The sequence below is a fragment of the Halichoerus grypus genome, chromosome 9 (assembly GCF_964656455.1).
Source record: "Halichoerus grypus chromosome 9, mHalGry1.hap1.1, whole genome shotgun sequence".
Lineage (NCBI taxonomy): Eukaryota > Metazoa > Chordata > Mammalia > Carnivora > Phocidae > Halichoerus > Halichoerus grypus.
This window is the reverse complement of record NC_135720.1, coordinates 39,258,465-39,668,725: the sequence shown is the minus strand read 5'-3', so window position 1 is coordinate 39,668,725 and position 410,261 is coordinate 39,258,465. Positions and strand designations below refer to the sequence as shown.

Below are 410,261 nucleotides of genomic sequence, written 5' to 3'. Positions count from 1 at the left end.
GTCCCACAGGAGTGTGTCTATCTGTGTACTTTAAAAGCTGCTGCCTGAGTGTCTACCCTTCCATCAGCCTCAAACCAGGGACTGACTGAGATTCCTCTCTTTGGAACATTCATAGGATTTGGCAATCCCTCAACAACCAGGACCTATCAAGAATAAATAAAGCTGCTTAGACCATCACAAAGGTGAGAGAAACAACAAAAAAGGTAGGGGAAAGATAGACAACAAGTTTCATCTTCTACACAATTCCAGTCCTTCAAGACTGGGAGAGAGCTCTTTTGCTTAATGCTTAGAAACAGACAGAATCAAGCAAAATGAAGAAATAGAGGATATACAGAATACATTCCTGTATTTCCATATGTGACAAGCCCACAGATAACATACTCTGTGGTACAAAGCTGAGCTTTTCCTTTAAGATAAAAAAAAACCCAGATGCCCATTCTCACCACTATTATTCAACATAGTACTGGAAGTCCTAGGCAGAGCATTTAGGCTGAAAATAGAAATAAAAGGCATCCAAATTGGATAGGAGGAAGTAAAACCATATACTATTTGTAGATAGCATGATTTTATATATAGAAAACCCTAAAGACTCCACCAAAAAAAAAATCTGTTAAAACTAATAAAATCAGTAAACCCTAAAGTACTATTAAAAGTTATGCAGTTGTTGGGGCGCCTGGGTGGCTCAGCTGGTTAAGCGACTGCCTTCAGCTCAGATCATGATCCCAGGGTTCTGGATCGAGCCCCGCATTGGGCTCTCTGCTCAGCCGGAAGCCTGCTTCTCTCTCTCCCACTCCCCTGCTTATGTTCCCTCTCATGCTGTCTCTCTCTCTCTCTCTCCCTGTCAATTAAATAAATAAATAAAATCTTTTAAAAAAATAAGTTATGTGGTTGTCATGTATAAAAAGAGAAATGAAGCAAACAGGTTTCAATCTCCTATTGAAATTACAGATGTGCTGTGCCCACACATTACAATAAGGAGTTGAAGGTAAACTAAGGACAACCATTTTCTTCCAAATCCCCAAACTTTGGAAAATAATGTTCTATTATTTCAACTGCTAAGTGACACCAGCTTTTAAAATACCACATTCATTTGGGGCTTATTCTGATGCTGTTTCTGAATTCTGCAATTCCTGTGCTGGCAAACTCACTAATAAAGTCAACAGAAAGTTGAATATAAAGAGAAATGCAGTGCAAGAAAAAAATGATGAAATACTAAAGTTCAAAACATGTGTTTGCCTGAGGGCAGGAAAGCTTAAATATGTAAAATCCAAACCTGCTCTAAGGTTCAACTACATTTTGTAACATCACAAATCTATAACTCTGATTTGCATTATGTATTTTCTTCCATGCTTTTAAAAAAGTAACATAATTTATCAGTGGATGATCAATCTTATCTAAGAAACAAAGAAATCCATCATTTATTTATAGTAAAACATTAGATCAAATACTAAGGTACTTCGTGAAGTCGTTTAACCCCTCCCCTACTTTCTGGCAGAAAATGCCTGAGTATACTCAAAGTACAATTACTTATTTACTCACTGGTGCTTCCATTTCTCCTTCAAAAAATTCCCACAGGTGTGCATTCCCTAGTCTTCTCCTGTAACTTATATTCTGAGATCATTAAAAATGTAAAGGGCTACCTTGATTATGTTTGTCTTCTTTACTTGAGTTTACAATTGTGATTGTTAACAAATTGATACATTGGTGTAATACAAACCAAATTTGTTTTCTCTCTTCACATAATTACCAATGATTTTTTTACATTATATAATTAATATTTAATAGAAATTTTAAATAATGATGTAATATTTATATGGTATAGTTTTTATGCTTGAAATTACACAGCATATAGTCAAATTAAAATGCCATCAGTACAGGAATAAAGGACAATAAGTTAATTGCTAAATACTCTCATTTGAAACCAATTTGATAAAAAGTTCTTTAAATAAAAGATAATATTTAATATTTATTTTGTGTAATGTAGCCACATACACTCTAAGATTTACAAATATCTGTCGTTGTCTCCAGATTGTGAGCCCCTTGAGGTTGAATACTGTCTCATGGTTTTTTTTTGTTTTTTTTTTTTAAGATTTTATTTATTTGAGAGAGAGAGAATGAGAGACAGAGAGCATGAGAGGGAGGAGGGTCAGAGGGAGAAGCAGACTCCCCGCCGAGCAGGGAGCCTGATGCGGGACTTGATCCCGGGACTCCAGGATCATGACCTGAGCCGAAGGCAGTCGCTTAACCAACTGAGCCACCCAGGCGCCCCTGTCTCATGGTTTTTTTCTGCCTTACTGTGCCTGGCACATAGCAGGTGTCATATGAATGTATGTTAAGTGAATGAAGGAATCTTAAATGTTGTAGCAAACCTTCCTGTACAATAGGCATTGCAATCAGAACTTAATTTTTTCTGAATGTCAATTTTCCCTACACTTGATCTAAATCAGATGTGGCTATAGATTTTCCTTTCTGACATTGATTGCTCTAGGAATGAATATATGACCCTGTTCCAGTCAGTAAGTTATGAAGGAGACTCCACCGGGATTCTTTGGGGGGAGATTTTCTTTCCTAATGAAAGAGCCACATAAGCAATTGCAATTTGTTCCACTTGGTTCTTCCTTGAGCTTGGGGAAATGACAGGTGAAAATGTGAAACTTAGGGTGCCCAGGTGGCTCAGTCGGTTAATCAGCTGCTTACGGCTTGGGTCATGATCCCAGAGTCCTGGGATTGAGTCCTATATAGGGCTCCTTGCTCAGCGGGGAACTTGCTTCTCCCTCTGCCTGCCACTCTCCCTGCTTATGTTCTCTCTCTCTCTCTCTCTGATAAATAAATAAATAAAATCTTTAAAAGAAAAGAAAATATGAAACTTACAACTCTGGTGACCCAGAGGGCAAGACCTCCCTGATACTCTGAGGACGACAGAGCAGCAAGCAGATGGGTGCTGGAGACAGTAAACTGAGTCGCTCCATGACCATTTCACCTTTCTGCACAGGCTGGACCTTAGGAATGAATGGTGAAGAAACTAAAGACTGAATTGCTCCAGAGAGATTTAGAGACTCACCTCCCTTGGACTCATTTGCTCACATTTTGGATGATAAAACCTAGGGACACTCCCCTCCCCTTCCCAGGGAGGGTGTGTTTCTCTCCTGTGATGCAAACCCTCGCTGTATGCACCGGTGGCAGCAGGTCTCACTGTGTTGCCTGATGAGGAACTGGGACATGGGGAGCTCATGAAAGACGCTCTGTGAGTCAGCAGTGTGTTGTCTCACCCAGAACCCCCACATTTCCTGTAAGGACAAATAAATGTATATAGACATAGAACACAGGCTCTTTTAGAATATTGCTAGTACACCAGATTGGTATACCAATCTTGGAGTCTCTTATGTGAGAGATGCCTTTATTTTAAAGACATTTTTAGACAGGTGTTCTGTTACTTTCAGTTAAAGACATTCTCACTGAAACAGAATAAATCTACTTCTCACTCAGAATCATATGGTAGGGCAGTTTTCTTAAACTCTTCCTGTAATTACTTTAAAAGGACTTCTGACTAATTTATGCCTTGTTTCATAGTTAGAAAATCCATAATATTCAGCCAAATTGTACCCTGTTTATCCTGCCTTTGGCATAATGTTTACAAGTATAAGGTTTATATTCAGATAGTTCCAAGTTTTCATTCTAATTCTAGAACTTATTGGCTGTAAGATATTAAATCTCTGTTCTAAGCTTTAGTGCCACCATTTGCAAAGTGAGCAAAACAATACTTGCATTGTAGGGTTTTCTAATGAAATGAGATAATTCTGCTGAGCAGAATGCTTGGCTTAGAATAAGCTCTTAAAACAGATAATCTTAATGAGTGAAGTAGAAATTACACCACCACTATAATTACTGAGAACAAGTTTATAATTTAGTTTTGTTTTTCAAACTATAAATGCTTAGCCCCCACCCCAATTACACCAAGTAGAGATTCTAAATTAATCCTTCAGGTGGTAATTTCTACCAGCAGAAGTCTCAGTTACTGATGGAAGTATGACATACAGCTTAGGTATACTGGGTCAAGACATGAGGCAAAGAATCACAGCATTAGGAAGTCTACTTATTATTTCTAGTTCCTCTTTAGCACAATGACCTTTAGCTATGTGGTGATAACCATCACGCTCCCATGAGGTCATTCTTGTCATGTTTCTTCTTCTGGCACCTTTCCTATTTGACTTTGTTTCTAGACTTTCAGTTTTCCTGTAATCTAACTGTGGGTGCGTTCTAGTTTGTTAATATACTTTCAAAATATAGTACAGAGAACTGAAACCAACAATTCTTCTCTAGGCATCATAAACAGTGAAGATCATAAATCTTAGTATTTTTCTTCATCTGAATGTCATACTTTTGGAAATTTGCATACAACTTTAGGCTCTCTTTTAGCACACTGTATAGGCACCATTGGCTCATACTATGCTTGTATATATGCCTTCTTTAAGACAAGATCCCATAATGCACTTTAGGAATAAATGTAGGAATTTACTTTTATTTTCATTATGATTAATCTTACTAGTCATTATCCCATCTTATTGAGATATCTTGTTATTTTTTTTCAAAAACATATCTCTGATTACATAAATAATACTTGTATAGTAGAAAATTTGTGGGAAATACAAATATAGTAAAATATGAAAAAGTATTTTTTTCTCAGAATACAGTGATGAAATGCACATTGCTTTGTACATCTTTCCCTGTTTTATGCTCATATATGTATATGCAATTGACTTAAAAGGTCACATAGTTTTATTATTTTCTCTTTTTAATGTAACTGTTTTAAAATATTTTTTGGTACTATGTATGGTTATGTTCCAGTTTTGTATTAAATTAGCCCTTGCATTAAAGACAAACCATCCTTAATTTATCAAGTTCAAAGTTAAGAAATGTTGAGAAAACAGAATCACATACAGTGACTGTAACACGTACTAGAGTCCTCTCTTCCAAGTTGACATCACTCTATTAACCAACATTGTTTGAACATAAGTGTGCTTTCACATAATTAAGCTATCTTTCAACATATACCTCTCCATCATGTCCACAAGAGGGGTTTTTTTGTCCAATCACTTATTTGTTGATTAAATTAGTTTATCAAAACGGAATTTAAGAAAAGCCTATGTATAATGTGAGGCATTATACTCAGGTCCCCAAATACAAATTTAATAAACAACATTCTGTATCTTATAATACAGTCCACTGAGAAAGAGGGATACTAGCAAATATCTCTGTTGTATACTAAATTCTGAATGTACAAAAAGTAAGGGGGGTAAAAGAAAAGAAAATTATTATTCCTAAAGGGAATCAAATTTCAGTCTGAGTTCTGGCTATAACTTGGGAGCAAAGTAATGGCTGAGTAAACTATTTTAAACTATTATTATCTTTGATGCCAACTGAAAGCAAAAAGAAAATGAAACATAAAGTTTAAAAGCTCTATTGTAACCCTAACCCTAACCTTTGTAGAATAGTTGCTTAAAAAAATCAAATTTGGATCAAATTGAGGAAACTGAAATCCGCATGTATCTGACTATACCTCTGCAAATTTTGGTCAACAGAGAGAGGTTTCCAAAATCAAGTAGCAAGCCCTAGCTGCCAGACCAATGATGACTTACTTATAATGTCAAGGTCTGGGCTATAGGTAGGCTAAAAAGAACATCTGAGCTCCTTTAGCTGGCCAGGCAGGGCTGAAAAATAGCAACATGGAGATACCATTTTGCAAAATGTGGGCCTTTATTTACACAGGGTGAAGGATACATGGGATTACAAATTGTCTTCCCAGATGTTGATCACTACCAATGAAAGAGAAGTTTGTGCTAATTCATGCAGACTACTATTGGGAATCTAGTAGACTTTCTGGTACCCTGGAAAGAGATATACCTACACGTTAGAATTTTGTTAAGGAGGTCAGAGATAAAACGATTACAACCAAGCTGACATGACTCTTTAATACTCCACAGTCTTAGCAATGAAGAGACTAAAAAAGAATTGCCTTCCTTCAAACATAATCAGCAGAAAGTAGATAAAACAGGGATCTTACAAAAGTATTTCAAGAAAAAAAAAAGTAGAAATTAACTTCAAAACCAGAGCAAAAGGGACATGAGGAAACTTCTGGGAAGCGTAGAAATGTTCTGAATCTTGTTTGTAGTGTTGGTGGCTTCAGGTGGGTATACATATGTCAAAACCATTTCCTACTTGCATAGAGTGTCAAAATCAGTCAGTAATAAAAGTTTAGGGTCTTATTTTCAGAGCTCACAACCCTGGACATGTGTATAGGGCTACATCTCTGTGTGGCTGTCAGGGGCTTAACCAGAGAAACATAACTAGTAGGAAATACACATATATATCCTGTATATGCATACACACACACACACACACACACACACACATATATGAATAGAATATGTACCACTCCCTATGTTGAGTGATTCATTTACATTACTTTATATAATTCTCACTACAGCATAGTGAAAACTTACTTTTGAGGAAACTAACATGTATAGTGATGAAGTTACTTGCCCATTGCTACATAGCTAATAAGAAACAGATTTGGAATCTAAACCCAGCCTTTATGATGATGGCAAGTACCTCCTATACATGACACCCAATCACCCTGTAGTACTTAACAGCCACATTATAACCAGGAATGTCTAAACTTGCTGAGGAAAGAAACAATGTAAGCCTTGGTCATATCTATTTTGTATTCTGACAAAAAAGAAATACTTATACAGTTATTATTTTCTCTGATGTTATGGTTGAGAACTCTTGTGTGGATTAATTCTTGGTTTTATCTCTATGGGCCTGGACTGTTTGGACATTCTTAAGAATAACTTTCCTCAAAAGATTTTCTAGAAGCCTGGGAGTCATATATAATACATGTCATTTCTAGAGCTCTCACTACTTGGTCCTTCTCTGCTAAAATATTTGCAGCTCAGTTGCAATTCCAAATGGACTCTTAGGCAAACAGAACCTGCTTAATGTCACCATAAATCTCACTGCTTGGCACTGTCATGGGACTGCGGGACATGCCAAGACTGTTAAATGCATTCTTTTTTTTTTTTTTTTTTTTGGAAGAGAATGCTTGGTCTTTGATCAATTGTGGTAGGAATAGAAGAGAAAACAACAACAGTGTTTAGAAAAAGGAAGGGTTGTAATCCTCTCCTTTGGGAAAGGTGACTAAGCTTGTTGTGGGAAGGAGGGGTTTAGACTGGGAAGCCCAGGAAAAACCAACTGCTTTTAACATGCAGTGCTTTTTGGCAGTGGTGACAGTAGACTGTTCTGCAGACAAAATAATCAAATTGGATCGTCTCTCCTGCGACAGGACTAGATCAAATAGGTGACAACAAATAGCAGACTTCTCTTTAGGGGGAAAGCTCCTTGGTGTTTCAATAAGCAAGGAACCCAGGACTAGAAGACATGGGTTCAAACCTAGTTCTGATTTAGGAGCCTTGTGACCTTGAAATGGAAGCATGTATGCTCTGAGCCTCAGTGTGGTCCTCTGAACAATGATAATAACTTCCCTACCTCACATGATCTAATGAGATGAGGTATGTGAGAACACAAGGACGTAAATGACTTCATAAATTCTAATTGTCAATATGCTTACGATGGGTATCTATATGGAATGCTAATACATTTCTAGTTCTAGCTCTAAAACACGAGACTTGGATGTTGGATTCCAGATCAGTATCTAAATTTACAAGCTGAAGGCCAACCTTTATTCTATAATATACTTTTTTCATCCTATTTAAAATTTTACAAAATTGCGTCAAATAACTGCATATTTCATAGCTTGTGAAAATAGAGTTTAATGACAAAACCAGAGGGGTTTTTTTCCTACTCATTATTACAACAAATAAATTAGAACTTGCTAATGACCTCTGGATTCTGTATGGAGAAGGACCAAAGATCAACTTTGTTGTATGATTAAAGCTCAATCATACATTGAAGATGACAAAAACTGGCTTTCCTTTCTCAGAGAAATCATGTTCAACATCTGAGAATGAGTCACAGACAGATGCCTTGATGAAAACTTGGAGCTATTCACTCATTATTCAAAGATCTACTAATTCTTTCCTATGTAACAGACCCTAGAAATTTCCTTGATTATTAAATAGTTGGTTTCTTTGATGGTCACGAATAGATTTTACAATTAATTTTCCTTTCCCTCAGGAATTGTGGGACCCCCCAATCTGTATGGAATCTGAACTACTTAGTTTTACCAAATTTAGTCTGTAAAATAGTACTACAAATCAAAGTTCTGTACCTTTAGATCCCATATCTTGATCTGTTACCAGCAATAATAATGATGATAATGATAAATAGCAACTATAGCTTTTAGAAACATATGAATTCTTCAAAATATGTGGAATCATGCTGTATAAATTATGAAATTCAGTCTATGATTCTATTTGTACTGAGATTGTTTATATCTTTTATGAAGATAGGAAAAAAGATAAGCTACGAGTGCTCTGGTAAATGTAGTTGATTTCACTACACCTGTCAGGACTTCTCTCCCAGCAGGTGTTCTGCATGATCAGTTGCATGCACAGGATAGATGTGTCAGACACTGAGGAATTAGGGCCTGCCAGAAACTCCTCGAGGTACTAAGCATGCAGCAAAAAACCGTAGAAACGGTTCTGATGCTTATGGAAATGATATTTTGAAGGATATAGTAGACAGACAATAAACTAATTCCAACAACTTGTTCAGGTTTCAATTATTTAGGAAAACCAGCCAGTTTTGTGGGGGGGACAGTTATTACATGAACACTAATGATATGCAAACATCTTTTCTTCCCCCTGCCTGGAAATTTCTCAGTGGCTATATAATTTTGAAAGCCTCTGTCTATTTATCTTTTCTTTTATTCTCTGCTTTCTTGGTTTCTTTCCCACTACATTTCCCTCTTATATTCTCCAGAACATCTAGAAGATATTAGCTATTTCTGAAGTAGAAAGAGGTCAAAGAACTTGCTCAAGTCAACACAAACACATCCATGTTCCATATCTTAGCTGGTGCTCTAACGTCAGGCGGGTGGCAAACCTAACAGGGCAGCCAGAGATCTGTGTGATGCAAAGTAGAAGAGAAATCTTTCCTCCCACACGGGGAAGCTTCAGTGCTCCAGAGTCCTGTGGCCTGGTGTGCACCCACTAATGCCTTGGTAAGGGATAGCTAATAAATGAGTCAGCATGGAATGAACAGAACTCCAGTAATAAAAATGAAATGAAACAACAACAAAAAACACAGTAAAATCAGTGAATACATTTAAAGGAAAGAAGTAACACAATTGTTGAATTATAGGAACACTTTGACACTGATAACTCTGCGCTTTAACTGTAGAATATTTTCTGAGATACCTCTGTGCAATACTGGTGAATACAGAAAATCAGACTGGCTCCGCTCCATTGTTGAAGTGGTGATGGTCTAGGAGAAATCAGTGCTTCCTTTGCTTTGTGGTCTTGGTAAACACTCAAGAGGCAGACTGAAAAAAAAAAAAAGTCAACAGCAGATGGCTCCTAGCAGAGATGTTCCTAATCATTGAATTGTCTCAAGGAGAAACCCAAGGAGAAACACTTTTGAAGGGGATTGTCACTGAGATTCCGACACCCCATCTGTTCTCGGAGTCTTATGTGTATGACACAAGCTTCATGACTTCAGTTATAATGGCTAGAACCTAGAAATCTATAGTCCAGCTCAGCATCTTGGTTCTATCACAATCAAGTTTATAGCTGTGCCTTGCAAAGTACACACACACACACACACACACACACACAGAGTATATATGTGTAAGGTGTGTGCTTTCTACATTACATATGGGAGAGGGGAATAAATGAAGCAGCTTTTATGCATGACAATAAGAAATGCTGGGTTATGGGTAATAGTTGTAGTCTTATTATTCCCGCAACAAGATCATTCTTATATTAAGATAAGAAAATCCTGAGTCAGGCAGATCTGTAGCAGCCAACATTAATTGCCTTTTAGCAGTTTACTCTGCTGCTTTAGGATACTTCTGTCTAAAAGAGACCCAGAAACTTTAAAGATGAGTAATAGCATGTATTTGTTTCAAACTTTAGGAATGCCTATTTATATTTGATCCCCAAATTAAAAATATCACTCAAGAAGCACTCAAAATATGCAATAAGAACTAAAACTCTCTAATTTAACATCATCCTGTGGTATAATATCACATATCTGCATGAGATGGTGTAGTTGACCCACTAGAGCGTGGCCAAAAATATGCTGAGCAAATGGCCTTGATTCTTGCCCAGTTTTAGGGGACGGAGGCTCAAGTGTAACTATAAAGTAGTAGTGTCCTCAGTAACATGAGGAACTGCAACCTTTTTAATGAATTAACCTTGGCTGTAATAACGAAAATAAATCTGAGCTTCACTAATTATTTACTCTGCCGGTGCTATGCTAAAGATTTACATGCATTTTTAAATTTAATCCCAACAATAACCCCATAAGATGGCTTTTGTTTTTATCCACATGTTTAGATGAGGAAATTGAGAATGAAATGAAGCATCTTACTCTTAGTTACACAGCTGGCAAGCGGCGTAACATAACTCCTGAACAAATGCCCTAAGCATTGCCGAACTGCTCTATCAGTTGGTATATTGATCATCTCAAAGGCCGGTCAATTTATTCACATGTGTTTAACCCCATTCTTCTTAAAATGTTAGACATTAGTTGTTTTTTTTTTTTAAGATTTTTTTTTTTTTTTTTTAAGATTTTATTTATTTGCGAGAGAGAGAATGAGAGACAGAGAGTATGAGAGGGAGGAGGGTCAGAGGGAGAAGCAGACTCCCTGCCGAGCAGGGACCCCGATGTGGGACTCGATCCCGGGACTCCAGGATCATGACCTGAGCCGAAGGCAGTTGCTTAACCAACTGAGCCACCCAGGCGCCCCAGACATTAGTTTTTAAAAAGGAACTTTGAATCAGAGTTATGCCCTATCGCTAATGTACATCCACTTTCCTACAGTTCATGTGACTGTAGAGAAATAGATGGCATAGCTTCTTTGTGTAATATATATATATTTTTGTACTTTTGCAATGAATGACTTAATTGTGTTTTCATTCAAGAGAACTTTACTGGTCCCTTTTCTGTGTATGGAAATATAAGATAAAAAGATGAACTAGACACAGATCAGCTCTGCAGAATCTTTCAATCCAATAATGGAGCTAACATAAACACAAAACAATGTAAAAAGCAGGTGTAAAAGAGAAGTACCAATAAAACGCCATAGGGTTTTAGAAGAGATTTTTCATAGGAGGGATTTAGAGATCAGCCGATGAGGAAAGAAGGCATTTGAATTAAGATTAATAGTGGATCAGATTTAGGGAAACAGCAACTGGGAGTTCCTTTCTATGCAACAGTAACATAGGCAAAAATATAGAGGCTGAAAGATATGACTCTTTCATGGGTTTATCAATGTTAACAATAGTCATCACTCATGAGTACTTCTGTGATATAGACCATGGTATTCACTATATATACTCATTGCTCTTACACCACACAATAACCTTGTAAGATAGATATTAAGGATGTGGAATTTAGAGTTTAGGTTGCTTAAGAGACTTCCCCATGGTAGTATGATTCAGCATTAGTCTGGATTCCAATCCAATTCTGATTGGCTTGTTATATTACACCGTTTTCCACAAATTACAAAAAAGTAATTTCACTATTGTGGCTAGCAGAGTTGAAGGGGAATAATGAAACAAATTTTTGAAAAGGTATATTAGGTCCAGGAAATAATAGCAAGTATTTATATGCCAAGAATTGCTGGGAGCTCTTTCCTCATTTAACAACTCTAAGAAGTAGACCTTATGGCTATTATGACAATCCCATTTCCAGATGAGAATTCTGAAGAATGGAGAGAGTAAATAAATTTTCCACAGTTTCAGAGCTAGGATTTAAACCCAAGACTTTAGAATCAACATTTTGGCTCTTAACTACTAGGATTAGCTGCCTCTTCAATGATAGAAGATAGAAAATGTTGAAAGCCTGAGTAAGGAATATGGATTCCCTTTCAAAATAATAGGAAGCCCGTAAAGACTTCTGACCAGAAAGGTAACAAAATCAAAGTTCAGGGGTGCCTGGGTGGCTCAGTCGTTAAGCATCTGCCTTCGGCTCAGGTCATGATCTCAGGGTCCTGGGATGGAGCCCCACATTGGGCTCCCTGCTCCGTGGGAAGCCTGCTTCTCCCTCTCCCCTCCCCCTGCTTGTGTCTCTCTCTGTCAAATAAATAAATAAATAAAATCTTTAAAAAAAAAAAAATCAAAGTTCATGCTTCAGATAAGTTAATCTATTATCACTCTCTCTATATAAAGTGATCGAATATTGAATTAGAATGGAGTTTTTGCATGAAAAGAAATTAACTTGAGGGACTATTTTATATATACACACACACATATATATAAATAAAATAATTTTTACATAATACATGTATATTTATGTATAAATCATATAAAATAGATATAAATATGTATTATATATGACCTATATCATACGTATGTATCTTTGTATCTATCTAGAAAGAGACTTTGCCCAAATAGGATCCAGGGAAATACCATATCCACTATCATTGTTATGTTTCCACATTGCTGTATTAGCCACCTAGCAAAAACTAGATACCACAATTAAGTCAGAATAATATAAAAACCTAGAATTCACTGTGAGGCAAAATCATATTCAGTAACAATATAACAAATACATGTTATTTGATTTAAGAGGACATGAAGCATATTAGAAATAAGACCAGAATTTCCAGTGACCCAGAGACTGAGAATTCTTTTTTTTTTTTAAAGATTTTATTTATTTATTTGATGGAGATAGAGACAGCAAGAGAGGGAACACAAGCAGGGGTAGTGGGAAAGGGAGAAGCAGGTTTCCCGCTGAGCGGGGAGCCTAATGCAGGGCTGGATCCCAGGACCTTGGGATCATGACCTGAGCTGAAGGCAGACGCTTAATGACTGAGCCACCCAGGCGCCCCTGAGAATTCTTAATAGATGATGCGACTACCTAGAAGGCCACACAAACCATGAAATGATACCTGGGGACCAAAGAAGAAAAGCCCTTCTACTTCATGGGAGAGATTGACATGACTCAAAAGATTAAGGTCACTGCTGTTACTTGCTAGATGACTTTTCACCTATTTCACATTAACACAATGAAGATTTAAATTTATACACTACAATTTTACAATCCCTGTAAACTCAAGGAATACATATTGGTAAAAAAATAAAACTGGCAAAATATCTTAGAAGAAAATGCAATAAAGAATATACTCATTAATCATTTCTGCTCCACAAATGAAATTAACTAGAATGAAACAATCACCCATCCAGAACTCTTAAAAGAGGAGGAGGAGCAAGATGGCAGAGGAGTAGGAGACCTAAATTTTTGTCTGGTTCCAGGAATTCAGCTAGATAGGTATCAAACCATTCTGAACACCTACAAACTCAACAGGAGATCGAAGAAAAGAATAGCAGCAACTCCATGAACAGAAAAGCGACCACTTTCTGGAAGGTAGGATGTGTGGAGAAATGAATCTGAGGTGATATACGGGGAGATAGACCATGGGGGAGAGGGAGCCTCCTCAGCCAGCTACTGGCAAGTGATAGAGCAGAGGAGCACAAAATTGGAGCTTTTAGAAGTCTGTTTTGCTGAGGGACAATGTTCCAGTGGGTAAGCGGGGGGTGGAACACTCGCTGGGACAGTGTGGTCTCAGGACCCTCAGGGTCACAGAAGGACCGGGGGTGCCTGAGTGTGACAGAGCTCCCACGTATTGGAGTGGGGAAACCAGCTGCAAAGGCGGAGTGGAGGAGTGGGCTCTCAGCTCGGGGCTGCAGCAAACTGTGATCCACAGCACAGTCGGGCCACTACTCTTCCAGCTGACCCCAACAAGCGGCAGATCTGGGGAGACTCCCCTTCCTCCCCCAGGAGGAGTGGTGCAGGAGCGCACCGCAGGGATCTGCTGGGTTTGGAGACTCCACACGGGGTCATGTGCCAGAGGTAGAAACGCTCGGTCAGAGGCCGGGTGAGCACCAAGTGCGACTGGAGACCAGAGACAAGAGTGATTGACTGCTTTTCTCTGGGGGCTCACTGAGGAGTGGGGCCCCAAGTTCTCGGCTCCCCTGGGGTGGAGATTGGGAGGCTGCCATTTCATTCTCAACCTCCAAAGCTGTATGGAAAGCTTTCAGGGAACAAAAGCTCCCGAGAGCAAACCTGAGCAGAGATTACTTAGACTGGCCCTTGGCAAGGGTGGTGCAATTCCACCTCCGGCAAGGACATTTGGGAACCACGGCAACAGGCCCCTCCCCCAAAAGATCAGCAAGAACAGCCCGTCAAGACCAAGTTTACCGATCAATGAGAACGGCAGAACTCCAGTGCTAGGGGAATACAGTACATAGAATTCATGGCTTTTCCCCCCATGATTCTTTAGTCTTTCAGGGTTAATTTTTTAAATTTTCTTTATTTTTTCTTTTTCTATTTTTTTTGAATTTTTCTTTTTCCCCTTTTCAACCTACATCTTATCAATTCCTTTTTAAAAAAATCTTCTAATTTTCATTTTTAGAGTCATATTCTATCCCTTCATTGCAGTTAACCTTATTTTTTGTATATATATAAGTTTTCCTCTCCTTCAAATTTTGGGATACAGTTTCTTCTAACAGACTAGAATATACCCTAAATCTCTAGTGTATGGCTTTGTTCTAGTCTCCTGCCTGATCACATTCTCTCCCTTTTTTTTAAATTTTTTCTTCTTTATTTTTTCAACCAACTTCTTATCATTTCCTTTTATAAAATCTTTTATAATTTTCATCTTTACAGTCATATTCAATCCCTTCATCATATTTACCCTTATTTTTGTACATATATAAGTTTTTCTTTCTTTAAAATTTTGTGAGGCACTTTCTTCTAACAGACCAAAATAATCCCAAAATCTAGTGTGTGGCTCTGATCTATTCACCAGCCTGATCATATTCTTCTTCTTTTTTTCTTTCCCTTTCTCTTCCCCTGGTTTCAGGTCTCCTCTGATTTGTTTAGTGTATATTCTTCTGGGGTCGTTGTTACCTTTTTAGCATTTTGTTCTCCCATTCCTCTATTCTCCTCTGGCCAAAATGACAAGACAGAAAAACTCACCTTAAGAAAAAGAACAAGAGGCAGTACCAACTGCCAGGGACCTAATCAATACGGACATTAGTAAGATGTCGGAACTAGAGCTCAGAATGACAATTATAAAGATACTAGGTGGGCTTGCAAAAAGCATAGAAGATGCTATAGAATTCCTTTCTAGAGAAATAAAAGAACCAAAATCTAACCAAGTTGAAATCAAAATGGCTATTGAGGTGCAATCAAAAATTATATCAGAGAACTTCCCCAACTTGGGGAGGAAACAGGCATCAAAATCCAGGAGGCACAGAGAACCCCCCTCAAAATCAATAAAAATAGGTCAACACCCTGACATCTAATAGTAAAACTCACAAGTCTCAGAGACAAAGAGAAAAATCCTGAAAGCAGCTCAGGACAAGAGGTCTATAAACTACAATGGTAGAAACATTAGATTGGCAGCAGACCTATCCACAGAAACCAGGCAGGCCAGAAAGGACTGGCATGATATATTCAGAGCACTAAATGAGAAAAATACACAGCCAAGAATACTATATCCAGCTAGGCTATCATTGAAAATAGGAGAGATAAAAGCTTCAAAGACAAAAGTGAAAGAATTTGCAAACACGAACCCAGCCCTACAAGAAATATTGAAAGGGATCCTCTAAGCAAAGAGAGAGCCTAAAAGTAACATAGACCAGAAAGTAATAGAGACAATATACAGTAACAGTCACCTTACAGGCAATACAATGGCACTAAATTCATATCTTTCAATAGTTACCCTGAATGTAAATGGGCTAAATGCCCCAATCAAAAGACACAGGGTATCAGATTGGATAAAAAACAAGACCCATCAATATGCTGCCTGCAAGAGACTCATTTTAGACCCAAAGACACCCCCAGATTGAAAGTGAGGGGGTGGAAAACCATTTACCATGCTAATGGACATCAAAAGAAAACTGAGGTGGCAATCCTTATATCAGGCAAATTAGATTTTAAACCAAAGACTATAATAAGAGATGAGGAAGGACACTATATCCTACTTAAAGGGTCTATCCAACAAGAAGATCTAACAATTGTAAATATCTATGCCCCTAACATGGGAGCAGCCAATTATATAATATATAATTTGTTATATAATAACAAAATCAAAGAAACACATCAACAAAAATACAATAATAGTAGGGGACTTTAACACCCCCCCTCATTGAAATGGACAGATCATCTAAGCAAAAGATCAACAAAGAAATAAAGGGTTTAAATGACACACTAGGCCAAACGGACTTCACAGATATATTCAGAACATTTCATTCCAAAGCAACAGAATACACATTCTTCTCTAGTGCCCATGGAACATTCTCCAGAATAGATTACATCCTAGGTCACAAATCAGGTCTCAACTGGTACCTAAAGATTGGGATCATTCCCTACATATTTTCAGACCACAATGCTTTGAAACTAGAACTCAATCACAAGAGGAAAGTCGGAAAGAACTCAAATACATGGAGGCTAAAGAGCATCCTACTAAAGAATGAATGGGTCAACCAGGAAATTAAAGAAGAATTTTAAAAAGTCATGGAAACAAATGAAAATGAAAACACAACTGTTCAAAATCTTTGGGAGCAGCAAAGGCAGTCCTAAGAGGAAAGTATATAGCAATACAAGTCTTTCTCAAGAAACAAGAAAGGTCTCAAATATACAACCTAACCCTACACCTAAAGGAGCTGGAGAAAGAACAGCAAATAAAGCCTAAACCCAGCAGGAGAAGAGAAATAATAAAGATCAGAGCAGAAATCAATGAAATAGAAACCAAAAGAACGGTAGAACAGATCAACAAAACTAGGAGCTGGTTCTTTGAAAAAATTAACAAGATTGATAAACCCCTGGCCAGACTTATCAAAAAGAAAAGAGAAATGACCCAAATAAATAAAATCATGACTGAAAGAGGAGAGATCACAACCAACACCAAAGAAATACAATAAATTATAAGAACACATTATGAGCACCTATATGCCAGCAAATTAGACAATCTGGAAAAATTGGATACATTCCCAGAGACATATAAACTACCAAAACCAAACCAGGAAGAAATAGAAAACCTGAACAGACCCATAACCACTAAGGAAATTGAAGCAGTAATCAAAAATCTCCCCACAAACAAGAGCCCAGGGCCAAATGGCTTCCCAGGGGAGTTTTACCAAACATTTAAAGAAGAATTAACACTTATTCTGAATCTGTCCAAAAAATAGAAACGGAAGGAAAACTTCCAAATTCATTTTATGAGGCCAGCATTACCTTGATCCCCAAATCAGACAAAAACCCCATCAAAAAGGAGAATTACAGACCAATATCCCTGATGAACATGAATGCAAAAATTCTCACCAAAATACTAGCCAAGAGGATCCAACAGTACATTAAAAAGATTATTCACCACGACCAAGTGGGATTTATTTCTGGGCTGCAAGGTTGGTTCAACATCTGCAAATCAATCAATGTGATACAATACATTAATAAAAAAAGAACAAGAACCATATGATCCTCTCAATAGATGCAGAAAAAACATTGGACAACGTACAGCATCCTTTCTTGATTAAAACTCTTCACAGTGTAGGGATAGACGGTACATACCTCAATATCATAAAAGCCATCTATGAAAAACCCACAGCCAATATCATTTTCAATGGGGAAAAACTGAGAACTTTCCCCCTAAGGTCAGGAACACGGCAGGGATGTCCACTATCACTACTGCTATTCAACATAGTACTAGAAGTCCTAGCCACAGCAATCAGACAACAAAAGAGAAATAAAAGGCATCCGAATCAGCAAAGAAGTCAAACTCTCACTCTTTGCAGATGATATGATGCTTTATGTGGAAAACCCAAAAGACTCCACCCCAAAACTGCTAGAACTCATACAGGAATTCAGTAAAGTGGCAGGATATAAAATCAATCCACAGAAATCAGTGGCATTTGTATACACCAACAACAAGAAAGAAGAAAGAGAAATTAAGGAGTCGATCCCACCTACAATTGCACCCAAAACCATAAGATACCTAGGAATAAATCTAACCAAAGAGGCAAAGAATCTGTACTCAGAAAACTATAGAATATTCATGAAAGAAATTGAGGAAGACACAAAGAAATGGAAAAACATTCCATGCTCACGGATTGGAAGAAGAAATATTGTGAAAATGTCTATGCTACCGAGAGCAATCTCCACATTTAATGCAATCCCTATCAAAATACCATCAACTTCTTTCAAAGAAATGGAACAAATAATCCTAAAATTTGTATGGAACCAGAAAAGACCAAGAATAGCCAGAGGAATGTTGAAAAAGAAAAGCAAAGCTGGTGGCATCACAATTCCAGACTTCAAGCTCTATTACAAAGCTGTAATCATCAAGACAGTATGGTACTGGCACAGAAACAGTAACATAGATCAATGGGACAGAATAGAGAGCCCAAAAATGGACCCTCAACTCTATGGTCAACTAATCTTTGACAAAGCAGGAAAGAATGTCCAATGGAAAAAAGACAGTCTCTTCAACAAATGGTGTTGGGAAAATTGGATAGCCACATGCAGAAGAATGAAACTGGACCATTTCCTCACACCACACACAAAAATAGGCTCCAAATGGATGAAAGACCTAAATGTGAGGCAAGAATCCATCAAAATCCTAGAGGAGAACACAGGCAGCAATCTCTTTGACCTCAGCTGTAACAACTTCTTCCTAGACACATCACCAAAGGTAAGGGAAGCAAGGGCAAAAATGAACTATTGGGACTTCATCAAGGTAAAAAGCTTTTGCACAGCAAAAGAAACAGTCAACAAAACCAAGAGACAACCGACAGAATGGGAGAAGATATTTGCAAATGACATATCAGATAAAGGGCTAATATCCAAAATCTATAAAGAACTTATGAAACTCAACACCCAAAGAACAAATAATCCAATCACGAAATGGGCAGAAGACATGAACAGGTATTTCTGTAAAGAAGACATCCAAATGGCCAACAGACACATGAAAAAGTGTTCAACATCACTCGGCATCAGGGAAATTGAAATCAAAACCTCAATGAGATACCACCTCACACCAGTCAGAATGGCTAAAATTACCAAGTCAGGAAATGACAGATGTTGGCGAGGATGCACAGAAAGGGGAACCCTCCTACACTGTTGGTGGGAATGCAAGCTGGTGCAGCCACTCTGGAAAACAGTATGGAGGTTCCTCAAAAAGTTGAAAATAGAGCTACCATACGACCCAGCAATTGCACTACTGGGTATTTACCCCAAAGATACAAAAGTAGTGATCCGAAGGGGCATGTGCACCCCAATGTTTATAGCAGCAATGTCTACAATAGCCAAAGTATAGAAAGAGCCAAGATGTCCATCGACAGATGAATGGATAAAGAAGAGGTGGTATATATATACAATGGAATATTATGCAGCCATCAAAAAACCCAAAATCTTGTCATTTGCAACAATTCGGATGGAACTAGACGGTATTATGCTAAGCGAAATAAGTCAATCAGAGAAAGACAAGTATCATATGATCTCACTGATATGAGGAATTTGAGAAACAGGACAGAGGATCATGGGGGAAGGGAGGAAAAATGAAACAAGATGAAACCAGAGAGGGAGACAAACTATAATAGACTTTTTTTTTTTTTAATTTACTCCCATCCTTTAATGGTTCCCAAGATGAAGGATTAAGAAATCTGAGTCCATTTATTCAGACTTGTTTTTTACAATAGGCAAAACGATCAGTTACTAAAAATTAAAAGGGGAGAGAAAAGAGCTTGTCTTCTAGATTTGTTTTCCCCACAAAGAAAAATCATGTGCTGTGGAAAAAGTCCTGAAGTGAGTAAGAAAGTGTGTCTTGCACACCAAGTGCTGCCCCTGCATGGCACAGGCTGTGTGATGTGGGATCAGTTCTTTCTCTCAATCTCAGATTCCCCACCGATGTGACACAGAAGATTGCTCCAGCTCGGACACTGAATCTGGGATATTTCTGGCTTCTCCCTAAGAACAAAAAAAAGAAGACACAGGGACACCTGCGTGGCTCAGTTGGTTAAGCGTCTGCCTTCCACTCGGTCATGATCTCAGGGTCCTGGGATGGAGTCCCACGTCAGGCCCCTGCTCAGTGGGGAGTCTGCCTCTCCCTCTCCCTCTGCTGCTCCCTCTGCTTGTGCTCTCTCTCTCTCTCTGACAAATAAATAAATCTTTTGGGGCCGCCAGTGTAGGTGAAAGTAAAGGTGGAGTCTGAGTATCTGAAATCTGCAAACAGGCAGTCCTTCTAGGCTCTGGACTTCTGGATCACGACGTCAATATCCTTCCGAATTCGCTCTTGCCTTGAACACATCCCCATTAAATAAATCCCACTTCTTCCCTCCTAGGTATTTCTGTCCATAAAAAATTGGCAGAATCAAGGAGCACATGCCAGGGTCTCCCTAGAAGATGGATATCTATTTGGCTTGTTTTAAAAAGCTGCTCCTTTGCCAGTCAGTCAAGGGAAAGCTCCAACGATCCTGCTGTCTTGTTTAGAAGTGAGGTAGTGCCTAGACTCTTAATCTCAGGAAACAAACTGAGGGTTGCTGGAGTGGTGGGGGGTTGGAGGGATGGGGTGGCTGGGTGATGGACATTGGGGAGGGTATGTGCTATGGTGAGCACTGTGAATTGTGTAAGACTGATGAATCACCGACCTGTACCTCTGAAACAAATAATACATTATATGTTAAAAAAAAAAAAGAAGATAGTAGGAAGGGAAAAATGAAGGGGGGAAATTAGTGGGGGAGACAAACCATGAGAGACTATGGACTCTGAGAAACAAACTGAGGGTTCTAGAGGGGAGGGGTGTAAGGGGATGGGTTAGCCCAGTGATGGGTATTAAGGAGGGCACATATTGCATGGAGCACTGGGTGTTATACGCAAACAATGAATCATGGAAGACTACATCAAAAACTAATAATGTAATGTACGGAGAATAACATAATAAAATAAAATTTAAAAAAAACCACAATAGAATAACTCAATGAAACCAGGAGCTGGTTCTTTGAAAATGATATAGAAACAAAAACAAACAAACAAACAAATAAACAAAAAGAACTCTTAAAAATTCTGATGCATTTATCTTGGGCTTATGAATATGATACAGAAATAACCCAGAGAACAGAATGCTAAGTACTAAGAATGACCACAAAGGATGCTGGGCTTCATGCTGATAAATTCTGAGTACTTTATTCCCTCTAATTACTTTCTTTCCATGAAATAACTGCACTCTAATTCACCATTCAACATGCAGAGCAGAAGTGAAGAAAAAAGTAGACTCTGCATGCCCTATGTTCTACTAACCCAGTTGGAAATAATCTTTTGTTCGAATTTCTAAACAGACAAAAATAAATGAATTGAAAAATGGCAAGAGAAAGAAAGAGCAAAGGTGGGACTGAATTATGCAAACCAGAATGCAGTTATATACAAAGCACAAGCCATGAAGTCTATGTTTGTGTTAAGGATAGTTACCAAATTTAATTACAAGTTTTTCAACAGTCAGTGTGAAGAGAGAAATACTACCAGCTATCCAATGCATGGCAACCAAAAGATAAAAACTATCCTATTGCTTCAGAGAAGTATAACCATCACTTATACAATGTCCAGAGAAATTTCTCATAGGAATCATCATACAAAAGGTATTGGATAGACTAACATAAAAACTTTAACATCATCTTTATAAGTGGAATATATATTACAAAATCTCCTTTTCACATGTCAAGTCAAGGAATGTAGAAATCATATTAAGTAATGCCTTTTATTGGCCTGCCTCAAAGATATTTAGTATACTAGAAGCCACTTAAAACATTTACCAAGAAAGCAGATATAAGGTTATTGTGAAACATGTACCCTTTAAAACCCTGAACTCTCACAGCTGAGACAGATGTCACTGTACATCACTGCGGCAAGGCCAACACAGGGCACTTGGTTTTTTTTATGAAAATACAATTTCTTAACAATGACAATCACTGTTGGTGAAAATGCTTTTTTTTAGTCCTCTTCAGCAGTGACAGACCATAGTGTGTCAAATTTAGACACTCAAAAGAAATTTTTTTTAACAGAGCAGGGTTTACTACTTTATTGCCATATAGTAAAACGAAATAAAGGAGCAGACTATCTAGTATTTTAATCATACAGCCTGCTTGGTTCCAAGTACTCTTGTTGCTTATTAGTTGTCCTCCCTCCCTCTTTTTTTCCTCCCTCCCTCTCTTCTTCTTTCCTTCCTTCCTTCCTTCCTGCCTTCCTTCCTTCCTTCCTTCCTGCCTTCCTGCCTTCTTGCCTTCCTCCCTTCCTCCCTTCCTGCCTTCCTCCCTCCCTTCCTTCCTTCCCTCCTCCCTTGTCACATCATTCAACTAACATGATTTGAATGTTTAGCTTGTTTCAAGTAAGTCTTGAGAAAAGTAACCAATTAAAATAACATGTGTTATAAGCTGAAAAAAATTACATTTTGTAAAAGGAAGGAAAGTGGGATTTTCTAGCTTTTTCTGGGGCCATCAAGGAAGACATGACAGATGCATCTTCAAAGATAAATAATGGCTCACCAGAATAATCAGATGGAAGAAGAAATAGGATGTGATAACTCAAGAGGTTTGAAAGAGCACATGATGTACTGGGAACTGCAAGTATTTTCAGTGTCTGGAGAACAAGAGGCATATGGGTGGTTGCAAATGATGAAACATCATTTACATATTACTGACCTTCAAATTTGGTTTGTTAATAATGGAGGGTGATTAAAACGCTTAAAGCAGGGTACTGACATGATTATATTTGTGTTTTTGATGGTGGGAAAGTGTAGAGCAATTAGAGGGATCAAATCTGGAGGGAGAAAATTCAGATAATAAGCAAATATAGAAATGGTGTGTGATGGAATGGAAGGAGCTTGGGCGTTAAAGCAGATGCTTAATTATAAATCCAGCAGATAAAAATAATAACTAAGGTTGCTATGGCACTTCAGAAATTATGAAATATTTTACATATATTATCTTATTTAATTAAATTATTCAACTATATTTAAGAGGTTCTCAGCATCTATGGAGTGTGTTACGATCTAGCTATTACCTTCAATATACTGTAAAAGTCTATGTTCCAGCCAGGAACATAAGAATAGGAATAGGAATAATTCAACCAGGAAAGGTATTAGCTTTGTTCCCTTGGGCAAGAATAAATATCAATCTGATGAATAAAAATTAATGTATTGATTTCCTTTTAATATAGAGTATAAATATGTGAGAAATAACAAATGTACAGTTTAGTCTTTTTATAAGATACTTGAAGATCTTTGTATCTTCCCTAGAACTTTAATTAACTCTTGAAAGTGAGTACATCCTTAAAAACCTGGTATATAAGTATAGGAGTTATACAAGGGAAAATAAGTTATACCAAAATTTTCCTTAGTGAGCAAAGAAACAAAATCAGGGAGAAATTGTATGCTTCAATTATTTTATGCTGTTTCATGAAAATAATCTGCTAAATCCATCTTTAAAATAGAGACTCACCCACCACTGGACTAAAATGTGTGCTTTCTTGTGATTTTATTTTCATGTAAATTAAGATTTGGTTTTTCATGTGACTTGAATATAATAGGTTTTAGAATATATAATTTGTGGGGAAAAGATTTTAATGATTTGAAGTTAAAATGAGGGTCTCCAATGAAGAACTGATATGTTTATTCAGTGAAGAGTGACTTTGTTGTTAAAGAACAGAAGATCTGGATTTCTGGTTCCAACCAAGATGGAAGAAGGACACTGCAGCCTATTGCCCCTCCTGATTGCAATTTAAGATTCTGAAAAAAAAAAAAGTTCTGAGATTTTGGAAAGTGAGTAATAGCAGGCAGATTAGGGCAGGAAGGCAAAACTTGAAGAATAATCCATATAGCAGCAAACAGTTTACTGTTTTTATATTCTTCCACTTTTTTTTTTTTTTATCCCCTTGCTTTGATTTAAGAGAGGTCAAGCTGAGGAATTGTTTAGCAGGTGCACACAGCAAACTCCAAGAGAAATTTTCTTTCTGGCCAAAGGTCTGGGGGATAAAGGGCTGCTATGAACTAGAGAATGTGGGGGGGGGGTTGGAATTCTTGTTTTTTTCTCCATTTTCTTTTGCAGCCCTGCTCTGAGGTCAACCTCACTTGTGGAACAATAATGCTGTGTTGCTGTGGTAAAGATGTGGGCAAAGCCCTGAAGAAAACCCCTCTGTAGAGAGAAACTTGGAAAAGTGATCCCTGTTGTGCAGAACATGAGGGAACCCACATTAATTATTTTCTTTTTCACTCATTGCTGCACTCCAAAATCTGACTCATTTGTACACAATTGCCTTACAAAGTGGGAGGGCTGAGAAAAACCTATATTTCTGGCCATTGAAACTAGCAAAGAGGCCTCTCCTAGGAGCCAGAAAGTGGGCTGGAGATTGTGTATGAACTGATACAAGTCCTGGGTTCACTTCCAGGCTGTGTATGTATGGAACACACCCAAGGAATCACAATACAAAATTTGGAAATGAACTAAAATGTAAATTACTGTCCAACAAGAATTGAGTTACAAGGCAAGATCCAAATAGCATAGTAAAGGTTTTGAAAACTAATCTGACACTGGAAGCGCTGCCCTTAGAAAGTGCAACAGAATTGGCAGTCTACATATCACTGGATTGATTGCCTGCTAAACAAACAGATGATCTATGTTCTACAGATGTTTCAATGGGACACAAAGTCCCATTAGTATATTATTCAAAATATCTAGGATAAAGTTTCTCAATACACACAAAAGTATGAAAATATGTTCAATCCTCAAAAGAAAAGTCAATCAAAATACTCTACCCTCAAAATAAGCAGATGTTCAAATGATTAAACACTTTAAAGCAGCTATTATTACTATAATCCAGGATATAGAAAACTACAAAAAAGAACCCAATGGGAATTTTAGAATTGAAAAAATCTGAAATAAAAGTTTACTAGCTAGGTTCAATGGCAGAATAGAGATGAATGAGGAAAAAGTCAGTGACCTTGAAGATGGATCAATAGAATTTATCAAATTTGAAGACCAGAAAGAAAAAAAATAATAATGAAAAGAGCTTCAGGGACCTGTGGGAAATAATAAAATGTTTAACATTTGTGTCATTTGATTCTCTGAAGGACAAGATAAAGAAGTGGATGCAGAAAATATATTTGAAAAAAACAATAGCTAGAGGTACCCTGAATTTGGTAAAAAAAAAAAAAAAATCCGCTTACAGATTCAAGAAGCTTAGTGAATATAAAATAGGATAAACTCAAAGAAAACCACATCCATATACATGATAATCAAACTTCTGAAAACTAAAATGAAAAAAAAAATCTTAAAAGCAGCCAGAAGAAAATGACACATTATGTATCAGGGAACAACATATAGAATTGATGGATATTTTTCATCAGAAGCTATGAAGATCAAAATACAGTAAAAAAATATAGTTAGAGTACTGGAAAACATAATTTTCAATCTGTATCCTATATTCATTGAAAATATCCTTCAGAAATAAAAGAGAAATAAACTTATTCTTAGATTAAGGAAAACTAAGCAAGTCTGTCATCAATATACTTTCTTTTTTTTTTAATTTTATTTTATTATGTTACGTTACTCACCATACAATACATCATTAGTTTTTGATGTAGTGTTCCATGATTCATTTTTTTGGTATAACACCCAGTGCTCCATGCAGTAGTACCTGCCCTCCTTAATACCCATCACCAGGCTAACCCATCCCCCACCCCCCTCCCCTCTAAAACCCTCAGTTTGTTTCTCAGAATCCATAGTCTCTCATGGTTCATCTCTCCCTCTGATTCTCTAACACCATACACAAAGATAAACTCAAAATGGATAAAAGACCTCAATGTGAGACAGGAATCCATCAAAATCCTAGAGGAGAACATAGGCAATAACCTCTTTGACATCAGCCACAGCGACTTCTTTCAAGATACATCTACAAAAGGTAGTGAAACAAAAGCAAAAATGAACTATTGGGACTTCATCAAGATAAAAAGCTTCTGCACAGCAAAGGAAACAGTCAACAAAACAAAGAGGCAACCCACAGAATGGGAGAAGATATTTTCTAATGACACTACAGATAAAGGGCTGGTATCCAAGATCTATAAAGAACTTCTCAAACTCAACACACAAAAAACAAATAATCAAGTCAAAAAATGGGCAGAAGACATGAACAGACACTTCTCTGAAGAAGACATACAAATGGCTAACAGACACATGAAAAAATGTTCATCATCTTTAGCCATCAGGGAAATTCAAATCAAAACCACATTGAGATACCACCTTACACCAGTTAGAATGGCCAAAATTGACAGGGCAAGAAACAACAAATGTTGGAGAGGTTGTGGAGAAAGGGGAACCCTCTTACACTGTTGGTGGGAATGCAAGTTGGTACAGCCACTTCGGAAAACAGTGTGGAGGTGCCTCAAAAAATTAAATATAGAGCTACCCTATGACCCAGCAATTGCACTCCTGGGTATTTACCCCAAAGACACAGATGTAGTGAAAAGAAGGGCCATATGCACCCCAATGTTCATAGCAGCAATGTCCACAATAGCCAAACTGTGGAAGGAGCCGAGATGCCCTTCAACAGATGAATGGATAAAGAAGATGTGGTCCATATATACAATGGAATATTACCCAGCCATCAGAAAGGATGAATACCCAACCTTTACATCAACATGGATGGGACTGGAGGAGATTATGCTAAGTGAAATAAATCAAGCAGAGAAAGTCAATTATCATATGGTTTCACTTATTTGTGGAACATAAGGAATAGCATGGAGGACATTAGGAGAAGGAAGGGAAAAATGAAGGGGGGGAAATCAGAGCACAATTTCTTTAAAAGAAATACTAAAGGAAATTTATATGATGAGGGGAAATATTCCCAGAGGGAACTTGGAACTTTAGAAATAAAGGAAGAGTGACAGGATTGGTAAATATCTGCGTACATGTAATGGGGAATTTTTCTCTCTTAAATTTTTAAACATATCAATGACTGTTAAAAACAAAACTTACAGCATTGTCTACGGTCATTTATAAGAATATAGATGTAACACATATAACAAGTATAACACAAATGAAGGAAGGTAAAGGGAGGAATGACATTGAATAAAATACAGGTATAGAATTTGAACCCCAATAGCTATAGATGTTTAAGAATAAATTGCCATTAGTGCAGTTTTAAATTCAACCAATTATAATGGGTATTAAGGAGGGTACTTGTTGTGATAAGCACTGAGTATTATATATAAATGATGAATCACTAAATTCTACACTTGAAACCAATTTCACCATATATGTTAACTAACTAGAATATAAATAAAAACTTGAAATTAAAAAAAAGAAAGCCAAAAAAATACATAAATAAATTCAACCAATTAAATTCTGCAGAATACCTGCATATCTCTGGGGGGACATGAATTTTGTTTTTGATTAGGCATATACTGACTGGTTATGTGGACATTTTATTTTTTTGGCTATAAACTAGATGTCTTTATATTTGAAAGCATAGTGACTGTGCAACTGAATGTAATTATTCCTAATCCACAATACTTTAAAAATTTCCTCTGTATGAATAATTATTCCCTCATTGTCATTTCTTGTTTTTATGCCCATGCTATCTCCTTTTATTCCCCCTTTGATAAGTCACTATTGGTTTGTCTCTAATGATTTATTAAATAGCATTTGATTTACTTATTGGTTCTGTTTTCTGTTTGATTTCTGCTTTTAACTTTGTTTCCCTTGTTCTGCTTTCCTTTTTTGTTCTTTTTCTAGAGTTTTGAGTTCAAATTTAAATGATTATTTTAAATCTTTAATTTTTAATTGATTAAAATGTTTGAGGACTAGAACATTTCTTTGATCATTGCTTTGCTATTTCCCACAAATAATGTCTTTTTTTTTTTTTTTATCATTTTGGGACTGAAATACTCTAGCTTATATTTTCTCTGTAGTTAAACTTCTTAAAAGAATTTTGTTAATTTAGTAAGAGCCTTTCCAAATATTTTTATTGTTAATTTCTAGTTTTATTATACTGTGATTAGAGAATGCTGTTATTATTTCTGCTTCATGAAACTTACAGAGCTTTTCTTTGTCAATTTAATATATAGCCAATTTTCTGAATGCTCCAGGTGCACCTGAAAATAAAAGGTATTCTCTATTTTTAGTGTAACAGTTTGATATATATTCATAAGATCTACCTTAATTATTATGTTTATGTTTTCCACATTTCATAGTATTATATTCTCTGTTCCTAAATGACCTGTCTTAAACTGAGAGTCATGTATTAACATCTCCCATTTTACATGGATACCTGTCTAGTTCTTGTGCTTCCTGAATTTTTGCTTTATGAAGGTGACTGCTATGTTACTTTATACATATGTATTCATAACAAACATGACTTTATTGCAAATTATCAAGTGTCTGACTCTGCCCTATTTAATAATTTTAGTCCTGAATTCTACTTTTCCTCTACTGGGGACGTTTTAAAGGATTGCTACACTGACTTTCTTGTTATTTAACTGGTATACCCTCCTCATCTCTATTTTTAACCCTTCTGAATCACTTTGTTTTAGGTCTGCCTCATATATATAGAATTGAGTTCAGGCTTACTTTGTGAGCCAATCTGAAAATGTTTCTTTGACTAGTGAGTTATACCTGTGTATATTTATTGATATAGTGATGGCTAGATTTAATTCTCATATTAACTTGTTATATTTACTGCATTAAATTATATTTAGTGCTTTTTTCCTCTATATGGTCTTTTATTATTTGATTTTTAAATTTATATTTTTTATTAATTAGGAATATCTACAATGTTTATTTTACTGTCATTATTTTAAATACGGTTACAATGCATTTATCTTCCTTCTTCCTTACTGTTTGATCTGTTAACTTTATATTGTTAGACTTCTACCTATGCGCAATGATCAAAGTGGTTATTCTATTTTTTCTTCTCTGTTTTTCTCCTGTTGAGTTATACTATTTTTACTCATCAGAACACATAACATTATATACTATTCTTCCGCCCATGCTCTATTTTTGTTTTAGCTCTCATTCTATCTTAATATATTCAAGGCTTACAGTAATTTTTTTGCTTAAATTTTTGCCATCAGTTCCTGGTCAAACAGAACCTATCCATTCGTAAAGCACTCAAGAGTACTGTATTTCCTTAATTAACTATTTTTCCATAGTCTTTATTCCTCAAATACAGTTTGTCTAGATATAAAAGTTTTCCTGTGCTGTTTTCCCGGAGTTTCTTTTGGATGATATTATATTATTTTCTTGCCATGCTGTTAAGTCTGATGCCAATCAACCTGATTTTTCTTTACTTGTAACTGAGTTTATCTTTTCATTTTAAGTCTCAGAGGATTATTTGCATTTTTTAAGTCAAACAGTTTTGCTAGGAAAAGTCTTAGAGTTGATTATTATGAGTCAATTAACTAAGGTATATGACAAGTCTTTCAATAAGTAGATTCTGGTTTTCTCTTATTTCCAGAAAATTTTCTTAGTGTATAATACTAAGATAGCTGTGTTCCATTGTTTTATTTTAAATTTTTTAAATTTATTTTAAATCTTTGCCTGTTTCTCTATATATCAATTTCTCCCTGATAATATTGCCTCTTACGTTTTCTTTCTTTTTTTTTCCCTTTGGGTTCTTTTTCCTTTTTTTTCTTTTATTAAAAGAACTTTAATAGATTTTTTAATTTTAATCATTTTCCTTGGACATTTTATAATTTAGTCTTCATTTCTAAAATAATTTTTTCTTGTCCTTTAATTTCCCTTATGAGTTCACTCTAGTTTTATTTTATTTAAAAATTTTTGTTCTGATTTTTAAAATTTTTGATTTAAACTAGTTTTCATATTTTCCAATGCCTGCTTAAGGGTATTTAATTCAGATTAAAGTATGGGATTACAGTTTCATGTACCTTATGATTGTTTTGGGGAAGACAATTTTCAGCAACTTAAATGTTTTGATTTTTTTGTTTGTTTTCTTCTTTTATTAACTTTGAGTGGACATTGTATGTCGTTTCCGGTCAATTTAAAATGTCTTTTATTTTCCTGTACTAGCTATAAGAGATGACGTACACAGAAGAGAAGTGTTTGGTTGGCTTACCAGGTGCCCTCGTTCATGAGTACACATTTGGTCTGTATATAGCAGTGCAATTTTTTTTACTTGACAGGGTTTGTTTGTTTGCAGAATAAAGGCTTGGTGTGTTTTCTGATATTGTGATTTTGGTTTTGTTCCTTAAATTTTACCCCTTTCCCTGTCTAGCTAGTGCTAAGGGATGCCTTCTCTTCCTAACTCACGCCTCTTTTTTCCAGGGGCAGCGCCTTCTAGAGCAGTGTCTTGTCTAGTTCCACATACTCTTATCCATGTCTTTTCAGTTCTCCAGTAGCTGGTTCTCTGGTCTACCAAGTGTCAGACGTATTCTCAATAGCTAGGCCATTAGGGCAGAGCTCTCTCTTTCTGGGTGACTGATCTGTGTTCCAGCACCTCTGTGGCCACCTCTTCTCTCCTGTTTTCTCTGCAATATTATCCTGACTCTCTTCTCTGATGTGGTTAAGAAATTGGCTCTACTTCCTTCTGATATTTACTTCTAAACTTTCACATAATTTGACTGTGTGCCATTTTCTGTCTCCTGGTTATTCCAGTGTGAAGATTAAGGTTGGATTTATTTCTTCCCCTTGTTTATGTATTTGATGTCTTTTTTTGGAAGATGTATAGAGAATCCACTTAGACAGTTGCTATTATATTATAAAGGTGCTGTTTATGAAGTGATTTTTTAACATCTTTAAAACTCAGTAATTTTCTATTACATAAAAGAGTGTTAAAACTATAAATCTGGGGGCGCCTGGGTGGCTCAGTTGGTTAAGCAACTGCCTTCGGCTCAGGTCATGATCCTGGAGTCCCGGGATCGAGTCCCGCATCGGACTCCCTGCTCAGCGGGAAGTCTGCTTCTCCCTCTGATCCTCCCCCTCTCATGCTCTCGGTCTCCCATTCTCTCTCTCAGATAAATAAATAAAAAATCTTTTTAAAAAAAAAATACTAAATGTAGACAAAAACAAAAATTAAAAAAAAAAACAAACTATAAATCTGGAGGAAAAGAATGAAGAGTACCAATGGGAATCTTTGCATTTCATTCACTTCTTCACTCCTTTACATTTCTTGGAGAAAATATTTTTCATTGGGTGTACTAAGTTTTGTGATGTGTGAACATTACTGCTGTACTGAGGTCATGACTTTTTTTTTCTGAGAGATGAAAAACTCCCTGTGTCTCCTTTGTTAAGCCTCAAATCCCTTTGATATATTTGTAGTTAAAGGAATTGCAAAACAGATGACGAATGGGGCAGAGATCAATGTTAATAGAAAAGTATTTTTCTAAAGCTAATGAAAGGAGGAGGAATAAATGGCATGACTTATTCAGAACTATTGTGGATGGAATTCCATAATTAACTGATAAGAGTGAACATGAATATCTGCCTTGAATTTTGAAAACTTTACCCACAATTTCATTCACCGTTACTATATTTGCTAGTATACGCACTGAGTATGTCAAATAAAGACTTATCTAGATGTCATGATTATAGAAGCAAAGAGGAAACTTCACATGAAAGACCACTACCTGCCTTCAATCCTTATTGGATTTTTTTTAAAGCTTTCATAGTAAGTTTATTTCAAATGCAAATCTAAATTACAGTAACACTGTTATCTCATATCGATCATTTATTTCTTTCTGCAAATAAATTATTAAGAGTTTAATAATAAAATTTAAAAAAAAGAGCTTAATAGTAAAGAGATGAAAACATCAGGTTCCTGGGGGATGGGAAAAGAGAAGCATTAGTAGTTGATAACGTCACTCTTATTCTCATGAAGTTCAAAGAGCTATCAGAACAGATCTTGCATTTAACTTAGAACAAACTACCCAGATGAAAAGTGAAATGTTCAGTTAGTCATCCAGTTATTTTGCCAACATCACAATTACACAGGCCATGTAGGATTATGAAAAAATTATGAGTATTTAATTTTTCTTCTAGATGTTTGACAGTATGTAATGGTAGCCACAAACAATAATCTTTGCCATAGGGAGCTGGAACATGTTAGTGTTATTAATTAAAGTTTTAGGGGCACCTGGGTGGCTGAGTCAGTTAAGCGTCTGCCTTCAGCTCAGGTCATAATCCCAGGGTCCTGGGATCAAGCCCTGCATTGGGCTCCCAGCTCAGTGGGGCGCCTGCTTCACCCTCTCCTGCTCCCCCTGCTTGTGCTCTCTCTCTCTCTTTCTCTCTCTCTGTGTCAAGTAAATAAATAAAATCTTTTTAAAAATGTTTTAAAAATATAGAAATCATATTAAAATAAAGTTGATGTTATACTTGTAGATTAAGAGCACATTGATCATATACATTCAATTTAAGTCCCACATCCTCATTAAACTACAACAAATCCTTTAAAATTTTTTTTTGTTTAAATATTAAACCACAAAGAAGAAGAGAAACAGCAACAGAATTTTGGAAGCTAGAAAGCAGATGAAGAAAGGAATTAACAAAACTGAGAAGACAAATCCTAAGTAAGCAGGGGAAAGCTCAAAGTCAACATAACATTTTTTTTTCTGAAAAATTTTCAAAAGACTCAGAAAATGCCAGTCCCAAATACTTCCAGAAATTGGAGCAGGAGGGACACTAATGTAAGGAAGATTTAGGTGAAGGCTATTTGAATAAGTGGTAGAGCTCTAAATCCCTCCTAGATTCCATGCATTGGGATAATTGATTCCCTCCAACGCTAACAGAATAAGGGAACGAACATTATTTTCTAAATAGAAGAGAACATAAGTCCTGGACAACTGTGGAATAGTTAAAGCCATGGATTTCCTATTGAAAACTGAGTCACTAACTGCCCTTACACATACTCAGTGCTGCATCTTGGCTTTCCTCCCTCTTCTCAACTCCCAGAAACCAGACAGACAGAACTTTATCTCCCAGACAAGAGATGGAAGAAAGTCCCCAGAAAAATTGATAGCCTCAGACAAAATACTTAAAGAGACTGACTGTAGCCACTTCCCCACAAATATTTTCAGACATGCAAGTTTCAAGATATGTATCTCTTTCATCCTTTGCCTGTAAGTTACCAAAAAGTATCCTTTGACATTATAAACAAGGCAGTGAACTAAGAGCCAGTGGGCTACAAAATATGAAACCAGGAGATCCAACAGAGCAGAGTAAAAAAGTGGGATTTCAGACCAACAAAAAATGCTAATCTGTGACCCAGACATGAAGGTGACCAGTCTACTAGGTGTGGTCTGAGTCAAAGGACACATTATGTCAAAGGCTATCTATCACCAGGCTTTTTGCTGTTATGCCATTTTACAATCTAACAAAATTATTCGGGTATTTGATCCAGCAGAATTGGAGAATAAATGAAGAAAGGAAAAGATAAGAAATCTAGGAACCTGGGAATCCAACCTAGAGGAAAGGTAAAGAGAACTGCAAGGATAAAACAAAGACCTGACTTCAGCATATCTTTTGTGAGGGGAACATAATCTAACCCATAACAGCATCTGAGACCTCACAAGTGATTAGTCCTGGAATTACTGTCATTGTTCCATGCCTATAGAATCTTCAGTTTTCTCTAACACCCATCCTCTAATAGTTGTTCCTTGCCAGTGCATTCCATATTACCCTCTGTGATATGGCACCTTCAGGAGAACCAGCTCAGACCAGATTCCACTTCTGGCACTCAGCAGCCCCTCTTTTAAGGACCTGGTTCCCACTTCCTATATCAGTGAAATGGATTACAGTCCTCTAGTGAAAGAATTCAGATCTTAGTATTGCTATTGATTTCCTGATGCCAGTTATTTCGGGTCACCAGGATTTCTACAGCCACACCCCTCCCAGCAGACTGGATTGTCTTAGATACTCATGCTCAAAACAACCCAACAGTCTTTTGACGTGGACGTGGCACTTAATATTCCATTCTCACCTGGCCTTGATTTCAAACTCACTCCCAAATAGCTCAGGAAGCTGAGATCCATCAGTACCTTAGGCCAGAGTCCATGTCTATGTAATAGAATGTATAATGATGAGTCAATGCAAAAAGCTACACAGAGATTCTAGATAATATTTATTTGTAATCACTTTTTAAAATCCAAATCAGAAAAAAATATTGATTTGTAGACATATAAAGTATAGGAATATCTATGCATATTTTCTGTTAGGGTATAATAATAAATATGGAAAAAAATAAAATTCAAGTGAGGAAATTTACCTAATACTTTCTAATCTCATCTCATAATTCAAGTAGGGTTCGAATTTTCTTTTAGGTACATGGAAATGCCCAAGGCTTTCTGATTTTCTTTCCATCTACACTGCAGCAAGCCTAATATTCTGTGTATGTGGAGAGGTTACATATTTATTTTATATTGAATGGATCTTATATGTAATGTATCTCATCTTCAGAGGATTTATTACCAATGCTCTCTCATTTCATCTTATACCACTGTTATAGGTTGCATTGTGTTTCTTCAAAATTCATTTTGAAGCCTTAAGATCCAGGACCTAAGATTGTGAATGTATATGGGGATAGGACCTCTAAACAGATAACTGAGGTTAAATGAGGTCATTAGGATGAGGCCTCAATCCAATATGTCTGGTATCCTTGTAAGAAGAGGAAGATGCACCAGCGATTTGTATGCTTAGAGGAAAAGCCACTTGAAGACACAGCAAGGTAGCCATCTGCAAGCCAAGGAGAGAGGTTTCAGGAGAAGCCAAACCTGCTGACACCCTGATCTTACACTTTTAGCCTAGAGAACTATAAGAAACTAATTTCTGTTGTTTAAGCCACCCAGTCTGTAGTATTTTGTCACGGCATCCCTAGCAAAATAGAATACCACCCAAAGGCTGTTTATAAAGAAAATCACCTTTCTAAACAGATATCCTTTGGGTTTTGATTTTTCCCAACTTTAAAATTATATTCTGGGTATGAAAAAATTAACTAAAGACTGTTCTGGTCATATGCTCTCTTCTCATATCCCATTAATCAAACAGTTAAAATACATTTGTGGGTGAAGACATGAACAGAATTTACTTTTACAGAGCTCAATGATCATTAATTCAGTACTTCAGATCTGATTGTTCTTTTTTCTCTTATTTTACTAGGTCTCCTTTCACTTAGTCTCTGCAAGCTCTCCAACCTTCTGCAGTATTAAATAGACATCAAATTTCTATGGTTTAAGGTTTTTCATCTTGTGATGGAGTCATTGCTACTATGGGATGAAGGTGATCAGAGACAGGACAGATAGAGAAGCTGTGATGTATCCCCTCTAACAATGTGGCTTGGAAGACTCAGTCCACCACTGTCACTTGGGGAAAATCCTTAGTTTTCTGCTTCTCAAACTTTAATATGCTTATGAATCATCTGGGGATCTTGGTTAAAATGCAGGTTCTAGTTTACTAGGTCTCGGATGGGTCTGAGATTCTGTATTTCTAATGAGTTTCTTGATTATGCCAATGTTGCTGGTTTGTAGATCACACTTTGAGTAGCAAGAGTTTAGGCATTTCCTAGAAGCACAGCCTCTACTTCAGTTCTCTGAGCTACCAGTGAGTAAATCGCTACTGGCCCTAAAGGGTGGCCTGACAATCTGGCAGAATTAATGCAGGCTTTCTAAGTGAGAAGGTTACAGGTGGAATGCAAAAGATCACAGACATCATGTGGTGGCACCATCTTTCTTCCACCTGACAAAAATTGAAAATAGTCAATTGAGACTATAAGAACATTCTCTCTCTACATCCTAACTATGGGATTAAAATTAGTGTTTGGGATAGTATAGTTGTCTAAGGCTCAAAATTTATTTAAGTGTAGAAGATACTTATGGAGAGGACAGATTACCTATTTTTTTCATAAGATACTGAATTTCAAAGGCCAACACAGAAGCTTAGAATAATCTTGGGAGTTGGTGGCCTCTGAGACACAGGAAAAAAAAAGATCAGGCAAAGGGTGGGGTAAGAACTTAAGTCAGGCTAGAAAGAGAGATGAACCTGGCTTCCAAAAAGTAGAACCTGCATTGTTTACAACTGAGAAGAGATATGGGCTAACTGCTCAGAGCTACAGGAATTATTCAGGATAGAAAGGGTTGTGATGACTTTGTCAAAGTCATATATTTGTGAGCTAAAATAATTTTGAAAACTGCCATATCTGACATTTCACTGGTTTCCAAGATATCCAAAAATGTTTCTCCAACTTTCCGTCCAAAAATCAAGGTATGCTTGTAAAACCTCATTTGAATGAGAGACCAGAGCCATAAAGAAGAATTTGAGGTTGTGTCTGTGTATAAAGGGTAAGTACTATGCCAAATCCACTATTTAAAATGAATTAACAGTTATTTCATGAATGGATACACATATATATATTGGGGCTATACATCAATCACTGTGGTAGGTACTGGGGATATATTTTTATGAGAAAGATATAGTTCCAATCCTCAAAAACTCATAAGGCAGTAAGAGAAGTATATCCAGCAAGTTAAGTGCCATGGGTTGCAATAAAATTAACTATATTGAGGAATCAATTTATTCATTTTGGAAGAAAAGGGAAGGCTTCTTTGAGCATTTAACTATAGAACTGATACCTAAAGGATAAGTAGGAATTAAGCAAGGGAAGATCTGGTAAAGATATTATTGGTTGAAGGGTATGCTGGAGGAAGTGTCCTAGACTTGCAAAAACACAGAGTAAGAGGGAATGGCCACAGGGGGTTGTGACAGATGAGTCTGAAGAGAAAATCTGAACATGCATAGGGAAGGGTGGTGTATTCTATGATGGGTTTAGACTGTATTCTAGTGGCGATGGGAAGCCACCAATAGGAATGAAACAGCAGTGGAATGACATAATTAGACTTTTGGTGACAGTATAGGAAATGGACTGAAGGGACGAGATTGGAGGAAGAGAGATCACTTAGAACACTGCTATAGTTATCAGGTAATGGATGTAACCAATTTGAGCTAAGGAAATAGAAGTGAAGGTGGACAGAAGTGGATGGACACTGGGAAGATAGAGTTGTCAGAACTTGGTGTGGAAAGTTGTGGCTCAGGAGGAAAGAAAGTTGATAAGGAAGAACATGTGGACACAGACAAATTCCTGGTTTGAGAATCAGTATCTGTGTAAATAGTGTTCTTTTAAAGACTTAGTTGGAACTATTAAGCCAGAAAATGGAAAAATCAAGGTTTTGAGCTGTTCAGCTAAAAAATAGTAAATAGCCCAACAGTATAAGATAATAGCATTGCTATATTAGTATAGTCCATAAATATGTTCAAGAAGCTAGCATTTACATAAATTACACCTTAGTGGGGTTGCTTTCATTCATTCTTCCAAGTCAGTCCAGCTCTGGTTTTAGGATAGGAGAACATTTACATACCCTGGAAAAATTTCATGAGATATTATTTGAAAGAAATAAATGAAGACATAGTTATTTGCAACAATCAGGAATTATGGAAGGAAACATCATCTGGAATCAAAAACAACTAAACTGTGTCTGTTTCAGTGTGATGTGAGCTCTCATTTCATAAATTTAAGTCTTCAGTTTGGGTAATCAGGCAATAGGTACCACTGATTCTAATTCAAACATTTGAATGATGCTATGTAGTCTTTTTTAAATTTACATGATAATATGTTCTCTATTATGAATTTCATACTCCATCACTAAAGTAGACACCTTGGCACCATCTTTGCCTATCTCGGTCTCCCCATTTCCTCACCGCCTACCCTATACTTCCACACAGTGTTTCTTGATTTTACTTAAAAAAAAAAAAAATGTCATCAAATTACACATTTCACAACCCTGGACTTTTGCTGATACTTTTCCCTTTCTCCGGAATTCTGACTTCTACTGCCTTGCCTACCATCAGATCTCTCTTTAAACGTTCCAATCCTTCCTCTTATACCACATAGAATAGAATTTAACACATCCTCTTCAGGCTCCTGTCACAGTTTGTGTGACCATTTTGTAGGCTTCATATCATTATCTTACATTTGTTTTTTTTTTTTTAAAGATTTTATTTATTTATTTGAGAGAGAGAATGAGATAGAGAGATCATGAGGGTCAGAGGGAGAAGCAGACTCCCTGCTGAGCAGGGAGCCCGATGCGGGACTCGATCCCGGGACTCCAGGATCATGACCTGAGCCGAAGGCAGTCGCCTAACCAACTGAGCCACCCAGGCGCCCCTATCTTACATGTGTTTATAGATCTGTCTCTCCCCCTGGACTTCGGAGGCTTGAGGGCAGGAACTACAGCTTACTCATTAGGGTATTTTTAGCCCCTAGCAATTGTGCTTTGGGTCTGGCATACAATTTATGTTCACCAAATGTTTATAAAATGAATCGATGTAAGACTGTTGCCTAATATTCTTATTGGAAGACCAACATTATAATGTATAATCTCTGAATTTTATTCCCCGGGCAACTCAAAAATAATATAGGAAATGTGTAATGGTATCTTTAAAAGGAGAAACAATGCTTGGCTTTTACAGATAAAAGGAATAGGGTAGCTATTTGAGGACATAATTCTCATAGTTAAAGCTACCAGCTAGGGTTATAACTTTATAGCTCCTTAATTGAGAGACAAGCTGAATCACAAACTCTCTTCTTATGCCAGCTTTCAATTTAGGGAAGTTAACTTCAACCAGTCAACCATTAATCCTTTTGATGGGACCTTTTTGGCACAGATCAAGTTTTCTCCAAAGAAGGGTAAAAAAAAAAAAAAAAATGGGCCTTATCTCTTCTGTGCTGATAATGAATTTTCTTGTTAAGTTCAGAATGGTTGCAGAGTAATTGGCTGTGTTTGCTAATTTAATTTAAGTAAACCACTTATCTGTCTCACATTAGCATAATAGAGTTTCCCCACAGCTCTGTAGAAATTGAACTAAATGGGGAGAAAAAGGTGTTTTTAGGAGATGGCATCAGAGGCAGTGAATTGCAAGAGAGCAGAAAATTACACATGCTGATTAAATTACCTTTTCTTTAAAAAACATCAGTAGGGAAATGCTTCACAATGACACCTGCTTCTTAAAAAGGGTATAATAGACAAAAGAATGTAGCATCTCCTGGACTTAAAAGAAAAAGATAGTTAAGGTGCAATACAGAGCTTCTAAGACTGAAAGAGTAGATGGATGGGAATGGATTGATTCTCTCAGGGAACTCTTGAGCAGACTGGGAGTCTTGACTATAACCCAAACCTAAAGCTGATTACTACACACTGCTGTAAAAGTTAAAGTCCAAGTAGGTAAGCATTAGAGGAGGACATTTTGGACTACTTAATCTTTGGAAAACAATCTAAAAGAGGCCTAATAAGGATGTGTTTTTGTTGCTCCCTCTCATGTTTCTGGTCATTCACATCACGAGGCTGTGTCTACCGCCAAAGCTTAAACTCTCCACTGTATTGGGTAGGGTTGCTGGATTCTATGACCTGTCTCCTTGTTTTGTTTTGTTTTGTTTAAAGATTTTATTTGTTAATTTGAGAGAGAGACCGTGTGTGAGAGAGAGAGAGAGAAAGAAAGAGAGTGCGCACAGGGGGAGGGGCATAGTGAGAGGGAGAAGCAGACTCCCCACTGAGTGGGAAGTGTGGGCCTGATCCAAGGATTCCGGGATCATGACCTGAGCTGAAGGCAGATGCTTAACCAAATGAGCCACCCAGGCACCCCTGACCTGTTTCCTTATGACAAGGCCACTTCCAGAGGAAACCAAGTAGGGATTGCCTAGGGAGTATTATTTCTGAATGTAGGTAATTTGTCTTCAATAAAATAATTCATTTTTCCTGGGCTTGATTTTTGGCAGCGTTCTTAATTCCTTACCTCTGGAGAAAAAATACAGATAATCTCCAAGAGGATAATGTCCTTAGCATTTTCACCTTTCAAGGCCACAGAGCCAAAAGAATAATTGTGGAGGACAGAGGCAGGAAAGGAAGGTGGGCTTGGGAGTATGACGATGAGGCTGGGAGAGCAGAGGAGTGGGCAGGCACAAGCATTGGCCAGTCCCCAAGAGAAACTGAAAGGTGATACTGAATATTGGGAGTCTCGTGACCAGCTAAAGTCAAGGGTGATCCTAAGAATTATATGACTAAAGAATATCAGTGAATCAAATAACAATTGATGGACTCAGACACTGAAAAACAAGGCAGGGTGGGCAGGTGTTTTGTGCTGGTTTCAGCCTATCAATAATTAGTGCTGTGGTTGGACTGGCCCTTGTGTTCCTTAAGATTGCAAGATGCCCTTCAGCAACAACCATCACTAAACTACACCTGGGGCCAGACCAGGAGGTTTTTGGGGTGGGAGGCCCGGTTTGCTAGGGTTTCCCAGGCTCACTCTTTTTTTTTTTTTTTATTTTTTTTTTTATTTTTTTAATTTTTTTATTGTTATGTTAATCCCCATACATTACATCATTCGTTTTAGATTTAGTGTTCCATGATTCATTGTTTGTGCATAACACCCAGTGCTCCATGCAGAACGTGCCCTCCTCAATACCCATCACCAGGCTAACCCATCCTCCCAACCCCCTCCCCTCTAGAACCCTCAGTTTGTTTTTCAGAGTCCATCGTCTCTCATGGTTCTTCTCCCCCTCCGATTTCCCCCCCTTCATTCTTCCCCTCCTGCTACATTCTTCTTCTTCTTTTTTTCTTTCTTAACATATATTGCATTATTTGTTTCAGAGGTACAGATCTGAGATTCAACAGTCTTGCACAATTCACAGCGCTTACCAGAACACATACCCTCCCCAGTGTCCATCCCACCCAGTCACCCCATCCCTCCCACCCTACCCCCCACTCCAGCAACCCTCAGTTTGTTTCCTGAGATTAAGAATTCCTCATATCAGTGAGGTCATATGATACATGTCTTTCTCTGTTTGACTTATTTCGCTCAGCATAATACCCTCCAGTTCCATCCATGTCGTTGCAAATGGCAAGATCTTATTCCTTTTGATGGCTGCATAATATTCCATTGTATATATATACCACATCTTCTTTATCCATTCATCTGTTGATGGACATCTTGGCTCTTTCCACAGTTTGGCTATTGTGGACATTGCTGCTATAAACATCGGGGTGCACGTAGCCTTTCGGGTCCCTACTTTTGTATCTTTGGGGTAAATACCCAGTAGTGCAATTGCTGGATCATATGGTAGCTCTATTTTCAACTTTTTGAGGAACCTCCATACTGTTTTCCAGAGTGGCTGCACCAGCTTGCATTCCCACCAACAGTGTAGGAGGGTTCCCCTTTCTCCGCATCCCCGCCAACATCTGTCATTTCCTGACTTGTTAATTTTAGCCATTCTGACTGGTGTGAGGTGGTATCTCATTGAGGTTTTGATTTGGATTTCCCTGATTAGGGTTTCCCAGGCTCACTCTTTATGGGTGATTTTAAAACATAAGAGCAGGAATTTCAAGCATGTGAAGAAAAAGGACAAGTGGTTCAAATAGTCACTTACGGCAATCAAGCAAGATCTCTAAAACAAAGGATTCCCCGTGCAGAGAGATTACCTGGCTCTTTAGTGTGGCTAGGACTGTGTTTATTTGAGATAGCTATTTGAAGCAGATGCCTCTTTGAAATGGATGCCTCAGCAATCAAAATTTAAATCAGGCACTTGTTTTGAAAAAAAAAAAGAAGAAGCAACTGTCAAGGATTTACCTTATAGCATGTAATTAGGATCAACAAGAAGAAATGAGGGGTAGGAATGAAGGAAACTAAACTTTACTGAATACTGTAATGTGCCATATATGTTTTTTCTCATTTAATCTTCCCCATAACTCAATAGAGTATAAATATTACTAACATTCTTGTGTTATATAAGGAAACTGTTTTTCAAAGAGATCAAGTAAATTTCCCAAAGTCAAAAGGCTAATAAGATTCCGTACTAGGATTTAAACTTTGAAGAGTGTATGCCTTCAAAGCCAGGTGATGTTTATTACCAGCTTTTCTGAAGTAATTGAGATATATATTTCTAAATGGAAGAAAAAGACCAGTGATTGGGGCATGGCCTATCTGAGGCCTACAAGTGCAAATGGGTACATCCCACTAGAGGAAAACAAAGGAGTAAGGGTAGATTAAACAATTATGTCTGCAGAGTAAATAAATGATACATTAGGTTGTTAGAACAAATGCTGGCAGGGGATAAGAAAAGCATGAAGATACTGACCAAGCGAGATGGAGAAGACATGAAACACACACACACACATACACAGAAACTACTTTGCAGTAAACTGTCCACTTTTCCCAAAAAGTGATTGAAAAATAAGTGATTGAAAAACTATGCATTTTATACTTAATAAAATAAATTAGGAATGCCTTTAGAATAAAAATGTGTTCTGTGACTTCTGAAGGAGGAATCTTATAAAGAAGGACTTTGTTCAGTGTTAATCTGTAGATAGTTGAAACCAAAACAAACAGAGAGTGATAGGACCTGGAAGGAAGATTAAGATGGAGGAACCCTTAGTTACTCTCTTACTGGTTAAGAACCAGACATCTATGTTTACCTCAGGAAGGCCAGGCTGGTGATGCACCATAAACCAGTGTGATGTAAGCTATTTTATTCACTAAGTATACCTCAGAAGGATCTGTGTGCTTAGACTCACAGTCTTTTTCATCCTGGAGATGCTGGTCTATTGTCATGTTTGGATTCTAATCTAATAAATACTTCTGTATAGTTCGTCAATTCATTTTTTTCCTCAGCACCTTCTGTCTAGTACCCAACCATAAACTGTTTTATTACTTAATTTATTATCCTGGAGTTAAAATTGCAGTGAATGCATTGAAAAAATAACCACTTAGAAAGTTTTTTCATAAAATGTCATATTCAAACCAATTACTTTTAATTTCTATTACACATTAAATTATAATAAAGCCCATTATACTTTCCTTCAGCATTCTAATTTCTATATGCTCTTGCTAATTAGGCTATTCCCATTAAGTGAATATTCTTTTAATGAATAGTAATTTCATCTCAGGGTACAGATAGTTACCCCCAAGTGACTTTATCTCTTAATTTCTTTTTTTTCTTATGAAACATATTTTAATATGTTTACTTTTGTTTTCTCTCTAATCCCACTCTTAACTTACACTAAAACTTAGGGGTGTTGTATGAAGAAAATCCATTTTTACCCCTATTTCACTCAGACCTTAATGACTTGCATAGGCTAAGCCTGAAAAACAGGGTACCTTGGCTACTTTCTTGGCCCTCATGTCTTATACCCAACTCTCATACCACTTCCTTTTTGTGACCCTGGTTTCATAGGTCTATGACAAGAGAAATTTAGACCTAAAGAGACTGGTGGTGCTGATAGACATTCTGTAAAAAATGTGAATGAGTTTTGAGAATTCCACTTCAACATAGTGGTATCATAATTGCTCTTGAATCATAAACAACTAGAAAACTGATAAAAACATAACTAACTTTGGAAATTGAAGAACAAGCTGAGCAGAACATTAACTTGAGAGAAAAGAAGCAAAATATATGAGAACAATGATCATATCATTTGCCTGGAGAGACTTTTCAAATAAAAAATGCATGGAGGAGGAACTCAAGAAGAACATGGCAGACTTGCAACATTAAGGAGAAGAGAGCAGATTCAGGTAGACTGAAAAAACAGGACTTTGCACAGCAGAGTATTAGGAAGGAGGAGTTAAAAAGAAAGTTTCAATGAATATGCATGCAGTCAGTTGGTAAATACTAATCTATGTTTACTTAGAGTGGAATTCCGTGATACAAGACAAGTAACAACTGGAGCGTTATAACCTAAGCAATTCCCTGAGCATTAGCTCAGTGCATTCTAACCAGCCAGAGTAGAGACTTCACTAAATGCCCAGAACATTTAGTGGAGACTACAGAGGGTAAAAGACTAAAGTAATGGATAATGAAAGTTAAGGATAAGCCTTGAAAGAAAAAAACTAATCCATAAATAACTTGATTGATTTAGAGAAACAACTTGAACACTTTTCAAAGGAAGACAACAATTTCAGCATTCAGTGATATAAAAAATATCCAGCATTAATTAAATGCTACTAAAAATATAAAGAAATAGGGATGCCTGGGTGGCCTATTCGGTTAAGCATCTGCCTTCAGCTCAGGTCATGATCCCAGGGTCTCGGGATGGAGCCCTGCATCCGACTCCTTGTTCAGCAGGGAGCCTGCTTCTCCCTCTGCCTGCTGCTCCCCCTGCTTGTGTTCCCTCTCTTGCTGTGTCTCTCTGACAAAGAAATAAATAAAATCTTTTAAAAATATATATAAAGAAATAGAAAAAAGTGCCCCATTTTAGAACATCAGTCAATAGAAACAGGTCCAGAGATGACAGATATGATGGAATTAGCAGAATAGGACTTTATAATAGTTACTATGAATATGCTAAATAATTTTTAAAAATCCATGAACATCATTAGGAAGAAAATGTGAAAAATAAAAAATAACAATAACAAAAACACTTAGAGAAGAATTATAAAATATCTGAAGTGAAAAAATTCATTGGGTATGTTTATCAGCAGATTACATATTGTAGAAGAAAAGATCAGCAAATTTGTACACACAGCAACAGAAAAATTCCAAATGGAAGCATAGTGGGGAAAAAAGACCCAGAAGTTATGAGCAGAACCATAGTGATGTGTAGGACAACACCAAGTGGCCTAACATATGTGTAATTAGAATTCCAGAAGGATGAAGGGCAGTAAAATATTTGAAGAAATAATGACTACAATTTTCAAAACTGATTGAAATCATAAATCTACAGATAGATGTCCTCAATAAACCTGAAGCATGATAAAAACATAGACCACGATACAAAGTTATATGAAAAATCAAATTGTCAAAACAAATGATAGGAAAAAAATCTTAAAGGCAGACAGAAAATTCATATAGCGTATGAGAAACAAAGATGAAGTTTTCTGGTTTCAGATTGGAAAACAATGCAATGGCATATTTAAAATACTTTTAAAAATGCCAAACTACAATTCTATATTCAGTAACTAAATCCTTTATAAATTAAGACAGAACAAAGTTTTTTTTTTAAACAAATAAAACCTGAGAGAATTTGTTGCCAACAAACCAGCACTTAAAATTCTTCATACAGGAAAAGTAATAAGAGATGGAAGCTCGGTTGGGTTTTTTTTATAAAGATGAACTACACTTTACATATGACCCAAAAATTCCACATCTAAGTGTTTACTCAAGAGAAATGAAAACATGTCTGCATATGACTTGCACATGAATGTTCTAATAATGTTCTGTATTCAATGTAGCCAAAAACTTTGAACACTCCAAATATACTTCAAAGGTGAATGGATAAACAAATTACAGTATAAACAATGAAATATTACTATAAAAAGGAATGGACTGCTGATGAAATATTATTGAGGAATCTCAAAACCAAACATTTCCAAACCTTCTGGTGTCACAGAGCTTGTATTGTTTGTCATTTTTTCATGGCCCTCAGGTAAAAATAAAGAAAGAAAGAATTGAGTATTTAGGTCAAAATGATTCATCAGTATTTCTGTGCTATTATACACTTAGTGGCTGTTTGGGAAATAATATATATTAGTTGAAAGAAAAATAACATTTTTATTTCACTCTATAAAAAAACCACATTTGTTTGCTAATTGGATTTGTGCACCTGTTGGGCACCGCCTGACTTCTCAAGATGGAATCAAATTGGACATCTACACTGTAATTACCTCTTCCACATTGATTTTCATGTAGTACTTATTTTTTTTTTTAATCACAGCAAAAAACTCAGCTTCACAAAGATTTGGTGTCATCAAAAAGAATGTAACTCAATTTAATGTTGAAACTGTGTATTACTTCAAGCTAGCCCACACAGCTTTTGGCAGATGGTCACTATGTTTCTTTAAAAATCTAAAATATGTGATGTCCTTGTGAATTCTCCAGTGTCCCTATGTGACTCTGCATAGTTTTAAAACTATGATCAAAAAAAATTTTGTCAAATAAAAAAAAAAAACAAAAGAGTATGTATTGTATGCATTGTATGATTACATGTATATGAATATGTAGAAAAAGCAAAATTTGGGCGCCTGGGTGGCTCAGTTGGTTAAGCGACTGCCTTTGGCTCAGGTCATGATCCTGGAGTCCCGGGATCGAGTCCCGCATCGGGGTCCCTGCTCAGTGGGGAGTCTGCTTCTCCCTCTGACCCTCCTCCCTCTCATGCTCTCTGTCTCTCATTCTCTCTCAAATAAATAAATAAATAAATCTTAAAAAAAAAAAAAAAGAAAAAGAAAAATTTAACTATAGTGACAGAAAGCAGAACAGTCTTTGCTAGGAACCAAAGATAGGCAGAGATTTCACAACAAAGATGTTTGAGAGACACTTTGAATAATGTTGATGTTCTTTATCTTGATTATGGTGGTGGTAACACTGGTGTGTACATTTGAGCTCTTCTCTTAAAATGGGTGTGTTTTATTATATACATATTATATCTCAAAACTTGATTTAGGGGGAAAAAAGGCAGTCTTTTGAGAAAATATGTAAAATGTCTATCGGAGGGCAGTTTCTTTTAGAATAGCTAAAGATAGATTAGAAGTCAGGATGACAGATAAAAAATGCAGGATATATATATATATATATATATATATATATATATATATGTAAAATCTTTTCTTTCCTTTTATAAAAATAGGAGAGACAAAAGTAAAAGTAAAATTAAGATAATTATTTTCAGAGAAGGAATTAGAGAAATTCATAATAGGAAGGTTTTTAGATTTTTTTATAAGACCAAGTTGATAGTCATAAGCTCAAAGAGTGGCAGGCATATTTACCAACAATTTAGTGCATGTTCTATTAGAGTCCAAATGGAATCTTTTCTAAAATATGGAAGATATTGCTTTTGACATTAGAAGTTGTTAATCAAGGAGATGGCCAAAATTATTTATTCAGCCAAGATTGGACATAAAGGTAGTATATACACATCACATGACACTTTAATCTTGTGGCTGGATCTACGGACTAAAATATTACAACATAAACCAATATTTATTGAGCACTTTCTTTATTCTAGACATTTACTATGTTTTTATTAGACTGTCATTTAAATCCTACAACAACTCAGTGATATAGGTACTTTTACTGCCATCGCCATTTTACACATGATGAAATTGAGTCATAATGAGTTTAAATAACTTGTTAGTGATCAAACACTATTTGACTTAAGCCCAGGTAATTTGATCCCAAGGCTCATTCTACTTATCACTATGCCCAAAGTTTGTCAATAATTTGTGCATGGTTCTAGAATGATGATCAAAAAATTATGTCAGGGGTGCCTGGGTGCCTCAGTTGTTTAAGTGTCTGACTCCTTTTTTTTTTTTTTTTTAAAGACTTTATTTATTTGAGAGAGAGAGATAGGGAGAGAGAGTACGAATGGGGGGAGGGGCAGAGGGAAAGAGAGAATCTGTCTGGCTCTTCTCTCTCTCTCCCTCTCCCTCTGCCCCTCCCCCCATTCTCTCTCCCTAAAGCAAACAAGTAATTAAATCTTTAAAAAAGTTATGTCATATGAAAAAAAAAATAACCAAAAGAGTATGCATGTATGCACTGTATGATTCTATGTATATGAATTCAATCAGAAGACTTGATTCATTTTAAGGATGGGTTGAGTTGTAGCACTGAGATGTGGACCAGATATCTAGCAGTAGATAATATGAAGCCCTTGGGGTCTTTATCTTTTATGATCACAAACAGACTTTTTCCTTTCATAGTTTCTTCTTAGGACCCTTCCTTTGTTGTATAATCTTGGCAAGGAAACTGAAATTTGTAAGAGTGTAATGCTTATAATGTTTCTTAAAAGCAGGGCATGACCTTTACCAAAGCACTGAATGTCTACTTCAAGAAACTGTCAAGTGTAGGTTATTAAGACATCTTTTTAAAAGGTCATTTGGTGAACTATATAAATTCAAGTATAGGATTATTATTTTTAAAAAAAGAAAAATAACAGGGCAGATAATGTATGACAAAGGCTAATGGGGTATATAAAGGACTAAAATTTATAGCATCAAGGTTTGGAAAAAGCAAAATTTTTTCCTAGATTAGAGATATTACCAAATAAAGAGAAGTAAGAAGAAGATAGTTATTTGGAACAGAATTTTTTTAAAAAAGGGAAAAAACCCCAGCAGGCAATGAAAATAGAGGTCAAACATGCTGTTTGAACTTGAGTACAGAGATTTTTTTAAAAAGAAGTCCAAATTCATTTTCCAGAATCTTTCTTTTTATATAGGGTCATATGAACATTTTCACAGACTAGAGAAAGGGTTACACTCATTTAGGAAGAGTTATAATGGGAATGAACTATTTCTCTTCTTGTGAGATGTGATAATTAACATTTATATAACTTCATCCACTTGCTTGACTGGCTCACTTTTTTTTTTTTTTTTTAGAAGAAGAAGACTGAGCAAATATAAAATTAAAAAGTAAAAACATCTAATACTGAATTTCTAAATTTTTTAACAGATATATTTAAATTGTAAGTCTACTTATCTGATTTAAAAATATATTCTGGACCATTTAACTCTTAATGGTCCCGACAGTATGCAATAATGGCTAAACCATTCCAATTGTATTCTATTATCAAGTTAAAGACTTAATAATCTGCTTCCAGAGAAATAGACTTATTTTCTTCTAATATATAACACATGCTGGACTAGCCATCATGTAAAGAAAACATGAGGATTTTTGTTTTATGCCTAGAATATAAAAAGCTAGGGAGAATGTTGCTCCCACCCTAATAATAAAAAAAAATGCCAAGAAGTCTGTAGAATCATAGCTTTCCTTGAACCCACAAGAGAGCTGTGGTTAACCTGCAAAAACTAGCATGCAATATAAGGAAAGATCCTAAGGTATCTCCAAGTAGAGATGAGATGGAAATCCTGGCTCATGGGGTATGTGAGGAAAATAGGGCCTCTATACCAGAGGAAAAACAAACATCAGCTACAATTGGAATGAATTGGTACCATGAATGAATAAATAGGGGCTGCCATTAAAGTATATAACACAAATACAAGGATAATTTATATCCCCTCATGGGCTCTTATTCATGGATCTTACCTGGTGCTCTTGAGAAAGATTGGGGCAGGACAGGAGACTGGACAAAGACTCTTCTAGTGATGCAGTCCTGGAGGAGGGAAGGCAGGAAAGGCATAGAGCCTTACTTGATTGTTTTGCCTCTAAGGAAAAAAAAAAAAACCTTAAAGCACAGGCAGGAAGGGCTGAAACTAACTTTCCCAGAGCAAAGATGAAGACAGACTGTGGTAGAGGAGATAAAGAAAACAAACAAACAAACAAAAAACAACTCACAATTCTACCCTTGAGGGTGGGGCAGGATTTCTGAGAAAGCCCCACCCTGAAGCCCAGGAAAACAACTGAGTCAGGAAGATGAAACTCTGTCCTCTTCTACCTCCATGCAGGCTAACAAACACCAAGTAACAAGCAATAGCTGACTCTTGGTTGGGGAAGAACAAGAACATATAGAAAGTGAAAGCATTTGGAAAAGCCTAAATAAGGTAACATGAGCATCAAGATAACCCTTCATTTAAGCAAAAATTGCACCAGAGGAATTTGAAAGCTGATGATGCATTGGAGGTAACCACAGCAATAACAAAGCCCAAATCCAGTTCCACTGTTGACTAGGATGACTCAATCCCCCATCCTAACAATATCAAAACATGAAACGTGCCCATTTCCAGGAAAAACTACTATTATCTAAATGTTTCATATGTTATATAATATGCTGACAATCAAAAATTAGAAGACATACAAGAAATAGACTGGAAAAAAAACATCACTGTTAGGAGACAAAGTAATGAACAGAATCAGACTCACAGATGAGCCAGATGTTGGAAATACCGTACAGGGAATTTACAATAAATCTGATTTATATGATAAAGAGTATAATGAAAAAGAAGGACAACATGAATAAACAACAGAGAGCAGAGAAAATGTCAACAGAGACAAGGAAATTATAAGGAAGAGTCAAATAATAGTGCTTGAATTCTTTTTTAAAGTAAATGTATAATATATAATAGGTAATAAAAAAGAAGATGCCTTTGAAAATCTCATCAGTAGATGCACATAGCTGAAGAAAGAACTAATAAACCTGAAGATAAGGCAACAGAAATTATGCAAATTGAAATATGAAAAGAAAAACAATGGAGAAAGGAAACCCAGAACAAAACATCCAAGGCCAGAAGGAAATGTCAAATAGTTGAATCTATATACAATATTCAGAAGGAGAAGAGAGGAAAAATTGGGGAAAAAAATATTTGAAGAGATAATGGCTGAAAATACACAAAAAATAATGAAAAACTGCAAAATAAATCACAACTCAAGAAGTTCAGAAAACACCAAGCAGGATAAATACTCATAAACATTCCTAGACACACCATCTTCAAATGCTAAAAATCAAAGATAAAGAGTAATTCTTGAGGGCTGCCAGAGAAAAAAGTCACTTTACACACAAAGGTGGTAAAAAAAAGAATTAAAACAGATTTCATTAAGTTTGAAAAACAGAACAATAAATATGCAAACTTTCAACCCAGAATCGTATATCCTGAAAAAATGTTTTTAACAATTAAAAGATAATACATACTTTTAAAAACAAATAAGTTAAATATACTAGGTATTTTTTGTTTTGTTTTGTTTTTTGTTCTTCTTAAGTAGCCTCTACACCAAATGTGCGGCTTGAACTCATGACCCTGAGATCAAGGTTTGCATACTCTACTGACTGAGCCAGTCAGGCACCCCATATACTAGGTATGTTTTTCCTTTTATTTTATTTTATTTTATTTAAAGATTTTATTTATTTATTTGACAGAGAGAGAGAATAGCAAGAGCAGGAACACAAGCAGGGGGAGTGGGAGAGGGAGAAGCAGGCTTCCTGCCGAGCAGGGAGCCCATTGTGGGACTTGATCTCAGGACCCTGGGATCATGACCTGAGCCGAAGGCAGACACTTAACGACTGAGCCACCCAGGTGCCCTGTTTTTCCTTTTAATTGCCCTGAAAAATAATTAACTCTTTCATGCAAGAAAAATGAAAAAGATTTTTGGCTTATAGATTATGTAAAGGAAAAATAAATAGCAATAACATAAAATGTGAGAGGGAGGAATTGTAAGGATACTTGTCTAAGTTCTTACACTATGCATGAAGTGGGAAATACCTTTTGAAAGTAAGATATGATTAATGAAAGATCTTTATTGTAACCCAGTTAAAAGATACTAAAATAATTTTTAAAAAATATAAATTATAAGTCAATAGTGAAGATAAATGGAATCATAAGAAATACACAATTACTATAAAAACAGGCGAAAAACAGGAGAGGTAAAAAAATCAGCTGAAACAAATAGTAAACAACAACCAAAATGTAGCTTTTAATCCAATCATATTAATATTTTATTAAATTTAAATGATGTAAGCCTACCCATTAAAATACAAAGTGTCTTGATAACAAAGTAAAGCCTTGGTAACAAAGACAAAACCATATACTTTCTATGAGAAGTCCATTTTAAATATAAAGAGATTGAGAAGTTAAAAGTAAAAAAAAGAAATAAAAATATATATAGCACACAAATACTAATCAAAGGAATGATGTATCTATATGAATATTAGATAAAATAAATTTTAACACAAGGAAAATTAGCAATGATAGAAACATTACATAATGTTAAATGGGTCAATTCAATCAGGAAGACACACATACCTTAAATATGAATGCATCTAACAACAGAGCTTCAAAATATAAAACAGAACTGTTAGAACTAAAGGGAGAAATAGACAAATCCATTATTATAGCTGGAAATTTTAAAACTTTTTTTCAGCTTATAGTTAGAACAGGTATGCAAAGCATCGATAAAGAAACAGAAAATCTGAACAACCCAAGTAACAAACTTATCTCAATTAAAATTTATAAAATCAGGTCACTAAAAAACAGCTGAATACACATCCTTTTCAAGTGCACATAGAACATTCACCAAGATTCATCATATTCTGGACCGTATAAAAAAAATCAACAAATTTAAAGACTTGAAATCATAGAAATTATCTTATCTTCTCTGACCATTACAGAATTGACATAGAAATAAATAACAGAAAGATGTATGAAAAATTCCCAAATATTTAGAAATTAAACTTCTAAAAAATCCATGGATTTAAGGAAAAGTCAAAGGAAAGTAGAAAATATTTTGGGTTGAATAAAAATGGAAAACACACTTATCAAAATTTGTGGAATACATCTAAGGCAGTGCTTATGGGAGATTTATAACATTAAACCCTTATATTAGAAAAGAAAGGTCTCAAATCAATGACATAATCTTTCAGTTAGTAAACAAGAAAAAAGCACAGCAAGGTAAAGGCAGAGGAAGCAGAAGGAAGGAAATTATAAAGGTTACAGTAGAAACCAATAAAATTGAATATAGAGAAACAAAAAAAATCAATGAAATCAAAAGCTGTTTTTTGAAAAGCTCAAAAAATTGATAAACATCTAGCCAGAATGAGAAAGAATAAAATTTGCCAATATTAGGAATGAAAAATGGGTCATCACTACCAATCCTATAGTCATTAAAAGGACAATAAATATTACAACTTTATGTCCATAAATTCAACAACTTAGATACAATGGACAAATTCTTAGGAAAACACAAACTACCAAATTTCATACAGGAAGAAATTGATAACCTGAGAAATCCTGTATTTACTTTAAAAATAGAATTTTTAATGAAAATCTTCCAGCAACAACAAAACTCGTGGCCCAGATAACTTCACTGGTGAATTCTATGAGACAATTAAAAAAGAAATAACACCAATTCTGCAGAAGTAACACCAATTCTGTACAAATCCTTCCATAAAAGAAAAGAAAATGACCCACTTCTCCACTCATTTACCAAAATTAAGCAAGGACATTACAGGAGAGACAGAAAGAAACCCAAATATCAATAACTTTCATTAACCTAGAGGCAAAATTCTTTAACAAAATATTAACAACTCAAATTCAGTGTGTAGTGTAATGGAAGATACAGATATCGACAGAAGAGGAAAAGTGTTCCAGAAGTAGATCCGCACATGTATGACCAATTGGTTTTGGAAAAAATTACAAAACCAATTCTATGTGGAAAAGATGGCCTTTTCAATAAATGATAGACTAATTAACATTCATATTACATAAACTCTGAGTCATATCTTGCACATTTATGAAAATTTATTCAAAATGGATCAGAGACCTAAATATAAAACTCAAAACTGTAAAACTTGTAGGAGAAAACATAGTAGGATGTCTTTATGACCTTGGGTAAGGCAGTGCATTTTTAGATACGACTGCAATGCATGATTCATAAATGAAAATATTGACAAATTGAACATCTACTCTTGACACTGTGAAATGAATCAAAGGTCATGACACAGACAAAGGGAATATTTGCAAAACACTTTTCTGGTAAATGACTTACATCTAGAATGTTTACAGACCACTCAAAAATCATTAATAAGGAAAATCCAATTTTCATAAGTGCCGTGTACTTGAATAGACAGCTCATCAAAGAATATATATGAATGGCAAATAAACATATGAAAAGATGTTCAATGTCAGGAATCATTAATCATTCAGATTAAAACCACAAAGAGATACCACTACATACCTATTAGAATGGCTATTTTTTTTAAAAAAGTAAAATCCATGAATACTAATTTCCCATCTGATTGATAAATTAGAGTCACAGGGTTGACCCCAAAAGCAAAATATCTTCCTCTATAGACTGTAAAGGATAAAGAAACATTGCTAAATATAAAGTTTATCCCTGTTGAATGTAAATATAAATATAATATAAACTAGATAAATTTCTTAAACATTCAAGTTTTTTTTATAATGTAACAATCATTCCTGAAAGAAAAACAAAGTTATTTATTCCTGTCATTATTGAATTGATGTTCCATATACAAGCCTATCTTATTTTATTATACTTTGCTTTATTGTATTTGGCAGCTATGGTGTTTTGTTGTTTTGTTTTGTTTTTACAAATTAAAGATTTGTGGCAACCCTGCATTGAACAAGTCTTTTGACGTCATTTTTTTCTAATAGCATTTCTTTTCTTCCTGTCTCTGTGTCATATATGGGCAATTCTTGTGATATTTTAAACTTTTTAATTATTATTATATTTTTTATGGTGATCTGTAATGTTACTATGTTATTATTGTAATAGTTTTGGGGTGCTATGTACTGCACCCATGTAAGATGGCAAAATTAATCCATAAATATGTGTGTTGACTGCTTTACCCACCATTCTCCCATCTCTCCCTCTCTTCAGGCCTCCCTAGTCCATAAGACACAACAATATTGAAATTGGGCCAATTAATAACCGTACAATGGTATAATGGCTTCTAAGTGTTCAAATGAAAGGAAGAGTTGTATGTGTCTCACTTTAAATCAAAAGCTCAAAGTGATTAAGCTTAGTGAGGTAGACACGTCATAGACCAAAAACCAGGCTTCTTGGACTAAACAGTTAGCCAAGTTGTGAACTCAAAGGAAAAGCTCCTGAAGGAAATTAAAAGTGCTACTCCAGTGGACACATGAAGAAAGCAAAACAGCCTTATTGCAGTTATGGAAAAAGTTTAAGTGGTCTGGATAGAAGATCAAACCAGCCATACATTCCCTTAAGCCAAAGCATAGTCCAGAGCAAGGCCCTAACTCTCTTTAATTCTTTCATTTTAATTAAGTTTTTTTATTTTAATTCCAGTATAGTTAACATACAGTGTTATATTAGTTTCAACTGTACAATATAGTGATTCAACAGTTCCATACATTACCCCATACTCATTGTAATTGTACTCTTTTTTTTTTTATTAAGTTCCCCAATTAGCCAACATTTGGTACATCATTAGTTTTTGATGAGTGTTCAATGATTCTTTAGTTGCATAACACCCAGTGCTCATCAGATCATGTGCCCTCCATAATGCCCATCAACCATTTACCCCAAACCACCACCCCCCTTCCTTCTGCAACTCTCAGTTTGTTTCCCAGAGTCCAGAGTCTCTCTTGATTTATCTCCCTCTCTGATTTCTTCCCATTCAGTTTTCCCTCCCTTCCCCTATTGTCTTCTGCACTATTCCTTATATTCCACATATGAGTGAAACCATTGGATAATTGTGCTCTTTAATACCCATTACCTATTTCATCCATCCACCCACCAACCTCTCCTCTGGTGACCATCAATTTGCTCCTACAGTTAAGAGTCTATTCCCTGGTTCGCCTCTCCTTTTTTTTCTTTGCTTATTTTTTTGTTTCTTAAATTACACATACAAGTGAAATCATATGGTATTTATCTTTCTCTGACTGGCTTATTTCACTTGGCATTATACTCTCTAGCTACATTCATGTTGTTGCAAATAGCAAGATTCCATTCTTTTTTATGGCTGAAAAAATTCCATTGTATATATAGACCACATCTTTTTTTATATATTCATTAATTGATGAACACTGGGGTGGCTTCCATAATTTGGCTATTGTAAATAATGCTGCTATAAACATAAGGGTGCATGTATCCCTTTGAATTAATGTTTTTGTATTTTTTTTGGTAAATACCAGTAGTGTGATTACTGGATCGCAGTGTAGTTCTATTTTGAACTTTTTGAGGAACCTCCATACTGTTTTCCACAGTGGCAGCACCAGTTTGCTTTCCCACCAACAGTGCATGGGGGTTCCTTTTTCTCCACATCTTCACCAATACTTGTTGTTTCTTGTGTTTTTTTTATTTTAGCCAGTTTTGATTTTAATTTTAACTCTCTTTAATTCTATGACAGTTGAGAGAGGTGGGGAAGTTACAGAAAAAAAGTTTGAAGCAAGCAGAGGTTGGTTCATGAAGTTTAAGGAATGAAGCCATCTCCAAAACACAAAAGTGAAAAATAAAGCAGCAAGTCCTGATGTAGAAGCTACAGCAAGTTATCCAAAAGATTCAGTTAAGATAATGAAGGTGGCTAGACTATACAATAGACTTTCAGCCTAGATGAAAGAACCTTATACTGGAAAAAGATGCCATCTAGCTAAAGAGGAGAAGTCAAATGCCTGGCTTCAAAGCTTCAAAAAACAGGCTGACTCTCTTGTTAGGGGCTAATGCAGCTGGTGACTTTAAGTTTAAGCCAACATCCATTTACCATTCTGAAATCCTAGCGCCCTTCAGAATTATGCTAATTTACTCTACTCTGGCTTTATTCTATAAAGCCTGGATGACAGTACATCTGTCTACAAGATGATTTACTGAATATTTGAAGCCCACCCTTGAGAACTATGGCTAAGAAAAACAGATTACTTTCAAAATATTACTGCTCATTTACAATGCACTGGTCACCCAAAAGCTCTGAGGGAGGTATTGTTATTTTCATGCCCACTAACACATCATCCATTCTGCAACCCATGTGTCAAGGAGTAATTTTACCTTTCAAGTCTTATTTAAGAAATATATTTTGTAAGGCTATAGCTACCATAGAAAGTAATTCCTCTGATGGATCTGGGCAAAGTAAATTGAAAGCCTTTGGAAAGTATTCATCATTCTAGATGCCATTAAGAACATTTGTGATTCATGGAAAGAGGTCAAAATAGCAACATCAACAGAAGTTTGGAAAAACTTCATTCCACCCCTCATGGATGACTTTGAGAATTTCAAAACTTCAGTGGAGGAAGTAAATGCAGATGCGGTAAAAACAACAAAAGAACTAGAATTAGAAGTGGAGCCCAAAGATGTGACTGAATTCTTGCAATCTCATGATAAAACTTGAATGTAGGAGGAAGTGCTTCTTATGAATGAGCAAAAAAAAGTGGTTTCTTGGATAGAAACTACTCCTGGTGTAGATGCAGTGAAGATTGTTGAAATGACAATAAAAGATTTAGAATATGACATAAACTTAGCTGATAAAGCAGCATCAGGGTTTGAAAAGATTAATTTCAATTTTGAAAGAAGTTCTACCATGGATAAAATGCTATCAAACACACAACATAGCATGGCACAACTCCGTATTCACTTCTGCTGTTTGCAAAGGAAGACTCAACAATGTGGCAAACTTCACTGTTGTCTTATTTTAAGAAATTGCCACAGTCACCCCAATCTTCAACAACAACCACCCTGATAAGTCAGTAGCCATCAACATCGAGAAGAGAGCCTCTACCAGCAAAAAGATTATGACTCTCTGAAAGTTCAAATGAACATTGGCATTTTTTGACAATAAAGTATTTTTAAATTAAGGTATGTATATTGTTTTTTTATAATGCTACTGCATACTTAATACTACAGTACAGTATAAACATAACTTTTATATGCACGAGGGAACCAAAAAGTCATTTGATTCACTTTATTGTGATATTCACTTTATTTCAGTGGTCTGGAACTGGAACCCGCAACGTCTCCCAGGTATGCCTGTATGAAAGAAATTATGTCCTCATTAACTATAAGCTAATAGCATTATATTTTTGATTATTAGTTTGATACTAATATGTTGTAGTTGTTAGTTTACTATGTAATGATTCCGACATTTTTATTCTAACCTGGTTAGAGTTTTATTCTATTAGATACTCTAAAAATATCGTTATATATCTAGGAATTGGCCTAGTAACCAAAGGATAAAAATCTTACAGTCTGTTTCAAAATTGTTTTCTCTATTTCAAAAGGTTGCCCATTTCTTAACTAAAGGTAGTACCACTGAAATTAAATTGCACAAAATGTAATGGTGTTGTGGTCTCATATTCCATAGTAAATATTCCATTTCATGTAAAATATGCTATTTTTTTTGCCATGTTGTGTAAAATGTAAAGCACAATTTTTATATCATTCCTCAAAATGTGCTCTAAATAATCATCACACTAAATATGTTTATTTATTTATTTTTGGTTTTAGTATTATGTTATAGTAAAAAGTGATAGGAAGTAACCAATGAGGCAAATAACATTTACCAATTCTCACTCAACTAGCTAAGAGTTTGTAGTTAAAAGTAAAAAAATATACATTTAAACTGGACTTGTAATAGCAAATTTCAGTAGGACAGATATGAACAACACGTACTGAAGTCATTTTGTCTTTTCATTTTGAACAGCTTTTAGCATGGCTAAGAAGTTTAGTTAAGTCATTTTAGACATGCATATGATAAGTTTCCTTCTAACTAGACAGGGATTATAAACCCTAACAGAACTGAATAAAGTAAAATGTGAATGGGATTTACCATATATTTCAGGCAGAGTCTTTTGAACTAAGGAGAACTACAGACTATTTCACATCAAAGGTACAATTGTAAAGCTGAGGGTGTTAACAATGTGAATTGTGATCTTTTGATTTTTTAAAAATATTTTTCATATAGCTGATAATGAGATTAAAAGTTGGCATTATTTCTAGATATCTGAAATGTAGGCATCAGATTTTTGTTACTTAAAATGACCAATTAGAAAATCTTTGCCTAATATTATCACATTTCTGTAAGTAACAGTTACAAATGAAAATTTCCTCCCCATTGCCCAAAAAAGTATGGTTAGCTTCCTAATCCACATTGAAATTTATTTGAAAAGAAACAAGTGGCTATTATTGTAAAAGTCTGTGTATTTCAGTCATTCAAAACCTTACCAGTAGACTGATATTAGCAAAGGAGTGCTGCCATTTAGAACTTTCAATTTAATCCAATTTATTTTCTAGTTTTAAAAATATTTAATTTTTTGGGTGGGAAATGAATGCTATTCTTGTTATAAGAGAAATATGGCATCCGATTTTTCTACTTCCTGGAAATTACATAAGACAACAAAGAACCAAACAAATGAACAAATAAAAAAATCCAAAATCATGTATCTTCAGTAAAACTTGGAAACAAACAAAAAAACCATGAAAACTCAAAACTATATTTAAGTGCAACCAAAATAAGTGAGATCAACAAAACCTATATGGGCAATTGCAAACAGTGCTCAGAATCAGACTGTGGAAGAGCCTAACATTGACAGAACTCAAAATCTAGCAGTGAATATTCATTTCCATAAAGAGATAGCCTCATCCTAAATGTTAACCACTATGAGCAACTCTGAGCCCTCAGAAGTAGCAACAAACCAGGGACAAGGTTATCTGGAAACAATTGCTCCTTTTCAAAATTATAGATGCATACATTTTTGAATTGGAAATCCCTCTTCAATGAATTTAGCCTTGTGTGTGTGTGTGTGTGTGTGTGTGTGTGTGTGTGTGTGTGTGTGTGTGTATATATATATAACAATATGTGTCCAACATTATTCACTTCAACATTAATAATGGCAAAAAATTGGATATGATTTGTATTCTATAATAGGGGACTATTCAATAAAGGATGGTATATCCACAGATTGAAATACTATACAATTATAAAGAAAACATGCGGGGAATTCACTTCTAACCATGTTATAGTAATTTTATCAAATTAATCCTCTTTCTGAGAACAACCATAAAGGCTAGTTGAAAAAACGAACTAAAGAAATCAAAAAGCAAGTGCAGCAGCTAGGTGTCAAGAGGTCAGAATCCTAAAGAAAGGGAAATACAATGGGAACAGCTCCATATTCACTTCTGCTTTGTACCTTATGGGGGATTTGACAAGTCACATCATGAGGAATAAGAATAATGATGTATGACTATATACCCACTAGAAGTTAAAATGAATAAATCTGACAATAGCAAATGTTAGGAAGAATTTGGGTATCCTGTACTGTTGTTGGAGTGCAAATTGTTCCAAGCAGTTAGAAAATTGTTTAGAATTATCCATGGAAGATGAATATTTGCATAATCTATAAGCCAGTAATTCACCTCTGAGATATAAGGTCTTCACCTTCCCATCCACACATATATGCAGTATAAAAAATGAACAAGAATGTTTATAGTAGTGCTTTTTAAAGAAAAAAACTGGAGATAGTCCAAATATCTACCCCAAGAGAATATATAAATATTCACTATGTACATACATTAACACTGTAAAACAATGAAAAAGAATAAACTTCTACATGCAACAAAATGAATATGTCTCACCTGTGTAGCCTTAATTATACAGAATAGATATTGGACACAAAAATATGTAATTTATTATTTCATTCATATGAAGGTCAAAACAGTCAAAACAATTATTTGGTAATAAAAGTCAGAGTAGTGGTTACCCAAGAGATATTGACTGGGTAAGACATGAATGAGACTTCTGGAGTGCTGTTAATGTTCTATATCTTGACCTAGGTGATGGTTTCATAGATGCATCTAGCTCTCCACTTGAGATGTGTCCATGAGATATATCTATCTATGTTTATTAATAGGGAAGCTGTGTATGTCCTTGAATAAAGAAATAACCCAGGATACATTGTTAAGTGAAGAAAGGAAGGTACAAGATGATGTTTATGATAGGCTGTGCTTGTGTAGGAAAGTAACAAAACAAGAATATACATATTTGTTTTCATTTGAATTTGCATAGGATGGATACATAAGAATCTATAAATGTGATTAGTTGTAGGAAGTAGAGAAGTGGATGGGGAACTGAGGCAACAAAGATGGGATGAGATGACACTTTCCATGTGTACCTTTAACACCATTTTGACTTTGAGCAAGGTTAGTATATTCCCAATTTTAAAAATATTTTTCATACATACATGTTCCAAAGATGAAAACAGTTGAATTATTTATTTGCTACATTTGTTCCTCAAAATTGCTCAAATTCAGAGTTGTCTTTTCTTTTCTGTAAAATATTGCCTTCTTTGTAATGAATGCACCCTTCCATTCAGATCATCCCAACACTGTCCCTAATGGCATTAAATATATACAAATTTGTCATTGAGTTCTGAACATGAGAGAGAGAGATGTTTCTTCCCTAAGCAAAAACATACACTAAATGTTTTGAGATACAACACTTAGTATTTATTTTGATACTGCCTAACTGACATTGCTGAAACACCTTCATACTTTCTAATGAATGTTCAATTCCATGGCCACGTTTCCGGTGGGGTTCATGAGTCACTTAGAATTCCATCTCAGATTTCTATTCAGAGTACCACTTTTCCATAGACATCTTACAAGCGCTCTGTGCTCTGATTCAGTCATTTGAAGGATATTTTGCTGTCATTGATTTATAGCAACTCCACAAAAATGATGCAAAGAAGTGGAATTTTTCTAAAACAAAATTATTTTTGCCAGTGGCAATGTTTCCATTTTTGTGGTTGGTTCATGCGGGTCTTTGATTTGCTGCTTTGGCTTATGCCATTTAGCAACACTCGGTCTTCAGGTTCGGTTATGCCCATCTGAACCATTTAATAACAAAACTGGAAGGGAATTTGAAAGGTCTTAACTATACTATCCCTCGGGGTGCCTGGGTGGCTTAGTCGTTAAGCGTCTGCCTTCGGCTCAGGTCATGATCCCAGGGTCCTGGGATCGAGCCCCTCATCGGGCTCCCTGCTCAGCGGGAAGCCTGCTTCTCCCTCTCCCACTCCCCCTGCTTGTGTTCCCTCTCTCGCTGTGTCTCTCTCTGTCAAACAAATAAAATCTTTAAAAAAAACAAAACAAAACAATACTATCCCTTTACATGGGGCTTCCCCATAACTTTCCTTACCAAAGATGAATGTCCTTGTGCCACATGAACTTTTATTTTTATTTAGAGATGAAGAATTGAGGAACAGAGAAGATAAATAACCAGAAGCACTCCTAGAATTAGAATCTGACCTCAGGTTTGAGGGCCACTAGTCCACTGAACTCTGCCTCAGCACTTTTATTCTGAAAACACATCTGGCCTGGCAACTCTGCTCAGAGGCATGAATTATACTCCTATTAAGTGTTTTAAGGGCAATTTGGATGTGGTAGGGGAAAAAAGTAAAATAGCACTACTGACTTGATGCAAGCAGTTAGTTCTTGCTGAAAGTTTACCACAGAGCATGGACATGGGAATTGATAATCTTGCAAGGTGCATGTGACCAGGAGCTGAATGTGACTGTGTAAGAAACCAAGAATTTTCTTCTCTGCTATTACTATTTGTTAACATGCACTTCTTACTGAAATTTCTATGGCTTAAATATTAATAAGCACTAATTCACTTCATTATTTATTCTGAGCTTTCTTTTAGAGTGTAAATGTGTTTTGGAAAGCATATGTTTTTATTTTAACTCACATCTTTGGATGAGTCATGCTAAATTTAAAGAGAGTTGTTTTTTGTTTTCTTTTTATTTGGGGTAAATATTTGGGGTCTTACAGTGACTTAAAACATTTTTGCAGTTAAATAATATGGGAAAATGAAGCTATTTATTTTTGTACACAAGAGAAAACATCTACAGGAATGTCTAAATATTTTATGGGCATTCAGGATTAACAAGGGAAAAAAGTACGGGGTAGAAGTAATATAAGCCTGAAAGGAGTGGAACAATGTTGTCAGGAGGCCAGTTTCTGGAAAGCTATGCTGAGTTCCCATGCTTTAATGAATTTGCAAATTACAGAGGGAAGCTTATAATGGTGGAGACATCACACGGAGTCATGCAGTGGATGAACAAACAGAACACTTGAGTTTGGGGCTTAGTTCTTCTACTACTAGCAGTGTGACTCTGGCATGTCCCCTAGCCTCTCTGAGATCCCTTTTCTGTATCTCTAAAGCAAGTGAATGTGAATCACTCTTACGGTCCTTTTCAGCTCTTATATAGGAAAAAGCAAGTCTTTCCACTTAGGGTTACATATCTGACTCTGATTATAATTCAAAAACTGGATTTTGAGATGCTGGATAAACTAAGTTTTGTAATAACACACTGAGGATGTAGTTAAGGGCATTTAGGAGCTAGCAGACCAAGGTTCTAGAAGAGGCTTTGAAGCAGTCAGTGACTTTGAGCAAATTTATGCATTTCTCTAGGGATTAGGTTTATTTTCTCGATGTGCCAGGTGAGCTAGATGGTCCCTGAGTTTTCTGTCAGCAATAACATTCATTATTCTCCTTGCCTTCTTCCAGTAAAATAACTCAAGGAAATACAGTTTCAGTTTCCAAAAATTTCTATGAGGAGTTTTTACAGGGATATACCAGAATGAATCAATATACAGGGGCTTTCCATGGAAATTATTCTGAAAAAGACCTGTCCCTTTTGAATGAAGATTTATCAGACTTTATGAAAACTGAACATAAATAAAAACTTTAGGTAGTTATTATTTTTCTATAGGCCGTCATCTATTAAGAGAAAGTGAAGTTTGAGGAAGAGCAGATGGCTGGGATGGGTAGCTCATACTAATTGGACAAAATGGAGGACTAAAACAATTTTTAAATGCTTACGTATTTATGATCAATATGACATGAATTGTGAGTGCCCGATTAAAGACAAAAACTTTTAAACCAACCATTTATCTTTTCTCTTTATTTATTTATTTATTTATTTTATTTTTTAAAGATTTTATTTATTTATTTGACAGAGAGAGACACAGCGAGAGAGGGAATACAAGCAGGGGGAGTGGGAGAGGGAGAAGCAGGCTTCCCGCGGAGCAGGGAGCCCGATGCGGGGCTCGATCCCAGGACCCTGGGATCATGACCTGAGCCGAAGGCAGACGCTTAACGACTGAGCCACCCAGGTGCCCCTATCTTTTCTCTTTAAAATGTAAAGCACAAACTTGCAAGGACTAGAAATACTTTATTTGATGGAATCATTCAAACAGATGAGAGTTAATTCATGTTTTTCAAGTGCTATCATCATTGTTAACTTTAAGCAGATGAACCTTAACAATCATTATTAATGTTGTTTACATCTTAATTGGTTTGTTTAAATTCCAGTTCAATAAATTGTCATTTTTTACTTTTTATGAAGTAGTTTTTATAATGACAGCTAAAGAAACAATGATACAATGTAGAAAAGCACTCAGAGGAAAAATTAGTGCCACATCCAAAAGTATTATTTCAGAAATTTATTTTGACATCATTTTTGTATTAAGATATATTGTCATTGTCCACAATACATCTGTGAGGTATCAGGTTGTTTGTCTTGATCCCTATTTCACACATAGGGAAACAAGCATAGTACATTTAGGAAATTTTCTAAGGGCACACATTGTGTCAGGACAGCACTGAGAATAGAATTTATTTCTGATATTTTTCTTACACAGTCCAATGCCTAACATGGTGCCCTAGAAAAAATAAGTACTCAATAAATATCCATTGAATGAAAGAATGGATAAATCATTCTATGAGATCTAAATAACTGTCATATTTGCCCTTCTTCATTAAATTGGACAAGCTGTAGGAGCAGTTGAGCAATAAACTTTATCCACTGTCCTACCCACAAGTTTCCATTGCTACATGAAGGGGCTTTGCAAGATGATACCATCTGGTCAGTCCTGAAGTGCCATACCCCAGGTCCCCCCAAAAGAGTGTCATTAATCTTGGTTCATTATAATGTTGGCTTTTATGGTGTGAGTTAGCAGACGCTAGCATGTGCCTGAGACTAACTCTTTTCACCAAAGTCACTGAAAATCCATTATTGATCCTGAATGTGTTACTGATGCCCTAGCCTGATGATATTTTAGTAAAACAGTGTTCTAAATTGGACTTAAAGAATTTAGATAGTTGCAGTCCTTGAAAATAAATCACTTGGCTAGTATTGGCTCTGGCTACCCCACCAGAGGGTAATTACAATTCCAGAAAAGATAACTTATCTCCTGAGTTAATTTGTCATAGGTTGAGTTGCAACTGTAAACATGATAAAAGTCACATTGGCATCACTTTTAACATTGATAGAAAAATGTGGTAAAGAACATAAGTGTTCATATCACCGGTAGACAAAAAGATGACAAAACCGAAATAGTCATTCCCAGTGATGCATCATCAAGTAAGTTAAAGATTGTCATTCATTTCATTGGCACTGATAACCACTTACCTAAAAAACAAGTAAAACATCTCATGAAGCGCTTATGGTTAAAATGCATTTCTTTAATTTTGATGACATTCATTTATATATTTATATATATATATATATATATGTATTTGTTAAAATGTATTTCTTTAATTTTGAGGACATTCACTTGTATATTTATTTATATATATATGTACTTTTTTTTTAGAAAGAAAACCTATTTAACTGCACAGAAGGATCCTATTAAAGTGAAATTAGATACTTTTGCATCTGTCACCCGAATTTAGTGATTGATCTAAAATTTCACCCAGGTGACATTTTCATGAGAGCATAGTCTGGAGAAATCTGAAAATACTACATCTCATTTGCTTTTATTTTAAACAAATGATTCACCAGACCTGCCTAATTGGATGGTATATTTCCACTGGAGTGAATGTCCTAATTGTAATTCAATACAAATCTTAGAGATAAGATTTATCAGACATTTCTACTCCATCTTATCATGTCCAAAGTTCAGAGATATTTTGAATTCTATCTAAAAGAGCATCACAAGGAACTTACAGCACTCTTTGGTGCAACTATTACCCATTCTTAGATCATTACCACTACTGAAATAGAAAGAGACATAAATAAAATTAAACTATTAAACATCAACTTAGTGGGCAGATTGCATTTAGAGATCTACATGATAAAGAGTAGCTTTTGCATAAGCTCCCGTACTCTTTAAACTGAAAGCATAGTCTGTGTTGTCATTTAGAAATATACCTAACTGAAATCGGAATTCCATTTTGTAATTGTGTCAATTATGTTTAAAAGATCATTATTAAGTAAACTAAATTAACCTGTGAGCAATCCTACAGTGAGTAGAAATAGAAAAATATAAGCATCCACGCCTAGCAACAAACACAAATAACAGAGTCTTGAGTGCCAGATCTTTCAACATGTTTGCTTATCATTCAATCCCCTTGCCCACACTTTCTCTCTAGACCAGGCAGAAGAGTAAAACATTTGCAGAGAAATTCCCCAGATTCATGATTTCAATTGCCTATGCCACTGCAGACAAGCAGAAGATCCTATTTGCAAAGTCTTAAAGCACTTGTAAGGGCCCTGCGTGTGTCTATTGTCCTTGTTGCTTCTGTCCTGGAGAACTTGACTGGTCAGTGCTCTCTCCAGGACGGTGTGCAGGAGTGACAGGAAACTGAAATCCATAGCCATTGTATCCATCCAAGTAGACACATTGGAAGAAACTGATGGGGCCTATGGAACAGAGCATGAAAACTTGTTAAAACAAGCAGAATACAAGCAGGAACAAAGGTGAAACACAGACAGATAGTACGTGTAGGTGGACAGTTACATAGCCTTGACAATAACTAGAAAGTCAATAAACCTCATTGTGTCTTGGATTCCTCACGTGTAAAATCAAAACAACAGCAAAACCTTCCTAGAAATGTTGTGGAAATTAAATCAGTAAATATATGTGAAGCACTTGGAATCTTTCCTGGCACATAATAAGCCCTTCATAAATGATAATAAAAATGATCTGGCATAGAAAGTCAAAGTACTTACATTATAGGAAGCTATTGATGTGCACTGCACTCAGAAAAACTGTTAGATAGTAACAGATTTTAAAGCATGAGCTTATCGATATGCAAAGTAACTGACTTTTTTTTCTTTCAGTGTTTTAATAAAACCACAGAGAGTCTTGTGGTTCCTAGAGTCTTGAGGTTTTCCACTTGCCCTTACCCTGGAGGCAAGTTCTCTCCTGAGACGCAGAGTTACATTTCATTACGCTTCCAGGTAGCAGCTCTGCCATCAGAGCAGAAAGCAACACAGAAAAGGTGTTAAAGACGAGCAAGGCAGTGTAGTGCAGTGGGTGTGAGCTTGAGCTGCCAATGTTCCCCGTGCTCCCAGGTAGCAGCTTTGTTAAGAGATGGTGACGTTAGCTTCTCCGAACAATCATGGGCACCTACTGACTCTTCAGTGTTTTCCATTTTATCTATTTGCTTCTGTTAATGAACCACTTTTTGCCGATGGCCAGGAAAGAGAATGACTGTTGAAGCGACTGCTACGTGGAATATGGTGAAGCTGGCCAAATCCATATGAGCCTAAAGCCTTATGAAGTAGAATAAAGCAAGGCTTGGGTAGAAAGCAGCTGAAGGAAGCAACAAGGGATTATTCTGATTTCATCTCCTTGGGTGTCAGCTGACTTGAATCACTCTTTTTCAGTGATGAAAGAAGTTTGGAGAAATCTTGAATTTAGTTCTTTCCTCTCTACTTCATCTCATCCAGAATTATCTTATTATTACTATTACTATTATTATTTAGTTCTAGCTTCAGAGAGAAGCAGTAACACAACCTGCCCCCACCCCCGAGGTTGAGTGCTTGGGGTTTGATGGGCTACTGACAGGATGGCAACAAAGCTGGGCTGCATTAAGAGGAATGGCAGCACCAGTGCTAATAGCGGAAGAGTCCAGCAGAGAGAGGCTGACTTCCAGCTGAACCTAGCAGCCATGGGCACAGTTCTGACCCATCTACTTAATTGATGTTGATAGGCTGTTAATGAAAATATCATGTAGTTGCAAATCTTAGAGCTTATATAAAAGACTCAGGAATATCAGACTATAGAACTACTTTATAGTAGGGTGAAAATAGGAAATATTGTTTTTCTACAGTCAATCTCCCAATTGAACTTAAATATTTGATAACTTTTTTACTAAAAATATTGAATTGATTTATTTATAGATTTTTCAATAATATTGAAAAGTGTTGTTAAGACTGCTTATTTCCCCATATTTCTCACAAGATATTGGTATGAGGAGTTATAATGACTATCTCTCTCTTGCCTGTTGCAATGGCCCCAGCATTAAAGCAGACCTTGGAACACAGTAGTCACTTAATACTTGTTCAATGAATCAAGTATTAACGCAGAATAGGAGGCATGTTAGTAATTTCCTGCAGAAATACACTAAAGAAACATGTAGAATCCAGAGAACATTATTGATGTCATTTCCTCAGATAAATGTCTATTCTTTACTTTAAAATCATTATGTGAGGGGGCGTCTGGGTGGCTCAGTCAGGTAAGTGTCTGCCTTTGGCTCAGGTCATGATCTCAGGGTCCTGGGATCCAGCCCGTGTAGGACTCCCTGCTCAGCGGGGAGCCTGTTTCTCCCTCTCCCTCTGCCCTTACCCCCACCCCTCGTGTTCTCTCTTTCTCAAAAAAATAAATAAAATGTAAAAAAATTTTAAAAATAATAAAAAAACAAAATCATTATGTGAAACAAACTTCTGTCATACCTATTTCAAACATTGCTTCCTTTAGTCTGTCCAGCAATGACTTTAATGCAAATGTGAATGCAAAATGTATCGCTTTACCATTTGAAGAAAAATGTCTAATTCGGAAGTACCAGAATAATGAGAATCTTGGATATTGAATTTTGTAACTGCACATGAATGTTGATTGCATTCTAAAATCAATAATCCCAAAGATTGAATATTAAGAGCCTGCCATATATCTGGAAAAACCAAAAAGGACTTTCAATCTTAGAAGTGAGTTTCTATGCAATTGAATTGCTGAGTCCTATTTCTACATTTTTTTTCTTTTTGATATAAAAAAGTTTAGCATATCACTTCAGCTGTCTTACTACAAAGCAGACAGTAACACACATTTAAGCACAAGTTCAGTTAAGAGTGCTCAGGATCACAGATGTGTAAAACGTTTTGCAAAACTGTCACTTCAGTCCGTACTTTGTAATTCTTCCAAACATGTGCCTCCTGCATGACACAAAGAGGGATGAAATTCTTTTCGAAATATAAATGACCTACTTTAATGTTATTCTTCATGTCTGTGCTAAACATATTTTTCTTCTAATACTGGTCTTCTTAAGAGTCTTAAAGTGTCAATTTATAGCTACTACCTCTAATAGAGAATGATTCCATAGTTTTAATGTAATTATAAACTTACTTTTTTGCCTCTTTGTGGAAGACACATCTTCAGCTTCTTCTAGTGGATACAAAAATATGAAAGTAAATAATGTGTACATTCCCAGCTATCACACAAATACGTAGGGACCTGAAAATGTCTAAACAGACCCATGATATGAAAGAAACAGGAGTTAATGCCCTCCTTATAATATACACTAGGTTCTTATTTAGATTCTGCTCAATCTCTCACTATAACGTTTTATAGGTAAGAACCAGGGGCAGAAGAGGAGACTGTGGAAGAAATGTGGTGTTTGACCGGCAATTGTTCAAATAAGAAAACCGGTCCTGATGTGTTGGATGTTAGAGGAGGAGAGCTAGTTGACACACATTTCTTTGTTAGAAGAGGTCATTGATGTTCAGAGTTATAATATGGTAAGAGTGAGCTGGCTAACTGATGAATAGTTCAGTCAAAATCATTCTAAATTTTTGAGGAACTTAAGTTTTTAGTGATCACTCTTGCCAAGAAAGAATATCAATAGACCGGTGTCCTGTATCCTTCCTTTTCTCATCTGGCTCAAGGACTTCTCTGCTGTAGTGATACACACCATGTATTTATCTAGTGCTGGATAAATTGAAGCTATCTATTTGGACCCCTTTCTCTAAGTTAGAAGTTCTTTACTGGTGTCCATATTTGGGCTTTGGGGGGGGTGGTTTTTTGTAAAACCCTGAAATGTTAGGAAGATGTGAGTGTGTGTGTTTCATTGAAAGTTAGGTTTTAAAATTTTTTTTTTTAAAGATTTTATTTATTTATTTGAGAGAGAGAATGAGATAGAGAGAGAGCATGAGAGGGGGGAGGGTCAGAGGGAGAAGCAGACTCCCTGCTGAGCAGGGAGCCCGATGCGGGACTCGATCCTGGGACTCCAGGATCATGACCTGAGCCGAAGGCAGTCGCTTAACCAACTGAGCCACCCAGGCGCCCGAAAGTTAGGTTTTAGATTTCATCAAGTTCTAAACGTGTTCAAGGACCTTTCTTCTCAAAGTGTGATCCACATACCAAGAGTTTCACTATTACTTGGAGGCTGATATAAAGGTAGTTCTTAGGCTCCAACCCTGATTTATTCCATTCTAAGAAGATTGTCAGAAGATTTATATATAAAATAGTTTGAGAATCTCAGCAATGGTCTAGAAGTCGAAAACATATTAAGTGTTGTTGTTTTTAATAATTCAAGTTGTAAAAAAATCTAAAAATTCAGTATTCAAAAACATATCTGAGGACAAGTGTAAATCATTTAATAAAACTCAGGTGTCCTTTCCCTTATGTCTTTCCTTAAAGCACTATTTTCTACACTGTTAATTAATTCTGGGCACTGCTATACTACTTATATTTTCATGGCAAGAACAACTCTTAGGTGAACTCTATTATGTACAGGAAAGTAGAATAGAAAATATTTATTACTTAACAAGCCAAACTAGAGAGCCAGGAAACCCTTCAAGGAACACACACACACACACACACACACACACACACACACACACACACACACACATCAAATTAGTTGAAACCTTTACAATACAGATAAAGAAATTTAGTCCTGAAAAGACTTGCTCAAGATTATTTGGTTGTGGTACATTTTTCTGAGGTTTGTCTTTGCTTCCTTTCTCCCTCCCTCCCTTCTTTCCTCTATGTCATTGCAGCTTGTATAGGCAAATTATTTCAAATTTTCTTAATAAAAATACGTCGGGTGCCTGGGTGGCTCAGTCAGTTAAGTGTCTGCCTTTGGCTCAGGTCATGATCTCAGGGTCCTGCTCAGAGGGGAATCTGCTTCTCCCCCCCCCCCTTTGCACCTCCCCACCCTGGTCATGCATGTGCGCACTCTCTCTCAATAAATAAAATCTTTAAAAAAAATACGTCAACTTCATCTTTGAACACTTATGTGGTCCTCTTCCTGTCAAATAATATCCCCACAAATCTTGGTTAATTGATAATTTTGAAATATTGTTCTTATAAGCAGATTGGACAAGAAATACATCTAATAATTACTTTCAGATAAACCAGTGTCCACCTATGTACAGATATGCATATATATATATATATATATATATGTTTTCCAAATAATGTAAAAAAGCTATTTGTTTAAAAATAAGGTTACCATCTAAACATTACTTAGGAAAAGCTGAGGATTAGATCAAGAATAGTTTAATGAAACAGACAAAACATTACAGGTAGCCTTAACAGAAAATTCATAAATATAGTGAAGATCATGAGCTCACCTTTAGCTTTCTTTGAAGCTGATACATCTTCCAAATCTTCTCCTAGAGAGTAAAGAAAGGACACATCTACAGTCTATTTTCCAGATTTCCCAAAGAGGAAATTTTATATTTAAAGATTTTTGAGTCACAGGATATCTTACTCTATGAACTCAGCATCTAGTGTCACTATGAACAAAAACTTCAGGACACACAAGGGAACATCTCTGACGGAGGAAGGTGGGGAGGAAATGGATACCATGCCAGGCTGTGGTCAGCAGACTGGCAAAGGCTGACTACGGAAAGAAGGGCCAGCAGTGACTCCCAAATGTGCCTCTGCTCTCTGATTCCTAAATCTCCTTCCCCAAACCATGAGTGCTTCTGGAATTTAGGAAATTTGAGGTAAATAGCTAAATATCCACAAGCTGGATCCTGAGAAAAATATCCACCCACATATTTTATTAGTGGACTGATTAGATTTTAGTCTTTTGACAATTATATAGGCAATTAAAAGACATTAAAAGTTGAACCAAAGCTCAATACATAAACAATGACTCTTAAGGTACATTATGTGAATTACTTGGTGTTTTGTGTACAGGTACATATGGAATAATGTGGAAGAAATTTTAAGTTAGAGATAATTCTAACACAATACAATTAAATGATCTTTAAATATTCACATCAACTTTTTAGCATTTGTAATGATCTGAAAGAGGGCTGGTTTTCTATCATTTATCCAGATTTTGCATACCAGCTGCTCACTAATAAATAGAAAAGGGGTAAAATAGGTCAGTATGAAAATTTTCTCTAATAAGAATGAAATGTGACCTCTAGAAAGAGATGTTATTATGTAAAAGAACAAAATGGGAAAAAGAAAATTACTAGCATTTTCTTGCAGTGAATATTTTTAAACTATTTATTTAAAATTTTATTTTTTTAATTAACAACCTTGGGGAAAAAGTCACATCAGGACTCAGAGGGCAAAGACAGAAACCCAAAAATGGCTTTTTTTTTGGTTTTGTTTTTCTTGTCAGGCTGGAGCAGAGTTTAAATGCAGGCAAGAACCACTCCAGCTCTGGCCACGCCTTACTCTCTACATCTGGGTCTCAAGTATGTCGGTTGCAAACTGGCTTCACTTCATTCAAGGACTTAGCTCAGGCATTCATGACTTCCTCAGTCTGAGCATCCTTTGCTCCTGCCCTTGGCAGTGTCACTTAACTGTGGACTGGAGCATCCACTTGGTCCGCAGCAGTGAATTATAAAAATTTCAGCCTGATTGGCTTAGAAATATTTCAATATAAGCTTAACTCAATTAAATATTGGATTAAATAACCATGGTCTTAAACTTCTCAGTTAGCAGCTATGAATAAAGAAAAGGTATAAATGGGTACATGATATTTCGAAATAACCTAACGATATTTTTAAAATGATGCCAGAGGTTTTAGAAGAGTCAAATAATTGTTATATTTTCATTGTATAGCGAGAATCTGCTAGTTTCTATGGGCAATGTTTATAAAAATAAAATAATGCCAGGTTCTTATACACAAGAAATATAGATTTTATTTTTGTATGTTATAGCACACTTAAGACTAAGTTACTTATTCTCTGGATCCATTTGTTATCCCTGGAGAAATAAATATGGGTAGAATAAAAACCTTAGCTTCTTCTCTTTTCCAAATTCTGTATTCTGACCCAGCATAAACCAGCTACAAGCGATAAAAGCTAGTAAGAAGTGAGTCACATGTCAATTGCTCAGGCTAACAGGGAACACGGAGGCACAAGAAGGCAAACTGCAAGCCCAGGGCAGTTGCCATAGAGATGCAGTCTCTGTGTACACAACTTAACAGCAACAGAAATTTACCGAACTAGGAATAATGAATGTACTGTGATTGTCACTGTTCAGAATACAAAAAAGAAATAGCATACTTACAGTTCATTTACTTTTATAACTTGTGCATTGATTAGATGAGTGTGGTTTGGATAAAACAATAAATACTTGACTCTAAAAAGGTATAGTTGTTACCATAAAAGAAGTATCAACATGTGCCAACGGAATTTTAAGGTGTGACTTGATTTTTTGGGAGGGACAGTCAAGAAAATATTTTATGAAGGAAGTCTAATTTATTTTTTATTTTTATTATTTTCCCTTGGACGGTTTACCTGAGGAAATATACTTAAGATGAGATGTGGAAAAAGTCAAGAAATATCAATATATAACAGCCGCATCCAATTTTGGAGTTGAATAGGAGAGATGTTTTGATTTTTTGTTAAATTTGCACAAGAATAAGGAATGTGATGTTTTACTTTCATAAGTTTTTAGGGTCAGATCAGTGCAGATACCCCACTTGAGTCTGAAAAATAAATAATTCAAGCTGCTAAAAGTGAATAATTTGATATTTGTTGCCTTAAAGGTCTCTGAGCTGGACAGTGCAGCCTCCAAGCCGAACAGGGATGACAAAGGTTCTTAAGTCTAAGGACAATGACTGGGAAGCAGAACCAGATGATGAGTTAGAGGCCTTGGGGTTCTGTGATAAGCTGAGTGTACCCGCATCACTTGAGAAAGAGAGCGGAAGGAAGAATTACCCATATCTTATCATTGAAACATCACAGCTCTTACAATATTGATTTTTAGAAAATGATTTGTATACCTTGTATAATTTTAGAGCACAATGAATTTTATTTTCTGCACATATCCCTTAATAAATGGTATCTTTTCATTTAAAATGTGTTCAAGAAAGAAATCATATTTTAATGTACGTTGTAAAAATAACCAGACTAGAATATGAGAGAATGGATTCAGAGAAAGAAATTGGGAATGTATTTTAATGGTCAGCATAGAAACAATGATTTCTGTGACTGGAAGTCACTGAAGGAGTTAAGTGTAGATGAGGCTTTGTAGGTAGAGTTAAATGGGATTGAGTACATGTGAATGCAAGAGCTTAATACAAGAAGGGATCACATAATGCATTTTTTTTTTTTTGAGTTTGGAGGAAGATAGTGGTGCCATTCCCAGCAACAAGGAAATCCCAGGAGGCACTCATTAGCTGGGGATCATGAAAAGTTTAATTGTCTAGGAGTTCAATTGTGGTGTTAGCTGGTCATGAAATTGCAAGTGTCTAATAGGAAGAAAGACAGAAGGCAGGATGTCTGGAAAAGTTTAGAAGTGACATGAATTGAGTTAATAGGCAAAACTGAGTGAGTTGAGAGGTCACTTTTAATGATAGCAATGATATTTAATATTTCTTAACACCATCTGCTGTGCCTTATTATTTCATATGTGTTAGCACATTCAATTCTGACAACTCCTTTGTGAGGTAGTAGCTCTTACTTTAAATCTCCTGTACAGATGGGGCAGAAAGGGGTTAAGTGCTGTCCAAGGTCACAGAGTGAGTTAAGTGGCAGGACTGGACCATAGACCGCAATCTACCTAGATCAGAGCCACTTGAATGAGGATTTATATTTATTTCGCAAATAGTATCCCTGTTACGTGTCAGCCACTGTTCTAAGCACTTTATGAAGAATAACATATTTCACTTCCTCAGCAAATCTGTGAAGAGGGTATTATTACTATTCTCATTTTGTAAGTAGGACAGTTGAAGGCTGGAGACTCAAGTTCCCAGAGCTAGTTAGTGGGGAAAACTGGGATTCAGACTCAGGCATTCTGGTTCTAGAGATTGTGTTATTAATCATTGTGCCATTCCATCCCTTGAGGATGGCCTCTTAAACCTAGTTCTCTCTGATCCTAGAACCTATGCATTATATTGCTGGCTGCATGAATTATCAACTTGTGCAGAGCAGAGATGGAGTGTCCCTCCTCCAACAATCCATTCTCCTTCAGAGGGTATGAATAGAAGAGTTACTTAGCTGTATTTGAAAATGATAATGACAATGAAGGAGGAAAATATATCTGTTCTGTTTGCATAAACACTGTAATTTAGGCAATCATATTCCAAACAATTAAGAATGAAAATATTATCCTGACTTTCAAATTGTAGACTCCATCCTTTACTTATATAGAAATTTAGATTAAAAAAAAAAAACAGATTCAAAAGGAATCACAAGTATTAATGAATCCATTCTCTTATCAAATTCAGACATCTCTTCTATAACAGAGTCACATGGGAGGTCTTGTCTGTGTGGCTACCGTTTCAATCTTCTAAACATTTTGATGTCAAAGTCTGGCTTTTGTATAACTCTTTTATACTTATTGAATTAAGGCTACAGACACAGGGTTCTTAGACAACTATTAGTTTATGAAAACAATAAAATTATCATGATAAAGAGGTCTAAATTTTGTATTTTCAAGTAGTGCTTGGATCTTTTCATTAACTGAAGGAATTTCTTCTTTGTCTCAATTCCACAATCTGCCTCATTTGACATGAGTCTGTTCCAATACTTAAATATATGTATATACATTTATAAACATTTAAATTTATGAATATAATATGTATATATGTGTGTGTGTTATTCTGTGATTGAGTGTAATGCCCTGAAAAAAAATCAGAAATTCTCTTTTCCCTTTGCCTGGAAGTATTTGCTGAGCTCCAAGTCTGATCTCCAGCATGGATCAAAAAGAGAGTCAGAGCAGGATGGGACTTTAGGAAAGTTCAGGAGATAAGTCTTTGTCTGTATGGAGTCAAGGGTAGCCTTGGTTCTATGAGGCGGAAAACAGATAAAACTTAAACAGCCAATATGTTGGCATTAAGGAGATTGTGTGTGTGTGTGTGTGTGTGTGTGTGTGTGTGTATGTGTCTGTGTGTGTTCATATAACATACAAATATATATGGATATATATATTTATATAGCATTGATATGAACACTAAAATTTGACTGGAGGGGAATTCTAAGAACATGAAAAAATGTGGAGTCTAGTCTCAATTCAATGATAGGTATGGTGTATAATTGCATGTATTTTTATTTTTTATTTTTCTTAAAGCTTTTATTTATTTATTTGACAGAGAGCGAGAGAGCACAAGCAGGGGGAACCGCAGAGGGAGAGGGAGAAGCAGGCTCCCCGCTGAGCAGGGATCCCGATGCGGGGCTCCATCCCAGGACCCTGGGATCATGACCTGAGCCAAAGGCAGACACCTAACCGACTGATCCACCCAGGTGCCCCTACATGTATTTTTAAATATATGGACTTGATATATGAATTAGCAAATTTTATACTAAAAATTACAAATTTATCATTCTCACGAACAGTCTTATCTTGGCTCCATTTCTTATTTTCCATAATAGTAGTTCTCAGATTTTTGGTTACAGAAACCCTTTACAATCTTAAAAAATTAAGGACCCCAAAGAATATTTGCTTATGTGGATTATGTCTATTGATAATCAGTGTAATAGAAATTAAAATAGACATTTTTTTTTTTTTAAACACAAGGATCCTCAAGCAAACAACTCCTTAGTCATAAGAGTGATGATGTTCTCACATGTCATTTAGCTTTTGGAGAATTCCACTGTATACTTGTGAAAAAAATGAGAGTGACAGAGGTAAGTAATGGCTGAGTATTAAAATGTAAAATATTTCAGATGACCTGAGAGGATTTTGGAGATCTTAGAGACCCAAAGATTATTACATTGAGAAATGCTACTCTAAATGAAGAATTCTATCTCTATGAAATAACCAACATATTACCAAAGGAAATAATTAAACATAAACCTGTCAAAAGGAAAGGCAATTATTAAAAAAAAATAAGTTCGTTAGCCATATAAACCAATAACAAGTCAAAGTAGTTGAGAAAACAAGAAAGTAAAAGTTACATTTTGAGGAAAAAAAAAAACATATTTCTCTGACACAGAAACAAGTAAAACAATGCAAGATATAAGCAGGATAGAGACAAACCAAAACTGGATTCTTCAAAACAAGAATTATTACAGAAGAAATACCTGATTGTATTTCCAGCTACCTTTTTATTTTATGGAAAAATTATTACATATAATAGCAACTATTTGTCAAATAACTAATGCTAATTTTGCATTAAAAGATAAATTTTAAACTAAGTTGAAATATACAATGAATGTAAAATTTTTAGATTTAGGATAAGATATCTATTTCTTGCTTGTTTGCTTGCTTTCTCTTCTTTCCCTTTCTTCTTTTTTCTGTATTAAAACCATCCTTCCTAAATTTGAATAACTGGAATAAATTTAACACCACTATCACACATATACATATTAATTAATTAGAAAATTATATGTACAGTGGTTTTAATTTTTTTTAAAGATTTTATTTATTTATTTGACAGAGAGAGAGACAGCAAGAAAGGAAACACAAGCAGGGGGAGTGGGAGAGGGAGAAGCAGGCTTCCCGCAGAGCAGCGGCCCGATGTGGGACTCGATCCCAGGACCCTGGGATCATGACCCAAGCCAAAGGCAGATGCTTAACGACTGAGCCATCCAGGCACCCCGAGCCTTTTTTTTTTTAATGATGACATTAATATGTACAATAGGGCTTTTGTTCTAGATCTTCACTCTTTCAACTAAACTTTCTATCTCTACTCTCAGAGCACTTTGCTCTGTGCCCTGGAAAAACCGAAAGAAGTAATTTGCAGTCAAGTGGAGAAAATGGACCAGTATCTAAACAGAAATAAGATATTATGGGTTGCAAGGCAGTATATGACAACCATCAAAATAAGTGTGAGATGTTTTCAATGGCGGAACGGCAGAGATCAAAGAAATCTTCTGGAAGCTATCCTGTGGGAGATGGACCTTGAAGAATCATGATGAACTGGAGATGGACTGTGAAGGATCCCATGGCCAGAAATGGGAAGAAAAATCCGTGAAAAAGGAATGACAGGATCAAAGGATGGAGGAAAATCAGGAACATGGAAAGTTGAATTGTTTTGGTGTCTCCCATAGGTATAGACAATGATTATAGAAAAAAGATTTAAAATGTAGTTTAAGACTGGATCGTAGAGGCTTTAGATCTTCAGGCTAAGAAATGTAGAACATATTCTAAATTTGCCATGAGGAAATATTGAACACTTATTGTATAAATAGCCTAATCAATTTGAAGTTTTGGAAAAAATCTGTTTCGTAGACATGAAATGGAGGAATGACAGAAATCAGAAAGGGACGGGCTGGAAAGACACTGCAATGGTTCACAGGAGAAATAGTCCAAGCTAACATGACCTGACAACTGAATTAGAGCCAGAGACAAAGAAGAGTGATTAGTCAAAGTAGAATTTGAAGTTTTAGGTCTAAGTGACTGAAGAATAGAAATCATATGGCAATTCCCTTTAGGATTTGCTGAGGTTGAGGGATAGGTGAAAGAAGAAAGATAAGATAGGAAGGTCAGTCGTGAACCCATGCAGACAACAAGGTGAAGCTGGGAGTTGAAAATGTGATTCCAGAGCTGATAAGGCAGGTTAGGCTTCAGAACAATTTGGGGTCTTATCCACAAAGAGGTGGATAGCAAGGTGGGATGACCCCTCTGAGAAAGAGTGCGAGGAGGAGGAAAGAGAGCTGAGAATGGAAGAACTAATCCTCTGGAAAAAGAAAAAGCAGCAGAAGCCCATCCTGAGGAAATATGCTCAGACTGAAAAAAACAGTCTGATATTATGAAAACCAAGAGAGGAAAACATTTCAAAAAGGACGAGAGACCAACAATGTTGAGTGCACCAGAGAACGGGGAAGAAGTGAGAAAGATAAGCTCAACAATTAGGACGTCTGGGTTGAGCTTTAAGTGTGTTATTTGAGGAAAATGTTGGAGGGCAATACTCAGGTTGCCTGAAGAATTGGTGGGAGACATTTCAGAAGTGTGATTGTAAATGAAAGCAAAAGTACAACTTCAGGAAGCAGAAGGAGCAAGGAAAATTTCATCTGAGAGAAGAGTCTGAAGATATCTGCAGGTGAAGGGAGGAGGGTTTCTTAGAGCGAGAACTGAAGATGCAGGATGGAGGGAGCCAGCATCGGGAGAGGCACGAAGGGATGATGGAGTCAAGGAGAAACACGGAGTGATAAATCTTGGGTGAGAAGCAATGTTTCCACATCTGAACATGGGAGCATAGGGGTGTGTAAAATAATGGGAAAGGTTAAAAGAGATTGTAATTTGGAGAGAAGAAAAATTTCAAGGAATCCACATTGATGGCATAGATTGTGAATTTTACTTTTCTTGTTTTTAAAGATAAAATTTCCTAGGTAGTGCCCAGCCTGCTCTATGTACTCTTAGCAAGCATGATAAATAAATAAAAACTACCTAAATAATGCATACATGTGTACCAGCAGTTACTGCGTGTTTATTTCTACTAGCAATCTATTCTGATTTGTGCAGATTTTCAAGAAAAGCTGGGATCCTAAAGCATCGACACAAAAGTAACTTTGCATGGATTTTTTTTTTCATTTTCACTCCTCTTATTTTATCTAATTCACTGCATCACTTTGTCTCTATAGAAATACCAAAAGCTTTAAGTTTTTTTCTCAGTGGATTTGCTGAATTATGTGTAAATGGTTTGATGGCATATTATATCCTAAGAGTTAACATATTTTCAAGAAATCAGAAGAATCCATGGTAGTTTAAAGCAGCAGTTGATAGCCAGTTTATTTTCGTTTTCAGGTGTGGAAGGCTCCTCTATACTATTTTTTTTAAATGATCACAAGTTTTAAAGAAAATTAACTGCTACACTGAGCAATATCCACAGAATTCTTGAGATTGACCTCAGGGGGTAATAAAGAATGCAGAGACCGGTCACATTTTGAGTTTTGCACCGAGTGAAGCCAAGGGTGTTCAATAAATGTATGCAGTCCTCTCTGAGTGTCTGTCTTGTCAGTCTGAGGATAAGACACAACTGTCTTGAGGGCAAAGTCAGAACAACTTAACATCACCAATAAATGAATGAGGCCACATTACTGGAACCCAAAGACTGATAATCCACAGTGACAAACATTTCACCAAGTGTGCCTTATACACAGACTTTCTCTGAGGTCTAGCAAAAAGAGTGATCAGAAGAGGTAAGCACAGCAGCTGGTACCCATTTAGAAGCTTCAACCAAGTTACTGCTCCAATTTTTTTCTCCTGAAGCAAAATTTCCATGAGCATGATCACCCTTGCTCTAAAAAGTGGGGTTGTTTTAAATCCACTCCAAAATGAATAAGATGTTTTTTCTCATTATGATTTTATCTTACCGTGTTATCCAATTTGACATAAAAGCTTAGTAAGTGAAACCTGTTCCTAACTAGGTAAAGTAACACAGCATGCCATAATCATTACCATCACCATCATGATCACATCACCCTCATGGATGCCAATTAATAATCACTTATTAGACACCAATTATTATTTATGCACGTACCATTTTATCTTATTTAATCTCCCCCAAATTTCTATGAGGTAATATTATTATTATCCACATTTTAAAAATAAGGCTATCAAGCACAGAGATGTTATGTAGCATTCTCAAGTTTACACAGCTTTTAAACCAGTTTCCCTGTTATCAGCCACTACCCGATAATGACTTCTGTATTTCTATCATGAATTTGGTGCTAATTTGTTTTTAACAAAAACTACATTGATGTTAGTATTCATCAGCATTCCATTCCAGTGAGTGATCTCCAATAATATTCCACCCCAACAAGGGCCCCCAACAAAACAAAACAAAATAAAAGTCAGTCATTGTATAAAATGATCATTTTTAGGAAAAAATATATATCCTGAAGTAAGCTTTAAACTAAATGCTATAAGAAGGTATATTTTCCTTTTTCAAAGGTTTGTGCATATATGTATTAACTGAGAATGGATTTGTTTTAAGGAAGATGAAATTTAGGATTCTATGATTAAGAATTGTCTAACGTTTTAATAACAAATTCTATACAATTGCCAGGAACTAGAACTTCAGGGTTTTGCTTTTTAATTTAATTTAATTTAATTTCACTAAATTAATTTAATTTAGGTAAGGATCTGGTTAAAACAAGATTTGTGGAAAACATTAAAAAAGCAACTATTGGACTCTAATTCTACTGATAACATGATAGACAATATTAACTAAAAAATCATACTTTTTGTTGCAGTGCTGGGCTCAGAGGAGGTAAAGGAACCCTCCAGAATCCTCCTTCCTGCCCTGAGAGGGGGAAAAAAAAACCTGCTGATACATGAAATGGTAGGTCACCCTATGGACAAGTGCTTGGATTAAAACTGGAACTCAGACTCTAAATGTGCAAGGAGCAAAATGGGGGACAGAGGCTGTGAGCCTTTGCTAAGCCAGGGATGGTGGGATGAAAATATAACTGCCTCCTGGGAGTCTGAGAAGATTGCAACACAGTATTTAAATCCCTTCCAAATCCCCTTGTAAAAACAGATAGTGAGGCCCATGGACAATATTTATAACCAAATGAAATGAGCCCTAAAATGCAGTGGATTGAGACAAACAAATAGTCAAAACCTACCAGGTATTAGTGTCTGTAAAAGAGGAAGCAGAGGGAGACAGTAGGGAGTCTGAGACACCCCAAACAGGGAACCCCCAAACAGCCAGGAGGTACTTTCTGAAAAGTGAGTAATGATAACTTGATCATCAGCTGAAACTGGGAGGAGCTTTGCCCAGTTCAAGAGCAGGTGAGCATAAAGGGTTCACCATGAGGTCTGAGTGTAGGTACTGTCAGGTACCCTGTGACCTTGGGAAACTTATGAGCCAGGGCTCACTTCCAGGACCCCCCAAATGGTAACAAACTGCTAGGAGCGGAATAAAAGTTGAGCAGGACAGGGACAACAGAGACAAAAAAAGTTTCGTTTAGATAAAAGTGAGTATGAGCTCATCATCAAATTTCCAATCACAGAAAGAAAAAAAAAAAACATCATGAGGGAGAGTCTGAAGAAACAATAAACAACTTTACATAACAAAGTACTTCAGATGCTGAAATTGTTATGCTCAAACTTTAATATAGATATGAAATGTTTTAAGAAATAAATATGAATTCAAAAATAAGCCCAAGGAATAGATTATGACAACAACCAGTAAGACTTGAAAAGTAACTATTATAATAAAAATATAAATTATACAAAATCTCACCAAATGAGTTAAATAACATATTACTTATTTATTAGTGAACGTATGTTAAAACTGATCAAATTACACTAAATAGAGCATAGAGAAATGAGGAGATGAAAAATTTGAAAGAGATCTTGAAAGAAGAAAAGGTGTGCATACCTAACATATTAATAATCAGCAGAAGGGTAAAACGAAGAGATAATATTTGAAGAAATAATGGCTATGAATTCTCCAAACTGGTAAAAGAAAAAAAAGGACTCCATGTGTCCTGGAGGAATTTTGCAGTAAAAAGAAGCTCTCACTCCATAAACTACAGTGAATCTGCAGTGGCTCAAAGGCAAAGAGAAAATATTTAAAGAAGACAGAGAAAAAGATAGATCACATGGGAAGGAATGACAATTCGACTGGTAACAGAATTCCCCTGGCTTTGGGGAAGAAGAGAAATCAATACAGTGAAATAATATATGGAAAGTGCGCAAAGTTTATAACCAGTGACCGAGATTTTGTGCAACAGGCTTTGGGGAATGAGGATGATTTAAAGACATTGTCAGATAAATAAAAACTGAGAATGCTTTCCACCAATAGGTCTTTGCTCAAGACACTTCTAAAGCAGGCGCTGCTGGAGAAGCATGATGTCGAAACCAAGTCAGAGATGCAAGAGAGATAGTAGCATTGACTCTGAGAAACCTGGAGGGGAAGACAGACATATTGATGGAAGAAATAATACTGACACAATTTGACATTCAGATTCTTTGAAAGGTTAGAATTAAAATATTGAACAAAACTGGCATGAAAATCAGCACTGGATGTGATGAAATTTAAATGTTTTAGCATCCTTCTCTTGTTGAGAAAGAGGGTGATTTATAGTCCTTTTATTCTTTGTGCATAGTAAAATGTCAAGGGTGACCACTAAAGTAAGAGAAATAGAGTGTAGTCTTTCCAGATAAGGAGAGACTAGAAGATGGAAAATAAAAACACATTTAGGGAAAAATGCTCAATTTGTAAAAGACAAGAAAGAATATAAAGAAGTATTGAGAGGGCATGAGAAATATAAAACCAGTAAGATGGTAAGAACTAGTTGAAATTCATCAGATTAAAAGTGAAGGTCATTGTACTGGGTAAAATAAAAAGTAAATTTTAGCTTTATGTTATTTACTAAAGATATCTAAAACAAAATCATGAAAAGACATAAAATAAAGGTTTGTAAAAAAAAAATCTGATAAAATACTAACCAAAAGAAAGCTGGGATAATTGTAATATCAGATACACTTCACTTAAAAAAAAGGTCATTTTACTTACAAAAAGATCATTATATGGAATATAGAAGTTATTATGGGGCATCTGGGTGGCTCAGTCTGTTAAGCATCTGCCTTCCGCTCAGATCATGATCCCTGAGTCCCAGGATCGAGCCCCACACTGGGCTCCATGCTCAGCGGGGAACCTGCTTCTCCCTCTCCTTCTACCCCTCCCCTTGCTCCTGCTCTCTCTCACTCACTCTCTCTCTCCAATAAATAAATAAAATCTTTTTAAAAAGGGGCTATCATAAAAAGATAAATGTTCAATTCACTAGAAAGATACAGTGAAGCTTGCATAGAACTTATAAAACAGCTCCTGATATAAAAGTTGATAACACTATAGGGATAAACTGATAATTTTCCATCATAGTGGGAGATTTCAATATAGTTTATTCAATTATTGATACTTCTGATATTCAAAAAATTAATGAAGATACAGGGTAATTGAAAAACAATGAAGCTTAATCAATATAGAATCACACTTCCAACCATTAGAAAATGCACATTATTCTCAATGACATATGGAATATTTACTAAAACTAATAATATATTTGTTCATAAGATAAAGCTCAACACACTTTAAAGAGTAGACCATTTTCTTTGACCACTACACAATTAAATTAAAAGCTGGTTAAAAGAGGATAATCTTTGTGTAAGACTGTTGAATCACAGACCTGTACCTCTGAAACAAATAATACATTATATGTTAAAAAAAAAAAAAAGAAGAAGATAGCAGGAGGGGAAGAATGAAGGGGGGGAAATCGGAGGGGGAGATGAACCATGAGAGACTATGGATTCTGAAAGACAAACTGAGGGTTCTAGAGGGGAAGGGGTGGGGGGGATGGGTTAGCCTGGTGATGGGTATTAAAGAGGGACATTCTGCATGGAGCACTGGGTGTTATACGCAAACAATGAATCATGGGACACTACATCAAAAACTAATGATGTAATGTATGGTGATTAACATAACATAATAAAAAAAATTTTTCTTTAAAAGTGGAAAAAAAAAGAGGATGATCTTTATAATTCCCACAGGTTTGGAAATTTAAAAGTAAGTTCTAAAACTTCCATGTAAAATACTAAAGAATTTATTACGATGGAATTAAGATATACTTGCAATTGAATGAGAATGAAAATACTACATATAAAAGCTTGTGGGATGCTGCTGAAGTAGCATTTAAAGTTGCTTTATATGCTTATATTAGTAAAGGAGAAAGGTAGAGACTAATAAAATAAGCATCCATATTAAGATGTCTAAAATCTTAAATTTAAGATGTCTAAAATCTTAAATTTAAGAAAAATCTTAAATTAGGAGCAAAGCAAATATCTATTGATAGTAAAATAGATTAAAATGTGTATATTCACAAAGTAATATACTACACAGCAGTAAAAATGAATAAGTTGTAACTACACTAAAACACTGATGAATCTGAGAACATAACATTAAGAGAAAAATATCCAAATACATCCTATAATTTGATATATATGAGAGACCAACATGTGAAAAAATTAGAAAAAAAATCACCTTAATTAGTCTGAGATGACATAAATTGATTTAGAAATGAATTAACCATTAGTTGAATTCAATCATTTTAGAAAAGATTATTAATTTAATTATTTATGAAAGGGAATTATGGATAATATCAACATAAAGCAAAGCATGCTCTTCTTGTGTTTAAGAGTTTATGACAATTAGTTCTTTTTGCCACCAGATTATAATCTTATACTTCATAGACTCGTTAAGAGTTTGTCTTAAAAAGTGAAATATTCTTTCAAATGGGAAGTACATGCTTATTAGTAAATTCTGGCTTTTTGAAGTTCTTGAAAATTTTCAGTGTAGGGACATATAATCAATACAAAATAGGTTATACTTTTATTATGACAAATGATACACTTTAGTTAGTTTATATTCTTTCAGAAGTCTTTAACCTAAGTTATATCAAATGTATAAATTATAAATGCTATAAACGCTTATCTCCTTGCTTAATTTTTATTTATTTTTTATTTTTCTAAAAGATTTATTTATTTATTTTTAGAGAGAGAGAGAGTATGCAGGTAGAGAGGGGCAGAGGGAGAGACAGTCTTAAGCAGATACCACCGAGCATGGAGCCCAGATATGGGGCTTGATCTCAGGACTCTCAGATCATGACCTGAGCAGAGTCATAGGCTTAATAGAATGCACCACCCAGGTGTCCCTGCTTGTTTAATTTTTAAGCACCTTGTGCTTATTTAAATTTTCAGACAAATTTCAAAATAGCTTAATTCTGATATCTAAAATATTAGCTTAATTCTGATATCTAAAATATTTAATATTGATGCAAATTACTTATTAATATACCATATTTATGCAAAAAGAAAGAAAATGTAGAACCAAAAAATGAATGAGTGTTTTCAAATTTAGGAAGCTTTACAAAGCAAATCACAAATGTAAGCTATAAAGGAAGTTGTCTAAAACATGGAAATCCTGGCTTGTCCTCTGCTGGGCTTGAGTTTCCTTAAAAAGTAATTAACTTCTAGAAAAGATTAAATTTTAACTATATCCTTAAAAAGTTAAATTCATTATCTTTGATATCAAAATTAGATCCCAGCGACTTTATGATGATCCCAAACCTGTCTATGCAGATAATTTTGGTGAGTTGCTAATGGCAAAATGCTCACTATTCATATTTAGAGAAAAATGTTACAGAAGAAGATGCCAAAGTTAAATTTCCACCTAGAGTCATCTCAAGAGTGTTCTTACTATATCACTTCTTTTAAAATACTTATTTTAGGGGCATCCGGGTGGCTCCAATAGTTAAGCGTCTGACTTCTGCTCAGTCCTGGGATCAGCTGCACATTCAGCACTCTCCCTCTGCCCCTTCCCCTGCTTGTCCATGCTCTCTCTCTCAACTAAATAAAATCTTTTAAAAAAATACTTATTTTAAGGGGAAAGCCAACCTATCTTTACTTAAATGTTGACTACCAGACAATAAAAACAAAAGAACTATAGGTTTTTATAAAAATTTTTTCCTTGATACCCCACACCCATTGTTATAAATACATTGTCAATGTCTCAGCTATGTCAAAAGCCTTGAATTCCTCTAGCTGCCAGTCTTCCCTTGGCACCATTTGCCTTTTAATAATGTATGTTTTCATTCCTCTGTTTTATTTCATGTTTTGCCTTTGGGCAACTTCCTGGGGAGTAATGTTTTTGGATGTACAGTTATTTTTTTTCAGAAAAAAGTTTCCAGAAGACTTAAAATATTAATATCAAATGGTTGTGCCATTTAAAATTCAAAAATGTGTTCATTTTGCTTTTAATTTTTAAGGTAATAGATCTTAAATATAATACAATCTAACATCCCTTGATGTCTTCCTCTGAATTCCATGGAAAGCAAATTATTCATTATATATTTATCGTATCTATAAAAAATACAGAATGAAAATCAAATGGACATTTAGAATCAGAAAGCCACAGCCTTTAAAAAAATACATCCACAAAAGCAAGCGTCAATTAAACCATAATCGTCTGTGAATTATGGAAAATTTGATTTTGCAATATTACTTTCACTGATGTAATAGAGAGATGTTCATGTATTGCTGATTCTTATCAGTATCTTCTTTATCCCTACAATAAAACCCCAGATATTTGAGAATCCAGTCCACCCGGATGGTTTCAAGCATCTCAATCAGAGTGAACCAGAATTCAGGAGGTGATACCTCCGTTCTGTTTTATACTGATCCTTTTCCACAAATTAACCTTTTCTTCCTTCCCAGCCAAAAAATGTGGAAATGAAGGACAGTCTCTGTGCATCTAGTACCAAAGCAGAAAAACCAACCTATCAGAAGTAGAGGACTTGGTCCCGTCCAGAAGACAAGAGATGCAGACACTGGACTGGAGTTAGAGAATGTGGGTGGAAGGGAGCAATGGGCTCAAAGCAAAAGCTATTTGTGAACCTCCTTTATGAAAGACAAATAAATGACTGAAAGATAAATAAGAAGTCTGACCAAAAATAAATACGCATGTACATAATGTTGAAAAAGAACAATGGATCTTCCGTTTCAATTATCTTCAGTATGTTTTATTTGATAAATATCTGAAGGTTTTGATGATAGCTTCCAAAAAGGCATGATAAAAAAATATGTGCTATAGAGAATATAATCTTCATGTGTGCAGCAACCAATTTATTAAAATGTATAATCTCAAAAAATTTTTTTAAAATTAAAAAAAATAAAATGCACCATCTCATGATGTCCTTGGGCATTTATCTCCTATAATCCGTATGAAAGAGTAGACATTTTTTTGGTCACACTTTTTTCTTTTCCGTGACTACTCTTATTTCTTATTTACTTCTTAATTACCCTTATTTCTTCCCAACAATTCCATTTTACTCCCTTTTATAAAGTAAACTACAGTTTTCTGTGGCAGTAAGTCTAAAGTCCTCTGGCCTGCTGGAACTCTACCTCATAGAGATGTTTCACCCTACACGTCCTTACGTCTACTGCTTTCTGACACTAGCCCTTAACTCCAGACAACTCTTCTTTTGATGGCTTCTACATATCATGCTTTTTCGGTTGCTGACTTTGAAATACAGAAAAAATATATATTGGCATCTGCCCTTGGTTCCTGGCATAGAGTTTCTAAATCTCCTGGGTGATGGAAGAGTTTTTGTTCCCATGAGGCAATGCTTGGTGGGCTCCTGGATGGGGGCTGGTCACCAAAAAGACCAAGCCATGATTAGAAGCTGGAAATTTTCAGTCCCATTCCGCATACTCCAGGAGGGGAAGGGGCTGGAGATGGAGTTAATGATCAACCATGCCTATGTAATCAAACCTCCATAAAAAAATCTCAGACATATGGGGTTCAAGGAACTTCTGGGTTGGTAAACACATCTACCTACAAGGAAAGTGGCTCACCCCAACTCCTATGGTTCCTTTACCATATCCTTTATTATATAATAAACTAGTAATTGTAATTAAGTGTTTCTCTGAGTTCTGCAAGCTGTTCTAGTAAATAATTGAATCCAAGGGAGGAAGTCACGAGAACCTCCGATTTGTAGCCATGTTGGAAAGAAATTGTGAGTAACCTAGGGACCTACTACTTACAATTGGCAACTGAAATAGGGAGCAGTCTCCAAGCTCTAAACTCAGGGCTCCAAGCCCTTAAACTATGGGGTCTGTGCTAACTCCACGTTAGTGTCAGAAGTGACTGAAATTGTATGACACCTAGCTGGCATCACAGAGAATTTCTTGGTGTGGAAAACAAAAAACAAAAAAAACAAAAAACCATACATCTGGTGTAGGAAGTGCTGGGAGCATGGTAACTGCTGTGAAAGTGAAGAGACAGGAGAAGTGAGTTTTCTCTTTACATCACTTCTATTTCCAGTTATTCAAAGCTAACCTTCTTCAACGTACAAATTCTGGAACCCCCTGCTTCATGAAGTATGCCCTGACTACCTTTGATTGTAGGGGAAGAGTGGAGAGCAGGATTGTTTTAGAGGGCTTTCCCGAGGATCAAGTGGGAGCTTTGCCTTTGCATCAGTGAGACAATTCTGCACCCCTGTAATTACTCTCCTTTTTTAAATCCCTGAAGCAAGTCCACGTGGGGTTCTATTATTTGTAGTCAAAGAGCTTTGAATGAGGTATGTGACAAGTACCACATTTAATGATTGTCTTGTACCATCCTCAGTAGCGGTGGGCACAGTAGGAGCACTCAATAAATACTGAGATCTGCTCTGTCCAATGCAGTAGCCACTCACCACACGGGGCTTTGGGCTACTGAAATGTGACTAGTACCAATTGAAATGTGCTATAAGTGTAAAACACACGCACAACTTCAAAAAATGGTGTAAACTATCAATATATCTCTGCACTGATACATAGTAAAATAATATTTATATAGTTAAATAAACATTAAAATTATTTTAACATTTTTTTAACCCTTTTAATGTATCTACTAGAAAATTTAAAATTACATGTGTTGTTCACATGATTTTACACAAGACAGCACTGACTTAAAATGATGTTTTTTTTAAATCAGGAAACATGGAGGGAAGATTTCTATTTCCCAGAATTTTAGGAACTTATAGGAAAATTTAAAGTTTACCCTGTATAGTTAGAATGCCATTGATATTTTAGAGGGTGTTTTCTGAGAGTTTTGTCTGTTTCTGACATACGAGCTTAGATTCACTACTAACTATGTCATTCTTCTCAGATATACAATTATATTTAAGTTAATGAACATTGGAAAACATCAGCAAATAAAACATCATTGCTCAACTATTTATGCTGTACAGCAAATCTTTAGTGATTGAAGGTTTAAGGCAGAAACAGGATTATTTTATTTCATTCTATTTCAACCACTGAAAAAATTCTTGTATTTGAATGCAAGTCACTTTAATCTTCAGGCTTGAGAACATGATAAAGTATTTCTGTTACAAGGCATCATTTCAAATAACATAGTGTTTTTAAGTTTCAACATAACTAAGTTTAAAAGTTAAATTCCTGTCAGAAGGTTTAGTATGAAATGACTCAATCTCTGAACACATTAAAATATAAATATTTTATGAATTTCAGCTAGAAATTTATACTGTGTGCCAAAGAGAATTTATCATCAATACAAGCAGTACTTACTTGATACTCTTGCAGGCTTTTCTGCTAAAAAAAAAGAAAACAAGTTTTGTTTAACTCAGATAAAATGCAAAGACATTATATTTTGATGGGCCACATGAAGGTAACTAATATCTTTAGACTTCCTTATTATTTAAAAGTTAATGAAAGAATATAACTATTGCCTGAGAACATGGATCTTTGAATATATTAATAGCTTTTATGTGAAATATCAGAAAAGCTATTAATTATAGTAGATGTCACAACATATTTATACTTTTTAAACACTCTTACTAAAATCGGCAGGATCTTTGTTAAATTAAGTGTCTTGGTTCAACTCTAATTATAGCCAACTTGAGTAAAATCACTTTGTATGATGTAATTAATCTAAATATTTGTTTAAAGTTTCCAAATTCCATAAAATGTATTATTGAGAATTATTTTCCTTTCAAAGATAATAAGGACAAATAACTAAACCTTAAAATGCAACATGCAAAATCAGTTTAATTTTTTCATAACTATTTGTCTATTAGTTTCAATGAGAAACCATAATTCTTCAAAGTAGCTGTTTTTTTTTTTTTTACATTAAAGTATATGTATGTAGGACAAAAATATAAGGTGAAATGATTATCCCAAATACTCTAACGGACATTCTAACTTCTTGAAAAATAAAAAAGATTGGTAACATCTACTTTCTACTAACATTAGGCTAACTTTTTTTTTTTTTAGTATAGTTGACACATAATGTTACATAAGTTTCAAGTGTATAATTTAGTGATTTGACAAGTTTATACATTACGCAGTGTTCATAAGTGTAGCTACCATCCCAACATTAGTCTAATTTAAAGGACTGGGCTTGAAAATATAAATTTTTAAATGAATCTGCATTACATGATTTACTTTGAGACTTATAGAGTTTCTAATATAAACCCAAGAATTACAAATTTACAAAAATTAGTTAATGCCAATAAAAATTTTTTTCATTTGAGATATTTATGGTTTTAGTGATAATACAGTCACATGCCTCATGTATAAAATTACAAAATAACATGTTATTTTTCCTTTAAAAATACTATCACTGGCTAAAAGACAGGAACTTAAATAGGAATACAATAAACATTTATTGAAATACAATGAACCATCCGTTGAATGAAGGAATGAATAAGAATGTACCTGTATTCTCAACTAGCTCAGGGTTAGTTTTGTGCTTTCATATATAATAATTTGTCCTGTGTATTCATAATATGAAGACCTTGGAAATGATGGACTCTGGATTGGTAAGAAGGTACTGTCCATCCAATATCCAAATCCCTTGTACAGCCCTCTAGTTATAGTTCGAACAGACCACTCCCTTGGGAACAAAGTTGGGTACATTTATATTTTACCTTTGGGCTGTTCTGATTAGTAGAAAGCTTCTCCTATGTGTGTTACAGTGTGATGGGGTAGTGAAATGTGATTGAATGAGTTCAGCTGTTAAGTCTTTGGCGTCATACTTGGAGCCAAATCCTTTCTCTACCCTGTAAACATTCTGAGATGTTAGACTTCCTTCATCACACTTACCTCATCTTTAAATTGGGCATGATAATTGGGCCTGTGCTGAGGATTAAATGAACTAATAATAGGAAAGGATGTACCAATGAATTTTTTAAGTAACTGGTATCTTCTCATTCTTCTGGCTAATTATCTTAAAAGATGCTAAGCAATATTTTTTGCTGGTTTCTTAACTTTTTGCTAAGCAAAAGTTAAGAAAAAAATATAAAATTTATGCCCCTATATGCTTCTCCAAATTTGGCTTGTCCTTATTCTAAATTTTACTCTTTAATATTACTGGTAACTATGTCTAAATTACTAATGACTATATGTCTAAATTATATGTCTACATATGTCCTGCCCTTTCAGATATCCATAATACAGTAAGCAGAAAGAAGGAACAAGTGAAAAAACAAGACTCATTCCCCCTCCCCACATACTGGAGTTCTATACGTTTACTATGAATGAAAACAATTGTTCAATTACTGCATGTTTATTTAGCATCTTAAAATTTGAAACATTTAAATTTCATTACATTTTGAATTAATTAGATTTGTTTAAAATTATATCACCCAGACTACATAATTCAGTTATAACATCCATTTATAGTTTTTTGATATTCAATATCACCAAAATAGGTCATTCTCATTTTAGATAAAGGACATCTTCCTGCCGTGCACATTCTGGCCTTTTCCCCTCTACCAACCACTTTTTGTCTAGGTGGAATTAATTTAAAGGGCCAACTTTAGATAATAAAAAATATATTTATGACATTGTTTATATTTATGTAATACATAAAATAATTCTCAGCTCTATCTGTTTTTACAACTATATAATTTTTGACCTTATTATGCATATTATGAGAGTCTTTTGTAATAGAGAAATTTATCTTCTGGTATGTGCTGGAATATTTTATTGAATGTTTATATTGTTAATGTTCTAATTTCTGCACATCTGCTAGTTTTCCACTGAAATGTAAACCTCCTCTAGATTTCCTACCTGTCCACTTCCTCTGCTACTAGCAGAAGTGTATAAACGGTAGACTTCCTTGCTTTAAAATAATTTAGTGTTAATATTAAGTGCAAACATAATTTAGGCACCTCCATACCAACTTAGCATTTGGAATATTTACAAAGTTGATTCAAGGTTACCTTTCGTCACGTTGTGTGATTGAAGACTTTCTTTTCTTGTTGAGACTGTCGATAAGGAAAATGTAAATTAAACTATGAATTTTTAAAGGGAATTTTCATAAAAATTTTGGCTCACTTCAGCTAACTTTGGGAACATGGGAATAATTTAAATATTGTACATATTTTCTCGGGGTGATTTAAAAAGTTTTTCTCTTCTTCTAACACTTAACAAAAATAAATGTCACACCAGTAGAGATTGTTTTGTTTGCACAAACAGAGATGAACATGATTGCAGTGATTACAATTTAAATTAATGAGAATCCATGTATGATGGATCATTGCAAGTAACTGAATTCAGGGATAAACCAAAAAGACCAAAACAAACAAACAAACAAACCTGCCCTATTATTAACAATCCTTATGATATGTCTAAGAATGTCTTCCTTTTGATCCAATAGAATATTTCTTTGATAAGTAAGGCCTTTGTAAGTTTTTCAGATAACTACATTGAAAATCAGTGATTATCGTATTATATTTTGTAGTTTGCCAAATAAATACACCCAGTGTTAAGAAAACAAGCAACTTTGTGATGCAGTTTCTGAACTTGTTGCTCACCAAGGGCACGAGCATACATGGATGCACACAGGCTTGGACTAGCCTGCCCTCCACTCTTTCTTCGACAAGGACATTACCACGTATCCACTGGCTAGTTTCTACATTTCTTCTTTTAATCACACTAGCGCTCATCATGTACACAAATTAAAGTTTTATTTTAAAGTGATATAAATAAGCCTCGACTCAACAATTTTGGCTTCAGGGCTTTGCATTATGCTTTTCCATCTTTTAAAACATTACCTTTTTCTTCTTTAAGATGTTTCATTTCTGCTTTTTCTGTAGAGAAAAAAAAAAGGTAATTTTGAGTCACCTATCATTTATTCATAGGTCTTCCTAAGGTTTAGAATTAAATTTTGTGTAGTCAATGTTCACAATTCAGGCATTATATGCAAAGAATTCTATGCTGTTAATTTGGAAATAGCAGAACCTACATTTCCATTCTCTTTAGATATTTAACAATAAGTGATACTTACACTCTTGCATGGAAAATCCTACAGTGAACTGCAATTCTGATATGTGCTTTAAAATCTCTGTCCACATTGCTTTTAAATGATATAATTTGTATAATTATGTATTTTTTATTTCTGTGTTTTTACTGTTAATTTGGTGTACATGTCTTTAAATGTCATCTTTACCTTTACTTTCTTTTTCAGATTTTTCAATTTTCTTCTTCCCTGCGGGGGAAATATAGCAACAAGAAATCATCAGCTTAAAAAACATGACTTTCTTACTCAATCTTGAAGTAAACAGTTGGAGATGGGACTTAATCTCATAACTGGAGAGGGTCAGGTCTCCGCATTTTCAAGATGTGGAGGAAGAGCATACCTCCTGTGTGTGAGAACATATATATTTTTGTTATGCTTGGTTATTGGGCTTATACTCAGTCACCTGGATGGCAGAGCCCCCTCCCCTTTTCACTTTGTCTTTGTTTTTATGTGCTTTGAAGGAAAGCTAGAGCGGGCCATGCATTTATGAAGTGTAAACTAGTAACAATAGGAGAAACATCCAAATTTTCAATTGTTTTCTTTAGGAAACAAGAATTGAACTGGTGCTACGGATGCTCAATAAGAAAACTATGGAATAAAAACAATGAGAGTTGCAAAATATCTCCAAGCAAAAAGTTGACACATGCTTTTCAAAACAGTTTCAGTTGATTGATGATTTTCTTCAACTATAGTTATCAGACAAGAGTGAGAAGAAAACCAATATGTAATGAGTGACAACCATGTATGTAGTGGGAATGTGGCATACGTTATCTTATTTAATATTCATCACGAGCCTTTTGGGAAGTCATTTTGTCTGTCCTACAAATGAGGAAACCATGAATCTGAGCTGGTTAAGGGGTTTTCCCAAATGTTACACAGCTAGATAGAGACTCAAATTTAGATGTTTCCACAGATCTGTGTTACCTCCTTTGGGAAAGTAAATATTTACCTGATTCTGTGACTTCTGATGTTTCCTCTTTAGGAAAAAAAAAGAAAAAGAATATAGTAGAAAAAGAAAAGGAAAGAATAGTTTTGTATTTCAGTAGCAGACAATTGAGCTTTATCTCCAGGTATTTCCTTTTAATTCCACTAGTAATGACAATAAACACATATGCTCAAAATGGCAAAGAAATGCACTGATAACCAGTATCTCTGAAAACTGTAACTAGAAATCTATTTTGAAATTAGAACTACTCTATAAACCAATCTAAAACATCTATGCCTGTACGGTAGAATTAATCAGTTTAAAGTCCTTTGGTTGGTTTTCTTAATTACAAAATTACAAATTATAAATCTCTGCTTCACAAACTTTTAACTTGATCTTCATATATGCATGCATGCATTCATTCACTGAATATTTATGAAGCAACTTCATGTATAAGATGTTATATTAAATGCAATGGGTGGGGTTGTGGGATGAGGTTGAAAAATATCACAGAAATAAATTCAACTCACAGTGACTACTGTCAGAGCAGTGAGACAAGATATAAAATGCTACTTATCTTTAGTCTATGATAATATAAAACCAGCCTCTCTTTTTGTTCTTTTAGTTAATGCATACAACAATAATATTTTAAAATATAACATGACAGGTTTTTAAAAATATATTTTTCCTCACAGTTCAGTTCAAGTGAGAACATTTCTATAAACCTGATCCATTTAATTATCAGTCTTCTATAACTTCTCTGGAAGCTATATTCAAAATTCAAGAAAAATTGATTAAAATATTTCATGATAATGAGGATGAAAAATGAATAACGTTTCACAAACAAAACAGTATTTATAAGTCATTATGGTGATACTTCATATTAGCATTGTAGTTTTGACTTTCAACCCTTAATTTTTGCAATACTCTTCATATCCATAGCAATAATAAAAACTAAATGTACTAGCAATTTTCTGCAACCCAAAGGCAACATTTAATATTTTAACATCAAATTCAATTAGAAGAAAACTCTGGCTGTTATTTGTAAAGAATCTGTCATGATACTCTTAAGGAACCAGGTTATTCCTTGGCATTTAAGAACTTTAAATACAACTTCTAGATACACTTTTGATTGAAATGCACGTATTTTTACCCCAGGTTAAAGTCTGGGTCATAATTTAACAGTATTAAATAATAATTTCATTTTTATGAAATTACATAAAACTTCATAAATTTTCAAAACTGTTGCATATGTATTTTTGCTTGGAATGTCAAAATAAAACAGATTCTGAAATACTAAAAACAACCTACCTTCATGCTTTGAAAAAGTACGATAATAAAAGTCAATGTGTTAAGATTCAATAATTGGAGATAGGTATTATGTGTTCTAAATTTTTCTTAACCCAGCAGTGACTATTAGAGGAATCTCCATACTGTGTTTACTCAATACATCCTAACAAACAAATGGAAGTACATAAAAGAGAGATAAACCACTTTTTTCCACCCAGGCACTAGTTATATTGGTAAATGTATTAATTACACAGGCATGAAAACAGGAAACATTTTTGTCATTCCCTCACATGTCCTGGTACAGTGTAATACATCTAATAGGTGTTCAATAAAGACATGTTCAAGGATTAATGAATAAAATACACACAATATTCTTTGTCAATCAGAATCGTTTACATAGGTGATGGCATACTGGCTATTGCATTAATAACATACTGTCTTTTTTTGGCTGCACATACAATTCGAAGAGATTATAAAATTGAAGTAATTAAATAGCAAACTCTTAAAATTTTGAAGTGGTACACTTACTTGAAGTCAGTTTAGGTTTGTCTAAAAAGTAAAGAAGAAAAGAAAACCAGTGATCATCTTCCACCTATAGGTAAAATATCAGCCCTTTATATTCCTATTTCTGTCTGTTCAAGTTAAAATAGGAATAGGCTAAACATATTAAAATGAGCAATAGAAAATGCATTTTGAGTAATTTTAAAGTTATATTCCTAATGAATTCCCCATAGAAAAAATTACAAAGCTTTTGAATATAGAATCTTCTTAGTCTCTTTATCCCTATGAAACCTTATTTTTTTTTAAAGATTTTATTTATTTGAGAGAGACAGATAGGGAGAGCAGGAACACAGCAGCGGGGAGAGGGAGAGGAAGAAGCAGGCTTCCCGCTGAGCAGGGAGCCCGATGTGGGGCTCCATCCCAGGACCCTGGGATCATGACCTGAGCCGAAGGCAGACGCTTAACGACTGAGCAACCCAAGTGCCTGAAACCTTATCTTTGGTTTGATGCAATATGAATGCTCACAATAATTTGAATGCCTTACTGCTTCTGAATAGCATAAAATGCATATTCTGCCATCATCCTTTCAAGATACATTATTTAAGTCTCCCAATCCTGTATTTTAAATGAAGAAACTGATTTTATAAAATCTCAGGAAGAATGGGGGCACCTGGGTGGCCCAGTTGGTTAGGCGTCTGACTATTGGTTTTGGCTCAGGTCATGATCTCGGGTTCCTGAGATCTGGCGCTGCACTCAGTGGGGAATCTGCTTCCCTCCTCTCCCTCTGCCCCTCCCCCTGCTTGTGTGCTCTCTCTCCCTCTCGCAAGTAAATAAATCTTAAAAAAATTTTTTTAAATAAATAAAATAAAATCTCAGGAAGAATAAATAAGTGATAGGTGAAAAGCACAAAACTATACCATCTAAGTACACGATCTCTTTCTCTGATATTCTTTGTCTTCTGAAATTATTAACAAAAACATTAATTATGTAGTCATATACCTAAAAACCCACTTATTCATTAAAAAATGACAATATATGGTCATGATGGTGAAGAATTCAGATCATTCAAAACTGGGTCAACTAATTCAAAATCATTAACAGTGGCAATATAAATTAATACAACTTATATCAGGGAACAATTAGAAATATTTATAAAAATTCTATTGGATATATCACTTCACTAAAAAATTTTACTGTAAGAAATTTTACTCCAAAGATAAATTCACAAAACTAGATTGGTAGATATATTTATTTTTGAATATCATTACAAAAAGCCTTTAGACAACTTAAACACACCAGTCAGAGATTAGTTAAGTAATCTGTACAACTATACAATAGAATACTATTAATGTGGAAATTCTTCACGTGCTGAGATTAAACAATTTTCAAAATACATTCTTAAATAGAAAAATCTAGGGAAAATGTAATTTATAGTATGTCATGATTTGTGTAAATAAATTAAAGTGGGGATATATATGTATTTATTTGTATATATGTATGTGTATGTGTGTATATATGTATACATGCTATGTATATATATGGCTAGAATGAGACAATAAGAAATAACAGCAATTACCTAGTGGATATTTTGGGAATGGGAACTGGTAGAACAGGAAAAAAGAGAGGAGAAGGAGGAATATTTTCACAGCCTCCTATAGGGTATGCCTCAGTGTTTGAACCAGGCCGGCTATCATATTTTTTAAAAATCAAATAGTATTTTTTAAAGAATTAAGCTAACATTTTTATATTTTATAGTTAAGAAAAGATATCAAGTTGAAATTCTTAATTAGTTTTCAGTAAAATGTAATTTGTGTAATTTGGCAAGGTATTTTACAATACTATAAACAGTGAATCAACTTAATCAATATGACAAATGACATTAATATTGAAAACAGTGAAAGGGCCTTGTTAATTACGAAAGCAATACTATTTTGTTAATACTACTGTATTATAACCATAAGAGACTCTTAACTATAGAGAACAAACTGAGGGTTGCTGGCAGGGAGGTGGGTGGGGGATGGGCTAAATCGGTGATGAGTATTAAGGAAGGCCCTTGTGATGAGCACTGGGTGTTGTATGTAAGTGATGAATCACCGAATTCTACTCCTTTTTGTTTCAGGAGTAGAATATAGTGTAACATGTAATATTACACTATATGTTAACTAACTAGAATTTAAATAAAAACTCAAAACAAAAAATACTGTTATATTATAATAGCATGTTTGACAATCCTATACATATTGGTTATAATAGTTAGCAAAATGTATGATTGTCAACAATAACACGACCCTTATGTCAGATAAACTAGATCTTACTAGAAAACTACAAGCCTAAACAGTACTAGGAAATAAGATGAAAAGCACTTACATGCTTTGTTTTAATTTTTAATTTAATAAAAATAGTGAATTAAGACAATGTAAAAGCACCTGTTTTTATAGATGGAGAGTCCTTTTCTTGGTGTTCAGCTTTTTCTAGAAAGAGAAATTAAAATTAATTGGCAATCTGTGGACTGTTTGTATTAGAAAGCATTTCTTATTTATGTGTTTGCAGGTGATCCTCAGTTTATGTGGGAAGCATGCCCTCAAAGTCATTTGCATGCTGGAACACAGAAAGCACATTGCCATAGAAACACATTATAAACAAGGTCAGGTTCATTCTCAGGGCATCCTGTAAGACAGTACAAAGGTACCAGCCCTCTTGGGACCATGGGGTATAGGGAGAAAAAAATAGAATATGACAAAGAGGAGAATAAAAAGAGGATTGTTCTTTCTCTGCTGAAGGTAGAGTCATTCCTTGGGGATACTTTAAAGCAGATGACATTTGCCTTTGGCATTTTACAAGCTCCCCTTTTTACCCCTCTGACTCCTTCTAGTTCCTTTCCTGCCAGTCAGAAGCAGTTTGTGCTGGACACTAGTTTCTTGTTGAAAATTTAACCTGGACCCGCCCTATATCAGAAAGTATCACATTTTGTATTTTCATTTTCCTGGTCCACCCTCTCTTTCCAGGTCCATTTAGAACTCTCACAGATGATTCTCAACTGAGTCTAGGACAGGACAAATGGAATCAAATGTGTAATTGATATTCCTCTTAGCCCTCTGAAAAATATTTGAAATAAAAATAATAGGAGAGCTCTCTCTTTCATCAAAAGTGGAATTTCAAATGAAGCCATTATAGAGTAGGATACTTTGAATGGAGTTGAGAATAGTTGGAAATAGAGCCGATCACTGCCAAGTATTAGTTCTTTCTAAACACCCCCAGGGTTAATCCTTCTGAGCTATTATTGATGTTTACCTGTCCTTTTCTTCCCCCCACTTCTGAATTTGGAGATTCTAAAAGTACTACTATTTTTCCCCAACATCATGCACCAACAGTGAAGTAGATGGGAAGATGCAGGACCTATGTTGTCATTAAGACTAAACCAGATATTTGTAAATTAGGGCTTGGCAGCATGTAAGAATAAGACTTTCATGAACTCAATTTGCATAAATGTTAATATTATATAAACATGCAAAACAAAATAAAATTGAAAAGATGATATTCAACGTATTAAACTGGCATAATAACAGCACTGCAAAAGTATAATGGATTACAGTAACAATAATAATATACAACATGTATTCAAATACATGCAACAGGTTCTAGAATGTGAATATATTCTTTTAGGCTGCATACATTTGCACCTTATCTCCTGAAGCCACTTATATGGTTTCCTAACTGATCTCACCACATTCATCTTTGGATTGTGTAAATCCATTTTTCATATGGGATCCAGGGAATATTTGACCAACATACTTTCACTGAAGTTGTGTTTCATAAATACACAGCATTCAAGGACCAACATCACAATTTGGACACAATTTTGGACTTATTTACTACCTGTGTGATAATGAGCCCATGTTCATGCCTTTCTGAGTCCAATAGTCAGCTTTTAAACTCTCTGTCACTGTAATTCTGAATCATTCCTGAGCAGTAAAATGGATGATCTTTTAAGTTCATACTCATTAGAAAAGTCCATGATTTTAAGGAACAAATGGCAATATGATTATAATCTCATGGATTTCTAACTACCAAAGTCTACCTACAGTACAATAAATGCTACTTAAACAAACCAAAAACAATATGTGGTTCATAACACTGATGATTGTTTCATTTTCCTTTGTTATTCATTATGTGTGTTTGAGAGGTTGCCAGTTCACTCTAACTTCTTCATAGTATTTTATAGTCTACACGGACTCGCTCTTTTAGGATTAGTAATAGTGATACAACTTCCAAAGATTTCTTCTGTATAACTATAGCAAAGTATTAATTAGTAGTGAAAGGCAAAGATGTCAAATCAAAGCTATAGCAAAACATTATTTTATCATCTATACAGGTAATTTAGATTAAGGCAACATTAAAATTAACAATTAAAGAAAAAAAAAACAAGCAAACAAAGTTGAAATAGCCAAGCAATGCTTTTCAAATTTTATTCTTTTCATCTCTTACTTGCTGGTTTGGGCTTGACTGTTGGAGAATGGGGAAAAGTAAATGGCATATTGATGAGTGCAAACCATTGAAAAAAATAATTCTAGCTTCTGTATTTATTTCTTCTTAGTTTTAGGTTCTCTTCTTATATTAAGCTTATTTCATTCTCTCTGAGCACTATTATTTCACTCTCAGCAAATATATCAATCACACAGCTTGCTGAAAAATTATGACACACAAAAGGTATGCAAAATTTAAAACAATCTATACATTTGGCACACAAATACATTGGGCTAGCTTCTTGATAATCCCCAAATACCCATATAACTAAATGAGATCCTCAGGGGGCCATATTAACACTTTAGGGTGCAAATTAGAGGAATGCTGAAATTATGAGCTTTGACAGTGGCTTTAATAGAGTACAAGGAACATGTAAGGTGATGTGTAAATGACCTTATAAGGTTTCTTTCTTTCTTATGTGTTAATAGTCTACAATTTTATAAATAATTAGTTCTTTCCTGAATTCTATTATATTTTCCTCTGAGAAACTGTATTTAAATCTTGATTAGCATGATTATCTTAGTTAAACTGAAGAATTACTTCAAGACTTTTTCCTTTGAAATGATTTTTTTAGTAAGAAATGGGACTTTATTAACTGCCAGTTGCCCAGGTGGGTAGAATTTCCATCTTGGAATTCAATGGAAGGGATTCAGTGGTTTAGGATGTCAATTGATATGACATTCATTCATCTCTATAGGAAAGAACTTCAGAATGGCAAGAGTGTGTGCACTCCTTTTTTCTTCTCACATGAAATACTGAGAGATGGACTATTTTAATAGTATATGTTCATACAACCACATAACTGTTTGTGAAGCTCTCATGAAAGGACATTATTCTATCTAATACACAAACAGCAGATTTCATAGTTTTGGATTCCTGTGATTTTACAATTTGAGGAAGGGCAGTTTATTAAACACCTAGCAGTATATGATCATCGATGTGTTACTTGGATTACCTCACGAGTTATATGTAAGTTTAGATCAATCACAAATAATTAAATTACATCACTCTGTATTCCATTGTTAATTTTATTGATTGTATCTTTCAGTTATTTACAAGAATTCACAATCTTAGAATTTATGGCACTAAAACTCTACACACACCAGTGAAGATGTGTGTGTGTGTGTGTGTGTGTGTGTGTGTGTACCCACATAACATAAAGCTGATACACAGAAGGAAAATATGAAATATCATATTTACCTGTTTTTTCTATAGTGGTAGCTTTTATCTGCTTGACAACTCTTTCTTCTGTGATATGAAAAAATGTTAACACAAGTAGAAAATTTAAATGCATCAGTATAAAACAGTGACATGTCAAATTTGATATTTTGTATTCTCTTTGAAAAACACCAATACTGAGAAAAACTTAGCTGTTTTTTCAGTAAAGCAGCAAGTGATTCTTCTATTCAAATTGGATGGAGCACAAAGAAAATGCGTCCAGCTGCAGACATCCTTTGCAGCTATCCTGCCATAAAAGTTTTCCAACTGGAATCATCCCCTGACCTGCCAATATACACTCTACCCCTTGCCTTCACTGTTTTTCACTATATTTATCTACACAGGGCTTGTTTCATAAAACAATAATCCTTTTTTAATAATTGAATTAGAACAGGAAGAAGCAATTTTATTTTATTTTTTTATTTTTCCTGTGCAAGATTCCTCCCTGGGAGCCCAGGATTAGCTTAGTGACCCAAGTTTTTTATGGTACAAAGCTGGGGAAGGGCAAAAGGGATACATTTATGGTATGTCTTCTGTCCTCTATGCTTTTATAGATGTAGTCAAAGAGATTTGGGTCACCGTAGAGAAATTATTACAATCATCATATGTAAAATTAAACTTTTCAATAATATAGCAGTGGGAATAGGTCAATGAGAAAGTTTCTCTGGGAAGCAGAATTTAGAGTATGAATATTACCACTAAAATAAAAGAAAGGTATGGCTGGAAGACAGTGTGCTTGCTGTACTCTCAGAGACTAAATTCTCTCACTCTCTGTATTTCAGCTCAAAATGACTGACATTTGGGACAGTCAGGAAAGTAACTGGAAGTTCTAAAAGTTATTTCTAAAGTTCTGTCTCTAAGCTGGAGACAGCTATTCTTGGCTCCTCACACCCCAGGTCTGCTTTTTCTATTCTTGCTGGTGTCTCATACACTTTAAAGCATAGGCGAATGAAATCAAATGGACTCAAATCCATTTTAAACAGTTTGTCTACAGTAAAAATTTTGAACGTATAAGCAAAATATTTCCTAAGATATGCTTAGAGAAATTATGTTTTTAACTTATTAAACATCCTGGCCTAACCACATTCATAACTTTGGCTAAATAATTCAGCCTGGAATGAAGAACAATATTCTACAGAATAACTGAGACTTGGGACTGCCTCCAAATTAAACTCATATTTAATTAGCGTAAATGAAAACTTAAAAGTTCTTATTCTTAAATAAAAAACAATTGATAAATTTGTTTTGGTAAGTTCTGTATGTCTTTTTATGAGCAGGACACACTGGCTTACCTCTACTATCTCCAAAATGTAATTACAACCAGGGATGAAAACCAAAGAGAATGAGGCAAAGATGGAAGAAGGAAGGAGGGAAGGAAGCAGGGAGAAATGTTGATTTCCTTTTCTTGGGATTTTTGGAATCCAAGATGATCATGTTTTAATGAGCCATTCTGAATTATAACTTTCCCAAGGATGTCTTGCCCCAAACAGGACAGGACAAAACAAACTATAGAGCCCATTCACCTGAGTGCTGGCGGTGATGATCTTCGTACTAAGCTAAATCTCTGATGGGAAGGGACAGACTAGCTACCTAGTTACACTTGACAGGTCAAGCCCTCAGTTCAAAACACATTGTGAAGATGACTGAAATTGGAGATGTTCTAGAAGTTGGCTGACTTAAGACATGAATCATCCCTGAAAACTTTAGATTCCACATTAAGCTCTTCATCCTGCTGAAACCGGAACAAGGAGAGACAATGTGATGCTACAGGTACCACCCGCAAAATACCTGGTTTCCCATGAGAAACAGTCTTTTCTGGTTTCACTATGTCTTGTTCTGAAAACAATAAAAAGAAAATCTTTTCAGATGTTTAGAAGCTTTGTAAATTAACGTATGGTGATTTTTTTTTTTTTTTTCTGTTTCATAGGCCAGTGAATAACAGACAGATTTCAACAAATGTGTCCATGGAGAAAAACTGTGTCTAAATTTTCATGTCATTTTAATTTATACGAAAAACTTAAAGGTTTCCTTTGCATGAAACAGTATACCAAGAATTCTTATTTACATTTAAGTACTTATAATTTCCAAAGTATAGGTTGTAACAAAGCATAAATGCCAAAATATAGATAGCAAATATATATTACTGAAAATATTTAAAATTTTCTTGTCAAAAATTATTTTGACAAGATGAAATTAATGTATATACTATGTATTCGAGTTTTTTCAGATGAAGTTCAAAAAGAAACATTTATGTATGAAAAAACTGGAATCAATTAAATTACCTGCAAAATTGTGGTATTTTATAATAATAACTAAAAGTTTTAAATGGCATTAGGCCTAAGTAGAAGTTTTAAATGGTATTGGGCTTCTGGTTTAAAAAAAAAATAAGGAAAATGCAAAATGTTTCCATCTGGTAACATTCATCTGCAGCAAAAAAAAAACAAAACAAAACACCAAAAAAATACAGTCAGGAAAATAAATCATAAGACAGTACTTAGGGAGTGCCTGGCTGGCTCAGTCCAAAGAGTGTACAACTCTTGATCTCCGGGTCATGAGTTCGAGCCCCATGTTGGGTGTAGACATTACTTAAATAAATAAAAAACTTAAAAAAATAAATAAAAATTAAAAAAATAAGACAGTACTTAGGCATTTATAAGTCTTGATACATTAAAAATATATTATTTTTAAGAGCAACTAGAATCAAGCTTATGATCAGTTGCTGGGTAAGCTTTGGTGAGAATTAAAGGAGCAAGATGGTAATGTATGTATATCTAAACTTGGATTCTTGAATTTGTTGATATTGAGGAATCCTGCTGTGTAACTTTTTACAATGAGGAAATAGTTTCCATACAGCTTGAGGGTTTTTTTTTTAACTTGCCTCAGGTCAGTAGCTAGCTGGTACCAGCGCTAGGACTTAAACACTAAATAGCAACATAAACTTGGAAAGGTCACCCTGATATTAGGTCAGTGTTACCTCTTAATAAAATGATCGTTAGTCTGGGACAATTTTTTAGTGGGAGTTTTGAGTAAATCAGACATGGGCAGAATCCTAGCTCCAACATTTATTACCTTGAAAATCTTGGACAAATAACTTATTTTCTGAATTTTGTATATTGAACTGTTTCCACAGACATTAAATATGGATAGTAATTGTCCTGTCGCATGTCTCTTATAATGATATATTGGAAATAAAAATCCTACGCTATTTCTAAGCTCATAATAGATGTCTCATAAGTTCTTGTCATTTTTCTCTTCAAATCCCAGTAGTCTATGATTCTGACTCTGCTATGTCATTGGAAATAAGCCGACAAATTAAATATGATCATACTAGGGTTTGATGGACTCCAAGAGATGTCTCCTGAAACCTAGAGTGTCTGCTGCGGTCCATTTAAAAACATATTCTAGATGTTCTCACTTACAGAATATCCCCGTTCTCAGCTAATCCAGTCCTGTGAAAGCATACTGAGCAACAAAGCAGGAAAAATAATGAGGCTCTGGGAGACTCTGTAAATCTCCAGTGGTGGGTGTGGTAAGTCTCTTTTAGTTCTAAAATGAAGGCAATATCAGTTCTGTGTCTATTTAAGAATAAAAATATTTTTACCTGGTTTTAAAGCTTCCTTTTTAACTCGTGACTCTAAAGGGAAAACAAAGGCAGAGATTTTATAATCTGAAAAAATAAACTAGAGCACAAATTCAATTCTGGAAATTATTTTATTTTGTTTACCATAATTAAAAAGGCAGAATTTTACTAAAAATTATTTCAGTTTCCTGCTGGTTTGTTAGTGCTGGTCTATTAAACATGCAGTAGTTAATATCATGCAACCTACTTATCTGCCATTAAGCTGTTGCTACTGCTAATTGATTTCAAGTCGAATTTCCTATGTTTTCTCAAGATGATTATTGTGGAGTATAGTTTCAGTGTCAATATAAATGATTTGATGGCAGGAATAAGAAGAGTATTTTTGAAATATATTTGAGTACTCATATGATTTAGAAATTTAGACAAATAGTGTTATGGCTTGAATCGTATCCCACAAAATGATATGTTGAAGTCCTAACCTGCCATACCTCAGAATGTAATCTTATTTGGAAATAGGATTGTTACAGATGTGATTAATTAAGGTAGGATGAGGTCATACTGGATGGAGCAGGGTGGGTCCTTAATTAATCCATCTGACTGGTGTCCTTATAAGGACAGGAAAAGAAACAGAAATAGACACACACAGGGAGAACAAGTCTATGTGATGATGGAGACAGAGCTTGGAGTGATGGATCTACAAGGCAACAAACAGCAAGGATTGCTCACAAACACCAGAAGCAAGAAGAAACTAGGAAAGATTCTCTTCCACAAGTTTCGAAGGGAACATGGCTCTGCTGACATCTTGAATTTGGACTTCTAGAACTGTGAGAGGAAATGTTTCTTGTTTTAAGCTACCCAGTTTGTGACACTTTATTCCAGCTACCCAGGGAAACTAATAGATTTTGATACCAGGAGATGGGTTGCTGCTGTAACAAATACATATAAATGTGAAAGTGGCTTTGGAATTGGCTGATGAGTTGAGACACTTGTTAGAGGAAAAAAACAAAAACAAAAACCTACATTGCCTTGAAAAGGATATTGGCAGAAATATTGACAAAGTCTATTCTGCTGAGGACTCAAGAAAATTAAGAAGAGCTATAAAGAAAACCTCTGACAATTTAGAAAATATGTATACCCTCATCAAATACATATATCAATGACATGTTGCTGGAAATAAGAATGTTGAATGTGCTTCTGGTGAGGTCTCAGAAGGAAATAGGGGACATGTTATTGGGTCCTGCCTGGGTGATTTTTGTTATAAAGTGGCAGAGAACTTGGTTGAATTGTGTTCCTCAGTCGGGTGGCAGTGAAACCATGCCCTATAGGGTCAATGAAGTTGAAACTAGCAGAAGCTTGTTTTTCAGAGAATGGTTTCCTTTTAGTTAGCTATTATGTTTTTTCAGACTCCACTAACAGATCCACAAGTTGTCTCCATAGAGGCCTGGACTCAAGGTCAACTGATACGGTTCCAACCTATGAACAAGCAAGGCTCTGAATTTCTTCCTGAGATAACAAGCCTAAGACCCCATCTAGGTTATACCAGCATTCAGAGCATGCCCACAGTCCCTTCTCCTCATCCTAAGAGAACCTCCTGACATCAGGGGCTGAATTTTGCCTTCTTCTGGTGTTAAGTCTCCATCCCAAAGTGAACATGAGATGGATGTTACATATATGTTTGCTCAGTGCACATGCTCCAGCTTCCTCATGAATAATCATCTTTTCCCACCCTTTTCATCAATATGTATGTAATCTACTACCCTGAATTTCCCCTTTAAAATCCCTTGCTTCTTAACTAGGAAACTGGAAGATGGTCTTTGGACCTCAGTCTACCATCTCTCCAGGTTGCCAGCCTCTTGAATAAAGCAACCTTTCCTTTGCAACCAACATTTGTCTCTGGAGTATTGGCTTTCAAGCTGTGAGCAGCCAAACTTGGGTTTCAATAACAGAAGGTAGAATTTGTAAGTGAAGAACATGGATATCTAGCCAAAGAAATTTCCAAGTAAAGTGTGGAAGGTGCAGCCTGATCTCTCCTTGCTGCTTATAATAAAATGTGAAAGGGAAGATAAATTGAGGAGTGAAGATAAATTGAGAAGCAAGAGGAATCGGCACTTGATGATTTGGAGAATTCTCCACTTATGGAGACAGTGCACCCTGGAGACAGGGCCAAGAGAGTGACTGGACAAATTTGCAGATACAATCTACCACCTCAGCAGAAGGCAGGAGTAGAGATGTAGTTATGAGGAAGGATCTGTGGAGGACCCTCTTGTCCAATGGACCCTCTTGTCCAATTGGATCATCATGAATTGAATGCAGAACTGGTCATGTTTTTGAGAATTCTATGCAAGTAAAAACAATGCGCCTGACAGAAATAGAGAGAGAATGAAATGAAGGAATAACAACTCTAAGAGCAGAGTCACAGATTCAAAAACCTGGGTTGATGGGAACTTCTTGGGTAGAGAGGACCAGGCTGTCACCCAGGTGGGCTAGAAAGGCAGACCCACCACCCTACCAGGCCCGGAGGACTGTGTATTCAGCCAAAGAGGATATCCTCAGGTCCTGACATCTAATGGAATTTTCCCCGCTATGTTTTGGATTTACTTGGCGCACATAATTCCTTCTTTTCCTTTTATTTTTTTTTCCCTTTTGAAATGGGAATGTCTAACCTAGCCTGTCCCACTGTTTTATTTTGGAAGCAGATAACTTGTTTTCTGATTTTGCAGATGGAGAGAAATTTTCTGCAAGAAGAATCATACCCTGGGTTTCACCCATAAATATTTAAGATGATGAGATTTGGACTTTGAATTGATGAACTGTTGGACTTAGTTGTTGCTAAAATGGTTATGACTTTTAGGGATGTTGGAATGAGGTGTATGTATTTTGCTACATGTGAAGGACATGCATTTTGGGGGGACCAGAGGATAGGCCTTTATGGGTTGAATTGTGTCCTCTCAAAAGATGATAGGCTGAAGTCCCAATACCCAACACCTCAAAATGTGACCTGATTTGGAAATAGGGACTTTACAGGTGTAATTAGTTAAGATGTAGTTATATGGTAGTAGGCTGGGTCCTTAATCTAATATGTCTGGTGTTCTTACAAGAAGAGGAGAAAAGACAGAGATAAAGACACAAAGGAGGAAGATGTCCATGGAATGATAGAGGCTGAGATTGGAACACTGCAATTTCAGGCCAAGGAACACCAAGGATTGCTCACAAACACCTGAAGCCAGAGGAGGCAGGGAAAGGTTCTTCCCTCCAGCTTCAAGGGAATCATGGCCCTGCTGATACCTTGATTTCAGACTTCCACCTCCCCGAACTGTGAGAGAATAAATTTCTGCTGTCCTAAAATACACAGGTTGTGGTATTTTATTTTATTACAGCAGCCCTATCACACTAATAGTTGGGAAACATGAACCAAAGTTTTAACTGTTTTGAGAATCAGATTTCTGTGTGTTCTTTTTAAAAAGTTCTGCTGCATCCTGCAGCCCTCAGAAATATTCATCTCACTCAGGTGCTCCCCAAAAAACAGAAGAATGAGAGGAGCTGTTTTTCTGACAGGATGTCTGTGTCCTACAGTAATCAGCAAAAATAGGGGTTTTATGGGACTCAACTCAATTAGTCAATTGCTTCTTCTGAACCAGATCAATTTCTCTCTCTGCAGTTTCTCCTTTGTAAGTAGAATTTTTTCTAGGAACAGGTGGTATAGATAAATATGTATTACGTTCATCTTATTTTAAAAAGTTGATAAAGGATAACATTTTTGTATAATATTTGCACTACGACACAACATTGGCAAAGAGGTAATATGCTACCATTATAAATATGGAATGCAAGTATGAATCTCTACATAAAATATACATACCTGGTTTCTCTTCTTTTTTTACTTGTGGCTCTAAAAATATAGGTGAACATTAATAATGATGATTATATAAAGATATTTTTTCTGTACTCATGCATATTTCTTTACATATCATTCATTGTTTTTAATCTGCCACATTAATTTTCTTCTTTTTATGAATCCAACAAATTGATACAAAGTTTCCTTATTATCAATCACAGTAAGAATTATTTGAGATAAAATGAAAATGTGAATTAAGATTTTATGAGAAGTTAACAAAAGGTATTGGTTTGTACCTTCAGTGAACAAAAGTTGAAGAAAAATTTTAGCATAGCATATTCTCAGAAACACAAAGGATATTAGAAATATGGAAGATATTAGAAATATGAGGATTTTAAGCACATTGTCTACACAAAATAGTTAAGCCTTTGACTTCAAGCAAAATATTCAACTATGAAATCAGAGGATGAGTAAAAGCATGCGTTTAAGATTTGTTTTATTTATTTATTTTTTGGCATGCATATAACATACGTGGAGGCTTAGGCTTGACTTCTTTGCCTAGAAAAAGTTTAAAAATGATTAAAGACCAGGTCAATAAATTGTTATTGAATTGACATTGAATATGATAGAATATTACATATTTGAAAATCAAAATAAAACAATAAACTCCAACTATTGTACTTTATTTAAGTTCTACAGGATATGTAATTTAATGTTTACACAAAATCACTAATTAAAAAAATCATTTTTAAATAAAAAAACTCTTAGTTTAATTTTATTACATCATTAAAAATAATTTGCTCGCAAAGTCTTGTGTGCAATGTTAAGTTTTAGGTCTAATATTAAGATAAAACACATAATTTTATTTTGAGAAATTACTTCTAACCCTTTATTGTTGAAGATAAAAAATATAAGACATACTGTTTTCTTTTTCATTAATATTATTAATGTTATCTGTCCCAGTATAATATATTAAAAATGATTGCTACTGGGGCGCCTGGGTGGCTCAGTCGGTTAGGCGTCTGCCTTCGGCTCAGGTCATGATCCCAGGGTCCTGGGATCAAGCCCCGCATCGGGCTCCCTGCTCCGCGGGAAGCCTGCTTCTCCCTCTCCCACTCCCCCTGCTTGTGTTCCCTCTCTCGCTATGTCTCTCTCTGTCAAATAAATAAATAAAATCTTTAAAAAAAAAAAATGATTGCTACTGAATTTGAAACTCCAGATGACTAGAAATATATGCTTTTATTGCTTTTTGGATCCCTAGTAAGGACTGGCAAATTTTTTATGAAAGATCAGTGTATATTTTTGACTTTAGGCCATATGATCTCATTCACAACTATTCAACTATTCTGTTGTAACAAAGAAGCAACCAACAACAATATGTAAATGAATAGGCATGGCTGTGTTCCAATAAAACTTTATTTACAGAAAAGACTAGTGGTCACTCTGTAGGCCATTGTTTGTCAAACTCTGCCTTCTCCATAATCAGTTTTAATTTTCTTTATTTTTTATCTCAACAAAGATTTCAACAGTAAACAAAAGCATCTTCCTTTGATTCTATATTCCCTTATAAATATCATCCAGTACCTTTCCATCATTGTTCAACTCAACTTCCTGCGAATGTCATCTTTACTTGCTTTTTCTATTTCCTGACTCCCATTTAATTATTAATTCACTAAAATCTAGCTTCTATTTCCACCATTTTATTTATCAGGTCTCTTTGGTCAGCAATCCCCCCCTACACGCACACACTTGCTAGTACTAATAGATATAACTAACTATATCGATTACTTTTTCCTTTTTAAATTCCCACTCACTTGACTTCTTGTGATTAGTCCTCACACTTAAAACTATAGAAAGCAGATAAAATATGTAAAGCACTGGCTTTAAAGATATTGGACATAGACAACAAAGGACAGTGATTTTTAAGTGATGGAAAATAAATGAGCTGTGTTCTACGATTGTCCCAGCTTAATGCCTTAAGAGAAATATAAGGCCTTAGTGAAGGAATGGAGCTGAATTGATGAGATGGACCTGGGAGTCTGGAAAGGCCAAGACAGCTAGAGAGCCCAGGTCAGAGTCATGTAAAGCAGAGAGCTGCAGAGAAAAGAAGAAAGAGAGAGAGAAAAAGAGATAGAGAAAGTTCTGGGGATTTGTGGAAGGCCCCCTTAAATCTTCAGATGAGCACTAACCAGCATAGGCTTACAAGGAAACTACCTGAGGCCAGGGAAAGAAACAATGGAAACAATACTGTGGTTCTTTATAGTAAGCATTGAAATTGGGTAGTGTCAGTCTTCCAAGTTTGATCTTGATCTTCAGTATTGTGTTGGCTGCTGTGAGTTTTTTTTCCATTCCACATAAATTTTAGAATCAGTTTGTCAACATTCACAAAATAACTTGCTGGGATTTTGATGGAAATTGCACTGAATCTATAGACCAAGCTGGGAGCAACTGACATCTTAGCAACATTGAATTTTCTACTTCCCAAACATGCAATCTTTCACCATTTATGTAGAGATTTTGATTTTTTTATTATTTTTCATAGGAGTTTTGTTCCCTTCACTTTTTATTTGGTTACCTTCTACTTAGGGCTCAGCTCAACCATCTCCTCTTCAGAAAGACTTTTATCTAAGGTGGTTGGGCTGCATTCCCCTTTTATGCACCAATATTATTTTTTAGATCTTTTGATAATTGTTAATCACAATGTACTATAAATATTAACTTGAATGAATACCTTCCCTTCTAGACTGAGATATCGGAAAACAGATAATGTTTATCCATCACTGAATCCAGGCAACTGGTGCAATACCTAATACATGATTACATAGCATGCACTCAATTATAGTTTGTTCATTAGGTAAATAAATGAAATAATTAATGAGAACACGAGAAGGTAAGTAAATGGAGAAATGAGTCAAGAAAAATGAAGTTAAGAAAATGTATGAATTCAGGAATTACATTAGAACACAAAATGAATGTTAAAATTATTACATACTTCCTTTGACTTGGCATGACAATCCAGCTCTCAGCTTTCTAGTGCTCAGGCAAGGATAAAAAGTGCAGTCAATTATAAAATTCAAAATGTTTTAAAATATAAATAAGTTTTTAAAGAGAATTCCTGGCATAGCAATTCCTGGTACTGTTACCTAAGATGAATTTGTTATATGTGTTCTCAGGGGGATAAAATAGTATAATGTAGTATAATGTAATAAATAACATCTTAAAAAAATCCCAACCATAAATATGTAACAGTTTTTACAGGATTCCACCCTCTGCTCTCACCATGGACCAGTTACACTATACCAAGCCCAGTTTGATAAGAGAAATGTTATTTTGGGCCCAATCAGTGTGGCTCAGGTGTACAGCTATGTACTCTGCCTAAATGTAAGGATAAAAGCAAAGTTACAGAGACTCTCTGTAGTGGCATTTGGAGTACTGAATGGTCATGTTTCTTTCTGAGAATCTAATAAATCTATTGACATAAGCCTAAGAAACATGCATGAATACACATTAAAAACACAAACACACACAAATTATGTGCAAATATAAGATTGTTCAATTTTGCCCTTGATGGCAAGCTAAATTAAGAAAATCTTGACTTGAAAGTTCTACTCATTCCTACAATCAGGTTGTGATAAATACTGCATAACTATTTTATTTCCATGAAGCTGTTTAATTATGAAATCAGGATTTTGGGGTTGTTTTTTATTTATTTATTTATTTTTTAAAGATTTTATTTATTTATTTGACAGAGAGACACAGTGAGAGCAGGAACACAAGCAGGGAGAGTGGGAGAGAGAGAAGCAGGCTTCCCGCCAAGCAGGGAGCCCGATGTGGGGCTCGATCCCAGGACCCTGGGATCATGACCTGAGCCGAAGGCAGACGCCTAACGACTGAGCCACCCAGGCGCCCCTCAGGGTTGTTTTTTAAAAAATATTCTATTTATTTATTATTTATTTATTTATTTGAGAGAGAGAGAGATCACAAGCAGGGGGGAGGGGCAGCGGGGCAAGCAGACTCCCCACTGAATGCAGAGTCTGATGCGGTACTCCATCCCAGGCACCCATGACCTGAGCTGAAGGCAGATGCTTAACTGACTGAGCCACCCAGGTGCCCTCAGGGTTGGTTTTTACATGCTCTTTCCCATATATATTTATTTCCAAGTTCATTTCAGTTGCAGCCTATATTATCTCTCTAATTATTCTGCTCTTCTCTTTACATTCTGCCTTATGGATTTGATTGTGTTCCCCCCAAAATTATGTTGAAGTCCTAAGGCTCAGTACCTTGTGAGTGTGACCTTATTTGGAGATAGGGTTTTTGCAGATATAATTAAGATGAAGTCATTAAGTAGGGTGACTCTTAATCTAATATGACTGGAGTCCTTATAAGAGAAGGAGAAGAGACACAGAAACAGACATGCATAGAGAGAAGGATGATAACGTGAAGACATACAGGGAGAATACCATGTGATGACAGAGGTGGAGATTTGAATGATGTTTCTACAAGCGAAAGAACACCAAGGTCGGCTGGCAATTCCAGAAGCTAAGGGAAATGTATGGAACAGATTCTCCTCCAAACCTTCAAAGAGATCATGGCCCTGCCTACACTTCGTTTTTGGACTTCTGTCTCTAGAATGATGAGAGAATAAATTTCTGTTATTTCAAGCCACACAGTTTGTGGTACTTGTTACCACAGCCCTAGGAAACAAATACACTCTGCCAGTACTTAACCCAGCCCACCACTGCTTCTCCCCGTAATTACCATGAACATCCAACCTGGTCATGAAAACGTAGGCTTTCTCCCCTCACTCTTCTTTCAACTTTGTAGCCAGAGAGATTTTCTAGAATGCATGTACAATCATTTCACATATCACAGCTCAGCCTAAAGCATGGACCGTCTTTGTGAACTCCAACTGCCTCTGCCTGGTCTGTGAGGTTTTCAATGAATCAAATTGCTGCATCTCATTACCCTCTTCTCTCTCTCTTCACTGTTTTGTACTCTATATTCAAGCCACACTGAAGTATTTTATTTCTAAACACTAACTTAAAGTGTCTTTTGTCTCTGGACTGTCTTATATATTGATCTCCCTGTCTAGAACATTCTTCCTCTTTTTAATCTGGCTGAATATCATTTATTATTCGGATATTATCCAAAAAATAAGATAGCTTTCCCTTAATCCCTCAGACTGAGTTGGGTGCACCTTTCATATTCCAATAGTATTCCCTCTATTTATATATTCTAGCTCTAATAGTACTGTATTGATGTGTGTTTACTTGATTATCTCCTCCAATATCCTCTAACTTCCATATAAGCAAGAACTGTAGTGCTTCCAAAGCTTAGCATGGTTCCTGACATATTGGAATTTATTAATAAATGTATGTTGACTAAATTAAATGAATATCTACTATGCAAATATGTTATACCAGCAATTGAGTGCAAATCGGGACTGGAAGCCTCTCACCAGAAGCCTGCTGGGGTAGATGCCTCACTACAAGGCTATGAGACCCTTGTTGCTGCCAGGTTGGAGGCTGACCTAAGGAAGGACAATTATTGTGCTCCAAACGGGTAAATTAGCTAAGGGAACAAAGTTACACTTTCCAGCAAAGATACCTCAAACGCGAAAAAAAAAGAACTGGATATAATCAAATGTTCAGTCCAGAAAGTCGTAATAGATGGAATTTTTAAATTTAAGTCACACTTCATTTGACGTTCTCATCAAGATTAACTTGTTACTTCTAACTAATTGAGGTGAACGCAGTAAAGGCTATGTACTGGTAATCCTTTTAAATATTGTATGGGATGTGAATAATAAATTTTAAATTATTCATGCAATGATTAGGTAACCGTTCCAATTGCCCCTGATATCAAACTCTAGGTCATGACCCTAGGACTAAGTCATCTTCAAGAGTCACATATGTTTTCTATGTTTTCTACAATGAAGAACAAGTATGCCTTGCTCAATGGGTATCAATTCTTTAAGATACAGGTAAAAGCAAACAAACAAATATCAAAAACAAAGAAAAGAGAGCAATACACATCCTTGTGTTATTCCATTGGATATTATATTTTTTGATGTATCTATTATTTGATCAGAAATAAATTATTTCTGACATGGTAATATATTATTATCTAACATACCAATAAATTATTTGTACAGATTTTTGACACTCAAAGAAATTTTAGCAGTCAGGTTTTATGTATGAATCAATAGCCAAAGTCTATATGGAATATAGATCTATATAGCTTGGTGTAATAACAATTCTGACCTAAGAAATTGTTAATGTGAATAATGTCAATAAAGGCTTTTAAATAATCTGCTTTATAACAAATTTTCATGTTGATTAATTATTTAACATTGATCAATAATGGAATAATTTCATTTAATTATTTTTTTAAAGATTTTATTTACTTATTTTTTGACAGATAGAGGGAGAGAGGGAGAGAGCACAAGCAGGGGGAGCGGCAGGCAGAGGGAGAGGGAGAAGCAGGCTCCCAGCCAAGCAGGGAGCCAGATGCGGAGCTTGATCCCATGGCCTTTGGGCTCATGACCTGAGCCAAAGGCAAGTTAATCTTGATGAGAACACGCTTAACTGACTGAGCCACCCAGGCACCCATTTAATGATCTTTCTAATTCACATATCATAAATACCTTTAACATATTTTAAATATATATTTATCAAATAACTATCTTAATTCATTAATGAAGTAGCTTTATCTGTGCACTATGTTTATCTTAAACTCTCTAACCACCTCTACAATATGATAGATATGCAGCAAAACCAATCAAAGGTGTCCTAATGCCTGCTCATTAATGAGGTCATTTAGACTGTAAATTTCAAAACTAAGAAAAGTAAAATTCACAAGCAGAAGTAGGAAACTGAATTTTCATGAATTTATTCAAAAAATTCATAATTTGATTAATATCACAGAAATGTCCTCATTATTGGCTCCAATGAGCAAATTAGTTCCCTCCATATGGATTTATTATACTTTAATTTAGTCAAGACAATGCAGATGAATATCATAACATTTGAATGTTGTAAAATGCTTAAATGCAGCATTATTTTAGGCGTATAATACATATGAAGATCTTGGAGAATTTTTACTTAGATAATCTAATAGAGTATCATTAAATAAGACCATTAAATTTCAATATATGATAAGAATTTGATATAAAACCAGTAGGATCTTATAAATTTTATAACATATAATGAGAGAATTTTAAAACTGGAGGGATCTTAGAAATCATCTTGAATATTTTCTTGTTTTCCAAAATAAACATACCAGGCTTCACAAACGATACAGGGTATATGTGTGTTATGTTTCTGTGCATTTTCCCTCTGAGATACCCTTGTCAGTCTAGGTCCTAGAGGAGTGGTTCCCAAACTGGGGTTCCTGAAGCAGCAGCAGCTGCACCTGGGATGTTAGAAGTACAAATTCTTGGGCTTTACCCTATACCTACTGAATCAGAAACTTTGGGGGTGGGGCTCAGCAATTTGTCTTTTAGCAGCTTTCTCAGGTAATTTTAATGACCACTTAAGTGTGAGAACTATTGTCCTACAGGGATAAAATAAACATTTGCCAAGATAGAGTGCATACTAGACTGATTTTTTTTTTTTTTTTTTTTTTGAGAGAGAGACAGTGAGGAGGCTCACATGCACATGTGCATGGTGGGGGAGGGACAAAGAGAAAGGGGGAGAGAGAATCTCAAGCAGATTCCCTGCTGAGCCCCAAGCCCAACGTGGGGCTGGATCTCACAATCCTGAGATCATGAACTGAGCCGAAATCAAGTCGGCCGCTTAACCAACTGAGACACCCAGGGGCCTGGAGACTGATTTTTTAATGACTTATAATAATCCGTGGATACAAAGCACAGAAGGAGTAGTGCTAAGAAGTCTTGTTAAATCTCACCACTAAAATCTAAATGTTTTTCCAGCATTATTGAGATATAATTGATATACCACATGTGTAAGTTTAAGGTGTACAACTTGAAGGTTTCATACACATATGTACTGTGAAACAGTTACCGCCATAAGTTTCGCTAATATATCCATCACCTCACATATTTATCTCTTTTTTTGTGTGTGGTGATTACATTTAAGATTGACTCTTTTAGCAACTATGAAGTATATAATACAACATTAACTGTACTCATAATGCTGTACATAAGATCCCCAGGAATTATTCATCTTATACTTGAAAGTTTGTACCCTTTGACCAATATCACATCAGTTCCCATATTCCTGAACTCCTGGCAACTGCCATTCTATTTTCTACTTCTGAGTTCAGCTTTTTCATATTTCATATATAAGTGAGAACATACAATATTTGTCTTTCTCTGTCTGACTTATTTCACTTAGCATAAGGCTCTCAAGGTCCATCCATGTAATCACAAAGTCAGGATTTCCTTCTCTCTTGTGGATGAATAATATTCCATTGTATATGTATAGCATATTTTCTTTATCTTCTCATCCATTGATGGACACTGAGGTTGTTTCCATATATTGGTTATTGTGAGTAATGCTGCAATACATATGGGGGTAGAGATATCTCTCTAAGATGGTGATTTCAATTCCTTTAGAAATAGATCCAGACGTGTGGGATTGTTGGATCATATAATAGTTCTATTTTTAATTGTTGATTTTTTAATTAACATATGATGTATTATTTGTTTCAGGGGTACAGGTCTGTGATTCATCAGTCTTACACAACACAGCATTCACCACAACACATACCCTTATCTCCATACTGTATCCCAATTTACACTCCCATCAGCAGTGCATGAAAGTTTCCTTTTCTTCACATCCTCACCAACACTTACCTCCTGTGTTTTTGAAAATTGCCATTCGGATAGGTATGAGTCTCATTGTGGTTGTGATGTGCATTTTCCTGCCGATTAATGATGATGAGCATCTTTTCATATACCAGGTGGTCATTTGTATATCTTTAGAAAAAACATCTGTTCATGTCCTCTGCCCATTTTTAAACCAGATTACTTGGTTTTTGTGATAGAGTATATTAGTTCCTTATATATTTTGGGTAGTAACCCCTTATTAGATAGATGGTTTGCAACTATTTTCCCCCGTTCCATAGGTTGTCTTTTCATTTGTTGATTATTTCCTTTGAGATTTGGAAGCTTTTTAGTTTGATGTAATCTAATTTATTTTTGCTTTTGTCATTAGTGCTTTTGGTATCATATCCAAAAATCATTGCCAAAATCAATGTCAAGGAGTTTTTCCTCTATCTTTTCTTCTAGGAGTTTTATAGTTTTGGGTCTTGCATTTTAGTCTTTAACGTATTTGTAGTTAATTTTTGTGAATGGTGTAAGCCAGAGGTCCAATTTAATTCTTTTGGGTGTGAATATCCAATTTCTCCAGCACTATTAACTGAAGAGAGCATCCTTTCTCATTGAGAATTTTTTTTTCTCATTGAGAATTTTTTTTTTCTCATTGAGAATTCTTGGCATCTTTGTCAAATATTATTGGACTGGATATGCATGGGTTTATTTCTGGCTCTTGGTTCTGTTTCATTGGTGTCCTCTATGTCTGTTTTTATGCCAGTACCATACTGTTTTAATTACTACAGCTTTGTTACAAAATTTAAAATCAGTAAGTGTAATGCCTCCAGCTTTGTTCTTTCTCAGGATTGCTTTGGCTATTTAGGGTCTTTTGTGGTTTTATATTAACTCTAGGATTGTTTTTTATTTTTGTAAAAAGTGCCATTGGAATTTTGAGAGGGATTGCAGTAAGTCTACAGAGGGCTTTGAGTAGTATGAACATTTTAATAATATTAATTCTTCCAATCTATGTACATGGGGTATCTTTCCATATATTTATAACTTCTTCAATTTCATTCATCAATGTCTTATAATTTTCAGTATACAGATATTTTACCTCATTAGATAAAATTATTCCTTTTACCCCCTTCAGAAATGACACCTTTATCATTATATGACCTTCTTGTTTTTCTTATAGCATTTCTTAGTCTACTTTGCCTAAGCATACCTACCTTTGATCTCTTTTGGTTTCCATTTATTTGAAGTATCTTTTTCCACTCCTACACTTTGAACTTCCCTGTGTCCTTAATGCTGAAGTGAGTCCCTTATTGGCAAGCAGCATATAGCTGGGTTATATTTGTTTGTTGTTGTTGTTGTTTTTTACCCATTCAGATACTCTATGCCTTTTGAATAAGGAATTTAATCCACCTCCATTTAAAGTAATTATTGATAAATAAGGACTTAGGAATGCCATATTTTTGCTTTCTGTCTTTTTTGTACTTCGTTTCTTTCTTGCTTGCTTATTGTCACTCTGTGAATTGATGATTTTCCGTAGTGGTATGTTTTGATTCTCTTCTATTTATCTTCTCAGGTATTTCCCATAGTGTTTTGCTTTGTGGTTACTTACCACAGGGCTTCTGTAAAATATCTTATAAATATAACAGTCTTTTAAGAAGTGATAACAGCTTGCCTGCAATTGTATATAAAAACTCTACCTTTTTATTCCCATCCCCGTATTTTATGTTTTTGTTGTCACAATTTACCTTTTTTTATATTGTGTATCCATTAAAAACTTATTATAACTATAGCTATTTTAATACTTTTGTCTTTTAAACTTTATACAATAGTTAAGTGATTAACACACCACCATTTTATAGTATTAGGGTATTTAGATTTTGACTATATAGTTACTTTACCAGTATGTTTTATATTTTCATATTTTTCATGTTACTAATTGGCATCCTTTAATTTCAGCTTGAATACCTCCCTTCAGCGTTTCTTGTAAGGCAGGCTTAGTGGAGATAAACTCCCTCAGTTTTCTTGGGTTTTTTGTTTGTTTGTTTGTTTGGTTTTTTTTTTTTTGGAAAGTCTTTATCTCTTCTTCATTTCTGAAAGACAACCTTGCCAGGCAGTTATAAGTGGTTGGCAGTTGTTTTTCTCTTAGCACTTTGAATAAATTATCTCACTCTCTCCTGGCCTGCAAGGTTTCTTCTGAGAAATCTGCTGATAGATATAGAGGAGCTCTCTTATATATAAAGAATATTTTTCTTTTTCTGCTTTTAAAATTCTCTTTTTCTTTGATAATAAGGTGTCTTGAAGAAGATCGTTTTGGGGGGAAATTGGGTGACCTATTAGGTTCATGAACTTGAATGGCCAAATATCTCTCCAGATTGGTGATATTTTCAGCCATTATTTCTTTAAATAAACTTTTGTCTTTCTTCCTCTCTTCTCCTGAGACTCCAGTAATGCATAGATTGTTTCTTTTAATAATATTCCACTATTCGCCTAGGCTCTCTTCACTGTTGTTCATTCTCATTTCTTTTTGCTCATCTGAATGGATGATTGTAAATAACTCATTTTCTAATCCATTAATTCCTTCTTCTGTTTTGTCAAATCTGTTATTGAAGCTCTGTACTAAGTGCTTCAGTTTAGTCACTGTTTTCTTCAACTCTAGGATTTCTGGGGTTTTTTTTGTTTTTTTGTTTTTTTGGTTTATAATGGTTTCTATTTCTTTCTTGAACTTCTCATTTTGTTCATGTACTGTTTTCCTAATTTCATTTAGTTGTCTCTGTAATTTGCTGTAATTCACTGAATTTCTTTAAGAGGATTGTTCTAAATTCTTTGTCAGATAGTTCATATATCTCCATTCCTTAGGGTCGGCCATGGAAGCTTTATTAGTTTCTTTTGGTGGTGTCATATTCCATTGATTATTCATGATCCTTCTGTCTCTATGTTGGTATGTGCATATTTGAGCAAGAAGATACCTCTTCCAATCTTTATATACTGGCTTCAGCAGGCAAAGCTTCTCACCCATCAGCTCACCCAGAGATTCTGGGTATGCCATCTCATGATGTCCATGGGCAGGATTACTGCTGGAGTCTTTGGGCAGGCAGATCTGGTATCTGGGTCAGCAGGTGGGCAGGCCTTGTGTTTGGGTCCATTGGGAATAGCCTGGTGCCTGGATTTTCAGGGGGCTGACTATGTGTCAGGGACCACTGGGGTGGACCTGGCATCTGTCTTGGGGGCTGGCCCAGTGCTGGGACAGTTTGGGAGTCTGGTTTCACAGAAGTCAGCCTAGAGGCTGGGGCCATGTGAGCTGGCCTGGTCCTGGGGCAGGACAGGAGCCTAGGTTTGTGGGAGCCAGTCCAAAATCTGAGACCTCAGGAAGCCACCAAAAATGACCTGGTGCTGAGGCAGGGCCAGAGCTTGGGTTTACAGGAGCCCAGCTGGAGCCTGGGTCTATTGGGGTTTGCCTGGCTTGGGATCAGGCTAGGAGTCTTGGTCCATGGGAAATTGCTTGCAGCCTGAGACTACAGGGGCCAGCCTGTGCTGGGGGAGTTGGCTGGTGCTGGGAGGGGCCAGCAGCAGAGTTATGGGAACCTGCTAGGAATCTTGTGCCATGGTTGCTGCCTGAGGCTGTGGGAGCTGGTCAGTGCCAGGCTGGGCTGGGAGCCTAGTACTGTGGGAGCCACCTAGGACCTTGAGAATCAGCCTGGTGCTGGCACAGTCCAATGCCGGTGTCTGCAGTGAAGTTGAGTACTCTCTTCACTCTCCTTCTTCCACAGGGAGGGTGTCTCTTTCCGTGCTAAGCTGCCCAGGTAAGGAAGAGGGGGTGGGGTGCTATATTTCTCACCTGGAATCCTTAGCTCTTGTGAAAGTATTTTTGTGTATAGACAGTTTTCAAATTGATGTTTTGGGAAGGGAATGGACACCAGAAATTTCTATACCACTATCTTGCTGATATTATCCCCACATGTTCTTTAGCTCTTTTACATTCTCAGATTCATAATCTCATACATTCAGTTAAGAGATGATATTGTACCAGTTTAAAATCTGATGAAGCTTCTCAGGAAAACACATCTGCAGATATATGAATGAATAAAGGATATGTGTATGTCTGTTTATACATGGTCTAAGCCTATATATTCCCTAAGGGCCACATTTAGACAACAATAAGTGTAAGGACAGTGTAAATTGTTTGTTGGAGGAGAATTCTATAAGGCAGTGGTTCTCAAACAATAATATAACCTGGGAACTTATTAGAAATGTACTTGCTTGGGGCGCCTGGGTGGCTCAGATGGTTAAGCGTCTTCCTTCGGCTCAGGTCATGATCCCAGGGTCCTGGGATCAAGCCCCATATCGGGCTCCTGGCTCAGCGGGGAGCCTGCTTCTCCCTCTCCCTCCGCCCCTCCCCCGCTCATGCTCTCTCTCTCTCTTTGTATCTCTGTGTCTCAAATGAATAAATAAAATCTTAAAAAAAAAAAAAGGAATGTACATGCTGAACCCTACCCCTGACCTCCAGAATCATAAACTCTGGGGGTGAGCCCAGCCCTCCAGGTATATCAGACACACTTTGAAGTTTGAAAGTCACTGTTTGATAACCATGAGTACATTTGTTAATAGTATTCATTTAACAAAATCTATGGCTATTTTTTTTTTTTTTGCAATTTTGAATTCCAGCTAATTGTGTATGTCATATTTCAGCACATTGAGCTTAATTAGAGTCAAGGAGAAAGGTTTCAATCTACTGAGACATAAATGGATAAAGCTAAAAACCGAACATGCTTATGATGATTCCAGTGTGTCAACTTTTCAATATATATGACAGCAATATTCTATTCAGAATTTTGTGATTGAGATCTATAAAGGATGTGATATGAAATCAAATTCATATAATGCAAGCTTTTTTTTATTTTTACAAAGGAAAACAAATCATTGTAATTCTGATGTTTTCATGGAGATAGTAACTGGCTCCATATCACAGAATATGTTTCAAATAGTAAGAAGCAATATAACAGGTATCTACATACATATATTTGTTTATTTTGTTTACAGGAATTTTAACTTTCTTATATTTTTATTATAGCCTTTATATTTTTGTATTTTCTATATTTCTTGAATTTTACTAAGAACAAATGAAATTATCAATGTAATATTTCCCATTTCTACTTCTACTATGCATTGACTTAAACAAAAAATGGTCATATTCAATGAATAAAAAAAGAGGTAAAAGGAAAAAATGAGTCAAAAATATTCTGAAATATTAGACACATGAATGATAGAAATCATAGCAGTTTAAAATTACATAAAAGAATAAATAGCATGTCTACATCTATATGTACTAAGGAAATTTTTTAAGTAACATCTGACAAAAAATAATAAAATCTTGACCTAGTATAATCAGAAACTATAAATGTGTAGTGTGCTGGGACAAGCAATAGTTAAGAGGTCTTAAGGGTCGGGTTTGGTTCTCACTCAAACACTCATTTGTTTGAGTGTTTGAGTGGCTTTGACATGGCCATTTAACTTGCTTGGTTTTTCATTTACAAAAAGAAAAGAAACGGAGGAAGTTAGATTGATGGTTTCTAAGATCTCATCCAGGTAGAGTGATATAATTATGTTAAATATTAATTTAAATATAAATAGTAAATCATTTACAAGGGAGACATAATTTAGATAATCAACCTGAAAAGTTGCAGCATTAATTTCTTGTGGGTTTATTGCTCTTTAGTAAATTTGTTTGCTCAATTCCTAATAGATTTTCTGCTGTTAGAAGCATGTTTAAGTCTAAGGACAGAAGAACAAACCTTGTTTCTAAGACTGGTGAGTCTGTTCCAGATATAATATATCTATTTACACAGCTATTTAGTACAGAGCAGAAATTGGCTTTGCTGTAGATTTACATCTTAACGAGAAAGAACTATCAGATAGGCACTTTACCTTTTAAATTGACTTGAAGATTAATATCCAAACTTTGTACCATATATAATGAATAAGCAAGCCATTTGGAGGAGGCAAGAGAATATCATAAGGACTTTTATGGGATGTTTGAACCAGTTCAGAAACCTTATTACATTTTACTAGAAGCCATTTTTACTCAGCTACATGTTTTATGAGGTTTATAATCTTTTAATTAACAAAATTAAAATGGAAGAAGTTTAAACATTAAATATATAAAATATATTATAAAACTCTAAAAGGAATTGCTGTCTGACTTTATATGAATTTGAGTAAATATTCTTCTTTTACCTGTGGACATGTCTACATTAGAGACGATCTTTCTTTATCAAATGTACTATATAAAGTTATTTGGTTGAAACAATACCGTATTACCATTTATCTAATGTTTACAAATATATTTTTCGAGATTTAATGTAAAATTATGTGAAGGTTAGCATCATTTATGTAGTGCTATAAATCAAAAAAAGAAATTACAAATAATGCTTTGAAAATTGACCTTTAATCTTCTAAAAGAACTTGATAAGCAAGAATTGCCTCTGACAATTGGAACTAAATTTCTGGAAGAATTTTTAATTTATGTTAGGATTGATAGAAATGCAGTCTGGTGGTAAGAAGTAAAAATATTGTTCATGGTGTCCTTTAATTTTAAAAACAGCAGTATTTGACAGTATATTGAGATAGAGCTTAGAAAGTTCTTTAAGGTTTACCATATTAAGATCTGTGGTAATATGGCCTCCTAGATACATGAACCCAGTGACATTCAAATATAGAAATGACTTTTCCATCTTTATTGGCTTTGCATTGGGCTAAATTTTCTAGGTACCAATTATTTTGTTAAATTTCTTGAGGCTGTACTACAATAAATTTCTATGGAAACTTTTTTGTTATTTAAGCAGCTACACTTGACCATTCTGTTCACAATCCTTCTCTTATATTTTGCCTTAAACGAGTGGTGAGGGTATCTTTGGGTCCTACTCCTTGATGTTCAAAGGGTTTAAAGTGATGTTGATTGAACTGTTAGTAGCAAATGTTTTGTTTCACCATGATTAGGTGTGAGAGATTAGAGAAAGTTAATAGAGAACCAATAGAAAGATAGAGGAAGTTAATCAGAACCATTACTTTGAAGCCTTTTTAAATTTTTGATAGGGAATTTAATATAACACTGACAACACACCATGATTATTCAATTATTCAATCATTCATTCATTCAGTGATCACCTAGCATTTAGTGCATGCTAATAATCAGTCTCCTAAGAATATTTAGCTTATAACCTTTACCTATTAATTGAAAACTGAATTCTTATGGATGATTTAATTCTGGAGACAGTCTAGTAATTAGATTTGGGTGAAATGCCATGCTAGGTACCTCTCTTTAAGGGCATAGAAAGTATATCAATTCTGATATCATATATATACTTTGAAAAGTTGGGAGGAAATAGAAGATATAGGGATAAATGGGTTTACTCTATTATTGACTCACATATCAAACTTTCTTTTTTTTTTTTTTAAGATTTTATTTATTTATTCATGAGAGACAGAGAGAGAGAGAGGCAGAGGGAGAAGCAGGCTCCCAAGGAGCAGAGAGCCCGATGCGGGACTCGATCCCAGGACCCTGGGATCATGACCTGAGCCGAAGGCAGACGCTTAACCATCTGAGCCACCCAGGTGCCCCATATCAAACTTTCTAAAGAAAAAACCTTTTCTCTTCCAAACACATCCCCTATACTGGTAAATGATACTACCTTCTATCTATGATTCCAACCAGGAGGCTGGAAATCATCCAAAATTCTTCTCCATGCTTTGTTATCCCTATTCAGCTCTTAACAGAGCCCTGTTGATTCCATTTTCTAAATGTATCTTGAGTGTACTTCCACTTGTTCATTTCCTTCTCAGTTTCTGCTTCTATTAGAGACTCAAATATATCGTTTTCATTCCCCATCATATCACCCAATGTTTTTGCCCTCTTCTTGCCTCTTTTCACCATACCATGCTCATTTGTCAAGTCTCACATCAGCTATTGTCTCCCTCTGGAAGCATTTCCTGATCTCTTTCCAGGATGAGTTAGATGCCCTTAATCTGTACTCTCAGCATCGTATGAAAACCATCATCTCTGTACACTGTAATTATTTGCAATACTTTGTAATTATTTACTCATTTGTCTTCCACAAATAAATTGTGAAATTCACTAGGCAGGGACAGCAATGCAACCATCATCTTTGTATTCTTAGCTCTTGTGCATTGTTTCACAGTGTCAACAATAATTGTCTTTAATGAACAAGTGACAACTCTATCTAAATGGAGGGTTACTCTATTGAGTAATGCATGCAACTAAACACACTCCCACTAATGACTCACTGAAGATGCTGCTACAATATTTGAAAAGGCCTTGCAGAAAAGAGAGAGTTCTTTTAACTCTGTGGCCCTTCACTGAAACATATACCATCAACAGAAATCTACCATTTTTTTTCTCTACATAGGAGATTTTTCAAATTTGTATTGTAATCATCCTGCTTTGGGATATGTGAAAATAAAATATGTCAAAATTTGTGTATGGAATTTTTCATTAATGTTGGTTATGGTTATTTCACCTATGAAAAGGAGAAAATTATACCATGTTTAGGTGTGACTATTGAGTAGTATTATATATAATATGTATTCCTGATCATTTTCAATTGATTAGCACCATCTGGCCCAAGCATGTTTTAATTATTAAGATTTACTAAACCATATTACCCTAAACACCACTCCATCACATCCTGATACTTTAAATGGGTCTTAGGGAAAAAATGAGGCAATAAGAAATGAGCTCCCACCATGCTGAATCCCATCAGTGAGATTCAGTTCTTCTTTTGAAAGTCAAGCCATTGGTTAAAGTATGGGGTGGGGATGGAGGGTTTTTGAGAAGGAAAGCTCAGTAAAATGTCTAAACCTTGATGGGCTTGTCTAAAATTGTCAGGCATGGCCCCAAAGAAACCATTAGTTCTGCCATGTTTGTTATTGGTCACAACAATCTCAGTTCCTGAGCTTGAGAATATTCTGTTCTGAAACCAGAAATGTGAGAATAAAAGAGATAGTAGTTAATATTATTTCTTTTCCTTCTTCTACACTCAAATAAATAGTACCATATTTCTTTCTCAACATGTTTTGTCTTATTGAGAGCTAAACTTGAATAGCATATGAAAGAAAAGAAAAGATCCCTCATGTTTGTCCACAAGAGGCAACAGAAACATTTTCCCCTGGAATATGATTCAATTATTAAATATCAACCTTCCTTTAAGCATCTCACAAGTATGAAATACTTTATCACAGGCTTGAGAAATATTCCCACGTGTGAATGTTGTGTTGATCCACTAAACTGAAAAACCAAAAAGAATATTTGATCTAAGAACATAGTTTTGAAAACTGGATGATATATATTGTGTGTTACAAATAGTATACAAGCATGTTTAGTCATAGGAGAAAGAAAAAAAGGAGATTGAGAATAGGTTCAAATAATTAATAAAACTAGCATATTTTACAGTAGCAAAGAAGTATAAACTAAACAGTACATTAACATGAGAGAACTGGATCTTGTAAATTTTGCAATATTTTGTCAGAGTAACACACAAATTAGCCCGGAAACAGAAATCTTTCTAATAAAGTTGACTTCTTAACAGGCTAGCGTCTAAGAGGTTTCTGATTTTTCTTTTAATTTAGAAGAGCCAGACCATCATCTTCTTCTGTGATAAGTTATAAAGTCTTCTCTAGTGAATTGGTTTTGTTGCCCTGAAACATTTCAGTTCGAGTCTCATTACCACAGTCCTCAATTAGTTTTTAGATTGGGTTGAAATTGAGAAGGAGGATTTTCAGTGACAATGTTATAAAAAGGGCAAAAAAGAACATTTTTTGATACCCATAAACTACAGAAGGAAGAAAATCATTCTGGGCAAAGTCTGAAAACTAACTTTTGGAGGATTCTAAAATACATATACTGTTGAAGAAATCTCTGAAGAAGATGACAAACCTAAATATTGGCTAATAACTCTTTGTTTACACTAATGCATAAGTACAGTTTAGCAGTTTTAAATGAAACTATCTTATTTTTTTTTCTTCTCTTAATAGAGATAATTTACCTAGGAACCACAGAGCATGTGTCACCTGAGAAAAACTCTACCTGTCATAGACTGATTCAGAAGCTAGTAATTGGACTATGCTTGATTGATTGAATTGACTAAGAAATATTACATCCCCAATCTCCAGAAGATAGATTTTTTTAAAAAATTCAAGACTATAGTACTCAAGTCACCATTAAAAATAGAAAAAAAAAAAAGGTTTTAGTACAGAAGTGGTTAATCAGAAGTTAAGCATGACAAAGGTTATATCTTTTTTCCCACAAAACAAAATTTGCTTTCATTTTATAAGCCATATGGCCAATGATTGTGTCTCAGATTTTGAAAGACTGTACCAAATTTTAATTCTGGAAACTTGTTGTCTCCTGTACTTAGGAGTCTAATTTAAGATAACATATTAAATATTTATTTTGTGCCCAGAACCATGCAAAAATTTTAAATGAAATATTTTAACATTTATAGTAAACCTCATAAGGTCCATTTGTCCATTTAGCCAATTAGGAAACAGGCTTCCAGATCCATTTGACTATATAACTAAAACTCTTACTCATTTGTTCATTCAAAAACATTCACTGAGTTCTTATTATGTGCCAGAAACTGTTTGAGGTAGAGGAAATACATGAAACAAACCAGCAATAAACCAGCCCTAAGGAACATATAGTGTACTGTCCTGCTTTATTATTAGTATCATCTAGAATTGTTATCTAAGCATGACTTTAGGCTTATAATTCAAAATAGAAGTACCACCACTTCAAGTGTTGTTTTTTGGGTTTTTTGTCGTTGTTCTCCACCCACCTCCCTCTCCTGCCTCCCGCTATCATCTCTATTATTCTGAGAATATAGGATAGTAATAGTATATTCAAGGTTCTGCGTTTGGCAGTAAACTGTATCAAGGATATGTTGGCCAGAGGAAGGTACACTACATTTAGGTTAATGACTTTGAAGTCAAAGAGGACAATTTGCGACATTGGAAGTCTTTTGTTCACTGCCTTAGAAATCAAGTTGAGTGTGTGAATGAGGTCACTGATATGTTGAAAGAAGCCATGTTCTTCTGTGAATTTTGTAACCCAGGGAAACATTTGATCTTTATATTAGCTTCCTTGCCCCTAACTTGGGCAAAATAATGGAACCTAAGTCACAAGATCATCATGAGCTCAAATTATGTTTTACGTATGTGAATAGATCCTCTTGATTAATTAATCGCTCCACCAATATTAATTATTTTTTCATTTTCCAAGATTTGAATTAGAAGGCACTTAATAAATGTCCTTGAACTAATATAGTAAAAATCATTACAGTTTTCTTGATTTATTGTTTCTTTTCAGTAATAAACCCTCCCAGCATATTATAAAGACACATAACTATTGACTACACAAAAAACATTAATCAGTGATAGAAGTGGTGGTTGACTTGCTGTCTTATAGATTTACATGAGTCTGTAGGGGTACTTATGAAGTATTTATCACCACTGTCACTTGCTAGCAATTACTCCATTTTCCATATTAGCATAATTTTAATACAATTTTTATCCTGAAAGAGAATGAGCACCCCTGCCCCCCCAAATTACATTAGAATTTTCTGTCTTCTTATTTATGTGAAAAAAATAAAATGAAATTTTGAGATAGCAATGTCTGGTTATAAATAAATTATACATGTTAGCATATCTTTATTGTTCTAATTGCGACACAACTGAACATTGTCTCCAGTCTTTCTCATTTTGTTTTTCTTTTCTTTTTTTAATAAATGTTGTCACTCATTCTCTAAAAATTCTATTATCTTTGCTCTACTGCTTCCCCAAATCTTTTAAGTAAGTGTAAGACTAATTTTTCACAGTGCATTCAACTGAACACCGCTATTATATATCATGGTTGAATCAATTTGAGAAACATTGGATAAAACAAGGCTCAGCTGATTTCTTTACTACCAGACTTCCCTAATGTGTTCATATATATGATAAACTCTAAGAGCTTTTTCCAAACTTACTTAACCTCAAAATTCTTTCATGTACCAATAATTATAACTAGTCTTCTGTGCAAAACACTGCCAAACACAAGGGCAAGAAATAGCTTACTTATACTGCAGGGCATCCTTCCACCCATTATAGTTACAAAGAAAAACTTCACAACAATAACGTTATTGATTTATACTTTTAGCTGAACTGTATAAAATTGTATGGTTTTTAAAGAAGAAGGACTTAGTTCAAAGTTTTAAAATTAAAAGTGATACTACATGAACCACTGGGGTAATATTACACAAGTAAACAAGTAACAGATGAGAAGATCTATATTGGAAAGGAAATTTTTTGATCTTTGTAGTAGGTAATTAAACAAAATGAAATACTTTTAGGTGTTACTTACACAAAGCCCTTATCTCTCAGGTCTTCAAAAATGGAATGAGTGTATGCCTTAGTTTTTAGCATTTTCCCATGCATTATTGCGTTGTTGTTTTTTTTTAAATTTTATTTATTTATTTGATAGAGAGAGGCACAGCGAGAGAGGGAACACAAGCAGGGGGAGTGGGAGAGGGAGAAGCAGGCCTCCCGCCAAGCAGGGAGCCCGAGGCGGGGCTTGATCCCAGGACCCCGAGATCACGACCCGAGCCGAAGGCAGACACCCAACGACTGAGCCACCCAGTAAGATAAAGACTGAAAAATATTCATTTTTATGAATATTTTACTGACACTGTAACCCTGTAAATTATTGCGTTTTACTGACACTGTAACCCTGTAAATTTCTAAAGATGGTTGCTGCTATATCTCTGATAGATTAAGAACCATTTAAAACAAGTTTCTCTGATGTCACATCTTCCTTTCTTTTTACTTTGTCATGCTGTTCTCCTAAGTAATTCACACTTTCCCCTTTTTCAGACAAGTTTTTAAAATAATAAACTATTATTTATACAAAGTATACAATGTATATTTTCTGGTCCCAATTCCTGGCCTCCAACTAAATGCCTCAAACTATACTAATTTGGTTTTCCTCTTATTTAGTTCCACTAAAACTCCTTGTAAGATCATCAGTGACTTTATATCGTACATTCCAATGAATATTTTTCAGTCTTTATCTTACTGTAAATTTCTGTTACATTTGACACTTTGACAGCTTCCTCTTCCTTAAAATTCTTTCCCCCTCAGTTTCTGAGACAATATCTCGAGCTTCTAAGAGAATTCCTTCCTTCCTTCCTTTTTTAAAAAAAATTAAAAAAAAATTTTTTTTAACTCCTTCAAGGTCTTCTCTATCGACTCCTTACATATTAGTGTTCTTGGTTGGCGTCCTTGGTCCTTGGTCTTTCTCCCTCACTTCCCTTGGTAGATGTCAATAATTCTCATAGTTTAAGTCAGCACAACTTTGCCAGGAATTTCCATATTCACTACCATATTTTCTCCCCAGGTACCTGATAATCATACCTAAATGTATATCCCACAGGTACCCTATTTCAACATTTCTTTCCCCCATGGCTACCCCAAGTAGTTCATAAATTCTAGGAGGACAGGAACTTGACTATGTTTAACAACACAACACAACACAACTTGACTGTTTATGCTTGTGCTTTACCATATTTCCTAGCATATAGTAAATGCTCAATAAAAATTTTGTATAATAAAGATGTTAAAAATTTACATAATATATATAGCCTCCTTTTTTTTTTTAAACCTGCCACTTCTTTTGGAAATTCCAACCCAGTAAATGACATTACTGTCCACATACTATTCCAATATAGAAACCTGGGAGTTATCCTAAATTTTTCTCATGCCCTACCCTAAATTATGGCAATTTTACTTCCTAAATACTTCTATAATAGCTCTCCTCTTTTCCTTCCTACTAATGCTCTATCAAGATCTTTTTAATAACTCTAGAGGTGTCAATGCAAGATCTCATCACCCAAAAAACTAATTTCCTGAAACTATTGGCATCCTCTTTATCTTCAATTTCTGTGATTATTCAGAATCAGCTATTAGAAATTCTACTTTAAGCTGTACCTCATTTTGCTTAAAGACTTGCAATTGTCCCCAATTTCCTTTAGGAAGAAAGACACAACCCTTACTAGGGCAGCACGGTTTTCTGTTGCTGTTCCTCTTAAGCTTTGCCTACTCCTGTTCTCCACTCACACTTTGTCCTGAAGTGAGGGTGAAATCCTTGTCATTCTCAGTGCTCCTGAATGCTTTCCATCTAGTTGAGGCTTAGGCAAATCTGTCTGTCTGGGATGCCCTACCCAGGCTTTCTTCACCTGGCTTATCTTCACCCGCCTTCTGAGACTATTCATATATCCTCTCCTTTGGGAATATTTCCCTGAACCAATAGGCTGGAGAAATGTAACTTCCCACTGTGTTCAGAAAGCACACTCTGCACAACTTTTTCCTGCTTGTTTGTTTGATTTTATTTATTTATTTTTGTTACTATTAGCTCTTTATTTAATGATCTCTGCCTTGATATGAAATATTTCTAGAGAATTTAAGATATTCATCTTTATATCCTCAAAACCTAGCACACTTTTAAATACATGTAGAAATTCAGTAAAGTATTTATTGAACTAAACTGAGCCTTTGATCCTATCATAATTTAGTTCAGTTAATTAAGTTGAGATTTATTTATTTCTACAATTTATAGGAGCCCTGCATATGCTTTTTGGTTAAATTAAAGATGTATATACTACTTAAGTGGTGTGTGGGGTAGTTGGGAGGAGAAAGAGAGGGAGAAGGAAGAGAGAGAGAGAATACATTTTTTCCTGTCAAAAGATCCAGTTAATAAAGTATATATATATATATATACATACAAATATATATACTTTTGTAGGACCACTATAGCAAATTTAAGATGGTTATTGCAATGCATTTAGTTTATATGATGACAGACATAAACTGAATAGAGTAACCAATTAGAAGCAAGTTCTTTGAGTGATATGAGCCAAAGATACTTTGATGACTGATAGGTATGAGTTCATACTGCTTTTCTTTGGCTAAATCATTCACCTATTGTGTCAATCTTAGCCAGCTGGTAAAATATACAGACAGCTTATTCTTGACATACATATTCTGCTAGCAAAATACAGGTCTTTTTATTCCTTTTAAGCTCAAATGAGTGCACAGATATGTCCAGTGCTTGTTTGCCTATGCTATGTCATAAGAAAGAAATAGCTGTTTCCTCAACCATTTCTCAGATGATCAAGTCCAGAAATCACCCATCAAGTGAGACAGCAGATGGACGATGTCAACCAGTGTTCAGTAATTGTGAGGATCTCACTGCTAGTCAGAAAGCAACCATCCAAAAATATAACTCCACTCCAAATTAGCCAAGTTTTTGGTAAGAGAGAAGTTTAATGTTTTTCTTCCCTGGAGACAAGAGCAGCAATAGATGTCTATGAAATCTATAATAGTACATCTCAAATTTTAACTTACATACTAGTGACTTGGGGATCTTGTTAAAATCCAAATTCTTACTCATCAGTTATTGATAAGACCCAAGATTCTATATTTCTAACAGGCAACCAGGTGATGTTGCTGTTGTTTTGAGGACCACCCTTGAAATAGCAAGGGTATAGATGATAAACTCTTATATTTTTCTCTTTTCATAGATTTGAAAGTACCTTCACATATATAATATCATATGAGTCTCACAATAAGTCTGTTAGATTGACATGAGATGTGTTGTTGGTGGTAAAGAAAAAGAGATTCAGCACTTAAGAGATTTGTTGTAAATCACTCCACATCTATTGTCTTAGAGCCCCTCCTTCTAGATCATCTTTCCTCCATTAGTCTTTTACATTTAAAAAACTTCCTCTGCCTGTCCTACATCACAAAAACAGAGACATATGTCAAAAATATATTTTAAAAAATATTAACCAATGCCTTTCTTTCCATAAGGATAATTTTGTCAACATGCTGTGGCTATGGTGGCTTTTGAATGATTTCCTGTCTCAGAAATTAGAGAAGACTAAACAGCTCACAGCAGAGATAATATAGGAGCTTAGATACAAAGTTAGAAGAAACCCTTTCAATAATTATGGATACCAGATCATATGGTAGAGGAAAATGTATGTAAAGAGACCAAGGCTGGAGAACTCATGATGTGTGTTTATAGATAGAGGATAGTGGCGGGTGGGAAAGTAAGCTGCCAAGATAGGAGGCAAGGTTTATAGGTAAGATGCTTTAACCTGGACCTGAAGTGAAGGAAAAATATTCAAAGACAATTTTGAATAGACAAAATTCCACAGATCTGGTAATCTTTTTAAAATGTCTGTGTGGGTGCAGGGGGAGAGGTGGTAGTGGTGGATTAGACGAAAGGAGACCACAGGAGGAAATACGGTGGGGGCAGTACAATGTAGTGGTAATGAATCTATCTCTGTTCCCTGCAGATACTCATTTAGAAAAGATAACTAGCACAGGTGTGTGTTGGAAACAAGAGGGTTAAGTCATCGGTTTGTTTTTCTATTGAGGCAAGAGATGATGAGAGCTAAAACTATGGTCTTACCAGGAGAGAAAAAAAAAGTGGGGAGCACAGATTTGGGAGATACATAACTTGATACCTAGCGGACACTGGGTTCTAAAAGAGAAGGAGAAGCTGCAAATGACTCAGAAGTTTAAGTCAATGTAACTGAATGGTGACTCGTGAGTTCCATTTCTTGAGATAAGGAACAAAAACACTAACAACAAAAAGACAATGGAGGAGCTGTTGAGTTCAATCTTAAAGTGACATGTAGGCAGAATAACCAAGTGGAAATGTTTGTTAGTTAGAAATACAGCTATGGAACGCCAAAGAGTTTATGAATATTAATATTCTTGATAAGTAAGAAAAATAATTTATTGCTTATTACTTATGCAAGTCTTTTTTGTTTTTAATTATATTACGACTTATAATTAATATCCATTGCTTCCCAAAAAAACCACTTAGCTATTCTCCAATTACCTAATGAAATGCTTGTCCCATTTGCCATCATTTTCATTGGCGGGTAAAAGACAAAGGAATTTCGTGGCTAATAATATGCCATGTCAAAAATGAATCATTATAAATGTTGCTCCAGTATTTAAAAATGTAGTCATTTTTTGTTGTTGTTTTATTTTTAACAGTGTGGGTTAAATGGTTTAGTTTTTGCCAAAGAAAGTTTTTTTGGTTTTTTTGGGGGGGGGAGGTTTGGATATGAGAGACATTAAATGTGGTCAAATATTGTATAGGACTCTGTATAATATGAAGTAAGAAAACCATCCCCTGGTTTTGGCAACAAACATGTTAGTGGTCACCTTCACACAAAGATTTTAGGAGAAAAGATCATTCTGCAGGAGTGTCCTCCTTCATATATGGTCAACTTTAATTTAATCTCCCCTTTCATTATTCCCTCAAAGCTCAGGGGTATTTTGTTCTTCCTCATAATTAAGCTAATTCCTTCCACCTAGAGCGTCCCAACTTCTCTCAAATCTGGGACAGTTCTCTCCTAATCAGTATCTCCCTCTGGATTTCTTGCTCTTCTTTTCCCTGGAATACTCTGCTGGATTATCACCAACATGAGAACAACAAACATGTTTCATTGATTCTACCTGCTGAAATAAAATATTTTGCCTCCCTTTAATAACAAAGTCATGGAAAAAGTAGTTTGTGCTCTGCCCCTACTTACTGGTGAGTCCCTTTGTTAATTCCGCTAAACCGTTTCTACTTCCACCAGTCTACTGAAAATGCTCTCCAAAAGGTCACAAAATGACAGGTTTTTTTCAAATATAATGGCTTTTTCTCAGTCATCATGTCTGATGACCTTCCTGAGACGTTCGTACTGCTGACTTTTCCACGTGTTCTCGAAAGGGTCCCCATTTTGGGATGCTGAGACACTGTATTTCCTGGTCTTCCAGGTAACCCACCTCTATTTTTCTAAGAAGCTGTCTTTCATTCCTTTCATTCCCCTCTCCGTGTTACTTTTTCTCGAACAACTCCTTTTCTCCTTTGCCTCGGAACTCTAAATGTCTAAACTCACATATACCAAACCTAGTCTGAGGATCCCAAGTGAATGCTCCCAATTTCCTAGGGTCGCTAGCATATCTCTGTGTGCGTGTCCCACTAGTATCCACCTACCCGCTGCCTTTGCAACCTCTACGTTTGATCACCTTCTCATCCTTTCATGCCTGAGACCTTGGAGTTCAGTATAGCTAATGTCATCAATGCCTGTTCTTTTCCTGTGAAACAGCTTGACAGTTACAGAAGCAGTGATAGTGCAGTACAGAGAGTATGACTGTGTTCTTAAAGTGTATGATTTCATGTAACTGAAAGAATATATAACAAGATGCTTTCAGTATTTTCAGTGGGTTGCTAAGTTCTGTGTTTCTTAAAAACTTAATTCCTAGTAATTCCACACTGTAGTCGTGGCTATAAATAATCTTGAAAATAAACAAAATTCACTTCCTCATTGCTTCTTCTCTGAACCAATTTCTCCCATCTTTACTTATGATTTAACTTTTATGTCTTTTTCCTTTTACCTATTTTCTCCTATCTTTAATACTTAGATTACTGGAAAACACTCTTGAGTCAAATCCCTGACTGAAAATTCTTTCTATAGGATTTCACCCCACACACCATTATATGCCCTATGATATTACTCTCTTCTTCCGATTCACATTCTAAGAATTCAAACTTTTCACTTTGGCCTCCTAATCCCCCTTTCCTGGATTTCCAGAACCACCCTCCTTTGGCTACATGCCACAGCTGCAGTCTTGCCACCTTCTGTTCCTCATTCGGTGCCTACCATCTGCTTTGGTCTTTGGTCCTTTCCTCACAGCCCCCTGCTAACAGCATGCTCATCCTGCCCCTAAGCTAACTCCTCGATAGAGCTACCATGTACTGACGCTGAACCAAATGTCAAACATTAAATTGATTTCTTTTAATAACGCTGCTGGCTTGTTATGATGATCTTCATTTGATAAAGAAGTTGAAGCTCAGAAATGTTAAGTAATTTAAGTAAAGTCACATCCCTAGCAAATGGCAAAAAGAGTCATATTCATGTCTTTCTACTCTAAAGCTAGCGTTGCTTCCACAATGTTGTATAATCATCTCCCTGTCTCAGTTGCTCTTGCATATTCCTAAAATCCTGGCTTAAATCCATCATCTCCCTAAGGTTTTCCCTGACTGATAAGACCACAGGGTGGCTCCTCCCTCGAGACTTCTAGAGCGCTCATCACTAATATAATTGTCTTGTAGCCATCATTTGATAGTTCGTGTCTATGTCCTTGATTATATGCTCTTGGGACAGAAACAATACCTTATCACTTGTTTGTAAGTTTTGCATCACCAAGCACAATCCTGAACATATGGCAGTGATATTTAGCATAATATATGTTTTCAATAAATTGTTGATTGATTATATAACATATGCCATTAATGCTGATTTCTCTTTCCTTTTAGGAAGTTAAAAATAAATATAACATAAAAATAGACATAAATATTTAATGCAAACTAATAATAGGAAATTTATAGTGCATATTACTTTTCCCATTACATACCAACAGTAAAATAAAGCATCAAATACAGTGTTATGCTTACAGGAAGGAGTAACATCATGTACCTTTTATTTGATCAGCAATCTTTCACTGACACCAGTAAGAGTGCTAACAGCAATAGAGCAATTTTTATATATATAGTTTCCCATTTTCTGTCAATATATCTAAAGCTCAGTTATAAGTTTTGATGTTGAGACTCAATATATCATATCTCTATTATGCATTTTTCTCACTGTGTAAAATTGGTCACTTTTTTCCATTTATCTTCCAGAGAATGCAGGCTTTCATATTTCATAAAGTTACTCAAAACTGCTGTTTTTTCACTAAAAAACAATGAATTCTTTGTGCTATGTTAATACTACTTTCAAAAGGAGTGACACTAATTCAAGTTAATATTTAATATATACATAGAAGGGTAAAACAAGTATTACTTACGTATAAGTTAAACTTTGTAAAAATGAGTATATACAAATATTTTAAGACTAATGATATGTATGTCTGTGTGTACATAGAACTTTCACTGTATGGGTAGATTCAGATATAAACTTCTTTTGCATATGTAGATATAGACATATAAACATCTTCATATAGATAAAAAATATTTGGAATAGGGTTAGCCCTAGGAAGATTGTCATTACTAATGGGAATTTTTAGTTTTATTTTTCTGCACCATATTCTATGATGTTTCTTCTTCTAACTGTTAACGCCTGTCTTAAGACTGCCCAGCTAATCTCTTGTCTTCCTCCCTCACAGAACCTGTTTTCAGAAATTCTATTTTCAGAGTATTCCAATTTTCAAAACAATGACCAACGAGGCAATGGATTACCATTCCAAAGAATATTTGCTTATTTAATTAGTAGGAAAAAAAGTGGTTGGATCTATTAGGTTGACCCATATGAAACCACTGTTTTTGTGGTAAAAAAGTGGTTGAATATAGGTGATTTCATAAGGCTCAATGAATGTAAGAATAAATTTCAAGTATTTGTCATGATCTGGCTGAAGCCAGAACTGAAATTCACATTGTCCCCTCAGCACTTTGTAAACAGTGCTCAATTACCCATTAGATGAATAAGGACCAGGATATGATAATAGTTCCAGAGCTTTTATGACCTTACCCAGAAAACACAGAATCTATTTTAACTTTAACATACCTTTAAGTTTATTGCTTATTGCCCTTAAAATATATGGGATGGGTACATCAGTATTTTTTCAATGTTTTGAGCATCTCACGGCCCTACCCATCTTTGATTATAAAACTAGCCTTGTTCATAACAAACAAAACATCTATTTATGTGTAATCTTACAAAGTGTCCTTACCTGCTTTGGGAATCTTTTCATCTTTTTTAATTTCACGTTCTGGGGTAAAGCATAGACATGCACAAATACAAACAAACAGGAAAAAAATCAGCATTTGAAAAAACCATATGCATCAGTTTTAATAGATTTTTCTCATCTGTTCTCAATTTCTATTTTAGTTACATACTTTTATCAATATGCAATTAAACATGTGTTCTTAGTAAATTATAAAGTAACTTAAGCAAAATGACTTTGATTTTAAAATCCAGTTTGCTAAAAAATTTCATACTAAACATACTAAGTAATTTGGCATCTTGTCTTTAATAAGAGCCCATTTCTTATGATTCAGAAGTTCTCTAAGTAATACAAATAAAAAATTAATAAAAACCGCTTGGGGGGAAAAAGTGTGGTAATTTTTCCTAATTTAACCAATTCAAGCAATTTATTATTTTTGACTGTATACGCTCAATTCATGGAGCGCCACCTGGTGGTTAATTTAATAATTTCAAATTGGTCTAATTCTTGTTTTTATTAGGATTTGTTATTAATTTTATAAGATAAATTGACTCAAGTTTAGTATAATAATATAAAACTTTATTAGAATGAAGTATTTTGATTTCTCATTGTCTTAGGAAATGGATTTTGTCTAGAAACTGCATTCTAACTTAATATCAGTATAGGATAAACACATAGTTTTATAAACTATCTAAGTAATATTCATGATATCATCCCAACCAAAGTAATGGTTGACTATATTTTCATGTTTCCCAGTTTTTCCGCTTGTTTAAACAGTTTTGTCTAGGTCTTATAGTTCTCCTTTCTTGGCATAAAGTCTTGTTTTGATTAATGAAAGGGTTCCAGTAAGTTAAAATTTTTCCTTCCAACAGCAGAAATCTTATCTCATGGTTGGGATACTTTTTATGTACAGTCTATGTTATCAGAGATAGTGCTACCAGGCTTTATTTGAGTTCTAGCCTAATAGAGTCTCATTTTCTGGAGTTACCAAAAAAGAAAAAAACCCTCATGTTTTTAACAGCAGAATTTTATATAGTAGAGAATTACATAGACATTCACACTCTACTTCCTATAATACTTGAATGCATATCCTGTAAAAAGTGATATTACTGCTATTATTGCACTTCAGCACTCCCTAGCACACATTTTTCTCTTTTTAGTTCGCACATTTGCTGAATTGGGTAGGGCACACACTATCTTAATACTTCCCAAGTGCCTTAATGTTATATAAAATTTTGTTATGTAATTTTTTACTTTATTTATTGTCTGTATCCCCTTTTTAGTTTTTAATTTCCACAAGAGCAGTAACTGTGTCTTGTTCGCTACTCAAATATCAGCATTTGTTCACATATTTGGCACGTGGTATATGATTGATAAATATTATAGGATGAATGAGTAAGTGAACAAAATGGTGAATATAGAAAGACCAAATGCTCCCTCTGGTGCATCTGTAGTCCTAGAGGAAATTGATTCATCTCATGCTTCCAGAGCTAGAAACAATATTTCATTGTCCTGGGATGACGTTCACAAACATGTTGCTCATCAAGTAGAGCTATCTCTTTGAAAGAGCTTTGCTTCCCACTCTACACATGCCTCTCTCCCCCTCAGTCACACTGTCGTTGTAATCTTGAAATGGAATTATCTTAGTCTTAATGTTGGTCAAGAGATCTTCTAAAAAAAATAAAAGTTGTTGAGAATATTTTTATGAATACAGTACAACCAGAACCAACTTTTATCTTGTACATAGAATTTTACAGGCACTCTTATGAACATGCGCTGTCCAACACGCATGTGTCCATGGACCCTTGTACTATGATGGAACTATTGATTTGTGGTATTGTGCAAACAGCATTTACAGCGTGACCTCACACGTTATGAGTTCATGGGAAGTGTAAAAAGAAGCTTTGGATCATATCATCTGGCTTTAGGAGCAAGCTCACTTACTAAGTTTTGTGACCTTGGGTATTACTTAAAACCCTAGATCTCAATTTTGTCATTCCTACAATGGAGAAAATAATGTTGTAAAATTAATGAGAATTATAAGTGATGTATAGAAAGAGCTTAATTATTTTAAAATTATGCTCATAAACTTAAATTGCATGGCAATTTTCTTTTTTTCTTTACAGAGTTAGGTCTTTATTCTTGAAGAGGCAAGGCAGTAATTGCTATGTGAGATTATTGTCAAAGGATTTTCTAAGGTGAGCATCACTTTTATTAGGCTTCTTGCTTATTCAGAGCTCTGTGCCTTCATTTTGTAGATGGTGTTACTACTGAAGGTTAAGACTTTAATTTTTGACTCACATATAGATGCCTGTTCCTGGTCATATAAATATAATATATATATTTATATTTAAGTTTACTCAAAAGGCTTCATTGAGTCACATATAGATGTCTGTTCCTAGTCATATGAAAATGGCAACTGTATGTATATATAAATAAAATATACATATTATAAATAAAAATATATGTGTATATTTAAGTTTAGTCAAAAGGCTTTTTTGAGAATTTTCAGGAAACTAAGGACAGTGGTTAGTGCTGGAGATTGGGACCTGGAGGCCAGAAAGAGGGAATGGGAATTTTTATTTTCACCCAATCTTTACTGTTAGAATTGTTTTTTACCATTGATTATTATTGTATAATAACAAAATATCTGATTTTCATAAACATTTGTCACTTGAGCCCTTTATTTTGGGCTCCACATGCAAGCGTTGCAGAGACATGGAATCAAGAAATCGTCACGCTGAGTAGTTGAGGCAGACAGCCTGTCATTTCATGTGCAGCACTGACTTTTCCAGGCTGTTGATTTCATTTATGAAATATAAATTGCTGATGGGCCTGGGGAGGGGAGCTTCATTAATGATTTTTCAATGTCATCAACACTATGCTCTCAAGTAGAGCAGACCAGGCAACACTTCAGCATGTATGTGCTTCAGTCAGAGAAGGGCATCGTGGAGATCAACTCTGTTTAAGAGTCTCTGTTTTATCTTCATGAAATCAAAAGAAATAAATCTACACAATATATAGGTCCCAAGAATCAACGTTCTTTTAAGAATGTCTCTATTTTAAGGGTCCCTGGGTGGCTCAGTCAAGCGTCCCACTCTTGGTTTCTGCTCAGGTCATGATGTCAGGGTTGTGGGATCCAGCCCCCGGTAGGGCTCCACGCCCCAAGCAGAGTCTGCTTGGGATTCTCTTTCTCCCTCTCTCTCTGCCCTTCCACCTGCTCTCTCTCTCTCTCAAATAAATAAATAAATCTTTTAAAAAAAGAATGTCTCAATTTTAAATATTTTTAAGGAAAAGCTGAATATCATCGATTTTTCTTTTTCCACTTTATTTTGTGATCATTTTCATATTTGCTTTTCAATACATAGAGACCTTATATGTAAAATAAATAATAATAATAATTAGCTTTTGCAGCCAATGATACTTTCCTCATGGCACTCACTAAATAAGTGTACTATATGCATATGCATTATTTATATTTTATTTATGTAATAATAAAGGTTTGTGTGTTTATTTGCTCTCCTATCCCAGAATATAAACTTCATGAGTCTTGAGATGAATTTTTATTTTCTCTGCTGACTCATCATGCCTAGATCACTGCTTTGTGTAGAATAAGGATCAGTAAATATTTGTTGCACAAATGAAGAAATTATATAATCCTCACATACCTCTCCTATAAGGTAAATACCACTATTACACCCACATTAGAGATAACAATACTGAGGCTTCATAATTTGTCTATGTACATTTTCCCTACTAAGGGGCAAAACTGGTCTTTGAATACTGATTTTTTCCTGACTTGAGAGCCTTAAGCACTCATAAGCAAATAGCTGTAACTGCTATTACTACAGATAGAATGAAAAGCTTTCAAACATTTCATATATAAAAACTATACAGTAAGTCACCTTCTACATCTTATAGGTTGGTTGTATTTACCTAGATTATATTATGTAGACAAATTACTAACAGAGTTATTAGTATTATAATTGGCATAAACTACATAGCCACTGAAGATTCTATTTTCTTCAGTCATTAACTCATGTTGTATAAATGAGTTTCCTAAATCCAGCTGGTTAAACTAAATCAATAGATTGAGCACTGATAGAAAATTGATCGCTGTCTCATATACTCCTGGAGTAGTATTCCATGTTCAATGGCATGGGAAGTTTTACATTTAAAAGCAAGTCACCAAATCTATTTTTGTAAAACATGTTTGTGGGTTTTGGTCTGAGGGAGTCTGGAAAGCATGGTGTCTAAGGACACAAGGCATATTGCCAGGCATACATCCCAAATCCACCTTAGGTGCCCGTGGGACCTGAGCAAGTCACTTTCAGTGCTTCAGTGTTTACATCAATAATAAAAAAAAAAGATGCTATAAAAATTAAATTGAACACTACATGAAGCATTTGGAACAGCATCAGATACAAAGCAAATAGTGCCCGCTAGTCTATTGATATTTTAAATGATGTTTCTTATATTTTTCTACCATACTGTTAAACAAAATATATTTGAAATAAAAAATGCTTTTGAATAAAACAATGCAAACAATGAATCATGAAACACTACATCAAAAACTAATGATGTTATGGTGTATGGTGAGTAACGTAACATAATAAAAAATAAATAAGTAAATAAATAAATAAATATTTAATTAAAAGGTAGCTTTCATAAATTTATTCTAAACCCATGATTTTCACATCATTTGAGTAATCATTTGCATTTTTTTATGAAAATCTGCTACTAGTGCACACACATACACATTTAGACAATTTCACTGTGGTTCTCATTATATCACTTAAAAATAATTTATATGTAAAGCACACCCGCACACACACCCACACACTTTCACATTTTGTTTTTTATATGAGGCTTTATGGGATGGGATGGAGAACTACTATCATTCCAAGTAGCTTGGCTTCAAGAATTGAGATTTCAGAAAACCCTCACTGAATTCATGTTTTTTCATGTCTTGAGAGGAATTGTTTTGCACACACTCAATCTGTTTTGATAGGTAGCATTTGATTTCATCTGCTGTGGACACATTACTTTGTGGTCCAGGTAAACACAATTGTGAGAAAGGAAAAAAAACCTGACTACCTTTAGATTTGACTTGGAACTTCTTCAGTTCATAGACTTCGAAAAGAAAATACTGTTCCAAGTTCGGGTGATGTCACACAGAGAACCAACACCTTGGCATCATCTTCTCCATGTCTTCTCATCTTATCTGTGTCTGCATTTCTTTACTTCAATATCCTATGGGCTATTTGATGTTTTCCTTCCTCTTTTTTTAACCATGTCCAGATGGTTTTGAAACATTATGCATTCTCTATGCTTCCATTTTTCCTGCCTGAGTTTCTAAATCAGTATCATTTTTGTTTATAAATTGATGAATCCTCCATGCATAATCAAGGTGCAAGGTGATGGCATTCTCAAGTAATTATGCAATCTCATCCAAATTAAGGGCTTGCAGAGATCATTTTGTACTGTAGTTGGACAAAAACAACAGACATAAACTGACTGGACAAAAAAATCCCTTGGTTTGAAATTTATTCCCTTCTTTTACTAACCAAATGACCTAATGAGAGGCATCTGAAACTAAATTTTCATTTTCTCACCTTATGAAGTGGAAAATGATAATTAGCTGATGTATTTGTGGCTACAATTAGACCCAATAATTTAATAAATATTTCCCGAGTTCTCAGGTACTGATATCTAAATAGCAGATGTCAATAGATTGGATAAAAAAATCTGATATATCTGGTCTCAGGCACCACTGGAGACGACTTCACTCTTCCTCTTTTCCAGCCCTCTTTTTCAAGTATTGTGAGATTTTCTTGGACGGGGATTTTATCTTGCTCGTCTTTGGAAACATAGCACCTAAAATATCCCCAGACTATTATACCAACACTCAAAAATTGTTACTGACACAAAATAATGTAAAAATGTGGTTTCAAGATGCCAGGAAAATCAAATTTATAAGCTTCAGTTTTAGGTGGTTTAGACCAAAATATGAGGTGGAATCCCTGTCCCATTAACTAAAGCCTTACGTAGGTGGAAAAGCCCATTTGAACAGATTCACCCACATTCAACACTGCTGCACATTATCTTTAGATTTTTATATTTAATTTGCCCTGGTCAGATATAATTATCCAGACTAAATGAATTAACTAGTTTATAGCTCGTTATTTTATTTTTTTAAAAGATTTATAAGTCAATCAGAGAAAGACAAGTATCATATGATCTTACTGATTTGAGGAATTTGAGAAACAAGACAGAGGATCATAGGGGAAGGAGGGAAAAATGAAACAAGACGAAACCGGAGAGGGAGACAAACCATAAGAGACTCTTAATCTCAGGAAACAAACTGAGGGTTGCTGGAGTGGAGGGGGGTGGGAGGGATGGGGTGGCTGGGTGATGGACACTGGGGAGAGTAGGTACTATGGTGAGCACTGTGAATTGTGTAAGACTGATGAATCACAGACCTGTACCCCTGAAACAAATAATACATTATATGTCAATAAAAAAAGATTTTATTTAATTATTTATTCATTTGAGAAAGAGAAAGAGAGAGAGAAAGAGGAAGAAGCAGACTCCCCCTTGAGCAGAGAGCCCGATAAGGGGCTCAATCCCAGGACCCTGGGATCATGACCCAAGCCAAAGGTGCTTAACCAACTGAGCTACCCAGGTGCCCTTATAACTGGTTGTTTTAAAGCTAAGCTAGAGTCCCCACCTACTGAGCGGGGCTTTTTTCATAACACGTATGCCTACATGTAAACCACGTGCTCCCACATGCATATTCTCTCTGTGTCTGTCTCTCTCTCTCACCTCTCATTTCCATTAGGTCGACAACAAAAAACAGGTATGCTTGGGGCGCCTGGGTGGCTCAGCCGTTGGGCGTCTGCCTTCGGCTCAGGTCATGATCTCAGGGTCCTGGGATCGAGCCCCACATCGGGCTCCCTGCTCGGTGGGAAGCCTGCTTCTCCCTCTCCCACTCCCCCTGCTTATGTTCCCTCTCTCGCTGTGTCTCTCTCTCTGTCAAATAAATAAATAAAATCTTTAAAAAAAAATAAAAAAAAAAACAGGTATGCTTTAAAAACTTCTGTAGGCATAGTTCTCAAACAGCTCCAGTTCGTAATGCCAGCATTTAATGCCTGACTCAGTGCTTTATGTCTTAAGTCCTGATTCTGCAATCCTTCCCTGGCAAGATTCCCAAGGAGTTTGATGCTCACAAGGAAAGTTTGCTGAGTGGACACTAAAGATACAAAATGAGCCAAAGGACATTCTCTGAAGCACAGAATCAACGCATACATTTTTCCTGCCTCATTCTGTCATCATTTCATTTTCGTGATTTTTTGTCTTTTGTATATGCTAAATACAATGTACTATGTTTCTGATAGTGTCACTCTGCCTTTATCTTCTCCTTCTTTGATGCCTCCCTATGTGTGCCTCATTATTCTTTCCTTCCTGGAGTTTCCCATTGTGAAGAGTACACACTGAAACAAGTAAGGAATATTGGAAAAGGCTGCACCTATCAGTTGTACAAAGAATAGTCAGTCAGAACAGCATCCTGTGATGTTATTTGAAGATGGCAGGTTGGCTGGTTGAATATATTTTAGGTAATGAGCCAGTTAACTTTAAACCATTCAATAAGTTCAGAAAGTTGTGTAACAATCAATAGTCAAGGTAAGTAAGTAGACATTCTTTGGTTTCTCCTTTTCAAAGGGAGAGTCTGTCTTTAACTAGATTCCTCCTTGTTTCTCTGGGCACTAACATTCATTTTCTTTAACTTGAAGTGAGAATAATCAGTGAAGTTAATAAAAGGTCACAGGTTTAAGTATGGATCATCCTATATCTCACTTGAATATGTAAAAATAATGCATGACCTTATGTGAGAAAAGAATGCAGGAAAAATGAAAAAAAAAACTGTGACATTTAAAAAAAAATTCCCCTCAAGGAGAAAAGCATATTAGAATATTTGCATAAGGCAGCTTGGAGTGACAACAAAAGTGGATATGCAAAAGGACAGTGATTCATTTTCTCCTGCTACTTTGACCCTTTTAATGAGAGTTTAAATGGAAAGAATACCAAGGAAGGAATCTTGGGGCTTTACCTTTGTAACTATTTATATATTTCATATACATATAGTTGTATATATATTATCATTGTGCATTAATGTTTTGGAGGGAGAAAATAAAAATTCACAGTGCTTGGATACATTAATTTTGTAAAGCCAATGATTACAAGAGAGAAAATTCTGGCAACCTCAACTGCTTTTCTTACGAACACATAACCCCTTTCCATTCTATCAACTTGGCATTTTGGTGGGCACAACAGGAAAAGTATTAGTCTGTAAGTTGCTGCTTAGAGTGACAGAGCTACAATTACTGGTTCAATTTGCACTTAAAGAATTCTTCAAGAAGTGAGTAATCATGGATTTGTAAAGGTACCTATGGACATTTTATGCTTTTGAATCTAACTGGTCTTTTTTTAATCAACAAATTCTCTGTAACTTTTCTCCAATCCTACCAAACACAAAAAATTGTTATGGGGAAAAAAACAACTTTGATACCACATTAGGATAAGTCTTGCTAATTTATTCCAATATCGAAGAACAAAGGAAAGTGAGATTATTTTTAGGTGCATTTAAGTCTGATACTAAGTAGCTAATCCAGCATAGAAACCTTAGATAATCCTTTAATCTTTTTGCATCAATTTCTTCACTGTTAACATGATAGTCATAATATTTTCTCCCTAAAATAACTCAAAGCAGAATTAAATCATGTCAAGAATTGAATCAGAATCAAGTCACACAAAGAAAAACAGGAAAAAAATTACACAAAATTTAAAATACTAATGTCGATTATGAAATCAAGTATTCTAGGTCAGCTGTTAGATTTTAAAAACAGTATCACAGGAAGCTCTAATATTTCTTAGAGGATGACAATGACATAAGCAAAGATGATATTTGTGAATTTTTTAAATTCACAATTTGTGAAACTTTTTAAATTCAGAATGGTGAATCAACTATATAGCTTAGTTGTATTTGCTTATTAGGAATGATTAGTTACAAAAGACAAAATAAATCCTTGTAATGTCAGTTTAGAGAATTAGAACAATAAATAACATTAAAACTAGAACTTTTCAGAAGAAAACTTGATCCTTTTTATGTCAGTCATTGGACATCAGACTATCTGTGGTCACTAGATAATGCAGCAGTTTAGGAACATTGGTTACGTTCTGACTGACACACATTTAGTTAACATATTCTAAAAGGTGCTCTTTGGGATAAATCTCTGAGACCAACTGCTTTTGATTCTTTCTCATAAAAGCAGAGTATATAATATCTACTCTTCAACAAACTGCCAAGCTTTTCCCTGCAGGTCTGTATGTGGATAAATCAGTGTTTAAATAATGTTTGTAGAATCTACATTGGAACCTTCAGAATAAGACTTAAAAACTAGTGACAACTGAAAATGCATAAAATACCAACTTTTAGAAAATAAAAAGCAGGGCAGATAGATTACTAGTATTGGCCCTCAAGATGCCTGGTTTTATTCATGCTAAAAAGAATGTTCTGGGTTCCTCAAGATTCAGTTTTAAATGTACTCTTTACTAACTTTACTCAGAACTTTACTCTTCTCACCTTGACTCTTTCCATCACTCATCCATGCACGCCCACACCTTCAAACTCCGTACACTGGCAAAAATACCCCACAAGTCTATCTTTAACCTGATTTCCTTTTCTGAACCTTATGCTCAGATAGTCAGCATCCAACTCTACATTTCTACTTGGATGTCCTATAAGCACCCCAAACTCAACATGTTGCAAGCCAGACTTATGATTTATCCTAAGCTTATCCTTTTCTGGTGTTGCATCTCAGTGGTGTCACCAAACATTTAGTTGTATAAAATAGAAATCTTATTAAATATTATATTTGTCAAAAACGTCCTCTTCTCTCCATTTCACCTGCAACCATCCCAGGTCAAGGTACCATAAGCACTCACCTAGATATTATCAGTAGCATCTTAACTGGTCTTCTTGAATCCCATTCTGCCCTTCTCCAACCCACTGCCATAGTGGCCATTACAGAATACAACCCTCGTCCCCTATACATTCAAACATGTATAAAATACTTTTGTGTATGTCCACTGCCCTTAAACTAAATACCAAAATCCTTAATATGGCTTATAGCGGGGGTTGGCAAACTTTTTCTGTAAAATACCACATGGTAAATATTTTAATTTTACAAGCCATTTGATCTCTGTTGTAGCTACTCAACTCCATTATTAGGGCAGACAAAACACAAATGAATGAGTCTATTTGTATTCTGATAAAATATTATTTATAGATACTGAAATTTGAATTTCTTACATGTTTTAAGTGCCCCCAAATATTATTCTTCTTTTGATTTTTTTCAACCATTTAAAAATGTACAAGCATTCTTATCTCATGTTTCAGATTTGGCCCATGAAACACAGTTTGCCTATTCCTGGTCTTCAAAATTCTGCTTATCTCTTATCTTTGTTCTGTGCCTCTCTTGCTAACACTTTCTACACTTGCATAACACTGTCCTCTTTCACAAGAAATTTGACTGTGTTGAAACACCTCTTTACTCCTTGCTCTCTCCTATTCTCAATTTCTTCACTGGTTAAAATTCCTACTCATCATTCACACCTTGGATCAAATGTTGTTCCACTGGGAAACATTCCTTCACTCCCCAACCTACGTCAGATTTTTCTATGCCTATACTCATAGTACTGTGCTCCTTCTGTCAAAGCATTCCTCTCAGTTTTATAGGTGTTCATTTATTTGTGTGATTTCCCCCCCTTAATATTCATCACCTTCTGTTAGACTTCTATGAAAGCTGAAACCCAATATTTGGTTACCATTGTATTTTCTGTATACTAATATGATAAAATTCAAGATACATTGTCAAGTGAAAAAATATTAAAGAACAATCTTGGTAGTACTCAGGGGACTCTAATTTTATCACAATGTTCATATATTTTAAAAAGAAATTATATTCATATATTGCCTGTTGTGGCTGATGTAGGCTGGTTCACTCAACATCTATTCTCACACTTTTTCCCTCTCCTTCCTCTAATACAGAGGCTGGAAAATGAAGTACAAGAATTCCCAAATTTTCTTGGAGTTGGATTAGCCACTGTGAAGCAGTTATGGCCAGAAAGGTGTGGACAAAAATTCCCTGAAATAGGCTTTCCTTCCCAAATAGACAAAGCCTTGTGAGGAAAAGGTTTTGAATCTTTGTCCTGTTCCTGGCAAGAATACTTGTAAAATACCTGGATGTTCTGCAGCAAACTTGCCATCCTTAAGACCAAAGACACAAGCTAATGGTGGCAAAGTTGGAAGGAAGGTGAAGCCAGAAGCCTGGATTCTTGACAACCTCCTTGAACAATTTTCCACCCTAGTCTTCCTCCCCTTGGTCACCTTGTTGCCCAAAACAAACTCCTTATTTGTTAAAAATCACTCTAATCAGATTTTTTATTACTGAAAGGGGAAACAGATACAGACACAAATAAGATTCACCTATGTAACTAAAATTTCATAGAATTTGTAGAATATAGTGGCAGAATTTGATTAATGAGAAAACTGGCATCTCATAAGACTAGTGCTAGTAACTACCCTAAAATAGCTAAAGGCTACCTCTTAAGACATCTTTATGTCATAGAGTAGTTTTTACAAACTATTAAGTTGACTGTTCTGTTCTTAATTAAATCTGTTCTGTTCATATATTATCATTTACACATATTGTTCTTTGACTCTTGAGCAAAATGACAAGTGTCCAGAAGGGAAAAACTATATATAAAGGCATGTTCCACTTGTTATATTTTATATTACAATGTATCTCTGTTTAAATATGAGATGTGCATTCTTTGCTTTAAAGTTACTTTTTCTCTATAGTTTTATAGCATTGGGTATAATTCTTATTTTACTTATCTCCAGTGGATTTTATTTTATTTTACTCCATTTTATTTTATTTTTATTTCAGCATTATTACAGTATAAGTGACACATAAAATTGATAGATATTTAAAGTGTACATCATGGTGATTTAATATATGTACATGTTGTGAAAGGATTCTCAGCATCTGGATTTTATTTTGTACTTATATGTCTGCCTCTAAGTTAATTCGGTGCAATTGGAGACTTGTATCATTTAAGATTTGCAGCATCAAACACAGTGCCTAAAAAAGCCACCAACCAACTAACCAACCAACCAGTTTGTCAAACATAGTAGGGACTCAATAAATGTTTTGAAAAATACTGAAGAGTCATTAATTGAGGAAAAACACAAAAGAAAAATGCAGGTGAAAATAAGTTGTCTGAATATTTCCCCTACTTTCTATTCCATTATAAGTGATGAAAAGTTTATCAGCAAAAAAATTAACGTTTGAAGTCATGTGAGGGGTTATCCTGGAGTCATTTCTTTAAACTTACTTTTCATTTCAATATTAATTTGCAACAACTATTGAGAGTTTGCTAAGGCAACAACAACAAATATTAAACCAACCTTAGGACTTACACATATTAAACACCAATTTAAAAAGTACAATAAGAGGGAATATCACAAATGATGACTTGGAAAATTAGTCAAGATATTCTTGGTTCCATAGTGATTTCTATGATTTAATAGAAGTTGTGGCAGAATAAAATTATTCACAGATTTACCATCAAAGTCTTTATTTGTTTTCACCGTCTACTTTGCTATTTGTTGAAGAAATATTACTTTGATTAATATAAATGATAAAATATATGGATTTTTATAGTAGTACTTTCTAAATGCTATAACTATAACCTTATTTATTATACTAAATATATTATTGTATATAATCCACATATTTGAGTCTGTTTAATATGATCTATAAACTTCTTTAAGAAAATCATTAGAGAAAATACAGCAAAATTGTGAGTCTAGCTTAATTTTATAAGCAAATATTTAGAATTAAGTAGCTGACCACTTGGTTTTTGTCTATGATTTGATGCTTAAATAATTTTAATTACCAGAAAAGCTTTTACTTTTTCATATCAAATTAAATGATTGACCCTTATCTTTAATGTCACATGAAGCTACCCACCAAATTTTATGAGGCAGAAGTAGCTAAAAACTATTTTTTCATGCAAATATGAAATTGAAGATTATTAATTCCTAATCTAAAAAATAAGTATGCAAAAAAAGAAAATTGGTGTTTTCAGTGTTTTCAGCTACTTTTATGATATCATGTTAAATTATGTCATGTTACATGGCAACTGAAGTGAGAGAAAGAGATAGATGGATGGACAAGCTAAAACTTTCTGACTTTGCCTGGTAGAAACCAAAGTTGTACTTATTGTTTATTTTGTTTTGTTTAGATCAAATATATACAACCAATCAGCTGGACACAAAAATCAGAATCTTTATAGAAAAGTTAATGGGAAGTGGGAAACCTCAAACACAGATGTCCTCAGACCAGGCAGTTCATCTGGAGTAGTTCTTCTAAAGGGCTAAACCAGATTTAACACAACTGCTATGTACCAGTTCTTCCACTGGGCTGTGCTTGAACAAAATACTTTATGTTCTTCCAAAATAGATTCACAGGAATTCTCACTTCCTGGTGGTCATTCTTTGTAACTAAGAAACTTCCATAAAGAAAGCATTAAGGCCCCCCTCCAAGCACCTACCTTACTACAAAAAAAAGTCTTAAGTGCAATGAAGAATATTTGGAATCAAATATGATATTCTGAAATAAGGACAATCACTTTGCACTTTGTGAAAATAGCCCAAAAGGAGATAATGAAAGGATTGGAGAAAAATCAGAAAATTAAAAACACGGAAGGGTGAATGAGCAAATAGAAAATGTAATGATTTTTGTCTTGGTTATTTTAGTAGAAAATATCTACTAAAGTGCTTGTGGAGTATGTAAACATGTAAAGTGTGGTTGTTGTTTTTTTACACTTTTAAAATGGGAAAATTTTTAATCAACTACACACCATACAAGGCCATGAGGCTCAAAATCATTCGAAATAGAGTAAAGAGCAATGGTGATGTGAACTATTATTGTCACTCTTAGCAGTATAATTCATATTTTCAAATTCTAGTGCTGAATTTTTTATTCGTATTCACTTGAGGAATTCTTTAAGGCAAAATTCTTCTATGCTGCTTTTGTGCAGTGTTTTTCTCTTAAACCTATACAATTTGATTTTGTCCCAAATTGAATTCCTTACACTCATTTCTATTGAACCTAGCTTCCAATATGTTGAAGTGATTTTGAATTGTATTATTACCTTCTAAAATATTATCAAGTTGGGGCGCCTGGGTGGTACAGTCGGCTAAGCATCTGACTCTTGGTTTCAGCTCAGGTCGTGATCTCAGGGTCGTGAGACTGAGCCCCAACTCGAGCTCTGCGCTCAGCATGGAGTCTGCTTAAGACTCTCTCCATCTTCCTCTGTCCTTTCTGCCCTTCCACACATGCTCTCTCTCTCTCTTTCTCAAATAAATAAATAAATCTTTAAAAATAAAATAAAATATTATCAAGTCCATGATATTGAATTCTGACTACAATAATCTTCCAAGATTACTCAAATTATTTTATATACATCATCTTAGTACTAAAATGGGGTTTATATAAATATCCTATTAAAAAACTTCATGTAGTTGAGATAGATTCCAGCTATCGTTTCTCTTTCAATTATTTGACTTTTACTATATCATGGAAATAAGTTACATTATTCAGTCCTGATTAAAAATTACAAATCTTACCCACATGTTTCAGTGATTATAAAATTAATTTTTGGTTGTTTGTTCAATTAGCTATGTTCAAAATAAAAGTCAACAAATTTGGCATTTCAGGTGTGTTTCTTCTGTTTTTATTAATCTGTAGATTTAAAAAGTATAATGTGATTCTTTATGCTTTGTTCATTATATGCATTGCAATACATTTTCCCAGTGTGAAATTTATCTTTTCTGCTCAGATTTATTCTCTTTTTGTCTCAAATCCTACTCTAACCATATATAAACAATGGGCTTTACTCAGCCACAAAAAAGAATGAAATCTTGCCATTTTCAACATGTATGGACCTAGAAGGTACTCTGCTAAGTGAAATAAGTCAGAGAAAGACAAATACCATATAATTTCACTTATATGTGGAATCTAAAAAACAAAACAAACAAAACAAGACAGAAATAGTCTCATAAATATAGGAAACAAATTTAACAAATTGTTGATTAACAGAGGTGGGGGAAGAGCGAAATAGGTGAAGAGGGTTAAGAGATACAAACTTCCAGTTATAAAATAAGTAAGTCATGGGGATGTAGTGTACATTATAGGGGATATGGTCAATAATATTGTAATAACTTTGTATGGTGACAGTAACTAGACTTATCGGGGGATAATTTCATAATGTCTAAAAATATTGAATCATCATGATGTACATGTGAAACTAGTAAGATATTGTATGTCAATTATACTTCAATAAAATAAAATAATTGTTCTGGTGACTGCATTTAATTGACTTTTTATGCAAACCATCCCTTGTTTATACATACTTGTCATTAAAAATTAGGAAGAAAATGGTGCAATAACAAAAATTCAGCATTCATGAAATAGGGGTATAATATTAAAAATATGTATCTTTTCCAAAATTATTTTCCACCACCATTATCTGTGACCATGAACTGGCTCATGCTACACTGACCATATGGTACAGGATGATGAAAAAAGGATACCTGGAATGAGGGAAAAAAAGAAAGGAAGCTCTTAAGTATATATGTCCAGGGATCAAAGACTAAAATGCACATCAAGTGATTTTGGTGGAAACCTGAACTATTTTTCGTTCATATGTATATATTCCACATGCATTTCTTCTAGGGGAATCTTTTTGAACTGAACTTCCTTAATAAAAAATGTGCAAATTTGCAATGTTTGTCGTTCCTCATTTTTTTTATATTTCTGTTTTAGATTGGCAAAGGAATAATAGCATCATTAAATGATTAAATTACTTAATGGCATCAAATCATTTCAACTTAGATTGTGATGTAACTGTCCATTCTAATCACCAATCAGATCATGCCGAAGAAATCTAGAGTTTCTTGAAAATGAATTAGTGTTTAGGTAAATCCATAGGAATGTCAGTCTTCACAATTAATTCATTCTTTAACATGTAGCTACATTTTGCTATCTACTGGACATTTAACATTACACGTAAGAATTCTCTTACAGGGCAAAATATTCGAATTTTCATATTATACCAGAATAGCATAAAGTTGTATATAGCACCAAAATAATTACTATCATAAATGATGATAAAGTTTTAGATATGATAATACATTTCTAAAGTGAAACATAAATTCCTTAATAGGTTTGAAGTCTACGTTGCTTTAAAATACTTTTTAAAAAAATCAAGTACATCTATGGGCTGAGAAAAAAATCATGTTGTGCTCTTGTGTTTCATTAAATAGCAATTTTGTTCAATTTAAAATTAATCGCAAAGTTAGAAAAATATGACTTAAGGGTATGTTTTTTATACATTGCTACACTGACTAATGAAGACTCTCCATGCACCCTTCATTTCTCTGACTGATTCTTCTGTCAGCTTTCCCCTCCCCCAGCTCTCCCATAACTCTCCCAACTCCAACACATGTGTTACAAGTTCACCAAAAGTTTCTTTCCTTTTAATAAAATACTGCCAGTAAGTTGGGATTTTTACCACTATGTCCCTGTGCATTAATTGGCTAATTATTCCTGTAGACCTTCTCCTCAGGTAAATGTAGAAACAGGTTCTAATATTCAATATAGTAAGTATACTTCATGGTTTCATTGGTTCACTTATGTTTATCTTGACAACAAGGAATATTAGATAATTCTGAGTATGATACCATGCCCATAGAACGTACTGGAGTTAATTAGAAACTAAATATATTACATTGGACTTAGCATATTTACTTTTGTTTTAGGGGACATAACTTGGTGTATAGCATGTCAGAATCCACATTACTTTGAGCCTAGTATAATGGGAATGCACTAGGATGCATTATTATAGTGCTTGATTAAGAAGATCAAATTTTTATGCTGGCTCTATTTCAAATTACAATAACTTTGAAAAACTTCTTGACTATTCCAGTTTTATTTATCTATAAGATGAGGGTATTGGACTATAGTTTATCTCTAAGTTCCTCCTAGCTATAAAATTTGTTTAGTTTTATTGTATCCGAACTTAACAGCATGGCAAGCTATCACTGAGAAATTTTAAGTATTTTTATCTTAAATCTTCGGTTTCCATAGCTATTCCTTATAAGATTCACCTTGGGATATTTATAAAATGCACATTTTTCCACTACAGACTCGTGGAATCCGAATAACATACGCATTTTAAAAAGCTTCCATGGTATTTCTGACATAGCTACTCTTTTTTTTTTTTTTTTTAATATTTTTATTTATTTATTTGAGAGAGAGAATGAGAGAGAGCATGAGAGGGGGAGGGTCAGAGGGAGAAGCAGACTTCCTGCCGAGCAGGGAGCCCGATGTGGGACTCGATCCTGGGACTCCAGGATCATGACCTGAGCCGAAGGCAGTTGCTTAACCAACTGAGCCACCCAGGCGTCCCACTGACATAGCTACTCTTGTCTTTGTTGTTTCATAGTACAATTTAGAATTTTATGATAGAAAATAGACTTTTCTCCTTTGTTCAAAAATATACAAGGGCATATGAAAGTTATAGTTTTAAAAGCCTGAAAAATAAATGATATATTACTTTGTTGCAAATAACTGAATATGCAGTAAGCAGGTCAATGTGTTTTTACATTTCATTATACAATATTACCTTTTTCCTTTAGGGAAACTGGAACTTTCACTTCTTTCCCCTTAACAGGCTCTGGAAAGAAACATTGAGCATTTATTTGAAGCCAACATAAAAGGATTTGAGAACACATATATAGTGGAGTCAGTCAGCTATCAGTAAGGTGAACCTGGGTGGAAATCACATGATGTTTTCCTTCAAAAATGATTTTAATGATACAGAGACAAGGAAACAACAGTATAGAGTACAACAAGCCATCCTCTGCTCATTTTCACTTAAAAGAAATGTAAATTTTTGAGTGAGTTATAATCTATTTGTTCATTTAAGAGAATGGGCTTTTGGGGGGATAGGAACTTATTTTAGCTGTAATTTTTAAAAATGTACAGCTTCTAGAATTCTCCCAAAATTGTTATAATCAGCATTAGCTTAGTTTATTTCTTTCAGGCTATGTGATTTTTTATAAAATAAACAAATGGAAAACCCTGCGTCTGTTATGGAAACGCAGTGCTTTAGTCATCAGACTCAAGTCAAACTAATTTCAAGAATAAGACTGAAATAAAATACAAGGACAATTTTATCCACAAACTCCCAACATCTTAAAAATGTGGTCCTTAGTTAAAACAAAATAAAACTTCATTTATTCTACCAGGTTCAAATACAAATTGATTCTAATCATATCATGGGTTCCAGACATATAAATGAGTGATGTCTTGAACAGCATCATGTTTCGTCCACAGCCTATATAAAAGATAAACCAGTTTTCTGCCTTCTCTGCAACATTGTATCTCAGTGTCCATTTCGCTGACAAAAATGGCTTTTAATGCAGTGAGAAAGGAAGGAAAGGAAAAAAAAAAAAAAATCTATCCTGCCAGCCCTCTGTTCTATTCCCACCTTATGGGTTGGGGTGGGAATGCAGCATATGATGGTGGCACTTGTGAATGGATATTCCACTCAAGCAATCACTTAGAACTGAATCCAGGTGACTGTGGACAGGGTCATGAATGGAGTTAGGAGTCCTACTGAAAAAGCTGTGTCCCTCAAAGCAAGATTTTCTTGGTAGATAAGCTACAGCCTTAAATATCCATATGTTGGCAGAATATTTTTAAATGGATTTGGTGGCAAGGAAAAGTCCATATTGCCATTTAACGTGCTAAGTATAAGTAGGGCCTATTTTTTTTTCTATATTTCAGCATCTGAAGATGAAATCAAGAGCCATGGATTGAATAAACAGACTGAGAAGCTTCATTAACTTTTTTCAAGCTAATGGGGGTAATTTATTGCTTTTGCATTTCCTGGTTAAACCAAAAAAAAAATTAATGTATTGTGAAATGAGAAGTGATGGTGGGGACAGATCCCTAGTGGGGTGGAGGAGTGTATGCTTGGAACTTGAGAATTCAAGATACAGCATGTTGTTTTAAATCGGTTAAACATATATGTTTGCATGAGATTAAAGTAGTTATAAAATCCAAGGCTGAGGCAGAGGACCCACAAGACTGCTTTGATATTGGTGGAGAAAGAAGGAAGAAGTAGAATAACAGATGTAATTTTATAATGTATTTAAAAGTCATAAACTCATCACCTCAAATATGGAGAAAGCTCTCAGAAAATAGAAGTGATTTTTATTTCAAAGCTCGATAATGGGAAGATGCTTTCTGCTCTCAGGCTGGATCTTCTCCTGCATGGACTTTCCTACAGCTCATTTCCTCTCAGTGTCCTTTTTGACTTCAAGGGGTTTTGATCTGATTTAGGAAGTCCACAGGCTGGACCTTTAGGAAGGGAGCAGGATATCAAAGCTGACCAAAACTGTGGAGAGTGTTATATGGAAATTCTGTACTTCTATATTAGGAGGGATAGGTATATTGTTGGCTTGGGTCAGCTATTAAGGTATTTTTAAGTCATCTGTATTGTTTGTCAGGAGCAAAGCATTGGAGAGCACTTTTTGTGTGCGATTTCACAAATATGGTAGTTTCCTTGTGTTTGTACAAGAGCCTACAGGTAGGCTTATGAATCTTGATTATCAAGATCTAGAATGTATTTAAAGGTGCTTAGATATAAATTTGAATTCTCAAAGTAATCTGAGCAAAGAGGTTGTGATGGAGAAAAAAAATCACAAAGGAATAGGAAAATGGTTTCAGGTTTTTAATCCCCCTAACCTGCCTCCAGACAAAGGCAGTAATAAGCTAGGGCGAGTGTCCATGATGAAGTATACATCACTGGGGATCAGTTTCAAAGTCCTCAGACAACTTCCTTCGTGCTGAGCTCAAGCTTTTGTTTGTACAGGTGGGAATGGGCAAGAGAAAGCTTGTCGAAGCCAGAAATTGGGGGATCATCAGGTGCATGGTCCTGAGCATCAGAATATAAGGAAAAACAAGCTCCGCTGAGAAGCCTCTGGTATTAGATCCAAACATACACAGGCCTGGGTCACAAAACTAGAAAATAATTCAAACGTCCATCATATTACTTCAATACCAGAGGAGCCTAAGGCTGCCGCTGTTGCATTCCAGTAGAGGAGAAATTAATGAATCCCTTTGTTGCCTTGTTGGGGTTCGGTCTGTAATCCATGGGTGAATCTTACATCCTCAGATAAATCAGACCAGGTGTTAGAACAAGCGGCAGTAAGATAGGGTGGATGTCACAAGGAAGACAACCAATAACAGGGGTGGCTCACGGGATTGTCAGGTTTCTGGGTGGTCAAAGCCCCACGAGCAGGGCTCTGCTCTGGCAGGTGTGTTGGCAGGACTTAGGTGAGTCCAGTGGCCGAGGGAAGTCAGTAGCTGAACCAGTAGCAAAAGCCAGAAGGATGTGTCTTTCCCCTGCTCTTTTTGTTTGGAACAATCATCCCTAGACCTCTCTATAGCTTCTTAAAACAAGACGCAGCCTAATGATGTTTCTCTAAATGCTTAAGTTACTCATGGTCATCAAATTCCCAATAAATGTGGCCCCTAATGATTTCTGTGTAATAATCCTCGTTTTATGAGTTCTAGCATTGCTTCAGTATGGATTCTAATGTGTACATGCAAGTGGAATCGCTGAGAGACTGGCAAATGTAGGCCACCTTTTAGCTGCTTAATAGAAAGAACTCACAAAATACAGTGACTCCAATGCACTAAGTGGCTTTTTTGCAAGTGGAATTGCTTCATTCTGATTCTGCCACACCTCAGCAGCAGGCTTCAAAGAGCTTCTCCAAAAACAGTATTATTGCAGAGGTTTTTAATGTCCCTGACATCTTACAGGTAACACTGCAAATTTTTTCTTTGATTTTTTTTGTAATGATAAATTATATTCAGAAAATAAAGGAAAGATGGCAATAAATTTCTTCTAAAATAATATCTAATGTATAACAAAGACATTTGACAGCATTAACACAGTTGAGCAAGAAAAGAGGTGCACTTGAAATAGTTCTAAATCAATAATCATAGGCAGTGAACCTTTGTATACATTATTTTCTAGTGACTGTGGAAACATCTTGCAAAGAGTACAGAATTTAACATTGAGGGAAAAGTATTCACTAGAAAATTGCCTGCAATTGTGCATTAATAACAATAACAACAAAAATAGAAATTACAGGAGTCTACTTAGTGGTCGGTGTGGATTTAAATCTCCCAGATAATATTTTCTAAGACAAATTTTTACAACTACCATTTCCAACTAGTTTAAGCTTTGGTACAAGTGAGGTCTTTAAGTAGTAGTTTAAATTTTTGATAATCATCAATGCCTCAAAGGTAGCTTTGGAGGTAAGCTCCAACCTTTCTTTTGAGCTGCTTTTATTGCGAACAATAATATAGGGTCCAAATATTCCTGTGGCATAACTGTGGACCAAAATAAATGTATCTCATACTACATTAGAAGGGGGGAAGGTTTACCTCGTGCAAATTATGGTTTGCAAATCATATACATATATGTGTATATAAGTAGACATACATATATTTGGATTTTCCTGGTAGTATCTTTCAATGACACCTTTAGTTCTCATGCAAAGGACAGTGTTCTCGTTAATTGTCAGATAAAATGAGAGAGGAGAATGAGAAAGAGTCTCTCTCAAAGTCAGATAATCACTGGAGAAAGAGTAGACTAAACTCTTCTGTGGGAATTAAGGGGAGACTTCCCCAATAACAAAGGGACAAAGACCATTTTTCTATATGCAGAGCCAATGAGTCAAATAGATTTTCCAAACTTAGGTAATGAACTCTACCCTCAAAGCAAAATTGCTCTGAAGAATACAAATATAAGAACCCTATTTTAAGGAGCAAGCAGTATCTGTGTTAAAATGAAAAGATGAACTTTAGTGTCTGAAAGACTTGACTTTGATTTTTGCCTTCACCTCTTAGCCACAATGGGATACCGAGTAGCTTACATTATATATCTATGCCTCAGCTTCCTTGTTTATAAAACAATTGAGATTTCAAGCACAACTTGCTGAAGCAAAATGTATAAAATAGATATCAATGTGCCTAGCAAAGAGCAGATGCCCTGCTTCAGTTCTTCTCTCAAACAATTCTTACACTTGGGCCTGGCTAATTCCTCATCCTTCTTACTTGAATTTAAATATCACTTCTTCAGGAAAGCCTCCTCTGCTTCCCCAGACTCGATTAGAATCCCCGATTACAGCCCCTTACAGCATCCTGTGTATCCCTTCTATAATTCCTACTGTTTTAATTAATTATGTAATTAACACTGTAAATTCCATGAGGGCGTAGACCATGCCTTTCTTGTACTCCCGATGTCTAGTGAGCACATGTTCTGATTACTGTATACTAGATGCAGTAATTATTGAATGTGGTACTTATCAGTCCACATAAAAAATTAACATGAATAACATTAGCTCTTGATGCTTAAATAGGTGGCATTTCAACTAAATAATACAAAACATATATGTGTATATATATATATATTAGATTATAAATATATGTTTGTGAATTTAGACAAGAGGGTTCAGTGAAAGTTGAAGTAGACCGAGAAGGATTGATGTTTTATGTGAACATTAGTATTAGAAAATGCCTGGGATTCAGATGGACAGAAAGGAAAGCCAGTCCATTCCAAAGACTGAGATCACAAAATTTAAATAAGAATGGCTTGCTCATTTACAGCAGCAAAGAACCTGACAAGACTCAAGCAGACCAAACTTGACTAAGAGTCTTTGAAAAGAACAATTGAGCACTTCAATTCCTGAGTCTTCCTCCCTGTTACTTGCTTTGCCATATTTCTCCAGAGATGATTCTGCAATAAATATATATTTTGTGAATGGATAGAAAAGAGGGAATCAGAGCACATGGACGCAAGTTCTTTCCATAGTTTTACTTCCCTTCTAACTTTGTTTTTTACTCTTTTCATTATTTAAGGAAAATCCTTTCTTTTGGAAATTGTATTCAGAGCACTTTTTAAGTCATAGTGAACTGGAAGAAAGAGGGATAAGTCAATAAATACAAGTTTTCAAATATATGAATGTGACCTGAGCAGTTTGGGCTCACCCATCTGTGAAGGAGATGATTCTAGGTTACTACGGACTTTTCCAGATATTTTTGCTAATAAATTCTAGTGTTATGTTAAATTGACTCTATTACCTTTATTCTTCAAAACTGAAGAAGTCGTCCTGGATTTTTCTTTTTTAATTTCTGCAAGAGGAATCATGGGGAGAAAAAGTTACAAGGAATCACAGGAAAAAAAAAAAAAAAACAACCTGCAAGTTTCTTCATGTTTTTTGTTTTGTTTTTGTTTTTGTTTTTTCTGAGGCTTAATGACTCAGAGTGGTTCTGAGTTGGTATTCAAGACAGACATGTCTACTGGTAAGTCGCCTGTAAAACATTGACTAAATATGCAAAAGATACAAAATAAGCCCACGAATTATTACCACAATTGGATAGATTGATAGATGCACTAAAGGTACAAATAAAATGCTATAGGCTTTGAGGAAAGACGATATAACAATGGTAGCTAACACTGTCTATTCACTATCTGTCATAGGGAATGTTCTCTACTGTTTGGCCATTCAACGTTCATGGCAACCTTGTAAGGTAGGTAGATCCTGTTATTACTTCTGCTTTTCACAAGGGATTAAGTAACTTTTCCAAGGTCACGTGGCTCAGACAGGAGGACTGGGATTTGAACTGATATTTCTCTGAACTCAACCACAAAGGCCCTGGCTCTCCTAGCTGAATGATGAGATCAGGACAAGTTTGGCAGGTGGTATTGAGGCAGACCTTGAAAATGGAGAGGATTTAGATAGACATAGATAAAAGGGAGAGAAAGTCACATTTTAGAAGGACAGAAGAGATAATGGGGAGGCTTGAGCTGGTCCTCTGTCAGTTTGGCTGTGTGAGTCACCTGTAACGAACAGAATACAATGGAAGTTATGCTGTGTGACTTCCTGGGCTAATCATCAAAGCCAAGCAGTTTCCACCTGCTTCTCCAGGGACAACAGCTCTGAGGAACCTGACTGCCACTAAGTACTCCAACTAATACCACCATGCTAGAAAAGCTACATACACGCAGCCCAGTCAATAGCTCCCGCTGAGCCTCCAGTCAACAGCTGCTAGCCATCTAAGTGAGTGAAGCATCTCAGACATCCAGCAGATGATTACTTTAGATGACTACAGCCTAAGCCTACATTTGACTGCAATCACATGAGATACCCAAGTAAAAACTGCCTAGTTGATCCCTCCTAAACTCCTGACCCTCTTAATCATGAGCACAGTAAAATTGGCTGTGTAAAATATACCACTACATTTTGGAGTGGTCTGTACACAGAAACAGCATTTGAAACCATCAGCTAATAAATAGCAAAATATTGCGGCATGTGATAAGTTCTCCAGTGGAGCTCTATAGATAACAGAGAAATGATTAATAGCTCTATTTTATAATTGGGAAGGTTTTCACTGAGAAGATGCCATTTGGCTTTAGGCTCCTATGTTGAGTAGAATCTCACTAGTCAGGAAATGCCAATTTAACAATATAACTGGATGTAAGATGTAAAACAGATTTTTAAAATGCTGAGGATAGCTTCTGGAGTTTGTACATGTTTCACATGTACAAGGATAATCTGCCATCAATTGAGATATGAAATGTAAGAAATAGAAGCCTTTGGAGAAAAATATCATCTTTGTTTTGAATGTATTATGTTTCATGTGTCAACAAGATACCCCAAAAGGAAATGTCTAGCAAATAGTTGGAAATACAGGTAAAGTGCAGATCATATGCAAGTGTTGCAGAAGCAAAGCAACCTGCATCTCATTGATAAATGGAAACTAACAATATAATCAATAACATGAATTTTGAATGCCCCAAACAAATCTTACTACTTTGTTTACACATACTGACTTGACTTCGTGAATAAACTAAGTATACAAAGGCAAAATAAGCCAGAACATTAAAAATTATGTTCTTCATAATACATGCAAATTAAAAAAAAAGACTGATGGGTTATAATGTTTTACTTGTATATTTCAAATCCAATCTTATATAATTTGCCTATACTGAAATATCATTCACATATTGGACTAATAAACTTAATCTTATACATTTTGATTAGCTATTGCCAAATGTTTTAAAATCACACAAACTGTGATCAAAACAGTAATGCAAGTCAAGTTTTAAATAATTTACTAGATAAAAATTATTTGTGTTAAGAGGAACATATTCAATTTCAATAATGCCAGGAATTTTTTAAATATTTATTTATTTATTCTACAGAGAGAGAAAGAGCACGAGCGGGAGGAGCAGAGGGAGAGAGAATCTCAAGCTGACTCCATGCCAAGTGCAAAGGCAGATCTCACGACCCTGAGATCATAACCTGAGCCAAAACCAAGAGTCAGATGCTTAATTGACTGAGCCACCCAGGTGTCCGAGGCCCAGATTTTTTTAAGTTAAGGGACTGAATATATCTAGTCAAGATTAAAAATAGAAAATAGCATTTGCTTTTTCTTCTAACATGGTCCTGTAGAAGATAAAATGTATCTATAACAACAGTGTTTTCTTCTAGAAGAATTTTTTTTTTTAATGCCCATGAAACAGGCAAAACAAAAGACTAAAATAATGGACACTCTTATAATGGAGGAAATCAGCACTAGAGTTTTTCCTTAGGACAAACATAAATATTTTGAACCCCAGGCAATGTGTTTAAAGGAAATAGTACAATTAAGAATATCTTTGATCTGACTGCTATTTATTTTTCATTGCTCTGAATGACCAAGTTCAATACCAATTTATTATTAGTGACATTAAGATATTAAAAATGTTTCTGTTGGAGCATCATGGTTTGATGTCAATATCACATATAGCTAAATTTTAAAAAGAAACTGAAACTGGAAGGTTTAAAAAGCCTAACAGAATCATCAGGCAATTTAAGCCTCCTGGCTGTGAAAAGAATCAAACTCAAAATGTTTAACCTTTCTTACCCAGCTAGCTTTAATGAGGTGTTTAGAAATGTCATTTTAAAAACTGTCTTTTTACCTCTTTTGTAGATACAAGATGTCTGCTGATTTGAGATATTTTTTCACGAGCATAATGAATAAGATCAATGTATCAAACTTTTTGGATTTTTCTTCTGATGGAAAGACTAGTTTTAAAGAACCATAGGAGAGCTCTATTTGTAAGTTTAATAGTACTTGATAATTTTCTGGATATGACTACTAATACACATCACATAGCATCAAAAATATTAAAATTGTTTCATGACATTTCTCTTGCTCCCTCAAGTGATAATATATTGTTCCTAAAGTGATTTAATTGTGACTAAGTGCATGGATTTTTTTAATATTTAATATGTGAGTGCTCTACATGCATCTGTTATTGTTTTCTGTTCATTTGGACATAATTTTGACAATCAGAAAAATTTTAGAAAAGGCATTTTATAGAATTTAATATTTTTCCAAACTCCAAAATATAAATTTTATAAATCAATACAGAGAAAAGGATTCTCAAGTTCTCTAAATGGTTTAAAATGCTGTGCTTGTAATTCCCATGAAGGAAAATATAATATATTGATGTTTATTTAATAATAATTTTGAATGCTTCTTAAAAGATGTCGTCAGAATTTAATTTTACTGGGACACTGTCCATTAACTTTGTAATTAAGTATGACTTGGTCAGAAGCTATCTTTAACTTTCTCTTTGTCCTAATGATACATTTAATCATTCCCTATTCCATGGGCTAAAGCACTTGACACACATAATTGTAACATTTTAAAATGTTTTTCTCTAAATATCTGTTTAAAAATCCTTAATTAAAAATGTTTCCAATTCAATTATATTTACATGTTGGTATCTTTTTTGTTTTAACCTTGGAAACTTCATTGCATTTCTTTCTTAGCCTTTACATTTTATTTAAAAAAGAATATATGATGTAACCAATATTATCATCTACCTCTAATCAGACAGATAATTAAAAAGCATAATATAAAATTTGCTTGAATGACATCTGGACAACGCTGTCAGGGCTTGGAGACTATGGTGAGGTATTCCTCAAGATATTGTAATAAGGCAAATTAGAATATTTGAAAGTTAAGCTACATAATCAATACAGAGTGGGAAGAGTTAGTGAGCTCAGAAAACACCAACTATATAATACTATAAATACACTTCTGAAGAGCTTCCTTGCATTACTAAGCAAGCTGGGCTGTGTTAGTATATTAAAACTCTTGACATAGACCACAGCATAAGACTTCAAAACAACTAACAAATACAGAACTTGTTCAATATGCATCTTGCAATCACAATGGGGGAGAAAGTCTTGTCCAATGGATTCAGTATTCTCGTCCTTTTGACAAGCTCTTCCCTACAATAGCATAGTTTTTCAAATTATCTTAGTTGAGGGACTCTCCTGAAATCATCTAAATATCCCTTCCCTTTAAATTCTGATTGAACTTTGTAATTATGATGATTTTTAGGCTGTGTAGCTTGGCTGCAGAGTGGACTCTTTGCACATGCCTTTATATTCTGGTCCTCGTTACACATTAATAATCAAAATACTGATTGGAATTCTGGAGAGTACCTCAGTGGGGTGCATTTTAGTCATTTTAGTTCAACTCTGCCCAGCTCTTTCGGAAAGATCAGCAATATGCAATGATTTAAAAAAGGAAAATAAGCACTTCTTTATATATCTGGGGGCTGAGATAAACTAGGACATCGTAGCACAGAATTAGCTACTGAGCCCTAAATCTACTCTAAAAGATTTTGTTTTTCATAGAAAACTTTATTAGCCATGAAATTTTTCTCATGTAATTATGTTCCAACCAGGATGCCAAAGTTCCCATGTTTGTTTCAAGAAAATATATTATCACAGGACTATAATTTGCTTGGCGGCTGGCAAAACTAGGTTTTGGTCATTCCTGTATTCACATAAATGATAAAGTGTTATTTTATATCCTTGGGCATTTTACATATGATCTTGCTATGAACTGAATGTTTGTGTCCCTCCAAAATTCACATGTTGAAGCCTAAAACCCAACGTAATGGTATTTGCAGGTGGGGCTCTGGAAAATGAATAGGTCATGAGGTTAGAGTCCTTGTGAGTGGGATAGTACCCTTGTAAAAGAGATAAGAGATAGCTGAGCTCTGTCTCTGTCTTTCTCTTCTCTCTCTCTCTACTATATTAGGTATATAGTACGAGGGCATCTGTCTGCAAACCAGGAAGAGGACTCTTACCAGGAACCAAATTGACTGGCACTTTGATCTTGGACCCCCCAGTCTCCAGAACTGTCATAAATAAATTTCTGTTTAAGCCACCCTGTCTGTGCTACTTTTACTGTAGCAACCTCGAGCTGACTAAGACAAAACTCTTTAATTTGTCACTCATTCCAGCGAGTTAGGTATTATCTACATTTCATAGATTGACAGGAGAAGCTAAGAGGCAAAAACTTGCCCAACGTCAGAGCTACTAAACAGTAGTGGGAAACTTGAACCCAGTCTATCAAACTACAAAAATAGAGTTAAACTGCTACACCATGCACTAAGAGAATAGTGGATTATAAACTAGATAGCGTGTCAGATGCCCCCTTAGAATGAATAGTGAACATGTTTGCATCACTACATCACATCAATTGTTCTCCATAACTACTAGTCTGCCATAGCCTTCCCAATACTTCTGAAGCCAGACCATGTCATCTGACACATACTAAGAATTCAATATTATTTGTTGAATAAATTAATAAATTTGTCAATTTTGTGCTGACCACATTTTATTAGGAAAATTGCTCTTCATTATTTACAAAAAGCCTAATAATCATTACAATCATCTTCTGTGGTTAGTTATTGCCCGAATTTGCAATCCTAACCTAGCTAAGTTATCAAAGTAAAATCGAACTGCTGGTATTTGACAGTTTTCATCGTCAATAAAAGCATATATTTCAACCTAATATTTACCTAGCATTTTTTTTTTCTGGAAGTTTCAATCTAGCATTTTACTTTTTGTTATCTAAGAAATTTTGGATGGTGAATTACCAAAGTTGGAAAATGTCACACACTTATATGCATATACTTATGTCAATGTTTGTAATAATTGCTAATCATCTATTCATTTTAAGTATAATATATTTTAACTACAATAATATTCATTATCCATAGTCTATATTGTCTTTTGAACTTTGTTTCATAATTAGAACTACTCTTGTACAGACACATTTATATGAGATCTTGGGAATTAGTCTCATTATTGTTTAAGCTTTCAAATATAAAACTTATTTTATGAGATGATACAAAAATTTTGAAGAATTATAATTCAATATAAGAAAAATGTTAACTTAAAAATTATTAATATAATAAAAAGTAAATGGGGTTTTTAATGAATCCTCCCATTATTCATGGTATAGAATCTCAAAATGTAGTACTTTGAAATTTACCTAGTGAACTAATTCTTTCAGATTCATATACTTATTTAAAATTAATTAACTTCAATGATTTTTAGAACAGGTTAAGGTTTGTAGCAAAATTGATTGGAAAGTATACAGGGTTCCCACATACCCCTACCCCTAACACACACAGCCTCCCTTATCATCAACATCTCTCACTAGCATGATACATTTGTTACAATCGATAAACCAATATTGATACATCATTACCAAACCAAAGTCCACAGTTTACATTAAGATTCATTGTTCATTTTGCTCATTCTATTGATTTTGAGAAATTAAATGACATACATCTACTATTAGTTTCATTGACCTAAAAATTCCCTGTGTTCCACTGATTCATCCCTCCCTCCTCCAAAACCCCAACCACTGAACTTTATACCATCTCCATAGTTTTACCTTTTCTAGAATATCATGTAGTTGGGGTTATACAATAAGACTTTTAAGATTGGATTTTTTTCACTTAGAAATAGAATGTAAATTTCCTCTAGGTCTTTCTATGACTTGATAGCTCAAGCATTTTTAGTACTGTAAAAAGTAGCATTGTATTGATGTAACAGAGTTTAATGATCTATTCACCTATAGAAGAGTGTATTTGGTTTCAAATTTTAGCAACTATGAATAAAGCAGGTATAAATGTTTGTTTGCAGGTTTTGTATGGATATAAGTTTTTAAGTCATTTGGGTATATACTAAGATTGCTGGATTGTATGGTCAGAGTACATTTAGTTTTATAAGAAACCAACAAACTGTTTTCCAAAGTGGCTGTACTATTTTGTATTCCCTCCAACAATGAATGGGAGTTCCTGTTGTTCCACATACTACCTAACATTTGATGTTATTAGTGTTTTGGATTTTAGCCCTTCTAATAGGTACGTAGTGGCATTTCATTGTTTTAATTTGCAATTTCCTAATGATGTATGATGTTGAACATCTTTTCATACGCTTTTTTTTGTCATCTGTATATCTTCTTTGGTAAAGTATCTGTTCAGATCTTGTGCCAATTTTTAAAACGAACTGTTCATCTTCCTATTATTGAGTTTTAAGAGTTCTTTGTGTTTTTCAGATAAAAGTCCTTTATCAGATATGTATTTTATAAACATTTTTTCTCATTCTGTCTTGTCTTCAAATTTTTATGACAGTATCTTCTGAAGAACGGAACTGTTTAATTTTGATGAAGTCCAACTTATGAATTTTTCATTCATGGATTGTGCCCAGATGTTGTACCTAAAAAGCCATTGCCAAAAGCCAAGGCCACCTAGATTTTCTTATGTTATCCTCTAGGAGTTTTACCGTTTTACATTTAGATCTATGATCCACTTTGAGTTTATTTTTTGAGAAGTGTGTAGAGTCTGTGCCTAGCTGATGCTGTTATTTCTTCTTCTTCTTTTTCTTTCTTCTTCTTCTTCTTCTTCTTCTTCTTCTTCTTCTTCTTCTTCTTCTTCTTCTTCTTCTTCTTCTTCTTCTTCTTCTTCTTCTTCTTCTCCTTCTTCTTCTCCTCCTCCCTCTACTTCTTCTTCTTTGCTTGTGGGTGTCCAATTGTTCCAGCACTGCTTGTTGAGAAGACTATATTTTCTCTATTGAATCTTTTTTGCTTCTGTGTCAAAGATTAGTTGACTATTTTTTTTGTGGGTCTATTGCTGGATTATTCTGTTCCATTGATCTATTAGTCTATTATTTCAGCAACACCATGCTGTGTTGATTGTTCTAGCTTTATATAGAGTTGAAGTAGTAGTGTCAGTCCTCCAACTTTGTTCTTCCATTGTCTTAGCTATTTTGGGTCTTTTCTTTTTCCATATAAACTGTATAATAAGTTTGTTCATAGCCACAATATCAGTTTGTCAATATTCACTGTGATTTTTATTATGATTGCATTGAATCTATAGATGAAAAATTGACATCTTAACAATTTTGAGTCTGCCTACCCATGACCATGGAATAATTCTCAATTATTTGGTTCTTTTATTTTTTTATTTGAGTTTTGTAGTTCTCCTCATATAAATCTTACAAATATCTTTTTATAATTAAATCTAAATATTTCTTTTGTTATTCCTAATGTAAATGGTATTGCATTTTTAATTTTGTTCATTCTGATTTTTTATTGCTGCCTTATAAAAGAGCAATTTACTTGTGTGTATTAACCTTGTATCCTGAAGCCTTGCTATAATTACTTACTAATTCCAGGAGGTTTTTCTTGATTCTTTGAGATTTTCTACACAGACGTGTATCATATGTGAACAAAAACAGTTTTATTTCCTCCTTCCTAATTGGTAAATTTTTATTTCCCTTTCTTGTCTTATTGCATTAACTAGTACTTCTAGTACAATGTTGAATAGAGGTGGTGAGAGGGGACATCCTTGCCATTTTTCATATCTTAGGGGGAGAGCTTCTGTTTGTCATTAAGTCTGATGTTAGTTGTAGGTTTTCTGTAGGTATTCTTTATTGAGTTAAGGAAGTTCTGCTCTATTCCTAGTTTGCTGGGGGTTTTAATAATGAATGGATGTTAGATTCTGTCAAATGATCTTCTGTATATTGATAAGATCATGTGTTTCTTCTTTAACTTGTTGATGTGATGGATTATATTAATTGATTTTTCAAATGTTGAACCAGCTTTGCATACTGGAATAAATCCCACTTGTTCATAGTGTAATTTTTTAAGTTCATTGTTTGATTTGCTTTGATTATATTTTAGATTTCCTTGATTTTTTTTAGAAAGTTCTTGTCTATCAGTACTTTAAACTTTGATATATATGTACATGTAAAAGAAAATTGAAGTCCAAGACTCTCAAAAGGGATTTAGTTGAAGTAAAACAAAAGCTAATGCCATTAAAAAAAAAAAAAAAAAACTAGAAAATCTCCTTCTACGGGGCTTATTAGTGTGACAAAGTGATCCCCTGCAAAACAAGGACCTTCATTTAGGTTCCTTCACTTGGGAACAATATTTTAAAAGGAGGATTCATTTTTATATTTTAAAAAGATAAACTCAATGTATTCAGTAAACATTTATTCAGTGCCTCTTTTGTGCTGGGAGCTGAAAAAGCACAAATGGTTGTATTGAGTTCAGTTAATGCCAGGATGCATCTACATAGATCATAGAGACACATACACAGAGATCTGGGCCCGTAGCATATGGGTTGACAAACCCTACCTGATGGAATGAGAAAAGATTTCACAGAAGCACTGGCAAAGGTAGTGGATTCTGAAACTGGATAAGAAGTTTGTCACCAAAGAAGAATTGGAAAGACAGCTCCAGCATAAGGAACAACATAAGCAAACCATGGAGTGTGAAAGTTCATGTGGCTGGATTGCTGGATATACAAAGTAGAGAAGAAGCAGTGAGCAAAAGCTTGAAAGTCACACTGAGGATTGGTGGTGAAGGGACCTACAGTATCCTACTAAAGATTTTAAATTTATATCCTTCCAGTGACAGTCTTTGAAGATGCTAAATCCAAATATTCTTTCTGGTTTTATGCCAATGTAATTAATAAAGTTTTGTTCATAAAAGAATATTATACATACTAAACTGACTAAATACATAGAGAGTCATTGTCATCTTGTTTGGAAATAGTCCCAAACTGAAGCCACCCATAGTTGTGTTAACCACATCCTCCTGTCTCCAGAGACAACATCTTCTGTTTCATCTTTTACAATTTCTTTTTTGCATGTGTGTCAAGGGCATAATTTCTATATCCTATGTGCCATTGTTATTGATACTTATGGTTAAATCATATTTAGAGAATCTTCATGTCATTTAATTAAATATTCAATAGCATGCTTTGCTCCAGAGATATACTTGTTGATTCTTAAGTGTGATTTATGTGTATATTTTGAATGTAAACAGAGTAAATACTTCAAATAATACAATTCCACTTAGTAGATTTATAAAACATTTTTAAACATTTTCATTTTAGAATTTGAATCTGGCTTTCCGGTATATACTTTTGTACAAATTGTCCTTGCATTCAGAAAAATAAGTCTATCTTCAGAATTTGGGGCAAAGTGGAAATGCCTCAGTCATAGGAGACAATTTTTACAAATGAGAATTAGACAATATTATGACTGGTAACTCCTTTAGCAATTGCTTAGTGAAATAGTCTTGGCTTATAAAGGAGGCTAGATAAGGCAGGTAACTAGCTTAATGTCACAGAATAAATTATGGGAAAGGTAGACTAAGCTTTATGTGTTATTTTGAGATAGCCCTATACTCTACTGTTCAAACAGGTTAATATTTTTGATTACCATTAGCTTTCCTCAGTTTTTTTTTTCAAGGACCAACAATACAAGTGCTAACTCCAAGTTAAGAATTGTTCATCATGATTTTTATTGCCAAGAGTTTTAAGGACAATATAGATGCTTTGTATGGCTTATCTGACTAGTATCTTTATTCTAGTATAAGAATGAAGTGAAATAAAACCCAAACTTTACAAGTTATAATAATGAAAAAAATTTCTTAACTTACATTTTGCCATTTTATAATTCTAAAGAAGATCTGAATTAAATTTTCTTTTTTTTTTAAGAATTGCTTTTCAATCAGTTTATACTACATTATCATTCTATGAAAAATTGGGGCAGTAATAGTCAATGAGACACAGGTAAATTTTAAGTAGAATGTTGATAAAATTTTCATGTTCATTCCTGAAATTATTTTACCTAAAAATGTATAATTTCATTTACAGCAAGAAGAAAGTAACAATGCATTTTTATGTGGGGCTAATGATTTCATATGATTTCTTGCAATTTGATTTTTAAAGAATGGAGCTAACCTCCATTAATTTGTTATAAGATGTAGCATAACAATTGGTTTTTATACAATTTTATTCAAGGCAGTATATGCCAATTTTTTTTCCTAAGCATATCTTTAATAGAAAATTGATTTATAAATGAAAGAAAAAAGTCAATAAAAAGAAAAAAAAAAACCTCAGGAAACAACTTTTGTTTTGTAACATAGTAGCTTATAATATACTTCCTATTAAAGATTTTTGAGGGAAAAAAGATCCAATCCATATGTGGCTTCAGGATAATAGCAGGAGCGGAATGAAATATTAAAAGAAAAAAAAGGCATAATTAGCAGTTTGATGTTCTTGAGCTCGTAAGGAGGCATTTTCTTGGTGTGCTGTATGGTAAACACTGCAATGCATTTCCACAATCCTTTATATAATCTAGCCTAGAATGTCAAAGGAACAAAGTTGATTTTTCTCACTGGTGAACAAAATTTTAATCTTCAAGTATTTATGTTAAATAATTAAAAGTTGTTTTTACATGCCAAATCCTGGTGATGGTAATTGAGATTATATATGAAGAAAAATAGGATTTGTAAGAGAATTTCACTATGAAGAGCATGGAAACAGACTCTTCCAGATTTAAGGATGTGTGTTTTTTTGGTTTTGGGGTTTTTTTTAAGTGGAACCCAACATGGGGTTTGAACTCAATGCAGGGCTTGAACTCATCACCCTGAGATGAAGACCTGAGCTGAGATCAACAGTCATGGGCTTAACCAACTGAGCCACCCAGGTGCCCTCATATTTAAGGATGTCTTAAAGAACTATAAACCTGAGATTAAGATGTAGATAATATCAAGAATACATACTTTCATTATTTTAAAATTATGAAATTATATTAAGTATTGGCAAAAGAAATCTGAAGTTCATTGCCATTAAATTCAGAGATCATATGACAACTTTCTTATATTTACAATTAGATTTGACTGGGCTTTAAAAAGTGGTTCATAATTGCATTCTATTATTTTTACATGAAGATTGTTGGAAGTTAAATCAAGACAAAGTTTGAGAATTATAAGTGAAGCAAGAGCACACATTTGATGTGAAAAGTGTGTTACTTTTAAGAAACTACTTTGATAAATCATGGAAGAAGTAGAATGCAGGCAGATTAGGAGTGACACGTTGCTCCTGGGGATGGTGTCTTTTCAGGTAATTCAACCCCTCTACCTACCAGTTTCTCTGACCTATAGTTAATAAGGTTATTTGGTGTTAAGAGTGGTAACCCCCCTCCCATCAAAAAAGAGTGGTGATTCCAATATGAAGTACAAGGTCAGGTTCCTGCGGCAATCTTACAGTTTTAGTGTACTTCCCCATAAAATGCCCAGAATCTCTAAGAAAAGGAAGGAAGAAAAAATGGTCACAGAGGCCAGATAGGCAGAGGAATGATTCATTTTCATGATAATTGAAAGGCAGAATATTTGCATGGAAACAAAAATTTGGGCATTACAATTATATCCCTATGTGACCTGTACTTGCCTCTAGTATATCCTGTATAAAATAAGAGTGATCAAGTCACGCATTAGCTTATTAGAGAAAATGGATCATTAATAACAAAGAACCTTTAACTTTTGAGAAAAAGGTACAACATGAATGGTTCTCATAGCATCACCTCCAAATCTCGTCAACAGCATTGGCACACAATTGGCTGAAATTCTCTTTAGCATTGAATGGTATTCTTATCAATAAATGTGTGAATCACATGAACCAAATGTTGCATGGCAGATTATGGCACCCTGCAGGAGATTAATGTAACAATACAAATTTCTTCTGAATAAGTGTAGTTCTGCTGTGTAGGTAGGATTTAGATCTGTCTGGTCATTAAAAGGATGAGGGGAGTGGGGAGGAACATAGTGAGAAGGAAACTAGAAAAGAATTTCCTACACATAAGATAAAATAATTGTGAGAACATTCTAAAAGTATTAAAGTACGAAGAAGTGAGATGTGCTATGTGAGCAAATAGACAGTGGAGAATTGCTAAAGGTTCTCTTGAAAATATATAAAATACATAAATAAGCAGAATACACTCATTTTCACATGTTGTATAAGCTCCACATGTAAACCATCTTCTCTCTGAAGCCCACTTCATGCTCCTCACACCCATTCCCCAGCGCCTAGCCTGTTGTGGGCGCTCAATAAATATTAAACAATCAAAGCACAAACTGTTGTCAAAAGTTTGGAATTCACAGGAATCAATAGTATTGTTATCATTTAACATTTATTGAGGGTCAACAGCATGACTTAGTCCACATGTGCAAATAGGTTATTTTATAATCACATATTAAGCAAATAGTTAAATACAATTTGTATTAACTAAACTTTCAATTTTACTCCATTGATCTGAAATGTAAAAAATTTTTTTAAATAATGTTGACACACCATGAAATATAAACATGAATTATTTAAATAAATAAGTTTCTCTCAGGGAAACCATTACTTTTAGATATTATTAACATTCACTTGAAAGTATGAGATAAATCTACAGTAAGTACACATCGCATATTCTAAATAGACCAGTGCATGTACAAAGAACAGAAGAATCTGAAAAGGTGAAGGAAGACAATGACAAATACACAAAGCCATAATAGCATTTGGGTTTCTCCAGCTGTTATGACAACTTAAAACACTAATACAATTATGTAGGGTACTGTTGTTTACAAAATAGAATCAAAGGCAAAGGAAGACAGAAATTCTTCAGGTGAACAAAAATTAGCGTGCCTCTGAATTTAGAAACATTTCTTAATTAAAGAAAAGATAGAATTTTTTATTACAGGAAATGAACTGTATTTGATACATTTATGATCCACATGCTCCAGTTTTATCCTGAATAAAATGATTACTAATTGTGCTCAGATTTATTCTTGTGGCTAATAGGCACTTAAATTCTATTTAATCTTTTTTTCATGAATATTTTTCTGTCGTGTTTCTACTTAATGATTTTGAAGTGATTTTTAATTAGTTAACAGGATGGAAAACTATACTTAATATTTCTGAGGTGAAACTTCCAGTTTAATTTTAGATACTGAACTATCTATATATACTCAAGTTTATAGTATGCTTTTCCTTAGCATTTGAATCTCAGAATCTTAGAAATGAAAGTCCTTCTAGATTAGCCTTCCCCTAAGGAAGAATAGCCTCTATATCTTGATGTAAGGAACACACTGCTTAAACACTTTGTTGAATAGAAAATTTTTACATTTGGAAGGACTAAGAGATCATCTAATTCTGCTCCACAGTTGTAAAAATAAGAAAAACAAGGATACGCCTAATGATTCTATATTTACACTCATTTATTGGCTCAATTGGGCAATTGTTTAAATTTCTCTTCCATTTTAAGCTTTTTAAAAAAATTCACAAGAGTTTTAATTACTAAAATTTAATTTTTCTATGTTTATCCATATGATGACTGTTTACCACATGCAGTTTTGTTTATGTAAGAACACCATCTACAAAGTTCATAATAATATGGTGTCATTAACAAATAATGCATATTTAATTATTATTTTTTTCTCTACTAGTTCCACTTTAGAACTGAAGAATTTAATCATTTTATGTCCTGGTTTCTGAAATGTGGCAACCTTCACTATTGGAAATCATATTTTGATTAACTAAAATATTCTCTTAATTGAACAGTATTTAGAGGCATAGTTCTTTGAAATCTGGTCATCTAATAGTCTTTTCTTCAACAATCCCTCTGTTTTCACTCAACCCACAGATATTCATTGAATGCATACTGTATGCCAGCCTTGTTACAGGCTCCTAGAACAGACTATTAAAGAAGACCTTAAGTGAACTCATGCATAAGTGTGAATGAAAGAAAAGGAAAGATGATTTACAGGTGATCTAATTTATTACTCTTTTTCTTTACCTTTTCACTGTTGGATTTAAGTCAGTTTGAAGGAAGAAAATTAAAAACAGGGAGATACTGGGACTCCAGTCTATAATTCAGATCTTTTAAAGTTAATTGTCTTGACTGGTGTCCTTCCCTGCCCAAGTAAGTAGCAAGCCCCTGGATGCTTTAGAGTGACTCTTTTGCTCATCTGGCTAGTAACAAACAAATATTACTAAATGTTTTCTTCTGAAAGAAATCAAGATTGAAAAAGAGAAAAGTAAATGGGATTTAGGAGGCAGGTCAATTTTGAAAGTGAATAACAAGGAGGAAAAGGTACACTGTAAGAAATGAAATGCCAACAAATGAAAAAATTAAGCTTAATGAAACATGATGCACTCTTTCTAGATGTAATATACAAACATCTAAAGATGAATCCTCCTATAGTAGCACACAGCACCTAGCAAGTGTTAAAATGTTTTATCTTTGTCTTTCTTTAGCTCTCACTGTAAGGATAGCAACATTTACTGTGTTAAACATTAGTATCTCCTGATGTTTCTAGGTACTTGCTTTCTGAACAAGGAGGAATAGTTAATGGTGTGTGTGTGTATGTAGGTGTATGTTTGTGTATGTATGTGCTCCTTTAACGTGGAGAAATTATTTATAAAGTGTTTCTTAATACTCAGAATTCTAGTCCGGCCAATTTAAGATCTTCACAAAAAGAATAACTGAAAAACACGATTAATCATGAGTTAGAGATAAAATAGAGTTACATTTTTGGACTTTTGCAGAAGTTAGATTAACTAAATTTCTACTTCTTACATGATATGAGGTCTAGTTTACTAAATTACATTAACAAAATTCATTCCACCTTTCACTATATGAATTTCCCATAATGATGTAAAGTTTAGCTTAATCAATGTTTCCTAAGTACAATTATAATTCAGTCTAAGTCCAGAGGTTCAAAATACACAGTTTTATATAGATCACCAAGTATATTTTAAATCTAGTTAAGAATTTTGAAAATCATATTTTTCCCCAGTACAAGATCACAATGCAAACTTAAATGAAATAAAATGACACTTCAAGAACTATTTAATTGTACTTCAATGCATTATAAATTAGTTTTAGATTATTTATACTTCTGAAGATAACTAAACTGCATAAGGAAGAGAAGTACACAATAGATTTAAGAGCCTCATCTTATGAATAAATTTTAAAATAACAAGGATAGGCCTAATGATTCTATATTTACACTCATATATTGGCTTAATTGGGCAATTGTAAATCTGTAAAATCTATAAAATGCCATTGACTTATTTTTACATTAACTTTTGATTTTTTAAATCACAAAATATATTTTTCATATCAATTATTAGTCATACATATATCATCTCAAAAATATGCAATTTATCCAAATACTCTATTTCTAATGATATGTATGGTTGAAAAATATGAGGCCACTGCTTTACAATATTTAAAACCAAAATGATTTACTAAGTCAATATAAAAAGAGCCATTGAGAGAACCTCATATTTTTACATAAGCTAAGAGTCTAACCTTTTAGGAAAAAAGGTATTTTTAATAAAAAAATGAATTATAAGATTATCTGAATAAGTAAGTTCACAACTCTAAGAGCCATTTCTAGTCTCCTACCTACTTGAGGAAACATTATAGAATTAATGAAACTGACACCAACATGCAAGTAAGAAGAAATAAACAATCTGTGTTTAAATTACTTATCTCTTAGGTACTGTTATTAGTGTGGGCATTTTACATCCTAGCCAATCTTCTCTTAATATGCTGTGGCTGTAAAAACAAATCTACAAATGCCAAAGATGAGCAATCAGCACCTTTATATAGAAAGGAGAAACTGTGAAGCTTAGTGAGATCAAAGTGGTTTGATAGTTTATCTCACCTGTAGTAAAGCTGATTTGATAAGGAAATATGCCTAAGTAAGGACTCTGCAATTATCTAGGAATTTATCATTCTTCATATCCTCTCCCATGTTTTCTCATTTGAGCTCTACATCTTGTTGAATAGACAGGTCAGATATAATTAACACCATTTTATTTTATTTTATTTTTCCAGAAGAAATTTAGGCTCAGGGCCTTGCCTAAGTGAACAAGTTAAAGTTGGGATGTAGTGCTCCTATTCCTCTGCTTTATATTTCAGAGAGGGAAATACCCACATCAAAAAGAAGTTGACAGAAATATTCTATTGAATTGTAAAATTTCACAGAGCCCCCAGAAGCCAAAATTAATTTGAAAACTTTTTCAGTGTAATTGCAATCTGATTTTATTTTGAAAAGCCCGAGGAAATAAATTTTTAACCAATCATTTAACTTAATTGAATCCTTAACCTTAATTTACTTATCTGAAATGTGAGAAATTAAAGGATTTTCTTGATATATTTAAATCAAAAATAATTTTTTGATATTACAAATTTAATTACTCCCAAATTTAAAAGGAAAAATTATTTTGACATTCTTGACAAAATTATTACTAGTTCTGATTTTATTACAATAAGTAATAAATATTATATTAGATGAAAAGCCAAAGACTGGGGGAACCATAATTAAAGTTATTAGCACTCTTGAGCTCTAATACAAGGCCCAACATCACTTTAAATGTTTTACCTCTACCGTACTCTTGCATTTTTCTCAAGCATACTCTAGAGTGATATATTTATTATATAGCGGTATAAACAAAAATAAAATGCACTACTTGTAACATTCTGATTTTTAATATTGAGGTTTCAGACCTCTTGGGAGAATCACTTGCTGAAGTCATAGTATAAACTCAAATAATTTACTTTTGGTCTGTTTTTTTTTTTCTTTAAGTTTTACATATTACTTTTAAAGCATGAGAGGTTATTTTTGCATAAATAGAATTATGTCATCTTTATTCTTTAAACTATGATCAATCAGGTGGTGTTAAAACCACAAATCAAACAGAAAAATGTCTAACAGTTACAGATCATTTCCTTATTCCCTATAATCTTCAGCATTTTCCCTGATATAATTAAGAAGTCTGTGGAGTTTTCCTGCTCTGAACTTATACTCAAAGTTTAGTTATACAAAAGAACAAAAACCCAGACTGCTACCTCACATTCTCCCTGGCACAGAAAAGCATGCAAGGACAGTGATAGAGAGCAATAGATTTAACAGTTATTGTCTTCCTCCTGTCTGAATCCAGTGCTTTCCTCCTCATGTTGTTGTCTTTCTAAAGAAGATAATGTCAACCTCCTTCATTTTTTTTTACCTTGCTCCACTGTCTTGGTTGTTTTCTCTTCCTTCTTTCCAGGTACCACTGCAAAGCAGAGATAAGGTTTAAATAAAAGTTCCAGATGGAAATACTGCTTCTGCTCAAAAAAAAAAAAAAATTTTTTTGTAACTCATTCATTGCCAGCTTTTTCTTCTAAACAAACTATTTTAAAGCCTTTCAACATTTCTCATTTCTCTATAAACCAACTGAAACTATCTTAAATCTAATGTTAAAGAATTAGAGGAAAAAGAAATAACTACTTGCCTTCTTCTGACTAGTTTTTCCACTCTTTTCTACCTTCTTCTTTTATATTCTGCTTTGATAAACAGGCTCTACAAAGAATTCTACTTGACAGGACTGTGATTAATCGACTTACAATTCAGGTTATGGCTGGAGTCATTCAGTGTCTTGAAAATGTCAACCAAGATGTTCCTTTGAAGTCAAGCTTAACTTAGCTTAACCAACTGAAAGAATAGTGTGGTCATGCTTGAGATTCATTTAAATATTAAAGGCATCCCAAGTCATAAGTAACCAAAAGAGAAATAAGATTATCATTTAGGTGCTGTTTAACTGGAACTATGCTTTCTCTAAGAGTTATTGCTCTCAGTAGAGTACTCGCTGTTTACCTATTTATACATCAAAACAGTAGAAATTATTCATACAAAATTAGTATTCCCCACTGAAATAATTGACTCAAGCGAGGATCTTCAGAGGACACTAGCAACCATTTGATGAAAGATGAATGGGGGACTGAATACTTCCATTACAACCAAGTACCACCCCACAGAGTTGCGAGGGGAAAAATGCAACTTTGAAACAAAGCAATGTGATTGTCACCAACTTAACCACTGATGAAACTTGGAACCATTCATTTGGATTGGGACATCCAAACAGTCTGGCTTCTTAATGATATGCAGTGTGATATATGTATGTATGTATATATATATATATAATATTGCCCTCTGAAGTATTCTTGCCAAAGCATCCAACTATCCAACTGGAATCCAGTTAAGCCAAAGATTTAGCTTTCAGTTTAATCAAAACAGGATGTAAAAAACGTATTGAATAATATTCTGAAGAAATCATCAAAGCAGTCAAAATGTCTACAGTGTAACTGGCTATGATCTCTTCAAAAAACAAAAAACAAAACAAAACAAAAACAAAACCAATGTCATGAACTAGAGAAGGGAGGGAAAGGTAGCATAACTTTTTTCAGAAATTTGCTAAATTTACTCATTAATTATAATAGTTCAGCTGTAGATCCTTTTGATTGTTTCAAGTAGATAATAATTTCATTTGTGAATAATGAGTTTTATTTCTTACTTTTCTATTTTTATACATATTATTTCTTTTTCTCACCTTATTGCACTGGCTAAAATCTCCAGTACAATGTGTAATAGAAGTGGTAATAACAGACATCCTTGTCTCGTTTTAATTCTCAGATGGAATTTTTTTCATCTTTTCTGAGAATGATATTTGCTAATGGTTTTTATATATCTTATCAGATTAAGGAAGCTTCTTTCTACTCTAGTGATGAATTATATTAAATGGATCTACTATGATGAATGTAATTTCCCTTTATTCTATTATTCTGGTTAATTACATTTTTTTGTTGTTGTTTTTCAAATCGCATTCCCTAAATAAAACCAACTTTATCATGTTTTATCTTTCATGCGCATTATCAGACTTGATCTCCTAATATTTTGTTAGGGTCTATGTCTCTATGTTCACAAAAGAAGTTAGCTTGTATATTTTCTTTGTTTTTTAGATCTCCTAATATTTTGTTAGGGTCTATGTCTCTATGTTCACAAAGGAAGTTAGCTTGTATGTTTTCTTTGATTTTTAGTTCTTGTTAGGTTTTGGCATCAAGGTTATTCTAGCTCCATAAAATGAGTGGAAGGTTTAGGATAAGATTGGTGCTAAATTTTCCTTAAATGTTTGAAAGAATTCACCAGTGAAGCTATCTGGCTAGAATTTTCTTTGGGGAAGAATTATAGTTATGGATTCAAAATATGAATTTCATTACAATATTCAGATTTATTGGAAAATATTCCTATTTTCAATTTTCTGTAGGATCTGTAATGATGCCTCCTTTTAATTTTCTGACATTGATGTTTTGTGCCTTCTCTTTTTTTCTTAATAAGTTTTCATAAGAGTCTATATATTTTATTAGTTTTTATGGCAAATCTAATTTTGACTTTTTTGCTTTCCCTATTGTACAACTTAATTTACTACTTCATTAGCTTTTATTATTACATTTTTAAAAATTTCTCTTCCTTCTACTTTCTTTGGGTTTAATTTTCTATATTAAAAAAAATATTGGCTTTCTAGATACTCAATTTTCAGCCTTTCTTCTCTAATGAATATTTGTAAAGAGTGTAAATTTTACCCTACCACTGTTTAGCTGCACCCCAAGTTTCAATGTAATGTTTTTATCATACATTAGATCACATATTTCCAAATTTTACTGTCATTTTTTCTTTGATACATGGGATATTTAGACATGTATTGCTTACATTTTTACACTATCTAGTATTGTTTCTAACATAGCAAGTGACTGATATATTTTTGCTTAGTGATTAAATGTATTAGTTGACAATATGTCTTAATAAGAAATATTCTGAGTTGAGAGGGAAAATGGATAAGCTTTGGTGTTAGTGATTTTCCAGGAATAGGATGGATTTTAGGTGTAGCCAATAAGATGTGAAGAAAGACAAAGGAGCAGGAAAGCCTTAGGTATGCCTAGAGGAAAGTGAACAAGTTTAGCTGAAGCAGAATGTTCCCACAGAGGAGATATGGAATAATTTAAAATAAAAGATGAGGCCAATTACAGAAGGCCTTGAATTCCAAACTAGAGTCAGACTTTACTATGCATACTTTATTTTTTTTTTAAAGATTTTATTTATTCATTTGAGACACAGAGATACAGAGAGAGAGAGAGAGATCATGAGCAGTGGGAGAGGCAGAGGGAGAGGAAGAAGCAGACTCTCCGCTGAGTCAGGAGCCCTATGTGGGGCTCGATCCCAGGACTCTGGGATCATGACCCGAGCTGAAGGCAGACGCATAACTGTCTGAGCCACCCAGGCGCCCCTACTATGCATACTTTAAATAAAGGAGCTAATAAGATGTGTGGTACATTAATGGAAATGAAACACTGAAAATTTGTAATTATAATAGAACCCATGGGTACATAGTCTTATTCATAATTATTTTACCCAGAAGAATTGTTATAAATATTCTATAGCAAATATGTACTTTTCAGTTTATTTTATTTTAATCCTCTGAAAAGTAAATGTCTCTTAGCAAACAATTTGAATGTGACTTCCACATAAAGACCAAGTTTTCTTTTCAATGATGGGTTCCACATTCATATTAAATAGAGGAAGATAGTCCCCTAAAGGGGTTTTTTTGTTATTCAGAAAAGGTCACTGAAAATGCTGATTATCTGTACAGAAAAGAACACATTTTGCATGAAATGATGATCCTTTCATTTCTACTTCTGATGTAAAATTCATCAAGCCTAATTCTATGGAGAGTAAACTTCAGAAATAAATAGCTCATGTAAGTAAGTGGATTTTCTAACTGCCTGGAATCAAAAGAAGACCTCAATCAATTTCTTTTTCTATGCTACAGGGTACCTGAAATCTCCTTTGGTGCTGAGAGAAATTCTCTTTGCCCTACATTTGGAAGGGTTTACTTTGGGGGGGGAAGCAGATTTATATTGCACTCCTTCAGAGATCCTGACTAATATAAAGGAAACAAAGTCACTAACACTCTTAGAAAGTAATGCCTGGATTAGAGATAGTCCTGAGGTAAACTGTGAGACTGCGAAACTGGTTTCTGTAGTTCCAGGCCTTTATTTCATTTTTCTTCTCCTCAATTTTCTTTAGGGACACAGTTCTCCAAAACAATTTAATCTCTCCTTTTTTGACCCTCATCACTCATGAAGGCTCTGATGTGTTCCCATTAGCAGTAGGGGCTTGTACCTAGGCTGTGAGGCTTACTTGGAGATAGGGTATGTTAGAATCCTGGTAAAGAAGTTAGGAGTAGGAAAATATTTACAGTTTGAAATGTCCCCCACATGATATTTTATTTATACATTACTTCTGGGGGGTAGACCTACAGCCTTAGCATGATACGCTATTATTTCCAAGGAAATAAGAATGTAATGTTATCTGCCCAAGGGTTGTTCAAATTTTAAGGGTACAGCCTGGGGATGTCAATGATTGAAACAATGGAATAAATCATTAATTGTGAAAGAAATAGTCTTACATCTTGGATATAAGGATCCTTGGATATCTATATTATGGTGGAGAAACAGGAAAGAGAGACTTCTCATCAATTCTTAGATGATGCTAACTAATCAATATATTCATAAGACCATCCATCCCTTCCTGCTACCATCTTTCCTGAATTTTACATTATATTCCTGAATTTGGAATTATGATCAATATGGTATTTATTGTAGCATTCAAAACAGGACATGCATGTCTGAAAATGAAGTTGAAAGGGATATAGGGGTCAGATCTTGGGGGACTCATGTTATTTTAACAAGGTTGGACTTTATTTATTTTATGACCAACTTGGAAAAAGAGAGTTTTAAATTGAATGCCTTATTCAGTTTTATGACCTTGATAACTTACTATGATTTTGGGGAAATTCTGGTAAGATCAATATTAGTGAAATAAAAATCAAAAACCTAAGGACAATACTGAGTTCATTACAGTGGTTCAAGCATAATATAATGAAAGCTTAAATTAAGATGGAAGTCACAGTTATGAATAGGAGGAAATATATTCAAGAAATATTTAGGGGATAAAATCAGCAGAACTTGGAGACTGAATAATCAGGTGAAGGAGAGAAAGATCAAAAATCAAAAATCACCCCCAGTTTTCTAGTGAGATAAAGGGTAGATTATGATTTCACCAATAATAATGAAAACCAAGTTGGGAAGGGGGAGTGAGGTGTTTAGGTTAAGATAAGTTGTATTTGAAGATGTTATTGGACATTTGAGCATACAAGCTTGAAATTTTCAGGGAAATGCCTTTTCACAGAGAGGTCCTGAAGTGGCAACATACAATTGGGAATCTTCAGCTTATAGGTCAGAGTTTCAACCTTGAAAGTTGATAAATCTCACAAAGAGACAGTATAAAATGAAAAGTTCAGAGTATTAATAATGGAATCTGGGAACACCAATAATTTAAGAGTCAGCAAAGAAAAAAAAACACAAGTCAGAAATAAAAGGTCAGACAAATTATGGAGACCCAGGAGACTATGTTGTCATGATAGGCCAATAAAAGAGAAGCTTAGAGAAGAGACAAAGTAGTAAATACACTTGAGAAACCTAGCAATGTGAGTACTGGAATGGCTCCTTTGGTTTAGCACTGATAACATCATCAGCATTATCCAGAGCATCAGTGGCACGGTAGAGACAGAAGCCTCATCCTTGGGGGGAGATGAGAAGCAATATTAGCATTCCAGTATCCAGAAAACTGGATAAAATGTGGAGGAAAGAAAATGGTAGAGAGAGAAATAGTAATCAAGAAAAAGGAGTTTTGGGGCACCTGGGTGGCTCAGTCTGTTAAGCGTCTGCCTTCAGCTCAGGTCATGATCCCAGAATCCTGGGATCGAGGCCCGTGTCGGGCTCCCTGCTCAGCAGAGAGCCTGCTTCTCCCTCTCCCTCTGCCTGCCACTCTGCCTACCTGTGCTCTCTCTCTATCTCTCTGTCAAATAAATAAATAAAACCTTAAAAAAAAAAAAAAAAAGAAAAAGGAGTTTTGAAGTTGAGAATAATATCTCCAAAATGAGGAACAAAATCAATAACAAGAAAGAGGATGATGCGACAAAAAAGCATGGATGCCAGAGTAAAGAGGACACAACTAGAGAAGCTGGTCTTGAAAAGAAGTATAAACACTTTACCTCTGAGGTCAAAAGGGAGACGGCTCTAGATTAAACAAGAACACCAAGCTGCTAACCTGTGTCTCCTTTTATTCCAAGCCATTTTCTTCAGCATAATTGCTTGTGTTTTTCACCTCCCCTTCCCTCAATCCCTTTGTCATCCTTTAGCTTTCAAGTGTGTCTTTCCCCTGAAAATTTTCTTTTAAAAAAAATTAATAATGCAAGTGGATAATTATTAATGACTTGGTGACCTCCACCTTGTCACTGAAATGGTTTCTTTTCCTGTGGTTACTATGACATTATAAATAATTACATCTATCTTTCTTTTAAACTCTTACCTTTCTATCACTTTTTTCTGTTTTTTTTTTTTTTTCTTTGGATTTCCTTGCCCTCTTTCCTCCAAATGCCCATGTTTCCTAGCATTCCAACCCAGTTCTGTTCTCTTTCTAGGCTATCTCTTCGTGACAAGCTCATGGACTTTTACTGTTTCCACCGTTAACCCCAGGCAGAGGGCACCACTTATATATTTCAGTTTTGCCATTATCTGGAGTTCTAGTTTTACATTTAGAGCCACCTATGTGATGTCACTTGCATGTGCTACTGGCACTTTAACTTGAATATGTCTAAAATCTTGTCTTCCCTCCTCAAACTACTTTTCATCTTCCTTCTTAATTTTTATAAGACTATCAACCATATTCTTCTAGCACCCAGTCTGAAAACTTATTATTGCCATTAAATAATTTCTTTTTTTTTTCATTCCCAAAGATGGTAAGTTGTCAAATTCTATTAATATCCCTCTTTTGTAATCTCATAATTAATACCAGGTCCTAATACATGTCACCTACATTATTACATCCTGACTACCCTGCCTCTTCCTAAAGCAAATGTCTGAATATTATTCCTATACTTAAAATTTTCATTAACTCTCTATTGTCCATGCAATAGAGTCCAATTTTAAAATCAGGCCCTTTTACAGTATTATTAGCCTAGGCTGCATTAATTCATACCATGTTCCTGAGACTCTTGTTCTCCTCATATATATCCTGCAATTTCCCACCACTTTGCCTGGTTCCCTCCCAACTAATGATTATATAACATTATTTAAGACTCAGCTCTAAAGTCACCTTGTATAGTAAATCTTTGCTTTTCCCCAGGTCAGAATAATTTTTAAATTCCTATGGAAACTTATCTGTATTTATCTCTTTACCCTGTTGGCTTTCAACTGTGAATTGTAATTACATAGAAAACTCTTAGGTGATAGAAAAAATTGAGGTCTAAACAACTTACATTCCTATTTTTCAGTATTTTAAATTGCTCAATAACAATATTAACATCTGCATTTGCTCTTAATTCTGTACATAGTATGTGAACCATAAATATATATTAAATGAAAGTAAAAGTGATTTGAACGCTGCCAAATTTAAGTTAAAAAGATGATATATTGATGATTAAATACTATATATCCCCAAAGAAAATACAACTTAAAAGTAGGCTTAAGATCAAACACAATTTATACTGGATATATAAATTGGCACATTGTAATTAATTTAAAATATTAAACTTTTTTTAACTGAAAATTTTAAAACAAGCACAAAATCAGTAATTTCCACTTAATATTGTACACATAGTTCCTAGTTCAAACCTCAATATAGAAGAACAATTTACAATGTTTTGAAAACAAAAATAACACTTAAATAATTTTCTTACTTTACTTATTTTGAAAAACTAGAAGTTAAACATCTTGTAAAGTATGCTAAGTATTATGGAGATTAGGGGCTGGCTACTAAATCCATGATGAAACAATATGTATTTTCATGTGTGATCAATTGTCAGTGAGGGGGTAGGGGACCGAAAAACTACCTGACAAATGAGAGAAGTCTCTTTTGACTTTTACTTGTAACTTGTTAAATTGGTGAAGTGCTACCTGAATTTCAATCTATTTATGACAGCTTGGAAGGAACGCTTGTTTCTGTTCATGCTGTAGTTGCAGGCAAACCCAATATGCAGGTTCATATTTAAGAATTGAGGTATAAGATCTAAGACTAACTAGAAGCAAAGCAGTTGGTGCCAGTAGTTTATTTTCATAAAAAGAATCGTTGTCTTCTTTCATTCCACTCTAACAGTCAGCTACTTAACCCCAACCAATATGTCTGGCTTTACTCTAAACTCAGGGACCATTCTTGGCTGAAGATCCCCATGAGTTCACTAAGTGATGGTTCAATCTCAAGTCAGTATGTTTGCTCACTCCAATTTGATCTGATTGCACTCCAAACTATGTGTGCTTGTATTTCTACCTTAAATATCCAAGCTCCAAGTGATTCAGAGTCTGTGCAGGGCTCAGTTACTAGTAGTCGAATTTTTCCTTCTTAACTCTGTCTCCAGACTGTCTTTCATAATCAGGAATTCCCTAAGGCTTAGTATCTGGAATCTAATTCCATATGAGACCCAAACAACTGCTATTTGGAAACCCCACCGGCCTCACCATTGGCTACCAATTTTGACACATAACTTTGCCTCACTTTTGTTCTTGCTTTTAATACATACCAATATCCTGGCTTCAGATTCACTTACTGGACCATGTACACTTTATCCTTCCCTAGACTAATGACTTTCTCTGAATCTATATTTAGACCTTTAGCCTTTTCATGATACCATGGCATTAGCCTTTCTGAAACAACCAAGTTTTACCCACATTCCACTTAATGCCAACAAGTAAAATAATTTGAAAATAAGACATCATGAAAGAATGAGATACATTAATGTGGACTTTGGTGAATTTATGACTCTACCACTCAGGGCACATTGATATCTAGCAAAAGATATCAATGCAACATGTACTATAATCACTTATCAAAAATGGCATCACAAATATTAGGTTATTAGAAAAAGATATGGCTAGGAATTAAGAGAGGGCACCCATTAATTTCAGTAACTCTAGCTTCTAATTATTACCTTACAAAAAAGTTTATATTTTTTCTTTAAATATTCTTTATCTAATTTTTGTCTTACCTTAGACATATATATACTAATTTATACATTAATTGATATATTAATGAAATGTATTAATTTATATATTATTAACTAATATATAAATTTATATTGTGTTAATTTATATCCATTTATTCATTTATATTAATATATATACATATATAAATTGCTTGGTTTTGAGAATGTGGATGTGTGTTATGTACATTTTATATCTCACTAGAGTCCTGATATATATTCTCCTTATAAAGCGTATGCAATAAGAGAGTTTTTTAAGAGAAAAACGTTACGGTGTTTTAGTGAAGTATGTGAAAAGGTTTGTGTGTAGGTTTGTGTGTGTGTGTATGTGAGAGTATGTTAAGTATAAGGTTGTTAAATTGTCCCTTGAGATATTTCTGGCGACATTGGATATATTACTGATTTCATTTCTGTCTATCAGTAAAACAGAATCACAAATTTTAGAATTGTTCCAGTTTATTTTGAATTGAGAATATGTAAAACTTTTCTTTTTTTTATAATGTTAAGTTAACCACCAAACTGTACATCATTAGTTTTTGATGTAGTGTTCAATGATTCATTAGTTGCATATAACACCCAGTGCTCATTACAACATGTGCTCTCCTTAATAGCCATCACCTGGCTACCCCATCCCCCCCACCCCTCTCCCTTCTGAAACCCTCAGTTTGTTTCCCAGAGTCCATTGTCTCCTCACGATGATCACTTTTAATGTATATTAATGTTCTTAAAAATATTATTTAAAATGTCTCCTAAAGGGAGTCAATATTCATATAAGTAGTTGCCTCTGATTAGACATGATAAGAGAAATAACTTTGAAAACTTAAATTCCAAGCTTCCCAATATTTCTTAAAGCAAAATGTCCCCATGTGAGCATTTTAAGGAGCACATTTTCTAATTTAGTATTACACAAGCACAAAGTGAACATTGTTCACGTAAGCTCTCCTAGTCCAAGTTTCATTTGTTCAAGCCTGCCTTCCTAAGGCAGTATATTGAATTTAAATGCTCTCCAGATGATTGGGATCTTGTTGAGTTTAAATAGCAGCATTTCTTCAATTTTTCAAACACTAACTTGTAATTGGACTATAATTACTAGTTTTAGTTTATCACCCTAAAGGATTGAAACCATTGGCACTAGAACACTGAAGACAAAGCCTTGTAAACATGGATACCATAAATCTTGTGCAAAGTGGGTTTCCTTCTGTATCAATGAAATAGTAAAATCAATAAATAGAACTCTTCTATAAGCACTGAACAATACATTAAGTTAGAAACCTTAGCAGAAATAAGCTATAGCTATGACATCTTTTTCTTTAAGCTACATTTACCTTTTTTAGTTGAGGCAGCACTAGTCTCTTCTTTGGCTCGTTCAGTTTCTGTAAATTCAGATATTAAAGAATGAGACATGGATATCAGAAATGCCAGGTTGCTATCTTATGGTATTGTAAGTCAGACAAGACTAAAAGTGCCCCAAGGATAAAATGTGGCACCTGAGAGCAAAGCAAGCAGCAGAGAAAACCACTCTATAAAGTGCTTATATGTATTTTTAAGTAATGAACTCTCTTATCTCTCCAAGATACAACTCTGTGGCTTTAAATTCTAATGCCTATGTAAGCGGTGACCATAAAACAAGGTGGCTTATTTCACAAAATACACTGGAATACCAATCAGTTTATATTCAGATCTAAAATGATGTATGAGTTCTGGGGAAGAGGACTTCAAAGGACTTCTTCATTTAGCCTTTAATTATGGGGACAGTAAGCAGTATTTGACCTTGATCAATTAGCTTTATATTATAAAAGATTTACCACAATATTACAGGAAATTCCATTTGAATATTTTTTGGAGACAGAGAGAGAGAGAGAGAGATTGAGAGAGAGAGATAAAAGGCCAAAATGTGTTCTTGGAGTTTCTCTGAATATCTAGTGTGGAATATAAGAGAGCTGCCTTGAAGACATAATCTGAAATGCTGGTCCTAGTACAAGATTTTGGACCTCAAATCAAAGCTAATTTAAGTTTTCTCTAGTTCATAAGAAAATAAGAAAAATAATAATGAACTGGTGAATATTTACAAATCTTTACTTATTTTATTAACTTTTTATTTTTGATGTAGTTCTCCTTGGTCACATGAATTTTTATGTTTATTTTTATTCTTATTAGTATCTGTACGTGTCCCCCTCACTCATATGCATTCAGCAACTGAGGCTCTGGGGACAACCAAACAACAGGACTCCTCATGAGATCCCTTTGCCCTCCCTATGCCATAGACCTTGGGCTGTGAGAAAGATCACATGTCAGAGGAGGTCTTCACATCATATTTAGGCTTTAATTCCATAATATTAGATACCCAAACCTTTACCAATTGCACCTAGACAAGAAGTAAGTATCCTCTTCTCCAGGCTGGACTACCCAGACCCCTGGCTGTTATATACCTTCTGGATAAAGACACCAGTGGTTCTCAAACTTGAGCATGCATCAGAGTCACTCCGAGGGCTGTTAAAACACAGATGCTGAGCCCAGAGGTTTTGATTAGTTTGAGTCTGGGGCATGTCCTGAGAATTTACATTTCTAATCAGTTCCCAGGTGATGCTATATCCAGACCATAGTTTGAAAACTGATTACCAAACTTCCCCTGAGAGACAATCAAGACTAATTCTTCAGTGATCCCCATCCCCGTTTACCTCCGTTCCCACCATGAGTATGGGCTTCCAGCGGAAAACAGAGTTCACATTTCTTTTAAAAAACAGGCCCTTTCCAAAGTCAACTCTCCACCACAGTACACACCCCTACATCCTCAGCCTCTATTAGAACGTGTGCTTTGCTTTCTTCTTTTAAACACACCCAAGCTCCTTAAGGACACTGCATCCCTGCAGGCAGTCTTCTGAAATGGACAATGTTTGCTTTCACATTCCCTGCATACCAAAGTGCCTGGAAGTGATGTATCTCTCCTCTTTACTTCTTATTATTTCTCAGAGGTTGTTACCTCCTTGCTTCCTCTAAATCCCAGTTCCTTTGAAATACACAGTCAGGTTGCACCTGGCTCTATGCCTCTTTTTCATTAACCGACCTTATACTCTTGCCCCATCCCTCATTGAGTATTTTTTGCACACAGTCTTCATCCTCTCCACTACTACTGTGAGATTTCATTAAGAACAAGTCTCAGTCACAGCTGCACATTAGAATAAGCTGGGGGGCTGTTATAAGTCCATGACTTTCAGATGTAGTAGGCCTAGGTGGGCTATAGAGCTTTGAAAGCTTTGAGATTCTGAGTTAGTGAGTCTGGGATGAGGCCTGGCTATTCATATATTTGGAAGCTTCCCAAGATATTTTAATATTTAACCAGGATTGGGAGTCACTTACACACACAGTTCACATGCCCACTTCATCTCTGATTTCTTTAGCCTCCTCACTTTTAAAACCTGGACTCCAGTTCTCTACTCACTACCACCTGTCAACATATTTTTGGACTTTTCCTCTGTTGCCAAAACTCTGATCCCCAAAATCCTATTCTCTGGCACCACAGCCTCATTTTTCCCTTTACATCTCACTTACTCAAGAACCTTTTCCAAATAGTATCTGACTTGGTCAATACTTTCATTCTTCTGATCTTACCCCTCTCTCACTGCTCCAGATCTTCTTCATGTCCTCACTTTTACTCTTACCAAGCTAATATATAAATGAGCCACGGTGCAATCGCTCACTTCGTGTCTGCTTTTATAGTCATCAGCTGTAGTAGTCCTCCAGGCTGCTTTTAAACTGTTGGGTGGCTAAAGCCATCAGAAATTTATTCTTTCACAGTTCTAGAGGCAAGAAATCCAAAATGAAGGTGTCTCCAGCCCATCCTCTGAAGCTATATCTGAATTCTCCTGGAAAGAATCCTTCCTTGCTGGCGATCCTTGGTATTTACTGGTTTATAGCTGCATCACTCCAATTTCTCCTTTTGTGTTCACATGGTTCTCTTCTGTTTGTGTGTATCTGCATGTCTCCAAATCTCCCTCTTCTTATCCAGTCACTGGATTCAGGGCCCACTCTAATCCGGTGTGACCTCATCCTAACTTGATTACTTCTGTAAAGACCCTATTTTGAAATATGGTCACATTCATGGACACTGACTTAGGACTTTAACATATTCTTTGGGGGGGGACATAATTCAACCCATTACACCCCCAAAACACCAAAACTACTTTATCCCTGCCACCTGAGCAGTCATCCAAACTGGAGGAAGGGCCTCACCCTGCTACAGATCTCACTTGAATTGTCTTAGTTCAGTATTTAAGGGATAGCTCAGCACTGACCAACAATACTAGTGCAGACCTTGAGGAGTTGTTTTCCCATACTAGACAACTGGCTCATGCATTCTCTCCCCTCCTCAAGCTTCCAGTATCCTACAGTATAGAGGCAAGCTGCTTTTGAGAGATTCATAGAGAAAACAAAAGCAGACTACACTACCTCATATTTTCCCCACCTCACCAGCACATACCTGCACCATTTATTTTCCTTGCCACCCCAAAGCATGACCAATCCCTGCCCCATATTTAATACCAGTCTGGCCTGCATCCTGTCTCCTTTTGCCAAGTCAAGGCCTTTTTTTCTTGCAAATATTGCTTCTATCTGCTACTTCATCAGTTTTCCACTTCAGTGATACTTTCAGAAACACAATATATCACTCTTGATAACCGCAGACAAGCACATCCTTCACTTATATCTGCCCCCAACCCCAGCTGCTCATCTCTCGGTGGTCCATCACAGCTGCCAGGGAGCTGCGACATGATGTCGCCACTTCTATCTCCTCATGCTCTGGGCTTTTAAAGCCTGGTTAATTATGAAAAATATAGAAATGAGAGGCATAGAGGCATATATCATATGTGCCCATTTTAAGGAATGGTAATAAAAAATATGCACACCTTTATAACACCCTGTGAGTTTAAGAAATAAAATATCACAAAGCCTTTGAAACCTTCCACTACCTCATGCCTTTCCCTTCATCTCAGAATTACTATTGTCTTAAATTTTGTATTAATCATTTCCCTATTTTTCAGTACAGTTTTTTATTACATGTACTTATCTCTAAACAAAGATAAGACCATTTTACATAGATCAAATTATATTGTTTAGTTAGATAACTATAAAAATTGGTTTCTATTGTTTAATTCTTGTGATTTGATTCTTTCAAAACATCATGTTGAGATGCAGTGTTAAAATAGTTAAAGAGGCTATTAGACTGGGGTAGCTCTAGTGACTTCAGTAGCTTATATAAACAAACCAAAGCCAGAGTCATCTAGATTTTTCTGGAATCTGAAAAACTAGAACTTAAGAACAGCTCTCATGACAGCCAAATAATAAATGTTCCCAAATAAGAAAAACATTTAAGTTCTAGCCAATTAAATTATTTCTTTGCTTTGCTTCTGTGTTTTCTTAAACCTCTGTCCTAGCCCCTGCCTATGGAGCACCCCTAACTACTTTTTCATTTTTGGCACTGTTTGATTCAAATCGTTGTTTGCTTAAATAAATTCAGTTTAACCTCTTACAGAAGCCATGTTGACATGAGTAGCTGTAGTTGATTATCAATTTTAACTGTTGTATACTATTCCACTATATATCTATATCTATCTATCTATCTATATATATATACTTTTTAATAATTATACATCCATTCTCCTGCCAATGGACATTAGGCCATGTCTGATTTTGTGCTGTTATAAGTAATCCTGTTATGAACATTCGCACACATGTTTCCTGGTACACATGTGCAAGAATTTTCTTAGAAGTGAAATTACTGGATCAGTGCATTTGCTCATGTTCAATTTTTCCAGAAATATGCCACAATATTCCCCCAAATTTTACATTCATACCAACAGTACATGTGAGAGCTTTTATTGCTTCATATCATTACCATTACCAGAATAATCATTTTTCTCTTTTTTGGTCAATCTGGCATGGGTACAATAGTATCTTATTGTGCTTTTAATTAAAATTCCATTATACCAAGAGACTGAACATCTTTTGATATGTTTATAAACGATTTATAGAGTTTTCTTTTTTTTGATGCTTACTTATATATTTTTGTCCATTTTTTTCTGCTCACTGTCTATCAAGTTCTTTGTCTTGTTTTTCATTTTTGGAGTTATTTATTTTTTTGCTACCTAACTCTTGTTACTTATATATGCTACAAACATCTTTTCCAAGTGTGTAGCTTATCTTTTCTTAGAATTTTATCAATACGATTTTGAATTCATTCAGGCAGCATTGTCTGTGATTTGGGTTGTGATCTTATAATTTATTATCCAAACTGAGCAAGTGAAAGTAGGTGCTAGTAATAATTATTCTGAAATGATATGAATATGAATTCTGTCTTAACCAACTGAGATTCATGGTCATACATATCATGCAATCTGTGTTCTAGACACACCTCATTAATATCAGATCTATTGTTCAGGCCCATAGATATTCCCCCCAGTAACTTCCATGACAGAGTATATAATTGAATCCCAGAGGCCATGCCACTTTTTGACTAATATAAATTGTCCCCAAGTACTCTTCTAATATTATATAACTAATGAAATTCAAAAGGACTTTATTTTTTTCCCTTTTTTAAAAAGTAATCTCTACACTCAATATGGGGCTCAAACTCACAACCCCAAGATCAGTAGTCACATGCTCCACTGACTAAGGCAGCCAGGTGCCCCAAACGGACTTTATTTTAAAATTCTGTATACTGCCTTCTCCTGAAGAATCCTGACATGCTTTAGTAGATCAAGTGATTGATATCTGACCCACACATTTAGGTACCGAAATGTAGTTCAGGTGATAAACATAGGCTTGGTGGAGGAGCGTACCACAAATCTAGTGAATGCCGTGCAGTATCAAGGGAAGAAAAAGGCCTGATTATCGCCATTTCATATAAATTTGAACCTACAATTAAAAATGACTAGCCTTTGGTCCTGATCTGGTCTTTGGAGCCTTTTTTGCTCAAAATTCAAACTGACCAGAGGCTAGAAGAACATGCTCTTGGAATACATGATCAGAGCCCTGTGGTCCTTGATACGAAGAAGGAGGTAATGTATAGCAGTGTTTCCCAAGGTCTTGAGGCACCCTGGTCACTGAAGTGTCTTTAGGGGGAAAAAAGGGTACGATGTGGTCAAATATATTTGCTAATCATCTACTACATGCCCTCTAGAAGATTCATCAAGGAGAACGTTAAGTATCTGAAATGACCTAGGGCTTAAAAATCTGCTTGTTTTGTCCTCTTCCTAAGTCATAACATCAACTCTTCTGTTGCTATCCAGCATGTGGGAAAGCAGGTACAGTGGACTGCGGAGAAGGGAATTGGGTGAGGCATTTTTGTACATCCTATGTACAAAGGGAATTGTGGTGAGGCATTTTTGTACATCCTATGATAAAGGAATGTGTGTTGACTTGCAGAAATTGTAAATCTAGGTTTGGCATACCTGCTTGGTCCAAGGCAGTCTTCCTCCATCCACATAATCTCTGACACATAACTTTGTATATAGGGGTATTAAGTGCCCCGCCATAGTACTACATCATTGAACCTGAAAAATTTCCTTTTTCTTCAAGTTCATGGTACCATGATAACTACCACCCCGAACTGGTACAGTTCCCGAGTATATCTGTGTCCTCCAGTATTTTTCCTACAGTAATTTTGGTTTCCTCAGAATCTAGAAGAAACTGTTCCACACCACCAACTTAATTGACATTCTAGTTATTTTCTTGAATGAGCGCTAATGCCAAATTACCTTTTATTTTTTTCCACAGACTCAATCTTACCTCTCCTCTTTAATTCAATACCATGAAATTGTATCACACAAATATTTAATTTATCTTAATTAAGCTATACATCTCACTCTCATTTGCTCTCATAATTTAAGATAATGTAAAATAATATCCTAAATGTTTAGGTTATATACACAAAACTATGTGCACCATACCATATGGGTGATTTTAAGAATTTTCAAGAGTATTTTTAATGATATGCAATTTTTACATTAGGCAATAACTTTATAAGTGACCCACTATATATAGAAGATGTGTAAAAATTCTGTTTTATAGTTTCAAGATTGAAAAGTAATTCTTAGTTGAAGAAATGGATAGTCGTGTTGTTAATAGAGAATTTAAACAATTTATGAATTATCTCTAATTTTTTTATTGAGAGATAATGCCCATGTTAAGTCTAAATCTCTCAACCATATGGAGAGTTGAGTATTAATTCTTTTGAAACTTTTATATTGGGTCTAAGATGATTTAGCAACTTAATTTGCTAATTTCCTGCAAAAAATGCTGATCTCTCCAAAACTTGATTGGATAGTGTGCTTCATAGATAGCAGATCTTACAGAGTTGTTTTACTCAAATCAACATTTTTATCTATATGTCACATTTTTCTAGGAAGAAAATGTTCGTTTTTAGCATAATCTTCAATCTAAAGTTCTCTACCAGTGCTGCAAAATTATGTTTTGTTTTATACATTTTCTTGATTATGCACTTCTACAGACTAAGTATTAGCATACTGAAGATTCCATAATAAAGAGTTCCAATCAGCTTTACATTCAACTAAAAATTTTCATGAAAATATAAATGGAATTTTAAGATTCATGTTACACCTCTCAAAGTCTATAATGTCTATGTAAACACTTCCAACTGTAATTTTTTAAAAGACATTCCCACCAAGTTACTCAAAATTATATTTTCTAATTTTTCTCTGATATATCCACCAATGATATATACTCTATCTCAAAATCCTGGCACTAAGTAAAATATGCATTTGTTTTATATATTAGTACCATCATTAATAATGATATGTAATATCATTATTATAAATGATATTAAAATATAATATATAAAACAAATGCATATTTTACTTAGTGCCATTAATAATGATGGTACTATGCAGCTCCAAACCAGATGAAAAAATATAATCATATTTACATCATGCATAAGACAGGTTTGACCATAAACCTCAGAGAAAAGTATATTTTTTTCTAAAATCAAATACATGTCATTATGCCTAAAATAATTTTCATTAGTGACCATCTGTTAGGTATTTCATCTTATTGAGAAAAACCATCAAAGAAACCAGCATTTGTCCCTAAGCATACCGTCAAAGCTAATATTGATGCAAATGCCATGGTATCAGTTATCAGCCAATGTTCATAATCTGAAGATATAAACCTTGAAAGGAAATTATAACATTACACCAGCAGTAGTTAAAATTTTTGGGGGCTTCATTTCATTAAAGACACCATGAGTTTCACTGGTAGACAAATTATCTTGCCTACTGGTTTGGTCAAGTGATTAATTATTAGGAAAATTAAGTCTGATGTGTTTAAGAAACTGAAGATATCATTTATTCTGCAAGTTAAGAAACAAAAATACAAACTACTCAAAAAGGAGTTATGATCTGGACAAATTAACATTTGCAAACGAAAATAAATTTTAAGAAGAATAAATTCACATAAAAGAAAAGGTTGAATAATTACATATATTATTTCAACACAACAAATATTAATAGCAAGAAACATTTGGTAAGCCAGCCTCAAAAATTAGCATTAGCCTTGTCTATAACAGAAAAATTAGTAAGCTGCTGAAATATGCTCTTTTCGTTTTCTTAAGTTTTATTCAACATACTTGCTTTTACTTGTTTTTCACTTGGAGCTGTTAAAGACAAGAAACAATAAAGTCTAAATTAATTACAAGTCCATTGTCTCTCTCTAAAATAGATTTAAGGTTATTTAAAATTTTTAAAAGATTGTATTATAACCTTGGAAACTAAGGAAAACCATAGATCTGAGAAAAAGAAAATACAACACTGTGCCATTTTCTTTTGTATACTATAAATATGCACCATGAACCACGGATTTTTTTTTTACATTTTTATATCTTCTCTCAATACAGAATGCTCATTCACAACTTACTCCTTTTGTTTGCCTTTTAAATTAGTTAAGAATCTGATTGTTTTTATGTACAAGCCAATGCATTTTCCTTAAAGTGGTATGAAAAGAACAAAATGGATTGATAAATTATCCAATGGTTTCAATTGTTAAAATACAACTAATTACTGCCACGCTGCTACACTGTAATCATACCCTGAAATGAACAGATAACGATTTCAAGCAATTTAAGTTTTGTATTTTGTCAGGTTTAATATTAGACAATAACGGTTAGCTATTAATATTCTTGAAACTGATTATACCCTAGTCATTCTGCATGTCTCTCCATGTTTATATGTTTCTATGATATATATTTTAGTTTAGTTTTCTGCATATGTGCATAAATGAGAATATGTGTTTGGCCCACCCCCGAATGTTACTCACAAATGAACAAATACTCTGTTCTTTGTAAAGTGGACAAAAGCATTCCTTCCCAAAGGATAAATAATACCAATGTTAATGTAAAATGGTGAAATGTGAGCATTTCATCTTGGAAATTATTTAAAAGTCATTCCCATTTAAATTTTTTTTAAACGTGGTTATTCTATTTGGTGTTTCTCCTTTCATTTAAGAAACCATTATCAAGGGGCGCCTGGGTGGCTCAGTAGTTAAGCGTCTGCCTTAGGCTCAGGTCATGATCCTAGGGTCCTGGGATTGAGCTCCGCATCGAGCCCCGCATCGAGCCCCATATCGGGCTCCCTGCTCAGCAGGAAGCCTGCTTCTCCCTCTCCCACTTCCCCTGCTTGTGTTCCCTCTCTCGCTGTGTCTCTCACTGTCAAATAAATAAAATCTTTAAAAAAAAAAAAAAGAAACCATTATCAAGTGCCTACTGTGTGCCTGCCTTTATAATAGGCACTCTAATTTCTGACTATTTAAAATGGAAAAAAGCAAGGTAATGTGATTATAACAGTATAATAAGTGCTATTATAAAGGAAAGGGGATGATGCTATAGGAAAGAGGATGATGCTATGGGAACTAGTTGGAGGAATAACTAAATGGATTGAGTTGTCTGAGGAAGTTTTATAAATTTAGAAGAAGAATAAGAAATGTAGCTTTGAACCTGTGGTTTGCTCTGTGGTGGTGGGGGTGGGAAATAGTAGAGCTATATTTGTATGGTTGGTTATTTACATAACACTGAGTAGATGTAATTTCCATTTAAATACAATAAAATTTAAATACAATAAAATACAATAAAATGGTGGGGGTGGGAAATAGTAGAGCTATATTTGTATGGTTGGTTATTTACATAACACTGAGTAGATGTAATTTCCATTTAAATACAAAAAAATGGGAAGAGCAACTAGTGGACATTATATGAATCTATGACCGCCTATACACATACACACAAACATATACACATGAAAACTCAGTGAAGTTCTTTGAGGAGAAATTTGAAGGCAAAATCAACACATAATATTTTAAAATGAAGTCAGTAAAATAAGTTTTAGAAACTTGCATTTATTTTCATTTGAAGCAACTAATAGGACAGACTAAATGCTAGAAACCTGTAAGAAAACCATTTGGTATTCGTACCAACTGCATTTTTAGATGTGTTTGTTTGTATGTGTGTTTTACTGATTGTCTGATTCTCAATTCAATTTTCCCCCATTAGAATGTAAATGTATTGAGGGCAAAATCTACCTCTACTTTCATTGCAGCTCCCCTGAGTACTCAAGAAATGTCATTAAGTAACATTTTGAATAGGGAGAGAATATTTGCTGAATTAAATATTCCATATTTTACAAGTAAAGCAATATTGGATGCTTTTACAGAAAGTGTTTTTTTTTTTCTTGTTTTGTTTTGTTTTTGTTATTTTACACTCATCAGTACTTCTCAAACACTGCTTTGACAGAGTCACTGGGGATCTTAGGAAGTTATGGATTCTGATTCAGTGGGTCCAATGCAGAGCCAGAGACACTGCATTTCTAACAACCTCATGCTGCTGGTTTACAGAACACTCACTGGGTAGCAAGAGTGTAACATATTCTGGCTTTTGTTTTCTAAAACTGCACTGATGTTAACTCTATGTCAAGAACTTGAAATAAAGACCATGAGATGAAGAGATTTCCTGCCCTCTCCTGGCATGGCCCTTACCACCTGTCTGAGGCTGCAGCATTAATAAACGTTGGACATCAGGTAGAAAGAACCCAGAAATACCAGTCTAACTCACCTGAATGTTCCTTCTTTGATGACTTTGCTGTATCAAACAAGAAAAGAAAAAAGTCAACATTCTAAGCCATTCTATTGGGATTCAGTATTCAATTGCAAATTAAATAATAAAATGAAAGGAAGATAGAGGAATTTAAAAACAGTTACCTGCTTCCACATGTTTTTCTTTCTTTTCCTGTTCTGAAACATATTATTATTGTTGTTATTATTATTATTCCAATTTTATATGTCACAATTTAATTGTTTTAATACAAACATATATGTGCTAAAGCTGGACTGCAACAACTAATAAATAAACTAATAAAACTAATAAAACAAATCTTTCCTTCTCTTTCCCTCACTGAGTTCCCTCACAGAACAGCATACAAATATTCTATGTAAGAGGAACTAAAATTTTTCATGGATAATAAACCAAAAAATAGAGTCTATAAAGAATGGAAAATAATTAATTTGCTATTGTATTAGATCAACATGAAATAAATTTGGGATAAAAAATGAACCAAAGGATAATTATTACAGCTGTTTTAAAATAATTTTCAGATAAGGATGGACAGATTTCATAGGGACTTCCTCTTTGAAGGTGAAATCTGCTTATATTGAAAAGTTATTTGTTTAGCTAAGACAAAGGCTTTGCTGAGGCAAACTGAAAACATTAAAATAGATTGAATTTTCAGTGGAAAGCAAAACACGCTTCCCTTGTTTTTAGGGCAAATGCTCCTTATAGAGTCCTTATTAGATAGTATTTCTTTTTAAGAATCCATTTTTGTCAATATTGTATGAGACAAAGCATTATTCTGGCCTCAAGAGTAAGATGACACTTGTGTTATAATAAGAACTAATTTTATACAAAGGGCAAGTACTAATTTTATACTAAGTGCTATTGTCTGCAATTCCAATATTTTGTATTTTGCCTTGACAAGCTTGTCCAATTAATTTAAAAGAAGATTTTCAAGAAATGTTTTAACATAGGTACATTATTATTGGATTTTTTAAAGAAAAGGTATGGGGAGATTATTTTAAAGTTTCATTCAACGAATATATTTTGGAGACTAGAAGATGTTTATGCTGAAAGACTTCTAAGAACTGTATTTTAGAAACACAGAGGGCCACCAAATCTTCTACAGTCACGAGTCTCACAAGTGTTCAATTTTGTTTACCAAGAGTGTCATCATGTAAGAATATCAAGCAATTTATCCAATCACAAGAAGCATGCAGGCAGTAAAACAAATTAAAACAATGACTTGACCAAGTGTCACAAGTCAAAAAGAAGACACTTAGGTGACTTAGCTAAAATTAAACACAGTGAGAACATTACCAAAAGTTGCTTGAAAAACATGGAGTGATTAAACGTGTTGCTTAATTTATTGCTGAGCTGAAGCACAATCCATGTAACATTTCTAAGAAATTGCAAAGTGATGACAGTTGAAAAAATACTAGAAGTCGATCTGGGTATGCAACAAAACCGAATTCCAGCTATACGTGATATTACAAAGCTAAAAAAAGGGGCTTCCAATCACATCAGAAAGCCATCATATGAACAGGAAAATACCTGTGCTAATTTGGAACAATGTTAACAAAAAGGCTGTTGAGAGCACTTATTATGTAGGATAATTCAGGATGTAATTATTGAATTATCTTTAGTAAATAAAAATTAAGGTACCCTTTAATTCGACAGGGACTGCCAAATCACATCTATGATTGTTTTTTTTTACTTTTTATTTTGAAAAAATTATAGTTCACAAAAATTTTCAACAATATGTATATGAAGGTTTCATGTACTCTTTACTCTGTTTCTCCACCATGATTTCTTAAACTTAAAAAAGAACAACTTCTTAATTGTGATAATTAGAAAATTAGAAGCAAAATAAGAATATAGGGATGGAAATGTATAATTGAATGAAGCAATCCTAAAGGCAAAAAATCCAAATCAAACAAATTCAAAGATACAACAATAACAACAATAAAAGCAAGTCTAGGAGCATCTGGGTGGCTGAGTCAGTTGAGCGTCCCACTCTTGGTTTCAGCTCAGGTCATGATCTTGTGGGTCGTGGGATCCAGCCCCAAGTCATCCCTCAAGGGGGAATCTGCTTCCCCTCTCTCTCTCCCTCTGCCCCTGGCACGCGTGCTCTCTCTCTCTCAAATAAATAAATAAATCTTTTAAAAAAAGCAACTCTAGATGAAAAACCAGAGAAAATAAGTTAATTTAAAAAGAATTATTCATTGTTTAAAGGAAAATTATTTTTCTTTTCCCTATTACTGCCCAAGTCACAATCCACTGAACTTCTCAATGAGGGAAGCAGTTGAGATGTAAATGAATGCCTGGGAAGGCATTTTTTCTTAAATGAAGTATACCAGTGCTCCGAAGATTGCCAAGGAGATGCAGTGTGTCTGTGAGATCTTTTAAATTATATAGCCTGCAATAAAGTGAGGGCCTTAAGATTATATATATATATATATATATATATATACACATATATATATATAATACATATATATAATTTAACATCATTTTTAACATCATATAAATATATACATATATATGTGTGTATATATATATATATATAATTTAACATCATTTTTCGCATCTCTGGTCGTACTCCATTTTCCTGCTGGTGCAATGGTTTATAAAGTGTTTCTGTATCCATGATCCAGGGCTCATCAACAGCTGTGCACACACATAAATCTGAAACTAAAGGAACACATACTTCTCTATAGATAGATTGCTCCCCCTGGCTGAGTTTTACTATAATTTCATGATTCATCCTACAGAATATTTTAGAGCATTTTTATGACATAGAATGCCTCAGGGTCCTAACCTTTTGCAGGACCAAAACATACATAAAATTTTCAAAAAGTGGTGTATATTTTAAAACAGATGTTTTGTTTTTGTTTTTGTTTTTTTAATATCACTGGGATCCTTAAAAGCTCTGCATTTCTGGGAATGCGATGATTTTTAATGGCTGATTGAGTAGGGTTAAGTTAGGGGTTTTTTGTTTCCATTTGTTCAACATACCCTAATTTCTTCAGAGGAGAGCATATTTTTGCAAAAGATACAACCTCCAGGCATCTAGCTTTACTGTTAGCAAACAGCTTTAACACACTGTTAAAGCAACAGTGGATGCTGCCTAAGGTATGGATTCCAAGCAATGCTATTACACAGAACTCATAGTGCTTATAGGGGGGAAATCACATTAAGAATGAAATGTCACATATCATATGAACATGCCAAAATATTTATGGATTACAAGAAGAAAGGTAATGGGAATGTGGTTATGAAACCAGCCTGAAAAAGAACTTCTTTTTTTTCTTTTTTAAGGACTGAGAACAAATCAGATTACAGAGACTAAATTTACATTAACAGTTTTGGTTAATGAAATGAAGTTGTATTTTTAGTTATGAGGCTGTGGGTAATATTATTAGACAATTGTATGAATTTGGAAAATGACTTTAAGAATGACTGCCATGGTTTTCCGTCCCTCTGACCCTCAGGTTGTGTATTTTTTCATTCTAACAAAAAACAACAAGTAGAGTTCACATGCATAAAATATAAAAAAGAGATATTCAAAACTGCAAGTCTAAGTATACTAGCAGGCCAATAGTAGTTGTAAAGAGGAAAAAACATATACACAAATATACTTTGCATGCATTTCCTTACTTTTTCCCTTGGGGTGTTCTGTTGAAGAAAATGAAAACAAACAAACAAAAAACAATTGCTCTTACGCTCTTAAAACCTTCAAAGATAAAATTACTCCCCCAACATGTTGACTAGACTGTAATTTTTCCATCCCCTTCCCCCATTCTCTCTCCTCAAATTTCAGTGTTGCTCTGAAGTATTGCCGATTACTACTGTAGGTGTGTCCATAATTTGAGTGCAAAACATTGACAATGAATCAACCCAGGATTACACTGTTTAATCATTTTCAATGATTTATACCTTGCAGTCTTCTTAAATACAGGTGAACACATAATCACATATAAACAAATACAAAAGAAACAGGTATCCTTGCCAGATGAGTTATGATTCTATTCAAGGCTTAAAGGAATGATTCAGTTCCTAATTGATGCTGGGGTATCCAAGATTATTTGAATTCATTCTTTCTAGTAGAATAAACGCTTGATACTGAACATTGTTCAATTTCTTGTCAAGCAAATATTTTTTTGAAAACAATTGTTGTGAAAGGTAAATATATGCAGTATTTATTTTTTGTTTTACCAAATATATCTCATAGCAATATTGTCAGTAAAGACTTGACTCTTTCCTTCATATTCTCTCTCTCTCTCTTTCTCTCCCCTATCCCATATATAGTTTTTTCTTCTATAATAATCCTTTAATAAGAAATGCAATTTGGGATTCATCAAATATAAGACAGAAAAGGAAAATATTTCCAATACCTTCTACAGGTGTTTTTGTTTTCTTAGAATCTGAAAACACAAAGATAAATTATTGATAAAGCAGATATCATAAATCAACAACTGATTAGTTTACAATAAAATGCCAAATACTCTGAAATAATCTTCAATAAAGTGGACTGATCGCATAACGTATTTCTAGAATATGGGGCTTAAGGAGAAATTACTGTTTTTGAGAAGATGAGTATTAGAGTGAGGCAATACATAAGAAATTTTCTGAAATAGAAAGACTACAAAAAAGGACAGAGATGAAAGAAAATATCCACATAAAATTTGCACAGAGATTACATTGTGCCTATCAAAGCTAATGACCTTTTAATAGAAAGTCAAGCTGAGCCAATATATGGTCTGCTTCCATAAAGATGGGCTGAAGCCTGTGAATTTAGTCTGTGTTTTCTTCATTTGCTCAATCTAAAGCCACCCAGATCACCTGCTTTGCACTCCCTGAATAATCAATATATTTACAAGACAAATATTCAATCATTTCTATTGTAATGGGAAAAAAACAGGTTGACGTCGGCTCAAAGGTTACTGATGAATATATTATATTTAGTAGCAGTTATGGAGTAATGTGTACTCAGTGGTCAGCAGACATCTATTTTGCTTTTAGTCTTTTGGGTATTCAGCCTAGATCTGAAAATTTTATGATTTTTTAGTATTTAGATCATGTAACTTTCTGTTCCTATCACTTGAAAATAAAATGAGAGGTTTTTGACCTCATTTTAGAATAGAGGCATCTGAAGTTTCTACTCAGAAATATTTTATTTATCTTTTGTGGTTTTTCCTTTACCTCTTCTATAACTTAACTTGAAAATTTTCTGGATATTACTGAAATTATAATTGTAATAATGAACTATAAATTGATCATTGCAAAAGGTAGATAAACTGTTTTCTGGCTGATAATTATCTGCTTGACAGATTTGTGTGCCTTATAGGGAAGCGATTGATACCATAATTTTACTTTCATAGTGAAGTAATAGAGCTAAAATGTTTGAAGATGACAATGGGAGTTTATTCACAAAAAGCAGTTAGGTGGTCAACTGAGTTGTTTTATGAAAAAATGATTACCAATGACAGTAATAGTGAGGTAGAAGTAAAAACTCACTTCCATAGAAATAGAAGCTAGAAACACATTTTAGAAAGCAACTTGAGAAAGAATCTTGAGAAAGTCATAAAAATGAGCATGCTTTTTGATATAGTAAGTCCACTACTAGAAATCCAAAGAGAAAAATGCTAAATTATCATAAATACATATATATAGGAAGAAGTTTTTTTCATGACATTGATTTACATGTCTAAATAATGGGAATATTAAACAGTACCTTCTGAACAGGAGTGGAACTGTTAAAGAATTCATAGACATCCACATAATAGAAAAATACAGTCATTCAAGTGATATTTTTGCAACATCCTCTTTGTGAATTTCTAATTTCTCTGTAATAGGGGTATGTTGCATGTGTAAGGGAAAAGCAAACCTTATTTTGAAAAATAATAAATCTTTGGAACAAAACATTTACTTATTCACTAAACATCTATTAAACGTTATTATGTCCAGCATGGCACAGTAAAAAGAATATTAAACTAGATTTCTGTTAATATCCTTCCTGCCCTGTCAAAAAATATTTTTCTTGATATTTAGTTTTTTCATCTGGAACTATAACTGAGTAGGCTAAATTTGCTATCTAAAATGTGCTTTGCAAGCAATTTCTCATTCCTTTCCTTCATGAGTAATTACCCTAAATAGATAAGCAAGTAATTCAAATACATAGAAAGATATTATATAAAACAATTTCATATAAGAATACGATAAATATCCTCTTATTCGTATGCCTAACAATTAATTAACAATGCAGACACGGATTCTTATAGCACGACCGCTGCAACGAAGAAGTGGAAAGCTCAATGATCTTTGTAAGTTCTCAATTCATTTGGCGGACTCCAGTACACTAGAGTAAGATTTCTGCCCACCCAAAAGGTCATGTGACTCTCACTGACCCTAGTGTACAGCCAATATGGAAAACACAGGAAGATTATGACAAGCACATGGTCATTCAGGAATACAATTGAAAAAGCTTGGGAAGAGTGGTGGGACAGACAGATAAAATGTGGTGGGTAAGGAGAAGACTATTTCCACCCCCACACCTCTATTCTCTGACTAGATGCTGGTGTGGGGTAGATATGGAAAGCTGAACACAAAATGTGCATCTGTGAAATGTCTGTTGTTTAAATCTGCTTTCCTTCTCATTCATAATAAGAATTGTAGTATAGGAATGCCTGGGTGGCTCCGTCGGTTAAGCGTCTGCCTTCGGCTCAGGTCATGATACCAGAGTCCTGGGATTGAGTCCCACATTGGGCTCCTTGCTCAGTGGGGAGGCCTGCTTCTCCATCTCCCTCCGCCTGCCACTCCCCCTGCTTGTGCTCTCTCTCTGTCATTTAAATATTTAAATAAAATATTTAAAGAAAAAAAAAAGGAATTTGTAATATAATGTACCAGGTATCAATTGCATTGAAATGAAAGAATAAAAAATGTCAAGTCCAGGATCAGGTAAAATATGGAGCTTATTGAGATAAAGTAAAACATTTCATGAAGAAGAAATGTAAAAAAATAACAAGCCATGATCTCACCAAGTAGGTTTTAAAAATTCAATACATGTTTTCTAAAAACGAGAGCTATAGTGAAATTAACTTAAAATGTCATTATAAAATCATGTCTTTGGGTTGGAGTCAACAGAGCAGCAGACTTACACAAGTAAAATACCTGAACAACAAAAAACATAATGCTTAAAATTGAAAGATCACATACTGACCCTGAAAAGCTATTAGTACCAGCCATTAATACTCAGGCTATTAAACTTCATTATACCCTCTCAGCACTCTGCTAAAATGGCTTAAAAATATTATAAAGGCTTACTCAGTGAATATACTTCCCTAAAGACCATATGCCCAATAATCTGAACAACAGTCTTTTATTAAGAACATTGAAGCTCACAGCAGCTGTGATTTAGAAGTGATGTGTTTGCAATCTGTTCAACTCATCATTCACTCATCTTCAGCAATGCACAGTAGTTTCCCTCATCCAGGGGGGATATGTTCCAAGACCCCCAGTGGATGCCTGAAACCAAACCTGTATATATTATGTTTTTTCCTATACATGCATACCTATGATAAAGTTTAATTTATAAATTAGGCACAGAAAGAGATTAATAATAATAAATAATGATAAAATAGAAAAATTATAACAATGTACAGTAATAAAAGTCATGTGAATAAGGTCTCTCTCAAAATATCTTACTGTACTGTATCCACCCTTCTTGTGATGATGTGAAATGATAAAATGCCTGGGTGATGAGATAAAGTGAGGTGAATGATGTAGGCATTATGACTATTGTTAGGCTACTATAGACCTTCTAACCATGTGTCAGAAGGAGGGACATTTGCTTCCAGGTGGTGGTTGATCTCGGGTCACTGAAGCTTCCAAAAATGAAACCGTGGATAAAAAGGGACTACTGTATCAGGTATGGTCTATTATAGTCAGAAGTGATGCCAGAGAAAAATGAAACACCAGTTGTATAGAAGAGAAAAAAACTACTCTCAGACCTAAAAAGCTCACTGGAATATAACTTCCAATAATAACAATAATAATAATAATAATAATAATAATAATAAATTCTTCAAAATGGAAAATTGAGTACCTACTCATATTTCTTGTGGATATTATATTGATCTTAAGAGTCCTAGATAGTACTGATTCATTCACAGAATAAATATTTGTTAAGCAATGTGCAAACTGAGAAAATGTGTTAGTCCCAATAGGGGATAAAACTGAATTAGACAGGGTCCCTTTAATCAAAAGTTTTAAAGTCAATTAAAGTAGAAGGAAAATGAATACCAGCAATATAAGTACAAGGTGGCAAGAAATCAACAATGGTAGGGAGGTATAGATAAATTCTGATGTGAGATTATAAATGAAAAGGAAAGTATATTTAATTGAGAGGGTCAGACAGATGTCTTAGAGGAAAGAGAATTTTTCCTGAGCCCTTAAAACATTGAATATCCATAGAAGGAAAAGGAAAAGATAAGCTCTATTATGATAACAGCAGGAACAAAGGCAAGACAGCAAGTTGTATGTGTAAAATTGAGAATGGCTTGATACAGATGAAGTATGTGATACATACAGGAAGAAAGTGGGTAGAAGTATAAGGTAAAGGCTCCACCGTGGTGCCAAGGTGGCCAGGCACATACCAATATAGACCCTGCAGGGGCCAAGTTTTAAACCACAGCTCATGTGAGTCTCAGCAGAATGCCTTTTGATCCTTCCAGAACACAGCAGGATGGGAGGCTGTCATGAGACAGCTTCTTATCACCTCCTGAGTTCTCCTGCCCAGAACACTTTGGAATAGAGTTGCAGACCATGAAACCATTTGGCTGCAGTCTAAAATTGGCTCCTCAACCCTGAAATGTCCCTAACTTGTGTTGCATTATCTGGCTTCTTTTCTTTGGGTGTCATTGTTTTTTGGTGTGTAGGATAAGAACCACGAAATGTTGGCACCTTCAGCTACTCTTGCTTTTACTGACCATGGAGGTAAGGAATTGTCTCTAGCTCAAAAGGGCTCATTGTATCTTGACTAGTGGAATTATTCAGGCCTTGGCTTTGTCTTTGCCTAGATGTATACGTGACAGGGGGTCAGGAAACAGACTGTGGTGACTTGGATTATAGGTTAAGGCCTGTAGACTATATTCTGTGGTTGGTGTGGAGCCACTGAATATTTTAAATAGGTAACAACATGAAAAGTTTTATGAAGTCAGTTCAATATTCTGAAGGACCCTATTTAGTGAAAATATTATAGGCATGATTATTATATAGGTTAGAGATTCTCAAACTTTTTCATCTCTGGTATCCTTTCAATCCTTTACAATTTTAAAAGATCCCAAACAGCATTTATTTATGCAGTTTTTATCCATTGATGTTTATAATTTTAAAAATTAAAGTTGAGAAAAATTTAAAATATAAATTTGCTTATGCATTTATTAAAAAAAGAATAAACTTGTTACATGTTAACGTAAGTAATATATTTTTATGACAAATATATTTTCCAATACAGAAAAAAATGGTGAGATGAGTGACTTTGTGAATCTCATTAATGTCTAGCTTAATGAGAAGACAGTTGGATTTGCATATCTGCTTAAGTATTCAATCTGTTGCAATATCGCAAATTATGTAGCCTCTGGAAAACTCCAGTGCACGCTCATGGGAGGATGACAATGAACCAGGCAAACGATGACTTCATATTTTTATAAAAATAGTTTTGACCTTGAAGAACCACTGACAGGGTCTCAGAGACCCCCCCCCCAGGAGTCATTGACCACATTTTGAGAACATCTGATTTCAGAGATCGTTGCCCTAATTAATATGAGAAGTTAGAAAACCAATGTGAGGACACAAACAACGATGTGAGGTGAGAGCTAGAGGACTGAGAGCTGTGAATGAAGATTAGCCTTTCTAATTATTTTAGGAAAGATTAAACAAGAGAGAGTTCAGCCAAATTAAAAATTCTAGAAGACTAAATGCCAGGGGCAAAGGAGAAACAGAGGTTGAAGCGTACGCCAGAATTTGTGTCTCTGTGTCTACAAAGAGAGTGGGGCAATTACATAAGAAGAAACAGAGAGAATAAGCACATTTTATAGAGAAAATACAATTTGATGGGACTTTGACTTTGAAACTAATGGAAAGTAAGAAAGAATGTGTGTTAACAGATGATGAGTAAAGTGTCTATAAGGGGGAGAAAGAGTGGCATACGGGGGAAATTTCAGTAGAAAAAGGCTTATAAAAGGACCCCAGTTGAATAGTCAAAAATGTCCCTCCACTTAAGCTAAGATATGATTGCTCTGATGCCAAAACTCCAAAGAACAGTAAAATTGATGGGCAAAGCTCAGCAGAGCCAAACGTCTCTCTTGTTAAGGTTTCTGAGAGAGACTTGATGGGACATAGAGGATAAGATCTTAACATGAAAAGCAAATTTTCAGAGTTCAGTATTCAAGAAGCCCTTTGCCCCCTGGTGCACAGATCATCTTTGATAATAAGGAAACTGGTATGTACTTTTGTTTCTGCATTTTAAAATTCGCTAACGAAAGAACTTCCCAGGGCATTCTAGTTAAGCCTTAAAACCCTCCTGATTTTCTTCTTCTCCAAGAAAGTAGTCAACCATTGGTATCTTTGAACTATACCCCCAAGAGTTTGAATGTGAATAGAAATAAACTTTGTATAAAATAAAATGTTGAGGGCGCCTGGGTGGCTCAGTTGGTTGGGCGACTGCCTTCGGCTCAGGTCATGATCCTGGAGTCCCGGGATCGAGTCCCGCATCGGGCTCCCTGCTCGGCAGGGAGTCTGCTTCTCCCTCTGACCCTCCCCCTTCTCATGTACTCGCTCTCTCTCATTCTCTCTCTCTCAAATAAATAAATAAAATCTTTAAAAAAAAAAATAAAATAAAATGTTGAAAATCCAAATTGTATGTGGTAATTTGTATTAAGCATGCTTCATTTGAACAGACATATTTCCAATAGAGGCAGGAAACTTCTATGGAAAAGATTTCTATAATCTTATTGAGATTATAGAAAATAAGAAACAAGAGCCAAGACCCTTATGTCCGTATACCTCTCTGCTCTGCTTAACAAGAGAAAGGGAAATAGAAACTCATGAAACAAAATCAAATGACTGCCTAGAACAGAAAGGAGAACATTGAGTCTGTTCTCTTTTATATGCTGGAAACAATGAAAATTATTCTAGATAGCTGTCTTTGTTTCTTAAACAGCGTGATCTTCGCAACTACAAAATTTTTCCAAATAAGAGATAAAAGATAATCTATGAAACTCTTTTGAAATAACAATTATATAATAATAATTATAATAATTATAATAATACATAGGGGCATATGTTTTATATATTTTATAGCTGGTGGTGGACACTGGATCACTTGACTCTCCATGGCAAAGCTCTGCCCAAGCTCTCCAAGCTTTTCCAAATATTGCATATTGATTATAAACAATTTCTCAAAAAAGAAAAAGAAAATGAGGCATCTAATCCAGGAAAAATAGAACAAAAAAACCTGGAAGCATAGCAATGAGGAAAAAAAAACCAAAAAAAACGATATAAAGCCTAAAGCAATGCAGTTTGTAATTTGACTATTGTTTCATATACCCCAAAGTCTTTTAATACTTTGGTTTGAATACTAATGAATGGAAAAATAACTGTTCATGTTACTCATTTTCCTAAATCAAATGGTAAATTGTTCATTATTCCTAAGAAGGAATCGTGGGAAAAGATTAACATTTTTGAGGACTGTCTATATCAAAACCTGTGCTGAGGACTTACTACCTCTTTTTTCTTGTAACATCTCTGTATCCTCACCACAGTGTTGATCATGTAAATGATGTAATTTCCAGAATACACCTAAAGATTTGTTATGCGTACATGGGGAAATAAACACACTAACGTGTCTTAGTTGGCTTTATTAAGATACCATGGTTTTGTTCTCTCTAAACAAATAATGGCCTACTAAAATATTTTTTTCTGTCTCCTATCTATGGACTCTTAGATTCCTGTTTAAAAGAAGCAGAATGTGATTCCCAAGCTGCTATGATTATGTAAAATTCTGATGATACTAAATATAAAATATAACACTTGCTTTCTATTTTTTTCAGGTTATATGAACACTAATTAGAATATTATTGTCATTTTCAAAGTTAGAAATGATTGCTTATATCTTCATACTATTTTTACTAAGAAAATAAGCCTAGAATAATGAACAGTGGTGATATCTAGACCCTGTCTAAATATTGTCAGGGTACATGAGAAACATCTCTCTAAATAGAATCACAGTGACTAAGACGGTCTTAATATTTCCCTTAGCTTGACTAAATTTTAGACAGGTGTCTTCCTGATTATAGGCCCTCAACCTCCCTTGTATTAGTACATTTACTTTAGAAAACTTGCAACTGTAAATTCTTTCTCTGTTCTTTTGAAATATAAATCTGCTACAACGAGAAGTATCTTCCTCAGGATCTAGGAGACATCCTTTTGAAATGTAATCATCAAAGGATATAGTGTTCCTCTATCCCAGTGCCTATGGGAGGGTAGGAGACTAACTTCAATAAGCAGCAATTAGTAAACATAGATGGCCTAATCACAATGACCATCACCCCACACCCCAACCGCCCAATGTTCTCTAGTACCTTTCCACTAGCTCATCTCAGAGCTTTAAAATTCTCAGGCTTTCTGTTTCACTGGTGTTGGATTTCAACTTCTACTGCAATGGACTTGAGCCCTATTGCAATCGTCTTCAATAAAGTCTTTCTTACCTGTTAAATTCCATTGGGTGTAAGTTTTCTCTGAGAGCAAGGAATATTTTACTCCATCTCAGGACATTCTGACAAAAGGAGGTGGTGTGCAGGGGATGGACTATGGCTTATTTGCTATTTGCAACTTAATAGAACAAAGTAGCATCAGTTGCTGGTCAATGTCAGAGATATAAGTAGTTAATAGTGTAAAATAGTCTATATTTTTCACATTTTTGAAATGTGATAAAACTTCTAATGGAATGGAAGTTCTGGGATTTTGAGAGGTTATGTTTTATCCCCTATATCTTGAGAAAGATGAGATTTATAATTGTTTTTTTAAAAAAGCAGTGCACCCTTTTATATGAAGTAAGGCAGAAAAATACATTCATGAGAAATGTCTGCATAATATAGATCCAGTTATCCAAAGGAAACACGGGCGAGATGGCAAGCAAAACCCAACTCCGGATTTTGGTTAATTGTTTACACAAAAGGCATAGTGGAATTTTTGCATTAAACATACCTTCCTTCTTTTCATCTTTTTTAGCTGCTGCTGAAATAAAATAAATAAAATAGTGTTAAAACATACTAACTGATCATTCTTCAGAATACTCTTGGGAATATGAGACTGTATTCCATGTATTCATAAATTGAGTGGTTATCTATGCACAAATTAATCCATCCAACTTCTGCAATGTGAGAACAACCTGAAAATATTATTTTATGTGAAGGTTTCTTAAAAACTCAGATATAAGCATAAGACCAAAAAAAATTAAAAATATATTGTTACATAGACAAGAAGTCAAATAAATAAGTACAGTATATGTTTAGTATAAGTTCATTTTAAGTTTGAAATTGTTACATCTGAGAAAACCACAAACACTTCTAGAAGAATATGACTAGATCTATGCCAAAAATGGAGGTGATATTTCATAAATTATCTGTGCCTAGCTACTAAGAAATTATGCACCAGTTTATTATATGCATTTGTTATAGTAGTGTTTAAAATGTCTTTAAAAAAAACACAAAAAACAAAAAATAAAATGTCCCATTTCAGCAAGGGGCAATGACAAGTCCACCCTCCCTTTAGCAAATGTATACCACCTTTACACAGAGAAAAGGCACAGCATGCTTTAATCACCTTTGAATTCTTTCTCTGTGGTAGAATTCATCTAATCCTGGATCATGAATCTAAACCTGGATACAAGTTGTAATTTATGTGTGTTACCAGAAACATTTGGGGGAGGTACTAAGTCAGCTTGAGATTGCTCCAAGCAAGATGACCCTTGGTTCTGCATAAAGTTTATTCAGGAGCCAAACCCACTCCAAGAAGTCTTAGGCCACATAAATTGTATCAAAGATTGTGCACATCCCCTTCAGGTAATCCTGCCTGAGTGAATTAGAATTTGCCGGACCACTTAGACCCAACAACTAGGACTACTTTGGGTGTCTAGTCTGTGCTACAATTACCAAAGCACTTTCATGTGCATCTTCTCACTGGGGCTTCACCTAGACCCAACTATGTTCTTACTGGCTACAGAAAATTCACTGCCTAGATGACCCTCCATCTGCTTAACATAAACCTGCCCAAAAATGAATCCTCACCTCCTCCCTTAAGCTAGCTCCTTTCCCTGGGACTTATTTTTCACAATATAATCATCCTATTTACCCAGGCTCAAAAGTTCAGTACCATTTTTAATTTTTCCTTTGTTTCATTCTGTATATTCTATCAAATATTATTTCTTCAAAATGTCCATCTTAGTTGCATTTTTTTCCCAAGTCATTGACACCATCATAGTTGAGGTTGTCTCATATCTTGATAATGACAATAAGCCTGTCATAATTATCACTATTTATTTAAGCTGTCTACATTAGTAATGCTTTTTTCTCTGCCAGTTTATTCTTTAGTCATGCTCCAAGCCCAAGTGAAGTCATCCTTCATCCATAAGGAATCTCTCAATGCCCAACTCTTATTAAAAATCATTTTGTCTTAACTAGTATGACATTTATTATCTCTACAGTTCAATTCAGTACTACATGATTTTCTACTTATGTTATTATTTAATTTCTTATGTCCCAAATTATAATCTATAGTATAAAGTCATTTATTTCATACTCTTCTCCATCTCAAAACTATTAAGTTTTTTAAAAATTTCTAAACACACTGCAAGTATCATTATCAATTTTGTCATTTTATACTCCAAAATATCAGGCTTTGCTACAGCAATACTGCCAATGGTGTTCAAGCTCTGTCTCCTAATGAAGTACATGCAAATATTAATTATTTCTATGCATTATTTAATTATGTGGCTGTGCTATTATAAAATCTAAGAAAGATCCATGGAGGATGTGCACAGCGCAGGTGACATTTATCCCTGCTTGATGTGTCATTGCCATTTTCGTGAACAGCCCCAAACTCTTGCCTTGTGTACTATGTTTAATCAACATGTTCATATAATTTCCTTAATAGAATGGTTCTAACAAGTCTAACAAGACTTTGAAACTCTAGGGTATTAATGACTCAACACTAAATCTTTGATTCCAAAAGAATAATTTCTGAGGCTGCCTTGTCCAGCCTAGTTGGAATGTAAAAATGAAGAGCCCCTGACCTAAGCTCAAATTTGAAGCAAGTTTCCAGATATCTCTGCTATTTCCTCCTCTTGAATTCCCCTGATATGACACTGAAGTAACATTAAACTCCTGCCTCAAGTCATAGTTCCACAATCACTAAAGCTCTCGGAAGCTTCAATCAAAGCAGAAGTGTCTTAGGGCAAGTGTGTGTGTGTGTGTGTGTGTGTGTGTGTGTGTGTGTGTGTGTGTGTTTATGAGAACTTATATTCATTAACGCAATGATTCTTTGAACTGGTAGCCATTTGCTTGAGGAAATGATTCTAAGTTGCATTTTTATGAATAAAATCCCAAGTGATAATAATATTTGTTCTGCTTTTCTACAGCCCATAATATTTGTTATACTCTCCTAAAGAAGAATCTGTTTTCTTGAACAACCTGATGATTAAATGAAAATTAAGAATTGGTATCACAGCTCCTAATCATCCGAGTATATGCATTGCTTATACATAGCATCATTGGGTCAAATGGAATGCAGCCAACCCATCTTACAATATTTAATATGATGATTCTGCACATGGTTGAGTCCAGGTTAAATGCAACCATGTTATATGTTATATGCTGAGGAGTCTGCTAAAAGGGCCTTCTGCGCAGTAACAAATGTAACAGCATCTAAATGTATGTCCTTTATCGCTAGATTTTGTATAATATAGCATAGGAAAGAAAACAAAGATTCTATTAGGGGAGGAGTGGGGGAGATGGGTTAAATAGGTGTTGGGGATTAGGAGTGCACTAGTCATGGTGAGCACTGGGTGTTGTATAGAAGTGTTGAATCACTATATTGTACACTTGAAACCAATATAACACTAACACTGTGTGTTAACTAACTGGAATTAAAATAAAAACTTAAAAACCCGAAAAAAATTTCCTCTATTAAATATTTTACCTTTTATAACCTAAATGTGATCTATAAAGTTTTCATAGATGACAAAATCCAGAACACTCTGTCCTTCCCTTATGCTTTCATCAAATTTCTTTTCATGGTTTAAGATTAAGGGTCCTATAAATCATATTCCATTCTGTTCACTTGGAGACACACAGGAGTTAGGATAGATTTCTCATAGGATGTGATTTCAGATACTCTCCCTACTTGTGCTCTCTCTCTGTCAATTAAATAAATAAAATCTTAAAAAAATAAAAAATAAAAAATAACTTTATAGGAAAATTATTTTAAATAAGTACTTTTCCCAAACTGATGACCTAAAGAATTAATATCTTGGGGTGCCTGGGTAGCTCAGTCAGTTAAGCATCCAACTCTTGGTTTCAGCTCAGGTCATGATCTCAGGGTCCCAGGATAGAGCCCTGAGTTGGGCTCCACGCTCAGCAGGGAGTCTGCTTGAGTTTGTCTCTCTCCCACTCCCTCTGCCCCTCCCCCTTGTTCTCTCTCTTTCTCTTTCTCTAAAATAAATTTTAAAAAATAAATAAAAATAAATAAAATAACCAATCAATATTTTTCTAAAGTTCTCTTAAAGGAAACCACTTTTGATGACCCAAAGATATTAGGAAGTGATGAAACGGATTTTCTCAGATGGCTTATACAAATGAGGGTGATTTCTTTGTAGTCATATCTGGAACTCAATTTATGCAGTCTTAATATAGATGAAATAATATTAATTTAATAACAGTCTGATTTTTCTAATATGACACAAATTGCAAGGTATAACTGAAAACATTGGAAAAATTGTATATTATATATATATATATATCAATCTTTCTATCTATCATTTATCAATCTATCTATGGCTTTTTTTTTTTTAGAAACACAAGTTAAAGCTCAATGACTGAAACTTGGAATCAACATACTAATTCTTGGGTCCTTCATGGTTCTTCCAACTACTAAAAAATAAATACTCGAAATGTGTATTGTAATGCAACAATATTTTCTGTAATAACCCAGCAGATGGTGCTATTCTGCAATAAACAGCTTTTGTTTTTGTCAGTAAAGTGCCATGTACTTTTCTTTAAAAAAAGAAATAGAAGTGTTTTATTGCTTACCTTGTGCCGCAACTTTTAGAGTCCCTTGTTTGGTTTCAGGAGCTTTCCCTGGATCTTATAAAGAAAAAAGATAAATTACCATGAAGATATATAGGATATATAACCCCCCAAAACGGGAGATTAGAAAATCAAAAACAAACATAAAAACATTGCCCTTGGCACTCAGAATTTTTGTTAAGAAAGGTGCACAATTGTTAGGGGGATCCCTAAGAAATTAGGTTTATTGAGACAAAAAAAAAAAAAGTTTCTCAAAACTTCTTGCCTTATTTTTAACTGACCATGGAGCACTTTGCATTTGTTGGGCACCTGAATTTGAAAATCTCAGAATTCTTTGTAAATTATTTCTGTATTATCAGATTTCTGAAATGGATGGAACATTTAGATATAAATAAAGTGGCTCATAGAAGCTCACTGAGTGACTAATATGAGGATAAAGCCCAGGACAACCAATATCCAGCTCCAGTCTTTGACTCAAGATACCATTCCCTGTCCTGCCTTAGTGTGGTCCTGGGCAGCAGTATGTGTTGTGAGAGAATGAGAAAACTTCACTTTTGAATCTTTCTTCCCTCTTGTCTTAGGGTTTTTGTTTTTATTTTTTCAGAATTTTCTCTTTAAAGAAACAGGATACAAAAACACAGATGATATATATTTAAATGTATTATTTAATTAATTAGCATGAAAAATAAAGGGGAAATAAAGATTTCAAAAAGCAATGCTTATTTCTCATTTCACTAAATAATGGTTCATGATTATCTTCAGTAAGCTTTCAATAATTAAATTATCATTTAATAATATGGGAAGGAAGATTTGATCATTTGTTATAGATGTTGACCTTTATTCACTCATCACATATTGATATGGCACCTATTATCTGTATACATTAAGCTATGTCTAAATGTAGTAGCTGATACACATATATACTCAACCTTATGTTTAATTATCATCAAATGTTGATTACAGCTTATTTAATATTACACTTTTAGAATTATAAGATAAGATTGCATCAGAATAACTTGCAAAGAATCAAAATTTCCATGTTTTTTAGGCAAACAAAAGAGATTTTGTTTCTAACTCATGCCTTACCTCTTGTTGGTGAGTTAATCATTCATTTATATCATAACAAGGATTAAGAAAATGCCAATTTTTCATTCTGCTTTTTACAAAAGAAATATTATTTGATTCACATGTGATTTTTATTATTACCCTATTTATTATTCAGAGAAAATATTTTTTGTAAAATTCAGTTGATTTCATTTTACCTATGATCTCTTTATTATTTTTTTTTTTCTGGAGGAAAAATCCATGCCAGCTACCTGCTAGTGCTATCTTTGTCACACCCAGAATAAACGGCCTCAATAATTAGTCAAGATTTATATACAGATATTGGAAGTTTTAACTAATGTATTTCTCAGTATTGCTCCAGCCCTATACCTACATGACTAGCATCTGGTAGTCACTTAATAATATTGGTAAATGAGAAATTAGATGAAAGGATGAAAGGATAGGTCTAAAAGATCACCAGAAGTACCCTAGACTGCTCTGGTGGTGTTTCATTCTTTAAAGATCTCGATGTATCAGAGAATTGTAAAGTAGTTCCTGATTTTTAAAAAGAAGATTTTAAAATTGCAGTCAGTATAGTACCTTAGAATTTTAACAGCTGTTTTCCTATCTTCTCTCTCTTCTTTATGTTCTCTTAGATCACGGCTCCTAAAATGATCCCTCCACAATGAAGATTCTAAGTCACCACCCAGAACACTCAACTGTGAATTAGGGGGAACTTTTCTTAGGGCCTTATTACTTCTCCCGTTGATCATTCAGTTACTCTGTCAGATGCTCTCTCCTTCAGTGATCGGTGGCCAGATCATGCCCCTGACTATTCAGCATTTTCCATTTGAGTATCCTGACAGGTGACAGACTTATCTCTCAAGAGTCACATCTTCACTAACTCTACCCATTATCTGTTTGGCTGTGTGCACGTTGAGTGGGCATGTGTTAAGGACTCATACTCTATGGACTCTTTTTTCTGCTATGCCATAGCTCTCCACCCCCCACCTCCCCCAAATCCACCCACCCACTAATGCACAGTGATAAATTCTAGATACTGTTCCCAGGTAAAATGTGTTATTTTAAAGGGGTCACATTACAGACAGCATCCACCCACAAAGAATGACTTTAATGCAGCTAATTCTCAACTCTGTAGCAGTAAAATATTATTTGTCTTTCATAATTCCATCTACTCTTTCTCTGATCTCAAGCTTTTAAGTAAAAATTAACAGTTTAAAACCAAATGCTTTCCAACAAGTCTGCCAACTTGCATTCACCCAACATCAGTTTCAAATCCTTTGAGGACACATGAAAAGGTGAGGAGATTTGATATCTGCTGTGTACAACATTTCAGTTTTCAAAACTACACGGCTTTAAGGAAGGAGTTAACTCTGAGACCATAAATGAACAGCATTAAGGCCACATCAAAAATTGCAGAAGAGTGAAAATACATCAAATCCATACAAATTCTTATTATAAATAATTGTTCTGTCTTTTATTACTGCCAACTACAAAAGAAACTAACTTTTTATTAGGAAAAATTTCAAATATCTATAAAACTAAAGAAGAAAGTATAATGATCTTCATGTACTTAACACCCATTTAATAATTATCAAGTGATGGCCAGTCTTATTTTTCTCTGTATTACCCACTACCTCCTCTACTTGCTTCCCAAATGAAAATTTTATTATGGCAAATGCAAATGATTTTATTGTTCCCAAGATTTTATTTGATAATTTTTATAGTTATATTTTTGAAATCAAATAGAATGATTTAAATAAAAATGCAGGATGATAAGAAAATTCAACGAAAGATTATAATAATTCTGAAATTAATAAATAATATTTTGGACTGCAAAATTAGAGATAGGATGGACCTAGATTAATATGTCAACATAATTTACTTGGGAATATTTTAGTAGAAAATTATCAGAGAAGTTAGTATCCTTAGGTTCCTGAAACGTGTTTATATAAATCATCAAGAAACAGATAAGCCAAATGGAATAGTCCAATTTACAAAATTGAAAAAATATTATGAGTCTGCAAATGTTTTGTTAAGGAATCAATTTTCGCATACAGGTTTAAATATTTGTTTAATATCATAAACTTTTCATCTATAAGATTCTTTATACTGACTTCTTTTAATGTCAAGTATAAATCCATTGAGTTTTCAAATGTAAGTTTCACATAATTTTTTTTTAAGATTTTATTTTTAAGTAATCTCTATACCCAATGTGTAGATCCCAAACTCACGACCCTGAGATCAAAAGTCGCATGCTCTACCAACTGAGTCAGCCAGGAGCCTCTTCATATAACTGTAACAGCAAATGGACTGCTACACTGAGTTCAGTGGTGATCTTTGACTAATGGACAGTAGATGAAGAATAGTATTGTAATGATCATACTTGCATTTTAAATATTTTCTCCAGTTCCACTCAAAATAAATCATTACATTTGTAATATTTTTATTCTTTTTTTTAAAGATTTTATTTATTTATTTATTTGAGAGTGAGCGAGAGAGAGAGAGAGAGAGAACAAGAGGGGGGTGGAGGGGTAAAGGGAGAGGGAGAAGCAGGCTGCCGCTGAGCAGGGAGCCCAATGGGGGACTCTGTCCCAGGACGTTGGGACCATGACCTGAGCCGAAGGCAGATGCTTAACCAACTGAGCCACCCAGGTGCCCCTAATGTTTTTATTCCTTAAAGTAAGTTGGGGGGCGCCTGGGTGGCTCAGTAGGTTAAGTGTTCCAACTTGATTTCGGCTCCAGTCATGATCTTGTGGTTGTGGGATGGAACGCAGTGCTCAGCAAGTCTGCTTGTCTCTCTCCCTCTGCTCCTCCCTGTTCCCCACCACCACCCCACTTGAACTTGTGTGCTCTGTCTCCCTCTCTCTCTCAAAAATAAATTTAAAAAATCTTAAAAAAAATAAAGTTGGGAGCGAGCATTTTCTCTTTCAAAAGTAACAATCAATAATCCGTAAATAACATTTAAATCCCTTCACAAAACAGCAAAATACAAAAGAAAGAGCTGAAGGAAAAAGAGGTGAGTAATCTGACAAAGGCAGGAGAATGAATGGCAGCAGGCGGTCAAGTAGTTAATGGTTTCTGATGACTTGGTCTTCATCCTGGTCATTTCTCCATAACTAGCCCACTGGACTCAGCAGTACAGATTTCTATTTCAGTGTGTGATTATATTTTAATTATTTACTTACAAAACTATAGCTTCCTACTAATCTATAAATTCCTTGTGATCACTGACGAGTTATTTATTCAACTTCATTACTCTAGCACCTAGCAAAATAAAACTCTCTCTCAAAAACATGTAAGCAATTGATTGCATAAAAAAATCCAACTATAAAAGTGTAAAAAAATCTAATTGACCAGTTTCAAACGAGTCATCAAATTTAGGACTCTGTTTCATTTTTAAGATGATAAAAACTAATTCAAACTCTTTTTCTTTTTGATCATTTATCATATGATATGCAAAAAGTGTTTTAATTTTAAATTTCAGAACTTTATTTTCACTACATTTTAGTGTGACCCTAGCTGCAATTTGGAATTTTTTAGAATTTCACTATTTCAAACAAATTTACAACAGTTTGCATGGATTTGGAAATTTAGGAATTCTGTTTAAAAGCATGACATGAACCAAACATTTCTTTAGGATTCAAATTACGAATCAATTTTCTTTCATTAATTTTCAAAAAAAGAAAAGGAACACATCTCCAAAGCCATCTCTTGCTAATTCTAGTAATGGGAAGAATTTAGATTGTTCTTAGGTGAGAAAACTAAGCATAGAAAAGTTGAATAACTTTTCCACAAACCAGGAAAGAAAGAAATATTTACTGGCTCAGCAGCTAACCTTTGAATGAGCAATATGAAACCTTGATCCATCAAAATATATACATCCTTTTTTGACTAAGATACTAGACTCTAAAGTTAAATCATCTGGCAATCTAATGAACTGCTAAATTAAGCCTTAAATCATTGTTTCTATTCTTATAAAATCTAACTTACTATTTTTAGATATAGATAGTCCTGAAATAGAGAAAGGTTAACATTTAAGCTAAAAGTTACTATATGCTTAAAAGGCTTAAGCTAAGCCTCTTGTACTTCATAGCTCCAGGAAAGCATATTTCAGAAGCATTGTTTCATCTGAGTATGACAATTACCCTATTGAGATGAAATTAATCATGAAGCAGCCTTCGGCCATCCTGCCTGACCAAGGGGGACTGAAGCCTGAAAGGAGGGCCTATTTGCTGCCAGATATGCAAATTGCAAAAGGTGCACAATGCAGTAACATGAATAATTTACCAAAATAATCTGTTATTGCTAGAGGTTAAAAATCTAAATAAACTGGCAGCATCATTTACAATAGGTAGCATAATTTAGCTTCTTTTATTCCCCCAGGAAATTTTTATTTCATCAAGCAATGTATTTTGTTTGAGAATCAAAGTAGTTTTTAACTTAATATCTTAGCATTACAGAGTTTAATTCAGAAAAAAAAGATTATTCAATGTCTGCTAAAATATTCCCTTGATTTCTCTTAATCTTTAAGAAAACATACTATCATTTCGATCAAAACCATTCTAAGCATCTCTTAATTTGAAAAAAAAAGAACTTTGATGTTTTCATTAAACGTAAGTCAACATCTATTTATAGTTTCTACACATGGAATCAGCTTTTCCTCATATTATATGGAGAGAATTGAGCATAGGAAAAAAATCTTGAAATTCAGTCAGAATATTCACTGTTAGAGTAATGTACATTCCCCAATCATGGCATTGCCTGGTTGTCTGGATAGAATGTGTTAAGAAGGGAATTCAGAATTTAGAGCTGAAGACCAAGGTATCAATTTATTTAAATGACTAAAAGAAGGACATTTTTTAAAAAATAAATAAATGTTATAAATGAGACACATATCGTATGGCCTTCTATCCTAAAATAAAGGTGTCTATATATGTGTGTGTATATATATGTGTGTGTATATATGTGTGTGTGTGTGTGTGTATACATAGGCATGTTAAGGAGAGGGCTGACTCCATTAGGTTAAGAAAAAGCTTCCTGCCACACAGCTAGTAAAACAATGAAATGCAATATTATCATGGGAAGATATGAGGTTGCATTCTTGGAGATGCAGCTAGAGAGACACCTGTCTTAGAGGAGTCCCAGATAGATCTGCCCCAGCTGATCACTCCAGGTCCCTTTCTACCTTCTACAACACCTTTCTAAAATCAATGACTATGAACACCAGTAAGAGTATTTGAAAATGTTACCTATATTATGTTTTCATAGCAATTTTTTAATTATTTATTTCTTTTTCTTATTGAGGCTTACATTGGTAGTCCTCCCTTACCATGAAATAATTATTCCTTTGTTAATATTTTAAAAACAAGTATTCTGACCACCAACCTGAACTGATTCTCTTAGGAGAAGCATACACTTCTTAATACATTTAAGACTCAAGTAGCTAGGGTGTCTGGGTGACTCAGTTGGCTAAGTGTCTGCCTTTGGCTCAGGTCATGACTCCAGGGTCTTGGGATCCAGCCCCACAGCAGGTTCCCTGCTCAGCAGGGAGCCTGCTTCTCCCTCTCCCCCTGCTTATGCACTCTGTCTCTCTCTGTCAAATAAATAAATAAAATCTTTAAAAAAAAAAAAGACTCAAGTAGCTATTTAATGCTTTCATTGAAATAAATGTTATAGTTTAGAAAATTATTGCTTTCCCATTATAAATGATTTATTTCTTTAGCAAGGTTTGCTTTTGATTCTTTATGCAAAACAAAACAAAACAAAACAAATTTTAAGGACAGTTAGGTGTTTATTTGAGAATAAGGAGTTTATTGAGAATATAAGCTACTTTATACACCACACAGACTCACACACACAATGAAAACAGAATTTCTGACTATTCAGCCACACTTTCCAGTTAAAATTTCAGTCTTAAAAATTAAGTGACACAACTTACACATAGAATGGGGAGGGGTTTCCTCATTAAATGATATCATAGAACAGAACGATCTCAGTTCAGTCCTTAAAAAATACCAGTCACTAATGTTCTAACATTAGTAAACAGTGTCTGTGAATATTACCATACTGTTTTTCACTTTTCTAGAAAATAAGAAATGCACACCCTTTTTATCTAATTACCCAATTTGGAAATGTTATATAAACAAACAGAATTGTAAGTGTAAATGTAATCCTACAAAAAAAAATAATAAGGATAGTGAAGGAAAAAACTGAGAGCAAAGACTGTTTTATTCTTATTTGTATCGTCAGTCTCTAGCAGAGTTCTTGGCACTGAGAAGGCATTCAGTAAATGTTTTTGCATGAATAAATGAATAATGATTAGGAGACAAGGTGTTTGAAAAATCATTGTTATATACCTGAAAATTGTAAACCAAATGAGTAGCAATTATCTTCATAAAATTGCTCAGACTCATTGAGTCTTTTTTTTTTTCTCTACAGTACTGCTGATGTCAAAATCTGAAGATGTTATAATCAGCTTCAAAGAAAATCTAAGTTTCTTGTAAAAATAGCAAGGTTTATAAAATGCAAATTTATTACACTGATAAGTTAGAATGATTTCCAAAAAGAAGGAATCCTTAACAAAGTGCCCTAAATAAAGCAATCTGAGGAAGAATTCAGAGGTGTATTTTTAAGCAAACACTTTCTGCTAAATTTTGTTCTCAGGTTGAACAGAGTGTAGGGAATAAACAACACCCAATTTGATATTAAATGAGAAAATATTTCTCCAAATAATTACTGAGGTCCATCCCTCATTCTTTCTTCAATATTTATTGCATGTGTGCTTACTGTGAACAGGGCACCACAGCATCTAAATAAATATAAGAACTAGTTCCACTCCCTAGGGGCACTACATGAAAAATGTTAAATAAAGGGTATAGTAATCTGAGTTTTAGTATTGGCAATTTTTAAGGAGGTAGGATATAAATAAGTCTTGAAGGAGAAATAGAGTATAGAGCCACAAAAGGGGTGAGGGAAGGAAAGGTGCCAAGTGGGATAACCAGTCAATCAGGCTGGGGCAGAAGAATCTGTTTGGTGTTAGTGAGAAGTGAAAATAAAAATTTAAAAATTGTTTAAATGTAAAATATGGTCAAAATAATTCACCTTGAAAACTCAGCAAATAGATGTGCTCTCTTTCTTTCTTTTTCTTTCTTTCTTTTTTCTTTCTTTCTTTCTCTTTCTTTCTCTTTCTTTCTCTTTCTTCTTTCTTTCTTTCTTTCTTTTTATTTTTTTTAAAAAATTTTATTTATTTATTTGAGACGGAGAGAGAGCACAAGCAGGGGGAAGCAGAGGGGCAGAAGGAGAAGCAGACACCCATTGAGCAAGAGCTCAACACTGAGCTCGATCCCAGGATCATGACCTGAGCCAAAGGCAGACACTCAACCAACTGAGCCACCCAGGTGCCCCTCAAGTTGCTTTTCCATTGAGAAAAATATTAGTAATAAGGTATAAGAACAAGCCAAAAATGTTGGTTTCAACAAGGTCAAAGAAAGGATATTTTTAAAAGGTGGAAGTAAACCTCAGTATTAAGAAAAGAGAAAGAGAATTTCTTTTGTTACCTAGATAGTCCCTGGCAACATTTGTGAACATGAACATGAATTGGGATGCAGATCAAAGAAAGCCTACATTTTTTGGTGTCAGTCTCAGCCTATCAATAACCAGTGTTGTGAGTAGACTGGCCCTTGTGGTTCTTATTATGATGGCAAGACACCCTTAGCAACAACCATCAGCGAACTTTGAAAAAAAAAAAAACAGTTTGTTACTTAGAAGTTCTGGAAATTACATGGCATATCTGGGGCCACACAGTGAGGTTGCCGGGGAGAGACAGAGAGAATGAGAGAGAGAGAGAGGGAGAGAGTAAGCAGGCAGGTCTGGGGTTCTTGCTTTTATTGGTGTCACCCTGGATGGACCTTGTGGAAATTATGCTAAGTTAAATAAGTCAGACAGAAAAGGACAAATACTGCATGATTTCATTTATATGTGGAATCAAAAAAACAAAATGAAAAAACAAAACAAAATTCAGAGATACTGAGAGTGGAATGGTGGTTGCTAGATGGGAAGGGGATTAGAGGTTGGGAGCAACAGGTAAATGGCATAAAGGGGTACAAGCTTCGAACTACAAAATAAGTTATGGTGGTATAATATACAGCCTGGTGACTATCGTCAAAAATATTGCATTACATACTCGAGGATTGCGAAGGGGGTGAATCCTAAAAGTTCTCATCACAAGAAAAAAAAACTTGTTTTGTAATTTTGGATGGTGATGGCTGGTAACTAGACTTACTGTCGTGTTCATTTTACACTATATAAAAATATCAAATCATCATGTTGTACACCTGAAACTAATATAATGTTATATATCATTTATATCTCAACAAAGAAATCCATTAACCATAGGGTTTTGCAAGCACTCTTTTTTTTTAAATAGTACACAAGGGTTCCCTTTTCTCTACATCCTAGTCAAGACTTGTTAATTCTTGTCTTTTTGATAATAGCTATTCTAACAAGTGTGAGGTGAAATCTCATTGTTGTTTTGATTTGCATTTCCCTGATGATTGTTGATGTTGAGTATCTTTTCATTTATCTGTTTTTAAGTCTGAACTCCTTCCAAAACTTTTTACTCCCCCAGCAACATTTTATGCTTTTGTTTCCACATTTTACATATTTTTAATTTGTGTTTCTTTTAACTAAATATTGTATAGTTAGTTGTACTATTTTTGTCTTTTGACCTTCATGCTATCTTTGCAAGTGATTCATCTACTACCTTTAATGTATATTTACCTTTACCAGTAAGATTCATACTTTCATATGTTTTCTTGTTACTAATTAGTGCCCTTTCTTTCCAGCTTAAAGAAGTTCCTTGAACATTTCTTGTAAGGCCAGTTTAGTGACATTGAACTCCTTTTGCCTTTGCTGATCTGGAAAACCCTTTATCTTTCCTTCAGTTTTGAATGATAACCTTGCTCGGTAGAGTACTCCTTGTTCGATTTTTTTTTTTTTTTCCTTTCAGCATATATTTCCTTTGAATATATTGTGCCATTCCTCTGGTCTGCAAAGTTTCTTTTTTTTTTTTTTTTAAGATTTTATATATTTATTTGAGAGAGAGACAGAGAGAGAGAGAGAGAGAACATGAGCGGGGCAAGGGGCAGAGGGAGAAGCAGACTCCCCACTGAGCAGGGAGCCCGATGCGGGGCTCAATCCTGGGACTCCAGGATCATGACCTGAGCTGAAGGCAGACACCTAACTGACTGAGCCACCCAAGCGCCCCTGGTTTGCAAAGTTTCTGTTGAAAAATTTGCTGATAGAGTCTTATGGGAATTCCCTTGTAGGTAACAAGTTATTTTTGTCTTGCTGCTTTTAAGATTCTCTCTTTAACTTTTGACACTTTAATTATAATGATTCTTGGTATGGATCTCTTTGATTTCATCTTACTTGGAACTCTCTGGGTTTCCTGGATCTCGATATTTGTTTCCTTCCCAATGTGAATCTTCTTCATATAGTCAAAACACTTTTCAAAGTGCTGCTTTTGTACTAAATGCATCTGCACTCAAACTCTTTAACTCAGCTCTCAAGAGCCTTTTGGTCTCTGGGATGCAAGTCCTATTGATTTTCTCTCTGATGCAGATACCAAGGGTTGAGGTACCTTATGTGAGCACAAACCCCTCACTTTTCAGGGACAAGCTCCAGATTTGTGAGATTCCCTCCAATTGTGGTGGGCTTTTTGGTGAGACCACATCTCTGCCTCTTCTACCCATCTCAATGTGGCCCTTTTATAATCTGTTGTGAAGGAGCTGTTAGGCTAGTTTTCAGGTATTTTTCAGAGAGAATTGTTCCATATGTAACTGTAGATTTAGTGTGTGTGTGTGGTGGAAGTGGGTTCAGATCTTCCTATGCCCCATGTGGGTCACCCCATTAATATATTTTAAGGATGAGGAAACCGAGAAAGAGAGCCATTGAATTATTTGCCAATGTCACACAACTACAAATTGGTTGGGATGGGATTTGAACCTAGACCATGTGTCTCTAGGGCTGATATTCTGAACCCTGATAGGATATGATGTTACCACTTCCTATCTGATTTCTGTTGGTGAGATCTTTGTGAAAAATTTCTTATTACAAGTATTTCTTATATTGCTATAATTTTCAAGTTTTAGAAGAATTTTGAATGAAACAATTACAAAAGGAAACAGTCTTACTTTTACCTTCCTTAAGATTCATTTCACCAAAAATTTACTATTTTACCATGCTTCTCCCCATTTTCTTTCATCCTTTAAAATAGCACACATTTTTATTTGATAGTTTTATTGTTTTAATTTATCATTCAGAGAGACAGAGAAAGAATGTATTGTGTATATCCATATAGAGGGAGTGGCATGAAGGAAGAACAATAATACATACATAATTCTATTCTCATGGCATGTGTAGATTAGGGAGAGAGATAGAAATATATGTGAACAAAAGCAAGCATAGAAGGGAGAGCTGCCTTAAGAAAAGTCCTGGTGAAGTGCTATGCAGGCTCAAAGGAGGAAGAGAAAACTTGCACTTTGGGGAACAGGAAGTTTCCAGGAAATGATAGAATTTGAGGTTGGATGGGAAAGAGTGGTTGGATGTGAAGATAAAGAGAAAAGTAGATGAACACAAGTAAGGGCCAGCTCTGCTTTGTGTCAGGAGTTACTAAAACATGCTGTATTCATATGGATGTAAGCAGAAAGAAACTTTGTTCTTTCAATAACTACCACTGCAAATTCATTCTCTAGACTTACTTTTCCCCATCTCTTGGATAAAATTAGGAAAAGACCCTATAGCTTTCCTGGTCATGTTCAGATAATAAAATAATGGTCTCTTTTTCTAAGCATTTAAAACATCCAAATTTGGTGTAATATCAAAGCTCCCAACTTTTATTCCAATTAAAAATTGTACCATAGTTCAGCTTGAACTTGCCCTGAGCTTGGAAGCCCGTCAGTGGGAAGGGTGATGTGGGATTCCTGTCCCTTTTCCTCCCTCTGCCCTCCCTCTGCCCTCCTCCTGTCCAGGGTAGGAGCAAATAGGAGGAAACAGGGATAAAGGACACAATCTTACTTGACTGGTTCAAACGTAACTTGTGTTTGGTGCCACTTGTCCATGTCAGATGCCCCAAACTGATGGATTCCACCTCTCCTATTTAGGCACTATTTTGGACTCTTTGAAATCCCTCCACTGGAGCAACCTGACTGTTGTTTCATGGTGGTAGGAGGCCTCTTTTAGCTAGGTGCTAAAGAACCCCTCAGCTTCCTCAACCTGCTCCCATTACTACCATCTTTACTTTGTTGCTATGGATCACTCAAAGACAATTTCTCACCTTAGAATTTTCCAAGTGTGAGACAGGTACTAATGCATGAATCTGCCTCCCCCCAGTCCCCATTTTAGGGGACACATACCAAGTTTTCTGAAGCTCTTTAACTTGATTTAAGATAAAGGAGAAATATCATCATTCTTTTTCTCTCTCTCTGAGTATGCAGAAAATGCAGCTCAGCAACAACCCCAAACCAATGTTTTCATCTTCCCAGTGAAAGATTCATTCATAATATTGAACTTTTTAAAAATGTATGCAGAAAATATGATTTTTCAGAATCTTGAATACAATGCCCAGGAGTTTCTTAAGTCCATCTATAATACGGTTATGTGTCATAAGTGCCCTTTCATGCTATTAAATATAATATTTTCTTTGATTGAGTAAACCATTTTTGAAGATTAACCTGTCTGCTGTGACTACCTAATGTCTATATTTGGTTTCTCATGTAAATCAGTATTTAAAAATATACTCTGATATCTCATTCTTTAAGATATATAAATATAGGGGTGGCTGGGTGGCTCAGTCGTTAAGCGTCTGCCTTCGGCTCGGGTCATGATCCCAGGGTCCTGGGATTGAGCCCTGCATCCAGCTCCCTGCTTAGCGGGGGGCTTGCTTCTCCCTCTTCCACTCCCCTTGCTTATGTTCCCTCTCTCACTGTGTCTCTCTCTGTCAAATAAATAAATAAATAAAATCTTTCTTAAAAAAATATACAAATTTAAATTATATACTATTTATACAGAAGTTTGATCTTCTTTATGGAACATGTAATGTAAATTTATCAAGGAAAAGAATAATGTCTAAATATCAACTAAAATAACGATTGCCATCTTAATTGTTGGCCAAAATCTAGAAATTGATACATCTATAAATCACTTCTTGTCCACTTAAAATGATAAAAACATGAAAGTCTATTTATTGAACATCTTGTAATAAATCAGTTTTGATATTAACATATCTTATTTAATTAAAAATGTTATTTTTGTGATTTATTTTGATTATTTAGTTATATATAAAAAGTTATATACCATTAATTTAAATTTTATTTCTGTAGTGAAAGACAACTCTAAGACATCTCTGAGTATGATGCATATTATATTTCAAATATATCAATAAATTTGAAAGTGTACCATTATCTATAAAGTCAGAAAGTTTAGAAATTCCTCATTTGGATTATAAAAATAGATCTTTAATTTTCAGTTTTCTATATTTAAATTATATATATTAGACAATTTAATTTTTTAATATTTCCCAAACTCATTAAATATTAACCTTACAATTCCAAATTTCCTTTTTTTTTAAGAAAAGCCCTTCTCAATTTTCAATGAGATAAAGAAACTAGAAAAGGAAATTGAAAAGTACTAATTATTATTTTAAATAAGTATATATGAGGTTCTTCTCAGTAACTAAGGCTTGGTTTGTTTTTCCCAAGAGTCACTGAAAAAAACTTACCCTAGGATTAACAATGACATACCACTATCCATTTTTTAGTGTGTTGAAGCAAAACAACAGAAATGTGTTCATCTAGGGGAGTAGAACATGTAGTATTAATAATAGTAGTAGTACTAATATTTGTAGTAGTATTAATAGATTTTGACCCCAGGCTCCAATTTCTTTGATCCAGAATTGAGACATATTTACTGTTTTCAATCATTAGTATCAAATACCTTTCTATGGACCATTTTGTATTTTTTCAAATTGCTGACAGTTATATTACATATTCATATGTAGAATATTTAAACTTTAGGTTTCCACCCCAAAGATGATTACAGAGTACCAAACTAACTAAATAGTTCTAATACTAAAATTTTTTGTATAAAATTTTCATGTCAATGAAACAAATGCATGTTATTTTGGGGATTGTGTCTTTTTCATATTATATTTTGCATGTAAGGGAATACACAGATTTTTAACTTTAGGAGTAATCACAGATATAGGGGTTAACTACCATCCCAAAACAATATGTAATTTGATTTTGAGGAAAGAATTCCAGTGACTGCTTGAATGAGATTGGGCATACCACAGTTTAAATTGTACAAATATAAAATGTATGTATTACTACCTTCAGATCTGTTTCATATCTAAACTGCTTGCTTCTTTAAGATCTTAATTTTAAAATCGTCGCAATTTGTGTGCATAGCATGCTATGTTCTTCATGCATTTCTTTATTATTTGTCACTTATTGAATTCAAAGTTACCATTGTCCTTATCAATAGATATGAGAAACTCATGCCCTGTTTTCAGATATATCCTGTGTTAGATCTCAGGAGAGACTCTGAAAGATTATGTTTCTGTGTTTGAGCCTGACAAGTTTCTTTTAACCGGGAAAGTGGTTTATAACATTGAATGTAAATCACATGAATGATTTTCTTATGCCAAATTAATTTGTTTGACTATTCTGACAATATTCTAATATACAACAAAATCTATATTAAAAAAAAATTCTTTAAATGATCCAATTCCAAAATTACCAAAATACATTGTGGACTTTAAATAATTTTTTAAAATTCTAGAAATAATTCAAGATCAAATTCATATAAAAGCTATCAAAGTCAATAAAAGTAAATGAATTATAAATCCTTAGTTAACTAAAAAAAGAGTAGAACTAGATATTCTTCTTCTATTTTTGGTTAAAATACATGTTGCTATTATTTGAATATTTTAATAGAGGTTGATATTTTAAATACTTAAAGTTCTTTGGGGTAAATATGTTTCTCTTATATCAATATCATTGTTTTTATTTATAATTAATATGATTTTATTAGTATTACTTCTATGCCTAATGAGATAAATAATTAAAGGAAAGCATTGGAACACTTCTATTTTGGACTTCTTATATGAAATAATGCATTTCCTTCTTGTTTAAGTCAAACAATATGGGATTTTCTATAAATTTGCTCTATAGAAATTAGCTGTTAATATTGTTGTTGTTTTTAATGTTTTTTTTTTTTAAGCCAGAATCATTTGTGTTAAAAGATTTGCCTATCCTTATATATGGCTAACAAAATGATTCATTGGAAACTTTTTAGAAATTATATTTTCTCTTCATTATATATGCACCTAAAATAAAATATATGCTAATATATAAAGTTTCAAACTTTATATTAAAATGTGTAGTTCAAAAGTGTAAGAAAAAAAATGACATTATCTTTGAAAAGAGGTGACAAGACTTGGAAAGATGCTGGACCAGGAATCAGAATACTTGTGATTTAGTCCAGGCCTGGCTGCTTATTTGATAGGGTTATGACACAGGTCAAGTGAAATAAGTTATGTATCCACTTCAAAGAGGCATTCCATTCAAAGATAATTATCTTGAATAAACACATTGCACCCATCCTCTGCCCCCTGAGAGTCCTTTATTTTAGAGTTCTAGATTGATTTCAATAACTAACCATTTGGGCCACTTGTTTATTCTCTTCCTGTGCTTTAAAGTCTTACTCTTACGTTTTAAAATCACCAATAAAGAGTGAGCCCACAGGGGCAGTCCAAGATGGTGGTATGCGAAGATCCTGAACTCACCCCTGCCCACAGACACAACAAATCTACAGTACAAATCTGCATATGGAACAATTTCCTCTGAAAAAGACCAGGAAACTAGCTGGACATCTCCTCCACAACAAAGGATAAAAGGTCCACGGTGAGACAGGTAAGAGATGCAGAGATGTAGTCTCACCAGAAACCCCACCCCTGGAGCAGGGATCCACAATCAGGAGGGATCTCTCAAATCCAGAGCCTCTCCCTGAAGAGTTCACCCCCACTAAACCAGCCTTACAAAAAATGTTCAAGGGACTTATTTAAGCTCGAAAAAAGAACATTAATTAGTAACAAGAAAACATACAAAAGTATAAATCTCACTGGTAAAGGTAAATGTATAGTAAAAGTAGTGGATTAATCACTTGCAAAGATAGCATGAAGGTTAAAAGACAAAAGTAGGAAAAATAACTATAACTATAGCAATTAGTTAAGAGATACACAAAATAAAAAGATATAAAATGTGACAACAAAAACAAAACATATTAAATTTTAGAATGTGTTCGGGGCACCTGGGTGGCTCAGTCGTTCAGCGTCTGCCTTCGGCTCAGGTAATGATCCCAGGGTCCTGGGATCGAGCCCTGCATTGGGCTCCCTGCTCTGCGGGAAGCCTGCTTCTCCCTCTCCTACTCCCCCTACTTGTGTTCCTGCTCTTGCTATCTGTCTCTGTGTCAAATAAATAAATAAATTAATTAATTAATAAAAAAAATTTAGAATGTGTTCAATTTTAAACTGCTATATTGCCTTAAAATAAATTGTTATATATATGTATGTATGTATGTATGTATATATATATAATGTTATGTGTGAGCCTGAAAGTGAAAACACATGTATATACACAAAAGATGATGAGAAAGGAATCTGAACATAACGTACATTAAGAAAGTCATCAAGCGCAAGAGAAGAAAGGAACAGAGAGAAATTACAAAACAATCAGAAAACAATGAACAAAACAGGAATAAGTACAAGCCTATCAATAACTTTATTTAAATGTAAATAGACTGAATTTTCCAATCAAAAGTCATAAAATAACTGAATGTATAAAAAACAAAAAAGACTCATTTATATGCTGCTTACAAGAGAATTACTTCATATCTAGAGACATGCACAGACTAAAATGAAGAGATGGAAAAAATATTCCGTACAAATGGAAACCAAAAGAAAGTTAGAGTACCATACTTAGACAAAATAGACTTTAAAACAAAGACTGTAATAAAAGACAAAGAAGGGCATTATATGATGATGAAGGGGTCAATCCAGGAAGAAGATATAACATTTGTAAATATTTAGGCACCCAACATAGGAGAACTTAAATATATGAAGCAAATATTATTAAAGACCTAAAGGGAGAAACTGACAGCAATACAGTAATAGTAGGAGACTTTAATGCCTCCACTTACATCCAGATTGAAAATTAATAAGGAAATATCAGTCATAAATGACACATTAGACCAAATGGATTTGTTAGATATATAGAGAACATTCCAAACCAAAGTAACAGAGTACACATTCTTTCCAAGTGCACATGGAATATTCTCCAAGATAGGTCACATGTTAGACCACAAAACAAGTCTCAATAAATTCAAGAAGACTGAAATCCTATCAAGCATCTTTTCCAACCACAACAGTGTAAAACCAGAAATCAATTACAAGAAGAAAACTGGAAAAATTACAAATATGTGAAGATTAAAAAATATGCTACAGAAGAACCAATGGGTCAACGACAACAACAACAAAAAAATCAGAGAAATTAAATATACCGTGAGACAAATATATATAGAAATACAAAATACCAAAATATATGGGATGCAGCAAAAGCAGTTATAAAAGGCAAGTTTATAGCAACATAGGCCTACCTCAAAAACCAAACAAACAAAAACATCTCAAATAAATAATCTAATTTTTCACCTAAAAGAATTAGAAAAAAGAACAAACAAAACCCAAAGTTACTAATAAATAACAAAAACCAGAGCAGAAATAAATGAAATAGTGACTAAAAAGACAATAGAATAGATTAATGAAACTAAGAGCAGACCCTTAAAAAGATAAACAAAATTGACAAACATTTAGCTAGTCTCATCAAGAAAAGAAGAGAGGGCTCAAATAAATAGAATCAGAAATAGAAGAGGGCAAGTTGCAACTGATACCACAGTAATACAAAGGATCATAAGGAAGTACCATGAACAACTGGACGCCTGGGTGGCTCAGTTGGTTAAGGGACTGCCTTCGGCTCAGGTCATGATCCTGGAATCCCAGGATCGAGTCCTGCATCGGGCTCCCTGCTCAGTAGGGAGTCTGCTTCTCCCTCTGACCCTCCTCCCTCTCATGCTCTCTCTCTAGCATTCTCTCTCTCTCAATACAAAAAAAAAAAAAATCTTTAAAAAAAAAAAGAAAGAAAGTACCATGAACAATTATACACCATCAAGTTGGACAACACTAGAATAAATGAGTAAATTCCTGGGAACATACAATCATCAAAGATTGAATCATGAAAGAATAGAAAATCAGAATAGACAGATTACTTGTAAGGAGATTGAGTCAGTGATCAAAATACTCCCAGCAAACAAGAGCCCAAGACCAGACAGCTGCGCTGGTGAAATCTACCAAACACTCAGATAATATTTAAGGCCTATTTTTCTCAAACCCTTCCAAAAAAACTGAAGAAAAGAGAATGCTTCCAAACTCCTTCTATGAGGAGCATTGCCCCAATACCAAAACCAGACAAGGACACCACAGGGAAAAAAAAAAATTACAGATCAATATCTCTGATGAATATAGATGCAAAAATCCTCAATAAAATATTTACGAACTTAATTCAATGATACATTAAAAGAATCAAAAATCATGATCACATGGGATTTATTTCAGAGATGCAAGGATTGTTCAACATTTGCAAATCAATCGACATGATATACCACATTAAAAAGAAGGATAAAAACTGTATGTTCATCTTAGGGAGACTGGGTGGCTCAGTCGGTTGAGCTCCAGACTCTTGGTTTTAGCTCAGGTCTTGATCTCAGGGTTGTGAGATCGAGCCCCACCTCAGGCTCTGCACTCAGTGGAGTCTGCTTCAGATTCTCTCTCTCCCTATGCCCCTCTCCTTGTGCTCTGTCTCTCAAATAAATAAATAAAGCTTTAAAAATATCATACGATCATCTCAATTGATTCAAAAAAAGCATTTGATAAAGTTCAACATCCATTTATGATTATAAGAAATCTCAACGAAGTCAGTATAGCGGTAACATATTTCAACATAATGAATGCCATATATGTCAAGTTCACAACTAATATAATACTCAGTGGTGAAAAGCTGAAAGCTAGTCCTCTAAGATCAAGAACAAGACAAGGATGCCCACTCTTACTTCTTTTATTCTGTGTAGTATCGGAAGTCCTAACCAGAGCACTTAGGCAACAAAAAGAAATGAGGCATCCAAATTGAAAAAAGAAGCAATAAATCTGTCTCCATTTGTGGGCAACATAATTTTGTATATAGAAAGCCCTAAAGAATCCACCCTAAAACTGTTAGAACTAGTAAATTCAATGGGGCAACATCAAACTAAAAAGTTTCTGCATAGCAGTGGAAACCATCAACAAAATTAAAAAGCAACCTCTTAAATGGCAGAAATTTTTGCAAATCATTTATCCAATAAAGGGTTAATATCCAAAATATATGAAGAACTCATACAACTCAATAGCAAAAAACCAAACAATCCCAATTAAAAAAATGGGCAGAGGATCTGAACAGACATTTTTCCAAAGAAGATGTACAGATAACCAGAACACACATGAAAAGATGCTCAACATCACTGATCATCAGGGAAATGCAAATCCAAATCACAATGAGACTTTATCTCACATCTTTCAGAATGACTATTATCAAAAAGATGAGAAATAACAAGTGCTAGCAAAGATAGAGAAAAGTAGACTCTCATGCACTGTTAATGGAAATGTTAATTGGTGTAGCCACTATGGAAAACAGTATGGAGGTTCTTCAAAAAATTCAAAATAAAACTACCATATGATCCAGAAATTCCACTTCTGAGTCCCTAAAGAAAATAAAACAAACAAAACATAACACTAATTTTAAAGGACATACGTGTCCCTATGTTCATTGCAGTTTTTAGTTTTTATTTACAATAGCCATAATATGGAAATAACCTAAGTGCTCCTCGATGGATGAATGGGAATAGATATATACATATGTGTCTGTATACACACACACACACACACACACACACACACCCATACACAATGGAATAGTACTCAGCCTTAAAGAATAATGGAATCTTGCCATTTATAACACCTTGGATAGAACTTTAGAGTATTTTGCTAAGTGAAATAAGTCAGATAAGAGAAAGGCAAATGTCATATGATTTTACTCTATATGGAATCTAAAAAACAAAACAAATGAAGAAACAAAACAAAAGCAAACTTGTAGATATAGAGAATAGAACAGTGGTTGTCAGAGGGGGAGGGGGTTGGGAGTAAGTGAAGGGGGTCAAAAGGTACAAACTTCTAACTACAAAATAATTCATGGGGATGTAATATACAGTATGATAACTATAGTCAATAATATTGCATTGCATACTTGAAAGTGGCAAAGAGTAAATCCTAAAATTCTCATCACAAGAAAAAAAACTATTTTTTGTAACTTTGTATGGTGACAGATGGTAATTAGACTCATTGTGGTGATCATTTCATAATATCTATAAATATCAAATCATTATGTTGTACACCTGAAACTAATATAATGTTATATGTCAATTATACCTCAATAAAAAAGAAAAATTATGTTAACAATGATACTTGGTTTCACATTGTTAATGCATAAATTAATACATTGAAAATGCTTAGTCGGGGGTTGGGAGGGATGGGGTGGCTGGGTGATAGACACTGGGGAGGGTATGTGCTGTGGTGAGCGCTATGAATTGTGCAAGACTGTTGAATCACAGATCTGTAGCTCTGAAACAAATAATGCAATATATGTTAAGAAAAAAAAAAAGAAGAAGATAGCAGGAGGGGAAGAATGAAGGGGGGAAAATCGGAGGGGGACACGAACCATGAGAGATGATGGACTCTGAAAAACAAACGGAGGGTTCTAGAGGGGAGGGGGGTGGGAGGATGGGTTAGCCTGGTGATGGGTATTGAGGAGGGCACGTTCTGCATGGAGCACTGGGTGTTATGCACAAATAATGAATCATGGAACACTACATCAAAAACTAATGATGTAGTGTATGGTGATTAACATCACAATAAAAAATTTAAAAAAAAAAATGAAAATGCTTAGAACAGGACCTTACTGATAGTGTTTAATACCCATTTGCTCAGTGTTATTTATTTTGTTCAACACAACATCACATGTACAATATTCAATCACCAAACTCTCTGAATATAATTGAAGCATTTCAGTATGAATAAGAGTAAGTAATCACTTGAATAAGTCATATTTTATATCCTCTAATATAAAGTGGAAAACTCTGATTTCTCTATCTTAGAAGAGTAACAGTATTAATGAGTTATTTTGCAACCCACATATGTAAATTAATTTCTATACTTGACAATTTCAGAAGTAGCCATCCACACTCCTTGTTTGAATTTACAGAATGCATTTCTTAAGAGTAATATAATAAAAAAAGAGTAATATTCTCTGATGAGTAAAAATATTTTTTTAAAGATTTTTTTATTTATTTTAGAGATAGAGAGAGCATGAGTGGGAGGGATAGATGGAGAGGGAGACAGAATCTCAAAGTAGACTCCGCACTGAGCGTGGAGCCTGACATGGGGTCAATCTCGCAACCCTGAGATCACGACCTGAGTAAGATGCTTAACCTAATGCACCATCCAGGCACCCCGAGTAAAATGATTTTACAATGTGATTTATTACACTTTAAAGTAGGATACATGCCATGCTAGTCCAACCAGATACTCTTCTCCACAAAAAGAATTCAAGGTTCGAAGAACTCTGAGAAGCACTGTATACAAGATGTTACCTTTCTAGGATTACACCATGATTTAACATGTTCCATACAGAAATTCTATAGTAGTGAAACAATCTGTTAACTCATTGTTTCCTAAACATGTTTGATGATATAACTCTTCTTTGATATAATACCCATTAATGAGAACATGCATTAGGTGATGTTACTCCTAAGAATGCAAAGAATATATATTCTTTGCTTTTCTCTAACACTAATTACAATAATAACCCTATCCAGTCACTTGGTGATTCAGTCAATAGATATGTAGTGAGTACCTATCGTCAACTGTACCTATGTTGAATATTTTCAGTTTACAAGGATTGCTAACATATATTCTTCTATTCAGTCAACAAGATGGATAGTCGCCAGCAATTCAGCTTTCATAGACCTTCAAAAGCATGTGGATTGGTGAAAAGAACATAAATATTGTACTCAAAAAGGTCAAGCTTTGAGTCCCAGCTTTGCCATTTACTATTTTATACCCTTGAGTATGCTTAGGTTTTCAAAGGCTCAAATTGCAGTGAGGATTAAATGAGGTGACATATGTAAAGTACCGAGCACAATACTTTGAACATAATAGGCACTTGCGAATGTATGCTTTCTTCACAGTCGCTTTTGAATGCCAGCAGAGAAACAAATTCTGGGTATGGACAATATTTAATTCGCCTTAATTTTGAACAGAGGCATAATATTCACTTTGCATTGTGCCTAGCTCTGTCAGTTAAAACAGAGAGGTGATTTAAGAAAAAACAAAAAACAAAAACAAAAACAGAGCTCAGATCTAGCAAGAGACCATGAAATAGCCAGTATGTGGGCTACGTTCCATTTTGAATACTTTATTATGGGAACTCATGGGACAGGGCGGGGGGGCACATACCTACCCAGAGGTGCAGGAAGGGACAAGATTTTATGAAAATAAGAACTAGATGCTTTCATGTGAATAAAAGTTATTCAAAAACAAACAGATGGAGAGGTGAAGATAAGGGTTTGAACAAAGAAAGAAGCCTCTGAAAAACCCAAAAGCATGAGAAAATGGGATGACTTAACTGATTGGATATAATTTTGTGTGGGAAAGTGGTTATCAAGAGATGAAGTTAGAGACAGATCAAGAAAGGCACTGAAACTTTGTCCTAAAGACAAAGTATTTAGACAAAGCTTCGACAGGTGTAAGTAGACAGTGAAATAATCAGATATGCAGTCAATGAGACCATGTAATGTAGAGTATGTGTTTAACGTGAATTACAGATTGTGGAGGACCAGCTGAGAAGAATAAAGCAACGTTCCAGACTAGAGGTAATGGTGGACTGGACTAGAATGGAAGCTGTGGAGACCAAGAGCAGATGGCAGGTGTGAGAGAGACTTGATAAGACATATCTCTATGCCCAAGTGCATGCAGTAACGCACAACACACAATGCGTTCCTTCTCCTGCCACAGGCACCTGGCAACAGGACAATAAAAATATTGTTCATGTACTTGCCAAAATTACCAAATAACTTTATACAGAAAACTAAAAGAATGATCAACAAAGAAACAAAATGAGCCAAAATATATTATTAAGCCGAACTACACCACTTACTGTATTTTTTACTTATTGTAGTTTCTCATTCATTGAAACCAAATATGTTACACATATTTACTGTGTACCCACAACATACAGCTAGGGAATTTATGACAGTGACAATAACAATTTAATACAGGTCAATGGAAAGATGTGTTGGCACTAATTAAACCTACAGTTATTTATGCATAATTTTGCTAAAATGAGAGTGGGTTACAGCATTGTTTATGCATATCTGATGGTCACAAATACCATAATTGAAAAGGTAGCTTTGGAATAGGGTGTATAATTAAGAGGAATAGATGAAATAAAGAACTGAAAAGGCTTAATCCTTCTGAAGTTCACATCCTTTATTCCTTTCCCTTATTCTTTCTAAATTTTGCTTTAACAATGTAATAAAATGCTATCTATTGCCTGCTAAAATATTTCAGCACTGTGCTAGGCATTTTGACAATTGTTACACTCCATTCTAATGTAACATAAGGCCAAATTTGATATTTACAACCAGAAGAGTGCCTGTCACATAGTTGGTATTCAATAAACATTGCTGAATTTATGAATAAATGCTTTGTAACATAGGTTGACCCAGTAAATAAAGGGCCCTTCACACAACTTGATGAATTGGCATATTAAAAGGAGCATCTAAGAGTAGAGACTGGAGAGAATGGAATTACTTTTCATGATTTAGTGAGAACTTTTGGAATTCCTGGAGGCCATCCAAAAGTGAGGAGGTGAGTCAGGACAAGTGAGGGGAGCAGAAAGAGGATGAGAGTTAGAGAGATGACAAGTGGATGGAGGCTACCTGAGAAAGGGCACTGGAGACTGTCCAAAGGACATTAAATAGAAGATAGTGGACATTTAATCTGTATTTGTTACTAATATTATGCAGTGATCCCTGCCCCATCACACAGACACGCACCCTACCCTCCATAAGCTCCTTTTTAAAATTCAACTCTTCACATACATAGTGAAAGAAAAGCGCTGGACAGCATGAGGAGGATTAACAAGCCAGCCTACTAACTGAACAAATTAAGTACAAACAGCTCACAGCTAGAAGTGATCTTGAGCATATTAAGCTCTGGTACTTTGAAGAAAATGAGGGCAGGCTTTGGGTTTTCATGGGGCATTGGTACATTAGATCCAGTTCATAGCAGCTTAGGAGAACCCGGTTATATTTTCAGAAATTTCTCCAGCTGATCAGTTTCACATTGATAGCTTCATATTGGCCATGTTGGGATTATTTATACCATGGAAATGAGCAAATGCTAATTCAGTGCTATAGTTTTCTCCCAAAAAGCCAAATTAACAGCACACTACGGAAATTTGCCCAACTCTTAGGAAGTACAGGAACCCTAACTGACTTCTGTGTTAACTAAAACTACAATTTATATTCTGTGTCTGTGATCTCAGATAAACGAGGAAGTGGGGTGGGAGGCAAAGAAAGGGATAGTGAATTTAAAGAGGAGGCTGCGCTGGTCAAAATGGCACCACTAGCCAGATCCGGCTTTTCAAATATAAAACTAAATAAAAGTAGGAATTCAGCTTCTCAACAGCACTGGTCATATTTCAAATGTTATAAGGCACATGTAGCTATTGGCTACCATTTTCAACAGCACAGATATGGAACATTTCTATCAACACAGAAAATTTAACTGGGTAGTTGCTAATAGGTCATCTAATTTAAGAAATTTGGGGGGGAGTTTCAGAATCTTCCAGTCATTTTGGCATAGCTTTTTGATGAAGTTGTAAACATCCTTCTTGGTCTCGATATTCTTTAAACAAGATACCTGATCATTACTGATTATATGTCTTTACCAAAGGTTATGTGAAGTTTTTAGAAGGGTTCAGCTAAAAACTTAACAAAACTCTAACATGTAGCTTTTAATAATTTTCATGAATGGATATTTTGTAATAAAAATGTTAAAAGTTTAAGTTAAATAATATCTTTTTTTAAAAAAATACCAGAAAAATAAGAATTCACATAATGTAAAAACTCATAATATATAAAGAAAATGATTGGGGCATTAGCAATTACCTAATTTAAAATTTGACAGCTTCCAGTAGGTTGGAATGCAAAAAATTGTCTAAAACATTCAATAACTCTTTTTGTTCAAGCATGGCACTATCTATGTTTACTTGATGGAGAGGTGGGGGTTGGGAATGAAAAATCACATTACATAGATAATAAGATTTTTAAAAAAGTAATATAAGAAATCAAAAGATGATAAATAGTATTTAATGGTGAAACTTGATTTATGAAAATAAAAGTCTTTAAAAAGCTTAGAACCTGTGCAATGAGATTCTGTGAAAACATCATTTAAAGGGTTTTATCACGCAGTGCTCAACAAATTCCCGGTGCTGAGGGCAATGGGAGAAGTAATGGTAATCACATAAGCATCCCAGGCTCCTAACCAGTGGGTCCTGGGGGTAAAACTGCTGGCTGAGGGAGGGAATGGCTTGCTGAGCCAAAGCTTGAACCCATCACCCTGTATACGCTCCTAAAGAGATTCTCAAAAATGCTTCAAGTGCAGAGATCTATATATACCTGTACTCTCTGGCATCAAACCCTCAAATTATAGGCACCACTCTAATTGGGACTATATCTGAAATAGTAACTTGGTGAAGTACCAGGAAATAATGATTATTAAAAAATGAGAATTTTTTTTAACAGTATAGTATAGTACTATGACTCAAAGTTACTTAGGAGTAATTAAACCACTCAAGGAGAGGTATTAATTCTCTCTGGTGAGATTGCATTGATGACTTCACACCCTGAAAAAAAAAAAGGACATTCTGGAAGAATAAGTAGGGCATTGTAAGGAAAGCACTCAACAACGAGTGATGTTTGATAAAGCCAGCTGGCAAGTGAATATAGGTCCCAGCAAGCATTCTTTACCACTCAAAATTGTTATAAATCTTATTGACTTTGAAGATGTGCTGGCCTATTAGGATAGCAAATGTGTCACAAACCATTGATGAATCATGAATGGGCTTCCTACAAATAAAGAAATATTCAGTAGTGCCACAAGTCACTCTCTTTTTCAAGGATGATGAAATCCAGACTGTCAGAAAATGGTGAAGCTCTGTAGACACCATGACACTCTCTACCGGGCTGAATAAGTCAACTCAACACTGTTAGGCGTTGGTAAGTAGAGGTCCTCGGGATCACTAGTGGTCCCTTGTATTCAGTCCATTCTCTCCCTTCTAATCACACATCACAAGGCACCTTTTCAAAAGTTTCACTACACATGCACTGTGTACATGATTTTTCTGATCTTCCAGTTTACTACCTGATAAAGAATTATGGATAAATTTTTAAGCCTTAATTTTGGTGAACCTATGCTAGGTCTTTGTGATTAGTACTTGGCGTAGGTCCCGATAAATCATCTTTTACTAATACTTTCTGAAATATGGACCAAGGTTAACATTAAGGTTACGTGATCCTTTTTATAGAGTTTTTAAAAATTCTAGAACCACTGAAACATGACTAAAACACAAAATAAGTTTTTAAAAAATCGCTATACAGGATCTATAGGAACACTTGGAAAAATCTGTGAGTTAGGAGTTAAAATATGTGACTTAGAGTTAGCTGGTTGAATAGGAAATAAGTAAGTATATATGCAAACTAAATTTAAAATGATATACAGTACATAATAAGGAAAAAGCCAGTATATACACATTTGGTGATTTGTGTAATGGTTGTGCCAAAATTTGTCTCTTTAGGGATCCTGCTCACAAGTAGTAATGCAAGAATCTTTTCATTATTGCTGAGAAATGACTACCCTAGGATAGCATTACTACTGACATCATTCTCCTAGGTAAAAATATAATGACAATAATATAATTTTGAATATCATTCCATTTCCCATGTATCTACATACAGAAACTTTAACTTAAATCAACTTTTAAAATAGTTACACAGCTAAGAGGTAAGCCCAGATAATTTCAATATTTTTCCATTCATTCATTCATTCATTCATTCGGCAAGTATTAATAGATCATCTACTTTGTGCCAGATGCCTCCCTAGGCTCTAGAAACACAATAATTAAACACCCAGAGGCTTACGCTCATGGAGTTTCAATACTTCTCAGTAATGCACATGTTTGTGGGATATGCCGGGAACAGTGCTTACTACAAAGGAGGTATTCAATCAAATGCCTCTTGAATAATCAGGCTAAACCATCCTTACAAGCTGCTTGTTTTTTTCATAGGTAACTTTTCCACAAGACATAATTTGACCTTCAGCATACCCAGCAGTATAAACAAAACCCATAATAATGATAAAAATAATGATCATGTATTCCCTGCTTAATATATGCCCGATACTATGTGAGACATCTTACCTACATTTTCTCATTAAATCTGCACAACACCTTCTTGAGCAGAGAATTGGTAGAGTCTCTCCACATGAGGAAACCTGTGATCTTCTACAAGCTTGTAGCAACTAAGCCAAAACTCAAAGCCGAGAAGCCTGAGTCCACAACCCTTGAGATAAACTGCTATGTAATGTTAAAACATAGTTATTTCTTTCCTGTTAATTCATTTACATTTATTAGGTAAATGCTATGTAAAAGAAGTCCATGTGCTAGCCAAATAATCACACTACAAAATAACTCCCACAGTAAGAGAATATGGGGTAGTCTTTCTCTGGATTCAAGGGGATTTTAGTCATATACTTGAGAAAGGTAGATGATACCTCACTGGTGAATAGACATTAGATTCACTTCAACTGAACAAGAATTTATCTAATACTCACTACATGAATGGAATTATATATGTAGACAAAAATAACTATTTGTTGGACTGAACTAAAAAAATTGTTCAAAGCACAGAATAGCATCAGCCAGTATTTTAGCAGAGTTTTAAAATTCATTCTTGTTCTAGATGTACTCAAGAGATAAACTCACCTAGTGCAATGAGCATCACTGAAAGCTTTATTACCCTTGGGCTTAAATGCTTTCATTTTTGCAAATACTCTGAGATAGAGAATGATGTTCACAAGTGTGGCCATCAGATGGCACTAGCCTTTTCCTTTTCTGAAGAGAAGATTTTATATGCAAAATTCAGTGACTGCAATGTCACTAAAGGTAGGGGGACAGAGCAAGAGGCAATTTAAACAGCTTTTCTAACCCCCAGAGGACATGAGGAATATTTATATCATTCCTTCTAATTATTTTTTCACTTGTGTAATTGTTTAAACTCATCTGTACTCGGACCCTTTGAAAAAGCTCCCCATCTGACTTGGGATAAAACCCTTTACGATGCAGATCTCCACAACCCTGTGTGACATCACCTCTTACCACTCTGACCTCCCTCATGCTGTTCCAGCCACACAGCTTCTTTCACTGTCCCTTGATCTTTGGGGCATTCACATTTCCTCTTTCCTTTACATGGAACTCTTTCCACTGATGTGTGCAGAGCTCACTCCCTCACTTCGTTCAAATCTCTGCTCAGATAGCAATACCTCAGAGAGGCCTTCCCAGACCACCCTGCAAAAACCAGCAGCTTTCTTATTCTCTATTCCCTTACCCTCCTATTTCCTCAAAACACTTACCACTCCCAGATATCATGTTACATTCCTTTTATTGTCTGTTTCCTTTATGAGATTGTGAAGTTCTATAAGGGCAAGGACTTGGTCTTTTTACCATTATTCTTAGCATCAAGAAGGGTGACTCTCATGGTAAGACTCACATAAGCAAATGAATGAATGAATGAATGAGTGAATGAATAAATGAAGGAACATCTAGGGAGGAAATCCATAAATCATTTGCCAAGAATGCAGATTCACATAGCAACAGCATCATTCCCAGTCTTAGGTTTCTTCTTCTACCTGTTTCATAAGATCTATTATGATATATTACATAAAATTTTCTAGGGGTGCCTGGGTGGCTCAGTTGGTTATGCGTCCAACTCTTGATTTCAGCTCAGGTCATGATCTCAGGGTTGTGAGACTGAGCCCCACACTCAGCGGGGAGTCTGTTGGAGATTCTCTCCCTCTCCCTCTGCCTCTCCCCCATGTGCTCTGTCCTTCTCTCTCTTTCTCTCTCTCAATCTATAAAATAAATATATAAATCTTTTAAAAAAAAATAAAATAAAATGTTCTAAATTAACAAGGTAAGCATGTTAAGCATACCTTTCATACCTTTCAAATTCAAGTATTGTTGGCCTAAACTCCTATATACAAAATTATCATTTTATTATTACATATTTCTTCGGATATTAATGTTTTCTGACCCTATCACCAAATCACAGAATGCAATATGATTTTACTTTCAACTAACTGAGATAACGATGTTTTTTTTTCTTTTTTTTAAAGATTTTATTTATTTATCCGACAGAGAGAGACACAGCGAGAGAGGGAACACAAGCAGGTGGAGTGGGAGAGAGAGAAGCAGGCCCTCCGCTGAGCAACAAGCCCCAATGTGGGGCTCGATCCCAGGACCCTGGGATCATGACCTGAGCCGAAGGCAGACTCCCAAGGACTGAGCCACCCAGGCGCCCCAGCAATGGCTTTTGATATACAGACTCAAGGATGCAAGTATTCTTTATATTCTAATGCATGAAGGCTGGGAGAAATGTATATAAATAACATTGTATGAGGAGTTATTTTTGTATTGTTTTGCAATTGGAAATATGGTCATAGAGGCTCCTTTAATGTCTATATAAAGCAGAACCAAAAAGGTCAACCAATGAGAAGAGAGAAGATTTTTTTTCCTCATTCCCCCATGTATCTTTGCCCTTTTGTACTGTAAATTGCAGGGGCTGGCATTTAAATGCACAATGTCAAAGGCAAAGCACTTGCATTCAACCTATGCTAAAAGACAGCTGGCAAGGGGCAAAAGGAAAAATACTGCCCTAATACCTTCCAGGGCAAACTGCCTATTGCACATACCGCCTCTCTGGTTTCTCCTAGTACGGTACTTGCCCTGTGGACAAAGAAGAAGTAGCCAAAGGAGCACTTTCCTTCCAACGGAGTAACAGTGATATTCCACCTCTGAGACCAATAACTCCTCCTAGCTGCCTTTGTTAAGCAAAGACACCAGAGATGATGATCTGAACCATTTCAGCCCTTAAATCACGTTCGAAACAGCAGCAATTTTTGTCCAAGGCTCATTCTACATTTTGCTTATTTGGCTCTCACCTATAAAATTACTCATCCAGGACTGGGTAGGTGTAATGCACAAATGGAAGCAGGATTCAGACACTAATAAGGACATGCTGTAATAATTTCGACCAGAGGCAGCTTGTCATAATGGGCAGGGTAAGTGTGACAGTTATTTCCCTGGTGTAGGAATACAAGCCAGCTGGCAAGGAAGGGTGGATGTTCACACTATTGTCCTCCAGCGACTCAGTAGGAAAGAGACTAAAAACACCAGTTTGTGCTCACATCATCAAATATGTCTTCAGCTGTTGTTTCACAGATTGTGTGTGTGTGTGTGTGTGTGTGTGTGTGTAGTTAAACTAAGCAGCTGACAGACAAGTTATTGCATCAAGAAGTTGCTAAATCCAATCATAAAGTTTTTTAAAAAAATGTTTAAATTTAGAGAGAAAAAATAAGGAGCACTTACCCAAGTTTCTAACCCTTTTTCTCCCTGTTCCAGCATAAGTGATGGTGACGGGCATTCTCCCATCACCAACGTTGACACCCTAAGGGCAGTGATCATCACCTCTTCACACATACCCAATTCCCACGGACGAGCCTCATGGAATCTCAGGTAGTTCAACAAAGTCTCCGCTCCCAAGGTACTCCTTCCTCCAGCTTGGTCCCCAACCTCAACAGATAGCCTCTGATGCTATTCCAACCTCTCAGTTTATCAAGACAAAGCCAAAGCCTGGAATGATGAGAGACTTGCTCAAGGTCATGCGGCTAGTGGCAGGATTAGACCTTGCATTCAGGCTTCTGACTCCCCGCAGAGGATTCTATTTCAGTGCTCATGGCTACTTCCTTTATAAACTTTAATGAGTGTTTTCTTTACTTGGTGTTATGGACTGAATGTTTTTGTCACCCCCAAATTCATGCTGAAGCCCTAACCCTCCATGTGCTGGTATTTGGAGATGGCACTTTGTGAGCATTAGATAAGGTCATGAAAGTGGGGCCCTGGACTGAAAGGATTAGTGCTCTTGTAAGAAGAGACACCGGAGAGGTTCCTCTCTCCATGGGTACACACCAAAGAAAGGATGTGTGAGTACACGGAGTGAGATTGTGGCTGCCTAAAGCCAAGAGAAGCCTCAGAATGAAACCTACCTTGCTGGGCACCTTGATCTTGCAAATGATAGCCTCCAGAACTAGGAGAAATAAATTTCTGTTGTCAAAGACATCCATTTTATTGTATTTTGTTATGGCAGCCGTAGTCGACTAATATATCTGGCAGCGTAGGACCATTTTAAAATGCAGATCTGTAGGCCCCATACCAAGCCAACTAAATCATAATATCTGAGGAAGTGATAGACTCTGATGTTCGACATCATATCTAAATCTCTGTGAAACAATATTTTCAAAAGCTGGGATGCAATTGTCTATACTGGACATCTGTGAAAATGAAAGGGAGTGTGATTAATAATTATACCAGTACAACAGATGCAAACTGATATGTATGTCACCTTGATCCTGGGTAATCTGACGCTCCCCCTGCCTCTCAGCTGCTGCTGATCACTGAAGCTTTTGACCCTGGGTTTGGAATCAGAGAAAACAGAGTTCAAATAATGATTAATTCTCGTATAAGGCAGTAGGAACTTCTATTCTTGAAAACAAATGAATATGTGATCCTGTTTGCTCATCTGTGAAATGTGGGTGGTGATTTCATCAGTTTATCTTCAGCATCTGAGTGATGGAAACATTGTAAGCAGAAATGAATGTTGACATGAATGATCAAATCTCATTTGAAGGGGAGTCCTGAAGTTTTAAGGAGAGAAAACAAGCAAAGTGCTGGGAATATAATAGGTAGACAATTAATGTTAGATCTCTCCCCTTTGGCTATAGTATATAAAATGACAACTATCTCAAGTGACCTAATTTCTATCTTTGCTGCCTTTGGATAGAATTCATTTTTTTAAAGGCTGATATTATAGTTGTAAGAAAACAAATGGTTTCCATAAAGTTTAGAAGTGACTCTCTTCATCATGTAATAATGGCCAAGGATGGCAGCTCAGATACAAGCATCCTTTCAAGTCCTTTTCCTGGTTCTACTGTTTTCCTGGAAGAGATGCCATGACTTTTCTAACAGCAAAACTGTCTATTATTATCTCAAAACAATTAACACAAAAACTTTTGAATTCAGTGAAGGTCAGAGGATTAATAGGTTTTATCTGCAATGTGTTTGAAAAGCTAATTAAGACTCCACATACAGCAGAGGAGACTGGGAATACAATATTTAGCTTTTCTCCACATGACCACAGTGAACAAAAGTGAATAGAGAAAGACAAAGTGAACGTGGAAACTTCACTGACAGGAGGCAAATCCTTTTTAAAGGAAATAAAATTGAAAATGCTTCTCCTTTGATGGAAGATGCTTCCTTTATTTATGCTGAACATATTCAGCATCTGCTTTATACTGGTATTATTCTAGGTGTTAGATATTCGGTGTTGAACAAAACAGATATGGTCTCTCTTACTTTTTGACTCCTTTTAACCTAGGGACAACCAGATTAACAAAGAAAAAACATTAAAAATTAATGAAACAAAACTTTAATTGTTGGTAAAAAAAAAAACGAGGGGGGAATATTCTTTGCCCCAGCACATTATTTAATATCAATGTAACAAACCATCTTAAATGCCAACATGAAAACAAGTGTGTTATTAAAAGTCATCATGACAGGAAGAAATCCATTTTCCTCTGATTCTTTTGCATCTATTTATGAACAACATTCTTCTAGTTAAAAAATGAGGAAACAGCAGAGATCTCAAAATTCTTTGGGGAACCTTATCTGCTAAAAACCCATTTAAATAAATACTAATCTTTTCTTTCTCTTGCTCTGAACCTCAGTTTCCATAAACTGTGTTAATATCTTCTATAAAGTTTTGAATGGTTATCTCTTCCAAATACACCATGTTGGATCAGATCCTCCTTACCTCTCACCAGCAGTATTTTAATAGATCTGAACTCTACAGTATTTATTAAAAGAGCTTTTTAACTTGTGTTTCTCTTGTTCTTTCTCCTCTGATAAAATATTGGCAGGTTAATATTTTTAAACATATATATGATCATGTCAATCCCTTGCATTTACACCTTCAATGGCTCCCCACTATCAGCCAAATGAAGTGTAAATTAACTAGGTGTGCCCTCAAAGATAATCATGGTCAGCCACCTATAGATCAGGACCTGGCTTCAAATTTCATTTCCCACTCTTCCCCATGCTGGTCTCTCTCCATGCTTTACTGGGACTTTTCTTCATCCTCTCCCACCTAATCTATGTAGCCTCCTCAGGAGTAACAAAAGTAATCTTGCTACAGGGTATAGAGAAATTACATGAGACTAGAGGTAAGAAATAAGTTGATGAGAGATGGGAAAAGAGAGATCAAAAAAAAAAAAAAGCCATGATAATAACTTTTATTCTTCCCCTTGGATTCCCAAGCAAGGTAACATAATAACTAGTTTGAATTGAATTCATCATGATGAATCAAAGACCTAATATGTTCCCCACAAAGTAGTGGGCACTCCAAATATTTTTAAAACAATTGATGAAGTGTTCATGATCTTCACATGAAGATTCCAATGGCAAATCAGTATTGCTCACAATTTTACAAGGAGTCATTTAAGATAAAATAGTCAAATAAAATTGTGCAAAGTTATGTAACAAGCCTTAGAGCTAATGAAAGAAGCATTTGATGTCTTCAGGACTTAACCACCTAAGGCTAAGTTCTAGATTACAAACTCCTCTAATTATCCTCTGTTTATCACAATAATGACAATTATAGGTTTTAAAACCTCCTAGATTTCTAATAGATACTGCAAATTATAATAGAGAGGATATGTATTTTCAAGCAGCTGTTAGGAAAAAAATTAGCAAAAAGGTGTAACAGGAGTTAATTATGAATGGCCAGGTAACAAAAAGGAGAGTGAGTTCTTTCTAACTATAATGACTAGAGAAGCTAATACATGTAACAGCATTATGGGATATGGTGTTATCTCTAATTTGTCTTGGGCTGACTCACTGTGTTTATTAATAGTTCAGAGAGATAAACATGTAGTTAATTTTATACTCCAGCTATAAAATGCCATCTTTTCAAATTGAAAGTCAAAAAGAAAGGCAAATTTAAACTCAGAATAGAATTAAAAGAATCATTTGGGTTTTGATTTCTCTTTTATTTATAAAATAAAATAAATGAGAGTCACCCTGCTTAGAGTCATAAAATTTTTAAATTATAGTACCATACTGTTTTCTGGCAACCAACTGCTGCATTGACAAATATAGTTTTATTTCTAAGTCTGATTAAATAAAAATTATATATATATATATATATATATATACACACACTCTCGAAAGAAGGATACCGTATAATAAGCATGTATGAATAAATATCAGAGAAGAATTATTTTTCTCATAAGAATTTGCATAGCAAGGTGAGATCTGTCAAAATTCTGATATGATTTGTTATCTACCCCCATGATTTAATAGTTTTTAAATTGCTACAACTATTCTAAACCTGTGTGGAGGTTTCATTTGGTAATGAGCATGTAGGTTGGAAATGATAGAATCCCCACATAAACTAACTTGAAAAAACAGAGGAATTAATTAAATGATGTAACCTAATTGCAGGAGGTCAAGTGGATGGTGGTTTCCAGGGATACCTGCATCCTAGGCTTGAAATCCCATTAAAATTCTGCCATCATTCTTTCCTCCACTTCTACTTGTCAGCATTATTTTCAAGATTGTCTGTTACAACAAGGGTGTAAATGTGACCAATACATTTCCTGGGCTCTCATTACTTAATTTAACCACCTAACAAGAAGAAACCATCTTCCTTTTGTCTTTTTTCAAAAGTCCGTGAACAAGACTCCAGCCCAACTAGGGTCATTGGCAGGTGGATCAGTGATGAAGATTTGAACCCCTACTTGAGCAATGTGGTTGGAGTTAAAGGGAAGAACCATACATCAAATGAGCAGCATGAGAACAGAGAAGTACCAGAGGGGGAAGATTTTAACTGTCTACTGCCACTGTTTGTCAATACAGTCTTTCATCAGGCAAGAACATAGAGTTTTTAATTGATCGTATGCATGAATTCTACCTAACTGAATTCAGTGGCACACCAGGATACTTTATACCTAGTATTACTGATGCATCAAACTGAATGAAAACTGTCTCTTGAGCTGCAGTGTTTAACTCCTTCCTGCCTTACCTCCCCTTCCCATTCCTAATTGGTTATTCTGGTCTACTTCCTTTGTGCTGACTTTCACACATCCAATCCTTCTGATGAAGGCTAAATTCTTTCCTAGCAACCATTTTATAACAAAGTTGAAATCCTGGCTTTTGATGTGTGTTATACTTTTACAAGCTCTCTACACACAAGGAGGAATAACTCATACATTAATTAGCTTTCTGCCTGTGGTTTTATTAAAACCACTTGCTAGCTAAAGACCTCACACATTGATTATAGCTGTCGTTTTGATAAAATTTGAGTGAGGCTAAAATTCAGTTGGAACAGCAAATTAAAATTTGCACATACTTGTGAGACCCAAAAGCTGAAACTATGGGTTCTATTGGAAATGAAAGAAATTTGTTCAAACACATTCGAAAGGGCAAAGGCATGGGGTTAGAAACTCAGTTAATGACCTTGCTGCCTAAGAAATGTTACCCTGGAGTTATCTTCAGCCAGTGGTTCATGGACAGCCTTTTACAGCATTATGGAGAACTTAGATTTTACTCCGAGTGAGACGGAAGCCTCTATAAGGTGGATGCAGGTGGAAGTGGGGTCTCTGTCGGCCCAGGTCCCTGAGTAGCTATGATGAGTAGAGCCCCTTTCTCAACACATAGCATAAACAAGAAATAAACTTTGCCAAAATTGCTGGAGTTTTTAGGGGTTTTGTTGTTGTGGTTGTTTTTGTAGTGTAATCTTACATATAGAGGCCAGAGATGATGGTGCACAAACTGGTGTGATTCTTAAAGATCGTGAGAAAGGATCAGCTACCAAACATATTTCAAAAGTGAGAGTGACAGGATTTAATAATAGGTTGAGGAGGAGAAATAAATGAGTCAAATTTGATTCAGAAGATTTGGGTCTAAGCAAAAAAAAAAAAAAAAGAATTACGTGATAACTTACCGTTAAGAAGAAAAAGCTAAGTATAGCGAGCATATTCTGGTGTGTGTATGTGTCTTGTGTATGAAGATTTGAGTCTGTGGGGGTTTTTTGTAAACCATATTAATTTGGGGATATCTAAATGGTATTTTAATGAAAATGCGAAATAGGCAAAGAGATAGGTGTGGAGTTTAGATAGTCTGGACATCAGAGCTGGAGACTTTTGGGACTCATTATCACAAAGCTGGTATTAAAACCATGGGACTGTATGACGTCACATAGGAAGTAAGTACAGAGAAAGAGAAGACACTTAGAATTGAGCCCTGGGGTGCTTCCACTTTTAGATACCAGAAAGAAAGGGAGGAATCCAGCAAAAGAGACCAAGGAAAAGTGACCAGAGAGGTTAAAAAGAAGGAAAAACTATGGTCCAAGAGACTGAGTGAATAGAGATCAACTTTCAAATGCTCTTGAGAACTGAGGATTCACAATCAGCTTTGGTAATGTGGAGGTCAGTAGTGACTTCAACCGGAATTGTATGGGGACGAAAGCTTGAGTACAGCAGATACGTGAGATACTGGAAGGAGAGTGTAGACAGCTCAAGAATAGTTTTGCTCTAAAGGAGATCGGAGAGATGGGATGCACTAAGGGGGATGCACCATCAACAGGAGGACTTTTTATTTTTAATGTATAAGAGATGGGGTAGCATGTTGTATGCTGCTGAGAATGACCAGTCGAAGAAGTCAAGATGAATTTGCAGAGGCGAGAAGTGCTGGAGCAACCAACATTCCTGAGTTAGCAGAGGAGGATAGCATATTATGCACCAGTGCAAAGGTTGTTCCTAGAAGTATGAACATTTTAACTACTGTATTGCATTCAGCCAATAAAGCTAAGGATGCAAAGAGACAGATGAAGGATGTTAGTAGATTCAATGGTCAGAGCTCATAAAAGCTCTCTTCTAATTGTTATTTTCTTAGAGAACTAGGAAGCAAAATAGTGAGCTGATAGAGAAGAAGGGTAAATAGGTGGAAGTTGAGAAAAGGGGAAACATATGGAAACAGTAGTTTCAGAAAGAGGAGAGTGAACTAGTAGTAGAATTACATTCTAAAAAGGAAATAGAATCACAGGGCAGGATCATTTCAAAAGACTCAGCATTGACTCAACACATGTCCACCAAGCCTGTGCTGCCTGTGAGGCACAGTAGGAAGTAATATAAATTCCTAAGAACTTTGGTGCAAATACATATTTTTAGGGAGTAGAGGGTCCAAGTATTTCATCATATTCTCTTGGTAAACTTGTTTCACATGTTCAGTTCCATGGTGGGTTTTTTTCCCTTTGTCCTGTGATTTGTATAACTTGAGTATGTACCCACCTCTACATCTGCATAGTGTCTTTCAGGACAACTATTTTTATCTGCTCTGCTCTTGATGTATTTTAGCATTAATGTTTTCATTTGTTCTTTACAAATCTTTGTGACTTTACAACCTAAGATTAATATAACTAACAGGATATGGGCAGTGACTAACATAATTGCTATACTTTTTCCTGAGACTGAAATTATTTTTTGGAAAACAAAAGAGTTCTTTTATTTTTTTTAAAGATTTTATTTATTCATTTGACAGACAGAGACATAGTGAGAGAGGGAACACGAGCAGGGGGAGTGGGAGAGGGAGAGGCAGGCTTCCCGCTGAGCAGGGAGCCCGACGCGGGACTTGATCCCAGGACCCTGGGATCATGACCTGAGCCTAAGGCAGACCCTTAATGACTGAACCACCCAGGCACCCCCAAAAGAGTTCTTTTAATTAAGGAATTGTTATATAAGCTCCCGTGACTCCTTCAACTAAAGAGGAAAATCTCCAAACACATAACCACAATTCTTATTTTTGAGCCTGAACACTTTTGTTGTCTGAAAGCTTTTTACCCTGTCTTTTGCACCATAAGTAACTGTTATACTATCCCTCCTACCTTAAGTTTATTATCACTGGAATTTTTCCACTGAGTTGTCTCAAGATATTTTTACCCTGAGGACAATTAATCATCATTTCATATATATAATATATTTTACTTCCTTTTTTCACAGTGTCCTGGATTTATGCGGATATCAATAACACATTCTCTGACTAGATTTGGAATACTGTTTTATGCTATAGTAGACAATCAGGAGCGTGTGAATTCAGATTATATACAATGACCATTTGCTATGACCTCACTTCCTGGAATCAACTCTTAACCAAAATTTTATTTCTTTATAACTACCCAATTATGAAAGTTTGACAGATGGTTAAATTTTAAATCATGATAAAAAAAAACAAACCTGCATTTACAAGGTTAAATAATCTAGACATCAGTTTCACTTAGCCTGATGTTAAATTTTGGAAAAATTAAGTCTGATCAGTCTCCTTAAATTCAATATAATCATTCTTCTGACAGGATTTATTTTCATAAATCCCAGAAATATACCCACTCCTCTTCTGCTTGAATACTTGGAATGGTAGACTTCACTGACTGAAAAAATTCCTTTTTTTAAAGTTTTTATTTTATTTTATTTAGTAATCTCTACATCCAAGGGGGGTCTTGAACTCACAGCTCCAAGATCAAGAGTCTCATGCTCTTCCAACTGAGCCAGCCAGGCAACCCCGAAAAGATTCTTTACATGATCTTGAATATCCCACATTATCTTTCCCTATTTTCGACCATTGAGTCCTAATTCTCAGAGGTAATAAAGAGTAAATCTACTCCTAAATAAGAGAATACATCAAAGTTTTTAATATGGCTTTGATGTTCTCCCTGGTTTCTTGTTTCCATTTCATAGTCCCAAATTACTCTTTTCTGAATATAATCTGATTTGTTTTAAAAGATCTTTTTAAAATCAAAGATTCTTATCCAAAGAACAGTGGAAGGACTTCATTCTTTTCTCTAGATATAATATTTTAATTAATGAAATCTGCAACTTCATTTGCTCTTGTTTTCCACACTATACTACCCTGAGCTACTTTTCTAAAATACTTAAGTATTCTCCCCGTAGATGGCAACCAAAAAAGTTGTCCTTTATTCTATTCTATAAATAAATTTTAAAAAATTAAAATCACATATATTTCCCCTACCTAGAAATTGCTTCTTGAAGAGAACTCTTATTTTTTTTGTTTTGTTTTGTTTTGTTTTCCCGTGTAGTGACTACTCCATTTTATTGTGGTTTTATTACACTAATTTAGCTATAAGGGAATCAATCCCTCCCTCCCCCCAATTTCAGTCCAAATATTTTGGACAAAGTTCATTTGTTCTGCTCAAGGGATAGGAACTAACCCTAACCTAAGACAGATTATTTCTTCATTCTTACCACAAAGGTTAGTTCAGGAATGGGCCCATAGGACCAGTTTTACTCAAATCAGGTTTTCTGTTTGACCTCTCAGGAAGCCGACCTATTCTTTTTCCCATAAGACATAAACAAGAGAGGGTGCAGGGCCAGCAGCACCTGATATGGCCAATTTGCAATCATTTGAGCCAATACCAAGGAATCACAGTCTAAAAAAGTGGAGAGATTAATCTCATTTGGATGATATCATTTTACCCCTGGGTCAAGCTGACCTTGAAGAGAGTTTACTCTAGAACTGTAATTGGATAAATAAATAAGTTCCCTATTTTAAATGGCCTGCCACTTGTGAAAGCAAGTATCCTCAGTGATAAATCACTGTTAAAATTTTATGTGCTCCAATCTCCATCCTGTTTAAAAATATGTTAAATGCATCTAGGTCAAATGCCTAATGACATAAGTCTGTGGCATTCCTGTTCTAAATGTCTAATGGGCAACCTACCAGGAAAAAGACACAGTTTCCATACTCATGCCTTGCTCTCAGCGTGAGCTCTTGTATCCGCCCTACTGGGGCAGTGCTCACAGTACATTATAAACGTCTAGTTATTTTCCTCGTTTCCAAGGTCTTTAAAAACAAGTACCACGTCTATTACACTGATCTATCTCCAATATTTAGCAGATTTCCTTGCCAATATTATGCCTTTAGTAAATATTTGTCGAGTGACTGAAGGAATGAAAGCAGGATTTCTACAAGAAAAAGAATTAAACTCACAATATATCCTCTTTATTTCTTTCCTTGATGCTTATGGCTGTCTGCAATATGACCTCAAACTAATAAGGGAAAACAGAAAAGAAAGAAAGGACAAAGACACTTAAGCAATCTACAATCATCATTTCCTAGAGTTGGCAAAAAAATATTTGAGGGTTGCAAAAGACAGTGGGATTTCTTTGGTGAACTCCTACTGCTTTACTCACTGGTAGCCATGGCCAAGTGACTTACCTGCTCCAATTCTGGGTTCTATAAAATGGGCATCACATTCCCCATCTCAAGAGTTGTTGTAAGGATTAAATGAGAGAACAGTGAATACATTTAACTGTTACTATTTTAAAAATGCTCCTGATAAAAAGAATACATGTTGGCACAATTTGCTAAGCTATTTCGAAAATTTGCTTTTGGTAAACTGGGAGAAGCTGAACTTGAAGGAAATACCACTTTAATGATTTTTAGGCTTTACTTTCACAGAATGAAAGATCTTACAGACTTTAGGACATGTAATTTTTAAAAATTAGTAGATATTTCACATCTATATGCTTAAGTGTTTATCTCAGATCACAAGGAAAACTCAGGCTATGTAATTCCCCAACAAACTGGTCAAAATCCTTCCATATCTTCTAATAAAAAAATCTTATTTCTAATTGATATCTCACTTCCTGTACCACTCTGATAATCTTCTCATTAAAATTTAATTTATGATGTTTGCAAGAGACCACTTTGTTTTGATGTTAAATTAAATTATTTTGTTTCTTATTTTTTTCAGAAAATAATTCATTCTGAATATAAACTGTAGTTAAAAATAATTAATCTAACATGGGTACAGGAAATACTTAAAATATCGATATGCCCATGCAAACAGAGAAGAAATACTTGTAGTCTATGTACTGATTCTTTCTCATATGTATCTTAATCCTCCCTCTTGAAAGTACTTCACAAAATGCAACTCAAATTTAGGGCTTATTTTCTTTCAGTCTTCACTGGGAGGGTAGTTCTGATTCTCTATAGTAAGTATTAAGAAGATTAAAATTAGTTACTCGTATACCAGTCCCTTTTTTCCAGGTCTAATATGTTTTAATATAAACCTTTTCCCTTTCCGAGGCTTAAGATGTATTTTAAAATTTTTTTAAATCAAAATAACTTTGCTTCATGTTAGCATTGGACCCAAACACACTTTTGCATTGTTCAAACCAAAAGCTAGAACATGGAGGATTATCTCCAGAGAAACCACAGCATGGTATGATATTACTTCTCCCTCACCTTCTCTGAAGCAGTTTAGTTTCTATGTGGCTAATCTAGATGTGATATAAGAGGTAATCAAAGCTATCATATTAAGTAACAAGTCAACAGACGTTCCCGTATTGTTCCATTACAAAATCCTTCGCCCTCTAGAGAATAAGCAACTATTGTCTTACATCTCTGTGATTACAAAACACTTGAAAATATATTCTTTTGCCTTTGGGGCAATTCAAGCATTGTAAATGTTTTTAATATAGTCAAGCTGCCATTATCTGAACTTGGACTTGCAACCTAATCCGTACAGGAACAAAATGCTAACTTGAAAGGCATATACTGTTGCCTTATAATTACAGAGCACCCCTAAGTCAAGGTGGGGAATTACTAATTATATCCGGTCTATTTGTGCCAGATTTCCCATTATTTACTTGCCTCAATAAATTTTTTACTAATTTCATTTAGAACATGCATTAATATAATTGCCCTGATATCACTCAAAAGTGTGTGAAATATCCATTTCTTTGTAACGCGATATTAACTAGATTACTACAAAATTTATAGAACTCTGGAAAAAATTAATCTAGGTTTCAAAGTGTTTAACAAATAATACTTAGCTGATAGATTTATCAAATCCTTCCCAAATACATAGGCGCAAAATACAAAATTTAAATATAAGATAACTTTCTAAAACCAAGTATTTCTCAAATAGAGAAGAAGAGATAGAGTGAGCATAAAAACCTGTAATAATCGTCTCAAAATACAAGTCTGGAAAATAGAAATTTGCTCTTTTAAACTAAAACTTAACAGTGAAAGCATATGAAAGATACTATGTATTATCTTACCCAGTGATATCTATACATATAAATATTTCAAGGAAGTTACTTTTAATTACATATTAATTTATTTTAGTGGTCTCTAATCTGTGCCATGCAAATTATTTTGAGCTCTAGTAGCTAGAACAATCTGTTACAAAAGATTCATAAAGTAAAATAGATGCTATTCTATGTCTGCTAGGCATAAAATTTAATGACATATTCAAAGCTATATGCTTCTGTAAAGTATTATTTACAATTTCTCAATGACAAAAGGAGACTTACATAGAGAAATGAAATCAAACAGTCAAAGATTTTAGTTTGTGCAGAATTTAATTGTATTTGTCGCAAACAATAACTGAAAATATGCTATGGAAATAGATAAGGTTGCATTCTTTAAAACAGCATAACCTTATGAGTTTTGTGGGGTTTTTTATGAATGAATAATTCTTTAAAAACATTAAAGTACTCCTCACAAACTTACTTTTTACCAGTCAGTGAGCATCAAGAACATTTTGATATGTCTTTTTCTAAAACTGAGGCTTTCAACTCAGACTGTATTTACTATTGGAGTTTTAGTTTTATCACCAGAGCTGCCTAATCTTACATTGTATTTCTTGCAAATGCATGCTTCTTTTTATAAGGCAATCTAGATAGATTCTTCTTCAAAACTTGAAAACACCAACTTTTTACTACGGGAGCATCTGTGGCATTATCTCCAAAAAAGCAGATTATTTTTTTCACCCATGTGCTCATCGAACAATGAATTCTAAATTATCTTAGACTTCCATTTATCCCCTGTCCCTTTGAGCATCAGTCTCTCATATTGTGTTTATGTCCATAGGCTCTAAATTCACCTCCCAAAACAAAGCTAAACAAGACAAAAGAGAGTCTCTACTTTTTCATATAGACACAATTAAAAAACCATCACTGCTTTCTTCTCCATTTTGCACTGCCCCTGTAATCTGGCTTTCTTCTTTCACTCCATAGCAGGTGCTCTCCTCTTTCCTGCCCTCCTGTCACAGCTTCTAAGTAGCATTCACAAGGTTGATGCCTTCATGATTCTTGAACCATCCATTTCTGAAACGTCTCTAATACTGAACTTTTTTGCTTTTCCTTTAACCTCTCCAGCAATTCCTTTCAGCCTCTTTTGCTTTATTCCATTATCTAATCTCTACATGTTGGAATTCCCCAGGTCTTGATTCTGTATTCCACTCTCTTTTTCTTTTGACACAATCTCTCTAGGTAATTTCATCTATGCCCAGGGCAATAACTATGATCTATATGGATTTCTGTATTTGTAGCTTTACTTCAGAATTCCATCTGAGATCTAGACCCATATATCTGACTGTCTCTTCAGAGTACATGGGTTAAAATCCTGACCCTGACATTTACTAGTTGTGTGACCCTGGGCCAGTTACTTAACCTCTCTGTGTCTTAGGTTATTCACTTTATAATGAGGATTAGAACAATCTGTTTCTTCACTTATTATAAATATTGAATGAGTTGGTATCGTAAAACAGTTAAAATAGTTTCTGATACAAAATGCGAATGATATGTCACATACACTTGAAACTTAACATACTCAAGAGGAAACTCTAGATTGTTTCCATCACAGTTGTTCCCCATATAGGCTTCCCCTCTCAATAAATGATACCATCTTTTAACTGGCTTACCTCTTCCCTTTTCTCCCTCTTACCCATCATCAAAATGAGTATATACTTGTACAAAACATAAATCAGAATGTTTTCTTACACTGTTAACACCCTTCAAGTGTTCCCTATTACACTTTTAATAAATACGAACATCTACATATGTCCCTGCGTATTCTGACCACATGCACTTCCTCTCAGACATATTGCATGTATATATATCACACGCGCGTGCGTGCGCACACACACACACACACACTCATCATATTCACATTCACACGTCACATAAAGATGCACATATCAATGGCTGGATCCTTCCAATATATCAGATTCCAATTTAAATGTTGTCTCGTAGAAAAGCCTGCTCTAACAAGCTTATCTATTTAAAGAGCTCCCTAGGTTTCTGTCATTACCCCAAATTTGTTTCCACTATGGCCCTTACCCCAAGTTGTACTTATGGACATTATGTTCACTAATTCACTGTGTGCCTCCCTTACCAAACTGTAAGCTCCATTAGGGCTTATGTTCATTTATCTACCTCTGTGTACTCAGCACCTAGTACAATGGCTGGTAGGTAGTAAGCATTAAGTGAATATTTCCTGCAAGAATGCATGCAAGAGGGGGGCGGAGCAAGATGGCGGAGGAGTAGGAGACCTGGATTTCGTCTCCTCTCAGGAATTCAGCTGGATAGGGATCAAACCATTCTGAACACCTACAAACTCAACAGGAGATCAAAGAAAAGAAGAGCAACAACTCTCTGAACAGAAAAGCGACCACTTTTTGGAAGGTAGGACGAGCGGAGAAGTGAATCCGAGGCGACATTCGGGAGGATAGACGGTGGGGGAGGGGCCTCCGACGGCCGCTTCTGGCAAGTGATAGAGCCACGGAGCACAAAATCGGAACTTTTAGAAGTCTGCTCCGCTGAGGGACGTCACTCTGGTGGCGAAGTGGGGGGTGGAACCCTCGCGGGACAGTGTGGTCTCAGGACCCTCGGGGTCACAGAAAGACCGGGGGTGCCTGAGTGCAGCAGAGCTCCCAGGTACCGGAGCAGGGAAGCCGGCTGCAGAGACGGAGCCCAGGCGCGGGCTCTCAGCTCGGGGTTGCTATAAACCGTGATCCGCGGCACAGTCGGGCCACAGCTCCTCCAGCAGGGACCCAACAAGCGGCAGATCCGGGGAGACTCACCTTCTTCCCCCGGGAGGAGAGGCGCGGGAGTGCACCGCGGGGATCTGCTGGGTTTGGAGACTCCACCCGGGGTCGGGTGCCAGATAGAAAGGCGCGGTCACAGGCCGGGTGAGCACGGAGTGCAGCCGGAGACCGGGGAGATGGGAGTGACTGACTGCTTTTCTCTGGGGGCTCGCTGAGGAGCGGGACCCCGAGTTCTCGGCTCCGCCGGGGCGGAGACTGGGAGGCCACCATTTTCACTCTCCGCCTCCAAAGCTGTACGGAGAGCTTGCAGGGAACAAAAGCTCCGGAGAGCAAACCCGAGCAGATTACTTAGCCCGGACCGGCAAGGGCGGGGCACTTTTGCCTCCGGCAAAGACATTTGGGAACCACGGCAACAGGCCCCTCCCCCAGAAGATCAGCGAGAACAGCCAGCCAAGACCAAGTTTACCGATCAATGAGAACGGCAGAACTCCAGCGCTAGGGGAATACTGCACATAGAATTCATGGCTTTTTTACCATGATTCTTTAGTCTTTCAAAGTTAATTATTTTTTTTAACTGTCTTTTTTTCTTTTTTCCTTTTTTCTTTTTTTTTGAATTTTTCTTTTTCCCTTTTTCAACCAACATCTTATCAATCCCTTTTTTAAAAAAAACATTTTTATTTTTCATTTTTAAAGTCATATTCTATCCCTTCATAGTAGTTACCCGTATTTTTGGCATATATATATAAGTTGTTCTCTCTTTAAAATCTTGAGATAGTTTCTTCTAACAGATCAAAATATACTCTAAATCTCTAGTGTATGGTTTTTTTCTACTCCCCTGCCTGATCACATTCTCTCCCTTTTTTCTTTCTTTCTTTTTTTTTTTTTTAATCCTCTTCTTTCTTTTTTCAAACAACTTATCAAATCCTTTTTTAAAATTTTTTATAATTTCCATCTTTACAGTCATATTCCATCCCTTCATCATATCAACCCTTATTTTTGTACATATATAAGTTTTTCTTTCTTTAAAATTTTGGGAGGGACTTTCTTTTAACAGACCAAAATACACCCAAAATCTAGTGTGTGGCACTGATCTATAATCCAGCCTGATCATATTTGATCACATTCTGTTTTTGTTTTGTTTTGTTTTGTTCTGCTTTTGTTTGTTTTTATCTTTATCTTTTTCTTTTTTCTTTTTTTCTTTCCTTTTCTTTTTTCTCTCTTTCCCTTTCTTTTCCCACTGCTTCAGGTCTTTTCTGATTTGTTTAGAGTATATTTTCTGATTTGTTGTTACCCTGTTAGCATTTTGTTCTCTCATTAATCTATTCTCCTCTGCACAAAATGACAAGACGGAAAAAATCACCTCAACAAAAAGAACAAGAGGTAGTACCGACTGCCAGGGACTTACTCAATACGGACATTAGTACGATGTCAGATCTAGAGTTCAGAATCATCACTTTAAAGATACTAGCTGGGCTTGAAAAAAACATGGAAGTTATTAGAGAAACCCTTTCTGGAGAAGTAAAAGAACTAAAATCGAACCAAGTAGAAATCAAAAAGGCTATTAATGAGGTGCAATCAAATATGGGGGCGCTAACTGCTAGGATAAATGAGGCAGAAGAAAGAATCAGTGAGATAGAAGACCAAATGATGGAAAATAAAGAAGCTGAGAAAAAGAGAGATAAACAACTACTGGATCACGAGGGCAGAATTCGAGAGATAAACGATACCATAAGACGAAACAACATTAGAATAATTGGGATCCCAGAAGAAGAAGAAAGAGAGAGAGGTGCAGAAGGTATAATGGAGCAAATTATAGCAGAGAACTTCCCTAATTTGGGGAAGGAAACAGGCATCAAAATCCAGGAAGCACAGAGAACCCCTCTCAAAATCAATAAAAATAGGTCAACACCCCGACATCTAATAGTGAAACTTACGAGTCTCAGAGACAAAGAGAAAATCCTGAAAGCAGCTTGGGAGAAGAGATATGTAACCTACAATGGTAGAAACATTAGATTGGCAACAGACTTATCCACAGAGACCTGGCAGGCCAGAAAGGACTGGCAGGACATATTCAGAGCACTAAATGAGAAAAATATGCAGCCAAGAATACTATATCCAGCTAGGCTGTCATTGAAAATCGAAGGAGAGATAAAAAGCTTCCAGGACAAACAAAAACTAAAGGAATTTGCAAACACGAAACCAGCCCTACAACAAATATTGAAAGGGGTCCTCTAAGCAAAGAGAGAGCCTAAAAGCAACATAGACCAGAAAGGAACACAAACAATATACAGTAACAGTCACTTTACAGGCAATACAATGGCACTGAACTCCTATCTTTCAATAGTTACCCTGAATGTAAATGGGCTAAATGCCCCAATCAAAAGACACAGGCTATCAGATTGGATTAAAAAACAAGACCCATTGATATGCTGTCTGCAAGAGACTCATTTTAGACCCAAAGACACCCCCAGATTGAAAGTGAGGGGGTGGAAAACCATTTACCATGCTAATGGACACCAAAAGAAAGCTGGGGTGGCAATCCTTATATCAGACAAATTAGATTTTAAACCAAAGACTGTAATAAGAGATGAGGAAGGACACTATATCCTACTTAAAGGGTCTATCCAACAAGAAGATCTAACAATTGTAAATATCTATGCCCCTAACATGGGAGCAGCCAATTATATAAGGCAATTAATAACAAAAGCAAAGAAACACATCGACAACAATACAATAATAGTGGGGGACTTTAACACCCCCCTCACTGAAATGGACAGATCGTCTAAGCAAAAGATCAACAAGGAAATAAAGACTTTAAATGACACACTGGACCAAATGGACTTCACAGACATATTCAGAACATTCCATCCCAAAGCAACGGAATACACATTCTTCTCTAGTGCCCATGGAACATTCTCCAGAATAGATCACATCCTAGGTCATAAATCAGGTCTCAACCGGTACCAGAAGATTGGGATCATCCCCTGCCTATTTTCAGACCACAATGCTTTGAAACTAGAACTCAATCACAAGAGGAAAGTCAGAAAGAACTCAAATACATGGAGGCTAAAGAGCATCCTACTGAAGAATGAATGGGTCAACCAGGAAATTAAAGAAGAATTAAAAAAATTCATGGAAACCAATGAAAATGAAAACACAACTATTCAAAATCTTTGGGATACAGCAAAGGCAGTCCTAAGAGGAAAGTATATAGCAATACAAGCCTTTCTCAAGAAACAAGAAAGGTCTCAAATACACAACCTAACCCTACACCTAAAGGAGCTGGAGAAAGAACAGCAAATAAAGCCTAAACCCAGCAGGAGAAGAGAAATAATAAAGATCAGAGCAGAAATCAATGAAATAGAAACCAAAAGAACAGTAGAACAGATCAACGAAACTAGGAGCTGGTTCTTTGAAAGAATTAACAAGATTGATAAACCCCTGGCCAGACTTATCAAAAAGAAAAGAGAAATGACCCAAATCAACAAAATCATGAATGAAAGAGGAGAAATCACAACCAACACCAAAGAAATACAAACAATTATAAGAACATATTATGAGCAACTCTATGCCAACAAATTAGATAACCTGGAAGTAATGGATGCATTCCTAGAGATGTATCAACTACCAAAACTGAACCAGGAAGAAATAGAACACCTGAACAGACCTATAACCACTAAGGAAATAGAAGCAGTCATCAAAAATCTCCCAAAACACAAAAGCCCAGGGCCAGATGGCTTCCCAGGGGAATTCTACCAAACATTTCAAGAAGAATTAATACCTATCCTTCTGAAACTGTTCCAAAAAATAGAAATGGAAGGAAAACTTCCAAACTCATTTTATGAGGCCAGCATTACCTTGATCCCAAAACCAGACAAAGACCCCATCAAAAAGGAGAATTACAGACCAATATCCCTGATGAACATGGATGCAAAAATTCTCACCAAAATACTAGCCAATAGGATCCAACAGTACATTAAAAGGATTATTCACCACGACCAAGTCGGATTTATCCCTGGGCTGCAAGGTTGGTTCAACATCCGCAAATCAATCAACGTGATACAATACATTAACAAAAGAAAAAACAAGAATCACATGATCCTCTCAATAGATGCAGAAAAAGCATTTGACAAAGTACAGCATCCTTTCTTGATCAAAACTCTTCAGAGTATAGGGATAGAGGGTACATACCTCAATATCATAAAAGCCATCTATGAAAAACCTACAGCGAATATCATTCTCAATGGGGAAAAACTGAGAGCTTTCCCCCTAAGGTCAGGAACGCGGCAGGGATGTCCACTATCACCACTGCTATTCAACATAGTACTGGAAGTCCTAGCCACAGCAATCAGACAACAAAAAGAAATCAAAGGCATCCAAATTGGCAAAGAAGAAGTCAAACTCTCACTCTTTGCAGATGATATGATACTTTATGTGGAAAATCCCAAAGACTCCACCCCAAAACTGCTAGAACTCATACAGGAATTCAGTCAAGTGGCAGGATATAAAATCAATGCACAGAAGTCAGTGGCATTCCTATACACCAACAACAAGTCAGAAGAAAGAGAAATTAAGGAGTCGATCCCATTTACAATTGCACCCAAAACCATAAGATACCTAGGAATAAATCTAACCAAAGAGGCAAAGGATCTGTACTCAGAAAACTATAAAATACTCATGAAAGAAATTGAGGAAGACACAAAGAAATGGAAAAACGTTCCATGCTCATGGATTGGAAGAACAAATATTGTGAAGATGTCAATCCTACCTAGAGCAATCTATACATTCAATGCAATCCCCATCAAAATACCATCCACTTTCTTCAAAGAAATGGAACAAATAATCCTAAAATTTGTATGGAACCAGAAAAGACCCCGCATAGCCAGAGGAATGTTGAAAAAGAAAAGCAAAGCTGGCGGCATCACAATTCCAGACTTCCAGCTCTACTACAAAGCTGTCATCATCAAGACAGTATGGTACTGGCACAAAAACAGACACATAGATCAATGGAACAGAATAGAGAGCCCAGAAATGGACCCTCAACTCTATGGTCAACTAATCTTCGACAAAGCAGGAAAGAATGTCCAATGGAAAAAAGACAGTCTCTTCAACAAATGGTGTTGGGAAAATTGGACAGCCACATGCAGAAGAATGAAACTGGACCATTTCCTTACACCACACACAAAAATAGACTCCAAATGGTTGAAAGACCTCAATGTGAGACAGGAGTCCATCAAAATCCTAAAGGAGAACACAGGCAGCAACCTCTTCGACCTCAGCCGCAGCAACTTCTTCCTAGAAACATCGCCAAAGGCAAGGGAAGCAAGGGCAAAAATGAACTATTGGGACTTCATCAAGATAAAAAGCTTTTGCAAAGCAAAGGAAACAGTCAACAAAACCAAAAGACAACTGACAGAATGGGAGAAGATATTTGCAAATGACATATCAGATAAAGGGCTAGTATCCAAAATCTATAAAGAACTCATCAAACTCAACACCAAAAGAACAAAGAATCCAATCAAGAAATGGGCAGAAGACATGAACAGACATTTCTCCAAAGAAGACATCCAAATGGCCAACAGACACATGAAAAAGTGTTCAATATCGCTCGGCATCAGGGAAATCCAAATCAAAACCTCAATGAGATACCACCTCACACCAGTCAGAATGGCTAAAATTAACAAGTCAGGAAATGACAGATGTTGGCAGGGATGCGGAGAAAGGGGAACCCTCCTACACTGTTGGTGGGAATGCAAGCTGGTGCAGCCACTCTGGAAAACAGTATGGAGGTTCCTCAAAAAGTTGAAAATAGAGCTACCATATGATCCAGCAATTGCACTACTGGGTATTTACCCCAAAGATACAAAAGTAGGGACCCGAAAGGCTACGTGCACCCCGATGTTTATAGCAGCAATGTCCACAATAGCCAAACTGTGGAAAGAGCCAAGATGTCCATCAACAGATGAATGGATAAAGAAGATGTGGTATATATATACAATGGAATATTATGCAGCCATCAAAAGGAATGAGATCTTGCCATTTGCAACGACGTGGATGGAACTGGAGGGTATTATGCTGAGCGAAATAAGTCAAACAGAGAAAGACATGTATCATATGACCTCACTGATATGAGGAATTCTTAATCTCAGGAAACAAACTGAGGGTTGCTGGAGTGGGGGGTGGGGTGGGAGGGATGGGGTGACTGGGTGATGGACACTGGGGAGGGTATGTGTTCTGGTAAGCGCTGTGAATTGTGCAGGACTGTTGAATCTCAGATCTGTACCTCTGAAACAAATAATGCAATATATGTTAAGAAAGAAAAAAAGAAGAAGAATGTAGCAGGAGGGCAAGAATGAAGGGGGGGAATCGGAGGGGGAGAAGAACCATGAGAGACGATGGACTCTGAAAAACAAACTGAGGGTTCTAGAGGGGAGGGGGTTGGGAGGATGGGTTAGCCTGGTGATGGGTATTGAGGAGGGCACGTTCTGCATGGAGCACTGGGTGTTATGCACAAACAATGAATCATGGAACACTATATCTAAAACTAATGATGTAATGTACGGGGATTAACATAACAATAAAAAAATTAAAAAAAAAAAAAAAAAAAAAGAATGCATGCAAGAATAAATGAATGAGTGAATTCACCCTTTTCTAGCAGCTGTTCCAGAGAAACTAGTCTGGTTTTTCAGGATCTTTCTTGTAATTTATACTATATTCAGATAATTCTTGGGGAAAAAAAAATCATGTTGTAAAGTGTAATAATGAAACATTTTATGCCATAATCAGTTATCATGTCAAAATCATTTCCATAATTAATAGGCTCATAAACATTACAGGGTGGTAATGAATTTAACTCCAAAAAGTGTATAATAACTTATAACTCCAAAAAAGCCTATCTGAGAGAAACGAATCATAGTTTTGACCCATTTCTATGATGGTCTATGTGTTTTCTCCAGGTTATAATTGTTTAATTACAAGGAAAAGCAACTTTTAATTTTTTTAACCATTATCATCTCATCAAGCCTTAAGAAAATTATTTCTTCAAAAATGTTATTTTGTGAAATAAAGAGAGGAAGAATAACCATGCTTCTCTGATCTACGGTTTAGGTAGAGAACAACACAAACTACATTGAAGTATGTCTCGTGGGCTCTTCAAACTGCCGCATTTCTATCACGCTGCTTGACTGAGCCATCTTTGTGCAATTCAGGCCTTCAACAACCTTCTCTTATTACATGAGTCTTAGCTTATAAGACATGTCTGTATCTTTACGGTAGAGACACTTGGGTACCCTCTTTCAACTTCCTTCTGGTTGGAAAAAATGGAATGTCAAAACCCCACATCTTCCAGACTCACTTGCGGTAGATGTAATTCTACCAGTCAGATACACCTCCAGGAGACCGAAAAGCAGAAATGTTTTGACGAAGGTTACTTGGATGTGAATCAGTTGCCAAGGCTGGCCTCAACATTTCCAGGGTCTAGCCTGCGGGTGTCAAGAGGCAGCTTCAGTGACTGAAGCGGCTTCCTGACCGGCTGACTGCCCTGGTCTCAACAATCCAGGAGCAGCCCCTTGACTGCAGTTCTTCCAATCCTTCCACCACCTGTGTATGCATCCACTCTCCTGTACAGAAGCCCTTCTGCTTGTCCTAACTTGAGTGGCGTGTCATGTCTAATGCTCAAGTCTGATATAAGCATAGGGAGATGGTTCTTGAAAGTTTTTATATCCCCTCTTGATTGCTTTTTTTCATGGTATTCAGGCTGAAACATACCTCATGACACTGAAAAAATATCCTCATGAATTTTTTTCCCATTTCATACAACGTTTTTTAAGTGGCAGCTATTTGTTTGCACCAGGACAATTTGAAATATATACAAAACAAGAGATTATTATAATGACCCCTGATGCACCAATTACCCAGTTCCTACCATTATTAATTTGTGAACTGGCAATTTTATATCATGCCAAATCCCACCCACATTTTCCCTAGCATAGATCATTTGCAAAGTGTGATTTACCAGTTTCAGGCAGTAGAGGCTCATTTATCATAGAATTTAAGTCTTAGGTTGATTTGCATCAACATAATTATAATATATAAATGTAATAAAATAAAATAACACTATAATATATAGGTAACTTTATATGCTATATAAGTGTAAATAATATAAAAGTCAATATAAGTATAATAAAATATCATGATAAAACCCATAAGTATCTAAGCATATATTATGCCTTGTAAATTTTCTACTCTGGGGCTAGAGTAGTAGCATCCTACATTCTGCCATATTCTTCCAACTATTTTAGGAAGAAATGACATATGTGCCCCAGCTCTTCAAGATTTCAGGTTATTTTCAATTTCTCTCATTATCTCTGGAAATTACTACTTTCATGTTTCAAACTGGCTGTTTTTAAACCATATTGCCTCTCACATGAAAATACAGTTGGAGAATTATTAAACTCTAAAAAGAAGCAAGAGTTAAAACTTCTGTATCTGTCTCTCTGTCTGTCTCTCACACACACTCATACACATACACACACACACACACACAATATTGAGTATTTGGGGGTTAAGGGCTTGTAAACAAACAATTTATACATATTTCCATTAGGAAGTTGAACTAATTTTTAAGAGCCAACAGTATTTTTTGTCATCAAAAGTGAAAATGACACACAAACACACAAGGAAAACTGGTTCCCAGAAGGACAAAGTTGTTTTTCAACACTAGCTGAGCAGCCCTCCCCAGGTATGCTGAGCAACTGCCCGGTTCGTTCTCTGTTCCCATGGATGAGCACACGAGCCCTGGCCTTGTAGGAAGTGGATGAATGAGCTCTGACCTCGTGGGAAGTGATACGGGCATAATCAGTTCTCTTACCAGTGGCATACAACCTCATTTTGACATGACTGCTGGGCTAATAACACAGGTCTCCCAGTAGCAGAGAAATACCGAATTTTCCCATCACTCACTGTACATAAAGGTGTGTTGCCTTTCTCCTAAAAAACTGAAACCAAACCAAAACGACAACCACACATCACTGAGTTTTGGCAAACGTATTTTTCTGATTTTGGATTTGCAAACATATAATGAATACTTTGAAGGTTACAATTCAAAACTTCCTTCTGCAAATACCTGGCAAAACTGATGGCCCAGAAAGGAGAACCTTGTTTCCCTTTAGCACCCAATCATAATCACGGCACAGGTACACTGACCCCAGCAACCAAGTTCTCAGTATCATCATATAGTCAGAATTGCATTTTCCCTTTCTTATGGTAAGATGCATATTTCACCAGGGACATGAGGAAAGCTTTAAATCAAACAAATTGAATGAGTGTTCGATAATACAACAGACTCTACAGTAATCCATCCCTAATAATAAAAATTTGAATGCAAAGTATTTGGCAATGAGTTCTCAGACCCACAGAACACCTGGAGGTCACTTCCTGAGCATTTCATGAGTCATGTACCATCATGCAACTCTTAATATTTTATAATTTTTTTTTTTTTTTTTACCCTGCTTATAGCATGATGTTGAGGATTTCCTGAAATTCCTATTTGCTACTTTCTAGTATCTAGTTTGGCATCCTATTGTCTCCCTTTCCAGGATCCTTCACCATCACGTTCCCCCCATCCCCACCCCATCTCCACCCCACCCCCCACCCCGACATAGGCTATATACTCCCTAGGAAGAAAAAGGTTTTCCTGATGCTATCCAATCCTGTTCTCTCCACGCAATGGCCTACTTTGAAGCTCTCTCTTCAACCTCTCCTTCACTGAAGCTTACCTACTGCCTCATTTTCTAGGGCATTGTTTCCAGCCTATTATTACATAGAGAAGATCTGGAAATCTCATTCATTTTAAGTGTTAATAACTGAGAAGAATTCATTTGCTACCCTGTACACACAGGCCCTCGGAGATTTGCATTTTAATAGAGGACAATTCCTTCATAACTCAAAGGAATGGAATATTTCTAATGGTGGAATTTCAAGCATCACTGACACCAGTGGAGGAAATATTTGGGGTGAGAACACTTAACACCAAACCATAATATCTCATGGTATAAGACAACTATCTTTTTCACCTAGACGTAAGCTTAACCTGCATAGAAGCCGGTATTCATGTTTGAACAAGAATTAAAGCACAACTAAATATAAAGCAAAAATCTAAGCTGTTGAACAATGCTATTTCTTAATGGGTTGCATTATTCTCTCTGAGCTTCTTAGCTTTGCAAAGTGGTGTTATTATGCTATGTAACTCTTCTCACTTTCATTATGGCTTCACCAGGATGGCGTTAAAGTTCTCTTCAGCTTCCCTAAACCTTAGACAGGCTTCTTTCTGACCTTAGGCTCCTGCCCTCCCTTTTCTAAGAGCATTTACTTCAGAAGACTTGTATTTGTAAATTCTTGCCCTGCTCCTTTGAGATAAAAATCTTTTTAAAAGGCTCTTTCCATCCCTTTGAAATGTAATCATCAAGAACAATAGTACCCAATCGCCCAGTTTCCGTGGGATAGTAAGAACCTCACTCCTTTGGTGTGTCTTGCTCCAAGTTGTAAAACTACACTCCTGTCATTAAGTCATTAAGTTAAGAAAAAAGTTTACTTTTGCTTTGAGTGGGCCAGTTAGCACACACAGATGGCTTACAACCCTCTGCCCCTTTCAGCTCATAAAAAGCCTCCTGCTTTTTATTTCAGTGAAATTGAGTTCAGAATGAGTTGTGACCTCTCTCCTCTATTACAACAGCCTTGAATAAAGTCTTCCTTGCATGCTTAATTTTGTCTAGTGCAATGTTTGCTTTGACGGCTTGCACATGGACAGATTTAAGTACCTATATCCCAATTTGTTTACCTTGCCCCAAGATCCTCTCATGAGCAAGCATCGTGAACATAATCTGACTAAGGAAACAAAATACGATACCTTTTTTTTTCACATCAATGGCAGTGTCCTTATCCGTTTTCTTTTTGACATCTTCTTTTTCTGGTAGTAAAATGGGAAAATTATAGGCATTTATCTAGTTAATTCTCATATATGTCAGGGCACACATGACTGCCATTATGGCATCCAATACATCTTCTACAGAGTAATCCGAAATCAGTGCCATAGTCATGCCAAATATGAGTAAACTAGCACCTTCATTACAGAATAGTGGCTCTGGTGTGTTTTCTCTTCAAGAAGGGAGAAAATTTTTGCTAAGCTCAAAAAAATTTTTTTTCTCATGACAATGGAAACATTAAATGCCATTATTAATTATGGTATAATTCAATAGTTTTTTCTGAAAGACATTAAAAGGAATATATTGAAAGGTCTCTGGGCTATCAGGCCACTGGAAGCAATGTCAGAAGCTCAGAAATCTCTGGAGCTTACTTGGGACTCCAGATGCACTGTTTTCAAATAGTAACAAAATACAGCAAACCGATCAACTAGTTTTTTCGCCCCTATACATTCAATAGTTGTCCTTTTGATAGACACTTTTCATTAAACTGAATGAATAGGAATTCTTATATTTGTATTTGCAGTCAAACGAAGTATTGAATTAGAGAGAATTAAGCACCACTCCCCAGGAAGAAAATAATTCAATCAGTAACAATTTGTAAAAAGTGTTAAGGCATGACTTTTCTTTTTAAATATTTATCAATTTCAACTTTATTTGGAATATTTATAAATCTCAAGAATGTTTGTTAATGACAATAACAATAAAATTATTAATTATTATTCATTCTTTTCTAGAAAACAAGAGCTTTGCCAGTAGCATTGTAAAGGGATCTTAATTGACTTGTGTGTTAGTTTTTAAGTTACTTACCTTTCTTTTTTGTTTCAGAAGTCACTTTCTTCTCAGCTTTCTTCTTTTCCTCTTCTTTCTCTAGAGAAGAAAATTTAGTACGAAAGAAAAACCAAGATTTGAATGAAGCCTTACTGTTAAGTCAGTTCTACCTCCAGATAGCTTTGTGACTTTGACCAAGTGATTTAATCCCACTAAGCCTTATTTTCCTCGTTTGTAAAATAATAGTACTTCCTTCAAAGTGAGCTAATGTTTACAAAGCACTCCGCAAGGTGCCTGGCTCAGAGTAAATGCATAAAATGGTAGGTTGCTAATATTGTTTATAAATAATGAACAAGATAGTTTGAGCTTTCTGAACCAAGCTATCGCTTGGTGCCTAAAGTAAGATAGTAATATATGAAATTAAAATCTCATTTCTGAGGAAAGATACTGCAGGTAAGCTAAAAGAATTATTATTTTGTTTTCTTTTCGTATGTTCAATGTCATTAGAAATAATACACTAGGCCATTAATGATATCTGTTTTGATTTAACAGTTTTTCAAATCTGCTTCTTGTCAGCAGGCATTTGGAGCCTGGTGACATCTGTCTGGCAGTATGTTGGGGACATAATTTCCACTGCCCTTTCTGAGTGGTTATATCAACGAGGATACTTAGGCTTTTTGCACCCAGAGGTTGCAGAAATTCTGGGTGCCACAGAGAATGGCATGTGGTGCCTCTAGACTTCTCCATGGAAGATTTCTTTTTCAGAGATCTGAGAAAGCCTTGGTCTGACAGCAGAGGGAATCTCATATGCCTCGCCGTAGCCACGTAACAACTGGACATCCCTGGACATGGTTCCGGTAAGTGCACTCATTTCAAAAAACAAAGTGCTATAGAAGCACAGAGTTGTCGAAATGGAATATTCAGTGTTTTTTGGTTTGAGTAAGGTTGAAGATGGAAATCGACTAATTTTTATTCTCAATTCGTAGTGCTATTTACCTTATATTTGAAATACCTTTCTCTTTGTCACTTGTCTCTCCTCACAAGTATAGATGCCAAGCTTTCAAAGATTTTCCTTACCCAGAACTATTATGAGATTGTTTCTATGCTGAAAAAATTCAATGCCTAGTTCTAGTGTGAACGCTGAAGTTGTCTACTAATGATTGCATCTTATTAAATATAGGAATTAATTCATTCCCTTAGGGATAGAGATTTTTTTTACCTACAAGATCAAAGACAACACTTTCAGTGTTAGAAGTATAATTTATAAAGAACCCCTTCTCATGACTCCTAGAGATAAACTCGTGTCGTAGGAAGAAATATATTCACTCTGTCGGAATGTGTCTGTGGTCTACCATTACACTTGCTCATCCAGTCAGGAGGAGAAAGTCAAGAAGTCCAATTGTGATAGTTCCAGAGTTAGAAATAAACCAATTGAGTTCCACTTTGCCTTTTCCTACAGGTTTATGCATATTAAATATGTAAATCGTGTTTCAAATTCTGAATAAAGATGCTTTTGATTTAAGTATCATTACTTTCAGCTGGTCTGGGAGAAATTTTACATAGCAGGGCGTTTTCCATCTTATCTAAAAAATGCATATGCCAGACAATTGAATAGGCATTTGCTAATTGTTTGTGCCAGAAAATGGGTTAATTAAAATACAGATTGCTTGTAAATATTTCTTAGCCCTTATCAGACATCAACGCTGTGGTCACAATAAGATCACAACTCAGGATCCAAGTCTCTCGGTTTCCTAATGTCGATGAATAAATATTTTATTTAAAAGTGCATGTCAATTAGTCAATCTTACATTGAACTTCAGAATGAAAGTCGATATTTGAGGTCATAAGATGAAAGACGTTCTTTTCATTTTTTTTTTTTTAAAGAGGATACTCTTGTGCAATAAATCCTACCCTTTAAATTAATATAACTGCAATTTTATTGTGGTGATATAGTATTTTTGCCTTAGTTCAGATTGAATTAAAGCTTCCATTTACACTCTGCCTGTGATTACAGCCATACGCTGAGAGAGTCATGAATAAAAGCAGAAGTCTACAAAAATAATGTATAAATAATGTACTTTAATAACATTTTTATGAATTAGACCTTTAAGCTGTAGAAATTCTGGGTGCCATGTAGAAAGCTGGGGCTTACTTTATCCATGGTGAATTCATTTAAAACATTAACTTCTGAAGATTCGGCATTTCTTCAAGCACGATTGTCTCTATTCTATAGGTGATTTGGCAGGAGCAGAATGAGTGGAATTATAAAAGACACCATAATTTAATTATTTCCTGCTTGGAAATAAAAGTAACCCATGTTTCTTTTATGAAAATTCTTCCCCTATTTTCTCCCTCAACAGTCAACAATACCCTTCCCTTTCCACCTGGGACTATGCACCCAAATATTTCATTTCCTCCTCACCCTCTCTTCCAGATTGTTGGTTGCTTTTTTTTTGTAGCAGCTAGAGAAGAGTTAGAACATTTAATGCCATTGGCTTTCAGAGGGGTAGCAATTAAATGTGTAGCGTGTGAACTGATCAGTGTCCTGCTTTTCTCTGGCAAGAGTGTCATAGGCCCTGAAATGATGGGTCTCTCTGGCAAGGATCACAGGGAAGGCTGGTGGAGAGAGAAATCCTCTCCACAGTGAGCAGCTCTGAGCCACAAATATGTTATTCGCTTCTGCATAAATTAACATCAGATGAAAGAAAAATTAAATGACTTACTTTTTACTTTCTAAGCCCTTACAATGGGCTTTTCTCTTGCTTTAAAATGTTTTTATGTCATCTCAAAGCCAGAGAATGAACAATAGTTCATTATAATCGTGAAGCTTTCTAAGATGCCTGTTCCCAGCAAAATGGGAAAATAAATGCAACTGTTTAATTTTTCATCCTATGTTTTGTGAGTCCCCTCTTTTCCTTTCTACTGTAAAGATTATCCAAATTTTACACGTCAGATGGGGGCTTCTCTTCTAACCCTCTATGGCCAAGATTGATGGATTCTTGGTCCCAGTCAAGTAAATAAAGGCGTGTTTCTTCCAAAGCAATACTCTCCAACACATTTTGTCACCGTCACCTTATTGCTTTAGAGTGGCAGAGGTTGGCTTGGAACCCCGCTCATACCATGATCATGGGAAACTTCACACAAGCAGATAAGTTCAATGACACCAGTGATTATTACAGTTCTCCATTGTTATCTTACAGAGGCACGAGGCAAGAGAGAAAGCATGGGTGCTAGCGGGAGTGACCTTGGTCTAAATTCTCTGACCCTTTCTGGTTGTGGAAAATTGAGCAATGCACTATGACACACTGAATTTCGTTGACCTCATTTGAAAAATGGGACTAATAAAATCTACTTTGCTGGCTTGTTGTGAGGAATGGCGACACTGAGCTGAAGTGCCTAGACCAGAGGGGATGTTCATAAAATAATGTTAGCAGCAAGTAGCTATTATGATATTTCAGAAACAATAAAAGTCTGACCACATATAATCTTTGGTAATTTCCTTAGACAGGACATTTATTGATCTATTTGAGTAAAAGCACGCTAATTCTTACTTTTCTGTATAAAGGGAGGCTGTGTCTGGAATGAAGAAGCGGATTCTAGTCTTGGTTTCGCTATAATTAGTAGCCGCTGCCCTTATGCAACTATGAGTAACTCTTCTGTCTTCAACCATAAAAGGCAGGGGAATGAGTAGAGTGTTTAGAGCCCTCTCCACCCATTTATTCCTTCATTCTCCAAACCAAGCATGCTTCTTCTTGCATTTATTTCTCAATTTTGCTGGGAGCAGGTAACTTAGAAAGCTTTTGCTTTAGGGCGCCTGGGTGGCTCAGTCGTTAAGCGTCTGCCTTCGGCTCAGGTCATGATCCCAGCGTCCTGGGATCGAGTCCCACATCGGGCTCCCTGCTCCGCGGGAAGCCTGCTTCTCCCTCTCCCACTCCCCCTGCTTGTGTTCCTGCTCTCACTATGTCTCTCTCTGTCAAATAAATAAAATTTAAAAAAAAAAAAAAAAAAAAGAAAGCTTTTGCTTTGTAAATAGCTACTGTATGTTCTTTGGTTTTGCTATGGCTTGAAAAATGTGAAATCCGGAAAAATGTCAATTTTTAAGACTTTAAATAAATATGTATGCTGTGTATATCACATATAGAGAATATGTGTACATGGTGTCAGGAAAAAAGTGGTGAAAAGGGTCTGGTAGGGATAAGGGTCAGGAAAAAAGAGCTTGTCTTAGAGGATTGGAGAATGAGAGGGTGGAAGGCAGCATTGTTTTTTGTTTGTTTTGCTTTGTTTTGTTTTGTTTTTTAAGGAAGAAGGGTAAATCTTTCTAAATGGGTAAGATCTGAAGAGAGTCTTTAAAAAAAACAGGAGAGTTTTGACTATCGAGAAGATTTTTGCAGCAGAGGAAAAATATCTGCCAAGACCTTGAACATAGACTCTGTTTTTCATGGTATGATGGTCCCATTTTACTGTAAGATAAGAGACTACTGAGAGGTTCCAAGCAAAGAAACTATATGATGCTGAGCTCTGTTTTAAGAGGAAATTTGGCTGTTGCTGGGTGGTGTTAAGGATCCCACTGGACTTTGTGATTATGTTGTAAGGAAGAAAATTAAGAAAGTAAAAGAATTCAATACAAATATTCTTGTTCTTTTTTTGTTTTCTTCCTCTGAATTTTATTTGGGACTCTTGAAGGAATGTAACCTTATAGAATGGTGGTAGGAGTACCTCACTTTACATTGTAATTAGGTTGCTATGGCAGCAAAGCTCTCTAAATTAAGGACTTCACTCGAATTATCTGGCATAACTACATTGGTCTGTCAGAACTTGAATCCATTGTCTTTGCCTTGGCTTTTCCTTTAGTGATAGCTGAATTATTCTTGGAAGCCAGCTCTTCTCATTATCAGCTATTGAAACAAACAATTCACAACCAGCAATTCTATAACACCTTTCAGCGACTACCTGAGACTCTTAAAATGACAATTTTCTCAACCAACGATGTTTATTTTGCCTTACGTCAAACCCCTGGCCAGGGTCTACGGTTTTAAAAGATTCCTTCCAGGAACACCAGGTATGGGAATAAGAAGTGGGAAAGTTTACAGTTACAGTAAGGACTTTGAAGGATATTAAAGATAGAATCTAAGGGAACCATCACAGAGGCCCAAAACCAAGGCCAAGTGAAAGTGCAAAAGCTACTTCTGGGGGCAGTAAGCACAGACAGAGTGTGAAATGGTCTGTGGAGCCTGGCTCTGACAGAGGGTGGCAGGTGTTACTCCCAGGGCCAGCTGAAGGACCCCAGGGGCAGAGCGACTGCTCGGGTCCTGCAGATACTGGCTGAGAACTCTTCGTGATACAGCACCATTCACGACGGAAATGTCCCAGAGGACCCCAGACCTGATCACTGTAAATCCGAACTTTTTCAAGAGACCTTAAGAGAGTTCATTAAACCTGGAAAGGATTGTAGAGAAGGGATCTCAATGATTATTTTATGTAGTCAGAGCAAGGCAAAAAAAATGTATTTAATTTTGGTTGGAATGTTACTTATTTCAAGGTGAGAGGAAATTTCACTACCAGATGAAAGCACATGACCTCAGGGGCATCAGCATTTACTTGGTCCTCAGGTAAAAAGTCTATACCTTCTGTAACCAGTGAGAAAATCGGCTCAGCAAAGAGCCACTTGCCCAACTTCCCAAATCCCAGAAATGACACCGCAAGGGTTCTAAACAAAGCGAACCGCACACCCTGTTCTCCCTGCTGCAAGTGGAAAATGAAGCTTGAGGTAGACGTATTCTATCAGACACTTGCCCGTGAACGGACCCCGGCAGAACCGAAGTTCTTCTTTCTACGGCATGTTGTCAAACAGCTTTCAGCCCCTCACAGCCCAAGCGCTCCGACATAACCACAGTTCTTTTCTGTTTTTGAATTTCGTAGGCAAAAAGGGAATGCAAAGAAATAGCTTGATACATTTCAAATTGCAAAAAAAGTATCTTATGTTAATTAAACTTGATATTTAAAATGGATTAGGTAGATTTCCCTCAAACCTTTCAAAAATGATAAAAGCATTTTTAGATAAGTGTGTTACTTTTGAATGGGTTACATTTATATAGATGAAGGTTGCCACACTTATTTATTTTTTTCACTTTTCTATCTAGATGGGAAAGCAAAGGCAGCCTCAGAGTGTGTGTGGGGGGGGGCGGGTAGAGAGAAAGGAGAGAGAGGGAGAGAGAGAAAGGGAGAGATGAGACAGAAAGACTCTGGTTTTTATTTTTCCCCTCAATGCTTTTACATTTTAGAAAGCAAGATGGGTATTAAAGAGGGCATGTATTGGAGGGTATTATGCTGAGCAAAATAAGTCAATCAGAGAAAGACATGTATCATATGACCTCATTGATATGAGGAATTCTTAATCTCAGGAAACAAACTGAGGGTTGCTGGAGTGGTGGGGTGTGGGAGGGATGGGGTGGCTGGGTGATGGACATTGGGGAGGGTATGTGCTATGGTGAGTGCTGTGAATTGTGTAAGACTGTTGAATCACAGACCTGTACCTCTGAAACAATACATTATATATTAAAAAAGAAAAAGAAGAAGAAGATAGTAGGAAGGGAAAAATGAATGGGGGTGGAAATTGGAGGTGGAGACGAACCATGAGACACTATGGACTCTGAGAAAGAAACTGAGGGTTCTAGAGGGGAGGCGGGTGGAGGGATGGGTTAGCCTGGTGATGGGTATTAAAGAGGGACATTCTGCATGGAGCACTGGGTGTTATACGCAAACAATGAATCATGGAACACTACATCAAAAACTAATGATGTGATGTATGGTGATTAACCTAACATAATAAAATAAAATTAAAAAAAAAAAGAAAGCAAGTGCTCAAAATCTGTTGACTTTCACTAAGTGAGAAACTCTCCATCGCCACACACTTATCTCTGGGTAGCTTCATATAGTATAATTGCAATTTTTGTTGTTTCCCTTATGTTTTTTTGCTTTTGTTTTATTGGTTGTTTTTTGTTTGTTTTTGGTTTTTGGTTTTTTGGTGCTGCTGACATTTGAAAACCTTGGAGGAACACTTTTAACACTTTTAAACTTTATTTTTATGTGGAGTCATTGCTTCCTCAAGATCTTTTATTGTAAACACTTCCAATGTGTTTTTCTATAAAGGTAAGAAAAACATAAATATAAGATTCTTTTCTAATATCTTTTCATTTTCAATATCATCTTATTTATAAAATATTATTTTTCTCATGGTTTCACCTTAATTTTTTTTTTTGCATTTATTTGTATTTGGAAATGGATTGTAAAAGTACTACATTACATCTGGAATGTCAAGAATGCCTAGAAACATCAGAAAATTGAACTTTTGTTTTTGTGATGAAATCATCAATATTTAGAGAAAAAGCTGGTTATCATTCAAAATTGAAATATACATCACTTTATAGTGCCATTTCAAAGATACTGCTATTTTTATAGAGAACTTAGGACTTGATTTACTACATAAATTAAAAAGACTTAATAGTTATTTGCAAAAATAATTTGACTTGAAAATTACTAAAAATTAGGTATATTGGGCACATTATATAAGTCTGATTTTCAATCAAAACCCTTCAATTTAAAAAAATATGCCTAATGGACATCAATATTAAAAAAGGAAAGAAGCATCTTTTCAGAGAGTACAACTTTAAAGTCATCATTTTATTATGTTGAATTCAGGTTTATTTTATTTTTTGTTTTTTTATTTTCAAATCATGTATCTTAGAAAGAATTTGTATCCAGAATATATAAGAAATCTTAAAACTCAGTATAAAATACAGCAACTCAATTAAAACAAAAGAGTAGAATAAGTCATGAAAGATGATACACAAATGTCTAATAAACATGAAAAAGATACTCAACATTATTAGCCATTAGGGAAATGCAAACTGTAACCAAAATGAGATATTTCTTTACTCTGGCAAACATTAATCTTTTCACTATATCCATAGTTTGCCTTTTCCAGAATGCCATATAATTGGAATCACACACAAATTTCCAGATTGCATTCCTTCACTAGGTAATACACGTTTTTTTTAAACTTTTTAAAATTTAAATTCAATTAATTAACATATAATGTATTATTGGTTTCAGAGGTACAGGCCTGTGATTCATTAAGGAGGGCATGTGATGTAATGAGCACTGGGTATTATGAATTCGGGTTTATTTTAACTCATGGGCTACATAAATTTCATCATCTCTCATGAACTATCCCAAATGAATAACAAAACAAAATGAATAACATATAAGGTCTATTGTAGTAGATCAAAAATGTTTTATGTTTTAATGTTGAAAAATATTAAGAACAAAAAAAAACACTAAACACATTTAAAACATTTAAAATCCACACCTAATTGAAGTGAGCAACCCTCACCCTTTATTATGTGAACAATTGCCAGGACTCTTTACTCCATTTGGCTAAAACCGACCTGGCTTTAAAGACTCATTTTGTTCTAGAGAGGAATAAAAATATCTTTTGGAATTGTAACAAGTTCGTATAATAGGAAGAAACATTTAGGTCAAGCTGACACAAATAACAAATAAATGTTTTATAAAGAAAAACTGGTACTTACAAGTTAGAGCTTTTGGAGGGACCCAGTTCTATTTTATAAAATGCTTTATGGGAAAAATTTGCTGGCATGAGAGGGTTCTAATCAGAATTCCATAATAAGAAAGCTACTATTAGATCACATTCACTCACATTCACAACCCACGTCATCCTTAACTTCCTGTCTGGTCCTTTATAGATCAAAATACAGGAAAAAAACTTTGTTGATACCATGATAAATGTTATGAGAGAACCCCAAGACAACAAATAAAAAAGATCCTAGTCAACAGGTGGGTCCTTTTCTGTTTCCTGCTTCGTGGGTGCCTCCCCTGGGTCCCCAGAGTAAATACTGCTCCTGGAGAGTCGAATCAGACAGACACCCCCTGGCTATATTGCCAGATGTGTACGGGGAGAAAAACTTTTATAGATAGATACGTCAATAGGAAAAAGTTAATGGTTTTCACAAAAAGTCTTTTTAATAATCAATAATGGGAAATCAAAACCAAATAGCAAGGGAAAAGTTCTAAGTTTAGAGATGCAAGTTTCTTATGAAATATATTTGATGTCTACTAAAATGTATTTATAGTTCATGATCCATGGGAAACTCCCATTTCTTTCCATTCTTCTTTCCCTTTTTCTTGACCCTCTTCTACCTGTTTGGTTTTGTGTTTCTTTCTTCTGAGGATTTTTATTATTATTTATTTATTTGTGAGAGAGAGCAAGAGAAAAAGAGAGAGCATGAGTGGGGTGAAGGACAGAGGGAGAAGCAGACTCCCCACTGAGCAGGGGGCCAGATGGGCAGCTTGATCATGGGACTCTGTGATCATCACCTGAGCCAAAGACAGACGTTTAACCTACTGAGCCACCCAGGTGCCCCGGTTATGTATTTCTTTTTTTTTTTTTATAGCTAGATTTTTTTTTTTTTTAAGATTTTTATTTAGTTATTTGGCAGAGAAAGACACAGTGAGAGAGGGAACACAAGCAGGGGGAGCCAGAGAGGGAGAAGCAGGCTTCCCGCTGAGCAGGGAGCCCGATGGAGGGCTCGATCCCAGGAGCCTGGGATCATGACCTGAGCTGAAGGCAGAAGCTTAACCACTGAGCCACCCAGGCGCCCCTATGTATTTCTTTTATAAAGTTTATTTGACAATCAGTTATTAGGACTTAGCTACTTTGTCACAATACTAAGGTGAATTACACTGATTCTAACGTATTAACTCCAATATAACTGTGTTACCTCACTTTCAGCCCTAGCACAGTGTCGCAATCAAAAGAAACAAAGTCTAAACTTCCAGGAAGGTTTAAAAAAATAAAATAAAATTCCAGGAAGGTTTGAAGATAAATTTAAATCTTTCCTGAAGTCCAAATAGCTAATGTTGTAGGACCCAAAGCGAGGCAGTCTAAAGATTCACTCTTTTATTTAAGCTTCCCAACCCTCCCTCGTGACAGCTTTTCCCTCCCTGCCACCCCAAACCCTTCTCTCTCCCAAACGTACACTGAAAACTGCCTCTAGCCCATGCTAGATCTCCTGTTTGCTTCTCCTGACCTCTTTTCTCATTGTTCAAATCTTTTCTTTTCTTCTGGGGACTAACCCTTTCTGTTTCAACATGAATACATTTAATTCTTTGGATTCCTTCTAATTTTTCTGCTTTCCCAGCATATTCTGAATAGAACACAAACCCTTGGGATCTGACCAGCTAACCCTAGAATACTCCTTAGATGTTAAGGTGGGGGAGAAAAACTGAGAATATTTATGTTAATATTTGTGAATCCATCACACATGTAAGTAATCATTTTTTTTAAGAATCTTTTTCAAGCCATTGGAAGGTGAAAGTTGAATAAACAGTGTTGTACCAAAGTTAATTTGTTAGTTTTGGTAGATGAGCCACGGTTATGGAAAATGTGAACATTAGAAGAAGCTTGTTGAAAGGCATATAAGAATCTCTGTATTATCTTAACAACTGTTCTATAAATCTAAAATAATGTCAAAATAAGAAGTTTAAATACGGTAACATTTTCCATAACCGTGATTCATGTAAAAGATCCTTGATATACTACTGTACATTGTGAATGTCTAAGAAGGGAATATAACACATGCTGACCAGAAATACTTTGTCATGAAAATTTTTTTCCTCCAAGAATATCATGGAACTAGAGATCCCCATAACAGAGTTCAGGAAATGCTGTGCTTGGATTAAGTTTATGACACCAATATCTGTATCTCATTTGTAAACTCCAGACTCCTATATTCAGTTGTCCACTGGACACGACCATTGGGATGAACAGAGCCTAGCTTGCTGCCTGACGTGTGGCATAGTCTTTTTTAATCCAGATCCAGTCTCCACCCTGATCTTTATGGACTGTGTTAACTAAGCCCCTTGCCCCTCAGATTTGGGTTATTTTTGGTTTATGGGAGCAACATCCAGAGACACTATAGCAGGAAAAAAGTTATTTACCAACTCTCTCCCAGGCTCATTGAGGATATTACACACATCATTTTACAGAGTTTTGATGGTGTGTTCTCCCAATGAAGGGAAATCTCCTCTGATTGGCCATCTCTCTCTTAGAGTTACAAGGTTTTTGGTTTTGTAAACCACTCCATTCCCCTCCCTCTTCAGGCCTAGGACAGGTAAAAGCTCCCTGTTTTTGCTAGCCCTGGGATGCTTCACCATAAGTCTGCAAAAAACTTAATAAATACTACATTCATTAAACAGTCTTAATCACCCATTTTGATGTGCTAGGGACCTGGATACACTCAGCAAGCCCCAAACTGAGCTCATTATCTCTCCCCAGACCTGTTCCTATTCTTGATGCCATTCATTTACTCAGGTCAGATAAGACTTTAGCAATCACGCTCAGCTCTAACACTTAATTGCTAGTCTAAGATAATGGAAACAGACTAAACCTGAACGTGCGACACCTGGCTTCCAATTCCAGTTACTGCTGACCCTCGAACAACACAGGTTTGAACGGCATGGGTCCATTTACATGTGGATTTTTTTTATAAATACAGTATAGTACTGTAAATATATTTTCTCTCATGACTTTCTTAATATTTTTCTTTTCTCTAGTTTAAGAATACAGTATATAATACATATAAAATATGCCTTATCAACTGTTTATGTGTCAATAAGGCTTCCAGTCAACAGTAGGTTATTGGTAATTAAGTTTTCACAGGGTCAAGTTACACACAGATTTTGCGACCACAAGAGGGAGGGCCGGCAGTGTCCCTGACCTCCACATTGTTCGAAGGTCAATTGTATATCACTGTTATAGCTGTATTCTCTTAGGCAACTTACTTGATTTTTCTGATCTTTTCTAAATCTTAAAATGATGGGAAATCATATTCACTGCTTGGAGTTGTTTTGAGGGTTAAGTAGGATTGTTTAAAAGAAAAGTAGCATAATACTTCCCCATGAGCAGTAGGCTCCTATAATTGTCTCGTCTCCAGACCCCCAATCCTCACCCCTCAGCCATCCATTCTTTCTATGGCTGACACAATAATCTAAAATGCAAATCTGATCATACTCCTCCTTTGCTCAATTGCTTTAGCAGGCTCATGCAGTCCATGAGGGGGTATAAAATCTTTAGCTGTGTATGCAAACCTCTTCAGTATATGACCTGAGGCCTGTATTAAGAAATTATCTAGAGTTTCACATATACTGAATGATATCATTAATGCAGTTACCTTACTATCTTCTGTAGAGACCAATTTAAAAAACCACCATAAAATTTAATGATTTATTATACATATTGCAGAAATTTCATGACTAAAAAATGATAATAATAGCAACTAATGGTTGAGTACATAACTCTGCTAGAAGATGTGCTAAGTTGGGGTGCCTGGGTGGCTCAGTTTGTTAAGCATCTGCCTTTGGCTCAGGTCATGATCTCAGCATCCTGGGATGGAGCCTCTGGTCAGGCTCCCTGCTCTGTGGGGAGAGCTTTTCCCTCTCCTTCTGCTCCTCCCTTTCCCCTCTTGTGCTCTCTCTCAAATACATAAATAAATAAAATCTTTAATAAAAAAAGAAATTCTGCTAAGTCATTATATACATTATTTCATTCAGTTGTGTTAGCAACTTTCTAAATTAAGTAAGTAGTGAAAGTAATTTGGCTTATATATTTTATCGAAATTTATAACTAAAGGTCAATTCCATTAAAAATTGTTGAAAGATATAAGTTTATTTCACCACAAAACAAAGAAAAATATTATATTAGCCTAAAGTTCAATAAAATCTATTGTGTCATAGAGTTAATAGAATAAGAACCGGGGCCAAATTTCTATTTTATTATTTTATGCTCTTTGCTTCTCAGGATATATCTCACTGAAGAGCTAAGGTGATAAAGTTCTTGGTTTAATAGAATTGTAAATAAAACATTACTAGCTGCTGTAGAACATTGTCCTCGGATTCATCCTATGGTGAGAAATAATCTTATAATAAGTTTCTTATAGTGCTCCTTTCTCCTCTACACAAATCCTACCAACTCACTCTTTATGGCCCAATGCAAGTCTTGTGATTTCATTGCATGGCCTTGCCTCACTCATATCTCATCTTCCTCCTAACTTTTACAGCCTTTATGATCTGTACAGCTCAATTTTGTACGTCAGTAAATAATGCTTCATAGTATTATTCACTGCATAGGGGCATGCCTGGTTGCCCCAACAAGTAGACAGCTCTATCCAGACCACAACCATACCGTACATACCTATGGTAGCTATTTAATCACTATGCAAAGCCATGCAGTCTTCTCTTTGCTCTTAAGGCAGTTTATTACCAACCCACCAGCCTGAAAACAATAAACTTGAAATCTCTGGGTGGGAGCAGAAAGGGACTTAAAAGACCATTCAAGTTCTGGTCCCACACTTTGCAGGTGAAGAAATGGAGACCCATCTGTCAAAGATCATACAACTGATTAGTGTCAAAGCTGAGATTAGAAGCTGAGTCCTTGGTCTTCTCTCTAGAGGTCTTTTGCCCAACTGATTAGTGTCAAAGCTGAGATTAGAAGCTGAGTCCTTGGTCTTCCCTCTAGAGTTCTTTTGCCCACATATGGGTGATGGCATTTATGATATTATTTACAACTGCCATACTAAGTACCAGTTGTATATTTATTCAAGAAGATGATAGAGTATACAGTATTTACTCACCTTATATTTGGCTTTATTTGTGCAAATTGTATGTTTATAATGGAATATTAAAAGTAATTTAAGGAGGGTCACCTGGGTGTCATATTTGGTTAAGCGTCTGACTCTTGGTTTCGGCTCAGGTCATGATCTCAGGGTCCAGAGATCGAGCCCCTGTCGGGCTCCCAACTCAGTGGGGAGTCTGGTAGAGATTCTCTCTCCCTTCCCACCTCCCTCTGCCCCTCCCCCACTTGTGCTCGCTCTCTCTCTCAAATAAGTAAATAAAAATCTTCAAAAATAAGTAATTTAAGGAGAAGATATACACTTAGCAAGGGATCACTTAACTTCTTCCGTCCACATATTTGCCACAATAGAAAAGTTGTGGCAATTTTACACTAAATGTCCAGTAATTACATGTGGGTGGAAGTCTTCTATTCTTCAGAGAACAATGACAACAAAAAACATGATATTTTGGGGGGATGTCCATGTTGAGTAGGGGGAAAGAAAAAAATCTTTTCTCATTGTTGATTAAAAAATAATGGGATCATATCTGGTAACTGCTTATACTTAGATTTTATGAAGCAGCTGTTTTTGGTGATGGGGTGAGGATGGACAATGTTACCTGGAGCAATTTGTTTAATCACTGAGGATTCTGTTTGAGAGTAATGAGGGGCTAATCCTTCCTGAGAAATATAGTTCTGATAAACACTGGCTGATAAAGTGGCTCTCACACTAAAAGTAAGAATAACCTGTAATGTTAATATAACAGTTGCCATTTCATTCAGAGGAAGAACTCGGTAGACCTGCTCCTTTAATGAAATAAGTGGTTAACTATAGTGACTCTTTGAACTTGCAGGCTTTTCAGCCCCAGTGGAGCTCCCAGTAGACATGGGAATTCTGTTACAAAATGTAATACCTTTTTGAAAGAACGTGAGAATTAATATTATATTTAAGCTAGTCCCTTTTAAATTATGTCCATAAATAAATGCAAATTGACAATGCCCAAAATGATTACATGAGGTGGTTGTTATATATCTGTTTAATGCAACTGTAGCCAAACATATTCTAAAAAATACAGTAGGAGTAAAGGAAACAAGTGATTGAATAACGCAATTAGTCTTCATACCCAAATATTTAAAGCAATAAAAACTTCATCATGATGTGCAAAGCATGTGATGTGGGGAGAAGAGTGAAACTGAAGGAAGGCAAGATACAGCTTCAAGGCATGAGACAAATAGCCCAAGATAAGAAGCACACCAAGGTTTCCAAGAAGCAGTTGAGTGCTATGAGAAACTCATTTTCTTTGTTTTAAGTGCTATGAATGCACAAAGGAAGCTTTTAAGGGCCTCACAGATGTGAGAGCAGTTTCACTCATAACAAGGTCCATGATTTTTTAAAATCTACTGATAAAATCGTAAATTGTTTCCAATGTCCTGGGAACACACTTAACAATCCAGTCTATACATAAGCTTTACTTTTTGAAAACAAAAAAATGCCAAATACGTTTAAGCTCCTACGTTTTGACCTGTTAAATCTGCATTCCTCAAATCAAAAAGCACACTTTAGTGCCACAAGTAGGTTCCTTTTTTTCATAATGCCATTTTCTTGCAACTTGGCCCTAAGGAATTTCCAGACTAAAATAGTGCATCAAGGGCTGTGCATAATCAGCCTCACTAAAAACAGCTTGATTAATACTAAATATGTCCTAGCTCCTAATCAATTATGTTAATGAAGTCGCAAACAGCGCATCTGCACGTCCTGACAAAGCCCATGATCTCAGCACCTCCTGATAACGCGACTGCTTGGGAAGCTGCTCGGGGCCAGTGTCCGCACTGTGAAAACTCCTTCTCTGGGAGTCAAAAGGAGGTCCTAGCAAAAGCCTTGTAATCCTGCAACGTCGTTATGTTATTCACTTAAACATAGTATTGGGTTCCAGGGTGAAATGTCAAATTAAATCACTCTTTAAATATAACAGTGGAAACCTAGGTGTCCCACTTTACAAATGACACATCCTTTTCCAAGTGACAGACTGAAGGCAAAACATTTGCTACTTGGTGTTTTATGAACCTCTAGTAGGAGATAAACTGAAGTCAAACACTTGAATAATCTATCAAAATCTGCCTCAAACTGGGGAATTGGAGTTACTTGATTTATGTCTATCTTGCAACAACAACAACAGAATTAGAATCCAATGAAACTTAAGGTGACGCTATTATTTATAGTTTCTCCCTTGTCCTGTGAACATTGGGGCAGTGAGAGAGTCACTTGTCAGTCCTGTGTCAAATTATCTCCAGTAACATAAGCTCGTATAGTCCAAATGCCAAATGAAATGTGAGTCTGATGTCTCCCTCTCTCTCTCTCAACTGGATTCTAAAAATTTTTACTTAATAATCTGCTTACTAGCTAGGTAAATGATATATAGTAGTTGCCAGGGATGAGATTACTCCTTTTGTTTTATTGTTTTCAGGATGAGTCAGTTATATTTGAGTCCAGTTAAGACATTTAAACAAACATTGACTCCTATCAATATCAAGCATATATAAAAGATGACGCAAGTTGGGAATTTATGCTGGTGTAAAACCACATATGGATGGACATGCAAAACGCAAATCATTGAGGACTCAAATATTTAAACAACTCTAGTTGTATGAGGTAAACACTTAAGCTGCTTTACTAATAACTAGGCTTAGAGGTTACCAAGTACTCCAGACTGAATTGTGTCTCCTCCAAATCCATATGTTGGACCCCTAACCCCCATATGACTGTATTGGAAATCAGGCCTTTAGGAAGTAATTAAGCTTAAATGAGGTCGTAAGAGCAGAACCCTGATCTCATAGAACTGTGTCATTCTAAGAAGAGGAAGAGCCACCTGCGCTCTCTCTTCACCAGGTGAACATAGCAAGAAGCAGACATCTGCAAGCCAGGAAGGGGGCTCTTTCCAGAACCCAACCGTCGTGGCACTCTGACCTTGGACTGTGAGAAAATAAGTTTCTGTTACTTAAGTCACCCAATCTGTGGTGTTTTTTCCTGGCAGCCCTTGCGACCAAGACATCAAGGGTTGATCAGGAATTTAAGAAATTATTATATCAAGAGGAAACTGTCTTCACATAATTACCACACAGAAACGGCATCTGGAGCCAAGTGAGTGAATGGGTGGAGCAGGTGCATGGAAGTTGATGACGACAATGGCAAGCTCCCCTTATTCAAGATGACCGCACTTAAAATCAGTGAATAAAAGAATCCGTGTGGGCCAAATACAATGTGTCTGTAGCAGTTTTGAATGGGAGGCAAAAGTTTCAAACCTTGGACTAGCACTGGACTGTTCTCCAAATATTCAAGAAGCATTATTGATTTGGAGTCTTGGAGCAAGATTTTACACGTACTTTACATTAAATTGTGATCTCTAATGACCAAATGAATTCCTTTTTTAGATTGATACTGATATAGCACTGACTTATAAATGTAATGGGGTTTTTATTTAAAATTTACAACTACTCATTCATTCCATTTGTGTAGCTGGCCAAATCAAAATATTTTACATACTATACAATAGGTTATTATAATTTGCAAGTATAATGTAACCTTTCCCCCCATTCCCACTGGCATTTCTCTTGCTCTCTTGTAAGCCTTTCTAGAATGCTTAGGTACTTGGCTTGAAAACTATTGTTCCTTCCCAGACAAATAGCAGTCAAAATTTCTCCGTGAGTCGCATTTTATTTTATTTTATTTTATTTTTTAAAGATTTTATTTATTTGATAGAGAGGGACATAGCAAGAGAAGGAACACAAGCAGGGGGAGTGGGAGAGGGAGAAGCAGGCTCTCCGCGGAGCAGGGAGCCCAGTGCGGGGCTCGATCCCAGGACCCTGGGATCATGACCTGAGCCGAAGGCAGATGCTTAACGAACGAGCCACCCAGGTGCCCCTCATGAGTGGCATTTTAGCCATTCTGAAGGATATCTGGCCAATTATAGATCATTCAGGTGACTCATACTAAATTAAAAGCATTTTTAGAAATATTCAGTTGCTCTCCACCTCCTTCTAAATCACCTAGGGATTTGCTACTGAGATGTAGTCCTGGACCAACAGCATTAGCAATCCTTGGGGAGCTTGGTAAAAATGCAGAATCTCAGGCCCCACCCTTGACCTACCGAATCCGAATCTGCATTTTCACAAGATTCCCAGGTGATTTGTGTGCACATTACATTTTGAGAAGCATTGCTAAGGTACTCTATACTGAGATCAGAGCATGATGTTTCTATTGCAGAACTGCATGAAATCTAAAGCAAAAAATTTATGTCTTCATCTTCCAAAACTTGTTGATGTCTCAGAAGGTAGGAAGGTAGTAGGATGAAGGTAGGATCCTCAAACGCTGGTGTCTGCATAGTAATATACTAGAAAGATGCTTGTGCATAGAACCAGAAATTCAGGGCTGAAATCCTAGATCTGATATTTACTAACTTAGCATGAATAAATAAACTCCAAGCCTACCTTTGTTAATCGTTAATAATGTCTACATTACAGGGTTTTGAAATATCAAATGTAAAATGCATATAAGTACAGAAAACACAATATTCTAAATAAATGTGAGTTGAAGAGAGCATAGCTACAGGTGTGCCTTGGTCAGGATCTGGCCAGAAAGTGCATAGAACACGCTGATGACAGAACACGACTTACAGAAAACATCGCCTGACCAGCTACCCAAATTCTTCCCTGGCCATTGACTATGTGAAGCATAAATATATAGCCAAAAGGATCATTGGATTTGTGGTCATTGGATAATGCATCTCTCACCAAGGCATTCAGATTTAATTAATTAATTAATTTAAATTATTAATTATTAAATAAATTATTTATATATTAAAATTAAATAATTAAAATGTATTTATTTATTTAAATTTAATTTACTTAATTTACTTTAATTTAGATAAATTGGAGAAAAGACTATTTGAAACAGGGTACCAAGTTCAGGTGTCTGGTATAAAACAATTGGGTTGGATCTGTAAGTTTTTTTTACACCTGGACATAAACCAAAGGTTCTCAGAATTTACTGTAAACAAGACTCAACTGAGGACCTTGTTAAAATAGAGATTTTTTTTTTCCTTTCTGAATTGCCAGAGAATCTGATTCACAAGATCTAAGATATGGCGGGAATATGAATTTTTAACAAGCTTCACGGTTGATTTTGATGCTGGTGATCTGCAAGTTATTGTTTGTGAAAAGTTGTGTTAAATTAATAAAATGCAAAAGAAGGAGAACTTCCTAAGTTCATCAATATCAAACACAATAATAAAAACTGCAGTCATTATAGTTTTATTCTGTCTTTACAATACCTCTCTGCGATAGGTAATATGAGTATCAGTATTTTACCAATAAAGACGCTGAAACTGTAGTTATCACATTTAAGTTCATCCAGGTAGAAAACGGCAGAACCAGAATTTGGATCCAGGTATGTGTGATTCCAGAGCACAGGCGATAAATCACTATACTGTTTTTAAAGACACAGGGTTCCTACCATCTCTCTAAGTAACAAGAAATGATCAATAATGCCTGGGTCCCCTTTGTAGGAGGGGTTTGGAGGATACATGAAATAAACTGAACTTCTCAGACATTTCCTCCTCATTATTGGAGATTCATTTGGGAATGGATTTTGGGGGATAGAAGATACATAAAGTATCTTCTTTATGTAGGCGAGGACAGGTTACATGAGTATATAATTCCAGATAAAAACCATATAATATTTTCTTGAGTTCCATATGCCAATTTAGAATGGCCTGCTCAGTAATTCTACCTGGATGTCCCATGGGAAACTGTCATGTCCCAGTCTGTCCTGAACCCGTCACCTTCCTGCTTCTCCTCCCCAGGTCCGTTTTATTTCAGTGGTTTCCTGTCTTGGTGAATGGCACCTCTGTCTACCTGGATATCTAATTCAGAAAGCTGGAGTCATTTTTCTCACTTGTTGTATCTCAGCATCTATACTGATCAGATACTTTGACCAACTGATTCCCTTCCCATATATTTTTCTGATCTGCTTTTTTCCATCCATTACACCAATGTTTAGTTCCTGCTTTGCAACTTTTTGGACTATTTTCTCTTCTCAAGTGTCTGTAACCAATCCCTGTCTAGTCCAGCAGGATGGCAGTCAAATTGATCTTTTAAAATGAACATGTCTATCCCATCCATGGGGAATTCCTTGTCTTCTATAGAAAAAATAAAATAAAATCTCTTAGCTGAGGAGGAAATACTTGTGTTTGTATATGCACAGAATCTCTCTGGAAGGAAAAAACATTGGTTTCCTGTAAGGAGAATGGGGTGCACAGGGCCAGGATGGAGATTTTCTACCCTATATCATTTTTGTAACTTTTAAATTTTGAAGCATGTAAATGTGTCAAAAATTTTAAAAGGGAATACAAATTCCTTAGCTGGGTGAAATAGCATGATATCAGAGATTTGCAAAGGAAATAAAAACACAATGAGAAAAAAAGGAGGAGAGAAAGGAAAGAAGAGAAAGGTTGGATAGGCAAGAATAGAAAATGTTGATAAATGTATCTGCAGGCTGAGTGTATTGCAGGTTTACTTTACTATTCAGTGTTCTATAATAAAAATTTAAGGATACAAATAAATCCCAAGCTTAGCCTACAAGGCACGTCACAATCTGTCCTTTGCATGCCTTTCTATGAGCTGTCCCAGACCCTCTCCATGCCTTCTCTTTTCTCTCCTCGCTGCACTACTTATGCTTCTCTGGACCAAATCCCTTTCTTCCTCATCTCCATGCCTTTGCATATGCCAATTCTTTATTGGTAATGTTCTTGCCTTCCTTGCTCATTCTTCCTATTCTTGGGACTTTATCTCCACAGCCACCTCTGCAGAGAAGCCTTTCCTGGGGTCCTCTTCACCTCTTCCAAGAAGAGCTATGCCCTCCTTTCTCTAAGGTTCCACAGTACTCAGCACTGACTTATTTTCTTGGTTCTTACCACATTGTGTAATCAGCATACCTCTTAGAAGCCAGCAACCAGGGCACCTCGTGCAGGCTGTGTGCTTTATAGGGTTCTATGGGCCCTCCTCTGACTGCATCTTGCCCTAGGTCTGTGGGGACAACAGGGTGTGGCCACCTGGGTTTTTTTCTCTCTTACACTCCAGATCCTAGGACCCTGAAAATTTTTCCCCCTGACAGTTCTTTCTCTGCTGCCAGTGACTGCTTGGGCCTCTTGCTGAATGAATCTTCTAGTCTCAGGGGGTGACCAAATTCAACAGGGTAGCTGTTTGTTAAATGGGGTTAGAAGTTGGACAAGCGGGCTGGTGTCCCTTTCAGTGTTTGACAGAGCTGGGAGTGCAAGGGGTGCTGTGAGGGTCTGAAGGAGAGCCCTATCTGTACTCTTGCAAAAAACTAATGGTGTACTTGGCTTTGATCACTTGTGTTTTATATCTGGCTCCTCTTCAATTACTTTTAATTTTATATCTGTAAACTGAGTCTTGGTAAGACAGGAACTATTTTCTATTACTCTCTGAATCCCCAGTACTTTGGGCAATACCTGATGTGATCCCATAGTTGGGATTTAATAAATCATAGTTGAATGAATAAGTGAAGACAAATGATTTTGAATTTCTAGCAAAATTAATTATGATGACATTTCCCTCTTCTAATTGTGCCAATCCTGAAACATTGTATTTTGAAGAACTAATTATTAGGGGTAGTATTAGCTACTAATTTTATAAAGCACTTGTAAACTGGTATACACACACACACACACACCCCATTTTATCCTCACACTAACTCTATGAGATGAGTACTATTCTTGACCCATCTTATAGGTAACAAAAGTCATGAAGAGTGAATTTAAGTAACTTCCAAAAATTTACTCAAATGGTAAGAGATGAAACTCAGATTCAAACCCATAAATTCTAGCACCAGAGTCTTAAGACAGTAAATTGGTCAATTTGTGGTAAAACTTTAAGAATTGCAAGGCACATCCATGTCCATTTGTCCCTGTAATTTCTGCCTTAATTTCCAGGGTATGAAGCTGGTCATCCATCTGGAAGCTGATAGTTACCAATATAAAATCTTAAGAGGAAATTTGGTTTTCCAAAAAGCAGCAAGTTGTAATTTTAGGACAAGTAACCTACAACTTAGACATACTAAAACTACTTGAGAAAATATGGATTTTGCTGTTTCTGCTGTTACTATTTTGTTTTATTTCTCTACATTCTATTTTATCTACGATAGAGAAGACCTTAGGAAAAATAAAATACTTGCCTTCTAGAGGAGGTGATGCCGGAGTGGGTCTGGAAGCTTGTTCTGTTGGTAATGCAGGTGGTAAGGCTGGGCTTTGTCCTGTGCACACAATGTAGGAGTAGGCATTGAAAAAGAAAAGTATTAACAAATTTAATATCCATGACTAAAATAGCTAGATCTGTCCCCAACATGCATAATTCATAATCCAAAGTATAAATTCATATTATTATGCAATAAGAAAAGTGTTATTAGGTGAGATCTCTAAGTGGATACATACACAGGCTCCGTTATCTTCAGAGCCATTTCTGAATATATTACTTTTCATAGATGTATATACAATGTTAAATATATCTACTGGACTTCATTAATGAAAAATCTACATGCAATCAAATAAAGCAATTTATTTTCAAAATGCACTTTAAATTATGGAAACTAAAATCACAGAAGCTGAGAGGAATCCTAATATAGAGAAAAACCACCATTTTTTTTCATTTAACTAAAAATTCTCAAATGATATAATAGGGCAATAAAAGAAGGTTAAAATTCATGGGCCTTTTGATATTGAACAGGTACATTTTCTCCCGCCAAAATAAATGACCTGCAGTTAAGTAAATAATGGGCCAAAGGGAAAATATATTCAGTTTTATAGAGTCTTGAAAGGCTCCCTCAAATCTCGGGGCTTATTATGAACTGTATAAAAACCCACAATTGTTTCTGAGTGCTTCCTTATCCCAAGCGATTTCTTTAATTAACCAAAACCATCCAGGCCATGAACTGTAAACATTAACTAACATATGATCCCATATGAAATGCTTGCAAAATGTTTTATCATTAATTTTCATTCCACAAATTTCTGCTGTGTGTTTCTTTTAAATCCAGGAACTGAGGTGGGCTTATGCATCTTCGAAAATCTCACTGACAACTAGATATTATCAAATGTCAGCAGACCTCCCTGCTTACCGGAAGTTTTCCTTTTTTAGAATTTGTCAAAATTAGTTTGCTCTGGTGAGTTGTGCAGTAGCAAGCAGAGCAATTGGAGTGGCGTACACACCAGCCTCTGTGGGGGTAAGAAGGGCAACAGCCCAGGCCCTCGTGCCAAAGAGAGGCGAGTCTCCACTCATTAGCGGATTTCCTCATAGTTAGACCCGTCCAGGTGGGTTGTTGAGCATGTTCAAGTATGCATAAAAGCGCCTTGTTTCATAACATGCAGGCCATATACCTAGAAAAGTATCGACCCATATTATCATCCATTTTTTTTCCTCCTGAGAGCAAAGATTTGATAGAAACATATTGCAAGATGCAAGTTCCTCTTTCAGTGTACAAAGAAAAGGTGAGGCTGGACACTCTAAAAAAAAGTTTGATCTCCATGATTTTTCCCTAGCTAACATTTATATACTGCTTACTCTACGCCTAGAATAATCCCAATCGGTTTTGATATATTAAGTTATTTAACCTTCACAAGATCCTTAGGATGTGGGTGTATTTTCACTTTACAGATTGAAAACTAAAGTGAACAGGTTTTCAGCCCATTTAGCAGCTAAGAAATGGAGCTGAATTTCCATGGAGGCTCCAGATTTGAGGTGCTTAAAGCCTCCTTCAGACTGCCTAGGGCGAGAAAAGGCTCATCTTTTATAAGGAAGTCCATGAGTGCAGGTGGGACAGACGCATGAAGCTCCCACCCTGAGTCTCCACCTTCTTTGTGAGTCAAAGGGATATATGCGTGTAAATATCCTTTCCCAAGTCTTGCCTGAGAGCTGTTCTTGAAAAACTATTTCTAAGGTAGGTTGATATTTTGCAACTCTTAAATCTAGGGATAATCTAGATTTAGGAAGGAGTTAACTAAATGATTAAAGCTTAAAATACAAGTGGCCATGAATATAAATCAATTGTTTCCAAATACCGAGGCTTTCAAAAATATCTTCATAGGATGGTTCCTGTTCAATCTAAACCGCTTTTTCCCTGTCATATACTTTCCTGAACAGTGATGATGTAAAATCACAATCCTTTATAGTCTTGATAAGCTTTTTAGAAATGTATTTCAAAAGGAAATTCTTTCCAGGGGAATTATTCATACTTTATAACTCTAAAATATTTTTAGATTTTCTTGGAAGAACTATAAAGCCATTATTTTATTTTAAAAACATTTTAGTGAGCACTTCTTATGTGCCAATACCAAAAACATTAAACTCCAGCCATGCCTTCAAGAGGTTTCCAATATACTGACTAAAACAGACTTAGATCATTATAATAGATTGCTCTACTACAGTGTGATGATGGGAAATAATATATACAGAGGGGATGTTGCAGAAAGACCCCTGGAGGAGATCAACTGTAACCTGCATTTAAAGACCTGAAACTCGGGGCGCCTGGGTGGCTCAGTTGGTTAAGCAACTGCCTTTGGCTCAGGTCATGATCCTGGAGTCCCAGGATCGAGTCCCACATCGGGCTCCCTGCTCAGCGGGGGGTCTGCTTCTCCCTCTGACCTTCCCCTCTCATGCTCTCTGTCTCCCATTCTCTCTCTCAGATAAATAAATAAAATCTTTAAAAAAAATAAATAAATAAAGACCTGAAACGAGTTTGCTGGGTAAAGAAATAAGGAGAGGAAGTGTTTGCTTACAGAGAGAATCTGGTGAAAACAAGGCACGGATGCCAAAATATGGAGGACTCCTAAAACAAACAATCTGGTGCTTTCTGCAGCAGAAAGTATAATATCCAGTTTATAATAGAAATTCTCTATGGCTGTAATCAACTATATTATGCTCCCTACAATGGCTGACTGTATCGTTGTGAGGCAATGGACACAGCGGGGAAGTAGGATCAAAGAAAAAGAGAAAGAAAAAACCAGAAGTCTTCTTGCCTCCATAGTGACAGCTGTAAGTCACCCTGGCAGGGGAATCATTAGCTCAGAACAAATTTCTGTTGTGGTAGGGAGCACCAAAACAAACCAGATACGTCATCCTTGAGCACGACGCATGACTTAAAGAAGAGTCTTTTATGTTCAAATAATGTCAGGGAATATTGTCAAAATCAGAGACCATCTTATATATGAATAAATATATAATAAATTATGCTAATATAATGTTATACTAATAATAGAACTTAATAGCAAAGAGTTGTTTAGTATAAAGACTATATGTTTAAAGTCAAATGGTGAGAGTTTGTGTATGTGAGAGTTTCAGCTTTATCACTTACAGTCTGGGTAAACTTGAAAATCTCATGGAGAATCCAAGCCTCAGTTTAGGGCCTTTATAAAATGAGGAGAGTTTTTCGTGCTGTTATGGGGATTAAGTGATGCAGCATCTCACACATAGTAAATACTCAAAATACTAATTGTTAATAATGAATTTATAATTTATATCCCATCTAATTACACAAGAGGCCTTGAAACAGACTTTGAAGTACATAAACAAAGACATAACAACAGATAAAATTAAACATGACTGAAATAGCAGAACTCATTTACAGGAAAGAAGCTTATAATTTTATTAGGCATACATTCCTTTGGAATTCCTGAGGACTGTTACTCTCCAAAAGAACGATTTAGGTTGTTGAAATTTACGTTGGAACTCTAAAGGTGCCCTTCATTTTATAAGCTATTACCTGAAAATCCCTCTGACATTCGAACATAGTGAATTGGCTTTATTTTTGTTTCTTGAGTGATTTGGGCTGGCTTATTTCCATAATACCTGAATGGCATGTTTGTAAGCTGCCAATATTTTATTGTTCTGAGTTTTTTCTCACACAAGTCAATTTGATTGTTTTTGGTTTAGTCAAATTCCACTGGGGATAGTAGGCAGTGTGCATTCCTTCTAATGATCTAAGTCACCAATGTTTTCTTTACACTGCTAGAAATGTTGAATGGAATTACTCAGAATCTCAAGTCAAGTAGGAGGCTAGGAACTGAATTCAGATAACATGAGGTAAAAAACAACTCACTATACTAAAATTTAATTCATCTGATTTCTTTATCAAAGGATATTCCCTGCAACATTTCTATACAACTAAAGCCTACCCCCTAAATCTTGAAACAAATGTCGAGGAGATATTTTTCTCTAATGCCTGATAGATATTTAATTCCTTAGGCCACTATTGCATTCTCCTGGAGGTACTGAGTATATCCAGAAGATCATAAACTCTTTGGAAGGCCTGCCAACAATGAATGGTGATAGATTCTGGGATAGAGAAGGTGTCATTTTAGTAAGTGACCATTGAGTTAAAACTCACTTACATTTTAAAAAAATACAATGTATAAGATAATTACAGATTCCTATTTGTTCTTTCAGTTTCATAAAAATCAGCTGTAAATCTCTGACTAACAGTGAAGTGTGGAGTTCTGAATTTAGTAAAAAAATGATGGTTAAGTTTGCTAAAGCAATAACATTAGTTGTATGCATTGCACAAGGTTCCTAGACTGAGTATTTTTATAACATGTGGAATAACATTTTTAAAATTTGGAATTGAACAAATAGTAAAATTAAATATGGTTTTATATCTTAGGCTGAGATATGTGATTGTGCTAGTGTCCTTTATTAAAATAGGGACATTTTGATCTCCAAGTCTCCTTACTGAGTGTCTTTCCCTTGCCATGTAGTTTTGGGAGGGGATCAGAAGGATTTGAGGTGTCAACCATTCCTCCCTTTCCTACCCCATCTATTAAAACAAAAATTTTAGACCCTTCATACAGTAATCCCGGGTTTATGAATTTGCCCATGGAATGAGGACCTCATCAGTAAGGAACCACCTGAAGAAGTTCAGGAGTTCATATGAGGTGGGTAGATCAAGGAGGTGTTTACTCCAATATAAGCATCTTTATACCTGCCGCTCATGAATTGCTAAATCCTACACAGCTACTTTGCATCCCTTGTACATGGTCTTGTGGAGGGGGTACTCAGTAAACAGGCTTTATCACTTAACTTGGTCTCAGTTGTTTCAAGGATTTAGAGAACAATAATCTCTGCTCCAGCTGGGTTTTTGTGAGTGTTCATGGGCATCATAGTGCAAACGAAATCACTGGGGAAGCACAATGAAGACAGAGAAAGACCATGTTGTTAAGGAGCCTATGTTAGAGATGGAGGGAGACAGGTGATAAACAAGCAAGACAGATAAATTTCCGATCTCAGGAATGTAGGGACATCAAAACGGAGTGGTGAGGCCGACAATGCCTTGGAGAAAGAGATCATGCTAAATTGGACAGAAAAGGAAGAGTAGGGCCACTGTGAAACAGGATTTCACTAACCTATGAAGCTTTGTGCAGATTAGAAAAATGCATCCTTTCTGAGTGTGTGTGGTCCATCACAGCAAGGTTTGGCCAGGAAAACCTGCTTAGTGCAAAATTAAGAGGCAGTTGCAGCTCCAGTCCAGGGCATGCTGTCTTGGGGTGGGGGAATCAGAATGGAGGTCTATGTGTAAGGACACAAACTGCACAAATGCATAATATAGGAAGTGGCCCTGCCTCCAAGGAGAGCACACTCCAATTCTGACTTGAATACAACGGAGCAAACCTCAGGAAGATCTCTGATAAAAGGATTCTTGACATGGTAAAGCAAGACAAAAAGCCTAAGCTAGGGACCAGTCTGGCTTGCTTAAAGGTCATTGGTGATGGAGAACAGAGACAAGCTCATATCAGAGTCTTCTAGGCTGTTCCGGTGAGTTTGGATTTGTCCTAAGGGCAATGGTAAGCTTTTGTAGGGTTTTAGCACAGCATGTAGGTTTTTAAAACCTTCCTGGCTGCTGTGTGAACAAAACAATGCACAGAAAAGGGTATGACAGGCAGCAAGAGATCAGGTGGAGACTATTGAAATAACGCAGGTGAAGAAGTGACGTGGGCTTGGATTAGGTGGGTTGAGGTTCTTTCATTCATGCAACAAGTATTTTTTGAATGCCTGCTGAGTACCAGGCACTTTCCTTGGATATGGAGTTATAGCAGTGAACAATAGAGACAAAATCACCCATTTCGTGGGGCTGAGATTCTAATGGACAAAAAATAGCAAATAAGTAAGATGGAAATAAGTATCCTATCAAAAAAATATCAAGAAAGAGTAATAAGGAATGCTATTCAGAGTAATGGGTGGTGTTTTTGAATATAGGATCAATGAAAAACACAGAAGCTGTAGGTAAGTGGAAGGATTCAGAGTACATTTTGACATAAACCCAATAGGACTATTAAATGAATTTAATGTAGGAAGTGAGGGAAAGAAATCATTTCACTTGAGCTTCTGGGAACAAATAAGAACACCCAGATAAGGGCAAGGAATTTTCCATTTACCCAGTTGGGTGCTGTTTATGGACTAACTGCTTAGTCATTGTTGTCACTTGGATTATATAGTTTTCAATTTTGCCAGAGGTCTTGTGTAGAGGACACTGAAGTAGAAGCCGTAGTTACTTTATTGGGTTATTCTGATAATATATCTCATTGGTAATTAATTTTCAAGTTTTTTTTTTATGATTTTAGAAAAGTTTTAAGCAAATGGATTATTTAGTATAAATTGGCTACACAACCCTACTATAAGGGTTTTAAAACACCAAAAGCTTCAACTTTTTAGATCAAAGAACCTCCTCCAGGCCAAAATGTTTCTACGGGAAAGATTTCTTTGCATCCTGATAGAAAGCTTCCCTAATATTTCCATGTGTTATATATTTGCATATTCACTTTGATGGAAAGCATGGAATAGTAGCCAAATGCATATTTCATACAGTCTTTTGATTAAAAATGATAAAGGTAACATTAGTGTTTTTTTCTCTACCTCTCCAATTTATGAAGTAGAAATAATTTTTCATGGAACAGTCAACTAATAAAAGGAAATAAGATTGATTCAAGATCATATCATTGTTCTCTTTATCCTTATACCTTGATTATGATAGAATACCTGATGTTTGGGACCTAACAAAAACAGAGGCATAGGATAATGATCATAGAATTTTGGGGTGTAGGAGACACCTTTGAAATGAACTATTCCAACACCCTGATTTTTTAGATGAAAAAAAAAATGGTCCCTGGAAGGATAAATAGCTTAACAAAATCATGCATTGAGAGCAGCTCCAATTTAAGATTAAGGTTTTTTTCCACACCATTTTATTTTTCTATTTATTTAATATCCATTCAGAAGGCCAAGCTAAATGTCGATTATTTTATCTATTATCATCAATGGATCATAACCCTTGAAAGATCTGTAAGTATTTACTTCACGCTATAAAGAGTTTTATAGTTTTCTTCAGTGGTTGTACTTTGTTTAACCTTAATTACAGATGCTGAATTGACCTCAGGGGCCCATCAAAAAGGCTCACTACTTAAATCAATCTTTTTGTTACCTGACCTCATTTCCACAAGTCTAGATAGACTTTCAAGTAAGAGGCTTTCAAAATTTTCAGAATTATTGTTTCTTCACTTTTCTTAGTTTCTTCTAGTTATCCAAACCATATGTCTTTGAAACCCACAGCAAATCATATTTGCACACAAAGTCAACCAAGGGACAGAGAGTAAAGACGGAAGAAGGAGACAAATAGGTAAAACGAATTACACGTTTTTCTTTTAGTGCAAAGTCAAAGCTGGGAAGGAAAGAGATTAATGAGGCAAGTTAGATGGACTGCAGTCTCAATTAAAAGAAATAAAAATAAAATCTTAGAATGCACTCATGCACTTAGAAATGCAAATATCCTACTTGCTATCTAATCACATATCTCTGGGATTGTAAATTCTCACTGATGAAACTTCCTAGAACTGGGCTTATTCTAGTGATTCCTCATAACTTGGCCATTTTATCACCTCCTTGATTCTCTTCCATACACGCCCCTCACAGCTCCACATGTTCCCAGAGCAGCCAGGAGGCACTTTATCTTCTGATCCTCAATGTTTATTGTTTGTTTATTTACAAGGTTTGGCTTTTCTTCCTCCCCATCCCTCCAACCCCCCATTTTTTTTTTCTAATCTTCACTAGACTATGAGCAACTTAAGAACAGAATCTGGAATAGCAATATATACTTGGGAAAGGAAAATGAATAATTAAAGGAGAAAATGAATGATTAACTGAATAAGTGAATCAGTAAATGTTGCTAAATGCTACTCAGTCACACTGTTTCTAGAACGTTTGCATATGAACAGACTGAACTATAGTTTTGTTAGTTCTTGATTGAGTACAAAATACTTCCAACAAAATAACGAAATTTTATTTAATTATTTATTTATTTATTCATTCATTTTAAAATCATTTATAGTTCCAGACCAAAGCATTTTCTTCTGTGAGAATCTTTACCTATTTATGAATGGAACAACAATCTTTCCATGAAAGTGAAACATTAATGTGTTTAACCATGGCTAGTGGGAAAAAAATGAACTAAAGCCCAAAGATGAGGAGAAGTAGCTTCATTATGAGGTAGTTCAATCAAGATATAATACTTGCAATATATTCTGAATACCTACAGGTCCTCTCAAGTGAAAAGAAGACTATATAAATTATCCACTGAGGTATTTTTCAACCCAAATAATTCTGCCCCTATAGATGTAACTTGAATGGTTTCAGTGCCAAACATTGAAATACAAAGAAGTTGAACAACTTGTTAAATTCACCCAAGTGACTTATAAATAGGACGCATGTATGCAGATTGTCGATGCTGATCTTTGCCAGCAGCATGCTGTCTTTGTGTTTTGCATTTATTTTAGAAATAGTATAAAGAGACAAGGAATGAACAAAATATATAACAACATTTAGAATAATAGTAAGTGCTAAACAATTTCAATTAATTACAAGAAATTATTATGTTGTTATATTATGCTTTAGAATTCTATAGTCAATGATATCATTTTATAATAATTAAAAAAACAGATCTTAAATGCAGTGCTCTGTATTATAATAAAATGATATTATTAATGAACATTTTAAATCTTGTTCCATTTGAAGACGACTTAAAGTACAAATAATGCATGTTTTTGACCATTGGTTATGTTAATTCAATATTCAATGTTATAATGAACTGAAGTTAGGTCTCTGAGATGTTGTTGTCCAATGTCAAAAATATCTAACATTCTTTACCAAAATGGAGATGCCTACTTTCTAAAGTGTTGAGTAGTTGGAGAAGCTATAGAATAAAAATGGCTCATCTTACTAAAATCAACTTTTCACAGTATTATTTATAATAGCCAACATATGAAAACCGCCCAACTATCCATCAACAAATGAATGAATAAAGAAAATGTGATATATGTATATACTGGAATTGGAATCTATTTATCTGTCTATCGATCTATCATCTATAGAAATAGAATGGAATATTATTCAGTAATAAAAAGAAAAAATTCTGCCATTTGCAAAAATATGGACTGACCTAGAGGGTATCATGTTAAGTGGAATAAGCCAGACAGAGAAAGACAAACACCATATGATCTCACGTGTGGAATCTAACATTATAGAATTTATAGATACAGAGAACAAATTGGTGATTGCCAGAGGTGGAGGAGGTGAAGGGTGGGTGAAATGAGTGAAGATAGCCTAAAGGTACAAGCTTCCAATAAAAGATAAATTTAAGTCCCGGGAATGTAATGTACAGTATGGTGACTATAGTATTGCTTATAAATTGCTAAGAGATTAGATCTTAAGGGTTTTCATCATAAGAAAAAGAATTGTAACTATGTGAAAAAATTTATGTTAACTTATTGTGGTAATCATTTCACAATATATACATATAGCAAATCATCATGTTGTATACTTAAAATTAATATAATATGTCAATTATCTCAGTAAAACTGAAAAAAAATGAAGGGATCTAAATAAACTATATGCTTTAGTTAATTTAAAAAAAAGAAATCAACTTTTTTCCATGGCAAATATTTAAAATGTTGTATTTGTGTGTGAATTTTAACTACATAATTGAGTAGAACTAAAAATACAGTTTTCAAGATAAATCACAAAATCTCAATAAAATTTTGAGTTAAAATCAAATTGAGTTAAAACCTTGAGTTTCATTTATATCCCTAGGCATGCCCTTCCTCCCTCACACATTAGCATACCGACTAACAAATAATGGGCTATTATTCCTTTAATTTAATTGGCCATTGTTAATACAAAAGAATCGGTTCTAATAAGGTTGTTGTTTACCAACCAGGTAATTATAACATAGCCTATATCTAAATATGAGTACCTTTAATGTGTCAGAGCTCTCAAGTCAAAATGTAAATAGTTCAGGCTTTATATTCAGTATTACTTTTCAGAGATCCAGCACACTTTAGAGATTCCCTCAAAGATGGAAAATCAAGTCACACCGAATTGTTGATCATTGGGAATATGAGTAACCAGAAAGGTGAGGCAATAAGAGAAAAGATGGCTCCCAAAACAAAATCATTACATTTACAGATCATATTAAAATAATTTACAAGTAGAATAACAAATTCACTTCTTAAGAGATAGGAGGCTTGACATTTTTGTCAACCATCTAAATAAGAAGAACAAATAATGGCTCCTTCCCTCTCCTGTCTTTTCTGGTTGTTGGATTTTAGGATCTACCAAAGATGTTCCTGACAAAGAGTGGCTGGCACAGCGGATTGCTAAATCAATGCCTAAACTGCTCGAATCTGTTCTTTTCATTCGCAGTAACTTCAGGACCCACCAACAGCCTTAGAGATAAATTTATTCTATGCTCTCCTCCATCTCAATTTGCTGTCACTCTAACCATTAGGAATAAAATATACTTCAAAATCTAATCGAGGAGCTGTGTGATATTTTATAAGGCCTATGGTCAGCTTAAGAATCCCAGGAAATTTAAAAGTAAACCATATCCAAGATTCCTTCAGTAATTTTGGTGACAAGCCATTTGTGCTCTTGGGTAGGAAGTCACGGTCCCCTCTGCTTGGGGTTTCTATACCAGATTCCTTTCACTGACCAACCAACAAAGACATTTGAAAGTTATCAGCAGATCGCCTGCTTTCTTTGGTAGTTGTACTGACATTTAGGAGAGCACGTCAAATTTGCATTATATGAGAAATGGAGATTGTGAGTTTTTCTTAAATTATAACACTTAGAAAACAGAGTGAAGAAAAAAAAGAAGACCTAAGAGGCAGTGACCCCCCGCTTTTTAAAATATATTTATAATTCTCCCTGTTGCTGGACACAATATCCAGACATCCAAGCAAATTCTGAAATTTCCTCTTGGTTCAATTCCCTAATCTATGAAATAGGAAAATTGTAACCCAGCTCCTAGGTTTTGATAATAACCCAATGAGATGATCCATGTCCAGACTTTAGCACAGCCCCTGGCCTGACATACCATTAGGATTTGATAAGTGGTAAATCTTTCCATTGTCTTCATCAACCTTGTCATCATCATCATCTCTGATCATCTTCAAAAATCCTTAAAGGGTAGGTAGCTGCAGGAAAGTATGTGTATGACTGAGCTTTCCTTCGGCTCTAGGTACGCCATGTTAACCAAGGCTCTTTGTGACTTTCCTTTCTCCTTATCCTCAAATGCAGAGAGATACTTTTTTTTTTTTTTTTTTTTTAATTTTTTTATTGTTATGTTAATCCCCATACATTACATCATTAGTTTTAGATTTAGTGTTCCATGATTCATTGTTTGTGCATAACACCCAGTGCTCCATGCAGAACGTGCCCTCCTCAATACCCATCACCAGGCTAACCCATCCTCCCAACCCCCTCCCCTCTAGAACCCTCAGTTTGTTTTTCAGAGTCCATCGTCTCTCATGGTTCTTCTCCCCCTCCGATTTCCCCCCCTTCATTCTTCCCCTCCTGCTACATGGAATTCTACCAAACATTTCAAGAAGAATTAATACCTATCCTTCTGAAACTGTTCCAAAAAACAGAGAGATACTTTTTTAAGCTATTGCATGGCATTTGAAAAAAACAGTGTTGCTTTTCTTTCATACAGGGATCTCATTCATATAAAATAAAATCAATTTGGCACTTTTCAACCACCCTGTTTAGCTATTTCCACACCACACAGGACTTGGCAAAGGGAAGGGATGTTGCAACTGTCCTATCCTTTGTCTCCACCTGTGGGAAAATTTCTTTCTTCTCTTTTTTTTTTTTTTTTTGTTAATTGTCTCTGACACATGCAAATATTCCATGTTCACAAGCAATTCGAAGAGATATGAAAAGCCTAAGGACAAATCATAGAGCCAATTAAAAAGAGACCTTCTGGTTTTGGAATTTATCTCAGAAGGAGACAAAGGATTTATCGTTTTGTTTTAGCAGAGAATTCTCTACTGGGTGCTTTAGAAAAGATGATAAAACCCCACACTTTTTCAACTACAGGCATATAACATAAACTTAAGTATTTCGACACTTGCACTTGATAGATTAAGGATAAATGGTAACATGTTAATAATTACCATTTAATAGGCTTAACACCACAATTAAATTCACAAATATATTCTCCCTTGAATGACACATTTGGAAGTCATCCAACTTCTCTTCCTGTTTTAAATTGTGTATAATTGATACTATTTTGTCATTTAAAACAATATGCACTGCTTATCCAGTGTCTGCCAGGAGGCTATTTATAATTATACAAAAAAATAATATTCTTCTGGGAGAAAATCATCATTAATATAACCCCATCATGAATAATGGGAAATGGAAACCATTTATATCTTATGCAACTGTTTTATAAAAGAGTATTAAATCATCAGGTTGTTTTTTACATGATGTTTCAATATGACAATATTGATCCTTTCTCTATATCTATTTTCTCTCATTTTCTGTAAGAGATTCTAATTGTTACAAACAAGTCTTAGCCACTAAACACACACTCATTACCTAAACACTGTGGATGGTTACAATAGAAAGTGATTTGTAGGTGACAGTTTTTCTTTCAGGAAAGTTCCATGTCAAATACGAAGCAGAAATATTGAATAAGATAGAGTAGTGGGGATTTAAGAGATGTAATATAAATAAGTTTGAATGACAAAGGATAGACACTAAAGTATAATGAGGTCTAATTTGAAAGGATGCACAGCGATGTAGATGCCATCCATATGATGAGATATTACTTTGTTCAGTTTTTACCCTGTATTGATTTCTTACTTGGTATTGTTAATAAAGAGTACATGTAATTTTATGACTATTCTACCCCTCTTAGAGTGAAAAACTTTACTACCTAAATAAAAATAAGTAATAAACTCATTATAAACAATTAATAATAATAATCACAATGAGGCTGAAGGTAAGCACTGAACAAATACCAGGACTACACCTTTAGGAAACCTCTCCTAACCTCTGTGCCCCTCTCATCTTTAGACACTTATAGTGAGTATAATCTGCAGATATGATTTAGTACTTAATTAGTATCTTCTCCCATTTTTCTCCCCTAGCTGCTTTATACTGTTCTTTGCTTTCCTTGTAATAATCTGACTAGATTGTTATCTGCTTTGAGACTCATGTTACGACCACTAGTATTGATTTAGTAACTATTTACTAAAACCACAGAATTAGTAACTATTTATTTAAAACCAGGGATGTAGTAAATATTGAGAGATTGATTAATAGAATGACTTTGAGCATATCAACTGGGATATTGATGAGTATATAAATAGGCAAAATATATTATTTTCAAATGTGGTTTAGTTATTACTACTATGTGGTAAGAACAGTACTATTTTGTCTTAACATAGACTATTTTAGAAAACCTGAACGTAAAATATACTAGAGACTAGAAGGGCTGTCATAGAACTGATCCGAAAATGCTGAGCAACTGTTGAACATCAAAACGTTGAAATTGGTAACATTAATGTGAATATTGCAAAATTCATCATTGTTTTCATCTTGCACAAACATCTTGGTACAGAAAAAAAAGCTATGGATGAGGAATATTTGTTCATCATCTAGGTCCCTCTGAAAGCAGTTATATCAAACTTTGTAGTTCACAATTAGTTATATCAAAATAGGTATGGGGCATACTTATTATTTCCATGTTTAAATTAAGGCCGGCTTTAGAAAAGTGTTAAGAACTACATATTTGGGGAGCCTGGGTGGCTCAGTCGGTTAAGCGGCTGCCTTCAGCTCAGGTCATGATCCCAGGGTCCTGGGATCGAGTCCCGCATCAGGCTCCCTACTCAAGCGGGAAGCCTGCTTCTCCCTCTCCCACTCCCCCCCTACGTTTGTTCCCTCTCTTGCTGTCTCTCTCTCTGTCAAATAAATAAATAAAATCTTTTAAAAAAATGAACTACATATTCATTTGAATGGTTAGAAAGTCACATATTCTCCATTCTTTGTGTACTGGGCCACCCAAGTGAACCTTAGAGAGCAGGAGGGGAATATATTCACATAATTACTGAAATGTTTTTTTAATCTGCACTCTTGCCTATGAACTGACAGATAAGATTATTACAAGACATGACACATTAATAAATAACACCTAATTAGTTTGATAATTCTTTGATTAAGCCTTAATTTTCCTTGCTTTTCATGCAGCAATTCAAATGACTCTGTATTATTTGTTCCTTTTTCAGACTATTTTAGAACATGCTTTGAATAGTCTCAGTAGGTTACCTGAGGAGGGATTTATTTTTGTCTGACAGCCAAGTCCATGCCGTTAACAGTGACAAGGCAAGACCAAAATGATACTTGAATCAAAGTTCCCTCACAGCAAAGATACTCCCCTAAAATCTAGCCCCGCATTCAAAAGAGTAGGAAAAATGTGAGACATGAGAATGTGAGAAAAACGAAACAGGTCTTCATTTTCTTCTCTTTAAATGGACACAGAGGTGAAGTCCTATAACTTGGTATTAGGAGGACAGCCGTCTTTTCATTTACTAGCTTTCTCCCAAAGCCTCCAGCCCCTTTATGCCAATGAAGCGGCCTGAGACAGAGCACAGCAGCATTAAAGGCATCACAGCCACTCAGAAGTGCTCGCATCTATTTCTGGGCACATACCAGCTATTTATAGTGATGAGAATGTTTCGTGGATTGATTGTGACAAATATGAAAATCTAATACATTTATCTTGAACGGCTTCCACTGACTTCAGATAATCAGAGGCAACCCTCATGGGGCCATGCCACGTCCAGGAACCACGCACGTCTGTAATTAAGTGTGGGATTTCTCCCCTTTTCTTCTACCACTTCGTTCTAATTCTTTATGCTGCCTACAGTTTACAGATGCATGCTGCAAACCAGTCTTTGTTAATTTTGAGCCTCTCTCTCTAGAGATACTACCAATAACTCCTTTAAGAATCTTTACAAGGGGCCTATTTGCAATGCTTAGAAACCTGTCATCTTTTTAAATAACAGATTATTTCTAGGAATGAATAAAGAGGGCTGCTCTGGGATGATCATCAATAATTTTTTTTCATTGAGATAAATATTAGGCATCATGAATTCAATTCAATAAACATATCATGGAGCTGGCAAAGTATGAGAGAGTAGGGATTTAAAAGCAAACATTTCTTAAAGGTATATATAAGGCAGACAAGAAAGACTTGCTAGGGAGAGAATGATAATGATATATGATCATTAAATCAGAAAGATACCAGGAGTGGTGAGTAGAAAATCACAAATTTGCTGTATTTGGACACAAGCACCACCCCCACCACCACTATACACTTAAATAGTGCTTCTTATGCTTGTCATAGTCAGGTAGTCTTTTCAATGTTTGTGTCAATGCATGAATTAATCTGCAAGTTAACCCTAAAAAGTAATGTCTATTATCCCACGTTGAAGAAGAAGTAAGCACCATGCATATTTGTTCAGTGCTGTAACTATAGAATCTAGCATAGTCCCTAGAACTCATCTAAAATACACTTAAATCAAACTCATTCTATGCATATAATGCAAGATTTTTCATACGATCCTCACCATAACACTGTAAATTATGTATTATTGCCTTCATGATGTAGATAGTAGAACTAAGGCCAAAAGACATCAGATGGCTACAATGGGCAAAATCAGTGCTGTATGTTATGTGTTGATGTGGATCTGAAAAAATGTTTTCCTCTCCTTAACAAAATTCTGCTTGTAACTATTCACAGATATGTGCTCAATGACTAACGAAGAGCCGACACTCAGAGAGCCATGGACTCTTAAGTGCACTTTGACCATCTGCTAATGTATTCTGCCACAATCGTATCAGCCTCATTTGACAGAGGAGGAAATGAAGGCCTAAAGAGATTGATTAATTTGACGAAGTCATATTTCAAGCAAGTGGCAGGGCCTAGAATTGAAGCCATGCAGTCTGGCTCTGGAGTCTCTGTGCCTAGCCACCTGATATCACTGCCTGAAATGTCCATGCATTGGATGGCTGGATGGCTACCTCTGAAGAATCAAAATAAAATAATGCAAAACAACAAGAATCAGCCAAAGAAGGAAAAGAAATTATTGCTCCTTTCTAGGTTATGAACAGGTTAGTTCTAGCACTTTTCTTATGCCACTGTGTTTTTAATAAGTAGTCACACATACTTCACTCTTCACATTTATATCTAAACCTCATTTAAGTTTCTACCACGTGTGTGAATTTTGTCAAAATGGTTTATAACTTTTTGAGTTGCAACATTAATTTCTTAAGTTACTTATACACAGTTTCCATCACCACCTATAGGAACAATGACTTAGTAAATTTAAATCCTTTCTTCCTTTAAAACCATGTTTTAGGTTCATCAGCTTTAGCAATTGTTCATAAACTTTATCCCATTTCCAATCCCTTAAGCAGATGCCGCCTGATCAAACCCTCTGAAATGCTGGTTTCATGTCATTGTTCTACTTAAAATTTTTCAGACTCTCTTCCACGCCAAGTTTCAGCTTTGCCTGATTGACCGAGCATCTGTAATGTCACCACAAACTTATCACTTCTTGCTGATGTTTTCTCATCTTCATTTATCTTGTTGTCAGTCTGATATCCTCATTGTCATACAAACACATCAATTTCACATGCACTGCCATGTCACATCCCTGTGTGTTTTCTCTTCCATTCATATCAAATACTATCCATTTTTCAAGTTCTAGGTATCTGTTTTCTTCTCTGACATCAGGAATCACAGATGTCTCTCTGAAACTTGTAACATTAGTGGTGGTATTATGCAATCTAACTCCCAACTTTAGCCTTTTTCTATCATTTATTCATTCCTTTTTCTCTTTCAAATACTCATCCACTCCACATTGAAGTTAGAGATCATCCTTTAGTGTTCTTACATCCCCTACTGTGCTTGGTCTGGGACTGCTGAGCATGCAGAAGGTATTCAGTTATTTGTACACCGACTTACTTCATTCACTCTTTTGGCAACCTCATTTCCACCATTGACCTCTCCCCGAAACTGCACACTTGGTTATCTAACTGCAGATAACTTCAGAAGTTGCTGTGAGAATTTAATGAGTAAAGTGTATGAGAGTACCTGGTATGAGCCTTGGTATTTAGCAGGTGCTTAACAAATGATGTTTGGATGGGAATCTTCACATATTCCCCTTTTGCAACTGAATACTATCTGTGGCTTTAAGTATAGAAAATGGGTTCCAAATCTCTTTTCCCACCCCGCCCACTCCCCGTGAATTTTGACCCACTTTCTTCCTTTACTTCCTATTTAGGGTTTTTTGTTTGCTTGTTTGTTTTGGTTTTTCAGGCCAATAACCTCTGAAAAATCTTACTTTCCTCTCCTTTGGTATTCATGATAATAAATCCCATGATTCTACCTCTGTGATATCTCTAAAATCATCTTAATTCCCTTAATCACATCTACCAAGATCAATCTTCACTTCTTCTCCTTGCACACATTCTAACTGGTCTTTCCAATTCTATTCCCTCCAAACCTTTTTGCACAAATGTTTACAATTCTGTTTCTCTTTCTAGGTTCCCTGAGTGTCAACCAAAGTGAACCACTTGCAGTTCCCCATCTATGCCTAAAAAATCAGGGAGCTTTGGGCTTTAGAATTAGTCAGGCTGGGTTTGAATCCCCTGTCTGGATTGTGTTTGACTTGGACAAAACTCTTAAATTCTCTCTACCTCAATTCTCTGTTCTGCAAAACAAGTATGATGATATAGTCCTCCCAAGGTTTTATAAAGATTAAATGAGATTATTTTAAGAAACTAATGGAGAATAAACACTCAACAGCTGGTAGTCAGTCACAAAAGAACATTTCAAGATAGTGTGATTCTGTGCCTGAAGTGTTATCCCTTCAGTCTTTATGTCTTTATCCTTAAATTCATATAGACAGAGTCTACCAATGTCTCAAGACCCATTTCAACTTTTTTTCTTCCATAAGATCTTCTCTGATTTTTCACATTAGAAGCACTATCCTTTTTGCAGTAAATTTGCATAGTAAAAGAGAAAGCAAAAACATGGGGAGAGGACATGTGCATATACTTTCTTATTTCATCATCTTAAAAGCCTTAAGAAATACATTTTAATAAAAAACTGAGACTCAAAAAAATTTTTTAAACACAAGGAAAGTATTTAAATCCTGGCTTGTGTGACCTTCACATTTATGTTCTCACCATTGATTCTCAGTGTGCTATCAGGGTCTATTGAAGCTAATCATAGTGTTTGAGTTTTGGTTTGGTTTGGTTTTGAACAATTGTAACTACTTGTGGAGACTGATCTATCTTGTCTTATCTTTTCTTATAGGTCTTCCAAGGAACAGAGAAAAAAATTACTTATTTTTTAAACGGAATAAAATTATAAATAAAATTTATTTTTATAAATAAAATTATAAAATTATTTTTTAAACTCATTCTAACTTGTAATTATTATGTGGCACCATTGGACAAATTTAAAAATCCAGGACACATGATGGAATGTTTTTTTCCCCCTATCTTGAACATTTCTATTTCATCGACTTAGGAATTATTTCATTATTACTCATCAATTATTCCCAACAATGCTACAAATGACTAAAATAATAAGAAAGAATAGAAAAATTATAGAGTTGCCTAGAAGGATGATGCAATTGCAAAATAAACCATCATTAGCTCATCATCATTCAGTTTTCTTATTGTTGTGACTGAAGTAGTGCATCATCACTTGAGAAGGTATAAAAGAAGTCTAGAAACATTCTTATGGTCTACTTTTAGTTTCACTGAACACAGTTCAGAATTTAGAAGTTCTATTTTTCATCTATAACTGCAGAGAGAAGAAAACTGACAGAGGAAGATATTTCAGTTATTAGATGAATCAGAAGACAAATGCAAAAAGAGAGATAACAGTATGCTAAACTTTAATGATTAAGGTGAAATTGAAATTGATCACTCAAATGAAATCTCAGACTCTGAATATTCAAATAACAATGAATTTTCTCAAGAATCAATGACTGAAAAACTCATTTCAAAGGACAAAAAGGAAATATGGTATTCTCATCCAGCTAGTCCTTCAACCAGAAGGACTTTATCATGCAATATTTTGTAGCAAGAAGCTAGCCTATCTCATTTTGTTAGAAGGGTATGTTATAGTACCTTTTCATCTTTTATAAAAATCTATGTGCCAAAATTCGTGGTTTTTAAGTGGACAAACGCTAAAGAAAGGTAAAGGCAGGTATCAGAATGAAATCAATAATGTATACATAAAAAATCATTGGATTTATCATTCTAAATAATAAATAATGTTTATTAACCTAAAAAGTGTCTCACAGCTATGGGATGGAAATGATATTTTTTCGATGAAATTATGAGCCTCGAAGATCTCAAAAACTCGCCTGCTGCGTTTTGATGATGCAAATTCTAAAAGAACCAAACGTAATATTATGCTAGAACCTATGAAAGATGTGTTTGAAATCTGGAATTAGTATCTATTAGATGCATATATTGCAGGTTTATACATGGCAATTGATGGGCAGTTAGTTCCTTTCTGAAGATGTTTCCAGTTTGGAGTATATACACCTTCAAAATCAGAAAACTGATGAAATAAACTTTTAGCTTTGCTATGTTTAAGTTCTTATCACAATTTTCCCTCTCCTTTTATTCTTACTTCCATAAACCCTTTTTTAAATGATTTAAAATATTAAAAAACATTAAGAGGTCCAAGTGGTAAGTGGAGGTAACTATTGTTCCTAGTATATTGAGATTAGCATGTACATTTTCTAAGCCTCTGTTGCATCATTATCAACTTATTCTTGGTTATAAAGTTATTTATGCCATGTCTTATCTCTTTTCTGGACTATCAGCTTGCTGAGGGGATTCAACAAATATTTACAGAGTTAACATGAAAACTCCCAAAGCTTTTATTTTGTGAAAATAATTAGACGTTTGGAACTAAAGTGAGTATGTTTTCATGGAACAGTATTTTTTAGAGAAAAGTAAAGCAAGGCTGAATCTTACCTAGTTTTTTCCATTATAGCCAATTGAGCTCTGAAACACATTAGATTAAACCATTAAATAACAGTGACTATAATGCAATTACATTTGACCTCTTCTCAGCAGGATCAAACCAAAAACGCAGTTAGGCACAACTGAAGTTCGAGAAAAGGCTCTTAATAAAATGAGAGCTAACTTATTCCTGGAGGCTCTTTCTGGCTGTGGACTTAAAACCCACAGAATTGGAATACAGGCTGCCAAAGAATACCTTATTTTAGTCAGAGAAGATTTGGGTAGGTGAATACCTTCAATTTTAAGACAGTAAATGACACAGAAAGTGGAATAAATCACCTTGACGTAAATTCTTGGCTCAAGCAAAAGTCAGACAGCAGCCGGAATTTCAATGGTTGGGGTAACTTCTAAGGGATAAACTTTAACTTGTACTGAACTTTAATCATAATGGCTTTATGATTATGATTTTTTTTTTCATACAGAGATGAAAAGGTGAAGAAAGTGTTAAAACGACTAAGCAAACGCATACGAGGCCTGGTTCCTGTACTGGAAGGACTGATTCCCTTATCTGTGGTAAATATAAATACGTCTGTGAGCCATGTGATTTTTTTCCTTATTGAAATTTACCTCTTGCTTAACTCAGTTGACTTCGCCCAGCAATACATGCAGTCCATTTGGCCCGGGGGAACTTGATGAAGAGGAAATGTGAAAATGCCTAACAAGATCATGATGGTTCTTTAAGAGTCTACATAAATGAATGAAATTATGGGTATGGCTATCACTTAAGAAAAATGTGCTTAGCAGCAAAGTATTGAAACGGAAATTGGAGTTACTGGAAGGTTGATAAAGATAAATAAATCTAAAGTCATTTATCTTCACCATCAGTACTATCAATTTCTAAAAGCAAAACCAAAAAAAAAATATATGAAACACCCTAAATTTGAGTCTCTATGTAGCTACTAATGTCTGCATTGGCCAGTTTTCATAATTCTCTCATAAGAAAATGACAACCAGACTACTTTAACCCTAAAAAGTGTGCATCATCAGCTTCAGGACAGCCACCTTAGAACAGGATCCATCTGCTCTCTCTCTCTCCTTCCCTCCTCCTCTTTTCCCTAAGACAGGTTAGGGACTATTCAAAACATGTTCTATAACATTGACCATGTACACAATCAAGAGATCTAACGGCAGGGTTGTTAGATCATTTAAGAGCAGCAGAGACAGTATTTCTAGAGAAGGGAACACTTCAGTATCCATAATACCCCTAAAATTATACATTGTATGTATACATCTACTCCAATTGCCAACAGGGCCAGCCTTAGTAACACATACTCATTTACTAGGTTTAAATAGAATTTTCTTAATTTTTCAACTTGATGTAGAGTGAGTCAGTACAGGAACATTTTAATTAGATACAACGAAATGATATGATCCTTATACTTTATGCTGGCTTATTAAGATGGTCCCTGTAATCGAGGTGGGGAGTGTTACTGACCATAAGATAGTGCATATTCACTAAAGAGTTTCAAAAAGAGCAATTCAGTTCATTTTTAGGTATATCTTAGCTAAAAAAAAATGTTAAGACTATCTTTGTTAGAAGTATTTTATTTAATGGGATAAAAAAGCAAAACTTGGGACTTATGTCATGGTGTCAATACATTTCATTAATAAGGTTTTCCAAATCTGAACTGTGATTTGGGCTACTTTTGAGGGTGTAGCAACATTATATAAGGGAAGTACTTTATCCCAAAGGGAAAAATCAAATTATAGTTTACAAAATTCATTACCAATAATTAATAATGAACTTTAGCTAAACAATAACAGGTGTTCTACTAATCCCAAACAGAAACAGATGGAAGCACAAATGTTTTATAAATACTGGATACATGCAGATCAATAAACTTGGCAGGAATTGTTTTATTCTCTAATTGTCAGTCAGAGTTAAAGTCTTATCACTTGCATTTTCTCTAAATTAATATGCCCAGATAAATCTTGTTTCTCAGTCCTTATTTTTCAAAACACAGACCATATTTAGTGCTTTCTTACTCCATCTTATGTATTGTCTCACCAAGAAAGGTAATATAAATATTCTTTCTTGTACACCTATGAAGTTTCATAGAATTTGTTACATGAAACAATAGGCTTACCATACAGGTTTCCCTTCTCCAGCTTCTTCCTCTCACCCCCTGAAATGCTGAAATACAGTATTTCTCCAGAAATACTGATTACATATTCTTTAATTTCTTAGACATTATAGCAATAAGCCTGCAAAATCATGATTATAGGTAGATGAAATAAATTAGGAAGGCAATTAGAAAGGTAAAAAATGATATTAAGAAATCTAATCCTATAGCACTTGGGAATGATTTCCAGGAGTTAGAATATTGGATAATGCTACAGGACTGAACTCATGGCTACTTAGAAAATGTTCACATAGGACTTTAGAAGAGCTCTCCCTGTATGGTTAATAGCAGAATTATCCTTAACTGGTGCAGAGATGGTTTCACTGTTCCTTCTTATCTTGATCTGTTGTTGAATTTTTGGAAAGAAATGATTAGCTTTGTGACTATTAAACTCTTAGCATCCCTCACTGACTTTAACAATGTACGGTTCTCTCTGTCCTGTGAGTTTCTTAGAACTTGTATTTTATGATCAATTAGTAGCTGTATGAATAATCTGGGGGGCACAAAGAGCACATAATTTTCCTCAAACAAGGGAATTTAAAAGCTCATGCTCATTAGAATATAGATTCATATTGCATATAAGTAAACAATTGATCTCTTCAAAGCAAAATATGTGCAGAATATAACTTTCTTAAACCATCACAGTTAAATTGGTCAGCAAATCTGTTACCTAAAATTGACTTAATGATGTATATAGACTGAGAGTCATCAATGTTGTTTCTTTCATGTGGGGTGTTCACCCAGACAGGCTGTGCTATATTGAATGATTTAAAGAATAAAGTTATAATAGTATTTTGTGCATCTACTTAGATGCTTTGTCAACAAATTTGCAAGGTTGTTACTGTGACCTCAATGTAAAGACACTGACGATCATGTGGAGTTCAATGATTTGCTGAAGGGCCAATGCTAGAAAAGGTTGGGGTCAAGGATTATATCTGGATGTACATCTAAAGCCCTCTCCTTTCACCATACTAAACTACTTTCCTGAATGTTTCCATCTAATTTTACTATGATACTATACACATACATTAACAATCATTTTTACCAAGTGAGTCATCATCCAAGTGAGTCACCATGTTTTTCAGGGTTTTCCCTCTCGTTTCAGTTTCTAACTCAGTAAGAAAGTAAAAAAAGAAGAGTAAAAAGATTAAGAAAATGAAGAGGAGGAGGGGTGGAAATTGAATAAGTTACTAGAATTAACTAAATTTTCCAGAGAGCCAAAATTCTCGTGATCTTCAAATTTTCTAGGACCTAGATTTGTTATATACTTGTTTTAAATATGATATGCCCATTTGCCAATAGATGCATAAATGTAATTATACATTTTGGAGAGATTTCCATAAAAATAGCTTAAAGCCAAAGTATAGTTTGCTTTAAACAATCAGCCTCAATTATTCTAACGTAAATTAGCTCCTTCCTTAACAATACCATCTTCTTAGAATTGTTTCCCCGAACAACATAGTAATATCAGTCTTTAAATCTGCAAAAGACCTTGTACAAGCAATCAAGTTATTCATTATTAATTAAGACATTAGTAAAGAATCCCTTGTTACACTGGGCAACAATAAAAGAATCCCTTGTTACACTGGGCAACAATAAAGAATCCCTTGTTACACTGGGCAACAATAAAAGAGAGATGATAGATAAATTGCTTTCAGTAAAAATATTTCTCCATTATGTTGACTATTAACTCCAAGGTTGACTATCTCCATCAATAGTAGATCTCTGGAGTGGCTAACCCTGGCTCATGTGAGAGAAAAAAAATTTTTTTGAAACAAATTAAATATTTGAATTGTGATGGATTTAATATGAATATTTTTCACTATTAAAAAAAAGAATACTTTTATTGTTATAGGGCTTATAAGTTTACCAGAAATAAAATAAGATGATTCACCTCTTCGCTCCAAGATATTATTAAAGATATTAGCATTTTTTGTATATAAAGATATTAGCATTTTTTTTTAGCTTTCAACCTACTTCATTTGCAATAGGCCATGCAGTAATAGACAGTAAAATTAAAGGCCCTAATGCCAGCTATTACTTTTGGTTTTTTTTGGTTTTATTCTAGATCTACACATGCAATATGCAATTTTTGTAAATGAAAATACAGTTTAGTACATAAAAAAGCCAACAATCTTAGAAACGAAGACTAATAAAACAGACAAGTACAAAAATTGTTTGGAATACCTGGTTTTAAATCCCCATGGACAAACATGTCAATCATATATCGACAGAATGCATACTGATCTGACAGAGTAGAAAGAAAAAGAGCAATGAAAAAATGTCATCAACACCTTTCTTTTTTCTAAGGAGAAATGGCTTAACAAAACAAACAAAATAGCACAATTCTATTTTACTACAGTATTCTCTGTGAAGAAATAATTTGCACTCATATGAACACACAGGGGAAGAAAATAAATATAAGGTTTAAACGTAATTAAAAAATGCTCAAAAATATAAGGTTTGATTTATTCCATACAAAAAGAATAACCTTAAAAAACTGAAACAGACTAGTTCAGGGGAATATCATACAGTTGTTCTTTCTTAATCAAAACATTTTTCATCAAATTCATTATAAAAGTCATCATATTAAAGCAATTTTTCTCATTGTTCATATATACACTTCCAATAATGAAACAGAAGTTTTACAACAGGAAATTATTTCCAACTTGGAATATTTTACCAGTTATTCATTCCAAGCCCTTCTGCTAATTGTCTAAATGGAGCTGAGGACGTTTTCTTGAAAAGGCAAGCAGGAAGGCTAACTACTTTGCAATGTGTTAGGGATTCTGCATGGAAATGGTGCTCAATTAGAAGAGTATGTGCAGACTTTCAGCATCACATGATATCATTGTTAAGCTAATTAACTGAGTACTCTTCATGGAAGATATCTTATGATCTTGACTAGTCTATGGTCTATGGAAAAAGTTAAAAAAAAACAAAGGATTTGAACATTTTGGGCAAACTTGGTCAAATTATTTCAGAGTTCTTTTTTTTTTTTTTCCTTTCCCCTCTAAGTTAAAGACATCGCAGTGAACTTTAAATTCTCACATAACTTTAGATTCTGCTGAGGTCATTCCAACTCAAATTTCAGTTGGTGAATTATTCCATAAGTTTTAAAGCTTGCATATTATGAAATTAATCTTGTTCAAGATGATTTACATTTTAACGTTTCTAAATAGGCATTTTATTAATCTAACAAATCCAAAGGCAGCTTTAGGACCAAGAGTTTATTCAATTTACACAACATGACACACCCTTAAGTGCTTGAAATTATGTCTATTAAACATATGAAATAATAAAACTTGTTACTATATAACAAACACACATACAATGATTTTTGTAAACCTTATTCTTTTTAAAGTATTAACAGTATTTTTAGAGTAATCCATTTTATTATGAAACTCTGCCAGGTCTTTGAAAAAATAAATGTAGTTATTGCAGTAAATGTTAAAATATAATCCTTTTCATTAGTACCTAAATATGAGTAAGCCAAAACTTATGAAGTTTCAAGAATTTGCATGTGTGTTGGTTCTTGAATTACAGCACATTCTCCCACAGGTGAAGTGGGAAGCTGGAGGGAGGCTAGTCCTCAGTTCAAGTCCAGGAATCTATTTGTTCCTGGATATACTAGGTAACAGCCAGGGTTTCTAAAACCAGGACACAAGAACCCTATGGCACAGGAGAGAATTAAGATTAACATAAAGAGCATTTTCTCTTTTCTGGACCTAACTGTTTTCCTGAGCAAAATTCTAGACTAGGAGATTTGGATCAAAGATGCAGCAAAATGAAAAAGTATATTTCCCTTACATGGCAAATTTGAGGTTGAGCAAGGGAAGACTTCCCAAAATTTTTAAGCTTTCCCCTTTGTTTCAGTACCTTAAGTGACTATATTCTCTTTAGATTTGTCCTTCCTACAATTCAGAAGTAGTTTCAAAGGGCAATTTAAATATCAAAAAGATGGGGAATGTGTTATAATTCCATGGGTCTAAATCCTAGAATATGCATTTTTAACAAACTCTTCAGAAGGTCTAATTAGACTATCTTCCAGAATCATTGATCTAAAATCCCTCAGTTTTTTGTTTCTTTCACCATGATTCTTAATGACACTATAGCCTTCAGCAACAGCAACAGAGAGTATGTGTGTGTGAGAAGTTGAGAATGCAGGGACTACTTGGAATTTGAAGGGTTTGGGCAATCCCCCAAAATGAAATAATGCTCTCTGCCCCAAATTGTGATGGCATATTTACGCACATAACATGTAGAATAGTATATTGAATTAACTAAAATCTTCATGCTTCGGAGTTTTTTCTTTAACCAACTGCTGACAGTGTAATGAAACTCTTTAGCCTCTGTTAGATTATGACCAAGGTAAAATGCATTTATTATACCAATATTTTCTGGCTCCACAAGTTATTCATTTAATTAATGCACCAATAATCCTATGTGCCTTCAATTTAAGAAAGAAAATCCTTTATTAATTCAAAAAATGTTTAGTTTTTTAATCTAGAAAATTATTTGAGTTACAATTCTTAGGATGTTTCTGTTTTATTTGAGTGATGTTATGATGTTGCATTCTAATGGCACCAATAGGAAAATGAGAGTATTTTTACAATATTTTAAATTAAGAATTTTCAAATATTTTAAATTAGGATGCCCATTTCCATCTGTCCTGAGTGTTGACCTTAACAATGTGCAAGAATTCTAGGCAAGTATATGTTGGGCAACGCCCAGTGTGTCTCCTTCACCTGTCTAAGGATAAAGCAAAACCAAGCCTTCCTGATTTGGAAGATTCATTTCATAGAAATGCTTCTTTAAATACAACTCAAACATTAAACTAGGAAAATTTTCCTAAAGAAAATATGAACTGTTCTATTATGCTAACTTTCATAGTTTTGTGATAATCATTCATATAATTTCATATTTGGTCACCACTTCTTAATTTTTTTTTTCCCCAAATGAACATCTTCTATGAATAACACATGCTGACCATTTCTCTCCTCTTCAAGCAGTGATGGATGCCATTCAGCTGCTGCCTTGTCTGTGTCCCCTGTGGAGTGGCAGCTGAGAGAAAATGCATTCTGGGTGCAGAATGTCAACAGAATGATGAGCATGGGGCATGTGTAGTCTGCTGCTCTACGGTAAATTCATATTAGCTATACTCTCTCTGCCTGCCAAAATTTTGAGATAGTTGTTGAAAAGAAGAAGATGAAGAAGGAAGAGGAGGAGAAGAAAAAATAGGAGGAGGTGAAAGAAGAGGAAGAGGAAAAAGAGGCAGAGGAGGAGGCAGTGGAGGGAGAAGAAAAGAAAGAATGAGCATAGCAGTGAGGTTTGGTTTTCTTTCCCTTCCCCATAGATTTGCCACAGACCTCAGAAAATCAGAGAGCAATGCCTGGTCATGCCAACCTTTCTTACCCTACTTTAAATAGATTGATTAGTCCATAAAAGCTAGATTATGTGGTATATAAGTGTGTATATAAGTTTATGGTAGGCATGTGCATACCTATGCATCTGATTCCCAATGCTTTTTGTGGAAATAGATTGTTTATAAATATATAATATTAAGAGTAATTACATGTGAATATATTTTCATGTATACTATATAATTTAAAAATTGCCAATAAGTGTATGTGCTCCATGTAAAAATCTGTTCCCAGTGAAAGACCTGTAGGCCTTAGTTATCTACAAAGAACTATTTAGAAATCTATTTGAAAAGGACTCAAATTCATTAGGACTAACTTAAGCTAAGCAAATAAATAATCCCTTGCTCAAAGGAGAACTTACGCAACTATTTTAGTATATCATCAATACAAGAGTCTCAAAATCAGAGCCACCTCACAAATAGATTATTTAAAAAACACTACATCTTTGTTTATCATGTTTAGTGAAAACCATAATGTGATTTCATTTTTGTATAAATAAATGTTCTTGAATCTTTGCTTAATTAAAAAAAAAATAATCTACTTATGTGTCTGACCAGGAATTAGAAGTAAAGTTTTGATTATTTACCTAATGATACAGTTATTGAATTGAAGGTAGATGTCTTAATATGGAGACTTACTTTAGCAAATGCATTTACTTAGCTGATAAAATCACATTTGTGCTTTTGTTTCTAACTTTAAGTGATATTTGAATGTCCTTTTAACAGATAAATAGCTCTTTATATGGAAATGAAAACTGTAGATTGAAAATGAAAATGGTAATAGAATGCTATCTTTAATAATTCTGATTACTGATATGAATGAAATACAATATATGTGACCTAGAAAATAAATATTATTTTAAAATGTTCCAGTGATGTGTCTATGTCAATGAAATGTGCCCCCCCACAAAAAAAAACCCAAGATACTAAAAATGGACATCAAAAAGTTTATTCATGTTCCTAGTTGCTAGATAAGTATTTTGATACCCCCATATGTAAGTGGCATGAATTTTTATATACTTTATTTATGGACAAAAAATAAAAATATATTGGTACGTTTCAGCTGCTTTCATGTGATTATTTTCACCTTTAAAGAGCAATCTAAAATGCAAAGTATTTTAACACCTTGATAATCATTTTAAATAGATATATCAGTGAGTCAGAAGATTAATTTTCCTGTTTTCTATCACAGTAAAATAGTCCATTCAAAGTATTTTCTCTTTACTTACTATAGTTCTGTTTTCTACACAAAATATTTCAGAAATAACATATAGTTTTAAGAGAGGTAATAGCCAATATTTTTAATTTTTTCAAGGCAATATAATCATTTTTAAAATTGAAGAAAGATTTTAGGGCTCCAAAGTTTTAATCCCACTCTTTTTTGTCAGTGATCCACAAAATTTTAAATTTAGGTGATTTTCATTTATTTCAAAATTTTGTGGGTCACAAGAAAAGAGAGAGAGACAGAAGTTTTTTTCTTTCTTCTTTCCTTTCCTTTTTAAAATATATCTTCAAAAAATATATATCTCTTGTCAAATAAATCAAAATTTATAAATATTACTTGTGAATTCAAAGGAAAAAGTGATTCAAAGACAAAATACAAGAGAGGACTATGAAGGCAAACACCACATGATCTCACTTCTAGGTGGAATCTAAAAGAAAAAAAGTGTGGATTGCAAATTTCATATCTTGTGTCTTACAATGGTGAAAACTATTTTCACTGTCCAAATAGCTTACTCAGTAATAAAGTTTTCAAAATTTTTAATGAAAGTCTCATAGAAACCGTTCCTTAATTTTAGTCCTCAAATATAACTATTCAAAACTACCAGAGTAAAGGAAAGTTTTATTTTGCAACACCCCTAAGAAGCATTTGTAGGAATAGTCCCTCCAGGGTAGATCCCATATTCTGTACGGGAAGCCTTAGGACTGTGTAACAGCATAGCGCAGGGAATGGACTCTAGGAAGAACAGATTCCAAAAGGGGCAGAGATGTGGGACAAGCCCTTGGCTGCCTTCTGAAAACTCCATCCTTTTATGTTTCCATAGCACCTTTCCATAAAGAATTTCAGGTTTATATTCCACCTCCATTTAAATGCTCTATTTCTGTGAAGTAGGGATGTAAGTTTGACATCACTCTTACTGAATTGCTGCACAGGGTCAGATACGGAGATTCCTAAAGTCATCAATTCAGTCAGTGGAAGCTAGCAAAGAAACTTGAGGGTTCTTTTTCCTATAACTTCCCGCCCATTAAATTAACCAAATTTAATAATTCAATGTATATTCTAAGCTATGTGCTCTTGCAGAGACAACAGGAATGTATGGATAGTTTTTATGATACTTATTCTATATGATTTGAACATATACCCCTTAAAAAACTCCTTGAAAATTGTTGTCATTTTCCCTGGACTGCTGTTCTCCGAAGAGTAGAAAACATAAAATTGCTTTTCTATCTCTTAATAGAAATCCCGTGTCTCAAGAATTTAACATTCATCCTCAACCTTCAAATAACTTCAGATAACTAACTCAAATCCTCTTTTAAAAATATTTCAAAATGCATCTTTAGATATGTGAATACATTTTAGTCTTTCCATAAATGAATTTTAATTCCCACTTACTGCATTTCCTTTCAGATATATTTACTTATACAAGTCTTTTTCTCCCATTTGAAGTCTGATCTCGGTCTTTTTGAGTTTTTAATTTCACTGTATCTGCTTCTTGCCCAGTGTTCTCTTAGAACCTCTGGCCACCTCCTCTGAATGTTTACCTTTCTGTTCATGCTTGGACACAGCCGCAGTCTCTTTCCCCTCCTTCTCTTTGGGCTTAGGTGGTGTTTTCTGTACTTCTTTGACTTTTGCAGCTGTTGGCTTCACTTTCTCTTGTTTCCCACCTTTCACTTCCTTTTTAATCTTCTCTTCCGCCTTGGCTTTCCTCTCTTCTATACAGAGTTAAAGACAAGTTGGATTATTTTTGTTTATTTAGCAATACAGCTTTTCATCTCTCATTGGTTGCTAAGAACAAGTTAAAAAAGAAAGAGAAAAGAAAAACAATGGAAAAAATAGCGCCCCTGATATACATACTTGTGACTATTATTATCTGATTTTTATATTGTCTATGAAGTGACATGTTAGAGTACTTAAAAAAAGGTAGCTCACTTGCAAGTTGGACACTTTCTTAATTTGTACATGAAAACATTACCTTTTAGGTAGCTACCAGATTAGCATATCAACAAGGAGCCATTTGAAATACACAAGGGTTGTATATACAGGCATCTTCAGTGAAAGGCAATGCCCAAACCAAAGAGCCTTTTTAAAAGGATATAATCATTTTGTTCCACAACAGAAATATCTGAAAAGTCATTCAAGAAACTAAACATAGTATTTTTAAAAAATAACTCTTGGGGGTATAAAGGTGAAATTACTTGCACTTGTAGTGACTAAGAGAAATGAAACAATAAAATCCATTAAAGGATACCTCAGAAATACTCAGGCTCTAATGACTTGACTTTAAAGGAGATGGAAAGAGAGCAGAAAATGAGGTATTAGCTCCTGCTTATCTTAAGTCAGAAATAATAGTTCTAGTCACTTTTAAAACACTTACATATATCCTAGTGAACAGAAAGGGCTTTAAATTAGAAAATATATGTTAATTATAACATATATGCATGTATATTCTATACACACATATTCTTAATTTGATATTCTATGCATTTGGGTGGAAGGAACTAGAAATGTGAACTAATCAATTTGTGAAACTTTCAATTATTTTACAAAAAGCAATAATAATACAGCACACATTTGTGGGAAATTGTTTATATAGATGCTACACGCTGGACATGATTTATTCTATGGGACCACACATAATCACTAGGCACCACGGTAAGTCTACTGCAATGTGACTCTCTCATGTCATTTGTCAATGTAATGGATAGGCTTTATTGTCACTCATGTTGAAAAATTTTATGAAAATATTATAATCAAGTTTTTTACTTTAGTACACTAAGCAATAATTTGAAACTAATGCAAGATAATATTGTGAGGTCCCATGAAGAGAAGAATGAAAATGATAATGCCTGATGCTTACAAAACCAAAATCATCTGTGGTACTGCATTTAATTGAATGGACCAAACTTCCCAAAGCACTGTTTCTCAGAAACTTTGCAGGAAGATGATGCTACTATGTTAAAAGTATGGGGATATTCCTATGATCAAAGAAATTTGGAAACTAAGTTAAATCAGTTTTTTCACTATGAAATTTCTCAAAGCTAAAGTCTATTAAGAATCTTCAAAGAGGGAGATTATTCTATGCACTGTTTTCCAAAGTTGCTCAGACATAAAACTCTTATACAAAAATCATCCAATTACTCCACAAATCCCCAATGTCTCTGTAGCTTTTGTAACTATATTCAATAGGCGATTTTCTTCTACTTCCTTTAAACCATTTTTAAATCTCCTTTGCTGGCTACTGCTCTTTCCTACAGCAGATTCATAGATTTCTGTGACTGAAACCATCAGCTCTCTGCAAATGACTTTAAATCAACATAATTCCAGAACCTCACACCAAATATTTATTAGTTTCTGGCTACAGAGGAAGTTCCCCTGAGATGCCAGCAACACCTCAGACTCACACAATTCATCTATGTTCACCTAATGAACTCTTCCAGAGAGCTTAGCATGGCGTGGGCTCAGAGCGAGTTGCTGGAGCTCTGAAGATTAGCAGGATAAAAAAGGTTAGGATAGCATTTAAAATCCTGCAAGATCTGGTTTCATCCTATCTCTCCTCTCATAGCACCTTTCCAAAAGTTTCTTCCTCCCCTAGACTACTTTCTTTTTCTTGAATGTCTCATGCATTTTCTACATGTCAAACATTGCCAGGCTTCATTCTTTATGTTTTCTGTGTTTTCTGCATATATAAATTTCTTTGCTCTCAGTGCATATGCAACAAAGTGCACGGCCATTGGAATTAATCTTTCCTTCACCTGAGCTTCAGTTTGCCTCAACTTTTGTTAAAGCACATCTGCTTTTCCCTGTTATATATCTTGTATTACAAATGATTGTTCACCATCGCTCTTCCCTACCAGACAGAGCAACTTGAGGATAGGAACTATATTATTCATTTTTGTAGCATCATCATGTCTAGCACAGTGATTTTTTCAGGGAAAACACAAAATAAATGTTTACTGGATTAGCACTCTTGATCAAGAAGAGAGAACAGTACATGTTTCACTGTGCAGATAGTACACATACAGCAATAAACAGATTGCATATGTAAATGTGTGTTTCAAATGAACTTGACAAAACTTGAAAAATTTGCCAAATGTTTTTTTGCTTATACTTTTTTGTGTGTGAAACTGTAATTTTTGTTACATTAAATGACACCTACCCACTTGTAGGTAGCACTTGATTTAACCTTAACTTCACACCATGGAATTAAAGTATATGAAATTCAGATGTGCCTTTAATGCCATAATAATTTGTAAATGAGCAAAGATAATTTTCTTCAAGACCACATCTAAAACAAACTCATTTTTATCAATGGTTTTAAGTATAAAAATGACAAAATTTTCTTTACCTATTTTAGACATTTGTCAGTGAGCTTCATATTTGAAACAAGTAAGTTTACCCCACATTAAAATGGGTAAGAACTCAACAATGATGTGGATATAATGGGGTAAATACCATGAAACTAAAGCAACATTCAATTGCTATTCATTTTTATCAAACTGGGTAGGTGTTCTTAAATTTTATGCCAAAATACTTTTCCTGTTGTTGTTGTTTCTTTCTTTTTTTTTTTTTTTAAGAATTTGACTGACATTTGGATTGAGGAGCTCACTAAGGAATGATAAAGCAAAAAGTATTGTCACACTATATTCCAATCACCCAGTTCTATTTAGGAGGATATTTAATTTATGATTTTTGTCAAATAAAAAATAAAATGGTCTAATCAAAAGAAAGACATCAGTATATTTAATTCACTTGGGAATTAGCCTTACCCATTAGTGACTGTACTAGAATCAAAATGTCTAATGCCAAAGTAGGGAAATCACATTATCCAATAAACATATTAACATACTATTCTTTTTGGAGTTAAGATATAACAAATTTCAACTCATTCATTAAAGAACTGCCAACTGCTTCATTTCTCAGTTCCTCAGTTTCCCTCATTAAAAAAAATTTACCACTGTAGCTATTTTTTCCTTTAAGGAAGCTGAGAGGATAAGTAAAATAATGTGAACAAATAATTTGTACACTGCAAAAGAAGTACATTGGAATTTCTAATATTAAATCCTCATATCCTGAATTCCTAGAGTTCTTTGGAGTTTTCCTAGAATTTAAAGTTTGATGTATAACAGGAATTACTATATTATACTCATTTTACAGATGAGAAATCTAGGAATGAAAAGCCATTTGCCAAACATAGTGCAACTAATAAGGCAGAAGTAGAAGCAGTAGAACCAAAATGACTAACCCATTTCCCCATTACACAAAATTGCATAATATTATTCATATTAATCTCTGAGGATGATTTCAAAAATGTATTTTAAGACATATGGAGGGAGATATACATATACACAAACCAGTGAGAACAATAGAAAGTCTTCTGAAAGTGATCGATAAGTAGTAACCGCCCCTACTTCATCAAATACACACATATCTGAAGATCATCATTTTCCAGCCAGTTCAACAGGCTGGCCTGGACTTGGCTTACCCCACTTACTTCTCTTGCCATCATCTCTTCTTCTACTTCTTCTCTGTCTTTGTTATTTTTAAAGAACTATAGGAATAGGCTAGTTTTCACAATGAATATGAGGTCCTACACATGTACCAGGGAGGAACAGAGAGTTGCTGCTCTTGGACAGGCTGTGCTTGAAACAGATTATAAAATGTGCTGTGTTCCACGGGAGTGCCTCTGGCAATCAAAGTCTTCAGAGGGAGATTTTACTTTAACTCTGGTCATACCTCTCAAATACAGTAAGTTATCTTTGTTTCTAACTTAATTGTCATATACTATAATGAATATCTTTTCAATCTATTCAATTGGGGATTTTCTTCTAAAATTATTCTGTTTTCCCCCAAATTACCCATTATGCAACGATAATTTCCTATGTATTTCCTATATTCCTAACATAATGTATATATACATACATAAAATAAAAAGGAAACATATTTGTGTGTGTGTATATACACATGCAATGTATACATATATAGGTTGCCTACATGTATCTCCCCCATAAGAATATAAGTATGTAAATAAAATATTTGTGATTTGTGGCAGGCCAGGCTGACTCAAGATGGCCCGCCTGTGACATCCACTTTCTGGTATTCATATGCTTATGTCATCTTCTCCCCTTGAATATGGGCTGGCCAATGCATTTGCTGCTAACCAATAATATGTGACTTCCATGATTAGTCTACATAAGATTATCTCTGTTTTACTAGATGATTCTCTCTCTTGTTAAGTTTGATGAAGCCAGCTATATATTAGTGAGACTCATGTGGCAAGGAACTGAGAATGGCTTCCAGCCAACAGTCAGAAAGCATTGAGGCCCTGATTCAACAGGTTTTGAAGAACTGAATCTTGCCAACAATCATGTAAATGAACTTGGAAATTATCCTTCCCCAGTTGATCCTTCAGATGGGACTGTAGCTTTGTCTAATACATTGATTACAGTCTTGTGAGACATCATGAAGCTGAGGACCGAGCTAAGCCATGCCCAGATTTTTGACCCACAAAAGCTGACATAATAAATGTGTGTTGACTTAAGTTTCTAAATTGTGGTAATTTTTTCACAGCAATAAATAACTAGTACAGTATTAAATAGATATTTTTTGAAGGAATAATTGATGCTTGAAGACCTTTATTTATCTTTGGAAAGAATACTAGACTTTTACTCAGTTCACTTGGGGTTTTGTCTTAGTTTAATTACATACTAGTTATATAATCTGGGAAAATTGTTTTTTCTCCCTGAAGGTCAGTTTCTTCATCTGTTCAGTTAGGCAATTAGGTGAGATGATCTCTAACATCCCTACCAGCTGTAAGATTTCATATATATATATGAATTTATTTTCTTTCAAATCTGTCAAAAAGAAGAGAACCAAATAGAATATAATAATATATATTTAATTATAAATTTCATCTTAAGACTAAATTCATGCTACCTTCCATGAAACAAAGTCTTAGTTTATAACCCATCTATCTTAATAAAATATTTGGTTATCTCATGAAAAAAAATTGGTAAAAATACATCTGCCTCAAATATTTAATTATTTTGCATTGTGTAGGTAAACACACTGAATTTTGAAAGTAGATTCCAATGTTTATTTGAATTAGTCCCTTGAAAACACTCAATTGAGATTTCTAAAATGTACTGGTCACATAAAACCTATATTTTAAAATAGGAAGAGGAAATTTAAATTTAGGAGATAAGATTGAACTCTCAGCTAGAATCCATATTTTTTTTAACATCAAACAATTGGCAAATAAATTTAGAATAAGAAATTTATAATTTAGTATTTATGTAATCCTCCAAAATACATAACATTACATTGATATTCTAACTGTTTTTTGGGGGGATATATTATTAAGATACTTTTGGTCTTCAATGGCTTAAAATATCAATCAAGATATATGCATTATCCTTTCTTCTTGAAAAAAATAAAACCTGAATTTGAATCTTCTAAAATTAACTCAGAGTGTACTACTGGTCAAAAGCTGTAAACCAACTATGTTGTGCTACTTTCCTATCTCTACAGTAGCAAATTACTACAAACTTAGTTGCTTAACACAATATCCATTTAATATCTCCCGGTTTCCAAAGTTCAAAAGTCTTGGCACAATGTGGCTCAACTAAGTTTTCTGCTTAAGGGTCACAGGTTCACAGGGCTAAAATCAAATTGCCAACAGGGCTGCATTTTTTACTGGAAGCTCTGGGGAAGAGTCAATTTATTCAACATGTTGACAAAATTCTTTTCATGCTGTCCACGTGCTCCCTTCTATTTTCAAGCCAGCAAAGGGGGGCAAATCCTTCTCACACTTCAAATCTTTCTTTCTCTTGTGTCACATCTCTACACTTTAAAGATTCATGAGATTACATTGAGTTTACCTGAATAATCCAGGATAATCTCTGTATTTTAGATCAACCTTAAATACTTTGCAAAGTGCTCTTTGCCATGTAATATAACATACCTATGGGGATGACAGCAAGTGGTAAAGGTCTTGGGGCTCCAAATTCTTCCCACCATATGTGGAAAAGCCTTTCATCTTCCTCTCACATGTTCAGAGGCTCTATTATTTTAAATATTCAGTTTTATTTTTCTTCAAATATTAAATTTTAAATGTAAGACCAAATTAATTTTTATGTAAAGGAAATGCTGAATGCTTATAATCATCCAGCTCTCTGACACCTAAATTATAATCTTTTCAATAAAAATAATTTAGTTATGGAAATAATAAAGGGGGGTGGCACCTGGGTGGCTCATTGGGTAAAGTGTCCTACTCAATCTCAGTTCAGGTCTTGATCTCAGCATTATAAGTTCAAACCCTGGGTATGAAAAAAGAAAGAAAGAAAGAAAGAAAGAAAGAAAGAAAGAAAGAAAGAGGGAGGAAGGCAGGGAGGGAGGGAGGGAGAGAGAGAGCTAGAAAGAAAGAAAGAAAGAAAGAAAGAAAGAAAGAAAGAAAGAAAGAAGAAAGAAAGAAAGAAAGAAAGAAAGAAAGAAAGGGACAGAGAAGGAAGGAGGGAGGAAAGAAAAAAAGAAGGGAAGGAAGGAAAGAATAAAGGGAAAAGTTACCTTTTGCCATTGTCTTTGTTTCTGGTTTTTCTTTTTTCTCAATTTTTTCCTTGTGAGTTGCTTAAACAGAAAATTTTATATTAGTACATACTTTCAGTGGATTTCAAGACCAAGCTTTCTCTTTACCTCAATTTTTATAGCCATCAAAATCATGAACTATTTTGAAGATCGATGACATTAATAAGCCTGACTTAGAAATAAAAAGATACTAATGTAATAATAACGGTATAAAACCCAATTTAAAAGACTTGGCACTAAGATTTAGAAAGCATTTTGAAAGCTAGTCTCACTCTCCTTTTTAAAGTTATTATTCTAAATAGATAAAGTTTTCAGGAAAGACGAACTGAGAGAACAAATTTATAATAATTTGTGAAAAGATGTTATTTTATCAGGAAGAAACATCTCTTTATGATTAATTAAGATAAATATTTAAATCAGAATTAGAGCTTTGATTCCTAACAGTGTTTCACAACAAGGACATAATTGACATTTGGGGAAATAATTTCTTACTATAAGGGACTATCTTATGCATTAAAAAATGCTTAGGATCTCGGGGCGCCTGGGTGGCTCAGTGGTTGGGCGTCTGCCTTCGACTCAGGTCATGATCCCAGGGTCCTGGGATCGAGCTCCGCATCGGGCTCCCTGCTCAGCGGGAAGCCTGCTTCTCCCTCTCCCATTCCCCCTGCTTGTGTTCCCTCTCTCGCTGTGTCTCTCTCTGTCAAATAAATAAAATCTTAAAAAAAAAAAAATGCTTAGGATCTCTCGTCCCTGCTTTACCAAATGTCCTTCACTCTAATGAAAGTTTTTCTAAATAATCAATCCCTAAGAAATAGCATCTTTGGTAGAGAACAACCAATGAAGTATAACGTAATCACAAATGATTACTGATTGAGTGCAGCTTCTTAATTGAATAGTATTTGACATGATACCTGAAACATTATACCTTCTCATCGTTATGTAATAAATTAATAAATCAATATGAATTTATTTCACTAACTTCTATTAAGTAAAGGAGCCCTGAGGCGTACAGAAGCACGTGCAGGTTAGCCAATGTTCAAATGTATTAAACTGTGTGTGGTTTGGTAGTTTCCCAAACCACCACATATTTTTCAACATTTATGTATTATTTATTGGAGAATAATGGGAATTAAAGCAATTATAGAAAATTAAATGAAAAAATAAAATATTTAATTAAACAGCTGGGTTAAGGAAAGAGTCAAATTATTAGAGTAAAAAATTAGACTCCCAATTATTTCCATTTCTCCAACTATATAATAAGAACATTAATGTCCATCAGCTTTACTTGTATTATAAAAGAAAAAAATGTGCCTGAATATGTATTTAACAAACTAGTCTTTTAAAATACAGTTGATGAATAGTTTCCTAGAATCTTGGAGAGATAAGGCAAACCTCATAGAAAGCTTAAAGCACAATGCTCTGTTGAAGGCCAAGTGACCTTGGCATTTGCAGGGCTAATGAAAATGCAGGTGCCCACACCCCCTCACCCCCGCCAGGGTGTCAGTCTCTCAACCTCTCAGCCTGCCCCACCACCATCTCCACTACCATTTGGGGTTATTGGTGATAGCTTGGACAATGTTAGCTGACGGAGCACTATGCCAAGCTAAGAAAGGCACAATTCACACAAGGTCATGGGGTTGCAGTATAATAACTTTATAAAAAGCAAACTCCTTTAATTGGTATACAACGAATCAAAGGACACTTAGAATAAAGCATTTTGTTCTGCTTTCCAATTTGAAAATTTCCCATAACATTTATAATTTAGGGGCAACAAATTCTTAACCACGTTTTAACAAAAAATATCTAGCCACTGTGAAAGTTGAAAAACATCATGAGAAATATCAGATTATTTCATTTAGTCAGAGTACATAGAACCTGATGCCAATAATTCTGCATAACTTAATAGCAGAAGGGAAATAGACACCTGTTTCTAGAACAAAGAATGTGGCTGTATTGAAATCCGTGGATATTATTACTAAGTAAACGTTAATAAAGCAACAACTATTTAATTCAAAATTTTAAATGTGAGTATAGAATAAAGAAGATTGAAACATGTTTCAACTGATCTGATTCCTAAAATATTATAAAACATTCCAGGTAAGTGGAATGTTCCACAGAAGATAGCTCAGCAGGGTATGCATATTGTGGACATATAAATCAGCTGAAATCTAGCACAAATATCCTAGACATTATCCACTCTAAAAAGCAAAAAAAAAAAAGAATTTTATTTCATAACATACGTTGAAATGGATTTTTGATGAATTAAAGTTAAATGTGAAATATGAAACTGATTTTAAAAACTTGAGGAAATATTAGTAATTATTTAATTAATCTTCGAATGAAAATTCAAAAGCAGAAACACCAAAAGAAAATACCAACATATCTAGCCACATAAAAATTCAAGACTCTAAACCCAAGCACAGGCATGCATACACACAAAAATGCACTCACACATGTCTATGCACACAGACAGAAACCCTAACTTTAACTACAAAACCTGAGAAAAATATCTGAAAAAGTGACAGACCAGGAAAATATACCCAAATGACATGCACAAATATTATCAGGAGAAATGGGTAATGAGTGTGAACAGTTAAATAAGAAATATACATCACTAAAAATCATATTTAAAAACTTCAATCTATAAATAATAAGCAGTTTAAATATATCGTGGAAGAAAATATCTCCATTTAAATACCACGAAGCTTTTTAAAAAAAAAAAAATAGGAAAATATCCACTTACTGATACAGAAAGATCTCTAAGGTATATTATTAAATTACAAAAGCCAGAATATTAGGACACATTAAATTTTGTGTAAAAAAACAGGGAGAAACAGTAATCTATATTATCTTATGAATGCATATTGAGGCTCTGAAAGATGCACATAAAACTCATAAAAGTGGTTTATTGTGTGTATGTGTGGGTAGGATGGAATGGGATCTGGGAGGCTGGGAACAGGCAGAAGGAAGCTTTTCACAATGTCTCTGTATTTGTTAAACAAGGAGTCTGCATTGCGGATTCTAAACAAATACATACAAATTAAATTTTTTTTTAAATTCCAGTCCTATAGGTAATAAAAGAATGCAAGTTAAAATAAGGAAGTATACTTTCTTACCTATCAAATGGACAAATATTTTGTGAAATAATATCCTCATTGTTGGCTAAGGCAGTCTCACAACTGCCAGGAGAAAAATAGATACATTTCTAGAGAGTACATTGGTAACAGAGTTTGAGTCTCAACCTAGAAATTACTCTTTATAGATTCAATTCTAAGGAAAATATCATAATATAATTTTTAAAAATCCAGTGTAAAAAAGAAGACTTCAAAGGGGGGAGGGGCCAATGTGTAAGAACAGAGTAAGAATAACTCCATACCTTTCTTTTCAGATTTTTCTTTTTCTTTTATTTTTTCTTTTTCTCGGTGTGCAACTGGAAAGAAACAGATAATACTTTTTCACTTAAATAAAGGGAATAAATAATGAAATGTTTGCATAGCAATTTTTGATGTCAAAATGTTATCTGCTGCTTTTGAAAATCTTTTTTAACTGGAATGAGGTTTTACATAGTTAGATGTTTAAATATTAAGGTAACCATAAATTTTTTATTTCTACTTTCATTTCATATCCAAGCACAAACTTGTACCAAAACCAGGTCTGATTGCAAAGGTAAGAATACACCTCAGCTTCTGCAAAACTTTAACTTCAATATCATGTAGTAGAAAACTTTAAAAATTTATCATGCTATATGCCAAAGAAGCCCAGCTCAACCCTGGAGAAACATCAAAATATAAAGACAGAAATACAGAGAAATAATTTTCTGAATCTGATGCAAAGTATAATCAACATAAATTGTACGTGTTACTCTTCTACAGTAACATTCACACTAAAAATCTTTGAAAATATACTGGCATGAGACTAGAACAACACCAAATCCTTTTAAAGAAAACTAAATTTAATTTACTATGAGCTGTGATTCAATTAATTAATGCAGTAGGGCTCAAATTTAAGTCAAAATCTTTCTCCACAATTTAGTCGTAACTCTTATTAATAGCATGTCCAATTGTCAGACTAGAAACAAGGGAGTCATCCAGGATTCATCTTTCATTTTCCACTTTTGTTCATTTGCCAACCTCTTTCAATCTACTTTTCAATGTTTTTCTTACACATCTTTTTTTTATCCAATATTACATTCTTCACCTGTCATTTATTTACACAAAAACGAAGAAAGCACATACGTGCTAAAGATTGCTAGGCAAGACAGACTCTATCCCTGTCATTGTGATGTCAACAAGCTGATGAATATGGAAGTTAGACAAACAACTGCAAAGGTAGTTAATGACACTTAGTATAATTGCCATGAAGAAAATAATCAGGTGGCATTCAGAGACCTACACTAGTCTGTGTATTTAGGGAATGTCCCTTGGTAGAAGTGACATTTAAAGATGTGAAAGGTGAGAAGAAATTAATCTAGTAAGGGAATGGGAAGGTAAAAGGGAAAGAGACCATTTTAAAATTTGGAGCAGAATGCCCTTCTTGCTATATTATTATTGCAAATATTATTATAATAATATTCTAACTATTCTCTTGAACCTTTAGATTGAGATTTTTCTCTCTCAGAGTAACCTTTCTAACAGGAAAATCCGATTGTACTATTGAGCTGTTACATATATTAGGATCTCCCTCATGGCCTAGCATGGTATCTATTACATAGTAGGTGCTATATGAAATCTAAAGATATTTTGTTGCTTTAATGATTTGGTATTTGCTCATCAATGCAATCTTATCTCCATGAATTTCCCCTTGAACTTTACATTGCAGTTATAGCAAAATGATTGTAGCTTCACACGCACACCATGTACCCTCCTCTCTCCCTGCCTGTGCCTTCTACCTAGAATTCCTACTCCCACACTTCCCCTTGTCAATGCGCCCTTTCAGTCCTGACTCACTTGCCTCCTCCACTGTGAAATGTTCTTTGCTCTCTACTTATTTCGTACACCAACAGGACCATGTGCATAATTCCATTTCAACAATTAAATAATAATACTGCCATTGTTCCTATATTTGACTCCCTAGTAGGTGAAATCTCTTTAAAGACTACACCATGTTATTTTATTTTTGTATCCCTGGCTCATCACATGATGTCTGCCCCATAGTGGAGTTTTAATAGATTTTTCTTTGAGGGAGCCAAATTTTAAAATATTATAAGAAAAACTACTTTCACCTTCTAATACAATTCTATTTATTAACTATATGGTGTAGATATTATAAGCACTGCTTGCTTCTGGCCATTAAAAATTTTACAATTTATCAAAATTTCTTAAATAATTAAATCCCAGTGAGAAACAGAAGAAAAAAATACACCTTAGAACATCTAGGCATCATTTTTCCTTACGTTTAATAGTCCTTTTAGGTGCTTCTGAGTTACTAAGCTCAATATAAATATCTCACAAAATAGACAGAGGACATCAGCATTCACACATGACCACAAGTAGCTTATTTTGGTTCTTTTGGATCACTATTAATTAAGCTAAAAACCAAAGGAGAATCTTGGCAAAAACAAAGCCTCTTTTAAAAGTTCTCTAGGGGGAACCAAGTTTGCATGAGATAAGCTGTGCTTTTGGAACCTGATTGGCAGGATCCCCAGGAGAACACCTAATCTGTGTCTCTGCTTCTGTGAGGGACCAGACCTCACCCACCTCGGGCAGCTGGCTGTCCATTCCACTAAAGGATTTTCTGGCTGACGTGTGCACAGGCATAAATGTAGGAATTAATACAAAATCAAAAGAGCAAGGGGGCTGAATTCAAACTCAAATTAGCATATTAATGCCTCATTCCTGTTACCCTGGGGGAAAATCTGGTTCCTCACAGTCTAAGTTTTGATTTACAGACAAAATCCTGTATGCTGGAATTTCATTATCCCGCTCAGAAATGGTACCATAACATTGCTCAGTGGAACAGCTGGACCCATGTGCTCTAGGGAGCTGTTCAAAATGGCAGACGGCCACTAATGCTTCTTGGATGAAAACTTCAAACTTTGGCAAGACGGAGCTCAGACACCAAGTTTTAAAATTTCGTTTATCAAAACAATGCAACCATCAGTAACTGCCTTAATAATCACGTTAAAATAAAAAAAAAAAAAAAGAATTTGCCACAACTGCATTTGCTAGTGCACCTCCTCTTTGCATAGAAACTACAACCAGAAGTTTTCATATGGAAGAAGAAAAAAGTACCTTCCTTCTCATCAGCTGTTTGGCAAGTTACATCTCAGCTAGGACACTTTTAGCTCAGGACAAAATAAGCTTGTTGCACCTGCTGGAGCTTAATTTGTTTGTCATCCTTATTTACAAGAAACAAAAGTCCCTTCGGTATACTGATAATTAAAAACAAATGGAATCCACCAGTTGGAATGGCCCTGACGTTTGGCATCGGAGTTGGCATGGCCCTGCTGTTCCTGCACTTGCCCAGACTCTGACCTTTCCCTGACCAGAACATTCAGCTCAACTTAACTCTGCTGCAGTCTCTGGCCGACCCCATGTGGTCCCTCTCCAGCACTCTGCAAGCTGTGCTCTGTGCTTTCACAGAGCTTGGCCCTGGCAACCTGCCAAACAGTCCCTGTGTCCTTCTCTGAATGTACCAGAGCTCATAGTGCACCTGACCCTGAGGTTCTTATCAGGCAAACCTTCCCTAGGGGCCAAGCAGTAGGCATTCAGGGGAGGTTGGTTGAGTTCTTTGCTGATCTCTCTGTTCTTAGCTGGAAAAATTCAAAAGTTTGGTGTCAAAATTTTTTCAGTATTAATTTGCAGAGGCTTTAGCCAACACTAAACAAAATATCAGATGTCGTGGGGCGTCTGGGTGGCTCAGTCGTTAAGCGTCTGTCTTTGGCTCAGGTCATGATCCCAGGGTCCTGGAATCAAGTCCCACATCGGGCTCCCTGCTCAGCAGGGAGCCTCCTTCTCCCTCTCCCACTCCCTCTGCTTGTGTTCTCTCTCTCGCTGTCTCTCTCTCTGTCAAATAAATAAATAAAATCTTTTAAAAAAGTCTCAGCTGTCTCTTGGTTAGTATGCATGTCTCTGTATGTTTTTATTTATTTATTTTTGTAACTATCTATAGAATTTCCATTCTGTGCTAAGGCAAGATGATCTACACATTCTAAATGATAATGATGAACTCAATAGGAAAGCACTCTTGAGTAGAGAGACTGTCAAAGATTATGTTATTCATGCTTCCTAAAGGATTATTTTATCATTTTTTTATTTAAAATAAGCACACAATTTTAGAGCTGATAAGAACCTAAGAGATCCATTAGTCTGAACTTCTTTGTCCCTGGATAAGAAAACACTGCCTCAAAAGAGTCTACAGCAGAGAAGAGTAAGAATATCATGATCAGATTGCCAAACTAGTACTCTTCCTCCAAAACTATGCTACCTTGTCCAGGCAGATCCTGTGCAGCCTAGAAACTTGTTCTTATGAGCCAAAGTGTGCTGGCTGGATTCTCCAAACATGTTATCCACAATCCATCCTGCAATAATATACACACTTCTTTTTCACAATAAAATTACATTTGTTTATGTATTAAAATGCAGACTAGGCAAATTACCCAAAGATACAAAGCTCATCTGATATATGCTCCAGATCGCAAAGTATATATTTAAGTTCCAAAATATTATTTTTACTTTCAAATCTGATTGAATTGTGTGAGTAATTTCCCCTTCAACTGGGGCTCCGTAGCTACATCAGAACTGTAATCAGTTCCTCAAAAGTGACCAATCACTATGGAGGTGATGCATAGCTTTGTGAGGAGCCTTCTTGCCTCCCACTTTCCAGGTTTATCTTTCACAGCTGCCAGAGAGACAAAGAAAATATATTTGGTACTTTAAAGAGTCAATTAAGTATGGCGGAGAGAGGGCAAAAGTAAAAGTTTATACAATACAGGCTGACTAAATTAGTTTGTGGTCTTTGAGAGCATTTTTATAAGGGGCTCCAGGATCTTTAGATACATTTTAATGTCCTGTCCTCTTTAGCTTTTGATCATCATCTTCAGCAAAATCCTTTGCCAGCCAATGATTCCAGTCCTATAATGGTTTCCCAGAAACTACCCTAAACCAGTCAATCAGGACTATTATTCTAAATTACCCTTTTAAAAAATCTTCTTCTGACTCATGTGAGACTGTTATGCATTGAATTGCATAGTCTCAAAAGATGTGTTGAAGTCCTAATCTCCAGTATCTCAGAAAAAGACCTTAGTTGGAAATAGTCTTTAAGAGGTAATCAGGTTAAAATGAAGTCATTACAGTGGTCTTTAATTCAATGTGACTGGAGTCCTTATGAAAAGGGGAAATTTGGACACAGAGACCGATATGCACATAGGGAAGAAACAGAGATGCAAGGAGAACACCATTTGAAGGCAGAGATTGGAGTGGTTCATCTACAAGCCAAAGATTGCCAGCCAACCACCAGGAGGTAGGATAAGCATGGAATAGATTCTCCTTTGCAGCTTTTTGAGGTAATCAATCCTGCTGAAATCTTGACGTTGTAGACAATATATAAGCACTATATTTTTCAATTGATGGTAGCAAATAAACTTAATCAACCTCTGTAGCTGTGAGACAATAAATTTCTATTATTTTAAGCCGTCCAGTTTTGATACTTTGTTCCCGGAGCCCTAGGACACGAGTACCGATACTAATCATTCAGGTTCTCTTGTGCTCTTCTAACCAAGTTCTCACCTGCTTCCTTGAAGACTGACCCTTGACCTAGGTCTTATGTCTTCCATTTTAGGTTCCAGAGTGCACATCTAAATCTTAAGCCATCTATTCCTCTAAAGCCTTCCCAGAAAACTGCAGTCAGACCTACTCAGCAACTGAGGCAGCCAGTTGTCTCCTCCAGGATCTCTGTTTGTGGACTACTCACGTGATGGTATAATTGTGTGTTTGCTGTTTTAGATCTCTCATTGGACTAGGTCTTATTCATTATTGAATTTTTAGTGCCCAGTATGGTGTTTGGCACAAATTAAGTACTGTGAATAACTTAATGTGTATTGTTGCCTAATGGCTATGACCAGTTTTTTCCATCTAAAATAGCTGCCTGTGAGGATAACCCCGTTTCCACTGACTGGTCCACTTTGATGTTGACCGCATGCCATTAATCAGCATACACTTCTGCCATGTGAACTTCTTCCCCGCTCCTAAGGTCAGTTCTTCACCTGAACACTAAGCAATTCAGGTTGATGTAGCAAATACCTATTGTTTTGAATGCCTAAAAAAAACTCTCCTTTTGTCTAGGAGCCATCTTGGATAAAGTTCTCCCATCTAGTTATACGTTTATCAACCAGGTTGCAGTCTTCTAGGAGTAAATTGACATGTTTAATAGTTAAATAAAAGCCTGTGTTATCTGAAAAATAACAATAAAATTTGCAATTGCAAAAAAACCCAAGGCAATATGCAATAAATAAAACTAAATGGAAGAAAATAAAAAATATATTAGTATTTATCTTTGGATAATTGGCTGTGGTTGTTTTTCTTTCTTTTTTGCATTTTCCAAATTGCCCAAATTAATCTGTATTACTTTAATCTATATTATTATGTTATAAATTTTATTGTTTTTCCTAATTACATGTTACAGATTGTCTTTGTTTTAATATGGAGCTTACTATCAAATTCTTCAATTGTTGCTGACCGAATAAATTTGACATTACAATAGCCCAATTAAAGCTGAATAATTATATATATTTGAAAATAAACATAGAAATGTCCAAGGAAAAAATTGTCAATAGGAGTCAAGTAGAGATTAGCAAAATAGGGACATAAATGCTTCATTAGTTAGTTCATTCATTATTTCAATGTTTATTGAATGTGTTTCATGTGTTGAATACTTTGCTAGATGTTAGAGTCATTTTTAATTTGATATAAGCACATAAATTCAGAGCTGGTAGGAATCTGAAAGACCATTGAGCTCACATCTTTTTGTTTATAAATAAGAAAACACAGAATCACAAGAGGAAATGTCAAAAAATGACCTAGAACATACATGAAGACAGACATAGTTCCTGCCTTGACGGTCCATCTGAGAGTCAAAGAAATGAACAGGAGACATGCCCAGTGACTCCACAAGAAGGGCCTGCTGGCCAAAGAGAAGTGTGCATACAGAAGCACAGAGCTGTGAGATGGCACTGGAGCCTGCTTAGGGACTGTTCAACAGTGCAGCTGCCTAAGGCACAGGCACTGTGGGTAGGTCTGCGCTGTCCTGGTGGGGGCAGCAGGCGCCAAGTTGAGAATTGAGGGGGTTGAGGAGGAGGTTCAGAGTAGGAAGTTATGTGGAAAAGCACACAAAGCTGGACATTTCTATGGCTATCACTGATCATATGAGGAGAGTCTTCTACGCCATGGTAGAAAATATGGCTTTCATCTCTAAGGCACTGTGATGACAACAGTTGGTTTGAAGCCTGTGAGTGTCATGATCAGCATGAACTTAAGGGGTAATTCAGAGAAATCAGCTAAGAAATGACGGGTCTTAGGAGCACCTGGGTGGCTCAGTCAATTGAGTGGCTGGTGCTTGATCTCAGTTCAGGTCCAGATCTCAGGCTCATGAGTTCAGGCCCTATGTTGGGCTCCATGCTGGGCATGGATCCTACTTAATGAAAAGAAAGAAGGAAGGAAGGAAGGAAGGAGGAAGGGAAGGAGGGAGGGAGGGAGGTAGAGGGGGAGGGAAAGAGGGATGGAGGAAGGAAAGGAAGGACTGTCCTAATCTAACTGAGAAATGATTGTGGAGGAGATAGCAGTGGAAGAGGTGAGAATAGGATAAATTATAGTAAAGAGGGAGTATGACAAGGGACTGAACAGGACTGCTCTTTGTGTTGAAAGAGTTCAAGATGTCTATGGCAGGACTGTCACTCAAATACCTTCTGAAATGAGTCATATTAAATGTCCACTACAGGAGTGATAAGAGTGGTGAAGACTATGGTAAACAGTAGGTGCAGGACCCACCTAAAGACATCCACTTGTACATTATTTTAAAATACAGCCTGGTCACTGGAAACTGCTGTGGATTGTACCATGAGTTTAATTGACAGCGATTCTAACCCTGGTTAATCATTTGAATCATTAGAAGAGCTTGACTAAAACCCCAGCCTCACCTCCCCAAAAACATTAATGGTCCCAGAATGGAGTTTGCAATGGCTATATATATATATATATATATATATATATATATATATATATATTTTAAACTATCCAGATGACTCTAAAGTCCATCAAGTCCATACCACCTCTGACAATAATGACCCTTCCTTCTGCAGCTTGAATAGCCTGGGCGGATAGGATATCTATTATTGTGACCAATAATACAGAGGGATGAAGACATTCTGTGTAGTAGAACTTAACATGGGCTTCAAATACACTGAGTGAAAGAAGTCTGTTAGCTATCTGTGTTAAGTCAGATGACAGTTGTGTAGGAGGGTCCAGAGACTTTTCACACTCTACTTCTTCAGTCTTTTCAAATATCAAAATTAATTAACCACTTGGGCTCCTAAATTAATCAATGTTTTAAATGAAATGTGAAGAGATTATCCAATATAAAAATACTTGAGATATTCAGGTCATTCTCAAGTTTTTGATTTAAGGTACATGCACACTGAGTATGAATTTTTAATGAGTTTATATTATAATATCTTAAGGAAATTATGGCACTGTCTTGGCCACACATAAATGTTATCCTACTTCTAATATGACTAAACTCTTCACATATCCTCATCAGGAAAAAAACAAAAAGAAACAAATGAACAAATATCTGGCTTACTAAAATAAACCAAAAATAATGGAATGAAACCTGAATACTTCCTCCAAACCTGAATTCCCTAATAATAATTTTACACCTTACTTTTGCTATGCTGATGGCTAAAGTTTTATAAAAACTCTTATGACAATGTTGCTATAGTAAATTTGGTAAATTTTGCCATTCTGTGATTCCTACCTTTAAATACTTATATTTTGTACTTGGCTATCTCTGTCCTTTCTAGTATCTGACTAGTGCGTACTCTTGTTCAAGAGTAGCTCAGTGGGGTGGTTTAAATAATGACCCCTAAAAATGCATCCATGTCTTAATCCCTGGAACTGTGAATGTTACCATACATGGCAGAGAAGGATTTAGCAATGTGATTAAATCAAGGATCTTGAGACAGGGAGATTATCCTAGATTATCTAGGTGAGCCCTAAATGCAACCCCCTATATCCTTATAATAGGGAGTCAGAGGAAGATTTGAAGACAGAAGAGAAGTCACTGTGACCACGGCGGCAGAGATTAGAGTGATGCAACCACAAACCAAGTATAGCAGCCCCGGAAGCTGGAAGAGGCAAGGAACAGATTCTCTCCTAGAGCCCTTGAGGTAGTTTGGCCCTGATGACAACTTGATTTGGACCCAGTGAAACTGATTTTAGATTTCTGGCCTCTAGAACTGTAAGATAATAAATTTCTATTGTTTCAAGACACCACATTTTTGGCAATTTGTTACAGTGGCCACAGGAAACTAATACACCCACTTGGCATTTCTACCAAAAGAATAAGTACTGTCAGGTCTCATTTCTCATTTTGTTAAGTGTAGCAATAATGGCGAGGAGACCTAGAGGTGGATCCAGTTTATTAAGTACATGACGCATGCTGTGCAGGGAGGCCATCAAGCAAGGCAAGTTCAGGCTCTGTGGAAGTACAAGCAGATCAGTGAAGTTGATCAGCAGATTACAAGGTCCCAACTGTGGGGCGTCAGAGAAAAATTCAAGATCCTCCAGCTGTGAGAAAATTCTAGTACAGACCCTTAGACACAATGGAGCCAAAAAGAAGAAAGAAAATGAGAAGGCGGGGATAGTGGGAAAGCCACGTGTTCTTAAGTTAGAGAAATCTGAGATTAGCATTTGGCTCTACAACTTAATAAACACGTGAGATATTGAGAAAAATCATTAAGTTCAGATAAACCTCAGTATTCTTAGTTTTAAGTGGGTTTGTAGCTACCATGTTGGATTCTTCCATGAAGATTAAGTAAAACATTAGAAAGCATAGATTAAGTACAGTATTTGTTTCTTAGTAGATAAATGCTTGTATAAGATTTTTTAGGAAGGGAAGCAGAAATACAGGGGTGAAGTGGCAAAGAAGTTAGTTTAGTGTTGTGTTACAGAATCTTGGGATGACAGATCTTAAGTTCCTTCAGTCTATGATCAGATGGATATCAAGTGGTCCCAAATATAGGATGAGAAATAACGCAGATAAGAAATCTGCAAGGGATTGTCACTGACCTAATCAGTAGTGATTAAGAGGATTAGTTAATTGACTGATAGTTACTGTTGAAATTAAAATTTGCCAAGAATTCTTTGAATAATTTCATATATGCATTTCATAATCATTTAATCTTCACAACTGTATCATACCCATATTACATATGAGAAAATAGAGGCAACAAAAATGAATTAACTTGTCCAAGGTTACATAGGCAGTAGTTCCTAAATTTGGATTCTGACTCAGATTAATTCAAGTTAATTCAAGACATTTCTAAAAGTAGGAGAAAATAATGGTGACATCCTTTTTTGTCAAAATCATATACTGTGCTCCTAGCTTCTTATTGGATAAACATGTCTGAGTGTTTACCATGAGCCAGGGAAATGGTCTTTAACAATCATGACTCGGACTTTTAACTTATGCCAAATAGCACTAGTTTCTATAATTCCCTACAATGAATGTATATCTTTTCTTTTAAGGCTTATGTGTACATAGTTATTTGTACCTATGAAGGATATCCAAACTGTGGACTACCAGATGAGACTGACCAATATTTCTTGTCATTTGTCATGTGGCTCTGCATTCCACAATGATTATCCCTTCACCTGAATTACTCATGGGCTGTGGTCTCTAGACTGCCTTATTCATCTCCATCTGGAAATTAGTTCTTAGAGGTTAGACAGAAATATATTCTAAAATATTTGGCTTTAAATATGAGTGTATTCTGCAAGATCATTTTGACCTATAAAATCTTCCATTAGAAACCATCCCCTTGGAATGGAATCAGCATTCTTCAAGCTAACTTCTGCCACAACAAAATACTCAGTGCCTACAACTCCTCTGGCATGATGGAATTCCACCTGCCCATCAGGGCCATTTATATTAGCAAAAATTTGGTGAACAGCATCTTCAGTAATCCAAGAACAGTTAAAATGTGGTTGTAAGTTTCTTTTAAACAAATGGAATAGTCCACTGAATTACTATATTAATTCAATATAAGGTCACAAGTACAGAAATTACTGTGATCATATTTATAAAATAAATTACAACTTATTTTAAGTAGGAAAAAAAACCCAAGGTTAATTAAAATGTAAACATTAACTAACATGTCAGAGCTTATGCCTTAAAATCAAAATAAGTACTTATTGCCAGATTAAGAATTAAAGGTTTGCTCCTCAGTTCCATGAAGCTGGTGCATTTTCCCTAAGAAAAATATCTGACAAATTAAACAGGGAAAAAATAGGAACAAAAGTTACCTTAGCTTCATGAATTAAAATCATCTCAATAAGGTGGATAATTATAAAAGTTATGAAAAGAAGTGGGGATGGAAACCAATCCATTGACACTTTAAAAATGAATTAGATAGCATATTTATACAGAATGATTTTGGAAATGTATGTTCTCTGGGACTACATATGCTATGGTTTTCTATATTCCATTTGATGAGTAGATCATCTACATGTAGAGTTCCAGGGCTTTCCAAAAGTCTTCACACTCCTAAAACCTTTTTGAATACCATATAAATCCCTTACAGGAGAAAAAAAGAGAAAGAGACAAAGAGAGACAATAGGGTGTGATCTAGCTTCTATCACTACCAACATTTTTATCTCCCCCAGCTTCACCAGTACTAACCACCTTTTTATTTTTTTCTTATTTTTATTTTTTACCAGCTTTTTAGGCTCAGATATTTGCTGGCATGTCTATAACCATCACAGGCTATTAGTACCTTGGATATATTGTGTCTTTTCTTATAAGAGTTCAGATATTTTGATAAAAAAGTAAATTCCTAACTACCTATCATATATAACCATAACTGATACGAAATGTGGCATATAGAAAACATATTTATCTACAGATGTGAATAGTTATAAAACCACATTTATTTTCACTGAACTACCTGGAAATAAAAAGCAGGCATTATTCTACCTGGATGAGGAAAACCAAGCAGTAAAATGGACTCTTCCATTCATACTGACACAGAAAAAATACAGAAAGAAGAAACTACCTCGAAAGCCTATTTAAGTCTTCAACAGCTGAAGCTCCGTTTTCTCTTTCTTGAGAAATATTCACTTTCCAAAATATATTTGGTCTATTCGGGGAATCTATTCAGGTACTAATCTCTAACCCAGGCTTTGAGAAATTTATTTTAAACTGCAGCCAAATTCACTGTTTTAATTATGCAAGACTCACTAGTTTAATAAGCCCACTCTACAGCCCACTGCTCAAAGTCTTTAACAGCAGGATTCTAATAGAGCCAGGTCCAAAATGTAAATGGTGCCATCTGCATCACCATATCCACTCCAGCAGCACTGCTATTAAATTAACAGTACAGTCTGCAAGATAAAACAGCAGAGACTCCAGTCATGTGGAACCAGTTGAATTTCTGTTTAACCTCCAGCAGATTGAAACACACAGTCAGTTCAGTCAGGGCTAGCTTAGTTAATCCATACCCAAGAGCTGTGTCCAGTTTCCCTGACCAAAGGAATTAGGGACCAAAAAAAGAAAGGGAACAGTAAGAAGACATTAGTTCCCTAAGTACAAATATAAATAGGTTTCAACTGAGTAAGCGTCAATGTCCTTGATTGTATAAGGATTGGCTGATCAATCTGGATTGAATTCAAACATTAGGATTAAAGACATTATAGCTGCAGAATGATTTAAGCTCTTCACAAAAAGGAAGTACATAAAGCATATTAAAAATGGCATTTTAATATAGATTCACATATTGGTATAATTTAGGGTTAAGTAGAACTTCTATTATTTGAAACCGTACTATTTGCAACTTTGGTCTTCACTGCAGGTAATTTTACATTAGCGAGTTTTGACATAATAAATATTAGACAAGATTCTATTTCTATCTGGAAAAAAATTATTTCCTTTTCTGTCCAGAGCACATATTTGCGTGATATGGAATTATGAGATTTTAATTTTTGCCCTGACTCACTTAAAAAGCATGCGAGGCTGATCACTGGGGAATCCTGAGCATATTTAGAAATACATCCCTTTGAAAGCTTTTGTTTCCTATACATTTCTTTAAAGTTTTATGACTACAAGGGCCACTCCTAGAAAAGAGATGCTTGTAAAATGAGCAAGACAATGCTGGCCATTATTAACAAGCCTCTAATGCAAGACTGCAGTTCAGTTTCTGGATTCAGTTGAGTTGAAAGGGATATTAATCATCATGTTGTCACTGTCCATGTACCCCTTGAGGCTGTATACGAACGCTGCGGGGCCATCGCAGTGTGCAGCGAGGCAATATAATGACTGCATTTCTGTGCCAACGACTTTAAAGGTACTGCATGGCATAAAAAATTCAAGGTTAAAAAAAATTGAACTTTGACTTACTACAGTAACAATATTCAAAGAAGAAAAAGTATTTACTAGTAAGTCAACAATTATATTTACAGTACTAGCTTAGAAGGAAAAACCAGTTGTAAATAATTTAAACATTGTCACATGTTTTGAAGTTACTTTGATTCCAACAATTAAATATTACTTATATATTTATACCTGAAATTAACTGAGAAGTAAAGGTACTCATTTAAACACTATCAAAAATGTTAAAACAAGGGAACACTCGACATGAAAATTTTCCTTTCTTCCATACAAGCACACAAAATATATATCCTAAATAAAAATAAGAATAAACACGAAATTAAACCGTTACCTTTAGTTAGTATTTTCCTTTCAGGTTTCTCCTGCTTTTCAGTCTTTTCTTTGTGTATTTCTAGGAAAACACAGAATTTGTAATTTAAAAACTTTTTTTGAAAATGTACAACATATAAGCTATAGCTATGATCTAAACTTTAAAATTCTACCATGAAGTCTAAATTTTTCCTAAACGGAAAAAGTCATTGTAACATAATGCTACATAAATCACTCATTTATTGAAATAAGGAAAAAGTTGGATTTACCTCAAAATTAGTGTTATTTGAAAAAGCGTAAGAACTTACATAAATGGGGATATTTTGTCACCATTTTCAGTGCTAAAATTGATCACAAGCTATAATTATGTTTTATTTCAATTACTCTCAATTCAATTAAGAATCCTTAGTAAGAATGTCATTTAGATTGAGGAAGATTTCATTTTTACATATTATTAAGAATTTGTGAAATGAACTGTAACTACCTAATAGGAAATATATCTCAGAAGTATTGACTCTAAGCTATGTTTATAATCAGAACTTGACATTGCATTTAACCAATAATTACTGCATGCAGATATGACCCATTTCACGGAATAAGTCAGTTGTTACATTTTTTCCTAAATATCAGGTTTTAACAAATATATTTAATTTGCTGCTAGCTTCAGTATACATACATCGCCAAGGCTTGGAAAATGAAGTTAATTCTGAATTCGCAGTTAATTTGGATAGACCTAAATTAAATATTAGAGTTTACAAATATGATTACTACCTCTGAAAAGTGACTTAATAGCGTGGTTTTTCTTAGAAAAACGCTAATGAGTTTTACTTATTTATTTATCACAACTTTATTTCACAGATGATCTGAGATGGTTCTAATCACTGTACACATTTTAAATTCTCCATTCGTAAATGTGAATTTGCATTTTGTGTAATTTTTCCAGAAGCCTAAAATCAAGACCAACTGTCGGAAATTCCTAAGTATCTTCGGAAAAGACAGTGACTTTCACCTGTTAAGGAGGTAATCATCACTGTGAAAATCTCCCCCCTTGTCTGCCCCATGAATCCCCCAACACACTATTTACAGGGCCAACCCTTTACCCTTAGCCCATCCCTGACTTTGATATGGCAATAGAGATACAAAAGAGTTAAGATACTTAATCACATCTCTGGTAAAATGTCTCCAAGTTTCAAAGAAAGATCTTCAAAACCCATAGGAATCCATTTTTCTGCCTCTCTCACCATTTTTTAAAAAATCTCTTCTCTATAGGTCTCTAAATCCTACTCCAAGTGTGGTGTGTGTGCCAGATATCTGCTGGCCGCTTACCATCAACTCTTTCTGAGTTGGGTGAATCATTATTTGGGGGTAGAGTGGAGCTGTTCTGTGCAAGCTCTGGTATTAGCAGCATCCCTGGCCTCCACCTGTTAAATGCACGTAGCTCCACCCCCCGTCATGACTATAAGGAGTGTCTTTAGACATTGCCAATGCCCTCTGTATGGCAAAAATGAGCTCCCAAGAACATGCTCAGATGACTCAGGACAGTATTACTTTTGCTTATCCTGTGCTCTTGGTTTCTACACTATTTCTATAATTATGAAACAAGAATGTGTTACACTGTAAATTATCGTATAGAGGTATATGTATGAAAAATTTTGATGTTTTTAAAGAAACTGTGCCCAGTTTGCAAAGACACAGTAAAGTTGTATCTTATAGGCTATAGACAATAAAGCTAACATAAATCTTACTTAACACACAACACACAAAGAATTTGTATCTTTAGAACTGCCTAAGGATATGAGATAACCAGAAATGTTGAATGCAGAAATGGGATGAAATTTTCTAAATTTTCACTAGCTAGACCTATACTGCCCCAGGCAGTAGCCACAGGACTTATGTGCATATTAAGGACATGATATGCAGTTTGTCCAAATTGAGATGTGCCATAAGTATAAGTATACACTGGATTATGAAGACTTAGTATAAAAAAGAATGTAAAATATCTCATTAATGATCTTATATTAGTAACATTGGAATGATACGATCTTAGACATATTTAGTGTGATCATTTTATTTGTGTGTCAACTTGGTTAGACTACTATCCCACATCATTCAAATGAACACTAATCTAGGATTTGCCATGAAGGTATTTTACAGAAATAATTAAAATCCTTAATCCATAGACTTTAAATTAGCAGATGATTCTGGATGACGAGGTTTCCTGGAGAGAGGGAAGAAATTCTGTCTGGGGATGACAGCTTTCATCCCTGCCCATAGATTCAAGTTTGCCTGTGATTTTCCCTGCCTGACTACTGTCCTATGGGTTCTGACTTGCTTAGCCAGTCCCCACAATCACATAGGCCAATTCCTTGTAATGAATTTCTTAATACATAAATATATCTGCATAATCTTCTACTGGTTCTGCTTTCTGGTTGAGCCCTCACTGAGACCCTGATTAGGTTAAATAAGACACATGATTAAAATTAATTTCATATTATTCTTTTTACATTTTAAATCTGTGGCTACTTGAAAAATTTAAGTTGCATGTGTGGTTCACATTATATTACTATCAGACAGTGCTGGTTTAGTCCTAGGAGTGGGCAGATGACCTTTCTAAAGCCTTAGTCATCCACAGGGTTAAATCTTTACAAGTGAAAAAGCAAATTCAAAATTCTCCCCTGTCAGTACTGTCTTACTTCCTCCCTTCTATTCAGACCAACAGAGGCTGTGGAGATGATTGGTGCCTTGTATAACTCAGGCCAATAAAGCAAGTAAAACACCAGAGATTTAGAGGAGTCTTTAGATATGCCAAGGGAGTCACCTTTAAGGGATAATTTCTTACTCCTAGTAAGGGTTGATTTGAATGCAGAAATGGGATGAAATTTTCTAAATTAAAAGTTTACATGGAATGCAACATTCATTGTGAGACAAGAAGGCCTTGAAATTGTCATTTAGAAGAGTATTTTTCCTTTAGAGGTAGGCTTGCGTGTGTGTGTGTGTGTGTGTGTGTGTGTGTGTGTGTGTGTGTTCTGCAGACATCTGTTTGGCCACTCAGAAGAACAAAGCAGAGGTTCCGCAACTCCCACAGGAGGATCAGACCTGAGTTAGAACTTTCTGCAAGATCAGGTCTGGGTAATCCTGTCAGAGCTTCCTAGCCTAACTCCTTCTTGGGAAATACACTGGATAGGGTGGCAGTTTGTGGGACTACACAACAATGTTGGTCCATAGCTGTGTTTGCTGCAAGGTAGGTGGAAGTTTGCACATCAGAGAACAGACATAAGAAGCAGTGATATGAGCCACCTTGGCACCCCTTAGCTCTAGCTCTTTTTTTTTTTTTTTATTTGATAGAGAGAGAGCACAAACGGCGGGGGGGGGGGGCGCGGGGAGCGGCAGGCAGAGGGAGAGAGAGAGAGGGAAAAGCAGGCTTCCCACTGAGCAGGGATCCTGATGCAGGGCTCGATCCCAGGACCCCGGGATCACGACCTGAGTCGAAGGCAGATGCCTAATGACTGAGCCACCCAGGCGTCCCGCTCTAGCTCTTTTGTACACAGAAGCATCTCATCAGAAGGGAATGAGCTCTAGATTGTGACCAGAATTGAAATGAGCAGGCGTCCATCCTGGAGGGAAAAAAATAAAGGGAAAGAAGACAAATCTCAACAAGATTGGGATCAAGAAAACCATTCATGAAAAGGCAAGGGGGATATGCGTTGCCTGCACCGTTTTTCAAACCCACGGGAGGGAGGTAACCCTAAGGAGGAAGGTAAAATCCAGCATGTTGGCTACTTCACAATAAGTTTTCCTTAAGGAAAAATAAAAATAAGTGAAGCTAAAGGAGCATGAGACTGGGAAAAAAATGGCAATGCATCTCTGAGTATTTGTTTTCCATTCTATGGTAACTGGAGGAGCCGATACAACCCAGTTCTGTAACTCAGACCAATCTCAAGGACAAGGCCCTAATATTTTATTTCCCTGATTCTGAACTTCAGCCTTATGCAAAGGACAGCCTCATTGCTCTGGGCAGATCTACTTAGATTTCTCACAAGTGGCGGCGGGGGTCGTGGACTAAAATACACACACATACATAAAATCTTTACAGCTCACAGTGACATATGATGACTTACACAGACATATTTCTGCAGGAACATCATCAACTAATTTTTTAACTGATGATCACTTGGAGACCATTAGTATTTCTACAGCGGCACGTGTAGACTCGCACAGCTAACCTTGTAAAGGCATGTAAACCTACATTTCTCTGCTTAGAGAAGACAAAAGAAATTTATTCCTTATGATTCAAACTTAAGGATAAATGCAATCTCTCTCTCTCTCTGCATGTTTATTGCAACATCTCATTTTCTTTGGGGATTGGATTCTATGACTAGCGTTACTGCCTCTGCCTATGAGCCAGTTCTGTCTGCTTACACTTGAGCCGGGATATGATAACCGTTCAGGCTCCTGTCCAATTGAGTAACAACGTGCTACCAATTTAGACTTCAGAAGGATATTTTTCTCATAAGCAGATGATGTTTGATTTGTTCCTCTCGGCTGCTCTTTCCAGCTAAGAACCATTTGTATAAGAATGCAAAATTAAATTTTAAAGATTCAAGTCACTAAAGGTAGAACTTTATTGCCCTATGGTTTTCAACAAACTTCCAAGAAAAATAAAATTTCCTATATTATGTTAAAACCAGCTTCCAGTTGTTTAATATTTTCCATAGACTGGCGAATAACTCCATTTTTTGGTAATATGACAAAAATGTATAATTGCATAAAATTGCATTTAACAACATGACACTCTTTAAGAACAGTTCACTTAAACTTGCACAAGTCCTGGATACAAGGGACAAAGAAGAAGGTCAAAGCAGGCATCGTTTACCTCCAAATATATGTGCATTGCAATTAGATTAGCGTCCAATGTCTCTGAAGACGTAATAAGTCTCAGCACCAGATGCCAGTTGGAATCATAAGGCATTTTGGTAACTGGTAAACCTTAAAGATCATTTTGCGGCTTAGAAGGCACAGAGGTCAAAGTATCTCGATCCAGGTGTGAGCCCACCCACAGTCCCTTAAGGATACGAGTTTATACTTGAATTTTGAGAATTGGAGATAGGAAAAATAACATGGAGAAAGAGTGACAACTATCTCAATGGATATGCCAGGAGGCAAAAGGAAATTCCTTTTTCTACTGAGTCATCGGTAACTTTGCCTAAGAAGAGTGAAGCATTACTCCACTGATGTTTACTGTGTCGGAAATGGGGTAAGGGCACTAAAAGATTTACAAAACGGACAAGTTATTTCCACAGAATGTGGGAAACATATTCCAACTTTTTTTACTACTCCTGATTTTCCTCTACCGCTTTTCTCCAGATGTACAGGGAAGTACGAATGAATATGAGACGTGGAAAAAAAATTAATGTCTCCCTTTTTCGATTCTTACTTTTATTCATCTCCCACTCTAAAACTAAAAACATTTGAAGTCATTAGAAAACTTGATCACACTAGGCTTTCAATGCATTTACAAATTTCTTTCATTTAAGGAACGCGGAGAATTTCAACCTTGGATTTTACGCTTTATGATTCAAGGAAGATAACAAAGAAGTATACCCTCCTCAGCCAGCCTGTTCTAAAGTCCAAAGGCAAACAAGAAATGAGGTTAGAGTCCAATATCTCTGAAGACTTGTGAAGTGCTGGGAAACAAGAAGTGCAGATATAATAATTTATTATGTTGCTGAAAATAAGTACAAATTAGTGATATGTAGATTTTTCATTATTTCTACATTGCAATGATCATTAAATGATTATTGTAATAATTATCATATGAAAAATGGCATAAATCTACATTATTCTAATATAATTAAAATACGCATTTTGTTAGGAGAACTAGACATAGATAACTTGTTAACAGATCTATACAAAGATATTGTTATCTCTGACATGTATTAAAATACAATGTAGTGTTTAAGATAATCAGTGCTGGAATCCATCTGCCCAGTTGAAATTTGATTTCTTTACTTATTAGCTGTACAACCTTCATTTCTTCGTCTGCAAAATGAGGTTCTTTTTTTTTTTTTTTTTTTAAGATTTTATTTATTTATATGACAGGGAGAGAGAGACAGTGAGAGCAGGAACAAAAGCAGGGGGAGTGGGAGAGGGAGAAGCAGGCTTCCCGCGGAGCAGGGAGCCCAATGTGGGGCTCGATCCCAGGACCCTGGGATCATGACCTGAGCCGAAGGCAGACGCTTAACGACTGAGCCACCCAGGCGCCCCAAGGGATAGTATAGTTAAGACCTTTCAAATTCCCTTCCAGTTTTGTTATTAAATTTGCTTATATACTTACGGTATTTTATATACAGAAATACTGAAATTTTGGCATCTGTTACACATATTTATGCTGGACATCTGAGAAGGTAAGTATAGATTTAGTGATCCTTTTGGTAGCCTAAAATGGAACTTTTAGGTGCAAGGGAGAATTTTCTGGTTCTCACAGTGTGTTCTCCCTGTCCCACAGGAACATACAATTATTGAATAGACAAAAATCTTTAAAAATTCTCCAAATTAGAAGTGAAGATTAATTTCATTGGCTTGATTCCCCTTTTTCATCTTTAGGCTGTTTAATTTTATCAATATATAATCGTCTAAGCTCTATGTCTCCCACAGTGCCAGTGGTAATCATAGATCAACAGATTTCCCCAAGACTCTGAGCTCAACTTCCAAATATAATTTGGGAAGACAGGCCATGGCACTTAAAATGGGAGGGTCACTAGCAGCAGCAATCAGTGGGATCAAATCAGTGAAAATAGATTGTGCCAAATGATTCCTAAGAATGACCTTATTTTGTAGTGAAGTCTTTCTGAGTTATTTTGTATGTTGCATATATTTTGCTTATGATAAATAGTTTTTATCTACTTATAACAAAGCTTATTGTTGAATAGTTTATAATTTCATTTAATATTTACATGGCCAATTTAAAGCATACAATTTTTCTCTAATAATATAATACATTGTTAACAAATTAAAAATATTGTCAATTCAAGATTTTAAAATGACAGACTCAAGAAGTTAAAAAGATAATCTCTGTCACCAAGGCAACCATCCTGATTCTTTTAGATAACAACCAAGTTTATTAAATTATTATGAGTGTTGTGGATTTCAATGAATGCTTTTTATCATTATGTTTTCTCTACATATCTCACAAGCAGTAGACAATATGAAATGCCTTCTTACAATTTTTCTTATTTTAATATTGAAAATTCAAATTATTCATTTGAACATAGAATCTCGATTTGTAAGATTTTGCCAATTGTGATTAGGACACAAAAGTCTAATTATGACGAATAACCAAGCAAGTCTAGTTATCCATTTAGTGGCTAATTAAGGATCGTTAAGGGAAAGTATTGTATTGAATTCTCAATATTTTAGAGAAACATTCTAAATGATGTGTAGGTATTTGTACTTTCTATGATTTTTCTGATAATTTTTCTGTTATACTGATAAAACAAATTTTGAGGAAACCACACTACTGACCATTAATGAAGAGTATAAAGAGGAATATTTTCTTTTCCTCAAAGCTACCTAGTGTTTGTGATTAAGTTGGCATACACTTCAGATATAGTGATAGACAAATAATTGAGAACAGTTTCCTTCAGGAATGTTGAATTCCATAAACATAAAAATGCTTTGGACCTTGATTTATTAGATTTGATTGCTTGGTAAAGTTTTGTAAAATAAGCTCCACTTTTTCAAGAAAAACAGTAGTCACAACACTGCATACTCTTGACCTCTACAAAAAATTTCAAAATAAATATGATGATACCTGTCCAACCTCATTTTTGCCATTAACTCAGTAATCTTAGGTTAATCCATTTTTCTTCTTTGAATTGTATTTTTTCCATCTATAAAATGAGATACTATTTCCCATACGTTCATAAGCCAGACAGAGGTAGAAATGATAACAAGCGATAACTTTTATAAGATAATCCCTGGTGGACTTTATGGATTTGGATGACGTTTTGGCTGTGTTAGAATGTGTGTTTCATATTTGATGATATACTAAACAAAATCAATGTGGCTGTACACCAGAGTCATCTGGGGAGATATTAAAATGTATTCTTGAGCTACAGCCCAAACTTAATCAATTAGTCTCTCGTGGTGAGGAAACTTTTAGGGATCTCCAATTTAAATAAGCTCTCAGGTGGTTTCAGAACCACAGTCAGAAGTAGGAACCACCGTCTAGACCAACATTCCTCAAATTTTAATGTGCATATGAGTCACCTGGGGATCTTCCTAAAATGTAGATTTTGATTCATTTGGTCTAGATGAAGCCTGGTTCTGCATTTCTAAATCACTCCCAGATGATGCTGATGCTGCTGTTCCTTGGATCACACTTTGAGTTGCAAGCTCTAGTCCAGACAAAACTCTTGGTAAAATTATTAATATAAGACATCACAATTTAATCATAGAATCATAAAATATCACAGCTAGAAAGAACCTGGACATCAGTAAAATCCAGCCTCTTTGTTTTATGGATGTGAGAACTGAGAGCCACTGGGGTTAAGGGATTTAACCATAGCAGGTTAATAGCAGAAAGGGAACCAATGCAAATATCTTCTCATCATATTCCTTCAAGTCTATCTCAATCATGTTTAAAATGTTGATGTGTTCAGCTGATGAGCATCAATTGTCAATAGTTATTCCAATAGTCTAGGGCAATGTGACAGTGTTATTAATTTAGTTTGCATTTTATCATTCATGGTTTGGTATTTTTTTAATGGTAAATTTATGGAGAAGAGCAGTCACTATGTATAAACAAAACATGCAATTATCCACTTATTTTTGACTCTCTCCCTCCCTGGTGTCACAACGCATAAAATCACTCATTTCTAGAATTAATCATTTGGGTTGCAATGGTACTCATCCTGGTTGTGAGTTAGAAACACATTGGGGAGGTTTTGAAAATACAACGGCTTAAGGCTTGACCCCTGGAGATTCTGGCTGGGTAAATCTGAAGTGGGAAGGGATCTGGGATTCCAAATCAAAAAGACATCTGTGGCTTTCCTGCTGGACTTCATTATTGTAAGAGCATCCCTCCTCTAGTTTCAGGAACCAATCCTTTTCCAGTCTCAATATAAAGAGTTTGGGTGATGCTAAATGCATTCTTTACTCCCAAGGGTGGGTTTATTCCCTAGGTCTTGACAAAGCGTGTGCCGCAGGTCCCTGGCCAGCTGATTGGTTCCAAGAAGGGTGTGTTACTTGATACAAATCAATGAGAGTCCACTACATTGTTTTTGGTGAAATACTTGAGGAAAAGCACAGCCTCCTCTCTGAGTTGCTAAAGTAAAAAACTTTGGGCCTGAAGCTTCTGGCCCTCATAATTGCCACTAGAAGAGGAAAGTCAGCCTGAGAATTAAGCAGATGAAGGAAAGCAGGGTCAGGAGCAAAGAGAGAGGATTTACTAATCACGTTATTAAAAAACCTGTATCCAGCCATCCTTGAAGCCAGTTTTACTCTTGGATCTTTCAGTCACTCGAACCATTAAAGTACCCTTTCCATTAAGTCAGTTTGAAATCTATTTTGGTCTCTCGTCATTTGAATCTGATGCACAGAGTTGAGAAGCACTGGGAAGTTTTCTGTTTTGCTTTTTTTTTTTTTTCCTTAATTTGTTTTATTTTTCAACAAACCATTCTACATGAAAATACATAATCTGGGCTATGTAACATTTTAAGCCATCTGTATTAAACCAACACCGCATTTCTTATGATTTTAAGAAAGGAAACCTACACAACTGGAGAGAAAAGAGTCTGGAATAACAGCTTCTCACTCAGACACTTCTCCATTACTTATCCAATGTGATTTACAGGAAAGACTGAAGCAACCCTCAGATCAGATTTTGGTGCCAACGTCAGGGTGAATAAGAAGGGTCTCTGAGACAACTCAACTCCAGCCCAACCATTTTATATATTTCTTGTCAGAGCAGGAATAATCTCAGTGCTTTTTTTGGGCATGTTCCTTCAGGCTCTGGTTTTACCTACTATTATCTGTGGTAGTATTTACCTACTATAATTTCCTCCTATCATCTTGGTTCTAGTTTGCTTCCCTCAGTAGAGGTGAGCTCTTTCTAGTAGCATAAGATACAAAAGTCACAGGGGCGCCTGGGTGGTTCAGTCGGTTAAGTGTCTGACCTCAGCTCAGGCCATGATCTCAGAGTCCTGGGATCATGCCCCACATTGGGCTCCCCGCTCAGTGGGGAGTCTGCTTCTCCCTCTGTCCCTCCTCCTGCTCATGCACTCTGTCTCTCAAATAAATTTTTAAAAATCTTAAAAAAAAAAAAAAGATACAAAAGTCACCAGGGGCACCTGGATGGCTCAGTGGGTTAAGTGTCTGACTTCGGCTCAGGTCATGATCTTGGGGTCCTGGGATTGAGCCCCACATTGGGCTCCCTGCTCAGTGGGGAGTCTGCTTCTCCCTCTGCTCCTCGCCCTCCTCATGCTCTCTCTCTCAAATAAATAAATAAAATCTTTTTAAAAAAGATACAAAAGTTGCCTGACCCGGTAGATCCAGAGTTCACTACAGCTGCAACCCCACGGAGAAGTGAATCTCTGGATCACTGACCACATACATCTTCCTTCACCTCAGCCTCCTCAGACTTCTTTATTCTGAGTCCAACTCCAAGCCTGCTGCCTGTTCTCTTTGGGCTTTGTCCCCCTGCCACTGTGGGTCTGATCAATAATCAGAAAAACAGGCAGAAGATAAAGCAGTGGGTTCCTTGTGTAGCCCAAGGGTAAAATGCAGCACTGCAGTTATGGAGCTGAGTTTTGATCCAGACTTACTAAGTGAAGGGGTCCAAAGATAAGTGTATCTACTTAACAAGGTTACTAGGGCCAACCTAGTCACCAATATTCTGAGCCTATGAATATTAACAAGATTAGTCACCTTTCCATTTCCTCTCCTTTTTTCACTCACCATATTTTTCAGACACTTCATGCTCAGCCTGGTGCTAACCACTGAAGCTGCCAGCAAAGATGGATGCAACGAAATCTCTGGCACGGAAACGTGTCCATCCATCTTACTCCCGATGACGTGATACAACCTTCTCAATGGCCTAATCCTAAAGTCTTGAATATTTATGATGCGCAAATTTCCTGGCTCTTCCTTATTCACCCTGACTGCAAAGAGCTATCGTGGGTTTCAGTCAAGGGAGAAAAATACACAATGAAAGACCTGAGTTTAAATTTACTGGGTTCTTTTCAACCCAAGGAGCTTTAGGGAAATTTAAAAACATGACTATAAGGAGAATGTAATTTGTTCTGCTCTAAGTAGAGAAGAGCTTCTTCCTCTGCTGTTGACATGCATCAGGTAAAATCTCACAGAACATCAGCCTTCATACTTGGATCCTGTTCAAACTTAAGGACAGTTCCTTGTTTCAAAGAGCACATAATTAGGAAGCGCGGAAATTCAACGTAATGTAGTGAGGCATCTAGTTCTTTCCTATAAGGCAAGCAATGATTTAACACGTAAGGCCACTATGCTCCTGAAATTGAAAAACAGTTCTTCCTTCCCAAAAAACTGAGTGTGTGTAGATCCAAATGACTAAAACTATTCTTTCTGAACTTTAAAACTAGATGTCTGAAAATGACATTATAAAATGTAACTTCTTGCTAGGGGACTATTATTGTCTTCTAAAATTACATATGCCAAAGGACGTAACTGCTGTAATGATTATTCTTATATACAGAGTTACTACAGACCGAGGTTTAACTAAGAATAAACTGTAAAAAGGAGTAAGTATATTCATTATGTTGCACTTGGAAATGTTAGCACAAAAAATTTAAAAAGCTATATCTCCACTAAAGAATTATACTCTCTGTAAATGTTTACCCAATCTGAAAAGTCAGCATCACATATATACCAATATAGAAATATGAAAGCAAAATCATACTAGGTTTATGACAAACCGATATTTTATTTTTGAAAAAGAAATAGAAAAATACCAACACCTGTTATGAATGGAGATATATTTTTTAACTTTGCTTTAAGAATACTGGATTTTCTATCTCTCTCTCTCCCTCTCCCTCTCCCCTTCCCTCACACCCTCCCTCACTTTGTCTCTCCTTCTCTGTATCTGTGTTGGCAAGCCTGTGATTAGCTTTGACTTGGGAGTATTTATGAGTAATTAAGAGAATTAAATTTATGTATTTTTATTATATTTCTATTTTTGTCTAAAATAGCTTTATTCATTTGCAATATAGTTATCATTATTCATATTTTCATCCTCTTTAAGTTCAGCTGTATATGATCACCTCATCATTATCAAATATGCATGCCCAAATTATTTTATCTCATTTACTATCTCAATTGCTCATCTATTCATTCAACTCTTTAATAAGGTCTTTTCAGTACATTATACTAAATAAGATGATCTTTGACTCATTTGCAATTGTTTTGGCTATAGAATACAATGTTACATTGATCTTGCTATTAGTAAGGAATAATTAACTTTATTAGGCATATCACATAAAAGCTCCATTACAGTCATTTATTTTTTATCTTACTCTTTTAAAGATTTTATTTATTTACTTGAGAGAGAGAGTGAGAGAAAGAGAGAAAGCAGGAGCGGGGGGAGGGCCAGAGGGAGAAAAAGAAGCATACTCCCCACTGAGCAGGGAGCCTGATGTGGGGTTTGATCCCAGGACCCTGGGATCATGACCTGAGCTGAAGGCAGACATTTAACTGGCTGAGCCACCCAGGCGCCCCTATTTATTATCTTATTTAACAAACTTTTATCATCAACTTTTGGGATGCTGTACACAAAGACTTATATGTTCTCCTCTGCCTAGCATGTTGCTTGACACGTAGAAAACACTTGAAAAACAAACTTACTGAAGGGATAAAACATGTGAGTGTTCTGAAATAGCGATTATTTAAGGACACGCATTGTTGACTGCAGTCAAACCTCGGGCCTTCATGCTCTGCTCTCACTCAGAATCCTCAGGTCATCCAGAACACAAAATGTTCATTTTCATTACAGAGACTTTAATTTTTTTTTACTTTGACATTACCTTAGAAAACTTTGGGAAACTGCATCTCCTTGTATATTTTGAAGATAACTTCTAAATGTTTTTATCGTAAGTTAAAAAGTTACAATTACTAGATTATTATAAATTTTGAATTTTGAAAATAAAATTGCTTCATCTAGTTAAAAAATCAGGTTGATGGAGTCTAAATACCATAATATTTTGAGATTCTTCATTACAGATTTAAAATAACAAACAAGCTTTTTTAACATCTGGAAATTGTATAATTTTCCTTTTTTTCTTTTGGAATTCACATTTTCATTCCATTTCTCTCACAAAATTTTATTCAAGAACAATATATTTTTATCATTGGAATTTTTTTTCTTGATTATACTATCACACTTCTCTAGAAAAAAATTTATACATTGAAATTTAGAATTTCTTTTATATCCACTGATTATAAGAATCTAAAGGTTAATACCTTACAAATTTTCATAAAATATTAAATGTGAAAAGCAAAATTTTATTAGAAAGGCATCTATCTCTTTGTGAGATACATACAACTTTAATTAGTTCTTGTATTTGTGGATATGATTTACAGATGGAATTAGGTAAGATTCAATGACAAATCTAACCCTTTTGTTTACTTTTAAAGATACAAATGTTGAGAAGCCTTATGAGCATGCATGCACACCTGCATACATATGCCTCATGCATGTACATGTATACAGAGCTACACATACATGCACCCACACAAACACAGAGATGACAATTTTATTATGGTAAGGTTATTTATTTTTTTCAATCTTCTTCCAAGTAATGGTAAAATAACATAGGGAATCAACAAGGAATTTATTTTCAATGATCTCTCAGCTGAGTAACTAATGCCTTCTTCAGTTATATTGGAAACAAAAATTTGAAAAACACATGACTTACAAAAGGTTTGTTACTCAATTCTGAGAGTCATTTACTTTCTGAATTTCCTGGAAGTAAAATGGTTTTATCAGACTCACCAAATGACTGCTAGATATTTCTACTACTCTTACTCAGGAGTACCCTGTGTAGCCAACCAATTTATTCAGAAAGGGTGAAGAAAAATCAAAATATTACAAATGGTCATGATTTTGGATAAAACGATATTGTCTTATGTACCTTTAAATGTATGTCTTACTTTAGGTATATTTCATCTAGACCTTGGATGCTGCTCACTTTATTTATAAAAAATGTTTGCCATGTTAGCTAATGGGACCAGCCTTTGTTTTCAAACCTCTTACTCAAATCAAATTCACCTCTCTCAAAAAATGTTATTTTGTTTTGCAGTTCAAAAAATTTTAGTTTGCATCTGGAGGAAATTATTAAGAAAGAATAAATTTTGAAAAAAGAAGAAGAAGAATGTAGCAGGAGGGGAAGAATGAAGGGGGGGAAATCGGAGGGGGAGAAGAACCATGAGAGACGATGGACTCTGAAAAACAAACTGAGGGTTCTAGAGGGGAGGGGGTTGGGAGGATGGGTTAGCCTGGTGATGGGTATTGAGGAGGGCACGTTCTGCATGGAGCACTGGGTGTTATGCACAAACAATGAATCATGGAACACTATATCTAAAACTAATGATGTAATGTATGGGGATTAACATAACAATAAAAAAATTTAAAAAAAATAAAAATAAAAATAAAAATGAAAAAAAAAAAAAAAAGAAAGAATAAATTTTGCAACACACCTAGAAGATATGTTATTAAAAGTAGATGAAAAGATTAAAATGACATAGATTTAATATAACAAATTTATTTTGAAAATAAGTTATAAAAACAAGAAAAACCAATATTCTATTGTACATTATTTTATTTGTACTAATGTCATGTAATATAGAGGTAAGATTTTAAACTGTTTGTGAAACCAAGATATGATAAAGAGTTTGACATTTCAGCAATATATGTGTGAGGGGGATATCAAATTCTAATGTTTTACTTTTGGGACTAAATAAATGTTTCAAATATAAAAGAAATAACTTTAATAATTTTGTTAGCTACCATCAAATTTTATAATTATTAAGGAAAAGAGACTATGTATTAAATATATACATTTACATACATATATATAACCAATAGCTAGCATATAACTTTATATTTTTTATTAATAGGAGGTAAAAAATACATATAAATAACATATAATGAATAAATGGTACATAATGTAATATGCATATATACATACATACTTTCATATATGTATATAGAGAGAGTAAATTAGGTCTGCAAATAGCATCTGACTTAATTTTTTGTCAATAGGAGATACAAAATATTAAACATCTTACATTAGATAAATAAGATGAGGTTTGACTACAATTAAATGTTTTATAGTATAATTACATAAAGTATGTTTTAAATTCCTTTTTGAATAATACAGAATTAATCTGAAAGTTATCACAGAAATGTGGCCTCTCTGGGTTTAGTCAATGCATCTTTAAAAGTTTGGTTGTGTCCGAACATATCCCAGTTATATTTAAAAGAATCAGGGTCACCAACCTACACCGCTGTGGTTGTTTCAAGGAGCTCTTTCAAGCCAATGGCACTTCCTAAGAGCAAGTAGTGATAATAAATGAAAAGAATTACTTACATTTAAATTTTTAAAAGGCATTTTTAGCTTTCAGTATTTCTTTTTTTTTTTTTAAGATTTTATTTATTTATTTGACAGAGAGAGACATAGCGAGAGCAGGAACACAAGCAGGGGGAGTGGGAGAGGGAGAAGCAGGCTTCCCGCAGAGTGGGGAGTCTGATGTGGGGCTCGATCCCAGGACCCTGAGATCATGACCTGAGCCGAAGGCAGCCGCTTAACGACTGAGCCACCCAGGCGCCCAACTTTCAGTATTTCTTAACTATATTCTTTTTGCTTTGCTCTCATGGGAATCTTCCTCAAGAGCAGTGCAATCTTTCACATTATTCAGCTAAATAAAAGGCAAAGTCATGAAATGAAACTTATCATTGCTCCAGTCTCCTCCACTCCACCATATCTTTGGCGTCAGACCATCCCATCACGAAAAAGAGCCTTTGTGTATCAGCACCATGATTCTCCTTTAGCAGATGTATGCAGGACAGAAAGGCCTATTGGTCTTTTGGGTGAGCATTACAGCAATTTTAGGATGGGTGAAGGCTATTTCTTTATATTGTAAAGTGGAAGTACTGTTAGGACCTTAGATGTGTTTTCAGGCAAATCTATGTTTGGAAAGCATACAAATATAATTTCAGTCCTCTATAGCTATCTGCACTTGTGTATCCCTTGGAAAGTAGGGCGTTAACATCCAAGATGTACACCCTCCAGTGAGGAAGCTATAGAACAGGAGATTCCAGAAAACCAAAGCACACCTACCGTACAAAACACGTACTTGTTTCAGGAACTATGATCTACAATGGTACTTGTTTTTCAGAATTGTAAGTTTTAAATAATTATATAAAAAATATACAATGTTTTATAATGATTCAGTGCCTTGGACTCTCACTGTGTAGTGTTTGGTAATAGAACTTACTATTTTAAAATTTTGACAAGCTGAAAAATAAAGATGCATAAAGACACTAGGTACTACATCTCATACCCTAATGCTGTATTTATATATAACAACATAAGCCACAGAATTGCAGACTCAAAAATTTCATCCACGTTAATTATTTAATAATCAATCCTGCAACCCTGAGACTAGTTGACTAGACCATTAGTCCACATCAACTTAGAACTGCGAACTCCACCCATAAATAACAGGGTGGTTGAGTTTTTATTTTGATGAAAATAGCAACTGGACAAATGAAACTAAGATTTTAAGTGCATTTAAATAAAATGCTTCATAAAGACACAGGACAGTTGAATAAACAATACCACAGTCTGATAATTTAGGTAATACAAAATGGCTAAATATTATTGAATATATCCGAATGGAGAGAGAGTATTCATGAGGAGATCAATAAAGAGTCATTTAAATGGATGAAAATGAAATGTTCTAGGAGACTGTTATTCTGGATTACCAAAAAATGTATACTTTTTAAACCACAATTTTTAAATATGAAAATGTATTAAAAAATCCATCACAAAATAGGGATAAGTTCATAGCATCTTTTCTCTAATAATAATATCTAAAATACACCTTTTAAAACAGAATATAATTAGAAATGTTCTGCAAAATATTACATACTGCTTTAAAATTCTCATTGCCTCTATGACACTACAACGGAAAAGCTTATAAATAAAAAAAATAATAATTATAATAAAATATATTTCCTTCAATCCACTTCAACAAATGTTCATTATTACCTAGCTTCTATACCCAAGGTAGGATATATAAGATGTTTCCTTAGATGTCCATTTTCTCATGCAACTTTGTGAATAATATTATTAAGAAAATATATTCAGATGATTTTAAGTCAATTCTTCTTTTACTAATCCTTCAAGACATTAGTGTACATGGTTTTAAACACATAGATCACTTAGACTGTTTTAACTAATGAGCATTACTGACATCTTTTTCAAAAGTATCCCTAATGACTATTTAATAGTTTTTCTGTTGATTTTATAAAACAAGGCAATAATTTAAAGAATAATAATTAAGCAGCTTTGTGTGGATTTGCAATTTGTGCTAATCATTACATGAAACAATTTTGAAATAATCCCACAGAGAAATTCAAATCAAAAGGAAAGAACAGATTCTTTATTAAATTCTAGATATTGATTTATGGAGAATATGGTCTTATGATATTTCTGTAGAATTCAATTTATAAGTAAGAAAATATTATTTGTTTTTCTCTCTTCCATTTCCAGTTAGAACACATTATACATAAACTGTTGTTTCCCGATAATGACTGGTAATTCATTAGCTTAAACTTCCACTATGTTCTAGGCCCTATCCATTGGAGGTCAGCTATAAAAAATCTGTTTCTAACCTCAAGAATTTTATAAATGAATTCTAGAATTCTAGAATCTCTAAACCTGGATTTGATGGCTGAACTACGGCTTGAGTTCTCATCCTGGATTTGTGATCAAGAAAACTGTCTTCTCCTCTCGATAACTTCATAAACACTTTTCGTTTCTGGCTTTCCCACATTTGGGTTTCACTAGTTTAGCTCTCATTTGTTGGACAAGTTACAAATTCAGATTTTCCAAATTAACATACACTAAGTGGATTTTACCCCAGATAATGAGATAATCATCATCTGCTAGGACAAGGCTGAAGCTCCAAATTTGGATCCCACTCTTTGCATCTACAGTAGGTCTGGGCAGATAGCAACAGAAGCCGGCAAATTCTCCCCTGGAGTAAACACTCCCAAAAGCCTGCTGCTGAACATGTGCAGCAATAACTAAAACATCACAATTGTATCAAGTCTGGCTATGTGTTGGCTGTTTCTCTCTGACACCAACTATACCTTAGGGATGGTATCCCTTCTCTTTATTGTCCCTTCTAGACAATTCTTACTCCTTCCTATAAAAATACTTGCCTTGTGAGGCTCTTGCCCCGTAGCTATACCAGTTTTTCCTGGTCATATTGCTTCCATCTTTTGGATTTGTGAACATCCCAGTCAGTTATGGAAGAGCCTAGCAAGATCTATTTCTGCAAGAAATCTATCTATTCCACATCCAAGTACATCCAAGTAACTCTATTCCTTTGGGATTATACATGACACATACTGACTGGATAGGTCTTTGCCTCCAAGATTATTCTTTTCTATACTATTTCAAACACCCTGTCCCCTACTTACCACCTAAAAATGAAGAATACTAATAGTGACAATAAAATAAGGAGGAAATGAATAAAAATGTTAAATCAATAAATCTGGCCACAGTGAGAATAAAGATCATGGGCATCATCATCTTCTGGGCCATTTCTGAGGCTACAGAATTCACTCCTCATTCCTGATTCCAAATCACATGGATCTGTGTGTAGATGGATTTGCACATCTCCTGAAGAAGGCATCAATTAAATAATAAACTGAAAAATAGCGAGATCAGTTTCATTGGAAAGAATCAAGTATTTCTCTACCTAACTATAAATCTCGATCTAATCATTAAACAAAAACTGCACATTAAAAATAAATTAAGGCTACAACTCATGTAAAATATATTTGAATCATGCTGAAAATCCACATTACCACATTTTTAAAAGGTGAAAACAACCAACCTTTTTGTTTCAAGGGAGGCTCCTCTATTTCTCCTAAACCAAGACAAAAACAGTAAATTAGAAAAACTTTTAGCATAGCATAATACTGCCTCTCTCTTTTCCCATTTTCTTTTGTTCATTAAAAAAACCATCTATTAGTTTTGACATTAGTAGTCCTTACATTACTTTGCCTCCCAAATTCCAGTTTTTAAGTATAAACTTTGTGTATGTACATTTATGTGAGATAGTTTCACTTTTATGAGTTCAATAAAATCGTGGCAGCAATCCAAATTATACATTACAGTTCGTATATCATGTTCATTTCAGTTCTCTATTGTCCGTCTCGACCTCTCACTGGGGCCAAACAAATACAAATTCAGACAAAGTCATAAAGAGGGCTAAAATAATAAGAGCTTTCCTGGTAGTCAAGGCTGAATACATGATTTCTGATGACTAAGGCTGACCCTAAAAAATGTCATGTAAAAGATAGACTCAACGCTTTGTTCTTTTCACATCTACTCAATAGTAGTTTATGTATGGTTGGAGTTGATTTCCTTTTGTTTAGTAATATATACGAGAGAGTACATAGGTTAGTTGCATAATTGTTGTGACATTTAGAATATGTCCCTCCATTCTACACCTCCATTTGCTTCAATAAATTTACTTTTGATTATGATTTTAATGTAACTGCTTTCTATTTGATCATGAATATGACTTACATGTATAAAACATATGTCTATCTATTATTGTTGTTATTTCAGTCTTCCTAAGGATAAACTTGAGAAATAGCTACTATTTTTTTTCCCCAAAGAAACATATAAACTGCGAGGTTTTTTTGTGAGTTTGTAGTAGTGCATAGTAAGACCCTCTCTACTATAGCGCTACCCAAATGGTAGCATTTAATTTTGACATCTTTGCCATAATGGCAGATGAGCTGTAAGATGAAAGCCAAATAGGGACCAATTTACTGAGTTTGGTAGTCTGTTGATTATGCTGTTAGAACTCAGAAGCGTATTCATTTTGGTTTAACCTGACCCCAGCGCTCATATGTGTTTAAACTTAAGCAAACCACCATAATGCGTAACTAATATTGTTCTGAGAAGTTAGGTGTGTCTCTATGCTCTTTGTACCTTTATCAGTGTCCTCATCCCCATCATCATCATCTTCTTCATCACCCTCAGACGAGATGATATCAGACAACAAAGAAAAGAAGCCATAGACCCAGTCCGTGGTTTCTTCCACAGCATCATGTACAAGTTTTAGAGGATCTGAGCCAATCTTGGAAATTGAGCTCGCTAGAAGTAATTAAAAACAAGAGAAAAATTTTACAATCATTCCCCAAAAAACTAAGAAAAGCTGTTTATCCTGATTTGTGCCTTTGACGCAAAATATGTCAATTTTGTAAATGTAAATGTCTCTTGGCTACAATTTTTTGGGGGGCTCAGAAATAGAAACTATGTTTTGTCACAGTATGCATGTGTATTCAATTAAAAAGAAAAGTTACTGAATACTTATGGTACTGGACCCTATGAGGTTAACAAGAAAGAAATTGCCCTTGAGAAGTTTATAATATAAATAAGAGTTTAATACAGGGCAAAATTAGGAATAGATTGAAATAATGTATGTCTATGTTATTCAAATTGCAATATACACCCTAAGTTATGGATGTTTGGGAGCAGAAGATATCATCATTGGCCCATATTATACTGGAAAGCATCATGGAGAAGGTGCCTCTAAATTTGCAGGCAAACAAGAAGTGCCAAGTAGACATAAGTAGCTGTGACTCAAGTAAGACTGATAGGTCCATTTATTATAACTTGGGGTGCATCAGGAAAAATCTGGAATTGTCAAGGTAGTATTCATATCAGGTTCAAGTTAGATTCAATTTGTTTATCCTTGTTAGGCATCCCAGTACCTGAAAATAAAAAGTATTTAAATGTCTAGTAACTTTAGTAGATAGAATTAGGGAAAACTGAAGTCTATAAATCTTCCATTTTTTTATATCTTAGGAGATAGAAACTTTTTGCAAAATGAAAGATTAAAAAATAAAAATCCAAGCAAATAGACATAATAGATATTTCCAAAATGTTGTCCTTCTCATTTTAATTATATAAAAATTACTCTGAGGCAGCAAGGACAGCCCCTAATATCTGATTGAAGAGGCAATCTATCTAAAAATATGGTATAAGTTGCAACTGATTTTTCATCAATCTAAATTAAATTTTAGATTTATGTTTTCCTTAAGTTTAAAAACTATTTTAGCTTTTCAGAGATTTTTCTTCCTTTGATATCTTAAAAAACTAGAATTATATCAATATATGATATTATTTAAAGGTTAAGGACTCTAAAATTAGGCTTCTATTCTGATGGAGACAGGAAGTCACTGGAAGGTTAGAGTAAAGGAATGAAGTAATTTGACTTACATAACTTCGTTCTCTGTGTTGAGGATTGAAAGAATGCCAGGTTGAAAATAGGGAGATCAGTAAGAGCCAAATGAAATAAGCACGGGGAAAGATGATGGTGATTTCTATCAGGATGATAGTGTGTGTGTGAAATATGGTCATTTTCTGAATGTATTTAAGATAGAATTAATCATATAAGCTTACAGTTTGGCTCCTGGGTGTGAAAGAAACAGAGGGTTACAGGATAACTTCAGGGTTTTTGGCATGAAAAACTGGCACGATGGAAATGCCACTTGCTGAAATGGGGAGGTCTGGAGAGAAAAAGGGTTTTTTAGGGGTAGTATAAAAATATCCGAGCTTTAGAATTCTCAAACTTGAGTTGCCTATTAGACATCTATGTGGAGATGTAGATGTTTGTACCACCCAATATGACCTACAAAAGAGAATTCTCAGCTAAAGATAAAAATTTAGGAGTTCAGCAGAGGATAGAAGTTATCCAAAATCATGGTACTGAATGATATCACCAAGGAAGTGGACCCAGGAACATACTAACATTTAGAAGACAGAGAGATCGGTCAGAGGGATGAACCAGCAATTGATTATGACAAGGAGAGATGAGAGAGATGGAGACAGAGATATATACACACACAACCAGAGAGAGAGAGAGAGAAGCAGAAAAAAGAGAGTGTAATGTCTTAGATGTCAAGTGAGGAAATTGTCTTGAGGAGGGTACAGTGATCAACTGGCAAATGTTGCTGATAGGTCAAGTAAGATGAAGACTGAGAATAGACCTTTACATTTAATGATGAGGATGTCATTGGTGACCTTCAAAGGGCTGTTTCAGTGGAATGCATTCAAGACCAAATGGGAAGAATTTAGAGGTGGTAAATACGCCTTACTATAAATGACAGAGTTTGGGCAATGTTTGAAGAGTACTAGAATCATAGTGGGTTTTCTGTTGTTTAACACTGTTAAAATGGAAAGAATATTCCATTTTACACCAATGGGTAAGATCCTACAGAAAGGGAAAAAGTGTGTGCTCGCTTAGACAGCACATATACTAGAAAGGGGAAAAGTGATATGAGAGAAAGGATTTCTGGGGAAATTTTAATTTTATCTTTTATTTCAGGGGATTCACAACCCATCCAAGGATGCCAAGTTACAAAATGTTGGTTTCAGGGAAACTTATCTCCATGATTCAGTGACAATGTAACTTTACTCTTTGGACCTTATTTTACTGCATTCTGGAGAGTTTCATATGAGCAAGATATGGTAGTCTGAATGATGAGATTAAACCTTAGAGAAAGGAAATGAAATGGAATTTTATAATTGCAATTGAAAAATTTTAAAGAACTGTATGTAAGGAACTGGATTGTAATGGCACCATTAAATGTATTTTTTAGCACTAGTATATTTTATATCTAATGGAAGAATATGGCAAATGGGATTTTTATGATCTGAATAGATTGAAACCATTTCCCCATTTCCCTTTTTTCTAAATGTTCACTGAGGAACTTAACAATAAAAATCCAACAAAATAGATATCAGTTTAATTATCCTTATGCCTAAATGCACTATATATACACTCTGCAGACATGTATATTGCTTGGTTCTAAAATAGTCAAACCAGGATGTTTTCATGAAGTCAATGTTGCTGGCTTGAGATCAGCCTCTGATTTTTAGTTATGTGGACAACAACTTTAAAAACATCGATATAGATGTACAAACAGATAATAGATACAGATTATAGGTATAACTTAAATAAGACAGTAGTTCTCAAGTTGATTCTAACTCCCTCTCTCGGATATCATCACATCCATATTATATCAATGGGAATAATACTATACAATGCAACTAAACCTTTTATTGATGTGGGTTTTTTTTTTAATTATATTTTCTTACTTCTCATGTTTCCATGAGTTAAATTAAATATATTACATTGAGGATCATCATAAAAATAATAATAGCTAACACTTAGTGTATATTGCCTGCCAGATACTACTCTAAGAACTTTATTTATATTAACCCACATTTCTCTTTCAATAACCTAATGAGATAGCTATATTATTTTATCTCTCTTTTAAATATAAGAAAACTAAGGTTTTGCTATATTGCTATCAACAAACAAAAATGTCAATTCACAATTTGTTCTAGAGTCAGATATTGGATGAGAGATTCTGGGAGGGGTTTTCTTGCTGTTAAAAGGGGAAACAAGGACTTTGTTACATGGGAGCATAAAGCGTGGAGCTGCTGTAGCCACCTTATAACCATAAAGACAGCAGCTGATTCACTGAAGAAGGCAAAGGTTAAAAATGAAAGAACTTGAGTCCACATGACATTGCTGAAGCATTGAATTATCCAATCTTGGAATAATCGCCCTACTTCCAGAGCTTCTGTTATGTGAGATAAGAAATGTTTCTCAGTTTTCAAGTCACTCTTAATTGTATCTTATATTTCTTACAGAAAAATATACCACCAGATGCAGGGGAAACTGCTCTAGGCTCCTTATGATCAGTAATTGGATTCTTGGCACTGATAAAAGAGTGCCAAGAGAGGCAAGGAAAAGTTTAAAGTTAAATATGATTTTTATTGGTCCTCTGTCTTTGAAGCCAAACTAAAAGATACTTAAGTTTCTAAATGGAAACATACATGGGAAATTAAATTAGTCATTTTCTCTGCTTTCCTCCTAAAGAACCAAGTCCAGGTTTTTGCCATTATCCTTGACCATCAGTCTTACATTCTTTAAGTTATATTAGACGCTTCTTTATCTTTCAAATCCCGACAAACAAAAAAGCAAATAACAGTTACAAGCTTGGGTTCTGAGCTCAGACTGACAGCATTCAAGTTCAGGCCTCCCACCTAGTACCATGCCAGGCCATATTGGAGGCAGAGACAGAAGGAAAATTCAGTAATAATAATCCTGTCTTTATTCAAATTTTGATATTTTATTCATCGCAGATTTTTGAATTAATTTTGAAATTTTAAATATTGCATTAAAATAATATACATCTTAATTACTGAGTTTTTCCGAGTCCTTATATTTTGCATCCAACGTGAGTGCATCACTCACCTCACTCTAGTCCTGGTGCTCCCCCCATGGGTAGCTGTATGATGTTGAGAAGATCAACTTTTTCCATGCCTGTAAAGTTCATTGATGCTTATGCTTTTCCAAAGTCACTATTCTAAAGTCACCCCTTCATACCTGTTATCTTTATATTCAGCTTTCTCATATTCCAGTTTATAACATACCCAGTTCTGGCAAACAGTATTATATAGTGGGAAAAAATGTTTTTTTCTGTGCTTCAGTTTGTTGAACTGTAAAATGACAATAAGAGTAATAATACTTATCTCACAAGGTTGTTATGGTTATTATATGAGATAATACATTTGAAGCACCCAGTATGGTGCCTGGTAATTAATAAATGTCAATGTGGAGAAACAAGCAAGATTGTCTTTGAATCTTGAATGAGCCAGAGGTTCTTTTCCATTTGCTAGCTGGGGCAGTGGCTTTTCCTCCCCTTAGCAACAAGCTCTGTGTATGATCTCAGCTTCAACTCAGGTCTCCAAATCCTGCACAACAGTCATTTCCATATACCCCTACATCTCTGGGTCCTAAATTCCCACTGCATGGTATCCATTCCCAAAGGAATTACCCTCCCAACTATAAGCTGCCCTCATGCATATCTTATCAGAAGAAACAGCAACTCAGAGGTGGTAGATTTGCTCATCTGCATCTGTCTGAGCCACTCCAAAGGATGGTGATTGAAGAGGAATCCCAGGCATCTTCTGACCCTTTTGCCCATGAGTCCCTGTCTGCACCAGATGGTATTTATTGAACTTTACTCAAACTCACTGTATATAAACTCCTTGGTATAGAGCACCTAAAGCAGTGTAAAGGAAATAGTAAATGTTATTAATTCAACTTTCAGAGCCATTTAATTCAAACATATGGTGGTACTCCATGAATGTAGACTGTTAACAAATATTGTCTTGTGATCATTCAGTCACTACATTGTCACAGGCCACCTTGGCAGGGTCTGTGAAATCCAAACAATGCTTTTATCAGGACTCATGAAAGAACTAGTGACTGTCCCTTACCTCCCAGAAAATATTCACGTTTAAATATTTGGATCTAAACTGAAGTAAGGTCTTTTAAAAGTGTCACAAATGCTACCCCAATTAGAAAAAATTCAATTTGTATGTATGCTGATGTGTGTACCTTGCACACAGGAGCATCCAAATGAAATTGACTAGGAAATAGAGATAGGCAATTATTTAGGACTTACTGTGTGCAATATCCTATCTTAATGTAATCAACATATCGCCGCCACTTATGGGCTTGCTGTACAGGTGTTTCTAATTTTGATATGTGAAGAACACTGAAAATATATAGTGGTAATTTTCCAGGCCTAAAAAAATTCTAATTTTAAGTGACTGGTTTCTCCATTCTTATTGCAGATAAGTACTGGAATACTTTTGTTTCTGTGGGTGAAAATTTGATCAAGTTAAGAAAAATATTAGCAAATCATGCATCATTTAATATGCTCTGAGTTACATGATAATTCTTGCTTGAAGTACTGTGAAATTACTTGGTCTTTGTGCAGGGTAAACACAGTTCCCTAGAACTTAACCAGTGCTAAACAGAGCTTCAAATGTGTTTCTCATTCTCATGCCACCCCCAAGGACGGGAAGAAGGGAAACATAAGTAGGAAAAACAAGTAAAAAGATAAAAAGATATAAATGTTGTGTTAGTATATGCAGAAAGCAATGGTTGTCTCCTCTGTGTTTATAGGTTTCTTATACTCAAATATAACTGAGAGAATGCAAATTCTTATTAAACATTTTGGACTTGAGGTTTGACATCATTTATAATAGTCAACAATTTCCTAAGGATGTAAGATTGAAATGCTGATTTAATTTAGTTTATTTTTAACCAGAACACATTTGAAATGAAAAGCACTCACAATGAACTTAATAGCCCTCTGAGTCTTCAGGTCCAGGAGTTTCCAGCATTGACAATGCTTAAGTACAGATACTTAAGGAGTAACAAACAAAAATATGTGCTTTTATATCCACTTATTAAGGTCAGTGTCTTCAAAGGGACATTTACTCAAGACATTGTACTTTAAAGCATTTTAGGATCAGTCTGAAGTAACTTTCAAATAATTTCTCATGGGTTAGACCATTTAACTTGAACAAACTTGGCTGAACTCAATGATGTCAGAACTGCCATCTTTAATTTTTATCATCATAATAGAAGGGCTTTCAATTTCTTATACTCTCTTAAAAGCCTTTTTTCTTCCATGTGTTTATTGTTTTCTTATTCTCTATTTCACTTCAAATTGAAAGTAAAGCCAATATGTGAAAAATGTAACACATCAAAGAAAGTCAAGAATTCAGGAAATGTTTGAAGCAGCACCTTTATTCCTCCGTAGTTAATCTCTAAGATGTATTTATATCTTGCCAATGGAAGTTTGTAAAAGGCACACTAACTGGAATTCCAAATCTTCCCATTATTTTCTCTTGAAAAATTCCTGGAGGATAGCTATATTTTTGTAAGATTGCTTCAGTTCTAGAGACACTTGATATTTTGGTATCTAAGAAGCAACTTTTGTTGTACCAAAATAATAATAATTTGTAGCACTAACATAGCTTTTGCTTTTTTTTAGAGAGAGAGAGCAGGGCGGGGTGGGGGGGTTCAGAGGGAGAGAGAGTCTGAAGCAGACTCCACCCTGAGCATGGAGCCTAATGTGGGGCTCGATCCCATGGCCCTGAGATCATGACCTGAGCTGAAATCAAGAGTCCAACGGTCAACCAAATATGCCTGCCCCAACATAACTTTTTTAAACATAGCTTTTCCACCCAAGAAATATTTTAAGAAAGGCTCATTTCTTAATATCCTCTCTTTAAATCCACATCTAGTAATCCTTTAAATATGATTTCCACTGTTAAGTGTTTGCCTTCGGCTCAGGTTGTGATCTCAGGTCCTGGGATTGAGCCCCACATCGGGCTACTTGCTCAGTGGGGAGCCTGCTTCTCCTTCTCCTCTGCCTGCTGCTCCCCCTGCTTATGGTCTCTTACTCTCTCTCTGTCAAATAAATAAATAAAATCTTAAAAAATAAAAAATGGAGAGGTAGAGGCCAATGAAAATTAAATTCAGCTGCTACAGTATAGGCTTTGCATTAGATAACTTCCGTTGCAGTATATAATAACATTTCAAGGATCTCTGCATAGACAAAAATGTGGAATTCAAGCTATGTTGCAAAATTTCTTTGAAATTGAATATGTAGGTTAAAATAATTTTTTGTATTTATTTAATTAAACCTTTGTGATTTAGCAAGAAATATAAAGTCAGCTCATTTGAGACTCGATAATTTTAAGTTATGAAGTAACACAATATTTCTATAGAGCATCTCTCAGATGCTTCTAGAAAGAAAAAAAATATGATGAAAACTCATTTTGCTCTATTTAAATGTTTTCACAAATGAGTGATAACCATGTTATTGCCATATTCAATAATATATGTTATATTTTTAAAGTAGGGTGTTTAAAAAGTTGTATATAATCACCTGCCCTGAATTACATAAATGATGTATCTTCAAAACCAACTTTCTCTGAGTAACTTTCCTCCAACTGGCTTTTCAATATAGAGACAATGTACTGAGGCTGAAATTCCCTTGAACTTGTTATCCTTACCCTCAATGAACAGTCCTCAAAAATGGTGAAATGGAAAGTTGGATTCATGAAATTCCCTGGTACTTCTTTTTTTTTTAAGATTTTATTTATTTATGTATTTGAGAGGGAGAGAGGAACACACAAGCAAGAGAGAGGGGCAGAGGAAAAGGGACAAGCAGACTCCCCGCTGAGCAGGGAGCTGGATGCTGGGCTCAATCCCAGGACCCTGGGATCATGTCCTGAGCCAAAGGCAGGCACTTAACCGGCTGAGCCACCCAGGTACCCCTTCCCTTGGTACTTCTAATATTAACCACACTATGAGAGATTGTTACTTATGCAGGTGGAGTTGGGTTCTGAAGGCAGAAGAAGAGGCACTTGGGATGAAAATATGGACATAAAGTAGAGGGAGCAAGGAAATCTGGAGCCTGCGAGGGACGGGATGAGATTCATGAGAACAACCTGGAAATACGTACCATCAGTCCTATGACCTCCAAAACTCCCTCTCCAAAGAGAAGAAGCTGTCACCCTTGTCATGCTAAATATGCACGTAGGCCAGAAGTGGAAGAAGCTGAAGAAGGACCTGTCAGGAGCTGGAGTTGCTGTGGGATCAGCTGCTGTCCCATGCCAACAAGGTGAGCCAAGGGATCAGGACAACAGGCATACTCATATTTAAAGGAAGACATTTAAAATTTTAAATAGGGGAATAATAATTTAAAAAGATTTGCAATTTTCATTCTGCCCTCAGAATGAAAAGGAGGCAAAGGCAAGATTATAGGCAAAAAGAAAATATGTGGCTACTGCAACAATCTTGAGGAAACTAAGGCAGGAGTTCTAGAAATAAGGCACAGAGTATAGAACAGAACCAAGAGATGTTTTAAAGTTAAATGAGTGATTTTTTATCACTGAGTATTTATGGATAGTGGGGAAAGAGGAAAGCTTACAAGGAATCCCATGTTTCTGACTTAAAAAGACTGGAAATGAACAGGATTTAGAATCTAGGAGGCAGGCCTGGAAAGAAATCTAACTAGCTTAGTTAGGAATCTTGAGTTTACTGCTCCAACTGAATGTCCTTATGCAATTAGAAAAATTAGAGAGATTGAGGTTAAGGATGGGGAAAATAAAAATGCCTATGAGATTAATTTTTCCTTCAAAATAAAAATAGTTTTACTGACTCCCATGGTGGGAAAAATTTATTTTCTTAAAACTTATCTTACATGCTTTGATTGTTTAGAACTGTGTCACTACTTTTATCCTCTAAATCTTACTATCTTGCCATTTTAGAAGATTGATCCTATTATTAGATTGAGAGCCATATATTAAAGATAAGTAGGCTAAATATGATGGCAGCTTGCTTATCACTTGTTTGGGTAATGCAGTCATTGCAACTGAAGCAATGGAACAAGGTGATATTGTCTGACAGGGGCAAGAAGCCAATGATGCCACAGAAGAGAGTTACAAAAGTCATAAGAAGATAAGGTTTTAATAAGGAAGTAGCTGTCAACAGTTCTAATGTTGTAAGATTTAACCAAGATGAAGATGTTAAGTGTGAAAGAACACAAGTAGGGGGAGTGGGAGAGGGAAAGGCAGGCTTCCCACTGACCAAGGAGCCCAATGCGAGGCTCGATCTCAGGACTCCGGGATCATGACCTGAGCTGAAGGCAGACACCCAAAGACTGAGACACCCAGGTGCCCCTAGACTGAAGTAGTTCTAATGCTTTAGCAGCCAATGTAAGCAAACCCAAACCTAAGACTGTACATGCCTCAAGGTTAAGAAATCAAAACCTAAGGACAGCCAATCACAGACAACCAGCCTTTACCAAATAAGGCGAATGCTTAGCTATAGCCCATCAAATAATTGCCTTGCTTTGCTTCCACCTCTTTTCTATAAAAGTCTTCCAACTCCTGCAGGTAGAGTTCTCATAATCACTTTCTGTTTGGGGCTACCTGGTTCCACGTGATTTTTCTTCAAACTCTTAATATTTTGAATAAGCCCCAGTTTATCTTTTAACATCCCAGATAAATATTTTCCCAAACCATTGTCATTTTCTCTCTCCATCTTCTTTTCTCTTCCTCTCTGGTCATCGTTTCTCTCTCCCCTCCCTCAGATCTCTGGATACTACCAGTATGAGATGACAATGACCAGGCTCTATCTCTTTTTTAGTGATAACCATGTAAGAAATAGAATAAAATAAAGGGCAGACACAAAGCTTTTGAAGTACATCAGATTCTAAAAGATAAAACTCATGTGATTTACCATTTTGAAGAAATAAAATACTTGCAGATGTTGGATATTTAGATGCTTTTAAACCAAAGAAAAACTAGGATTCTGATTTAAAAACACTTTTGGTGAGCTAATTGTTTTATTGACTGCACAAGGAAATGACTGTCACTTTTCTAATCTACATTTGAATAGTCATAGCGTAGCTCCAATCCTTGCCATTCAAAATCTGAGGCATGGGCATTTTCCTTCTGCTTTTTAACATTTTCTCAATTCAGATTTTCCCACATTCATCTTTACTATTAACAGACTTCAGTATTTTAGAAATGTACACTTGTATGGAACCCTAATGAAATTAAAGACAAGAAACTTTAGTTAAAATTACGTGGCTATTTCAATATTTAATAGTTTCATGGCAATGTTTCTAAGTCTTTCTTTGCTATTCCTCAACTGTAACTTTTTGAGGCAATGAGGAATGCTACTGAATGCAAATAGATGTACACTTCACCTCTCTTTCCCAATATGACCCCAATCAACCAATTTTTTGCTGGCAAAATGCAGTTGCAAATGTTTAAACCTGGAATATTTCCAGCCTACTGGAGCTAGACCCATGTCAAATAAAGGGCATTTTATATTCTGAAACAAAATTGCAAACAACTTCTGGCTCCTTTTACCCATGTCAAGTATCTAAGTAAAATGAGAAAATCTTATTATACTTTTATTAATGAGCATGGTGTAGATGTTATTATATTAATTGAAAAACCAGTTTGCTTTCCTCTTTTGTAAAAAAAAAAAAAACGTATCTTCAATATGAACACAGTTCTAATGTTATAATATTAACAAGTAATGGAAAAGCAAGTTTTCTGTAGATTTACAGATTTTGATGGACTTGTTTCCAAGCTAACATTCAATGGAATGAATTTTCTGGTAGCACAATAGTCAAAATATCACAGTACTCCAATTGGATGATTTACTTGGATCATTATATTACAAACTTAACAGGCCAGTGGAGAAGAGAGATATTAAATTTGGGATTAATATAGCAATTAGTGTATCTGGACTAATTATTTAATAAACATGTGTTTGGTCAGTCAACGTTTAGTTTTGGAAACTCTTTTTTTTTTTTTTTTTAAGATTTTATTTATCTATTCGACAGAGAGAGAGATAGCGAGAGCAGGAACACAAGCAGGGAGAGTGGGAGAGCCAGAAGCAGGCTTCCTGCTGAGCAGGGAGCCCGATGTGGGACTCGATCCCAGGACCCTGGGATCATGACCTGAGCCGAAGGCAGACGCTTAACGACTGAGCCACCCAGGTGCCCCTAGTTTTGGAAACTCTTGACTGTATTATATAGTCTCTTTAGCTATTCTATTGCTCAGTGTTAGCTTAGGAAATAATTTTGAAGTTCTTTTTACTACATTAAAATGTAGTATGTAGGGCCATGAATCATTTGCTTACTGTATCATATAATAGTAACAAACCATTTCAGAATGGCTAGAACATTTCCTCAATGTTAAAATAAAATAGAGTACTTTAATCATTGGATTTCTTTTGTGTAATTGCTAGAATCTATGTATATTCACATGATATTTAAAAATTGGAAATCAAGTAGTCAATTCATCTTTTTGAAATATGCCTATTCATCTTTTTGAAACATTGAAATATGCTTAAGGTCATGAAGAATAAATTAAAATAATACTAACTATAATTTATCTAATAATGACGATGTGCCATTCAAAATTCCAAGTGCTTTGTATGTATTAACTTATTCAAGATTCACAGGGCCATATGAAACAGGTATTATTATTACCTAGAGAATATGAAATTGAGGCACACAGTAATTTCCCCAAGATTACACAGCAACTGATTGGTAAAGTCAGGATTCTAACCCCAAATTCTAGTCCCAGAACTTGCATTCAACTTGCATTCAACTTGCATTCAACTGCAATACTAACATTATCTGTATCATCATAAACTAATACTTTATAAAGAAATACTATGCTCATTACTCAGCATTCAGAGTGTAAAAAATGTTATCACCCTTTCCTTTATTTCCTTATTTATTCATTCATTCTTTCACCTAAACATTCTTCCAAAGGTTTGTTGAACTCATACTTTGTACTAAACACTTCTAAGCACTTGAAAACTCAAGTAAATGAAATAAAGCCATTTCCTTACAATCCTAACAAATCAGTGGAGAAGAGAGATTTTAAATAAATAATCACACCCTGGGGTGCCTGGGTGGCTCAGTCTGTTAAGCTCCAATGCTTGATTTTGGCTCAGGTCATGATCCTATGGTTGTGGGATGGAGTCCCCCCTCGGGCCCTGTGTTCAGTGCAGAGTCTGCTTGTCTCTCTCTTTCTCTGCTCCTCCCCCTGCTCGCTCTCTTTATCTCTAAAATAAATAAATAAAATCTTCAAAAAAATAATCACACCCAATTAAATATATACAACTTGTAAATAAATGCTATGAGTAAAGATTAAATAATATAATGAGCAAGTAGGACAAAGTGACTTGATTTACATTGAAAGTTCAGGCAAGGTTTTTGTAAGGAAGTGAATTTAAGCATAGCACTGAAAGATGTATAATAGCCTATCCATCAAAAATTTGGGTGTTAACAGATGGTATGATTTATAATTGTATCCATCTACATGGATAAATTTATAAATGCAACATAAGGCCCCATTTGGTAAGGTTCAAACGAGTGGTATAGAACACTGGTATCAAACTTATGGATTTTTTGACCTTGAAATTCACCACCAGCAAAAACCTGGAACCTAACATCAAATTACCAACTTTTTATTTGATAGAAGAACGTCATTTAAAAACAGTGACAGAAATAATATCTGTAATTATCATCATTTCCAAAAAGAATTTTAAGACTAAAAATGTAGGCACCATAAAGTTAAGAATACTTCTTTAAAATAAATAAATTTTTCTTTATCTTTTTCCTCATTTCATGAAGAAGCAACAAATTTCGATTAGGATCTGGAAATCACTGGACTATGGAAACTTCTGCTTCCTTGATGTGTTTATAAGCGGGCTGGATTTGGGTAATGAAATATATCCTTTTAGATGTAGTGACCAAGAGGACCAAACAAGCCTGGGGCATTGAACAGAAAAGTAGGATTTGAGATAAGCCTTGAAGCAGAATGAGAATCACAAAAAATGTCAACTATACTTGAAAACTCAGTGCACATGAGAACTGATAAAGTCTAAAATGTTGCATTTAGTGTCTCGGTCTTCCAAGTCTCCTAAAATGTGATAACATATTCATATACAGACAGTCACACAGACATCTCTCTACACTTACACACATGCACACGCACAAATGTACATATATACATAACCATTAAATGTTAAATTTATACATTCTGATTGGCTTTGGGTCTTCCCTGAATCATTTTACTACTACTCTACACTCACAGCCTGACAAACAGCGCACCTGCTTAACTGGGCTAAGTGCCAGAAAAAAAAATCAGGGAAATTAATTTCCAAGAGCAGTACATAAATGGCACACCTCATTAGAAAATCTATTTAAAAGGCACATCAGGAGATGTCTGCAAGACTTTCGTAAGAAATTGATGCTTCTTACCATCATGTCCTTGCTGGCTTTCTTCTCAGATTACTGATCTTCCTTACCAGTAATAAGATTCAAATTCAAGTTATGCTTAATGAATGTCTCCTATGTGCCAGGCACGTATGTTTTACATAGATTAGCTTATCTAATTCTTATAAAATTGTTTTGAAATAAGTATGTGGAATGCATGCAAAAATTACCAAATGTGCTTCTTTGAGACCTCCTGGTACAATCATATAATGATTTTTCCTTCTTATGGATAAGGATGCTAATGAATTATGAGCCTTGTTCTTAGGCAAGAAAAGCCAGGAGTTACTACAATTTATTCCTGTACCTTCTGACCTAGAGGAAAATCATTAATATCTACTAATGCCTGAGTTTGTAGTGATCTCTTCAGAAATCTTATTTTTTGCATTTATTGTTTAGAGAGAAAAAGTTGTCTCTTTATAAATAAGGCAAACAAGTTTGTAAGGAATTTCAACCAAAGCCCACAAATTCTGATCCTGAAAGAGTTATTAAATCATCAGGGCACCCCTCTGTTTTCTGAAAGAGCTTCCTGGCTGAGTCTGCAGAAGCTTGAGGGCAAGGCCTCCAGCAGACTTTATGACCCTCTGGCCTCAGTTAATAAAAAAACAACATTGCCTTGCACTACCTACACCCCAATTTGGCCTTTTTGAAGACTCATCTGCCAGGAGAAAAGTAAAGACAAGATGGATAGTATCTGGGTGATCTGAATCTTGGTTTCTCCCTGTTGTCCTGAGGTAAGCATTAACAGCTCTCATTTTCACTTTCACAAGTATCCTGTTTTTAGATAAGTTATTTACAGTCATCCTATGTGATGGCTTTGTATGCTCTTAAATCACTAAACTGGAACTACATTTCCCAGAATTCCCTAACATGTAAGGTCTAGGTAACAGTTGGGCACAAGAGAAATTTGCATGAGCTTTAGAAAGCAAAACAGAAGTATTAGCTGCTATTTATTTTCTGAAGGTTGGTGTAGGGCAGGTGCTGTTGCAGCTCATGCACATTATCGCCCATATGCTGGCTGACCTTGACAGGTGGCAGCAGCCGGCTGCATGTTCTCCAGTTCCCACTGGACCGCCTCCTTCAGCATCTCCAAATCCTGGCCAGGTGCTGTGCAGTTCCATCGTGGAAGGCACCAATTTATCTTGAGCTCACCCACATCATTGTAATTTGAGGTGGTGAGAGTCAAATAAGGGTTCCAGTTTGTCCTTGTCAATTCCAGTTGGTCCTTAGTCTTCCCTATTCTATTTCCATCTGCCCTTTTCAATGACAGGGTTCAGGATATGCTTCCCCAAATACGGCACCTTGGCATATTGAATGTTTTCAGCTAGAAGAATTTGAGAAATGACATGTGCAAGAAGGACTTTCTGACCTTCCCCTGAAGCAGGTCATAAAACTCTCCTGAGGAAGGTATCCTCCCTAAACGCAGAGGAAAGGAATATCCTTATTTCCAAGATGCCCAGAGGAATCTGAATGAATGGCCCTTGCTGTTTCCCTCAATTTAGGGCACTTAGCTCATACTCTTTTTGTCCTGTCACATTTCCCCCCCACTTTCTCCTTTTCATATAACCTAGCATAAAAATGCTTGGGCTTAACTGCTTCTTAAGGTCTTCCTTTCTTTATGAAGGCTCCTGTGTCTCATAAAACTTACATTAAGTAAATCTGAATGCTTTTCTCTTGTTAATTTACCTTTTGTTAGAAGGGCCCCAGCCAACATTTTAGAAAGGTGGAGGAAAAAGGTATTTTTCCTCTCCTGCACCAACTTCCACTCTACTGACCCATGACCTACTGCCAGATACACTTCAGTAGCCCTACCTAGACTGCTAATCAACTCTCATGAATGTATAAGCCATATATTAAACCTTCTATTCTATATCACTCATAGTAACTCTACTCTGATCAAATTCTGACAGATACACCATATTATTTTTGGACAGTGTTTGAACTTTATTTTTAGGAAGAAATGAAGGGTAGGTGAAATCTCTTTTCTAGTATCTGGTTTTGGTGTTTCTTTTTGTTTGTTTGTTTGTTTGTTGATGTCCTAAAATTTGTCTCATTTGATAGGAAGAAGCAAAGTCACAAATTTTGCTGACCAGAAAGCAAGGTGCTATTCCCATTTGACAGGCAAGGACACCACGTTCCTAGTCATGTTAGCTTGTAGGTTATAGAGCTGTAGAATGAACTCAAGTCTTCTGAAAGAAGCAATAAAAGCCAATTCTACATATGCCTCACAGGTAGATTATTTGGGTACATCATATCAAATTCAGAAAATTAGGAAGTGTGAAGGTTGCCTAGAAGAGAATCATTATTCTCAATCCAGTACAGTATTCACTTATTCTCTATGAACAACTTCGTAATGACTTAAAAGTGCTTACCTACTTTTCTAAAGTGCTGGAGAGTAATTTAGAGCCCAGGGACAGCTGCCCTGTCTGGTCTTCAGAGCTATTCCCAGTATGCTTTCTTTTATCACTAACCTTGTATTAACAATACATATTTCAAAGACATTATGTAATGCAAAAGACTCATAATATTAATCCTTAGTAAATATTTGAAATATATCAATTAAAAATAACATTATAACATAAGAGTACAATTTACATTTTGACACTCTTATTGAAGCAAATGATTTTTTTTTCTGTGAAGAATCAACATAAAAAAGGCAAGTTAGAATTTACTAAATGGAGAAAAGAAATTAAAATTTTAATATGAATGTATATATCCCATGCAACCAATGGTTAATATGAGTTACAGGTTTTATGCTGTAATCATACAGTCTTTGAACTTATATTGTTTTGGTTTCAGAAATTGCACATTCAAACCTGAATTAGCAAAAAGTATTTGCACTTCTTATTTGAAGAATTTATATATGTGTTCTTTAGAATTTCAGCTTTGTGATTTTTTTTTTCATTTCAAATTCATTGGACATTTATCTTCCTAGATGTGATCTCATGATGCCAGTCATTCCAATATATCATCTTTCTTTTTGCACCTATTGTAATTACAATAACTTATTTATTTATTTATTTATTTATTTATTTATTTATTTGACAGAGAGAGACACAGTGAGAGAGGGAACACAAGCAGGGGGAGTGGGAGAGGGAGAAGCAGGCTTCCCACTGAGCGGGGAGCCCGATGCGGGGCTCGATCCCAGGACCCTGGGATCATGTCCTGAGCCGAAGGCAGACACTTAACGACTGAGCCACCCAGGCGCCCCTAATTACAATAACTTTTTGTCCACTAGAGTATTGTATGGCATTTCCTTATATCTAAGTATTTATCTAAAGATGTATAACTTGGCAAAATAATTTTCTGAGAGTAGAATAGGTGGTGGCCAGCCTTCAAATTGGCCCCTAATGATCACTGCCTGCTGGTATTCACACCATTATGTAGTCTCTTAGGACAACAAATAAGGCTAACCTGCATAACCAAAAGGATTTTGCAGAACTGACTGTATGTGATTTTCAAGTCTAGATCATAAGAGGTTTTGTGGTTTCTGCCTTGTTCTCTTGGATCTGAGAGCAGTCAGTTGCCATGTTGTGAAGACACACCAGCATTAACTTGACAGCCAAATCAATGAGACATCTTGCCAATGGTTCCACTACCACAGAAGATCTTTCAGATGTCTACATCACCAGCCAACTTCTTTACTGCAACCACAAGATATAAGCCTTTCCCAAACTCTTGACCTGCAAAAACTGTTTGGCATAATAAACATTTATTGTTGTTTTAAACCACTTATTTTTTTTTTAAAGATTTTATTTATTTATTTGAGAGAGAGAGAGAGAGCATGAGAGGGGGAGGGTCAGAGGGAGAAGCAGACTCCCTGCTGAACAGGGAGCCTGATGTGGGACTCGATCCTGGGACTCCAGGATCATGACCTGAGCTGAAGGCAGTCGCTTAACCAACTGAGCCACCCAGGCACCCTAAACCACTTATTTTTGAAGTAATTTATTATGTAGCAATGGATGACCATTACAAAATATGACAAGTAACATTTCATCTTATAAACATATTTTATTATTTTTAATTCTGATTTTATAAATGTATTAATTTTTAAAGTTGGTCAAAAAATGGATGAAATAAAAATTTTATATTTTTTCTTCATAATGTAAGAAATTATTTCAAAATCAAAATGTCAACATTATGTATCCTGTAAGAAATGGATAGCAGAATACTTAGTACATGACAGGCACTCATGTACAGATGAATAAGACAGTCCCTTCCTCAGATACTTTTAAGTTTCTGAGTGAAACAGACAAGGAAAGAGATACTGATAATACAGTGTGTTAACTGCTGTGAATACAGCTACCCGTAAGGTACTAAGGGAATGAAAGCACAGTGCAGAGAATTTTTCTTAGGAAATCTGAGACTGTTTCACCAAAAAAGGGAGTAAGTCTTAAAGGATGAATTCATCCTTCAAGAAAATGGAGGAATGAATCTTTATTAGTGATATTAATATTTATGCAGTGCTTGTGATAAAGCAGGTTCTGTTCTAAGCACTTCAAATATATTCACTTATATAATTCTCTTAACAATTTTATTACATAGCTACTATTATTGTCCCCACTTTATAGATGATGAAACTGAGGCAAAGAGAGGCTAAATGATTTACCCAATATCACACAGGTAGGAAGTTGTAAGATCTGGATTTAATACCAGGGAAACCCAGCACCAGAGTTCACATTTTTAACTAATTTACTACACTTTCTGGTTGGGGGGGGGGGGTTGGGCAGAGGATGGTATGAGCAGAGGCAAGGAAAAGTGAGAATATATGTGTTCCTAGGGAAAGAAAGCAGGGAAAAGCAATAGTAAGGATGGCTGGAAATCAGGTTGCATGAGCTGAATTACAAGATGAAAAGAGAGAGCTAAACCAAGGACTTGAGTTTCATGCCAAAGAGTTTATACTTTGGCAATAGGAAATACTTGGTGAAATTTATGTTTTATGAAGATACCTTTGGAGCAACAGTTAAGGGGAGAGACTGGAAGAGGGAGGCAAGAAGAAATTGCATTAGTGCTTCAACAGAGAATCAAGGTCTGAAATGTAATAATGGAGACAGCGGTAACCAGAGAAGGGAGGGGATTCATGAGACATATGAGAGTTAGCTGGCATCAAGTGTGGTGATTGGTCGTGTCCAGCAGACTTAAAAGATGACTTGCAGGTTTCTTTTTGTGGGAAATGGATAGATGGTTAGGTCACTAATAAATATAGGAAACTGGTGGAGGAGGCCTCACACAGAAGATGTGCCTAATAAACACTCCTTGAAAGAAGAAATGAAGTAGCAGTAATACAGAGGCTATTTTTTCCCCCCGTGAGATGAAATACCAGTAACATAGGCATTATCAATAACACCTAATTACAGTAGTCCAAGGAAGCTCTACCACGGATTGTAAGTATGTCTTACATTTAAGTAATCTAATCTGAAAGTCTAATTACAGGTAGCTGCTCATTTTATAAAATAATTAAGAACAAATTCCTTGCAATAGTAATTCCTGTGGTGTACTTACTAAATTATTAACTTTATAAATATGAGATTTACAAGCAATTCTGAAAATATATTTTTGTAAAACTTAAAGAACTGTATTTTACAATCATATTTGGTTCCAAAATGTAAATGAATGAAATTCTAGAAAAGGAAAGAATAGACGAAATATCACCATTGATACAGGCTCAAGGGAAATAAAATCATCTAGAGTCATATAACCAAGTTTTCACTTAAAACTCTAGGTCATAATTTTATATTATAGGCATTTCAATTGAATATCCTTTTAAAAGCCTCCATTACAAGGTTCCTCAAAAAGTTGAAAATAGAGCTACCATATGATCCAGCAATTGCACTACTGGGTTTTTACCCCAAAGATACAAATGTAGGGATCCGAAGGGGTACGTGCACCCTGATGTTTATAGCAGCAATGTCCACAATAGCCAAACTGTGGAAAGAGCCAAGATGTCCATAGACAGATGAATGGATAAAGAAGATGTGAGATATATATATATATATATAATGGAATATTATGCAGCCATCAAAAAGAATGAGATCTTGCCATTTGCAACAATGTGGATGGAACTGGAGGGTATAATGCTGAGCGAAATAAGTCAAACAGAGAAAGACATGTATCATATGACCTCACTGATATGAGGAATTCTTAATCTCAGGAAACAAACTGAGGGGTTGCTGGAGTGGGGGGTGGGGTGGGAGGGATGGGGTGACTGGGTGATAGACATTGGGGAGGGTATGTGCTCTGGTAAGTGCTGTGAATTGTGCAAGACTGTTGAATCTCAGATCTGTAGCTCTGAAACAAATAATGCAATATATGTTAAGAAAAAAAAAAAGAAGAAGATAGCAGGAGGGGAAGAATGAAGAGGGGGAAATCGGAGGGGGAGACGAACCATGAGAGACTATGGACTCTGAGAAACAAACTGAGGGTTCTAGAGGGGAGGGGGTGGGAGGATGGGTTAGCCTGGTGATGGGTATTAAAGAGGGCACGTTCTGCATGGAGCACCGGGTGTTATGCACGAACAATGAATCATGGAACACTACATCTAAAACTAATGATGTAATGTATGGTGATCAACATAACAATAAAAAAAATTTTTAAAAAGCCTCCATTACACAGTATACACAAAGTATTACTTATTTAGAGAAGAGGTTCACAGTTCTGGATAGTGTTTTTCTTTCATCAACATCATGGGACTTACCTCTACCTGTTAGATAATGCTCACTTTAGCACAGCTACCAGTGGTACTGCAGGAAGAATCTTCTCAATCTCACCGCCATGTCAATAAACCCAAATGATCCAGTTCTATGACTTCGCAATATTTATACTTATATTTCTTTCAGTGTAGCCATTGCTTGGCACATATAGTAGGTTTTTGATAAATAATTGCTGAATGAGTATAATACCATAATAAGAAGTAGAGGAGGGGCTCCTGGGTGGCTCAGTCGTTAGGTGTCTGCCTTAGGCTCAGGTCATGATCCCAGGGTCCTGGGATCGAGCCCCGCATCGGGCTCCCCACTCTGCGGAAAGCCTGCTTCTCCCTCTCCCACTCCCCCTACTTGTGTTCCCTCTCTCACTGTGTCTTTCTCTGTCAAATAAATAAATAAAATCTTTAAAAAAAAAAAAAGAAGTAGAGGATCCATGACTGTACAGAAGGCAATTTATAGTCTTTATAGTTTCTGGTTCCTACTGATTCCACTCCCATTGGAGAAAGAAAATGGGAAGTGGGGGTGGGGGTGAATGGTGCAAATATGTAGGAGCACATTAAGAGCTTAATGAAATGGTTTTTCTTGTGGTAAAAAACATAAATTTATTCATCTATTTATTTAATATTTATTATACACCTGACTGAATCCTTCCCTTAAGGAACTCACAGTCAATAGAGCATGTCAGATGTGGATATAGACAAATATAATTTTAAAAGTGTTAAAATACCTTGAACAAAGAGATAAACAGTATACTCAAAGATTGAATAGGGCCATAATGAAAATCTGTCTTTCCTCACTTGCATTATTCCTGTTTTACTCCAAACCCGTAAGAACACATGGCCACTCAAGATGTAGTATCTCATTACAAGTAATTCTGGGAAAATCCTTTTCACACTCTTTATTTTCAGGAACTCAAAATAGGATGTTTTGATGGGAGGAGCAAAGAGAATGTCTGGAAAGGAAGCTTGGAGCCAGATGGTAGAGGGACTTAAAAATGCTTTACACAACTTCCCACTTGTCCAAAAGTTTTTTATTTGGTTTGGTTTGGTTTTAAATTGATAAAGTCTCTGTTCCCAAACCAAATCTCCAAATGAAAAACTTTTTAATCATTATCTTCATGAAACAACATTCAGCTTGTGTTCGGCATTACAAATACGGAACTACATTTCATTTGAAATCACTGACTACAACAGGCAAAGAAGAGTAGAAGGAAATGGGGAAGAAGGAAACCAGACTTCACTGAAATGTAGGCAGTTTGTGGGGCGCTTTATTTCTCACATGAAGGTGAGATGAAAAGAAACGAAGACGGGAGGGAAGAACATTGCTTCTTTTCATCCAATACCCACGTTTCATGGATCTTACCTGAAAAGTTTTTGTAATCCACTAGGTCAAACATAACAACAGCAACAGCTGACCATGTGATTATCAGAGCAATGACTAGAAGCCAGGCTGCTGGGGAGCTGAACGTTGTCACTATGTCCTCTGTGACTGTCCTCTTCAGCACTTTTCCAGGGGATTTGGGCACCGATCCATTTTTGCTGTCGATCACAGTTGTGGTAGTCGATGCATTTCCTAATCCAACATTCAGAAAGAAGAATTACAATTTGGAACTTCCTGTCAAATGTTGATGACCAAAAAACCCCACACAGATTATATAAGTATATTTAAGTTGTTTGTACCATTTTCTATAGTAGAGCACACCTCTTTAGCGGCAGGGCCACACTTTCTGCCCACTACCCCAGTATTTACCCTCGACTCTGAAATCCACATGCCCTAGTGATTAGCATTCCTCCTCTCCTAAGCGCTGTAAATAATACCATGGAAGCCACAAACTTTGTCATCACCTTCAATCATTTTTTACTTCTTCCTTACCACCTCCTACATCCACTACCATCAAAGGCAATGGGTTTTTGGTCAAATTGTTTTTTAACACCGTTTTCCTTTATTTAGGTTCATATGTCAGTTCTGAATGCAAGCAAAAATGTTTCCTCTGGGGGAGAAACAAAATCAATGATAAAGTAGTTCAAATGGATGAAATCCTTTGTTGATATCATGGTTTAACTGTACAATTGACCCTTCTATTGACCCCATTCATTTTTATTTGAGACGGGGCACAGAAGATCTTCTGTGGAAAGATGTTGGAAAATCTTATTATATCCAGTAAACTTTTTATTCCTGCTTTCAAAGGTCTACATGTTTATGGGAGAAAATTCAAAAAAGTATTAAAAAATAGCAAAATAAATAATCACTTATAATCTCATGACCCAGAAACAACTTTTCACATGTTGTTCTACTTATACCTACTTTTTTGTACATACAAATATGTTTTATAAATATGTTTTATTTGTTTTTGAAGTCATCATCACTCTTTCTGTTATGTTTGGTACTAGGCAATATATTATAAACATGTTCTCTTGCCGGATGTGTTCCATAAAATACCACGTAAGTGGCTGCATGGCATGTCACTTCATGGCTATGCATAATTTAGTCAAAAAGCTTTCTACCTTGGGACATGGCAGAATTTTTCTCAGCACATTAATAATTTTTATGTTAGGAGACTTTCCTAAATATAGAACTTCTGGGACAAATAGCATCACTTTTACATCTTATGAGAGTATGTATATGTATTTGAAAATTAGTATTTTTTGAAATTTTTACATGCCAGGAGTCTCTGTTTTCTTATCCTTGACAATACTGGGTGTTACCCATGGTCAAACTATTTGCAATCACGTAGGAAGAAAATTCTGCTTCATTTGTAATTCTTTGATTACTAGAGATGAGCTTTTTGTATACTTATTTTCCCTTTACATATTTTATCTTGTGAAATTTTTTGTTTGCTTTTCTATAAACCACCTCCATTTGGTGGTTTAAAAAATTGTATACACATATACATGTGCCCAATCATATGTATGTATATATTTTTACATATGTATATGAATATATAAATATCTATGTGTATGCATGTATATGTATTTATACATATTTACACATTTATACTCATTGCATATACACTCAAGAGTGTATTAATGTATGTATATACACAAACACACACATATGATAGGAAAATTTTATCTGATCTTAAGTTGAAATTTTTCCCCTCAACTGTTTACCTCTTTCTTTTTTTTTTTTTTTAAGATTTATTTTACTTATTTGAGAGAGAGAGAGGGTGCAAGCCAGGGTGAGGGAGGGGCAGAGGGAGAAGGAGAGAGAAACTTACGCAGACTCCACACTGAGTGTGGAGCCTGACACAGGGCTCGATCTCACGACCCTGAGATTACCACCTGAGCTGAAACCAAGACTCGGATGCTTAACTGACTATGCCACCCAGGCGCCCCTGCCTCTTTCTTTTTGAGGTGTTTTTATATACAGAGCAACCGCTTAAAAATTTTGCAACTCTCATTTTATTTCTGCAAAGTTGCTGCCTTTGTATGACTAGCAAGCTCCTCTCAATGGAGAATAGGCATATCTAATTATATTGACAATCCTGGACTCCTAGAAAGTTAACTCCAGGGGTAACTTAGAAATCATCTGAAACAACTGTATCATGTTACATTTAAGAGCAATTCAAAACCAAGCAGAATATTCAAGTGACTCTCATAGCATTTTCAATCCCAAATTACACAGATATGTATATATTGAATACTAAAGAGAAAAAAAAAACTCTATTTTTCCAAATTGAACTATTCTAAAAATATTCCAATATTTTTGCCAGAATCACAGCTTAACAACATATTTCATATATTTTAAATATGGGCCACATTATCGATAATAATTTAAGAATTGCATATCAAAAAAGGAAATTTTATTAATCATCTTCTAATATGCACAATTAACTATTTTCTTTTTTCTTCTTCTTTTTTTTTTTTTTTTGAGGGAAGGTTCAGGGACAATGGGAGAGGGAGAGAGAGAATCGAGAGAATCTTAAGCAGGTTCCACGCCCAGTGCAGAGCCGGATGGGGCTCGATTTCACAGCCCTGAGATCATGACCTGAGCCAAAATCAAGAGTCTGATGTTTAACCGACTGAGCCACCCAGGCACCCCAACAATTAACCATTTTCAATTACATTTTCAAACTAAAAAAACAAACTCCAAATTTTCATACTCCTTTGACACTTCGCACAAAATAAATTTCACCTAACTGGAAAGATTACTTGTAGTTACTTTTAGAATGTGCTAAATAATAGCTGAAAGGTTTTAGTATTTTCAAACTGAAGGGAATTGTTTGTACACCTTGAAGGCCTCAGAGTGGAATTAAAGTGTTCCTTTCAATCTTTCAACCTCTTTCTCTACGTTGTACAATTTTTCCTTTCAGTTAGGTCTCGATTTTTCATGGAAACAGTAAAGCAAAACAGGTCTGCCACAGGTTTTATAGACAGGAGAGAGAGAGATGGAGATTAACTTGCTGGCTAGAAGGTCACTACTGCTCCTCACCTCTGAGTGAAAAACTCCTATACCTGAGGAATGAGGTTAGTTAGACTTGACTTACAGGTTTATGATGGTTGAGAAATTGCTTGGCAAATTTCCTGCTACATCGAATTATTCAATAAATGGCAATAAAACAGCTACTAAACTATATCTTCGTTATTATCAACATCACCATCATCGTTACTTTTACTGCCCCCTCCGCAGCTAGTACAATCATTACCAAAATGGTAAAGAAAGACCAGAAGGGCAAGATTAACCTCAAAAACAAAGGTGGAAGTTGAAAGACTAATTCTTCAATAAATGCAGGCATTTTTTTAAATTTAATAAGCGTGTATGTTAGGCTAAGATATTTTCAGGGAGTCAAAATGGGATGTTATGACTCCTTCAATGTCTTTCTTAATCAACTAATTTACTTCTTGTGATAGACAAGAAGGACACATACTGTAATTTATTCATATTAATGGAGAATGTTTTGCCCCATTAACAAATCAAGAGAGATGATCTATAACAAATAAAGTTATTTTGTTACAATACAAATGTTTACAGTGTCAACGGTTTTGTTAAACTAGACAGACAAATTTTGAAACTTCTCACAGCTGTGTACACAGGGTGCTTAGAATTTGAATCCAGTTCATATGAAAATTTTTAGTTATTGGGGGAAGAAATGAAAATATTGCATGCAAAATTAAGTACTTTAGTTAATAAAGTGCTACTTTTTAAATTTGTTTCTTTACCAATAAGTAGTACTATCCTTCTCTTGATAAAAATAAGATAAGTGCCATAAAATCCTATCACTGACTAGGAAAAAGAAAATCAAATACATTCAAGTATATATATTAGTGGGTATTAATAATAACCAAACATAACTAATACAACCATTTTTAGGTGACAATAGTAATTTAGCCCCATATTTTTGAGAGATTAAAAAGCTGATGAGGGGATCAGTGGGAAAATGAATTAATTAAGATTTTGAAATAATTTTAGGTAGAAATTAACAACAGCAACAACAAATCTCCTTTCTTTTCTGAAAAGCTATGTGAATACATATCCCAAGGTCATGAACTCAATTTAGTTGAAATGATAGCAAGATGGAAAAATACCTTTAAAAAACAGATTTCACAGACTGTACTTGAGATGGATCTCAAAGAAGGAAAAATTAGAACGAAATCATATCATATCCTTTCATTGATTTTTGTGCCAAATTCCCATCACTTCTAATGGCAGTTCTGAAAATGGATGAAGGATAGGAGTGCTTCGAAGTGCAATTTAAGATCCAAGTGGGGCTACAAGTGAATCAAACCTTTGGAATAATGATTTGCCGGAGAGTAAGTGAATTACAAGTGTTTAGGAGAGGCCACCTGAAAGTTGATATGTTGCTAATCTCCAGTTTTTTAACCTCTGAAAGACTTCCTACTACGGCTAGATGGAGAACACCGGAAGAATTGCTTTTGCACTTCAGATTCACTTCAGTGAACTGAGTTTGAGAGAGTATTTCTGTAGACAATATCATACATACCTGCTTGGTATCTTGAAACCAAAAGAACACATTTACTGGGATTTGATACAAATTAGTTGAATCCTGATCACATTTTCTTTTTTCCTGGTCACATTTTTAAAAAACAAAAAATTTTTAAAGGGACAAGAACTTCTATACATTTTTTTCTTTTTTGATCAGAAAAATGAGAGACCATATAAATTCAGAAAGCAGTGCAAGTTCAGTGTTAAAATGAGACCTTCCATATTTAAAAGAACTGATATTATTATGAATCCCAAATTTTATTTCACCTTATAATACTGCCAAAACAATTATGGCACAATATTTTAAATGGATGAAAATGTTAACACTAAATGATTTTTTTATTTTTAAAATTTTTTCGTATGTGTTTTTGTCTTCACATCCTCAAAATTCCCACTTAAAAATTAATCAAGACTCAAAAATGTTGAAAATAAATTCTGGGTATCCAACTCAGAAGGTAAAACTATAAGCAATTTGAAAATAATCTGAAGGTTATGCTGTTTATGGAAAATTATGTGTTTCCTTCATTATGGAAATACACTAAATTGTACCTTTCATTTTCCATTCAAATTTACTACAGAAACCACACAGAGCCAAGAGGAATAAAATTGAGGGGAAATAAATTGCCTTCTCTGACAACTGGTCAAGATAAATGTGAAGAACAGAGTGCGTAATCTGAGATTATTTAATGTTTGAGAAGTACTTTGAAGATGACAAGAGCTAGTTATTGATATGGTGGAAAAAATGAGAGGTAAATATTACTGAGAAATTCGACATGGGCAATGCTCCTGGAAAGTTGGCATCTCAGAGCAGCTAGGATATGTGGCAGTATTTTCCATGCCTACTTTTTAGTTCCATTCCTTCTGATTTCATACAAATTATTTTGATTGCCAGAAAGCTAGAATCAGCTTCAAAAGAAGTGGGGATCTGGCTGAAAGACCATGTGACTCTGCCCCATAAAGTAAGATTAGGGGCTGCTTATGAGTGATTCCAAAGACCCAGCTTCACAGTCAGGTTAGGCATTGAAGACTAAATCACAAGCCTCCTAAAAGAAGTCACTTAACCTCATCATGCCTTATTAATCAGATCAAACTGCCAAGTACACTTGCCTATTATTATTCCTAGGGGAAACTGACAATGCAATCTCTTCCAGGACGCTCAGGAAAGACACCTATATTCTAGAATGGTATAAATAAAATATTACATTCTCATTACATAAAAGCATTAATTCCGAATTTTGCATTCTACTATGTGACGTGGTTTGTGGAGTACTTCAATGCTGTATTTTTCCATCGAAAATTTGAGAACAAAGGACAGAGAAGAAGAATATACTATCAATGGCATTATAAAAATATGTATTATTCCAAAATTATATTAAGAATGTAATTCCCAATTACAAGTAAGAATGACCTTTACTATATTTAAGTGCTCCAGAAAACACATGTAAGTAAGAATTTTGGAGAAACTTTGCTAAGAATATCTTTTGGCAAATAAAGTTGAAAAATGAAAAATCCATCTTTTATCAGTCCTTTGTCTGCAGAATATCTATGTATCACAAATATAGACATTGGTGACGATAAAATTATGCTTTTCTACAAGTATATATAAATCGAATGAAAAAGATTTTGAGGGGCGCCTGGGTGGCTCAGTCGTTAAGCGTCTGCCTTCGGCTCAGGTCACGATCCCAGCGTCCTGGGATCGAGCCCCGCATCGGGCTCCCTGCTCCGCGGGAAGCCTGCTTCTCCCTCTCCCACTCCTCCTGCTTGTGTTCCCTCTCTCGCTGTGTCTCTGTCTGTCAAATAAATAAATAAAATCTTTAAAAAAAAAAAAAAAAAGAAAAAGATTTTGAAAGGCAAGATAAACCATGACAATTCACAAAAACAGACTTTGTCAAAATAATCCTAGGTGCTATAATGAAATATATATGTTTTATATATTTATGTATATATGTAGTTGATAAACCATAATAAATACCCCTAGAGTAATTTTTAGAAAACTTCAGATTCTAGGCACTTAAAAAAAAAAAAAAAAAAAAAAAACTATTCACTCTCTTCCAAGGTAAAAATAGCTTTGTCTCACACCAGAAACAGATGTCCTGCCAATTTCAATGAAAGCCCTAAATTGCCACCTTTTCTCCGAGATTTTTGAGATTTGATCATTGTAATGATATTTCAGAGGATAATTTAGCAGCCTAATCTACCTGCAGAGGTGGCCAATATATACTTACTTTTTACATTAACTAACAATCCTTCCTACCAACCCACTCCCCATACTCTTCCAGCAGAAGAATTTCTTTTTCTAGTAGTGGAACTAGAAAGTGAACCTTCATCTAACTCCCAGCCACAGGACTGGTTCTTTAAAACAAGCCTGACCATTCAGAACACCCTCTTGCCCATGACTGTAAAGGGATGGACAATCAGAATCCTCCACATTTTTTGTGGAGCTCTTGAATGACACTCTATTTCTGCTAAAGTTGACAAACTGTCTTTTCCTGTATTAACTCTGGTAAGCTCAGTCTTCCCCTACCTTTTGAACTTTTCATTTTCAACTTAGCAGTTTCTACTTTTTCTATAAGTAGTAAACTGAATTTAGAGATGAAGAGCAATGGTGAGTACATAACTAGAATTCATTTTTTTTGAAACAAAATATGTTGAACTCCTAACACATTACAGGTAAAATGCATTGTGTTTTACCAATCCAAAGTGGGCAAGGATTTCTGAGGAATTCCTTTTTTTCTATTTAAGAAAACCCAAAAAAAAACCCTCCACTCTTAAAATCCAACTTCTCTTTTAAGAATTTCAACTCCTTAGTGATATTTCTGTGTTCTTTTGAAATAAACACTATTGTTTTTACTTGTGATTATATAAGTTTTTGATAAATACAATGACATAAAATTATCTCGACTTTTGTATACTCTTTTTTTGTTGCTCAGCAAGGCTCTAGGATGAGAGTAAGTCATCTATCTTTTAGTAGCATGTAGTACTTGAGCACTTTTTAGACGGTGAGGTCTGAATAAACAATAAATGTGAAAAACTTCATAAGTTTAGCTAAAGGGAATCAGATTTTAAAAAGTACCATATTAAAAAACCACAATATTTCTGCATATAGAAGGCTTTGCAATATATAGTGACTTCTAACCAGAGAAATATGTTAAATAAAAAGTAAAATATATTTTCATGAGAGATGCAAATGTTCAAATAAGAGATACTTTACTGAAAGAAGTAAAAGCATATCTGTGCATCTCATAAGTAGGAAATTTAACTGGTCAAAATAATTCAGGCTCCAACAGATAAGGAGAGACTAGTGGGTTAGAGAAAAAGATGTGCATTTCTTTGACTGAAAAAAGCATATATTTACTAAATAATGTCAATAATTAAGCAGACACCTTTTTTCTAATTAGGCAATTAGCACTAGCATCTACAATATTATTAGGGTTGTTGTCTCCAAAAGGTGCAATATCTGGGAGAGATTTCTACAACCAGATCAGGCACAGTAAATGTACAGATGAATAAAAGTGCTGATGGTCAACTTACAAATGCATGATGATGCATCTTCTTAGTCAGTGGGGCCTCCCATAACAAAATACCACAGACTGGATGTCTTAAGAGAAATTTTTTTTTTCTCACAGTTTGGAGGGAAGAAACTCTGGAAGACAGTGCCAGCATAGTCAGATTCTGGTGAGGACTCTCTTCCTGACTTGGAGATGGCTGCCTTCTCGCTGTGTCCTCTCATAGCAGAGAGAGAACAAGCAAGCTCTCTACCACCTCCGATTATAAGGGAATTAATCCCATCATTAGGGCTCCACCTTCATGACCTCATCTGAACCTAATTACCTTCCAAAGGCCCTGTCTCCAAATACCATCATGTTGGGGGTTAGAGCTTCAACATGTAAATTTGGGAGTGACATGATTCAGTCCATCACATGCATATTTCTATTTGATTATTTAAAAATTGCTCAAATTGGGACGCCTTTGGGGCTCAGTCAGTTAAGTGTCTGCCTTCGGCTCAGGTCATGATCCCAGGGTCCTGGGATCGAGTCCCACATTGGGGTCCATGCTCAGCGGGGAGCCTGCTTCTCTTTCTGCCTGCCACTCCCCCTGCTTGTTCTCTCTCTCTGTCTCTCTCTCTTTCTGACAAATAAATAAATAAAATCTTTTAAAAATTGCTCAAATGAATATTAATATATTTTAAGCTTAATAAGCATAGCTATTTTAATAGAGCTCTATCTTTCATGTTAAAATAATGGAAATCATGGCCATGGTCCCTTACTACCCATACATGCCTAAGTGGCCCAAATCAAAATGTCAGAGGGTACTACATATTGTGAGGTAGTTTAGGGATGGACATTAATCAACAAGACCCATGAAATCACTTTTTTATAACAATGATTTTGACAGGTTCCATCAGACTTATTAATGAAAATAATCCATCTTCACTTCATGAATGCAGGAAGTCTCATGCAGGAAGCGAAGCCATCTTAGGGTCTCTCTGATTTTATAAGTTTGAAGCTTGGGGATGGAATCTACAGAAAGTCTCCCAAATTTTGTGAATTTGGTTTCAGGTAAATAGAAGTTAGACTCTGGTTCTTAGTGAATATAATTTGAACAGGACAGACTTAAGATCCATAAACTATATTCAAGTTCCTTTGAGAAATTAATTTTCTAGCATTTTATGTTTGGGTTGACTCATTTTCTTCCTGGGCCAAATATGCATAATTGAAATGCTTTACCTAGCCCCAGCATTCCTCCTACTAAATTGCCCCATTGTCACTGAATCACAAACTCACTGAAATAGAAAAGGCTTGAGTAATGACATGCTATTTCAATTCAGAAAAAAATACTAAACTCAGTGCTTCAAAATCATTAGCTTTTCATGATTTGTTGATTCTAATGTGTGTTTTTTACTTCCTTTTTCTTAAAGACATTTTCATGGAAATCAACTATTCCTTAAGAATTAATCATCTCCTGCTGCCTTTACCCAACATAGAGTCATAATCCCACCATTGCAGTGTCACAATAGCTTCTACTTTATTTTCATTAAGAAAGTGTGACAGTCTCCCCCGCCCCCGCACCCCAAAAAAGGCACACGAGGTATTCATACTCTTTTCACATAAATGTATTCAGTAATAATAATGACTTCATGTAAAGCTTCTTCTTGAAACTATACTCATAAAATAATGGGTTTCTCACATTCCCATCAGTTACATTCAGGAAATTTAAGAAAATGTAAGAACTAAGATCTAAATTTCTTTCAAGTTTACTTCTCTGGGTGAGTTTTTAGGTAATTGTTTCGTGACTCAACCTGGCTTGTTTTTTGATATATTTAAATATAAATAATACTAAACCTATGTTTTCTATTTATAAGGAAATTTCCATCCATTTGTTGGAAAAGCAGTAATAATTTAATAATTTCATCTTTGTCATATGTACATGTAAATTAATAAAGATATTTTAGAGTATATAACCATTCATATAGCCAATTTAATATTAATATAACCAATAATAGAGTATATAACCACTAATTTTATTGAGTACCCCAGGGGCTTTTGAAATAAAAGTTGCAAGGAAGTATCCTTATTTTTTTACAACTTGAATTATGAGTAATATAAATTGACACTTTCTATAGTTACTCCAGATTTAATGCTATTGCCATAATTTCACTGAAAACAGATCCATAGAATTTCTAAAATTGTCAATAAAGCAAAATATTTAATAATTTTGATGAGAGAAGACATATACTTAGAATTGAGCACCACTGTACTAGGATATTATTATATTTTGTTTAACTTGAACCCACATCATCACTAAGCCATTTGAAAAGTTTAGAACAGATCAGAATTGTATAGCCAGAGCCTTCATCTTTCTGGATTGAGTCCACATATCTCATGAAGAAAATACCCTATCACATGAAGAAAATGCAGGCAAAAAATCTAGAGAGAGATAAGATTTGCTGTGTTGTTTAAAATCATTTAATCTATAGGAAAAAAGCAGCTTCCTGTGCCTTTCAAAGGACTTCTAAATGAGCTTGAAGCTCCTTTATGCATTTCTGAAAAGAACATTAAGGTATCCATGCTCATATTTTAAAAATACAAGCAATTAGGTAAACACAAATAATACTTTATACAAATCTTTCTTTTAAGGAGTTCATGGAGTTTTTGAAACAGCTGATAAAGCTGCACACATCTATAGAATGGAGCAAGTATTCTCATCCTCTTTGATATGAAAGGAAACTGAAACAGGGGAGTTAAAGAGAACCAGTTTTCCGAAGTCTACTCATTACTGAAATTTTCAAAGAGTTCATGTTGCTTAGTCCCTAATATTTTATCTGCTGAATTGTTTATCCAAATAGACTTAATATTGATCTTAAATTTTATGTCTGGAAGATGCCACTCATTGACAACTCATAAAAAAGGCTTTGTCTCTGGCCAATTACAGTTCTGAAACAAAACAATTTTAAAAAGCAAAGATAAAAACAAAATGATAACTAATTGAACTTTTTCTAACTCCTTCACACCCTCAACATTTCAGTTTCAGTTTCACAAGGCAGAAGAGCAGTCACTTTATTGAGTATTCTAGAGATAAAATTATATCCTCAGCACCTCAAAGAGTAAGAAATAAATGGAAAATTAGGACCCTGTCCTCTAAGAGCCTACTTGGTATTTACTGTCAAGTGGACTCAACTTTGGTATTAGGGCTGCGGACTGGGCGAGAGGAGCCACTTTCCTCAGTCAGTCCAGGGTCGATTCCAGGTGTTGGGACCATCAGTGTGACAGAGGATGGTGAAATCCCCTATCCCCTCATTTCAAATAGCTTATCTGAATAGGATTTTACTATTGAAAGACCAGTATTTCTGACATTTAGATCATTCAGAGCAGTTATTTCTATGGAGTGAGCATTTTTATAAGCTTTATTTGACTAAGCTTATTCAAGCATTACCCCTGCATTAGATTAGTATCACCAAGCCATAGCAGATTCCGTAAAATAAGCTTTATAAAATTGTGGTTGCCCAATAGCATGCTCTTTTGGAAACTACTAAGCACCCTTCCCTTGAGTAACATAGCTCTAGAGCTATGTGTTACAAGATGTTTGAAATCCAATGTCTCTTTCTACCTTAGAAGAGGAGAAAAGAAATGGAAAACAGTTCAGGAAACTTTTTTTTTTTTTAATTAAAAAATCACTTTTCCTTTTTAATTTTATAACAAAAGGGAAATGCATTAAATAGCCAAATTTGAATATTAAACCCTTTGGTTCAGTATTAGAGGAGGTTCTTCAAAAATAGCATTGACTCTTTTCCACACCTTACTTCTGATTAAATGTGTTCCTATAAAAGACTCTACAGGTCGTAAAAAAAATCAGATCATAAATAAGTTTTGCTAAGGCAGTATTCAGGAGAAAATTATAATGGCTAATATTCTAGTCCCAAAACTGATCATAATTATATTGCTTCAGGCTTCTATAGCATCTCTGTTCCAGAGAAACCAAAAATCGTCCCACAAACCAGACTTTCTGGAGATATATATATATATATATCTGTGATTTCATGGGAAAAGCAGTCATTTCAGAAACCACAGTGACTCATAAAGAGCATTTGGTTAATAAGCGAAGGAGATCATATAAGTGAAGTTTGTCAAAACTTAATGTGGTAAATGGTTGATTTGTCATTTGGCAAGAAGTTAAACACTATCAGTTTGCTAGGGCTGTCATAACAGAGAACCACAAATTGGGTGACTTAAACAACAGAAATTTTTGCCTCACGATTCCAGAAGCCAAAAATCTAGAATCAAGGTGTTGTTCCTTTTGAGAATGCGGAGGGAAAAATCCTCCACAACCTTCCTCTGGGCTTTAAATGGCATTCATATAGCATTCTCGCTGTATGTATGTCTATCTCAAAATATTCCCCTTTCTATATGGACACCAATCAGATTGGCTTGGAGCCCATGCTGTTGACTTAATTTTAGCTTGATTACACCTGTGAAGACGCTATCTCCAAGTAAGGTCACATTCTGAGGTACTGGGGAGTTAGGTCCTCAACTTAAGAATGATGGGGAGAGGTGCACAATTCAACCCATGACAAGTACTACTACATAGTCTCTTCACTCTATTATCACCAGAAGTATCTTGTGAAAGATTAAGTTAAATCTATTTTAAGGCATTACCATTAATGACTTGTATAAAATGAAGCCTCGAATTAATCAAATTGTCAAGAAAATTTGTAATTCTTTCTCAAATTCCACAGGTAAATTGAAACTGTGAAATTATTCAAGTGATGGCCTTGGTAATAATGCTCCATTATTTTCCTTCTGTTATAGAAATGTTAAATTTTAAAAATACACGTATATATAAATGTCTGTATTTTAAAATATGTATGTGCTCATACACACACAAACACCACAAGTTAGTGAGGCAAATGCCATCAACATATTTTAATGAAATGATGGAATATCAAAGCCCAAAATAACTGCAATTAGGCCAGATATTTAACACAGCTACTTATCCAAATTATTCATTTTTTCACTAAATTGAAATATTAGATTCTTTTAACCAAGTAAGTAATCCTGTCCTTTATGCCTTAATCTATAAACTATAATGTAAATAAAGACCACATATTTTACTTTTTGCCAAAGGATTCAACATTTACGGATGTCATGCTTTCAGAGAAAATTTTATTATAGGTTGTAGACTTTATATGATTTAATTATAACATGTCATAAAAAATAATGATTCCTAAATCAAAATATTTACAATAAAAATATTTCTCCAAAGAATACATGCTTCCTTCATTTACCCTAGAAATGGAAAAAAAATGCTCTAATAATTAGGAAATGCCTAATGCATGAATGTAATTAGACAGAATGAAATCTTAGCTATATTATTTGTTGATTGATCCTAAGAAAATTTACTAAGCAAAATCTATTGCCCTCACACATTTATAACACCGGGAACTTTTTTGGGTTAATAAACAAAAGCCATAATGTGAAATGTCAAAAAATAGATTTGGACATATTTTTTAGTATTATCTAGATATATCTTTAGTGTTAAAAAAAAAAAAAAAGGAAGTTTTTCAATTTATCACTCAGTCCTGAAGAATTCTCAGTAGTCAAATCATCAGACCTCATTCTCCAACAAAAAGGCCTAAAAACTGAAACAAAAAACAAACACAAACAAGCAAAAATAAGTCTATATTATGGTTCCAGCCCAGAATATGCCTCCATAATATGGAAACAGTGTTGTTACCCTGTCCGTGAGAACCACATTTCTTTATCCATAAAATAACAATAACGTTTGAACCCATAGATTCCATAGTATGACTGAAAAGCATTGATAGCAAAATAGAAACATTTCCTGGTTTCCAGCAAATTGTTCCTCATGAAATTAATCTATAAAATCTAAGTCTTAATTATGTAAAGCAGAACATTTTAATGAAATCACTTATTAATTTATTCCATTGTTCATTTGTACTTTTCACAGATCTTATGAATAAAAGTCTTTTCCAAAATTTATTATTCTAGTAGTGCTTTCTTTGACACAATATTTTATTATTTTTCATATGGCACTTTCTGTAGTCACATCCTCCTCAGATTCTGTGACCTAAAGCAAGCTATTAGTGAATGGGACAAAATCAATTTGCCCTGCAATGGATAGTGATGAAAGACTGAGTAGCTGCTAAGTGGACTTTTCCATAAATAGATTTGCAAATCAAAATGAGAAATTAAAAAGCTTCAAGTATTCTTTTTATCTTCTCTTAAAATGCCTTTGGTTCTTCTGAAAGGAGAGAGTAATCAGAAAAAAACCTCATCCGGTTATCTTAAAAAGACATTAAGAATATGCCACAGGTCAACAGCAAAAGGTTAGGGATGGAGCAATAAACTGGGAGCTGGGGGAGGGCTGACTAGGGGACCCCGTGGGTGTCACTTCACCTGTCTGCAAGCCAGTCAGTCTCTGCAAATGTAAATCAGGGATTGGCCCCTCCCTTCCTGCAGTGACCAAAACCAGTTGACAGTGAAAGCACGTGAAATTCTTCAAGGAAAATCATAGAGCTCAGGAAGTGCCATTAAGGGAATGTGACCTATAGAAAAGTCCTAGGTGCATTAGACGTACTTTCACACACGTGACACAAATCAACAGACTGTAATACTGCCATCACCTCTGAGACCCTGTTATCTCCACTCATCCCTTCCAATTACACCCTTGGGCAAACCCGAAATGTCTGTGATTCCTGGGACACGCTCTTCTGTGAATGTGAGCGCTCTGCAGCCTAGGTCTGAAAAAACTTCACCTGATTGTTCACCTTGCCCCTTACTACATCTTCAGGACTCCATTTTATTGAAACACAACCACACCCATTCATTTATGTATTGTCGTTTGTCTATTTTCTATGTTTTCCTGCTTTAGTAGCAGAGTTGAGCAGTTGCAACTGAGATCATATGGCCCACCAAATCTAAAATATTTACTATCTGGCCCTTTACAGTAAAAGCTTGCCAATTCCTGCTCTTTGAGTTAAGGAGAGTAACTGACAAAGTAGGAACTTAAAAATAGATATTTAATGGTTTTAAAATTGGGAAAAATAATTTAAGCTAGCATTTATT

General features: G+C 35.2%; 1 protein-coding gene across 1 annotated transcript; it reads right to left on the bottom strand.

Moving 5' to 3' along the window:
* Positions 1-103,868: 103,868 nt before the first annotated feature.
* Positions 103,869-395,505, bottom strand: TRDN (triadin). Its single transcript, XM_078055860.1, is given in 30 exon segments — positions 103,869-103,952; positions 103,954-104,096; positions 105,862-105,894; positions 109,700-109,729; positions 110,207-110,233; positions 139,308-139,346; positions 157,119-157,169; positions 162,656-162,706; positions 180,801-180,848; positions 191,030-191,077; positions 199,342-199,368; positions 201,814-201,840; positions 201,960-201,992; positions 205,468-205,485; positions 206,205-206,234; positions 215,077-215,106; positions 219,177-219,230; positions 275,704-275,763; positions 276,587-276,640; positions 286,545-286,549; positions 298,479-298,560; positions 323,057-323,116; positions 329,055-329,225; positions 336,076-336,135; positions 339,470-339,523; positions 353,021-353,080; positions 372,157-372,189; positions 373,266-373,430; positions 395,098-395,307; positions 395,415-395,505. Coding segments are annotated over 30 exon segments (1,878 nt in total).
* Positions 395,506-410,261: the final 14,756 nt, after the last annotated feature.